This window comes from Bombus pyrosoma, linkage group LG7 (genome assembly GCF_014825855.1).
Source record: "Bombus pyrosoma isolate SC7728 linkage group LG7, ASM1482585v1, whole genome shotgun sequence".
Lineage (NCBI taxonomy): Eukaryota > Metazoa > Arthropoda > Insecta > Hymenoptera > Apidae > Bombus > Bombus pyrosoma.
Window position 1 is genome coordinate 13,708,126 of NC_057776.1, and position 576,716 is coordinate 14,284,841.

At 35.9% G+C, this 576,716-nt stretch overlaps 8 protein-coding genes, 3 long non-coding RNA genes and 1 other non-coding gene across 22 annotated transcripts in view; 5 read left to right on the forward strand and 7 right to left on the reverse strand.

Annotated features, from left to right (window-relative positions):
- Window positions 1-2,168: 2,168 nt before the first annotated feature.
- Window positions 2,169-5,979, reverse strand: LOC122568985. The gene is made up of 5 exons (XR_006317286.1): window positions 5,144-5,979; window positions 4,565-4,750; window positions 4,286-4,452; window positions 4,009-4,213; window positions 2,169-3,864 (listed from the first exon to the last, which is right to left on the reverse strand). It is a non-coding gene; the product is annotated as an uncharacterized LOC122568985 (long non-coding RNA).
- A 1,704-nt stretch (window positions 5,980-7,683) lies between these two features.
- On the reverse strand, window positions 7,684-8,665 carry LOC122568984 (28S ribosomal protein S21, mitochondrial). Its single transcript, XM_043729400.1, has 2 exons — window positions 8,532-8,665; window positions 7,684-8,132 (listed from the first exon to the last, which is right to left on the reverse strand). The coding sequence occupies exon 2, from the start codon at window positions 8,130-8,132 to the stop codon at window positions 7,860-7,862; it is 273 nt and encodes a 90-aa protein (XP_043585335.1). The 5' UTR covers window positions 8,532-8,665; the 3' UTR covers window positions 7,684-7,859.
- Window positions 8,666-10,022: 1,357 nt separating this feature from the next.
- Window positions 10,023-16,838, forward strand: LOC122568982 (armadillo repeat-containing protein gudu). Of its 2 annotated transcripts, none has more exons than XM_043729397.1 (10): window positions 10,023-10,946; window positions 11,483-11,789; window positions 12,295-12,498; window positions 12,775-12,861; window positions 13,051-13,299; window positions 13,809-14,240; window positions 14,950-15,354; window positions 15,819-16,040; window positions 16,300-16,415; window positions 16,490-16,838. In XM_043729397.1, exons 1-10 carry the CDS (start codon window positions 10,891-10,893, stop codon window positions 16,521-16,523), a joined length of 2,112 nt encoding a protein of 703 aa, XP_043585332.1. In that variant the 5' UTR covers window positions 10,023-10,890; the 3' UTR covers window positions 16,524-16,838. The 2 variants fall into 2 exon arrangements, with proteins under 2 accessions (XP_043585332.1, XP_043585333.1); XM_043729398.1 differs by adding an exon at window positions 11,262-11,329 and having other exon boundaries at window positions 16,300-16,603.
- LOC122568986 lies at window positions 14,053-15,129 on the reverse strand. The gene is made up of 3 exons (XR_006317287.1): window positions 14,996-15,129; window positions 14,329-14,576; window positions 14,053-14,193 (listed from the first exon to the last, which is right to left on the reverse strand). It is a non-coding gene; the product is annotated as an uncharacterized LOC122568986 (long non-coding RNA).
- A 273-nt stretch (window positions 16,839-17,111) lies between the features above and the next one.
- On the reverse strand, window positions 17,112-19,449 carry LOC122568983 (receptor expression-enhancing protein 5-like). The gene is made up of 4 exons (XM_043729399.1): window positions 19,232-19,449; window positions 18,539-18,771; window positions 18,323-18,458; window positions 17,112-18,235 (listed from the first exon to the last, which is right to left on the reverse strand). The coding sequence occupies exons 1-4, from the start codon at window positions 19,356-19,358 to the stop codon at window positions 18,189-18,191; spliced, it is 543 nt and encodes a 180-aa protein (XP_043585334.1). The 5' UTR covers window positions 19,359-19,449; the 3' UTR covers window positions 17,112-18,188.
- A 514-nt stretch (window positions 19,450-19,963) lies between these two features.
- On the reverse strand, window positions 19,964-90,350 carry LOC122569097. The gene is made up of 7 exons (XM_043729621.1): window positions 89,438-90,350; window positions 50,131-50,509; window positions 30,245-30,345; window positions 29,713-29,861; window positions 26,890-27,829; window positions 25,217-25,732; window positions 19,964-23,831 (listed from the first exon to the last, which is right to left on the reverse strand). Exons 2-7 carry the CDS (start codon window positions 50,213-50,215, stop codon window positions 23,379-23,381), a joined length of 2,244 nt encoding a protein of 747 aa, XP_043585556.1. The 5' UTR covers window positions 50,216-50,509; window positions 89,438-90,350; the 3' UTR covers window positions 19,964-23,378.
- On the forward strand, window positions 22,490-22,561 carry Trnaq-cug. Its single transcript has one exon. It is a non-coding gene; the product is annotated as a tRNA-Gln (tRNA).
- A 34,583-nt stretch (window positions 90,351-124,933) lies between the features above and the next one.
- LOC122569027 (poly(A)-specific ribonuclease PARN-like) lies at window positions 124,934-143,597 on the forward strand. Of its 5 annotated transcripts, none has more exons than XM_043729470.1 (13): window positions 124,946-125,094; window positions 125,493-125,712; window positions 127,510-127,723; window positions 128,080-128,355; window positions 128,431-128,713; window positions 128,789-128,910; window positions 128,995-129,221; window positions 129,295-129,364; window positions 129,434-129,489; window positions 129,574-129,660; window positions 129,753-129,945; window positions 140,244-140,332; window positions 142,887-143,597. In XM_043729470.1, exons 2-13 carry the CDS (start codon window positions 125,694-125,696, stop codon window positions 142,976-142,978), a joined length of 1,728 nt encoding a protein of 575 aa, XP_043585405.1. In that variant the 5' UTR covers window positions 124,946-125,094; window positions 125,493-125,693; the 3' UTR covers window positions 142,979-143,597. The 5 variants fall into 5 exon arrangements, with proteins under 5 accessions (XP_043585403.1, XP_043585404.1, XP_043585406.1 ...); XM_043729472.1 differs by having other exon boundaries at window positions 124,947-125,094; window positions 125,493-125,675; XM_043729469.1 differs by lacking the exon at window positions 125,493-125,712 and having other exon boundaries at window positions 124,937-125,094.
- A 1,870-nt stretch (window positions 143,598-145,467) lies between these two features.
- On the forward strand, window positions 145,468-401,462 carry LOC122569134 (protein cortex-like). Of its 2 annotated transcripts, none has more exons than XM_043729688.1 (8): window positions 145,468-146,063; window positions 386,814-387,029; window positions 391,650-391,923; window positions 392,382-392,537; window positions 393,190-393,328; window positions 393,853-394,060; window positions 394,148-394,469; window positions 401,413-401,462. In XM_043729688.1, the coding sequence occupies exons 1-8, from the start codon at window positions 145,914-145,916 to the stop codon at window positions 401,418-401,420; spliced, it is 1,473 nt and encodes a 490-aa protein (XP_043585623.1). In that variant the 5' UTR covers window positions 145,468-145,913; the 3' UTR covers window positions 401,421-401,462. The 2 variants fall into 2 exon arrangements, with proteins under 2 accessions (XP_043585623.1, XP_043585622.1); XM_043729687.1 differs by lacking the exon at window positions 401,413-401,462 and adding an exon at window positions 395,476-396,442.
- LOC122569147 lies at window positions 236,360-374,540 on the reverse strand. 3 transcript variants are annotated; one of them, XR_006317340.1, is made up of 4 exons: window positions 372,380-374,540; window positions 297,177-297,286; window positions 257,339-257,387; window positions 236,360-236,658 (listed from the first exon to the last, which is right to left on the reverse strand). It is a non-coding gene; the product is annotated as an uncharacterized LOC122569147 (long non-coding RNA). The 3 variants fall into 3 exon arrangements; XR_006317341.1 differs by lacking the exons at window positions 236,360-236,658; window positions 257,339-257,387; window positions 297,177-297,286 and adding exons at window positions 371,249-371,500; window positions 372,124-372,282; XR_006317342.1 differs by lacking the exons at window positions 236,360-236,658; window positions 257,339-257,387; window positions 297,177-297,286 and adding an exon at window positions 370,855-371,054.
- A 46,892-nt stretch (window positions 401,463-448,354) lies between the features above and the next one.
- LOC122569137 lies at window positions 448,355-454,103 on the reverse strand. Its single transcript, XM_043729701.1, has 4 exons — window positions 453,771-454,103; window positions 453,408-453,529; window positions 452,431-452,735; window positions 448,355-449,197 (listed from the first exon to the last, which is right to left on the reverse strand). Exons 1-4 carry the CDS (start codon window positions 454,101-454,103, stop codon window positions 448,953-448,955), a joined length of 1,005 nt encoding a protein of 334 aa, XP_043585636.1. The 3' UTR covers window positions 448,355-448,952.
- A 68,939-nt stretch (window positions 454,104-523,042) lies between these two features.
- The window catches only part of LOC122569141 (class A basic helix-loop-helix protein 15-like), a 257,562-nt gene continuing 203,888 nt past the window's right edge, over window positions 523,043-576,716 (forward strand). For 2 of the 3 annotated variants that reach the window (XM_043729712.1, XM_043729711.1), the window contains exons 1-3: window positions 523,043-523,511; window positions 541,545-541,650; window positions 565,428-565,468. The gene's annotated coding sequence lies outside the window, so the exon portion shown is untranslated. The remainder of the gene's footprint in view (window positions 523,512-541,544; window positions 541,651-565,427; window positions 565,469-576,716) is intronic. The other variant, XM_043729710.1, reaches the window with a different exon arrangement.

Below are 576,716 nucleotides of genomic sequence, written 5' to 3' on the forward strand. Positions count from 1 at the left end.
GCAATCAGCATCGATCGAGGATCCAAACGAAATGCAAAAGTCTCCAACGAAATACAAGTCGTCTAATCTATCAAATACAAAACACATTGTAAAGTCGAGTCGAATCATTATATTACACTAATTGCATCATCTTTCAAATAATTTGTGGCGCTTCATTATACTGTTGTTTATATATATATTGTCAGATATATCATTTTTTGTTAACTCTGTTAATTCAGTGTTAATCTCAATTAACCACCTCTGTCATCTTAACCGACACAGAGAAACGACTAATTCGCGGCGTCGATTTTCTGAATCGTAGCGAGAATTTACGCCTCCCACTGACGCGCTTTCCTCGCGATCGCGTCTCTCCGCGAACGATCGTAACAAATTTTCTGCTCTGAAAATTGAAAAATCACGATATATTTGGATATTTCGATGGAAGAAATGAGATTTACTTTCTCCTACAGTTTCAATTGCCCCAACATTCCGCATACATAAACAGTGGATTCTATTCGACAACTCTAGAATTTTCTATTCTAAAAACCAATTTATACGATACTACGTACTATACGCCGTATCGATAGAATTTTCATAGTAGAAATCAGATTTACTTCATTCTTCGATTTCAACTCTCCTAACAACCCTATATCTTCTATGTAAAGAAAGATGTTACTATTTCGAAGTCTCGTAATTATGTATTCTTCGTTTTATTTAGAAACTCCGGTAAAATCAGATCCTTTTTACTTTTCTATTCTAATTCCCCCAGCATCTCTTCGTCCTTAACGCAAACAACGAGTTCTACTTGAAAACTCTTATAATTCTCTATTCCTTATTATTTGGAAACTCGGATAAAAGATATCGGATCTTCCAATTCTAATTCCCTTTGTACGAAACGAACAGCTGCAACAAGTTGCAAAACAAGATCGTTGCTTCAAGTTCGACCTCGTTATAGCGGGGTCAGGTCCCAGTTTCAAGAAACACGCTCGCGATCCGCCGGTATTTCAATCATAAACGAAGTTCTCCATCGAATTGGCATATTTAAAGGCGGATCTTGCCACGTTGATCGTGCGCTTCGAAGCAATTTTCAACCTTCCCCTTGCGATATACGCGACGATTCCTTTTGCTCTCCTCATGTACGCCTAACGAGTGGTATTCATGAGCTGACGGACTAGAGTAATCGCTTCACAACGAAGCGCTCTAAAAGTTAGAAGAGCGTTCGGATTGCCGCCTCGGTTGAAAATCTGTCTCACGATTTTCCTTCCCGGAAATCTTGTTTCTGACACTTTTGACTAGGCTCTTTAATCAAATGAAGCTCGCGGCGATAAATCTTGGAGTAATTTTTATCTATTCAAGTGTTCAGAGTGGCTGAAATTCAAAAGCAATAGTTTAGGAAATTCCAGCAATATAGGAAATTCTATTCGTTTTTTGATTGATAGAAAACGAAGGATATCAAGATTGTACTTTGAAAAAATGTGTAAAGCGTATTTCCTTCATAGTCTTATCGCAAGTTACAATCTTTTCATTGTGCTCTGTTACCTTAACGAATAACAAAGAGGTTTACTTTTGCAAATAAAAGAAACAATTGAGAAATAAACAGAATCAAATATTATGCCAACGATATTACGAATTGACATACACGATGTATGGGAGCCTATCAATTTGCCAATTTTTCACAACGCGAATGAGCGGGATCATTAACCGTATATATGTCACGGATGTATGTAGAAATTATGGGACTGGTGTTACATATCTATCCACGCCATCAAATCAATCACGATCATGAATATTCAATAGGAAGTGGAAACAATCTTGGAACAGAAGAATATACAAAGTAAAGTATGAAAAATATACTTCGTCGTTATTTCTAAGGTAGGTAAAAGTTTCTAAGATCGCCAAGTATCTTCAGAATAAATTTAAATTATGATATTCTGTGTAAGTTCTTAAAAATATGTTTGTCATTCTCTTACGTCAAAGCTGACACTTTTGCAACTCAAGCATTGAAATCCATTTGAAACTAATCTACGAAAATATTTATGAACAATAAACATCTCGTTAGAAAAATGAACATTTATATAACGTACACACACATATATATATACATATACATATGACATGTGCATATATAAACACACAGAAGAATAAATTTCCATTCGAAAACATTTGTAGGAATTAAATAAAAAGGAAACAGTAATGTATATTATGTAACAGCACGTGATATCCTGTACGTATACCCAAAGTTAGGAATCCTATCTTTACTACTTAAGATAACCACACGGGACTCTTGCATAATTAATTTGTTAATGTTAATAAAATAGCGTAATTTATGAAAATGTCGTACTAATAATTCTAATAAATTCTCTTATGTAATAGTAAAGCAAATAAAGCATTTCAAGTAGATTCTATAAATCGCGAATTAGCTAATTGCATGCAAGCAACGCAACAGTCGTAAACAATAATTAAAAAATTATTGACTAATACTTCATTCTCTTTTTCTTAAGTGTTCATTGTACAACAGCAACGCGAGTCGTGGAAGATTATTTGCAAAATTTTCACAAATTTCGACAGATTAATAATTTTCTTTGCTGACGATGAATGGATTATGGATAATGTTCACTCATTCCGTTAATTTGCAGTATTTTCTTACTTTAACTTGCAAAATTGCGAAAACAGTTTGTCCAAAGGAATTCTGCAAACTGCGATTGCTAAATAATACAATCTCTTAATTTACTGATATCATTTGTTCATTGCACATGGAAACCATGGCATTTCTAAAATCTTGCATCAAGATTCAACTTACTTGTCAGGAGGAAAAAGCAACTTCTATCATTGAAACGAACATTAGCGAAAAATTGTCGTGTAATCGAATAAAGTCTACCGATACAAACGTCTAATACAAACAATAATTAGAAAAGAAGGGAAACCATCGTATTCGTTGAATTGATTACGCAGGAAATCCAACGCTCAGCATTCGGAAGAAGCTCGTTTCGAAGTCAACGTGGAGAAGCGACTCCGTTGAAAACAGAGGACGTTTTGGTTGGAAACGCGGTTTGGCCTAACTCCGAGGAATCTGGACCGAAACTATCTTCGAACTGCTGGCAAGACAGTTTGCCTGGAACTGGAATTCTCTCTCTCTCTCTCTCTCTCTCTCTCTCTCTCTCGGGAAACTATCCATTTCGTTTCTTCGTACTCTCTATATCGGTCCGTTTGCACACTACCCTCCGCCTCTCCCTTATCCATCTTTAAATCCTCAACTTGCCAATTTTCACGCTCACGCTCTGACTCGCCAATCGTCGGTTGACATCGTTATAGCATGCAATGTGACCGACTTTTTATGAAACACGACGATAGATAAATATCGCGTGGCTTTTTCTTTCTGTATTTTGATCATTTATTGGCTATGCCAATAGAATCAATATATAAATATTGGGTTGCCTGGAAAATTCGTTTCGTTTTCTGTGGAATTTGCTCGACATGAAAGATCATACTGAAAAGTTTCTCACCGAAAAACCTGAGATTCGAAATGTAAATCGAAACGAACTTTCCGGGCTGTTCAATACAGTACAGTACACTACAATATGTGCCAATCGATATATCTATTCGTAAATACAAAAGTTTAAAGGTAATTTCAGTATTTCGAGACACTTGAAATACTCGAGAATCTTATCAATTTTAATTAATTCTTATTAAATTCCAATTAATTATTAGTTAGTTTAGTTAACTATTTTTCTCGTCCAACCTCCCTGCATTCTTCTGCAAATTGTTTATCTCCTCGTTTTTTCCCCTTGTCCGCGTAATTCACAGTTTTTCTCGTCTGCTCTTATACAGAATCTATTATAGTTCTTTCCTCGTTGCCGTTTTTTAATCTCGTTGTCATCGATCGATCTATTCTTAATAATAATTTATTACTGATTGTACCAAAATGCACATTCATATTTTTGAAAATGCGACAACTATCGTAACTATATTATATATATATTTACTATATTTAATATATCTCGGATATTTTACATAAATAATATGTATTACCCGCATTTTGTGCATTTTCCTTCCTTCAAATCGCATAAATATAATGCAATCGTCATTAACGAAATTCGTATCTGAATGAACGATTCCATTGAGGAAATTGCGGATTGTAAACAGTTAGTGCGTCACTTTGACAAACGTCAGGTCGTAAAATGTGTGCGCAAAATTGTTTTCCTTGAAACGATTTACAGATTGTCAGAAGATAAATCTATGAAAAATGCAAATAAATAAAACGATTGGAAGAGAAAGAAATATATAATCTATGGAATCGTAATTTTACCTTTGAATTTCTAACTTTTGTTTTTTAAAACTTTCTAATTTTAATAAAAGTATTCGTTGTTTCACGTCTTGCTTTCCTAATCTGCGCTTGTCATCCACGAAGACAAATCTCGTTGAATTGTTTTTTACAACCTCTGTCTTCATTCTCCGTGTTTTCTACTTCGCGTGCTGAAACCAGAGCAAAGACAAAACGTTTTGTCGGTTTTCTTGGCAATGAATTCGCCAACTTGGCGAAAATTGAATAGATAGCAAAAATGAATGGATAGCTGTGCCAAGTTACCCAGCAAGAAGGAAAAACAGGAATACCAGCGTAGAAAGGACAAAAAAGTTATTATTCAGTTTATTTTAATCGAGTAATCTCATGCATCTTTTGATTGCGTAAAATCTCATAATCATTTTTTCTTAATACGTCCATCATGTTACAATGAGCGTTTTGTCCTTTTTCTATTATGGTGAATTTTTTTTCCTGTAAATTGCAAAATTATTTACGCACTTGTCGTATCAGAAGTTAATTATTATACATCAGAAGAGGAAATATTATGCCAAGATATTTATACAGTGGAAGCGAAGAATCAATCAAACATAAAAGAAAAAATAAGCGAAATAAAATTTTGTATTTCATAATCTTTTTAGTCGGGAACCTGAAGTTCGTAAGATGATTTCAAAAACTAGATTAAAGTTCTTTCCGAAGTAAAGATAACGAAAATTACTTAGGAAAAATGGTGCACTACTTGGAAAAAGTTTTACCATCCCAGACTATGTTTTTGCAGAAGACCGATATAGATACATAACGCACGAACGACATTTCTCCTTTTTAATAAACTGACCGTAACTTCTTATATTAACACGAAAATATTACCTGACATCTTCTACATCGTAAAATAGCTTATCTTCTATTTTCGTGTTCTAAACATTTCCTCAGGAAAATTAAACAGATCGCATTCTGAAAAACGTAAATTATAAAAATTAAAGACTTTTTAAACTCTAAACATATTGACAGAAACGTACAGATTTTAGAACCATAAAATATCACGATAGATTTGCTGAATTATTTAAAAGATTATATTTTAAAATTCCCTTCTATTTAATTCATATAATCGGATTTTCAGTAACGGGTTACCAGAAAATTGAAAATTTAGGACGATTCATAATCCATCATGCGCGTCACGAATACGTTTACGTTCTTATTACTAACGTTCTAAATGTGGATCTCGGCGCTAGCAGAAAATATACAGACTACTGAAGAAAGTATATTTCAAGATAGCAGACATATACACGTAGTTTTATTACTCTTGAATAATAAACTATTCTGCCAATATACGTGTAAGACGCAAGCAAGTGGACGCTCCTCATAAACAAATCAAACTATAATTGCGTTCAACTTATAAACTGATAAACATTATTACTTCATTCGTATCTCCTTCCTTATATATACATCTGTTATTGTATCATTACACATTACACATTAGATATTATGCGTAATTACTGATTATATTTTATATACTGCGTATTCTTATTTCTCGTATTTTAATTAATACGGATCGCACGATTTATTTCGATTCATATCACTCACCATAGATAATGTATTCATTAGGTAAACAAACGTTATTTTTCATTTTACAAGCATTTAATCTTAATAATAAGGGAGAAATAACGTTAAGAAATTTAATACGACTGTCACTTTCCTATGTTTTGTACGTTTCGTACGATTACGTTGTTTTAAGATTATTAAGAAAATACTGATTTAATTTTAAAGGTCACGTCCAAACATATTTGATCTATCTTTAAGGTTTTATAAAAGCTTTTGGCCTTATATTGTTACTCGAAATAATACTGTGAAAGATAACTTTCTGCTTCATTACGTTTCACTTTCGATGCGAAGCTGCAACTTGCTAATCAATTCGCAAATTATATCAAGATCGTTTCAATTGCAGCTAACGATAACTAGCTCAACCATTCTCGTTAAAGAACAATGCAGCGTTATTAAAAAAAAGTCAGAAGCGATTTTCCATTAGAACTAGATTATGCTTATTGTTAACGCTTAGCATTGCAATACACACGTAATTTTCTTCAGTACTGTAAACAAATCTAAATTTAAAAAGCGACAGAACTCGTCATTTCCAGTTACACGTCACAGAATTAATACAGTGTAGCAGCTTGTAAATGTGAGAAATTTGAAAAATATATATATTGTTTGGTTTCACATGCGTAGAGTACCACGGTAAAATGTTTTTCTGAAATTCGAACAGTCAATGAAGTTACAACGTTGAAAATATCTGTCAAAAACATGCTGTTTACTCTGGCATCTTTGATAATATTTATTCGATATACTTCAAATTCTTTATAAAATTAACTGCAACGTAGCTTACGATATTTTTGGTATTATATTTGATTTAATTTTCATAAATTTCTCACTTCGTAACTTTGGATAAGAAACAATATATAAAAATAAGGCTAAATGTTGAATAATGAATCCTTAGAAGATTGTAGGGAAAGAATTTTAAATCAACCTGTTTTCTTAAACCTACGAAATGGTTCTACGTCTCTCAGGAGAGTATGGCGCGATATTATCGTCGTAATGCAAATTGATATTCAAATTTCCGATACTCAGTACATTGAAGCAAAATTATTCCGTACCAAGCTAGGAATATTATCTACATGGAAATGTCTGGATTAAGCTACAAATATTATTTACTTGAAATAGTCTCTGCTTACCTATCTATGTCACATGTTACATTTTCTTTTCTTTTGGATCGGTCAGAGTGTTGGAATATTTATTAGAAAATTTTATTATTGTTTTAAAAGTTTTGTATATCAATTTCTTGGCAAAATTTTTAAGAAATGGTATTTATAATTTATATCACAAAAGAAGCTCGTCCCTGTTTGTATCATATCTCATATCCTTTTAAATCGATAATTATGAAATTACAATGTATCTTAACTACATCTTGTTTTTCCATCAGTACATAGAAAAATTCTTGATAATTAATTTTAAAATGAAAATGATATCTATTATACCAGAGATGAAAATTGTTTAAAAAAATTTACAAGCAGAAAAGTGACTCTTATCCATCAAGTTCTAAAGAAATCAGTGGTTCAAGTAGTTCATAGGATGGCGCCACGATACATATCATACTTTGGATTATATGTATATGTATTCCTTTTCAGATACAATTTATTTGAAACAGTAGTTTAATACAAGAAATACAAATTGATGTAATATCCAATGTACCATCTTATTTCGCGTCTTCTGAACTTCTATTTTTTTTGTAATTTTCTGTGTAATTTCTGACGTTACCGATTCAGCATGAAATAATATATGACATATGACCATAAATGAGGTACAGATGTAATGATATAACTGGCTAAGGATAAGACAGACGTGACATTAAACGGAACTTTGTGTATCAGCTTCTGACATACCGACGACGTAGGTTTGTAATTTATTTAACGTCTTTTAACCAGTTATACAGAATACACATAAAGTAAGGATATTTACCATTATATCATATGTATACAAACTTACAGATGACTTTAGAATTATACAAGACACTTAATTAAAACATAAGTACAGCTTAGTCAGAGCCAGGATATGGATCTTTTCTGTTTTTTCTTAAAATAAACCGAACCTTTCTATTCATGTCCTCAGTATAAATAGCTTTACATATTTCAAAATTAACCCTCCTTCTTGTTTGGGTAGGTTTTTCATAGTATCTAGTACGTCTATATTGTTCAAAAATACCTTCTTTTGACAATATATTATTTAACAAACGAGAAGCTTTCTCTATATTATTATTGTGAACCATAACTGTCCGAGCAAAAAATTGAGCATGTTTATGCATTCCCATCTGAAAAGGATATTCAGAATTAGTCCTTTATTAATATTTTCTTTATTTATTATATCAATTGTTGCATTTGCATATGCATTTTAATTATCTTTTACAATGAGATTAAAATATATTAATACATATAATATAAAAGTATTCACTAACATAAAATGGATATTATAACACAAAAGTAAGTAATAAACATATGACATTAACTTATTCTAATATAATTTCTTTAATCGGAGACAAAATAGGATTGATTCTAATATAATTTCTTTAATAATATACTGTATCTCAATAATTATGTTGAATTTAAATAACACTACACTTGTAGGTTAGTTAAAAATGTTAAAAGTACTGTTTACGTTTATCATTTAAATTAATTTCGATATTAATACAGTAGAACATTTGATACAATACCTTGAATTTTGATTAAATACGTATAGTTATTCAGAAAGATTTATAATAATTTAAGCGTACGATCACCTGTTGTGAACATAACCTATGTATACCGTTTCGATAAATCGACGTATTCAGTTTCTAAGCGCGGTTCATTTGAATGCTCTATTTATTTAGATGAATTACTTTCAATTAAAATATTCCTCGATTATCATAAGAATATAAAGAAAATATTTCTTGATCGATTAATGAATTAAAATAATAAAAGTACTGTAATAATGGACGCTGTGGCTATAAAGTAATAATACATTTTGTAAAAACTTTAATGTGTGGTATATTCTCTTACGTATATTAAAATATTAATTGATTTCTTCATTTTTTTATCCTTTCAATAAAGATCAACTAAAAAGAGTATGAATAATATATATTTATAAATATTATCGCCTTTACCTGTTACAGTATGTGGTTGTTAATTCTTAATTCCTCGTGGACGTTCGCAATAAAATCGCATATGACCCAAAAAAAGCATGTTCAACATAGTAATGACGATGAAGTATAAAATTAAACAGGATAAAATCTGTACGTGTAAGTTGTTTATATAAGTGTCATTAATCTGTGTCCATCCATTTATTTAATTTAAAAAGTATAAAACACAGTTACGATGATTATAGATACTTTAACAACATTATAATCTTATATAAGTAATTAATTACTTCTCGGTCTTTCAAATTATACCGAAATCCCCAGCGGCATATACAAAGCCATACTGACAAGGATATTAGAAGCAACACCACTGAAAATGGAGTAGCATATATGTGTATACGGAACATTTGATTTTCTTTGCAATTTTACAAACCGCTTTTAGATTTTCCCTACTTCCACCTTTTTCCATAAAGTTCTTCATTCTGTAACATTTAAAGTGTCTCGTATTATTAGATTCTTTTTTACATTTTTTTTACTAATGATCTATACAATCCTTTTCATTAGCAATTTATATTTCGCAAAAACTGTATTTATCTATGTTTCAGTAACGTCTGTAAATTTTGCTAAAAAGAAGTAGACAAATTGGCAGTACTATATACCGTAGAACGCGCTCTCTTAGGCAAGAAAAATGACTCACGACCTACATACACGATACCATACGATACACATTACGAGAGAAAAGAATCCGAAGATTCTTAGCTACGATGAGTTTGGCTGCAACAGTAAATAGAATGAAATAAAAAAGCTAATAATTCAAAAATGTAAATCTTAGCCACTACTTGCCACATTCTCCAGGGTTTTCATTTTGAAGCTATAAGAGTTAAAAAAATACAACAAAATTGAGTTTCCCAAAGATCAAAACACCCTTAATTTTATTTATTACGCTTACCTTACGCTTACGTCACGTGCATCGTATGCTTTTATATCGATCTAATTAGTTGTGTAAAACGATATTTCGTCAGTAAATTCCTTTTCTCATGTATCAACTATGATTATACATTATTGTGCTTGAATATATGTCTTCTGAAAATATTTGTTTCGATATTAGTGAACACATGGACCGGAATTTTGTAGAATTTTAACCTAGAATTTAGAATGACGAACAATCAATGCTTTTATGTTCACTCTGTCATTTGTAAATCTCAATTGACACGATTAACCTGGAACGTTATCGACTGAATGCGAAGAATCGAAACGAAACTGTCATTTAAACGAAAAATAAATATCGTATGGCAAAGTACTGCTACGTTCGCAATATTTTACACTGAATAATTTCAACGTCATATATCTGTCATGTGAGTTTATACCTTAATATATCGTCCATTTCTGTATACGCGCTGTAGAAATGTACATAACTTTAAATTTTCCGATTTTATTTTCGCTTTGTTTGTCCCTCGTAGTATGTACGTAAACATAAAAGAGGATACAACAAAAATATGTCCGATTAATCGATTTAGTCAGGTCAGTAAACAACGATTTGATCGATCGAGCGAGTGATCAATTTTTTGTATTGTAATACTAAGTATGTGATTTAACTAAATGAAATTAAAAATACGCGTCGAAGATATTTAAAAAAAGAATACATCTTTTGATAGAGGTTATGGAAGAAATTGCTAACTAAAGCACATTTACAATATATATACACATAAGTATTTAGACGTATAAATCAGTGTCACAAGAAAGAAAATTAAATAAAATTAATTTTATATCATTCGCAGAACAGATGCCTACATAGGCTGTGTATGGTAATGAATTGTTTGATCGATAGCTGCGTGCGTAAGGAGCTTAACAAATTTCTTGATCCAAGTGTCCAAAACAAAGAGGGTACTTTATCCTATCTACACGAAACAAGGTGTTCAACGTTTTAATCGTTTCTTGTAGTCAGAAATAGAAGATTATGCCACCGAAACGGAAAAAAGATGCCAAAAAGATATCCATCGAACCGCCACCAACGTAAGTTTCGAATCACTGTACTTCAAACATAAATTATAGTATTTAACTATATAGTATTGTACTATATTAACGTGTCTATAAAAATACTTGGTGGTAAATGACGATTGATTACTTATTTATTGTCAAACTTGATAAACTAATAATTGGAAAATGAAATAAGTTTCCGAGTAAATAAAAAACGACACGTCTTATAATCTCAATCATCTCATAAATATTTCATTTTCATTTTGTAATGCATCACAGTGCTAAAACAAATTTTATATAACGTTTGCAACACTCGTGCTTCTATTTATTTTTTAATACCTTCTGTTCCAGAGCCGTCATTTCACAGAGTTATTTGTTTTTTAATATTTTTTATCTCACAGCCTTAGCATTTAACATATGTAAGTATTTATAATATCACGATATTTCGTAATTAAATAATTGCATTATGCGTTTAATCGCTTAATTAAAGAAACCTATGATTTTATTTCGACGATCTACAATTACGACATTTCATTTTGATTTTCTCCATTTTTCTTTTTTTCCGAATAAAGAATCGAGCCGGATATGCTGGAAGTAATCGAACCGGAAGAACCATCGAAGCCACTAATATCAGCAGTCACTGGACAACCATTCGGTCCGCGGGTCCGTTACATCAGCGAAAAACAGGAGGAAGAAAGTACAGATGACGAACCTGAATCAGAAAGTGACGATGAAGTAAGATACGTGCAGGATGAAACTCCGGAAGTGCCATCAGAGTTTTGGCACATACAGAAGCTTATCAGATACATGAAAGCGGGTAATCAAACCGCAACTATGGTGGCTGTCTGTCTTTTAAAAGATTATGATCTGACCAATAGGGTAATTCACTTAGTTTTTATTCCATATAATTATAATTTTAATTATTAAGCACAAAATTTCTAAGCGAAATGTCGATGAATTCACATGTCGAAGAATTTAGAATTAATTCTACAACATTCAAATCATTCGCGTGAAATATTCTCAAAAAATTATACGATATTTAATCATTGTTACTTGTATTGCATAAAAAATGAAAATTAATCGTATATCGTAATGCCGGAGGTGCAAACGACTAGAAAACTAAGAATCTACTTTGATTATCGATTATATTTACATTAAATTTATTTCATTTATTTTATATTGAATAATGTAATTTTTTATTATTATTTTTATTAAATAATCCGGAATGAAATAATGGAGAAAGAAATAGGGGAGGAGTTTTTCATAGAAATTCTTAATGTATTAATTAAAAACAATTAGAAATCCAAATTTTCCAACGATATACTCCATAATTAGAGTTAATAAAACAGGACAAATAAAATAAATTAATTTTCTACGATAACAGATTATACAAAAGGCGATTCGAGAGATGGGAGGTCTGGAGATTCTGGTGAATCTACTCGAAACGAGAGATTTAAAATGCCAGAATGGCTCCTTGTCGGTTTTACTCCAGATCGTGTCATCTACAGAAATGCGACGGCACCTAATCGATCTTGGTATTGTAACACCGTTGATTCAAATGTTAAAGCATCCAGCTAGAGACATTCAAGTTAGTTTTTCGCTCGTTCAGTATACTTTCTTATACTTCACTGATCATTCATTTGCACAAGAACATTTACAATCTTATTCCTCTTGTACAATAATAATGATAGTATATTTTTTTGAACAAATCTTATGAAAAATTCAATCACAAAATAAAGTAATAAGATTCGTTTCCAATAAAGCTCAATGCAAAATAAGTTACATTAATTTAAAGATACGATTGAATGTCATAAAAATAATGAGAATAATTTTTATATTGACGTCCTATTTTATTGTTGCGAAGGTTTTAGCTGCAGAAACTATGGCTATTGTTGCACGAATTAGGAAAGCAAGGAAACAAATACGAATTCGAGGCGGCATACCTCTCATTGTAAGCTTTCTTAATCAATTTATAATTTCTTAAATATTTATTTAACTTTTCGATCTTGTGATCAATGAAATTATTTGCGAAATTTCTTATGAAGCCTCTAACAAATTTTTTGGAATTCTCAGCATATCATCAACGAAATAATCGTATAACGAAGATTTTATATCATAAAAAAGTTGTAACCTTTAATAGTTAGATGTGATGGACGTACCAGATTCTATTCTTCGAACATCGTACAACGAGTTGAACGAAACTAACAAAGAATTAGTTGCGGTTGCCATAGGCTGTGCCAAAGTTTTAGATTCTCTGAGCAGTAGTCCGAAAGTGAGAGACGTACTTCACAAGTTTGGTGTGGTGAAGCTCATGGAACGTTTCCTAAAATCACATCACACTTCTCTTGTAGTACCGATGATGGGAGCTGTTCAACAATGTGCAATTAAGGTAAATGAAATTTAAATGTTAAACTGTTATTTCAAATGTGGATATTTGAGAATTTCAGGTAATATTCCACGATAAAAGTCAAAATACCTCATTTGCAATCTGTGAATACTAAAATTTAAAATATTTTGGATCTTTAATTCTTTTAACTCGATTTTATTATATCTTTACCTAAGTGTTTTAATTCACGAATTTCGATGCATGTTTTATATGGTATGTTTATATGGGTGATATATTTTATATGATATAATATATCTTATTTTCCAGTATAACTTTTTCAGTATAAACAGAATTATTATATAACAATTATCTTTTGTTTCTCATCAATATTCAATACTATCAATATTTCTTATCGATGTTCAACATATTATCTATTATCAAGATTGATACTATTGTACAAATGCTGTTTACATATTTGCGATAAACAAGATAATAAGCAAATCCTTATCTAAAAATTTATAAAACATTTATCAACTTACATATGTCCATCGATAATTTCTTCACAATTACAGAACGTATTTCGCAAAGCGTTCGAGACCACAGATATTATCTCTGACGTTGTACGACACCTGCAAAGTGACAATATTAAATTGAAAGAAAATTGCGCTCTGGCAATATTCAAATGTGGAACAAACAAAATCGCCAGGGATATGGTTCGCCAGACATCTGGCCTGGATATATTGTGCAAGCTTTTACAATGCGAAGAAGTCCGGGCTAATAAACAATTGTTAGCTGCAGTCACAGGCGGAATATGGAAATGTGCCATAAGTCCAGAGAACGTAATAAGATTCAATCAAAATGGTTTGGTCGCTGCTTTGGTACCATTTTTAGAAGAACACGAGGATGATGACGTGCAGGCGAATGTTGTAGGAGCACTGGCGGAATGTTGCAAAGATCCTGCTAACAGAGACGTTCTGAGGATCAACGATGGTCTGCCAAATCTGGTGATTCTATATTTGTTTCTCTTTATGGAAATATTTTTTATCTCGTCACTCTACTGAATTTAATTTGTTAATTCAAAATATGGATTACATGTTTTAGTTGTTTCTTTATCTGTGATGAGAGGTATTATCATTATTTTCCTAATCTTGGCTCTTAATACCCTTCGATACTTCTGAGTATCTTTGATCTCTATTTGCTACTTTAAAGTGGCCATTATCTTCGTCTTAATCCTCCGATTCAATATTTTAAGGCCGATTTTGTCTTTGTTTCTTAAATTATCCATAAATTATCGATAAAGTTTTCTCTCGCACGTACACTGTAGATTTAAGTTACAATAGCTGAAAAAGTATTAGAAAGAAGTGGAGAAGCAACGTAATAGATACATAACAAAGTAACCGCAAAATTCGTGGCATTCATTTTAATTTGACTCTTCTTTTAGAATTTCTTTAGAATTCTTTTAGAAAGTCTGTATTTTTGAGATTTTAACTTGAAGTTAATCTCAAATATGAGCTAGAAAATTCACAGTTTTGAACTGTATATAATCTATACAAAAGTAGAATGAGATACAGTATGATATACACATTAAAGGAAAAGAAAAATGTCATTCAATTCTTCTGTAATATATTTGAAAAATCATTCGTGGTCCAACAAGTATGATCATCGTCAACATATGGCAGTAAAAATATTAATAAGATTTAAATCACTGTGTAGATCAAATTATTAAGCTCTACGTACGAGCCTTTATTGGAGAACATACCATTGGTGATAAAGGAGTGCGCTCAAAATGAACAATGCATGGACATCATCAACGATCCAGAGCATATCAATGATGGTGTTCGATTGGTCTGGTCATTGCTGAAACATCCTAGTGACATAATCAAAAGAAACTCCTGCCTCGCATTGGTATCTTGTATCAAATATGCCAAAGACTCTCCGGAAATGGTACGGGCATTTGTAGGTGGATTGGAGCTTACAGTCAGTCTTCTTCAAAGTACCAATACTGAAGTACTGAGCGCAGTATGTGCCACTATTGCCGGAATCGCTACGGACCCGGAAAACTTGGGTATTCTCAGCGATCATGGGGTAGTGGAGAAACTGGCGAATCTTGTGTCCACGGTAATTTTTGCCATCTTTATTCGGCGCCACACCTTTTCTTTCTTCTTCCGTGCAGAATATCCAAAGAATTTTAACAATTCTTTTGGGACGATTCTTTCTTTTTTGAGATTCTTTCAAAGGGTCAATCTTTCTAGTTTAAGAAGAAGGAAGCATGTTAATATATTACAGATCAGATATTAAGTGGTAGTTAGAATTTATGTGTTGTATTAATGGAAGTATTTCGTTAAAATATTTTAAGATTAAGAATGATTGGGATTTTATCTATAATTTCAAGTTTGTTCATTATTAATATATTTTATTATTCTTCTTGTGCGAAAATGAACTGATTCAAATTTCTTATTCAAATAATTCTTAACACATAGAAATAACGACATTTTACTAAACCCCTGAATATTTAGCACTATTTAATTTAATAATCAATATATTGATGCTTTATTTCAATTTAACATTTTACTCTCTTTTAGGAAAATGAAGATTTGCGTGCAAATTTGACCTTAGCCATAGCTCATTGCTGCGAATGGGGGGAGAATAATGCTAAATTTGGTCGACTGCACGCGGTTGCCCCATTAATTGATTACATGACTAGCAAAAATACAAATGTTCTTAGGGGAGTTTGCATAGCCGCGTATCATTTAAGTAAAGAGCCCATGAACTGCATCACCATGCACTCTGCCGGTGTTATAAAGGTATGTAGTATGTACAGTAATGTTTTCCACACAAAAAGTATTTCGACTACGCTATTTCTACATTCTTTTTTTTTTAATAAAGAAATTATTAAGATGAAAACCATGCGATATTAAGAAATATAAGTTAATAATAATGTCTCGTCAAAATTCTTCAACAGATTTATACAAGGTTTTTATTTAAAACGGCCTAAAGCCATTTATCCTATAATTTCTACGTGTTCTACAATTGTTGATATGTATTTATATTAAAAATTTACAGCATGTGCTACGTTTGGTGGGATCAGATGACCCGGAAGTGCAAATCGCCGCCGCCTGCACTATTCGAAATATTAGGAAACTTGCACTAACAGCAGAAAAATTACACTTCAAAGAGATGTACGTATTTTTGTTATTTCAATTGTTTTATATATATGTATTATTTAATTAATTTTACCGTTATTAAATTGCAGAAGTACACTAGAAGAAACAGATTATCGTTTGTAACATATCAGCGCTGCGAATACTGTACAAAAACCAAGTGCTCGTTTAAAGAATATGAAATAAAAGATATCTTTATTGAATTGACCTAAAACACATTTATTATGATTTTATCAACCAATAATAAATCTGTATACTTAAATATAGTTGTGTCTTCTTAATTGAATAAAATGTAATGGAATAATAAATTATTAGTGAATAGAAGTCTCAGCATACCTATTTGCTTGTAATATTAACGTTGGACTAAGATTTTCAACAAAAACAATCACAAGGAGTTAGCAGAACTCTTCAGTGCGAAGATGTTTAAAACGTGACTGACCAGTCGACTTGTATAAACAGGAACAATATAAAAAGAACAGGTTATTTTTCACTCATTACCGTAAAATGTATTAGTTCACAGACGGTACATGGTCAATTCCGACCTGTGAGCTGTGTTGCAAAAAGTGCACTGGCCTTGTCACAAGATACATTGTCGGTTTATTGGCTTGAGAACGAAAATGTATTTGTTTTCATTCTGTCTCGCTCACTCGATGTTTACGTTTCCATTTGTATTGAACATTTTCTAGCTTTGCAAATAAATCGTAAATGTATATGTACTTTTCAAATGTATAGAATTTATTTTAAGAATAATGGAACCTCTTACACTTTATTTTATAAGGTCTAAATATGCGAATTTGGCATGGATCAACAATTGCCTCCCAATTGTTAAGATACGACTGGTCAGTCGCAAAATGCCACATATTTCTTCAACCTCTTATAAAATAATAACGTCTGTTCAAATATTTGGCGCTACAAATATACTTAAAGCTCATATAAAAGCTTGTTTTTATACTTGTGCAGGATTAATATCTAATTTATCATTCCAAAAATTTTGCGCTTACCTACAATTCATTAATTTTTAGTATCCATACATCATACACATGTATCATGATTTATGTCATATTCTCAATCTTTATATTACTTAATCCTACCCTCACTTACAAAATTGTAAATATAAATCTCGTCATTCGTATTACGTATTTTTTTTTACAAATGTCGTTTGTTTGGCGATTTTACAAATCATTATACACTCATTTCCAATACTAAAAATATTCACCTTGTTTATAACTGTAATATCATGGCATAAAAATATCTTTATACAGAGAATTATACTATGATAGAAAACATTTGCTCGGATAGTGCTTATAACTGCTTAAAATATCATCAATATCCAATCACAAATGATATTGTAAGAATTATTTGTTCAATATTACTAAATTGGCTTGGCTTATGTAAAAATCTTGCAACAGAATGTAACATTACATAGCCATTTCTGTAAGACTTGTAATTATGAACTTTATGTACTCATACAATTTTTATTTACATTTATGACAGTGTTATGTATTTATTACATTCATTCAAAATTTTGTGATCTGATAAACTACATTCCTGACAAGATATAGAAATTTGTAAGATACACAATAACATGTGTAATTGGATTTTATAACAGCATCTTAGTAATAGGCACAATTGATTATAAAATTTATACTACTATATAAACATTATATATAGGAAATTAAGACTGTCAAATATATTGCAGTTTCCTTTTTATTAAAAATGGACGAGACGAGAAAACAGTAAAAATTTTTAAGGCATATTTTTTAAGCCTCCAGGAATTCAAAATTGTAAATATTACTCCTGCTTTTCTGTCAGCAAAGCATTTGCTGCAGCTTTAACAGCTGAAATAAAAGTATTTTCTTTAGTAGATTGTAATAAGTATTAAAGTATTAACTATGTATATATATATCTTGTCATAAAAAATATACCAGCATCCTGAGCAGATGATATCAATGCATCAACTTTATGATGATATCTTAAAAAGTTTGGTCTAATAATACAGTTGTATAATATTAAGGAACCATTGCGTTCAATAGGTGCCATTAGCCAAATGTAAAAGAGACACTGTAAAAACCAACAATATAATAAGTATATGATTTACATCTTATATTTATAACAAATGTAATTAAAATATAACAAAGTACCTTAAAAAGCCAATAGACTGGAAACCAGCATAAAATATAATCTGCGAAAAATTCAACGATTGTAAAAATTGCAAAAACCACCCAATAGGTCAGCCACTTTGTATCATCCTCTTTCTTTGGACTTTCCAAGGCTTTCATAGAACAATAAGCAGGATATATAAATCCAAAGATATTACAAACTAACTGCTGACCAATACCAAACACCAAATATAATGCTGTAAATCCAACAACACCTAAAAAATATTAAACAATATTATAGAAAAATCCAGTGAAATTAATTATCGTAAGCAATATATCTAAGCAAATTGCAAGAATCTTATTGTGATACAGTAAAACGTGTATGTTACACAAATGCGGAAAAACTCGATCATTCCCTTTATTATTATTATACCTATGAATATTCAATTGTCATTGAATGCTTTTGTAGAATCTTATGCTACAAAATAACCGCGTTTTCAAGGTTCTTTTATATACTACAATCTATACGATACCGTTGTAGTATAGTCAAATGCGAGTGAAATGTGCGTAATTTGAAAACTTTTAGAATTAAATTCAGAATTACGATTAAATTATTGTTTCCAAGAGGAATTTGTACTAGGTTCTCGTTACGTAAAGTGATAATTAATTGGTTTATCAAGCAAGACAAAAACTGCCACAAAAAGCTTACAAAGTATATGATTCTAACGTCCATACTTAAAAAAACATAAAGTCGATCGACTCCTGTCTTTTTTTCGACTTTGCCTAGATACTTTGCCCATGTTTTGCTTTCATCGTGTAACGCTTTTTCCAAAGATTGTTTTATGGCTGCTATTCTTGCCATTCTGTTCGAATTTTTTATACACAAAGCTACAGTTACAAACGACACTCCGTCCACGAATTTGCAAGCTCACTACTAACTTTACATGTAACGAATCGATACCGTTGGCAAACGACCACATAGAAAGGAATATCAGGACTTCAAATGCGACATCTATTGGTAAAATAGGAGAACCATTAAGAGCAGAACAAATTTAAATGTATCACATATTTTTGACTATTATTTGACAATATTTTATAATATAGAGATTGATGTATTGATCATGAAGTACATGTAATAATGAATAAATCGTAAGTATGATTTATTTAGATATAAATAAATATTATTCCATAATAAATAAATATCTCATCACAGAAATACATATAAATGTATCTATAATTATCAATTATGTTTCTAATACTTTTAATAACTAATATTTTCAATCGTTCTATTATTAACATGAAAAGAAACTTAATTAATAGAGTTACAAACCTCTATCATGTCATTTATCACGAAACTAGCTATGTATCCACCAAACTAATTTTTCATTTGGCAAAGTAACGATCAAGATTATATAGAACAAATAAAAAATTAGGTCATGCCAGAATAAGAAGAATTATGCAATCGTATACAATTAGCAATATTTTTGTTTTTATTATGAAGTGTTTTCATTTCACTTGATACAGTTACACATCGTTCGAGCATTTTGATGCTATTACATATTGTAGATCGCTTATTGTTAGTGGGCTTACAATTCGATTAAATATTTATCACATTTACAAGTTGCTTTTCTTATTATTATTATTTTTTATTTTTCTTTTCTTTTTTTTTTTTTATAAAAATACGTTCCATTGTTATAAATGTAGATCAATTTAGTATTCGACGGAGATACGTGAATATGCGAGGATAATAAAAATTAATACTTAGAGATCTACATTCGATAACATTCTCGCGACATTTCGTGTACGAAACGAGTAGGAACATTTTAACAAATTATTGTTTGGCACCGCAGCTGTGTCGCTTGTTCACTTTTTTGCTCGTTGATTTATGAAATACGGGCAAAATACACGAATAAGTGCTGATTCATGCCTTGACTTAGCCAATGTAATATATTTCCGGTAAATCATTGCTTGCGCAACATCCAATTACTGTCAGTGCGAATGCTTCATTGTGTCCCGCATTATGCGTCCACCGAAACTGCTCTTAAATTAATGTAGGTAGATTGCGGTTTAATGGAAAAGTTACCATTTTCATAAACGAAGCACTTGTATTAAAATTAAAATGGAGATTTTTAAAACGACATTATAATACCTCGAAATGTGACACCAGAAAGAATTTATTCTATATGTAAATAAATAAAAAGAAACATTTAGTTGTTACATCCTTTAAATCGTCATTTGAATTTAAAGAAAAAATATCTCGTTAACTGCATCCCGTTTAACATAATGTTGTTGAAATGTTGTGCAATTTTGTAATAGCGGTTATAGCTATAATACTAAAATCTTACTTATTCAGCGATAATATTTTAATCTTTCTGCCATCGCTTTTAACAATAGCTGTACTATTATTGCATTAGTTAATTAATTTAAATAATTCGTAAATGATAAAAAATGAAATATAATCTATGTTAAGAACAACGAGGAAATCTTGTTTTACATTTAGCAAAACATTTTACATATGGTTAGCGATCATTTTTTTTTTTGTCTTCTTAAATCTTAAATCTGCCTAAGAAATTTTTTAATTTTCATATTTCTTAATGATGTAGTTCATTTATTTTATGTATTATAAATTGTGAATTGCAAAAATTATGAATACAGATAACTTAAGAGATTACTCCTCTCAAGTGGTTACTTAGTTAATCTCTTATGTGATATCGTTTTGTGATTATCTTTTCTCTTTATATGTAACATTGCAATTTCATCACGAGATGCAATAAGTAGGGCGATAGTTTATGTCGGAAGATATTACACCCCCAAGTGTTTCGTTCACACGTATTTCATCCCGTTTCCAAGCACTACTTACGATCTACTTATGATCTTCTCTTAACTCTTTGTCGCTTGAAATATAGTTATAATTAAATATTTTGATTTGAACCTCCATTATGTTCACATTATATCGTTAAAGTTTGCTCGCGAAATTACTTGAATTGCTCACGATCGCAACAATAAAAACGTATTCTTTGATATCTTTGATTCTGTTATGCCGCCGAAAGTAGAATCAGGATTCAATGTTCTGATTTTACTAGCCTGTACGATTTGTTAACCTTTGCATTTTTTCTTTCTTTGCGTATTTTTGCTTTGAGATTTGCTTACGTAACAATATCTTTCTACAGCTTCAACTTTCATTGCAACACAGAAATATGTCTGTCCCCTCATTTCATTATGGTAAATTATTATGTACAATTGACGCTAATTCTTTCATGTTTGCTCATTGCTTAGGACAACTTACTAGTACGTCTTAAGCAATTTTCATTCATTCAACTGAGATCTGAATATTCAAGGTTTGAATCGAGCACAGAATAATCGTAATTTATGCACGAAGAAACCTCTCTACCTTTGACTTCAGATCCAACAATGAGAATCAATAGCATTTGATGGTATAGAAAGTGTTTATAATACAGCAATTTATTCAACGAAGAATGCTTTATATTACATGGACTTTACACGTTCCCCTTGATTAATTATCATATTGTACAGAAGCGACGTTTATTCTCTGATGCAAAATAACACTTATAACGGTATATTAGAGTCCGCAACGACCGTACAATTAGTCCTTATTGTTATGGGTAAAAAAAATTTTTTAAAGCTTTCACCTCAAGCGATGATATTTCCTTAGATCTCCTAACAAAGTATGATAATTTTTATCGTATGTACTTATATCTACTTCGTACGCTCTTTCGTTCGTTTTCTCTCATTTCCACGTCAACAATTTGATTTCCTTATGTTTTTCTAATTAGATATGTATGTCGAGGATCATCCGTATTTACATGTTCGCAGTTTGATGGAATTTATGCTTGATCGACTTGGCCATTGCGTCGATCACAATTGTCATTTATATTTATCGATGTTAACTCATTTGTAATATTATAAAAACGTGTAAAGTATGCACTTACTTACACATGCATACTATTCTAATTTCTGTAAAAAAATTCTCAAGGTCTCATGGTGTAACGGCTAGCACTCTGGACTCTGAATCCAGCGATCCGAGTTCAAATCTCGGTGAGACCTTGACCTTTCAGGCGATATTTTTTGATTCGGACAAGATGCTTCATTGTTTTAGCATCATACGATTTGTTCTTAATTATACGACTAGTTATATTTTCAGGTTTAATTATAGAGCATGAAGTAAAATTATATTTTTTGAGACATAATTTCTCTTGATATCGAAAGTGGAAATTTAAAGAAAAAATTAACGAACAAAGGTGAGAATGTGGCGAGTATAGAACAAAGCTATAAAAGTAGTAGTTGTTTTTGTATTTTGCGCTGCGATTATATTTCTTTCTTTCTATGGATTGTTGTATGTACGTTTTCATCTGTTTTTAATAAAACCTATCTCGAATGAAAATTTATTCGGTGAATGCAAAGTTGACTAAAATCACAGGGAAAGAACGAGAAACGTCAATATCACGAACTGTCGTTAGATATAATTTGAATATAAATCAAAATAGAAATACTTTTATGCATACAGGCTATTACATAATAGTGACTTAGGAGAACGAAAGCATCGTATTAAAAATTATGAGAAATCTTATTTTACTCCTCCGAAAAAAATAATGCAACGTATAGATTAAGTTATATCAAGAGAAATATCTGCGATATTTGTTTCACGATTCTTCAATTCCAAATTCTATTTTGATTCGAGTTGTAAGGATTTGAAGATCGTTACATCCGGCCAAATTTTAATCACATTGCAACAAACGATAAATAAATGTAGATGTCCAAATGTGAATCAAATGAGCACATGCGTAGATCTAAATCTATTTTCGTTTGTAAAAAAAATCGTTTTATTCGAACAGATAGAAAATCGTACAAAATTTGATCGGGCTTATAGTTTCGGAGTCTGCAGCAGTTTCTTCTCCATCGATCGCATTTTGATGCATTTGGCAAGGAGGGCGATTATAGTGAGGATGGCACCGAGAAACGAGACTATCCCTAAGACAACGAGTACCATAAACCAGTTTTTAAAGCTGCCGATTCTGTCGCCGAAATCGCAGTTGCAATTCTCGCTCTCGTTGAAGTTCAACGCTGAAAAGTTTACCGGCCTGAGAGAGATCAGCTTGAAATCGTCCTGGACTTGACGTCTAGTGGTAGAATTCTGCGATTTCTTTATGAACCTGTAGGATATCGTGTAAGTGAATTCTTGCCCATCGTACGAGCCCTTTGCGCTATAATATTGTATTAACAATTCATTTCCGCTGGAGGTGAGAGGAACTTGAATGTTATTAATATCCTGGTGGGACACATCGCAGTAAGACCACATCAACACGCTGTTGTTCACCTGGAAGTTCAATATTCTCATGTTTATTTTATTATGACGAAGAGAGTTGCGATTTATAATTAGCATAACAGGAATTGCAGGATGAAAAAGTTCGCTGCAGGATGGAAATGGAATAGTATAAACGAAACGGGGAAAAGAACATTCTTGAAAGATGCAAATGTTCCTCGCAATACAAAAGTTTGAGTAAATTTAATAAAATATTTTCATAAAAGATGCGAATCAAATTAATGCGGGATGATAGAAAAAGATGTAGTAGTTTTGTTGTTGAAAAAAATCAAGCGATAGCATAAAAGTAATATTAAGAAATTTATATATGCAACTCTTGTTAATGATAGTCATATGTTGTTTAACACGTTGATTAATATGCGAGTCACGCCATTAGATAAGTCAGTGACGCTCTAAGGACGACGAAAGTAATTAAATCGTTTTAATTAAATAAACAACTACATATCTGTAAAATTTTCAACGCTTTTAATATTGCGGTAGTATTGCGGTTTTCCAAAACATTTTTAGAGATTAGTTTCACTTAAATATATGAAAACTTGTAGTTATTTTGAACAATTATAACAACTCTTAATTATTCCATTCGTGGCCATAATTGATAACTTCGACTATCTAAATTGAAGAGCAAAAGGAGAAAACAGTGAATGTTACAAAATAGCTTTAATGAAAAAATTGAGTTTTAACGTTTTAGTCTACTAAGGAAGGAACTATATTCAGTTAAATTGTTCATAAAGGGAGTGCTCATAAAATTTATATCTTACTTAGACATCATAAAAAGGAACGATTAATAAAATATTAATCATTTTTATCCGTGTTTTGTTCCAGTAATAGATTGGTCATACCCTGTACATACCCCTTTTAATCAGTATATCAAATCTTTAATGTTATCCTATGAAGATGATTTTTCGAGCATTATAATCGTTACAATTTATGCTATCTCAATTCTCGCAAATAAAATGTGTTATAAAATGGAAAATTTTTTCCCGTTTTTACCCCAACCCTCTGATTGTTTGTTTGAATTATAAGAAGCAATTCTTACACTCATAGAATAGAAAATACGATAAGTATGAAAATTAAAACGATATAATAAAATTTATAAAAGAACGTAATATGTTCATAATGTCATTCATAATTCATTCATAATTTACGTCATTTATGTCATTCATAATTTACATTCAATTTAAATCGAAAGTAAATGAAAAATTTCTTACGGTAGGTGCAGCGAAATTAGACCCTGTACCTACGTAATTTATTGACATTTTTAAAAGAACGAAGACCATTTAAGAACAATTTCGAATAGTACAATAAGACAAGCAACAGGGAAGCTATTACGTTTACCACACAACCCGTTAATTTCTTACGTTGGCTCGACGGTTGCTCACCTCGATCCCATTGTAAACCGCAATCTCGTTTCCGGAGCAGTAATTCAGGCTGAAGTTCCGTTTCTGCGAAGCGTATTCCTGGTCCGGCTCGTTCCTGATTATCTTCATATGAACGGAGATCTTTTCCGACGATCTGCCCATAAATTTGTAACTGCACAAAGTATTCGGCGGATACCAGCTCTGCAACGACTTGATATTTTCCCTGGTTCGTTCCGTACTTTTGTAAACGAATTCGCAATTTCGATCGTGTTTCACGCCGGGCGCCTCTTCCGTTTCCTGAAACGACAACTGGAACCCGTCGTGCATTATAGTGCCATCCTGTTCCGCAAAGAACTCCACGATAATGCTCCTTCCTTTCGAAAGGATCCGTGGAACGTGACCCTCTCCGCAGAACTTGGAGATTTCAAAGATCTTTCCGTCCACGTTCTCCAGCAACGCCAGATAATCGCCCACGCAACTGGTGCTTGCTAATTTTTCTGGTATTCGACTCTTCTTTGCGTATCTGTAGTCGGGAACCTTATTGGGCGAAGAAATATAATTCGATTATTTCGTTTCATCTCTACGTTACGTTAGATCGTCTAGCTAGATTCACGCGTTGTATCTATTCCTTGCGCTAGACGCCAAGCGAAACGTTTAATCAACTTGGTCCGCGAAAGGAAACTTCGCGAGAACTGTTTAGCAAGAGTTCGGTAGTTACTGTTGTATCCTTGCAGCGAAATTAAAGCGCACCGGTATCTACTTGCAAAATAATTTCTCCAATTGCAACCTCTATTTCACACCAACAGAATGATCGATAAGTATTTATCGAGTTCCGAGGGATATTTATCGTTGTTGATTTCCAGTGAATGAGAATAGTCGGGGGAAGACGAAAATTATATGAGCAGTAATTATTGAAAGAATCGGAAATTAATTGAAGATAAAGCTTATTTAAAAAGAGGCAGTAGATACATTGCTCAATTTTGACTAAACCGATCAAATTTAATTAATTCAATTCTCTTCTCAATATAATTAAATCGTGTATTTGTAATTTATACGTGATGCTTGTAAATAGAGTTTGTAAAATAAACATGATGCTCAATACGCTATCTAAAAAATGAAAAGTAATACTCGTTTTATTAATAACCCTTTTAATACAATCGTTCACTAATATGTGCAATTTATTGTCTCGTTTTATTGTTTCTCTTTGCACCGGGAGTAAATATACATCATGTCTCGGTGAGAAAAGAATGAATAATTTGTAAATTTTAAGAACAATTTTTATGAACATAATATCCGTTCCTTATAAGTCAGGCAATTTATTCGTTCAAATATATCAATTCCTACTTTGGACATGCATGGTAAACGGAACTCCTTATAAGTTCAACTCGTCTATCCGATTGCTAACTGAAGCACCTTGTAAGTTCGGCTATCAGATTGCCAAGCGGTAAACCTTATAAGTTCAACTAAAATCAGATAACCTCTATATGTATCATAGAATAGCACGGCAATACACACCGCGATCAATACATATCTGCGCATCTTTACTTGCCAATTAGTATTTACACGAGATTTTTTCTTTCCCGCTATCGTTATCGAATAACACGGCAATCAATCAAACGCTAGGCAACCTGATCGAAACGATCGAGATAGCGTCCGAAAGTGTCGTCCGAAATAAATTTCCGGGGATAACTCACCTGTAACGCGGTGATCTTCTCCTGGCTCAAGCCTTTTCTTGCAATCTCGTGTCCCAACCCGTCGGGTAGAATCCTCGCGTCCGATATATCTCTTAGATCATGATCGAAATTCTTTTTTGAGCTTATCGAATCCATGGACTTCTTATGGACGCGCTGCGGGTGACGAAGTCTCTTCTGGATAGATTCTAGCCGGATTCCTTGATCGCGATAGCCACCGGAATGCCTGAAGCTGCTCCTCGAGCCGTGGAACGCGTCTGCCGAAGACTGTTCAGTGATCTCTTTCGGACGGCCGATATTTCTTCGGATATCCCCGTTCGCTGCTTTTCCATGGGAATTGCCGCGCGGACCCTTTGATCCGTCCGCTTCCTTTTTGGCTTTCTTAAGTCTTCTTCGATTATTTCTGCCCCTCCTGGTCTTCTGCGACGTTTGCCCAATGATAAATTCCACCTCCTCGTCGTGATCCGGGTTCCTCTTCGCTCGCCTCTCAACCGGAACCTCTTCCGTTGGAGATCGTCCGTCTTTCGCTCTGGCGACCCTCGTCTTCGTCACTTCCGCCACGATCTCAACGTGCTGTTCGCAGTTCTCCGTCTGGCAACCGTCCTGCGACGTACGGTTCATCAGGTCGAAAAGGTCGTCCGGTTGTCCGCCGATTTTAAAGCGACCCGCGCTCGACTCCAGAGCAATTCTACATTTGATACCACGCGGATACACGCCCGGATAACCCGGGGATGCGAGCCTGCAGGACCTTCGATCGTTCCTCACGGCGCACTCCAATGGACACTCGGTCGAAGAGGACGGGGAGAATCCACGATGCCGTTCGGCGGCCAGCTGGGCAGGTAGTATGGAAAACTGGGCGGAGAAGATCACCGGATTTTCGGCGGCGAACTTTACGTCCGAGTCCATTATGATCGTTAAATTCGGTCCCTTTCGCAGGAACAGCCTGCGGGATAATTAAAAGGGTATAGCCGAATAGGTAAGGTCTGGCTGGATTACGTTTTTGCTATTTAACGAACTAAAACGTAATGGATTCGCTGGTATTTCTACGTTTAACGGTATCTAATACGCAGTGGATGAAACGTAGAGGTTCGAAACTTTCGTTTAACATACCTAAGAATTCGTCGTAACGTTAAAAATATTGGGAATTTGAAAAGTGGATAGTAGCTCCTTTGTCGATTTTAATGTCTGCTGCGTGTATGTATCTTTCAATTTTATTATGTATTCCAAGACTTTGGAAGCTGCCGCTCTCTATGAAACGTTACTATATATAATACACGCAATAGTTACGAATACATCATGAATAGCTAGTAACAATGTTAATTTCTCTGCTATTATAATTAAATAATCTGCTGTAATAAGAATATATTATAGCTGGATATAATAATATAGCTGGAAGCATAAAATATAGCTGGAATAAGAAGGTCGATAAGATACGTAATGCGGTAAAATATGAGTTCTCGAGATCGGTAGACTCCGTACATCAACTATCTATCTGGTAATGGGTCAATTGGTAATTAATTAAATTCTAGAATACGTTATAAATATAACAAATGTAACTATCTATTTTCCTAATTATCGTAATTGAATATCGAAGTAAAATTTAATGATGCATTGTTATTATTATGGCAAATTATCTTTCAAACTAAATAACATATTTCGTACATTCGATAAATTAGAGAATGATTAAATAACTGAATTAAAATGATTCGTAACGCAGAAACGTGTTAATAAGGATTACAAAAGAGACTCGGAAGCCAGAAAATTGAAATTAAAGCAAACCAAAATTATCGGATATATCGAAATGGGGAATATTTACAAACATTAAATGCCGCGCTTATAAGCGGCTTGGAATCGCTACATTTCAACCAACAGGCATCTGTTTAATCCATTATCTACCAGAGGTGCTTACACACATTTGGTTTACAACTTGCTGTGAATACTATTCCAACCGGTTAATTATTTTTCATTAACGATCCCACCAATCACTCCTCCCTTTTATCTCCATATTTAGTACACTCGTATTTTATCGTACAAACATTTCGTACTCTGATAATGATTTATTTTAGTAATTGCTAAGTTCTGTATATTTATGAATGCAAATTTCTTTGATATCTGATTATTCAGATTTGAGTAGGTACAATAGAATAAAAAATGGAATAAAATTCATAGGAAATTATGTATGCAAAGTGTACCTATCGATAAAGCAATTACGTAAATCTGTCAGTATAATTATGTGAAATATAGTAACAACCGATTGACGATATAAGGGAAACTCTTTGCATAACGATCTTATAATGATCTGTATAATGTAGAGTGATGAACAAAGGTATTTCTACAATCAGTTTTCTTGATAAAATATAATAACTGAATTTAAAATCAAAATACATAGTAAGAAAGAACTGAAAACAGTTACGATAACCTTTATTACAAAATGTACATAATTCTAATAAAATTTTTAGAACCGTTCCTTTCTTTTTTATCCACGGCCCCAAAAATGTTCCAGAATCGATTCTTAGTTCAATTTAACAGTAATTGAGATAAAATCTTATGTTTTATTCTACTGTTCTATTCTGTACTTTTGTTATAGAGTCCAACATCAATAAATCATGAAGTACTTAAACTTTAGAATTCGAAAGTTATAGATATTTTACAAAAGGATCGGTTGAAAACTCGTGTGTTTTGCAGATTTATATAGAATTTTATAGAAAAATCTGTCCTGTGCCGATATTTTTGTTTATGACGCATCTATATATAAAATTCTTTGCAATAGTAATATACTTAACAGTAACTATACAATAGCTAATATCAAATTGAAATATATTCTACCTGGTTGTGTTGCCACTCACATAGCCGCAGTAACGTCCTGTTTCATCCTCAAGATCCTCGCTGCCATCAGAGAATTGAACGTAAGCGCCTTCGCATCTGGTTTCTTTCAGGAAACCGACTTGCAACCTCCTAACTTTTAACTCGATCACCTGCGTCGGACCAAATTTTGTTACAGGACATCTTTATAGCGTTTTCAGAACATTATTACGAAATGAAATTCCGTGGATTTTCATTTTCTAAAGAGCTGTTAAATTTTTCTAGGAAGGAATATTAAATTTTATTAATATGCTTCGACTGGAAAAAAATGTCAGTGAAGATTGTGTATCGCGTTTCTATGAGATTTCATTACCAGAAATTTGGCTAATATTCTCGTTTTGATGAAACTAACGAATTTTGCTTCGTTTATTGTGATTTTTATTCGATTTATTTACTCTCTATACAGAGCGAAAATTTGATTTACAAAAAGCAAGAGAAAACGTAATAAATGTAAAATATTTAATTGACAATTGTTAATATGAGAATTTTTATTTACCTGAGGATCTCTAGGAGGCGCCCTGATGCGAATAATACATCGTCCCATTCGTCCCGTCCATCGTATCCATCCAACGGAATTCCTGACAGTGCGATTGCATCCTGTGAAAAACAAACACGTTAATCCTTCGTATAACAAGAGCCGCGTTTAATTAGACGTAAATTGTTACGGCAGAAAGGTGTAACAGGATATGAATTTGAAAAAACAACTGTCCATTGTATATCTGTATGAAATCCAAATGTAAAAACAGTTTCGTTGTTTTCAATTTGAGAACATTTCCGATGAACGCAAATAATATTTAATTGCACAAAACCCTACAGTCATGAACATTCGTGTTACGCCCATGAGTATCCAATTTTTTCCAATAAAATAAAATCTAATTTCATTCGTTGTAGCAATATCAGAATTATTGCAGGTGAAAGAATATTTTACTCCTATATTTTACATAAATTTCTACACGTTCTTTTATATTTTTCGTGAAATTATAGAGATTGTTGTCATTACTATTTGAATACAACTCGTTATTAAAATAGTTCAGGAAACAAAAGGATGCAAATATACTTGATTCTACAAAAGGTACTACAGAGTAGCAGTTAAGTGGATTAAAATTAAACGAAAGGGGTATTCGTAGCACAGCGGATGTTAAGTAGTTTTTCTTCGTAAATTTCTCTGTAATATCTCATTAGCGTAATAATAATACAGAGAAACATAAAACGGCTTGTTGGCTATTTCGAAGGTAATAGCAGGACATTTATAATGCTCTTATAATATAATTTCGTAAAATGGTCAGTTTTTAACGTATGCGTATAACAACGAAAAAAATGCTCAAAGCATTAAAAATGAATAATTTATTGAATAACGAGGCTACTGAACGATTCAATTGTGAAAATTAAAAATGTCGAAAAATAAGGAAATGTCGTACTTAAATTGTGGTGAAACAAGGTATTAAAATCATTTTTACGATTATTCTGTTAATTTGTTCTATTCCTTTTCAAATATTCATTCCTAACAAAAATTTTCAAAATTTTTTCGCTCGTTGGCTCTTTTATTGACTATATAATTCACATTATAGCTAATGATACGATCAATTTAATTCGATTGAACTGTTTTAATTCGAAGCATAATGTATTATATGTAAGTACATATATATATATATATATATATCCAACGCTTGAACAATGACTCAAAAGTGTAAGTATATACTTTAAATTGAGATTGATTACTGAACTGCCGATATTTATACATTTATGATTAATTTTGAGTCTGAAAAAATATATAGAATGCAAACAATATATAAAAATATATAAAATATTCAAAGTAAAGTACTGGTCACGATATTTGAAGCAATTCTATTTAATTTTCACTTTTATAATTTCGTTTATAAAAGTAATAATAAATATCCAAAAGATATATCCAAAAAGTATTGCACATATCCTTATTTTTTTGTTGAAGTGTCTTTTCATCTGATTCTATAACTTCATTTTCATAGCATCAAATATTTGTATTGATACGAAGGTACTACTAAATGATACGAAATTTAATACAATTGTACCCGATTAACCAATATGTAAATGTTATAACAAATGATACACGTTAACCAAACAATGCAAAATAATGTACACGTTTAACTTACTAGTAACATAACGAATTTCTATCTTGTTTCCATTTTCGTTACATTTTCTGCAAAAATATGCATCTGCACGAACATCCACGGACTATCGACAACATTCCTTCCTACCATTTTCACAAGAAACAATCCAAAACTGGCTAGCAACCCTATCTTCGAGAGGGTGAACTTCGCCCCTTCGCAAGGGTATACGTTACCGGGAAAGCTGTGTGGCAAGTAATTCCAAAAGTTATACGGTCCTTTTAATCGTCAGTGTCCGAGGATCTTTCCCCGTTAGTCCAACGCAATGGCCACTAATCCGGGCGCGTTCCAAGCGACATAAAGTCAAAGAAGCAAATCGTTAGAGCGCGAAAAGCCACTGTATCGGCCGGTGGCAGACGGGCGTAATTCACGCTTATATCGTTACTCGCACAACGCTTCCATTGTATCGTGCAAATAATACCGGCCGTATCGCATCCGCGCCACGAATATTGTTAGGACAATCGCGCAAACAGGGGACTTAACGTTTCGTCTGTCGCTCGTACGTTGTATGTTGTACGAAGATTGTAGTGTACAGAGGCCCGACGAATCGAGACTGAACATTAAAAATAAGTGCGCGTTTCAAAACGGAAATGACAGTACACGCGACTTGGACAAACTGAAACGCGGATGTATTCTTTGCTTGATGTTCGTCCGAAATGTTCTCGAGCTCTTGATGGCTTATTTTAAGAAAAGCGGAATCCTGAGATTCGTTGCTCTTATCGATATATGTAAATATAGTAGGTGATTCGTTTAAATATCCTTTATAAATCTTCTTATAACTTAATAAATATCAATCGCAAGTGGATCTAGAAATAGGTCCAATATGTACCAACGAAGCTTTTCGTATGGGCAAGTGATTAAACTTCTGATTAAAGCATTACCGTTAAAGTTTTATCTAATAAGATACATCTCGTTCTTTTCTTAAAATATGGTTATATAAATGCACAATTATATCACGAATTACAACTAAATGTCAATAAATAAATTCATCGATGACGATAACGACATTCCAAAATACACATTCATCAATATCGTAATTCCAAAATGCATGCAAAACGAATCCATACCACATCGGCGTTATTAATTTTGTCAGAGATTAAAATAAGAAGAATAATAAATATTTTATCATTTAACGACTGTCATTAGCGGCCAATATATCATCTTGAATGTCGTTAAATAAACGTAATTTACAGCACCCGATAAGCAGGATTTCCTCGCGATCCGATCTCATTATCGTAACCAAAATAACGGCGAACTGTTTTCACGCATAACTGCTAATATCGTCACTTGAACGGCTCGTTAATTAAACGATTTCTCCTACCCCGGTTCGTTCTGTACACGAGCCTTAATCGTAGCCGGTGATCACGCGCCTGCTATATTTCTGCTTGCCGGACTAATCCGACTATTTTCCGGCGACAGAGCTCCGCGAACGAGCCCCTAATATTCGCGAATGTCGTTCGATCCTGATACGCAATTATAGTATGGCCCCTCGTTAATGAGATTCCCCGTCGAACAAACGATCGAGCCCCGGCTAAAAACTTCCAAAACGTCCTCATCTCCAACCATTCTGCACGCCGTTGTTAGGGATCCGGACAAAATATGGATCGTTCGATGATTTTAGCGAAATACGAACTGGGGAACTTGCGAGCCGAGGATAGGATTTTGGACGAGATTTTTATACGAGCTTTTATGATTTTTCATCGTGGAAAGGAATTGCGTTTGAGTGAATCTACTTTTATTTTGGAATAAAAGTTTTTCGTTGGTTTTCGGTAGAACTCGATTTGGACGAAAATCTGTATATGATCTGTTGTGATATTTTTGTCGCAAAGGAAAATTATCTTGCAGGATTCGGGATTATAGAGAAATCGTGTTTTATGATTTTTTTATTGTGAAGGGATATTTTTTATAATTTCCAATAGAATTTCATTTAGACGAGATTTGTATACGTATAACCATTCACGATTTTTCATTCAGACGAAAGACTGTATGCGGCAATTTTCGATTGCATAAAAATAATATTTCATAATGTTCTGTTGTGCAATAATAATCTTTCGTGATTATCAATTGCGATATTCCGCTTATTTGATAAGCAATTTCAGTTAACGTTAGCTACTCAGTACCATAATACTGTTACATTATACATAATTTAATATTAGCCACATAGCGATGAGATTAAAATTGAAATTAAAATTAGAAATTATAATAGAGTAATTTCAAAATATTGAATTACAATGCACTTGGTTTAAGAAATCAAAATTAAAATTAAAATAGCAGTACAAATTAAACTATATACATATGTAGTTTACTTCGAACTAATATTACAAAGTGTCACAAATAGAAACCATCTTTAATGAATTAGAATCTGTGTTACAAGCGTAATTAAACATTGTAAAGCTAAGGTAGAAGGTTGAGAACTTGCTTCCATAAATTTAAGAATGATATAAATAATCAATACTTGTTGCAAACATAAGTTAGATATATGAGGATTGAAAGAGTTAATTGTGTATCTTAAATGATGAATGAGTGGAATGAAATATGGTAGGTAATAACAAAAAATGAATGACCATGGAGATACCAGTGGAATATAACGTCAGAACGGATAACGAGAGGGTAATTAATTAAATTCGTATCGTTTATGTGTATTCGTAATGCGCTGTTTCCTTTGGTGTTTTTATCATTTGTTTAATTCCATATACATATATTATGAGTAAAGAGGTAAATACCATATTTGATGGTGACTTAATTTAGTGATAAAATTATTATCTCAAATCGTAGCTTTTATTCTTCTGAAAAATTTATCAAATATGCATTTAAAAATTTCAATTATCGTTATTGCAGGAAAACGTGTATTTTTATTTTAACTTTTGCAACAAAAAAAAGATAATCAGTTACCCGACAGCTCATTTTGGACGTCCATCACGGCAAATAGGAAAATCTGATTTAAAACGTGCTTTTAATATGTTAGTTTCTTTATTAATAATCTGAAGCTTCATTGTTCGTATAATTCACTTCACGTATAACACTTCATACGATTTTAAAAAATTGATTAAAAACTTCTCAAGCGAATTCCAGTGTAAAATTACTTATGACAAAATTTTTTAGGAGAACTTCTGGCCGGGATAAATTGAAAACAATTAAAGTCAAGCAAAACCTACGCGCGTATTAAATGACTCGAAAAACGAGGGAATAACGATTTCTTGCGACGAGAGTTTCTAGCGATGTTTTCAAATCTGAACGCACTTATGCGCAGACAAAAGGAAGATGGAACGAGCTAATTCAACTATCTTTCAAAAACGAATCGTATCTCGAGATATCATTCTCCCCTCGAATAAACGAACAAGAGTATAATGCATTAAAATATTAAAAGCTTTTCGTGATACTTACTTTCTCCACGAAATACCGTATGACTTCGTCCGTCGAGCAAAGTAAAATTCGTCGTTAAATTCTTCAATTCGGTTGCAAGCAATTTTCCATTAAAAATCTTCTCGATAATATCAAATCGATTAATTTACGAGGAAATCATTTTCATAAAATAATTTAATTTCACACGATCGCACAGATTTTCATTTTATATAATCAAAATTCATTTTATACTACCATCTCTATACAATAATAATTGAAAATTTCATAAAATAACTGAAGCTATAACTGGCGGCTATAGAAAATTCAGAAGCGTTATTTGCAATGCGCATGGAACAGAAAGCGTGGATTAAATGCAGGATAAACAAGCACTTTGCTGGGAAACTGAAATTCAAAAATGAATTAAACGCGATATAATAACAGGAAACTGTGTTTATATTATATTTCACGATGATGAAATACGCGGAGCTTGATATTAAAAACCATCTTTCTAGACACAAGGAGCGAAAGGTATGCATCGCATTGCATTGTATGATTGATGTTCCGAAAAGATAGAAGCAGAAATGAAATGTTCACAGAAATTCTCATTAATGTAAGTGAGAAGAAGAAAAAAATACTATCGAAACAGATACATCGGAACTTCGAAATTTACGATTCTTATTTCGACCATTTTCTCGTCAGACTCATCAGCTCAAATCATTTATTTCGTCGCGTCTCGATAAATCACCTACCGCGTTCTTCTCACGAAATTTCGTTCACGAAACCTCATCAATTTCTGCCGACGAAACGTGGAAAAGAGGTATGAGAGAAAGGAAAAGTGGGGGGAAGAAAGAAAAAAATGGGGAAGTAAAAAAAAAAGAGAGAAAAAGATTATTCGACGTAAACGAGTTAGTTTCTTGCGTTGGTACCGTGAGCGACGACGAGATACTGTTTGTCAGGAAGCACAAACAGTTCCGTGTGTCCTTCCGGTTGGTTGGAAAAAGAGTGATTAAGGATCGCGGCGCTGGCCGGCACGAGCGATTCGAATCGCTCAGCGGCGTGCGGGCATCTTCGAGGTAGATCGACCGATTAGGGGCTGACCCACGTGAGGAATCGTTCCTGAAACGCCGGACGACGGTATTCATGGTGAAAACAGGACCTTATTTATTCAACGGCTCTCTGCTCCGGGGACTAATGAAATTACTCAGAGGCCGACGACCGACAGGAGTTTACCAGCTAATTAATTGGCATTGATGCAGCCAATTCCATTGAAATGAAGCGCCGCTCGTTGATGCTATTTCCTCTTTGCGACTCTTATGTTCTCCCGCAACCCCATGTTATTTCTCCCTTCCCCCTTCTCTCCCACTCTTTCTCCACTCTGTCTCCGTCAAATCGTTGATCTTTATCTCTCTTGATCAGTCTCCTTTGCATCCTGTCGCTAGCCGTCCTCGTCTTATCGTCAGGAATCTATGATACGGACGCGGCCTTTTCAACCGTTTTCGCCGTTTCCTTCCTTTTCATCCCCCCTCCATCCGCCTAGCTTTCTTCTTATATTTCTTTTTTTCTCTAAACCCCCTCCTTTCTCGTCGTTCCATCCTGTACTCGGTACAGCGTGACTTCGTCGTCCTCCACCGTGATTTCTCGTCTCTCTTCTCGTTTCAAGCTTCCTTTTTCCTCTCGTTTCTCCGTCCTCGTCATGGCTTCCTCCACCCTATTTTTCTCTCCCCCGCTTTGTCCATCAGTGCACCGATTGAATTTCTACGGGTAAAATGCGGCCATACTAACTTAATGGCGCTTTCAAACCGTGATGCACTTGATCCAGTTTAATTTTTTTCGCCAGGTAATTGTCTCGATTTTTTAACGGCAAAATTACCGCGCCCCCCGTGGGGTTTTAGTAGTGGAGCAGCCTGCCGGCACGCGGCTTTATATTTTTATCATTCTCACCGTCGCCGGTTAATACACGCCCAGCGTGCGCCAGTTTTTACGCGCCTGTTTTTAGTCCTTTCGTTTCGTGTTCCCTTTCCACTCGATGTTCTCTTTCCTTTCTTTTCTTAATCAACAATTTTACGTATGAAAATGGCCGGAGGCAAGGGGAGACCGTTGTTAAACAAAATTTCTACACTCTGTTAATCACACTGGCTTTGTAATTTGTTTAATTCAGATCGTGTTCAAAGCTGTACGGCTATTTGGACGCGTTGGAAGGTGAATTGCGTCGTGTATGGTATTCATTAAATTATGATATTGAAAAATACGTAGGTACGCCGTGAAATCGACTATTCCGATCGAACCAGCTCCGCGTTATTTAAATTACCCGAACTGAGAAGCATTCAGTAAATTGGGAATGGAACGAAATGGAATTAAACGTAGTATGGAAGGCAAATTGAATGGACCCGCTAAAAAATATTGTTCTAGAATTTTTGAGTATTGTAGAATTCAGCGACGCGCGTGAAAAATGCTACGTACACGTAAGTCCAAAAGTCAATCCCTGTCAAGTAAAATGCTATTTCCTGTTTGGCTACTGCAAGTGATTTACGAGGGGAACGTACAATGTTCGACTCATCGATTCTGCTCGGGTTTTGCATATGGTTAGAGCGCACTGTATGTACTAGCGTGCAGTAACAGGATGAAATCTACAATTTAAAATTTGACAAGAAACACTACTTTTTACAGATACCATCGAACTTTTATTTCTAGTAGGAAATGTTCCACGAATTTGTAAAAAAAAAAGATTTTTTATGATATCACTAAAATTTCACAAAAATTTGTATAGTAACGCATTTCAGTTACTATACAGTTTTGAATCCGTACTAAGATTAATAAAATATTTGTCGCACGCTGATTAGATTTCTAAACGAAAACAAATTTTACATCTTTCGACATAATTTGCATGATAGTTCGATAAAAGAAACATCGCCCACGATAATACAATACGTACATAGCGATATTTTTATAATCTAGGATAACAATTTTTTGCAAGGTAAAATCTTCCAGAGGGATACTTTATCTCTGGCATTTCAGTTAAAATAATTTTCATTTCACCACGTACCTGCAATCTAAAAATACTCTGATTTTTTATAATTCCGCTTTTCCACATTCACCCCATCTTTTACTTACAAATATTCTCTTATTTCCATGAATACGACGCATTTCCGCGTCTAAAAGCATACAAAAATCCACCCTAACAAACTCGATGCGTAAGCGACGACACCGTTAAAAAAGTCCTTGAATCTCCCTTCAACAAAGGGGACCTAATGAAAAAACATTGAGGCGTTTTTTTTTCTTAGCGGGACTTGCATCCACCTCGAGGCTCGATTTTAACGCGGTCTGGTCGTACTACTTGGCAACAATCGCGGTCGTTTGCGGGATAATTTAGTCGCGTGTTGCGTATACTGCGAGAAAAAGGAGAAAAATCGAGGACAAAAGAGTAAATGTAAATTCGTTCTTAACGAGATATTCCCATAGGTGCATGTCCCGCGGGGAAGATTGCACACCCTTGTCCCTCGGCGAGGCGGCGAACGAAATCGTCGAAGTAGTCGAGCTGAGATTCCGCCCTGTTAAAACGACGTTAATCCCTTTTATAATAATATCCGCGTAGATTGAAGGACAACTTAATTAGCCGAGATTGTTAGGACCTCCGTGAAAGACCGCGACAATACTCTGCCGGACTGAAATTCGCCGATTATGCGGAGAATAACGTGGACTCCCTATTAAAGATTCATTTTCCGCCTAGCAATACGCCTTAAGATCAGCTAGCGCGTGTCTACAGGGACCCTTTGCGCCGTAATTTAACAAGTAACAATGTAACATCAACGAATCGACAAGTTGCTAATCGTAAATTATTTAACATTAATTAATTAAACTTTCTATTTTACAATTTTACGATTCTTACGTCAAATGGGACGGATAATGAAATGACTTGTAATTTATAAAATTTATCTACTTTTAAGATATCGTTTGGTTGATCGGTAAATTTGCCAATGCAAGCGCATTTATTAATATCAATAATTTAGTATTTATAACTTGCGATTTGTAAAACTTCGCTAATGATACTAGTTCGATTGTACGAAAGTGCTTGGGTCTGTGTTATCGTGAAACGAGGCTAGCTCAGTTAGAACTGAACATGAGAACGTGTGAACAGTTTTTTAACCCTTTCAGTTCAATCATCGAATTTTTTATCCTGTTTCGTTGTAGCATCTTTAATTTTTGTCTTATATATATTAATCCTTCAAAAAAAAAAAAAAAATGATCATTATATTACATAATTTTTATGAATGAATCTGTAATTTATATCATGGAAGAGCTATATCTAATTAAATCATGAACTTATGGGCCTCATGACCAAGGTTTTTATAGAATTTTCATTCGATAATAAGTCAAGATACGAATCACTTTTTATAATGTTACTAACACTATATCGTGAGTCTAACTTCTGGCTAATATCTGAAGTGAAAGAGTTTGATATGAACCTGGAATCGTTTTATATTAATTAATAATAGTAGAGACATTTTTGGGGTGATTCTGTAAAGAAGACATAACGCGTTAAAATTTGAGATCGGTTTTGCTGAAAATAAAAATATATTTATGTATAGTTAATTAATAATTAATAACGTAACATAAAATGTAATACAATATTGGGTATACGCGTATTGGGTGCACATCGAGTGTAAAAGGATTAACGATTTATTTACTCGTAAATTGTTTTGCTGGAAAGAATGTTGTATAATTTCGAGATGGACATAAAACAGATGAAAATTTTATTTCATCAATATGACAGTGTATTTCATTAATTTTGTTCAAATTGTCTACGATTCGAATATTTATAACAGTGGTAGATAAACGGAAATACGCTCTTGATGGAAACTGTGTTTGAGAAGAATTATTCGATAAATTCAAATTACTCGGTTGTTTATTTGAAGTAATTGATAGAAAATACTGGTAGAAAGTACTGGATGAAAATATGTATTTTGTACATATTTTGAACGAAGATCTTAGTTAAGATAGCATTTTACGAAGGTTTATATACTATTTCACTTGAATAAATTTGTTTCTTTAATACTAACGGAATTGTATTTGATGAAAAGAAATTATTTTATTACTTCAAAAAAATATCTGATATGTATTTAATTCTTTTAATGAATCAGATAATTCCCTGATAATATCTATGAATAAGATTTTGATATTTTCATAAAAATTCCTTACTTTACGCGTATCAAATTCAAAGATCGTGATTAATCTGTTAAATTAAAAGAAAAAATCCCCTCTGGGAATTTTAATAAACAAGCTTCTAGTATTTTCATAAAAATTCCTTATTTTACGCGCGTCAAGATTAGATATCAAAAGGAAGCCAGAAATTGTTGATGAAATTTCAGCTCGTACTTTATGACGTCAACTGAACGACCGCGGGAGGAAAAAGCGAACTCGCAATCGAGTTCGAGGAAGAAATTAAGTGGCCTGTACACGAAGGAACTCGCAACAAACAGATTGAATTAATCTGTTAATCTGTGGGTCTGTACGAGCAGACATGCAGAAACGTGGAATCTCTTACAAATTAGATTAAAGTAAAACGTCGTTAACGGAATGACTGGAAGCTCCTTGCATAATTTTCACCGTAGACCGAGCAAAGCATATGGCAACATATCACGAATTGAATCCGGACGACATGAAACAGCCGTATATTTCCATATGCGTCGCCTGGCCTTTGAATACGATCGGGCCACGCGATAAACTGGCGAGAAATTAGCTTGCATAAATCATACGTAGAATATAATAACAAAATCTGATGGTGTTGCGACGCTATTGGGAGTCGGAGTTCAACTAATTTTCAGAAACTCTAAGGATACAATCGTGTAAAATTAAATGCAACCCCCGTGAGACACTATGCAAGTGTCCTGAATCGATACTGTCCTCTTTGGAATATGTTGCTAAGCGTTAAATGCAAGAGATTGTGCATTTGTACCTCAATTCCAAACTTAATATATTGTTCAGATGGTAATGTATGAAATGTTGGATTTTGTTGCACTAATTCTTTAAATATTTTGCCTTTCGATAAATATTTTTACCTTTGTAAATGAATCGTTGTGTATCTACTTTATTATATCTCCTTTAACTGTCCTGTGATTTTGGAATTTCTATATTTCGATCGCATTAATTTTGGCAAAAAAAAAAAAGATCTGTAACGTTTTAAAAAGATGTTTGATACAAACGAGAAGTCATGCACACGAAAAATTTGTTTCCATTTTGCTGAAATTTCAAATATTTTTTAATATCAGAACAATACAAGATAAACAACATAACGCAACAAAGTTAAAGATGAAAAGTTGAAATGTTATTCATCAAACGGATTAAAATCTATCGTTGCTTGACACGAATATTTTGAACATGAAATATAATTTGAGGAAGACTGTAAGGCAAATCGTAACGAATTTAATTGATATGAACTTTGTAAGTATCGCGGAGGAGGAAACACATAGGACACGCGTGAAGAGGGTTGACATTTTTGGTTAGACACTGTTCTCTTTCTCTATTTTTACGTGGAATGAAATAAACGTAAATGTTGAAACTATTGTATGAAATTTAGAAGTTTATCAAAATGAGAAATTCGTGAATAAAAATTCAGAGGATAAAGAAAGCAAAACTACAAATTATAACTTATATACTAAGATAGCACATAAAGAGACAAATATTTATGATATATATCCGATAATTTACAGAAACAAAACCGGAGAAAAATAATCGCAAGGAACGTGCTCGGAACTTTTAATTAATAATAACACGATGAGCTACCCGAGTTTATCAAAGTTCAAATAAAAAGTTAATGTAGCGCAGATGGTATGGCGTAATTATAAATATCATAGATTTTTAATCTGTTTAACTTTCTCTCGGCAGTGAGATATTTTTTTCCATTTGTAAGAATCTCCTTTTTAATCATCGTTTGGAGGAAATTGGTTCGGAAAGTTGAGCGTGCAATTAGCGTACCGGAACAAGCGAAAAACCTGTGTCAATAGAGAAAAACACGACAGGTTTAAAACACTGACTAACGACATAAAGGAATACGTAATAAGGGCATACGAGTCAAAGGTAAATGCTCGCGTTAATAGCCAATTACCAAGCAGTTTCCTGGTAGAACACGTTGCTTTCGATGAAAGCCTTACGCTTGCTAACCGTATAATCGAAAATTAGGGTGCAGTTTGCAAGTGCTTAAGCAACAACTGTTTATTGATATAGTTAATGAATTTCCGCGCAAACTGTTAGGTCTTGGCAAATACTATTGCATACAACGCTGCGTTCCTCGAAAATAAATGTTTTCCGTAGAATATCGGAAGTGGTTCGTTAGAAAACAAGAAAGTGGAAAATTATGCGTTGGCAGAAATTTTGAAATATCGTGTAAGAAATATATTAAAAGAAAATGTTATTTGAGAGAGATTTTGTTATGAGTAATCGATATATGGCGTGATCAATATAATTGATACGTTGTAGACAAAAATAGCATAGCGAAAAATAAAATTTATTCAAAGAGATGTAGGAGAAATATAAACTATTAATATTTCTGTAAATATATTAGATTTTTCCAGAAATGCATTATATGACTTATTATCAAGGATTCTAGACAATCGAACATTAATTGATAATTAAAGAACACCTAATAAAATGCCGCATTTTTTACGATAATACTGCTATTATGCAAAAATATAGTCGGATGATACTGTTACCATTATGTTACATTGAGAGTAATAATTAATTCGATCGTAGCAGAGAAGGGAACAACCAATTACCATAATCTAACTATTTACGAAGAATTTTCGCTACTTAAATGAATCGTTCCTTATTGTGTTTGTTTCCCTTGTTCCCGAAAATGAATTTGATAAAGGAAAACGACGGAGTTTCGTATAATTTAGAAAGTACAGTCAGAAATTTCAACTTGAAATACAGAGATTATTACAATCTCTGATTTTCATGATACTTTGCACTACGATATTACGTATTCCACATTTATAATTTTACCTGCGGTACAACAAAAATTACTTTTATCTAAAACGTAACAGCTGAAGTCGATACGTAATAGGAAAAATATTTTACGTTAATTCTCATACGATTTAAAAATATCTCACTTGAAAGCTACGAAATTTCAGAATATTTGATGAAAAAGTAATCTTCTCCATCATGCAATTTACACATATACACAAGGAATATTCGCTTTACGTTAATGAATAGAAAAACGTTCCAATTTTACGATTATTCAAGATAAATAATATTAATACAATAGATCAAAATAGACTAGAGATTAGAGATAAAATTTCAAATCCTGTTAATGGTGTTGTAGAATACGTCAAAACTGAATAGAGATTTCAATTCATGCATAATTATAAGTATGAATCACGATTAAATTGTCCACCTGTAGCACGCGACGTACGTGCATGAATTGTGCGCACCATCAATCACCGGTAGATAATAGCAGGTATTGGATCCATGTGCTTTAAAGACACAGTGCTTTGGGGAAGGTGGGATCAAAATTGATCCGCTATGCATTATCGTTATTACATTAAGTGGGTCGGAGTATAACCCACTAAGCTTCAAAGGCTTATGCCGAGAATTGAGTAAAGGTTAGTTATTTATACCCTAGCTGGTGAACGCTAAAATCCAAAATTTCCAGGAAGACACAAAACGGCTCAATGACATGTCTATAAAAATCAAGAAATTTCCAATTCTATGTATATATTATATGAAGTAAAAAATAGAAGCCGATGATTTTAAACGACCATTTTATATTCTATTTTATTGTAGTAATTGTCTGGTACAATCATGTGGTATTTAAGTACGACAATTTACTTCTGTTTTTGGGGTTGCAGTTTTGAAGATATTTTTAATTCTATGTATCGAAGGGACGTAAAATATAGTTTTGTCATCCTAAACGTTTAAGCATTTTCTATTCTATTTTAGTAATCACCTAGCAGTTAAGTACACGCGTGTCTTATTTTTTATGGGGTTGTAATTTTAAATAGAAATAGAAGCACGAAGTATGCACGTTAAAGTGCATCTATTTCTGCCTAAACAAAAGAGACAAATATAACAGAAGCATCTCGAACCGCATACTTCGTACTAACATGTTAGTCTAACTCACGGTATCTACCTTTCGAGGTATTCTGTTTTGTTTAACTTGGATGTTACCCGAGTGTCTGGTTACCTTGTGCATTCTTTGATGTTTTAATGTACATTTATAACTGGCAGTTCTCGAGATCTATGCTTAGTTCGTGTGCAGGTGTTTTGTTTTAAACAAAAGTTTTTCTCCTCCCCAAACTTTACTTAATATCAGTGCAAAGCTTGCTATACACTTTGGTGTACTTTGCTAGGTTTTTTTTTAAACAGGATTGACAAGAAATTGGTACGAAGTTTAGATCACGTTTAATAATAAATAAATGTAAAGAATTGATGAAAATAAATTGACATAAAATTTAGATGACTAAATTCTATTAGCAAACAGGGCATGTAGAATCAGAGAGTAATTTATTGATCCTCATTTATCATTTATTTGATATTGAGAAAGTAGCATTCAAAATTCAGTGTTTTAAAAATTCTAGTTAATAACCTTTATGAAGATCCAGCTACATAATTCATTGTACTTATATTTCCTCGATATCAATTTTTTTATATTTAACACAATATATTTTCTTTCCCATGCTAAATGTATAATGCATAATGTATAATGTATAATAGAATATCTTACAATAAGAATAATAATAATTCCAATCTTTTAGCACTGATTAATTTAATCAATTTTCTATGTAGTTCACTTCATATAACTTTATATAACTTTTACACCCCTTAGATTTATTACTATTCAACTAACTATTATTTTCGTCCTTAACTTAAACATGATAAAAATGAAATTTAAATTGCTTTGGTTAGAACTGCTCCAAATAAAATTTGTAAGTCATGCGCAACTTGATTTTTAATTAAACAATTCGTATAAATTACGGTCTAATATTATTTGAATATAACTGGAACAAAAGTAAGTTGCCATCATTTCCCATCTCTCTGAGATCTAGTTTTCGAGCTAACGTTCCCACAACGCGCTCCTGTTTAATAACGTAACGACATTGTAGAGCGATAATTAATGGCGGCTGTTGGAGGGTTAAAAAAGAAAGGTGAATGAGAAATGATTACACCTTTGACGGATCATTAATGAAAATCTACTCGGCGGAAAGTCGAAGAACGGCATCGAATATTGTTGTCGGCAGCACAAACGACATTACTAAGCCGTATAATTAGTAGTAAGTGAGGCGTTATTAGTAATTAATTTGCACGCTTTAGGGAACGAAGCCTGCAATCTTCATAATTCAAAATTTTATACGGAATTCGGTCAAATTGCGTGACCTGTTTCCCGTCGTCTTCATTTATCTCGAAACCCTTCTCGTTCGTCCCTTAAATCACTGAAAATGAATGAGGGACCGAACAAAAATTAATAACTTCTGAAATTTAGGAGTCGAACTATAATTATTTGAGATAAATCTGTATGCTTCTCTGAACTAATTAATAGTGAAGGGAATATGCAAAGTAATTTCCTTCCTGATTATTTCACTCTAATTTTCGAACAATTTTACGAACCTATTTCTATAATACTTTAGGCATTTTATATAGGTATGTTTTAGAAAATATAATAACGGCTTTAACGTATAAATTAATACAAAACTGTATATTACATATAAATAATTATAAATATATTTTTTTTAATTGACGATTTACAAGTTTGTGGAAAACAAAGCGATATTTTTATATATTTTTGGAATTTTCACTTATGTTTGTACGATATATTTATACGTTTTGCATGGAATTACTGAAAAAATCGTTATTAATTGTGTTATTAATTGTTGATTCTGATCGTTCATTATTATGCTAATGAACATTTCATCTATGTATATTCAACGCGACATTTGAGAACTGTAAGTCAATATTTATTTGTCTTTCGTATTTTAAATAATAATACTACCTCATTTATGCACAAGGAATAAATAAAGATTAATGTGCAACTGAAATTAATTCTAAAAAGAAAACACGTGAATTATAAAAAAGAAAATGCATGTTTCATGATGTGATCAGTACGATAAAATAATTTAGTAACAAATGAATAATATGATAAACATCTAACTAAAAAATAATATTTCTGTCCCTTAACTTTCGTCAGCAAATTTCCTAATTATTTTCAATCAAATGAACATCTTTTTATAAGGTTACAGTTTTGCCCTGTATCGAATAAAACAAAACAAGCAAAGAAGTTTCAAGAAATACTAAATTCTAACAATAAATAAATACTCGATTACCTTTGCAATTTACTTAACCCATTAAGGATTCAGCAATAGTTTGTCATAATGTTATAAATACTTCAAATTCTTTAAATTTCATAAAGAAGTAGCAACGAAAGAAAAGAATTAAGGAAACCTATTTCATCGTCAAGATGTTAAAAAAAAAAAAAAAAAAAAAAAAATAGAATTCGTTAATGTAAATCGACTGGGAAAAATCTTATAATTAATTAAAAATAAAGACATTCTGCTACGATCAGTTAGAACAACGAACGAGTCGTGACTGCACACCGTGTCAGTTCTTCAGAAGACATCCTCTGATCGGCTACCATAAGTCACGAGCCAATTATAAGGGCGCCTTTGAACGGGTAAAAATCGGAGGCATTCGCGGTCCATCGACACGGAGCCGCGTAACGACTAATAAGTAGCGCTTGCATTAATAATTAATTAGCGAGCTGTCGGCCAAGCGAGCTGACCAATTTCCATAATTCAACGACCACGGCAATATACAATATCGCGCGAGCCCTTTCGAACGTGAGGACCTCTAGCCCAGCAATAATGGCGGGGCCGATACTAATAATTACTGGTGGATTCGCACGCGAGTCAATTGCAAATTAGTCGGCGGCTGCGTATAATTGCCGAGTTTTTTGCCGGTGTCGAATCGTTAAGTTCCCCCGGTCTGCCTTGTATGGTAAACAGCCATTACGTCGCTCGAATAACGTTACGTGGGACGCGTTGTTCCTCCGGCGCGGCGCGGGGCCACGTGTACTTCCTTTTCCATTCTCCACCTCTGTCAAATTTTACGCATCGAGGGTCGATTAAGCTTGTTTAACGTTGAAACTACCGAAGTATTCAAACTGATCGATTCATAATTTTTCATAGTAGTTTTATATCTGATTTATCGGATTTGAATGGTTTTTGGTGAAGTACGTAGGTATATTGTATGTACACGGGTACGAAGTTATTCTTTCCTTTGTTACTGGAACAACTAATTGTATGATAAACAAGTCATAATTTTTCGTAGTAATTTCACAGATTTGCAACACTGTATTTTTGGTGATATAAGTGATTTTTAGTAAACTTTGTATATAGATAAGGGATTTTCCCCGTTTGTTACCAGAGGAGGTAAAAGTAATCAGTTTACAATTCTTCATAATAATTTTATAGATTGGAAATAGAGTACTTCCGGGGATTTCAGATTGATTTTTCATAAAATATATAGAGAAATGTTTATTTGTTCTCTTTTTCCAATACGAATTTCATTTGAATTTCTTTCGTACAAGCTTCATGCTTCAATTGTCAATAGTTCTAGAGTAAGTACAAATTTGTAACTTTTCATATTATTTATCTAGTAAAAATAAAAGTGAATAAGTGAGTTTGGTTGTCGCTAGTTTCGTGGAATTTTTGTATTTATTAGGATGTAAGATTGAACGAACAACTTTGCTTTCATTCGCTACGGTGCTGGCTTTAGATGGTTTTGTTAATATCATATTATGTCCCAAGCAGATAGAAATTTCCCTTTTTGTTGAGTAGAAACATTCGTGGTAGAGTGGAGAATGGTGTAGTAGAGTGAAAATGCAAAAAACGGGTTATACACGCCTGACGATTAAATAAGAACTCCTATATTTCAGATTTTTTAAGATCAACATAGGCAAAGTTGAATTCAAAAAGGAAAGTATTTAAATCTAGTAATCGTAACGATTTTGTTAAATAAATCGGAAAATAGGACAAAAATATCCACGAATATTTATTACTACTACGCTATGCGTCCTAAGTAATCCTAAAAAGTTACATAAAACAATAAATAAATATATTAAAAAGTTTGTAGTCGTTATTTTAATTAAAAGCCAGCCCGAACTACGAATTTTACAAACTTCTTCAACGCATAATCTGCAGTAACAAAATTTATCTCCTACGATTCAAACAATTCGAAGAATCAATTTCCTATTGTCCGAACATTTTTCCAGTCAAACAATAGAAATATTTAACAACTTTTATTCGCGTCCATTCGCTCGTTTATTCATTCGTGCAACTACAATTTAATATAGGGCGGAAAGAGAGAAAAACGAAAAAAATGAACGCAGAATCGAGTCACGCAATTATTGACGTTATTATTTCTCCGGTTAATTAAAATAGCAGGGCTACGGTGGAGCGTGCGGCTCGAATAATTGCGACCGACGAATTGTTTAATTTGAATCGTCGTGAGTACGTGGAATTTAAATGTTCGCCGCTTTACACCCGCACGATTTGAATACCAGTGACCGGTGGTGGCGAGTCGAATTAAGGGAAAATCAGAAATGATTGTCACGTTGTCGAACCGTTGGATTATGTTCGACTTCGAGCTCGATGCTGTATGAATATTCATAGCGTTTCACCCCTTCGCGAAAAATTCCTAAGCAACCGACAGAGCGGCCCACGAATGCTCTATATAATTAATCGTATGCGTCGGCACGTATCTGATAACCGGATGATCCTTAATTCAGCCGCTCTTTATTTTGGGTAACACCTCTACCGCTGAGTATCGCGCGCGGAATTTCAAACAATGCTAGGGAATTTTTTATCCTCGGGGGAAAAACTTCCTCCTCTTACCTCCTCGTTCGTTATTGAATCAACGCTGGAAACCGAGGCAAATAGCAGCGTTCCTTTTTGCGATGAAATTGTAGAGATAGTAGAGATCGGAAACATGTTTGCATTGATTTAACACTGCTACTTTATTCCGTTGTACAGACGAAGCTTTTTTCCATTCGCTTTTGTTAGAAGATTTTATACATTGATCGTGTTATTCGATTGTATGCTTTTGATTTTTTCTCCAATATAAATAAATAGAGATGGAATGAAAGAGAAATACGTTACTTTAATTTTTGGTACGAATAAAATGTTATTTATATTTGTTTATCGAGTTTGCTTCTTGTTTAATTTAATTTATTCTATATTTGAATATTACGTTATTCTAATTTTAGCTAGATTATTAATTCTCTCTTTCTGTCTGTCTGCCTATCTTTTTTAAAATAAATCTTCATACTTGTTGAAATAAAATCATTTTAACGGCCAACAGGTCTATTTTTCGGAATTTACTTTCTTCCGCAATTGATTCGGCGAATAAAAGTGGAATAATTCTAACGGAGAAATTTAATAATCATTAAACTATCTTTACCAATTCTTCGAATTCGCATAATTATTCTCCGCGTTTCAAAGAAACCTTTTTCCCATTAACCAAAAGATGAAAAACTCATCCCTCTAGGCGGTCCGCAGGTTTCCATATTTCCCTTGAAAAAACTAGGAGAAAATGGAGGAGCAAAAAAGAAGGGTATTCTTTCTATTTAAAAATACCTAAAAAAAAAAAGACAGTAGAACATAACGAAAAATTTGTTCCGGAATCCGTGCCCAAAAATTCATTTCAATATCTTCTACGATATCCTCTAACTGTGCAATATATCAAGAGCACAAAAACAGTATTCACGTGGAAATTGGTTTCGACGATGTTCGCCAAGGTTTTTATCGGGCAACGTCTAGTAAGATGAAGTATAGTCTCGATCGGATGAATTAATCTCGGAGCCGTCAGGGGGTGTGAGACGGAAGCATCGAGTCCGAAAATTCGCACGTACCTCGAGTTTCGACGAGAGCCCAGCAAAGATTGGCCAAGGAGAAGAGCAGCAGAGAAAGTAGGTAGAGCGCGGCATCCCATCTCATCTTCGTTGTTCCGGATAGCTTTCTCGGTGGCTGCCTTCACTCTTCTCTCGCCCCTCCTTCACCGGTCGCGCTCATCTTCTATCATCCCCTGGCGCGTTTTCAACGGTGCACGCCACGAAGGCTTCCGTGTTCCGGCTCGAGGACCGCACAGCACAGGCCACCCTCCGAGTCGACGCCAAGCCGTGGAATACAAGGATGCGGGGAAACGGTGGAAAAAGAGCGAGAAGAACGCTCGTGTCAGCGTGCTCGGCTTCACAGTCGGTGCAAGGGTGCTTATCACCTGGCTGATAACACCTGCAAAACAAATAGCCACTGTAGTAAACAGAGGCTGCGTTTTCTCGTGTAATTAACCTGCTGGTAATCCCAAGGTGGCGAGGAATTTGTTCTTTACTCCTCCTCTATCTTATATGTATATATAACCAGCCAGAAATTTGGAATATTTCTCAGTTTTATTTATTATTGGATCTCCTGCTGACTGCGTTATTAACGCTAGAATTATTACCGAACAAAGCGCGAGCTTGTGCCAACGAAATTAAAATGAAAAATACGTAGAAGAAAATGTTTTATACATACGATAGTTGGAATTATAAATTTATAAAATATTTGAAAAATTGTCGATCGATCATTTGTGATAAAAAATTCTGGTAGTTCTAGCGTCAATATATTCGAATAAATTGTTTCTCAAAGGCTAGGGCTCATTCAAATTTCTTTTGAAGCGAGAAATATGATTTTACCGAGCAGTTGTAATAATTTGTCTTGTGACATAATTTTGTTAATTTAAATCTGACGTCGATAAGTCAATAAAAACAACTTCATTTATAATTGAAAGAAAAGATTTCTTAAGATTTTACAAACATGAAATCGTCCTAATACCTATGTTTGCAGAAAAGTTTCCTAAGTCTGCTAAAGTGGTCATTATTATGTTATAAAGTAGTTAGCTAAGAAATAAAGAGATATTCATCATCCCCCTTTTTCTCGTATATTCAAATAGAACCATATAATAATACACAAATTGAATAGTACCAAAAAGTTAACTTCTCAGGAGTTCTATGATCCACGTTTCACCACAGTAGGAAACTTTCGTTTCATAATTCTGACTTTTTATGACATAAATTCGTCCCCATCTCAAATCTACTAAATGTCTCGTAATTTATAGGTTGGAGTGTAAGCATCCTACATACATATACATAGTTGTTTTACGCTTCTATTTTTCTGTTTCTCGTTCTTCCACGCTTTTTTCTCCAGCTTTTCTTTAGCGCCCTTAACGAGTCTCGTACGTACTGCGAAATTGAAATAAAAGCGGACGAACGAGTCCACGGTTTCCGCGCATAAAGCGGCTGATTTAACCGGATCCTCTCTCTCTCTCTCTCTCTCTTTCTTTCTCTCTCGCATGCGGAATTCATTTCTGCGGATTCGTTCCTGGATGTATCTATGGGAAGCGGTGCTCGCGGTGGTTACCTGCTCGCCGCCTCTATGAAGCGTCGTGAAATTAGTTTGCGAGGAAAATAAAAGGGAAATATGAGTGGAGATATTTAGTGGGTCGTGGATTAAGGGAAACATACCGCGGGGATCCTCTGTCCCTTCCTTTTTACGATTCCGAGCGGGAAAGTTACCCTCGTGCTCGAACAAAACTGAAGACAGGAAACCTATAGACGTGTGGAAAGAACGAATTGGACACGAACTTTGAAATGAACATAATGTGTTACACATGCTAATATTCGGACGCAACAGTATCTGTTTGTTGCTTTGCATAAGAGGGGATGATTTAAATATCGTGTTGCTTACATAATATGAACCGTTTCTTTCTAACGATAACGTGTAACAAAAGATTTTTAACAGAAAGGAGGTTCGTCACTTTGTTTCCGAATTTCGATGCTGCCTTTTTCGTCGTGTCATCGAATAATAATCGTGCGATTTCACGATAACTTTCACCCTTTTCTCTATGATGAATTACATGTTATCCTTTATCAAAGCTAGTGTTCTTTCCTTTTCGTGACATGTTAAATTGTTTGCTGTGTTATGGAAATATTGATGTTAATTTCTTCTGGCGTTAACTATACAACAGTTTTACAATTATGTAGAATAAATTTATTTCACAATTCGGACAGTTTCTAAGAATTTTTAGATCGCGGAATGCAAACAAGTGTCCGAGTATTAGTATGACGTGAAAGTAAGACAATTTTGTGTAAGAAATCTATCGTACAATTAAACGTTATTGTTAAGAAGAAATTGTTTATATATCTTCAAGCTGCAATGAATGGTTCATATTTTCGTAAAATATGCAACGCGATATTTAAATCATTCGCTCTTTAGTAACCAACAAATAGAGAGAGAGAAAGCGAGAGAGCTTTTTTGAAATATTAATGTGCAAAACTATAATACGTACATTGCAGAAACCTCTGTAGTTGGTTGATAAAATTATAAGTACAATCGAAAGGTTGAAATGTAAATGTCAATTAATAATGAACGAACGATACAAGTGACAATTAAACTATGATTGAAAGAGACAAACCTATAGAGTACAAACGAATAAATTTAACTAATCCAATACGATTTTAACCATTTATTCTTTCCTTAAATCTGTTAAGAAGTAAAACCTGAAAGTGCGTAGCGTTCAAGTAATGAATAATGAAAATTAAAAGTTCCCATTTCTGACATTTAAGCCATTTACTATTTCAATTCTGCTTATTCAAAGATTCAATTATGTTTGATAAATAAATTGGGAATATATAATAAAATTTATACATTTAAATTTATACATAAATTTTGTATCTCGTATAATAAAGATACTTATGAGATTGAATATGTAAAATTCTTCTCTAGTTGGCTGATAAAATTGGAAATACTAATTCTACTTGGAAGAAGACAATTCTATAGTAAAATTTGTGAGATAAGCATCGTGTTTGGTTAAAAATATACTATGCTTTATCACATTTGTAAATATAGGTACTTATAGGACAGACGTAGTTAGATAAGTGGGAAGGATAACAAAACTGTTGTCTATCTTAATCAGTAGAATTTTATATTAGGTCATCCCGTAAGTAAACGGTATAATATTTTTAGGGCTGAATTCAAAACGTTAGACCTCGCAATGATAAGGGTTTTATAAGCAGGAATGGAATTTATAATATCCAGAATATTCTTACCATAAAGTATCTTAGAAATTGTGCTATACAACCAACAAGATTAGCGACTTATTATATTTTCAAAATAGTTACCTTATTCCATGTTTATATCATATTGTACAAATAATTTTTATCCATATTTGTATAGTCCTGCGGCACACCAATTAGTAATTTCAAAATATTTTACGCTGTATTTTAATTCAATTCTTTTGTGTTCTTTTTTTAATACTTTAGCGTTGCGTAACTTTTTAATAAATGTAAACTAATTAAGCCAATCGAAAACTTATCAATTTCTAGGTATATCACCGATCTTGAATTTCAATCTCACATCTCTCTAATTACAGGTCAGAATACTCGTGTAAGTCACAAGATCGATCCCTGTTACCATCACGCGCGAACAACTTTTCTAAGATCTCTCGGAACAGAGGCATTCGTCACGGTGCGGAATTGCGCAATCAAAAGTACCCGGTATTCCGCATCGTAAAGCATCCGTGAGTTCCCATAGTATCCCGTGAGCGAGCAGAATCCCTAGTGTGTCTCAGCTCGAGGATATCGTTCGGTGATCCATTAAACGATAACGACCATAAAGATACAGGTATAATAGAATCTTTCTTCAATTTCATCGCGGGCGTAACGTCGTGGCGCGGCGGCCAGTCGCGGATGGGCCGTTTTTGCAGCGATAAAAGTGCCTCTTTATCCGAACCACGGTGAACTTATTCCGATCCCGTGATCCTCGCGGCGCGATCCATGGGATTCGCCGACGCGTCTACGTGCACGGCCGCCCTCCTGTTTGCCTTGCTCCTTATGCTAAATCCCCGACGTGGATCGAGAAGGGATGACTGGATGGGAGTTCTTTTCGATCTTCTTCAGGTGGCTTCGCCGATCCGGCGAGGCGGTGTTCGTCGTCGAGAAAAGAAAAAGAAGGGAAAAGAAATGGAAACGAATAGAAAAAGAGAAAAAGAGAGGAAAAGAGCTGGAGAGAGTCTCGGTTAAGGAGTTGGAACGAAATTCCGAAAGTTCCTGCTCAGTGAAACAGGTCACGGAACGAAAGAGCCGTCGTGGAGGAACGGTGGCGGTCTTTAAAAAGTTTTTCCTAGCTCCATTGCGGCGAATCCGGCGCTGGGATGCCGCTCGGATTCCCCGGGGATAAAACAAAGGATAATCAGGTCGCTTTTTATTCCCTGGACGGGTTCTGTCGGGTAGTTGCGAAGCTGCCTCTGGAATTACCGGCTTCCGACCCTTCTTTTCCTGTCTTCGCCACTTCTAAGCTGCTCGAATTAGGCTACGTTAATCCTTCGATGCCTGGCCTTCGCTTCGGGCCTGCGGCAACCCAACAGCCAGAGAGGTATCGTTCTTCTTCTCCCTCCCTGTCACGAGACGTCTTCGTTAACGCATCCGTCTTTCGCCTTAAACAGACCACTTCTCGTTCATCGGCGAAATTGGATTACGACGTGACGAGCCTCGCTTATGGTTTTTCGATGCATCCCGCGGTTCCTATCCTTTAGCTTCGTACGCTGTTGTTTGCGGCGTTTGGTAGTTGCAGCGGTTTGCTAGGTGGTTTTCGACGTTATACTTACTGATAATAGCGAATAGAGCAATTGAAATGGTAAACGATGTAAATGCCAGAAGCGAAGATTTGCAATAGAAACAAAAAGACATTTCAATTAATTCTGTCATTTATATCATTTATGTTTTAAACGTTCTGTATTTTCATTGTGTGTCGCCGCTGCAGATTCAGACGGAGAATAAATAGTAAAAATTTCATTGCATTTTTCGATAAATTATTAATAAATGAAGTCCTTTTTATTCCTTTCCATTTGTTCCATTCCACGCGTTCGTTTCAAAATCAAAACCACTTCAACTTCTCATATATTGAGTGTCGCGGATGGTTATTTGGTTTGGTAATTACTAGTTGCTCGGTTATCGTCGTTATACTTCAAATAAATGATATTGATTTAGAGTGTGCATGCGATAGAAACTTTTTGCTTCATTATTTGGCTTGTAACGCAAATTATTTTCTTCATACGTTTTAAAGATGTTCATTTCGTTCGTACTAATTTTCAGTATGCGAGCTGTTATTTAGCATAACTGGATAATTTCGATGATTTTCATTACTCGTATATCGTTATTTGATATTATAGTTTCTGACAGTTATGGTAGGTATCATGACCGATTATAAACGTGATATTACATGAAACCTTCATAATTGTTAATTTGAAATTTAGTTTACGTTTCAGGTATCAGTTCCTATGGTACACAAAACGTTCATGTTTCGAATATGTTCTAATTTCAATATAGTATTCTGTAATTAGTTGAAATATTATGATAGACATATATTACTAACTTAATTAGATTCTTTTTTTTCCTATTCTATTAATGAATCGTACATTCTCGCGGTATGAAAATAAAACCTTAAAATCATTTTAATTCTGAGCATTTATGCATGGAAGATATAATTTATTATTAATTAGTGGATAACGCTACTCGATTCACATCATTCATATTTTTGCTTCGTGGATGTTAAATGACTCAGTTTTATCGAAATATTCCGATAGTCGCAGGAAATATACACAGCGATGCGTTATCGACTCTGTCTGAACTAAAATGTCCATCATTAATTCATTCATGAAGATAAGATAAGTTATTGCAACGAGAAATTCTTCCATCAAGAATCGCAGTGATATTGCACGATATTGAGAGAGTTTGTGAAACGTTTAAATTATTTTTCGTATCAGAGAACTATAAAATTATTCTAGACAATAATGTCACAGAAAAAAGATGACTTCGATCATTTAATATGTCTCATTAAACGGAAAACTATAGCCATGGAAAAGATAATAAAGAAACAAAAATTTGCAAGTCGATGTGTCAAAAAAAAAAGAAAAAAAGGAAAGAAGAAGAAAGAAAGAAAAAGAAAGAAAGAAAGGAAAGAAGAAGAAGAAAATAAAAATTAATACTATTGAATATATCAATAATTGTATGTTACACGCTTCTAATGAATAGCAGATTTTTTATTTAAACAAAAATAATTCCATTTCTGTTATTGAATTATCTTATATGGACCGATATTAATATATCACGATACTCCTAATAGAAAGGAACTAACTTAATCTCTATAAAGAGATAGAAATAATAAAAATTTCTGGCATACCTTTCTTTCGAATTATATTCACTTTCATCCCTAGCTTTCTAATCTTTTTAGTGGATTTTTAACGATTAGAACGTGTTCTCGGTGGAAACGATGAAAATCTTGCTATTACTGTTCGTTCGTACAACGTAATTGTCGTATTCACATCTAGCGATTTTAAAGGAAAGTTTCACGCACAAAGGAAATGCTAAGAACAAGGACTGGGTATTTTGTATTCAGGACACGTTATTAACGGACGTAAGCACACCTTTAACAGAAGCTTTTTACACTCCTATATTCAGCACGCGACCTTAACAGTTCAACTATTCGGCAAATTCTCGACATCGTGCCGTAAGACCGTGTTCTGAATATAACAGTGAGAGCAGTTTCGTTCATAAAAGAACAGAAAGCTTTAATTTTTTATAATTCCTGAATGTCTACGTGTTTAAATATCAATTTACAAGAGAAAACTTTCTATTCTCTTACAACTTTCAATAGTTTTTCTATTTACTAACCTACATAGTATCGCTTTACCTTCTTCCCGTACTATGTATCATTGCTCCTAGTATTTAGTATTTAGTTGGTAGTATTTAGCTTGTAGTAGTTATTGCTCAGGTAATATCACGTTCATATACATGTAAGTCACTGATAAACCAAGCTGATCAACTCTATATCCTGAAAGTTTCTCAATTTAGTACCAAAACAGCGTTTAATAGTGTTTAATTCTTGAGAAATTGAACGATTAATCTGAATGACGTGGATTAGTTTGGTTCTTTTGTGCCTCATTTTGCCAATTTACTAGAAGAGATGAAACATTCTTTAATTTTGAGATACACGCGGAAATTAATTCTGAACATAAACTATTTCCTAAAGTGGGGAAAGTACCTTTTTCAGAAAATTGATTTTCTTAAAAGATCAGGAAGCTGGTTTTCTACAAAAGAAGCAAAAATCTGACGATGTATAATTTTGATATAAAATGCCTAAAAATAAGATCTACGGTATTTATTAATAAACAACGTATTATCCATTGTTTCTTAGAACTATATTTTTATTTGTAATTTCCTAATTCCTCTTCCATAAAATTGTTAAAAATCGAAAACAAAATATTTGGTCGCAACATTCCTCTATATCAATTCGGCATCTCTTATTTTTTTCAATTTCCAGCGGCACATTACCATCATAAAACGATAGAATAGATGAAAATCTATCCATGTCAAGTTTAAAGAATCGGGTAGTCAATTATATTCTTTTATTCCGTCCGATATGGTATTAGTAATATGCGATCAGACATTTTCATGATAAATACCAAAATATTTTTATAATTCTCACCTCATGATAATTTCAATCCCAAAGCACAACGACAAAAATCCCAGAGTTCATAAAAAATTCGTAGTTTATCTAACCCGATATAGAATTCCCCCATAAGTTATTTTCGTACAACGTCATATTCTCGCCCGTTCTATTCCGAAGGAGCTGTTTCGTCTGCCGTGAAATTTATGTTCCCGAAGAAGGAAACCAGCGTCGCGTGTATCCAGAAACAATGCCAATACCTATACACGATGTTATCGTAGCCTAAGTAAGTAGCCGCTTCGAAAGTTCGGCTCCTTAATGACGATCGGATCTCGAACTTCGAGCTCGAGATCACCTCAACCGTAATGATCGAACTTGCGATCGAATCCAGCACGGTAGAAGTTGAAACGGTCAGTGTTACGACCAGCGGTTTCATGCCGTTTGGTTGGTAAGATTTCTCTCACACTCGCCAATAATCGTATAAACTCCGAAAACAATATCAATGGAAGAGGGTTTGATTCGATGGGAACCGATAAACGTTTGTAACAAAGATGGACTTGAAAACTGAACATTGACTTCTCTATACTTTTCTATGTAATATCCTTATCCAACAGACACAAGTTAGATTGGAATTGCTCGAATAAAAAGATTTTTATTGAAAGAGAATTGTAGCTTTTAGCTACCGAGGGAATCGAAAGAATAAACAAAGCAGCAAAGATAGAGAAAACATGTGTTTATGCGATAGTTGGGTTTTCAAATTATAAGATGGAGCGATTCATTTAATGTTTGATTGTTGGAAACGTGGTCTGGTTTGCCCATCTCGATGATGTCACCTCGTATCATGTATTATTGATTTACCAGAAATTAGGTACACATTCAACATGGAAACATTTCCAATATCTAGCTTTCATTTGATCAGGTTATTAACGAAGAATGTTAGTTGAAACTTTTTGATCAATTTACAGGTGAAAATTGTTCCGACTGTTTATTCATTCTGATTACTTCTTTATTAAATTCCGTGACTGCAAAAACAATTAAACGCACGTGTGCACTTAATAATGCACTGCTGACAGTTTGTTGATTGCGCCCATTATATTTATTAACCGCTACATCGTCTACTGCTAGTACATTAAATACAATTTAATTTATGGACCAAGATATTAATTTGCCATTTCACGATCTACATTTACAACCTTACGTACAATTTCATATCCCCATTCCGATTTATGTTTCAATTACTCCATGCGATACGTTTAATTGGCTAAAAATAAGCGACGTAGTGTCTTTTGTGAAAATTGTAGATGGTGTACGAACAAAGCTTCTGAAGCATCTATCGTTCAAGGCGAAGATTATCAAAGGATCGTATATGAAATGAAAGTATTTAACTTTCAAAGTGCAATGCAAGACAAAATATATTATTTAAATAAAAGAATCTTCTTGCGTAAAATTGTAGGTTGTAGGCTTGCAACCGTTACAATGTTATTAATTGTAATTTACAAAATTCATTTATACAATCATACAATCGTAACTATACTTTCATGTGTAAATATCGAGCATACTTTGATTCTCGAGAAACAATTTCACAAAAAACGATCAATCTGTCTTGCCAATTTTTTGAAAATACCTTCAGTAACGGATTATTCTTCCATCGATTCTACAGTAAAAGCCCATCGATAAAATGTTAAGAGCCATTCTCTATCAATGATAACAAAATTAAACCATCAACGCAATTTTATTAGCGCACGATCTACTGCACATTGTACGGGAATTAGTGAAAATATCAAAAATATCAGAAACCTCTATCTCTTTCATGTTCGATGCTAACGCGAATATCAGAAAACCCTCGATATATATCATACTTAATTTATACTATTTCCCACATATTTAATAACCACGTATACCTAATATTCCTCATGGTATTTGTTTCAATCATACGTATACGGATTCCTGTCTACCCTTGAACTTCCCGACGTGTACATACTTTCGAGTCAATAGGGGCCTAACAAATAGAAGAGCACACTCCATCTGACCGAACCGCGCCGGGGACGAAACGAAGCTCGCCCAGTTGAACAAATTTCCGTTTCCGTACAAGTGCGCGTAATTTGAATCTTTGAACGGTAATTGGATAGTTTGAGATACTCCCGGCCTCGGTCCAACAAGTTACTTAGTTTAACTACTTTATTGCCTGTGTACACGGTTGCCGGCCAACGAGAAGGATCGAAGTCGTTCGGCCACGCTGCTTTTCGTCGCTTACTTACAATTAGCTGCTTCTAATTGCAGCCACGTTTGATCGACTTGGCCTAACTTTCCTCGTTCTTCGTTCGACCGTTCGTTCGCTTGATTTCTTCCGTGGCCGACTTCGAGTTCCGAGGTGGAATTAAATCTACGGAAGGCTGGAGAACTTGATGAAGCAATCGTAACGAGGATATCGAGTCACGATCGAAGAGATGATAAAGAAAAGATGAAATTTATGTTATGGCTATTTTAATCTCTCAATGTTTTAAACGCATATCATAATTCTATTTGGAACAAGATACTTGTATTTTGTAGCGGAACAGAGAAACTATTAGCTTGTCCGAAAAGTGTCTTCCTTTTACAGACACGTTCTTTACAACGACGCATCTTTATACGAACATGAAACCTAATCTGTCGAAAGCTGTAATCTTTATCTTGATAGAACAAAATGGATCATACGTAATTCGATAAAATAATATAAAACGGAAAATATTGTGCATCCGTTATTTCCTTATAAAAGGAAAGAAACTTTTCGAACGACCTAATATTACGTGATATATTTGAATGTATTCATTCTGCTACTCTTACACAACTGAACTAATATCATCAAGGAAATTTTGCAAATAAATTTTCTAAAATACAGGTTACTTGATTCTATCGAATGTAAAAGTTATGTTTTTCTTTCTATTGTGTTATACTATACAAATTCAATGAGAATTATGCATTTACAGGTTAATATAGAGACGCTTTCGCTTTTGTTGAAATAAATCGACTACAAGAAAGAAAAGTTGACTTTTGAAAATATTAATGTCGATTTTAAGCGTTATCGATACTACGTGTTCAACGAATCTTGTTTCCGTATTCTGCATATAATCGCATAGGGAACGTTCAATGTCGTATCGTATCTCGTTTATTATATCACCAAGCATTGAACTTTGTATAGCGAGAATTTATTGGCAACGATGCATGTCACGAAAATTTTAAACAATATTTCCTTATGACAAAGAAATCGCACGATATAAAACTTGCAGTATAAATTACATTTATGATAACACAGTATTTTAGTAATACTTTATAAACATCTTCAATTTCTTAACTCACTGAAGCAAAATTTCAACTTCGTATAACACGATTTCATTTAATAAACTTGCACGAAACTTGTTAGATTCGTGGTACAAGGTCTGGAACGAGGTTAACAAGAAATAAGGCACTGTACTCAATCTGTTAATTCTATTGAAGCGATGAACTTCCTCTGTTAAACCGAGATTGAAATACGCATTTTCGAATAGTCTAACCTAGAGAGGTGAGAGTCAATTAAAAATAGAGAACCAAGAGACGCATATATATATATAGAGAAAGAGGGAGAGACAGAGAAAGACAGAGAGAGAGAGAGAGAGAGAAAGAGAAAGCAGATATCAGGTGCGGGATCGATCTGTTCGAGGAGCTAGCCGAAGGAACGGCGAAGGCGAACGGGTCAGAGACGGGCTAGAAGATAATTTTAGCGGCAATTACCGCATCCAATTGGAAGTTGAATAGACGAAAACGACCTTAGACGTCGTAAAAGAGACGACACGCTCGCTGGAAAACAAGGGCCGTTCCCTGTGAATTAGAAAAGCTACCGAATGAAATTCGACTGCAGTGAGAAAATGTTAGGGCCAAAAGCGAGTTTTCTTCCTTTTATCTAACCCGGAGCCAAGTCATGGAGGGTCCCCTTCAAATTGGATTAGGCTCGTTAGTTTCGTTATCAGTCATGTAAACACACGACGTGCCTCTTTCTTTGTTTCTTTTCTTTCGCGCCTTCGATCGTCAATGCCGAGTTTCTCTTCTTCGCAATTCCACCACGCTTTTCACGTTTTCGTAATACGCGGCACTGCTTGTTTCGATCCTGGTCGCGTGATTTGCCGTATCAGCAGTACTTTGTAATTATCAAATTTATAGAATTACGGTGTGCACACACCGATAGGGTTCGCGCGAATTTATGGCCTGTCGATAATTGAATGAGTCCGTCCCCGCGACGGACCAACTTCGAAATTGAGTTGGTTTCGGTAAATTATGGATATACACGTATCAATCGATTTTGTATTCATTAGCGTAATGAACGACAGAATTCTGTTAATATAGCCATGACCGAGCGGAAATTCCGCTTCGTTAAAGTGGCAGCCCGGGTCTACCTGTTTTAATCCAATGTTTTTCCGCCTGCCGCTGTATTTAACCGAAGGAAAATCGAGTTCGTTGTCTCGCCGATTTATCAATTTAATGTGAAAAACGTTAAATCGTCTCGGAGAATCGAATTCCACTGATCCTGATGAGCCACCTGATCTGATTGCGACGAGATTGCGTTCGATCTGACCTAATCTGTGCCGCGAATTTCCGGTTTAGTCGGACGAAAATCCATTATATTATACCGCCGAATTGGAACTCCAACTTTCCAACCTCGCTTTACGTCTATAGAATACCTTCGATTTCTCAACTATCCGCGTTAAAATATACATTTTTACGACCTCGTATACCGTCCATGTATCGCGTACCCTCGCAACTGATCCACGTTCGACGCAACCTACAAGTATTATAATTTCCCATCGACAACGACGTACTAGGATTTCCTGTCGACCTCTCCACGATGCACCGGCACCGGTTCGTTTCCAGAGATCTCCTCGTCACTCCAATCACGGTTGATTGCGTATTCTTGCACGGGACGCGACGGTGGACGTCCGTCGTTATTTCGAATTAGCCCGGATACCCCTCGGAGCTCGCTGGAAAAGCTCGTTCTCCGACGATTTATCGAAATAGAACAAGCGTAACGAAGAGCTGTTCGAGCCGGGAAGGGGAAATTGCCGCGAGTTCCTTGGCTCGACAATTTAACCGTATCCCGTAAATAACGAACGAATATCCGGAACGGCAAGTAAAGCGTTCGCCAAACTGGCTGTTTGTCGACCATGGAACTGGCTGCAGCCAAGCCAAATTCTTCGATGACTCGAGCAGATATGCGGGCCCTCTTTATATCCAACAGTTTGTCCAATTTCGTATCCCTCGCGATTCCTTCACGTCGTCCGCCAACGTTCCTTGCCTTTATACGTTCACGCCGATTTCTTGTTCTGCCTCTCCGGAGTCGACGTCACCTTTCCGTTGTCTCCCTTTGTCCGGGATCTTTTGTTGCTCTTAGCCTCCCAACGGTGCTACACAACGAGAGTCGATTATATTGTCTCGCGATTTACTGACGCGACACTTCCCTACCTGGTTCTCCTTTCCGCGCAGTTCTGTTATTTCGGTTCTCCGTTCGACACCGGAATCATTTCCATTCACTTATGGATATGAAAGCATCGAGCTAAGAGGTTCTCTCCATTCTGTTCTCAGAATGAATGAATACGCGCCTCGATTTTGAACGCGTTTTGTTTGGCTTTACGTGACACGTGTAGCGTGACTGCTCGCGCTGTTCTTTGGTCAAAGAGAACGCTTTGAGAGAGTACAGGCAATTCGCCTACCTCAGGTAAGCTAGGTCTGCTTTCCCGGAATTTGTTAACTCATTGACGAATTTCTTTACAGCGATATCGTTCGCTGATATTAACGTAAGAAATTCCTGAAAATTGTCGAATAATTCTGTGCAAACGGTAGAAGCGTAACTTTCATCATCGTATTAATCGTTATTATTATTACATGTTTATCGCAGTAGAACATGCATAACTGTATAATGTATGAAATTATCGATTAATTAAATTATATGTTAGCGATAGCTGGCGGCAAATTACAAGCTGAGATTGCTATTAAATCTAATCCGAACTATGATTAAGCTTCAGGAAAATTCATAATAGAGCTGTATCAACGATTTATTACTCGCAGAAATAGGAAATTCTGCAAAGGATGAACCGTGTATCGGGCGTTATAATAGAGAATAAAATTTGCTACAGAATTTGCATTTTTAGTCTTGCTATAAAAAAATAAATCTACGAACTTCCTTTGTCTATTAGAGAAGGTATTATAACCGAAATAATTAATATTTTTAATGAATGCGAGCAAACCATGCGAAAAGCGATGCTCGTTATGCCGGAAAAAATCTGTAATTATCTCGAGCAGGAAGCCTTTCTTTTCCCGTTCGATTCGACAAAGGACGAATTACAGTTTCGTTGAAAAGAAAAAAAAAAGAAGATAGAAAAATAAGAAGAAAGAAAAAGAAAGAAACATACGACTCTTCCCAATTACGCGAACAAATCTCTATTGTTGCAAAAATATCGAGAAGTGCGTTTCCCTGAGAGGGAAAGTAGTTTCAATCGAATCTATTAAACAATATTCTTTGTTGGCCCCATTGTTATCGGATTTCGCCCGCATTCTAACGAGGAATGAATATTAAGGCTGCTTTGAAAGTCAAGTGTATCGCAGGCTGGGCAAATCAATTAATCGAATCGCGGTAAACGCACGGCCAAAGAACTCTTGCTTTCGATTGTGACGTGATACAGCCGGTGGTGGCTTTTGTAAAATTCATTCGACGCCCGATCGAAAATAATGGAATCAATTAAACGACGAATAGAATGGGCAGATAGACAGAGGAAGAGAAAGCCCGGGGAAAAAGATGGAAACGTTGCGTTCTTACGGTTCGGCTGACCGATTCCGAAGGAACTCGATGGAGAATTCGCTCGGACAATATTTCCGCGATTGGCGAGGATCGAACGGTACCAGCGTCGAAACGCCGGCCAAAGCTTTACGCTGAATTTATCGCTTCGCCGATATTTGTATTTGCATAGTCTCCTCGCGTATATTTATTTAGAAACGTTGGCGCGCAAGAAAATATATCGTCCGTCGGGGCGCGTAGTTCTCGCACGGTCGTTCCAACCCCTATCGTTCGAAAATATTTCGATTCGACGTTTCGTAAAACGGGTGAAAAAGGGAATAAAGAGCAGAGAAACGGAAGGTTGAGGTGGGGGAGGAAAAAAAATATATACAGACGGAGAAAATTGTACGAGTGACTGGAGAGCCGGTAGCGTTTCGCAAGCTCTCTCCCGTTGGAAAGAGAGAAAAGGGCCTGGAGAATCGTGGCGCGGCATCAATCACCATTATCGGGTTCCTTATCTCGCTAGACGTCACAATTAAACGAATCGAGGGACATTTTTCTCTCTTCTCCGACCATCTAAACGCGGTCTTTTGTATCGTGCCAGGGCACAAAAGAGCATAAAGAAGGACGATCAAACAACGTGGCAACAACGGGACCGGAAGAGGCCTGGCCGGATGTCCAGGAATTCGAGCAGCGAATCTTTGCTAATTCGTGCAGGAAAAAATCCTTCGAACCAGTGGGTGGAGAATCTCTCTTGATCACGCCGAAAAATTGTCCACGAAAGGAGGAGAAATCGGATTGAAGGGAACCGACGAGGAAACGATGTGCCCGTACCAGCCTGGGGAACAAAGTGGATAAAGGGTGGCGCATAAACGAGAACGGAAGCTCTGGAAATCCTGCAGGTGTATAGAAAGGAACACGACTCGATGGTAAGAACGAGAAATGAATTATTTCGTGTACAAAGATAAGCCGGAAATGAAGTAAAACGAGTCTCGTTGTGAAGTATGTAAATAAATTGGCTGTAGATCACGAATATTAAATATAATATCAATCAGATCAATGTATCTATGTGTCGTCGTTATGTGAATCTTAGTAAGTAAGATGGGAATAATAAATTGATGGAAGATTTTCGAACTTTCGTTTCATTGGAATAAGATTTTGTACTTAAAAAAGAAATTGATTTAACCATAATACTTATAGAGCGTTTCACGCGTACTGAGATTTATCTCTACCTTTGAACCTATGACTACAAAAATCTAACTATCGAAAAGTAAGAAAGTTTTCATGACTCTATTCGATCGAAACGTGATATTGTTTCATTATTGAAACGCCCACTTTTCCATTCTATTTTGTCAATGAAATAAAACATGCATCTTTATCTATATTTGCCGATAGAATAAAAGTGCACTTTATTCCAACCATCTATATCCTTACAACGTAACGACTCGATGTCTTCTTACATATTCAGCGTGCTTGCAAGTTAAAATATGATAAAATGAATTTTTATTATACAGACACAAGTACTTTGTACTAATTCGTATTTGTACGTACATATACAGAGAAAGGTGTAATTACCTTCGCTTATTCGAATATCTTTCGTATATTTTGTTTTGTATATATGAACAGTTTCGGACATCCTAAACGAAAAGGACTCGTTCTACGAAATCCAAGCAATATTTATTTTAACCTTAAAACTCCTAAATCAAGTTGACGCACGATGGAAAAGCATCAGATCGTCGGTTTAAAAAATTTATTTCATGACTGTATTTGCGCAAAGTTTGTAGAAAGAATCACCCTTCGGTCGATTCCGCGAGGAATTACTCTCCACCCTCGCATCATCTGGCATCGGGTCGGCGCAGCTTGCGAACAGGGAATAACGATAAAATGAAAGTAACAAGGGAGTCGGTAGTGTATCCGGGAAGCTGAGGAGAAGCCGAGGAGGATCTCGAAAGTAGTCCCCGGGAAAGAAGGTGGCATGGCTCTCTGCTGGGTAATAATAAATTGAAGAGTGTCTCGCAAAAACCTTCGAGTTCGCGGGCTTAACGTGTTCTCGGAGATGGAGGGCTGCGCGAGCGGAGCCAAGCTAGAAGGGGAAGAGGTGGGGTAGAGGATCGAAACTTCCCTTTTGACGTTTGCCACATTAACCGTTATGACAGATTGTCTTTCGACCAGGAGAGCCTGTAATGAACTTTAATTACCGAAAGCTGTCGCGCTACGAGTGTCACGACCCTTGTGCATTGATGTTATTGTTTGACGATGCACTGTTACCAAGGAAATAATTTTCTTGCGAACATAATTTTTCCGATAGGCTGAAAAATATCGATCGATACTTTCAACGTTAATAGCAGAAACGTTTATATTTTATGTTTCCCATTACAACCTTTAATAAATTTTCTCATTATATTTTTCATTATGATTTCCATTATATATTTTACTATATCGTATAAATCTCGATAGAAAGAGAGAAAATTCCGTTTTTCACCTTTAATCATAAATTCTCTAAAGTCCTGGGTGTAATTTAAAGCTCTCCTGTTCATACATAACTAAACTCAAAGATGGTACGGACAAAAATGCAAAAAGGCAGATTTTCCGTTTCAGAAGTAACGGATAGTCACGTCCAAACTATAAATCTAAACCGCGCGAAAAAAAAAAAAATTAAAAATATTGCTCAAGTCTGTTGAAACAGACAGCATCACATAATTCAAATATATCAACGATACTGAATATCTCTGGGAATTTATACTCGAACGAGACTCGAGTAACGTAGCTATTCATCAAGCGTATAAATTTTTTGTCAAAAATCAGAGGATTTATATAATATGTAGATTTCACTTTGATGTCCATCGATTCAATAGAAATGTTTTAATCAGGAATCCTTAAAACTGTGTAAGCCTAGTCGCGTCATGGGCGCGTATAGCCCGTACCTAAGCAGAAAAGTTTCAGCCTGGACAATTGAATTCTTCACAATTAATCGAATGAACGGCAATCGACTCGTCGGAAGAAGATCAGGAACGATTTGGGGCTTCGTGAAGCTTAATTATTTTACAGTCGAGGGCGTCCTTCACTATTGTGCACCCTCTCCGAAATCCTGTGGGCTCCTCTTATCGAATTCTCCAAGCCAGTTCTGGTTGCTCCTATGGGAATCCTTTAGAAGCACCGAAATCTTAAGCTATCCCAATTTAATTATCTGCCCTTGATTAATGGATAATACCGAACTCTTTCTGCTCCTTCAAACTGAAACGGATATCTTGTTTCTCATTCATTTGTCTCCCATTCATCATGTTTATGCTAAACATGCAACCCACGGCTCTGTTTGGATATTGTAGAATTTGTAGCAGTTGTTTTGTATGTATTTTCATACGTGTATGTTGGAAATGTCAGCGAAACGAACTCTCGGCACACTTGTAAAGAAATCGTTTTTCTTTTCTTATAGAAACGAAATTTTCTGTAAGAAGTGTGACTTTTATTCTAATAGCGAAATTATGTTTCGTCATATCTAGTGAATTCTATATTAACAAATATAGAAATATAGTGAAATGTAGTGTAAGGAGCAAGTTACGGTTATGCGGATGAGCAATATTGTTTTCACCTTAGATTTAAACAAAGGTATATTAAATTAAACTTATACAACGATTCAACGTTTAAAAAGATTAATTGTATCCTTTCTTAAAAAATTCCCATTCTTCTTTTCCTATTTCGTCGATTTAAAGTCAAGCAGAAATGATTTTAGAAACAAGAATGGAATAAAACAACATTATTTTCACGTTAATTGGAACCTGTCAAAAGACATAACAATTTAAAACGGAATATTTTTACTATAACGTGTTTGTTAAGATTTGCTAACGGTAACAAGGGAATTTAATCCGGAACAGAATTTACAACAGCTGAAAAATTTCAGCTCTGAAATTCGTATCGGCATGGCACGTCATTACTACGGTATGCCAACATTATTCTGTTCTACAGCAAATATAATATTGATTTCAGCATCGTATTGAATTTCATCGACCTGGTATGCACATAAAACTTACACAACAGAAACTACAATCATCTCAATTATGTTCATAACAATAAAAAGGAAATATATTACATCGAAGCTAGAGCCAATGAATATATTGATAGAAATAGAGGATTCGAACAATCACGTTTGCATATTTATTAATTATATTTGTATTATGCTGGTACGCGATATTTAAACCCAAAATTGAAGTATTTTTCACTGAAGGTCGACCTAGAATTCTAGTTCGTTTCTTCGATATGCCTTGATTTACCAAATAATTTTGTGAATAACATTGCTTGTGAACGTGTTTTATTTCTGTTCTTGTCTCTAGTGTAGGAAAAAATTTATTTCCCATTATTTAAGTATTCTATTGTCTCTTGCATACTTCAACCTAAAACATCTGTAGTCGATGAAACATATGCAAAAAATGTTTACCAGATCATTCCTGATATCTTGTCATGTTTCGAACACGACCCTCATATAATTCGAAGATATTTTTAATAATGTTTGCAAATGTTCATTTCGGATTTACATAAAGCACGTAACGTTATAAAGAGTATTCTCCGACGTCAAACTTTCCTTCTTATACTAACAATTTCATCCGCGTATGCCTCTAATACCGACATCGATAGAAGCAAGACAACCCTTTAAAGAAAACAGACAGTTCTGCATACAGAAATTCATCGTTCTAGAACCAAAACGAAAAAGAACAGTCGCGCGTTCTCTCTGACACGAACAAGAAGGATAACGATATTTTCCGTCGAACTCTCTCTTCCCCTTTTTCTTTCTCTATCTGCCCCGTACAGTTCAAATAGATTCTCTGCAGCATGAACATGATCGAGTTAACGTTTAACTCGATTGTCATTAAAGGAACGAAATACTAAGACGGAAGAGTATCGCGAGTACATCGAGTGCCCGGGCAGACGGCTCGATTTTCAAAGTTCCCTCTTCCGTCGTCTTTATTAACATCATGAGTCATCCGTTTATTTCCCCGCGCGGAGCAAATACGCACACGGGGCCACGATATATATTTTTCTTGCAAATTTTCTCCGGGCATAATTAAAATAGATCCCCTGGGCCCGCTTGGATTTGCGCTGCTGAACGCAAGATTCGCGTTGTCTGTCGTTTCCTCACCGGTTTTCTCCAACGTTTGTCGCGCGCTGTCGCTCGTTTCCTTTTCTACGTTTTGCCACCGTCACCGTGCCACGTGTACCGATTTAAATTCAGCCCTCGCCAGAACCATGATCCACCCTGCTAATAAGTGTTTTCTTTCCAAACAGACACCGACCGCTTGTCTTCCGTGCCTCTGGCTTCATTACCGCCACGGCAATAACTTTTCTCCTCCAACATTTCGATCATCGAGTCCTTTTCCTTCCTTCTTCTCTGCCTTTTTCTTTCTTTTTACATGTACGTGCGCTTTCCTTCTTCCTTTCCTGCCTTCCTCTTCTCCGCTTTGTTTCTTTCTCTTTTATTCATCGAGTGTCGTCAACCTGCGGTCTAATATCGTTCGATGCGAACGATGGTCGTGTGATATCATTGGAATATCAGAAGCTTTGAAATGAATTATCGATTCTAATGTGACAATGGGAGGGAAAATTGAACGGTCAAGATTGATGTTCCCTTTTCGACGAGACGAAAATGGAGGGAAGGGCGGAGAAGAGATCGTAATCGAATTACATTGGTATTATTGATGGCTTATGTTTTCAAATGATTGGGTTACTCTGATCTTTTCTCTTTTCCGTGATATGGGATATGTGCATCGGAGAACGTAATTGATAAGCGTATTATAATTATCTAGTTCATCGTTCAATTTTACATAACCGAAGAATTATTTCTTCGTGGTAATTCATCCTACGTATGTTATTACTATAATCCTCTAATTGCTGATCTTTATAGTTAGAGCGATTTAAAGATATCATTTTTAAATATTAGATAATTCATCAAAATTGGATATAAAATTCAAAAGATACTCTTGCACGTTATTGCAATTTTGTTTGCTGTCCCAAATGATAGTTTTCTAGGTAAAAGAGCTTTTATGGTATATTTTCAGTTTAAAAATTTCTACAATTTTTGAGATGTATTATTTCGTCTCATCGTTATTTCAAAAATATACCTGTGTTAAATGATAGAATGGGAAACTCAATCAATTCTTTTTGAATTATACGACTTACTAAGGTTATGCTTTCAGGTTCAGAACTGCGTGTCACGGATCTCAAAGATCTTAGTCGTTACATGTCTACGATATCCTATTTGCCCAAGAATCTACTTGCACTCGATTCTACCGCAGATGACTTTTCTACCATAGTCGTGATAAAACTTGAATAGAAGGAGTATAAGGTGAAATCGTCACTGTAGATTGAAGGAAGAAGGTTTCATCGGAGGCGGTGTCGTTGCGCCGAAAGCTGTTACTGCCACGGTACAATGAAGAAGGCAACGTTCTTATGTACCGAGACGTTGCGAATCTCATTTGTATTTTTTAGCTTTATCGCGACACTTTGGCACGATTCGTAAGCATAAAAATGGCAATGAGACGACAAAGATACTTTTATGACTTACATACGCGTTGGCGGACTCTTTTGCAACTTGTAACGTTTGAATGAGCATTGAGCATCACAAAACCATTTATGACTTGCATGCAAATATTTTATGAATTTATGAGACGTTTGTATACAAGTATTTTTTGCGACAGTGGTATCGCTAGAGAATTCCTCTTTGTAGATTTTTTACACTTTCTCATTGATATCTTTGGAATTGACACTGTTCCTACAATATTAGTACACAGACATAGATTTTCTTCTACGTATCTATGTTTCTCTTTGTATTTTTGTAAAGAATATAAATTAAAAAATATGAAAATATGCACAAAGTTCTACGTCCAAATTTCTGTAATTAGCGAAGCTATAAAAAGGAAGTTTGAATGCAATTTTCTCAAAACAATCGTTTTCGAAAACTATTTTTCGCTTTGTTTCTATAATATCCTAATTTAATTGATTCTAAATATTAGTTTCATTTAGTTTTATAGCCCTTAGCAAAAGTAATTCAACATATATATTTTTATCGTTTTAATTAACTAAAAGTACGTAGAGGAAATGATAAGGTAAATCGATTAATTATTCACTTCGTTCTTTTATTCTGTTACCTGCTCTAGACGAACTCATTTTAATTGAGAATATATTTAGCTTTTTTTGTGTTGGATGAGTAGAATATCCGAAATGGAAACCATTAGATGATTTCTTCTTCAAACTCGTACAGATTTGTACAAAGAGATCAAAGAAATTGAGAGAGAGAGAGAGAGAGAGAGGAAGTTTAAACATTTATAATTTCTTTTATAGTAGATTAAGTTTCTCACTAGTTATGATGTAACAAATGAAAGTAGAAATTATTCTTTGTTATGGAGATTGGTTTTGTTAAGGGCGTTTTATGTGCTACGTTCATTTTAACGAAAGAGTCGAGAATTCTGTTAAATGGATCGATTTAAAACGGTAGAGTTGATCTGGGTGATTTTTAAAAGCCGCTTAAAAATACTGATTAATTAACAAGTAGAATTTCTTTCAATCACTCGAGCAAACTTCAAAAGTTACGAAGGAGTTTGATGAAACTTTCGACGAACCTACTTCTCGCATTTCCCTTCCTTCCTTCGTTACGCGTCAAGCGAACTTTCTGTACTTGCAGTACATTGAAAAATTTGGATAGCTAGTCAAGTTTTTCTCAATTACTAAAATGAATGTTTTTAAACAAGTCGCGGAAAGATTTCAATTCATAGATTTTAATACTTAATTTCTCTGTCCAACGTTAAATTTCGTTTTACAAATATTACTTGATTTATTGAATGAACAAAAAACATTCTGAGTTCTTGTCTCTATAATCTCTATAATCAAAAAGTTTACGCAAATCACTTAAATTTGTATTTTATACGGATAAATTGTTTTCTCTCTACGCGTATATGTATGTACCAATCCTCTTTATTGGATAAATATTTTTAAGAAATAATAATAAATAATATTCAGTAGGTACACGCGTGTAACTTACGTGAAAGATCCTGGTTTCTTTTTTTTTTTTTTTTTTACTGTGTAAATTTCAATCCCTCGCCTTAACCTTACTATTATCTACGAAAAACATTCGCGAAAATTCCACAAAGTAACAAATGAATATCATTCTTCTCTTTTATGCCCTACTTTTCAGAAAATTCCAAGGAAACTCCGATTCAACTACGGACACATCTACATGGCTCTTCTGTTTTCTTCCTTTCACCCATTGCACGCTACTTAAACTTCGCCCGTGTTACAAGAAAAAAGAAAAGCGTCTTAAAAAAATCTCATTACTCGAGCAACATCGTTTGCTCCGATTACTCGAAACCGCACTCTCTGCAACAATAGAGTTCACAATAGAGTTCACAATAGAGTTTGACAAAATATTAGTCCGAATTAGCTTGCCCTATTACCCTTCCCCATAAGCCACCACTAAGCAGATTAAACATCTCTTTTTCCAATTATACTTTCATCGTAAATAGCCCGCGTCGTTGGTTTATCGCGCGATCCTGAGCCCAGATAACTGCTTATCTGAAAATACGTCGAAAAATAGTCGTAGCTTCGACTAAAATGCAATGCAATTCCATAGCTCGCATTCCGGTTTCCAGCACTTGATTGCTAAAATCGATACTTTTATTTCCAATGCCATTTTCTACACAATGTCTATGTTTCAGACTAAATTAACGTTACAGGATTGGATTGTTTTAAGTTTTGGAAAGATTGTTTTCGATATATTCGTAGAACGTTTCGAAAAACAATTTTTCACTTTCACTATCAAATATTTCCTATGTAGAGTATATTTCTGCATAACTTTTTATTTTGACTGTAATGTACAATACAAAAATCGTAAAATAATCTTATTCTTTAAATCGAAATGAAGCTTTGATTATATTTCGATGGATCAGAACGAAATGATTGCTAATATAGTTTATCGACTAATAAATTATAAATTACAGAAATTGCTATCCCGGTGTTTTGACACTAATATGAAAATAAAAAATAGAGTAGTAAATTTTGATACGAGATATAACTTTGTAAGAGAAATACATTGATTTCGTTTCTTTTTCGTCGTCTTTTATAGGCAATTAGGAAAAATTATTGCAGACATCGACATAGCGGGGGTGCGAAATCGCGCGCGATACGTTTCCAAGAAGAACGTGCTCGAATATCTTTGCGCAATATTAAATCTTTCCACCTAACATTCCAATTCCAGGCGTTAAGTTTTTTTCTTCCTCCTCTTCTCTCATATATTATACGAAACATATATTACACGAAAGGCGCCGACTTATCCAAATCCCGGAACATCTAGCGACATTTTCCTTTCTCTTAAACAACTTTAATTCTTTCCTTTCATCCGACTTGCTACGTATAAATTTAAAATCACGTCCTTCCAACGCTAAGCTGTAGAAAAAAGAGCTTCGCGAAAAACAAATCAATTTCTTTAACCGTCCAAACAAGAGAATACTCCCTTAAAGGAGAGGTTGCCGGAGCTAGCGGGCGCGCGATTACTGAAAAGTTAAATAAGTTCGCCTGTAATCCTGTTTTCATGAAAATGCATGGCGAGGCGTTCGCTTTTGTGCCGCGTAATCCTGTACTATCGTGTAGGGCGGCTTTGCCTCTCACGGGGGACACTTTAAAGCGACTAAAAAGCCCACAGAGCCGCAAGAAACCAGTAATAGTCGCGGGGGTTACTGAAATCCTCGTTATACTGTCGCGTAACCAATTCTTTAACGGACGTTTAATATGCACGACGAACAAGAGAAACGAGTCGAGTGATTCCCCGTGGAGATCCCATAATACTGGACGAAGAAGAGAGAAAAGCAGCAGGACGCGCGAAACTGATGAAAACGCGGTATAAAAATAATGATCCGAAACGAAGTCACCGGAAAACAGTACTTTCGTGCATTCCCGACGTAAATAGTGCTTTAGGTTTGCCAGTTTGGCTACGCAACGTGGTTTAGTCATGCTAGAGAAAGTGCGTAACGATCTATGGCGCGTTACCAGCTACTTTACGCTGTGACCGCAAAGTATCGCTGCGATAAATTACGATTCCCGTGCTTCGACGGTGGTTTCGACGAACAATTCGTACTTTTCTTTTTAGAGCAATTTTATGGATTTATAATTTTTGAGGTACATCTCGAGGAATTTCAGTGAGTTTTTGTAAAACATATAGATGAAATTTTGATTCTTTTTGCGTTATATAAAAACTACGTGGGAAAGATAAGTCTACTTTTCTTGATTTTCTGATCTTTATTAATATCAATTTGAAGAGAACTATTTTAGCACGAAATCAAAATGGCATTAATCTGTTATATGAATACACGAAATATTGTAAAAATACTGTATATTTTATTACGTAGAAAATAATGTTTTGAAATACTTAGGAGGGAGACGAAAATACATATTTGATTTCGAACAATATTTAATTCTAGGATATAGGATTGGATTTTGAAACTGCTTTATTTAACACTTATCTAAATGTGGCTTATCACGTTTCTCTTCTACGGCGTTCATATTTCATTTTGATTCTCTTGGTACTAGTTCTATAATTTAGTTGTCGATAGTGTTGGGGTTAAAAATTCTGCACGTGTTCCAGATTTCTCATTTTGTGGAATTTGACGATACGAACACATCCTTGAACTCTCGTTATATTTAAAGTTTTACCCAATAAATATAATAAGCGATGAATGAATCTATCAAATAAGTATACGAATGAGTATGTGATGGAAAAGCGCTTGTACTAAATAAGCACAAATTAGAAATTCATAAAATTATTTCTTTTCCCTTTACTCGCCCAATTCACCGCTTTAATTCCTTTCTCGAATTGATTTCGCTCGTAAAATGTGGTTCATCATCGTCGCTATACCTCGCCAGAACACAGCGACTATATTAAGGGGGCACTTCGAAGCAAGTTAAATTTCCTGTCGCTACTGAAAAGTTAAATAACTTTCAGCTGTAATCCTGTTTCCATGAAAATGCAAGCCAGTACTACCCGCTCTGTGCAATGTAATCCTACAGGATCGCATGACATTGCCCTACCCTCCTACTCAAAGGATGAAGAGGTGGATGAGGTGTGGGTGGTGACGGGTAAGGAATATTCCTAACCGAGTGATGATAATTAAATTAGAATAATTAAATGGACGTAGTTGTTATGGCAAACAACAATAACTTGACGTACCTATCGTGAAAGCGCATACCCACGCATACACAGAAGCGTCATTAACCTTGGAGTAATCAACGGCGAACAACACCGACCAACTGAATGTAATTAATTCTCGTGATTGATTCGTCCGTTCGACACAGCAATTTCGTGATATTACACGGTATCTCGTTGTGAGGCAAGGCGAGAAATATTATCAGGTAAGTTGCATTGTCAGGTTGTCGTGTGGCTAATATTTTACCGGTTGGCGAAAGAGAAAAAGCGGACGGAAGAAATAAATTAATGCAATTTCAGAGGAGCAGCGCAGACACGATACAGTTGCCAGAGAATGAGAGCAGCATCCATAAGATCGTCGTTCGAGCTGTTTCTCCTATCTTTTTTATACGATGCTCTTACTACCTCAATGGTATTTCATAACACTCGTTTATTTTTAGTTAAGTATTTGCTTTACGAACAAATGCTACGTTATATCTATACATCCAGTTCCAAAAACGAACTCAAATTTCTTTTTGCCTCTCTATCACTCTCTCTCTCTCTCTCTCTCTGTTATTTCTTTCTCCTTTTTTCTTTTTTGTAGCTACGTTAAAAAAACGATGGACTTTCTAGTCGTTGCACGCAACATCGGCTTTTAGCGGCACGCGTTAGAAAGCAAAACAATGCCGTTCGCCCACTACAACTATCTCGAAACTAAATACGCCTGTTTTCTTTTAATATATTACAGCCGGATGGGCTACAGAGTCGAAGAGAAGAAGACACACGGACCGGCGTCGAAATAATATATTCACGTGATATCGTGTAACACTGTTTTCCTTCTCGTAAGGGGCTGCCTAAAATGAGCGCAGACCTCCCGCAGCTGCGGGTCCTACGTTATGCGCCACCACTACTCACTATGCTCTCCTATCCATTCCTCCTTCTTCCCTCTCGATTTCCCTCCGTCATTTACCCTGGTTCGCCTCGGAACCCTCCCTCTAGCTCTCAGCTCATTTCTCTTTCGGTATCGGTCCGTGTTTCGCGTTTATTTATCCTCTTCCAGCCCCTCGTCCTCCTCCTTTCTTTTTTCTCCTCCCTTTAAAACGCGATTCCATCCATTCCGGACTTCCCTTCTTTCTTTATCTTTCCCCTTCCTTCCTCTCGATCCGACGACAATCCGCGGCCACGGCTCCAGAAAACGAGACGCAAAACGATTTCCACCGAACGGTCCGTGCAGTTCTGGTTATTTTAAGCAATTGTTAAGTGCCGTGCCGGCTACCACGAAGACGCGTTTACACACTCCCGTCTCAAACACCCATGATTCAGTGACGGTTTGCACGGTACCGACCGGTGGATCTTTTCTCACCCTCTTCCTCGCTCCTGCTCGGCTTACGCCATCGTTGCCCGTTTGTCTCCTCGTTGTCGTTTATCGCGCGTTTTGGCAGCTCACCCCTACGTTCAAGTTCGGGACCACTTCGCGGCCGATAAATCAACGGGCGTAATTAGACGTGGCCCGGCTGTAGTCCACGCGAAACCTGCTCCCTGTCGTCCTTTTCCTCCCCGTTTTTGCCACGAAGCGTCTACGATAGTGGCAACGGTGACACGGGTCCTCCAGGAATTTTGCCCTGTTTGTAGCACGCGCGAACGGTCGTTAACTTGGATTTCGGGATATTTATTGGCAGGCTTGTTTCTCGCACGTATAAACGCAGTCTCGCCTCTACTCGATCGATCGTTTTATAGCCTTCGCGGAAACCTTTTGGGGATGAATGAATGCGAGAAGAGAAGAGAGACTAGGGCTGGGTGGCTGTTTTGTTGATACGTTTGGGGTTGGCTGGTGATAAACCGATGGACTCTTGAACGATTGCGTAACTCTTGATGCGTTTAGGATCGGGAACGTATGTTCCATTTGTTCTCCAAACACTTTTGTTCGTAGCATTTTTGCCGAGTCTTAAAAGTAACAGTTACCCATTTTTCATAGCTTTGTTAAATTGTAATTGTGGATGATTCTTTATACGTTCGATATCACGTAATAGATTCTTCCGAAATTAATTGAATCTTCTTGTAATAATTCGATAATTTGTTGCCGAAGAGGAAATCCCGTGACTGTATATTTTCTAATATTGAACGCATAAAGCTATTTCCACTTATCTTTTATTTTATGCGATTACTATATCTGTATGACAAGCCTTGCTTGAAGATGATACGATGCTTTCTTTATATTCAAGAGTTCAACTACAGACTGATAACTTAAATCTTAAGCAATGCCTGATATTATATTATTATTCTTTTATTTATTTATACGCATCTCTCGAAAGACGAATTAAGCAATTCAGACGTTCGTAGACTTTTCAATTTCGTTCTCCAGATATGTACAATCAACGCTCCATTTTCCAATTAATGTTCCTTTCCACGTCCCGATAAATGATCCAGTTATACGTGATTCGGTTATAAATCATACTGAAGAATATTTCAATTTCTAAGAATGAAAATACGCTCTGGTAAAAATACAAAAGGTATAAAGCTGGAAGCACAGACTCGTCTCCTACACGTGATACATAGTTTATTACCAAAATATCGAGGCACATTTATTACGTAACTCATTGTGCCGAATATCACGATGAATCTTCTTTCTCCGCGTTAAAGGTTTCGTTTTAAAAATATTTCTTCTATTAAACCTCTTCGTTTAATCCACAATATTAATCGTCGAACGTGGCACGCGTCAATTTAAACTTTCCCTGGGAAACTGTACGATATTTAATTGAATAACCGAGACGTCCTACCTTTTCTTATAATAACGACTTAATATATTCTGTTATGGTCCATTTGCGTAACTCGATAAGAAGTTAAGGTTTAATAGAAAAAAGGTCCGGCTGATAATCGAAATGAACTGACGCTGACGACGCTCGTCGCGATAAACTTCCTGGCCTGTTAGAAATTTTGTTACGAAACTTTTTTAGACAGAGTCGCCGAGATACGGAAATGCAGTCGAGCCGTAAAATGTCTTTTTTTTTCTTTTTTCTTTAACCGTACGCCTCGTGAGGATTTAGTGACGCATAAAATCTATACTTTGATCAAAGTTACCTTTTAACACGAGAATATTCCAACACGAAGAACAATTTGCATGTAATACAAGTATTTTGTATTTTATACTTATTTATGAATATTACACGTACGTACATATATTCCATATATATATCGAGAATATTATAACCTTTTAATACATACTTGGGCAAAATGTTTATAATAGCGAATTCTTAAATCAATTCTGTTAATGTCGTGAAAGAACAACTGATTGTAATTGTAATTATAATTGTAATCGTTTAAATGAAATTATACTTTTTTGGAGGGGATTTGACGGTAACTACAATCGGGATAGGTCATTGACCTTGTTAGATCCATCATATTTTTCTTTTTATTGACCTAACGTAGGTCAAGATTTGGACGTCGGGTTTACGAACATGTACGTTTCAAAGTCTAGCATTCGTATAATTGCTAATTAATAAATCGCTAGTACGCAGAAATCGTTGTTGAATAATTTATACATGTATCAAACAGAGTAATATGAAACTATAGAGAAAACAAATATTTATTACATGTTTTATTATATTTATATACATACCGTTACTTTTATATTATTATAATTGTTATACAGAATATTATAGAGAATATTTGAATTCGTGCCTTCCTGAATTACCAAGTACGCAATTATATATTGATCAATTCATTAAGTTCAAATAGCAGCGTCTAAATATTAGCGTTGCTGCGTAATATTACAATTGCTAAACACGAACGTGTTCAAAATGTTTAACATCAACTTTGTCGAAAAGCTACATAGCCGAGGAACATCGCACCCCACATTTTCGACAGGAAATTGCAAACGAAATTATGCTTCGCCGTTTCTCAAATTACAAAAATTGCAGCCCGCGTGTATATTTTACAAAGTCGGTCGGCAGCTTAAAAACTTCCAGCCGCGACGAAATTTACCTTCCACTTTCTGAAACGAAGAGATCGCGTTTTGTAAAATTTCGTTCTTTCAATTTGTTCCTGGCCAACGATGTTCCGGGAAATGAGGACAAAAAAAAAAGAGTTGTTCCCAGAATTTAAATGTAAAATTGTTGCGCGCCGCGTGTCTGTTCGTCCTCGATGTTGTATCTCCGCGCGATTTAATTTACACAGTCCTACAGCGGGATACTTTTATAAAACGGAGTAACTTTTAATTACGCGGCGAAAACGTATTGACCGAGCGAAGCCAGGCTCCATCAAATTCCGCTAAAATACGTTTGACGATTCACGAATTGGGACACACGACTGAACGGACGCGATACGATTCTGTATATCGTGCCACGTTTGCTCTCCACAAAGTGCAAAGAACGAACAATAGTTTCATCGTCTGCGAGCGAATCAAAGGGTGCGCGTCAATTGCTGATAACAGGCAGATCATTTTTTAACCGCAATACGTCGGCCCCGATAGAGGAAAAACCGATCTGTGGGACGTGCAGTATCATGATGTGCTCGATTCGGAATAGTGTCTGAAAACAGCATACCAGTAACTCTGACACGATTTGATCGTCCAATTGAAAACTATCGAGTTGTTTTTTATTTCGAATAGCTTGAGAAGAAAGAGAAGATTACGAGCAAACGATAGATCAAATTGCAGAAATGTAGCTTTCGATTTGATACTCGAAATGTAATTTGTTATTTCAAGTGGAAGAAAATTTCTTCTTTCAACATGTGGCATGATATAATTTTCGTAGAATTTTGAATTTCGTTAGGTGTAATTTTACAATAACAGCGTCCCTTAGTTTTCGATGTCGAAAGAGGATAATTGGAATAATTGAAAGACAATTAAGGATGAAGATAGAAGTGTGTGAGTTTTAATATTAATATTGGTAACCAATTCGTTCCATTACTTTAAACACAGGAAAATTGTCTTCTCTAATGTGAAACATATTATCGAATTTAATTATCGAATCTTTAGTTTTTTTTTTTTATTGAATAAAAGAAAGAAGATGGAAGGAAAGTTTGAAAGAAATTCGTGATTAAAATTGAAAAACTGTAATGGTATTTAATTAAATTATCAATTCGATTGCGAAGTGTTGATAAGGTAAATGTATCGTATAAGATACGTTTAATAAACGACACATCTTGTAACAAATTAAAAACTAGATTTTACTGAATTCTAAAAGATTTCTTGCTAAGACGTAAAACATGGATGATTAAATTTTATATAGTAATAAATATTCTGAGATTAAAATCGATATCGATATCAGCTTGAAGAGGTATCATTCGACTCAATAATGTAAAAAAGATATAGGAGAAAAGCATACTGTAATTACCAGCAATAAAGAGAGAGAACCTAGCATTTATGCAGTGCTTAAAAATAACGTCCAATTACTATTGAGAGAGATGGTTAAACTTCTTTACGAAAGTTTCCTATGCGAAGAAGGAAACTTGTATGAAGAATCGTGTTAGAAAAGTGTAACTCTATCCGATGATCATAAAAGTTTAATGAGTTCATAGAGATTTCTTTTTCTAGTACTTAATAGGGGAAGTGTCAATAATTAACTGCGGTCTTGTCGCATTTTATGGGAAACGGGTTCTTCTCCCATACGTTGTAATGAGGTTAATCCATGCATGAGAAAAATAATGTTAAATAATTCAGATGATGTTTAAAATAGTATTCAAGGCAAGGAAGACGAGTTATACAACTTTTAACTTTACGAGACTTCCTACGCGAGAAGGAAACTTGATCGAAGGAAGCAAGTTGAAGAGGTGTAATTCCATCCACTAAAGGTGCTTTAAAGTTTAATAAAGAAATCTACAGACATTCTATCACAATTGCTCGTAACAAATGCAATCTATTATTCTAAATGGACGAACGCCGTTCTCCTCGTGTTTCACGAAATATTTATTATTCATAACATGCGTTTCAGAACAAGCGCTAGAGAATTTCAAACAATACTTAGGAGATTGTATCGAATAAAATGTTTCATACAAAAGCGAATTCTCCACTCTCGATATTTTCGTAACTGCAATTATTTTTGTTTTATAATTCTTACTTTTTCTATGATCGCGATAATATTAAAGAGAAAAAGGTAATATCCATTTCTTTTACATTTTAATATTTTGGAGTACTGTTAGAGGAAAATACTTTGAAGTAATAGAAATTGAATATAAATATGATATTACTTCTTAAGTATTATGATCTTTAACGCCGAGGAAATATATCTTAAACGTTTGCGAAAATCTAGTAAAATTTATTCATTCATTTAGTAAATTTTGTATTTAATATTCATAAAGAAATACGTCACAAACTTTTCCGTCCGATTTATTGAATAGCCTTAAAAGTTTGAAGGAAATTAATGAGAAATAATTGCAATGTAACTTGCTATTGTATTAAATAGAAGAAAAGGTTAGTTGGTTCCACGTCCCAATGATGTCTCAAACGAAAAAAAAAGAGAGAAAGAAAAGCGGTCAGTTGTTTCAACATTTCCACAACGTTTTCCACGCCGGAAAAACGAAGCAGTCAAAGGGAAAAGCGGCGCACAGACCTGTAACTCCAGCAACGAACAACGCGTAAAAGTTTAAGTTACAATTTTCAGTGTATTTCTCACGAAACCGTAGAACGCGACGTTCCATTATCGTTAATCCGCATAAACACAAGGGTTGCAGGCGTAGTGCACTTTTACCGCGACTTATCGCGTCTAATGAAAACACGAGAAACTCTAGATTTATCATCGAGCTACATCGTCCGTGTACCTTGTTTTAACGACGATCGCAAGCGAACGTAACGGCCAATTCATACAGGGTGATTCTGAAATCGCGATATATTCAGAAAATAGTTAATTTCATACATAAAGGTGAGCTAAAAATATCGAACAAAACTGTTTTATACGTGCGTTCGTTTTTTAGAAAATCGAGTTTGAACATTTCTTTCTGTTTACCTGTAATATTTATTGTTAAAAATAATCCGTTCATTCGATCAGATGGCCAGCTACAGATATTCCTATTTGTGTTTACAAAAAATGTCGCTATTTGATATGATTTTAAACGATATAATAAATTCAGTAATTGAATTATTGTAACAATTCACAGGATCCTGAAAATTATCTCAATAATACTATAGTTTATGATGTTTGTCGGTTTTATTACTCTTGTTGTTACTCTTGCATCATAAAAATAGTTCGCACTAAAAATAACTGTTAGTTAATAGACAATACCAAGTTCGAAAAGATGAAGAACTCAAACATTAATCGTTATCAGGTTGCGGTTCCTCAGTTTCGTAAGCAAGAACGTATTTGTGAAATCAACGACGATAGTTACAATATTATTAACATAAATCAACTATTGAAAGCTACCGCACATTGCATAAAATTATACCGTAGACTGTTGAGCGTCCACTGTCTTTATAAATTTCTACACGCAAACAAAAGTAGATACGATAAACCAGATTGTCTACCATACCATTAGATAATCAAACCAGACAAAAAAGGATCTCATTATATGGTATATTTCCGACCTACTTTTAAGCGAGGATATCTCAATTTCGGAATCGCCCTGCATATCAATATCATCGCGCGATACGAACAACGTTCACAGACCGGATCATCCCCTCGTTTCGCGATAGAACGTTCGTCTTGACATGATAGAGAGTGCGGCAAATTATGTGGAGCAGTATGGTGTAGAAAGAAGACGCGAAGATTGTATTGTGTGCCAGCCGGTTGCAATCTCCTTGGCCCCCGAAATTGCAGAAAAGTGGTCCGTTGTATCAGCCTCTTTGTATATTAGACGCGAATGGCGGCGAGAAGCATTTTTCCTCGCTTTTATCCCCACCGCGTTGATCACTTTTTTCCCCTCTTACCGTCTAGGTAAAAAAGAGAAAACGAGGGTGAGAGGGCAAGGTTCGGTCGAGCGCGGGATTACTCGCGGCTGATTGTGCCGTTCGTCGCGACGAAAACGCCCGCACGATTAAACCTAACGATCCACTATTCCGGCCAAGAATAATACCGGCTCGTGCATCTTGCCACGAAGAGTTACGGCAAGCGGAAACTAACGAGGGCCCACCTTCGCATCCACTTTATTCGCGGAAAGGAGAGATTATTTCGCGCGTTCTGACCCCTACCTAGCCCTTTTCCAGCTCTTCCCCTCGTTCTCCTCGCGTCTTTCTCGACGACCTACCCTTGGCGAGCCGGCGCGACACCCTCGACGAGCCATCTCAGATACCAAGACCTTGCCGCCTTTGTCGCTGGTTTCTGGCTAGTGTGAACGAATTTTATATTAGACCGTCATAGAACGGTTCGTTGCAGACGAGGCCAAGAACTGGTGCAACGTAGCTACGCCGCGTCTTTGATAGTTTACTCTAACGTAATGTGTTTTTCAATGTGATACGATATGGTTTTAAATGGATCGATCAGAAGGATTTTGGTCAACTGAGAAGAATGTTCGTATAGGAATAGTTGTCACTATACGTTTCTGGTATATCGAAAGATTAACGAAGTTCGTTGCTTATTGTCTCATAGGTAATGAATACTATTTTTGTATAAAATTGTACTATGCGCAGTACATCAATTTCTCCATATATCTTTAGTAATTATACAAACACGAGACTGAAGCCTGTTACTTTCACAGGTTTGATACTTTTAATGTTAAACGCTTATTCTATACTATAATTTTTCTTCGTTATTTGATCTAAAAATTAAATTTTATTCGTTAGATCGAAGAATTGTTGACATAAATTCAATAAATTATAGATGCGACTTCCCAAACTGTCCAATCAAATATATCAACTCTTCTAAGCAACCACTAATTTTTCTAATACAATTTTTCAAATACCGAGAGTCGTGATTCTATAATAGCGTTAAATACGAGATAGTTTTTAAGCACTGAATGCAATGAGTTCATTAAATATAGTAATCGTCACTTTCACGTAAAAGTAATAGTAATTTCTTCCTCGTTTTACTTTAAATATTTCTGTCTCCTTCTTTAAAATATTGAAGAAGTTCCGCTTTCTTGTCTACATCGGATTAGCATTAATACGTAAATGAGCCACGTTTCGTTTACTTAATAGCACGTAATTAGACTTCTAATTGTAAGTTAAGTATTTCAGTTCGACCGTAACAGACGCACGGTGTTAAGCACTGTTTCCAACCTAATGCGACCTAAATTGCGAATTTAGAAAGCAGAATTTATTCTCCATAATATACATCGGCTAATGGCTTTTTAAATCGAATGAAACTCGTCTGTGCGATAAATATGTAAGAGCCATTCAATTGCGATTAATTGAATTCAAACAAATAAAAAAAATAAAAAAAGGAAAAAGCAAAAAATGATAGAAGCATACTACAAAGCTTGAAAGTATTTTCATTTAAGTTGAAAAGAACGCCGATACAATGAATGGAAAGAGCGAACTTTTCTTCTCTTTCCTCTCTTTTTTTCACAGTGAAACGCTGGTTACGGCTATATACTATCGAACGAGGCAGAGAATTCGACGGCTTTCTTGTTAATTTATATCCTTTTATCGAAAATTTCATCGATCACCCTATCCGCGCTATTTTATGGATTATTATTATGAATAATACGCACAGGCGATAGATATACTATGTACATCGATATATGAAACAGACGATATTTAACTTTATTTTAATCCCCGACACGCGAGATGATACATCATTCTCTTTTCATGTAATGAATTTATCACAATAAAAGTATTAAACGTTAATTTCAATCGATCTGACTAATGTATTTTGACAGGGAATCTAGTAATCTGTTTCGGCGTACATCAATCCATAGAAAATCGATCCGAGCCCGGCAATACGTCGAATTTCGTGTTCCCCGCGGGTATTAGTAACACGAACTTCTGCTAATAACTACTCAGTCATCATATGGGACGTATGGTCGCTAATTAATAAGCTGTTTGATTGGCTAATTAGTTGGCCACGGCTTTTGACGTATCCTACCAACAAGTCGTTTACTGAAACAGCTTGCTTCAGGAAATTTTGCGAAGATTTTTATTCCATTGAAAATTATCCTCTTGCGTAACTTTTAATTATCTGTATTATTTCATTTTAGATGTACTTTTCGATATCGTGTCGCACCACCCCTGCACAAAATTTTAAGTGCACAATAATTTATCTAATATTTTTAAAAGATTACTTCTATCAATATAATTTTCGTCCATCGTAAAAGTTATCAGCATAAGTAAGAATTGATTTTTAAAGGTAGTACTTTAGTAACTTTATGAAAATTTAGTAACATGTATGCAAGATTTCTTACAGAATTGAACTTCTTTATATCTCTGTTCAGATTGAGTACTGCATTACGAGCGTGCTTTTATTACGTAATGTGGAACATTTTAATGTATTCTAATGTGATATGATTGGTTTTGAACTTTGAACGTCTTGTAACAAGTTTAATTCTTCGATATATCGTGATCGAGTTGTTTAATTGAATGTTTAAATGATACATGTTTTATCTTTAAAATTGACAAGCATCTGTCTATAGTTGAAAATGATGCAATTAACACACGTATCGGTGAGATTACATTATTTATATTTATTATTTTCAATAGCCAGAATCAATAATCGAATATAGCCGAAGGATTAATGCATATATTAAAATGGTATTTAAAACATTATTTTACATGCAGATTAATGCCATTTATTGAACGGTTTCCAAGATTTTAATACATTTTAGACATGTAACGTTAACTACATCGCAATATACATACATTACATTAAATCAAATTTTGCAAACAAATACGGATTGCCCATTTCCATTATATGTTACACGAATTTCGAAAAATATTAACCGCAACAACATTTGTAAATTATTATTTGTAGCGCTCTCCATTTAAAATCAGTGGAAATCAACGATTCGTAAACTACAGATCAGGTCAATTAGATCCATTTAACAAATCAAAGTCTATTCTCTTAAATGAAATCGGCGACGATGTATTATTGAACTTGCAGATTTCAAGATTAATCAACCGGATATTATTTAATTGGTTAAATTAGGCTTATTGGCAAACGAAGTGAGTAATTTTTAATTAAAAGTCATCTAGTAGTTCTGGATATATATAAAGCTAGATGATGGCAATGAAAAATTTTTTGACCATAAAACTTTCCCATGTTATTCCATGTATGTACTTACGCAGTTTTATAGTTCCAACGTAAACAGTATACGACATAAACTGACCCGTACATAATTTCGTCGCACAGATTCGTAACATTACGCAACTGTATATTCAAGACTGTTGTGGTATAGATAGGTATAGATAGGTGGAAAGATAATCTGACATTCGATTCATAGAAATAATTTTTCAAACTCTCCATACGTGAACTACGCTAAAATACTTTTAACATATGTTGTCACATTATCATATGATCGTTTCAATATGCGTTTATAACTTCTCTCCCTCTCTCTCTCTCACACACAAATCTTCATATGATAGAATTATTGATTTGTATCCATGCGGTTGTTCCAAAGTTTGGAATCATTGATATTGTCGATTTATGAAACTGTATATCAGTTTCCAATTTGAAATTACTTTACACTATATATTTAAATAAATTCTCACTGAATAATTAGCTATATCTATGTTACTTATAATTTTTAGCTATATGAAATAAAACGCAAACATAAAGAAATAATAGTATCTCATAAAAAAGTTGGAGCCGCCAAAATACTTTAAATAATAATCATAATCCGACTGTTTTACTGCAGTTGAATATACTAATTTAAGGTATATATAAACTCAAACATTTATTCATACTTTCTCCATCAAAAAGTTCAAGTACTCTTTCCATCGAGTAAGTAACGCCAAATTTTTCGCTAACTACTTTCGCGATAAAATTGCCAAATCTGCTACAACTATAATTAAAACGCGGTATCAAACTCATACCAAACACTATGAACGGTTTCATTCGTTCCACCTAAAAAGTCCTCAAGCGATCTTCCCCCGTAAAATTTCACCGCGGAACACAGACGTACTCGCTTTAAAGAATGTATTTTTACCTCGATCTACGCTGCACGACCACGAGCAACATTCCCTCGTAGGTAACTATATCGGCTGGTGCTTAAAGTGCGGAGTCTCGCGAGTCGTCTCACGGGGCCATTTACAATTTCATCGCGCGACGTGTCAGCCGTGGTGTTACGAGTTTCCCGAACGGTTGTCCGGAGCCACTGGCCAAACTCTCCAGATCGTTAACCCCGGTTAAAAGAGCCCCGAACAGAGATGGTTCGCGAGCGAACGAAAAGACCGACACTGGGCATTTTCTAGGCCATTGAGCCCGTTTGGGTAGAACCGATACGAAAAACACGATTTATCGATTCCAGGAACGAAGAGCTGGCCGTACAGTTTCGGCCCGGTCGTCATGATAACGTATGAACGTTTAAACTGCTCGCATATGCGGACCAATGTTTACCCTGACGGAGAGAATCAGAGTCGCATAGTCACGGCCCGTGAGCTTTCGGCCCATTCATCGAGTGTTACAAATATGTGAGTCGTGGTTAATTGCACCGGAGGCCCGTTTAATGAGAAACAACCTAGTCCATGGGTATTGGGATTCAATTCCTTCCTCCTCTAAATATCAACGAACACCAGCTGTAATCTGTGAATCGCACGGCTCGAATTAATTATTCCCCGCCTTAATACGAGGCGGCGCGATAACGCACCGTGCCAATGAGCCGCGCTAAATATAAAACGCGCATGTACATGCGAAATACCGTCCGCATGATAAATCCGCGTGATCGATGGATCGCGTGAATATGAATAACGCGCGGTGTCTCGATTAGATTCTGCCCTCTTCTCTCTTTTTTATCTGCTATCTCTATCGTTGTCTCTGTTACATCCTTCGTGTCTCTGTTTTCCTTTTGCTTTTTTTTTTTTTATCAAATTTATACTTCAATGTTATTTCGCGCATCGGATGGAAAATCGAACGAGCAGCTTCTTTTTTCCTTTTTCGTCGCGTTTATCCGGTATACTATCATTGGCTGTATCTACACAAAAGCATCGAGCACAACGCTACATGGAAGCGGATTATGGGTGCTCCGCGAAGAATCGCGTCTTTCTTACCACTCGTACCAACAGGTGTGCGAATTTCTCGGAACACACTTTGTATATTTTTCTTGTGCATCCTAGCTACACGTGTTACGGCTATGTTAGGTTAAATAAGCCCGCGTTCTATTGTAGCCTGCACATTGTCGGGGGTAGAGGGCTAATACCAGAGCTTGCACAATGGTGTAGCGCCAAACTTTTATGAAAGCCGGCGAAATTTTTCCGTCCCTATTATTCTTTTATGCGCAACGAGGTATCTCGCGTTCTTGGAGGGGAAATATATTCAATTGTTTCCTAACACGGGCTCGTTAAGGAGCATCGGGATGGAAAGGAGGGAAAAAAAGGAGAGGCAAAGAATAAATTGCCCCCGTAAATTTAGATCCCGTGACAATAACAACGAATCGTCAACGAGCCGACCTTGATTCCGGATAATCTACTTGTTGGACCGAAGTCCGATATTCTGACTCGATATCCCCGGTCGACGGGGCACGTGCTTCTTAATACGCGTTAGTTAAGTGCATGAATGATCGTGTCTTTTTAGCATTGAAATTGCATTGGCTTCACCTGTCGGGCGTAAGAGTAGAAAAATTCGACAACTCAATTTGAATAAATTTCTCGGCCCGCCTACCGAGCACGCGATAAAGTTTTTTCGAGCATAAAATTACCAACTATATTCGGTGTTTTGCGGCTTACCTTCTCTGATCGTCGCACCATAAATTTCTTCGCTTCTTCCCACCGGTTGTCCTTAACGAGATCCTCGTCGATTGTCCATCAGGGATCGCGCGTCGGAACGCGTTACACACACGATCAACGTGTAGCAGCAGATACCGTGGAAAAAAAGAGCGATTTACATTAAACGTCAACCTGATGTGTTGCGTTACGCTCGATCACACCAATTCCATCGTGAACGAGCTTCGATTATAACGAACGTAAATCTTCGTTTCACTTTCGCTTTGATAGACCGCCAGTATAGATTTTTGTTTAATCGAACTTCGCGTATGTCGGAAGGGAAAAAAGGCGCCTACCCTTGTTCGTCCTACGCGCCACTCTCGTGCCACTTTTTCAATCTTGTCCGAGTGCTAAGCTTTTACGTTTGGCAGCGACATTGCGTCCGGCACCAAGGGTCGAAACTTTTCTCTGGAAGTTCGATCGGCGTTCGTTCGAAAAGGGCCCTCGCCGAAAAAGTGTAGCGTTGTTCCACCGCACCAAAGGTATTTCACCTCTCTTTCACCCTTCGTTCCGTTTCCTTTTTTTGCTCTTCGCCTTCCTCCGAGGAAAGATTAGTTTTCTACGGACGATTCAATCGCGAGAAAAAAATACGGCTGAGGTTCGAGACACACCGCTCTCTATTCGACACTGGAACGAAATTGTCGGGCGGCTTCGAGGGAAAAAGTTTTTCCGTGAAGTTTCGCGGGGTGATGATGGTGGGGGCTTACTCGCCTCCGGTCGTAGAGGGGTGTGCAGCCAGCACGTGACACTTTTTATCGGGGAATCACACGTGTCACGCGAGATTATTGGCCTTTGTGAGCGCCTTGACAAATGGTCCACCGCATATGGCGCGTCGCGCACGACTGAGGCCAGATTTCGCTTCCACCATCCTCTCCCTCTGATCTACCCCCACCAGGCCGTGGCTCCATCCTCTTCTTCGTCCCTCGCCGTTTCCCTGAGTGTCGTCGTTGTAACACGCAGACTCCGTTACGACGATGCTTTTCTTCCCGTGAGACAGCTCTTTGGTCAGGTGCTCCTCTTTTTACGTTCCCGATCAAAGCAACAGAGGAAAGCATCTACAGTCAGCTTTCTTATTTTGACCGAGTGCACTAAGTGTATTCTCGATCAGACTCCCCGCGTCTGGACCAACAAGATGTTCTTTGACCCACCGTGAATCGGATAACATGTTCATCGTACGATGCGTTTCCCGCCACCGCCACTGCCCCTCTTCTCCTGCCGTTTTGCGAACAATTACGCAATAGATACTTTTCCAAATAATCCCATCGACTGGAGCATCGTCGTTTCCAAGGACCTCGTGTCCCGGTCCAACCGTTACGCCACATCAAATTTACTTTCCTCCAAGAGATATCCACGGTTGTATCATTTTCTCGAGTGTCTGCCCTTCTTTCTTCTCGAGAAACGACCAAGCGTACTCGTGTATTGTCCCAAGACAAAGGAAGTATCTTTCGAGTCATCGTAGATCCGATGGATTTCACAGATGCGTTACTTGCTACAACAAATGCTCGAAGAATGAAGTGAGCGGACTGGTAACGACGAAAATAGGTGATCCAGAAAATTTTTCAATGACTAAAACCAGTGTTGGCGCGTCCACGTTTCAAATTACCTGTTTCGTCAACGAGTCTGCTATCGCGGCTGTTTTTCACCACTTTGAAAGTACGTGCGCACTCGGACGTGTGATAAATACCGGTCCCGCGGGTATTACAAATCAGATAGCATTCTACCTTCGGTAGAACGTTTTTTTTTTTTTTTGTTTCCTCTTGCCTCCTTCTCTATCCCCGCATGTTCCCTGAACTGTTCGACATCCCGGATAAATGTACATATGTCGCGATGTTCTCAGCGACGTAATCGAAGTTCGTCGAACGTACGCTGCGTGTACCGTGATCGAAACGTCAAAAGAATCGAATTAATTCTTCGTGGCGCGATCTCTAGTGGAATTCTGTCTTTGATCAGGTGTATCTCTTTATGACGCCGATCAAAGGCGAAGGAATCCGTCTAAGCCGGCTTTCTTATTGTAACGGAGACAAGCGAGCCAGCCATGTTCCTCGGCCAACGTCCAGAACCTTTCTCGAGGCTGTTATAAATTAGCCGAGTTTTATTGTGCCTTATGTTGCTGTCACGCCTTATACAGGGAACTTCATTTCTTTCCTCTTGAACGTTTAATAGATAAGCGAACGGTAAAAACATCCTGGTGTTGCTATTCAAGGGAAGTTCGTTTATTGATTCCGCTGCCTCCTAAGAGTGATTCGTTTCCCCTTATTCTCCACGATTAAGCGTTATCTTCTCACCTTTACGATCTGACCGCTCGGAGAGAGGTAGTTCCTTTTGATGTCAGAGATGTGTGCAATATACGATAAGATATCGTAGATTAGCATTTGAATAATTTTTATGCTTTTAATAATATTTTTTGTTAAAACAAAATACCTTTTACTCCTAATTCTTCTTTTTTATAAATTCTGTATTTTGTAGTTTCAACATGTCAACGATCTTTCCTATTTTTCAATAAAATTTCTGGAAATTTTTATACGATTTAAGTAACATAATATAACGATATTCCCGCTTAATTATTTTAACGTCTCTCCAGTACTACAAAATAATTATGATTAAACAATCGAAGCTTTCGATTTAATTGATAAATAAAAATTCTGCGATGTTTCTAGAATCAAAAACTACGGACTAACTACATCTGAACAGTTTCACCTCATTTTGTATTACTCTTACGAGCCATGTAAACTTATCCAATTACGAAGACGAAGCTACCATCAAATCAAGTCCGATCTTTCTAATTTGCACTCTTGTACCGAATTTTACCCCGTCCGGGTAAATTTTCAGTGGCAATCTTGCGCCGCTCCATTTCACGAATAAAAGAGTCAGCCAGATATATACAGCAGTTGGACAAAAAGACTCTATGCGACGTTGGCGTTGGTAAAACAAAAATTACAGATGCGTGCTAGTGCGTTGGCTGCACTATCAACCAAAATGAAAAGCGTCCCAGTCGAGACAGAGAGGGGCAGGACGAGATAAGATCTACAAATTTCATACAACAACTCCGTCGGTGGAAGAGTGTTCCATCGTGTCGAGAGATATCTTTTCCGAAATTTACTGTGCTTGTTTAGCCCGAATTAACGAGTACAATGGCGCCTTTCGAGATTGCTCCTGTCACGAGTTTCGTTTGTGACATCCTTGGAGTGTATTAGCCCGACTCACGCGTCCCGCAGGAGCAGTTTTCCTGGAAGTTTCATCCAAGTTTGAATCCAGTTATACCCTTTCTCTCTCGTCTGTCCGATAGGAGTCCCAGGTCCCGGGATGAGTCTGAACGACCAAGCAAACCTCACGATATCGCGTCCCCTTGCGATTATCCTTCTGCGCGGGGAGTTATCGCATTGCACCTGTTCCGACGACTTCACAATTAGCCGGTTTGGAGAATGTCGCTTGAAATTTTCCTACGTTCCAACGCTTGTTGCTATAGACGGGTCGGACGAATCACGAACGAAAGTGGGATTACACGCTATCTGAAATTGCAATGATCTTGCTTGATATTACGTAATTGATAGTTGACTCTGGCTGACACAAATACGATTACATTATAAGACATATAACTGACAAATTTTTCAAATTCTCCAAGATTATACGTTGGAAAAAATATCGCGAATATTTAAGGAATCAAGATGAGTAGGACAAACTGTTTTATTTATACGGTGGCACGAAATTTAATTTTATAAAACAAAGTTATATTTGACAAGAGCAATGAATAGATATAGTGTACGTGTAATCTAAAATACGATAGATAGCGCTTGCCGATATACTAAAAAATATCCAATAAATATGTTGCTTTCACATATATGTATAGAAAATACTAAATTTTAATATTCTTTCGTCTGCGTGTATATAAATTTTAAATTTATAACGTAGGTCACATATAAAAATATCAGACTTTGCGTGCTACTGGTAAACAATATTCCTGAAACTTTAGTGTCGTTAGTGGTATAAAAATCATGTTGTAGGCTACGCAAATAAATGTGGCAGCGAGTTGGCTAACTTGTTTAAAGTTATGAGGAAATAACTAACTTTAATATTAGAATGAAGTGATTCCACAGAGAATGGAAAATAGGCGGATAGAAATTAAATTACGAATTTTAAATACAATTTAAAAGATGTAACGCTGTTAAAAGCTTTAATATAACTTACAGGTATAAAAATTGTGTTGAATTTCTACAGCTTAATCTTTCTATCTGAAATAGAATATAAAATCCTGGAAATGGTAAATATAGAATAAAGAGTTACCTTTTCTTTTCCATGTGTATAGGTGTACATTTTCATAGCAGTCTTCATGATTATTCGTTATCCTCTGTTAATTAATGTTTTACATGCATAAGGTTCGTGTTACTGCAAAGTTATATATGGATCGTTCGGTTTACAACTAACCACTAATATCTTACCCTGCAGTTTTGTACGAATGCCAAACCGAAGATGCATAGAAGCATATGCCACTAGCTGGAACGGGTGAGTGATGAGAATAAATATATCTCTAAAATTAAGCGCTTACAAGAAACTATGCAGCATCATAATTCAACTAATATTTTAGCTACTACCAAATTGCAAGATTTATTACATGCTTATTATTTACAGGCTTTTCTAAATATCCCGACTTCTCTAATTTTCTTCGTTATGTTTCTACGTACGTATATTTGTCATAGTTTTCGTATTCGTATCTTTTCAAAGTTAAAAGATGCTGTAATTTCTATTACTATTATGGCTGCCATTAACGTTAATTTATATTGCTATTTCAAAAGCAAGAAGATAATTTTTATCGATTGGTTAAAATTATTTTTCCTTCGGGTATCTTTTTGAAGCTAGTTGTATCGAAAGAATAAATGCACTTAGTGTATAATCCAATTTGTTGTTAGTATCATTGTTGAAATTTAAAGTAATATATTCTATCTAACTTGAATATATAATCGATGATAGAATATTTGATTTCTTAAGAATATTATTGTATCTTATACGATCCATTAGTGTTTCATGAAAATGTATGTAATTTAATGATTTCATTTTTTCAAACGTAATTGCGTTCTATTAGAAGATGCTTCAAGAAACAAAAGAAAGTACGCAGTCGACAATAACGTCTATTTAATGGTGAATTTTTTAAGTTTGGTACAGTACGTTACGCATTTTCTTAGCGCATTTATGTTTCTCGTTAGAATTATTCAGATAAAAATGTCTGAAAGAAAAATAATCTCATTCGATCAAAGAATATCATTTTATACTTTTTAAAACGTTCGGAATATTGAAGTTCCTTCAAACGTGATTTATATATTGTCAACAAAAATTGACACGAAACAATCACTAAAAATCTAAAATTTTCAGCTGAAATAATTCGCAAATTCGCACTTACCTCCTGAAAATGCACCACCTATTCTTCAAGATTTCTATAATTCTTGGCGAAGCTAAATGTGGTGCGATTATCTTCGGCGACTCGTCGGTTCGACCAGTGTTTGTAAACGCGGTTGCCACTAAACGTTCCCGCGATATATCAAGCCGCTCTATATATAAAGCTTTTAAGCCCGGATTCTGTGCCTCCTCGTATAATTAGGACTCTAAGTGTTCAACGTAGGTGCTGGCACATATACCACCGAAGATACAATCTATAGGTTGTCATGAAGATCGTTTCCACAGATTATTCGGACTCACTCGGTGAGTCCACGTCGTTAATAAGGAACCCTGTGCTTTATTCACCGGTCTGCACGTGAACGCGATTCCCTTCTGCACGATCATTCACGCCAGATGAGATTCCTCGAGATCGTCGATCCGATCCCCGTGGCTATAGTTCGATCCCTTCGGTGAGCCAGCTGCATTTTCTGGTTGGCTGACCAAACCAGAACCTGTGAAAATGAACACACGTTAAAGCGAAGATGCTGTCGCGCCTTTAGAATTCTTAATCTGTCCCTTGCAGAACGTTACCAGACTCGTTCGAGACGTTAATTTTCATTCGCGACTCGAAGATATCGAAAACGGCCTGAGAATCGCGTCCATACTTTTTCGGCAACGCGGTGACAGAAAAGTTATTCACGCGGGAATTGTTTTCCCACTGAGCGGTTCGACGGTTTCGTTGGCTGGTTCGAGGTGATATTCGCGAATTGGGACGCTCGCGATACGAAACGTCGTCGCTGGAAACGTCGCCAAAGTTTCATCGGGGGATGAAGTTTATTTGTGCGTCAGGCGTTTATTTCACCGCGGTGCTCGCGAAGGAAAAGTTTCGAGCACGGACATATGATAAGAGTTCGGATTGTTCTAAGACGATTTCGGGAAGCGAAGTTGCCGTAGTGGAAACGGGAAAGTCCGCAGAAGTATATCAACGAGCCTGACTTCAACGTCTCGGTGATTTGCGCCACGTTTTTGAAAAATAAAAACAGCCGTTTCTCTCTCGCCAGACAAAGTGGGTCTCCCCTGGTTGTTCGACGGAATCTTCGTCGCTGTGGAATCTTAAGCCGAATATATGTTTGCTTTCTGGTTGACTTTATGCGTTCATTAGCATCGTTATTTTATTAGGACTGGGAATTCTATCGAGAGTTTCTCTGCTTGACGTCACAAAGGCTGGATGGATGTGTAACGAATATATGTGTGGATAGAACCGTGCAGCATACATTTTTGGGGGGAAAACAAATTCTGTCAGGCCGGTTGAAACGCTGCCAGTGTATTTTTCACTCTATTAATAGTCGGTTCCCAGTTTTGTTCAAAACATTTTTCTTGTAACAACGATAACGTGGCTTTTATTTTTACAGCTGAAAAGGAGTACACATTTTTTTGTATATTCGTGAGAGACATCGAGATTTTTGTCGAAAGGAAATCGATATTCCTGGTACCTTTTTAAGACAGGACAAGGAAGATAAGACAAATATGACAATCAAAATATTAGTTATGTCGAGTTAAGTTCTTCGAAATTCCTTTTTGATTCGTGATTTCGTGTTCCAGGGTCATTCGAAGTTGTCGTGCAAAAATTTTCCAGCGGAACAATGATTGCTTGTTTATATATTTAAAGATCATCCAAATATGATTTTAAAAGAGTCTATAAATATTAAATCAAAGAATAAAAGCACTTGAAGTTTTGAACGTTATTTAGTATTTCCCGAGTGCGTATAAAATATGTAGGAAATTTTCAAATTTTTCGAGCGAACTTTGTCAATACGTTAGAAAAATATAATTACAAAAATGCACAAACTGAAATCTATACATTGACAGTAAGATGCTAATATTTAATTAAAGCGTTACGTAACGTAAATATACTACATACGTGTACATATACCATAATCCAGTGTAGCAGTTGTAGTTGACCGAATTCCAATCTCATTCATCGCAGGATATCTCAAATTGCTTATGGAAGATCAGACATGAATCTACGAGATTTCATTGGCTACATTGCCAGAAATTTTCGAATTACGATCAATGAGATAACATTTCGGATCTTGTCTTCCTGTTCGGATAATTCGTTTTAAAATTGGAAGGTCTTCTCAACCAGTTAATCTTCATTTATACTGCATTTATATACATTAAATACAATCACGCTAATCCGTATAACATTACTACCAGCTAATGAAACTCACTGAACTTTACTACTCGTTCTTCGAGGATCATTATTTATATAAAGTACTTATATTTGATTAATTTGATTCGATGATTTTCAACCTTAGGAACTGGAAGGGATATTGAGACAAAGATTCAACAGAAGCATGATTCTCCTTCGTAGTGGGCTGGTCATAGTCTGTCTCAAGTACGATTCAATATCACAATGAAAGAGATTAAATATCTGATAGCCAAAAATATATATACTATTTTTACTAAATGTAAATCTTATTAAATTTACTAAAGGTAAATCATTTTCATAAATTGTGAAGCGTCAGAGCAGGTCTGATAGACTGATTCAATCACAATATCGATCAATGGCGGCGTAAACGAAAGATTCCAAGGCATTGGTATTAAAATCCACGTCGTTCCTTCGCCGCGACTCAAACGTTCCGTATTGCGAAGGGCGGCTTAAAATAAGGTAAGTGCTTCTCCAACAACGAATTTACCTTACTGCCACAAAAGAATGAGAGAGAGAGAGATAGAGAGATGGGGCCATAGTGGTTTATACCGCGATTCAACGACATAAAATTGAGGTACGCGGCTTGCAATAAATAGTGACCCGAGGCGAGCCAACCAGACGTCGATTTACAGTGGTACGTTTGCGTGTCGAATAAAATAAAGGATCTGCAACAACCTCGGGCCAAAGTACAACGATTTCCAACTGGAAACATTTCATTTTCGAGCCGCCCTTTTATGATTCGCACACAAACACCGGTGCTACCAGCGCGAGAAACTTTTATACACCCGTATACACCATCAGATAGTGTGTTTGTTATTTTCGTTTGTGATTACCGTAGAGTTTTTCTTTCCTGATGACGGAACGATTAGCAGAATCGATTAGGGACCGTTCGCTCAGGGAACGATCTCTTTGTTCGTTTTTCAGCCGGAATGATCCGAAAGTTTAATTCGTAACGGCACCGACCGGGAAATCGAGCGCCGGAAAACAAACTAAAAAGGTATTAATTGAGAGAGGCGAGGGAAGGGGGGGGGGGTGAAAATCGTTGCGGCAAAACTTGGTCGAGCACGATATTGCGAACTCACCGGAACAAGCCGATGTTTTTTGGCGCTGTTAATTGCCAAGAATTAAAACCTCTCGAAACATTACGTAACTTTTCGTGATAGAAATATTTGACAACTATATTAAACTTCGATATAAAAACACGAGTTTACCGATCTTTCCCATTTTAAACTCGGTGATGGTCGGTGGTTTGTTAAGAATAGAAATACATAAATCAAGGAAATACCGCTGTCTGTATTTTTCGACTGATGTTCAGAGGCATCATAAATACTTCTAACCGAACAATTCCGTTCCCAAAATGTCAAGTCAAAACATCATAAAATTTATAGAGAGGAATCGTTCATAACTTTAGGGGAAAAATCATAGAATAACGTGAAATCCGCAGCAACACGATTCACGAGCATTTTTTGTTGAACCGTGTTTCAAGTACAAAAGAGCGGAATAAAAGGAGGTTCCATTGACACGTTCTCGAAAGGTCGAAATATTTATCGCAACAGGTACGTGAAAAAGTTTCCGACGCGACAATTCAATTTCACCCTGAGTGCTTAAAACTCGCGGCTTAACGGCGACACACCTATGATATATGATTTGCCTTGAGCACGAAACTAGTAACCATCCTTCGAGGAGCATTGTGCTAGAAGAATAGACGTTCACCCCCGGCAATCTTGGCCCCTCTTTTAAACCACTTCATAGTCCTCCAATAAAAAGAGCATTAATCACGATGACGGCAATGGCGATCTAGAGACATCCTATTCAAAAATCATTTACCAATTTTCTACGAATTCCATGTGGTCGAATTACCGATACTCGACAACATAGTTCGCTGATGAAGGAAACGAATAGGATCCAAATAATCGATTCGTTAGCAGAGTGGAAATGACTCGTGGAAAGCGATAGTTCATCGTGGAAAATCCCGAACGGTGATTTATCGGAACACTTTGTACAGCTCTTCTTGAAATGACGCGAGCCACGGGGGGTTAATCGACCACAACGACCAATGGGTCGTCTATGAAGCGTTGCGCGATAATAAAAGGACAGCCTCACGCAGTGGTGTCGACAATAGTGACATGTAATGGTGTCCCAGTCCTGAGAATCTCGGAAACATTTATTTTTCCCTCGATATATACGGATTATCCTCGGTGTACCAGCATGGTCCTCGGAGACGCTACAATGGCTATTTGTGACAGGCGTTTCAGGGTCGAGTTTGTGCAGGGTGTGCATATATATGTATAATGATTACAGGAAACCGTTAAGCCAACGATTTTATACGTAACCCTCTACGACGATCCTTAACGTAAGTGATTTTTATGATGTTCGTTTATTAAATTAATCCGACGAATAAATTGGGATTCTGTTCCAGATGAACGTGCAATTCAGTAACCTTATTTATTTGAACGATAGAGAACCGAAGCTTTTTACGAAATCATGAGATTCCAATTAGAATAAGTATGCACTAGTTTTGGGCAATAAACTTATTGTATATGTTCAATTTAGTGGAATAAAAATAACGTATATGATATTTTTAACAAAATTTTAATCTATCCCATTAGTTAAATTTATCAGCATGCATTCGACATTTTATTAAATTTTTGTACAACAACTGCCTGCTTTTACAATATTTATATTCAAATCAACAAGTAGATATTTATTTTCAATTTACTTCATGGAATATAATATGTAATATCAACGATTGAAAGTCAATAAACGCATATTCCACGAAAAGTACAATTGCAAATTTTTCACCGCGCGACTTTCAAATAATTATAAATATCAGTGTCGTGTGAAATTTCGGAAATTTTCTACAAGCTCTATTTTTTGACGAATCTGGCCGATTTCGGTGAAACGCGAAGGACGGTGTTTACACAAAATCGACGAGGAAACGAGAACATGCGCGATATTATCGTACAAGTAAATGAAATGAAAATAACGCTCCAACGATCTGGCTTTTCACGGCACCGAAAGGAGCCGCGATATATTTCATTGATCATCGTCCCCGTTTGTTGAAACGAAAATATCGACTGGCACCATTCGCTTCCGAATCGATGTGGCCATCGTTTCCATGAAATGCCATCGGTAGGCCTAATAAAGCGCATTGTCCTGCCACGAATGCCTACGGGAACGCGATAAAATGCTAACCATTAGGGGCTTGTAAAGTGTTAACGCAAGGGTTGAACAGCGTGTAACCAGAGTATAGAGTGCGCAAGTTACATCGTTGGTCTATGCAGGACTTAAGGGTTGCGTTGCCTCGTTCTGTCTCACCAAGAGGGTTCACGGGTCCCTACAAAATTCTAACAGTAATAAATTATATTCGAGGCACGCACCAGTCCTAAGGGTGAGCACCACGTGTGCTGCACCAAATGGTACTTTCATTGCACTGGCCTCACGGCTTTTGCATTTTGTCGAGCTCCATCCAATTTATCGTTCTTCCTTCCAGCGACTTTTTGAAATGGTGAACACAGTGGATACTTTATACTCCTCTGTTTTGTTCCTCTTCTTCTTTCCATCCACGATCACGAGACTGTGAGTTGGTCGATTCTCTTCGGTCTCTCGTATCATTGGCACGCGTCACGATTTATCCGAGATTAAACGCCGATTTTCAATACCACCCCGTCGACCCTGACGACCTCCGTCGATCCACGAGACCGTGACCGATCGGCTTTCAACTCATAGTGAAGTTGAATTTTATTTCAGAAGCGGCGCGACCTATCGAGGATATTTTATCGAGTCTGTTTGCACGGGAAACACGGCGTGCCGGCGGTTGATTTGCAAAACGCGATTGATTGGAAGCTGGCTGCATCGTTAAAATATTTGCACGGTCGCCGCATCTCCGAGCTTGAAAAAGTCGCTTTGATGTTATTGATGCAAATGAACGGACGCTTCTTTCTTTTAATTAAAGTAATGCGGCCGAAACGATCGGCAAATTGAAGTAGTCGTGATGTTGCGCCAATTTTAAACGTTCTGTATTTCAAACGTTTCGTTGTTAGCATTTAATCGTACGCTTTCTGAATTCTTTGTAAATCGTTTTCGTTCTCGATCCTTGTGAATCTAGAACGTGATACGATAAATAAATATGAGGAAAATAATGATACGTGATTGCTAACCATTATTCTATAGTCTCGTTTCTTTTATGAAAGAAATTTATAGTAAGAGTTTTGTCACTGATAGCTTGCAGATATATCTTTCTAGGTTTCGGTAATATTAATAAATTTGTCTAAATAGAAAGAATCAAAATTGACGATAATATAAATTCTCGAACGTATTTTGAAAGTGTGACTGTAGTAGATAGCAGAATGGAATTATTCATTATTCTTATCCTTTTTCCTTCGTGCTTTTTTGCTGATAAAAAATGAAAAACGAAGATAGTTGAATGAATTCTGATATAGAAATACGTAAACTGAAGTTACACATCAAACCTGAAGTTAATCCCGATGAGACGAAAATATCATGAAATTTAGAAAACAATTTTGAGAAAATTAGATCCAAACACGCTTTCACGCACTCTGCATTCGTTTAATTGTCGAATTCGAACATAAAATTTTGCACATGTACTTTCTTAACATGTACTTAAGAGTATCATATTTAACTATAAACTTTGATCTTCAAATGTGCAGTGACTACAAAAATTATTGGCACACCATTGAATTTATTATATCATTTACATGCCATAATGAATTAGGTCCAAATATATATGCCGTATCGTTTGGTAATACCTTCGTACGTCTGTCAAAGATTTGATACCACGAAAATGAAATGTAAGGTCTGACAAAAATCCGCTTCATTGGAATACAAGGATACGTGCCAATACATTTTACAGGCATTTCATTTAACCATTAAGAGAATTTACTAATACAGAAAGCTTGCTCAACGTAAAACAAACCGAAAGATATTCGAGGTACGCGGACGAACTCCTGTCTATATCCCGATTAACCAGGCTATCTATCGCCTGTCTGCTCAAAGGCTAGCAAACAGCGTCGCATTCGTGCATAAATTAAAATAAAATGCAACGAAACCGCGGAATTTTCGTCGGTGGTCGACGTAACGACGTCGACATCGTAATTTTCGCTCGTCCACAAAACGTGGATATGTCATTCATTGTGGTTCGTCGAGCAGGACATACTTTACTGGCTCGGGTGTTACTCGTTCAAACCACCCGTGCCTAGTTTATTTATACGCGCATGTATACGTTATCGTTAAAGTGTGAAATGATGTATCTTCGCTGACAGCTTCCGTCCCCTCGTTTCCCACGCGCGCGCGCGCGCGCGCGTTCACCAGAATGCACCCCGAACCGCGTGCTTTCCGCGCGCGGACCGCCGTTTCGCCTGATAATTGGGTTACGCGCGAAAAGCATTACCCCCTCGATCAGGGGAGCCGATCTTTTTGGCCCGATGATAGGAGAGACAGACGACCTAGCCAACTTTTCAGCTTTTGCCGATGCACGCGACGGCAAAAAACAGCCGGCTGGAAAATTATCGATCACCTTTGAACACGCTGGCTCGAGTGTTTTTTTATTAAATGCATCACGAACCGGATGAGATTCTTCGATATAAAGGTTTGCGAATTTTTCGATGCAATAAATTCCGGTTTTGCTGCTTCGATTAATTTTACCTTTGATTGATGCCGGCTTCCTGTTCCTTTTCAGTTATTAATATACGATATTGCCGTATCGTTTTACCGATTTTTTTCTCGCATGCTTCCTTTGCAGATATTTATTGATTTTTATCTATTCATATCGTGAAATGTACAATTTTTTAAATATTGACTCTTCATTTGTAATGGCGCCGAATATAGCGTACCCTGGGTGAATGTTTAGTCGTTTATAAATGAAAAGCTTTTATAGACACGTTACGTGTGTTGCGGGAAACATTTTGTAACGTTATCGTGAACCGTGATTAGAAAAATTATAAGATATTCGTTACAAGCATATACTTCGCAAAGATAGAAATATTCGGACGGGATATTATTCGTTATATTAGCAAGTTACAATATTTAGCAAAGTGCTAATTATATATGTATTTGAAACAACTGTTCGTCTTGTATATTAATTTTTTACCAAGTGCATGTCCGTGTTAAATACGTTACAGCTCGTTAATCGTATTAATCACGCGTTATTACACAATTTTCTGTGCTAATTGTTCAAATGCCTCCGTGAGCCATTATATTTGTAAGTATACCTCGAGCGTATTTATCGAGCATAATTTAAATAACAATTCTATTTATACGACCATTCTTATACCGCTTATTTGAATCGTTATCTCAATATCGCTTTTGTATTATATTTATCTATGATATTGAACATGAATTGTCTGATATTCTCCGATACTTTTCGAAGCAATCTTGCAATTTTCTTGAGCGCCACGCTTCTTTCAAGATACGGATGGAAAGAAATACCTGCTCTGAAGTTACAAACCGAATTTATACATTTAAATATATAATACATTCCGCGAAGAGAAAAGAATACGACCAGTGGTCATATAAAAGGTATAAAAAAGAATCCGTTTCCCTTACAATCTGTTTAGAAGTATGGACTAGTTTCGAATAAAGATTAGCAATTTCAAGTTCCCGAAATCGCCGTTGTTCGTTGAAAGCAGAAAGGGGCAGGTTAAATCCATAATGATTTATACCGCGCCCTAAACTGGGATTCCCCGGTAACGCGAGTTTCTTCTTTTATTTCGTAGGCCCTTTTGCCCCTAGTAGAATCCCAAATCTCTTCGTGAAGACGTCGTTCCCTCCGTTTGCTCCCTCATCCCCTCCGACCCTCGATCTTTCAACGATCGAACGTTCGGAAAAATAATTCGATCGCCTCGATTTCCTCCGGGTGACGGCGGGTAGCAGGTGCGTTCCGTTCGGCATCCGTCATTTCGCGAGTCGTCGTCGTGTTTCGACGTGAGTCTCAGTTTCCACCCTCGGAAAGCCCGAAGATTACATCCTCGACATGCATTTCCCCCCCGGCAGCGCGGCGTGGTCGCCTCTCGACGAGCTGTTTCGGAGGGTCGACCACGAGGACACGCGTAACGACCAAAGATCCTCGAAGCGGCGACGGGATAGCAAAGACTCTCTCGTCTACCCGATATATCCTTCGCTTATACGTGTCGCACTTGGAAATCGCGCTGCTTCGAATCGCTCCAATAATTCGGATCTCGTATTTTGCCATTTTCCCAAAACCGTCCCGTCTACGCTTCCTTCTTCCCCACCTTCGCTGCTCGCTCGTCCCCTTTCCAAACGGATTTTACGGCTACCCATACCACGCGACCAGCCTCCCCAAAACAACCGCCTTCACGTACGTGACCGGAGTGAGCAAACGTGCTCTCGCGCCAGGGCTCAAGGAAACCAGTCCGCACGACGGAGTTTTCAGACCGTACCAAGTTCGCACTCGGAACTCGGCAAACACGCGTGCAGCCCACCTACACGCTTCCTACGTGGCCTTTTTTTCGAGACGTTCCGCCTCGAGCGCGATTCCGCTCCAACGTCCTAACCGACTGAACAAAGCTAACCGCCTGGCTTCTTTTCGTTCCGTGGAGCTTTGAATTCGCGGATACGTAGCCGATATGGCTCCCAGTTAGGTAACCTTCGCGTGGTACAGCTATAACGAATGGTTATGGGGGCGGTCGATCGTGGGAGGTATTACGTATCGACGGGAAAGTATTGTTTTAGCGGCATAAGTTTCGGGATAAGATTTTACACGGTGCTAGGATTCAAGGTGAGAAATATGCATTTGAGAAATTGTCGACGATACAAGAGATTTCCTTGCATCTTATGAGTGCTGTGAGTTAACGGTTTAATAAATGTATCGCGTTATTCTGAACGAATGCCGCAAGTTTTAGCGTATCGAGAAAACGTACTTTAATGTTGGTAATCGGTATAGCTTTTAATATCTGCGATATCTGGCTCATGCGGTTCAGTGAAATTTCCTAAGCTTATCATTAATCGATTCAAGATGAAATTTTTCGGTAATTTCTGTCGAATTAAGAGAAACAGAAAACAAAATTACTTGGTATAGAAGGTGTAAATTTATCTCGGTAGAAATAACGTAACAGCTCTTCATGAATCAATTTTACATTGCCTCGGTTATCGATGGACGAAAAGCAATTGTAAATTAATAAGTCATCTAATCGAGGAAAATCCTAAATTTCTTACTTTGTTAATAAATCTATAAACAAGTAAAATAGTGGGAGAATTTTACTTTCGAAAGCTTATATATTTTTTAAGCGATTAATTTGCTCCTCGTGCAGAATTACCAATCTGCGGTATGTTAAAAAAAGCTCAGTTGCCAAAATCTTCATAAATTCCAATCTGAAATGCCATGAAAATTTAAACTACAGTGTAACCAGAGTTATCGATCGTGACTTTAAAACGTTCGATTAAAAATTCACATTTTAAAACAATACGAACGTCATGGAATTTATGACGTTTTCCTGTAGAGTACGAGCATCGACGAATTCATCCTCCCCTTTCGCTCGGTCGGCTTTGGCTGGCGCGGTGCATCGATCAAATCAGACATAAATTATTCAGGTTTCAGGTCACGCGTGCACGTTTAGCGGAAATGGAATCCATTCTACTGTCCTTCTTCGAGGTATTTTCGAGACCGTAAAGGCCGATGGCTCCCGAAGCGACAGCTGCTGGGACAGCCCTTTCGCATTTGTCTTAATTTCTCGAAATGGTGGTACAGGCCTGATTTCTCCGAATTACGAGCCAGATGAATTAGCTCGCCGAAGATTACGCTTGCTAGTTAGAACAATCTCCTTGGCACTGCCAAAGTCAGGTATAATGACGGGTCTCTCCTTACCAAGGGGATGACGATTTCCGACCCTCCACGAGTCGCTCCTATCGAAAGACCTCTCTGTTCTCTCGAGAATTAATGATTGTTTTGGATTAGTTCGGTAATCGCATCGTGCTCCTTGAGGCTTCAAAAGTAACACCACCACTATCGAATCCCGTTCGTGGGAACGTTCATTTATTTCTTGCGACCGTTGTTGTCGCACCCCTTGTACGCGGTAAGAAGCATTTGTCAATTTTCACTGCGATAAAAGGTTCCGCGAAACTCGCAGAAAACTACCTTCGCGTTACAATCGTGCATTTTTAATGCATTAGTAGCGTTCATTAAGGGGAAGAATTCCTCTTAGTTACATGAACATTTTGCTGAGAATTTCTATCGTCATCCGCAAAAATGTTATTAAAAGTAAGCAATGTCTGTTTCGTCCGTCGCATGAATTCACAATTAATAGGAATCTATTGTTTCCATAATATGTATGATTGTATGGAATATCTTTTCAAATTTATTGTTAGTCATGTAGGAATTAGTTTTTAACTTTTTAGAAAATTATAATATGCACGCGTGTAGTAATAGAGTAAAGAGAGAAAGAAGAAAATTACAATTTGTAATATATTTGGCATAATAAAGGACGGAAGTTGCGTATTTTTATTACCGTTATAAAGTCATTAAAAACGTTTTAGACACATAAGTTTCGTTAAAACGAAAATTTTATGATCACATTACTGTTCAATTCTGAACGTAATGAATATCCATAAAGCACGACCTCATTATTTCAATTTTTGTTAAATTAAATTTTTCCTTTCTGATAATAAATGAGCATATTAAGCTCTAATGTCCGTAAAATGTTTCACAGAAAAACGTTGAAATTTTAACTTTGAAGTGACTGAAGGTAGAAAAAGATACCTAAAGTAAAATCTAAAAATCTAAAATATATTCTTTGATACATGAATTAATATACTTTTGTAATTCTTTTCTTCTTCTTGGAAAAGGTACGCCACACTATAATGTGTTAAAGCTATTGATTAACGAAAATAGTGATTGAAGTCACGCGAAACCAATATTTCCTTAATATGTAATAATATATTGCTACATTCGTGCTATTTTAATAAGCATGTTTAAAAAGACTTTCAAGATTAACAAATTTTCCCTGTTAGTCTTCTATTTTCGATATAGTAGACAAAAATATGAGAAACATAAAGCTTTTCTATGGATATTTAAAAAATTGTCTTTGCTTATATTTTATTTCTTCGAGACCTTTTAACGAGAGAATTCCACGTTATCAAATCAATGAAACGCTGTTCCCAGTGATATACGACGAAGAAAAAGAAAACAGCCGGTTACATCCCCCGATGCAATAAAAACCGTGTGTAACATGGAAATGCGCAAAAATGGGCGATAACGCGGGCCCGAAAATTTTACGGAATCTACGATATATTCAAAATTTATTGCGCGCTTGCAGTATCCAGCTTAAAATACGGACGATTTATTTGGTTCTCGTCTTACGTTAGACATAAATTTCTACTTAACCTGGAATTTAGATCGCGTGCATCCTCCGCATAGTAGCACGAGACGTTACCCTCTTCTTTTGCGCCTTGCCTCGATATATCTAACGGCTGTAAGACAAAATCTAGACGTGCAATCTCCCTCTTGTCCCTTTTCTTTGCAGACTCTCTCTCACCGCGGTATCGACTGCTCGATATTGGCCCGACGACTTTCTTCCGACGTTTCCCAGCTACAACTTCGTGATTCACGATTCCTTCGCCTCGATCTCACCGAGATTAATGTCGCGTCGCGCGTCGCCCCGCGTTTTAGAACGTCAACGGGTGTTTTCTATTAAACGTTCAGCTCCTTTCGATCGACCACTTAACTGCTATTGTGGGACGATATCTATTTCTCGTCTGATCGATCGTTTAATATCCTTTGCCAGCAAATTTAAAATACAATAGTGTTATTTCAGTTTGAGAAGGCTGATCCTCTTTTTCACTTGTTTATACATAAATATGTACAGCGCGTCACGAAAATCTTCGTACACTTAATGTGGAAAATTTACAATAGACGATTTTTTTTATGGAAGGACGAACATTTCCATTTTTATACATTTTCACCGTATTTCTGACTTTCGGATTTCATTTCGTAGAATATGAAACCAATCTAGAAGTGCCTGTAAGAGTTGCAAGATGTTTATTGTAAACATACACTTGTTAAAGTATTATCACAGCATTAGTATCAATAATTGTCTCAAATATAATAATTAGTACCAAAGGTGCTTCTATTAAATAATAAAACGTATTAACATTGCAGATAATTGACCGTATAAATAGTTTTATGTAAATAGGATTTGTTTCAAACTTCATCGATAGAATCCTAGAAAAATTCGCTATGCAACATGTTGTAACATTGTATAACGTAGGTAATACATTCAGGAGAAGTGTCACAAGCATGTGCTATATGTCTTTTAGTTCGTCGTTGAAAAATTTTATAAAAAAATTACTATAAAATGCTATTATTCTCTTTGCTTTTTGTTGGTAAGTGATTATCTTTCACTTTAAAAATTGTACATATATTGTGTATATTTCCTTGTCGAATACTTGCTTTAAAAATGTATTAAAGAATGTGTATCGAATATCGATTTTTAATTTCGTGCTGGATGTACATATTTCTGCTGGCAGAATATTTTTCATTCGGAATGTTGTTTAAAACATTATCTGAATTGTGCTACAGACACGAAGAAGATGGTTCTATATAAAAAGGCAAATAAAAGATGTATATAAAAGAAATAATAGCTTTTACGAAAATTCTTTGAATATAAAGTTACTTCATAGGTTCATTCAGCTTTTCATTTTACACAAGAACATATAATTCTTATTTTATTGAAACTATACGCAAAATTAAAGTATATATTTTATTGATACTTAAATTGAAACAATGCCAACAGTTGGTAATACATATGAATAAATTTTGTGAAATGTTAATACGATTGTGTCACAGCACGTTAAACAGTAAAGACAATGATTAAATTTGACGTTTAATGCCAAGATTCATATCCGAATTATTGACTACACGATCGGCCAAAAATACGGTTTGCCTGTTGCAATAAATTTGATTCCGAATGATCAGTAAATTGCATAGAATAAAATTGTCATAAATATCACAATATCAAACAAAAATTATTATGAACCGCTTCATCCTACATTGCAATAAATTTTAATATTAAGCTCTCGTCTGTAAAAGAAACTTTCAGGAAAAAAATGTTAATCGAACATTACAACCGTTAAAGTTTTTCTTTTCCATAAATGATAAAAATTTTATGATTTCGTTTGTGCCTTTAATAACCTATTATAGTAATCGCTGTGACTGTAAACAATTAGCTAAAGGAAATTATCGTACAAGATATAAATTATGGCATAAAAATCCCTCCTCAACGTTATTCTTTTCTACATATACTTATTTCCATCATAGGTTTCTGAATCTTTCTCCAACTAACGGAGCTCTGGTGGCGCGGAAGCATCGAACAAGAAAACCTGAAACGGCTACTTTTCTTGTATTATAAAATGGTCACCCTAGGGAACAATATGTGGCAACGTTTAATCGGGATGGACTTTAGAACGTCATCCTGGCTTGTGTATTTTATGAGATTCCGCCATCTGTTGAGTCGACACATCCGATGAAATAAATACGGTGTATTAAGTTTGTGAAATATGCGTGTCCATCAACTACGCGACTTAGGGTGAATATTTTATGAAGGCCGTTGAAGAGAAACTCGCAGAACTGCCCATTATGAATTGTTACCTTGGAGGGCAATAAGGATTTCGTTTAATGTCGCGCTTAATGCCAATTGTAGCGAACAGCGTTATAAAAAATGTAATATAATTCATCAGAAAATATTAATTTCAAGAAGGAAGAAAGATATTTGCCATTTTTCCTGAGGAAGTAAATTTAAGATCTGAAGATTAAACTGTGAAATTCTCGTATATGTATATATATGTGTGTCTGTATATATATGAAAATACAGCGACGATCAAAAATTAAAATGTCTAAATCCAAAAGAAATCTTGAATTAACATCAATGAGAGTAGCTAATTGGATTTTGTTAGGTATATTCCATTGGTGAAAATTTCAACAAGTTTAAAAAACGCGTTAATACGATCGGTTCGTTCCTAAATAACTTTCCTCTACGATATTAATAAAATCGCTGCCTAGAGATCATAATTAAGCTCCAATTACAACCCTAACATGAAACCTATATTTATTAGGTTGTCCGAAAAGTGTCTTTTTTTTTACAGACCCGTCTCTTACGAGGATGCATCTTTATACAAACATGAAACCTAATCTGTCGAACGTTGTAATCTTTACTTTGATAGGACAGAATGGATCATACGTAATTCGATAAAATAATACAAAACGGAAAATGTTGTGCATCCATTATTTCCTTATAAAACGAAAGAAACTTTTCAAACAACCTAATATAATCAGCGGCAAATTTGATCTCGCGGATAGTTAACATCGTTTGAAAAATCTTTCCTGTGGCAAAAATTGAAATAGAATTTTGCTGCACGGCTGGAGAAAAACAGCCAGACATCGTACAGCCAAGGATGATTTATCATATGCTGGAAAATAATCGAGATCGAAGATAACATGTGCAAGGGAATTGGAAGAAACGTGTGTTGTTGTATTAATATGCACGATATGTATCCGGAGAGGTTTATCCGTATGCTGTTCAGTTTATGGTACACAATCTCCTGGAAAAACATCTCTCTGCAGGGCGTTTTATTAAGTATTCCACGTAGAGTGTGCCGCGCGCGTGTCAGTCGTTCGAACAGTCAGGGGTGAAAAGTTACACCGCAGGATTACATCGGAAAGACCGTCGGCTCCGACGCTATCGGAACCAGATAAAAATATATCATTTAACGCGTGAAACCTTCTGCACGGTCGACACGTGGGAAATTCCGATTTCGAGCGATCCGAGAAAACGAGTATTACGCGAATGAGAGCATTTGAGGGAACACGAGTGACCAATTGGGAAATTCGTCTTTAAATTTAACAGTTAAATATAGAACCTCACCATCTCAATTCTGTCTCATTTCACGTATTTTGGTTTTACAAATTGTCAAAACGTGGTCTTCAAGAAATAGAATTTTTGATGTACGATTCGTTAAACAGGATTATTAAACAGGATACTTTTTAGGTTTTTGTAGACTTGTGTTAAGGAGAATAGAGTGCTTTTATAGAGTTGTTGCATGTTTCTTATCGACAACAACGGAACTGACAATTAAGAGCAAGTTAAAAATTACTTTTCAGATGAGATTTGAAATGTTATAATTCTAATGATTAACCAGAATAGTCTAAGTACTAATGCCACAAGAATAATGTATTAAAAAAGACTTTGTCATCAGGAAAATAAGAATAAAAATAAGATAAACAACATGTTTCGATTGGTGCAGGATACAAAGAAACAAATCAAAACCTGAATGTTCCTATAAGCAGAAACAAGATACTCAATTTCACGAGATCGAATATTGGAGAGCACTCCACGAAATAGTAAATGGTACTAAAGGGGCGAATATATCTTAAACCATAAGTTATTTGTACGAAGGGACGAACAGATATATCCACCATTACCACTCACTTAACCTTTAAATGTAAGTTACGACTACTAATAATCTGAAGCTTTGTGCATGTAAGCAATCAGAAAGATTTTTTTATAAAAATGTTACAGACTGCGATGAAATTATTACAGTACATTGCAATAATATAAGCGGAACGGCAAGCAACGATATCTGAACAATATTTTAAATGTCGAACAATAATATGTTAAATTAAAAAAATATACGACAAACAGACACATATATTATTATTAAAAAATCTGAAATTCTCGAAAGTTCATTGGATTTTTACAGTTTGCCCAACGTGAACCAAAAGACTGAAAACACGATATTTAATCCACGTGCAAAAATTGAAGATACTGAATGGTATGGTGGAAAACATGATACGGTTTTTTAGCATTTAACCGTAAACAAACTACGAAAGCAAAGAGCGAAATGTGCAGCAAAAGAAAATATCGGCATAATTAATTATTGAAATATCGACGTTTTCAGTGAAGCAAGAAATTGTAAGTGTACAGAATTATTTAAATATCAATCTGCTCAATCGGCAATAAAAATAAAAAGGTTCAAGGATTTCTATTTAACTATCCAATAATAAACTCCACAAATCTCCTGCTATATAAATGAGTCATCAAATCGGAAGCGTAAATTGATAAAATAATTAGGTGATTTAAAAATGTTGGAGTACGTTATATTATACGCTTTGATTATATTTTTTTGTAACATTAGCTATATGTGTATTCATAATTATAATAGTTATTAAAAAACTTTGTTCTTTCTATACTTATAAGATAAACATAAATTTCATAGTAATCAACTATCTGCTAAAAAAAAAAAATATTCGATACCTCGATACATCTAGCATATATTACAGGCCCATAGGTATCATTATCGCAAAACTTTTCACCTGCAAAATAAAATTAGATATCTGCAATTATTTACTAAAGAAATGATAGGCACATCTGGGTCAATTAAGGTTAATATTTTTAATAGTTAGACCGCGGATGTTTATGCGTTTATATAAAATCTAAAATAATATACAGAATGCACATAATGTGCAGAAACCTAGAGACTATCCACGGTGGAACCTATTCTTGTCAGGAAAGAGCCTCGTCACAGAGCTTCTAAGTCTTCTCATCAAATATCGACAATATACTCTACTATAGTTTTAAAGATTCTCAAAACTAGTAGACACACGACTCAAAAGAATTTTTATCATCTGCAGAACGATCTAAAATTGGCTGTTTTCTATCATCCTCTCTTTTATGCTCCTCGTAAAACCCAACTTCTTCCTATATACACTAAAATTTTCATTTAACATTCAAACGGCTGTGAATATTCAAGCACGGCTCTTATTTCGTGTTCAGAGTCAGAGAGAGAGAGAGAGAGAGAGAGAGAGAGGGAGAGAGAGAGAGAGAGAGAGAGAGAGCAAAGAAGAGCAAGGCGAAAAACGGGGTGGTGTAAAAAGTTGAACGAGATGCTTGGGCGGATTTTACGGGCGGATGTCGTTGCTTGAAAGCATACACCAGTTACAGAAGTGTCTTTTCGTTTGTTAACGCAGCGGCGTCGATGCTAAATTACCAGGGCAATAGCGGTTGGAGGTGTAATGTAGCGTTGCTAAGTACCATTGCATTAGTGAGGATACACTGTACACCGTGTAGGATTGTTATCGTTTTAACAGCAAGGCTAACAGTACCAGTAAATCTCGTTGCGTAGCACAGCAGCGAACACATTTATCTGACCACGTAGTATTTACCGTGTCCGTACGGAACGATCAGTTTTAACGCGATCATGCGTCGTTTACAAGGCAGACGCGCGGCCGACCGATTAACGGCCAAATATTGAAATATCTCGGCGTGAGGAAGAAAAGGAGGAAGAATATGTTGGACAAAAACGAAAGTGGAAAGCAAAGTCATAGAGGAAAATAATACACGGGACGATATTTCGCTATTGGCGATAGTCCAGCAGGAGATAGAACGGAAGCTATTCTACTTTTTTCCGGGTTGATATAGTCGACAGTTACACCGTAACCATTCCGACGACGCTGTTATACAAAAATTCATTTCGAGGACAATACAAAACAGTCGTATTTTACGATTGATAAAGATCCGTGGAATATAGCGAAGCAAGCATACGACAGACAGACAAAGCTATTACGCGCGTCTTTTTTCTTTTTCCTGGCCCCCAGTGTTTGCCCTGTCTCTCGAGGAACGGAGAAAGAGGTGGACCAACAGTCAGTCCATCATGAGATCCAGCCACGCAAGCCGATGATCGATATCTGTAATCTCGGACAGTTCGCACCTGTATTTCAGTTCTTCCCTCAGACACTAGCCGCCCCGGTATTAACTGTAGAAATGGGAAAATTCGGTGTTACCAGCTATTACGTTAACGACCACGCCAACGCATTGCTCGCCGCTTCTCTAATGGGTACACATTGCCCTCGTGTCAGAGTAATAACGACTCTTTCGCGGCTGTTTTTCCGGGCATGGAAATCGTGCCGGACCGATAGCTTGGTGTGTATAGTGTATATTCGGTCGGCGATGCCGATGCCGATGCCGATTCCGATTCCGATCCCGACTGCTGCCTCTACCAGGGTAATCGTCGGCTGATTCCCAATCTCAATAAAGCCAGTAATAGACCAGTTACAACCTAACAGGCTCTTCCATACCCATACCTATCCACCGACCAACCGACCGACCGACCGGTTTCCCTCTTCTCTCTATCCTCCGCGTTCCACGAAATATTTGGCCGACGCAGCTTAACCCGGGGACGACGGGCTTGCATGTGCACCCCAGCGGACTAGAAGCGCGTTCGAGCGTGAAAGCTCCGGCGAAAAATGCGATGCACCGCCGTGAATTTGTAAAACGGTCTCGTCGCTTTTCGCGGAGAACCGAGAAACGTGAAAACTGCACTGCCGTACCGCGCTACCTTTTTTTGTGCCGAAATTATCGGCCCTTTTCCCCGTCGTCGTCTTGACGTCCAACGGTGAACGTGAGTGGTTTTGTCTCCGAGCAGAGATTCGGCCCGGTGAAACGTGAATTTCTGCTCGGCGATGGTCCGCCGGTGGTCCAACGACTACTATCCAACTCCCACCCACTAACGAATTCTTTTCTCCGCTTTATGGTGACATTGTTTCGGAGATTCTGCACAACGTGATGGCACGACACTGTATCTACTGTCTCTGCGTGTATACGTTTGATTTTTCTTCGTTTGAATGGGTGTAATCGGCAGTATAAATTCTAACCTAGCGAAACGGAATTTTAAAGATTGTAATTCTGGTTCCATCGTCGACGTTAAGGTTGGAAGAAAAGATTCTTCGCCCGTACAACGTTGTATTATTCGTGGTTAGCGATTCGATGGTCTTCTACTATAATACAGCTTGTTATTGTTGCGCGTATTTTGTAATATCGGTTGAATAAATAGTTATGTGACTCCAAACAAAATGAAGATAATCGTTAGAGTTTATGTAAAGATTTGACAACGTATGTATTATGTGTACTAAATATAATGTACTCGTAAATTGCAATTTAATAATACAAGGATCATAAAATTAGAATTTGTTACAATTAAAATAAGACCAGCAACTACTAGAAGACTATCATTCTTTATTACGACTAATATGATGAAGTGATTGATCATTCATGCAGTTCTTACAACTTATTCCCAACAGCCCCTATGATTTAGACATAATGTGGCGTTATCGCAATAAAGAAGGGATCATTAGCATCGATAGAATTTCTCCATACTTAGCAACTTCTGAGAATCCTCGCGGTAGAAATCTACTTCACCAGGCTCTTTTTTGGAATTCCGTATAATTACTCTCTTGTAATTATTTAAATGAATTTAAATATAAAAAATTCAATAATTTGATGAAATTTCTAGCCAAGATGAAGTATATACAGGACGTAAAACTTTTTTAAATAATTCGTTCTACTTTACGTTAAACGGAATTCAGTGGTACTTTTCTCTATTTAGTTCCTTGTATTATATTTCAGGTAAGTAACAATTACCAATATTTTATTTTCCATTTTCGCAGTCATGAACGTACATAATTCAATCTTTCGAGAGAGACGACAATTTTGAATTATTCGCAACGTATAATTCCTTGTATCACGTACATTCAAAATTGCTTATTTCCATAGAAATACGAGTTCACGTAAAACGACACTCTGTGTAGTCGACTAAAGAACGATGTTAAAGTGATAAAGGCATATAACGATCTTAGAAGTTACGCACAGAATATTTCTCTATGAATTATTATGCAGATGGGCGGTGCAAATCATCAACAAAGTCAAGGATGCTGGTGTTTGTGTACATGGCGTTAGTTTGGTGTCTTGTCGTGTGGTTGACGTTTAATTCAGAATCTTGTGTGTCTTCTGTCTCTGGTCTCGACTTAAGCTTACTCGTGCCGTTTCACCATGAACCCATAAATCTCAGAAAACTTGGGGGTGGCACAGTGCGAAATAGGGATGGCTGGCGAGCTAACCACTTCCAATTAGCATCGCCGACAACTTTCAACGTCGTAGATGCATGAACGCGAATGAAACTTTACGATTACGAATAAACACCAAGTCCGATGTTGCGTTTCATGTTCGCACATCGAAACAGATAAAACAGTTTAACACCAGTCTCGTATGCGTGCATCGTGATTGTTCATTTCTGAAACTTTGTAGAATACTAGGCAAAGTGTAGCTTCCCGTTCACGTAATATACGTGTTAAATATTCCCTTCGCGATGATATTCCTGGTAAAAAGATACTTTTGCCGACTATGAAACGAAAGAAGTATATCACGTAGAAATGTAAGTAATATTACGTTATACCTGGACTACGGATATTCGTGCAAATTGATATTTTTATGAACATAATTAAGAAAACAAATACATTTTGTAATGTATTACTTTTCCAAAGAAATCTAGATGAAATTGATACGATAGAAAATAATTCAATCCTCTTCTGGACAGCCCATCCACGCGTTAATTCCCTTCGGTATTACATTACATTAACTAATTGAAATGATAGTAATCTGCAGTTAATACTTTGAAAGATAAACGCTAAAATCCTGGCTATTTCGGGTCTTTCTTTTATTTCAATTCGGCTCTCTTACGATAGCTGTTAAAAATACGATTTAACCCAAGATACTTCAGTTAAATCAGCCTGATATCCAGAGCAACGGATTCCGATGTGGACACCCTGCCTGTCGCAATGTACGGTATGGAACCGAGTGGCAAATAGCTAGTACAAAACAGTGAAAGCTCCCTATGGGCTCATCCCCATGAACGAGCTCCTGCAAAAACATTAATCACGAGCTACTTGTTACCCAGCTGGCTTTATGGCTGTATCACACATTCAGTTAACAAAAAATACCGTGATTCGTTCTATTTTTCATCGTTGCAGTTCATATCGTTATTGTAATTTTTACCGCAACTCGTTCTACATTCCGAACATTTTATCTGCATATTTAATGTTTCTCATCACCAGGAAATATGAGACGCGCAACTGTATGGTATTATATTTAAATGATGAAAATAAACGGGTAGAAATATAATATACATATAGCGAGCTAGACTTTTTATTTCAGTCATCCAAGTTTCAACATTTTAAGATTTACTCTTGAATTTTTGCATGGAACGATCAAACTTGTATATTACAAGGCACCATCGATCTATGATAATATCGAACGAAAAAATGAGAAAGTAACGTATACTGTAGATCTCGCAAAAAGATATCAAGAACAAGAATATTGAAATTAGTCGAACAAACTATGTTTCGATGAATAGAAGTTGCATCCTCGTAGAAAATCATCGCTGTCGAGCAATTAACGTAAGTACATAATATATCCTATTTCGATATATATAATAATTTTATATAACGAAGTGTTAAATAATCTGTTTTCAGTTGTGTAAATCGCCTAAGAATTGTTCATAACCGAATTCAGTGAATTACAAGGCAAATTAACTCGAGCATCCTTCTGGCTCAATAACGGTACTTTAGCTTGTCGCGTTAAGCTATATATTTTCCTGAATTAAGAAAAACGAAAGTTTATAAAGCTTGACAAAGCCATTTTGATATTACAATGATTTAGGAAATAGTTCACAGATCTGCTACTTTAACTTCCCTAATCTTAGTTTTCCCGACAGACACTAATCCTTCGTAGGCCATCATCGAGGACTTCATTTCGTCGTCGTGAAACTTCGAAAGCCGGGCGATAATGGCTATCCTGGCTGCAGCCTTTTGAATATTCAGTCGGGACAAGATAAGACCAAGATGGAAGAATGATCGTCGCTCGTAACCGCGCGCAAAAACTGGAACTTCATTTTCGGCCGTGAGCAGCGTCACGTGTTAACATCGTTTTTCCGGCCTCGCTCGTCCAACCAACCCTCCCTTCGCGGTTTCTTTTCTCCACGATCTCGACGAGGAAAATCGATCAGAGGTTAAATGTAGCATAAAATTTGAAGAGTCCTCGTACGGCTGGGCCGTCGCGTCGCGGAGCATCGAGCACCGGAATCCTCGAGGCCGCTTCAACAAACGGACGAACGGTTCGCAAAACGTAGCACGCTGCTCCTCGACGAAAGGCAATATGCATGTAAAGAGCACTTGGACCCGCTTTACGACTCGAAAGACCCTTCCGACACGGACGATAGCAATCCGTCTGATGGAAACGATATTCCAGCCTACAATGTGTGTATCGGGAAAACTTTCCTTCGGTCGGTCGAGGTAACTTTGTAATTATTTCTCCTCCTCTGCGGGGATGCGGCGAATACGTTTTAAGCCGGCCGAAAAACGACGCGGGAGCTTTGCTAAGCGGTTTAAATATTTCATGCCCGTCGAGTCTATCAATCGAACGGCTTCTGACGGATGATTTTAGCGACTGCTCTCCGGTTCTTGGTTATCGCCCTCCCGAGGAGCGGGAACATACTGTTCGCGGATTTTTCGTGTATCGTTCTGTTCCTATCCTGAAGTACACTCAAGAGAAAAAATACCTACGTAGTTGGATTTTTCGAGTGCAACATGGGCCTCCTTGTTTTGGAATCGTCTAAAGAGTTGGTTTATTGACGTTGAGAAAGCGTGTGAGAATAAATATTATGTATATGGTGGTACATGTTAATACATATTAATAATATATTACCCAATAATGTATATTAATAACTATATTCTTTGTTAATATATATGCTCTGTTGTATAATACATTATTCTGAAAGGTATTACTGGAATAATCAGCATCGTCGAATAAACTAGATCGTTGTAAAATTTACGAAAGCGTTAACGCTGTTTAAACGATTTTGAAGAGAATCGCGTTGCAATAATCTGGAGCAAGCTTACTGTTTAAATTCTCATGAACGTGAAAATGATCGTAGTACAGTTAAAGTTGATACGATGTAGTAACGGAAGCCCTAAGGCAGTTTAATTGTGTACGTTTTCTGTGGATCTCGCGGGAACGACCCGAGGTTTGAGAGCTCGTGAGTGACCCTATAAATTCTCGTAATCTGATTTCCAGAGTAGTGAAACCGGCTTCCCTTTCGAAATCGAACCGGAGAATAATAGATTTCCGTGATTTCCTGTAACGTTTTTTCGTCAAATATTGATGGTTACTCAATACTGTTGAAAGTGGTCCGACGCTCAACGGTAATCCTGCAAGACAACCTAACACACGTTCATGATACTTTAATTCATTTGGAAGAATGTAAAACTATCAGCAAACCAGCATTAACGTACTTAAAAGTCGCTACTACTTAAAAGAAAATTCTATCTTTAACGTTATTTTCATTGCAGAGTATAATATTCATATAGAGAAATCTGAAAGAAAGTTGCTTCTTCTATGGACATAGAAAGAAAAAGTGCGCAAATAATCGCAATAAGAAATTGAAAACTTGTATTAATTTTAGATTATTAAAATGAGATATTGCACTTTCCATCTATCTTTTCTTTCTTTAATCGGAGATTTAGAGTCGCATCAACATCTCAGGTCATTTTGTTTTAATTATTTCTAAGAAATAGTAGCTCTTCGTTGTTAATCTTTCGACACAGAAAGATGAAAAATATTTAATAGTATCTAAGTGTGAATTTGTTTGAATATGTTAATAAAATAACGTTATACGATCATCTAAACCCTACTTTTAATTTTCAAGTTATAAATTTTATTGCTCGGTATATGTACACATATAACTTAAGATAATCCTACTTTTATCTACAACACATTCTAGTTTTTAGATCAGAATAAATAAAAGGAAACTGAAAGAAAATTTAAGTAGACATTCGAACGTGCTAATATTTAACCAGCTTGAAAGCTTCCTTATCGTGCAAGTACCGAGGTTAGAGAAAAGTTATTAGTTAGAATACATGGGCGGATAAACGTCCTGAGGATCTAAGAAATGATTAATATCCGCGAAACCAAATCACCGTGACTAATTTGTAACTTGTAGTCGGGGAACCTCGCTTTATAGTACCATAACAGAAGTACAAGAAACTTCTGATGCCTTCGCAGATTTCCGCCCTTGCAATCGAGTAAAACACGAGGCACTGTGCCACCCTCGACGTTACGAACTTTCATTTGTCCCACCCTAACCATTTCCTATCGGTCAAAACAATTTCGCAGTTTCTTAATAGACTTAATAAATCAACTGGCTGGAATATCGAATCGAACCTAAACTCTTCAGTGAAACGTCGATATATAGGAAAAAAAGCCCGATCGTACCAATTGTATTTTAGAAAAAGTTTTCGATAGGTACGAGAAATCGTACATCATTCGTTCCACCTCGCCACTGTTCCTTTATTAAAATTTTTATGAATTTACTTGAAATATACGATCATAATTTGCACGTAAATTCGCTCGAGGTGTTTGATATGGAAGAATCGGATATTGATATCGATTTCGTTCAAGAAAAATGAGAATGCATTATTGTGAGAATGAGGATCTTTTGCGGGTAAAAAGTACTCGAAAATGGTTCTTGAAGAATAGAGCGTGAATTTTTCCTCTATAAGTTTAATATTAGTTTTCATTCGAAAATATATGATATCTCGATTTTTGATCAATCATAACATAGATAAAGACATATGTATGTATTCTAAAGGATTGACTTCAGAAATGGAATAAAATTTATTCGAAGAAATTCAGTACCTACCATAAAATGATATTTTGGAAATAAAACGGGTCGCTTGTAATTTTCATTAGAATTGATGACTATAGTCTATACATCATTAAAACAAACCATTGCAATACTTTATCTAAGATACATTCATTTATTTACACACAAGTACGTATATCTTCTCAAAGATGGAACGAAAGCTGGCAATAAGCAACTAATTTCTAAATTATATTTTACACAACGCTACATACGAATGGATTGCTATTTATTGAAACAAACCACATAGCCATGACTTCTAGAAAATTGGAAATCAAATGATTTAAAAAATCGCTTGCAGATACACCTGACCACTGGATCGGATCGACGAATCTTACGACTTTTTCTTCGCGGTTCCGCGTACTTTTATTAACCCATTAATTTTTCCAGATCATTTCAGTGGGGAATTACAGCGGTTGGTTGGTACCATGACGCTATTAGATTGCTGCAGAAATATCTCACGAGAAACAGTTCGTGGAGAAGGGTATTTTCCTAATCAGGAATACAGCTAATAAGGAAAATTGATGATTTAGGGAGCGAAGGAGAAAAATAATAAGAATAACTGTCGACGGGGGGTACAATGAAATTAAGTCCCAGGAAATGGTTCAACCCTCTGGCAATGGTGCGAAATCTCGAAGGGTGGTCCTTTTCTTTTTCTTTTTCTTATTGCCAGTACCTTCAACCGACTGGCTTTCGTCGGTCTTGCGTAGGCAAAATGAAAAATGGCTCCTTATCGGCTACGGGACCTTGCGCAACTTTTCTTTCGAGTGGTCATATAAATTACGGACACCCGATAGAACCTCAAGTAACGGCATTAGGGTGGCAGGGACCCCCGATATCTTCAAACAGCTCGAATGAAAATAATGCGCTGCGGCTGTAGGATACTCGAAGCTATCGAGAGCTTCTTACAAGGTATTAAACCTTTCATTGATCGTAATCACGTTTCGCAAAGCCAGTAAATTATACGACGGTCAAATAATTTGAAACCTAAGACAAGAGAACAACGATCCCGGAAGAATTCCGATTGCCAGAAGAATTTCAAAATATTAAGAAATATCCATCTTTAATTTTTTTCTAATATATTGTTAGATTCTACGTGATAGAACGAATTGCAACACTTTACAATTGTTCGCAGGTATATGTATACACATACATATATAGATGCATGGGTGGGAAAATTATGTGGAAAGTACTGGGGAAAGGAGATGGCGTGGAAGGAGCTAGGGAAAAGGTTCCGAATGATTAAGGATTAGGATTTTGATCATTCGTCGTGACGCGTTCTTGTTTATATAGACATAGAAATGAGTGTTTGTTGCTAGTGACAGGGCGATGACATAATTCCAGCTTGTCTCGACAAGCTGGCATCCAACAATGTCATACAATTTATAGAATATCTAATTTCTTTTCGTAGAATTGAACGAACAATATGATGAATAATACGTTCTAGTAGCGAGAAGCTGGATTCACAACATATCGAATTTGAATTCCAAAATCTAACACGATGAATGTTTTATTTTCAGAAATTGAATTACCTAGAATAAAAATTAAAGATGCTAAAATATTGGTTTGCTTTCTTGAAAAAATACGCGACCAAGGGTGGTTCTTGTCATAAGCTTCTCGGTTAATTATTTTCATAATTAAAGGAAATTTTTTCTAATTAAGAAAGTAATATCCTGATTAAGTTATTAATCTTCACCGATATCCAGGAACGTAATATGTTTTGCCAAGCTGGTTCATAATTAATAATGAATGACAAACACAGGCGGAAATTTAATCAGAAACTATTATCCGCCCCAAAAACGGTCAAACCCTCTGGGAAGGAAAGAAATTGGCATTGTGCAGAACCTCGAATAGGCGTATTCCGTTCTAAATTGGATCCTTCGAATCTTGTCCTTCGCTTTTATTTCGAAGTATTGTTCTTCCAATCTTCCCGTTCGGCCAACCATTTGAAGGAAGCGAATCGCAGTCCACGAGCCGGGAACACATCGAGGAGATAACGATTGAAAGCTTAATTCAATTACCTTTCAATTCGCTTTAATTAGTTCTGGTGCGGAAGTAACGGATTGAGGAACCTCCGCTTGTTATCACTGCAAATTGTTTGCCGATATGATTGGATTCTATTTCCGCTTACTTATTTCATCATATACTAGAATTCTTTTAAGAAATAGAATTGTCTTGTTCTTGTCTACTTCGGTGGAAGATATCAGTGGTATTAAGATCGTGTTAGCGCAATGTTGACGATTATTTAGAAAATTATTTATTACTACGTTTGAAAATAAGAACGAAGTGAACAGAGTTAAACGAATGTAAATGTGGAAAAAGTGTGGTCGATTTGATTCACATTACCGCTTTGTTATTTGCTGCAAATTGTAAAAATTCATTGTATTTATGGAAACTAGGATATTTTCAAATAAATATTATCCTCAAACATTATCTTCATAGAGTCCATACACACTCCAAACTACAGAATATACCTAATATAATTCTTGAGATCTTGGGTAACTAGATTCCATATTTCAAAACTAAAAAGACAATTTCGTAACATACAAAATTAAAGGAAATTATTCGTAATTTCCCATCGTTAAAAAATTCATGTATTAGTTTCTCTGTTCCTACATGATTAAAAAATATTTTATAATTTAATATAAAAGTTGCTTAAGATATCGAAATGTAGTTACTATGTACTTAACAGTAGTATGTTCTGTTCATATCTCAAGTGTGATTTACGATGTAAGATCGCAAACTCTGGAAACGTAGACTTACTTTAGATAAATTGCATTTTAAGGAGAAGCGTTGCGACACCTGTACAAATCATTTTGAAAGATCGTTAAGTGCTTTTTATTTCAGAGAATTACCAGTTGAATGATTCGTCGGAAAGAAAGCGGAATTTTTCAAGCTTAAGGTGAACAGGACGATATACGTGTGAAAGTATTGTACCAAGATTCCAGCCCCATTGGAACAATCTATCCGGTTATTTCGCTATAGGATTGATCGGATACAATTTATCTTAAATTTTATTCGAATAGATTTTCTTGCACGCTATTTTAGGAATGCGTTATATGGTTTCATAAAACGTTCATGATATGCAATTGTCCATTATCATAGAATGATCTAGATGTCTATTCCTGTTTAAAACAAACAATCCTGTCTATTGAATATATGAAAATAAGTAGTAAATCTTAAAATAGTTTCCCATTAGTATAAAGTGAAAATCACTTTTTAGTTACATACAATAAGTACAATTCTATGGGTGATATTACAATAATATCAACAATGTATCAATAATAACGTAGATAAGGGAATGTTACTTATGAGTGTGGTCACGTGAAATGTATATATCGTGTGACTTTAGTTCTAGAATTCGACTATAGATTGCCTGATATGTCTCTTCTTTTCTCGTTAGTGGTACCTATATTCATGTTTTAATATATAAACAAACCTTTAACGGTACTCTCCGATAGGAGATGAAGAAACATATTGCCTGATTGTACAGTGACTGAATATTACAGGAGCAGTGACGTAATTCTGATCCTTCGTACGTTAATTCAATTTTTTATTTTTATTGAAATTCAATGATATTATACATTCATATTTCGAAAATGTTTTCTTATTTTCTTATATCTGTATTTGGTTATCATGCTTTTGACATGTTTGAAGCTAAACAAAAATTATATACATGCTCAACTTTATTAAATAATAGTAGTAAATAACTTTCATCATTAGTAAAAGATATTAGTATAGAAATATCTTTTATCGAGTACCATTTCTAATAGCATATTTATTTATTTTTTATAAAAGAAAAATATAAATAGACAAATAATAACACTAATGGTTAAAAATTTTGAATTACTAAACATACGGATCAAATATTTCTAAAAGCTATGTAGGAAAGAGGAAATTTCCTCTCTGATAGTATATAGTGCTGTTTGAAGTATTGTAGAAATATAAAATTCTATACTTTATTGCGATTATTCGATCATTAGATGTGCTATTCTATATTTTACTCATTATATCATACGGAGTTTCATAAAAGACTTTTCATTCAAATTAGTATCACAAGCGAGATCTCGTCTATGCTAGTACTATACAGAGTCGATAACGTCACATGAGGCACGAAAATGATGACCTGAAAAATGTGGGACACAAAAAAGCATTAAGTATCAGATCCGTGATGTACCATATACTCTGTACCTCGTCGGTAGTTAGGTTACGTTAGGTTTTCAAGCATAATAAACGCAGCGTGAGAAAATAGTATATTAGTTCTACTCTAGATGGCAATCCAGGTATGATGTTGTTTTCATCTATAGAGTCCTCATTCTAATTTACTTACTTAATGTGATCAACTACTAGAAGATCGTGTAGGATCGATGGACCCCGTTAATTTTCGCGTCTAATTTCAGTTCCGGGAAAGAAATAGAAGATGTCCGTTGTAAGTTCAGTATAGATAAGTAAGAGCAAGGTTAAAAAAAGATGGAAGTGACTTCTTTGAGTGAGTAGTCGTAAAAAATAAACATTATACTGTCGGCTTTTATGATGATTGAGAGTGGGATTATTTATAATTATTACATTTATAATTATATTTATGATATTGTAGTTTCTCTATAATTAATTTATAATATGAAGATTCTATACACGAACACGTTGTCTATTTAAAATTAAACGTGTGAAAATGTGAACAGTTATCAGGAAAAGATTAAATTAGAGCATAAAACAAAATTTGTCTTTCTCACGTGACTATTGTTGCTGCATACATTTTGACAAAATTTTGTAACTACTTTATGAAATTGCAATATTACATATATAAACTTTTGGTGGAAACATTTTATATAATATTGTGTTTTTTATATCTCTTGATAACTAATATGATTGTTTAAAAGTAATCTACAGCTTTTTAGGTTATGATGTTTTGTGTGATTTGGAGTGGATATAGTAAATTACAGTGTTTATTGAGATGTAATTGGCGCAATAAACAAAGTTCTGGAGATGGAATTATTGTGAACTCATGGTAGAAAATATTATATTTTTAACAAAACGCATTGCAATCGCAAGAGTTCAGCAGTATCCAGCAATGTAAGCGTCAATCACAGTATGCAGGAAAGAAATCAAAGTAATGTACAGTATTACAATAACATTATCATAATGATATTATAACATTGTAATATTATAAAAACAATGTTGTAAGCTATACATACATATATATATATCCATGAAAAATTTAACAATCAATCTCCCAATATAATACTATTTACCTATTTCTGTATAACTGTGTATTTCTAAAATATCATTGCAAATAATAAACTCTATTAACCGAATTTAATATACTAGGCAATATACTATATGTCATCTATATAAAAGGAAGATATATAGTTATGTTAGAGTTATATAAGGTTAGACTTAGATAATTATCTATAAATAATACGAACGTCATACTGATATAGTGTAGCTAAAACAATGAAAATATGAATATTATAATCTTTGATTCAATTTAATTTATATATTTGCGAGAACTGAAAATATAAGTTTAATGTTTTATATTAATATGGCTTTCTTCACTTCATAGCCTGATCCATTTCCTATTATAAGTATTAATTAAAAAGTATTTAAATAGTAACTGTGAATAAAATATTTTTCAATACTATGCTTATCCGAAATATCTTGACATTGTATTATATGTAATTTTATTTTTTGTTTATATATATGCATCATTAGCTATTGCTAATTATCTTTATTCTCAAAATATCAAACTAATCACAAATAGATACGTTGGTTACACAATCTGTATATTTCAAAATTTAAGCAAGAAAAATTGTTATTATTGCAAAAGAATATTTTTATTTTAAATATGTCTTGTTGCATGGATATAAGTTTATTAAGTATATTTAGATAAGAAGAAAAGATTATATCTATTAAGTGTATCGTTAGAGCATTGAAGTGGTTAATATAGCTATACAGCTATTACTTTCAATGTGATTCTTCTATTTTTTCATTAAATTGTTTCAATAATTCATATAATTTATTTTGTGTTATATTTATGAATGACTTTTTATTTATTATCTAAGTTAAATTGCGATATTCTTCAAATTAACATTATTTATAAATTTTCTCCAATGACAATGATCAAGTCAGATCAGAGCCTGCTATTACTTTATCTTTAGTTGGAATTATTTGAAATGAAAAAATTCTCGAGTATTTACTTTACTAAATGTTGAATGTTATTTTCTAAGTATATGTGGTGTACGTGTGCAAACAAAATCTTTATATGAAAATGAAAATATAGTTTATGCATATATATATTTCACAATTTGAAAATTTGCGTTATCTTCTTTTCGGAGAAATCCCGCGCTTCTGTATTACATCTGGACGCAATGTCGAATTCATTTTATAACGTCGCATCATGAATTTCGTCACAATTATTTATGCATAATACTATTTTGCATAGAATACTATAAAAATAACATAGTGTAGTGATTAATTATTTATTTATTACACTAATTTAACAATAACTATCGCACTGTGTCGCAAACCATTGCGTTAGATTTGAAAATCCTAAAAGCACTACATGCTACCAACCTTTGATCACTGAAGACGTCCCTTCCGTATATTAGCGCGAAATTGAATTACTACTATGTTTCAAATAAATATATGTTTTCTAGTTTTATACTTAAATTTAATATATACATATAATAATTTATCATAAATGAAAAAGATGCGTCCTTGTTGTTATACTTAATTGATAGTTATTATAATGTAATAATAAATGTTATCAATAATTAATAATGATTCTATAAATAACTCTAAAAATTCCTCTCTCAATCATCACGAATATATATAAAGTAGGATATAAATAAAGTAACTAATATCAATGCAATGTTTGATACAAGTAAAGTTTTGAAAATTTTTACAGATTTTGAAGAAGTCCTTGTGGAATTGGATGAAGTTATAAAAAATGGAACATTCCTTGCCATTGACGGTGAATTCACAGGACTGAATTCAGGGCCTGATGCTGGTGCCTTTGACACACCTGCTCAGTATTATGGAAAATTGAGATCAGGATCAATGGATTTTCTTCTTATACAATTTGGCCTTTCTGTATTTACATTCAATACACAAACTCAAAAGTACGAAGTTGATCTTAATAAACACTTTTGCAGTTTTAACTGAATAAAATGTTTTCAAATTAAAATTTCATGCGTTAATATTTTACTAAATAGATAAATATATAGCGTATATAATAAATTTTTGTAAATACCTATTATTTTCAAGTACGAAATATTCTTGCTAATTTGAAAATTTATTAAAGTAATTTTTTATTCAGTTAAGTTAATAATCCAGTTAGTAAGTATCAACATTTTCGGCAGCTATAATATTAATTTACTATTATAAACTGATTGTATGTCTGATTGCTTATTAACGGGGTGTTCGTATCTATATATATTTCCAGATTTGTGTTAATATAATCGTTCTTTTTTTTTAGGTACAATCAACGGTCATACAATTTTTACGTTTTCCCGCGTCCCCTAAACCGTACAGCTACGGATTTGAGATTCATGTGTCAGACATCCTGTATGTCGTTTTTGGCATCGCGAGAATTCGACTTCAATAAACTTTTCAAATTAGGCATTCCTTATTTAACAGCAAGCGAAGAAGAAAAATTGATCAAACGATTGGAGGAAAAGCAAAGGATAAGGGATGAAACATTAGAGATTTTGCCTATTTCGGATGTTGAGAGGCCTCAAATCGAAGATATTTGGTAAAAATAATTTTATTTTTAAACAACGTTTCTCCGTCATTAATATAAACGAAATTTAATTGAAAACCATTTTAGTAGAAAGATGGATGAATTCATCACTTCTGAAGAAGAAGAACTAGTGATTGATAAGTGTAGTGCTTTTATCAGACGACTAGTTTATCAGGAAGCAAAGCTGAGGTGGCCAAATAAATTGAGGATTGAAAGTAAAATGGAGAATTTTGGATGTAGTCTCGTTGTACAAAGATTAGGAACTAAAGAAGAAGAAGAACAAAGGGAGATTGAAAAAAGAGAGAAAGAAAGGACAGAAATTCAACATGCAGTTGGATTAAGTAAACTCATGAGAAAAATTGCAGATTCTGTGTGTTTTGTTAATCGTGTTTAATTTATCAAGTAAGTAAGGTGTAATCTATAATGATACGTATTTTTATTTCAGGGAAAGTTATTAGTTGGTCATAATATGTTACTAGATCTCTGTCATATAATACATCAGTTTTTTGGATATTTGCCAGAATCATATTTGGAATTTAAGTCTCTTCTTCATAGTCTATTTCCAAGGTAAGAGTTTCCCACTTTTTTTCTGAACATTACTATTATATTTTAATAAATATGATTATTATATATGATATTTTTTTTTTATAGAATTTTAGATACAAAAATAATTTGCCATTCGCAGCAATTCAAGGAAAATGTACCATCGTCGAATTTAGGTATATTGCTAGAAACAGTTAGTAAATCACCGTTTAAAATTACAGAAGTGGAACCTATCGATGACAGAAGTTATTCAACGCTGACAGAAAAATGTCACGAGGCCGGTTACGATGCATATATAACTGGAATATGTTTCATTGCATTGTCTAATTATCTTGGTTAGTAACTGACATGATTTTGTTCTAAGAACATAATCTGTAAACTTTTTTCGCTAGAAATATTCTTTTTCAGGTTCCTTACAAAACCCCGAAGTGCCGATAGTTTTATCGGATTCATCATTACTCGACCCTTTTATAAACAAGTAGGTGTTATTACATTTAATATCATTTATCATATCTATTATAGTGTTTAATTTATTATTTTGTTATAGACTCCTCATAGCAAGATTGAAAGATATTCCGTACATAAACCTTGTCGGAGAAGATCGTAAGTATCATTTTAAATCTTACCTTTTTATTCATATATTTTAAGGTGAATCTTATGTTAATAATATATGTTTTTTTTTGTCAGCTAATCCAAATAGAGATCATATATTACATATAACATTCCCGAAAGAGTGGAGGTTTAATGATATATCTCAATTGTTTAGTCCATTTGGTAAGTTACAAAATTCTTTCATTTACTCGATAATCACCACCAACATTTATATAAATGTTATTATTTTAATGTAATTGATGTAACTGTTACAGGAGGTGTGCATGTGTCATGGCTAAATGACACGTCTGCATACATAGGACTACACCGTCGAGATCAAGTTAACGCAGTAATGAAAATTCTAGGTAAAACGAATACCTATAAGATTCAAAGGTATGCTGATTATCAAGCTTCTGTAGGGGTGACCGTTGGTGCAGGAGATCGTAAACGGAAATTATTATCGTCTGAGTAAGCATAATTACAATGAATACATACATATTTTTAGTTTAGTTTAGAATCAAACAATTTATTCTTAATGAATCATTCTTACATCACAGGTTTCTTAACTTTAAACAACCCTTGAATAACCATTAACATATTCACTACCAGCATCACACTATCAGCATATGTGTGATATTTAGATTCTATTTTTCAACTTTATATACAGGCTGTTAACGCTATTAGTACCCAGTATTTCTCTCGTAAATGATAGGTATGAGGAAAAATGAAAGAGAAAGAAGACGAATGGTTATAAATGAACTACATATTCACGATAATATCTCTTTATGAAAAACAAGGAAAGATGAAACGGAGTACCCTTGTATCTGTTTTCTTTGTCTTACATATGATAAATTCTACAAAATTAAAGTTAAAATATTTTTGAGTTTAATCAGTTTTCGGCCATGTTACTCTATTTATCTTTTTTTCGTAGAATGACAAAAGGATTCGATTTATGCAAACAAAAGGCAAGCCTTTCATTAAAAGAAAAAATAGTGCAACTGCAAAATGAACATGCATTTTTCCACTTGCGAAAAAGGTATTATCGTGAATGCGTATTTCATTTACAACTATTCATCTTCTTTCTCTTTCATTTTTTCCTCGTACTTATCGTTTACCGTTTGAGAAAAACGTTGGCCAAACTACTAATAGCGTGAATAGCCTGTACATGATTGTATGTACATATTCTAGTAATAATTCAAAAAACAGAACACAGTTCTGTATGAATCTTATATAGATGAAACTTCTCCCAAATTTTGAATACATAAGGCAACACATTATGCAGATGCAATGTTACACTATGTTGTGCCTGTTGATATAATATTACCAAGTTTCCCTTGTTAATTTTTCAGCTTCTCGGTAGCTACGACTATTTTTCCTCTTGGCTCGTTGATTTATTACTTTTCGATTATGCATTTCGCTCAATCGCCGTAATTTCTGTCGACTAATTTTATTGCTTGTCGCGAACATCTACAGCGGTATCTTCGATGAATGAGCATAATGATGGCAAAGAGTGGCGGCGCATAGCTCAGTCCATCATAGTTATAAGTTATGTTAGCCAAGGATGATACTGTTGATGTCGCGGGATGCGGGATATTAAACGCTTGCAAGAGGTAGCGTTTCATAGTTTAAAAGAAGGAAGTTAACGCATTATAGGAGACTGCGGAATGAGTTGCGCGTGTGCACAATAATAATTTCAAGCGAGCATCGCCGCAAAGCGGACAGAAGGGGTGTGGATGAGCAGAGGGAGGCAACGTTTCAAGCTATAGTCGACTTCTTAGAATTTCCTGTACACGAAAGATTTGCATAGGGTCGTAGAGCTCATTTTAAATTAATGCCAGCGACGCTTGTTACACGCGTGTCTTGACTTCCTCTTTCTCCTGCTTCCTATGCCGCCTGTACTCTTCTTCTTTCTCTTGTGCTTGGTTCGTTCGATGCTTCTTCTTTCTTCGTCCACTCCTTTGCCACTTCGTTGCTTCTCATGATCATCATGATGCTAAAGTCGCCAGTAAATCAGAGTTCCTCGCCCTTGCCGACGGAACTTATCGGATACGCCGATCGAGTATCGATCTAGCGGGTATCAATAAATTGATCGATGCGTATTGAAAAATGACTTGTAAGCTATGATTAATGAACCTACAAGATTTACGAATGAAATCGAAAGAGGGAATTAATGTTGTTTCATATAATGTTAGACACAAGTACTTTAGCAAGTAGTAACTTGGACTTTCTTAATTATGTGTTTTAGATGGGTATGTTGTAAATTATTCCACGAGGAAACTTGTTATTATATGGTTGAGAAATTATATGTCAACTTTGACTTTTTGACGATGTTGTAGGAGTTGGACAGAGTGGAAGAATTATGTCTTTTCTTTTACCTTCATGTTACCCTACATATTTTAAGATACATTTAACGAAATTGGTTATTAGCTAATGTTATGCAGTTCTGAATAGATAAAACGGATATATATATATATAATTCTCTTAATCAATACAGTTATTATTATACCGCAAGTTAGAAAATGGTCACAATTTGGTCGATAAATCAAAGATAATATCCTTATTTATTATTAATTTTTATTTAAAAATGTAGTTAATATTGATACTTTTGCAAGAAGAGATTTAAAAAAAATAATGTCCTTCATCGTGTTTTTTCTACAAATTATATTCAGTGGATTAACTAGGAACCTTATATCTCAAACGCAGTACTGTCAAGATATTCCATGTAATATTTAAAACGGTCCATTACTCATATATAGATGCATAATACTTCATAATTTAGAAAATAATAAGCCAAATCTAATTTAGTTTTGCCAAAGCTTTTGTGAAATCCCTCGTGGGAAAGAAGGAAAGGAAATAGAGAGAATGTTTTTCTTTTTTTATTGTTTGTTTGAGGTCACACGCACCTTGTATGGTTATTGGTGACCAAGTTGACAATGATCAATGGAACAAAACCTATCCGTATTATATAAACCGATATGTTTGAGAAAATTTAGAGAGAAAATGGCTTGTTTGGAATGAAAACGCAGAGTCGTATCGCGGCGACATATAATGCCCTGCCCGATCGCGATCATTACGAGTACAAACGAGCCGCATTGCCCACGTGCGAATAAAAGCAAAAGCACGCTGGTATTAGGGTCTTGATTAGAATAATGTAACACGCTTCGAATAACGTGTCGTGTCGCTCGACGAGGACGCGACCGCAATGCAAATGCGCGCGTATGAATCAGTTACATCTGACACGTGGACAGCTACTGCGGATGGATTCTCAAATTGGAATCGGAGGATACACTTCTTTACTAAAAAAAAAAAGATGTTACATATGTGCTCGCAATCAAACTAGTTCGTTGGTGAGTATCCTGTACCAGTTTCTTCTGTTCATTTTACCGTTTAGTAACTACGCTGTTGAATTATCAACGTTATTATACGTCGCACGAAATGATTAAAGATACTCATTCGTTCGACAGCTATGTACATAATTAATGCAACACAAAACGTTAAGTATGTATTTAGTTAGGTACAAGAATTCAGGACGGGAGACATTGATGATCTATAAGAAATTTGAAAGATTTTATGTTCCCTGGGAGAAGACATAACAGCTACTAATGATAACTAGACTGCGGATGTTCGTGTATTTATAGCACATTTAAACGTGCAAAAATGTATATACAAACTATCCACGGTGAAGTGCGTACTCTATGATTTAATATTTCAGGAGTGAAACAAATCTCTAGAGATCCTTCATTTCCTTGTATTCATAAAAATCTGAATTTGCCAAGTTAAGGAAATTTTACGAAATTTCTAACGATAATTACTGCCTCTGTTGAATCGCTGTACGTTTCAGTTCACTTTCTTTTTGACTTGTCCTGCCTTGACCATCGGCATTTTTTATCAAACCAAACGGCTCATTGATAAACGGTATTTTGGATTCTGTAGGTTCGTCAGAAACTTCTTAAATAAACATCGTTATTCTATAAACAAGGTTAATTAATTAATTCTATTCGTTTATAATATCTTCATAAATTCAAATTTAGTTAATTCTTTATACTCCTCGTTATCAATGAATACTTAACATCGATCATTTCTAGTAAGTTTACTTTCTACTGTATCCACGTTTCATCGAGCATAACTCGTTAAAAATTAGAATTTCTAAGCCCAAGTATTTATATAAGTACTTAAAAATTCACCCTGAAAAATAAACCATCTGCCTGCGCACAAGTTACAGGAATTTAATTCCATTCGAAATCACTTTCCTCGTTACAATCCCAGGACGGCACGCGAACATTTATTCTCCCCCGAGCGACAAGAACATTGTACTGCCGTAATTGCTTAATTACCCTCGCCATGCGTCATTCGCGTTTACCCGAATGTACCGCGCCGTGCTAAATGCACGGCTATTAGAATCGCAAATACGCCGTGGCCGCGGCGTATTATCGCGGTATTTATTTGCCAACTATAAATAAGAACGCCAGCAGATACAGCGACAATTTATAATGGTCAACGTGTGGCCCGGTAATAGCCGTATAAATTACAATTTGAGTTGAACACCGGCGCGCCGTTTTTTCTTTCTCAGTGGATCTCGCTTTCTTAAAACGCCATTTAAATCATATCGATCGGAAAAGTCGTGGCCTCAACACACGCATACGCATACTCGTCTGATTTCTTTGCGTTCTCCGACGTGGTTGCTCGGATCCGGTCGGAAAATTCTCCGCGACTTTAATCCTTCATTTTTTCACTCCCCCTCCGCGTCTGCTTTATGATTCGCCGAAGTACATAATGAACACGCCGTAGCCGGACGCACGTGTATCTCTTACCTAGTCTTGGGCATGAGTGCGCGTGTGCGTGTGCATGTGCGTGTTCGGTACTCTGGCATGCCCCATAAGCATATATCACTTGGCGGTACCAATGCATCACTCCGCAAACGCGCGCCAACACCATCGCGGACTGCTTCTGTGTCGCATGCGACTTTTATCTGGTGCCGCGTTCTGGAGTGCCCCAGCTATCCTTCGGTCGTATGCACGAGAAGCTTCTTTCCTTCGGACGAAGCTTTCGTGTCACGCGGAAACACCATGCGCGACCAGTAATTTATCGACGATGTTGGTTCGCGTGCCGTGACTGCGCGCGCCTATCCACGGACATAGTTTCGATACCCTCGCGGTGCTTTATTAATTTTGAATACTCCTGTTTGTTATTGTCGCTTGTCTCGTTTATTCTTCTTTACCAAGAAAGACTGGCCGTGTGTGATTATTCTTTTGAAATAGGGTTTGTTCTAGGTTTTATATTCCTAGGTTCGTTCCTATGGTTGAGCGGTTTGACGCAAGCGGAGGTGGATTGAAGGTGGACGAAAATGCAGATTGTAGGGAAATTTGTACGTTTGTTTTGTTATCGAAGTATCGCGAAAATTGGTTGTAGCGTAATCGGTTTGGATGTGGTTGATATGAGAATGAAAAATGATTCACTCTTACTTTATAATTGATAGTATAAAGGATTTTCAATTATATTATTCATTTTTGTTTATAGAAAGATAACGTTGCTGTATTAATTGAATAGCTCACAATGCTCGAATTGAATAAACATAGCATACGTTATTCGAATATATTAGTCCGATTATCGTTAAGTGCGGTTAACGTCTGCAACAAGTTTTGTTCGACTTGTTTCGTAGTATATCCTTAATTACTCGTTAACGTAGTGTAAATAGGATCAGGCGGAGCGCAGTGAAACGTATTATGTCAGTTTTTCTTTGTAACGTTAGTTAAAAAGGAAATGTTATTTACATTATACTTTTAAAATAATTTTATTATCGAGCAAGTAGGCATTTGCATTCCGAGAACGTTGATAAAACAAATCGAACAACGTATTATCAGTTTAAAATTATAATTTGCTCTGCAAATGAAAGCAGACGGCAATATCTCATTACCCCGCGTGTAATTAAAACTTTTCTTCGTGCGCGCAAGAAACAGCGGTGACGAAGAGTCCGGTCACTTTGCATATCTGGCGGCGTAACTACACCTTGGTGATTTCAATGGACAGCCCGCGAATCGAAGCAATTCGCGGCAAGTAATGACGATTTACGAGGCGGATCACTGTGCGGCTGTGCATTAAGCTATTAATATCAACCGGCGCGGCGGGACATTAACCCTCAGCCCAGCTAGATTACTTCCCACCTTCGAAAGGAATCGCACGTAGCACGCCTATTAAATGTTATTTATTGCAACGGCAATTCGTTTATTAAAGAGATTATTAGACATCTACTTCGGTTGCGTCGGTATCGAACCGGTGAGTTGATCGCAATAAATTCCTGCTCGTCACCATGCAGCAAGTGGTACGAACGACGCGAACGTTGTAGCAACAGTGAGGATTTTTATTACGTCGAACGGCCATTAGGCAGATCGAACTTGGTCGACACGGTTATCGAACCACGGGACACGAATTTATACTTCGATCGTTCGGCGGCTGTTCAATAAATTTTATTTATGCCTCGTATGTTTCATTACTAATGCGGCAAAAAAATTGTCCCATTCTTCCACGTGTGTATATTAATTGCCACGATGAAACAGGTTACCGCGCTCGACCACTCTCGTAATTACCTGCCTTGAAGCGGTGGATCCGATCTGGCCAATACGTAGCCCCTTCCAGTGCCGCAGATTAGAAAAAGATTAAAATTCAACCGCGTTCGGGATAAATTGGCTTATTACGGAAAAAAACCAGTAATAACGCTGTAGGATCGCTGATCGTCGAGTGCCATGTCGGTACAATCTAATTGTAAGTAATCTTCGCACGGTCAGAGGCGTTATTTTGGTAGACAAGAACCAACACTTTGTTTCTTTAGCTTTCGAGGAGGCAACGTAACGTTTTACCTGTTTCATCGTAACCGTATGATTTTTAACGTTACGTAGAACGTTTTTCTCCGACTCAATGAAAAGAAAGTATTGGTAATTAGTAGAGTATTAATAAAAGCGTAATGTTCTTGTATCGTTTGATTCCATGGAATCAATTTCATTATATTTGAACTGTATGGCATAAATCTTTGATGAAGTTATAATGTTGTGTCGGTATTTTCTAAGTATGATGTCAACATTCCCAATGAAGAACGAGACGCGTTTTATGTAAGTGTCGTGTTTATCGGGTTGCATGAGATTGACAGGGAAAATAAGCGAAAAAGTGAGACGTATTATATCTGTTAGAAACAGTATTGACGTCTAATGGGTTGGCTTTATGGGAATATCTGATGATATTTTCATGCGTCGAGATAATGTTTGTGGTTTGAAAAAGGTACTTACACCTAGCAGGAGGTAGTAGATTTCCATGCATAATGCAAATACTTTAGAGCAGCTAGTATATCTTGTATCCGAGCACAGCCCCTGTATCTGTATTATGCCTTCGGGATCGCGGCTGTAATGCGTTTAACATGCCTTCAATTTTTCTTTTCTTTTTGCAATTTATTTTCTTCTTTCACTGTCTTTTTCTTCAAAGCACGTATACTCGTTGGGATGCTACCTCATTAGCGTTATTTCCGAGTCGATTTCGCATTCTGGGAAATTAATTTTTTCTCTACCATACTATCAACCTCTTTTTACATTTGAAATTATGTTGTGGAGATCCGCGTAAAATCCTTCAAATATCAAAGACAATTCAGGTATTTCAATTTGACGAGAAGAACATAAAGAGCGAAAGAAGTTTGAGAAAACTTTTATTACGAAATTTAACTCATCTTGTAGTTTTTAAATAGAATCGCATTCTCTCTTTAAAATATCATTGAAAATTCCAGGACATCTACCTGTTTACGTATAGGCTCTCGTTTCAGATTAAACATAAACGAATATCTTATCAGAAAAGAAACTTGTATGGTCGTATCTGACAAATTTAAACTCACTTCGTTCTTCTAATCAAATTATCGTCGATCTTTCGGAATCTGTAAGCTTTCATTGACAATAATATCGTATGGCCACGAATGCTTGAAAAACTATGGGGACCGTAACTCGCATCCCTTTACACGCAACACGTTGTCTCGATTCGAGACACGTTCGCATGCATTAACCGGCGAACGCGAATGGGAATATCTAGTTTCGGAATAATAATCGGAATGTCCTGAAATAATTCGAGCCATACTCGCATAGAATTCCTTGTTATTCAATGCTTTCGCGGAAGTTTACACAGATACGAGATACATATCCGCTGCACAAAGTTCAAGGTTTCGGTCTGGGATGTAATAAAATGCTTGGCAGTCACTCGTTGTGTTTGTAGTTATAACGCAGTTACCATTCCGTGAAACGACGAGAATTATGAACGTAGTAATTGGTTGGGCACGTGGGCGCCTTATTAATACCGTGTTGCCAGCGAGTCTGATCTGTCTGTCTCATAGGATTGCTACCAGGGTTGTGACAATGGGATCGTACCTCCAACAAAATACGTTAAAGCTTGTTCAAAGGATAAGGACACTCTTTCCTCGTTTTCCACGAGGATAGCCTCTTTACATTTCTGGAATAATATCATATCGTCCTGACGGTGCGTTGACCTTTTAATTATGAAATTCAGTAAATTACAGAAACTCTTTTTGTACTTTCGCGATCTAAAATTTATATTAACAGCGTACGTAAATGAATAACTCAATTGTAACGTATATGGTCATTTTACGTTATTAATCAATTACTTCTTCTTTGACGTTAATAGTACATGTTGCTGTGTGCGACTACTTGTTTAAGATTTTATATATATAATTGCAACATTTTATTGCAGAATTCATTTCAATCCCTTCGAAAGGATTAATTTTAATGGAACAACGCATAAGATGGAGCACTATTTGCACGGACTATTCGCTATGTACCGTTGGAAGGGACGCAATGAAACGGGTATACGAATCGTTGCGTATCTTAGGGAGATCGTAAACGACATGTTTTACTAGAATGAATTATTTCTCTGAAAATAAAACCAAAAATTGAACGAATATACGCTAATTGAATTTATTTTTCAACTCGAACATGCGCCGCAATTACAACACTAACATAAGATCTTTATACTCGTTTATATCATCTACCTGCGCTTTTTCCACCTTTTTAAAAATATTATTTTTTCTACAATAATCTAATCATTTCTGTACAAATTTGGTGATCAGGATATTATTTCTATTTCTATTTAAAAATCTCTTACATTTTTAACTTTTCCTAATTCTTTTTCTGTTTTCTATTCATAATCTCCAAGATATCAATCAGGTGTAGATCTTCTCGATTACATTCGATTATCTCACTTGTTATTTTCTCAGTTTCTCCAAGTCTTCCCATCTTTTACATTAACTGTCTCTTCCCTTATCATTTCTTTTCTATCTCTTTAAGAACTGGTATTTTCGTTCTGGAGAAAAATTCTCAACTCTTGGTTGCTCGGCCGGCATCGTTGTTGCTCGCTGTTATTATTGTTTTTATTATTAAGCAAGTGTCGTATTTAGTATAATTTATCATTATTTCGCATGTATCGAATCCACGTCGTTTATTTCAACGAAAACAACAAAAGATCTCTAATTACAGATTCATAGCAGTCCGCATCAAACCCTTTCGATTTCGTGGTATTCGCTTTCATCGAAACCTGTTTGAGCCTCGACAAAGTTCAAGAATAGAGAAAGTATCTTAACGTGATTTACAACCATAAAAATGCACAATTTACGCAGCCGTTCCGTCTTGCGAATACCGTAAAGTCAAAATATATCCTGAGTTAGGTTCGTTAACGCAGGGGGAGAAGGAGCGATTCGAAGACTCGTTAACTTCAGCCATTGCAGCTGGTGACATGGTTGATGTTCGCGAAAGGCACGGATTGGAAGAAAATTCCCAGTTGACAGGATATCTGACATTCTTGCACTGATCAGCCATACTTAACGACGATGTACACCGCATGCACGCACGTGATGCTGCATATTCATAAGTTGTGGTCACAGTTGCGGTAACATTTCCGCGGCAAGCTTCAACACGTGCACCGAATAAATTCTTCCCACTCTTTAATGCTCGATAGCGCACGACTAAAAGCAATTGATCTATTTTTTGCGTAAACTTTGTCCAATAATCGTGCTCGTTCGGTATAAAAATAATCGGCACAATGCGTACACGGGAGAGAGATCGACGCCTTTTTATGCACGATCGCGAAATGCGTACAAATACGCGTGACTTGTACCCATAAATGTTTCGAACGTTCGAGCACAGTATCCTGCGTATGGAAAATTTTACATATCTCAACATATTACAACAGTTAGACAGATACATCACAGCAGGATATGGTTGCACGAAAATGATTGCAAAATGATATATGTAAGAAACGTTGGTTGTACGATATCGCGCGTGGTTTACGAATAACAGAATTCTAACTTTGACTCGGTTGTTCTGTCAATTAGCCAGATCGAAAGAAAAATGTCTCTTTGTCCTTTGCTTCGAATATTCTCTGTCTCAATATATATAATAGAGTATAAACTATTCGATATGCGAATCAGGTCCATGGGTCGAGTTGATATTCTGAAATTTTTCAAATGGCCGGAAAAAATAGAAATAGCTTACACTAAAAGGTAATTTATATAGAAATAGAATAACTGTGTATTTACTTTTAGCGGTAAACAAGTGCCTCTGTACACTTACCATTAATGTAATTTCTGCCTTGGCATTTAATGAATTTCCCAATAACTCTTTGCGTCTTGTAACAAATTTTACTCGTCTACTTTTTAGGACATAGAATTTTTATAAAAAAATGTTATGTCAAAGAGGATAGCGCCTATTTTGGTACTTTTTGTATTGTAGAACTGTTTCGCCGAAGAAAGGGGAAAACTCTGTGCCAACGAACGGCGTGAAGACTACTAAGGACGACGATGGCTGGGAAGTAGCCACAGGTAATGACCTCGAATTATCATCAGAGTCCATCATCCCTTGCTCCTATCCTCATGAACGATCGAGAGCCACGTCGAAGCCCCGTAGTTATCACGAGGCCGACGAGACGCTCTTATTTGAGCAAATGAAGGTCGAGCAGAAAATCAGATTAAAGAACAGCCTTAGTTTGCCTATGGATTTCCAGAACGAACAAAAGAAGGACGCGGTACCGAAATACACGACAATGAAACGAAACGCGGTAACTGATAACGATTACAAGGTAGACGATACGAGGGAAGTTCCAAAAAATACTGAAACTAAGTCGTCGAATATGGCCAAAGACAATCGTTATAATTCGTTGATATTAAACAATCGTAACTGCAAGCCGGGAAAGACAAAGAAAAGTAATTCTAACAAAGGCACGAGTCAACAATCTGTATCAATGCAAACTGGTTCGTGTAGCAATAAATTACCTGAGAGAAAGTCATCCGTTTCGACAAAGTATAAAGAAAGTGAAGCGTCAGTTGAATCTTCGTTTTCCTTGAAAAAGACGGCTAGTACAACTTCGTCCCCCTCGACTAGTCCTCATCTAGGAAACCGGACTAAAAAACAATCGAAAACGAAACCGATAGTGGTAGAGAAATTCTGTAACTCGAAAAATACCTTGGCGCTTGATAAAAAAAAGTTTTGCTCAGATAATAAAAAACAAAATGCTTCAGAATTGTTCTTTAATCCATCTGATTCAAGTTGGATTGAACAACGATTTAGCGGAGGAAAATGTTTGTTTATCATATTAGCAAAAGTTTTTACTATAATTTTTCTTTATTACATTGCGATTAAGACGGATTGAAGGAAGTGAAACGTGATTTTTACATGAGTTTCGAAGAATAATGTTGTTGACAACGGAACGATAGCTGATTGTTTCTGGTGCTCGATCGTCAATTCCTTAAATTTACTTAATTTGTTTCTACTTTAAAGCATAAATAGTTCGATGACATGTTTTTAGAAAGTATTTATTTTTTAATTGAAAAGAGGCCCTGGGTACTATAAAGTCAAGGAGGGGAATCCTTGTTTTATGCTATATTGTTAGTATATATGATTTTCATTATTTAATGATCATGTTTTCTTTTGTATTTAATATTTTATACATTTGTTTTCATAAAATATTTCATTTGATAAATGTATAGAACTTGCAATTATTATGCAACGGAACTGAAATTGAAGCTACATGTGACGACATATACAAAATGTCTCAACTATCGTGGCAGCGAACCGAATGGTGATTTCTCATGTAAAGATAAGTTAAAGATGCAGAACAAGATGTTTGTATATGCAACTTCGTTTACGAGGAGAATTTTGTCGAAATTTGATCCAGATACACATCTACTGATTATAAAACAAAGTCTCATATGCAAAATGTTTGTTTTGTACACTTTACTTCGCCGTAGGGAATCTCCATCTGCCTATCCACGATGGCTGGGCGTTTTGTATACAATTTAAATAATGACCACTCTAAAAAAGCGGATATATAAATCGATGCCATAAAAGTGGAATAATAACATCATAATAATTAGCATAATGATGTTCGATTAGAACTCTTATATTATAAAACTACGTGTTTTAAGACTTTTGCAATTAATAATTATTAAAAGAATGGATATACGCTTTTTAGGAAAGTTATTTATCAGAATGCGTTTTTGAGGCATTTTTATAAACTAAGAATTTTATATATTTACATTTTTACATTTTATTTAAGAAAGTTTTTACACTCTTTTTTATATATGGGTCTTTTACATCCTACTTAAGGAAAGAAAAGACAGAATTGTTGCACTTTACATAAGAAGGTTCCTTGTAATTAACGATTTACATACCGTGAGACAATACATTGTGAAAGACAATTTCGATTTTGTTATGTGCAAAATTTATGAAATTGTGGTCACTTGTAACTGTATTCCTGTGATTAGATTGTTAACTTATTAATGTTGTATTAATTGATAAGAGAAATTGTATTACTCAAACTACTACGCTGCTTTCAAACAAAAATTTCAATTTTGTTTAAAATTTGTACTGACTCGTGATATTTACCATAAATTACAAAATATAGAACGAAATTACTCAAAATACTTCATTCTACTTTTATTGTCGGATTTTACAAAATTATTTTATATTTCACCTGTATAATAGAAATATCCAATTCCATAAATTGACAACTAAAATAAGTACAATCTTGTAATCTTTATTTTTTATAATGGAATGATTAGTAGAATTAAAACTGTAGTGTCGAGACAAGATTTGTTGTCTACGAATCATTCGAATATTTTATAACACATTTGTTACGTCTCATATTAATGATGATATTGTAATGTTTCAAAAGAATGACTGTATGAAATAGAAAATTTCCTAATTTACAACACGTTAGTGATATGTTTTATTTCTCTTTTTTTTCTGTTTGTGTGTGTCGAAATACTATATAAATTCACCTATGAGGTAGTCGATTAAAAATGAAGTATTAGTACCAACTAATAAACTCGAAGGGTTATGTCGTCGCGCATAAACCGATTTTTGTTATGTGCACAGGGAAACGACGCCGGAAGCGGAAGGACCGTACGGACGTAGGTGATACACGAAAAACGAAGCAGAAATTCCCTGAGGCTGACTCTTGGGAATAGCATTATTCACAAGAGCCAAGTCTCAGACTATAACATATCGTCCTGTGGGGAGACGGTGAATAAGTTGGAAAATGCTGAAACATTTCGACTATATTTTATTGTATCTTATTTCTTGTTCATAATATCAATATAATGATAACAATAGTAACTCAAACTTTGCATGGCACTACTTTTTTTTTTTACGCACTTAAAAGCATTAAACATTTACGATTAAAAATGTAGATGATTTCGTTTAATCCCTCTCGTTTCGTTTAATCGCTAAATTAAACAGTGAATCGTAATAACACGTCAACCAAAAATTAACCTTATGTTCTGTAAATTAGCATTTTTGATCGAATTTTATTTTTATACGTATGAGATCAAATATTTTCACTAAACACAATGTATTAGTACAAATATATGTATTATGATCTGTGAATTGTACATGTAGCCAAATAGCCTGACGCAGATATGTACGCATCTAGTTTCATGTCGAAACTGCTTTATATTGTTAAATACTTTGGAATAAATATACGATTTGACGAAATATTTTTTCTATACATATAACAGATTACATATAGTCTATTATCAAATGTAACACTAAATGGATTAATACAATAAAGCACTTGCTGAAAGTCGACATTCTGTCGTGCTATATATTTCTTGAAAAACCCCCTATATTTTCATAAACATCGCTACTCGTAATCAGTGATTATAATTTTTCTTTGATACTTTTAATACTTGTAATATGAATTATCTATTAATGATATAATAACACTTATAATTATTTTATTACTATTCTTTTACTTATTCTTTTACTATTTAACAAATATTAAGTAGTCAAGCTCTCGGTTTTGTAAACACGTTGAAAATATTGTATCTTTTACAATATATTAAAACGCTGGATGTTATTTCTAAAGGAAGTCATTTTTCTCTGAAAGCTGTCAATTTGCATATATATTGGAATTTAATTGTCTAATTCATAACATACCGTAGACATTTATGTATCTTTGGTTTGATTATTTGTTTTTAAGAGAAAGCACACGCAAAGAAGTATATGTGTTCATTTCTTTGAAACTTGAAAAATTTGATATTTTACTCATATCCTGTTATCTGAGAAAAATTCGAATATTTATGTTTCTATGTTTATTGTATCATAAAATACATATCATATCTTGCACGATGCTTTCGCAAACCTGTACTAAAAAATAGAAGTAATTGGTATTTATAAACTAGTTCCCATTTGCGCAGGAAATATCATTGGTAGTTCATTAAAATACTACTATTTAATGCAACATTTATAGAGTTACTAACCAACTAAAAAATCAGTAGTTTCTAACAAACTTCTCGTGTGTATCCTGTTCAATTAACGTTCTTTAATGTGTTCGTATCTCCCTGCAATGCTATTCTGAATCATTCGAGAATTTTAAGATATTAATAAGAAATTAAAGGTTCAAGCATCATAAACGTTTAGGTTTACGTATGATTTGCATCCGAAAGATTTCATTACATTTATATGCATTTGAAACCGAGCATTTCTTAGAGTCTGTTGAGGCAATAAAACACCATTTAACACGTTCACTGCTTACGTTCCTGATTCAAGTTGGTGCGTACTTTTACGACTTACGATATGGGAATAATATGGACTTAGACACAGAAGGCAAATTATCAGGTCATACCCATAACTAATGTCTTCTCTTATTTTGCGCTTTGAATTTCCAGTTAAAATTTACAGCCAGCAATTAGGAAGATTGTAAAATTGATATCTACAAGAAAAGTCAATGCTAATGAGTAATGAATGAGAAAGGAATTTTATTTTATTACGAGCGTTTGATAAACTAAAGGGAATGTGTAATTGAAAATTATTACTCCATCCATTTTATTTCTTAGTTAGGTTTATTTGTTAGCACGTATAAATTATCGATTCATTCGATTATTATAAAACCTTATAAAAAATGTTCAATGATTTTTTGCGAAATTAATGATTTACGGAAAAAGATGGAACAAAGTGTTAGGAATGGGTTAATTATTACAAATATGTTCCTATTAATAAATTTAATATTTGATTATAACATTTTTTTTATTAATTTATTGATACATTAAATCAATATAATCTTTCTAATTGATAAGTCCTATTTTTGAACATTTAGCAGTTACATACATAAATATTACTTATAGAATAATTTGTAAAAAAGCTACAAAATTAGAAAATAGTTTGTAACAATTCATATAAATGCATACGTAAACTCTTGCGATGTAGAAATAGAATAAAGATTTTCTACAGAAATTATTTCTTACCCTCTATTATTATAGGAAATATCTGATTTCACTCCGAGATAAAACGATGGTATAAACAGACGTCGAAAATAATCGTAATTTATTATGGATCGTCGAATACGTTACATATGTTTACATTTTCAAATACGCGCGACCTTGCACGTAACGTTCACGAATGTTGTCAAATTCTATTCAGTTGAACGTTGTCCTGCGCGTGGTTCGGTACGCGATATTTTTCTCCATGCTTTCGAACAAATTTTACGACGTAGCAAGATTTCTGTTTAACTCTAACGATTATCTAATTAAGTATTTGACGATACGTTGTTTTGCATCTCAAGTTTAAATAGTGATTCGCTATCGAACGATAAAATATCAATAATTGTAAAATCGGTACGTATTTGCAAGGTTGCTTATGTTCAGTTGTGACTAATTTCAGTTGGTACCACTTGATCAGTTAGATTTATCGTCGCGAAATTGTTTCTTCGAATGTTTATCGAATAGTATATTAAAGTTTATTGAAAGATTCGTTCGTTGTGTTCCGTACGAGGTACATAGTTATTTTGACAGTAAGACAGTTTTCTCGGGAATTTATAGTGATTTTTATAGTGATTGTTGTACGTGTTTTCTATCATTTCACGCACGTTCTTTTTTGGAAAGTGTACGTCTACGATTAATCTATATGGACAAAGATTCGCGATCGTTCAAAATGCGAAGAATGTTATTGGACTTTCGGAACCATCGGGATCAAGAGAATGAAAATATCGATGCGACTCCACGGCGCAGAAGCTGCGTTAGATTCCCGCGAGTACGATTGCTAGACTTCAAACCGGTGAGTCATATCTTTGATATTTTTCTGTTATGTTTGATTCAGTCGTTGCAAAGATTATCCTAATTCTACTTTCTACCGGATCTAGGATATCCAAATGACATTAAACTTTATAATGTAAAATAATTAATTTCGTGAAATATATTATGTACACATATATAAAATAGATGATCAATTTTTTACTATTAATTAGTATAACTATTTTTTAATTTAAATGACTACTGTCTAGATATATAGATTTATAATTAAGATAATTGGGATACTTCTTTATTTACTTACGTTCTCCATTTTAACAATCTTAAAATGTAATAACCAATAGGAATTTCTGTATAATATCCAATTTGATACTTCAGTCGTTTATTAAATAAATAAATTAACGAGTATCGTGAATAAAGGAACTGTAGTTGATTGACTTAAAAATTTGTTAAAAATTCAGTTCTTAAAATATTACAAATAATTACATCTTGTTTATATATTGTACAATCGTTGAAACTAGTATATTTTATTGGAAATGGAATTAGCGTAATTCTTTGCTTCAAACACAGAAGCCGATATTTAATATTTGTCGCGCATGAAATATCCATTGCATCTTCGGCGAACATATTCAAGTTTAAACTTTGAACTAGAGCTCTGTCGAGTAACAGTTTGCTGTTTTGATTGTATTCTCGTAACGTAGACAAGCGTTGGACATTTTTGGGATTTCGAAGGGCATTGCATTTGTAAAAGCAAGGCACATGCCGCATAGAAACCCCAACCCTGCCTCAACGAAATCCAAAACGATCTCGTACAGTTTTCCACATCTGAAATCAAATTGCATTTTTATTTTCACGAGACATACCTTATCGCTGTGTAAGAACAATATACAACGTCGAATTGATACTGCATGTAAAACAAAGCATTATTAGACTGCGAATATTGTAGGAAACATAAATTTTTATTTTATTTGGTAGGTGATAAAATTTCCGAGTAATAAAATAGAATATTTACTGCCGATCGTAATAGCAGCTGTAAAAGATAAAAGATCGATACTAACATTCATCTGTGATTTACTGTCAAATCAAGTAAGCATGTAGAAATGTTGCAACTTCAAATGTGAAATCTCACGAGTGGCTTTCAGTATTCTACCAGGTTAGGCTCTGTGCGGACGATCGGTTTGCGGCGAATCGTCGAGGCAGCTCTTGGAAAACCATGGAAATACATATCGCGCCATTTCGTGGAAACCGACACAAATTAAAAAACGCTATTTTCGAATTATCGTTATAAAAATGTTGCAGGGACACTCCTCGGCCAATTATGAAAATCTTATTCATTTATCTTCATAGTGTGGCCGATAGAGGACAGTTATGTCGCTTTTGCTGATTTATGTGGCACTGTGCAGTATCCTACAATTGTGCCTTGTCATTGGGATTTGTGTTCTGACTCGAGAACTGAAATGAAAGAAACAGAATACTCGAGCCTGTTTTTTCATAAATTTGGTTTGATTTGGTTTGTTTTCAATCTAGTAAATCCCATTTTTGTGCAGTTTTTATTACTACATTGGGCTATTAAATATATTGTAAATGTTCCAAGGCACTGAAAATCGTACTTAAAGTAGGATGAAATATCCCATGCGTAGAATTAAAAAATAAACTTTTTCAATGTAAAATATTCGAGGTCTTAAAGTCTTCTCGCGAGACATCATACTTTTAACGAATATTGAACACGATATGCTGAATAGAGGCGTTCTATGATATTCTTTGCGATATTTACTTCCGGCACTAAATATTATTGATGCATCGATAGCGCGGAAGATCCTCGGTTACGACGGGATGTTTTGTTCGTTGCCTGATTCGCAGCATCTAGCTATAGCGCCATTAACATTGATTTATTGCGATTTTACGCTTCTCTCTTCGTCGACACCTCGGGCATTTGCGAGAATCTTCGCACTTTACAGTCCTTCTTCCTTTGTGTTTTGTATACTGACTGTATCATGAATCGATCGACATTCTCCTACCACCTTTTGCTTCAGAAAGTATCACGTATCATAGATACGTAACTTTACTGCAAAGAAATTCTGGATTAGATATTATCGCGATTATAGCAGTATCTTTCGAATTTTTATTAAATATTCGAGATAAAGTTTTCACCTTTTATATTAATTTCTATAATATTTATATTTCTACAGTGTGTTAAAAAATCTTCTAATATCAGCCCAATTCTTCACAAACTTACGTTGAATAAAGCAATAAAGTAAATATATAAAGAAAAGATCGAACAATTGAAGACGGTTTAATGTCTATTGGAAATTAAATCTAATGGAAACATAATCAATGCTTTTTACGGTATTAGTTGTTTGTACATAAACATATTACTATAATGTGTCGTGTTACGTTGGTTATTTGCATTATTTATTCACCTTTTTATTATTCTTATATATTACTAACTAATCATTATTCTATCTTGAATATCATCACTCAGAATATTTTCTTCTTGCAACTTGAAGTAAGAAGTTAACCTGGAACCTCATTTTCATCTTGTCCGGTGTTAAATTATTGATCTTCTTTTAAATCACGCAATATATCGAAAATAATAAATAATAATAAACCATCGCAATATACACAACGATATAGTTTACTTACCGCAATATCAATTATCATTAAGTGAATATATTTCTATGCATTATTACAATCTAGTGATCACCAGTTTCAAACTAATTTAGAACTAAATCGATTAAAAGTCCAATATCAGACGCACGATATGTTACAAAAGCAATATCTTCAACAAATCACATTCAATTTCCACTTCCCCGGGCCTCTGGTATAGAAGCCTTTCAACTTCTATTGGCTAAGTTCTAAGCTCGCTACGAGATCACCCTGTATATATCTCTCTGCACGGAGCGAAGCTTAAAAGGGCGTGCTGCGCTATATTAACAGCAATATACTGCGTCCCACTGCACTGTAATGATTTCTTCGAGTTCTATAGACCATGAGATTTACTGTGCCCGGCAGCACTGCATCGTACAATGATACGACTTCGTTCCCCTACGTAATACCGTTTCTATCCGGACGAGAGTTTCTTTTCGACCAGGGTAGGAGTTGCACGTTAGGCGTGGGACAGTTTCGACTTGTCACTTTCTGCTCTGTCGATCAGTCTGACAAGTAATCAATCGTCCGTAGAAAGATAATTTGCATGACTGACTGTTAGAGAAACGTCGAAACGTACAAGTGGTAAATAGGCGTGAAGTTCTGCTCTTAGATTATTAAAATTAATTATGTCAGCCGAAAGTCAACATTTTCTTATTATATATCTCATTTCTCGAGTCCTTGGGGTTGTCGTAACCAGTCAAGTTGTGATAAGTTCGAACAATTTTTAATATTTCGGTCCTTTCGCGTGGGATAAATATCAAATCACCATCACAAGTAATTTCGTACTTCTGTGCATGTATATATGTAATTTTAAAGCGCTGCAAAGTGGAACTTCGTGTCTATTAATCATATTTTTTAACGAATAACATATCATTAGCAGTTTTCAGTAACTTTCCAATTTTTCTCTTGAAAGACTTGTACGATTTCCGTGCAAAATACTTGGTTATATAAAATATTATTAAAATTCGGTTTCTCTAGATCCAATTCGAGGTGGCTATTAAACGTGTCGATTCGTTTAATAAAGAGACGAGTGGTAAAATTGTAATAGTCGATTATATTAAAATCACTATAAGTACAAGTATAGAAACGGCGTACACTGGTCGTAATCGTCGCTCGCTCGGAACAATTCAACTGCTCCACTCGTTAATTACTCTACTATTGAACTGCCTTCGACTGCACGTTCGTCTATTTATAACTACAGTTGTTATTGTAAAAAGTTAAAATGTAACAACGGTTGACGATTGCAAATAATGGCAATAATATTTTGTACGCAGCTCGTTTACTTTTGAATTGAGAAAACCAAAACAACGTTAGTATTCCAAGGCACAATAATATGAGTCTCTCCTGATTCATGCGCAGCTACATCTACTGCGCTAAAACGCTTTATAGAGTCTTATATTGTTCAAGATACATAAAAATAAATCTAGAGACAGATAGGGTAATAATTCGCAATTAGCATGCAGATTTATCAAATATTATTTTCCTGCGACTATGCGTTATTAGGATAAAGCAAATTTCTTTTCTAATTGAAACGCGAATACTTCATCTTGTTCTTTAATATTTTCCACAAATATTGGATTGGCAACTAAGTGATTGCGGATTTTGTCAATACCACCTAATGACAAAATCCGCAATCACTTAGTTGCCAACCCAATAGATCTTTTGATTCAAATTTTTCCAGAACAATTACTACGAAATTTGCGTTCACGACGCTTCGTAAAATCAATTAAAATCAATCATCGCAATCACTCGCGTGTTCTTTTATTCATACCTTAGCCATTTCTATTACGCACAGCCGATTCTGTCCCCTGCATATCTTCGTCCGTAGTTTTTCATCGCAAAGACCGCCGAAGAAGTGTTCTTTCTAAGACTGACGGTGACAGTAGAGATATACGTTTCCGTTAAACAATAGCGGTTTGGTCGAAGAGAATAATCCAGACGGTAGGACGATATCGGCATACCTTCTCGTATTGTCGACCTGTAAAATTAACATCTTATCTCGAAAATGTATAATAGCAGTTGAAAGCGCCGTGGCGCCCCGTAATTCTTCATTGACACATTGTGAATTTGCAGGATGTCGAAATATATGTAGAGGGTTCTGCGTACAGGATGGTTAGTACGTGAGGTTTAAATTGCTCGGGATTGTTGTCGTATAATTAAAATAAATAATTAATGTACAGCCTGTATACGTGAGTCGTTAGTACAGAGCATAAATCGCAAAATAAAATCGCGGATTACTCGTTAATGCTCGTCGCGTACCTCGGTATCGCGCCCGTTTATTTATACTGATCGGGGGAAAGTCGAAAAATCTTAATTCGTCTTCATTCGACAGTTACATGTAGCGGTTACATTGTTTTTCCCGGAATTTATTTGTCATTACGTTTCATGCGTCAAGACTGTGTCAATACCCCGAGGCAAAACAACAAAATGAGTCGCTCTCGATTCACGTCGTCCTTTGTCTCATGAACCGCTACATATATGTATACTTCTAATAACACCACTACAGTGTTTCATTTTCGTCAGGTATATTTCTCTGAACGACGTTCGCAGCTTTCGTAAGGTGCTTTTTTCCACCGAAGAGCACTCGAAACTTTCGTACAAGCTGTTTCTTTATTATCCATTTCCTCGGTGGTTATTTTACAAGCAGTATGATTTGCAAACGTCGTTATCATCGTATCATATATCTTGGTTAAAAGCAGACCGCGTAGAAAAAGATGCCGTATCTGCGCATACAGATGAAGTTCTTGTGGACTCTGTTTGAAATTCACATCCTGCGAACCGCGCTACGTGTTATTATGGAGTCGGCGATAATTCCGTATTAACAGCTAGAAATTTTTCACAGTTTTACGAGGTCGGCTCCTTTATGGAATTACGTTCGGACTTCCATGGGCTATTAAGGTCCTTGCTATAATAGGCATGTTACGGAAATTTTTTTCGGTAGGCACCGCAATAATAGTTGACTTTCATTGTGTTACGTATACGTACGCGGAGTTTCATCGATTCGTTGTTAGGAAAAGGAGTTGGTTTAGTATCCTTTGGAGGTTGCTACGTTATTACTCGTTTTAACGTCGACGAGTCTCTAAAACGCAGACGCACCATTTATGTGATTAACATTTTTCTTTACACTTCGGCGTATGTAAATTACGCGTTTTAATGTCGTTTAATTTTTAACACATTCACTTTATGTAAATCAGCCGTGTATCGTTAAGTTATGTACATGGCTATGTTTATAAATATCCGGGTGCTTTGGTTGATTAGTAATAACGGTATGAGAATCGTACTAAGGTGAACAAATTAACGATGACAATTAGTAATTAGAAGCACCACTTACTTACTACGTTTCTTATGCAACCTAACTAGACTATATGAATCTAAATATAGAAAATCTTAAGGATATTGATTGATTTCAATTCGCATGAAATCATATCGACTTTAAAAGTATCTGTTATCATGTTTTAGATATAGGGTATGCCATTAGTTTTCTTCGCATGAATTTTTCATCCGTTGTTAAGAGGCTTACAGTGACCACAAAAAGCATTTGCATATATCCCCGTTTTTCAGTGAAGAGTCTTTTCTTTTTTATCAGATTTTACATTTCATTTTCATAGTAGATATCAACTTTATTTGATACCATGAAAACCCCATTACATGATATGTAATATACTTGGATCAAATTAATTAATATGTAAATGCTATCATAAATACAATGGTGATGTACGAATACTTTTATATCCACTGTACATCTTTGCACCCTGATAGGTTATTTCTCTTTTTAACTATATTACGTTAAAATATACCCTATCAACCATTGAATAACTTTAATATCAGAGATTCAACAAAATTGTACTTATCATATTTTTTCTCCGTAATGTTCGTGTAATTTCCCATTACATCTCCTTAGACGTCTATAGATACTAGTTTCATGTTAGCTTAGGTTTCTTACGCGGTAGTCGAGAGACTTGGTCGACGGTTGGGCGTGTGCACTCGGTGCAGGTCGAGGACAAGAAGAACGAAGAAGAAGAAGAAGAAGGTGCGAGAATGGATCTTCGTTCTCGTATATTTCTACACGGTGCATAAATGCGCGCGTGCATTTAAATAAGGTCGTATCTCTGCCAGATGTTAATAAATTCGTATTCGTGGCTGTATAACGCAAGCTATGCGTTTCGATAAGCGAAAAGGGGAATACTCGAGGCAGCACAGCGATTGTAATTATTATAGCTCGATTTCATACGTCTCTGGTATTACGACTAGATACGGAATATTCGTTATTTGCAATAAAATCTGGTTGGAATTTTAGTTAGTTCACTGATTAAAAATTCTACCGTTTGACCCTGTCTGAATTTGATTTAAGACGATCATTGAGATTCCACGGAGAACGAGAATCTTGTTTTTATTAGGTAGTTAAATCTCTTGATAGCTCTGTGTTACGATCACAATGTGCTGTGGAAGAATCGTCGAAGTTAATCATATTTTGTAGCGAATTTGATAATAGCTTGAGAATGCATACATTTGCATATATTTTTGTTGAAAGATGTTTAAACATTAAGGTTGAGCATTTTTTTGAAAATATCGTTGCATTTATACAATTTGTTTGGTAACGTATTAAAGTATCTTAGATGTAACATATCACATTTACGTTTTAGTTATTTATGATTAGGCATGATCAATCATGTATTTTTATAGAATCGAAACGCAACGTTATTTGCATTACTATTTAAAATTCTTAAAAAGTTCGCATAAGGATCTCGTTCAGTTGATAAGAATCAATAATTTTCGCTTGATCAAGGTCTGTTATCTTTATAGTGTTTGTAATATTATTTTCTTTAAATAGATAGCTATTCGATAAGTTCAATCTGTACGTAGAGAGAAACGTCAATTTTTTATTATACATCCAATATGTGTGAATATATTAAAGCTGGATGATCGATTTCTTACATCGATTTAAAAATTTACGAAATCGCGATGTAAATCTCAGGCTGTAACAGTAAGTATACAGTACATTTTTACTGAAATGCAATTTTAATATGACCAGTTAATAATCAGTGACGATAAATATAAAGACACACATCTATAAAAGAAGAATTTGTAACATTTGGAAATTTTTCAGAAGTTAGGTAAGTCTACAAGTATCAGTGTTAGTGCGTTCAAGAAACACGACAAAGTTTTGATAAATAAAGTAAAACAAGCTGGAGCTGTTTTCACCTACGAGTAGCGTTAAAAGTCACGCGAGAATTCACTCTTTTTCTCGCCAATTTTAGCTCTTCTTTCCCACGTCCTGTTCGTTCGTTTCGCGAACAAGCTCCGATATCCCTTTTCATCGCCACTCTATCCCACGTTCGTTTGCATTCATTTCCACTCGATCTCTCCGGTCTCCAATATATTCCGCGAGTGTTTTACGATCATCCCGTTCGAACGGCTTTTAGTAACAATTTGTCGAACACGAAGAACCGACGCGACGACGCTTGCTTTGCATCGAACTCGGTATTCGGCTTTCGTATCCCGGCCGCGGGAGGACGATTAAATTTGTATGCCCGTTAAAACACAATGCTTGTTGCATGGTCGTCAGCGGGACCTAAAAAAGTCCTTCTGCATAGCATCGTTCGGATCGGCAACAAGAATAGTACCCGGTTCGCGAAGAGCAGCTTACTCGAGCGATGCAGCATATGCTCGAACATCGGTCGCATAGCGGGTGGTTGCCGACTAACTAGAGCACTTAAGAATCCTCTCGACCGATCTCATGCTGCACGAAGAAAGGTACGCAGAAAGGTAAGCAGCGTCAAATAAATATTCGAGCAGGCCAATTTGCCTTTTGGCATACAAAAGATATTCCGCGAAGGAAATGTTCGCTCGCGATAATAAACGATCATCGACACGTCAGGAAGTATTTAATATTCGGATACCGCTAGCTCCGATGATTTCACGCCTTTTGCTGTCTCGATTTTCCGTTTAATAACCGTTAACACCGTGTATTGCAATAATTTCAGGCGCTTCGCGTTCAGATCGCTGTCGCTTTTTCCGCGAACGTCGCCAGCCAACGTTCGCTGCGAATTATTGCGAACCGATACCGATCTAGAATAATCTACCTACGGTACTGCAACCGGCCGATATTAATGTTATTAGAAAGACGATAAATATGTAAGGAATATGACAGACTTGTAATTAACTTACTCACACGTTGGTCGTGTCGTGACGCCTCCCGGGAGCCACTTAAAATTCCAAGCTTCTGTAACACGCATCGACGCTATGTTAGGTATCCCGAACGCCCGCCGTATCACGATGATTAAATCGACCGTCGATTACTTCTCTCTTTTTTCTACTTTACGTTGCATCGATCTTGACAGCTTCGCCGTGATGAATAAGGCCATTGTGCGCCGTCCTCCGCTCCCGGTCAACACTTTCTTAAATCGATTTTCATTAACTACGTTAAAAGCTTGCACGTAAATCGATACGCCATACCTTTGCGAGTCCTTCTCTCGTGGTATCCCATTAAGCATTAATGGGCCGATTTAAAGGACGTAAATCACCAAACTTAACGAGTCACGTACTTGAACGGTTACAGTTGCACAAAGAAAAAAGGATCAACGGAATAAAAATGTGCTTGCCACGAAATCTTGTCTGTTTTCGCCGATGAGGCAATAAAAAGCCACCCGCGGCGCCAGTTCACGTGCAATTAGTTTAACGATCTCGAAACTCTATGTTCGACACGACGCGATGTTACTTTATTTGGCAAAAATAAGCTGACGATTCATCGTCGAAACTGCGCGGTTATGCACTCGTTTATTGCTGCGCGCGCTGAGGATTACTTGGGACTTAGCAGGCCAGTAGGATTCATACACAGCCACCACAGGACCACTAAGGCCCAAATCACCCTCAGCTTTTACTGGTCCCTTTGCACGGCGCAACGCCCAAAACTGGACTGGCGGAGTCGGAGCTCCTCGTTTCATCGTATTTGTATTGTTACCCTCCTTGTATTTGTCAGCGTTCCTCTGTAACGAAAAGTATTAAGCAGTTTAGTGGTGAATAATTTCTCTGTAGTCGTTGGAGATCGTAAACGATGTACATATGTTAGTGTTCCTTAACCATTATGGTAGAACGTCGGCGCTTCTTACAAGTCGTTTCACGTTTGCATTTTTAACCCTGATGTGTTCTTTCGGTCGTTTCAATCGGTCTTATTGTACTATTCTGTCGCTAACAAATTTCTTATGTTAGAAGATTCAAACGCGATTCAAACGCGAAAAGTCAAGAATTAGGGTCACAGCTACGTGCGATCTCAATTTTGCATTTTAATATTTAGCCTATGTATAGGAATATTTTCGATCCAAAAAGCGCGAATTCTTTGAAAACGGCAGGGAATATCTCACAAAATACAGTCATTACAAAAAGTATTGGCACGTATCCTTATTTTCCAATAAAGCGTTTTCCCATCAAGCTGTATATTTCGTTTTCATAGTATCACATTTTTGTACTCGCATGAAACTAAATGATACGAAGTTTGATATATTTGGACCTAATTGATCGCTGCTTTAATGCTCCAGCGAATATAACGGTATGTAAATATTTTCCGTAGCGACTGTATATCATAGAATATCAGAAAATGGCCCAGCTGAGATCCTTCGTGACGACGATGTAAATGAATATTTGAATGAAATAGTGTGAGTTATTCAACAACGTCGGCAAATATTTTAGAGAATAGATTATATCGTACAATGTCAGAAGTTAATTCAATTGACGTTCTTTTCGACGAGGGAAATCTAAGAATCGCGTGCTTCTAATAAAACGAGGAATCGACCGAATGCTACGAAATTCTATTACACAACGAAACAGCAAGCCGACAGACGTTACTCTACCATTTGCATCTGCCCGACGGTATTAGCGAGTACGGTAGTGTAATCTACCGATTTAACCTCGATGCACTGCAATCTGACTGAAAGTACGAGCACAGGCCTATATTCGAACAAATGTAAATTAACGTTGAGTCAGTTTCGCGAGCAACTCCTTTCTTCCGCGCGTATATATCATCGAAATGCCGCGTAATTATAATGTCACCAGTTGGCTGCCAGCGCGATTATTTATTACATTATACGCTATAAGTAATAACTGACCGACCACCGGCGTGTCTGTCTTATAACACGGCAAAAACGTTATTCACAGAGCTGTCTATGTCCGTACGATTTACAGATACAACGATTCGACAACTTGTCTGAAACGAGTTCACGTAGGTACTAGCTGATATTTATACGAGCTAACGGAAATTCGCGTGTTCAGCAAGAACGGACCTATTATAATTCACCCTAACCCATTTTGCGTGCTGGCTAATTTTTTGCGAAAAGTACGAGCACCGTGTTTCACGGTGCAAGCGCTCGGAAGGATCTTGTCCTCTAAACAGATTACAGAGATACGTACGATTCGATTTGTTACGAGTAGTCCGTTGCACATGGTGTGCAAGAGACAGGTAATGGTAGATTTCGGGGGGCGTTTCTTCGTTACGCTGAAAACGTATCTCGACTTGGGAATTACCGTTTGCGCAATCTTTGTTCGTGGACCATTTAGCACCTCGTGGGATTCGTGGCTCGTACATACCGGTCGATCCAGCGATCGTCGAATTAATAATCGGTTCTTTTCGTTACCAGTCGAGCAACGATCTCTCTCGAGCGTGTTTTCAGAGCTAGCTGTGTGCCCTGTCATTGACACTTTCCTCGCTGTTGCAACTACTCGGCTAGATCGTGCATTGCCACTTCGTCGGGCAATTAATCCGAGAGCTCGGTTTAATCTCACCGCTCTCGAGCTGTTATTTATTGTTACTCGTGCTCGATAAGAGCGTCTCGAGCCGTGCACCCGTGCACTTCATCGGCGCATATCTCGCGACTATTATCGAGCTGGTTAATTAGATCTTTCGCGATTGCTCGGATTCCATTGCCGCCTGGTGTTTCGTTGCTTCGCTTTCGTCATGGATCGTGGTGCACCGCGTCCGTATCGATAGATCGCGCTGAAAGGAGAATAAAAGTAACCGACCCGGGGATTGCTTTTCTCGTAAAAACAACGTTATGTATTTTACTCTTATTTTAATAGTCTATCTTATAATCGAAATTCGTCTCAGAGAGGGGGAACAATTCGGTTTACGCGAAAATGACGCAATCCGTGCAGAATGAGATCGATTCAGGTACAGGTAGGAAGAAAGGGAGCTGCTAGAGATCGTATTAAACGTGCTCGTTGTACGAGACATTCCTCGGATCAACCACCTTTTCTTGCACCCTTCTCCTTCTCCGGACGCAACAACCGAGAAGTAAGTAGGAATACGGGGTGATTTAAGTGGTCGAGTTGGACAGTAAGTACATAGCAAATGAACATCGTGCGAGCTAAGGTGCCGTGCTAGACGCCATAGCGAAAACGGGATCCACAAAGGTAGAGCAAGCTCGTTTCACGAGGGGAAAACATCCTGACTAGCTTATTAACGAGATTCAAACAAGTAGTAACCCCCACCATCAGCTGAATTCTAATCGGGTTTCTGAACGTGTGGAACCCTTGGTATATTTGAGCCAGGCTCGATGCTTTCTTTGTTGCAACATGGTAGAAAAGACAGCGTGGGTAACTGAAATCGTAGAAAATAATATTTCCATGTGTGCACACGGCACATTAGTAAAAAACCATTGGATCCTTTATGTGGGAATCTCGACAGCTCGAGCGTTTGCGCTTTTTGTCGGAGAACACTTACGATTTTTTTCGAGTCTCCCTTTCTTAATGCCGTGAGTCTCATTCACACTTGCTTTGCATTTCATTCGATCTTCTTAATGCTGTTTGAACTTGCTGCGCCTGTTCATCTCGATTCCTTTCATTTTCAAAGTTTCTTGCTGCAACGTTGAACATCATTCAGAAGAAGAAATTGCAACACGAGGTATGATTACGAAGCTCGAACGTAAAAGAAGATTGTTGTTTCAAATTTTGCCGGACGAATTCTCAATTTTCTTCGTAATGGAATCTCTGCTCGATGTTTAATTCCCATTTTTCATCACGTCGGAGATTCCTGATCGCGATTAGTTTAATCGCGAAACGTGACTATCGTGGATTAAACGCACATACGCGTGATATGTGTACGCGCGTAGAAGATACAGATCAGAAAGAGGAAAAAGACGTGCGCAACCTCTGCCGTAAACTCCGATCATGAATCAGGCTTAGGCGTTTTATGCTTTGTACGATTGTCATGCTACCAGACTAGCCACGTTTATCGAGCAATAGATTCACATTTACTGTGTCGAGTCACGGCTCATTCGTAATTAGTTGCGAAGCAACGAGACTAATTGGGAATCGTTAAAATCCGATGGCGGTCAGGTTGTGGCGCATGTACCGGAAATTACTCTTTGGCAAATGACCGAGGCCTCCAGGCAAATTCATTTCGCCGTTTCATCTGCTTCTGTCTTGGATATCTCATCCTGGAATTCGCTGAAATTTTTCTCATGAATGTGCGCACCTTGTTAACAATTCTACCCCTAAATGAATCGTATAATTTCTATACATCTGACGAAACAAGCTTCGTGAATGAAAATTTCAGACGTTTCTTCCGTTATTCAAATATTCACATGCCAGTTTGATGTTGGAAAATTTTTCTATCTTTCGCTTCTTTCAAGTTGATAGATTTCAAGTTGACTTTTCATTGAAAGCTGTACGAATTTCGATAAGAAACCTTGGTATTACGATTGTTTTCTGGACGAAGCTGCTTCTATATCCGAATGATTCAGCGAGAAGGATGTATCTAACGTTAACGATCCTCGATCGTGGCCACGTAAGCTTGCGAGGTTGTAGCGCAACTTAGCTTTCGGTCTGACTAAAAAATCCCGCGAACGACAGTCCCTCGAGCCTTCGCATAAATCCAGCCGTTATCCAAATCAAATCTCCAGCCGAGCGAGGAACTCACTTATTCCTCACCTGAGTTTTATCTGCCGGATCGAGCATTATACTCGACCGGCTAACGCCCGGGAACCGGGGAGAAAGAGAAACAGAAAGAAAAGGGAAAAACAGAAGGAAAGAAAGAGAGGGGCAGAGATGGTTTATCGAAAGCCCGCGGCGCTCTCTCAGACATTCCGGAAATTAACAATTATGATGCTGCTTACTATCATTACGCGTTAAATATCATGGAAGTAGCTTCTAAAACTTAATGACGCCATATGGCATCGAGCAGTAGGAAAAGCTTGAAGACGTTCAACAGAAGAACGAAGAAACGCTCGATTCGAGTACGGTGCAATGTATACAGACTGTAATTAATGTATTATAGTAATGAGCAGTTCACGTGCTAGAAGCAGTTGTAATTTAGGGATCCAAGGGTGCGAATCTCAGCTTTGCGCTGCTCGAGATTTCAACCTTTTTCCTTCGTTGCTCCATCTTTTCCTTCTGCTCGTACATGTACAAGTATATCTATATGTATATGTATGCGTATGTGTATATATATATATATGTATGTATGCGTGTGTGCACGTGTATTATACGCGTGCACTGGTATTTCACCTTCGAAGAAGTGGCGTAGTCCGTGGTCCGCGGACTTCCGGCACACTCGTTAGATCGTGGTGTACATAAAATCGCAGTGGATGAGTAGGTGCCTCCGTTGAAACACTTCTGGCGTCCAGCTACGTGAATAAGCTGAACGGACAGTCGTTAAATGCTTCCGACAGATCTGAATGTCGGTAACCACTGGACGTCCGGGACGAAAAGGGAGCGGACAACCAGAAAGAGCCGCTCGCTTCGATCGGACAGTCTCGACGGACATCGCGATTATTACGTGGGACGTGTTTGATCATGCGCGCCTGTATTGTTTCGGACCTCGTTTCGGACACACATTGATGCAACGACGCGGGGATGTGCAAATTTATCGTACAGGTGTAAGCAAGATGGAGCTGCAGTTCTTTTTCGAGATTTGTTTCATCGCTTTTAATTTGTTCGTTTTACGATTGTAACGTTTATATCGTACACGTGTAGATGCCGTTGGAAGTGAAAAATCGTGTACGCGATGCTATATGTATTTTTGCATATACGTATATGTAGACATACATATGTAGGTTACACGTTAAATGCGAGAAAAATTTAACAACGTATGCTAATCATCAATACGCAATAATATTTTCTATTTTAGTCACAAGTGCCAAGTCGTATAGATTATGAATATTTTCAGATCATCGTAAGTAGAAAGAGTTGCCTGATAGAATTACTGTATACTAATCGTTATATTAGAAAATCATTATATTAAAAAATACACTTAGGTCACTATAAACTTAAATAATTTCACAAAATTTGACGTTTATAATATGCTTTTATTATGTGCCATGTGAGTCATCTGAAATTGTGCATATTCTCGCCACTGTCCTCTCTAAACGCATTTCTCTAAACGCAAATTGAAATTGCTCTGAAACTTCTAGCGAAAATATATCAACTTGCAATTTATCTTCACTCTTAAATATGTAAACTCGACAATGCTATATCGTGTGATTATTTTTTTTCTTTGTCACTTGTTACGCCACGTGGCTTTCCAGAGGCCTTCTAGAGGTTATTCCTAACCGTCGTCGAGCCGTCACGGTCAGCGCGACAAATAAACAATGTAACGGTCAACAACAAACATAGCGAGTTCCAAAAAAAAAAAAACGTCGGTTCGTTCCGTTATTTTGAATACACTAATCAGGTGACACGCGTGATCATGGCGTGATGGGTGGCGTGACCCGAGCATGGAGGGGACCGTCTCCCACGTAATACAAAGGGCCCATCGAAGGGCAATCAGTATCGATCAAGGATCCAAACGAAATACACTAACGTCTCCAACGAATTACAAGTCGTTCAAATACAAAACACAATGTAAAGTCGAGTCGAATCATTACACCAAGTTAACTGTATCATCTGTCAAATAATTTGTGGCGCATCATTATCCTGTTGTTTATATATATATATATATATATATATATATATATATATATATATATCGTCAAATATATAATTTTTGTTAACTCTGTTAATTCAGTGTTAATCTCAACTAACCACCTCTGTCATCTTAACAGACACAGAGGAACGACTAATTCGCGGCGTCGATTTTCTGAATCGTAGCGAGAATTTACGCCTCCCGCTGACGCGCTTTCCTCGCGATCGCGTCTTTCCGCGAACGGTCGTAACATCACTTTTTACAAATTCTTAGGGTATTGCTATAAATAAAACTTACATCTCTACCTATGCGATTTAATACAGATCGTAAAGAATACAGCATCGTAATGTTATATGTAATAAACGATAACAAGCATAGCAATAGACCAAGCAATTGCCTGCAGTTATTAAAATGCCAAAAAAAGATTTGTTTCAAATATCTATTCTTTCGATATAGAAGAGGAAATAGCAATAAAAAATAAATCCTAAACCTAAAGCTACAATGCAATCGGTGAGATATGTTGGAAACATGAAATAAAGAGAAAGCGTTCATTTAGATAGGGAACATCGATAGAAGAAGGAAAGTTTCGTAAAATCTTAGGAAAACTAATACGTTACGCCGTGTAATTTCTTATTTTACCAACTGCAATAGCTAGTCGTGATAAAGAATGACTTTAGGCAAATAATTTACCTTGCTAGGGAGTTTCATACATTAGATATTAATACATAATGTTTGTTAGAGGTCGTATATTATACTTCATACCGCGGATAAACGAGTTATAACTCCTTGTATATGACGCCATTATCGTACCATATTGGTGTACATATTATAAAGACCAACCACCGAGTATTACCATTTAACACGCTGCAATATTGCAAATACTTTGGTTTAATTGGCAAATCAAGAGATTAAAAGGTTGTTTAACCCGTACCCGAAATAATAAACGCAACCTTACGACAGATTATTCGCAACATTATCGCATCCTTTGACTAGAAATATACGACAAGAAATTGAAATGTTTTTAATTCTTACATCAGCTCCTTCCCTCGAAATTTTCTTTCTTCTTAAAAATTATTTTTCTTCGTGTTTATATAATATACAGTGGGAAATCTTCCTATGGTGTGTATGTGTTATATAAAAGATTAAAAATTTTTATTGTCACTGAAACACATCTGTTACGATAGGTAAAATTTGAAATAAATCTGAGAGCGTACACAGAAGTTACAAAATATTTCTTGCAAATATATAATTAGTAAAAAATTAGCATACAGTATGAGTAATCATTTTAAACATATAAGTGTTAAAGATGGTTCCACTGAATATTTCAGATTTATTGATGTAACGATAATTGACTCTTTAAATACTTTTGTGGTCTCTGCGAAATATGTAGTTGCATCGAATATCTTGTAGCTTCCGCGTGCATTTCCGGATTTGATTCAAACTTTATCAACATAATCGCGCTAGTTGAATCTCGTTAAAGTATAGATGAAATTTCAAAATATTTCGTATAACGCACATGACATGTTCGTAAAAGGTTTCCGTAAACGTTCGAATACTTTCATGAACCACTGTACAACTGTAAAGTGAACATAATAAAAATCAACTCAACGATCGTTGTACGCTTTTCTGCGAGCGATTGGCACGATTATAATTCCACGCAGCGAGTTCTGCTGCTACTAACTTTCGTCTAAGCAGTCTATATTATTAATTTTCGATCATTGAAACCGCCAGGCGAGGCCACGGCTACGAATCAATTATTAATTAACTTATTTCAAGTAATAATTGCGACACGGTGTACGTGCGCATTTGCTCGGCTATCCATCGCCCGTACCGAGAGCATCGCGCCACCAGATTTTATCTGCGTGAGAAAACGGATCCATGAAACGTTTCTACGATCGCTCGATCCGATCGATCGATCGCTCATCGGGTAATATACTCGCCAAACGAAAGGTGAGACGCGATCGTTCCTTTGGAATCGCTTTGACGATCGTCTTGAACGCGGATGATTCGATTCTCCCCGGAATCGATCAGGCTTCTAATAGCGTGATTAATATTTATTGGAAGTTTCTTTGGTGTACGCGTACGCGTTTTCTGATCTTTCGGCCGGGAATCGAGAAAATGGAATTCCTGCCAGCAGGTCCGGTACGTTATTAACGAGAATTTTTTCACGAAGATAATGGTTGCTTACGCTGGCGTAATTGTAGTTTCGAGTTATTAATATGAGATATTCCAATGGAAGCCACTTGTTAAGATACTTCGGGATACAAGTATCGCGACTTTTATCGTTAACGTAATGTTGGTAATATCATACTTGTATTGGAATATGATTACAAACGAATTAAGTGGTGTGCAAAATAGACGGAAGTATTATTTTCGGAATTTCTTTCTTTTAATATTCGTTACATTCGATCTGCAATTGTTTAAATTTCTAGTAGAGAGAAAGTGTACGAAAGTGTAATGTTTCGCTGTAATTTTCATTTTACTTTTGACGACAGCTTTTAAGTAGAATATCTTACTTTGCGATATTTTTATGCCAGTGAAGATACTTTAGTTCAATGTTATTCATAGCCTATCTTGTCGCGGTTTTACACATTAAAAATAACAGCATAACGACGTAAAAAATGTAGTTAGTGTAACGAGGACGGACAATTTACTGCGATCGTTGAAGAACCAGAGAATGATAGTTAGAAAATTATAAATCATAGCCGTAACAAGGAAACGAGCCTCATTTTAAAGTCGTAACCATAACTTACGTTAACGTCGCCTATGTTTTAAGACACTTTCCATGATTTCGTGTAAATAAGTATCTTGTATATCGTGCAACTCGCTTAGCTTTTTGCAATCGAATAAATTAAATCCCTTGTTATCCCTTGTTACTTGTTACTGTATATGTTTATTAACATCAAAATTGTGAACTGGTGAAAACTGGACGAATAATGTTGTACCCCAGGTTGAGCTTTGTTAGTTTGTGACAAAGGTATTGAGTAAGAAACTTATAATATAAGATTAATTTACATTTCTGAAATGTTTAGCGTTTAATAATATTAGGCACTGATGCGAATATAATTGTCCGATTCTTCGTTCGTAATGTGGCTCAAAATATATGTGGTTCGAGCGAAAAACTAGAAACTTTCGATGCTTTTTATCCAAATTTATAAATTTCGCAAAATAAGTTATAAAATTAGAACGAGTTAATTTTTGTTTGAACGAAGACTGGGAAATATATTGGGTGGTATAACAAGATTTATTTTGTATGATTTTTCTTTTTCTATAAATATAATAATATATTGTGCGGAAAGTGTAACTTCTAGATTAAAAATATTTTTAGAAGAAAATTATTCCTTATTTATGACCTCCGGATTAACATATGAATGCAATGACTCAGGAAAATGAATACACCTCATGTTTTATTCAAGGAAATATTTAAACCTGCTATGATCATGCGAATGTTCTTTTATATGCTTGCGAAAGTTTTCTGTATTTCATTCTTCAAGGATACAGTGCGAAAGACAATTTCATTTACTTGATTAGAAACGGTAAAAGAAAAGGTACAGTAAAAGTAAATTATAAAAAATAAATCTTATTCCACTATCCAATATTTTCAAAGTTATTTATCCTCGCGTTGATTAAATTTAATCTCTTTATTATGAGAAATAGGTATATCGAATGTATCGAAAGCATGAAAATTAATCGCACGAGAAAAGAAATCATTTTCATTTTCACGAAATATTCGTTAAATTTTAATTTTCATCGAAACGAAAATGAGCAAAGCACAGAAACATAGACGATACAAATACCACAATCGCTTTCTATCGCGTGCAGCGTCGATTCTTAGCGAATGCGTGCGACTTTCAAAGCGTCTGCCATTTTAGAAAAGCGACGCCATGCCGCGTCGAGCAGACGCACGCAGGAAAATGCGTCGGAATCTTTCGCCGCGGCGAGGATTTATTCGCGGCCACCATCTTACCGCTGATATATAAATTGAATTGTAAATGCGAGGCATGCCGAGGCGGCTGGCCCACACAAGCGGCTTGCATTATGCGTGCGACTATTTGCACGCGTGCTATACACCCACGCGTACGCGTAGACGGTGCTCGGGCAACCTTCGTCCTCTTTGCCCTCGCCTTCGTCTTCATCTTCTTCGCTAACCTTGTCCTTGCCCTCGAATAATATTCGTTTGATCATTCTGTATCCGAATCTATTCTTTCCAAGTAATTTTCCAACTAATAGCGTGTAACGAGAGGTGAATTAAGCGATACGTGTGATTTTTATGCGTTTCTGATGCTTTCGCTTTAAGTAGTATCATCTTGCATTTCTGTCCTATTTTTCGAAATTTCTTTCTTAACGATGCTTTATGCGATACAAAGTTAATTGGTTTTTTTAATTCGTGACAAAGACATTGTACACAAAGATGGTGATTTACATATCTGATTTGGTCGTTCCTTTAGTCGTCCATTTAGGTATAGATTGCTGTTGTAGAATAGCGAATAAGTATGTTAGGTTTCTTATTCATAGAGCTTCTTTGTTAATTTGGCTTCGATTGAAATTGTCGTTTGAAGTGTGTCACTGTGCTCGATAGAACATCACTCACACGACGTAGTGGGGGTGTACGCCATTTTGAATAAGCGAACGATTCCGATGATCAATGAGAGCGTGGAGCTTGGTGAAGCACGCTTCTATTTTTATGACCGTGAAAAATACGTAAAGTAGAAAACGTATACGTACACTTGTGGATATTTATAAATTACCATGTAATTATATATATGATTATAATAGTATAAATTAAAATAATAGTGTTAAGTAGCCACCAAAAATTACACAGATTTCTACGATGCTTGCATCAATTACTTTGCGTTCCAAAGCAACGAATAAACAATAAATAATCGAGCGCCAACGGACTAGAAAACTATAGTTTCCAGTAGAACGTCAAAGGATCGAGTACGATGAAAAAGCACTTTGATAACAAATGCCAATAAAAAAAGAGAAAAAGAAGAAAAACGACTGCAGCTATATTCAATCCACGAATATACATGCATAAAACACAGCGAGAGACGTGTTAATCAAGGCGAACCGGTCGAAGCAGCGACACACTCGTCAATTATTTCTGAAAATATCTGGAAACTCGTTACCAATCAGCTCCAATTCATTCGCACTGCCAATCACCGGGAATCCTTTGAGCGTTAATAAAACGATACACGAAACTGCGATACCGGATATCAACGTGGTTACAAAACGAAACGAAACGAAATTTCCAGAAATATCTCGACGGGTGATGTGTCGGAATCTGGTCAGTGAACGAGACACATGCAATCTCGTCTGTCGCGAAGCCTTTCGGGATGATAGAACGTCCGAAAAATCGTAGAGTAACACAAGTTCCGTGCCCGTGCTTCGTTACTCACTCCTCATCAGCATCGGTGCAGCACGTGCATCCGGCATATCGACACATGCGTTCGCGTTGGTCGCGGCGAAGACGCAGGTGCGAATGCGCAGCGTATCCAGATCCTTGTCCATCTCTGTTCGACAAAGGCGACAAAACGTCGAGGGCTTTCACCGTCCTCTTCCGTAAATGCACCAACACCAGGGGAAGGAAATCGCGGGACGCGGTGACGAGAGCACAGTGAGACGAAACAGAACTGCGAGACACGGCCGAGGGAGCAGTTTCTGCCCGAAAAGTGGAGGAGTCGCCGCGGAAGACGATCGGTCGCGCGTCACGTTTTTCGTCGCTTGCCCGGCCGAGTTTTTCGTCGCTCCGACACTGCCGGGCCACGCACGCAATATTTTTGCTCCGCACGCACATCCCTCTCGCTTTCACGCAACGCGCCTGTGTGTGCGTCCGCGTATACGAACGCTCGAAACGATTCGTTGTATGAGTTTCGAAACGGGGCTGTATTGGCGCGTACGTACGGGGTCGTTTCTCCTCTCTTTCGTTCCCAACCCACACCGCCACCGGGTACTCACACATCACGGCCGATACGTGGCGGGCGATGTTCATAGAAGGGAGAAAAATCGATGGAGCTGGCAGGAGAGAGGCTACGCACGGGAACCCTTCTTCTTTTTAACCGGCGCGCTTTTCGAGGGCTTTAAAGGCCATGGTGATTAGCATAAATTTCGCTACCTTCGACCACACCCTTTCCCAAATCCTCCGGCCAGTTTCCACCTATCCGGGAGTGGGTCGGTGCTCAGGATGCCTGGCTCGATGGCCAGTCAGCATCGTCTTTCGCTACCCCTAGCTTCCGAGGAAGGGTCGGAGCTTCAAGGGAGGCGGGCAGAAAAGCCACCCTTCGTCGAGTTTATTCTGTCTCGGGAGTGGGGTCGCGAAATTTCGCATGGATTCCGTGCGAATACGGGCAAGGGTAGTTTCTCTTTCGACAACGTCATGCCTTCTCCTTCTTTTTCCCCTGATCCTCTATCCACCCCGTTCTTTTTGTTTCTTTCTATTTTTTTTTTTTTTTTGTTCGAATCCCTCCCTTGGGTTTGGGTGAGTCACGGGTTATCATGGCGGACTTCTTTGATTCCCTGCCCCTATTTCTGCCGTTGCCACGCTACCAGATACGATGGCAGGGGAACCAGGCGAATCGAGAATCGACGAAGGAGTCTTTATTTTTGTTCTACAGCCGAAAATCTATGCTGTACGTGAGCGCGCGCGTGTTCAATACGACGCCCTGTGTTATCTTTGTACGCTTTTGAAACTGGACCGACCGGATCGGACGTTCTCCGTCCAGGTGTCATACACGATCCTCTTAACCCCCTTTTTATTTTGCTTTGGGAAAATATTAGGAGAAGAATCTTCGTGGGGGACCGGTGGTCTATTTATCGGGTGCGAAGTTGTTCGTTTGTTGCTTCGATCAGACGTTACCCTTTCGATTTCATTCGCCGGTGAGAATGGCGAGGGGCGATGAATCGGTTGCAACGGTGCTCGGTGTTTCTAATGATTTATATTTTGAGGTATCTCGGGTGTCAGAATTTTAATTGTACGCTTCACAATATGTCGTTGTACAATATGGCGTTGGTATATGCTACAGAGAGATGCATTGCGTTGTGTATACGCAGAAAGAGGAATGTTTCAACGAGAGATTTATCGTAGACGCTATGTGTATTTTTATGTAAATTCGGAAAGTACGACGTTTCGTGTAAGGATGCGACTTTGAAAATTTGTCCTAAACGTAAGATTTTACGTTACACCTTGTCTCTGTAATTTTTATTTTCGACGCACACGCACGACGCGATCTTGAATATCCGAAATATAACTCTATTCACAAACTTTCTACCTCGAAATAGCTCTCGTTTGCTATAAACATTTCTTCGTAATTGTCTCTTTCTTTGTTGTCACTTAGCCAGAATATTGGAAAGGAATACTTTCACCGTTCCCCAAGATTTCATTTAATTCGATTTCTTGAAACTACTTTGCGCTTTCCACTTGATGCCTTGTAAAATTACATCGCACGTTCACGCTAATCGGTGAAATTTCACAAAATCCTCGCGTGTCGACCACCTTCGATCGTTTTGAATAAGCAAACGCTGTGAACAGTTTAACAAGAAACGCGTGCAGCATCCTAAACGCCATTAGAGTAACACCAGCCAAGCCTTGCCTCTCGATATAAACATTACCCTGGCTGATCTTTCCGTGGTGCTCCACTCGCTGCCATTCTGGTCGCGATCGAACGTTTCGAAAGCAACTTTTTGATAGGTGGCTCCGTTAGTGACGAAATGATTCAGCATCGAATGGGTCGAGCCGGTTTTTGCTAGGCCCGGTCTCTCGGTAACACTCGGCTCAAGGTTAGCGGCGACATAATGTTTCAATGTAATGGGACGATAAGAAAGGGAACACGCGAGAAAAACGTACGCCCTGATCGAAATTGGTAAGTAGGCGGTTTAACGAAGCGCAATTTAGTTTCTTCTTTGAGCTGGCTGGAGCCTAGCAGCTGGAAACCGATCGTCCGGCTACCGAAGACCTATCTACCCGGTGATCTGAGGAAACTTGGACAACTTGTAATTACAAAAGTTACCGTGCCACGGTAGGCAAATAGTAGGCCGCCATCCGTGAAGGCAGACGAGGCTCGGCATGTCCCGAGTGATTTAACGCGTCTCGAAAGACACGATGGCATCCGTCAGTCTTTCGATGGACGTTGTTCTCGTTCTCGCGTAATCGTTCGCTTTTCTTGAATGAAATCCTTTTTACGTTCTCTTGTGGCCCTTTCTTTTTCTTCGGTTACCCTCCGCTGTTGCGCCGTAAGCCTATTTTACTAAGGCAATTTCGTATCGTTACTCGGGGAAAGAGCAATTTCGCCTGTCCGGTTGCCGGTTACCAGATTTAATACGCGGTTCTCGAGTAAATGCGTACTGTATCGCGCAGCAGCGGATAACCGTGGTCGCGATCGGTTTTTACCGCGATTCGACGCAGGAGTTCAGGCGACAGACGTTGATATTTTATTTGCTCGTTGACGGATGACGCGTGTTATTAAATCAATACATCCCTTTGTCGGCGAGCGCGGCTCAGAAATTGCACCGAGTCTCCACGAGACGTGGGACGAGGTTCAATTATTGGCGTTCGCAATACGGATGGAACGAATCTTCAGAATTTAAGGAATGCGCGCTTATGTTCTTCCGCGAGTCAGTCCTCCTCTTCTTTCTTGCGCGTCGCACCAAAGGAACAGACGTCGCGAAATGAATTGTTACGTTTCTTCGGGGCATTGCAATTTGACTAATGTAACGTTGCTCGTTCTGCGACACTCAATTCATCCCATCAGATTTTTGCGCGTCTTTACGACTGTCCATCCCGACAGATGTGGAAATGAATACCATTTAACATCATGTCACAAACCGATTATTTGCCGAGTACTTATATCATCCTTTGATAATGGCAACTTTTTAGCAAGATACGATAAATAGTTATTGTGTTCTGTCTGCTACGAATTCTTTGCAAGAATCTTAAGCGTTCCAATGGTACGTGCTGTAGGTTATTTAGCAATTAAATGAAAAAAACTTGTTAGTTGCTTAACAGTGGCCTCACGTATTGCAGAGACTGGTCTTGATATGTAAGGGAAGACGTACACAATTTTAGCGGAGGTACTGAATGGCAAGTACCTTATTGTGTCATTCTTTTCTGAGAGAATTCAGGAGAGCTGAGAAGATATCGAATTGTATAGAATATATATCTGTTTTGCTTTAGATACATCCAAGGGGGTACTTTGGTAACTTTTGTCTTTTACGTGTTAACATGCACTCTATATATTTAAACAAATCGAGGGCTGGAACTCTCCCTTCTATTAATGTTTTCTAGCTTGTGGAAAAAAATATTTTTTTTGCCGATCATTGGTAATAAAAACGCGCTTTTCGGATTTTTCGAAAGGGAAACGTAACGCACTAAAAATTAGAAACGCATTTACCAAAACCAAGTACGTTTACCATTCAATTAATTAACAACATTTTGAAGCACGATGTTGCTTACGCGCAATCAAGCGTGAAAAGGTTAAGATAAATCAATTCTCACCCTAGATTTCTACAAAATGCCCGTATAAGATTGTTCAGTGAACGCAAGGAAATATCACGCACGTTTCATTTTTCCTGCGAGATGAATCTCTGCCGTCAGTTCTTGCAGCGCCATTCCCTTCCTTTCTTCCTCGGCTTTTCGCCACGCGCATAACGCATAATCTAAAACAAGCTGAGAGCTCGTGTGCTTTTCACGACCAGCGAGAAGAAGCAACCGTCCGACAATTGGCCGCGTCTCGTCTATTTTCTCAGAGCAGTTGTTCGCGCGGTCCGCGTCCATCCGCGTGCACATATAGCCGCGTACGTGACACGGTCGTTTCCGAGGAGAAGCGAAAATGCCCTCGGCTCGCGGATACAATTATAACAGCGGAGCAGTTCGCGCTGTGTCTCTGCGCCAACAGTCGTGCCCTTTCTCACGGTCGAGATCGCGAGGTCGCGAGAGAAGTCTGGCCGAGTCGGACGTAAAAGTTGGCGGTAGGCACCTAAGTCGGCCTCTCCTTCGGCTAAACACACGCGAAAGCGCCGCTTCGCTCGAAAGCGTCCTGGCGTAAGTAAGTTACAGTCGAAGCCGTCCGGAGCGACACTCGTGCGGCGACACGGACATTACACCGAGGCCCAGCCGCGGGTAAATCGCCGGATAAAGAGTGCGGAGCGGCGCTCGCTTGGCCGTCGGGCCACACGATTATGCAAACGCAACTTCTGCTTAAGGTTTTCCCGATCGTACGCGCGGAAGAGCCGTGCGAAACGAGCCCACCTCGGCCTCGCTTTTACGACCTTACCGAGAAATTGATGGATAAAAAGGGACATCGAGATCGCACCGCTCGGAGAGTTACGGGTCTATTTGTGACGCGGATCCGGTATATAGTCTCCCTCCGTATGTAGCCACTTTTGACTACACGCCGGTACTAAGGGAATTTTATTAACGACGCGATGCCACTTGTTGGTGTGTGTTGTCGTTATTCCTAGCGCCTTAAGTGGAACGAGCTTGGAGGATTCGGAGAAGTCAGTCGTTACGGTGTCGCGTAACTCTTCCTTTCGGTCTCATTATGGGGAGATGAGCAGCATGAGAAGTTTATGACGTTTGGTAGAGAAATCTGCTGAAGTTGTGTCGTTACGAAGTTCGAGGTGTTGGTAGGTTTTGTAGAAGTTTGGATTGTAGTAGTGACTTCTAGAACGGTTAGTTTCTGATCTGCAAAAGCGTCGATAATCAGTGTTTCTTGAATCTTTTCTTTCGATTTATTTCATTTTTTCCAAACAAGTAAATGAAATTGTATCATCGAAAACGGAGATATATCGAACATGAGTGAGAGTTCGAATTGTATAGATGAAATGCAATTCGCAGCAGCAATCAGTGCGATGACTTTAAACGCCGAAAAGTCAGGCATTCCTTAAGAAGAAGCCGTCAGAAATCAAAGCTACTTGGCAAAAAGATCCTCGTACCTCGAGCAAAAGACTGTTACATATAATTCTGCAAGTTGTACGCCAAACTGATCTCCGTTTTCGCTTCACTGAAGCCATTGAACACGTTTTTCGAGTCATTGAATAACAGACACCGATTCACCGAACGATCGAGCCGAGAGGAGTGAACGGGAAGAAAGAAGGAGCTAATAAATGCCAATGTATACCACCAAACACGTCTCGACGATCCACGATAAAACCTGAAACCTCTCCATTACGAAAGACACTGGCAAAAATATCGCTTCTTCGTTTGCCATTCGGAGGCAAGATCACGTAAAGGAAAGAAAAAGCAAGGTCTATCGGAGCGAAAGAAATCGCGTTCCCGCGATCACGAGGGAACCCCGCGCGAGCATCGCATCGTGCGCATCGGGGAATATACCGCGCCACGTTGGAAACGCTGCAACACGATGGATTAAAACGCGGCACCGCGATTCCTGGTTGCATACCGCGGCTCCACGGCACTCGGGGGCCCAGTTTAAGTTACGTACGCAGCGATCCTGAGTGACACATGAGAACCGTATAGGACGTGGGACCGGCGCGACGCCGAGTAACGTGCCGCATATATAGGTATATAGAGGCATGGCAGGCGCCTTGAATGGAGACCATTAACTTCAAACGTATATTATTCAAGCCATTCAGACACGAGGAAATCGTCCCTGCTCTGCATAAGGACGAGCGTAGAGAAACGGGCTTGACATGGGCCCCAGAGTAGCACCGGCTCGCCAGTTCGCTTATGAATCCTCTGCTCCTCGCATACATATGTATCGTCTATTATTGTGCGATGCTTGTCGAGCTACCGTCAAGTAGACGTCACCCGCGTCCGCTACCTTCGTATCGCCGAATTTAAACGACCGTATCGTCCCTGCATCGTTCACTTCGCGATTTATTCGTATTTTTCGGTGAAATTTTGCAACTGCTTTCATTGCTAGTGAAACGAACAATATATACGATAAGTTAAGGTTACTCGAGTGAAGTTAAATAAGTCGACTCGTAATTCGATAAGTTTGGCTATAAATAATTTTTTCGCCGATCCACCGTTGAAGATTAGACACGATAATTCGTTATTCGTGCGGTGACAAACAGTGAAATATATTATATCCATTGACAGTTTGACGGCTATAGTCGATTTGATGTTAATATTCTCAGTTGTAATTATCGTAATTCAGTAGCGCGTATATTACTTTATTTCTGAAAATTATCTTTTCGTCTAGGTATTTAGTTTTAGTTCTTTATACAGTGTTTATGGAATACCGTCTCGTCTCGCTGGCTCAAATTAATTCTACGGTGAAATTGTTCGAATCATTTTCCCGTTTTTGACATTTCTCTAGCTGCATCTGATATGTTGCTCGATGTTAAGGAACAACGGTGTCTCTTAATATACAACAGGTTTGATTATTCTGTGCATGGTTCGAGATTGAGATTTAGAATTGTTGAAGTAATTACTTCTAGGAATACTCTACATCCTTTTCTTTTGTATACCCGTGACCATCGTTACGAACAAAATAGAATTTAGAAAAAAATTAAGAAAAGGAGAGGTCCATATTATTGTGTTCTTGAATATGAATATTGTTTTAAGTTACAAGGCGTAGAAACAAAAGAGTTATAAATAGATTTTTATTGCTGTTTCTCGTAACTTTCAGCTAGAGTTACACACCAAGGTTAATGTTTTGATAATGCCATTTGCTATAAATGTATCAACGTGCTTCATATCATCTTCTGTTATGATGTAACATTGCTAGAGTGCTGATCTAGATCAGTATACACTACTATATCTATACTTATACTTATTTCAATATATATTTCTATTACAAATCCATCCACGCGTTCCTCTATCAGATAACCTGAACAAAAATGTTGAAGCTTAGGCGATTCAAACACACTATACTTCCTACTACGACCGTGTAGAATATGTAGAGGAGAAATTGAGAAAGGAGTATGGTGGTGGTAGGAATCAGTGAACGTAATTCGAGGATTTATCATGGAACTATGGGATTGATAAAGATAGACGGCTGATGAGATCTTTTATTTATGTTAGAAACATCGATGTCGTAACTGGATGGATCGGTGCTCGTATCTGGAATATGGTTTTGCGAATTATTACTTAATAAAGACTGTGAGAGGAGATTGGCGTCGACATTTTTGCCCTGAGCTATTATTCGATGTGGGAAGAAACGTTTACTTCAGCCATTTGGATAAATTAATTTGCCTTGCGATGAACGAATAATCGCTTTGCAGGTAGAAACGTGTGTTATTAAACAGAGGTACGTGAGAACAATAAAGGAAGAAAATATACCTTTACGAAGATTTGGTAAAATGATGAAACAATAAAACGATAAAATTGGGTTTCGGTATAAGAAACTTGTATATATACGATCTTAACCTTAATAATTAATTAGAATTAAAGAAATATGGCCAAGACGAATATGCATATGCAATTATGTTTCTGTCTCAACGAAAATGAACACTTGTAAGTTTTTAGCAATTGCGAAAGCGCAAATAAAATATATTTTCATTCTTAAAAGTTGAAATATTTCCAATCGTTAAGATACATATTTTCTATTGATGTTAGATACTTTCTTCTCATTTCTCGACCATTTATGATAGATGAAACAATTCTTATTGCATATCTGTATCTTGAATTTCTTTCCAACCCCTAAGACGATCTTTTTCAGTTAGAACTCAACTAACCTTTCAAAAATCTATATCGCTTATAACGTAATATAACGTCATGGTATTGTCACTAGGAATACATTAAACCGTTTTAGTTCAAGTTTAGTTTCGTAAGACGAATGCAGTATTAGAGATGCATTTTATTGATTAGCATCGTAGTTATGATCATTTTCGGAATGTTGAATCAACTGTAGACGTAATGGAAGACAGCGAGACGCTTCTCTGAATTTAAAGCAACGAAGTATAGAATAATACACGATTGCATAGCACTAAAAAAGAATACAAAAATTTCATCTACCTTAGATAGATAGATACAAATTTATCTTCCGTTTGAGCGCAAATCGTCGAATAAAATAGAGCCGCGGATTGCCTAAAACGACGAGAAACGCGCCACTCCCCATCCTTTACATATTACCACAGCAATTTACCATTGCAAATGTTTACGTCGCTACAAACATGTTCTAATCGTCGCAGCTTGAATTCTTACCACAGCAATCCATCCTAAAAAGCAGCGGCGGCAAGACCGAGGCAATCTCACGCTTCTAGTCCGCGTGTGTACCACACCTTGCCACATATGGAAGACTCCCGGCGAATCGTTTCGAAACGGTATCAACGAGCAAGGTAATCTGCTGAAAAGCAACGTCGTAAAGGGTCCAACTTTCTCCCGTATTCAACAGCCTGAAAAGCCTCTTCGGGATACATGTCGGCGCTTTTTCGCCAGGCGATATACGCGATATACACGCGCTTTCGGCGAGGTCGAGACTGGGAAACAATGGGCCCGGATATGCTCATGGGTCGTCGTTAAGAATACGGAATCTGCTCTATCGGACGGTATTGCATATTATCTGGCCTGCCAGGGGGTACTGGTAGTGAGTATGGGCGAGCCAACGAATTATCATGGTAATCACAGAACGGTAGCCGCTGGTACTCAGAGGTCAGACCGATGCCACTAGATTGCACTGCTCCGAGGTACTCGTAGGTGGACACTGCCTATGGTATACAGTGGTATCCTGTGGTGTAACGCGACTACACTGTAATGGCTCGTACCGATTCTATAGCTGAACATTGCTCCCTAGGAAATGGAGTAACGCGTGTACTACAGCCCGTGGATTCCGTACTGGAAGCTTTGAGCAACTGCTGTTTCGTGACAGTACAGAAGTTCTTAAGGGGATCGAACTGGTTTTTGGTGTTTCGAAAAATTTAACAGCTTGGCCGGCGAATAACTGTAAAATAACGTGGTAAAGTAACTCGCATCGTGGAGAATGATAATGAAAAGCTGGTGGAATAATGAACGCAGTTTTCATTTTCACGTATTCCGCGAGGAAAGTATCGTACAGAATGAAAATGAATACGAGGAAAATGGGAATATTATGTAATGGAAATTGAACGAAATTTTATATTTACGCAAACATTGACTCTGTTGTATAGATACTATAAATCTTTACAAAGTAATTTTATACAACTGTAAAGATGAAGTTTCGCCAATTCTATGTTATTATCAAAGATGTTTTAAAAGCTTGAAAATCTAGTTTTTGATAAACTTGTTTAACAAATTTTAAGTTGAAAATTTACGTAAGGTTGGTTATTAAAGTAATGACGAGAGGATTCGTGGATTCGTTCGATGAAAGTGCAAATAGACGATCACGAGGAAGAAACTCTCTCGTTCGGATTGAGAATCGCTGGCTGCCTGCGGAGATAAGAAAGTCGTGATCCTGGGTAGTGCAGCACCGCATCGTAAGAGATACACATCTCGTATGCTCCGAATTAATAAATAATAATGCAATATTGTTGGCTGAGCTGACTCGACCTACCGGTCAACTGCCGTACGGCACGTATCGGCTTCAGCCAAAAGATTTCGCTAAAACGTTCGCGTTATGCGCATCTGTGCTTAACGTTTCTCGTTGACGAAATATTTTTAATTTACCAAAAATTCGACGATCGATCGCTATTAATATCGGATTTTTATATTTTGCTACAAATGCTTCACGAAAGACGGAATATGAAAATTATTTGGCTATTATTCTACATTCCAGAAGAATGTACTGCTTTTTCAAATATAAGGATTGAAGATATTAAACGAATATCCCGAATAGAATTTGAGAAATTCCAGAAAAACTGTTACGACAGTTCAAGCAAACTGCAAGGATTGTTTTATATCGTAGCGTGTTTTTATGAAATTACAATGTGTTCCTTGAATGTGATATTTCGAGGAAGAAATAAAAAGCGTCGCGCCTATTCACCTTAGCGTCGTATATTTTTTGGATCGTGGGAAAAATATTCTTTATCGTCAATAATAGAAACGTAGGTTCTTCGATGCGAATAAAATTTCAGATCAGTTTCATCGAAAGTAAATACATTTATCATTTCATTAGATAATAATTTAAAGCACAATGTTGTGTGTATGCAACTGCCATGAAAGGGTTATAGATACAGTAGTGAGAAGAATATCGAATCGGTCTTACAATTAGCGTATTTACACCTGTTCCTAGAATTACCTTTAAAAGATAGACAGTACAAATCTCTATAAATTTGATAAATCTGCAGAGATTGAACCTGTGACTTTCTTAACGCTATATTTTACTTCTCGATCTCGTTCGCTTAACGTGTCCGCACGAACGCGCGTTCGTATCCGTACGTTTCTATTATCCGTAATGAGTGTGAACTTTACCTCGGAACATGACAGTGATAGATCATTTCGCCGGGACTTTTTTCATACGACGTAACAACCGACGATGCCAGAAAACGCGCAAATAGCATTTAATAGTAAAACAAGCCCGCTATAAATTAACCGCGGGCCTGAAGTGCGCGTAATCGCTCACTAAATGCATCAGAGGCCGTAATCACATTCCACGCAGGTCGCACCGAGAAGAGAGATACATCGAGTCTTGAACGCTTTTGCAAAACCGTGAAACAGTTGCAGAAAATCATGTTATCGAGACGGACAAAAACAATCGTGGAACTCGTTTGAGCATCGTACTTTGATCATCGAATGTACTTCTTGCTTGCGCGAGTCTTAAAACCGTCGCATTGAGTCCACGAACAAAAATCTGCCAACTGTAATTTATCAAAACCGTGATTGCTCCGTCTGAACAAAAATGATTTCCCTTGTTTGCTCGTGGAAACGGCTACATAAAACACGCGTCTTTCATCAACGCGGAAACCGCTTGATAAACTCGTTTCGCTCGTAAGAATCGGCATGCGAGAAACGTCGAATGCAGCGAAGCGAAGTTTTTGAGGTGGGACGTATCCTCGCGGAGAACTGGCTGAAGTAAAAATGGCGATGAAACGCGTCCGTGGTGGCTGGAGAGAAGGATGAGTCGAAAAGACGAAACGCCGCATGTCAAATGTCAGACACACAGCGATAAGGATCTCGAAGAGTCCCCGAGAAGGTACGAGGTTGTCGGTGTCGGGAGCGACGTGGTCTCTCGCATGGACTCATTACCGAGCCTGCAGGATACGTGCAGGATGCGCATCGGCTTCAGACGACGCTCTATTATGCCGCGAAACAATGGTCGTCGTGGCACGGCCTTACACTTGCCGAGAAATAGTTGGTACGTTAAGACAGCAACCATTTCAGGGCAGTAGCAAGGCTGTATCGGTAACATGCTTCTTCATAGAGCCGCCATATAATGGAATATAATCGGAATATGGTGCAGCGTGCGAGAAATACGACGTGTCGATTCCATTTCCGGTGCTTTCTATTTCGACGCGTTCGCGAGAGAAATAGAGGATACTGATATTGTGGAATGTTTCACTGAAATAAGAGAATCTCATGAAAGTTCTCTAGAACGTGAGTTGCTTTGATAGTTGAGCTGTTCGGAGTCCAAGTTAATTTCGGAGTTAATTTCATTTTTCTTAGTGCCATTTAGCGTCGAAATATTTGATCGATACTTATCTTTTATCAATCTGTTTTACCTGTTGTTTCTCACGGAGTAAGCCGATTTGGATCATTATAATTTGATTCCGTGGAATTTAGCAATTTAATCGATCTCGTCTATTTTATTAGATATTTTTCTTCGTGAAATTATGATAGATACCATTTATCATAATTATTGTTAGCTGTTTATTTTCTAGGATATAGTTTTCCGCGATCATGTAATCTCAGATGTCGTTAAACGTTAAAGTTCTTAAACACGCAACTTGTAATATCAATATGAGAACAACTGTACCTTCTAAAGAGAGTTTAATCTATCCACTTTGCATGGGAAAAATATCGAAGACTGTAGACGTTCGAACGATGAAAAAATGATAAATTAAAAACGATAGCATTAGAAATTTTAATCATTCGAGAATTTACTTCTATCTCAATTGTTGCGTAAACACATTTACAAGCAACCCTTCTGCAGAACACTGACAATAACTATACTCTGCCTCGGAGCGTTCAGAAAGGTCATGCGATATTCTTCTAATGGCCGGTGAATGGATTGTATATACAAATGCACGAAATTGCTGTATTCTCATTGACCACATGTACTGCATGTTTCTATGTAATATCAAAATGCTGCATATCGGAATGGTACGGAATATGCAGTGAGTCATCTCGATTTACGCAGTAGCGTTGGGAGAGAAAACGGTTTAGATATAAACTCAAACTCTAACGATACAAGCAAACAATGTTTCTCCGATTGTATTCCACATTCGCCGAAAATTGACCGTAAAGTTACAACGTTATCCACGTGTTGCGATGCAAAATATTCATTTGAATTATCTAATCGCACAATGCTATGTTTGAAATTAATATTGAGTCACAGAAAATGTTGAAATTGTGAGAAAGGTAACAAAATAATGTGAGAATTGTGTACCAAGCACGGAGAGTTATAATTAAATCTATATAACGTCACGAACCAGTTTCTCATCAAATAAATTCTTCTATACAGTCGATTTTTAACATTAATTCGGTCAAAATTAGTATTTTAATATTCGTACTTGTATTTACATCGTGTCTGACTAGATACGTTCTCATGTTACCGTAACTCCTGTTGCAGTATTAATTCATAACGTATAACCAATTAATCATCAAATTACATACAAGATTCTTGAAATGGTAAACGACGTGAAATTGTTCTGCTGGTGCAGTTGAAAGTTCTAGATTAACTTCGTCAAAAGAATGAGGAAGCATGTTGAAGACACAACTGTGGCGCGTTCCGTCGTTCGCGGGTAACAGTGATTTACGCGTGATAATTAATTTTCAATTAGTTCGGTGCACGCGTTTGCTTAAGTGGCACTTAAGGATCGTAATAAAGTTAATGGTTCATCTGTAATTAGAGTGCTGACCATTGGAAGGTGTACGCATCAAATCGCGAGAACCTCTCGGTTCTTTTGTGTACTAACCAGCATCCTTTCATGTGCTAGCTATTTCTTTGCTAACAATAAGACAACTAGAATCTAATTAACGTCCCGTGTATGAGTAATAAATGTTAATAAATCATGACAAATAGTAGGCATCGGGCAAGAAGAGCAAATAAAATTGGATGATCGCACAGCCCGTTGTGCCTTTGTTGGAAGTTTCAGTTTCGTATTACATCTGAGAGATCCGCAAAAATATGTCTTGAAAATTTATGTTATCGTTACAAGTTATATGCTATAGTGATGCATCTGCGAATATGAATCATTGTACGTTATACGTCTCTTCTGAAGTTACAAGTCCTGAAGTTTGGATCAATTACACATATACTCTTATAAGCGTTTTATCTCATCGTTTCACAATTATTTTAATCTGTGTATGGCTCAATTTAATTAAGAAATTATGAATTTTCTTCTATTTAATTCATTGAAAATATTTTTAAAAATGTTTATAATATCGACTGATATCGTTGCACATTAGATGACGCGATACGTTGGAAATATTAATATTTCTTTTATCGTGTGGTTTAGCTTTATAACATACTCTTCTAGTCTTACGAAAAGATCAGTTTTCAGCAATAAAATGATCTGTAATTTCTTACTTATTCCCCTGTTCAATTCCAAGGAGATAATAGAGCTTTCTAACTTTCTTAAAATTTCTTTCTTTCTCCTAATAGTTTGTTCACTTTCATTTATAAAAAAAATACTTCCGCGCCGTGTCTTTCATTCCACTTTGTACTCAATTTTCCCACTTTTCAAGCTTAACCTAACAAATCTTCCCTTGACCTGAAAGACAATCGAGAAACTTAACTTATCCAAAAATTTGTCCAAACAATTTCGTAATGCAAATTCTCCGACAAATTTATCTATAATAAAATCTTATTTGCGTGCTCTGCATTCGACCGGATGTTCACCGTAAATTAACCCTAATTCGTTGAACAGAACCGGTTAAGAAAAATACCGTGTTACAATCGCTGTACGAAGGTCTTGCTCGACTCTGCTGGAGGGTGAAAGCTTCCGATCTCGAAGTATACGATTGCTTACCGGGCATAGTTGTTCTCCAGCGCTCGGGGCAGTCTTCTCTCGACTCTCGTTCCTTCCATTTGCCATTTCTCTTTCCACTCGATTCTCGAGCCTCCCCGCTGGGCTAGGTCAGGCTCGCACCTGCCGACCACGGCACCTGCGCCTGCAAAAGTTCATAATACACTTTCCAGGATTTGCTGTTTACCGTTAGATCGCCTTATTGTTTATCGTTTGGACGAAACACCGGGAGGTCCGATGGAAAATATCCTATTCGCCGCGATACGTAACGAGTGGTCGATTATGGTGGCGCACGCTATGCGGCAAGGTCGTTTCGTGATTCTCCGTTCAACATCATAAATCGCGCGCAATAAAGCTAGCAGAACGGATGAAATTTGAAATTCCCCAGGGAAAGTAGAACAGTGTGGAGTTGGCTTTATTTTGCCTTTTAAACGTAAGTTGAAAATTGGAATGTTTTTGGTGTGGTGTTATGATTTTGTAAATAGATGCCATTTTACTCGAATATTTTAGGAAATTTTAGTATAAGGCAAAAATAAATTTCTATGGTGTGAATGACAAAAGCGTTACGTTGGTGTTTATTTCACTAGCGTGCAAAGATAAATCACAGGATATTGTTACTTTGTTTGGATTTGTCACAAGCTTAGAACGTATCAATCATCTTCGTTGCCATAGGAATTTATTAAAACAAAATAATAAATTGATCCTCAAACGTATTTGAACTGCCCACAATTGAAATATAAATCTTTTAAGGAAACTTTGCAGAAAGTCGCAAGCAATCACCAAAAGTACATCGTTCTAGGTTTACACATCTTCTACGTTAAGTTACGTCATTTTGTAAGTCATTTTGTCCACTGCAGTAATTGTAGTGTAGTCTCAATGAGCTTCTCGCGCTGCTCTAACGATACAATACTTTGGTACAATTCATTATTTGTTGCAATAAATATTTCTCGATACGTGTACTTGGAAATTTTCATCTTCGTATCTTATTTTCCATATCGATCGCATTGCTATATAATTGCTATCGATTCATGCACCTTCGATTCATCGAACTGAGTCATCACGTTCCTATTGCTCACGTTACGTAATAAGTTTCTCGATTTAACTACTATGATCTTTTAGATCCTCATACATGATTCATCTATTCGAGGTCTGAAACAAATATCCAGCGTGGCGAAACAGTTGGACGATTCGACCGGTGGCTTCGTTCCTTCTGCTCGGGTGTCACTCAATCGGCGCGATATTTCAATGACGGTGAACAGAGAAAGTGGGCAACCAGAAAACAACTTGGATTCTCTTGCGGGAGAATCGTCAAACACGGGAAGCGCATCGCTCGTTAGCGCAATAGCGACTCTAAACTGTGGGAAATGAATCTATGCGCGCGCGAGTGAATCTCGTTGCACGTTTGCGTTAACCGCCGGCTTCATTGCCGACATGTTCAGTAAATAATCTTAGTTATTCGCCGCGATCGATACAGCCGGCACGATTCTAATCGATGCATCGTTTCTATACCGTCTGATAAACTGTAACGATAGCAATAATTATATTAAGCACGAACAATTCATACACTGCCATCAGCTATCGTCGCTTCCATGTTGTTCGTTGTTCGCCGTTGCATTACTATCCGAGGTCGGCTGAGAAAGTCTCGGAGCTGGGATTTTACGTTTTTGACGTAGATGTAATATGGATATTTGTAATATTTAATAGCATCTAGCTGATTTTTCGAGAAAAAATCATAGTTTCGAAAAGATGAGTTTGAGTTGAGATGTTGACGTGGTAGTTCTATTAGTAGAAGATAATATCGTTTCTATGGTACGTTTTACGATGGCTACGAAAATTATTTGTGCACCGTTGAATTTATTATAGCATTTACGTACATTTCTTATCATTTAGTAACACTTTTATAGTCTTACAAAAATTTGATAGAATGAAAATTAAATGTAGAATCAAATAGAAAACGCTTCGTGGAAAAATAAAAGTATACGCAAATAGTTTCTGTAGTCACTGTACGTCTTCGTTAATCTATTAAGAACACGCGATTTATTTAATTACATGTTTCATTTAATTGTATAAATATCATAAAAAATAGCAAGCATTGAAATATCACAGTGAATCGTTGATCATTGCTAATTTTAATTTATTTTCATTACAGTTAATATTCAAAGATATATTAGAAACGGTGAAACACGATAATTCATACACTCGTTTCTTGAAACACGAAGGAACCTTACTTGAAACGACGGTATTAGTAAAGCATTAATCATCTACATTCCGAGATATTGAATTCATCTTGAAAATACGTCTTACATATTGAGAAACGCAAATTTATAACTTCGACAGGATAAGTTCGCTCTTTCGAGCCTGCTCCAAGAACAACGTAAATAAACGAACGCAAATAAACGTTTATTCGAAGAATTTAGTTTCTTGAAACACCGATATAAATTTCCTTAGCGCGTTAGTCTGCGATCCCGTAATGTTATACCGTATGGGAAGATTTATCTATCTAACATTTCTGTTTGTGGTGCCCTGGCATCAGTGGTTGCTGATGCGTAAACGCAGATTTCGTTGAGGTTAGCCTTCTAAGAAAGTTAAAATTCCTCGAGGCGTTCCCTGAGGGTCCAATTATCTCTTCTGCATATTCGCTAATAACAGCTGGCCTGGTTACCAATGGTCCATTCGAGTTTATTTGCCGCCGAGTTTCTGCAGCTGCTTGCAGAAGTTTTTCGTTTTTCTGATTCGTTCGACCATTCGTTTCCGTTTATTTCACCGAACGAATCCAACTTCATATGGAAATTTCGCAGTTCATCGACAAACATCATTATATTAGGTATATTTTCGCGCAACGAGTTTATGTTTCGTCATCGATTATACGGAGGTGTACACGTGACGATATTATCGACGTATCAACTGCTTTTTATTTTATTCAGATTACTGTGGCAACAGAATCGAAAGGTTCCGAGGTATCCCTCGAGCGTCCAATTATCTCTTCCGCGTGTGCGCATCGATGATTACCAGTTTCTAAAGTAGATCAGAGATTCTCCTAACAATACGTTCCTACGGTTGCTTAAAGATTTATTACCTTTAGCGTTTATCGTGCATGTATCTGTTTCCTTGCATTCTGTGTCAATGATCGCGAGTATCACGAAGGAAATTTCACATTGGATTTTTAATATTACGTTGATACCAAAAGATTCGATCAAATATTTTATCCTATAGTTTATTGATACTCGTGGCTGATAAATCTGTCGTTGATCTTGTACCACATGAAAATGAAGAGATAACACGCTTTCATTTGAAACGCTTTAGAATTGCATAAAGAATTCCTTTTCGAACCGTCCGCGTCAACAATCTCTTTCCACCTTTATCGAATAATTTCATCTTTCCTTTTTCACCCAAGACCGTATAGAAATGCAAATTTTTGACGGTAACGTGTCCGAGCCAAGAGTCTCCGATTCTTGTTCGCCTATTTTTATCCTTGGCGATATCGTAACTGTCACTCCTCATCAGGCATACGATTCATCGTTTTCGAAAGAATCGGCCATTTTCACAAGCGAAAGAAGGCGACTCGCACGCGGAACCGCCTCGCTTTGTGCAGATTGCCAACGAAGTCAGAGGTTTTAGAGGGAACCCCCGAGCATCCAATTATCTCTTCCGCATGTTCGCTAATAATTGCCAGTCTAACCCCAGCTAGCGGTGATCCATCGAATTGATTTTCTTCCGAGTTTCTGCAGCTGCTCGAGACGCAGCGTGTTCCCTGCCACGGGCCTGGCCTCTCTTTCTCTCTTTTTCCTTCTTTCTCTCTCTTTCTCTTCGTTCCTCTTCCTCCGCCCTTTTCACATCCTTTCGTCGTTGTTTCTCTTCGTACGCGACGAAATCGCGACGAACTCTCGAGCACTCTCGAGGGTCAATTAAAATACCGATGACCATCGTCCCAGGCAGGATTTACGAGCGTGCTGATCTTCGGCCCTGATCGTTCATCCGACAGTCAGCTGGTGTCGAAGTCCACAGCTGGGAACCTCGTTGCGTTTATCATTTGCATTGCAGCTATGCAACGCGCGGATCTTGTGCGTCCTGAGTAGCACGAGCTTGCCGTTTCCTTTCTTCTTCGTGGCTCAAACCTTGAGAGCGCCACTTTACCGTGAAGTACACTTGGATTGCGTCCGGATCTTCAAGCTTCGCGGAACATGGTTGCTACTCACGAAGTGGATGCTTGCACAAACGTCAGAGACATGAATTGTACGCTGGTTGCGAGAGTTTCTTACAGGCTTGTTACTTTGTTACCATTTTTGAAAAGACTCGACGAACGTTGCATTTTCAAACGATGATCGATTGAGAGTTACGAGTAATATCGAATTCTTTCCTGTGGAGCTTCGCTTATTGTTCGTTGTTAACACGTTTCAAGCGTCCGATAGGGAGACTCTTAGATGGATTCGAACAGAATGAAAAGATAACTCGATATTAAAATGACAAACAAATAGTTTCAATTTTATCGATTAACTGATTTCATGAAATTACTTGGAGTTACGTAGAATTAAATTGAAAATAGACTAAATATTTGTGGTAACAAGCACATGAATATTGTAAATAATAATTGAACAGATTCTCGAAGGATAATATTTAATAACTTGATCTTATTTCTATATTTCTTTTAATAATTTCTTACTTCTGAGTAGAATCATCACAGACCTCGTTTTTTTATTTTAAACATCAAAGTTGCAAACTTGCTTCTGGTACGCTAAATCGAATAACTTTGACATTTTTCACAATCCCGCGTCAATAGCGATACAGTTTCTAACGTATCCTAAAACTACCGATCCAATTTCTAACTCCAAACCATAGAGCATCAAGTTCAGTTCCATTAAACGTTATAAAACTGCATCGAATAAATGTTAGGTGAGCGAATGCTTATCTGCTATTCACAAATGAAAGGCACTAATTTAAGTTTACCTCTAGGAGAGGTAACTCGCCAGTCTGGCATAGCGCTTCCTTGGAAGTCGGTACGATATCGAAAATTCGCAGAATCCGATAAAAGCGAATGTTACGTTCGGCTGGCGGGTTAGTACCGATAGTTGAACCGGTCGCATAATAAATAAACGAAGGTCCCTAATGGATCTTAAGCCAGCAACAATGGCTCTGGCCGGCTTCTGGACATGTTTACGAACACAGCAAACCGGCGTATGCGCGCGCGTATGCAGATGCATGCCACGTGCATGCACATATGCTTGTGTGATGCAGATCCGTGGAACGCATACGCGTGATACGAACATTTGTGCATCCACGCGGAGAGGACAGATGCACGCATTCAAACGCGTACGATCGCGTGTATTAGATACGTAGCACGCGATTTCCTGATGCTGCACGGATTTCAAAATGAATCGTGTAACGACCCTGCCCCTTTTTGTTCGAGTTAAAATCTAACCGAATTCTCAATGTAATCTGACTGAGATCTTATTAAAACGCCAACACGTGTACATATTTAGTTTTCTTTTTTAGCCGGATAGATGAATAAGGTATAATTTATCGGCTGCTGCAGTCTTTCTTTCGTATTGGATATACGTTGCACGGTTACAGCAGAGCAGAGTATTTCAGAACTGTTGGGGAACATTGGAATATGAGTTGCGTTTGTTAAGGCAAGAGAAATTGTTCATAGGTATGAACGTATATTTTTAAGCACATATTTATCGAGGCTATTCGATCTTGTATCAATGCATTTCAATGAATTTTGCGCATTGGTATCACGTACATAAATATATTGTGGTAGTGTTATATAATGACAGGATGCTTAATGTATTAGAATAACGGAATCCCATTTTTGTTTTTTGTTTTAATCGCACAGAATTGACACAGAATTTTTATTCCACCTGTTTGAAACATATGAGAAATATAAAAGAATATGATCTCACAAAAAGCACGTTCCAACTACTTGTTAAAAATCTCTTTCCCTTTCGTTTTAACATTAGTATATTCAACAATATATTTTATACTTTAAAAGGTAATTCCTTTAAAAGATAATCCACGTAAATTCCTGTCCATATGTGTGACTGAAGATTGAAGATAGCTTATACAATTAAATAAAAAAAAAAAAAAAAAAGAAAGAACAAAAGGACAGTAAAAAGAAGATTTCATCATAAATATGGCTTTCAGACAAGCTTTATTTCAGCTATGTATGTACAATAATCCTTACTGTACATGTATGTAATCCTTTTGGTGCTTTTAAACATTGTTACACGTAATCCGAGGTACTTATCTGCAAGAGCAAAGTATGACACGTAAACGCCTAGTCGATAAGAGACTCGTAAAATTGCAACACAGAAGTCACATTTACGCGTGATTTACGCGCGAAGGGATGAAGGTGCATTAGAAGATTGCTGCCGGCACGAACGAAGAAAAACGCGCTCTTTCTATTCTCGGTAGACGAACCACAAGGGTATCGCATTCATTACTCTTTATCTTTGCTCCTTGCCAGCTACCAGGGATACCACCACCCGTTCTTCCTACAACACGTTCCACTCGGACGAAGATTTTCGTGCCTCTGCCCGATAAAAGGCTGCCGTGCATGCATATCGCACCACGATAATTTTGACGAGGCTTACACGGTTTTGGTATTAATATTCAGAAAGTACGTGTTCTGGTTATACGAAACAGCGATAGCGAACTACCGGGCTGATTGTGCTTCGAGGATAAGGAATTATATACGTTTCGACGAGAATTACTATGGTATTGTCGATAAATTTGGCTTGTTGTTCGTCGTTATTGAATCATGTTGGTAACGTTGAGTCGTGGGAATCACAGTTTACTTAGAGAGACTTGCGCTGTGATTATGTGTATGGCAAAATGTACTACGTAGTTGCCTTTATGCAGTGTAAGTTAGGATTACTATATTGTAACGTACGAAATATTCGAGTTTGTTGTATTAATTTTTTAAATATTTTCTTTTTCGCAGAATAATTCTATTTCTATAGACGTATTATCGTATATCGTTTGAACTCTAGCGTGGGTAATCGAAGCTATCTGGATACCGATTTCTTTATTCTTTGTACCAATTTTTTAATTTTCTTGGGTATTTTTATACCGTAATTTATGTGGTAGTTTCATGTATTAAAACTATTAACATACTTATACGCTTGTTGAACACAGTAGCATTTTGGTTGCCTTCGTAAGGATCAAAATTCAGAAAACTTTCTTCGTCATATACAATTTTAATATCTTAACATTTAGGTATAAATATAAGCAAATTCGCTTTAATATCTGCAACCCACTAGAGTCCTAATTTTGCAATAATATAAAGATAGCACTTCCTATCGTTAAATTAATCAAAAGAGTTCCGATATTTTTCCTGTCTACCTACGAACGGGTACCTAAAGGGTGCGATTATTTCGTCCATTTCATCTGGATAATAATTCTATCCTTCGATCAAATGTTTGATCGAACGACTAAGCCAATATCAAACCTTAGATTTGGAAATCACAGGTTTCAATCGATAAACGCACTGTGTGTAATTGAGATTCACGTAGATTCCCGATTACTCTTTTTCGTTTCGAACTGCAAATTAAAGCTCAAAGATGCCCCAGCAGAGATACTATTGGCGTCATGAAATTATGTTCACTGTTGCTCCGATTGAAGAAGCTACCTGTAAGAAAAAGAACAAGGCAGATGCAGCTGGTCGAGAGCGAGATAAGCGAGCCTATCTGTACGCTCCATGCGGGGTATGGAGTTACGAGCGAGTTAGCAGCCGATATGAATGTACGTTGTCTAATAAGGACAGTAGTCTGATTGTGAGACTCGCTTTGCCACGGTGCGGTACCGCCAACTTGCATTAGCGATTTTTCCACTTGATAGCTTGAAAAATGATTCTCTTTTAATCGGTTCAGGAAGCTCTCGATTTGGACTACGTGTTCATCAAGGATACAAAGTGCCATTCGTTCTTGTTGCGGCTATTAATATTCCATTAAGTGACTGTCCCATGGTATAATGCTGTGGTATTTATTTCATTTTGATTCATTTTTTTTTCAATTTTATACTTCTTGCTTAACGGAGGGTTGTAGCGTTTATCATAGGCAACTGTTGGATAGGAAAATATGTGTATTTGTTGGAATAGATATATAATTTTGATTTGAATCGTAGCTCAGCGACATAATAATTTGATTTTTGCTTTCTTTCCTTAATGTTATCAATTATTAATTTCGAGTTTTTTTTTTAGTGAAGTATTAGTGATAAAAATTGTAACAATTTTTGGGGTATATATATGTGTAGAATTTGAAGTTATTCATTAAGTTTATCAGATAATTTATGTTATTAAGAACTCTATATAAATTACGACCAAATCGATTTTATTTTTGTATCGCTTCTTATTCCACGTTTTATATTTCATTGGAGTAAATTGAAACGTCAACAACATTACAATCTATTTATCAATCTAGAATCTACCAATTCTATCATTTACCGTTCTGTCATTGTTGCAAAAGTTCATTGTAGGTTTATCAAACAAATAAAATTCTTAATGCAAAGAATTCTACATAAACGAAGTCTAGAGTCTCACGAATCGAATGCCAATGGTAGGTTGTATCTTTCACGCGCGTTTTCACGCCTGTTCGGCAGTCGCTTTTTTGCTAGAAAAACGAACAGAATTGAACGAGTTGCAGCTACAGCTAATAAACGAGTTACGCTTACAAAACAGAAGTGCAAACGCGTTTCCAGCTGTCGTTGTCCCAGTGGAACACGATAAATATCAAAGGAAGAAGTCGCGCGCTGATTATACTCGTCGCGATACTTTGCACGTCTTCTTTTCATACCCCTGGGAGTAAAGTTATTTTTCGCGGGAACCCATGAAAGGATCCGCCGCCAGCGTGAAATCAACCAACCGTCTTCCATCGGGTTTTCTTCTGTAATGTGAGATCGTTATACGAGTTTCAGACGGGAAAAGGATATCGACCGAACAGGGATAACTTATTTTAGCTGTTACGCGAACAGGTTCTTTTTTTCTAATCTCCATCATTGGCTCATTTTCCATCGAATACATTCGATCCCATCAAAAATTAATTCTATCAGTCTTCTCGCTTATTCTTCGCCTTTACACTTTGCGAGGTGTTTGGTCACTTTCCCTGGAAAATTGATGTCCATATCATACGTATTACGTGAAATATCTTGGAATTTTATTGGCACTGTAATGAGATACGGCTGTTGCGATTGTAATGTTTGTAAAGTTTGAAGCCAATCTGGAAGCGTATATAGAAATTACAAGATATTTATCGCAAACGTAGTATATTTAGTAGAAAATTAGTATACAGCATGGATAGTCATCTTAAACGTATAATTGTTAAATACTGTCCCATCGAATATTGGAATTTATTAATACAATGGGTATTTTGTGACTTCTACGAAATATGTAGATAGTTGCACTAATTATTTTTTAATTTCTATATACATTTTTAAAATCTTTTAAAACTTTACGAATATAATCATTGCAATAACAGAATTATTTTATCGTAATTTGTCGTTAGTCGAATTCAAAGATTACGAAATAGACATTAGTTAGTTTTTAATACAACGTGGTGTTGAACGCTTCGGGGAAAGTGTTGAATTTTGTCTAAATCCTGTAAAAAGCGGCTATTTAGCCACCTCTTGTTCGACGTGAACACGCTTGATCGCGTAACACATGTTTGCAAGCAAGCAACTGCTAGGTACACTTGGTGTGTAATGAACGATGACACATTAAATTAGAAGTTACTGCAGCATTGTTCGCCACGCGAAAGTATGCGACACACGCGAAACTGTTGTTCGTGAGCCATTAAACTGTGTGAGAAGAAACACGGCATACGAAAGCAAAGAAGTTCGATTCACTTCCGCGATGCAGAAGACAAATTCGTATAAGCGCATTGTATATCGACATTATCGATTGTTTATTTATTTCAAATTTCATGTTTCAAACGTTTTAGAAATGTCGATATATTAACATTAATATCTACTGACTACTTGATCGATTATTCTAACAATTCTCGTCGTTTAATAATCACGATAAAACTTTAATTCACAAGAATTTCGATACAAATTTCAACATTCCAGCCTCGTCATTTTTCAGCATAAACAGGAGAAAACAAATATTCGTCGGATAAAATCAAACGAATCAATTCAATCCAAGGTAAAACGAGAAAACGAGTTGAAAACTTGCAAGCGGTAATCGTAAACCAGAAACGTAATTTTTGGTTTTCGAATTTCATTCTACGTTTTCCATACGCCATTATACGTAGTCGTGTAAGGAAAGTGTGAAATGTGCATGAATAAGGAATAAATCATATTTATACAATACAAATAAGCGACTCAATGGAAACTTTTCTCAATTCCTGAGTCAGAGACCGTCTGTAGAAATCTGTTCGTAGTTTTACGTAACTAATGGTCTCCTCACAATAGATAACCTCGAGAATACTTTTAATAGGTTTCGAGGCTGAGGGTGGAGCAACAAACGGTAATTCGCCAGTTTTCCTCGTTGTTGATTCATTATGACAGTAAAGTTCATGTAATAATAACGCGTGCGAGTCTCGCGTCGTCAATTCTCGACGTTTCAAATTGTTTTTCTGTGTTTTTATAGCGAGTCTCTAAACGGATCTCCGCTATGTTCTCCAGGTGATATATTACATCGAGTGTAAATAAAAGTCGAGAGCGTAAAAATGATATTAAAAGCGTGCACGATTTTTTGCTCCATTTCCTTTATAGTGGTCGTTAAAATACGTCTTTCTAGAACGACGGTGTTGATTTTATTAAAAACTATCGTTACTTTCATAAAAGAAGATTTAATCAATTCTTCTTAGAGTCTTGAATGAATCTTGTTTAGAGGCAGATTTAGTATATCGTTTTTATTTGATTTCTAACAAAACGTCTAACAAAATCTGAAAAAAAAACTATTCATAAAACGGTACTGGACTAAAACAAAATTTTATAATTCCTTACAATTTTCAAATGTAACTATTTTCTTGTTTCATTTTCAAAGTTGCCACTTATGCGATAACGTGATCATGATAATGAAACTGATAATAAACATGGAATACCTAGGAAATAATGATAGGTTGCGATACCGAAGAAATGTTTAGGCTATTCGAAAAATAATTTGAATAGACAGGATATCTTTGCTTCTAAATATGAAGCATCATATAATAACATATAATAACACATTTATATCGAAATGATCAAACGAAACGGATCTTGACGAATTGTAAAAGCCATTAACATTACAACGAACTTTTGCAACGTGAAATTTACAAAAATTTCCCTCCATTTATGTACATTTATATCTACGTAGTGGTCCAAATCCGTGAAAACATGAATAAGATCAGTGTAACTAATTCAACACAACTGTAGAGAAAGCAAGGAAAAAAGAAGCAGATATAGAAGCAAAATAAAATCCCTCCTTCTTCGGTATTCTCAATTACAAGTTCAATATCCGGCGTTTACGCGCGTATCGCGTAATCGGCAGTCGCGATTCGACACGATTCGAGCGTGACGGGTAGTCGAATTCTTTCTGCGTGGCGCACCTCGGAATTGCTTTTACAGTCACCGATGCCGTCCACGTTAATAGCAGCTTGTTACGCGAACCGTGGCTCCGCGAAACGGCGTAGTAAATTTGCTGATCAAACGTCTAAATAAACCGCGATACATCGTAAAACGTAATAACCGGCGAGGGCTTGGGATTAATTTTCTCCATGGTAGATCATTTGCGCCGGCCTAGCACGTTAAAGAAGACACGCTTCTTTGCTTTTTCGCCTCTTCCCCGCTTCCGTAAGGTCGTTCGGTCGGATTTTTAATTATTACCTGGCAAAGCGTGTAACGCTCTTAGATGCCACCGCGACACGGTTCACTGTCACGAGCGTTTCTGCTTCGTTGCTACCGAGCCGTAGAATGATTTCTAGTTAATTACACGTCAAGTCGTACGACTCTCGTACGTATTGGACGATGTAACTTGGTATGAAAAATTGGCGTCCATTCGCTTATTTCCTTGCGTTGCGAATACCGTTTGAATAAGTTTGCGCTGTATCGGGGAAAAGCACGAAATTCGTTGTGTTTATTTGTCGTAAATAGGTACACGCATCTTTCTATTTTTATGTACATATGTAGAATTTTTATGGCCATGTATTTATGTATTTTCCTTTGATGTTTATGCGGGAAAATGTTCGCCGCTTAAAGGTTTTCCTATGTAGCAAGATACATATAAGTACATCGATATTGGTTCAGTTTTATTTCGCGTATAAGTTATTTCATCTTTCGTTCTTAATTAAACTTGTATACGATTTTACGTGTCTGATTCTATAGTATTTGTATAATATATTGTATAGTATTTGTTTATAATAATAATACTGTTATAATATATAACACATCTCCTTCGTTCTTTGAAACCTCATAAACCGAAATCAGGCGATTATTAAAGATATATATTATTACATGTCAGTATGCAATCTTGCTTTCCTATATCTGTAAATATTTTGTCCAATAATAAAAATATGCTTGCAAAAATATGTAAGATGAATGATAGAAAGTACGCGATTATGTTTGAATCAAGTGGCGATACTGTAGATAACAAAAATAAAAAAGACATCTCTATTACCGCTATTGAAATTGAAGGAACTAATAGAAGATAGCAACACAATGATAGAAAGAGTGTCACAAATTATAAATGATAATTCTAATTCTAATAAAATCAATATCCAGTAACGAGATTCCATAATCCCGGAACAAATATCGAAAGTGTTAACGACAACCAACATTCACGATTGATGCGTTACTTATTCTTGGCATAAAGACGTTCAGAAGATCCTGTCGTCCTGTTCTCCCCGATAATGTTGGAAAATTCCATGAAACTAGCGTCCAGTCGATTTGGAACCGAAGACGACGACCGCAGGAGCTTGTCGCCTGTCAGTTTGGCAACCTGTAAGCCGAACTGTGTCATGTTGAGCGACACAGAGACAGAAGAATCTTTCAAATGAGAAAGAGCGAGAACGAAACGGTTGGTCGTGCCACAATTCACCAGATTCGTCGGCCGACTGCAGTCGATCGACGCTGCGCGACGTTTCAACGATCCGACGCGACATGCGGTTACCCTTTCTTAAGAGCTCATCCGGTATTTGATTACATGCTGCGGATATCGTGCACCCTGGTAAGGTGCGTATCCACGTATCGTATCACCGTTGCGTGTCATCGTAACGTGTCATCGTGACGTGTGATCGTGGCGTGTCATAGTAGCGTGTCATCGTTGCGTATCATCGTTGCATGCGTATCCGTATTTCGTATAAAACCTGAGGATACGATCTGTCATGAGAAATAGGGCTGCAGAAATAGGGTTTCTCCCCTGACTGCAATGACTTCACCTCTTGAGTCAGCAACAGCCTTCTACGTTTTTATACATCGTACTCTGAAGACTCCCCCCGAAGAAAAAGGAAAAGGAAAGGAAGTCATCTCGTTGGTGAATGTTTCAAATATTAGGTTGTTCGAAATGTTTCTTTCGTTTTATAAGGAAATAATGGACGCATAATGTTTTTTGTTTTATACTAGTTTATTGAATTGTGCACGAACGTAATAATCGAAATAGAACGAAATGGATCACACCTAATTCAATAAAATAATATAAAACAGAAATTGCTGTTCTTCTGTCATTACCTTATGAAACGAAAGAAACTTTTCGGACAACCTTATACATAAAAGTAGAGATATATATACAGTGGATTTAGTTTATTGGCTGAACAGGATTGGACACTATTGGAGCAAAGATTGTTTTATTATTGTTTTATTCAGCACAGTTGCTATTCAAGACTTAGGAAAACATTTATACAGCAATCAAAAATGAATTTCCAAAATGAAAATTCTCATTTTGCATAATGCTGTCGGAGTTTATCGATATTTCGAAAGCTCTGCTTTCAAAGCGTTGATCATCCGTCGTTTTCCTTTCTTTCGTCACTGACGTTGACGTTAACGTTAACGCTGGTAAATTTGGGGAAATTTTTCTCTGCATTTTCTATCGTAGCTTCTGATGGCCTTTCGACTTTTTCATTTATCGTCACTTCGTATGTATTGTTAAAAATTCAAAAAACGTGACAGTCTGGGAAATGAGAAAATTCGGGACCGGAAGTTCACGAAAGAATCCAAATTAATCGACAGATTATTATAATACTTACATAGTTAATCTTAAGTTGTCGCTAATAACCTTGTGGTTACGACGACATAAAACTCTAATTAAAACAAGAGAAGCATAAAAATGGCTAAAAGCAGCTAGGGATTTTGACGCTACGTGGAACTTCCATTGTATATCGGTGCTTGTGGTGGTAAACGCGGTAGTCCGCAACGTTCCGTGAAAAGTAGCAGCGAGTACATAAAGTACAAAGGGTCCTTTATCATTGTGCTTTATTCTAGAGTTGATGCTAATTGCACCTTCATGTTTTTGGACGTGAGTTGTCAAGGAAAAGTTTCTCTCAAGGAAGAAGGGTATTTGCAAATACCGAGTTACATACACTAATGAAAGGGAATCGCTGGAATCTACCTCGGTCTATTGTTTTAAGCGGAAGAGAAAAGGAGTTGCAATTTTTTTCCTCGTCTGAAAATCTTATGAAACTATCTCCAGATTCCTGTAGTAAAGGGTCTACGCAAAGGATTTTTAACTCAGAGTTTTGTGGAGCCCGAAGGGTAGTTGAAAATATTTTCAGCAGAGCCTCGTCGCCCTTCCGCATGCTGAGAAAATCTCTGTCATTCAACTAGAAGAAACACGAATTATCGACTAACGGTTGCTCTGTCACACAACGTTCTTGCGACGAAGATCCAATTCGACCGCACTCTACGCTTCGCAAGGGAGATTTGATTCTGAAGAAGCAGGTGTTGTAGAAAGGAGAGTCGGGGAGGGACAAATAACGAATAAATAGATTCGCTATTTCCCTTAAGAAGAATTGCATGTCTAACAAGATCTACATTGTTAAATACAAGAGAAGAACTGGCCGATTATTTTCTGAGGAAAGGAAAACTAGAATGTCAAGGTAACTATCTATAGAAAATAGTATGGCAAATATATCTGTATCAAACACATAACACAGCTATGTACAACGAAAACAAATTGCAATGGTTATATAATATAACCAACAAGAAGTGTAACTTTACTGAAGTATCATTCTTATTTTTTAACTTACTCTACTCAATGTATGTTTTGTAGATTATTTTTGTACGATAGAAATCGTAGGCTTTTAAAGGCAAATCAGGAACTTCTATATATCTCATCTGTCCCTAGAAGTAAAAGCAGGAATGAACCTAAAATTATCGTACTTAATCGAAATGATTTACCTTCTCCCATTCCACTACTTTCCTTTATCTTCATCTTCTCTTCTCAGTGCCGGTTGAAATATCTCATTATTTTTTGCACTGTTCGATAGCTCCTTTTGCTTTCTTTGCCATTTCCTGCCATGCATCTTCTTTCCTTATTCTATCATTAATAATTTACGTTACTTGGGTTTCAAGTTCCAAGAATGCCAGCCATTTACGATACGTATCTATCAATGCGATAGTTTCCTCCTCGGTTGCTCTCACCGCGCTGATCGCGTATAAACGTACAAATAAATAGCGTCGAAGTGATCTCTTTTCGGTAGCAAACGAACGCGTACAACACTACTCGGTCGAAATTGGCTCAAACGAATATCGCGTCAACCTTCGGCCGTGAACACGCAGAAGAGCGATCCGTTTGTTTTGTCTCTTTTCCGTAACCGCTTTACGACGTAGCTTTTCTGTATGCGTACGGTTTTTGATGTGGCGACGAAAAACGAGAAACCGACAAGTAACCGATCGGTTCGGTCTGTATCTTTGGATCATATTTTGCTAACCCAACAAACAAAAAAAAAAAAGAAAAAAAAAGAGAAAAACAGTGCAACGCTCGCCCATCCGCGTTGATGCCTAACAGCGATACGATACGTTTTATACGCTTACGAATTATGCAGAATACGCATACGTAATGGGTCCGAAAACTCATTGTCGGTTTTTTGTCGTCACATCGTCGGAAATGATACGCATGCACGCAATATACGACGATACGCAACGATGATGTACGACGGTGATACGCAGCGGTGATAGGATACGAGGATACAGGACAAATGGACACGCAGTGATAGGACAACGAAGGACGTAAGAAATACTTGGAATACCAGCTGGTTACTCCGATATTAAACGTCAGCGGCAATCTTTTCTTCGTGTCATTTTTTACTTGCTTTCTTCGTTCAACGAATCGGATGGTCCCGTCGTTGGTACTTGGACTCATCGTTTCGATAACTGCATTTGACAAGTTACCAGACAGCATTGCGTCGTTAATTGAACAGTTAGTGGTATAAAAAGCGTTGCTTTTTTTGCTTTGAACCGCTAATCAAGATTCGAGCAGCGCATTTATACAGACTTTTTCTGAAACTTTTCCAGAGCACGACTACTTAGGATGGAATTTTAATACCGACTACGTAGCTTCTTTTGCTGCAGCGATAGCGATCTCTGGTAGAATCGACGTAAACAAATATAGCATGAACTAACGGAAGGTACGTATAATCGGCATAGGTTCATTGTACACGTGTACTGTACGCAGCTGATAACCCACTTCAATTCGTATTTCATTCTCTATTATCCTTTGTAATTCGTCGTTTTGCTTTCGTTTCTTTGCCGTGCACAGCGAGACTGAAGAGCTCGTTCATTCCTAATTAGCTGTGGCTAATTTCTCGACAGAGAAACCCCCATGGACTACCGTATTTGCGAAAAAGAACTCGAACGATGGGAACTCGATGGTGGTCCGGTATACGATCGTTAACTGGTACACGAGAATCGAGGGCTTGATTATACCGGGATTTCACAAGAAATTTCGAATGTACAAGAACTTGGAAAGCCTAAATTTGGTCGTACACTGGCCCATGCTTACACCATGGAATTTTTAATTCTCTGCAATATATACATACCTACCTTATATGTCACGGAATAATTTTGTCGTGAAAGGTTCCGGTACCACGAAGTTGTTCTTCTTGCTGTTTTTCCGCTATTGTTTGATATTCCTAATGAATCGGCGGTAGATTTTGATGCATCGATGCGAAATTTGAAGATGAAGGGACGCGTGGAGTTCATATTAGGTTGTATAACTTTGTTTTATTATATTCTAAAGGATAATTTTGTTTTATTATACTTTGCGAATGGACTACGTAATTTATTTATCTGATCACTTCAACGCTCCTGTTCTTCTATAGAAAAATTTCTACGCATGTGCATTCTTATATTCGCTAAATTATTTAACGACTACTAAAAAAGGTTTTCCGAATGGAAGATCGAAGTAATTAACATTCCATTATCGTTAGTGTCGTAAATATCGCGATGATCACAAGGATCGAACGAAACTGTGAAAATTTGTGCCGTATTTTTTTACTAAATTGTCATAATGTTCGTTTGCTCTCGATTGTTGTCACTAAATCCACTTACAAGCAACATTTATCCATATTACTTATGTGCAATTGATATAATAACAACTCCCATACTGCTCCTCAAAATTTTGTAAAATTTATCAAACATCGAAAGACGAACAGATTAATTAAATAACTTAATATACAAAAATATATGCCTAAAATACGGAAAAATTATCCGTTATAATCCGGATCTTTGTTTGAGTCTTTAATTTTCTTAATTTGTTCGAAAGAATATAAATTTGTATAAAACTCTGCAGCCTAGTAATGATTAAAAGAGGTGTATACGTGATAACTCGATAACGTACAACTTCCAGGTAATAAGGATGGAGAAATAAAGTGGAAAGAAAGTTGATAATTATGTAGACTACTTGATTATTGGATTTCATTATCGGATCTTGAACACGGCACTTTTTATTCAGTTATACACATGTAAACACGGTAATGAGCAATTACATTTTACGCATGAAGTTGTGGAATCGTCAGATTTCTAAGGACTATCGTTCAGTTTACTCGGCGACTGCTGTTTCCGTTGGTAAAGGATTCGTAATGTTTGTAACATTAAAACCTACTGTTTTATTTGGGATTTAAACTTTTTGTTCGTTAAAGTTGTGAAGCATCCTTAATGAAGAGATCAAATATTTTACGTTATTACTTGGTGCAAAAACTATGTTAACATATCTATTAAGCGAAAAAGGTTTGTACCGCTTTTACAGATATAACTTGATGTAGTGGAAATTACAAATATTTACGATAGCATCGTCGTTAAAGTATTACGTGCTCCAATTAACCGCACTTGTTAGAAATATTATTAAAGAATATTACGCATGTATAATAATTCGACATATATTTACATTCAACTGAGAGATTTATCCCAAGTTTATATATCTAATTATTTTATGATATTCTATAATTACGTAGAAATTGTATTGTACTCGTGGTAACTTGTTTTTAGATATTAATTACTTTTCTTTATGACGCATAATCCTGAGAATTCGCTATTCAAATATGTTGTATGAATTTTCCGTGCTCATAATTTTCACAAATCGATCGCGAAGTGTTATACAGACGTTTATCTCTCTTTAAACGACTGGTTAGGATTAAAAATAGAGATGAATCGGTTTGACTCTTTTGGCGATTCTGCTTAATCTGTTCTATTAAATATTTCTAGTAATTAATTAGAAACGAAAACAATGTTATAAATTAGTGGTAACATAATGGAGACGGTGATTGGAAATCTAAATAGCCAAAGGAACTTAAACCCGACAATAACTTCCTTCGAGTCTGACAATGAAAATTTGTTCACGGTAAGTTGATACTTGGTTTTTACTAATCATACGATTATCTATCGTTCAGATACGTTGTCTATCCAATTTTTATATTGTGCTATAACTTTTATTTACCATTTATTTACTTCATTTTCTCTAAATAAGCTTTCCAGCTCATCCTTCTATCCATTTATCAATACATTTTTGCACAGATTTGAATCCAATATATACAGTTTCACCGCAAAAGGAACATCCACCAAGTACGTGCTTCTTTTTTTCCTGTCTAACGTTTTACAAGCGAAAACAACGAAGTACAATGAACCACCGTGAAGGTAATAAATCGCACAAGATAGGAGGGAATTGCATTGTCTATCGGAGAAATTAAAAGGTAACGGTGCCCTGTTAGCCAATCCACGCTGTACTCGGAATGTCAGCGATACAGTTACGCTTGTTCGATCAATGGCAGGCCGTGGTGGGCGCAAACGGTATAAAACGGTAGCATTCTTCTTTCAGATCTCCTGTCCACTTGGGTTCGCTTCGTCTTCTGCTGGGTTAGGTGCAGGAAGAGTCTCGCGCCCACGTTTCAACGTTTCCACGATAGATAAGGAGACGCGGGTCAGTTTTACGCGGCGATGCAGTGCGTAATTTCCTGTGATACCATTTCGAGCTTCTCTTGTCCCCGGTCGAACGATCTGGGACACGGTGCGACCGAGCCAGGAAGACCACGGAAGGGAAACACGCTATGGGACACGACTGGATAAGACCACGGCTATTGTGTCTCTGCCCACGTGGATGCTAATATTGAATACAAATACGCGCAATAAACCAAGCTGCCCTAGCTTGCCCCCTATCTCTTGGCCGCATTGTTTTCACCCCACCTTGCTACGTTTTCGCGAATATTTTTCCATCACGTCGTCATACGATTTTCGAGTGTCTGCTAAGATAACAAAGCTGGTGATATACCTTTCACTCAGCTATGAATCAAGTTTCACTCGGCTTGCTTGCCAATTATTTGAATAAGATCACACGTTGGTGAAAAATAGTTGCTTAAATGATACATCGTCCTATTTGACTGTGAATTTTATGTAGAAGTAATTATACGTTGATTTACTTGATCAAGATTTTTCTTTGCATTATTTAGCTATCACATGAAACAATCTCTCATCTTATTTGGTTTTTACTATTTGGTTTTTACTATTTGTATAAATGTTTCTTGGAATAATCTCCACAAATAGTTTCTGATTCTTACAAAAATTACGTCAAAAGTATAAATTTCTTCGCAGTGTCTCCTACAGACGCTAAAGTAGAAGTAGTAGTAGTTGAAATGTTTCGATATTTCAAATCGTGACTTTTTGTCTTTACCTCAAACATAATTTGCTCGAGTTTGGTTTCACTTAGATTTGTTTGAGATGAGAAATCTGATTGATTTTCGTTTGGTAGCGATCTTACTAGAGAGGAATGACTAGGAAATAAATGGTTCAAGGAGAGGTATGAAAATAGATGTAATTTTAGAATTTGACAAACATCGTAGTGGATATTGGTTTATAGATCTGGTTACGAGCGGAGTATTTTTCATGTTCCTTAAGCTTTCGTTGTTACAATGACCAAGAATAAGATACAAAACATAGTTCAGAAGATGTTACTCCTTTGAACTTTATAACAATTTTAATCCTCCATAGTAAATTCATTTGATATTAAAAATAATTGCAATTGAGAGTAAGGGATCACTTTTTCGCGTGACACTGTTAAAAATTTACCATATTCGGCTAGAAGAGGAAGAAAAAGTGCTTCGAAATTCCGTAAATGTATCGATCGGTTTTAACTATTTCGACTTCAAACATTTATTAGAATAATTCTTATCTCACCTCGAATGCAAGGATATTTCTATTCTCTTTGGAAATCAGAAATACCATCGAGTAAACAATTCCTGCGTATAAACTCCTGCATCTAACATTTCAATCTACTTTCACGCCATATTATATTTCTTCGCAATTTTCCTCGAACCATATGATATAAAGCAGTTTGATGCGTACCATTGGAATTATAGAAATTCTCGGGACGCTATTGTTCGCGTGCTTCGCTCTATTTTAAATTTCCCGGGGCTTTCAAATCCAAGTTGGAACGTTGTCTATGCAATAAACTAAGCTGCACAACGCGGCCTGTCTTCTATCTCTGCGGTATTGTTCCCATCAGGGAATATGTTTTCTCGTCCTTTCCTGCTTATGTTTCAGTCGACTCCCTCCGATATCGAATCTTACAACTCGGCCTGTGCTTGAAGTCAGATGTTATCGAAGCATTGTCTGCGGCATCGTTTCGCTTAAACATAGTTATCACTTCTTAGCGTGGATTTTTCTTCTAAATATCGTTAGGAACATTCTATTACTGAAAATGGAACAAGTTTCATTTGAAACTTTAGTTAGGTGAAGAATGTTTATGAGCATAAGACGAAGCTACTATAAGAAAATAAGAAAAATTGAGACTAACAAAGTACATTAGGAATGTTCACGAAGAAATATTTAGTGAAAGAAGATATTAGTATAATTTATGACGATACATATTATACGGATAGGTATTATTCAAGAATTTTATAAAAGTAACGTTTAGAAATAATAATATTGCAATACAAAAACTTAAATAAATTCAGCTCTAAATTAATTCAGAAATACAAAGAATTCGAGTAATTCAAAAACATTTCACGTACATTCTAAGCAACTTATCGAACAGTAATGTATACCTATAAGAGAATAGAGAAATCGCAATTATCACCAAGCATTACATTATAAACAGACATGATAGTTACAAGCTATTAGTACAAGTTATTATTCGTTAAACAGCTCTACCAGTTCAAGTAATAGGAATCCAACGTTAAATAAACGAATGTTTTATGCAACTCGTTTGGTAATGTCTCGGAGTCGAGACACTGTGATTATCGTACCAACTGAAGAAAGACGTTCGAGGAACAATCTGAAAAGTACTTCCCGGAGGTGTGATCGCCAATAGCTTATCGCTTTCGTTGCCATTGAAACGGATTTTTACGCGAGAGGATCGACTGGAGGAATTCTTGTCCTCGGCCCACAATGGCCTACGCAATGTCTCGTCACATTTTTCCTCCTTTCTATGTCGCGTTCCCGCTTGTACTTTCCGAGGAGAGACGTTTCGGTTCTATTATCCATCGATTTATTTCGAGTTACGAGTCGTTTCATACGCTGACGCCATCGTCAAAATGAAATTTATGCGAGAAAATGAGCAACACGATAATCATCTTGCTCGGCGGATTATCGATAAAGTTCGTGTTGCTGATGAAAGCAAAATGAAAAGCGAGTAATAAAGTTGCTAGGAATTGAAATGTTTCGTTTTCTAAGTGTCTATTGTTCGAGGATGCTAGTATTTAATATTTCTTACGGTATTTGTACATTACGTAGATGGTACATATCGGTTTGTTGATAGTTTGAGGAAACACATTTTCACTTCATATTCGAGAGAGACTCGATGTGTTTTGGCCGTGAAATAATTGCAAGATAATTCGGAGATCGGGCAGGTCCTGTATTTTTATGATTATAAAATTCGAATGATTCTTATAGAATAAAATAATTAATAGAGAGTAATTTTGGAAAATAATACGGGGATATTTCCAATGTGTACTTCAAGTTATGATTATGAACTGCGAAAGATGAATTTAATATTTTTCTTGTCAGAATTTTTCAAACTAATGTTAATATTCGTATCTTTGAGCTTCAAAGTTAACATAGGTCGGGAATAACGTGTGATAATATGCAATAATAATGAAATATTTGTCTAGATGGTTCAATAGAATACAAAAGTATACTTATACAAAATGAATTCTTTATTTAGAAAATTCTTTAGGTCGGTATGTGATTCGATGCATATGAGCGAAATTACCGATCCCGTTAATATTATATTTCCTTAATTTCGGTTATATTTTTCTCAGAATAATTTATAGCAGCTTGTTTCTTTAATATACATGAACTGCACGTGACGTACATCTGAAGTACACGCAAAGTATACGTAAAGAACGCGTAAAGTACGTGTTAAGTTATAATTTTTTTTCACATTGCCAGCGTGTAAAACTTAATCACCATAATCTGAGGACGTGTAAAATTCACCCTTCGAAAATTGATTTCTCGTTTCGTAGTACGTATATCACATACGGAGCATGATTTCGACATCGGGACATGTTATTTTTCCCTTGCGAAAACCGGTCGTAAAGGGGTAACGATCGAAAAATAATAAGATGCTTCTGATTGAAAGGAAAGAAGAGGACGCGTCTGGCGCCGGGTCTAAAGTCTACTTACGTGGTTGCTTCCTGTTTGGTTTATCACACGAGAAGAGAAGCGGTCGATTTCAATTAGTTGATTATATACCGAAAACATAATCCCAAAGTACAACGAAATCAATTTTTTCCCTTGACGAAGACTAATTCACGGTTTTGAGCGGTATGATAATGCGTTTGTAATAAGATGATGGCGAAAAAATTCACATGTCGCGATATAATGGCTGCCTCTGAAACGGTGATAATACGTGGTAGATATCTGAAATATGTTTTTCAGCTCATTTTAACTTTCTTCCTTTTTAAAACGGTATCAATGCATTATATTTATTTTCTGTTTCTAAGAAATAATTCTCGTCGATTAACGAGAAATTCCATCTTATTTATAGTAATATTTAATCGTATTTTTTATTAAGGGAAAGAGATACTCCTCAAATGCAAAATCTTTAATGAATTTTTCAACAAACAGGCTAATATTTTTACAAGAAGGAAATTTCTCTTTGTCGCGTTTAAATCGATATGAAAATTTATGGGATTTATTATTTTAAAGCTTCCAAAAATCCAGAAATTCAAAGAGTCTGTAAAGAATAGATTTTCAACGTCTTCTAGACGACTCGAAATAATCGTGTTGAAATATCTCAATCAGTACAATGTAATTACAAATGTAGCGATTTTATACAAACGTGCTTTTTCAATAATCAACTTGGTACTTTCTGCTGTTTTAATACAGAGATACGTATGTCCATTCATTTCATAGAGATCGACAGTTGACTATGTACCTCTAACGGTGCTCGCTTCATGTCCACTACTGTTAATTCCACGTCTACCTTGATAGGTGATTGACAGTCACTGTAGCTGTGCGCTGCTTCTGATTCTGTGCAGTTGCACACGGTTACGCACGAGCGTGAATTAAACGTTGACGCGCGTATCCAATCGTTTTTTCTTAGAAATTCAACGGAATTTCAAGAGTGCAACGTGTTTCTAGGTGTTTTTTTTTTCTTTTCTTTTTCTATAGCGACTTAATGGCGCCAATGCTTGGCTCTTAACGTTGTTGGTGGCCAAACCGCGTGCAATTGAATGAGTAAACCTCATATCAGACGTTTGACTAATCTCGTACGCTTTAAATATTATATCAACCGTAGCAATATACCTACTATCAAATTCAGAGGATTTTTCGTCCTAATGATATTAAGGTAGGCTTCAAATAGATTCTTTTATGAAGTAGCAAAGTCAAGAAAGATTTTATAGAAATTAACGAGGAAATCAGACTGTCCTTCTTCTTCTTAATATACAAAGATACGTCTTCCTTTTAGTCACTTTAAGATATAGTTGGAATAGATTTCTCTGGGAAGAGGCAATATTAAAACAGATTTTATAGAAATTGGTTTCGAAAACAAGTTGTACTTCTTCGTCGTCTTAACACTTCCATTTAATCATTTTAAGATGAATGTCAATGAAGTAGCAATGTTAAGACGTCTTACGTTTGTATAGCTTCGCATTTATAGTTTTACGGATATATCGTGAGAAGATAATTCAAGATATGTAAATTGCATGGGATTAATATTTAAATACAATTTTCCGTACAAAGTTCAAATAATTATTATCGCCGAATGATACAACGCTGTAGCTGTTCCTTTTAAAAACACCGTATTCCAATGTCGTCTAATTGACATTTCACCATTCAGCCTATCAAGCGCGACGAACTGGCCATAATTCGAAGCAGCATTCTTCTTAGGCAGCGTGTTAACGAATCAATTACCTAATTACCTTTCGAAGTACCGAAGTCGAGGCAGTACATTAACGTTTCATAACGAGTATCCTTTTGAAGTATCTCGCGGTGTTGTCCTTTCTAATTGCATCGTTTAGCGACATAGAAATTCGATCGAGACGGCTCGATAGATCGAACGACCGATATTACAGGCGTTGCACGGAGGGTTGAAGTAGTATGATCGACCGCTTGATGGAATGTAAAGCAAAAAGTCGAGCCAAGTTCGACGACCTATTCTCTCTATATGTACATATGCATTAAAGTGATACATGAAAAGGAAGTGGAATTAAAAAAAAAAAAAGGAAAATGAAATATTACAAATGGAATATCGGAGATACCGATGTGTCTCAGCGAAAAGCAATCAAGACTAATTAACGTGCCAGTTACGCCAATGGGTGGGGATCATGTGTTTTCTCCGTACGCGGGCAGAACATTATTTGTCACGTTCCACGACCGGCGAAGATTATGCAAAATGGCGGGTAATTGGCGCCAGGCGAACTGAAACGAGTTTTTAAATTGATTCCAACCCGATTAGGCAAGACGCAGCTTGGACTTTCTCACACCTTTTCATTTACAAGCTGTTTAATCTGGGCATCGTCAACGCTGCTTCTCGAAGCTTTAAATTAAACGAGGGAGCGGCTGTTATCGAACAGAAGACCGATGCCTATCAAACGGAAGTTGCGTTACGAGCTTCATCTTCTCTTCTTGTCACGATCCTCGCCGACTTAGAAAATTCATTATTCGTGTCTTTTTATTCGATACCGAATCGTGTGTTCAAGTATCTCTACCGAAGAGTTGTGTGGATTCTTTAGGCGAATAGAATTGTCTTGCATAGTTCAGATAATATTATGAGCAAAATTTTACAAGTTACCACAGGGTACAAATTCTTTCATATATGTAATAACACCACGTTTCGAGATAAAACGGGTAAAATTCTACGCGTTGATATTACAAATTGGACAGCTCGTAATAAAAACCACGTTTGTCTTTTCCACGAAAATATTATATTTTAATTATATTTTAGCATCGTTAGCTTCTGCTGAATACATTTTAATCTCTCATGTTGCGATCATCGTGAGAACATTTTATAAAATCAGGAATAAGTCAAGATATAGATCGTAAAAAGGTGAACAAATTTAACATGAGTCGTTTTGACGAGTCCCCTAATTATAAACAAACTAATTGTTCTGTTCGATATAAAATAGTAAAATCGTGTAATCCTAGAAATCTATAACTTACAACGTATCATCTCTCGATCTACCAATGTTGTTTAATTAGTAAATCATTATGCAGAAGAGCCTGGAAAGTTGGAAGTGAAACCTATTTGAATACAGTTAGGTGTTAAGCTGAAAATAATGAAACCAACTATGGAGAGAACCGATCCGTAATGGTACATACTTTATTGCCAGATTTTATCTCGATTTTTCCTTATCTTATTTTCCATTCTTGTTCTCCATATATGCCGAGAGTTCGGTCGTCGGCCATTAATTAGGAATTGCTTAGCATAGTTGGGTACAATCTGAAAAAGCCGCGCAATTAACCGCGTTCATCTTTTTGCATACCTCTCTATGCCTCTCTGAGGAGGCGTACGTTTGTTGCTGATCGAAATAGTACTGGAATGTGATCCCATTATCGTTGTTGTTCTGCGGCTGGTAAAGGCAACTTGTTTCAATTAGCATAAAATGATACAGGTTCAGATTTTCATATAACAAGGTAAATAGCCTAGAATTATTTTTAACGATTATTTAAATATCCGGTTAAGGAATAGTTTAACCACGATCGACATTAACTATGCTTCTTCATTAACCAAGAATATTATAAAATCAATGTTCTATAAAGTTAGCAGAAAATTACCATTCGATTTCCAGATAATACGACAAGTAGCGTAGAATTATCTTAACTGCACGATTGTTTAGAACAAAGCTTCCTGATGTTTATGATATAGACGAAAATATTTAACATAATTTTTACCCTACTTTAAAAACCACTTTTTTCAAATTACAATACTTGTTCCCAATAGAAAACTTTTAATCGGACAATTCGTTGATCTAAGGATGTCAATAAAAGGTTCTGACAACAGAGGCCTTTAAAAATTTAACGATTACTCTAGGATTTTAGAACGTTTGCATCCTTGTACTTCTAAGATTTATCTAGAATTTTCACAAATTTTCAAACTTCCAAACTCATACTTGCAAATAAGTTTCTAATTAATTTATTAATTATATAATTATAATAATTACAATTATAACCACGTACAATGTGGGAGTGTTAGCAATGTCTATGAAAAGTTCTATGACCAGGGAACGATTCGACCAATTGATATTAACTGAGCTACTTGATCGACGAAGAATGCCACAGGAAGATCTAACGATAAGAGTGCTGATTATTGGTAGTTCCCAGCATATGTAGATTCTTGCCCTGGATCATCCTGGATCGTTGGCGGGGAACACGGGCACGCTGATCGTGAGACGATCGCGGGGGCCGATGAATTAAAGATCACCGATCGGTCGCCTTCGGTAGAAGCCGATGAATTTGTCCCAAGACTGCCGCAGGACATTGAGAACATAATCGGTACTCTATTCTTTGAATCGCCACGTATGAGAATCTGCGACTAGAATCGCAAACGTTCACGCTCAAACGACGCAATCCCACGAAGAACGTTTAGAGCGCTTCTGTTCCATAGAATGCAACAATTGAATCTTCTTTCATGGATTTCTATTTGCGAGAAACAGGTAAGAAATAAAGTATTCTTTAAAGATATTTCTTCAGAGAGAAGGCACAAATAATTTTGTTTATTGCTAAGAAGAATGGATTTTTATGATCAGACACTCTAACTAGACCAACTGCTCCATTACACCAATCGATTTAATCCAAATGAATATCTCGCACAATTTCCAATTTTCAAATTAACAGCCAAGCATGGAATCGTACAACCAAACAGTCTGGTGTATAGTGTATGTACATATATTCATAAATGAATAGAATTTTTCATCTGTATTTGTAATACATTTTCTTGTACCTTATAGGGCCTAGCGATGTTTCAACGATAAAAATCTATTCCGCAATATTATTTCTTTATTCGAGATTCTTGTCTGTAAACAGTCATTTATACTTTATTTCTAAATATTCGGAATATAAAGTCAAACATCGTGTTTCTTCCAAATCCCATATGACTGGCGTTAACACGAGCCATAGTATGTAATAAACCGAGACGTCAGAAAGCATTGTATTCAAACGTGTGATTTAGTTAGATATCTAATATCGTTTAACGAATATGTTAAAAATAGCTTTGGGCAAGTTTAAATTCTTCGCGTGCAGCATTTAGGATATATCGATTGAATAATATCTGAAAGAATGACTGTAAATGTATAAGAACGTGGACTTACCGCCACGCAACAATCACAATGTTCGTATCGAACGAAACTCGAAGAAACTGTAGGCTACGACTAGAATTGTAATTTCAAATACAAGCTGCTCCATAGACATGAAAGAGACAACGCCACCGTTTCTCGGGGACTAATGGCGCGAAATCTCAACGCTGCCCGTATCCGTTTCTGAGCTGTGTGGGTGCGTGAAACGGTATACTTGTGCATTATGCACGCAGCGTATAGTTGTTCCTGGTAAGGTATATCTGCCAAGAGGAGCAGCTTCGAGTCCTATTTGTGACACCGGATGTAGTTGTAGCTTTCGATGCAGGATAGGTATTTTCTCCTATTCCGGTCTCGTTTCTCTTTGATACTCCGGTGCTGACTGCATATGGACTGTTCCAGTTTATTTAAATTTCACGGTTCGTTATTTATGGAGATACGAATACTGGATCATTCGTCGTTTCATGTGAAATTAAATTTCGCGTTAGGCTAACGATTGGAGAGTTTCGCCTTTAAAATCGTGCGTAAATGCGAAGATAACTGAGGAAGAAAATGAAATCTAAATAGAAAGTTTCGTTTACGAAATAATACACCGAATACTTTAATTTTAATTTCATTTCAATTTAATTAATAAAGTAGCAACGTTTAACACGTAATATTACGAATACTTTGCATATCCGATATATTACTTCGACTTTTTCTTATATCGTATATATTCTGTTCACCTATGTTCGCATTTAAATATTTCACACATGCATAAACGTTGGTAGTCTAGTAATAACCAGTATATCGTATAGTATCGTTTAATAAAAGCTGATAAGTGATAGTTTCACACGTGATAGAGTGTATGCATATTGAGAAACACCCGTATATTTGTTCGATCAATCACTTTGTTTCTTAATTTTATGCTCTTAAAATATTAGAATGATCCGTTCCATTCAGATAAGCAATGCATCGAATGAAACACATTTACTTTAGAATGTAACACAATATAATATGATATGTCAGTAAAATATTTCGCTTAGAATATTATACCGAACTCTTAATAGCAGCAGCTCGTTATGCAAATGTTTATCACTTACATAGAATCGGAGTGCCGAAATTTTAAAATGTTTCTTGTCGGAGGCATTTTGCAAATTACGCTCATTAAAACAGATTTTCACACAGAAGATCGAGTACGCGTACAAAGTCGACTTTTTTAAACAACTCCATTACACCGAAAGATTGATGTATTGAGATATAACAGGTTTCTTTACAGTTGACATCAACACAGATATGATTAGTTGTAGCAAACTGACGTTATATAAATGTGCTTGCCAGCAGGAATAACGAAATGCGCGCGATTTTCTCCTCCGACACAACGCATTACGTTTCCAATGAAATATCCTGGTATTTAATTTGCATAAAATTTCAGTGAACGATATTTCAGTATTACCACCCTCGATTTTAATGCATCGGCTACGTTTAAAAGCAACAACGGAATTCGCTTTGAGGATTAAGTAATCCACGTGAAAAAATCGCATAATTATCATATAATCCGTCGTATTTCTCTGGTAGCCGCGTAGATTATGCGCATAATGGCTAATCCACCTAATCTGCGGTGAATCACGCATTCATTATAGTCGATCACGTGCTTCTCCGAGCACGTTTTACAAAGTTTATTTATTAACCAACCGCATCAATTTCGAAACCCATTTAATTAATTATCGGGCTAACAGCTACCGTTTGCGTGTACTAAACGATAAATTGTGAATTATATTTGTATTATGCCAGGTTAATTAGAGATTCTACATTAGTTTCAGGGACTTGCATAAATAATCCGAATATTCGTGCCTAATCTTCTATCGAATGTTTTCCAATTATATTGTTGTTAAATCGATCAGTTCCTTCAGGAATTAAGATTTCGGATTCGATCGTTTGTTTAGCCTAAACAAAGATTCTTTGTACGTTGTATTAGAAGAATGCATGTTCTTACGTATATTAATTAACTGGAAGGTGTTGCAAGATTTTCAATTAAGCTGTTTAGCGTTGATATTGTTTTTATTCCCGATTTTAGGCACGTGTTGATTTATTTTCCAAAATTCACTACCAACATTTACCGTAATGAACAATATACGCTGTAATGCAATAATCTTTATGAGGAAATATAAATTGCTTAAATAAAAAGAATAGAAAAAAGTAGTACGAAGAGTAACACTGAGTAACACTCATGTTCAACGCTCTTGTCACTTTATTACAGAAAAATAGTCGCTAAAGGACTAAACAATCAGTGCCAATAATTCAGTAACGTCGCTGCAGCAAATTCTGGTTACAAATAATTCGAGCATCAGATATCGCGTACGACTCGTGCGAAACAATGTCGCCGCATTGTTCGCTCCACTTTTTCGAGCTCGTAAATTACGCTCGTGGGCCTGGTAAGACAATGGTATCAGCGTCCGAAGATGAAGCAATCCTCGTGGAAAAACGTTCTGGTAATTACCATATAATCCATCGTATTTCGCTGATAGCCGCATACCGGGCTACGCGCATAATGGCTAATCTGCCTAATCTACAGCGTGGCTCGCATCCATTACGCTCGACCACGTGTTCCTCTCTCTCCTTGTTTCTCTCTACGAGCGGCTGCACGAGGTTGCTTCGGACTCGTCTGTAACCTGGCGCCGTCTCTCGAGGGGTCTCTTTTATTCGCGGCTCGAGAGAATTCGATCTCGAGATCTCCGGGTCCGATATTCCTACCGACACATCCTGGACGTCGTGGAGACCGGGATATATCGCGATCCATGGCGAATCTCCGGTTGAGTGACACGGAGATCGCTTGTTACCGATACACGCGTGTGTAAGACGACGTGTTCGCGTGATTTAATAATTGCCTTATAAGGACGGGGCCTGTAATTGATCGATACGACTGGCCGCTATTCCAGCCTCACCACAGATACCCGTTCCGCACGCTCTCGCTCCGAGATCCACGCTCGTTTCAGCTTTATGCACCTTTTTTCTACCCGGTTCCCGATGGTTAACCGCTAGATCATCTTCCAGCCGATATAAGCCGAGAATCTGAAAGTGACTGTTCGTTACCAGCCAGGCATCATTTCGAGAACAGTGATGGTTGGTTGTTCGAGACTATCCGAGGAATGGGAGCGATTGCCGGCTGATTGTGGGAATAAGAGTGTCGATACCACCGATAGTAACCGTCTTGTCGCTAGGTCTATCGCGTAAATTTGGATGTAAAATGTGAAGCGGATGTTGTTTGTTTGAGATTATTTGAGGAACGAGAGAGATTGCAAGACGATTGCGAAAATAAGAGTGCCGATATTCGTGTTTCGTGTTGTTAGATTTATCGTTGCTTGTTTGGATACAGTGAATAGGGAAGATTCGTTCAGAGGAAAGTGCCGATGCGTTTGATTGAAACTTATTAAATGTTAGAATATTAAGATACTCGAATGTATATAATAAGATGCTGTTTGCAAGATCTGAAGCAGTCAACAGGTCTGGTATTTGCAAAATTATCTACAATTTTCGTATTTTTTCACACAGATAGTATTGGCTTTTTGCGTAGTAAGTAAAATTAGCTTTGAAAGTCTGAAGATTTTGCAATGTAAAACAATTAGGTTGGAACGATTCTGGTATAGAAATTACGTGCAATCTGAATAACAAACTGATAGCAGCTTTTCCCGTATTATACTTATATTCGTACGGTTCGGTAGTAACTAATGGCGACCCAATATGTTCAAACGCTTTTATAACGTTTCTTTGCGTCTTTGAATGTGATATATTTACCCCTTTATTCGTATAGCCTACTACCAGTACATATATTTCGTGTTTCACAAGCCATTCGCTTTCATTCGTATTTCATTCGCTAAAAACGATTTGCTGTTCCATCAATCAGATTATATTATTAGACTGTGGAGGTTTATGCAAATTTATTCTTTCATAAAGGTAACCAAACGAATGAAATTTACAGAAGATTTATATCATCTCGTTGAATATTACAACGAATACTGTGCTTCGGATATTTTATGCATTTTTATGTATTATGTACTTATCGTGTAATTTTGCATCTTTGAATTTCACCTAATTGCATAAACATACTGTTTCCTACGTATTAGTCAGCGTTCTATATGTAGTGGCTCGCGAAATTACTCGAATGTTTACAAAATTTTGTCGGATATATCATATGTTTTGTACGAAATATTTTCAAATCTCATTAGAACTGCTAGGAAATCCGATGATCATTTATATCGGTAAAGGTTGAAGCAAATATGGAAACGTACTTACCTAGCAGTTACGAGTTTAGACAGCCAATTATCCGTTAGATCAATAAACCTCAAAATTCACTAGGTCCATCTTTAACACATATTATACGCTTAATACGTCCGTTCGTGCTGTATACTAATTTTCTTAAAAAATGTAATTTCTATATCTAAATTTGTACAACTTTGTCGGAGTTTGAAACCCTGTGTACCTCGAGGAATAGTAAATTTATACGTAAAACCATATAACGCTCCATGAACTTTTTCTTCCGAGTTTAATAAGAAAAAAGCTTGACAAATAGAACTATTTCCGCGGCGCGATCTCTCAATCTGCCGGTTGAAGAAGAAATTAATCTCCGAAGACGTTGCTGCAAGCACCAGCCGTACCTGAGGGAAAAGCAAACGGAGCACGTGTCTCTTTGCCTCACTTTGTTGAACGAGGCCAGGAACTCGCGATCGCGTTCCAGCGTGGAGAGCGTCGCGTTCTTTGATAAATATCGAGTTCGTGCTTCCTATTCGTGCTCTCGGGCGCAACGCGTGTGTTTCGTGTAAATTCCAAGTAAATTCGCGGCAGCATGTGGCTACGGTTAGAAACGCGGCGGATCACGTAAGAAGTGGCGGTGTGCAGCGCGCACGGTGCATCGAACGTAATAAATAGGAGGAAGAGAGCATTGCGAACTCCGCCCATGGTCGACTGTCTACCGAAGAAGCCGAGAGTCGTGTTGTGAGTTATGGCTTCTCCGGGTGAATTATAACATGTATAACGCATACCGACGATGGACGCTCGCTTCGAATCCACACGTACACCGAACCGCAGGGGTTAAAGGCGCGGTTGTAACTTCTGGATTTTACAGAAATTTCTTCTGGTAGCTGTGGGAGCATTCTGCCATTTAATAATCACGGCACATGTTTCGTTCTTGGTGTACGTATCGGATCGTGTCGTTAGACCTGTGAGCTTCGATAGTTTCGATAGTTTTGACAAATTTATACATTAGGTATTTTTTGTAGCAGCAACTAAGAAGAAAGATCTCTATGGTAATTAGTTGGTGTCTACGTTGAATGTTAATCGACACCTCATTTAACTGGGATTTTATATCAAGTTATAAATGAGTTATACTTCGCCAAACCTTTAAGACGATGCGTTTATATACGTTGTACGTAATAGTTGAGGAATTCGAGTCATGTAGAAAAGAGAAAATCCTTGATTGCAAAACGATTTACGTATAAACGATCCAAAGTATAGGGAAGAATACAACTAAATGGGAATGGGACATTTCATATGGTAAAACCTGATACAAGTGTGATATTAAAAGTTAATTAAAATAATGTTAAATAATTTATTTTCCGGTAGAAACGAGGCACAAGCTAGAAAAATCTTAAATAAAAATATTATTCTGCCTAAGAGATTGGGATTTCGAGAAAGTGACGAGTTACTGTTCGATAAATATGTTAAATATGAATATTCAATATTTTCTTTACGACAAGACTCGTAGTATCTAGTTATACCACGCCTTCCCGAAGTTTTATACGAGATCTATAGTTACGTTGGAAAATAATCTCTGATCCGAGAGTAGTTGATAATTAAAACAGCAAATACGTACTTTCTATTTTAATTATTAGTGCCGTAAATAACGACGTTATTTCACTGTCGTCGTCAGACACTGCTTGCAAGATGATACTCGGGACAAGCAATACAAGTTTGAAATTGCAAAGTGCATCCACTTACAGTGCATCCATCAAACCCACACGATCTCTTATATTATTCGTAAAGCCGCAATCTGATCAACATGCAGATGATGGTCGTAGTCGTACTGGATGGATCGTAAAATAATTGTATTTAAATATCGAAGATACGTCGCGTACGTACTTTCTTCGATTCTTCCTTCGACTTTTCCAACTCATTTCGAGAATAAATCTAGACTACGTCTTGTATTTTATCAAACTGTATGCTTTATAGTTTTTCAGATCTTTTACATTACGATCTTTAACTCTTTATCAAACTTTTACTTGGTTTATCAACGAAAATGATTAATATTGTTTCGAATAAGAGAACATTAATAAGGATTATGTCAAATATATCGTTGGTCTTAGATTAACAAAGTCCAGTGGCTAAAATAATCGATTATATCAAAAAAAAATCTAGGTCCATATGTGTCATACGTATGTGTCTCAAGTATCACAAATATCATCAAATTTCTCTGCAACAGCAAAATATATTAAAACGAAAGTAAAAAGATCAGCTAAAAAGTCTTCGTACGCGTTATACGTTCAGAGCATTCTTTTCTTATACTAGATGAACTTACGTATAAAAGGTACATATACATTGAAGAAGACGTAACAATGGTACGATAAAAGTATCCACGCCCACGAAGGAAACACGAAGTACTTCTCGTTACGTTCGTTTCCTTCTTTTGGTCTATCCAAAAAGATGGAAGAAAATTCTCCGAACGTGGAAACAGAAATGGGATATTAAGATGGTCATGATATTGAATGCGGGAGGAGTTTGTGACGATCGTTTACGTCGATGCATGATGTGGAAATATATTCCGGCCGTGTAAGTCGTTAAAATCGCGCGTGATCGGTCAGACTTCTTCTGGACAAGGGAAAACACCGTGAAACAGTAGTCGAGGAGGGCCCACGAGAGATGCGATGTCTCGACAACAGCGTACAACAAGAAAGGGAACAGCAGGATGAGGGCGAACAGGTGAACAGAAAGCGTCAAAGAAGGACTGGAATCCGAAAGAAGTGTCGGAAGGTGCTCTTTCCTGATACATACATAATTCAAGCTTGGAGGAAATCGGCTGGTCGACGCGTTCCGCGCTAAATTTAAATTTTGTGTGCTGCGAATTTAATAGGAGTTCGAGTGTGTTCGAAAATAGCTACGATTCGAATACCTGTAGACAGTTTTTATAAATGTACTATGCGTGTTAGACGAAAGTGAATTTGAAATTTTGCTAGCGTGATAATCAGACTCGACGACGATGATTATATTAGAAAAGTTTGAAACAAATCAGAAAATATACATAGGAGCTACGATATATTTAGCGCAGATATATATTTTTCAGAGGTCGTGAAGGTATTTAAGTAGGCAGTATTTAAGTTATTCGATTATCCATTATATTAATAAACTTCGATAGTCAGTGGGATCATTAAAAATATTTATTACATATTTAAAAAATGGCTGTTCATGCTGTATATTAATCTTTTACCAAATATATCTTTTGTACATTTTGACGATATTTTCTGCATTTTGCAAAATGGCTATTGCGTTTTGTAATAAACCCGTTCGTTATCAGGTTGCATTAAATCTACTTACGTTTTATTATGGAAAACCATTTAAGTTTCATTTCCTTCTACAAGGAAATTCCTCGCTGATTATATACCGAGAAACTTTACGTTTCACGTAAAATCGAAGGCTGAACACTGTCGTACAAACAAGTACAGCTCGTAATTTCTGTAGACAATTTTTCAGCTACTTTGTCCACCACAGATATAATATGCTACGTAGAAAAAGAAATTGCAAGCTGTAATACCATGTTAAAAAAAAAAAAAATCCAGTGAACGGTTAAATTTGTAAAAATACCGAAAACATTACGTTCGCCATTACGCCAACTAATCAGTTCAATATCCTGTCACGGCCACTAATTACTAAGCAATTTTTATCCACTTAATATCCTACCACGGATATTGCTTCTAAACGAATTTTTATCAACTTGATATCCTCTTACGAATATTTCAATATACCTAACGATAATTAACGCTTAGTTTTTCTCCTGTAACGACGAACAAATCTCGATCAAAGATTTGCATCGCTGCCCAACGATAATTCTGTCTCGCAGCCTACGAATTCTGATTAAATAATCGTGCACGCGTCACGATCCCGATACGTTGTATATTGCAGTCAGAAACTGGGAATATCACGAAGTCTGGAACACACTGGCAAGAAAGCGCGAAGCAAGCGAAGGCAAGAAGTCGAAGACAAGAAGTCGAGGGCAAGAAGAGCACGAGGAAGAAGCAGGAAGAGTGGAGCCGGCGGTTTCCTGAATTCCATTGGAAGACGGCCGTACAGGCTGCGCGCGGTGTATCTTGGGTCACTCGGTGTCGGGATTTTTGCAATGTTCTAAGTCGTGCTTTACAAGACAAGTGTAGGAGGCGGGGTCCCGCGGTGAGGGACGGAAAAGCCGTGGAATAAAGGCGGAGAGGCTAGAGAGAGGTGGCGAGTTGGAATAAAGGGTATCGCGAGGAAGAAGGAGGCAGAAAAGGGCGAGAAGGAAGGGCGAGGGAAGAAGCCAACAGAAGAGAGCGAGAGAGAAGGTATAACGCATTGTAAATTGAATCTGAAGGCTGACCAGATGGGCGCTGTCATGGTGGCACGAGCGCCACTATTTCATCCGTCCTGACACTTCTCGAGTGGCCTGACCAAACGAAGGAAAATGATTGCGCCCGACCGAGGACTCGTCTTCCGGCTTAGAAATCTAGCTGCGATCACACCCCTAACCCATTATCCTCGCCCACGTGCTCGTTTCCGCGTAATATCTTCGGACTCTGACAGGACAAATGCGTCCAGCTGGGCACCGCGGGAGGAAGCTAACCGGGCAACCCGTTCAGCCCTCCGCCAAGTCTACCTGACTCTGTCAGTTCTTCCACCGTGAAAGTTCGCGGATTTCGCGTATCGTCCATCTTGGCGAAACACTCGGTCGGCGATCTGACTCGCGACCGTGTCTTGCCGCGATTTCTAATGGATCGGCCGAGCGCCGATGCGTTCGCGTCGTCTTTCATTTTCTCTCGAGCTCCGCCCGGTAAAAAGCCGGGAAACGAATGGCGGACGAGCTGCCGAGCGGACGCCACGCGCATCAACCGGATACGGGATTACAGATTGAAATTTCTCGCCGGGAAAAGGGAGTGTCATTTTCATGGGATTAATTTGAAAACGACGTGGAAATGGGCTCCGGTTTTGGAAATTTCACGGCGATCGAAGAAGCTTCGGATATTTTAGATAAACACAATTCTAGATTAACATAAGCGTAATTTTTCTGGAAAAATTGAAAAATAGAAGATTAATTCGAAACCGAGTTAGAAACTGGCTCGAATTTTTAAGAACGTGGAAAGAATGGAGAAAGTTTTGGACGTTTGAAGTAAGTGCGATTTTAACTGAACGCTGCTGTAATTTCTTTAAAAGAATTGGATTTTCGAAGAGAGCAAGGACAGCGTTATTTACGTAGAGAGATTAATTTGAAAGCGAGTAAGATAAAATGGCTTAACTTTTTAGAAACTCGAGGACAGCTGGCAAAGATTTAAGTATTAGAAATAGGTGTCTGTACAAGTTTTTAAGTAAGTTGAGGCAGGTACGATTTCTTTGGAAGAATTACAGTTTCGGAAGAAAGTAAAGGGAGTGTCATTCGCACGGAGAAATTAATTACCATGCGAGCGAAACAGGCTAGGGTTTTGGAAACCTGAGGAGAATTGAAGAAACATAACTCTAATTGTAAGCTAACGCAAAGGTGATTTATTTGAAAGACCAGACAATGTTACACGATTGGATTTATTACGATACAGAATGTTAGTTGGAATGAAAATTGAATAATTTCTTGAGAACTTAGGACATAACATCTACGATTCTATTGTGCGTCGAAGCCTTGAACTTTCCGTTTGAAATCAGATTCAGATTTACATCGGCAATAAAGTTAAATAAGAAGTAGCGCAACATTAGAATGGTAAACAGGCTTCGACTTACCGGCGATATAGATCTCAAAAATGTTCAGTTTTCTAGTTTCTGAATCAATCATTATCCATCTATTACGCCTACACGCAACATAATATGTTTCCTCGGTAAATCTCACAAAGATCCTAATACCTCTCTTTACGATTGAAATTTGCAATAACGAACGAGGAACATAAAATCGAACAATTTACACCTGCCATTCCCAAGTTACATTCAATAGATGCAGTGCCGTGCAGAAGTATTTGAACGCTTTCAAATTATTGCAAATAGATGTAGAATATTCTATACTTCGAGTGAAACTCTTTAATCTAATTCTCGCGTGTAGTTTTAAGTCAGGCAATCTTATACGGTTAGTAGAGATTCACGGAAATAATGGTTAATATGAATTACTATAAATAAAAGAGTAATACTCGAAGATGCGTGAAAATTGATTTTGCAAAGACACTACAGTTGAGTGACGTTTAATCGCTTTTGTTCGATGTTGGGATCATAAAGCGATTGAAATATGTTTTTACTCGCGTTCTAGAAAACTATACGGATTTTATGAAATTTCAATTATTCGTTAAATAAATAAGCACGGAACTTAGTTACGCGGTTTTCTTTGTTTCAGTCTTTTAGCAGAGCAATTGATCCCAATTACGGCGACAAGTGAAAAAACATTTTTCCGTTATAACGTAGAAAATGCAAAAACAGTATCGATCCTTCTTATTCACGAAGTTCTTATCCACAATTGCGTATAGCTTGGGTTATTTGAATCCAGCTAGGTAATTTTCCTTGTAATTCGGTTATGGACCATTTTTATGCGCTCTACGTCTGTTTGAAAATGTATAACGCAATACCTCTTCGCCGACTCAAACGATCTTATCACGTGGTTATTCAAATCATTTTCTCTTGCCGAACCTGAAGCACGCGATATTTTTTCATTATTTCGTCGTTGCGTTAAAGGCTAACAGTGCCTCGTAATATACACAAGCTCGACTATTCTATGCAGAGTATAAGATGCAATTGAAAAATGTTGAAGCTTAGATAACTCAAATAACCCTGTCCCACCGTGTATATCTCTTTACCGACACCTTTTATTTTCTCCAATGAGTCACTCAGTTTGCGAGGTTTCATATCCATAATTCACGAACGCCCTTTACGTAATTCCACATTGTTAGCCACGTTCTTCGCGTTGGACCGGCGGTCGTAATTCCGCGCGGGAATGCGCGTAAGAGGAAAAAAGTCGCGGGCGCTGAATTACGCGAAAGCTGGCAACGGAAACCCGCGGTCGCGTTCTTGCTTGTTGCAAAACAAGAAAGCCTGCGCGGTTCTGAATCAGCGGCGATTTGTAAATGTCGGAGACACGTCCCATGGGCTCGTAAATATTTTATCGCGCGGCGAATGATTATTTACGCGTTGGCCGACACCTTCTAATCGTGGCCCCTTCTCTTGCAAACGGCGGCGTGTCGTTTTCTTTACAGGCCGCCATCCAATAATTGACATAATCGTTCTTAAACGCTCATCGTTCACCGATCTCACGGAACGGCCAACACAGACGCAACGTTTCAACGATATCGTGCAGCCTGCACGAGGGTAAAAGGAACGGAGGTTCGCGAACCTGGTCATTATCGTCTCTGAAATTGATTTTTCTCCCGTAAATCAGGCAAATTATTCCGAGGCGTCAACACAGAACGTCCCATGGCGGAGCCGCATCGTTTACACGCGAACATTTATAATGCTCGTAATATCACGGACGATCTGTTGGCAGAAGTAGCGGATGAGGTTTTAGTGCAATCTTTGATGTAGTTTGACTTTTATGGAAGTAACAGCATAAAGCTGAGGCAAAGTTGTCGAGTGAGTCGTCCGATGATTAGAGAATTATGGTTGAGATATTTATTTCGACTGGAATTGTGGTAATAACTTATTACTGATAAATAGTCGGAATATTATCATGGCAAGCTTGACACAGAAGCATAGCGAATATGGTATATTAATCATAAGATGATTTCCATATCTTTATATCATATGTAAGAAATTATTTCGCAAATGGAAAGCAAGACGCGATAAGAGGAATAATAGATTTGAACTCGTCGTTAAACTTATCATTTCTCTACTGATCGTAATAAACGATTGCTACATATCTACTTGGATTCACAAATTTCATTTTCCATGACAAGCGCTTATTATTTAAATCGAGCGGATATATCCATCGGACATAGACATCGAAACACGGTTAACATTATTTTATTTGAAGATCACCTGTCTGCAAAGTGACAGCAGGTAATCGTTGGATCGCGCGACATCGAACTGGGACAAAATTAAATTTCACCTAAGACGGTGTATCGAAGAAGGAGGGAACGGAAACTGGTCGCTCGTAATATTTTCACCAGTCGTCGAGAGTTGCCACCTTATCGGCCGAATGAATGCCGCCCTAATGAAAACCGGCCCCCCGACTAAAGCGAGCTGATGCTTTAATTAAGCACACTTAAGATCGCGAAGATTCCAGGTTGTTCTGGTTCTGGAAGCCGGTCGGGAACCAGCCTGTGGCTTGTCCTCTTGTTTCGTCCCGCGAGTTATCCGTCTTCCTTCAGCGTCTTCCTCGATCCCGCTGACTCCCTGGCTCTCTCCTCGTCTCTCACGAACATCCTCCGCTCGAAGCAATTACTCAGGAACGAAGGTTCTTGCATTCTCGGATCCCGTGGCACCCCGTTCTTATTGCAGCTTGATAAAGTGGCCATGGCATTAACTTCTCTTCCGAGTCGCGCTATCGGGACACCGCAAATAACGTACGAGCCGATCGTATTTTCCCGCCTGTGACAGAGAGATCGAATCGGGAACCGCGGCCGATGATCGATGATCTGGTCTCCGGATGCCGACGTGGAATAATCGCAGGAAAGTGGAACCGACCAGAGATCCCGCCACGAGCCTCAACCGTGCCGAAGATTAAATGCAAAACGACCAGCTGCTCGCTCGCCATTGTTTGCGTTAGATTTGCTTTATTTCCGCGGAAATATTCGGCTGGTTAGAAAGTCACGTAACCTTTGTCGACGCTGTATTTCATTAATTTACGCGTCACGGTATTGTTGTTGTATTTATAAAACAATGTTGTGGTTATATAACTTTTGTCGAACTAAGATTTTCGTTAAATAGTCTATGCACCTGGTTTCTTTTGATGATTTTCCAAAGAATTCTTCCTCCCATTTAGCAAGCGTTTGCTTCAAGTGGTTTTTGTAGAATTGTATGTTATTCTGTTTCTTGTCATTAAGATTTATAACATTTCCGCTGAGATTTTATAATTTTTAATACGCTCGTCGTTAATGCCCACACGATGTCCAAAATTGTTTCGTTGAAAAGCATCTTTTCTATTAGTCAATGAAAGATAAACTGTTTATCAATGTAGGAATCTATTTCGTAGAGTTGGTCTTTAGAAAACTTGTACGTGAATTTCCAGCATTTATAAAACTATAACAATATGATAATATATTACATTTCAAACTTGATGCTATTTTTGATAAAGACGATTTTTAGTGTCTTCGATATATTTTCGTTCTGTTGGACCTATGGTCCGTTACGAGGTGATTTCGCTGGCCCATAATGTCTTTCAATCATTTATTATTATTATTTTCTCCCGTGTTATAGAAGCTTTCGATATAAAATGCAGAGTGACTTAATCAAACGAATCTGCACTCGTTTTGGTTTAAAATATTTACGAAGGAACCTGTCTAACTCTGTTTAACAATTACTTTAACACTTTCCAAGAACCAGACCTCAGAATTTCAAATCTGTTACGCACTGATTAAACAGAAATGTAACAGGCAATAAATCATTTATGATCAACGTAGATGTCTTCCATAGAATTTTTATTGGGAAATCTATATGGGACCTTTTTCTAACAACGATAAAGATATAACAACATGATAATACGATACGTTGCAGTCGAAACTTATCACCGATCTTAACAACATAAAATCGTATCTTGCTAAATCTATTCGAATCAAAGATCTTTGGTATCGATGACGCGACTAACGTTGGAGGAAAATACAATCATTGAAAGGAGAAATGGCAAGAAGTTGCAGAGGCATTAAATCACGAACGAATAATATTTCGCCAGAAGCAGGAAGAGACTATCTTCGGTTTAATATCGAAGTTGGCCAGAGATGATGGACGATCAAGACGAGCTTCGATGACACTGCTAGATCGGACGAAAGCCACGCTCGCGGAAGAGTTTCTTACTGAGAGATAAGAGAGAAGAAAAGTCGTTGGCCATTTTAGATAAAAAGAATGGCCGAAGGAGAATCGTATGTCGCCATAGATGATCGATGTCCCGTCGGCTAATTCATAATGCAAAATTATTGCCGCACGATACGTACGACAAGTTTGTTCTGAAACGGGCAGTGTCGCTTTTTGCCGGAACTCTTCGCTAGTGGATCAGAATTCAGATGGTGGTAGGATGATGGACAGCCATGACCGGTACGGATGGCACCTACAACGTCTCCAGGTTCGCATTTGGAAGATTTTATCGTAATCTGATTGGAAAAAGAACAGCATTACCCTGGAAGGTTACCGATGTAGACGAAGAAAGATGAATGTTGCAGAAGAGGATGAATATGAAAGGATTACAGTTGGTAAGTAGTGTTTCAAGTTTTATCGTGGAGGAGCAACATACATGCCGGAAGTAAAAAGTTTGAAGATGGCGACATTAATGCCTTTGGAATTCTATGTAACTTATTATATTAAAATAAATAATTGATACGTCGCGAGCAGTAATAATGATAAATAGGAAGTATAATAATGGTTGAAAATCATAGCGGCGTACCTATGTCGCTGCTATTTTTCATGAAACGCTGTTTCGTTTTTACCGTTCTGAGAAGATACAACGCGTATTTTTTGAAAATTAAGAAAGACGTGTCGCAACGCAGAATAAAATTACGGTTTAGCTTAATTAAAAGAGTAATCCTTTGGAGGGTTGTGAAATAATTTATATTCGAACGAAGCTGACTTATGGCACAGTGACTTTTCTGCCCACCGCGTAAATAACAAATTTATTTTATTACATCGTATGAAAATCGTTCTCTGGTACATTAACCGTAATTAGCGAAACTTCTTACATCTTTTGGAACAATTTCTTCAAATCAATCCTTCGATCTCTCGTTTCCGATGTAGGAATTAACCCTAAAATTTCGGAGCAACGGTAAAAATAATTAAAATGAGAAACACGTTATTCTTGTTACCGTACGGTTACTAAAGAATGGAAGAATCTTTAGAAATATCGATCAATGGGTTGTGTTGACTTCAACTGGACAGACAACTAGATTTTAAAGATGGCTCCATCATTAAAGACGGACGAGCGTGCAGAATATCGTTTCTGAGCTCCTCGTAGCCGTAACCTCATTTACACTTAAAGGAGCCTGCAGCAGAGCAAAAGGAGTATCCTGCATATTTAAAGTACAGTTTAAAGGACGAACAATGGCACTGCCACCATATGATGGCACCGTATTGTGTGGGGGCTTCTTTTTCTTACTCGTTTTTAGGGGCGTTGCTATTACGGATGCATGAACTTGTTTTACTAGAGACAGTTAACAAACGTCTCCCCGGCCATCTTTCTCGGTCTAATACTTTCGAGGATTCGCAACGTACCTAGGGTGAATGAATTTTGCAGGGCATTAAGCAACATTTTTGTCTGTTTTAAATATTTATCGTGGGAAATAATAATAAGAACTGGTTCCTCGGAGTACCACCCTTTGTAAGATTCGTTCTTTAAGTTCCATCGACTTGAAATCGAGCTGATATTATCATTTTGCTGCCTTTTCTTTCTCTATTCAAGTTAGACGGTGAAAGAGAGAATATCGCAAGAAATTTCTATAGAACCTGTCCTTCGTCGTTATTTAAGAAATCCTATGCTTATTGTTAGATAAAACTTCTTCTCTCGTCCAGATTTGAATTTGTAAGTAGTTAGAGATTAAAAATGAAATATTTGTCATTCTCGGAAACTCTTTTTATATATTCTGTACGATACATTCGATGTATGGAAATATCTGAAAATAATAAGACGATCCTAAATTAAAACACGATCTTCGCCTTCTTTCTAGCAAAGAAAATTTAACGTAAAAATTTGCTTAATATGCAAATATTCGAGTAATTTAATGTTTGCAGCAATACGTACAAAATTTCCAAAAGATCTTTAAAGAATGAATTTAGATTTTTACCACCACCCTGCATCTGCAATGGCGGCCATTAGGCGACAGCCATTTTTACCTACCTACCACTCCACCAGTACCATCAACCCCCATAATACCTATATCTCGATCATTCATCTAATAACTAATCCACCGAACAGCGTTTAATTTACTCGCTTAAACAAGATCTCTTGTTCTCTCCAAACTCATTAACCACGTCGTCTACTACCACCACCTTCACGTTGGACTTATCGATTTTTTCGGTTGCACCTTCTCTTATTTTCCCCTCTTTATGAACAGAGTCCGGGAACGTAATGAACACGTTGCTGGGCCACCCGCACAGAGCGACGTGAGGGCGCTGTAGCGGCTATTCTGTAAACTGGAGGACTGCACCTTAGCGAAAAGGGTTGGTTCGGAGGAGGGTGGAGGGTCTCTGGAAGGAAGGAATAATCCGCGGGCTTCCATTGTCTCCGACGTGCCTTACCGTACGAGTATTTTTCTGCCGGCGCGAGTCGAGAACACCAAAAACGACCATATCGCCCGCGTAGCTATTGTTTAGGGAGTATATCGACCGATATGATTTAAAGACCTTGACGTAGAAAGCGGAGACGCTACCTGGACCCTTACGGAGGCCTCTTGTTCCGCAGTGGTTCTCAAGATAGCAAGTGCAGATTCTTTGTTTTTTGGAATGTATAACCATTTGAGATTAGGTAAAATCTTGCAACGTATTTATTTGTGAGATTAGCCAGAATTTTGTAATGTGACGCATAATTATATTTAGATAGCCAGCATTTTGTAACTCGTTACGTAAATGTGCCTATAGGACTGCGTATATTGGACGAATAGAGTAAGATTATTTCATCTGTGTGAAATGTGAGATTGAAGAGACAAGGTAATCAAGTCGTGGCTTTATCAGAAAAATTGGAGATTCTTTGGAAATATTGTTTGCCATTAACTGACGAAGATGAAACATATGTTCGAGAAACTTTGGATAACGAAATAAAATAATATCGTGGATTCTTCGTATATCTTTATTTTTCGATTTCGTTGCTTACAATTGAACAGAGTGAGACGAGAAACGTACAGATATCTAGAAATATTTACGATGTCTTTCTTACGAGTCACTGAGTTATTATCGGATCTTCATCGATGTAAATCTTCTAAAAGACAATCAAAGAGTTTCAGTAGTTAAAAATCGTATATTGGACTTTATTAGAAATTCCGTTTCTATATTTATTATACAAACAAACTGCTCGAATATATATTTTATATAATCACATAAAATTTCATCAAATTAATTCTTCGTAATAAAACAAAGTCGCCTTGTAAATCAAATAGCACCAACGGTTCATAAAATATCCAATCCTCCTCGTTCTTCCATTTTAACTTATATATATGTACCTATTATTTTTTCTCCAAGCAAAACAGCAAGAACAGCAGCAAGAACAAACCGCAAAAAAGTTCCTTACAACTCGAAGACTGAAATACCGTCTAAGGCGAGAATTGCTGCTCGTTCGCTACAGCGTAATACCAATCAGACGGTGAAAACTGCAAATCGAAGGAACGTAGGAGCACACCACTGGAATTGGGTATTAGGCGGAAGCATCGTTTATGAATGCGCACCTGGTCGTTCCGATCGTCGACTCCGCGACTCACGTATGCCGGGACTGCGACGAAATATTCGGTTCACCGTTTCGTTAAGATTCCTACCGCACTTGAGACGCGATCGGTTTTTGTCGGGAGCTACGCGGAATTCCGGCAGATAACCGTAGCTGTGGTCGGCGGGACGGTATCGTTCGAATAGGTCGTCTTTTATGGTAAGACCGCGGCGCGCTCGATATTAGTCGATCGCATCGATAAAGCGCGGATTGCAACGCGGGGAACGAGTGGAAGCGATGCGAGGCTCGTACCTGCGGATATATCTGACTGGAGACGGGAGATAGGCGAGTCGGTATGCGCGAGTGGTCGCGCCAGAGACGCGGCAAAACGAACAATATCCGTGGCCGTACGAGGGCTGATTTGTGTCACGAAGAACCGTGTTCTCGGAACCGTGACGAGATAAATTGGCCGCGCACGGACCGCTTACGAAGACGCGTGTTTAACTATATAGGCGAACTGAACCAGTAAAACAGCCCGAAGCAGGAATTTTTGAAAACGTTATAATGTAACCAACCACCTTTTCTTTCCTTTCTTGAGGATTTTCCATATCAGTTGCGCGCAGACTACCTCCGTACGCATATTTATTACTTTTTCGTTCTACCAAGCTCATGTTAATGTTCAATCGTGTTTTCTTTTGTATACAACAAATTGTCGTTTAGTTGCTGTTATTTGGTTTACAGCATAAATCAGGGAATTCGAAATCGAGATATTGCGAATAAAAAGTTGAACCGTAAAATATTCATTGCGATATTCCGATATTGGTAAGATACTCTTTTACACCATTCTGTTTCTCTCAAACTTTGAGTACTTTTAGACATTAAATGAAACTGACCTTTTCTATGTTATAACGAAACAGTATGTACGGTGGCAAATTTGATATATTGTGGTGAAATTTGTAAACTGTAAGCAGAGACGCAGAAGCACGTGTTGGAGGAAACAGGCAGACATTTCCAACATTTTCTTTAATTATCGATAACTCGAACACGCACAGGGGAGATTATTGTGTTCATACGACATTTTTTTTATCTATTATAATGCGTGGATTCACACCCTGTCGGAGTGCAGGTATCGACATGCATTTATGAATAATCCTCCGTAAGACACTTGTTACTAGCTAGAAACTCTATAACTCTAACGTGGATATGCTTGCTACGCTCATTCAATTTTCGACTGAACTGAATTGTCCGCGTATCATCCTCGTCTCATCAGGACCATCCTTATCCTTAATGAGTCGCGCTCTATCGATATATCGGTGCATTCCAATTTCATAAGCGAATGGTCGAAACAGTTGTAAAAGAGGATTTAAAGAAGAAGCGTTTAGCATGGTATTCCGAGGGGACATGGTCGATGAAGCGGCGGACCGGATTCGAGGCAGCGAGCAAATCGGAAAAGAAATCTCGCCGTGGAAACGAAGCATCGAGATCTCTCTCCCGATCTGGTGACGCTGGTTATGCCGCTGCACGTTATACCGCGGGGTAGACCGGCCGTGTAAAAACTTGCTTGATAGAAGAAAAAATCGGCACTCATCTAATGATGCCGTGCGCCTGCCGTGGCTCCGTCATACACCGTACGTAACGAACTGGCCGGTCCCGCAAAAAGTCCTCGCCTTCGCGTCCTAACGCGAATTTAAATCGCAACGCTTCACGATTGTCCGCCGGGGATCGCCGCCCGTTCGACCGGCGAATGCAACGTTGCAATAAATCGCCGTTTCTGTGAAAGATTGTCAGACATGTCCCCGGAGCACGGCCAATTACCTTCTGGAACTAGGAGCACAGGCAATAACTCAAAGCTGAGATGCGTTTCATACCTTTGATAATCCTGCTCTCGATCTTTCAACGGTGGATTTGATCTTTAAACCCAGAAGTTTTGTCTTTATGTTAAGAAGTTTGAGCGTCGCTGAAGAGGAACAGCGTTTTTGAGATGTTGAACAGAGATTGCGTTTCTTCCCATGCAATCGATTTAATGTAATTTCGTGGACACCCTGTGAGCGCTGCTCAACATGGTTTAAGGTATTGCATTAGGTGGTGAAACTTAGGTTACCGATTTTGTCATCGATTTACATTATTTTCAGAGTGAAATTGAAAGCTCGGAGGGATTGAAGCATTAAAGTTTGAAGTACATAGAAACGTAATTGCGATTTTTTAATCAACTTAATTATTTCTATGCAAAGTATAGGTATTTACTAAATATTTATGGTTACATTACTGTTCCGTATCATATTATACCTTTACAAAGGAACCAAGGTTCAATAATTCTTTGTTTAATTAATAATGTATGCAAAAATGCTATATTTATTGAAAGAAAAAATGCCTTTATCAGATCGCATTTTTACAAGAAGGTTAACGACTTCACTAAATCCATCGTTAAATAAATGAAATACATTAACAAGTGTCATTTAGTTTAGAAAAATGGTCCACTTCTTGTTAATCTCCGAGCTAGATAGGAACCTTCGAGGAACTTGTAAATATTTCAAACATAAAACTATCGTTTAAATATCAATTTTCTTAGAAGTAAATCGACGACTTTGTCCCAAAGTCACCTTTACATCTTCTTAATGTTTCATTGAAATTTTATAAATTTACAAGGTTGCATTTTTGAGGATTTCGATAATTCTTCGTCAAATATATCGACAACAGCTTGGTTTTCTCTTTGTATTACATATTTTCTCGCATATCTTTCGCTTTGATTTCTCTGGGTACAATTTCTATACGTTAGAAGTCCCTAGATCTAGCGTTAAACAATTATTCAAATTACGGAAGAGCAAGTACACTGCGGCTACGAAAAGTATTTGCACACCATTGTATTCATTACGTTTATTAATTAATTAGATCCATTCATATTACATTTTATATCACTTGGTAGTATCTTCTTACGACTACAAAACTTTCATATTACAAATATAATATCGCATAAAGTAATGGGATAAGAAAATGCTTCATTAAGGAAGAGAGATATTGTGCGAATACTTTTTACATCCATCGTATTCGTATTTCCATCCGCTTGAAAGTTTCGAGCATTGTGAGCGAAGCTTAACGGTAGAGAACAACGCCAGGACACCGGACACGCGACTCGCATACGAATCCCCGGCAGCGTGAGAGTCCAGGCGTCCCAGTCCCTTTTGCCTCCTGGATTCCTTCTAATTGGGCGCATACGCCGCAGTTGCTTTCTCGTCGAATAGACGGGGCTGACTGCTGCCGTTACTGCATCCCGACGCTTCTTGCGGCACAGCTACAGTTCTCTCTGCTCCGGACGCATCCGTATCTCGAGCAGCGCACACGCTCCGCGTCCACGCTCGCTCCCACGTTTTTTTTAATCAATCACATTGTCTATTGTGCGTTGCAGCTGTTCCAGCGGACCCGGGCTGATTTGAATTTAATGGGCTGACGTGCATAAGCGGCAACAAGGAATCATTAATTACACCGCCCTGAGATTTCTACATCTCCGCCGGCAAAAATGTGACATGCGCGCGGAACAGAAGAGCTGCTGCTGTTGATGTTGCTTCGCTCTTAAATTAAGCCGCGTTATCCGTCGTCGTGTGGAGCATCGATCGATCCATCGATCGGACGGATGCATTTCATTCGGAGTAATGCCGTTTCATTGTTAAACGACGGATTGAAATGACCGCAGAGTACAAGATGAAGAACGAGGATGTGGGATTTTCGAGATTTTTGGTCCTTCAAAGGGTTCGAAGCTTTATTTTCCCTGATGTTGATATTGTGTTTTTTAGAATTTTGGAATAATAGCAGGATGCTCTGTAGAACGATACTGCTGTATCTATTGGTTTAATCATTTTCTATGTTGCGCGGTAGGCTATATTTTTCTCGAGTTTCTTTAACGTTAATAGTATTCTGATGTTATGGTTTAATATTATTTTTATTCTTTTTACTCTGCTTGTTTTTCTATAACAGAATTTTAATAAGCAGATTCTAGGGTTTATTGTTAACTCTAACGCGTATACAATGTCGCGAACTAAATATCCGCAAGTTTTGTATAGCACACATTCTGAGAACCAAGTATAAAGTTAAAAAACATTGTTTCTACAGTCCTTCGTAAGTTTCTACGGATCCTCTATCGTGATAATAAATCAATTTTGAGAACAAGAAATTATGTACTTCCGTTTTTACATCTCGAATCTATTTCAATTTTTTTCATTTAATCGTTCCCACCGGATTTTATCCCAAATTACGCAATGCCATTTTACATGTTATTAAACTTTTCACAAATTCTGAATTAAATATCGTACATGAGATTCTCCAATTCTCCAATACAGTTCAGATCTCTACGCTCTAAACCCCATAGATACAATAAAATCCTCCAACTGTATTTGTTTCTCCGAACGAATAGTTTAACTTGCGTATTTTAATCATAAATTAAATTATTCACAATGGTAATTCCTCATTGATTTGTTTAAATTCAAAATACAACGTCGCCTACTTCCGACGCGTACGACATGAACTCAAAGTGAATTACACGCGCGTCGAATCTCGCGCGAAAATTAATTAGCGGCAATCGCGATCGACGCGTGAAGAAAAAACTGTCAGTTGAATCGAAGCCGAAGCGAAATCGCGAAGAACCGTGTAATAGGATTTTTTTGCGGATATAAGCCGCTGTGGGCAACTATGGAAAACAACTTGCCGATTACCCCCGGTCTACGGTATATGGTATCGTTGGAATCTCGCGTGTCGTATCTGGCACGTGGACGCTCCTCGAACGATCGTCTCCTCGCATGACCATTTCAGGAAATTACCTTGTTCCGCACGTTTTCATTTTTTACGCTGCGTATCCTGGAATCCCCCACGAGATTGCAAAAAACCGGAGCATTCCGCGTGTTCGTTTAGAAGCAGACTTTTCATTCGTCGCACGACCAATTCCGCGATATTCGTGATTTTGTCAGTTCCGACCGATAGCCAAGCTGCAGTGAATATTTATTTTTTGTACAATTTTCGTTACTCGTTTCTATTTTTTTTTTTTTTTTTTTTTTTTTTTTTTTTTTTTTTTTTTTTTTTTTTTTTTTTTTTTTTTTTTTTTTTTTTTTTTTTTTTGGATATCATATTGTGCGAAGTGAAGACGAAATGGCACGATAGATTTTTAATTTAGATTTTGATTTTAATCGGAATCTGATTAAAATTTAGATTGGGTATTTCTGAGAATTTGAGATCGAGTTTCGTGATAAGAAACCTCGCCGCGTTTTCCCAATTTTTGTATCTCAGTCTCAAACTCGCATCAATGAATAAAAGGATTTATGCATTAAATTGCTACGTAAAATTCTACGTACGAGTAACGATTTTTCAATTCTATCCTTCAACTCAAGGAAACGTTTAACAATGACAAGATACGATCGGGTAGAAAACGATCCAAAGTGCGCGGCAGGATTAAAATTTTAACGTCACTATTTATCCAATATATATGTAGACTTATCCGATTTTTCTGAAAGCGTAGTTCCTTCTTCCAAGATTTCTGTAGGAAGTTACGAACGATATCAAGACACGTAGAATGTCGTGGGGAATTTCCTTATGTTCTTGAAATTCTTAAATTTTTTCCAAACGTTTTAATTCTCGAAAGCTATGCTGCTGGATATCATACGCATTTTTAATTCGTGAAACTTTACCATGTGGTTGCATATCCGATGATATTCACAGAATGCAGTTTTTGAATATGTAGCCAAGATAAGAGTCGAAGTTTGCAACATATCGAAACAAAGCGACGACTTACGCCTAACGAGAATAATTTTAATCCATACATCTCGCAAATAACATCGTAATCATCGTCTAAGAGACAATTTTCCAATCTTTTGCAAACTGAATCTCTCGATGATAAATCATAAAATTCCTGAAAATCTCTTCACTCTTATTCCAATATATCACTGATTACCGAAGCGAATTTACTCACAGTGAACTCCTGCAGTGAACGAAACCGTAAAACGTTCACCTCCATACCTTGTAACATTTAACAAGCTCGATAAACGGATCACCATTCGACCGATTAAACATGCGACCACCCACTGATACCGGTTCGCCATGATGGTGCTTCTTATCAACGGACCAAAACGTGAACTCACTGATCGTTAATTTATCGTCGGGTAGCTTCGTTGCGCGCGTTATCCCTCGAATCGACCAGAGGTTACACAGCCGTGGCAGCGTGTCGCGTATCACAAAGACTGAAAAAGATGTATCGCGTATTACGCGAATGGTTCGAGACCGGTAGAACCGGACCATGCGTATTTATACAGGGGGTTTCAGCGGGGCTGCGCTGTTTTATGGTTGTAGGACAGTCGGTGGATGATCGAAACGCAGCCCTGGGGTGTTTCTGCGCAGGAACGCCTGACAAGATGGCGGCAGAACATAGCCATAGTTCTGTACGACGTCGGTGTATGCCTCTTGTTCTCCCCCCGAAGGTAACGAGCAACGTGTAATCTCGCTAAACTATGTGGCCGGATTGATTCCTGGCATTGGCCGCTCGTAAATTCAACGATCCTCTGTGCTTATCGCGTCACACGACCGTCTTCTCGTGCCACGACTACAGGGAAATGGTTCGTCCGTACCAATCTCTCTTGATACAGCCAGACAAGAGAGAAAGAGGTAGAGAGAGAGAGAGAGAGAGAGAGAGAGAGGCGTTCGTATAGGTGGTTGATGCGTCTCGCAAAAAGGTATACTTGCCATTCACGTTGCGTTTGGGGACTGTTCAGGCGGAGTTTGCCATCCACCGTCGCTGCAATTGCCCGGTAAAGCGTAGAAATGAAAGTTCGATGGGCGACGGGCGTTGGTTCGGTTTCCGCGATAAAGACAGAGACATGTTTCCGGAGCAACGCGTAAAATGGCAAGGAATAAGGAGACGAGTGAGGCTTTTTCGAATAAAATTAGGATTATCGTTGGGGTAGTTCTCTATCATGTTGAATTTGAGATGGGAATTTATGTTTCAGGGACTGTTGTATTACAGGTTTGAATTGTTTATCGAGAAGGTGTTTATAGAGTCTAAAAGTAAAGAATATTTTTCTGCTTCATAATCGATTACTTTGGTTGCATCACGTACATCGATGGGAATTATCGCGTAGTGAAACTAATTTGGAAATTTAACACAGTATGATCAAATTATTGAATTGTCGAATACGTGTCTAAATATTGCGACTATCATGCCCATCATTTATAATGGAAATATAAAAAATCGTGGAACTGTTTTTGAAGCTACTATCGTTTCTTACTTGTAATTTTGTATTTAGATCTAAGAGCTAAGAATATTAAAGACGTGCGACACGTAGGAAAGTAAGGGATTAGCAAGATCCTCGAAAAATATTAATGCATATCCTTCCTCTCTTATGTTAGATTAATTTCCATTATGAATTTTTATTACGAATCTAAATAACCAATTTAATCTGTCGACCGAAATTACAAACGTTTAAGATATTTCAAAGAATATTTGTATAATACTATTCAAGTAAAATAGAGAAGAACATTCTTACTTCTGTTGCATATCGATTAGAATAAGTGTAGGAAAGAGGCTGCATATATTAAAAGACTTATACCGTTCTAAAAACTTTATAGTAGACAATTTTTACAAGCGTAGATATTACAAGTACCATAGAACGCCTTGCACCGTTATTTCCACTCAAATAAATTAGATTCAATATATATACGATAGAATAGATGAAATCTTTGTTAAAGGATCAAAGATGAAATTTGCCCCGAAAGAATACCCATAACATTACTCGACACTTGTCAAATATATCAGGACTTATCTTCACCAACATTCTTCTTTCCTCTTCTTAATATCGTAGAAAATACCATCTTTCTCATAAAACTGCTTTTCACAGAATTTAGATATTTCCAAGCGCGTTTCGTTTTCATTCTCACGTGCCCGCATGAAAAAAACGCGCAAACCACGCAGCCACTAGCTGTTCGTGGTTGAAGTCTCTTGCGTTAATTTACGCGAACAGCAGTCACCGTGCTCGGCTGAATCGTCGTTAATCAGCGCGCATTTTTGCATGTCCTCGAATTTATTCGCGGACCTAGCCGCCTCGCTTAGAACGCCGCAAGAATTCGCAAGCGATGAAGCGAGCCGCTCGCTGACATTGTGGCCAATAATTATGACAAACTCCGTCCCGCTTATCAGCCCAAGATACTGTCTGTCAGCTGTACCGGTGCGGCGTGCCACGGTTAAACGGATTAAGGTTCACTATACGTACGGCTTGGCTGGTTGACTTTTTTAAGACTCGCGACCTTTGCTTCTCGCGTTCGGCCCGGTTACCCGTGTCCCGTCGCTGATTCTGAAATATGGCGATCCTTCCTTCTTCTGAGCTTTTCCCACCGCTAGGTGAGGCCAAGGAACGAGCGGACACCGAGCGATCTTTTGCTAGAAGCTGAGTAACATCGTTACGCGAACTGGGCTTGTAGTTGTTTGATTAAATGGATGCTTCGGTTGTTTGGGAATTAATAGAAATTAATGAATACGTTGAGATAGAATTTAAATGCGTTAAAACGACAGTTGTGAGAGGATTTTAAACACTTGAGCAAAAATGTAAAGATCTATGATAATATGAATATTAGTTAGAGTTCAGATTTCTCGACAGATGGTCTGCAATTAGAGATTAACTTTAATTTTTAATTCGATTTCCTTTCACTCTTTATAGGCAATTTTCACGAAGATACGAAACGATTGCTTAGATATATAAGGACTTTGTTTTTCGTTTTCATAGGGAAGATTCGTTATTTCTGAAATGCATGAAATGGGACGTTGCGGGAGAAATTGAAGGATTTCGGAAGGGATAAAGCAAATATTTTAAGGTAATATAAGGAAAAATAAATAAAAATATTTGATTACGAGAGATCATAGCTGTTGAATGAAGTAGTTAAATCGTTTAATTAAGTATCGAGAATCTCGACATTACAAAATATTCAGGCTTCGTTCCTACGGAATTTCTCACTACGTAAAAATTAGTGTCTCTTTTTTAAAGAAGTTTTCAGTCAAAATAAAAAACAGAAAATCTGTAAACGATGAAGGAATACATAATATTTTTATACTAATAAATATTCAAGGGAATATCAAGTTTCTTTTATAACTTTTCGCCATCCTTCTTATTAATTGCATTCATTGCATCTCTCCCATCGAAATAGCATCTCCGTTGATTACAATCATCGTGGAATCGGTCATTAACGAGTGCTCTGTCTGCTACACCTATTACAGAAGATGAAAGCACAAAGTATCAAGTTTAAACAAGCCTTCGATAATTAAATTTTCAATGACAAAGAGAGAAAGAGGAAGAAAAACCGATAGAATTCGTAGAATCGACGAAACATCGATTTGTCTCTGATCCAATTAAGGAAAGAAATCCGATGCATTATGGATGATTTGCAGTTACGCCGAGGTCAATTCTCGCTGACGACTGTCTACGAATCGTTAAAGTTTTATTGCATTCTTATTGCTGGCTAATTGAAGCTTCCCTTGGAATGTGTATGATCGAAAGATGGCAATCTGGTCGTTTATGAGCAGCACGTACTTGTCCATGTGCTAAGTCGAGAATTAATGTCGGCATTATCGTGGAAATGAAGACTTTGTACGAAGCTGCGCTTTAAAACTTTCATACATTCTATTCTTATCTTCTCCGCGGCGACTGTTTATGCCCTTTGCCATGAGTAATATTGCATTAGGCGATGGCATAACCGCGTTGTAAAAACTTGAACATAGTTCTTTGGCGTAATTCATCGCGGAAAGATCGTACTTAAGTCTGTACTATCGCGAAGATTAATAAGGTGAATTATCAGGCTAAATATGAATGAAAAACTTTAAGATCTTCTTCTCGTTATTTTCTTTATTACTTGCTCGTTATCTTGCCTCATTTTTATGTTAATAATCGCATAGAGTTATTTCCTGGCACAATAAGAAAAAGTGTTATTTTAAAATGGAACGTTAACTTCCTAGAAAATTTTTAATTAAAGTGTCGTTGATATCGATAAATTTGCATACATTCTTCGTCGAATTTACATCTGTTTATCATGAAGCTGTGTCAGACTTCTTTTATCAGACAACTCACAGATTATTTCCATATTCTACGATCACTGACGATCCACTGTGTTTCCCAAACGCGTAACGAAATTCAAAGAAAATTCAAAAAAGAAAATGTACGTTTCCAATTCCTCGTATAAAACAGAATTTTATAAAATGGGAATGCCACTATTTCGTTAATTTTCAGCCATTGCAAATTCTTCCTCGAACGAATCACAATACTCGATCGAAAGGTATCTGTTCCTGCAATTGGACGATTCACAGAACCGTCGTATGCAATCGACGATTTTTATAAGAAACCGAAATTTTGTGGAAGAACGCTTCGTAGAAATGTAAGATCGAACCAGGAAGTCTACAAATAGAATAGAATTCCTTTCGAAATCGTAAACGCAAAAGGAACGAAGAAGCGCGTGATACGGTTTCGACAAATCTCTACAAATCCTACGGTAGAAGATGCAAACGGAGGTCGTACAGGTGTTCGGGCCCAGTTACGACAGGTATTCTGTTCCATCCTGCCCCATATCGGACATAAATCGCCGGGACTTGACGTCGTCTTTGAAAGGGCGCCTTAAAATTTATCGCCCGATAAAGAAGATGGCGGTATTCTACGGTGGAACGAGACCAGCCTCTGAAACGCCATTCCACACGCGTATTTCACACAGTTACATAAAATCTGTAGCAGGTAGGCGCGAGTATGCAACTGGATCGATACCACGGCCGAAGGATCTCTTTACGACTCGCGCGCGATCGATCACTTTTCACCGTGAAGCGGAAATGAACGGGACACGCGATTGATCTTTCGCCAACAGCTTCGCTTTACGATTGTTCGTTCAGGTTTGAGGCAAACGACGATATTTGTCTTTCTGGAAGGAATGGAAGTTGCGTTTGATTCTTCTTTCTGCGTGTTTCTATGGCGTTAAAAGCGCCGTTTGTTTCTCGCAGCTTTGAGTAAAAAGAAAGGTAAACACATTTTAGTCGATGATACGAACGATTGATTCAACAGCCACGATGGTTACAAAGTTGTTGATGGGTCGTGTCGTCGTAGATTGGTTCTTCTAACACCATGAAAGGTGATTATTAACTTACCTATCTAAGAAGAAATTAGGAGCTAGAGTAGAATACACGAAAAAGATTGAAAGCTGTTGTTGATATTTACGAGCGATCGATAAAGAAATCGAAATCGAAGTACTTTTTGAAGTTGACGAGCTGGTGTTTTCTTCCGTTTGATCTTGTATCAATTTTCTGTTAGGTCTTTTATGAATCGGGGATGCACAGTGGATCCTTGTCGTAATTCTTGGATTAAAACGAAACAAAGTAATTTCTTTGTAAAAATTAGTCGGCAGTTATTTGTTTTATATTCAACTAAATATAATATAGCAACATAAAATATGCAATATAATAGCACATCAACTAAAAAATACCTGCCATTCTCAAATTGAACAATTACCTACGCCATTAGCAATTTCGACAAAACGACTGCAAAGATATCCATTGAACCTCATCGCCAGTCCAAAACAATTCACACGTACGATCAAAAACACAAGTAGCTAAATGAACACCCAAAAACTATAATTCTTCGACCGATCTCTACCTTCAAACGTATCAATCACCCCGTACTATTAATATCAGCAGCAAAACATTTCTCTTTCGACGCGAAAAGAGAAGAACTCGCGGTAGAAAATGAGCAGTGGAGTTCGATCAAGGTGCAGGCAACGCGATGATCTAAAGACCATGAAATCACGAATTTATCAATCATCATCTCCACCGGAAACAAAAAGAAAAGCAACGTGTCGATATTTGCCAGTCTCTACGAGCAGGCCGATATACAGGGTGTCTCCTACTTTTGCGATCAACCTGTAGAAATATAATCTACAAGCGAAAATAAGAGGAAATTTTCACACGGAACTTTGTTGTAAACGCTTTGTTACAAAGTAAATAAATCGATATTGAACGCAGTGAGAAATATGTCCATAAAGATAGATTCACTGTTACAGAACATAGAAAATCGTAGTAGATAGAATAAAAAGTGACTACTCGGGAAGAATTAATACAACGAATTGATAACCTTGTTACTGATATTTAATCAAATTTTCAAGAAATTCGAAACGTAACGAATTCCATGCTACGTCGATGTCGACGTTGTAGCAACGTACCATGACAACATGCTGCGCGATCAGAGTTTAACCACCTAAGCAGCTGTGATTGCTTATAGCATGCAGTACTGAAAATGAAGCAAAGTAGCTATAGCATAGTTAGGTTACTTATATATATATATAGAAATAATGTAGAATCTATCGAGGCTGAATTCGATCTTCTTTTTACTTTTACTCGCAAATTATGCTCCTATCGTTTAGCCGAAAAAAAGAGGAAACATCTTGTATATTATTTTGTTGCAAGAGGATGCAAGTGCATCATGTTGGACTACGCGCAGAGATTTGTGGTGGCCGACAACAAGTCGAAGACAAATGCATCGAGCAAACGAATAAAACGTTGCACGAACAAACGTGGCCAGGTGCATCGGTGGGTACGTGACGTAATTGGGTGAGCGAATAGATGAAAATCCTGATCATCGGTACGGAACCGAGCCAATGGCATGGGCCAGTAAACGGTAATAGGTGAGATAGTGGAGGCTTAATGATAGCTTCCTTAATAAGGCGACCTTAGAGAGGAGAAACGATGTTCGTGGCTGTTGCAGGCCTCTCCTCTCGAGAGTCCCTCTCGAGATAATTATTATGAAATGCTACCTACTACGGGGCTACAATCAGACGAACGTGCTTCTGCTTATACACCTGGTTATTTATTTGTTTCTCTATTTAACCGGCACCGGAGGAACGGGAATTCGATTCAATTCACGAGGAAGTCGCTGCTGATGCTTAATACCGGTATCGTTTCCTGGCTAATGCTTTGCCCTTTGCTAATATCGTGGCGATTATGCGTGCTTAATCGATGCTTGCCGGCAAAGGAACGGAATTTTACTCGTCGCTTGTGTTTAGAAAAATATTCATAAAATCCCGTTTCCTAACAATATATTATGAAATTTCAGTGATATCGGAGTTTGATGGAACGGACAAAATCGTAGGAAATGGAGGAATGACGATATTCATTTTTTAAATGTCGTATTATTATAATGTGTATTACTTTTTCATTATTTAAATTGGACATAGATCGATGACTTCGTGTTGATAATAAAGAAAAGAATTTCCAAGTGAAATAGTAGGTGTAGTTGTTTCAATACAAATTTCTGTTACGCAAGATATTTATTATTTGATTAACTTTCAGGCTTCCAAGGAAAACTAATTATAACGTTGATAAAATATTGAAATATTTTTAAAATTATAGACTGTATGCAGTTCATATATTTATTCTAGGTATTTAAACGACTGGAATGAAATCCTTTGCGATCCATAAAAAGTTTCAATCATTTTATCGCGCGAGAATACTCCCATCGGCCACCAAAATTGTCTTAAATAGTAATCGAAGAGACGAAAGAAATAACGATGTTTGTAAACCCTCAAACTACGTTCAAGTATGAAGAGATAAACGACCAACTATCTTATTATTAATTATTTCCAATAACATACGTCTCTATGTTGAAATAAGTAATTGTGACAACCAGTTGGAGAATTACGCTAGTGCAACGTTGATTCGCAATGAAGCTTAATTATTATCTGAAAAGGAAGTTGACCACGTTTAATTGCCATATCGCATATAGCTCCGTATATGTCATAAAGGAACATCGGCACAGTAATTGCATTCTTCAATAATGATAATAATTTCCGATTCCTTGCATTTACGAGTGGATACGGATAGAAAATATGCACTTTCAATACGGGCGGAAGTCACTAGCAGAAATTATGAAAAAAATTTCCACGTCTTTTACCGCTATCAAATTGCTATAAACTCATATCTACAAATTTTCTCCGCCCCTGATAATAAAATAATTTCCAACCTTCAAATAATTTTAAACCGTACTAGGCTATACAATATCCGAATTATAGGATTTATTAGAATTAAAAAAGTTAAAGATCTTCGATAATTGGCGCAAACACAAAAATATAGAAAATAAATAAAACGTCAAGAATAAGTAAAAATAAGTTTTACGACATTTAAAAGGTAAATCACGCTGTTATTCAAACTACATTTCTCTATCAGTATTTACAAGAATATGAATTTTTATAGAAATTCGCAGTCTAGTTACAGTGGCCGCAAAAAGTAGACCAATGGCACATACTGTCGTCAGCCAATGAAGTCCTTTTCGCTGGATTTGGCATTTTCACCTTTACGGCATCTTTGTAGTCGTATGAAAGTACCGGATAATATGAAATTTAATATACTTGGACTTGATCAATTAGTATGTAAATGCTACAACAAATATACTGGCGTACTTTTATAGCCACTCTGTAATATTTAATAGACGAGACAAACCTCTGCTTGGGTTCTGTTTCTTCGCTTCTGTGTTCGTAAACAGGTGACGTCCACAGTCTTACAATAACTTGAGTTAGAAAACTAAGTGAAAAGAAGCTTAAGATCCTTAACGCGGAACGATCAATGTACCATAAACACCATTAACTCTCAGATTGTTCGTTCGCTCTTAAACTCACCAGATAACTCAACAGACAACGCAGCCGCGTTACTAAGACTCTCGCTAAGACGTGTATCATCGTTTAGAATTTCAATTCGCGTTTACGTGGGCTGGCATGTGTTGAAGCTTTCCACGGGGAATTCGATTCGGCGTGGTCTCCAGTCGGAGTTATGCGTTTCATTATCATAGCGCGGCGTAATGCGTGTAAAAGAGGCGAGCACCGAACGGATACTTAGTCGAGGCCGTGGCGCCAGTGGCACGCGTGAATTCCACAGGAACCGTACGAGCTGATAAGCCGTAGCTTTATCGGAATTACGGAGGGAAACGTACACAAGAAGTAAATTGCCGGCGACTGGTTTATTGCGTCCGACCTTTTCAATGCGGACCTACACGAGGGAGTTGCATGAAGGAATAAAGATCGTCGGACTATGAATAGGCGAGCATTTCGAGCGCAGTTTACGAGTCAACTTCTTCCTTTGTCAACCTGCGCTCGCTTTCGTATCGTGCTCGCGACGAAATGGACCTATCCTCGATTTATTCTAGCAACTAGGCTTTAATAAACATTGATGTGCTATAAGGAGATAAAATTTCTTCAGTTTTATGGTCCCCGTATACGCTGTTAACGTTACGTGTGATACGAGCTTGTTACCAGAGTGAAGAAAATTCTTCACATTGTTAAAAGGGAACCTTTAAACCGTTGTGCTGTGACATAAACACAGCGGGTTATGGAAGTCATATAACGAAGAATGTGGAAATTGTTTTATTGTTGGTATTCGTAGCCTGCGAACATTGAGCAGTTTATTGCTACATATAATGCGACGTTATCAATCTCAGTCAGTATAGTCGATAGAACCAATATATCGTGGTAAGCTTGTAAATCGAAGCTTTAAGTAGAGTTATTTATCGTTGTAGGTCTATCAACAGTTGTATAGAGTCCTTTGAATCCCATGCTGCAAAAATCTGTCGTTAGAACTGTATTTTATTAAATATGTTTGGTATTAAATATATGTCGCTTCTTTGTTAAACCATTGGGTTAATAAAAATTAATCTGCAATTGTTCGAAACACTAACTCTGGGTCGTCTAAGATGTTTCAAATAATAATGTATCTTCTATCAATTATCTGTTGATTAACTAGTATTTTCCATTAGCATGTACATCTGATTTGCATACGATTTAAACCCATCGAAGATTGTATCCAATACTTAACATATCTCGTTAGACAATACTCCCTTATAAACAAATAAATTATCGACAAATCACATTAGCAAACAGATAGAAATTCTACCGCCTTCGTACTCCTTTACAGATAACAATAAAATATCTATTGCTTGTATGGTTTGAGAAAAAATCAACGCTCTCTCTCGTATTTTCTTTTTTCTTTTCACGCACGCTATTGATCCGACAAGAAAGAGCATAGCGCGCCGTTGCGTCGAATAAAAGCGGCATTCGAAGAGGTACAAAAGCAAGAGTCTTGATAGCAATACCAGAAACCAAAATAAACATCACGTTTTAGCCGCACCGATCTCGGTTACTTGACGCGAAATCGAAATCCTTTTAATGATACTGGCTACCGGGCGCTAGAATTGTAATTCCAACCAAGTGGCTCTATAGATAACAGCCTTATCGAACTCGTTGCATACAGAAATAGCAAGAAATAATCGCGATCTCGATGCGGTACCGCCACCACCGGAACTTCCATTGTCCATATAGAATCTGTGCGTTGAACTCTTTAAGAAACCAAAGAAAAATGGTGCTCTTAGTAGGACGCGAAATACCACACGGAGCGGTGGCTTATCTGCCACGTCGATCGTCGTTATCCGCACAAAAGGAAGCTGTGCGCGATCGGAAACGTACGACTCGCTTTGGTTCGCGAGTGCTGGCTATCGCCAGAGAGCCTCGAACTAGCCACGAGAACTATGGCTGGAGAGGCATACTACCACTGACCATTCCGGCTGGCCGGAAGAGGAAAAAACGCCGGCTCGTAGCCCGGCGTCGCATAATGCGATGGCACACGTGTGCACAGTGCTTAGGTGCACGCGCGTGCTACGTACGTGTGGGTTCACGCGTACGGAAGCACGCCTCTAGCCGTGCTAAATGAGGGCGAAGCTAATTAGATGGTCCCGCCGGTCGATCCCTTTTCCGTCGCACAATGCGATATAATAATTCGTTCCTCTTTAATTGGCACGGGCCAGCATCGGTATTCCGGCCGAAGAAATCGTAAAGAAAACCATGTGCATCGCCGCGGGAACAGGAGCGGATTTACATGCGAGGAAACCAGCGGGATGCTCAGGATAAACCACGGTTTTATTGTTCCGTGATTGGAATTAGTGGTATTAAAGTAAGCTAGGAGTTTGCGTTTTTAAAGCTACAGTCCTGCTTCCAAGCTTCACGCTCTAAGGATTAGAGTTATTAAGGCTCGAGAGTTTAACGTGTTATTTGTTGCTACCGATGCATACTGTGCGTCCATTCAATTATCGTACACGGTTTCTAAATAGTAGCGCTAAATACCGTGTGTTGAGTTTTTGAGTTTGCGTGTTTCGATAGACTGATATACAGACACAAGTAAAGTAGTAGATAGCGTGTTAAAATAGACATTATTATTTGCAATAAATATCCTTCTGACGAAAAAAAAGTGTAACTAACGGGTAGGCATATTTTAGTAGGTGTGAATGCACTAAGTTCGAAGATTCGAATATATATTTTTATTCGCGCACACGGTAGTTGCAAGTGACAAGCGATTTGAACGTGACGATTTAATTGTACATAAGAAGGAATTATTATTCTTACGGTGAATATTACACAGATATAAACTTAACTAGAAATCGAAGAGATAAATGCACGCACCAAGTGAACAATCAACTTTAAAACCTAAAGTAATAATTTAATTGCAAAGAAAGAAATAAGAGACTAATCCAGTGTATACATTCCAACCATGTTATACTTTGTAGGATTCATAGGATCATTCTTAATTTTTTAAAATAAATCTCAAGAACTTCCTTTAATGTAACCCTCACACTCCAGCTCCATCAGTCAGCCATTTTCATTCGTGCATACGCTCTTCGAATCCTGTAGACAATCTTCTTCCCCATTACCTTAGCCTCCGATCAGCCTAACCGTAATCTTAAACCAAGAAACTGGATCTCGAAAGCAAAGCCAACGCCGCTGTCCACTATACCGAAACAGGTTCGTCGTTTCTCAGCAACGTAAAGGTTCAAGTTCGAGCTCGACAAAATGGCCTCTATGTACGAAATTGTAGTATAAGCTAATTAAATGGATCGATATATTGTCCATCCATCTAGGATATCGTGTACGCGTGCGCGTTGGTCCTCGGAAGAAAGAAACGTAGCTGGAAATGGTCGCTATCTTAACCGACTCGCTGTTTACGAGACTAAGCACGGAGGGTTTATTTAATCGACGATTCTCGAAGATTTTGCAGGAATAAATTGGGGGAGCGCCGCGTCCATTTAATTGAACTCGATAGTCTTAATGCGCGACGGAACCGGTACGGAACGTGTAAGCGTCTCGATGGCATCGAGCTCGCTCGATGTTCCGTACGCACGGTCGCCTGAATTTATTGCAATCGTTACGTGGGAATAATATAGCCTAGAAAAATCTGTAAGCGGCAATACAGGATGAGCGATAACGATAACGGCCGGGTTATTATATCGGTCGAAAGTTGCGCAGCAAACTGGTCTTCCAGCGAACGTAGTATTATGGGCCGGAGCATTGAAACATGCTGCGGAATGAATATTTATCGGTAAATTGTAGGTACACTTGTACAGGGAGAAGAGCATGCTTTGATACAAAGGAGACGCGGGGAAGGAACAAAGTGCGTTGTTAGTTGCTCGACGAGGTTGTCTTTTTGAAGAATTCCGCGAAGAATGCGAGCGTTCCATCCCTCGGGGTGTAGATTTAAAATTATGCATTTAGTTGGGACAGTTTATAGTGCTCCTGTAGGCTGTATGATAATTTTATTTCATTTCAGGCCTCCGAAGGGTCTATAAATTAATACTTTCCGTTGCGACGCGTCGTTTATAGAAAATTTCGTAATTGATAAAAGATACTTAAATTCTGTCGTACGTACGTTTATGTAAAATAAAGATACACGTGGTCTTATGGCGCGAGATAACGCTGTTAATAGAGTCACGCTTAGAAAAATGTATTAGGTTGTCCGAAAAGTTTTTTTCGTTTTATGAGGAAATAATAGACGTACAACGTTTTTTGTTTTATATGATTTTGTCGAATTACGTACGATCCATTTTGTTCTGTTGAAAAAAACACGTTTGCGAAAAAAGAAAAACACTTTTCAGGCAACCTAATATACATAATCTATTCGGTATATTGAAAAGCGATTCGCCAATCGGGAGTTTTATTTTTCTGCATATATAATGATATGCAGGAATGTTGTGTAGTTATAACTTATAATATACTTGGGTTTTCTATTTTCATAACCGTAAGCAATGCATGAACGTATTCTCGACGTCGTGGAAAAAATTCAAGTTGCTGTCTCATCGAGATACTTAAAAACTATCACAATCACCGTTACCAGTAATGTCATACTCTCTCAAATATTTCGTATATGTCGAGAAATAGAAAATTCATCGAAAATACAATTCCACCCTTCAAATTAAATTGAAAGACTTCCAGCTACACGTACCGCGCCTTTTTTTTTAACAAAAATACTAAAGTCGAAAATTGTCGACGTCTAAAATGAAATAAAACTCGCCTAAAAAAGCAAACTTTTTACCTTTGTGTTAACGACATAGCTTAAATCTTTTTCACAAACTCCATTTTAAATGGAGACGAGCAAATCTTAATCTATCTTAGAGCATGTTCAACAAAAAAGCTGTCTACGATGGTGAAGAACTTGGGTTAATCTCAATTTTTTACTACTTAAACAAAAATGAGAATGCAAGTGCGAGAAGCATCGTGGCGCAGAAAGATCGCAATCTTGATAAGAGGCGACGCATAGACTCATTCGGAGAAGAAAGAGAACGCGAACACACGAGAACACGAGGCGGGATAATTAAATTAAACTTCACCGAAGCGAGCAGGTTATCTTCTTATTGGCGTTGAACTTCCTTTGCAGTAACGCGGATCCAGACTGGAAAGCCATCAACATTATAATCCGACCTGATGCGTAGCAAATAAATCACTTCGAGCACGAAAATCCCTCGAGATTATAATCCCCATTACGATTTTTAATAAAACGCTGTATTTACGTGTCTTTCCCTTCCCATTTAACAAAAAAAAAAAAGAACAAGAAAAGAAAAAGAAAAATTCCGACGTGACGTGAATCAAATAAATTTCGAAATGGAAAATCGTCCAAGATTATAATTTCCTTTCCACCTTTTGGAAAAACGCAAGATTTATCGTTCTCTTCTCGTTTAATAGAAAAGAAAGAAGAAAGAAAAAATCGTAAATGAAAAAGGAAGGAGAAGAAATAAGGAAGGTAGGAACGATGCAAGCAATTCGAACGAGGAGCATCACGCAATGGTAGAAACAGAAAAAGATAAGATTTTCACGACAGCCGTTTTACCACACGCACATGGCTTACATGAACGGGATTCTGGATTCGAGTAAATCGCGGGATGCTCCCGGTTTAATAGGAACCGATGGTCGTAATACCTGTGGGTACCGGCGCTGAGTACCAGACAGGTACCGCGGGCCACGCGGCCCATTAAGTACGCGCTCGTGTAGTCGCACGTGCACTCGACAAGGAGCGGGGCCACTTAAGCCGCCTGTGAGTAAGTACGTAAAAGTGCAGGAAACGCTGGCTCGTGATGTTGTACCAAGACTCGAAGAGTCTTGGCCCTGCTCGGTGAACCAGCTGGCCAAGTTCTCGAATCTTTCAGCATGAAAATACGATACGGAGAAAGTATCGTCGTTGACTGACAGAAATCAAATGCCTCTCAATCGTCGATCAAAATTGTCGAATTTTTAACCATCGAATGAAACGGAACGTTCGTTGAAAATACGATGACCTGATATTGCCAGAAGACCATTCAGCTTGCATGTTCGGCTAGCTAGAGATATTTGCTCGTTATTAGCCTTCACAGCTTTCTCTTTCGTGCGATTCGAAATGATAGAAGGAATTATACATCTATAAATATCGTTTTAATGGTCGGTCGAAATTATCGAATTATTAACCTCCAAACACAAGGAAGGTCCGTTGAGAATGCAATAATCAAACACTGCCAGAAGTCCGCTCAGCTTGCGTGTTAGGGTTAGGTAGAAATATTTGCTTGTTATTGGCCTTCATAGTTTTCTCTTTCGTGGAATTCGAAATGGTAGAAGAGACTGGAAGTGGCTGGCGAGTGAGACGAAGCGTGTTGCAGGTCGTTCGTGCCTTGGAGCTTGCTGGTTGCTGGAAATCGGCCGGGAATCGCGTGTTCGTGGCTAGGCAACCTCGCCAGGTGACGTGCAGTTATCGTAGATCGCGGAAAGATTTCCAGTAGTCGCGATATAATTACGACTGCATACTGGGCGCGAACGATTCGCGTGCACTCATTAACATCGCGTAACCGTCGTGTAGGAATAGGCGCGGTCAACCATTACAACGATGATTTAAAGTAATTCGCGCGGAAGAAACGCGGAGAATGTACCGGCATTTCGTGTCAAGTCGCGGTTAGTCGCGAGAGAAAGAGGCGTTCTCTTCGGTGGAACGCGAGATCGACTGGGTGGTTTCGATCGGTTGCTGGGGATATCGGTCACTGATTTGAAATTTACACTTAACTTTTATTAATAAAACTTTCATGTTTAATAGTTTAGTGCTTAGGCGGTGTTAGCGCCGAGTGTATGTACTTAGGTATCATGGATTGATTGGAAATAAAGAATTCATTCTCTGCATATAATAATTCTACTTATTGAAGAATGTAAGTACTTTACATTTCAAATAATTTCAACCGTTAAATAAGAATTATTTAAATAGAGAATTATTACTTGTTTATACAATGTATGTTGTAAAATAGCGTTACTATCTTAAGGGAGCAATTTATGTATATATGCTAATCTCAGCTGAATATACAAGAATTTATTCTTAAGCCGTTTGTAATAATAATTTGTATTCTTCATAATTTGTATTCTTGTGAGATCTTCTGAATAATTTCACTATTTCTAGGTAGTAACTAGGTTGAAAAATATTGTTGTGTTTACCAGCAGCGCATTTATAAATATTTCTTTCAACAACAACTTAGAAACGTAATGTATCAAAAGGACAGGAATACCTTTTCGTAAATTTGTTCCTAAGATAACGGCGGTCATGTTTCAAATATTTTCGAGATATTTAAAAATGTTCGTAACATGCTTAATATTGACACACGCGTGTTACATATTCATTTTAAGTGTACATTTTAAATTGACTGGCGATAATATCTCCCGAAATCCATCTTGCAAAACTGTACACGCACGTCAGACGATTGATGTATTACTGAAAGGCGACATCATCATTAGCATTTGACTCGATAATATTTCTTATAATTGCCATTACTATCGGGCCGTTTTATATCATTATCCGACCGGATCACCGAGGAGAGATACATGAAATTATGGCGAACCTCGCTGATCCAGCTGTTTCAGGATTGAACAACTACTAAGCTAAACCTGAGAAAGTTGACCAATTAAGCTTAGTTGGCGATCGTCAAGAATACTTTCCTGAATCGAAGTTTTGCAACAGTTTCACCAGCAATAATCTAATTTTAACTATTACGATTAAAATTGTCTATTATTTATCGATATGGAATATACGAATTATGTTCATTCGTATACCATAAATTTTTTTGCAAACTTATATCGGAGAATATAAGTTAAATTATCTTTATTACGAGACATAAATGTATCTCAAATACATTTGCACTTTAATTTTTAGTCTGCAATTAAACGATGTTTACGTTCAAAAGAACGTAAATCAGAGATTAATATGTGACTCTTTAACGCAGTTACGGTACGTGAAACACGAATGATCAAGATGTATGTATCTCGAATAATTCGCCACTGAATTATTTATACAGACACAAATGTAACCACCGACACGGTACGCGTAATCTCCGCGTTTTCAAATCTACCGTTCAAATATTCTCGCATATTCTCCTAATATCTGTACTAATTTAAATGTCCTCCTAATGTTAAGTCATCGAGTAAAATACACGCGTGAAATACAAAATAAACATTTTCAGAAGTTTCCCCAATGATTGATACAAATTTAATCACTTTTCTACCTTCAGTCAATCTCGTCAGTAAAATAAGAAACAACAAGATGAAACACTTGTGATTAATCGTTAGGAAAATCTAACAGACGTTTCAACAAACTCTAATAACAACCAACTAGCTAACTAACTAGGTAGCGTTGCGACTTAAACGAATGAAACCGACAGTGACGATAAATGGCAATTAGTACGTTCCGTATTTTTGTTTGTTTGCAGGAAATTTAAAAGTGAAAAATTGCAGAGAATGCGCGTGTTATACAAAAATGTATAAAATATCCTAAAATATAGCGATTTCTATAACAACCGAGGTTCTACTCGTTTAATCATATTCTCAAAAATATAAATTCGCATGAAAGCCGGCAGTCCGGTAATTACCAACTGTCAGGATCGCTATATCTGTATTAAGCGAATATTCCCTTCAATTTGAAATGCGAATGCTCGCCAGGGAAGCAAAGGAGCGCACGCACGTATTTCACCTGCCATCTTTACGCCGCACGATCCTACCACGGACACGCGTACCATTTGGAAGACGCGCAGTCGCGGGAAGACAGCGAGACAGTCGAGCTGACAGGTAGGCAGATTTAAGGTTCTTCTTCGTTGGACGAGAAGCTCGCATGTCACGCCGCAAAGTCGTCTCGTAGGAGTCTGGACGGAACTCGAGAATACACTCACTCGCCACGGAACGAAACAGGCCAAAGAGGAGATACTGGTAATTAGGAGGTAATTAATCGCGTAATTAATGGACCGTTACACGCATGGCGACACTCGGGAATCGCGTACCACCCTACGCTTAGGTATCGAGTGTCGATTCCACCGGCGAATGCTCGAAGCGGATACATCGTGGAATAGTACACGTGCATGCGGATGTTGAGAAAAAATGGAAAACATACGGGGGCGGAGGAGTTATTCGTTGCTGAAGACCCTGGATCGAATGTCTGATTTCTTAGCAGAGAGAATTGTTGTTTTCGAAGCCTGCGTTGAAGTATGTTGTCTTTGAAGGCTGAATTATGCGGAAGTAATGCGTGTTGGGAGTCTCAAATGTCGTAATGATTGAGCGTGAAATAAGCGAAATGGTTGCTGAAACATCAAATAGCCAGAAGGTTCACGCATTTTGGAAATTCAGAATTATGAATACTGATCGACGAATTAATTCATCGATGCAATGCGATTTACATACCTGTGTCAGATTAAAATAACTCAGGTGATCCAGTCTGTAAGAAATTATATTAATTTTTAAGGATTCTACGAGTGGTATACAAACGTTTAAATTTCTGAAATAAATAAATACACGAATACGTACAAGATTATCACAAATACTTAATAAAGTGAATAGAAATATAAAATACATATAAATAGAATATAAGCATTTTATTTAATTACTAAACAATTTTTCACGTGGCAGATTAATCTATAAGACTCGATGATATTTGTCACAATTTTCTATATAATTGTTGCTATTAACTCGTCACACCGACATTCTCTTGTCTAATCAATCTTTTTCGATAATTTATCAATCTCCCGTTCAGTTCTGAGAAATGCAAAATTTTAACTAATATGTAAGAGTTGCATATTGCACGCAACATTTCATAAAGTTTCGTTATTAGCTTCTACAATCTTATCACATTGCAATTTGCTCGATTTTTCTCGATAAATTAGCAGCGATTCATTTAGTTCCGTAAAATTAAAAATTCCCTCAAATAAGGAAAGCAAAAAGTTCCCTCAAATAAGCGCTATCGACTTTTTCTATGGTAGTATATAAAAATTCTCGTAATTAACCAATTTTCCCATATTTTATATCAGAGCTATATATCTCGTTCCGCAGAATCAAAAATTCCATTAAATAATTATATATTCCATGTTATTCACACTGTCAACTTTCATTATCTTATCAGACGAAAAATTTCCTAATGAAACAATTTTTTCCCGATATGTTGTCAGTCTCGCATCCAATTACCTAGAACTATGATGCATTTCCTCGAGGATCGTGCGCCAGGTGAAAATCTGTCGTTTCGATAACAAGTAGAATAAGAGATCGGACAAGCGGAAAAAGGAAGAGAGGGGCGATATCTGCTAGCGACGACAGTCTCGTTCCCAGGTACCGATCGAGTGGAAGATTTACGCGCGTACCTTCCCCGGATCGTCGCGGCTGATCGATAGATCGTGACGGCGTTCTTGCGTCCTCCGCTTCGCTTAGTTGCCAGGCTGCGTGGGCCTCGACTGCACACCATCACGCATAAACACGTGCGCCTCTTTTCCTAACTTATGCTTTATCGTGCTGGCTGACTGTTGGCTATCAGGATACGTATCACTGTACGTACACGCGTATTTTATACGCGGACGTGTGTTTTCCCAGCTTGGGCGCACGCCTGCTTGCAGATAACCAAAAGATACACGAACGTGTGTTAATTTCACTGGACACGGATTTGTCTTGCGTTTTCGATAACGCTAGATTATCTGTTGTGGTAGACGGGGTCTTGTATCGCGAGTTGGATGTGCAGAGTTTACGTTAATGAATTTTTAGTGGACGAATAGCTGGTTGGAAACTCTGAAAATTGTAGTTTCTTCTCGTTTTGTTTTCAAAATGAGGAATTATTTTGTTGTAATTTTACCTTTCACCAGTCATGAAATGGAAACTTTTAAGTATTAAAATATTTCCGTAACATAAATGTTCATATCGTTTCAGCCTTTCTTGGAATATTTATACAATCACGCATAACGTATAAACAGTTTTCCTTATTTTTGACACGTACACACTACGTTGCAATGTAATATAATATATTATCTTCGTCGCATGTTATGCATTTATTTAAAATACAGGACCTGAAAGCCGAAATTTAACTAAAATACAGATACTTCCGCCAGTAACTTGGAAATATCTTATTCAGTCCAGTTACGCAAAGTAAATCAGAGAAATGTAAACGCGCCACGTAACTACTGAATAGCGTATTTGTGGCAAGGAACCAGCATAATCTCGAACAAGAACGACTAGAATCATGAGCAGGGAGAATCGAATTATTCCAGTGAGTAAAGAAACGAGATTTTTCTCTACTTAATCCGAGCACGGTGCATTATCTAAGCTTCATACCCGGTTCTGTCCAATCGTTTGCATTAGTATCCCTTTCGCCCTCTAATGTCGTTCCGCCTTCTTCCGTCATAAACAGACGTTGCTTTGTATTATCATAAATTTCTCCCTAACGAGGAGTTCGATCGTGGCCTGAAACGGTCGGAAACGACGATCCAACAGTCTCCTCGAAACTGAACGCTGATTCGATGAACGACGATCTGCCTTCTCGTTTAAATATCGCGATCGCCGAAGAGAAAGGTATTTACAAATGTTTCGTATAACGTTCTAATGGAATCGTTTTTGGTTTATTGATAGTAATTGACGGGCTGAATTGTTAGGTTGATTTATAGGTGGACTCGGGCTATTTCGTTTCGACATAGATTTATTTAATTGCGTTACATATCAGGATGAAAGATGGCTAATGTTGTCAAGATAAGTTAATGCGCGTAAACTCGTACGAGCTAAAAATCTTCTGGAAGATTAATTGCTTATATAAATTTTCGTGCTAATACGATCAAAATATTAATTTCCTATATTTATTGTATAAGTTTTAGTTTATGAAAAGGTTAGGTTTTATAACGTACGATGACTGAACTAGATTTTTAGTAAAATATATTTTTGAGATTAAGAAAGATTCGCGAAATATTCAAGAAAGTGCGATCATCTCGTGAAATTAATTTTACTCGGCAGGTTGCAACTTCTGTAATACAAACTTCGCAACATTTGATAACCAAACACAGATTAGTTAAGTTACGCGTGTAATTCTAAGAAAATGTTTTAAGAGCCATCAACGATTCTTCAACGGCTAACGCAAACAACTTCAGCGAACGAGTTTCTCGATTCGCTCGGCAATTAAACGTCGAGTCACGCATCATCACTCATCAAAATGGTTCAAGAAAGAATCGTTGAACGATCCGTCATAAAATCGTTTCCCGATCGAATGTGTTATTAATTATCCGTTGAAACGAGCAAACCTGGTGGCCAGATAATGATAGAAAAAGGGAAAAGAGAAGAGAGATAGGATGATCGAAGGAACGCGGCTCGATTTTTGGTACGACAGCCGCTTAAATAATTTCCGGCTAGCATGTTGGTACTAGAGATGGATACAGCGCTCGTGGAGCAGCAGCTAATGATGATCGATGATGTTCTCACTAGAACATAGCCGCGCTCCGCCTAGACGAGACGCGAACGAGGCTGAGAGCTCGCCGGAACACGGCACTACTCGGAAGAAATGCTTTATTGAATTGTCGAAGACAAGCACCGATGCCCGACATCTGCTCGTTCGAGCCGACAGAAGACGTATGTGTGTCGTCAAAGCGGTAAAATCATCGATCCGTGATTTCTTCGGGTTCCTCCTTTTGTTAGCCGGCTGATTAATCGAAGATGTATTTAAATGAAAGACATCGGTGCCGCTTAGACCGCTTAGACGTGCACGTTACGTTACTCGCCCCGTTCTCTCCTTTTTCTTCTGCCTTCGCCTGCATGCTGTTTCTTCGGATTTCGCTGATGATGTTTGAATAGGCTTGGAATGCGTCGATCGACTATTTCCTTTCGTCTGATCAAAAAAAGGGAAGAAATCGTAGTCGTAAATTGATCTCGTAGATCGAACGCTTTCCTTTAAGAGCGAAGTCGCGATTGAAACTTCGTGATGAAGACAGCTAGACTCGCTAACGTTAAATGAGTACTCAGGGACGTGGTTTTCTTTAAACTGGTTGCCATAACTTCGAGCGTAAAAAGTTCGCTGTACTTGAAAGATATGGTGTCTATTAAGCTCGTTTGGTTTTTCTTTCGACAAAGAATTATTATCGATGTCAGTGTTTTTCGTGCTTGTAATGTTGGCTGTTTTAGAGATTAGTTAGTTAGAAAAAGATACAGATATGGTCATAGATCGTTTGAGATTCGTAATTATATTTTTGTACAGACTCGAAGCCATCGTTCGAACTTTAAACAACATTTTATTAGAATTCGGATAGATTTATATTTCAAAGAATTCGTTATTTTACCAACGAGAATCAAATTTTGATGGATTTTATACTTTGCTGCTTCGTACGTATCATTCACGTTGAAATGGAATCTCAGGTATTACGAGATGATATTAACATTTGAAAACAATGTAATTACATAGAAATAAAGTTTCGTCGTATGTATATGATGGCAGTTCATATTGTTACGCTTACGAAGTCATTCATAGGCTGTGTTTTATACGTACGAGTGAATCGATGACGGAAACAAAAACGATGTGAATCAAACGAATTCCATTTGGTTTTTTTAAATAATAATTGTCGCTTATCGTTATACATCGGTACCGTTATACGCATTTATATTTTATCGATCGCGAAAGATATCTCTACTTAATATATTTGTACGTACTATTTGCTCAGTTTTTAAGTATTCAGAATAAGAATTGCGATAGAAAAACCGTGATAACGTAATTGAGGACCTGAAAAATTAAGTACCGATGCTATCGTAAAACGTTTGATTAATCGGTCCCGGACATCCCACGGACTGTTCGCGATACGGTCGAGATTTTACGGTCGAGACAGGACGAAGTGGCAATATTCATAGTACAGCTAAATAAATAACACTTGTGTACATTACGGAGTTTAGTCTTATTACGGGCTGGATGCATTTTAATATACGCTGTTATGCCGGATCCAGTGAACTTCCGCGGTGCCGATATTCCAAGATACTCTTCGATAGTTCTACATACCGGCTTTCTGAAATTAATTGCAAACAGTTCCGTGCTGTTTGCGCCGCGTAGATTAGCATGTACTTCTGTGTATCGATTTCAAATACAGAGTGTGCAAGAAAGCAGCCATTAATTCTACCGCGATAACATGGCGGGTTAAATTTTAAATTGCCGGTTCGCGTATGAACGGCGCACGAATGAATCACTAGCCTGGCGATTAAAACCGAAGCGAGACCGTTTAGACCGAGCATCCGTGTCAGTCGGTGGATTACCGACTTCCTTAGAAAGTAGAAGAAAACGTTGATAACACCGTGCGATACGAATCTTGATCCGCGATATCCACCGGGTGATCTTTGTGGAAATTCTCGGCCCGATCACCAGAATTGCTTCGTTGTTCCCGGTTTTTGAAAAACATTGTTATTTTATAAAAATGAGGTACTAAGTGAAAACGAGAAATGTTAGGAAGTCATATCCAGCGTTAATCATTAAACCAAATATCGTATTTTATGGCTTAGTTTCATTTTTACGATACGCCGCTTTATCGGCCGGTTCTTCTGTATTTTACGTTCCTCTGTTAATGGATCTGTGTTTTGAAGAAAATGTAGCTTTCATTTTAGTTTAAATCTTACAAATTTTTAATACAAAGTGTCGTACCGATTAAACGTTAAAAGATAGACGAGAGTCTTATGAACATTTACTCAGTGTTTCGTCTGTATTTTCTATCGCCAATCCTATTATTGGCTCAAAATGGATGATGCAGATATCATTTGCTTCGCTTCAATAAATTGTTGACGATGAAGCTTCTTAAGATAACAGAAGCCTAAATCGCTATATATTTTTTAACTCGTATATTTTATGAAACACATCCAGACATCCGGACATCCAGGTTTTTGCTCAATAGCGTATAGAATTATTAAATTTCATAATTCTGAATAATTATAAAATGTTGTTGCACCTAAAATTGATAATACTCGAAAAAGTAGAATTGCGTGCATCATTTCCTAAGAATTCTCTGAGCTCTGGCTTATACTCTTTCGGATCACCCTGTATAGAATATGCACGCTTCAGGTAGCCAATGGCTTCGAACATTTAACTATAATTCCTATGATAATCTCGGCTATTATCGGGGCTCGTTTGAATACTTTTTGCTCGACACGGGCTAGCCATACTCGCGTTACCCATGTGATGGCCTATCTCCGCTTCTCAGTCTCGCGAAAAAAGACAAGGACAAATCGCAGAAAAAATTCCATAATCGCCCCATAATTTTTCACCGGCGACAGCGGTTTAAGGCCTGCACCGTCCACTGACTCACCTCGATTATGCCCGCCGATTCTGCTGCCCGCCAGGCCAATTTCACGTATCTGAAACAAAAACAGAACGAATGTCAACGACTGCCGACTACTGTCAACGGTGCAAGGATAACGCGTCACTTGAGACTACGTACGGTCCAGCGTAAGGTGCAATTAGCTGCGATCGTTGACATTTAAATACGCGAGGAAGTCTCAAGGAATCGTTCGAATGGTATTTTATTTTTATTTCTACACAGTTTAGATATACGATATCGCCGATATTGTTGCTATTTTTATTGTCGTATTATTTCCTTTTTACATTCAACTTCTAATTTATGTTTTTCTTATTCTTATTTCTCGTTACTTTCCTAGTTTTCTACAAAATTGAGCGTTCCTAATCAAGCAATCTTCTACTGCATCGACTATTAATCATTAACTATTGTCTGTTACCTGATTACTTGCTTCATTCTTGTTTCAGTTTCATTACTTAACTACTCCATTGCTTCTACATTCTCAATTTCACTATAAAATTTTCCAAAAAACAGTTTCCTTCTTCCTTATAATTATTAAATATAATTCTTTATAGTATTTCTCTAATTATCTAAACTACTGTCTAATATTGAACACAAAACGGAGAAGAAGGACATGAACTATATGTGTATCGATTTATCAGAAGAGTAACGGAAATATGAGAATTCAATTTTTCGATAAATCGGCTCTTCCTAGAAAATTGCTAATAACTCGTCCTTTAAATAACCCCAAGTAGAAAACTCATCCATAAATCAGACAATGTAGCGTCTAATTGGTACTAAAATCTGCTTTCCATCGTCCTAACATCCTACAAATCAGCTTATGAACGAAACTAATTTCAAGTACCTCGACCGTCAGATAATCAACTTCCTGCGAATAGCTATACGCGCATAAACATATAAATACGTATAAATACATCGTTAAACGCTTTACTACAGCCATGTTACGAGACAAAACTGCGACATTGTTCAACATCGCTGAAGCCACTAACGCCGTAGAATAACCATTTTGAAAATACCATCTCCTAAACGAGCCAAACCAACCATCCAGACACTTTATTCCCGTCAGCTTCTTCGAAGCGTTGAACAGCGGCAAAATCCTAATAATGGCATCGTCCGATCTGAAAAATCGTTCTCTCGGATACGTAGTACGCAACAGCAACGTATCACGCACGAGGCGCAGCGTTCAAAGTGTAGGAGCATAAACTCATAGCAATCATACGTGAACGCCCACGCTCGGCCACGGAGAGCTGACCGCTAGAGCAGCCGATGTCCATAATGCGTTCTCCCCTGTGTCCAGCCTCGGCACGACCATCTCTCCGTGCAGCACATGCGCTCTTTTCTTCCCTCCGCCTTCCTTGCCCGTATTTTATTACGCTCGCAAGAGCACCTATGTATCGGCGATTTTAATCGGCCAGCCTCGTGGTATTACAATCAAGAACCGACGACGCAGATACGGTTCGCTACGGTAGATGCATGAATTTTAATGTTATTCCCCTTATTAACTTCCGATGCTACGCTTACACCTATCTGCGCCGTCTAAGTTGCTACGAAGAAAGTAGACTTTTATTTGATAGGTAGCGTTTCGGGTCTTTTTTGCAATAGTTTGACTGGTGCTGTTCGACGGTGGTTGAAAACGTCGTGGACATTTTCTATGTTTCTCATCCGTTTGGTAAAACTGAGAGACACGAGGGAACTTTAGTAACTAGGTATGTTCGGATGGTGTACACGTAAATGATAATTTATGTTTCCTTCCTTTGTCTTTGTCTTGCAGCTCGTATTTCTTTCAGCGTATTCAGCGTATGTTTTCATGTTCTCGTCGCTTTGACAAACAATCTGAAATTTTGCTTTCGGATAGAACAATACAATGATCAGGACTGACGACATGCTGCAGCAGTAAATTGAACGAATCGAACAACTTACGTAACTGGTGCATATGCTTGATGGTATACGTATTTATTAATCGTTTAAAGAACCGAGGAATTTATCAATTTGCCTGACATAATACGCGCATACATAACATATTCTACTCGTTGATACAGAAGTAGAAGACACGTGGTATATTGCAAGAGATTTGAACATCTCTCAGAATATAAAAATCTTTACAACTTTCCAAAATGCGACGTCTTGAAATAATGTTAATTGAGTCGTTTAAAAGATTCGACTTTGATTTCTCGCCCGATCTCGAGGAAACAAACTCGAACGTCTGCCGAGTCGATCTATTCAACGGCAGATGCTGCGCGCATAAAATCGAACGAGACGAGATCGACGGCTAAGTGAAAGGGTTAACAAAGGTTAATCATCCGTCGAGAGTGTTACACCGTTAGGTAGAAATGTTATATTCAATTTTTCCGTCGCGGTCACTGAAACGAAATCGCGTTCAGAATTTGTCTCGTAGCTGGACGCTGTTCCACGGACAGATATTTATGATCGAGTTGAGCGAAGCGAGACGCTTGAGAGGCTGTTGAATCGAATCAGAAAATTCAAATTACATCCATTGCAACGGAGCAGACACGCGTGGAAAGGCACGAACGATTTCTGCATTTTCATATCGCGTCTCTCGGTCCTGCTTTCTCGCCTGGCGCTCGTAGATTCTTGGCGCTGACGATCGACAATGGTATGCCGATGATGAGCGATATTGCTCGCTCGAGCGAGAAATCGTTCGGGTTTCCAGCGCACGACGGCTTAGTGACTTTACGATATCAGCGTACAGAACGATGAAACTTACGAGATCGAGAAAATCCGGCTGTTCGAGAGCACTCGCTGAACAATCGCGTGCACGCCGTTGCAAGGTGACTTCAACGCGCTCGAAGAGATGCACGTTGCTTCGTGGAGTAATTGCAGCTTTCATGGTGATTTTGCGTGTTTATGGTTTTAGCTGGTAGATCGATTTAGACGTTCGCGATACGATGTGAATGTTTCAGGGAATTCGATAAATTTAAACTTTTATAAGATGATTCTTCCTTTAAATAATTTCAAGGTATGCAGAGATAGCTCTCTGTTTTTGAAAAGATATTCATCTGTAAATTAGTTTCATCGTGTAAATTTGGAAAAGTTAATGCGTGTAGTAAATAAGTTTCGTTTGAGCTTAGTACTCGGAAATTTAGGAACGATCGATGGATTTAATTCTTCGTGAATTATCACGTATTCTATAGAATCCCATGTATGCGATAAGAAATAACTCTTTTGTGAAAGAGCCTGTATTACACACTAAAAGAAAATGTATTAGACCATTGTATTCTCATAGGCATCGCAGACACATGTATAGGTGTGTAAATCTTCAAACTGTGCATACATTTTTTAAATAACAGAAATATTTGAACGTAATTTTCATACTTTTTACGCAGGTTATACTTAGCGTATATGCTAATTGAAATATCTTCGTTTCATACAATTTGATTAGAGAATGTTTAACGCTACTATTATAGACTCATATGAAATACGTTTTAGCTCTTATTCTGCATTTATCCTGTGCCATTATTTGATCTTAATCGCAAGATCTTCATTTTTTTAAATAATAAGCATATTTGAAATCGACTTGAAAGTTTTTCCAATTACACCCTACGTTATATCAGATGAAATATCCACGCTTCATAAAATTTTATTAGAAAATGTTTAATACTGTCATTATGAATGGTTAAAAGTACACAGTACTCCTACCAAATATTTTCTATCTCTTAAGTTATATTTCCTCTGTATCGTTATTTGATTATAATCTCAAGCTACTAGTTGCAACGGACACTTTACAATTTTATTAAATTACTTACTGATTAACCCGTTGAACGTAACAATTTACTAATATAAATTCCTTTGAATTGGAAAATAAAGATACGTCAGATATATGAAATTAATATTGACATTTCTTGATAATATTTACTCCATAAATACTTATCAAATAATGTTAATCTTCGATCAAGGTACATACTCTATCGCTTTTTATGAAAGTAAATTTACTTAATACCGATACTACTACTGTTTCAAACATTGAATGATTCGTTAGTAGCGCTTTCCTCAAAAACAATGTTAATTTCTTAATAACTAAATTCAAACTCGCGAAGATGGCTCATATTTCTATTTCTATTCATATTTGTCGTACAGCTGTACGAGGAATGTATTGAAAATCTTCCACTATTATTATATTTCAGACTAAGTATACATCAAATAAAGAAATATAAATCGACATTGAATTTTCTACTCTGTTGTATAATTAGATCCTCTTGCAGGCAATTGATATATCAAAATACGATCTACACGAAGAAACTGAAACATTGAAATGGATATTTCATATCATACAACCTGATACATTCTACGATCCCTCCAATGTTCTTGCAACAATAACTATCTCTCTTCTCTGGAAAACGCATTTGCATTTAGAATTACTCCAACAGGAACCATTAATTCATTTCCCCTTTCTCTCGGCGTATGCATCAATATCTCAATCCCCAGTGTCTACAAACGAGCCGTACGGATTAAACCGAAGCCGAGCATAATTGAGACATCGGTATCCGCATAGTCCGTAAATTTTCGCGGTTCCGTTGACCAATGCATTATGCATAACGCCAATTCGATTGGCCGTATTCGCGTTCAGAGAAAGTACCGGCGTCCGCCCTGTTACTTATTCACCACGTGTAAAGTAGTAAATTAGACGCAACACTTGTTTCGAATTATCCGGCTTGTAACACGCCTTCTACAATAAGGATCGCCGATCGTTCCGCGTCGACTCACGTTGAAATATCGTTCTCATGGTGCGCTTGTTTTAATTTTAGCCAACGATTCTCAGTCGTTTTGATCGCAGGCAAATGGAAGGACAGAGAGGAAGAAGGGAAGTAGCGGGCGCGTCAAATATCGACACGCTTGTTGGAACGTGGGGTAATCGGGAAACGTGTCGAGGGTGATTGAAAATTTGTACCCAGTGAAAAGTCGTGCTATACTGGCCGTAGCGTAGCGTAGACACTGTACGATAGGTTTTATGTAGGACACTTTGTGTCGGATGTTGCGACAATTTAACTTCATTCGTTTCGCTCGAAAAAGATTTGTGTACAACGCACTGTACTGGAAATTAAAATAGTTCCACTTGGAAATTTCATAGCAATTTTTCATCGAAGAATGAAACAGGAAGAAGGCTGAAAAATCGTACTGACGATAATTAAAATACGACTGACGATGATATCAGGAAGTATCAAATTAGTTAGTATATTGTTGGTGTATACGAAACGTTTCTTCGAAGTTTGAATTTGGCGCGTCAATATCTATATTAAATTTCGTTCTGTCGTTGATTCTCAACTATATTAAAGTACAAGAAATTTATTGTAAATCGCGTATATTTAATGTTAAGAAGATTCGTGACAAAAATATGAAACTTTACGTCTGTGACTTTGACGGATAAACAGAATACTTGTGTGATCTTTTATGGGAATTTAAATTTCGGAAAAACGCTACGAAGGTTTCTGGAAGCACGAATTTGACATTTGAGGAGCATTAAAGATATTTCCTATTGTACTTAAACAATCTTTTAATATATCGATTAATTTAGTATCGATGCTACTCGATTATAAAAGTGTCGGATGTTCCCTCGATCTGTTTGAACGTTAACAAATTTTCATGTCGTTTCTTGCGTCTTAGTTCGATCGTGTACTTCTTGAAAAGTGAAAGGAACGGATATTACAACATTTCGAAATTATTATATTATGACAAAAGAAAGAATTTTACTTTGCTATCTCGCGAATATTTTTTGTCACATTCGTTTTAAAGCCTCTTTCACTTGTTTCGTTCTCCCTTTCTTTCATAACTAATTGTAAGATTTAAAGAATGTTGATAAGTAGGTACTACTACTTCCTTTAAAGATTTCACGTGGCAAATGCATAAGAGATCATTATAGTAATTACTAGGCTTACGGATAATAATATATATTAAAGTTGTACGGTGGAATAGAGTTTACATAAGTATTTCATAAGTTTGTGCTAATAGCTTCTATCCTCTTACTGCTATTTTCTCTTGGTAAAAGTTGAGTTATCCGTAAAAATTCATTTTATGTTTATCTTTATTCCTCAAATAAAGTGAAATAAATTTTCCTATACTTTATCTCGAGATCGAATCAAATTTAAGTGGCTGAAATATATCAGCCTATTAATCTCTTTAATTTGATCACTTACTATTATATGTTTGTATATTTATGAAAAATTTAATAATGTTAAAATGCATCCAGAAGCATATAAAATATTCAAAGTATCATATTTGTTATGATATTTATAATGTGTGAGATCAATTTCTGTGTGGTATGCATATCTTTAATCCTGACAATTTTGACGTTATTTATCGCAAAACTAAATTTTTACTTCAACAATATCCTATGTACAAACGCGTGCCGTAAGTAATTTTCCTGTAACTCTAGCAATTTTCATGAAACCGTATTGGGAAATCCAATTGTTTCTTTCAAAAACAGAACAGAACAGCAGAAAGAAAAAAGTTCGATAGGTTTGACAGATTGAAACTCTTCGTATTTCTGATATTGTGACAAAGATTAACTGTAAAACGATTATCACGAAAGCGATTCAGAAACAAGATTCTCTGTATTTTCCTTTTAACGGTGTATTTACGATAACCATGAAAATATTGTTAACATCACCAAGTCATGCATATCGCGTAAAGAATATACGAGTCTATCACGTAACGTTAGAAAGGGTAAAGACAGGCTACCATTATCCACAGAATCGTGTAAATTAAACCCGCCACCAGCATCACCACCTTCCACTCTAACATCCTGTCCCGGTTTTCTCACCCGACACCTCAGCGTTCACAAGGAAATCCCGCAGGGGATCGCACCGACGCGGAAACAATAAATGCAGGTTTATTTATTAACGTGTGCAAGCTCTCGGATCCATGGAATTTTTAATGGGCGATTCGCAAGGCGTACCACGACCACTTCGCTTTCGTTTTCATCGAGATAGATGTTTATCGGCAGTCGGATTAGATTACCGCCTATAAAGTGTCGGGATCAGCGTGGAAGTAAGGCGCAACGAGTTGGAACAATTGGAGCAAAATGAGGGATCGTTGCGCGAGAAAATGTGTGCCGGGTTCACGAGAGAAAGACGGGAAAACAAATCGTCGCTATAGTTCTTAACTATCCTACCTCCATTAGTTTGTAAACTGAGAAAACACGGTTTAACGTTGTAGTAGTATGTTAGCCGGAAAGAACGTGTGAGACGATCGAAAGTTTCTGTTTTAATGTTACGTAATTCGACAGACAAACGAGTATGACGCTCTTAAATATGAAAATAAATAAAAGAAAGGTCTATGGAAAATAGGATTATTCTGTGATCAGAAAATTCCATTGATCGAACATTTGTGTCTCTGCATTAGCTCGGATATGACAGGTTCTGCCGTAATATCTTTTTTAGCGAATTACGAACTTATTGTCCGTTTCTATTATTTCCGATTGCTTGGTATGGCTATTGTCAGCCGTTTGAAGGGAAAACTGATATAAAATAAATCAAAATATTTGTTTCCGATTATACGTGTATAAAAATTCCTTTACGTTCATTACTCGCGATAATTAAACTTCGACGTCCCAAAGCTCCTCTCGCATTCGTTTAAAAAATAAAATTAGAAGAATCTAGAGCTAGGGCGACGAAACACGGTGCAGAGAGTTGATTGTAAAATCGCGAGAGACAGAGAAGGAACAGGAATAGGAATAACAAGGAAGCAAGGCTTGAGTACATATGCCGGGATCGATCGATCTACGAGGCCTTTTAACGAGAAGAAACGTAAGTCAACGACAGAGCACAGCATGCATATTGCACTGCGCGCCTTAGTTGGACTTTATGGGAACGCTCGCAGGCCGGAAGAAAATCCCCGGTTCGGTTTTTCATGCGTTGATAAAACGAGAAGCAAAGAGGGATCGCGAGCGTGGTAATAGAAACGATCGAGACCGTAAATCCTCGTTTGAGGGAGAAAGGGAGGCGAGGGATGATTGACTGACCGACGGTACTCCTGGTGCAATCACGTCGGACGGCCCCATGGAACGAGAGGCTACCGTTAAAGGGAAATTTTTCACGTCGATCGTATGATTGTTCCTGTTGCTCCTGGCTTTGTGGAGTATGGAATGCGCGAAAGAGATTGCCGCCTGAATATCCAGTTTCGTTCTCCATCGCATTGTATTTGACGAGTTTTGTGGCTCGTGATTGTTATTGGATTGCAGGAAATGGTTTAAAGGAGGAAGAATACGGTTACGTAAAAGTAATTAAAATGTGAATGATGGGTTTTATAAAATTAACTCTCGTTTTTCTTATTGTATCTTTTCTTTCTGTTGCGATTGAATGAAACGTTGCATCGAACGAGGGTATTGTAAAATTATACCGCGTAGCATGGATTAGCGGATCAATGAATTTTATACAAAGACCTCGCGCGAGAATATCGTGAATTATATTTTCCTGTTTTTTAAAATAATCATTTCTAATCGTATCTAGAATATAGAAATTATCTTCCATTTCTAACAGTTTTATTATTACAAAGCAGAGACAACTTGCGAATAAGAAATCGTTGAATTCTTTTTCGAAGACTTCTTCGCGAACCAAGAAAATAATAATTAACCGTCTCGATCAAAGCGCACTGCCTTATACAAAGCTAATTCTCATAACGATTAACCTACAGTTCGAACGTTGTCATACAACAATATGCAAATAAATCTGCACCATTCATAAAGTCGTCGGAGGAAAATTAAACGTTAAATCGAATTCCCAATCATTCCCATCAAACGATCAATTCGCAGAATCCTGTACGCGTTAAAGAAAATCGAGCAATCTCTGATCTGATTTTGATTTCAGGTCGATCGACCAAGACAATTAATACCCGAATCACGTTACACGTCCCACAATTAAATTTGGTCCCGCGATAAATGACTGGAATCGGCGGAACCGGTCGGCAACTCGTCTCTCACCATTGCGTCGCGTCCAGCTCGCGGTCCAAGGATTCCACCCTGGATTGAGTCGGTGATGTAGACGATTTCAGTTTGTTAAAGAGACCCTGGAGGTGAAAAAACGACGAGTCTGGAGAGTCCCGCGGTAGGCGTCCGCGTCGCGTATTTGGCGCGCGGCCGACGCGTAAAAACGGAAGTGGTCCGGTTTCGTGATTCCAGACGGCAGCACACGGCAGAAAAAGGACTTGAGCCGCGGCAGCCAGGTGTCACATTCCATTGGTCGGTCTACCTGGTCTGAAATCCATTTTGGTCGGCCGTCAGCTTCCCTGACGATTATTGGCCAGAATAAATTAAGTCGCTTCTCCTTCCCCCTATCTATATCTCGCTCCCTTCCTTTTTCCTCCTTGTTCTCTCTTCGTGACGACTCGAAATCGCGGAATGCCACACCGTGTAATTACCAATTTAAGTTTTTCTCCCTGCTGTCCCGAGACTTGCGAATCGCTTTCGAATGTATGCATAGGTATCGTTCATTTGAATTATATATATTATTAAACCGTTTCGCCTCTGCGGCGCGGCGTCAAAACTCTTGGCGGAATCGTTCGTGACGAAGGTGAAACGAGCGGTCGTTTTGTAGACTGCAACTTCCTTTTATGGAAGAACGAGTCTGGTTTGTAGAGCATATTAGCGAGGTAGTATCCGTGAGAATGTCTTTTGTTGGCTGGAGAATGAAGATGTTGCTTATGAGTGGTTTGAGAATTAACAGATTAAATTTTACTGTTAGAGAAAAAAAAAGATTTCTTATATATATATAAAAATATTATGCGTCTTTTTAATTGTAACGTTTAATTGATTGTGATTTATTATGTACAATAGATGAGACTTTCATTTGTATATACCAGAAAATGAGAATTACGTTCCATTTACGTTTTTATAATAAGTGGAAGATCCTGTAATTTTCTAATGAGAACTAATTAAATTGCGAATTTTTAGTTCGCCTTTTCATAGTAATGGGAACTTTTTTCCCTCCGCTAAACAAACCACGTAGGTATGTTTCGTCTTAACGATACAGTATCATTACAAATATCATTGAATCGAAAAATATTATATATATTCCTATTTAGTTTAACGAATCTCACGTTTTTTATTTTTAATTGAACTACACATAAAAAAAGAAAACGATTTTCCATCAATCGTAACCGTGCACAAGCTAACAACTTTCCTTACTTTCTCGTTTTCGCTGTATACATTGGGAGCAGTGAAAAATATTAATCGTTTTAATCTATTGAATTTCATAGAATATACAAATCTTCCATTTGCCGACGACAGACTCACTTTTTAAGAAAATAATCTGTCGAATTTAAATAATTGATATCGTTACACGCTAGTTTGATTCAAATTTAAAGAAACAGATCAGGCACGTATCTGCTGCCTATCGAACTACTTTTCATTCACAAACTTCAAAACCTGCTCTTTGTGAAAGTGACGAAACATTCGCGTCAACGTCGTTGCTAAATCCGTTAGAAATGGCGAGCGTGGACGTGGCTTCGTTAGTGTTCGTTTAACTTCAAAGAGATTACGTAAATTGATCGCATTAAGGGTTATATCGTAGTTCGAAAGTGGAAACTAGCAATCCAACGACTTACAGATGCATTATATAAAGAAGTATAAAGATGAAATTCGAATATTTGGCACTCAGGTATTGATTAGCTTTCTTTAACCGCAAAGGAAAAATTTTAAACTGTTGCAAGGTCGTTAGTTTCCTCTTCATTCAACTCAGATATAGGATTTGCAAAGTATTAGGTTGACAACTAAGTGACCGATATCACCTATTGGCAAAATCCGCAATCATTTAATTGCCAATCCAATAATTAGATTCAAAACATTACGTTCGGAAAGAGTGAAGATATAAAATATGAAAATTAGAAATACAATTTAAATTAAATAGGAGAATGTGTACGGAAGAATGAAAATTACCTTGAATTCAAATCATTCGAGGGTATCTTAGATTATCAAACCATTAAATACTTTAGATTTGTTCCATGATAACAGTTGGATGGCATACTTATTTATGCAATATTCGCGTGACATCACCTGCAACGTACTATTAAAGCCGTAATCGAATCCTGAAAAACCACAAATATGTACTCATCTATTAAATATTATTATACGGTAATGTTACTAGTCTAGGCTATCAATAACGCTACAATAATATTCTAAAATTTACCTTCAAAATGTAACTTACTGCAAACGTCACGAAAGCTGAATTTTCTCGTTTTAAAATTTCGATTCAAACATTTTGCTTCCAAACATCGTTCATCGTCATACTTTATCAAACCACAGTAGACAAATCATTTTCCTATATTATTCCAACTGTTTCACTGAAAATTACACGCAGGAATTTCCAGTACCTATATGTTTCATCAGCATATCAAAGCAAGGCTGGAACAGGCTAAACAGCTCTTTCTTCACGGGTAATTTGCGCGTTAATGAAATCGAGGCATGGAACACGGATGAATAGTACAGTTGCCAACACCTGGTTCCAAGTTACTTCTATCGAGTTCCTCGTCGCTTAGTAGAAAATAAACATCCACCTGGTGAACGTCGTACAAAGTTGAGACTGCGTTCCTTCAAGCCTTTTCCAATGTAGGCCAACATGAAAATTCGTCCAGGCCGTTTTCCTAAGTCACGCGAAGACGTATCTAACCGTCGGCATCATACGCTTTTTACGAGATCCATTTCGCGACATAGGGGCGTCTTTATTTTCACTGATGATCAGAGAAGGAAAATTTACTGATTCATGTACAATGGAACTGTGAAACGGGTGATTAATTATTGGATTAACAATTTCTGTGATTTTTATATTTTGTGATAATACATTGAATATAGACATTGTCGAAACTAAGGACAATTTCGTTGTTCGTAATGGTAGTGAAAGCATTTGTGCGATCGATACGCTGTCGATATTGTTGGTTTTGCAACTATCGAAAATACACGAGTGAAATTCGTCAATTTGCCTAGTAGAACGTGTTCGTAATTGTTTCAGTATCATATTTACCTAACTTTTTCGCTCGTACGTATTGATCCTGCGCTTCTTATAGCTGATTAACAATCATTATTGTCCGCAAGTGGCTACAGTAGAGAATGTGTCTTTGAAATTCCTATGTGCAGCGCCTCTGGACACGTGTCCATCGAGGTGTGTCCACTTTTATTGTCACAGAGAGTGCGTAGGCTCGACCGCGGTCCGCTGATTTCTCTATCTAATAATTCTTCGAGGTTGTTCTTGGGTCACCCTGTACAATCTAGATGACACAGATAGCGCGAGTGAAACACAGAATGCTGTCGCCTCTTGTACACCTGTAGATCGAATCAGATAAACGCGTTTGGGAACAAGCAGATTTACCGAAAATCCGATCGCTACGACACTTTCTTTTAATATCGTAGAACGTGCACCGACAATGAGAGATATTTATCGCGTTTTATAGACAATACGTCTTTTGCGTTTTGAATATATGTTCAAGTTTAATTCATATCATTTATTTTATTTTTATTTGTTTGTTTATTATATTTATTATTCAATGGTACCGGCGTAATTTAAAAAATTGGTAAAAGATTATTACACCGTGTTGCATTAATAATTTATTTTAAGTACTTCAAAGAGATGAAATCTACTGACAATTTTAGAAATATTTCTTAAGCAATGGAATATTCTTATTACACCGTTGGATCTAATTTGAGATTAAAGGGGAGTTAAATTAATTTCCTATAAGTAAAGTCACTTTCCACGTAATTTATTTCAAATCACGTTAGCTATTTCCGTCGAAAGTTGATTATATCTACATACATGGATTGCTGTTAATAGCCATCTTCGTAATTCATTTCGTACAAAATTACTACTAACAATTTGCAACTTATTTCTAATGATGCGAACGAACAGGTTACCCTTATCTTGTCAAGGATATCTTAACAGGGAGTACTACATTTCTTTCTTCCTGCACACTTTGCAGTCCATATACTCAAAATCTACCCAGACAGAGAGATCTAATTAAAAATTAATTTCCAAAACACGTAACTTCTCTTTTAGGATATTTTTAAATATATCTCGCAATCTCTATGTACACTTTCAGATTGTTCAAATTTTACCAACACGGTCATGACACGACGGAATAATGAAAATTCTCAAAATGTCTCACTTAACACACACGATATACACGTTAAAGTTTTCCGCGTCAGATCTTCGAATATTCTCGTAGCCACTTCAAACGCATTAAAATCAATAATCTATCAATTTGCTCACGTTATCAAATAAATATAAAAGAAGAAACACCTATGGGCGCATAAGAATGCAAAGATCATCAAACCGTGAGTAATTCACTAGCAATCTCTTTTCTTCTGGCTGCAATGTCCGCGATCAAGATGATTAATAGAGAATCCTTAGCGCGTTGGCGGCAGGGCGCGAGCCGAACGTCTTTATCGGTGGGATATCTGTGGCCCGTTCACAGCAAAAAGTCCAGAACCGTCGGTTGACAAATTAAAACAGTGTGGCGTCCTGCTGCCGGTTCCTACGCCCCGCTGTGAACTCCCTTTCGCTGGCTTCTTTCCATCGTGGCCGTACGCTTCCTTGTTCTTGTTCCGCTCGCGGTTTTTTCGCAGACGCCAGAAAAAGGACAGGCGCGAGCAGATCGGTTGCCGGCACAATGGGACCAGTGACAGGGCCATGAATCAATGGCGGCTGGTCGAGCAGCGGGAATCGAAGAGGAGCGGCGGGTTCGTGCGCGCGATTCAAATGACTTAATTGCGCGAGAATTATGCCGTCCCGGTCCGAATCGACCGGCCAGCGGATCCGATCCGCTCGCGTGCTCCGCGCGAAACACCGATAATCGCTACGGACGCATCCTTCTTTATGGCCCTTAGGCTACGGTTATCTCTTGCTGATCGAATGCCAACGGCTACAACGCGAGCTATTGACCGTGACCGATCGTGGTTTTTGCCACTCGCTCGTTTATGCACAACGATCCCGTGATACTCTGCGAACCATTTTGCCTCACCAGTGCTTCTTTTCCTTCTATCAAGTTGCATGGACGCTCGCTATTTTGTATCGGAAGTTACAGTAGAACGATGGTTACCTTTCTGTGCTTCTTTTGAATCTTTGTGCGGCTATTAGCAATTATTTTGCGCATTTCGTGATTGTACTTTCAGATGTCAGACGTCTTTGGATTAAGTTTGAATACTATAAGAGCGTAATATTTTGGTCTACGCAGCAAATTTTGAGAATTACCTTTTCTACTCGGTAAAAGTTTCGCAGCGTGTATTCTATTTATTGTATAGAGTATTAAGTAAAGTAGCATTTCGTTACATCTTTATCTAATTTCTTCTTGATTTAATTCTCTTCTGCGTAGAGGTACAAATGAGTTTTCTTTTAATGTAGATAACAGTGTTTTTAATATTTAGTGTTTTTAAGCAGTTTGCTTCAAGGTGAATGTATATACTTATTTAGATATCTATGTTGAACGAATTAGCCTGTAACTCATATATTTTTGTTGTGACAATTGTGTTTTGATCGATTGTTATTAAATGATAAAAGGCTTATTATCACGTACCATCCATGTGTAACAGATGCAGTTCCGATGAAAATGCAGAATTTCGTCAATAAATAAACAACCATAAGAAATTTCTCAAAGTAGAAAATACGTCTTCAAATGAAAAATTAACGTATCCTTATTAGACAAACGATCGATTAATTAAGAAACATAGAATCATACCTTAGATTTAATCGCATTAACCATCGAAATCATAAGCTGCAGCAATCGCCTGCACGAATAATCCACATGAGAATATGTTATAATGGAAAGCTTTTGCGAATGATATATTATATCTCGGAATAACGACTAACGTTTATTTCTCGGTCTTCATCGTTCATATATCTACGTATTTGATCGTAACTAATATTCTTCACATTTCTTGTAACGTGTGAGAACTACCAGGACCTGTCTATGTATCATCGTTCGTAATTTATTTCTATTTTATTCGAAATAAAATATAATATCAAGGCTTGAAGATCATCTAAAAGAGAATCTTTCCTTCTTGGAGAGCGAATGCTTGGAAGAAGTTGCAGTTGAAACGAGCCTACCTGTTCTCATTTTACGCTACTTTTTGCAATTAACATTATGATCTGCCGCGATCTGACGGGCCTTAGACCGCAGGTTAGTGCCGTTCAGCAGACCTTCAAGGCAGAGATGAGAGCAAAGTAGTCGCGGACCAGCGATGTCACATGCATTAAAGCGCAGCAGGGGAAAGACGTTTGAAGTAGGAGTCGATATTACACGGCTCGTAAACCATAAGAGCGTGTTTGTTATTCAGTGTTTACTGTTCGGTTGCGAAACTAATTATTATACAGAAATATTATCGTTTGAGTGAGTCGCAAAGATCCGACTTTAACTGTGCAGAAACATGTAAAAATCGTGTCTCCACGATTTCTGTTACGTAATTCTTCTTCGAAGCATAATTCTCCTTTTTAAAACGGCCGATTGTTACTACGTACATACGTACATAATACACGCACCGTTGGCCGCCGATTTGTTTACGCCCGGGCAAACCTAACACGCTGCCCGTACGATAGACAACGACTGAATGGCACTGCTGTAGTATGCGTTGAACGCGGCTAGATCTTGTTACGATGTGGAAAACATAGGCAGTAGGTACGTGCATATTTGCATAAATTAACGAGGGAGCAAAATACGGTCTCATCGAAATATGATTCTTTTTAGAAATTCCTTCCTTCGAAGAAGCAACCTGTTGAAACCGGTAATCTGCACCGCGATATCTTGTTGCTTTCGTTCGAACTGATTAATCTTCCTTAGGAAGATGGATGATATATGTATGCTCATTGGATAAAATTCTTATCGTTGCTTGATAAATTAGATTCGAATAATTTTATTTACGCTGTAAGCTATGTATATTTAGGTTTGATTAAGTGTATTGCTACGGAAGAATTTGATATTATTGAAGGATTATTTTACATACTTACAGACACGAGGATATAATCGTACGCTATACCAGTCGAGCAACTACGAAAGAATAATCACATCTTTTATTACAATCATCGTAGAATATTGTGATACGATAAAAAATCTGTTTCAGAAAGTTAACACGCAACATAGAATTTGCGATCATTGTTTACAAAATATCGTTGGTTTGATAATTTAATGCTACTCAAAGTAAAACACGGTGGATCAAAGCCACGTATAAATCACCAAATCCTCAGAACGTTTCAACACACGCAAGCCGTAACTCGGTAAATAAATCTTCGTCAGAAGACATTCGCACGAGTCAAGCTTTCAACGATCAACACTTTCCAGGCCCGATAGATTTCATAAGTTCATTTCGAGCTATAAAGTATTAAAAATTACGTGCACGAGCCTGACGCTGTAATCGCTTGCACTCGAATAAACTGCTTACTCTATCACTGCTCGAAGCCAGTCAATTATTACATTCCAGCTAAATCCAACAATCCTGACGAGTGCAAGTTATTCAAATACCTCGAAACAACTATTACGGAAAACTCAGCAACGCTAGCGCCTGATAAATTCTTAAAACGAAAGAAAAAAGAAAAAATCTCGACAAACGCGCTCAACTACGCAATTTCGTATTGTACGCAATTTCTTGGCGTTCCTTCTGTCCGTTCGATGGGCCGTTTGTTGCGCGGAGCTTTTACTCAATAAGGCGAGTTTTTCAGCGCGATAGAGGTTGCATAACGTATGAGTCAATGGGAGCGAAACCGTCCTGGTCGGCCGTGTATGCACGACGGGCCACCCAGCCGGCACAGGGAACTTGTTCTACAATATCTTCCGTCACGGCGGTCTCCTTTATAAAATCACCTTCGATCGGGACAAACGCCAGCACGGCGAAGGCGATCCGTCGTAAACTCGAGCCAACGATTTTTCCTCCATATCCTTGCCAACAGCCGTGCACTTGTTCGTCGCTTCGCCAACGTGAATTCGTTCCCCTCCGTTATTATTCATCGATCTCGCGATTCCCGTGTACAGACCTTCGGAGCTTGTGCGCAGCTTGTTGAACGAGACGCGACGCGACGTTGCGCTTTCTGAAAGAAACTTGCTCGGGAGGACGTTCGTTAGTCCTCCCTCGTGTCTTGGTACGAGATATGGCAACTTGTGAATGGAAATTTGGAGCATATAACAAGACAGAGTTATTTGAGTCGCCTAAGTTCCCACGTGTTAAAGTACAGTCTTGAATTTTATACGGAATAATTAAGCTTGCCGTATATCGTGAAACAGCGTTGATCTTTGATGTAATAACGAAACGATGAGAAAATATCACGTGCTTTGGGTCCAGTAAGAGAAAATATCAAAAACGAGAAAATGATTCGAACAACCTTATGGTAGGGTTATTTGAGACAACGAAGAGATATTGCATGTGTAAGAACGATTAAGATAAAGGAATTATCGAGACTATTGACATTAGTTAAATAAGCTGTTCTTTTAATGAGTAAAAATATTCCTGCAGAAACTACTATAATGCTAATATATATACGTAATTTCTTTCATTTGTGTGTCGCGCAACTAATAACGAGCATCAAACACTTGGAAGAATGAAACAAAAATGAAACAAGATGTTAATCATCAGTCATGCAATCCGTCTGTAGAATCTTAATTACAAATAGTTCACGTTCTACTCTTTGAACATTTACAGTCCACGTGCAGAGAAACCTACTCCTACCCCAATGTTAAAAAATCTATATATTTCAATAAAATAAAAAGACAATAACTCTTTAACTGCAAAAGTTCAACTTCGGTTGTCTTTCCATAATCAAATTCAATTTGCATCAAGGTGTTTGGCGTGCAACCTTGGCGGTAATTGAATTATTCTGAACGCCTATGGCGACCGCGAAACGAGCGGGTGAAAGAGAGCATTGAAAGTGGCGGCGGCAAAAGGATCAGCAATTAAAGCTGCTCTCTACTCGATAATTCCTCGAACAAACATGAGCCACTCGTAAAAGTCAACGCGCCCTGTTCTTGTTTTATGCTTTACGGCTCTATGAAAGCGCCACAAGCGTTCGTGCGAGGTGAAAGATGTAAAATACGCTTCCGAGATTATTTTATTTCCGCACAATGCTATATCTTGGTCTCGTTTCACGACACCTAGCTTCCACATTATGCTCGCGATTCGCGTTTCACGAGAATATCCATAGCAGAGGTTTTACGACTACTGGCGAATTTTATGCCGAAGCGCATTGCAAAGCGTCGATTTCAAACTCTATAACCATTTACTCGATTCGAGTTAAACCACTGAATGGCGGAGTAGCGCTTCTGGAATGATATCGAGAGTTGTTTCGGTCGTTCGTGTCTCAGCATGTAGAGTTGAACTTGATTGTTCGAGTTGATTCGTGTTCGTTTAGTTTGGTACTCTTCTGACGGTAATTTATTCGCTGCTTTCAATTTATTTGTGTTTCTTCTGCTTCTTCGTGGTAGATTGTTAATTTAGATTTATGTTAGAACGAGGTAGGTTGATTGGGTTATTAACACAAAATTAAAAATATATGGAAGTATATAATGGACGGTTAGTTGATTCTAAATGTAAATATAAAACGTTTTATCATTTAAAAGTATTTTAACGAGATCATAAATAGTTTATAACGAGAAAGTAAAACGGACGATTCAATCGAAGGAACGTTTCACAACAACATATCGATATATATATATAGAAATACTTGTATTTCTATTATCTGCAATAAATAACTTAATATAACGCAGGAAGCAGTTACACGAGTATATTAATAATGTGTAAAGAAATTGATAAATTTATAAATATAGATTTTCAATGTCGAAGTGAGTAAGTATAGTGAAAAAGTGGCTAAAGTAAGTGCATAAGAAAAAACGAAGTTATTATAATATATAACACTTTAATAGTTATTGTAATAATAGAAAATAATGCTTAATATATATGTATATCCTGAGATAATTGCCTTATAATGTCAATTTTATGGTAACAAATTTTCCCATCGTATTGAAGTTGTTATATACACAATTGGAGCTTTTTGCAAGGAAACTTGAACACGAATCGGATAGTAAAAAATATTAAATCACATATATTAATAGTGAGTCGACGAATTTATTGAACCATAATTGCTAGTTAGCTGTTGGAACTGGCATCTTTTATTGCTATCGGAGCAATTATCTGCAATTAGACAATTTACTGGTGAAGATCATCTTCACGGCGCCGAAGTCATATATGAATTATTCAAGATGATAATTTTCTCGCTCGAAATTATATTTCATTCTACCAATCTGTTCACGAAAAAACGTAAGATTGTCCTTTCAGTTTCTTGTCACGACAATTTTATTCTTCCCTATCCCTAGAGTATTCGGAATCACCCAGCATAAAATTCTACTTATTAGCTTCGAAAACAAGGATACACGAAGAAATCTGGTTTAAATATTCCAGTTCCCTTTTCTCGAAATATAATACAACAAGAAATCGACCATGTACTGTTTCAATATAATCGTAATACTTTGAGAACGTAACAGTAGCCATAATTATAAAAGACAAAAGTACGAAGCTAGAGTAGATCCTAAATCCCTTCATTTCTATAACATGTTTTCCCAAAAGAATTATTAAATTAACCATCACGTTTCCTTATTTCGTAAAACCTCTACGCAAAAATATTTATTTCGCATAAAAATGAAATTAACGATAAAAACTTCCTTATGACAATTCATTTTCTTACACATCGATAAATAATAAAATTCAAATAACAAACATTCCGTTCTGCTATTAGAATCAAAGGTAGCTTTCTTTCCGAACGTGCTACCTGAATATGAGGAACTACGAAATGTATCACTGTCAAAATATAATTTCGTAGTTCCATAGTTCGGTGTGCATTTGGACCACCCAGTATAGGTTGTCGATGACGTCAGTGGAGTAGTGGAGAAGAAGGCATCGGTCAACGTCGTGGCACGAACATGCAAACTGACAGACACGACTCTATCAGTGATCGTAGACAGGATTCAACATCGTAAACCTCGGGCCCTCTCCATTCCCTGTCCAGCTTCCTCTTTCACTCGTCCCATTCGTGTTCCCCGTTTCGCTTTCGTACGATTCAGGATCGTAAAACTTGGTTCCTCCTTTCATGGGTTTGCGGATACCCGTATACAGAGAAGAGTGATACCCCAGTGTTGGACGTGATCGTTTTGCCAGCCGGTATTTTTGTACCTCGTTTGCTCCAGTATTTCGATATTCACGTGGCTTCCTCGTTTCTATTCTCCTTCGTTCCTTTCGTTCATCCCCTTTGTCCGCACATTGAAGCGTCGTTCTTTCAGAGATATCGAGGATGTCTCCATCGAATCCTGTCGCCACATGATGGTTCGTTGAAAACATTTAGGAGTTATTTTTTGGAGTATAATTCTTTGGAGAGTATAATTCTCCTTCAGGTTAATTTCAGATTGTTCTAAAGTTGTCTTGGGGGCTTAAAGCCCTTATTTTATGCCTGAATCTTTTATAGGCTTCAGGTGAAAAGGGTTCAAATACAAATTTTATTTACTACTTTGTGTAGTTTTTAAGTTGACGTTTTGTTTGCTTTTTTAGATATTTAGATACTAGATAATTATACATAGTATGTATTTTTATATATTAGATAATTATTCTTTTATAGATATCTGCGTTGAGGATAGATACATTTAGATAAATATGCGAAACTCGTCCGATGTAAGAGATATGTGTTTCACTGTACAAATTTATGTGGATATCTCTATGAATTTATTTAGTTTCAAAATGATTTATTCAATGCTACAAAACAAGAGAAAAAAACAGAGAGGCACGTAGGTATAAATACTAACTTATATCAAGTTTGGAAGATATATAGGAATTGTAGACTTCTATTTATATTTATTATTAAATCACAATATTGTGCAGATATCGTGTTACAAAAATATTGGCTGCTATTAAAAATATTCATATGTTATAAGTAATGTAGTGGCAGGAAAATGAAACATCTCATTGACTGCAATCTCCCGCGAAATTTACTACTCTCGTATCAGGAGCATCCTCTGTGATTATTACGTGAAATTTCTGGTTGTCAATTTTCCGGGAATTCTTTTCATTACCTTGTTCGTCAAACTATCTTTTTAATTACACCGTATCAAGACGAAGCCAGTCATTTTTGAAACCTTTCGCACGAAATAACGCGAGGATCTCAGAATCGATCGCTCGTGCAGCCGGCTATGTAAATATTCTCGTAAGAATACACTCGGTATCCTGGCACTTGATTATAAATTGCCGTCTAGAAAGTTACAGCGTGGTTTCCACGTTGCCTTTGAAAGATTATCAAGCACGGTAGAATTTTATCGTCGCACGTTCTTCGATGCATTTACATATATGCGGGTTAAAGAACTGGTTTTCCCAGGAAACTGGCGATTCGTCGCGTAACAAATTTCGCACTGGATTCTTTAAACACCTACGATTATCCTGCATGGGATTAATGTTAATTTATAGTAAAAGATAATAAAACTGATTGACACGTTGCTAAGTTGAAATAAAAAATGTATCACATTGCAGCGCTAAATACGGGGATTATAGTATTTATAAATGACAGTTTATCCTCCATTTATCTGGAGGAATAGAAACATTGTATTTGGTTTAGATAAGTAGATTCAGTCAGCGGGAGTCAGACACTCATAATAAGAATTTCGTCCCAATAGCGATCCGAATAAATAGAGTTGCACTAGTAATGGAATTAAATTTAGTTTCAACCTGCAACAAATTTTAAATTAATTAAGAAAGGTGTATAAGCGTAAATATTTCAGGATTAAGCTATCACAAGATACCTACGTCATAAAGATTCTAAATGAAACTACGAAATTTCAAACTCTGAACGTTTACTTAAAAATAAAAAGGAAGCTTTTAAAAGCTTTTGAGAATAACTTGCGAAAAAATTAAAAAGATAAAACCTATTTTTGCTTGAAAATTTAGTTGAATAAAAAATCCAACAAGAATTCAAAACTATGTACGCGATTGTAATTTGATTAGGTATATCTGTATTTTCATGTTCGCCGATGAACAACTTACTCGCTAGCTTTTCTCGGATCGTACGGATCTTATCGACGAAAGTGCTCGTACATATTTACATTGACAACGTCCCTTTTATTGCTATGCTACGATCTAAGAATAACGAGGCTGTTGCGCGAGATGGAAAAGATGGACATTGTAACAAGCCTGGTCGTACATGGCCCATCTCGGGTTTCAATTAATAAACGATAAACGCCTAGCGCTCAAATCCCATAAACAAACTTTACGAGGAATCATTTTCAGCCCACACGTTAACTACGACACGGCACAAACCTAATTGACGACCATGGACGTGTCTATACCGGTACCTATACGTTCGAACATTCGATATCTACACGGTGTTCATCAGTTGGAAATTTATCACTGATCACGGTGATCCCTTTTTATCGAGATTTCACTGTAGGCAACGAACTTTCGCACGGATTCGTGACCGTCGTTAACGTGTCTCGATGGTGTTTTATGAATGACGTTAATTTGTAGAGTGATTGAATAATCGAGGTACATTGACTCGCGTCTGGAAAATTGATGAAGTCTTAAAAGGCGATTCGTGCCTTTGTTGCGTGGGAATGATGGATCGCCTTGTCGATCCAGCGATGGCTTCTACGTTTTCTATAGATGGTAAAAGTGGCGATAAATTGCGAGGTAAGAGATTTTGGAAACTCGAACGAAAAATGAAAGGATCGAAGGATATGTTTGTACTCATTCGTCGGTCTTCAAGTACGTTACCTTATATGAAGATAAAAGATCTAGCAAGAACTGTGTGGAATCTTTGAACTCTCTAGAGACTCTATAGTACATTTTGGTCAGAGTAGAATTAACAATAAAGTATGGTTCTATAGTTTCTGTCGATCGTTTCAGTACACAGAGTTACAGATATTTCATCAGGTGGTGATGTAACGTGGAACACAAGAAACGCGTTAGATGTTTAAGACTTATGGCACAGTGTAACTTAAACTGCTCTCTTTACCAAACTGTGCCATAGACTTAGGCCCATCTAGTCGAAACCAAGTAGATTATCATTTTTTCGTCGATATTCGTGCGTTCACCGTAACTATGATATGTGACTGTCCTCGGGCGAGCGTTACATCAGGTTATCCATGGCCGCGATCACGGCGCAGCGCGTCGATCTGAAATTCATTAGCGCAAGCCGGTCGAGATTTAGCGATGGTTTCGCTGCTGTAGTCGTCACGCAACGATTAGTCACGCCTTTCGATTATGATTTTTATTGGGAAACCGGCTCAGCTTTTCAGGATCGTTAAGGCGAGGTTCGAGGTTCCGCTGATAAATGTAGGTGGCTGACCACGTCTAGCCCCGTTATCGCTGAATCACCTGGAGCAGATAGTTTCGGAATTCGCTTCGCTGGAATCGCGAGATTGCACGTGGCGCGACCAACGAAAAAGAGAAAAAGAGATACACACAGGAGTCCCTTGTAGTATCTGAGAATATATGGTAATAGCACAGTATCGTAGTTAGAAAAATAAAAGTCAGCGTGTAGTGTTAATTTGATTAGAAAATGTTCGTTTGGAATGATCAAACTTCAAAATCTTTGATTTTTAGACTCTAAATAATCTTAAGCAGTATGTCCTGAACTGATAGAGATATTTTTACTATTGATATAACCACTGATATTTAGATAAATAGTAAATGCGAAATGTATTATTGTTATCTCTTTTAACAGATAACTTAAACTGGTATAATCTGGTAATTAGAAAGACAGATGCTGATTCATTATTAATTTGTAGCACTTGTAGAATTAAAGTTCACGTACTGTTACTACAAATCGAGCGAAGTGTCCAGATATTTATAACCGGTAGTGCGACTCAAAATGCGTTAAGCATGAAATATTTGCATGAGTCAGAATAGACCCAACCTTCGCCGCTCGAAGGTTAAACGGCGTTAGCTGACCGTCGTAGCTCGCTAATTGCATCGATTAATAATTTGTATGGTTAGACAAGAGCGCGGGCTAATGGGTGTCACCGAGGGCATCCGACTACCTTGGCGCGTATCGGCTAAGAAAATTCATTGCTTGTCCGCGGCTCGTGGATTCGTGCTTCCGTGCATTCAGCTGGTCCATGGGAGCGAGCTGGCTCTCTCGCGATCAATGCGACCGCGTACACGCGAATAATTCACCGTTTCGCAATCGTCCCATGGGTTACGAATCTCGGCTGGGATAGAGACGGCTGGACTTTCCAACTCGCTTGCATCGGACTGTTTATCGTCGACCAGGATTGGTGACTCTTGTCACTGCTGGTACTATTCTGCGACTCCTTTGTGGGAAAACGTGTTCGCTGACTCTTTCTGAAGTTTATGTTAATTGAGCCGGATCTCTTGTTGGGTGGCTGACGTGTGATTGATGTGGCTGGTAAGGGTATCAAGGGTTGCGTATCAAATTCGTGGTTTTAGGTTTTTAACGTTAAGATGATGAAATACGTTCTTCATTCTCAGAATATTGTATTTCGAGTTAATTTGTAATCGAAGACTATAGGGGAAGAACGCGATAAATTGTATCTCCTATCTTTCACAGGGAAACGGTTTTAAGATTCATTACATTCTCCATCAATCTCATATTACCAAATTTATCCGCGTATTTGGTTTTTGGAGATAAACACGTGTTTCCATCCCCTCGAAAACTTTAAAATTGCTGGTCATCATAATATTACTGTATCGAACATAGTAAAGTATTATTTATCTTAAAAACTATACCTATTGTTCCTTTGAATCGAACACCATATTTAAACTCTCCTGTTCAACTATAAGGCGGCATTAAAATCAGAAAATAAATAGATATGTATGTACTTATGGTATTTTCCTCCTGTAATCTTCAATTATATGTGTATATGTTCTCTCGATGGTTTTCAATGAAATTATTATGCATGATAACCAATTAACATTTTAGATATTCATTGTATTCCACTTTATGCAAGAAGTATGTCTCATTTTCCCACTTTTAAATGTCATAACTCAAAATCGAACGTCAGTAGAAAGGTGATTTATATAAATCACTGAAAAACATCGAAAGAAAATGTTCGTATCTCTCACAAGTATCTTCTGATATTTTTTCTGATAGCATTTTAAGCACAAGAAGTAATCAGACTGCAATTCGTGCACGTACAATTTCTGCTAATTATAAATTCTACCAACACACCTGTTTTCACAGCACGGTATACGAAAGACACGCGTACAAATCGTTACTACCGACAAATAATTACCAAGAATAAAGATAGGATGTCCTATGGTGCGTTCGATCAATCTTGCTCGGCGTTGTCGCGACACAACCCCGTGGCAACTAATTAATTACAAATACCGGACATATTCATCCATCATTCGATACGGTCACGAACCGAATCTCGAAACATCCTCGAACGTTTTTCTCTTTCGAACATATCCTACGCGTTAATTATTGATTCGACTCTTGTTAAAAGAAGAGGATCCTCTGGCAAAGAGAGCGCGTTCAACGATTTTAACCTGAAAGCTTAGTTTCGCCGCAATCTATTACACCGTGACCGGCCGTCACGTCAGCGTATTTTTTTCAATTTACAAGGTTGCAAGCCCCCGTGATTGCCACATAGTGAGACACGGATTGCCTCTAACCAGCTGAAACGGAGGTTAATCGAGGTAGCTCCGACCTATCCTAGCGCTCCTTGTGCTATCGCCCTGTGGCTTATAGGCTGGCAGACATCCACACGCGATAAATCCGACGTAGCACAAGCTGCCCCGTACCTCTCCCGCTTTATAGCCTGTCATTTCGTCTGATAGAGCTTCGATATAGATGACAGTGGATTACACGGTCGCGATATAATACGAGGGACGTAGTACACGGGGCATCGCCGGACGTTACACGAGCTAGGAATTTCTGATCCCTTGGCCGCCTGAACACGATAGTTCATTGAAAGGACTGTTTTATGCCTATCATGGATCTGTAACGCGAACGTCAGTGGCCACCTTTAAAAAGCGTTCCCTGAATATATTTCAAAGTTTTATCGATCTTCGAGAGGATTTGCCTGATCGAAGAGGCACTAGAAACACGACTGATGATGCACGCTCATTTTTGTATGTTGTACGGTTGGTATTATGCGTGTCTTTGGCCATTGTGTCGAGTTTAATCAAGTGTACTTGGTAATTCTGGCTTTGACACTTCTAGGCGTTTTTATCGACGATTTATTAAGCATTCTTTTGTATGACGTATGTGGTTCATGTATGGTATTGAATATATTTCTGACTTACGAGCACAAGTAATATATGTAAGTTAGTTCATAACTGAGATCAACAGATAGGCTATAGCAAGGTTAGTGTTTAAAAGTATCTATTTTTGAAATCATGTGACAAATGAGGCATTTAATCAGGCTGCGATCTATTACACGCAAGGTAGAACTGTTTCTTACTTAAACTGTCGCGAATAATATTTTCTTCGTACATTCGTCGACGCAATTACACGGAAAATTCTCGAAATTTAAATTTACTTGATATTCTATAAAGACTACGTAGAACAATTAGCATCATTTTGAATTTAAGGAGTTTCTCTTGAGAACATCGCCCTCGATCACACCATTGTCCGAAATGAATAATATCGTAGATTTTGAGGTTTCGAGGGGTTTTCATTTTGCAGGAAGACATTTTTTTTTTGAAGATGTTGAAATTGAAAAATTGAATTTTGGCCACGACAAGCGGATTCTCAGACCACTGTGCGTCGCGTCATGAAGAAGTAGAAGAACGACGAGACGGGGTGTTGTGCCCTCGTCGGTACCGGGTCACAGCAATCCCTTTGCACTTGGTACACCGACCGATTCATCTTGCGAGATAGTATCGTGGACAGTAGGCAGACGTTGGAGGATGCTTGGAACGGGCTGCATCAGCGACAGATGAAGGTGTACCTGGGCCGATGTTCGATGCCATCGAGTTACAAGCGCGCATCAAAGCGAGACTCGCGTAAATCCTCTGCTTCTCTGCCAGCTTTTTCTTTCTTTCGTCGCATTTTTTCGCGGCCCTTTTACGGTTGTTGCGATGGCGCATTGTCAGAGAATTTGCAGCGACAGGTGCTGCTTCTACTTTTTGCTCTCTTATTCACTGCGACGCTTCTTCTCGCTGTTCTCATTTGTGTTTTACTCGCGTATCGTGCGCGCAATAGCAGCGAAGGTCGTTTGTTGAAAGTGGTTTCGTGTGATCGGCAACAGTGTTACAGTATTGCGTTACTTGTGGATCTTCGTGGTTTAATCGGATACTCGTGTTTTAATCATATATCGTGGTACTCGATTGAACTAGCATTTTAGAGAATCAGGCGAAATGAACGAGTAGGTTGCTACACGTGAAATGTTACATGTTTAATGATTTACACTTCACTGAGTTCTAAGAACGATACGTATATGTACAGCCTCGTTCATAAGTATTAAGAAACTCGTGAAAACTTAAGTGGGACTGATAAGTCATAAGGAAATTGATAAATATAATTATTACAATTCCCAAATACATCTCTGTTACGATAAATTTCAAAGTAGCTTTTGAAAATCTAATCATTACATCCTCGATCTTTATGCAAGTGTATTCAGAACCACTTTTTGTTGCCTCGATCGGCACCAATCTGATCGTTACATATTAATACGATCGTGCAGCCTTGGTACAGCGAAAAATGGCCTCGCGACATGACGCAAATCCCTCGGCGCGTTTAATTATGCACGGCGAACAAAGCGCATCCGCATTGCTGAAGCGTTAGAAGGGTAACGCAAGCGATTCGACGACGTCGGATATTCTATCGGGGACGCGGCGGATAGATTTAGTGGGCTCGCTGGATGTGTGTATTACAATTAGTAATTACACCGCGGATCGAGCGTACGCGCCGTGAAAAGCAGCGTGGGCGCATTGAACGTGAGCGAGCGGACGGAACGAAAGAGAGAAAGAGAGAGATCGTTTGGGTTCGATCGTAAGTTCAATCGTCCCGGGGATATCGTGGCATCCTGAGAAAAGAGAGGACCCCGAAGAAATGTCACGCAGCCGGGGAAAGTCCGCGTGTGAAATCAACGCGAATGTTCTCACGCAGCGTGAAACCGAACGTTTACCCGCGTAAATTTTTTCCACATCTGGATGATCGATAAATTCTAAGATTCACGACATTGTTCGTGAGTGTATTTTCGACGATTGCTCATGATGGGTTTAATTGGAGACAAAATCACATGATATAGGTATAAGACTTCGTACAAATTAACCTAATTACGTTAGATAAATAAATTATGTTGTAGGTACGTAGAATTTGTAAATATCTGATTAAAGTATTATAAGTCATAAGTTCTTTTTGCATCAGGAATTTTATTATTTATTCTCTAACAGGAGCAGATATATGTCAAATATTATACATTGAAGCGCGATGCTTATCAGAACTTAATCATTTGTGAACGTTAAAAAAATATATTTCGAATATCAAACGTGATTTTCTATTTCGAAAATAACATTTGACGATACAGTGTTGTATTGCGCTGCTGATATGACAATACATGTACAGATACAATTGGCTATAAAAAATATGATTCGTTCTATAACGCAGTATAACAAATTTTAGCTATACCTTATTTCTTACAACGTCTCTTATACCAGTTTCTATTAAGAAAGATATACTCTTGATATGATAAGAGACGCTTCTCTGTTTCCTGACTGACATTTTGCTACGCGAAATTAATTAACAAATGGTAAAGCGAGTAAGGCTTTAATTATATCTTATTTCCGCGGTACCTATTATCAAGTAATAATAGTAGAATGAATGATTCGTTTTAATTATGGCGAGAAAGTATTTGATTGAAAGTCAACCCACTCATATCAAAGTATGAATACGAACAGACTATAAACATTGTATCTTTACGACTTCTCAATTTGAATATCAAATGTGGGTGATAAATAATAATTTTAATGTTTCCAGGGCTGTGGCGTTAATTATTTTCCTTTTTTACACAATCTATTATAAATACCACGTATCTTCTAGTATCAATCAATATCTCTCTATATCGTTTCATATAGCTATCCTTTTAGATCATGAAAATAATTAGCGTATCAGAATTGTCTGAAAGCCTTGTCAAAGATTAATAGAGTCTTATGATTCTGTAATACAAAGTCTGCTACAATAGATTGCAGCATTTGGTAGATATTTCATTTTATTTCTTTCCATGAACATTTTTCACATTTTTTAACCTATTAAAGACCAACTTTGTGTTGCTGCAAAATTTACTTTGCATCTTTTTCAGTTAATTTATATGATCGAATTCTGTTTTTTAAGATTTTGCCAAGGGTTCGCTTAATACAGCATAATAATATTTTCCATCACTGCTTTTTCCACTTAGATTTTAAAATTCTATGAAATTGGAAGAAGTTAATGTATTTATGATATTGCGCAAAACCATTGCATGATCGTTAACGGATTAATCAGGTGCAAGATATAAAAATTTATTATACACATAAAAAAAAACAATTATACATATATAATTTATATATAGATTTATCAATAATAATATTTCACAAATTTTACATATTGTTCATAAATGTCATTTGTCAGATATATTCTTCTGTAAGAAATACCAAGTAAACGTTAAAAGTATATTTATAACATCACCTTACTATGTATAAAGCTCTTATCATGTTTTAACAATTCTTCTCTACCTAATAGCCTAACTTCTCGCACGATCATTATTATTTCATTGAATATTAATCTTGCTTTATCATTCGAGAAGCATCCAAAGAGATTTCCACCAGAAAATAAACGACGAATTAAAACCCACGTCATTGAACGAATGATGGAACGTGCGTAGACAACGCAGAACGCGGAGGTACAGGCGCAAGATCAATTAGCAATTAAGGAGCCGGGTGACATGATCATTAGTCTATCTGTAGAGAGAAGTGGGGTTCCATGCTAATGGGCGCCATTGGCGAACGGACGTCGAGCGTAACACAGCTACTCTACCTCTGGAATGGGCACCGATACATGCATTAAAGCTCAGGATGCTCGGCGCTAATGAACAATCATCGCTACTACTCGCTGTCGAAAGCTCACTCGGCCTTCGATAAAGCATTCTGTCCGAGAACCAGACAATGATACCACATCGACATACGGGGTGGTACTAAAGAGAATCTACACGTCTCGTTACTCCGATGCGAATTTCTTTACTGATTAATCATTCTTTTGGAAAATTTTATGCCACATGTATCCTTCAATTCTATTATATCATTAGTATTAGGTTGTTCGAAAAGTGTCTTTCTTTCGCAAAAAGTTTCTTTCTTTTCGTGTTTTTTACAACAGTGCACCTTCATACAAACGTGAAACCAAATCTGAGAAATGTCGCGGTGTTTATCTCAACGGAACAAAATGGATCGTACGTAATTCGACAAAATAATATAAAACAAGAAACGCTGTGCGTCTGTTATTTCCTCATAAAACGAAAGAAACTTTTCGGACAACCTAATATTATATGTATCGGCATTATAAGCATTTTATGGAATATGGAAACAGTGGAGAGATTCGTTGGAATAGGCTTCTTATTCTTTGATAATTCGTAATTTTGAAATTTGGGATAGGATACGTATTTTCTGTTTTGGTTATCACTACTGCGAGTGTTTTACGCAATATTCAAATCGAGAAGAGGCTCGTTGGAAATTCATAGTATGAAATTTGGAATAGGTTCTTCGTTGCTTGATAATCTTGACAGAAATTCTATGGAACACATATCTTTTATCCGAATTATTTACTATGAGTGTTCCGTGCTATTTGAACACTGTTGTGTTTCTAGAAACAGCTTTTTTCTTTTTTATATATTTCGATTTCGTTCATCGTGCTCCTAATGTATTGCTTCGGGATGTTTGTAGAATCTCTGCTGTTACTTTTAGGTCGACTAGAGTTGAAATTACCTACAAGTGTTTATCGAAAAATAACTATATTCGCGTGCCGATAACTTTTATGAAGGAGACATAAATTTTGTTTTTATTATGAAACTAAGATATAGCTTTCCACCGTGTAGTAATATTTCAAGGGAAACTCATACCGTATTGTATAATATTACGTACTTCTCGCGTTTTACGACAATGGTTTTCGGGATTGACTGAAGATACTTTGTTTTCTGAATTTGCATGCAAAAAGGCGTGAAAGTAAGGATTTATCTAGGATAAAAACATAAAAAAAACATAGACTGTCGTAAATGTTACTGATAGGTTGTTTAACCTAAGATTATGAAGTGTCTGTAGAATTAGTTTAATATAACATTTCTCTTCAATGTACAAATTTATGATCATCTAGTTTTGGCAAGAGTAACTGTGAGCACATATTTCTATGTGTATACGGGAATGTATAAAGAAAAACACTTTACTTTTTCTTCGTTTAAACATATCGTAAACTTAATCTTACCTTGTGATTATATATCTAATCTCAAAGTCTTGCTAATACTCAAAATTCTTGAAACATATACTTGTGGCTTTTCTTATACTCCAAGTATCGATACGTCCACGTATATAAATTAAAATTACGATCGATAGCAGTAAACCATCTATCACCTTGCCTGCTTTAACTTTTCTTTAATAATCTCAACAATCAATAACGTTCCGTGTCACGTTAAGTTATTTAGCTGCCTCTTACGACACATGACGAGATCAAAGAAGATTATCAGTAGTTCAACAATTCTCAAACAATTTTATAACACATTGCAAATGAAATACACCGGGAGAGGATACACCACTTCCTTCAAAAACCCACAGAAAACAACACTTTCACCTCACCGCGTATATCCGACTACAGTCCGGTACGATCAAACGGTTACGTGTAGCGGGTGATCAGTGACAGTGTCGCGATCGCCACCAAAGAAAACATCCCCATGTAGCGTGTGCACAACTAGCTTGGAACACGAAGTTCGTCGCTTGCACACGGAAGCAGGTAAAAAAAAGAGCACCGAGAGAACGAGAAAGATAGAGGGAGAAAGAATAATCGATTGATCGGCACATGGATATCGTGGAAATCGTTAAACTGGCCGCGAATGATTCGACTGTACGATCACCCTCGATGTTCATTCGCCACTCACTTTACCTTGCCTCATCCTTCCTATCTCTAGCAGCCGCATGCCCCGTTCTTTCTTTCTTTCTACGACGTTATACTTTATCGATCGTTAGGTACGACATTGCTCTGCCGTGCTTCGTTAAGCGCGAAACGTAAACGTCAACCTAACGACCGGTGGCAGCCGCTTTAGCTTTTTCCAGCCGCGGTCCGGCTCGTAGGGTCGCCCACAGTGGAGGTCGCGTGGACTTTCTTACGACGACGTATCGATGCACCACGGCAGACGTCGCCCAACCTTTTTACGGTTCCAGCCGGTTTCCTAGTGGAAGTCGATGGTTGTACACGGACGACGAAAGAAAGAGAAAGAGAGACAGGGGTTAACGATAGACGCGAGAGGGTTGGGCGCGGGGTGAACGTCGCTAAATTGGTTCCCATCACCGGTGGAGATTTGTAGACGGGAAGAAGCCTTACTTTTGGATGTTAATGGCGTTGCGTGGGTCGCTCGCGATCCTCCGCGACTAGCCGCGCGCCTTTAACGTGGCAAAATAATTCTTCCTAGCACAGCAGTAAAACTTCGACGTTACCTGTAGAGGTATATAGCGAGGATTTTACTCGAAGGGAAAGGCTACAGGAAGGAATTACCTGGAATTTGAATAATTGAATTTGTAAAGGATTAGGTGTAGTTAGGATTGAAGTAGTCGACTATTGATGTAGTACGATAAGAGACAGAGTTACGCAGTAGTAGTGACAGACATTGTCAGACATTTAAAACTTGGAAGATTGTACTTGTAAATTTTTATTTACGAATTTTTATTTGTATCGACATAGGATTTTATCGTTGAAGTTTAGTATTAGTATTAGATGGAAGATAGAGCTGCAGTAGAAGTGGCAGACATTGTCAGACACTGCGTGTGTAGGAGGTTCTACTCGTGAATTTTTTGTTAGAAGTTGTTGTAACCTAAGTACTTCCCAAGTGTTGGTTTTATTATACATAGGTGTTTATAAATAAAATAACCTGCTCTTCAAGATCGATAGGATAATAAGATCGCAGTTTGAAACACTAAACATGAAAGAATTTTTTATTACGTTTAACACATACATAAATAACGCAATTTTTTCCAAACATATTAAAACCATTCCAACGATTGATTAAGATTATGTATATAGTTATAAAATAGTAAAATAATATTATAAAGTTATTTTTTTAGATGTCTTTCTCTCTCTCTCTCTCTCTCTCTCTATATATATATATATATATATACATATTTGACAGTGAAACAGGGTCATTAAAATAATCAATTCTTAGTGTATTGTAGCAATTTTATAGATTTACGACACTTTTAAGGATTTTAATACGGATAATTTTGTTTATTATATATGATATAATATCCAATTCGAACAAGTCATCAAAATCAGTTATCAAGTAAAGAATATATCGAACAGAAATTTCATAAAACCCCACGTATCACGATTTCGCACGATCGACAAGTTTGTTAGGTATCTGAAAAAGATGCGTAGTAGTTAATTATCCTTAATTACATCAGCACAAGCTAAGCTCACAAACACCTTGGGCAAGCACCGTAGCTAACAGAATTTGCAAGAAGTTTTCGTTCGCTCTTTCATGCGTCTACGTCGGCCATCAAGCATCCAAGAGGTAACGTGACGAATGGCTATTAATCATTTTGCTAGTAGAGTTAACATGAGTAATAGCCATTGATAATATGAGCTACCATGTAGAATCGGCCCACTGAAATTTTTCGAGGTTACATATTCATACAGGATACGTGAGTAAGCTGAAACCTTGTTCACAGCGTCGTAAAATCGATTAATCTATTCGATACCAGTTTAGCAGGTCGCTGATTGAAAAATACTTAAATTTTTCCCACGTTTAATGTCGTTTCGTTGCAATTTCGATCTAGCGAAATTATTTTAATGAGAAAATATTTACGTATGTACTTACACGCCTGCTTATTAACGCAAATATTGATATAAAATATGTAAGGGACAAGGTAATATCAGTGCGTAGTTGACAAGCTATGTTGATTAATTTCATAAATTAAAAAGTACGAGAAAGTAATAACGGTTGAAAGTAATAATTATCTGTTGAAATTTTCCTTGGAATTTACGATTAGAGACGTTTATAATAATGAATCGCTTGACAAGCGATGTTGATCAACTTCATAAATTAAAAAGTGACAGTAATGGTATTACGGAGTAAAATTGCCTATAGTATTATTCAAAATTGTCCATGAAATTTACGATTATTTGTGTTGTCTTCTTAGGATAAATAAATTTATGGATAAATTTATTAGTCGTTTGTTCCTTGAAGAGTCGAACGCTAATTACGTATCTGGGCAATGAAATTGAGAAATTTAGTGAAAGCGAAGTTAATTAGTTTGGCTTTCGGGAGACACGTACATTTTACTTGATAATATTCGCATAAATTGCCTTGGTTAAACTAAGTATTGCGCTTGACGTCATTAAATTTTTAATTGGACATTGCTTTGCTTTTTACCGTAAATTTTTATTATCCAGATTGTTATCGCTATCATTAATTACACTCTATTACATTATCAAGAAGAAACAATAAATGATTATCTTCGGCCGAATAAAAAAATTGTTGAAGTTTTTCAGATCAATTTAGACAGTACTTAACTATTAACTAATAACTAAATAACTAAATTATTTATCGAAAGCTTTTGTTAAGGTCCATCGTTGACTATATTTAATGTCCTTATTACTGCGGAATAAGAATTTCTTATCAATGTCACTCTATGTATAAAAGCAAGATATTTTCCAAGTAAAACGATACTGTGATTGCCTTAGAATAATGTTCATAGAACCGATTGAACTACCTACGATAAAAGAGTACAAACTGTAAACTTTCTAAAAGGAATAAAAAAGAAAACACTCGAGAGTACGCACTTTGTACGCGATAATACAGCATATAATGTAAAGTAAATATACTTAACAGAAGCCCAATTCTTCGACGCGTATTATTAAATGTCCACCAAACTAGGCTCACTTCCACAATGATTATTTCTATCGATGTCTTGCACGATTCATTTCGGTGTCGAAGCAACCCGCATAGTGCATCCCTATACTCTCATTGAACAACACACTTCAACTATTAATCTCTGCGGAACGAGATGAAATTAAATCACACCGGCCGCGGGCGTCGTTCTCGAGCACTCGTTCCTCTAATCATGTGGGTGCAGGCACTGTGCCATGCCACGTACTTCCAATTTCCATCGTCCAGTTTCTACTTCCGTGACCCGTGCCACCGTCGGTCAATTACGGCGCACCGTCTGCACCGTGCTGCACTTTGCAACGCTATTTATCAATGCCAGGAATCGCGCGTACGTGTGTTCCGCGTCTGCGCGGGTCAACAAGGATACACGATATTTTCCATAACCCTTGAACTCGGCCCAGAATATCCGGACCAGCTGGTCGACGTGGACGTCGGTAAATCGTGTTCTTATTGGGCCAAGAAACAATTTCCGCGATAGTTGCTGTTCAGGCTCGATCTACGCTGCTATGGTTACGAATAGACAGTCCTTACAGGTTGCCTGCTCGTGTTTTGTTTCCTTGATTTATTTATAAGTAGATCGTGGATGTTTATGCAAATTCGTCTCTTTTATAAATTCAATTAACTCCTTCACGAGCGAGATTTACGTAACATTGCAGTTTAACGCGTTATTAAAATCCATCGAGTGCTGGCTAAAATGCGGCACAGGATGTTTTCTCCTTCTTCAAAGCTTGATATTTATTTATAACATATATGTTTCGCGTGTATTTTTTAATTTCTCTTATCGATTTTTGAATCTTCCTAAAATTTTTAATAATTGACTTCTATATGATACGTTTTGAAAGAGAAAATGTTTGAAAGTACATTACACTCTAAATAAATTTATTTTGTATAATTTGTTGTACATTCGGTACAATAGACGATAAATTTCTTTTTATTTCAATTATTGTCGGTACTATCATTTTTATTGAATGTTTTCTCATTGAAACGATAGATGTATTTCTTTCCAGTAAACAGAGTGCTAAGTGTTATTACCACAGAGAATACGTTTTTTCTACTATCGATAATTGATAAAAAGAAAATCTTTTTCCATAGTTCGAAAAAGATTCATTCCTGAAAGTGCCGGCGAGATGAAACCGAAATGAAGATTTATTTCACCTTCAAAACATTACAATAATTTATTTTGAGTGTTTTATATATTTTTGAATATTATATGAATTTTGTATGTTTCTTTTTTGTAAATTGAACTCTCTATAAATGCAAAAAAGATTCATTGTCTTCTTATAAGTATTGCGAAGGTTGACGTTGAATCTGATTATTTCGTAGCGTGATTATTTTTAAGAAATCTTCCTAGAGGATTTTGGGATTGTTGATAATTCTATTATCGAATCGTGGGAATATTTATAGAGGTCTTTGGTGAGAATGTTAGCTAGATTCTTCGATGGAGGATACTTCAAGTAGGACGTGAGAATGTGGACTTGGTGGATTCATGTAGAGATCTTCATGGTATTCCTAGTGGTTGGTGTTGTTCAAGATCGATTTTATTATCTGCAATGTATGTTAGCATGTTTTGAAAATGAAGAAGTATGTAATTTTTATCGTATTCGTATTAAACATGGCATTCGTAAGATGAAAGGAATCTCGGAGTATTTAAACGCTCGTAAACTTCAAATGTGTATGCTACGAGTCATGATATGTTGAAACTATACCTTCGGTATTTAAATATTGAGATTTGAAATAGAATTAAAATTGTTGAAAATAAATGAAATGCATTGAAATAATTGCGAACAAATATTATTACGAAGTAATTTTATATCATCGATACAATCGCCAATGAACTAACTTATACAATTATTTATAAATCATCAGTTAATATTGTTGTAAATATACCAGATGTCTCAGTTCTTTCCGATCAAACGTTGCTGGTGTATTCTATAGATCAAGATGAGAAAAAATAGTCGTATAAACAAATGGCATTGGAAACATTGTTATAGAGTCATAACAATAAAACGATATACGAAATGAACACGCGTTACTACGGTACAAAGTACGAACAGATCAGGAATATTTACATCTAGTATTAGTCAGAAGGTATCATAACATTTTTACGACTCCAACTCCACGAGTAATAAACGAGAACTTGAAAGAGTAATAAATTCAATTTTTTTTTTTTTTTGCCGCTGCCAATCTTGTATCGCCAAGAATTCTGAACATTTTTAAATGGAGTTGTAGTTGGAGCTGTAAAAATATTATGATATCTTCTGACTACTACTAGGTATAACTATTCCTGATCTATTCGTACTTTGTACCGTAGTGTCGCAAGTTCGTATTATAACATCACATTTCGTATATTGGCTTTTCTTTGTTATAACTTTTTAACAATGATTCCAATGACACGTGTTTATACGACATTTTTCCCTTATCTTGGCCAGTAGAATACGCTGATAACGCTTCATCGAAAAAAAGAAATTTCTAGTATTGCATACATCTTAATAAACATTAGTAACAAACGATATAAAAAGGAGTACATTTTTCCATACATTTAGAAGAAAAGAAATTCAAACAATTACGATGCAAATAATATATGCACCGATGTAGTATAATATATGAATGATATGTAAAATATACTTCGTAGATTAGTTATAAACGTTTCAAACCACAAATGATTCGGTTGCGTTTTTCCACAATAAATCCTCTAACTACAAGCTATAACATAAAGCTTGTACGTAACATATAACTAAGATAAAACTCTATGACATAAGACTTTGTTACATTCTATCTAATAATAAATGCACGTTTCATCGTTCCATCTAATAAACTCAATAGGCATATCGTATCGAGATACCATTATAAGCCTGATCGAAACCATAGAAGCGACCATAAAGCAAATCTCTAATTTCACGTGTCTCGTCGATTTCCTTCGTCGTTTTTCACGATACCGCGATACGTATTTACGCGCACCTGTTCATCGTCGCGACAGATACTGGTTTAGGAAGAGAAACTTAACAGCTACTCTCTTCAGTGTTCGCAACGATACTTGTCGAAGCAAGTATGCGACTTTCATTGTGGCCTACCGTTCGGTAACTTATCTGGCGATCGGCTAAGCATTCGCCTCGCGCGAGTAATGAGTTTCCCCGGTAATGTCTGGAAATTATCGAAACATGGGCGTATCGACTGACGAAATTTTTGCACAACAGGCCACAAGATTGTTCGAACGCTTTCGTAATTCTTCCCAGGCCACGATTACTGTAATTCCCTCCTCTATCGGGGTTATTTTTGCAGAGGTTAACGATTTTTTTCCAGCAAGCAGATTTTAGAGGAATTCGTTTCGCTGGATTTCGTTTCGTCGACGGATGTTGCATTTTCTTTTTTTTTTTTTGCGGCGATTATGGGCCTGGAATTATTTAAAAATTCACTGGTTTCCGCTTTCAATGGAGATATTGTTCCAAGTAGAGGTTGAGAAATTCTTTTGCGAATTATGTAATTTTTGATGAAATAGATTATGATTTACGTATATCGTTTTTCATACTATCGATCTATAATATGTATTTAGATGTGTATTATGCATAGATAATTATAATCGAAGTGATACAATAATAGAGATGTGTAGACATATGCAATCATGTTTCTATCTCAATAAAGTAAAAATTAACGTTACCAAAAATATCTTGTTAGTAATCTAACACCTGCAATTTTAGCGGATTTGGTAGTAGTTTGGTAGGATTAAAAATATTGATTCAAGTGTGATATTTATGTTTCGTATATATATAATGTGTTTCAAATGAATTTTTATTCCTTTGGTATTAATTTAAATTCCTACCAACTTAATATTATCAGACAAGGAGTTAACAAAATTTGAACACTTTTTGCACCCGACATCCCTATTATAATAAGTTGTATATCACATTGCATTATTGCTATAACAAAGCCTCCGACCAATTTTTCACGTCGTTAACTATCCACAAACGTTTCAACCTAAATAAGATTAGAAACAAAAAGTAAGATTTCTTCTTTAAAAAAAAAAACTATTCCACAAATGCAAAATAAATAACCTGCTTTAAATCCCATCATATACCCATCAAGCATTCTCCAACTCCTCCATTCATCTCACTACTAAATTCCAATAATAAATTATATTTCTTGATTCAACACCTTGCCAAATAGGTATATAAGATTACAACTGGAACGAAGATCAGAACGTAACAAATCGCTGTACAATAAATCACATTTCAGGGTAAACCGGGAAAGTAACAAACGACGAATCTCTCGTTATCCGTCAGAAGACTGCAACATTGTCGATCACGATTACAACAGCTGAGAGCATAGAACGGCCAACGTAATTACAGTCCACGGTTGATTAATGGAGACTGAGATTTCAAAAATATAAGATTTCAAAAGATCATCCCGATCGATCGGAATAAAAGATGGAAAAGGCGTTTTCGCATAAGGAACAGCGCGCGTCTTTAATCGCGATAGATGTCGCGCACCGTGTCCCGGCTCATTTGCCGCGATCACCCGGTATAAACTGCCGTGTTCGCGCGAGTAATGCGAACCTATTTACTCGTCATGCAGATGACCGGTAGCCGTTTCTTCCTTTTTCACCCTCTTCGCGGAGAATCCCCTTCCCTACGGACACCTTCGTCCCGGCAAGTTTCATTACGGCGATAAATTGCGGCCGTAGGAGCTGGAAAGGGGCTTGTGAATGGCCGAACCGATTTGTCGTTTAACGAACGCTTGCCGCGATCGCCTCTCAAGGAGGATCGTTTTACGAGCGTCCGCTTTTATGCGCGTACTTTCCACTTACCGGACGGACCAGGGATTTTTTCCGCACCGCCCGTGAAACCTCCTCGCTTTGGGCAGATTGAGAAGCCGTTGCGGGGGTGGTTTCTGTCTGATGGACACTCGGCCTTCGTCCTGGGAAAAAGGAAAAAAAAATGTTTGAGAATTGGAGTCTGAATGTAACGTTGAATTGTATTTGCATATTATAGGGAAAATAGACGATAAATCACGTTCCCGGCGAATTACGAGATTATTGTCTCCCCACTTTTATGTATTACTTTTATATTGCTCTGCGAAAAATCTGATACATTTTTCAGCTATCACGATGGCTCTAAGTAGACTACGACGTCTTGAATCAATAGGATAAATCGTAGTGTTTCTTTTTGTTATTATTGGTGATTTTGATAAAGACTCGAGTAGATGAATATATTTTTCCTTGTTATATGTATATTTAATATTTTTGTGCTTATAATTGCGACAGTCGAGCTTCAACGTTCTAAAGCTCCTATCATACTTGTTAGATTTTATAAGAGAAAACAATTTTAATCCTTGGAATGCGGCTGTCGCTAATGGACGATTAAATGAAAATTTCGTGAAACACGAGATTTTCACTGAATTTGAAATGCGAGTATCTTTCATTGGTGTCTCTGTTTTATTATTATTTTACTGTTTAAATAACTACGCTTCTGTGTTTATTTATTTATATTTCTACGTGTGAGTGTATGGTAGAAGCCTGCATCTAAAAATTTCCTCTTATTACACATCCAGCTTCGCCATTCTTTTTACGTTCAGAGGCAAATGTAGATTTCTAACGGATCTTCGTTCAATTTTTCTAACGACTCATATTTTGTTCATTAGAGACGCTGCACAACATCGTGCACTTCTTGACTATTTAGGTAGGTGAAACAAATTTTTATTCAGATTCTATTGCCTTAATTATGTTAATGAAAATACGAATTCAGCGTGGTGGTTAATCTTTCCCCTCCAACTAAACCCTCGTTAATCATTTTCTTTATACACAAGGAAGATCATACAGTTGAGAAACATACAACGGGAAACAAAACCGCAAAGAATTTGATCGACTGAAAATGACAAATCGCGTACAAGCCACGCTTCCCGATATGTTCTGCTGTCTAAAGCAACGCGTGTTTTTTTCATTCCTCGAGATTTTTCACGATAATCGAAGGAGAAGGATGGATGCAGAAGGGTTGCATCGACACAGCCTTAACGAGGAGAGTATGACTCACGAAAACGCGGCCAGTTTTGCCTCCGCGTTCCTCTCCCTCCTCTGCCCGACCCCGTCAGGTCCGTTTTTCTTCGTTTCTCCAGTTCTCCGGTGCTTTATCTCTGTTTCCCGATTGATTTATGCGAACTCGCCGCCGGCAGTAATTAATAGAGATTACGGCCTCGTCCTGAGAAAACTCGTATCCTCGGTCTTCGGCGCCCATATCGAGATTCGATATCGAGCATTCTAGTCACACATGCAAGAATCTTTCCGTTGCATTCACTAACATTCCTGGCGTTATAAGTCTTTTATTTCATCTTCTTTCCTATCTTTTTCGTAGATCACACGCGCCCGATTCTATCGTAATCGCATTCAGTGGCCACCATTCGAATCGGATCGCGAGTTTGACTCGTTTCTGCTTAATGACGCTTAACGAGTAGGATAACGATTTTCCAAACGACTCTCAGTGTTCCCGTTTATCCGTCACGATTCCGTTTCACCGGTGTATTATCTTCTTTCCAAAGCCGAGTCTGGTTCTGTATCCGTTTCGCGTTCATCGCCAATGGGTTTCTGTTTAGCCAAGGAGAAATTGATATCGGGTTCCTAGAGCGCGAGTACGAGCCTGATACGTTAACTTGATTTCACCCGGCCTAACGACGTGTAATCAACGCCGGAGAAATTGCAGTTGACTTTACAAATGGCTTCGCAAACTTATCCCTGTTTCACCTGTTTAATGACGCCTAAACGCCATTACGGAGACGGCAACTGGTTTTACGAAACTCGTAATCAGCATGCAGAAGCTGTTGTTGACCGTAACACGATCATGTTCATGTCACACTGTTTCCTCGAAATATCAAAATAGTGTTTCGTTGCTGGTTTTTGTCGATTCAGGAAGTTATCATATTACGATTGATATATTTCTGAAAACGTTCACATTGAAATAGTTGTTTCGATACTTTCTTCATCTTCGTATGTACATCGTTATCTTTTAGACTTATTTTTCCTTTTTCAAATGTTGATTTTCTCATTCGAAATCCTAAGATGGAATAGCGACGAAAGGTCGGAATAGTGAAGTGAAGATTGTTATTCGTGTCAATTTTATGTTTCATTAATAAATTCATTAATAAATAAAAATAACACGTAAATACAATCGTATGAATTGTATGTTAGATGCTTACATTAAATACGTATAACAGGTATAAGAATATCCTATTGTTCGTCTATACAACAATCTTTTGACAAGTTTGACAATCATGTAGAATAATTGTTCAACGTAATTACATATTGTCAACGTTCAACTCTTCATTTTTTTTTTTTTTATTCTTAATCAATCGTTACGTAATTTCTTTCGTATTATTCACGATCAAGTTACTCATATTCTTATCCACCATAACACACATGTATTGCATTAAACAAAGACTTCTCAGTATACTTGTTTAATAGCGCTGAACCACACGGCTGCATTCTAAGTGCAGCTGCAGTTGTTGCAACCATAGCGATTTATCTGCGTTATTATTGTTTTTCGTAGATTCTTTTTTGTCATTTTAATCGCTTGCTTGTGCACGGTATCGAGTTTCACGAAGAAGGCCGAAATATCGCCGTGTTTTCTTCGTCTTTGCTCGCGTAATTCATTTCATTGACAAATCGCACTCGTTTGTTCGTACTCTAGATAAACGTTCGAGCGTAGCAGGTATCAGCTGGAGTAATTGGAAATGCGAATGCTAGAACCGTGGAACATGATTCGTTGGATTTTTAACATTCGATTCTCAGGAACACGAATGTGCGTACAATTTCATTGTTAGCTTGTATGCGATATTTAATTGAACACGATTAAGTAGATTAATTGTTGGTGTGGAAAGTAGTTTGGTTCGTAACATGATTATATCTCTGGATTGTTTAGCGAAGGAATGACCTGAAGTATATTTCGTTAAAAAATTTGATACTGACGCTTTTGGGGCTACTCGATTGTAACAGCTAAATTATCATAAAATTAAAAACTGGAAGAGTTTGAGAGCATTCACGCAGTTTAATTATTTTTTAAAAACGACTGCTGATATTTATATTTATTTCTCGGTTTACAGTAAAGTCTCGGAGTATAATTTTCTATTTTTGAAGTGATAGTGCATTTGGAGATGCAAAGTTTATTAATTTCAATATACTAAATGTTTTCTAGAAGATTTGCTAAACCAAAGATTATTCTACGTTTGCAACTAAACTAAAACTCATACTGTACTCTGAAGACACAAAATGTTGATAAATAAGAACGAAAGAGCTATTACTTATACTTCGACATCGTTATTATCGATACCATGAAACAAGCAAACAGATTCTTTATGAATATTTCAATTTTCTTCATTAATCTGATATCGTCAATATCGATCATCAACTACTACATTAGTTGCAATGTCAATTTTTAATTATACAGCGAAATATACAGTAAAACTCTATTATTCTACTAATATAAGATTTATGAATATCGACGAATGCACGTTGTAAAAACTGAAAGAAGAAAGTCGAGCCAATTTCAAGCTTCAGTTTCTTCATAATATGTACATTTTGTAACCATAAAACGTAGCTTATTATTTTCGCATTACGAGCTCGCAGAATGCCGGAAACTGCGTCTTATGAGCTCTGAAATTGGGAGCTGACGTACCTCCGAAGTCGTTGGAATTATTATGTTGATGTAATAATGACCACTACCATAATAATCAGTACACGCGTACAGTGCACGTGATCGAACCCCTCATTACACAAATTTTTACAGTTTTCTTTGTTAGTTGGAGATCGTATGAATTTTGAATTAATAACACGTGATAATGCGTTTCGTTCTGCTTGATGCGGATCATTGGCATAACAAACAGTTACATTGCACGATTATCTGATAAGAATAATAAAAATCATAAGAAACCGACTTTTAACAATTTTATATATTGAGCATGAAATTTCGATCTCTATTGCCTTGTTAAACACTTTCAGTTACGATACGATCAGATTTTTAAATTTATTAGAACCACGTGCTTATTTATATGCACAAAGCGCGGTTCAAATATTTTTGACGTTATCTTAAAATGTAGATATAAAACGCGGCTATTAATTTGAATTTAACGATCTATGACAGAATGCAAGATAGTTACTTTTGTGTGTGTGGTGTGTGTGTGTGTGTGTGTGCACGCGCGCGCACGTGCGTGCGTGACATATTTTTTTATTATTTGTGAAACAACATTGAACGTTTATTAGCTATTTGACACTTGTATTGAACTAGTGTTCGCTACAGTAATTCTGAGCCAGCAAAATAAATGACAGGAGATAAAAATATTTGCAATAGTTTCAAGATCCTATCTTTCTCCTTTATATTATATTTTATATTTGCCACCTTATGCGTGAGCAGAAAATTAAATCGATCGAATCGAAAATAAAAAAAATCCCATAAAATGCATGTCTAGATCAAATGTTGCAATATTTCAAGATCACCCAAACCACGGTATCTCTGTCTGTTTCGAAATCTGCTCGAAGATACGAATAACTCGAGTTATTAACGTTCGTTCTGCAACGAATACTCGCAATTACGGGAACGCTGTTCGCCAGCGATATATTTTATTATAATAATACCCGCACAGGATGTTTGAATAGCAGCGAACGAGGATCGCATAATACGCATTAGCTCCGAAGACAGGACGTTGATTCGACAGTTTCAACGGAGAAGTCAGCGTTCGGAACGACAGCGATCTTGTTGTTCCCGATATACCAGAAGTCGTAATGATTACCCGTGCAAGAAATCATAAGCTTCTTCGTGAACTCGATCAGGAGACTCAGGCATAAGCCGCTTAAAAGGACGATGTCCTCGCTGCTCTCGCAACAGAACACTGAAACGACGTTAGAATTACGCGTCTACTGGTAGCTCGCACCACGAAATCTATCCGCAAAATAAGCTGGAAGCTCTGTAACGCGACACTGGTCAGCTCGTGGCCATCCGATTGAACCTTTGACTGAGTCCTTTCGCACGATAATTTTACGACTAATAATATTAAGAAATTCACGAGTCACGCGTTGTAGATTATAGATTTTGATCTTACGTTACAATTCTATATTGCACAGGATTACTTAAAAGACTCACTTTTGTCGCTAAATTTATTATTATTACTCAAGGAGTGTATTAGTATTGGTATGTAAAATAGATCTCTTATGCCAATTTATTCTGTCATCTTGCACTTTTGTGAATTTGTATAATTCTTTGTAAAATATATGGAAAAGTTCGCTCTTCTCCTTGTATTACATATTTTCTAATTTCTTTGATAGAAATTTTATACTTTACAGTTCCAGTGGATAGTTTTCATGTTAATCCTTTAGAGATCCTGTAGAGTAGCGCTGAAGATACGCGTAGAAATGATCAAGAATAGCACCATCGATTTCACATTTTAAATATCACCATGCATAGCGCAATTGTTAATCTTTATTCCTTATGAATATTGGAAAATGTGTATGTTTTATATCTGATAGCCAAAAAATGCAAGAAATCTTGCCGATGAAGAAATAATTATTCTCTAAATGTTTATCCAGCCGATCGATATTATTGCCAGTATTATCGTATTTATCAATATCTAATGTTCTCAACCTCATCGTACGCAAGAGACCCTCTAGCAACTCTGTTGTATTAAAATTTTGTATTAGACTTTTCTGTACTAAGCTTTGTTGTCTGAAACACTTTTATGTCGATCATGTTAAATGTCGATTATCTACATTATATCTATCTATAATTCTTTTTATCAATTATAGCTCTTGCTTCTAAAATTGTCCTATTTTCTGTATTGTTTTCAAACTTTCTTTTACTCTCCATGTTAAATGTCAATACAATGTTGAGAATCCTGACATATCGACGATCACATCGATAATACCATTGATCGTCTGTGAGCGCGCCTCATATCATTCATTCGCAACTCTTCCTTATTTTACCGCAGCGTCGAAGAGTTAATACGAACGATCTCATCGAACCCGAAATATGCATGCGATTCTGACCAGAGCTCTGAACGATAAGTTTCGTGGCGTATACCGGGATTCCGTGTGCAATCAGTCGGCCAAGGTTGGCCCGTGGTCAGCTGTTCCAAGGGGCGTACGGGGGCGCGAGACGAAAACCGGTGGACGCCGGCAAAAAACGACGATGAGACGGTTGGTATGGCGGGGGCAGGGAGGAAAAAAAGGACCCACCGGTCGTCGAGGTTGCACCTGCCACATCGTGGCGCGGCCGTACAAGGCCGACGATCCCGAAGAAACTCGAGGCGGAGGAGCGACGAACAACGCTCGAGTCTCGCCTTAAGCGGCGTCTCTCCTCGAAATCACGATCGATCGATCTTGAGATTCCTCTCGAATCGCGGCGCAGGCCCGCGAAGACGATGTCAGCGCGATCGACATTGAATTTCATACAACGAGCTGCCACAGGAACTCTTCTTCTTTCTCTTTCTCTTTTCTTTTTTTTCTTCTTTCCTAGAGACGCGATTCACGAACGCTGAGGAGATTCTTGGAAGAATATCATGGCAGAAGTGGAGAGTTCGTTTGAGAATATGGAAGTTTGTTAGATAATGGGTAATCAGAAGAAAGTTAAAAAAAATCAAAAGTTTCAATTTAACGGAATCGTCTGTTAACTAGGTACTTTTGTAATCGGATAAAATAGAGGCAAATTAATTTTAGTTAGAATTGTTTTAATTCTTGCGAATGTGAATGCGATGTAATTGACATATTGCTACATTAATTCGAAGAGAAATGACAAAGGATTTAATTTTAACAATTAAAGAATACATAAAGAATATATAAAGTATTGGATGATTTTTAAATAAAGGATATTATATGTAAGAAATTAACAATTTAATTCGCCTTCTCCTATTAAGGAGTCAAGAAAGTCATTCTTGAATTTAAGGAATGTTCGTATTGGCTTGGTGATCATCCATTTGTTTTCATCATTGAATTTAATTTTGGTCATTGGAATTTTGGATCATAGAAGAACATTTAATCGAGACTAGTAATATTTCCTTAGTGGCAAAATAGGAAGAAATAAACATCTTTTTAACAAGCTTTTTGAGAACTGATTGTTGCCAGTGAAGAAACAGCACTTTTATTATAGAAAGTAGCTGCTTTTTATTATTGAAACATCATAATTTTATATCATTCTAGTTCATTAACTTACTTTCGCGTGTTTTTGTATATCGTTAGAAGAATTTTAATAAATGACTAAGAAAGAAGAACCTGGGACGTAAAAGGACTTCTTCCTACGAATGTAAAAAGAATGAAACGGAAATCGGTATTACTTAATTTTGGAAAAAAATTCCAATCACAGGCTCAGAATCGTATAATTCAAGTTGCAGATTCAATTATTCTTTAGTTAACTAATAAAACTAGCTTTAATATTCGATATGTTGGTAAGAAATGAAATATCCATAAAATATTGCTTTTAATAAATAAAATGAAATATCAGTGTATTAAACAGTTAGTCTTTCTATCTTCAACCTATTATTACAATAATTTATAATATATGTTTTATTTCATTTTTATATACCATAAATTTATATTACACCGTAATAAAATGTTGGAATCTGGAGAAATTTCGCTATTTATATGTGCAGAAAGGGGTTGGAAAGCCATTTGATACAAGATAGGAATCGACAGAAAATCATGGTGAGAAAGAAAGAATACGGGGAAAGATCATATTTCTCATCACTGAAATTTCTAATTCCAGCTATTCCACCTTTATAAAACCTTTCGTATAAAATACGATTGCTTCGCGCCACTTAATTTCCGTACAGATAACCGATCTCCGTTGGCATTCGCACGGTGTGCGGGAAGAAATCGGCGGCAAGAAGTGGAACTACGATCGATCGACCGAATCGCGATTTTACGCGCGTGCGTGCCAGCGTTTATGTTTTACGCGCAATACGCGAATCGCGCTAATTAACGCGTGGTTAATTAAGAACGAACCGAATAATAAGACTACAGATCGTCTCGAAGCTGCAAGATTATGTGGAATTATGGCAGAAGGTTTAATTAATCGAAAGATAAAGAATGAAAGACACATAATAAGGGGAACAAAAATTTAACCGTATGAATAATTGCTTCAATTTGCATGCTTTTCATATTTATTCTGGTATATTTTTACGGAATGCTTATTTCAAACTTCCTTTTTAAAGACACAAGCGGTAATTATATATGTATATGAATTATAAAACTTATAATTAGGGAGGGTAGGATAGTTGATAATTCGGTTAGTTCAGTGTTGATAAAATAGTCATTTAGCTTCTTTTCTTTTTACTTCTGATCTTCGTAAGATTGAGAATGGTTGTAATTATTAAAATAATATCTTTGAATGTTGCAGTAAATATAACTTTACGTTATACTTCGAATATTGTTATAGGTAAGAATATAATAAGTTGAGTAAATAATGTCATACACTTCTGAATCACTATTCACGTAATACCTACTGAATGAACCAACACGCTTTTTCATACGGGCATATAAAAACGCTGGATCAAATAGAAAATACTTAGAGTCAAAGAAGAATGTTAGAAATTACATGAACATAGAATTACAGCTTCGATCAATGGTACAAGTATAAAATATTCGAAAGTCATTTATTTCTTTTTATAATCGGTTAGTTCTACCTTGGCTTTTTTATCCATTTTCATTGGAAAAACATTGCACAACTTGTGCAATTCATTACCTCTCCATCTGACTGATGAATATTCACATAAGTATGTAGGAATTAATATTACTCATGATAGGAAATCCCATCTTTTTGCAAATGTCTGGCCTGCATTGAGCAAGATTTATTCATAGGGGATAAATGAATCATCATTTGCACGTGAATACAGAATAACATGTTTGGAACTCATACATCATAGTAGAATAAGATATTTAATTAAGATATAACATGATCTGTTATTGATGCGAATTGAAAAGATTGCTTTCACGTAATTACGAAACCTTTAGTTTTTCTAAGTACACCTGTAAAAGATTATAGAATGAGAAATGTAACATAATATCAATCTTTAGATTTTCTGTGCAAATTATCAAATACAGACAGAACTGGCAACGTTAGAAACTCAGTATGATTGTTATTTATTCATAATTATATTTTCTGACACAAAGTTCAATTTTTTAAATATTTTGTAGAAACTCGTTATTTTTAGAGAGAAGCATAATATATGAAAAATATTCTGAAAAGTATAGTGACGAATGATTGGAACTGACACGCCGTCGAATAACATCATATAAAATTAATTCTCGCGCATTACAAACTCGAGATCTATTTTATCAAGAGCGTAATTTTCCAGGGCCAAATTGCACTATTTAGCTGAAATTATTCCAATCAAATAAACAGTTCCATCGATAAATTTGAAATATTTTACCTACGAATTATAGTTTCATAGCTCTAATCTACCAACAATTTATCGTAAATCCTCAATTTCACGCACGATGCATATCATATGACATTTCTACACTGCCGATTTTTATGGGAATTACAAAAATCGACAAAATACAATATGCAGAAACATAGAAAATACGCAAAGTACAGTACCTCTTATGATATTTATGGATCGTGGATGAAATAAACTGCTTAAGTTGCATTTGTTTAATCAGGTTTAAGAAGATATGAATTTGCATAAAAATCCGTGGCTTAGTTTCTTTGATGATATTCTTTTCGCATATTGTACCATAAAAATTCCCATCAAAAATCACGTTGATGGAAGATTATCGAAATAACCAGGTGATACGTATCTTGGAAAATAATTCGATCTCCATGAACCGCGCAAAGACACAGCTGAAAGACCTCCGTCGCTGAAAAACGTCAGATTCCATCAGCTATGTAGCTAGTACGGCTCATCAGCAAGGCGGAACGATCGCAAAAGATCGCGATCGAAGCGAGTCACGGCGCGTCGTCGTCGTCATTTTCCCCGTCATTCTCGTCATCGTTGACGACGCGTCGTTTTCAAGCAGAGCGGCCAGAGCTCGTGCACGCTTAGCGAGCCGCGACCAGCAAGATCCGAGATCGCAGAGATCGGAGATCGTGTTCGCTTTGCGATGCCGCCGACTCGTTACCAGATCGTTCTTGCATCTCCTTGTGATCTCCGCACGCACGTATTCGCTTACGCGTGTATACCGACGTTCACCGCTTTCATCCTACCTTTGCTCAGAGAGTACCAGATTGTCAGATTTTAGCAACGTGTTCATGCTTTCCTGGTTGTCTCCATTCTCCACGATAGTACACAGGTGGCCATTTGTTGGAAAATGTGCGTCCATCGATTGTAGATATTCCAATGGTTTATCTGTTTCAATTTTGTTTTAATTTTCATTTTATATCGCCTTTTGTCAAGTATCGAATCGTTCCAGAAAATTCAATGCAATGTTGCCTATATTACTGGTTTTATGAATTTTCCGTCTTTTCTCGTGTCTTCGGTATTAGAATAGTAGAAAGTTACGGTACGGTGTTTATAGTTTCTGAATAAGAAATGGGTCTTTTAACTATAACGTTACATTATTTAAAACGTATGCCATTTAAAAAGATGTTCGACGCGATAAGTATTGGATAAGGGGCGTCTTGTATATTTATATATCGTGTGAACGATCTCTTCTTTCCTTTGTAGCTCTCTACCGATTAATAGGAAATTTAATATTGTCTTCTCGATTGGAGTAATTGGCTTTCATTTTTATTTCGTGTCAAATTAGATTTAATACTCATAATTAGACCGTATATGTTTATACATTTATAGAAAACCTAAATGTGCAAAGATATACAGGATGTATGTATGTACTCTGCAGCAATATCCAATACATCCAAAACAGAGTACTGGTTATAACATTTATAAAAATGTTTATAAAAATATAAATTTGTATGAACATCTGCAGTTTGCTACTGGTCCTATCCTAATATTCTATTTTTCTAAAGATATCGTAAATATGATAGAAATAACAATTCTCATTGGGTCCAATAGCTCAACCAGCTACAATTAGCATTTTCCAATCAGGTTTCACATTTCGTCTTCGTAGTATTAAATCTTTGTAGTCATGTGAAGATACTGCCAAATTATACGAAATTTAATATATTTGCATGTAGTTAATTAATTATAATAAATACAGTGGTGTGCAAGTACATTTTGTACGCCACTATATATAAAAGGAACTCTCTCCCTAGGAACAAAGTATTACAACATCCCATAACCGTAACAAAATTCTTCAATGAAATATACAACCAAACCAGCCCATCAATCAATAACCACGACTGTCTCTCTCGAATTGCAAAACAGTGCCTCTATCATTCACGTACGCACCCACCAATAAACGTTCCAGTACCTATAAACGCCTCTGTCGACTGAAACAATTCCAATTCCAGCAGCCAGTATAAATCTTACGCGTCGTACGTGTCAATTCCCCTGTGGCGCGTCTAAATTCGAGCGTTTCCGCGTGGAATTGGAAAAAAAGGTACAAGGCGGTCGGGTCAAGCCCGCCATTGTAAATCGGGCCGCGGAAAAATGGTCGCGCGCCGCGGCGAACGTGATTTACCACCTTAATACGTTCGGGCATAATTCGTTCCGCGGACAGTAACTAGGCAGCCGGCTGGACTGTAACGGTTCATGCGAAACGGGCAAAGGGTTCGAGCTATCCCGCGATAATCGTCGGTGGAACGAGCACGCAGAGAGGACGTGATGAAAAATCGTTGAGAGTCGCGCGCAGATCGTTTTATTTTTCGTTGAAATACTGGAGACTCGAATTCGACGAGGTACGTGGTAAGATCGCAACTATGTAGCGAATTCGAAAAAAATATCGAACGCGGTGGCAGGTATTAAATGCTTTATCACGTTCAAAGTCCCGCGATTCGCCTTAATATTCCTGCGTATCTGGCGTGATCCTAGCAGCCGTGTCGGCAGATCGCGTTACACCGAACCTACCTCGCTAATTTACCGCGGTATTCATGCGTTTCTATTTCCTATGGGGTGTTTCGAATGTTGCATTGTGGTGTTTCTTGGGAAACATGTTGGATACATATGTCGTAGGTTGCGCATGTGGATCTTATATGGGTTGTACGAATCATTCAGAAGTCGCGTCTACCGATTAACTTTATACATTGAAGGATAGAAATAAAAGCGATGTTGCTGCACGTAATAAAGACCCTTAGGTATAACGGAACAAAAAGATTGGTATCAGTACTTATAAATAGAACGTGATAAATCTCGTATCGTGTGTTAGATAAATCCAGCATTTTGGTCCCGGCTTTTTGTTTATGCAAATATTTTTACACACGTTCGTTGTTCGTATAACAGGTCCGTACAAGGCGATACGTAGATGCCGCGTACGGCCGTGCACTGTATTTCTTAATAGACACTTAGCCAGAATTACGATTGTTCGTGTCTAGATTCATCTTAGGATGGGAAAATTCAATTTAAGAATGCAAAAGTGTTGTACATTGATGAACCGCATGAAGCGTATATATATATATACTTATTTATTGCTTTCATTATTCTCTCAATCTGAGAGTCAATTCTCGACACACACCCTGTACATTTATCTGCCTGCGTTTCCACACACAGTCACGACGCTTACGTACGAAGATACACACGGCTTACCTGTCTGGATTCTCGGGCAGGTGTAATGTCTTCGTGGAAGCGGAATAATCGGCGTGGAAAATCAACGTGGACGATTACCAGCAACGTCTCGGGTTTCGCATATAGCAATTAAAAGTCAACGATCGGCGTTCAATGTGGAAGGAGCGCGTCCATCTTTATGAAATACGCGGCGTTCATTGTGTCGGTGATATTTCCCACCTTATCGCCCGCTTATCGCGTTATGACTGATCGCTGGTAAAGGGAGAACCTCCGGTTAATGCGCGAATCATTAAGCGAACGCGTACAAATTATCGCTCGCGCGCGATCCTAAAGAGTTATGGATGGTGTCGGAAATCATCTGTTACCGCGTTTTCCATGAAGCATTTTTAGAGAAATCGAAACCGCGACAGTAATAGCGCCTGTGTGAAACTCGCCACTGCCGTTTCTTCTTGTCTTTTAGGGCTGTGCCTGCTGGCACGGCTAACGGACCTGTGCGTGCGTTAATTTTGAGATTATGCAGAGAGGTACTTACACAGGCTCCTGACAGTGCTCCAACACTTGTAGACACCAGTTATGAATATATTATGTGCGTTATACGAAACATTTTGAAATTTCACTAAAGTTGTTATGAGATTCGATTATTATGGTTATATTGGTAAAACCTGTATGCACTAAATCAATTAACTGACGGCGAAAGATATTGGAAACAATTAATTATCTCCAAATAATAGCAATTACTTGTAATTTTATTAGGCCATAATTTAACGAACACGGTAGCAACAAATTATGTGTCTTTGTCGCAAACGTTCTACGTATTACATAGAATTAAGCAACATTTTCTTTTTCAGTTAAAGCGGTCAGTAGTCTTTCTAAAGTCTTATGTAAAGTTCTCTAGTTTCGTCCATGTGAGTTTTCTCTAATTAACGCCACTTTTGATGTCTAATTAATCCGTGGGACTAATTAATATCAGCTCAATCGATACGTCGGAATTTGATTGAATATCTATGTTTCCTTACGAGGAATCTCAAGATACGAGATATTATTAGATTTTCATTTTTCACCTTTTTATGGGAATTTTAATGGACGAGATATCCACAAATTGTAAATTTAGAACTCGTGTCGATCACATTGTTACAACAATAAATCTAACAGTTGACGTGTGCAAACTACAGGCCGCGGAACCATGTTATAACTCGAAATTCATTAATACAAATTATAAAATCATATGTACAAACATCTGTATTATTTGAAATATTATGGAGTACACGATAAAGTTGCGAAACACAATTTAGATTCCATACTTCTTATCATACTTCATATTATACAATATACAGAATTCGCCACGAGACCCAAGAACAAATATACATTTGCATTTGCACATCCATTACCTACATTTGTTATAAATAATGTAGTGTACATTTATCATCGTCCCAGGATCATCCCATAAGTAATGAGGTTTCTCTGAGAACTGAATTTGAAATTGTGGAACTTGTTACCATGGAAATTCTATAAAATTGGAATAGAAGATTCGATAGAAGGGATAAACAATTATTTTTATCTACCGTATGAAAAACGACCCTACCAGTTATGTGATAATGTATATGCTATATATATTATATATACATACACTGTATACATAATACATACATTAATATAATATATTAATATAGCGTATTAATGTACTTTTTTGTAATTGCATTTCTGTGTCCTGAAAAAATTTCTCAAGTTTGAGGAGAATAATAAGGGATCATTATTCATGTAACATCATTGCTATGCGAAAAACGTTCTTAAGGCGTCGTAAGTCCCTTGCTCGACCAAAATGAAGGCGAGATTAAAATCAAGAATTCGAGGATCGCCGTGGGATTAAACTACATAACTATTCAATCATATCTATCATACATCATCGTAGCATTACAGAGCAAAGCACTATAATGTGGTCCATCGAGTCGCACGACCAACGTCGGTTAGAAACTCGTTAGGACAACGACGGTGTTCTCCTCTACCGCCCGCTACCATTTCCTACGATAGAATCCGCTCGCCGTTTAAAAACCGATGTCTCGTTGGACCGTTGTTAATTACTCGACGGTTAATTACTCGGCCATAACTCGGGGCTGCTTGTCGACCGAACGATTAATTAAGAACGTACGCCTCGCTCTGCCGCGGTAATAAGTCCATCTAGTTTCTTTCAAGCATAGGCACACGCACCTAAACACGAACCTAAGGCATCAACTCGTAAAACGAAAGAAAGAGAGAAAGAGATTGAAAATGGGAGATTGGTAGCGACAGCGGAGACGAACTCGTCTTTAGGGTCGACAGGTGTGACAGCTACCGTGAGAAATCGACGGGCCTCGAGAAGAGAGTAAGAGCCGATCGCAGGAAATACTGGCGGCGTGATAGAGTCAGCTGCGCTGGATGGAAACACGACGAGGTCCTGGACGAAGTACGATCCGCGAGATATCACGGTCGCTTTAAGTGCTTCCCTTCGCGGAACGTCCGATCGTTTCGTGAGCGAGTGTGGAGCATGAGATTACGGGTGTATGACAACCGTTACGCTCCCTCGGGGGCGCTATAAAATTTTACTCATGGCATTAGTCTTTGGTTGCATCGAATCGCGATTAGCGATGGCCTCGAGATGTTTCGAACTCGTTCTCCGCCATGAAGACGGTTCTCGCACGCCTCTTCCAATAGCCCTTTTTTGCGCTCCACTGTCTTCGTTCCTCGATCTTGCCGTGGAAAGCGTTCTATTCGGTGATCGATGCGTTACGATTGAAGACTATCGGGAAAAATATGATATATCTATTTTCCTTGGGTTTCTGATTTTATATTATTCGCCTACTAAAAGAATATATCTCAATGCGAAATTGTCGTAATGGGAAGAATTAATTCTAAAATTCAAGGAACTTTATGAAAGAACATTGTAAACTTAATCTTGTAAGGTTTGATATTTTTGAAATGTCCAAGAGACTGACAAAGACACGTTGATTGAATTGATCCTAAAATCAAGTACAGGAACGATACTACGATTGGTAAATTTCATGATAAATTTTCTGTGAAAAATGTAATTGTTATTTATGAAGATTTTCCCCGGCGATCTTGAATTCGAATAGAACATCTTGAATATAGTAATTTCGAGGGTATGTTGTCGTTTAGTCATCCATCTTTTAATGTCCATCTTGTTTATTTTTGTCTATTAACATCAACTATTCAAATTGTATCTTACTCCTTGTTTGTCACACATTATGTTTGATAATATCTTTTAAAAAATTATAGTTGACGACATCCTCCGTCCTTCCTCCTGATTCTCCAATGAAAGATCATCAATCAACGTTGGACTATCGTACTATTCATATAATTTTCTTCAAATGCTAAATGTGGAATTTCAGTAGCTTCTACGATTTATTTTCTCAGTTTCAATTATCTCGATGATTCATGACGTTAAGTAATAATGTCCGGACAGATTTATTACATAAAAATATTAAAGCAAGATATCTACCTCCTGAGTTTTCTTATAGATTTATTAGGTCTGAATTGTTTTAAACATATTTAGGTTAGATATTTCTTAATTTAGATGTCGATCTGATAATTACGTACTACTGCAAATTTCTGTTATGTTCATAGTTTTTTTTTTTTTAAATCTGGAAGATTCGGTCACTGTGGAACCTCTTTATCGAAATCTTTGGTTTCTTATCTCTTTCATTCATTAACTCGACGTAATCGGGCAACGTCGTAACTTTTTTCGTTTCTTAAATTATTTCTAGAAAGATTCGAGTTCGAATAACAAAGCAAATTGAAGAGTCGTACATTCAGTAGGTTCATAAACCGGAAAACGATCATCGAACAGCCATCGTTAACTGAAAATATCCACGAGATATAACATGTAACATGTCGTGGTTACAAAGTTGCAGAACCAGTTAAGATCTTGTCTTCTCGCACATTTATTTCGTCTCGGGATATATTTATTTAAATTAAATTGTGATAGATTAATCTTACAACATATTAGGTGTAGCTGCTTTCATCCTCGAATTTATGCAGTGACAAATTTCATGCCTCACTTTAATTCCTTTCTAATTTTATCTCGGTGATCGTATCGCTGATCGCATTTTAAGTTCAAATTGTCCACATAAACCATAATTCATTAATCTGAAATCATTTTAAATAAACAATGAACCTTCTTATTTTCAACGATTTTACAATTCCAGCTCAAATCTACAAATTTATCAGTTGCATAAAAACATTTAATTTCTATTCCTTAAAAGCATCACTCTTTTCTTATGTCACTTCTACTTTTATAACGATGCTTTATCACTTTATTTACTGATTTTGAAAAATTACGAGTATATTATCAGAGTTAAATTAAATTATTCTAGTGAAATCTGTTATTTCAAATAATTTTCCAATAATTTTCTATTTAATTTACTACGATAGTCGCTCTTTCTTCTACGTACTCTACAAACGCAAATGATAATATGATAATATGAACGCTAGTTCCACATTATACGCACAGATTACTATAGTATTCCAAGAATATGTTCAATTTCTCTACAAATTTCGATAGAAACAATCTTCACTTTGTTTGACAAAAGGAAGCAGGGAAAGCTTCGCAACTGTTTCCAGTTTATACCTCGACTCGTACACATCGTATTTTTCACTGTTTTAAAATCAAAAGCAAGACGAATTTCAGTTGGCCGGACGAAAAGTACGTTGTTACTCATAGCGAATTGAGCCGAGGCGCGATTTATCGAGCGATCTGAAATTTCTCGTCGGCGCATAAAAACGCGGGCAGCGCGTTAAAGCTTCCGCCCTTGTGGCGCAATTATTCAAGCGAAACGTATCGCGGCTGAACACGCGAGATACGAGTTAACTTCTGTGATACGCGACGCACGGCAACGCGTGTTCTCCGCTTCTCTCGCGTTACATCAATCGTATGTTGTATGTACATATACTTCATATTTATACGATCGTCGAAGTCCGTTTCCTATTAAAAGCCAGCCAGTCTACGATTGCTTGTCACGAATCTTACAAATATCGAACACATTCGCAAATATCCAACAGACGATATACGACGCGCAGTATACTCGTCTGAATGGCGAGATAATTGTGCGTATTATATGCAAAAGTTGCGCTGTATTATTCGTATAAAGCTACGACTATAGATCACGTAACGGTTTTCTAATGAAATATCGTCGGAATGAATAAGATTTCTTTCCTATTCGTTCGACGAATTAAAGAGTTCCGTTCGGTAGTTCTACGGAGGCCATTACGATGGCGATTCAACGGGAAATTAATCTTAATAATTGAGAAAGTCGAGCGTATTCAACGGGAAGATTGATCACGAGCGTATTTAACGCCGTTGATACGCGGTAATGATATAGATGTTCGGCTAGGAAAATTAGCGGACAAATAAATTGGATTAGATAGAAAAGCAGGAATGAAGAAATTGATTCTAGGAATGAGGATATAGCGTGTAATCAATTTTGCCATTCGCGCGGCCAACGTGTATGCGTAAGCGCGTGCTCGGGAGAACAGTTTTGGAAGATATCGGGTTGAAATTGAAATTTTAACGCCGGAACATCGAGCTTCCTTCCATTAGTAGTATCTAGGAACACTGATCAGACGTTACGAACGCGAAAGTTGTTCGTACGTCTTCGATAACGGATCTCGGGAGATTTACGAACGACTGTAGGCGATCCTTCTCTACTCTTCGCTGAGATTATGCAAACTACGTCGTCCGCCAGGAACTCGAAGGGATGATTAAGGAGGGAACACGACGGAAAAAGAAATTCCGGTACGATAGCTTCAACTCTCGTAAAATGATAATTTTATGTGCTTCTTCGGAATCGCGAAAAAAGAAAGGATTCAGTAACGTCCGATCGTTCTTCTTTATGTGTTTATCGTTTATAATAAAAATACGTGGAAAGAGATGGAAATATGAAACTATGTTTATAATATGAAATCACAAAGTAAAAATGTTTCAAGTTTCATTTGTTTTATGGTAACCTAATTACGTGCAATTTGAACATAACGGCATAGAAGTTAAAACGAACAAATTTCAAATCTGTATATGTGCTTGCTTCACAATTTTAGGTAATATATGTATTTAATCATTTCTTTATTTAGACGTTAGTTATTCTGGTTAGTAGCTTGAGACAGGAAGTTAAATTTTTTAATAACCTACTTATTAAACGTTGATAGAAACTTTTATTTCTGCATTTATTTCCACAGTAGGCTAACTGTATGAATACTTTTGTCTTTCATTGTTAGTACTTTCTTGTCGTGTTCATCTAAAATCGTTCCAGTTTCACAGTGAAAAATCGATTTCAATCTGTATTAGAAAGATCGATGAATTTCTTTTTTTCTTCAACATTTTTTGTACAAAATCCGCGTAATCTTTCCTACGAAGTAGCTCGCTATTTATTCAATTACAATAAATTATACAATGGCATCGTTAGTAATGGATTGCCGTTATATTCTCCTTATGTGCCTGCCGTCGACAAAGTAAATTACGTGTTTTTACGATTGCGGAAATGGGCAGGTCAAGCAATTATTGCTGTAATATTTATGCCCCGTACTCGTTTGTGATTTAATGTTCATCCAGCTTAATATTACCACTTGCCTGTCACGTTAATTAACGTTTTTGCTACCGCGCAGAACTTATAAAACGCGTGACCAACGTGCACGCTGGTTGCGCGATCGCTGTGAACACGTGGGTTTTCTAAATAACTTTCCAAGGGGATGTTTCGGATACCTGCATTTATGGTTTCGTGAAAATTTATCGTAGCGTCAGTTTCCCTTCGGTAAAGTAGTTTAAGTTTCACTTCGTCACGTGTAACGTTTCTCACCTGCGAGATTTTATTAACTTCACTGCAAGGAATATCCGTGAGAAGAATGTAAATTTTATTGTGCATTAATTTAATGTATATTACTGAAAGGAAAGAGTGTTTAAAATCTCATTTATAATAATAATTTTATGGCTTGTGGCACAGCTAAAAATCAAAGATTTAACTGTTAGAACAGTATTTCATGTATTTTCATTAGCAGCATTGTTAATCATAGTAGGAATATTATCTACTATTTATTAATTGCCTTATTCATTATTCCTGGAAGAATATTTAAAATAGAATTTGTATTGCGAAAGTTGATCGTGGAATATTGAACGAAAATTTAAAATTTATTTCTACTTCCTAATAATCCTACGCGTGTGCAGTAGCGACAAGAAATATTTATTACAAGTATGTTATTCGATTTATTATAGCATTTACATAATAGTGAATTAGGCTCAAGCATATTATTTATGGTAATATTTAGCAACAGTGCCATATGATTACAAAAATTTAATATGAAGATGAAACGCGAAACTTGTAAAACGTTACATTGAAAAATAAATAACATTATGTATAAATAATTTTTGTACTCTTTGTAAATGTAACGCGTTAAGAGGTTTAGACAATATTCGCGATAATAATGTATGAGATCTTGCTCTTTGTATTTTAACTGCAATAATAATTTTGTTCCGATTGAATGACGTGAATAAAGTGTAAGTGGAAACTAGCAGTCAGAGTCAGACATCCTACGCAGCTAATGCGATACAAAGTAGGTATATCCTTCCAAGTGTTTCTTGTTTTTATTACTTTAGACATATTTTTGTTTAAATAAAGAACGAATAACGTGTAACTTTTTTATATAATAATTCCGTATTATACATGCTAATGTGATTTTCTTACTCCATTAAAGTGCACTATATAAATTAGATTTATGTCATGGACGTAACTATATTTACTATTTTTAGAGTTGAAAATATGAATTTCTTTCCTATTCCAACTCTGTATAGATTAGAAATTCTAATTAAAGGATAGATAAAACCTAACGCTAATTTATACATTATTCACGATTTATTTTCCCAGTCTTGTATCCATTTGCATGGCTAATTTATTTTAAGAATATCATACAAATTCTGTATGAAAGGAAAGCTATCTCTAACTTTGCTTACTTAACTTTCTCAAAATTGAAAAAAAAAAAGAAGACTTCAAAACAGATGTTAGTCTACAGAATCTAATGAAATTTGTTTTATAAATTACGAGACGAAAAAATAATTCTAAATGTTTCTAGAATTAAGAATTAAATGAAACTTCATCCGAACAATCCAACAAAAAATTAACATATTCATAAGAAATTTTAAAGATAAAGTAATCAAGAAATAAAGTATTCAAAAATAAAGTATAGATCATTATTATTCGAATGTATGAAATATTGAAGTTTAGATTTTACAACTTGAGCGCTTCAAACTAGCATCAAAACGTATTAAGATTGCGCATTCCACAAATCAAACTGGCACTAGACGTGATATTACAGCTTATATGATGCACTGGTTGCACCCTGTGGATAAATGTAATATAAAAGTCGTGGTAGATCGGCGAAAAATCATTAATATTGTCATTGAACCGGCTTCTGCACAGGTTCGATTAAACTCACGTTAAAAATATAATCAATGTATAAATTGCAATGTTATAAATCGCATAACCAAATGGGAAGAGAACACTGGGGCGCTGATATTTTAATTTTCACATTACGAGGAAGGCAGATCGATTTTATTCTAATAATGTAGATTACGGCTGTTGTGCAATCAAAGACTTATCGAACTGGTTGAGAATAAAACGTGAAATATGTATTTTGCAGTCTTGCGATCCGGCAGTATTACGCGTGGATTGGACTATGACTATGATTATATAACTGAAGAAAATATTAGAGATTATGTAGTTTATGTTGCGAATTTAATAATTTCGATTTAATAATTTCGATTTTGTTTCATTTAATCGTTAGAGGGCATTTCGTTTTTATATCAACAACAATAATTTTTAATAATTTAATAATTTTTGTGTTCAGTTCTATAATCAATTAAGTATTTTTTAACGAGGTATATATTTTCATTTTTCATTCATTTTCATTCGTATTTCTATTCGCAGACACTTGTGTGATAATTTATCAAAAATCACAGATAAAAGCACAAAATTTGTGTGCACAATATTTTAACAAAAATATGAGAAATCATCGAGCACCAAAGTCTTAAAACCGAATAAGAAAAATCAAGGATGATCACAATAACTGTATCCAAGATTCCAGTATCAATAGAACGAAGCTTATTATTTTTATATCGAGTTCTACAAGGTCTACACAAGCAATCTTAATTTTAAATCGTATTAAAGTACAAATCCCCATAGCGTTTTTTCCTCAATTTCTAACGAGGCAACGTTACAATTCAATACGGAGAGGATAAAGGGAAGGAACATCCCTTGTGCAACAGGCTCTCACCGAATTCAATTACTCATCAATACGAACGAACCGTTCGTCGCCCATTTACTTCGTTTCAAGCAAACACCATTCATCTCACGGCAACTAGAAGATTAATAGCATTTATTTATCAGGATAATCGATGTTCACTCGTTTCTTCGCGTGACACTTGACCCGTTCATTCGCCGTGGCAAAGAAAAGCGTCATGTTTCTACCGTAAATGACATTGTAAGAGGTTCGCAACGAGAAATCTCTTAACGCCGTAAGCGCGATTGATTAGTAAGCCATATAAATCGATCAGGCAGCGTTTCGATGAGCCGGTAGCTAGTTTTCGCCGGTCCAGCGGACATTTATAACCGGCTTAACTTACAACGAGGCAAAAGAAACGCACACTCGCGTGGACATGCGATCTTTTAATGAAGTAACGTCTAAAACGAGCAAAGTGTCAAAGAACGAATAGTAGGTGCTAGCAGTCAAACAGGCCGTAAAGGATTATCGGTTCTATGCTAAAGAAACTGGACGACGATGGCAGATGCACGATCGTTTCATCCTGTAAAGGCTGATGCTTTTGCTCGCGACACGCAAAAGTCACGTGTACAAATGTCCATGGTGGACGTTGAATACTCGTTAAGGACGTTTCCTGCTGGACATCTGCAAAGAATTTGTTGAAACTACGTGAAACTGTTCATCTCGTTTCGATATGGTAATCGTACGTGATGGCAGAACGTGAAGAAACTAGATTTCATATAATTTATTGCAAGAGCAAGGATTTTGCTTAATCGTTTAGGGGCAGTGACTCGTGTAATTAGTATGAAATATATATGTTAATACGTTATAAAGGTATTGTGAGCGGTGGTGTTGGTTTTATTATTATCAGAAAACAGTCTTCTGCCAAATATTATTTATCCTTCTCTTCTGCACAATTTTTCTTTAGTTTCGCTACCATTACTGTCATTATTACTATTACGTATTTCATAATTTATATTTTATGACATATTGCGTAATCATTTCCGAACTCAAGAGTAAAGTAGTAATATCAAACATGTTATCGTACGGAAGAATATCTTAACATGAATCTTGAAAGCTTCTATGATATTACAGAATGATTTAATGCGGTAGATTTTATTCAAGAAACGTAGCTACAGTTCACTGATAGCTGCCTACGACGAAAACTATAGATACGAACGAGATAATATCACGTTTGAGATATCATTTTCTTTACAGTAAACGTGCTTTGATTCGCTTTTTCAACTCGTGCATTAAAATCACGTCATAATAAAATTATGATTAAATACAGCAGATACAATTTAAACGCATAGGATGAAATGAAACGTATAACTCGAACATAAAGCTTGACAGTTCATTCTTCTGAAATGCATGGTCTCTGCCCTCGTAATCTATTCTTCAACGGCCCCGTGTTATACCGCTTTTTCTCCGATCTAACAAAAAAGAATCAATTTCCCAAGCAGAAGCTGCATAATACCCTTCAAACACGAAACGCAACCCCGTATTACATTCAACGTAAAGTTCAATGTTATAAGAAAGCAGCGCGTATACAAGATATATGTATACATATAAGAAAATATGTAAGAAAATAGCAGACATTACGTCTCATTAAACTTTTTCCTCCTCCAATTCCCTCCATCTGCCTTCTCGAGGAAAGAATAAAAAATACATAACCCATTCCAGTTTTTCCACGACACCATGGAACCTCTTCCACTTCAAATGGAAACCGAAGAAACGAAAAACAAAATGAGAATAAAAAAGGAAGAAGGGGAGAAAAGCCATCCCATCAACTGGTAGCATCGAGAGGATTTCTATCTTTCATCGAAACGAACCAGTCGGTCTCGATATCGTTCAGCGTCGATCCGCGTGAAAAACGAACGCCACGCGGAATATTACGTTACCGGTTTCCATCGTTGACTTCGTAAGAATGAAAAACACACGCGTCGAATTATGTATACACTATGTAACGTTCGTTTTCTTTGTTCCATGCCCCGTCAATTCGTCGGCAATATTTCGTGGCACTGTGATCAAGTCGCGCCATATAAGCTTTCTACTCTTCGTATTACATTACCCGGTGTATACGAGGAGCGACGCGAAACGTTGTCGATACATTACGAGAGGATGCGCCACAGCGCGTCTCGTTTTTGCTGCGTGACACACAGAGCCTGGTGTCGTTCATCACGCCCCGATCCTCCGCGATGGATGCCACCGATCGCTTGCAAATCGCCTGGACGTGTCCATAGTACGGGGCTCGTTCGAATATCGGCAAGAGATCATCGCCAGATTAACCCCTGAGTAATGGCGGGTTAAACGAACGCGCGAGTACTCTTCACCGCGAGAATGGATCGAGGAATTAAAGTTGGCAATCGAGACGGATTATGGGAGATTGTTCTTGACCTGTATCGTTTCGGCGAAAATAAAACGCTATTATGTGGAGGAATGTTTTCAAGGTTTCGGAGAAGTTGGGCGGGATATTGTTTAATAAACGTGTAAATAACGTTGGTTTGGATTGGTTTGATCAGAAAGTTCAGAAGCTTTTTTATATCTCTGTTAGGAAAAGAATGTTATTCTTTTGGAAAAAAGTGGTTGATTCGAAATTAATCTTACTGTCTGGACATATTGAAATATATTTAAATATGTTGTATGGAAAAGTTAAGCTGCTTGAAGAAATTACAATATGGTAATCTCTTGAGTCACAAATTCTAATGGGAAATGAAACTAATCTCTTAGAGGAAAAATATGGGAATGTAATTATATCTTTAATAGATACAATTTAACATCTTGATGAACATTATGATGAATTCGAGTACAAAAAAGTCACCAACACCTCTATTAATTGTGTATCGCCTGACAGTCAGTCACACATTTACAACAATTCCTTTAAGAAGCAAATGTTCCATTCTCATTCTCGTTCCGTTCAATCGATCTGCATGCTGCGTGCATTCGATGCACTTTTACATATTCAACTTTGTCATAAACCTGCGTCAACGTATTTGCAAACAAACGACGAAATATTTGCAAACTGTTCGCACCAAAGAAAAATTGTGCAGCAACAGTAAACAATTGTATTCTTTACTGTTAATTCAACCTTTGACAAAACATACTATCGACCCTTACTCGAGGTTCCCATATAAATTATAAATCTACTTTATCCGTGTCTCAAACTTGTTTAGAAAGAAATTATGCACAATTTCCATAAAAATAGAATTAGATATGCAGCATACCGGCGTACTAGCCGTACTAGGAGCCGAGGGCAAGGCTCGCCCTTCGACAAAGGGGTAACCTCTTGAGGTGATCGGATCTGAAAGGCTCTTTGCTCGCGGTTCGCTATCGATCGTATTCCTTTGCGAGTCTAGTGGCGTACGATGCGCAGCCAGTTTCGTATGCAACAGAAGCGGCTTCGTGTGTCAGCTTGTAGGGGGGGACGACATTGTCGACGGAGAGAGACGTTTCAATTTAAAAGCGGTCCATTGAATAAACATCCGATCTAATGGCCCCGGTCGATCTATAAATCCCTCCTTCTCCGAGGCTCGAACGGCGATCCAGCGCGATTATATCGATACGTTCGTGCATCGCGACGTTTATCGCGCGAAAGGCCGTGCTTTCACGTCCAACCGACGTCGGCTCGTCCTTTAATGCTCCCGAAAGTTCCTCTGCCACCGATTCTGTCTGGGCCTTCTCCTTCTTATGCTTGCTGATTTCTTTCTCAAAGTAAAACCCTTCTACGGAATCGTAAAAGATAATTTCTCTCACAGATGAAACAGGTTAATTATTCTATATTGTGGACAGTTAGGCATTTTTGGCAACTTTAAATATATGAAGCGCACAGAATACACATAACATGTTAAATATACGAAATATTCAACGTAGAGTACCTCTCATAATATCTAGGGGTGAAATAAGTTTCTACTTGTGTGGATTTTATTTGGTTTGTAGTGTTGATAAAAATATAGATCAGTACAAGTATACACTTATATCGATAATTTATTAATAATTTCAATCATTTATTTATTTCTTTTCTTCTCGATTGGCTATGTTGTTTTACAGTGTTTTATTGAATCAACATATGGTACATTGAAATTTCTCACGCGTTTTCTTATTATCGTAAAATAGTCAGAATTTTTAAGGCTGTTACAATGTAAGAATTATGAAACATATAGCGCTACATATCGTGTTTGAAAAACATATCAAGGATATATAATTATACATAGTCCTATCCTAAAAATGATTCTATAACGCGAACATTATTGTCAGTTATAAATAACGTTATATTAATTTTTCTATAAATCAAATGTTGTAATTATCAATTGTTACATGAATAGATATACGTGGAATTTATGGAAAAAGATATGTTGCTTATTCAAATTATTTTTTTAGGAAATAATATTATAACAAGGATCGATATACATAAATAACGAATTGCAGCCATAATTTCTGTCCGTACCATACATCCACCTAAACAATAAAAAGAAATAAATTCCAGAAAGATCATTTATCTCATTTGAAAGGAACGTGCAATCGTTTCCATAGTAACATGCACGCTAAAAACCGCTGAATTTCGTCAAAATGAGATCCCGTATACAGAATCTGTCACAGAATCCCGTACGCCAAACCACCAGCTGCAACAAACAAGCTTTTTCAAACACCTGCGTCATTCCATCCCGGATTCGCTGCTTTCCAAATCTTTCCACTTTTTCGTCGAACGAGCAGACCCCTCGGTACATCTTCTGCCGATTGAAAATCGAAGTCCGACCGAGGCTCGCCGTTTCCAATGTTAAAGAGTTCGGGCATTAACACAGCCGATGGCTCGATTCGATCCAACAGCGAGCTGGTTGTATCTAATTTCGCGGTAAAAATCGCGCTCGCATCCGGTCAATCAGAGAGAGCCGCCGGGATAAAAATCGGCCGGCGATTCTGAATCCGCAGCGAGTCCGTTTGTAATCCTGATTGGCAATCTTCCAATCCTCGGTCCACACGATGTCCGCGGAATGGAAGGAAGGAAAGAAGGGAGAATGGTAGCGAAGAACCGCGTCCACCAGCCGCGGATTGATTTATCTCGATTGCGTTCTCTCTTCGTTCGTTCGCGGCTTCGACGAGCAGAAGTGGAATCCAATTGAAAAGAGACGGAGACGCCCTTCCATTCAGCTTTTTTTCTACAGTCTCAGCCTTGGAAGAGAAGTACGAATGCGCAAGCACGCGTAAATCGAAGATCGTCTTCGTTTCTTTTTTCGAACGCGAGGCGCGCCAAGTACAAACCGGTAATCTAATTATTCTACTCCCTTGCGTCGTTTAATCTGGCTATCGTCCGGCTGCAGCTAATTATGTTTATCGGTTACTTTATCCATCGACGATTAAAGGGATTACACGTCATTTCCTTTGCGCGATTCTGTCCTTCTTGCTGTTGTTTGCATTCGCTTCGTGAACGCTTCGTGAATCGTTTCGTTTGGAAAAAAGAAAACTCGCTTCCAAATGCCGACGAGGTACGCAGACTTTGGACACGATAGATGCAACGTGACGCGCGAAAAGTCCGGTTAGAATTATTCATTAGGGACACGCAGACGTTCATGGGTGATTCAATTAGCGGAATTCGATTATCGTCCGCTATTAGACTGACTTCTTTACGCATCGTACTGTCGGGTCTGTCGAGCTCACGATCGAAACGGTGATGGGCCTCGGTTGATTATAAGGTCGTGGAAGTAATTGAACGAAAGGATTAACAAAATGATGAAGTGTAATTGGATCTAGTTTTTATAATACGTATCGGCAATCAGTGTAGTGTTTTAGATGCGCGGAACATACTTTTATTGATTATATGTGCGCGTATAATGAGTTGTGAAATTTCATCGTCTACCGCGATAGAACAACCATGTGCTACGTATTTAAATGATACAGTGTAGAGGACGAATATTCTGCGAGTACGAAGACGAAGAACCTTACTTACGTCTTGCAGAGATAGTTGGAAGAATTAATAATTCAGAAACTGTAATTCATGATTTTATCATGATCTATAATTTCTAACTATTCGCTTCGTTTACGCCATGAAAGATAATTATTATGACAAATAGCCAAATATAGATAAGAATATTAAACTTCTCGGAATGATTCATTCTCAGCAGTAGGTATGAACAGACTTTAAATGAATACGTCAGTTCCTTACTGCAATCCAATATTTTCCCATATATTATTTCACTGCCCCAAAAAAAGGGTAAACTCATTTGTTACTGCACCATAGTTCATTTTAAACGAATTTACAACGCAACCTTCACTACTCCAACATTTAGTATTCTGACACGTACTTTTAACGCGCAATTTCCAACCGATCTTTTATCACCATATATCGTTTTGTATATCGAAGAAATCGTTATCAAAAATCATATTTTAACATCTTCGAACGCCGAATTGATACAGCAGACGAAGCAATCGGTATTATTTTCAGAAAAAGGAATAACTCGTTCGTTGAAAAATTGTTCGGCGGAATGATGCAACTGAAATGACTCTTGCAGTAGACGAATGTGTCTCTGGAATATGGCAGCCGGTGATCGGACGATAGTCGGTGAAATCGATTTGCGGTCGAACATCGTGGCTTCGCGTTGCCCGATGCCTGTCATTACTCTCTATGTAAACATTCCAGCCTCGTGCTCCACGCTAAATTACCCGCTTGTCCCGTCTCTTTATCGAACGTCGATCTGCATTCGTTTCTTAGAGCCAGCCGAGAATAAGATCGGAATTCGACCTGGCACAGGTGGAGATCAAATCTCCGCGGAGTTATCATGTTATCCAGTGCTCGACCGTATCCTTCTTTTCTCTGGCATAATGTTAGATTTGAAAGTATTTTAAAAGTTTTTCGATATTTATAGATTTACGTGTAGATAGAGTAACGAGCAGGTTACGTTGCTCAGAAGATAGATAATTGAAGACTTCATGGGGTTGATATCTGTTTTAGAAATCATTGTTTAAAAAATTTGCCACTTAGATCTGTAGATCTGGCAGCTAAATGTAGTGTAATAAACGATTCTGAATTTAGATGGAATTATAGGAGTTTAAGTCAAATATATATGACTTTGTTATAATTCATATGTATTTGAGATATACGTATTGTCAAAGAGATTTCTTAATATTTTACGAGTGTGTTAAATATGTGGTTGAACAAATGAATTTCGTATAATACTTCTCTTATATTGCTGACCTCTTCAAATACGAACTTGTAAAGACTAGCGAGAATTACTTTTTATATTTTTCAAGAGAAATGATATACGTACATATTAAATGATAAACTATTTATCGAAGAATTTTATATAATCGGGAAATATCTATTTAGAATAATATATATTGTATGTTTCGGAAACACGTACATACATATAAATTTGAATTAAAAGAAAGTGTACATAGAAATGTACAGAAATGTAATTTCTGAAAAGATATACAAAATAGAATAGACATACAAAATATGAATATACTATAATCTTAATACATAATATTCCACACAAAGATTCCATATTTCTCCCACTAATTCTTTAGCTTATTAACATTATCTTGATAGCAGAATAATTAACGCTGCAACATCTCTCGATCCCTTTTAAGTACTAGCAGCAAATTTCATACATGTAACGCATCCAAAGAACCTTCCTTTGGCAATTTCAAAACAGCGTAAAAACATAAAATACGTCTGCCTGGTGCCCAATTGACGTTGATAAACAACCCATTTCTGCAAGTTCGCGTAACGAGAAAAAAGGCAACTTCGTCTCATACATAACACCTTAAATGCTTGTTCTGTTTCTCGCATACCATTAGAAGGCTACGAGGCGCCCCTAAACCAATCGGCTGAGCTACACGGTGCCAATAAATTCTCAGCAAAACGTGGTCAGTTAAAGTGTCATCTTCGTTCGCGAACAGCTTCTTGAACCCGTATAGCGGCGGACACGTAATTTGCGCGGCTCGATCACCATTACCGGGAATCATCAACGGTGTACGATCTGTTGGACGGTTTCGAGGGCTCGTTCTTGCACGACTCGGTCCGTTATTCAACGAGGAGACGCATATCGGCTTATGTGCTCGATAGTCGGAATCATTTACGATCACTTTGTAGGCCAAGAATTCAGTCGTTACGCGGTTGGTAAACGCTCAGCTCACAGCGTGGATACTGTCAACAATTTAGCGACGCTTAACGAGCCGCGGTAATTAGCACTCTGTCTTGACGGTAATGAAGTCGTTTGAATGTGGCGTCCTACGTGCGCCGTCATCCTATCGTTCATAGGGTAAACGCGTGCAAGTGTGCACGAACCAGCTGCACGTCCGTGCCATTCCCGATCGGATCCCTGCCACGCCACTTCTCTTTTTATTATTATTATTTCGTCTTTATGCGTCGCGCCACGGTAGCTCGTCGACCCGCGTAAACGTTACGATACTTGGGAACCTCGTCCAGCCTGGAATTTCTCGTTAACGCACACCGTATTTTCACGGACGTTCTGTTCACGTCTCTTGGGTGCCCGGCTCTTACACGCTTATAATACGAAATATAAAGCAAAAATGAGAACACGCGCTAAACCAAGCAACAATGCGAAAGATGCTGTGAAGACAGAACGCGAAGGTCGAGAATTTGCAGAAACTCGAACGTGAAAGTGACAACATTCTGTGGATATTGTACTAGCAATTACCTTAATATTCCTTGTCGTGTTTCAATACGGTCCAATGTACTTATGAAATCATTTTGAAAATTTTCAGGAATAAAAATATTACGTTTTTATCTACCACCAATGCAGTTTGTTTATTACTCTTTCTTTCAAAATGAAGCATTAAAAATAAAATAAAATATTCAAAAATAAGAATAATCTTAGGTTGTGCAAGCGTTTATACGCAATTTGAAACATTTATCTGGGAAACAAAACGGAGATGAAAAGCTCAGTGACCGCCATGGCGGTAAATGGAAGGGAATGGTGATGCACAGGTATGGTTCCTTGAGTTTCGAAGAAGGTTTATTTGAAATTTGTTGGTTTATGTTCGTCGAAACCTACTATGGTAGCGAAGTTTTATGAGTGGAATTATTTAGGCGTTGATGGCGGTGAATAGCCGTAAAAGAGTTTAGCGACGTTGAGACTTTGATGGCGTGATTTTTTAATTGAAAGCTGAAAAATGATATTCAGAATCGAGCGAAGGTTTGTTTGAAATTTGTTGCCTTATACTTCTTCGAGCATACTGTGGAATTCAGGGTTTATGAGAGGAATGATTTAGGCACCGATGGCGGTGAACAGAGGAGTTTGGCCATGTTGAGAGTTTGATGACGTGATTTTTGAAATTCGAAGCTGGAAAATGATGTTCAGAATTCAGTGAAGAGCGACATAATTAAATAGATTTTATGGTCGCAATCGTGTGATGTTTTAACAGTATATCATTTACAATATGAATAGATTTCTAACTATTTAATACTAGAAATACCAAAGTTCTTCTCCATTGGTAATCTTTTTAAGTATAGGTTTTCTTTCTATATCCTAAGAACCATCGTCCTTTCTTATCTTTAAAACTTGTATTTCTTTCAAGTTAGAACTTGTTGATAATTACATATTAGAGAAAGTAATATCTAACTGTTGCTAATTTTTTTAATAGATCAATGTGACTGATCTTTCTGGCGTTAATTATATATCTGGCTCAATTTTTCGTGTTTCGTGTAGGTATCTGACGCAAGGATTAAGATTGTAATTAATAATTCATGCTGGAACAAATTGATAATATCTCATTTATATATATTTTAGAATCGTTGCTATGTAATGATGAATGCTTCGACTAATCTGTCACCTATGAGTTGTAAGTTTAAGAATGTAGGTTACCTTTAAATAACATCAGAACCGCATTACCATCGCATATGTTATAGGCACTGTATCGGATTTATGGATGATTATTAAAAAATTAATATAAAATTGAAAAGTGAAAGCGTGGAACAATGTCAAACGAAGAATACTAGAGAAAAGGTCAACTCGTCTCGTGAAACTCACACTGATATACAGGGTTATTCTAAAGTAACCTCGTCAAATTTATAAGCGTATGCAACATTTAAAATTAAATAAAAGGTTCTTTCAAGTGATATAACAAGTCTAGGGATTTTATTATCCCACGAGAGAGAGCAGAAGTTGAAGGATATTTCTCTGATTTACGGCTAACGTAGCCTCGATTTTTTCACCCTTAACTTTTTATTTTCACGATCAATCTCTCGTCTTTCTTTTATACTACATTTCATGTTTCATATTTTCTCTACTTTATATTTCACAATATACAATATAATTTATCTCAACTTATCGTAACATTATCATCTTAATTACGACGATTAATAACACACACCAGCGAATACTCTCGTGAGTTTATAATTTATTAAACCAATGAAAATGCAAATAAAATTATTACACCACCCTTAGCGTAAAAGAATCTATTTTAAACGACGTATCAATATATTTTAATATACTATTTAGAAATTTTTGTAAAAAAACCTCAACAAAAATGGTATATTTTAATATAAGAGCTTCAAACGAGAAGAGTAATTCAATTAAATTAAAATTAGATAACTGTCAATGTAAGCAGGAATTTGATAACGATACTCGCAGATAAATGGGATAAGCGAAACGGTAGAAATTCGAACGGGACAAACATTCGCTCTAAACTCTAAACAGTCTCAGCGATCGAAAACCGAGACCAACGTGTTCGTCCACTGAAACCACCCTGTAGATCGCAATTAGGCGTAGTATTCTCGCGGCGCGTCTCGTGAAACCGATAATTATCGATCCTATGGCGGTTCGAGAGGCGGCCTCGTGGCACCACGCGAATCTCGCATAGCTCGTAATTTCCCGTAAGAAGACGTTAATACGACGAGGCGTAAGGTTATTAACTCGACGCCTACACGAGCCTCCGCGCATTTTTTTCCATCTGTGCGGCTCGTGCGCGATCTCGCTCTTATGTTCGATTGCGTTTGATACACGCACGCCCTTGGCACCCCCGCAACGCGCGCACGAAATCGCAGAGAAATCGACTAGTGTCTCTGATTGACGTTAAATTTATGTTAAGGAAACGCCGTGTTTCACGTGGTGCGGGGGATTACTCTCGCGATAAAGTACCTGGAACGCGGCGTTTGCAACTGTTGGATCGCTGACAGCCTAGCAGAAGATGTTGTTGATGCCTAGTTTGGCGGAGTCCTGCTCGAGGTTTTGCTCGTTTAAGGGTTTAGCTGGATTTATGTTAGGGAGTTGCGTTCTTTGTGTGTTTACACGAAGGAATGCTCCGCTCTGAGATATTGCATCCCGGCGCAATTTGTATTCCGTTGTAACTTCTGCTGAGTTTACCCTCTTTAAATGATGATGCTCCCGTGATGGTAGATTTTTTTAATTTAGTAATGTGTTCGTGCAGTTAAGAGAAAGCAAAACGTAAATTGAAATGATCTTTTTCCATGTTAGTTTCATAGCCAGATTTTATTTCTCGTGTAATTAGAAGCTTGTTGAAATCGCCGTCCAGTAGGTAAGAGTAATGTATTATGTTTAAACATATAGAAACTTCTGAAAGGAAGTCCCTATGTAATTATGGAATCTGTTGTACAGTTCTAATTGTAGGAGAAAGATTGAGTAAATAAATACATGATTTAGCTACTTTTATAGATGTACTTAATTTTATTTTATAATTTCTTAGCACTGCCCGGTATTTTTTTAACAACATCGCTATCTTTTGAAAGATTTAACGAATTGTAATAAAATAATGTAATCTTTAATTTAGAGCTTAGGCTCGTGAGGAAGAATATCACGACAAAATTTGGGTATATTAGGCAAGAGCCGATGAGATATATGTTTTTCATTCTTTCTTACAAGCAGGCAAGTTTAAAATTCTCGAGAAAAGATTCCACAGAGAAGATTTTATCTTTTTCTTCTCCTTGGAGCTTTCGATCTCAAATCTAATCAGATTCCTTTTTACGTCTTCCATTGCGTATTATATTTGTAACAGGCATCCTACAAATTTACAATCTGTTGTATCTTCACCGATAAACCATAATTGATACAAACATAATACATCAAATAATTAAATGATGAATATATTTCTAACCGGCTAGCGTGATCTGTTCGTGTTCAAATGTCCCATCGATTATATCGAAGATCTGCTTGATCTTCTAATCTACCTTCTGTATCTAATGATATAAATCGTTCGAGTTCTCGTGTTCCATTATATTTTTCTAATAGCCTTTTCCACTGCATATTGAGTTAATTCATTAACTCTTGTAAATATTAACATTCGTCGCAATTTCTTCTGCGACTCTAAACTTCTCTTCTCCTTCTTATAATGCCATTTATTACACCATAAACCTTAACGTTATCGCATAAGCTCGAGCTCGTTGGCCAAGTTCGACTTTACCTCTTTCTAATTCAATGTTACAGTCGACTGTCTGTTTTTCGATAGACAAGATAATCGCGTTCAATTCGATGTACTCTTATTCTCATTGTTCGATTCTACATCTCGTTGAAATGTTTCTGCCACTCTCTGCACGATAACGTAGCTGATTCTTAATTACAGGCTCGTTAGTAGAGTATATGGTACACGATAACACAGAAATATACGCGATTCTTAGATCTGGTTAAACTTTTTAATTTCGCGATAATTTCCACGTAAACAACAAAATTGTTCGTTGGCTTGTTAAATAGCGCGAAACCGATTTGATTTACGGTGTTAACCACAATGATCGAGCGACGATATTAACGCGATCGAGCGACGATATTAACGCGATCGAGATAAAACCGTTCGACGAATAAATTTCCAATCGAGACTAATGGCCACGTGCATTAGCATTCTGCGTCGTTTATACTTCATCCAGCCGATATTTCCTCGACATATAACGATTATCCGTAACTGACAGCGAATTAATCGCAATTAGTTTTACACCTTCGTAATGACATTTCCGATCGGCCAGCCTTTAATACTAATTTAAATAGAATCATTCGCTGCTCACAGAATCTTCCATCCGTGGTTAGCTTCGAAACAGGTTTACGGGTTTTTTAATCGAACGACGTTTCTTGGTGGATTTGTTTGGGAAAAAATACAGTAATTCATAAAAGTATACGAGAAGTTATAGAAATTCTTTTCTAAATATATTCTGCACATTATACAAAATTTTGCGTAGATTCGTTAGTATCATAATGTATGACGACTATCGCGATTGTATTCGAATAGTTTTTGATTAGTATATTCGTGCAGACCAGTCTCTGGATTGTAGTTGGCTTCTATCGACAATGAACGTTGTTCGAATGGAAATAAAAGTGAGGATTATCAGTTACTTTTTAATTATCATTATTTCCAATTTTAATTTTTATACTTTGTATTTGTTGTGCACCAATTTAATATATTTATGGATTAAATTTGTAATAAATAATTGTAGCTTAATTAGTTTCTGTACCGTTAATAATGTCAGAAGGTATTTAATGTGTGACGTTAAGTAGCTTCATAAAATGAAAGAAGAACGAATATTAATTAAATATACCGTTAAATATACCGAAGTAAAAAGTTTTTAATATTAAGCTGTACCTACTTTCATAGAACGATGGAAGGGAGAATGTTAATTACGTCTGAATTGTTTTGTTCCATTAATTACGATCGTAAACTCTATTTACGTACAGTATATCATACATAATGGATTTGCATATCTTTCTCGCATAAGATTTCATTTTTCCTAACAAATCTTTCCCGTTTTTAAAGATTATTTATAGGAAAGTAGCATACACAGAATCTCATACTTCAGTCCAATAACATTTTCCAATAAAATTACGTCTATTCATATACAAGGATAGAAACTATTGCTTAAAAATATTATCATATATTATATATCAACTCAGATATTTTTTTACGGATGTAAATTCAATCTAATCTTCTGCAAGTTATACAAATTACGAAAAATGATCAACGATTCTCATTAAAATTACTTGATAAACGTAAGCATTCATTGCCCATACGTATATGTATTTCCAACAAACTTCATGCCCAGCACGATCGTCTGTAATATTTGTTTTTTCTAATTCTTCTTCTTCTACTACTACTAACTGACATTATCACCAATTACGATCACCAATTTATTCCAATAGCGTACCTAGATAGAACCACTCTCTTCTCCATTCACCTTCTCTAACAACAACCAACATCATCCATCTATACTCTATCACATGACTACCTCCATTTAAACGAGCTAGAATTCGCACAACCAGTGTATCGATCGTTCGGTTCTCTCGGAACGCACCACCATTTCTCCAACGATGGATCATCCTGGAGATAGCGTTTCGCATCTACAACCACCTCCTTACCAACTGCGCTATTACCAAACATTTTTTACGGCGCAGGAATTAATTACTCGCTATAATTACTACTGCGTGGGCGGGCATGAAAAACGAGAAATGGTAGAACTGCTACACAGTTTTCCATGGTATCGACTTTAACTTGCGTTCCATCGTATCAGATTGTTTGAAAACTTCGTAGTATCTTTTGAGATTAGAAAAAACATATTTTCTACGATTTTCTATCGAGTGTCGAACGAAAAATTTGTTGGATCTTAGCAATAATCTTTATTCCCGTCTTTCTTATTCATTGACCCATCGTTCAATCCGATATTTATCAGGCGAGAAAATAAATAATCCAAGTATTTTGCAAAAGCTACTTTGGGTTTTTCAGAAAACTATCGTCGTAACGTGAGGTGACGTTATTTAAGCGAGAAGAATGTTTCAATCGAATTTACCTCGTCATTCGCCAAATTTGGTTACAAGGAACTCATAGACGATCTTACGTTTGCAAATAGACTGCTTCTAGTTTCAACATATATTTTCAGATTTGTTTTTAACTTCATCAACGATCTAACTAATCCTATTTTATTGGGTTGGCAACTAAGTGATTACGGATTTTGCCATTAGGTGGTACTGACAAAATCCGCAATCACTTAGTTGCCAACCCAATGTTCTAACTAATCGTGATAACCAAGTCTCATAACAAGGCTAATGAAATTTCGGAATATTTCGTACAACACACGTAATATATTGACAAACGACGTCTACAAGCGTTCGAATACTTCTTTCTACCTGATGCCATGAACAAACTTTTCAATCGACCGAATATTTCATACTTTTCCCACGCGTGGATCGCCTTGGTCGAGGGAAGTTGTCGTTTCGATCCGCTGGAAGAGCTTGCTCCCAGGACCGGTTCGATCGCGATCGATAAATCGGATCGCTTATTCGTGTTTGGTCGTGCACGCACTGCTCGATTCGCGAATTCGTATCTTTCCGGTAGATTCCTGTCCCTTCCAGCGACACGGCCGTCTCTAATCGCGAACGATCTCGCTGATCGATCTCGCCGATCCATCGTGTCTCACCGCGTGGAACATAATTATTGGCCAGCGGAGATAAGAGCGCGATGAGACTCAAGATCGGCTGATAGACTCGTGAACCGATTAGATGGAATCGGGGAACTGGATCTTCGTCGGATGGAGAAAAAATTCCGATGATGCTTCTGTGGTTATATCTTCGGATTTCCTTGGTGGTTCTTGGCCAACGTTTAGCGGGGCGTGGCGATCGATAGGTCGGACTTCACGGCGTAGGCGCGAATTTGATGACTTTATCGAAGGTTGGAGAAACGCGAGTGTATTTTTTCAAATTATTAATAACATCGATAACGAGCAACGTGGAAAATAACGTTTCCAGTTTGTTTGGGACTATCTGTGATAGTGGCTCGTATTGCTTTCAGCGGTATTGAAGATATTTAATTCTGACTTGCTTTATCTTCTCCATTATTTGTTGTATCTTGTAAATACTCATTTGTGGTTAGAGAGGATCTCGGTATTTGTTTAAGATTTCTAGCTATTTTTAATGTATCATGTTATTTCCTACTGCTTGGAACATACATAAATGTTCATAATGTTACGGACATTGCTTCTGTAAAACCTTCGTCGGAATTTAGAAATAGAATTGTTTATGTTGCATTATTTTGATTAAGAAAATTTTAAAAGTGGAGAGAGATCGTTTGTCCTGTTATAAGTTACACGTTATCTAATCACACGGATTCGACCGTTAAAATTGAAAAAATTGTAAGAAGTAAAGTCGATCAGCTTGACAAATGCTTTTGATTAAAAGGCGTAAACATTTCAGTGTCCTAAAAATGCATTAATTTTGTTTACAGATGCAATAAGCTGGTGATAATTAATAATTAGCGCAATGAAGTTCAACTTTCAAGTAAAATAATTTATAAAGCTTTAAGTATTGCTTGGTACGAATCGACGCGTTTAATAATCGAAACTCGATGTAAAATTGCCCGCAGCGAAAGCTGATTCGCAAACTTCCTTTCATATCGGTACTGCAATGATGTACGCGTGCCTTTCTTTTTCAAGTTGAAGCAGATAAACCGACGATTATCATTCTTCTCATATGGCAATAAAGTTTGATCAGCGAGCCGTGAGAAAAGGAAATTTCCAAGCCAGTAGTCTGCTACATCTCGACTGGATGCTTTAATCTTTCGAGATAACAATCGAACTTCCATCAGCGGTGTATCGTGGCCCGATTCGCGCGAAAGACGATTCGATCGACGATAGAAATACACGATAGAGAAGAGAGATTGGCAGGGTAAGAGAGATCAGCCAGCTGCAGATAGCAGTAAAAGTGATTACTGCTGTGAGCCAGATGAGGTGAGGGAAAGGGTAAAATAAGAACATGATAAAATATAGTTACGATTCAAGATTTAAGAGAAACGAAAGCCATATAAAATAAGGTCATCGTGTAATTATAATTAAAAAGTGAAATAAGGAGTCTGTAGAATATAAATATTAATAAAAATGGGACTCGAAGGTTATTAAAAATTATTACAAAATTATTATGGAAATTTAATAATTATAATGTAATTATAACGTTTATATTACTGTATAATTTTGGTAACAATAAATTACAGTTGAATGATATAAATAACATAAGAACTGTGTAAAAATATAAAACAGAATCGCTATTTAATTAAAACTAAAAAGTCGTAAAAATAAGAAAAAATACGTCCATAGAATAAGAGTTTAAAAAGTATAGGAAAAGATGATTTAAAATAATTATAAGAACATAAGAGTATAAGTGGCATTCCTTCGTAATAATGGTGAGATGACATAAGTAGCACAATAAGAAGATGAAAAATTCAGAGAGCGAAAGAAAAAATTCGCTCTGTAAGAAAATAAATGGTATGTAGAATCTTGAGAATATGATATTAGACAAGTTTTTTGAAACCATTAAGTAAATGGGATGAAGGGAGAAAAGGAAACAAGAGAGAATAAAGCAGAAGTAGATTACAAAAAACATATCACTATTCAAGAGGGCTTAAAGAAAGGGGCTAAGTAAAAAAGTGAGAAACGAACAAAACAAAAGGGCGAGGAAGAATAAAGTGAGAAGTACGATTGAAGTTAAGATAACGAAAGTTTCAGGGGCAGCGAAGGCGAAACACATCGTGAAGTACAGAATGAAATAAAAGATCTGAAGAAGAAGATAGGATAGGAAGGTTAGAAGAGATAAACGACGTGAATATTGAATTGCCAAGTAGAATTTGAATCTCAAGAACAAACATCCATTGAAACACGAAGCAAATAGATACAACGAAAAATATGATGAATAACAAATGTAATTAGATCTCGAGTAACAATTATATATATACGTAAATCTATAAAAATTGTATCGCTCGTATGCAATAAAGTGATTCGTAATAATATTCATGCGAATAAATGAAATAAAAATATAACGGACTAGCGGCGAAAGGGTATATGCCTATAATTGAATATACAATCGCAAATAATTATAATCAATGTAAAAACTTCAGACCAAGTCTATAAAAATCAAAGTTAACCGAATTAATTCCTACGACATCTAAAAAGGCGTATAACTTCATTGGAAGGGACCTTCGTCCCTATCCCCACCCCAACAGAAAAACAGCTCTCAAAAGGACCGCCTCTGAGGTTCGCTCGCCCTATGAAACTCGTTCCTCGACAAGCTGTACCGTTAATACCAAGGACACGGGGGATGAAGACCCACGAGCAATTTAGCAAATTGAACGTCGTAAGAGGTATATTATGGAAGCTGCAACGAAGTTCAGAGTGCGAAACGATGAATGGGACGCAGCATGAAGTGGCGTCCCAAAATAAACCGATGGAAAAAAGAGGAAAGGGAGGATCAAGGACAAGAAGAAAGAAGACGATGAAGAAGAAGCCTCGGAAGAAGACGAAGACGAAAGAGAACACAGGCAGCCAGGCGAATAGATGCACGAACGAGGAGGAAGACAAGGAAGAAATCTAAGGGAAGAAAAGGACGATGTAGAAGTCAGTGGCGAAGTGATGCGGAGGAGAAGAAAGGGAAGGGAAGATCGCGTAGGCCTGGTCTCTCGGGGTGAACGCACGATTATGTGATCACTCGAGGATGCACTGGTTCTTTTTATCCCTCTCACAAAACTAGTTTACACCGAGAGAACGGAGAACGAACCGGGAGGGAGCTTGTGGCTGGAAAGAAGAAGGCGAAAGAAGAAAGAGCTGGATTCGAGCGTAGAAGAAGGAAGGAAGAAGCCAAGGATCTCTGTGTCGACAGCCGATCTGATTGGATTTATCAGAGGCAAATGCGTTCGGCCGAGGCTGTGTAACCCTTTTTTCACCTTGGCAAGATTAAATCGAATGCCCTCGGGGACCTGTGTCGCTGCTCGACACGACCGTGCGTCTCTCCGAAAGGATTAGGAGAGCATCGATTATTGACGCGAAACACACCGCGTTTCATAATCTTCCTTAAATGTACAGAAAAAGCTTAATTACAATTCCATCGACCGTGACAAGGATACCTGGTATCTTAATCGAAGACGAGACACGGTATTCTGTATGCGTTCAATTACTTTTTAAATGGACTCCTTTGATAATCTTGCTACCACGATACTACAGGATGTTAATTTTCGTTTGTCGATTGTTGGCGTTGTACGTTGTCTCCTTTTTCTTGTTATCGATTTGTTGTGTAGAGAGATGGTACGATGTTTGCTTTTATTGAGCGAGATAGAATCCGGATCGATGATTTCTACGAATCAATGAAATATTCGCGAATTCGATACAACGTTCCATTGCATCGGGAATGTTTGCGTTTCTCACGCTATCGAATAGTTTCCACGAATGAGCAGAGTGGGTATAATTTAGTGTTCGGTTTTCTAAACAAGTTGGACTGTTCTACGAAGGAACGAGTTTCTACGAAATAGCATGGGGTAAGGTTAATAAGCATATTGCTACAATGTTGTTATTTCTTATTAGTACATTCATCTTGTCATAGAATCATCCAAGTGCTGACAAATATTACCGAACATTTAGTTAAATATTATATTAGAATTATTATATTTCACTTTCCACTACCCCAACAAATCTATCAAATATTCTCTTATCCTATGATTATTGAAGTTAAAGAAACGAACCTGTCAATTATATCTTCTACTCTTACTTTGAGATACTGACATTGCATAGTAACATCTCTCCCTAGCTTAGCTTACTTGAAACTATTATCTCCAAGTTAAACCAACTATAATATCACCAATTTCGAACGGAAAAGCTGCATTCAAGTTCCTTAATAATTACAAATAATCTTGTATTCAAATAATCGGTATTCCTAGACCAGAGGCGTATTTTCAAACTGGTGATGCGTTGAAATCACTAGCTTGGAGCGAGCGTGGAACAAAATGGTGTCTTTGGCGGGTATCCGTCATCGCGAGGCTGACGGCCACGCGGACAACACAACAGGAATTTTTTTCTCGTCGCCGACGTTCCACGGAAACCTGTTCATCATGTCGTGGATCTCGTCGATATATTGCCTCTCTAGGCCTAGCCTCCTCAGACGAGAGGAGAACGGCGCATTTAATTAGCCCGGCGGAGCCACCAACGGCAGGATGTTTGAAATTATGAATCGCGCTTTGATTATACGAGTTCCGAGAGAAAAAGGGCCGACTTGCGTTCAAGATTATTTTCTGCACTGGGATAACCGGCGTATGTAGTTTTTCCATAACGATAGATGATTGAAGTTTTATAATATCCGCGCTGTTCGTGGATTAGAAGCTAAAAGTCTGAAGGAAAGGCCCTTAGTGTTACGATCCTCCACGTCTTTTTACCGTTTCCTATTTTGTCTGAAATTGCTACTTTTTATGAAATCGTTGCGATAGAGCGTTCTACTGATTATTTGGAATTTGTTGCGCTTCTAATCGAAGTTGTGAAATTAGAAAGATTGTGTTCTATGGATGAAACGGGAAAGCTGTTAGATACTAACCGGCCAGGTTTTTTTGAATGTATCGAACGTTTTTCAAATATGAAACTTTTTCTAGAAGAGATACACGTCGAATTTTAATAGCACGTTGAAGGCTGATTAATTTGATGCAAATTTGGATATCAAATTCCTAAATGAAACCTACGATGCTGTCTTTCCGCAATGCGACAGAACATATAACATGTGCAAAGTGTAGCATAAAATTACCAATATCTTAGCAAGAACTACTTCTGTACCGCTAACACAATAATATTAGACTGCGGATATTGATTCATTTGTAATACAAAAGGTGCAAAAACGGACAAAATCTATATAACATACACAAATATAAAAGATATCCAGTTCTTAGTAGATGAAAGAAATTTCTACATTGGTTCCACTTCTTTGCTACTGTTTATAAACTTATGATGAAATTCCATAAGAATCCATAGCTCTAATTCGGCGCTGTCTCTGCTGTTCGCAAATTTGCGATCATCCTTCCAGCAAATACTACCTTTCACTCACTAGTTAACGCATCTGTAAACCGCATACGATCCCGGCTAGAGAGATGCATGCTAACCAAGTTCTGATCGCGTTGGAACCGGCTCGCGATAAAAGCAAGCGCCGGATCGGTAACGTTTCGTCGGAAGCGGTTCTAGAAAGGCGTCCGCAACGATGAGAAATACATGGGCACAGTACGTGGTAATAGGCAGGTAATTCCATTAGAATACGTTACGGTGTCTAGATGGAACGAAGAAGAACGCAGACGTTTAGAAGGACTGATAAAGAAAGAGCAAAGAAATAAAGAGAGAGAGAGAGAGAGAAAGCATGTTTCTGCCGGGAGAGAAGAAGGAACCGTGCACACGAATGGAGAGAAGATGGGCGCAGTAGAGGGAGGCAAGGAGAGAAAAAAGGATCGAGGCACCCCCTGGGGAGCCGAGAAGCCACCCAAGAAGCAAACTCTCCGATAACTTGTAGGACATACCGCGGCTTTGCTATTCAAGCTTCGCCAAGTAATACCATAAATATTCCTGGCCGTATGCCAGGATCCATGCTGCTGCAGAGAGCTCGATATGCGACGGCCAAAGAGAAAACGATAGACGAATAGAAGGATGCTGAGAGGAGGCGGCCGGCAGGGATGGAAGTGGATCTGTGGCTGTGGCAAGAGGCCGTGGAATTATGCAAGAAAGCTTTTTCAACGATCGCGAAACGAGGATACACCGACGTTGGAAATATTTATGGGATGAAATATGGTAAACGGGCCGGCCGACACCAACCGAGGTAAAATAGTGTTTCGAACCGAACGAACATGGAGTTCGGAAAACTCGTGTCTCGTTCGTTCTTCTGTTCGTTCCTTCGGAATACGGGCTAATGTTATTGCCGGCCAAATGAGTCTCTTCGCAAAGTAAATTGTGTGAACTACAATCGAGGATTTTTATATCGGAGGTGCTTATTTTGGACATAGCAGACGCTTGGCGAATTTTCAAACATTAATTCTTTAATTTGACATTGGCTTTCGATATTCGAAGCTGAAATGTCCATACTTTTTATCAAGCTACTCGGATTCTCCATGAAGAAATTATTTTGTACGATATATTATACGTTATGAAAGAAATTATAGTTGCAATTATGATACGTTATTTTCTTAAATTATTGTGTTACAGTTTTTTAAAAACTTGTGTTGTTAGTATTTTAGAGAAAATAGATTTTCCACAGAAAATGAGTTCTTAGCATGAACAATTTTATTGGTTAGGAATAAGATGATCATAAATGTTATCTTTTAATGTTACTGCTGTTTATAAGAAACACGACTTAGTTTAAGTATGTTTCTTCGTTCTATGTTATAGAAAATTCAATTTCTTTCGATAAGTGTTACTATTAATTTCTTCATTACGTGTTTACCTCAACATTCCATGCAACGAAGCATAATATTCCAAAGAACGTGAAAGTTAAAAATATTTAATGAAAATAAAAATAGTAGATTGAATTTAAGTTCACGACTGCTGTGAGAGGATTAAAAATCTTTTCATAAAAATATTTTCTAAGCTAGAACGATGAAAATATAATTTCGTGACTCTAATTTGCTTGAAGCGCATTCTTGGCCCCCCTCGAAGATCGAGAACGATCGGCCAATAACGATAATTGTCTTTAATTACGGAAATAATTGCATCGATCCCGATCTATAACGGTTCGCCGATGGAAGAAGGTGTGTCTCTATACAGAAATAGCTCGTGCACTGTCAGCTGGTTTCGACCTTTCAAGGAGTCTCAATGGCGTTTAGGATACGGATAGCGATTTTAGATACCATTTTACTTGTAATTGGTTGCAATTATGGATATTAATACCGAATACAAATATCATAAATTCTGAAATCCTAAAAAGAAGAATGTTTTTATGTTTCGTTGAAACTTCGAAACTTCTGAAACTCTTATCTTAAATGGTACTTTTATACTTTGTTAAAATTTTAGAACTTGAAGGACATAGTTCGGATTAAAATTTCCATCAACCTAAAGTAAAATATGAATTTTGAGTGAAATATGTAAGTTATTAAATTATTAGGTTTTATGTGAATTTATAGTGTTTTATAGAATGTTTGCTGTTACAAAATGAGGTTTCCTAGTGGTTGAGGGAGGTTTCTCTTCTACGTAATTAAAGTTTCAATGATTATGACCTATAAGTCGACAATAATATTAATGGGTGTCGACGAAAAAGGATTTACTACGAGTTTCTACTCTACTATGTCGCAATGGACGATTTACTATTTCATTCAAGTGACGATCAAGATCGATCGATTGCACAGGCAGCTTGCTTTTTGCATGTAATTACAATCCAATTAGCAATGCAAATGCGTAATTGTCAAGGAAGATAAATACAAAGCTCGGGAACGTTGTATAGGAATTTGCTTTTCCAAAATCTTTTCGAATTTCAAATAGAAGTTTATTAAAGTATTTGAGATAATACTTTCGCCTTCCTTCAACCTCCTACGAAATGTCTCTTTTGAAACAACAACTTTTACAATTTTCTGATTCTAAAAATATGCGCTTCATTTATATTATAGTAAAAACGAAAATATATAAATAGTAGAATCGTTGACTATGAACAAATCAGATTGTTGACAAAATTATGTAACGCAAGAATTACTATCAATTGGCTCAATTACGTCACATTCTAATGTCAATGTATCTTCTTTAAAAGATAAATCACATCAAACATTAAAACCGTTAAATTTTTAAGACAAACCAATCTTCTGCAAAAATTACAAAACTCAATCTACGAGTTGCCAATTGCCTATTACAATAGTCGACGTGACTTTAAGCATCTAATTAAAAAATAAAAAAATACTTCCACGCGAGATATCTAAATATAATAAATCTAAGTCAAGCAAAAGGAATTGATAGCCAAATTTCAACGTGAACGCACCGCTGTGCAAAATTTCACTTAAATAAACAACGCAGGAATTTTCTCATAAATTCGCCACTTTCTTTTTATAATTTTTACGATTACTTGTTACTACGTAAACAACTAATTTAAATACCGACAAAAACATCACAGTAACGGTTCCAACTACGAATATGACTGTCAAATCGCAAGTACAGCGTGACGTTAATAATAAAAAAGGAAAAAAAGGTGGCTATGGTTGCTATGGTTTTCCATTAAAAGGGCGTGCAAGATCGGTCGATTACATCTTCGACGAAGCTGATCGCTCGTGTGAACGTGATCATTTTTCCGCGATCCTTGAAAAAACGGGTAAACCGTTTCTTGCCACGGGCGTTTTTCAATCGTCGATTTCACGCGATGGAAATTGCCTGGTGAAGTATATCCGGGTTTTGTCGCGTTTCGGCTATTCTTTCCCAGGTTTCAGCGTAAAATCGCGATTTAGTTCTGGTTGTACTAGTAGTAGAGTCATCGTGTATTGAATGGTATTCTTAGAAGGTCATTCTCTGCTCCCGGGAAGCCGTTAAAGCAGAATCGTCACGCTCGCGTTTTTATTAATGAAGCCATTACGGAGTAAGGGACATCCCGTGGTCTTGCGATTTAATTTTCTTCGATATTAATTACCGTTCTTCTGCGCCACTTCTTTTTCGCGTGATCATCCATTTCGTGTGATTGCCTAACACTTAAAATACCAAAGGTTTCTTTTATTTAATATATTCTTAAATTTTCTTCTTGTAGATATTCTTCTTATATCTTCCGATGTATTTTTAATTCTTTTAAACATAAGTATTCTTGTATTTTAAAAACGATGGCTGGAAAGTAATCAGCTACTATTTTAGATAAAACATGAAAAAGATATTTGCCTTTCTTTAAACATAAAAACTTGCGAATGGTTATCATCGTTAGTGAAAATAATGGTTTTCACGGATTTCTTAGTGCGTTAAAACAATGCGATTGATCTTTTTGGTATTAAGTATATGTGGTTAGCAATAAACACTAAACATGTCTAGAAGTTCGCAACTATTTTCCATAAAAATTGCTTGTAATTCAGTTTATAATGTAATTTATAATTACTACTGTGTTTCTTTGTATAAAAATCCCATAGTTAGATCATAATAATAGTAAATGATAGTAGAAGAAATTTATAAAACTCTTTTGATTTGGTCTTTCTATCGTCGCTTTCTCACCATTCCCCGAATCTTCTTCAAATGTACACCCATCAGAGATTCAATATTATTATTATAAAAACAGATAACTAATAAACTATATATTTTCGACAAATAGAGAACAGTGATACATTGGAAACGGATAATGAAAGACGAAAAAACTTCTAAAACGAGGAAATAAAATTTCGAAACTTGTTGCCATGTAATTAACAATATCAAATTAACTTTAGTTTCCTGTGTCTCAACCTTAGAAACCTTGTATCCCTTCCACAAGAATTGCTGCATAGAAACGAGAGGAAAAGCTCGAGGGGATCAGGTTGGCTGGAAATTAAAACGCGTCTCATAGAACCGCGCGTCATCGCGCTCGCTGCAAAGGAGACGTGAACGCACGGTAGGAAAAACGAGATATTTATCGGCGGCTGACCAGTGTTGAGGTCCTGTCGAGTCGTTCAATTTACAACAATTACAAAGCACAATGCAACAGAGCGGACCGTACGTTCACCGTTCGCTCGGATATTGCCTCTTCCATTACGGTAAGCGGACTTTAATCGTCGAGATTACCACAGGTTTCAGCCGTGCACGCTTTCTATCAGCGTTCTGTCCTGGCCAGCCTTCCTGAAGGAATAAAAAAAAGGGCAAAATCGTGTGTCCATGTATTGGATATCCGTTGTTGAACCGGCAGCCAATTTTACGCTTTGCAAAACAATATCGTTGCTGAAACGGCTGCTCGTTAAAGTAACGACAGCGTTAAGCGATCAGGCAACGATTGACGCGTCGACTGACTTTGCCGCCGCTCGTGTAATTATCGATCCCTCGCATTGGGAAACGCTATAATTTCGCGACTTTTAATTTGCAATCGAGGAAGCGTTCAGTCGAAAAAATGTTCCACGGTAAATTAACACCTGGTCCATTTATCGGCTGCGTTCGTCTTCATGTTATTTAAAAAACAAACTGATAGTATAGTTTATAGACGAGTCGATGGATTAGTAGATGATGATGATTGAGAGATGCTGGATATCGTCTGAAGAATATCGGTTTTTCGTAGATATAGAAGATATTTGCTTTACGTTTGACATAACGTTTTCTCGTACAGGTAATAAATGCATAATAAAGAGAACCTGCTGTTGGTTGGATTAAATTGGAAAGGTAGACGTCTTGCATGGAAAGAAGCATGATTTTCCAGCAATAACGCCAGTTTCGTTTATTAAGAAAGAAATTGCGAAGGACGTCATTTTTTCGGTAATTCGATAGGAAGTCTTTCCTTGGAGAACATTTGTGGATTTCTTCTGTAAATTGTATTATTTGTAACATTACCTATATATATTTCAGTGGTTTCAAATTTTACCAATACATTCATGACAGTTATGTCTGATTACAGAGCTGGTAAAAATCTCAAAATGATTTATTTAATATATACGATATAGACGTAAAAATTTTCTGTGGCGGATGTCGAAATATTTTCATGAGCCAGGATATGTGTTTTTAATTTAACATTTTCCTGCCAATTTCTTTGTACATGTACGTAATACAATTTATCAGTGTCCGATATAACAAATCTATCGTGCTAACAACACTATTTATTTACCTACTTGTATGCACTTAAAAAATTAATAAAACTAAATTAACCGCGATAAAACATTTTTCGCTGATTACCTTACCTAGATAATTCGATCTAATCTCGCCGAAATTATTGTACATATTGTGCATATATATACAAGTATCTATATGGCAAGCGAGTGCAAATATACATACCATGTTGAAGAAATCATGAAACGTGATAAAAGACGGCCGAAGAAACGGACAATTCATACAAACAGTGATCTAAAAGTCTCGATGAAAGCTTCTGACGAAATCACGTATACAATTATTAAATTCCATTATGATATTCGTACTTCACTGGTTCGTTGTTCTAGCGTTAACAAATAAAGAGGAGCAAACATCACGATAATCTTATTTCATACACACATTCTTAAGTCAGCATCAATCAAACGCCCGCTTCTCTCCGCGATCGCTCACAGTTGTTGCAAATTTATTTCAACATTGTCTAGCGGTTCTAGAAAAATCACATCACGAACCAGGCAAAAGAACGGCAAGTGGCACGTGTTGACCCTCTTTGTAACGAGTCTTATAACGACTCGGAGAAGGATCCAGTCTCGTGAGTAGATCGCGAACAAGCGGCAACGCTACCGAAAACACGTTTCCACAGAGGTGTCCGTTTCGCAAACGGCGTTCGATCCCGCCAGAATGCCGGCCGATCGTGCACAGGTCTCGCCGGTTATTCAGATCACCCTATGAATGGAGATGAAATAGCAGGCCGTGCGCGGTATACGTTCACGAAGGCGCACTACGCGATCGCTCGTGCACCCGACAGGTACTTATTGATGGAGATAAGCCCATTGGTTTCCGAGTGGTGCGTTGTTGCCTCACCGCGGCTGCGGCCGAGGTAAATAAGGAGTGGGCCCAGCATGAGGCCCAACGATCGTGGCCTGGTCCGCCTAACAGGGGTTAGGTCGTCTCATAATCGTTCCTTCGGCTGACCGCTGCCTCGTCGTGTCGCGATTAGGCAACGTCAATTATCGATCGTTGTCGCTTGACGCGATTAATCGAACCCATTCGGGAGCGATCGTGAGGTTGAGGGGCCGAGGTTGGCCAGCGCAGTCGAAAGTTTCGCTCGATAGATCATTTGCTTCGTCGATTCCTCGTTGTTGAAGATCTTTCTCTCGAGTTCGTGGGTGGTTCGCGTTAGGTTTGGTAGATTTTATAAATTCGATGTCGCAGATCTGCACGTTGAATTGTTCGGTAGAAGAACTGGTCGGAGAATTGAGATTGCACGCACGTGCGATCATAGCCGTTGGATAGATAGATCGGAAGGAATTCCTGAGAAATTGGGAATATCGACATCCAGCTTTCGAAGATTACTCGAAGAAATTATTTATTTGTTGACTGGCGAACTCGATGTTTTATTCTTTGGTAGCAGTATTGTTTGGATTTTGCTGGATTAAAAGGTTCGAGATGGTTGAGATTGTGTGTATGTATGATCAGAGTAATTGAATAATTTAATTTTAGATAAATTTTAGAAAAATAGATTTAGGAAATTGATGTGTGTATGAGTGAAGCTTGAAAGACGATGATGTTAATCGAATAAGATTTGATGGTGGATATTGGGTATTTCGATAGAAGAATTGTCCTGATATTGCCAAGTTGAGAGATTGTCAAGGCTGCGAGCGTGATTAAAGTGATTGCATATTTTAATCGAAATGAATTTTTAAGGACAAGGCGAGAAAATTGATATCCAATGAAGTTTGAAAAATGAAGTTATTAAACGGACTTTGCTTGAGATAAATTCAAGGTTGTGGTTTAAGTAAAAGTTGTTTCCGAGAGATTGCAGCGTTTCTTTGAAAGATTGCGCCATTTATCATCGGGATACCGTACATTAAATTTTGTTCGTTTCCAATCTGCTTAATATTGGATATAATAGTGAAAAATTTCGCTGTAAAAATTGAGTCAAAGATAGATTCTTCAAACATTTAATCTCTCGTTATGTAAGATTCTCAAGGCAGAATTTTTACACTTAAATCGTAGTTTTTGCGATATATTCAAGCAACATTAGAATTATTGAAGAATAAGTGAAAGGTGTGCATGTGTATTTGAAAAAAAGCAGAGAAAAATTGGTTGAGGTGCTGAATATTTTATTATTTGATTAATCGATGAAAGAAAAATGATATGTGAAAGAATCGAAATTTATATTCTCCGTCGTATTAATAAATCGGTACACTACGTGTATGATATTTGTGTCATAGTTGAATTCACAGCTGTCTAGTTCTGGAATTTTTCTGCATACATTATGCACGTACTGCGTATGTATGAACATATAACTTGTTCTTGAATTATAAATACAGATCTTACAGTCTAGCATAGCTGTACCTGAATCACAATATAAGAATATGAAATTTGACTATGTATACGAAAACTACCTCCTGCATAATGCTTCAAAATCTTTTCAGCATTCTCTTCGTAACGATCAAATAAAAATTCATGTTTACTTTACTAAAAATCACGTAAATATTGGTTTGAAACAATAAAGATAGTACATATAGCTTGAATGCGACAAAATTTGTAAAATGGTATTCAGAACAGAGATACATATTTTAGAAAAACCGCAGTTTCACAAATTAAAAAGTTAATTTAGTTTTGCTACATTTTGCTGGCATTTCTAAGGTTACATTTTTAACAACTTTCGTTAAACTGCTTTCCTTGTAAAATTTAAAAATCAGATGAATTTTGTCATCTTTATTATTTCAATTATCATAGATTTATACTTTATATGACTGTTATTGAATACCATTTGCATCTGTCCATTACCGATAGCTATGCCAACGTTAGATCGAAGCTAAAAAATACCAGGATCAATAATAATTTAAACGCCTTCGTATCGAAAGCTGACTCAAGTATCCATATTGGTTCGACTTTTAACAACCATCTTGCTTATTCTTTTCCGTGAATAATTGTTACAAGATCGAAACAATTTGTTCCACTCGAGGATTACGATTACGACCACTTGGTTGCATAATGTTGTATGCAAATGACACAGTACTATTTTTTCCCACCTTAATACCTTTGCGTCTGTCCAGATCATTGGTTACAGCGTATAAGCTGTGATTGAACGTTGCCAACGACATGAGATGGAGATATTCGCGAAGATATGACGTGCCTTGAGATTCGATCGTACGATAGCCAGGTATTCAGTCTCGAGGAATACTCGAGACTTAGAACGAAAGCATTCGATTCTTTCCCAGTGAATTAGATCACTGAATATTACAGTATAGAAATTATCTGAGTCAGCTAAACTTCAACATCTTAACATTCAATCTTGAACTTTGCACACATTAGTCAAACCTGTTGTACATTACGAGATATCCTTAGCTATTAATACAATGGCGAGGGAATGAGAAGATATCGCGTACTTTATGTCTAGCAAGAAAAATATCAAAAATCTAAAATCTAAAAAAACACACACATGACTCAAATAAACGTATGGAAAAGATTGAGAGGAGTATGGAGATGTTTAATATGATAAGTAATAAAATAAGCTAGAAAATAACTTGCAGAAATATAAGATACGAACATCACTGAATTAATTAACCTTAGCCGAACAAACTATTTTTCTTTTGATGAGAAGGCATCGCATTTTTGTAGAAAACTATGTCCGTCGAACGTGTTAAATTATCTGTTTTTAAATGCAGTCGCTTAAAAATTGCTCATAACCGAATTTGTCGGTTATTCAACAAACAATACAGTAATTCAGACAACCATATCTTCTCTAAGATAAGCTTCGCTGATTCGTTTTTATTAAAAATAAAGAAGAAAACGAAGAGATAAAAATACCAACAAGCTTCATACCATACTTGAACGAGATAGCAGCGGTTTTAGTAGACGCCAACCTCAGGATAAATTCTCGTAGCAATGTTTATCGCTATATTATATTCTTTCTTGACGTCGCCGGCCGCAGCGAAGCGTGTAACAGGTATAAAGAGAATCGTTTGCCGTGTTTTTACGAGATCGTTCGACAATTTGAGGCAATATAAAACACCGTGTGCAGCCGCGTTACTCTTCCTCTCCTTGCCAGTTGGAGAAAATTTGCCAGCCACGGTAGATTTTCCGCGCGAAGCCGTTCGATTGAAATCGACCGTAACTACCGCGAGTCGAGAGTGAATCCTTTAGGCCTCGTGGAAATTTACATGAATGCAGGCTAAAATACGCGCGACATTTGAATACGAACGTCGAGCTTGTGGCCGATTTTTGCGGTAACCGACCAGGGAATTGTTATTACGGTAAATTGTGATATCGCCGAGATTTTTGCTCTCGTTGTGAAATCGAAGATTTCACGGGCGGACGGAGGAATGTTTCAGTTCTTGCAACGGAAAGATGCTACGGTGTAAAGCGTGTTTTCCTAACAATGTGTGTTATGTATTTTGTTGTGCAGATTGTGGGGGAATAAATCATTTTTGAGGTAGGATCTTTTTAGTGATAATATGTTTCGTACTGTTTACAGGTTACAAAGATAAGAATCAATATACTATCGCGTTACTATCTCTTCAAGCTTCTTAATATTCAAAAAGTTAAAAATTATCAAGAAAGAAATACTTTTTATTTCCAGACATTTTTAGTCTCCTTATTTCTCTTTTACGAAGCTCTCGTATAATCTTCCAACACTTTCCATTCCTATACTCACCGATAAACCTCGGATATTTATGCAAATTCATATTCTCATGAATATAATTACAGAAAAAAAGAAGACCGAGTTGAGAATTGTTTTACCCATGAAATATTATAACGAATATTATGCATTGCATATTTTCTATATTTTTTCATATTATCCGCATTCTATGTATTCTTGCAGCTTCGTATTTCCCATAAATGTTGCATGTCTATTCATCAAATTTTAAATCTTAGGTCTCAGAGGAACTCTCTATTTCCAAACTACTTTAATTTCGTTACTACTATTCCCAGAGGATTTCGCAAAAGTGTACTAGGAATTCTTGCGCTGTCTATCGCGCGAAGAGCCGTCGGTCGGGCCACCGCTCGCGCTCGGCCAGTCGTTCGTTCCGGGCTCCGCCCGATCGCCGTGCAACCTGCGATTATTGATGGAATCTCGGTAAACGGCGATTCCTGGACGCGCAGCTCAACTACCACCATGGATCTGCCGTTCTCTCGGACGATTTTGCCCGCTGCATCACGTACCACCTTAATGAACGACGTCGAAACGTTTCGACACGTTCAAATTGGCCGTTGATCCACGGCATACCGACATCCTGGCGGATATCTACGCCCGTAGCTTTCCCTCTGTCCCTCCTGTCATCCCGTCATTCCGCTGCAACCGCATTATTGCGTCCTGATGCGCTCCGCTTCGATGTAAACAGCTTCACGGCTAATGATATAATTAGACTTCTCTATCAATTTGCGTGCGGCCCTCGGACTTCCTCTTCGCTCCTCGACTTACAACCTGCCTACATTCTTGCCCTACTTTTACGTGCAAATTATCGTTCTTCCTTCTTTTAATGGATGTCGATATTTTATGCAAGCGTACGCTGTGTTTTTTAATTCGTTCGTGATCGATATAGAGTAGGTTGTTATGTTATGCAGCAGCTTTTTTATTCTGCTTATTGAGATGTTGTGCTATTTATTTCGTTGCCCATTTGAAGAGTCATCTGTTTGTTTCGATGTATCTCCAGGGTTAAATTTTAGATTTAGATTTTAGATGAAATTTGTATGTCCATTTGTTGGCGTCCTCTGTACCCTTAATGATAATCAAGGAATAATTAATTTTCTAATCACGTGAAAATTGCATCCACGAATCGAATCGTTGCATCATATTTTGTATCCGTAGAATTTGTATCTGCATTCTTAAAATTGTCGTCTACATATTGGCAATATAAATAATAAACAAAAGTGACAACGATTTTATGCAGAGAGTTAGAAAAATCTCTTACTGAATTTAATGAATTTAAGAAAGAAACCAAAATCAGCTCTTTAATTTCAGCATATTGGAATGAGTGGCCGCGTGGTTCTCTGTAGATTTAGATTATATCCTTCGTTAAATGTTACATCTGATTGACAGTACTTATACATATATTTCGTTCTTATCTGTTTCTATTCGTGTTTCTTAAAGTGCTCTGAATTTAATTCGATTTTTAGTAATGCTACTTCAATTTTTACTCGATTTATTTGTTTATTACTATTACTTCACTTGATATCGTTTGCATTACGTTTTTCTGTACTTACATGAATGTTACAAATTGTAAACCTTACAAAATTGTTTTACGTATGGAGAAATGAATTAGTCGAATATCAAAATAATATTTCATTATTAATTTAACAATTGCACACCTCTAAATGTTTTATTCCATTGACAGTTTTATTTTATACCGTACCATATGTTACATCGTATTTTATTTTTTAATTTATTTGTTTCGTTCTTATATTGAATTGTACAACTTGATGCCACACCCTGTAGATTCTCCATTTTAGCTTTGTATAGGAACGAACTTGAATGTTCCCCATGGGTTGGCACTAGGATACACCCTCGGTAACCCCTGCTTGTCGTTAAGGGCGGCTGAAAGGGGTTGGACAAAGGGGTTAACTACCCAATCCTGATAGAGGCAACAGTTAGAGGATCGAACTGGACGAAGAAGGGACGGCGTACCACTCTCCAGACGAATTGTTCCAGCTACTTTCAAATCAAAAGTTTTATTTCAAGACGAGAAAGATTTATTCCTACCTCTTTGAACGGTAACAGTTTTCGTGATATTTTCTGAATCTATTTAGCTTTTTTATATATTAATATTTTCGCTTAATCGTTAATCGTTATTAAATTAACAATTATTTAAACCATTCATTACTATACACGGTATATTATAGTTGTTTCTTATAGAATTTGTTTAGTAAAATTAGAAGTTTCTCTAAATTTGTTTCATTCCGTTTTGTCCGATTAAATATAATATTTCTAAAGAGATAATATATATATGTTTCGTCGCTTCCTTGCCATTCTGTGCAGAGGAAAGATTTCAGATAATTTAGTCTTGGAAAAGAGTTTTTAAGAATACGGTGGTTACAAAATGTATTTGTACGCATCCTCATTTTACGCACAAGCATTTTTCATCTGTCTTTGCATTTCATTTTCGTAGTCAGACCAAAATACTACTTACTGATACAAAATTTTACATATTTGGACTTAATTAATTAGTATTTGAATATTATAATAAATACAATGGCATGCAAATGCTTTCTCTACCAATTGTACATGGTAAAATAAACAAACTTCGTATTAGTAATAATATTCCCATATCTTTCTGAAGAATAAAAATTCCAACAGAACTGAAAGAGGACTATTACTATGTCACCGATGATCTTTTTACGTTTAACGTCCAAATATTTTCTCATAATTAATACATAGGATATTATTCGACTGTACCGTAGAAAAGTTGTTCTATCGTTATTCGTCGTCTTTCAGTCGAAATCGATTAGAAACACCATCGATCGAGCGTACCAATGGTAACTGCATATCGTATTATTAGAGCGCCTCTGTGCAACGCTTGGTTAGCTTTCTGAGGTAAACAGTTTCACGCGTAATGACGTAATGAACTTCTATCAATTTACTTTGCTCGCGATCTCTTTCCTCTCTGCTGCTTTATTTACCTGTTCGTCAAGATCGGTAGCCCGTTCGTAATTATTATCCTGTCATAAAGCCGCAAGACAGATTGTAAGTTCGTTGGATCTATGAGAAGATCCATTAAGCGCACGATACCGGTGCACAAGATTTTATCATCTTCATTATTTGACGTTTCGTTTATCGCTAGTCGAACAATGCAAACGCGGATTCGTTTGCAAAAATATTAATCTATTAAGAAGAAATTCCGCCACGTGAATCATCTTCGTCGATCGATCTCGTTTATCATGATTGATAATCGAATCAACGATGAACGAACAGATTTGACACCGATGAAATATTATTCCGCTTGGCTCCTTGTTTATAAATTGCCGCGAGATAATCTTGAAATCCTACGATTAAAAATATTTCGTTGCAAGTGAAGATGAAACAATCTACGATTATACAAAACTCGAATTTTACAGATTTCCTAAAGGACGGAAAGTAATGAGATGGTTTTATAGTTGAATTAAAGACTTAAGATTTGAGGCAACTTTTTAAAAGAATTTTAAAAACATTTTATTTTCTACATTTCTAAGGATTTATTTGATAAATTTTAGGTGCTACTAATTTTTCACTCGATGTTTTGTCTTATGATTAATATTTATTAGACGACATTTAAATCTTCGCTGGGTAGAAACTACCATTCTATTTTTATATCTTTATCTATATTTCTTGTAAGTTCTTCTACTTCTAGATAAAGAATTCATGTACTAAGCAGTAAATCTTGATTTAAGCAACTCATAAAATATTAATAGGAAACTAATATATAAAACTAAGATGTTAATGACATCCTTAAGATTTGAAATAGGATATTGACTCTACCGTAGAATCCGTACAATTGGAATTAAACTATCTTGTGGCCAATTCGTTTATCGCATTGATCACCTTTTTAGACGCTCGTAACGTGTCATATGGCCCAGCCATGTTCTACCTTATAATTAGTATTTATTAAACAGCATTTAAATCTTCGCAGAATAGAAGCTGATATTCTACTTTTATATTTTTATTCATATTTCTTATAAATTCTTCTATTTCTCGATGGAAAATGCATATACTAAGCAATAAATGTTGATTTAAGCAACGCATAAAATATTAATAGAAAACTATAATGACATTCTTAAGATTCGAAATAGGATATTGACTCTATCGTAGAATGCGCGAGGTGAAAATTAATCTGTCTTGTGGCCAATTCGCTTATCGCATTAATCACCTTCTTAGACGCGCATAAGATGTCATACGACCTAGTTGAAAATTATGCTGATCGTTATCGAGCCGTAAATTTAATTAAGACGTCGACGACACGTTACAGCGAAAGATTTGAATATGAAACTAGCCAGATAACTTTCCAAAGCTTCCAAACTTTTTCTGCGTATCTGCTTATCATTTACGACTTTATATTCGTGGTTCTTCCTTCGAGGACCGCAAGAAATCACAGCGCAGAAAGGTGAAAGGGAAAAAGAGAATCCTTGTGTTATTACGCGTGACAAGGGCGCATTAAGTTTCTGGATGCACCTGCAAAGATAGCAGAAGTCCGGCAGTAAATTCATTATAAACGACATCCTTTGGCATGTCTTACGTGACTTCTCATCTGAACACGAGCATGGCTTTACGACGAAATCGAATGAGACTTTCTATGTTAAATAAAACCGCGTCTCGTGATAATTCGAACGCCAATAAATTTCTGAACTGCAGTTGGTCAGAAACACGTCAAGCTTCGCCTGTGGTTCGCATCGATATTTCGTTTAAATCCTTCATTCATCGCTCTTCTTGCTTTTGTTTGCCTGCTGTAGTGCTATGTGGTGCATAAATTATAAGTCGCGTCGAATGTTGTACAGATTTTTGTTTCTACTTGTTTGATGAATTTGTAGAGCTTGTATAATACGTTGAACATCGATGATGAGATTTTTGAGGCAGATTGAAGTGTCGAAAATTGATTTATGACCGAGTGCGATGGAAATCATTGATCGATCGATGAGAATGAAGTGATTGTAAATCGAGAGGTGATTGTGCTGAATTTCATCGAGTATGTATATATTTTATTGCAGTAGATGAAAAGGGAAAGGACTAAGAAGAAAAAGAGTATCTGTGTCGTAAATGTAAATGTGTTCTAGATAATTATTATACAATCATCAGATTGTAACAGAAATGAGACTTTCAACGCCATTTTCTTCATAATTAAGCCTTGAAATATAACGTCCAAGTGGATGAATGTAATATACAATTAAATCGTGTCCATGTCGCGGTATACTTAAATACACAGTTGTATTTCTAATTTTATTAATAATTTAATGAAAAATAAAATATACCGTATTTTTGAGAAACAGTGATTCTACCATCAGAGGAGAAAGCAAATTACGATGAAATTTGAAAAGATGTGGGCGAGATAAGCTATCAAATGGAAGCGCTTTAAAAAGAAACAATTAAACGACTATGTGATCCAAAAGGATGTACAACAGTTGCACAGTGCAAACTACTTAATGCACGGTTTCACGCGTAATGATCCAATGAACTTCTATCAATCTACTCACGCGAGGTTTCCACGACTTGACCATTACCCTCGCCACGAACAAGCAGCGAGGATTTTGCAAGCTGCACGATCCAACGAACCTTTCTATATTAGGTCGACCGCGATGCAATTTTAAATCAGCCTTCTCCATAATGAAAATGTTGATTTTTTTTACTAATAAAGAACATTCATATATCTCTCGCTCGATTATATTCTATATTCTCTTTCATATACTTTATTCTATTTTATACATAGTCCATTTGCTATCGTAAAGGAATTTCAACGATGGTCGATGAAAGATTTGTATGTTTCGCAAATGATAGAAAATTATGTGATAATTTGTTACACACGTAGGATGAAAGAAAACAAAATTAATTTTATGTTAAAGATCGTTTGCCTAAAGCCTTCTTTCACTTAATATTCTGTTTTTCTGTTTTCGCAGAAAAATAACAAATGAAAAATACAATTTCACTTATATGCAATGTGTTGATAAAAACATTTATCACACCTAACGATGAAATCACCTTTTAAACGTTATTATTAACAAGGTCAGATTGATATTACAAGACGTTGCGGCATATATCTTGCACTGCGAGGTAGTTACATATCCATGTCATTATTTTCAGATCATTGTACGCAATTTATCGTCGAAGCTTCAAATTGCTCAAACATTATAGGGTATTCACGCGTTACATCTTTTAGATCATCAATAAATCCTTTCAGTTTATACATATAAACATTTATCGCGCCGTTTAACAGGAACTAGCTGGCAAATGAAATACGGGCTGTTCGAAAATTATCCTGAACATGATGTATCAACTTTATTTATGCTTATATTCATTTGGTGCATTTTCATCTGCTCGGTTCGCGCAAATGCAATCTGTTTCAATCAATTCGGATGTCTAGTAATCGTTTAAAATCACTCGCGGCACGATACGTATCTGCGTGTTACGCGGATAACGTTCTATATTATATAATTATCATGTTGTGTTATTGATAAGAATAATAATCGATCATTCTGATCGTAAATTAAGTATCCGTCGGTGATTCCCCGACTGACATTACCCGGATACATCTCGTCTCGTTACTTTTCAATTTCTCGTTCGACCGGGTGTCGTATGATAAATCGAGCGTATCCAATCAGAACGGTTGCTTCCAGCTTGTTTACTTCTTTGTAGAAATAAGAATAGGAAAGGGCAAACCGTGATAAAGCTAGAAGAAACAAATTGTGTAGATTTCATGGAAATGATAAAGTTGAAAATAAATAGAGTAAAAAGTATGGGATCGTTGGGAAAGTTGGTAGCGAAATTTAAAAACAATTTAGAGATGATGTATTTTTGTAGAATTAGATCTCTTGCTGTTATAAATAAAATTATTTGAAATAAATAATAGATAAAGTTGAAATTCTATCTATGGTATATAGATGATATTTATCTTTCAGATTGTGTCATGGAATATGATCTTATTACACTATAAAATAAACACGAATAATAGGTATTATAGAAATATTTAAAAAATAGAAATCATTTTTAAGTTAAAATTAGTCCCAATGAAGATAGAAAGAGTGGAAAATCTAATTCAGAAAATAAATATTCGTCTCCTCATGTGAGTCATAACAACGATAACGTGAATGCACTTCTTTGAAAAACTAAACAGCATACTTTCAGTATTTTTAATTTTTTTAAGTTTTAACTAACTTGAATCAAGAAGAATGTTACAGTAACAATTTCCTTGATAACTAACAATTAATTGCAATGTTTAATGGCAGAAATTTTTATAATTGGATGATTGCACAATTTTGTAATGATATACAGGATCAAATAATATGCATTAAAACATTAAGTACGAGTTATAATTAATTTTTACAATACTTAATTTATACTACATACGAATGAAAGAGCATACAAATTAAACAATTATCCAAACATCTTAAAAACAAACCGTGTGAAACTGGATCTTGTACGCCGCTGGCGTAAATACGGTATCGCCAATCACTATGGAATCGCGTAATAACGTATTGAATACGGATATTAAGCGACATTATACAATCAGGTTTCCAATGAAAAAAAAATGATAATTTCTCGTTGTGTGGTCCGTCATTGTGATTTTGTAACGATGGTGTACGCAAAAACAAGTACGGCCATATGTATCTATATTAAAACAACGAGTGATCAGCTGATGAAAAATGCGGTTAGATGACTTTTTGTTTTGCATTATACGATTTCCGTCAATGCATTTGTTAAAAGCATCAATGCATCTTCGTAACAAAACGTTCATATATGTTTAAAACTAGTATCATTATCGATAATGATCGAATAAAAGAAATCTTGTAATCTGTACTGTAATTAGGAAAATTTATATACATGAATGCATAAAAGTCACTATCACTTAATCATCGCTAATATGCATGTATAATAGAAGCCTCTTCTTTTAACATAAAATGCCTATAAATTATTTCGCACACGAGAAATTTTTTAATTTGAAACCTCTTTGTGAAAGAAAGGGTTTGACCATGCTTGGGCAATAATTAGTCTGGTACACGCATAAACTAATTTCCTATCGATTGTCTGATTGAGATTAGGCAAATTCACGTACACTTGACAAGTTTCTAAAACTTGATTTGCTCGAAAATGCCTTGACAATTAACTGAACTATTGTCGACTGAACCCAGTTATCTAAATGCGAGCTCCTATTACGTGACCAGAAAATAACAAATACCGTGGAAAATGAGTGAACTTCTACTATATGAACTTCAATTACATCGTACGTATAAACTGTTATTCCCCGACAAGTTCAAAGTTCAAATAAACGAAGTTCTACTATGGAATATGAAAGAAAGAAAATTCACGAAAAAAGAAAAATGTTGATTGCAAATTGCCATTTTCCTGAAGCTCGCTTCTTCCCGATGAGGAACGAATCCGCGGTTAATCGTGCGTGAACTCGGGTAAAAGGGCTCGCGTGCCAACACGCATAAACGGCCGGGTGAACAGAGCGCGAGACTCGAGCGGATCGCACGTGGGGAAGCAGCATGGTTCGGTTGAAAAAATTTTCACGAACGACTCTCGTTTCACGGGATCGTCGCGTGACGACGCGACGCTCGTGGGCCGGGGTTGCTTGCGCAACGGAACGAACGAGATCGTTGTCGTCTTACCGGGTCGAGGCGTGGGCGTGTGCGGCCTGTTTCGAGGAGCGCGCGCTTCCGGGGCAAAAATTCGAGTCGCTCAGGTGCGACAGAGCACGGAAATTGGAACGTGGCGTGGTAGCCAGGTGTAGTACCCTGGAGAAATCGGCTGATCGATGTGAGACCGGCGTATCAGCCTGCTTCCAACCAGTAAATTCAACGACCAGTGTCGAAACAGCATGGAAATTTGACGACGCTTTAAACAAGAGAAGACTACGAAGTCGACAAAGTCGAAGTTAGTAGGATGTGGGAGTAGAAAGTCTTGATGAAATATATGCGAAGCGATGAAGTTAAGTGCGAAACCTGGAACCAGTGAAACGCTGCTTGAACAGCTCTAGAGATCACAGCTCTATGGGAACCGATGGTGGAATGTTGAATTTGGTCGTCGCGGCAGAAATCAATTTGTAGCTTTTGCTCGGCTGCTAATACGTTTCAGAAGAACAGGGATACACGTATATTTAAATGGAAAGTTGATAGGAGGAGTCAATTGAAAGTGCAAGTCGATTCAAATATCAAAGGTGTAAGCGTGGAGTGTGAAGTTCGTATTAAAACTTGAGAATTGCTTGAACGTTAATGTTGTTTTATAAAACGCAATTTTTTACGCATTATGCATTGAACTTACGTTTTGAAAATTTTGAATAACATAAGGAGTTTCCAGTACAAATGATCTTTTATAACGTAATAACAATTAATTCTACATATCGCTACTAGTATCTAATGTTTTCCTTCTGCATACGTTCATATGTGGAAAAGATAGAAAAAGATACATAAATTCGTTACTTTCTAGGTGTAATAAGCCGCCTTGAGTAAACTCTTTCTTACCATGATTTCTGCATTGTGATAAAATCCTGAATATTTTAAACAAACAATTACAATTTTTTTAATATTAGATGAAAGATATTATTCAGACGACTTCAACGATGCACAACACCCATGTATATGTATACGAAAGATAAATATTGGTATCTAATCTAGGATATAACGTTTAATAAAAATCATCGCTTGAAAGTACATGTTTACTTCTTTCTTACATCTTACACCTTCTTATATCTTTCTGTAAAATACACATTCAACGCAACTCGACGATTCTAACAAATACAAACTCGACTTGAACGAAACATGAAATTCCAGCAGAACCCGTACAATCCACGCAGCATCGAAAATACACCTGGAACCGTAAAACCGCAATTACGGAGATGAAAGTAGCCTGCAGAAATTCAGTGAGTGTAAACGAAGAACGGTGTTTCGCATCCCATCGACACGCGCGATCTTAACGAGACCATTATTCAAGAATCGTTCGATTCTCCCGCGTAAAACGACCAGTCGATAAATAGCCGGGCCGTTTTAATTACCCAGCTGGAGGAAGAAGAAAACGTAGCCGGCCGTTGGACCGCTCGTAGCTTCCCGGTTCACGCAGCCCCGTTTAATTAGCCCCGCGTTTCGTTCGCCTTATCAATTATCCACTTTCCGCGTAATAACACGTGTTATTCTCGGCCACGGAACCGGACAGATAAATATATTTAACCGATCAATCAGCCTGTATACCTACGTGGAAACTCTGTTGGCCGTGAGAAAACTTCTTCTTCGTCGGACCGAAGCGGTTCATCAGTTTCCAGGAGCTTCGCGAGTGACAGATCCGGTGGGTTGACTGGCCACAATGGAAACGCGCCGGCTCGTTGCGTGTCAAGCCTGTTATGTAGGTGTCAACACCATTCCAAGAATCGTTTTTTACCGTCCTTTCCACTCTACGCCGGCATTTCTTCCTTGTTCTACAGAGCAATGCCTGATCGCGGATCTAATCCGCCACATGGCATCTCTCGTTCTTCCACACCCGCTATTCTACGCTATTCGAGGCTCGTGTCTCGGTCGGCCTCGTCACGCCTCGCGACCCTGTTCGCTCGAAATGTCCCGTACACGGAGCTTTCTGCTTCGTTACGGAGAAGAATTTGTTCGGAACGTGATATGGGCATTGCTAATGAAGTCTTTGGAAGCGTAAATGATCAGTGGGCCGATTAAATCTTTCGTTGGAATGAGCATGTTGAATGTCTCAGATTCATATGCATACGTACGTTTTATACGTACGAATTATGTCCGTATTGATCATTCGGGATTCTTGAACTTACTTTGGAAGTAATTTTGAAGAAATTTTAACTTCTGTTTCTATCGCATCGGTCTTGGAAAGTTCTATTGCCAAACGTTAGAATAATTGATTTTTAGGGCGAAGAATTTGTCTTGTTCTCTCGTTTCATGGAACAAAGGTATCGAAACTTACCGGTTAATATAATAGATAATATTCCATACTCGTTAACTTCACTTATTTTCCTCTTGAACGAAACTGATATAAAACTCTTAATCATTTTGTAGAAAGTTATCATCTCAATTTCTGAAAAACTAACTTCAGCTTGTATTTTTATTTTGTTAATCTCTTCTATGTATTTCTAATTAACGAGTTGATAAGAATAATCCCTGGGACTATCAATTAATTGATAAAATATTATATATAAAATACAAAATACCCAAGTAGTATCTCGATGAAAAATCTTCTGATCGTTTCCAATTTGTAATAAATAATCTCAGGCACACGCTAAGTCAGTTAAATAAATCAATATGAAACAGTCATAGCATGAACTGTAATAGTTCCATTCAGTATTTTAAATTAATAGTATTCAGCCTTCAAATCAAATTTTCATACATTCACAATATAAAAGTGACATACACGCGAGTGATAAATTAGAACCGACCAATGATTAGGATTAAGAATTATGATACATCTTAAGAGCAATTCAAATTCAACACACTAACAGTAATATAAATTCAGACCAGTTCTCAAATAAAGTACAACCAAAGACCTTTTATGTTCGTATTTAATATTTTATTCGACTATGCAAGAAATGATCGGTAATTAGGTACATGCGAAAGCTCTGGGCTAGTGGCGTATTATTAATTTTTCAATTACTTGCTAATTGTGGGACTATTAACGTAATATCTTCTAATACCTGTTATTTGCTTTAGTCGCTAGCCTCGGTGGGAAGGGAGCTTTCTTTCGGAATACGGCGAGTTTCCTCGGGGGCGTTTGATATTCACGTCCCTACGCAATCGTTCGTGACGCTGCTAAAACTCGCGGATAATGTTAATACCGACGCTAAAATCAGCTACGTAGTCAACCGTAATTCTTGGTTGTCAGGATGCAGTACGCGCAACCTTTTAAAGTAAATTGCAACCCCGATTCTACGGTGAACTATGAACATACGGTACCCGACGACGATTCATTTTCACTTCTATACGAAAACCACAAGTGACAAACGCGTCAAAATTCATCTTTCGTCTTTCGTGAAAGAGAAAAATTCAATATACATTTTATTGCATATTGTATATTGTCAACCAATTCCATATCAAAATTATCTTTTCATTTCATTCTGGGATTAAATATGTGTTTCTATTACTTTCTTGAATATTTGGAAGATACTAACAATGTTCGGTATATGCAGATTAATATTAATTAAATTAAACTGAGCAATGTCACTTGTTTTTTATTTACCACCTATTTTTCAACTATTTCATATTCACTTATCCATATGACATAAAAGTCAGAAAATTATAAAATATGGGCTTATAACGGTATTCTTGTGTGATCCTGCGAGAACTGTGCTATGAGAAATGAGCTATCAATTCTGACTAAGCTACGTTCTTATCTCGAGCAATCCAATTTAAAGAAACCGTTCATAAATCTCCCCATCTTCTAAAACCAACTGTCGTAACCCAATAAAAAACTCTGATAAACCCATTAAAGAGCAAACAATGGTTTATCGTTTAATGATATAAACCCTGAAATTTCATCAAATTTCATAAAATTATAGAATCTTGATGAAAGAAATTGCGAAGAAAGGATTACTAAACAAACCCTTGCAGTTCTCGTTCAATGTTCTTTCAGTGTTGGGAAACAGAATTCGATAATGCAAAGTGGTGAATTAAATAAAAAATGGACGATTAGCCTGCCAATATGATCTATCTGACGGAAGATAAAGAATGCTATATCATCGGCTTCCTTTTCCCTACTATAACCATTTCGATGAAACTAATCGCATTTCTATTTGCATCTCCGCAATTCCTCTGACCACGTAAACCGTGTCTCTCGTTATGAACCAACGTAGTCGACGAGGGAGCGTAAGGGATTTTCGCATGATGACACCGGTGAAGCAGCCCTCTAATAATATCCTGACGATAGCGAACGAACCAGCGATATAGGCGATGGTAACCGTTTAATTATCGCGTTTCTATTTCGGACACACCCAGGTCTTTTTTAGGGAGAGACAAAGAAGCGGCCTCGAAACCCATTGTCGGAGAAGCCATCGACCGAACTGGATTCCCGGACGAACGCATTTTACGTGAAAGAGAACTAGGCTAGGAAGAGAGAGAAGAAGATACAACGGTGTTGGTGTGGTGCCTTTATAATTTTACGCGCTTGCCAAGGGTAGCTGACGGAAATTAAAACAGGCAAATTAACTGAACCATCGTTACGAAATACCAAGTCGATGTAACGAACTCGTTCACGCGGTGTCGTCGTGGAGTCGCGAATATCATTTTCAGCTGGAGAAAGAAGTAGATTCGATAAAAATTCGTAGATTCGATTTTTTGAAGTGTTTGATATACGAATATTTATCGAATCAGAGGTAGTTTAAACTACCGGAAGTTTGAGCTGATTACGCTTCCAAAATCAAATCCTAAGAATCTCTATTAGCTTATATTTATAATGTTTAATGTATCGTACATATGTGTACATGTCTTTCGATTTTTCTTTGATAGAATGGTATACTATCGTTGTTGCTTTTTAAAATTTCATTCTATCAGTTACTTGCTTCTTTATGCGCTTTCAATATTAAAAAACGAAATCACTGTTCATTTGAGCTTGTCTTCTTCAATGTCCCGCTTTCTATAGAATTTTATAATTAAACTTGCATGTAAAAGTTGATTCTCTTTGCATTTTTCTCCTTCTTTCTTCGTTTCACTTTATTACATCCAGGTCTTGAAATTTAAAAAATCAAGTAAATTTCAACTTGAAACGAGCTTCACCCTTTTACTCTTCGTTAATACTTCTCATATGAATATAAGTATAAATTACTGCAAAATTGGTTGGAATTTCGTTTCTTTTGATATATCATCTAGGTAATTCATTGTTTCATATAAAGCAACCATATCTCTCATTTAACACAAATTTGTCATACACAGAACAATATCTTCGTACTATTTTAACAACTAGATCCAGAAAGCTTCACAATTTAATTTCATCGACACTGTCAATCACCAAAATTCCAAACTTCAAAGTGTTCGATCAACACCGAGGTCAGTCCGATCGAAATTTCCCTAAAATTTCGCACATTCGTTCTCGAAACACGTAGATATATCTCGTAGCTCGCTAGATTTCGTGAGTGGAGCGTACGAGTGGGATTGATCGCGTGGTTTCCGGTTGGCTACGAAATCGATTTAGCGTCGGATCGAATCAGGTGTAGCCACGCTTCGACGTCGAATAACTTTCGAGGATCGTTCGTCACGTGATCGACGATACGTCACGATGATCGATCACCGAATACAGAGATATGCTCGAGTGTCCGTTCAACGGAATGCAATGGATACAAAGAGGAACGCGTTAGTTTCTCTTCTCTTGTTTTCCGGCCCGTGACGTACCGTATCCTCCACCCCCGTGTCGACGCTGAACTGTCATCCATCTCCACGTTGCCTTCTGGAAATATAAATGGCTTACTGGATGCCGCGTTATCTCTGCACGAGTTCATATCGATCCTTCCTCGTGCTATCGGTTGAACCTTCGAGGTTCACCAGTTGCGCGATTGTTCTTACGCACCGTATTATCGCGATTATCCGGATTTGTAATATATTGTTTGCTACCTTCTTCTTAGACAGATTTACCATTTATTTATAATCTGATTATGGTTGGCTTTGATTTTAAATCGACATTAGTTTATGTAAATTATTATTCAAACGATGAACGTAGAAACTGATTCAGTGTCTTCTTTAAATAAATTCATCATTGATTTATCAGCTTCACCTTGAAATTAATTCTAGTTTATTTAAATTTATTATTCAATCGATAGATATTAAAATATTCTAATTTCTTTACTTTGACCTTAAATCATTCTTGATCTCTTTAAATTATTATTCAGTTAATAAATGCAAAAGTTAGTACGGTGCCTTTTTTCTAAAGTAAATTTCCTGTTTACTTCTCGTCTTTATTTTTGAATCAGCCCTTATTTAAATTATTGCTCAATTATATAGAAGTTTGAGATTTCACACGAAGATTCATCGTCCCGCGAAGTTTCAATTAGTCGATTGTCTTTATTTATGGCGACTGAACCACGCCAAGATTTTCCCGGTTTCGTTAATAGGATTTGTGGCGCGAGATCTTTGTAAGTAGATGGTTTTCGAGTCCTTTCAAGCGTCGTTAGTTGGCAGTTATGTATGGGGGCTGCAGAAACTTGCACAATACGGATGATCATTTGCTTGCACAAGGTAAAATTCTTCTGACTTGAAATAAAGCATTGTTTTGTAGGTATAATTTAAAGTCTTCATTATTAATTGTAATCAACTAAATTACAATTTTCAAAATCGCATTAGCTCTCTAGAAATCTTCTATTTAGATATTCATCAATTTGCTCTGAGTAATATTTCTTTTTATAACAATGATGGTAACAGCACATAAATTTTCTTTTAGTGAAAAGTAAAACAATATTATTTCTATATACAATGCTACATATTTTCTGCCATAAAGAGTAGTAATAGTACTCGTCACTGTAATAAGAGCTTTGCTATGGATATATACACAGTTTTCCAAAATTATGAATTTACAAGAAACTGCATCAGCATCGACTTCTTGAAAATAATCAACAACGTGTTCTCGACATCTATGAATATTTCATTGACTGTTAAACCTTACAGAAGCCAAACTGATCAACTCCACTTTTAACACCATCCTCAATTTCTCAGACAGTTGATTACCGTCCAATTCTGAAGAAAAAAGAATATATTCCTACAAGCTTTTTCTTTGCAAGGAAAGAGCATACATGGTGGTAAATTCAAAGACAAGTTAACAAAAACAATATAATATCGCACCATCATCACTTTTCTCTATTTTTCAATTCGATCAATTTGTTATAGCTTCTGAGCAACTCGATCGATTATTTCACGCTCGGTGTTGTATATTTTCGATAAAAAATTCCTACAGGAACATTAGAGAAACACTTTTCCACTATCAACAATAATCACAATAAATATTAACAAAGATTTTTCCCCGCTACCCAATGAATATTCTCAAAGAGAGAGAGAGAGAGATTATCTGCCTCTCCCCCAGACCTGAACAAATCTCCTCGAGACCTACACACGCTACCTCCACTTCGTCCACGAAAGATTGTTTAGTCATTGCAAAAGCAAAAAGAATCGTTCCGTGCCACGGTAGGTTTTCCACATAGCAGCTAACGAGAGTAAACGAGTCGTAGCAACATCCTACGTGGATAGGCAAGGCGCGTTTACCCGTTTCACAACTCTTTCTCCGTAACGTCACCTCCTACCTCTGCTCCTCCTCCACCTCGCGAGCTGCTCCTCGATTGGAGTAGCTTGGTTCGCGAGAAGTCTGGCTCCCTCTCTTGCTCCATCGGCACCTTCACGAGCTCCGTCTCTCTTGTCACGTTCTACTCGGCTCCGTTTCGATGGTGCAGGCCCAGCATCCGTTAGTCAGAGCTATTCGAATGCACCGATTTCGACCGTAGCTTATCCACTTCACCGACCAATAATTTCACCTCGTGATAGTAGTTTTCTGGCGACTGCGCCTCGCTGATAACCGACCTCCCTTACCGCTGCAACGCATATTCCACCCTCCTCCGCTTTTTCGTCTCTTTGTATCGTTGGTCAACCTCTTGCTCGGTTTGCTTTCCTGCTCGCGAGGCTTCATCGACACCCCTTCGTTCTTTGTCCTCTTGTTCGTGTACACATACTTGCAGCGTTTCGCCTATGCGCTCGACTCGAATTGGATCTCTTTTGTCGGAGTGATAGGGGTTTATAAAAGGAGGACGAGTTCCTTTAGGCAAACGGTTTATTATATGTAGAATAGTCGAGGATTTTTGAATTTATAGGGTCAGGGAAGATCGAGGAGATTGTAGTTTGGTAGTTGAGATTCGTTGAAATTTGTAGCAGTTGTTTGTTTCGTTGTGTTTATTACGAATTTTGGTTTGTTCTTCTTATTCCTTTGGTGCGCTTTTTGTTTCACTTTTGGTTTATCAACACGTTTTTAGACTCTCGGGAATGTCGGAATGGAATGGGCAGCATAACATTTTCAAATTACTTTTATTTTTTCTTAATTTCTAATTCATTATTCCTTAGTTTATAATCCTTCAATTAATAATCCTTTCATTATGGAATACATTTGTATGTATTACATAGGACGTTCATGGTTTTAAACTTTCCGTTCGAAATACATAATCATAAACTAGCATGAGGTGTGTCAATAAATTGTATTTTAATTCACTGACTTTTTCTCATTTTCTGCTGAACTGTGTAATTTAGCATGTGATAGAATAATTTAACGTGCTGTAATTATTCACAGATAAGTGCAAATTTCTGATAAAATAGGAATTTTTACCACGCTTGAAGAACTTTTCAAATAACCCATATATTTATGTAAATAAGTTAATAACATATCAGAATGAAAGATAGAAAAGATATCTATGAAGATACTTAAAAATTTGAAAGCAAAAATTTTCAATGTTTAATACACCTGAGATACATTAGCAGCTGCATGATAATCAGTATCTTTAAACTTTTTATCAACGTTACGTATAAAGACATACTAACAGATATAATTTCCTATGTTTTTCCTAACATCGTAAATTAATATACATTTAATAATTCAAACATTTTAATATGACGCGAGAATCATTAGACGATTCAACGTGGCCAGAAAATTAAGTAAGACAACATCTACAAATGTTTAAATAATTATTCAGTTTTTATAGTTCGGTATTTAAGTAATGCTCATGGATAATTCACATCTGGCAACTAATCTCTGTTCCTCAACGTACTAATTAACATACTACGCAAATTATCTACAAAGTTCATCATTAGTTCCTCCAAGATCAGATTAGGATTATACCTGCTAGTAATTACTCTTTCTTCGTAGACTAGATTAACATAATATAATCTGTGGAGAGTATCATTGATTCTTCATACATATGTGAAAAAACATAACCACACATAGAAATACACACATGTGAAACATGTTATCCGAAAGGAGTAATTAACACATCTAGTGTTTCATATTTGCACGAAAATCTGCAATAAGAGATTTAACACATTAGAATACAAAGGAAACATTGAAATAACGAAGAAATATTGAATATGAATATTTAACATATCAATGCAACAATTTATTACTTTCTTAATCTGTAGGATTTCAATTTGTCAATCGTCAATATCGCAAGATACGATAAACATAATAAAAATTTGTAAATCGAACACCATAAAAAAGTCAAAAACAATTCGTGATTAACAAATAGATCAATCCATAAATATTTCAAAGTAACATCCAACCAAACAACATCGTATATCACTCAAACAATCATCCTCCAAATATTTTCTTCAAATAACACCAAGCCTGTAACAAGGACCAGATTTCTTTTAAAAAGAAATACCCTCCAATCTCCATACAGCACCAGATAAACCGAAGTCTCGTGGAACGCGACAAAATCACGGTCGTTCTCGAGACAGGATGCGACTGAATCGAGCAAGTTACTGCGACGACTAAGTCCATAAAGGATAGCTAGCGAGGACGCGCGATATTCAGCGCGAAACAGAAGAGCCCAGGCAGCTGGATTGTGGGAGGAAAGGTAGGTGAGAGCGAAGAGATTGGAAACTGTATCGCTGGACGCGGAGGAAGTTTCGAACAGCTCTGCGTAGGACAATATGGTGATCGTTTCAAGTTGGAGTCTCGTTACCAGAAGGTGTATACTCTGTATAGGATACTGTCATTGCATGGACACGAAGAAACAACCAGGTAATTGTTGTTCACTCATGGCTATCTGTAAATAGATGCCTTACGAAAGCAACTAGATCTATCGACGATGAAATAAACGTAGCCAGGTCAGTTGACACTCAGCTATCCTCGTGAAGTCGTGGCTCGAACTTACTATGGAAGCCAATTTATATGTACTCCACTTATATAAATGAAACTTTACTCGTTGCTTGTCTAATTAATCGAACTCTAATTGAGCTGCTATTATTTGAACAACTAATACAAGGCATCGCTCCAATTCCGTTCCAATAGAACGTAAACGCACAGCAGAGCATTGATTTTTCTCCAAACGTTTGTTATTCACATTTATCTCTACTACTTTAAAACGCATATTTTACGTTAAGATTGATTTATTCGACGATGTAAATCATTTGTCGTTCCATTCTCCATAAAACATCCGACTTATTTCATGTTAGTGCATCGTATTATGCTGCATGAATTCATTGTCCGGTAAATGTGTGTGTAGTATATTTTTGGTATAAGACAACGATTGTCAAGCTTTTTCATCTGACGGCACGCGTAAACCAATTGTTAAAATTCTGCAGCATACTAAATGTAAAAAAATATATTATAAGAAATATTATATTTGATTCAAGGCAGTGAATTCGCACCGATTATTATTTTGTTTACTCGACGATCGAAGGGAAAAGGGTGCAGTGATCCTGGCTAAATAGTCAGATATTGCGTGTTTTAAAAGTTCTTGCGGCACACCAGTTAAAAATTACGATCATAATATAAACAAAGAATTTATTCACGAACCGATACGCAGCTATTTTGCTTGCAAAATTCCTAAATTTTTGAGGGAGTCCTCTTATATGAATGCGAACTTCTATCGACCAAATTTTTACCAATAGCTAGTTTCTCGACAGATTCATATAAATGGGGCTCTACTGTATCGCTCGTGATTCGTTCCTGCTTCTTTGGACTTTCGTTTACCCGAGTTTCGATTGTGACTTCTCTGATGGCGGATTAAGAGGGCAACGGAGCCGGAACAGGCGGAGAGTCACGAGAGAGTCGGGCGATATTCGTGGAACGAGCGGAATTTATTAGCGCTGCCGAGCAACGGTGATTGCAGCTGATTGGAATTGATAGTTACCATTGCTCTAGGCCCTCTGACTGGCCGATCATCACAATGTATTATTATGATATCTACGCGAGACCGTTTGGACGGTGTGCTCGTTTTTCATTGATCCGCCAGACGTAGGCGCGTGCAATCGCGGAAGGAATTTTGAGAGGCTGATATGCTCGATCTCTAAAGTCACTTGGCAAGTAATGGATGGAAGTGTTTGTGTTCGCGTTTGAATATTGTATAGGTGTGTCGTTGATAATTGGCATGTTCGATCAACTGTTTCGTTAGTTTTCCAAAAATTTCACTTTTCATGATATTATAGTTTGGTTTGTAAATTATTGGATCTTCGATAATCTTACTCTTAAATAATATTTATTGAAGTAAATTTCAAAGTGCAATATAATTTAATATACGTAATTATCTAATTACAAATTCTAACCGAAAAATAGCAAGAAAGAATTAAGGAACGTCGCTATTAAGAAGAAGATCAATGAAATGAATTATATTACTTAGAATATGAAGTGTATACTCTAATTAGGAAATTACTAAAAGCGCACACTTCCTCTTTGTTCTCCTTATTCTTTAGGTGTACAATACCAAATCACAAATGAATTATGAAGGAACATGCATATACGAAACGTACTGTGTTCACACTTCATGCAACGAAATAAGATTTCTTTGGATTTTAAATTACAAAGAACCTTGTATTTTAATAAGTAATATATTTTTGTCTAATCATAAAAAGATAACAACCAATACCTCTAAGTAAATGTAACTGTTGTCTGCGTTTAATTCTCTAATTAACTGCATTGTAGTGTGTCCGTGGTTTGTGCGTATCGATTCAGTAGAATCGACTGTCTGACAAAGTAGTAGTTACGAACTTCAAATGGACGTACGTGACTCTCATCTAAAAAAAAAAAAAATCTGTTCTGTTTAAACACAATACGATTTTGAATCTATTGTACGCAATATCTCATTGACAGCTCTGAATATACATCATGTAATCGAATGGAGCTTTTAGCACGACCGGCTAATACCTGACGGGTGTCAAAAGGATTACAGACTTCTATTGAAACGAGAGATGGTCATTTCAATTTTCCTTTCTAATTCAAATTCATTTCTAAATCGATCTCTGAAAACGTGCGACACCATCCAGTTCTTTATTTTCGCTGTCGAAAAATTCTCTCTAATCACCGGAACGCAATTATCATATGGCAACGAATAAAAAGTATTTAAAACGCACGAGTATCATCGAAATACAGGATATCGTTGCAATATCTTCTCGAATCGCTTTGGTCGCGACCAAACGATCATTAACTTCTTGGAACAGGACTGGAGAGTATCATAATACAGCTGCAAAAAACAGCTCCATTAGAATATATATTATTACAAAAAAAAAGTCGAAGGATCAGCGAGTACTTATAGTTAGGTGCACGGATCTTAGTTAGGCGAAGAAACGATCGACCTTGCCTCGATCGAACGCTCGGTAATAATAAAACGATGCATGAACACCGCATGAAAAATATTTAATAGTCTGAGGGAATACTAACGATAAACTTCGATTTCCTGCTGCATCTGAGAGAGATCAGATATTGAAAAGTTCCACGCGTTATTCGCGTTAATCTCGATCATGGTCGATCGGACGACGCAAAGAACCAGGATAAAGGAAGGAGGCTATAGTTTTTGTTAATCCGACGATCTTGATGACGAAGATTCAGCTGTTCCGAGCGTATCATATTGAAAATAGCCTAGGAAAGGATGCACGGAATGCTGTATCATACCGGTTAGCGATTGATCAACAAAGATGACTTGTTACTACCGTCGACAGTGGTATCTCGAAGCACGGGATGCCATTTTTATCGAGATGTTATCGAACGCGTATTTATTGAGCAGGAAGAGTACACACACGCAAGAACGATCCGAGCGCGGATTTCGATGGGCTATCGCGCTTTATTAGGTTTCAAGAACTCACTTACGTGACTGTCTTCCGCGACGCTCGTACATCATTGTAATTGCTTATGAACCCGCTATCTGTTATACGTAACACGGTAAAAGTTCGATCTTAAAGTTTCTGCCCGACTTGGTTTCTGCATTCCTTTACTTAGATCAAATCGAAGAATATCGATAAAGAGTGCCTGGATTTTTATAAATTTCTTTCTGTTCCAAGTACATGTATCTCTGCGTGTCTGACTACATTTGGTTTGCGAGCTCATACGAGTTATGGAAACTTACCAATGGCGCCGGAAATCCATCGTCTGTGCACGCATCGAAGTCCCCGGGGCCTCGATCTTCCAACGACGAAGTCACCACTGCTCGACCACGTCCAATACGCACCTGAAATTTTCTTTCCGATCTTCTGTCCTGTTATTATTCATCGAATTAAAGTCCCTCTTTCTCTATCCAATCGTACGTGTCATCTGTATCGTAACGAGTGTTCGCTAAAAATATTCCATTTTAATGATCCGACTCCGTTCGTTGCAAAGTCCCGAATCACAACCATTTCACGAAAATTATCATTTCAATTTCATATTTCGAGGATATTCGATACAATTAGATTATTACACTTAGCTTCACACCTGAAGGAACGGTTCAACGATTTCATCCTCTTTCTCGCTTTCTCAACGTATCCCTGTCCTTTTCTTTGTTTGCCTGGTATCATTTTCGCGCGAAAAGGAAACGGCTCTCCGTCGGACGCCCACGTGCCATGTGCTCGTTTCAACCGCTCGTTTTTCGTAACCCGCGACGCGAATGACCCGTGACAAACTCGCATACGGAGCTCGTACCGGTTCGTTTATGAAACCCGACACCTTTGGCATTAAAACCGCATTATATGCTCCTTGGGTAGCGGAGCCGGCTCGATGGACTCCGATCTGGAACCGGAAGCGCAACACCTGTCAGACTGTTGCGCGTGGGCCTCCGTTAACCGCGACGTGCTTTGACTTTCAACAGAATTTTCATTCGGATTACGAAATCGTAGTATTTTCATCGACGTTTTGCTCTCGATGGAATTAAAAGATGCTGAAAAATTTCAAATTTGAGAATCGATAAGGCGGCATCTTTATGCAAGACCAAGATATTCCAATTGACCAGGGTACACGAGAGTCCACACCTCGATATTACGCTTCGACGAAGGTTTGTTTATCGATCGAGCTATACATGCTTCGAGGCGGCCTTTCTCTCACGTTCTCGGCTCGCAGGAAGTTGGCAAATCCTCCTTTTTTCGTTCCGTCTCTGTTCCTCCGGTTCCCTCGGCCTCGTTCCCCTCGTGCTTCTCTATCGTTCGCTCTTTTTTCGCCTGTTCTTTCTTCTACGCTCTTTCGCCGTGCCCGTGCAGTTTCACGTCCTTTCTTCGTCTCACTGCCCCCGTTGCACCTCCTCCCTCGATCGCGCGCGTACCAAGCCTAATCGTCCACTTTGCCGATACGGTGAAAACGCGATTTATCCTCGTCACGCGTCACAAGGCACGACCGCTGCGAATCGAACTTGTCAGTCAGTGGACGATCTCGCACTCCGAGTATCTTCTTACGAGGAAATAGTCCAAACGAGCTTCGACACCTGTTAATAAGATCATTTCTCCGTAGCACCCTCTGTTAACATTCTCCTAGTATCATCGACGTATACGAAAATATGTTTGCTTTCAAACGAACGATCTTAGAACGGTCCGTGGTTCACTGGATGGAACGTCACGTTGTCCCGTACATGAAGCTCGTTCACTGTATCCCTGGTCTGGCCACCGCGCCGTAAGGTATCCCATCTTCTCCGAGCTCCTTTTTCCTCCATCGATCCCCTATCGATCCGCGTGATCATAGACCTTGCCGGTAATCGTCGGAAATGCCGGTACTCTCGATTACCCAGTCGATTTCCCGTAAAATTCGAGTCCATGGCAACAGAGAAACGATAGTCACGTTGGAACGTCGTTCGCGAGGAAATCCTTCGATCGAAACGAGATTTCAAACTCGAGGTTCGACGAGCCTGAAACACGACCCCGACGAACGCGACGCGAACATCAGTGAAAATGTTACACGAACGTCGAGAAGCACGAGATAACGAGGGTCGCGGATGGCACGCGCGAACTGGGAGGTTCGAATCGGTCGGAGATTCACAGGGTGGCTCATCCAAGGGATGACCTTGCCCTAGGACAACTCGGTGCTCCTCCTCGTCGGGGCATCGGCGAACGACTGAGGGCTGCGGACGCCGGGCCCCGGAACTGGGGACCCGACACGCCACGATCCGCTCGAGCACTGCACCGTGTTTCAGGACCAGTTCGGCCGCTTCACTTGGCTCCGAAGGAAGGATGCCGTGCGTGGTTGCTCACTCCTCGCGTTGCCCCTCGATCCCCTCCTCTGGCTCCCTCCTCTGCCTTCACCAGCCTCCTTGCTCGCTGGCTGCTACTCTCGCAACCCCCTCCCCACGTCACTCGTCGAGATCGCCCCCCTTTCGAACGCGTTGCCCCCTTGTGCTCGCTGACGAATCTCTTCTTTCGCGAGAACCTCGAGTTGGCTGTGGTCAGGGGACCGAACGCGCCGAATCGAACCATCGAAGCTTTTAGGTGCCCGCGAGGGTGACTCAGAGATCGAACTCGCTTTTCCTTGCGCGTGTTTCTCTTCTACAATCTCGGCAATGGTATTTGGCGTTAATTGGATGTAATGTTTCTTTAAAAATACATAGGTTTGCTATGACTCGAGGAAGATGCGACGAATAAACGATTTTATTCCAATTTGATTTTGATCGATTTGGAGCTGGTTTTTCTTGGTTTACTAGAATTACTGGAAAGTGGAGCTACTTCCTTACTTCTGCAGTCCCTTCGATCGCTAATGTATATTCTCATCTATATACGAAATAGATTTATGATAAAATCAAAGCATAGTATAATTTAGTTTTTCTTTCTACTACAATGTACATGTAAAATATTGGTATATTTATCAACTTTACTTTGTAATTACAATCACGCCTATCATCTATATTTGTCTCAAATGTATCCGGTGATGTATAGATTGTCTGTGTGTTAAATGATCTAGCAAGACGCGATAACTGATCGAAGAGTTTACAGAAACTTTTAAATTCAATGTAATCGAGTTACTATACGCTTCTCGTGGGTTTCATTCATTTTAGTTCTAGTGCATTGACGCCTGTAACGATTCTTGAACGGAGATTTTAGATGCAACGTATCGTTCTTTCTTATCGATATCCTGTCTTGCCGCTTTTATGTACGCTACATTTGACGTGTCTTACATAGATAATCAGCCGGTACGAGCTTACCGGGATTTGCAATCATCGCATTTTCGTTTTATCAGCCTCTACAGAATCCTGCCCCTTCGTCTTTCTGACGTATCAGTCTCGCAGATCTTCGTTTGTAAAACATTAATCTACACCTAGTAGTACTGCCGCCCGGTCACTCGAAAGTCATCCTCCTATCTTCGTTGAATCTCTCGCGGATCGATTCGAATTTGACAAACTTGCAGCCGGTGCAGCGGTGACTGGAATATCGCGAGTTCTCGCGTTGCCTACCGTTCCACCGTATCTGTACGCGAGATCTCTCCCCGTTCGAACATGTTGCACGGCGTAGTAGCAATCCTCCTCTTTCGTTGAACCAGCCGATGCAGTACGACGATCGTAGTAAGCCTGCCAAGATAGCTTGCCCCCTTCTTCCGTTGCTTTTCCTGCTGCCAATCGCATCCTGGATCCCCCCTGCGAACCTGATGGCCCACCTGGGCCCAACCTCTTCGCGTCCGACGGGAGCCAATCGCCGTGTCTAACGTACGATCTAATGTCTCGGTTGTAACGGGTGTCGAAAGTGGAGGGAGATCGATCCTGTTGCTTGTATTGCATCGCACGCACATACTATGTTCTACGTCCGACAGACTGGATTGTTACAGGGATCGAGCTTCGAGTAGAAAATACTTGACATATTTCTGATTCTTCGGGTTTCAATCGCGTTTTTACTGCTAGTAGTTTTATTTTAACTAATTACCGCCATTAACTTTATTTGTATTTCGTTTCAAGGTTTCGCGAACATTCCAGTTCACTTTCTGCGAGCAGACTTGAAAAAAAGGTCGCGTTTCCCATCTGCCGTTAGTTTACCCTACTAACGTACTGATAAAAACACGATCGGAGCCTGAAAATTCACAAATATATCATCCAAACATCGGGGCAAATTTGAACAAGAAATCTCGTTTCTCGTCTGCCCTACATGTCACATAAAGGAACACTAATATGACCGTGAAAGATTAAAATCCAGAAAATACTTGTTACGAGAGTTTCGTGATCGACTTCTTGGGGGAATTGTCGAGGATTTTACATGATTTCCTGATGGATTTGAAATAGCACTGTAAATATTGGCGTTAGAAATAGCGGTTTAGGTATGTTGGTATAATAGGTGTGTTGGTGTTTAGGGTAAGGTTCAACAGGTGTTGGCCTGCTGGCAGGAAGTTAGAGATGGTTGTAAGTAAGTAAGAAATTCTTTTGTTATAGCTTTGAGAATATTTTATGCTTTGTTTCATAGGGAAATAAACAAAAATGTTAGGAAAAAGGAGAAACATATTTGAGCAAGAGAATTGGTGCATTACATTGATTATTTCGACAAGTCAGACACATTGTATGGATAAGTGAAGATACTAGTTTATACACAGAAATTTAATTAAATCCCTCATACACTATGCTTACATGTAAAAATATAATTTCAATAAGATCGTCGTTTAATACAACTTACATTTAGTACAAAACAGCAGTATCGAGTATATGAGCATAGCGTCAATAGAGTAAAACATAATATAGCACATCGAGTATAACAATATATAGGTGCTAAACCCTCGCTTAGAAACTTTGAAATTATTATTCAACTAACCTTTCGATACATCAAACTTTTAAGAATTTAATTTAATACTTCGAATCAATACCAATCAGAAAACCAACGGTTCATCGAACCGTACCAAATCGATCTTCATCGATTAATAAATCTTAATAACTCTCATTCGTAAATATGTTACATTACGAATTACAGGACCACCTCAATTTTATATCTTGCAACGTTTGATCGTTCGCTGTATTATCTTCGATCGGCAATTCAACAAGACTGGATCTCGTTAAAATCGTTGACCGTGTAATTAGCATGGACACGTTAATTGACCCACGTGCTCGGCTATACAGCGGGGCCACAAAGTAGGCGACACTTTGTTTCACTGTCCGTTGACCCAATTGCCACAAGAATGCTAACGTAAAACTGTAAAAATGATGACTTTGATCGCTAGAAGTATGAAAACATAAATGTCGTCACGGTTCACTTGGTGATATATTGTATCTACGGCCGCGTATGTGGCTCTAATAAGCATTTAGCTGTTTCCATAGAATTTTACGATACGATCAGCATAATTTGTCGCACGTAGGCACGACCCGTTGCGATACCGACAGCACTAATTCATTAGCCAGCGTTTCTTTCTATCCGTTTTTTCTATCCGCACCCGCTACGCGTGAACTCAATATCTGTATTACGCCGCGAGATTCTGAATCGCCAGCGGAACAACCTGTTCCCGCGAACACGTTGCTAATGCGTACGGCTTTGTGTACGTGGATTTTTCTACTGATTTCCCGCGCACGTACTCTGCGATTAATGGCGCCTCTGCAAACATCTACTTGTCCTTGTTTCGACGTCGACGATGTAGCCACGATAGTTTTCGCTTCTGTCATCATTAATCAAATTTTCGGTAATATTTCATGCTTCTATGAGATTGTGCAATTGCGGATTAATTGGTTGTTTCTCGAAGATCAAAGATATTTGTCGTTAGGAGATGATTACTGTAAACGTATATTTAATAGAAATAATAGAAACGTATTTAATAGAAACATAAAGCAACATTATACAGCGTAAACGATCATTCGAAGTATAACAATAGATGTTAAAAATGATCCCACTTATGAGAAACGAAGCTTGGTAATATAGAGAATATCCATGAAAGCTGTCTACAGATGATTGAATATCTTCATGAGCAACCGCAGCTGTCGTGTCGCATTCAAGGTACTATTCTTCATCAAATGGAAATTTCAATTCATTTTCTATTCATTTTGTACAGTATGAAATTAAATATACAACTTGCTATAATTATAAATTATAGAGACAGAATAAAAGAAACTTAAAATTAAATTACATTATCACAAGCAAGAAAATACTTTCCAATTGCCCTGTCCCCATTCAATCACGAAAACTGAAAACTCATCGTTGGATAATTACGCTTCAAGCTTCCAATAACCAAATGGAAAAAGAACTATCTAACCAAGCGTATAGAAGCTACATGAAAAATAGAACAGGACATAAGCCTACTCGATATCTTTTACTTCTGATAAGCGGTTAATTGCTAGAGAAGTGTTCCAATGAAAACATCGTTAAAAAGGACATCGCGATTACCAAACGAAGAACAAAAGAAAGAAATCGTTGACATATACGTTGACAGTGTAGAGATGTACACTTACATACTTGGTTGAATCTTTTTCAATTTTTTTTTTTTTTTTTTTTTTATCGTAATCCGAATAAAAACGTTCATGGGAGGTTGAAGATTACGATGCGTCGGCATCTTTGATATTCAGATCAGAGATTTCTGGCTCGCGTGTGCAATTGCACCTGCGCATCGTAACGTCGATGCATATGCAGAACGTTTGACGTTACGGAATGAAGAGTACAACGTGCACGATACTACATGTTCATGCCATTAATTTGTTTCCCGTGCGTACGCCGATACCGCCCGCGGTTGAATTATTCATAAGTATTCAACAGGCCACTTTCTGACAACCAGATCAAAGCTGACATTAAACGGATCGCATTCGGCCGATTTGCGGAACCATGGAAAGAATTTTCTCGGAATTCTCGACTCTTTCGCGGCTATTCAGATACTTGAATCCTGAGAGCATAAAAGCGAAGCTGCTGTTTTTGCAAGATGCAAGAAGATTTACATTTGCTATAGAGAAAACGCTACATAATAAACGATTTCTAGGACGTCTTAAAAAGATATCGATGATATAATAACGTATCACGGTTCAATTAATGCTTTTGTTACATTGTATGCGCTTCACGGAAGTGTCTAGTCTGTTGCTGATGTTACATTAACGCAGAAGCTGCAAGTAATGAAAGATGCGGAAGAAATTAAATTGCATCTCGACGAGATAGTACGTAGATAGTATATTTTTCAGAATATTTGTTAAGCATTTGCAAAAATATATTACGCTTTTTTTACTATTTCGTTTCAACCATAATCAGTATAATTCGATGCGTAGTTATCTTTTCTTAAGAGCTTTTTCACATAATTAATTTTCAAAGTACAACGTTACCCGTTGAAGTACGTAAATGTATTATATATTATAAATTTTCTAAAAATACATCTACAAAGGGTTGTAAAAAATAATTAATATTATGATAGTCTATAGTTTCGGAATATTCGTGGTTGTGGTAGAATTAATATCTAATGCAAAAACCTAGAATAGAATTTTGTTTAAATAGGATCGACCGTCGCAGTATCTTAGGTTAGAAAATTGCTAAATGAAATTTGCTAAAGAAATATATAACTTATCTTTCATTTGTTCTTCCTATATATAAGCAATTACAAACTCAACATTTCCAATACGCAACATCGAAAGTGAAACGATTAAAATAAGGAGAATATCAACTTTTTCCACGCCCGAAAGACTCAACGCACGAAGCAAAGAAAGGATGAACCTGAAGAACAGACAGTCTCGCGTGATGCTCATTTCTCCGCCACGCATATATTTCACGAGGGACACGAGCTCTTCTGTAAGAGTCGCTCTTCCTATCCCTTAATTCCTTGTTCCGTCATTGTTCCTCGTTGTCGTGCTGCAACTGCGTTCTCAAGGAGGACCCCCTGCGAAGTTGATCCACCGGTAAATATCGAGCTGCAGGTGTTGTGGCGTAGCTTCTCGGAGATGGCAAGGCGCTTGGGTACGTACGTATACACGACGCATACGCGTCGCGACGCTGTATGCGTGTACGATGTCATCTGCTGACCGGTTTGAGCTGATAGAACCGCGCCACCGTGGGAAGAAGGAGCTGTTGAAGGGGACAAAGTATCGTCTGAAATCGACGTAGAAAAATGCGAAGAAATATTGGACAGTAATTTCTATGGCTGTGAGGTAGAGTTAGATTTGCAAGAGGAGCTCCTTTAGCTACGTTGACCGAATTTCGAAGGTCCTTTGCCTTGTTCTTGCAAGTAGTCTCTGGGCCAGTGTTCTGGGTCAACATTTGAATGGCTGTGTTTGAATGTGTGGATGTTTAGGAAGGAATATTTGATCTTGTTCTCTATATCGTTTCTTGGTATTTAAAATTATAGTTGAGCCTTACGTAATTACTGTCCAATTTATTCACGTCTTTACGATCGTCATATTATAAATTAGTCTGTCCATGGAAAATTGCGATATACGAAACAATCTCAAGAGGAAGATGTAGTTCACTGAAACATAATATTTCTATCTGGCAACCGAATATATTTATTTAATTTTTCACCCATTTATTACTAAGCTGCAAACGAAGTTTATGCAAATTTATACTTCTATGAGCGTCTCTAATATTTTTCATATTATATGCGTTCAGCGCGTATGTATACGTTTTATTTCCTATGAATGCACAAACTTCCACAATCCATTCATTACATACGACAATTATTAGGATGCCCATATCTCTTCCTTAACTATATTCCTTTGCATAAACAAGACTAGTGTGTTCCAAAAATGATAAAAGTAATTTTAATCGACCTACTAATAAACCTATTGTGGCGGCCAATGTGACTGAAAGCGATAAGTTAAAAGGAAACATTGCTGAAATCCAGAAATATTCGGGGCGATCTTAACCTCCCCTGTACTCTCTGCACAACCGGGACCAACCCTTCAGCACCTTGCAACAAGAGATTCGTCTAGAAAATATTGGTCAGACAGGTTCGCGCCAGCTGGACAACATTTCGACGGCGCTCGCTGCTCTTCGCTGGGGGTCCTCTACATTTTTGGTGCCTATGGGAAAATCTTCCGCGATTTCTTACTACGCAACGTCAAGACAGCTGTTTGAAGTTTTTAAGGTTTAGCTTCATGCAAATCAGACGCTAGACCGCTGAATTTATTGGCTTCGAATGTCACGTCATCAAAGACAGCGGCGAGAAAATCGTGATACGCCTCTGGTCCCCCGTGGGACTTAGTTCCTTGACGATCTTTTCCTCGAAGCTTTCCTGTTTGATTTTTTTCTAGCGTTCGTGAGAATGAACCGAGGATTCTGATATACGTATATGAGAATTCTCGTTGACCTGATGATATGAACAATTTTTCGATTGGAATATAATTAAAACAGGCAGAGAGAGAAACAAGTATTACGAAAATGAATAAAGTTCTAAGATAAAATCGTCAAATATCTTCGTTAATCGTCTATTAATTTTCATTGATTTTTTAATTTTATTGTATATTCACGTTGACACTTTGTATAATATTAATAGAATATTATTTAGCAATGAAAAAATGTTTCCTTTATGACTTACGTAATAGTCTTTGAATTTGTAGCGCTTCTAATAATATGTCGTTTATGTGTATTCCTACTAACCGTATTATTGCTTATAGCTTTTTAAAATTCAATTTAATCCCATCATAAAATTTTATTACGCATACATTCGTATGATGCTTACAGAGATTAATCATCATTTTCGTGATAAAAATATATCTTGTTAAAATTAACCAAGTGTCCCTATATAATTTCCAATAGACTACATCGTATATGAATCTGACAGGAGACGAACAGTTTATATAATTGAAGTTCATGTAATACAAGTTCATCGATTTTCTCCAGTCCCTGATAATACTTGGTTCATATAATAATTCAATTCGATAATTCGATCAATAAGAATTCGTTTAAACAGAGTTCACATAAACAGAGTTCTACTATACTCTAACATAATACACTATACATAATTCATAATACATTAAGAAAATACATAAAACTAACTAAAATTCCCACCCTTCTAACATACAAAAATCCTCCACCTGCCTACAGTGATTTCAGCGCATGCATTTTTTGAATTTGCTCCCACGGGTATCATTGGCAATCATCACCTCGGTCCATAAAATTCGATCCACGGTTTCCACGCGACGGGGTCTCGTCTTAAACGGATAAGCTGGAATCCCGGCGGATTTTCCGCGTGAGTAGCGTGCAAGAAACACGACCGACGAAATCTCGAACGTTTAATCTCCGAGCGGCCTTACCTCCCGGTCATCGTGGTCCCGTCCAGCTTTATGCAAATGCGCGAGACTCGGTGACGGGGTTGCAGGGAGGGACACGAGGACGTCTCCTATGCGACGCGCCGGTTCGCATTATGTACACTATACACCATCCGGACAGAGAGATGGTGGTTACGTTTCTTCTCTCGCACCCCATAAATTACCGGGCGTACAACATTTAATGGGCCGGTGCCTATGCCAGGGCCAGGTCCCTTTGCTACCTTAACGCCATATCGCGTGTTTAGCGCCGCGGGGCACTCACGAGCGGAAAATACACTCAGCGACGACAACTTTATTTTATTCAGCCTGCCCCGACGTCGATAAGAACGAATATACAAGGTGTCCGGTAACCATAAACGGCGTTACTGCCGACCAGGATATGATTACTCGCGCAGAGGTATGATGAAAATGTAGAGTAAAGTTTCTGTACACGAGGCTTCGGTTTCAAGAAGAACGATTTCGATCATCTGCTATTAATTCTAAATTTCAACTTGATAAATTTCTCTTTATGTCATTTGCTAAGTCAACAGTGTATTTTAGATGGAAAGACTAATATACACTAACAGATACATTAATATTTTAGTAGTAGAATGGCGAAGAATTGAAATTAATCAATATTTTTGTTTTCGGCCAATTGAGAGGTACAAATAATACTCTACAAGGACTGTGTAATAATTATTTAGTTTAAAGGGCGTAACTACGTGTGAAATATTATGCTTGACATTTTGAACTGTTTCTACGTCGATGAAGTTAATTTTAAGAAGCGATACATAATCTTATCATTAATGAAATTGTTTGAATTGAATTCAATAAAAGAGACTAGTAGTACAAATCGGTAGAAAGTAGGATGAAAGTATTGATATTACCCTTGTTTATTAATTCAAATATGAACAGAAACAGAAGTTCAGAATTCAAAAATGCAGAATCAGAACTTGGACTTAGTCACACGCATACGCGTATACATACCGAGTAAATGTTCAAACTCTTTGTTTTCTCTTGAAAACAAAGCCTCATGTGTGATAATTTTATCTTACTTTTTCCACTTACTTTTTTATGAGGAATCATCCATTGCTTACTCGATGATGTCATCAGGTACTGGACAGCTTGTATGCTATAGCTAAATACTATTCCAATGCTATAGCGTGTTTCATATTTAATTCATTATTTGTTCTATTGAAACAAAATGGATCATATATAATTCAATAAAATAATATAAAACAACAAATGTTGTGAGTCTATTATTTCCTTATAAAACGAAAGGAACTTTTGGAACAACCTAATACATACACGTGTGCATGATTTTTAGCGCTTTGGGTAGTAATTCACGGTTTGATTTCTTGGAATGGTTGGTTGTAAAGACCTCTGTGTGGGCTCGTTAAGAAACAATAAGATGAATTAGTAAAATATTAGTTTTGATTGATTTCAAAGTCTATTTAATTATTACTATTTAGTTGATTCTTGCGTAATGTCGTTTTATTGAAGTTTCAATTTGACGATGTAATGCCCATTAAGTTATATTCTACTATCAATTAGCCATTTCAATAGTTTTGAAACCAAAACTCTAACTGGTGTCAATAATTTCTACAATTTTTTATCCTTTTCTAGTTTTAAGGTAGAAAAATGTCTTACATTGTCAAAGACAAAAAACAATTGACGTAGAATCTATTACAGGAACGATGCAGTTTCCTTGTCGTAATAATCTTTAGAAACGTGAATTGTGTCGGGTCAACTCCCCCTTTGAGTTCAAAAATTACGCGAAGCCTATTCATATAGTATAAATGGGGTTTAGCCTTAAACCAGTTTAGTAAAACTCGATTCTCTGTTAGCTTTGATGTCTGACCATAGAAATAGAGACTACAAGTTTTCTTTCGTATTGCCTCCAGCTATACTATGTGCATTCAAATACGTTTCTAAAATTTGTATATGTTGAAAAATGGTAAAAATTATAAATGTTATCGCGCGTTATAAAACATTTGAGGAATAAATTTATTACGCGAAATAAGCAATGCCGAAATTCCAGAAGGTTTTTCTTTCATAGCAGATTGTTGGTTATATTTATTATGAAAATTCTTGACCTCGCAATATCGAGGAATTTAAATGATAAACAACGTAAGTGTCAGAAGCAAAGATTTCTAATAAAAATAAAACAACATAAATAAGTATATCACTTATATAATATAGTTTATCACTTGAACACTGTAGACCTCCAGTCTTTACAGACTTAACGACAATAAATGGTAAAAAAATGTATTGTATTAGTTAAATTTATTTACTTCGATTGGAAACTTTCATTCGTCTTAACCACAGATTAATTAGCACTTATTAGTACTTACTTATTAGCACATACATTCCCGTTCATAAGTACTGGGACACCTTTTGCTTGGATTTATAAGAACTCTTTCTGCGAGTTATAAGAGAAACATGATTATATTAAAAATCTTTACGTGTACATCCCCATAATCCCCTGACCTAAATTTTATACAAACGTTCCGTATGAAGTAGATGCAGAACTCCGAGTAGCAAAATTAACACAATTGCCAAAATCAGTTAAAGCAGCCGTCGAGAGACATAAATGACATAAATATGAAGAAATTCAATGTCATTATAATATATGTATAAAGATAAAATTTTTCTATTATAACCATAAATATATGGATTCCTCCTTTAAAATTCAGCTATCTCTGCCTATCTTTACATTAAGTTTCAAACCAGATAATACTGTACAAATAGTTTTCTAATCATTCTCGAGGATAACTTCACTTTCTGCAAGTGTCTTGATACTTATGGATACGAGCATATCTCTACCTCGTGATGCTTCTAAAAGCTAAAATATATCATTCTAGCACTTATGGCTCTTTCCACCGTATCTCACACGACGCATATATGTTACCTTTCTTCTTTCTTCGACACTCGCATCTTTGATCATTCCAACTCCTCGAATCAATTTCGCAGGCTTGCCAACAAAGAGAAAGAAAGGGTGACAGAAAGGAAAGCGAAGAAATGCCAGTGTATAACCAATTACAGTAACATCCTCGAAAGAAAACCGCATGACGTAGAACCAGAAGCGAGGAGCAATAAATCGCGATACAGACGATTTAAATGGACGATCGTTCACCGTTACGGCCGAGAGAACGGCCTCAAGGGAACGCCATCGTAACTCGGAATTAGGATGCCACCTTTCTGCTTTCCCGTTTAAAGTATCGTCCCGGAAATCCAAGGCAGAAGCGCGTTGCTTGTGGCCGTTCGTGCAGCAGAAGAAGAGCCAGTATATTTATAGGAATTTCTCGCGATAAGTTCAGAACATCATGCACAGAGCCTAACAAACACACGTTCAATCCTTTGGAAATATAACTTTGTGCATAAGTTATGGTCTTCATATTTCATTAACCTTTGTCGTGATTTTTATCACGTAATGATGTTTGGTATATCGCGATTTTCGGCCCCAAACGCATAAATTTCAAAATTCTCCTCTTGGAAAAAATATCGGATCTGAGATTGCGCCCGGGCGAGCTGTTCTTAACGAATTTTAATAAATTCTAATGAACGATGAAGGCGATTGAAGAAAAGAAGTTTAGATTGTACATTGTACACCGATCAATGAGGAAAAATCAAAGTCCAACACAAACATTAAGAGATCGATTAGAAAGAATAAGAAATTCAAACCTGTTCGTAAGTGGTTGAAAATCCAGTAGACAAGATCAGGTTCAAGACCCAGTTCTATTTGTCATTCGTTCGAAACCAGATGTTCGCTGGAGGTATAAGGCCTGCTAGATATAAATATTATCCCTTCGTACTTCGCTCCACTAAACGTACATAATGCTAGTAGCTCAAATTATTTTGCCAAAAGTCCTTTATGTTCGTACAATGATAAATAAAATGTTGAATTTTACGTGTGACTTAGTTTGTTCTCTTCTTATTTGAAGAATCTGTGAAAAGGTGTAGAATAAGGAATTCAACAGCAATATAACGATCGATGAATTTTAATATCTAAACAATATTTTCAAAGAGCGTTTAAGGTTTATTTCAAAAGATTTTATTTTATAGTTTTGCATTGTATTTTTCGTTCCAATAATAAGATATTAAGAAAATTCAATTAGAATTGTGGATAGATAGTATTATTTAGAATTTTCTATTATATTCTTGAATATCTATATTTTAGTCATTAATTGTTTTTATGAATATTTCTTACTTTACAATTTTATTGTTATTAATCAGAGTATAAGGTAAATTGTAAAGTAATCAAAGTTAATTTATCGTTTCAATTATATTACTTCCAGTTTCAATAGATAATATAAAATACTGTATATTGTATAGATCAGTTAAAAAAGAAGTTTTTTAATTTGTTATAGTTCAAACAATTTATTAGTTTTAATTTACTCGATATTAATACGTACTATCTTACGTATCTCTTTTTCAGAAAAATGTTCCGAGATCAATTGCTTCGAACTGTCAACCCTGTGATGCAAAATCTACTTCGCAAGTTGCTAGAAAGTATCCATTTAAGTTTCCAAGTCAGGGTCATGCGGAAGATAGATTTATAAATATCAAATACAACAAGGAGGCTGCAAATTATCTTCTGACAAAAAAACCCAATAATATGTCGAAGCAAAGTGAAATCGATGTGTTTAAACAGGTAAGCTAAATTTAGTTACATTAATTCAATAATTTAACAGAAGTAATAAATTTTATACTTGACAAATTTTTTTAATTTGATTTATATGAAGTTACATAATTTTTAAATACAGTAGACCATGAACTTTGATAACTTCGTATATTATAAGAATTCTACATTTTCTCTATAATAGTTTCCACTTTCTTTTTCACAGAAGATAAAATACAAAAGGTTCGCCCTTTTATCAATTATACGATTAAATGTTTCTTAAGCGTTCTTAAAATCTTAAAATTTAAAAATCTACGTATTATATATATATTTTCGACCCGCAAATATTTTCTATTCCAAGCAATTAAATACAACGAACACAGTTACAGCAAACGCGATAGTTATCAGAATTTTTCGAACAAAATGTAATATTATTATATCGTTGAACTGTGAAGTTTCAGAATAAAAAATTAGTCAGTCGCATAAGTAGTATATACGGTATTTTATAAAGTACAGTATTGTACTAATTTTTGCATGAAGAATCTTATTAATGTATAAGCTCCGCTGAAGTAGAATGATGATGCTCTGACCGGACCATTAGACGTACTTCTACTTTACACATATAATATTTTACAAGATTATTATGCATAAACTATTCAATACGGGCGGATCTCTATGTCGAATATCCTTGATTCCCAAAACAAATGACATAAAATACGTACCGGTTTTGAAGCTTATTTACAGCGTCGTCCGAAACTGTCGTATTACGCGATTTTAATGGATCCGAACGTTAGAAAAATTCTTGAACGGTAGTTGTTGCAACATCAAACATTGAATTAGCATAAAGGCTGTCCGGATGTAGGCATATGTTATCTTGTTCATGTTTATCGACGTAAGGGTATATAATCTTCGATAATTGATAGAGATAAGATCGAAATCACGGTGGGGAAGAGACTCAGTACACGGAAATTACTGTTCTTAGACGCCGAGAAAATAGTTGAAGTTCCACGGGAATAAAAAAGCACATAAACGGAAAAACAACTTGGTCCGTATCTTCTCATAATTCTGAATGTATCGTATTGTCCCTCGTGGTGTGTAAGGACATCCAACAGATGATTTTGAGAATGAATATTTATTAGGTCGTACCACATAATCCGACAATAGGATTTGATAATACCAACGCGAATTCGTCTTGCGAAAGTATCATAAAGGTTCAATGATGTTTAAGCCGGTTTTACACGCCTGTAGCGATACACATATCGCGAAATGCGTACCGTGTGAATGTCGCCATTTGTTTCAATGTTTCGCCTGACTCGTTCATAGGAAAAAACATGGTTGTCAAGATACACGATGGATACACGAAAAGAGTATCGCGATACTGCGTTTAACGAGAATCGTCGTGTGAATGTTTCCATTGGTGTACATGAATATTCAGTATCTATCATACACGTATCTTCGCGTGAAACCGGTCTAAGATGTCCACGATGCTTTATTGGAAAATTGCTGCAAAATGTAGTATACACGTATACAATGTAGTATATAAGTCGTTTCGTAAGTTGTTTTATTTTGTTACCTTATCTTGTAAAAAATTTCGCATAGAAATATAGAAAAGTATTACACATGAGTTTAATCGTCAGTGTATTCTTCCCGCTTTTCTATCTCGCTTGAAAAAAAATCTGTGGTTTAGAATTTGGACGAAGTTTCTCTCTTGAAACTTCGAAACGATGTTTGACATGTTTTTACATGCAGAGCTTTCGGACAAATTAAATTATTATTCTCAGTTCTTATTATTTGTTTGCCTATTCTTACGAAATTCATAAATACTGTGGTTCTGATTGTCATTCTTCCATCATTCTGCTAGCCCTTTTGAAATTTTCCCTTATTAAAGATTTTATAATAAAGAGAAAAATCGAAAAGTAACGATATAATTTTTACGTAGGGTAAGCAACGATATTTTATCGAATAACAACAATGGACCTAAAAGAAATTATAAAAATGGAATCTAGAATTTTTTTACCAGAAATATAATATTAGAAATTATAACAAAGAATTTCAATAATTATTAATAAAGAATTCCAAAACTTTTGAAGTTGACCTAATCAGCAGGGAAATAAGTGACACGAACTCACTGAACATTTATTGGATGATTAATATTCAAGAAAAGTAGAAAGGAAATATGAAGTTATAAAATTGATAGGAAAATTCTAATTAAACGGAAACCTCAAAGTTGTTGGCTGAAGAAGTTCCAGGAATGTAATTTCCTGTGTGTAACGCAACTTCGATATCATTACTGTAATAACAGGCAGCAACATGGTAGCACAGTTTCCTCTGCCGATTTTCTTCTATCTCCCTCTTCTTCTTCTCCCTTCTACCTGTTTTCTTTTCCTACCCTGTCCGTTTGCTCTCCCTGCTTGATATTCGACCAGAGCACACTTCACTTTATCCTTATTTCCGTATAATGGATCTTTATCTATGAATATAGCTTCATTGATGCGCATCGTTTCACGATGCGATTTATGGCGATAATCGCACGCTGTGGCTTATTTTCGTCTCGTTTTGAAGATGAAGAGAGAAGTTACTGAGATTATTATTATCATGAGACAGAGAGAGAGAGAGAGAGAGAGAGAGAGGAAGGGGGCGAGAGGAAGCTTAGAAATCTTTACCCTAGGGAATAGGGAGATTGTATGCAATAGTGGGTTATTTAGAAGATTCAGATGTAGATAATGGCGATGAGATTTTTATTTGATCATTTTCTGAATGAGTTGTGAAAAAATGATAATCCGTTAACTAGGAAAAACAGGTTAACTCGTTACTCGGTTTCCCTAATCTCGCGAAGATAATAATTTTATTATTTATGAATCTCCTACTTTTTTCACGTATTACCTCGTTTATGCTGAAAATAAATTGGATGTATCGTATATGATATATGGAAGAATTAAAATCATCTATCAGAGATTAATTTGTTTTTATTAACTTGTAACCTTGTTACAGGATTATAGAAATTTCTACTTAAACGATGACCTGGTTAGCAGGTTAAAAAGTTTTTAAGTAGATGATAAAGGAGGTGGAATATGAGAAGAATTTCTCTTCTTGAGAGGCAATCCTGTAGGTTCGATCTTAAAGAGTTCGAAATGCTATAGATTCTATGGCGTTCAATGTAAATGTTTCTGAATTCTAGGGGGGTTGGAATATTTTTGTCAAAGAGATTTTTGAAGATACTCTGATAAAGACACGATTTGTTGATAATTACTTAACTACAGTTTCAAACGTAAATTCCATTTTGATTTCATCGTTTAGTTTACTTCAATGTAACGTAAGTTTCCAGTTTCGATATTAACTAACAATAAGTTTCTAAACGTCAGATTTAGATCTACGATTTATGAATTTGTAGGACCTAACTATTTGAATCTAACAGCCTCGTAACTTTAAGATGAATGGGATATCTCAGTTAGAGAAATTTTTCGAAGTATGGGAAAATCATTTCTTCTAAGGATTCTAAATCGAAATTTACCACATTTTACAAACTATAAAATGCTTCAGTGATAGAAATTAAATACGTGATGAAACAAAATGACAATTTTAAGTAATGTTAAATGTAAATATTTAGATGGAAATTGAACAAGCTCAAACGTGTACCATTTCATTATCGCATTATATACAGTTCAGTTCCGATAGTACGAAACAAGATCATTATCATGTCATTAAATCCTCATAATCGATAAATGTGTTATAAACGAACGCCGCCACGAACTACGATGTCGAATCGATCGTTAGCGACTCCGATTGTTCGTGTTTAAAGACCTAATCGATCGATCGTAATTACCTCACGAGCGATAAATCGATTTCTAATTAAGATCGTGACGCCTCAGGAAAATGGGGAATCAACTATTATACACGTATTCTATAACGTATTGAATTCTGATCATAGTACACTATTTTAGTCTCCACCTTTTTCCAAATTCTATGATAATATTTTTCAAGCCAATGTGAAACCTAATTATGAAACGGCGACTTGAATCTCAAATTATCGATTTGTTGTTTAAGGTCAACTGAATTGTTGAGAATATTAAGAAATTTTGTAAATTCTAATTTGTTCTAATTTATATACTGTAAATTAATTATTACATTTTCAATGTTTATATGTTTGTGGGAAACGTAACAACGAAAAATTGTATGAAATATACAAAATATAGAGATATATTGCATAAAATATGCGAAATCTCATTCTCATTGCGATGTGTATTTAGTGGGCGAAAAGAATCTTTATGTTTATGTAGTTGTGTTTATAAAAATCGGATTTGCATGAACATCCACAGTCTAGTTATTATGTACAACTTTATTGTACATATATTTGATTTCTCTTGATCAAGCTGAAGCTTCATTTGCAATTTAAAGTTGTACTGAAAGTAAGAATCACGAAAACGTTGTAAAATTCGTATTCAATTTACCAAAGTTCGTATTTTATCTCTTATTCCGATTGAAAATTCTCGTGTTCGAATCACGAGATATGGAGACGTTTCAAAACTTCACATCCGATATACCAAAAAAAGAAAGGAAACGAAGGAGAAAATGTAGAAATTCACAGGAACACACAGTGCAAATTTTTCGCTGTCAAATGTCGCTTAAGTCACTAAACCCTGACAAACGGCATAGCTGGAATCTCTGTCGGATAATTGGCGAAAGAAATTTATGCACCAATTAATGGCGAAAGAAAACGTAATACCAGGGCTGAGGCAGAAACAAGTGCTGCGCCGCAACCACTTATCCTCGGAAAACAAGGTGCCTGGAAGCTTAGTAGGCCTACCTAAAGACCTGTGGGACGAGGAATACTTCAAAGATGGAATGTGGAAATCGAAGCCACGAAAAAGGCCTTTAATAGGCATTATGTATTCCATATTAAATACGCATGAGTTCTCCACATTATCAGGTAAGAATTCCATGGCGTATTTAGAACGTTTCCCATGACGTGTAAAAATATGCTATGCCATCGCGAACCATCAGCTTCCTTCATTTATATGGAAAGTTTTGTTCATTTTAGTCTTTCGATATTTGCATTTGTATTATTATATATCTAATTACGATTTACGAATTATACACTTAAATTAAATGCATTACTATACCTCTCATATTTGCCTTTTTATTTCGAAAAATTATGAACCTGCTTTGATACTAATGTTTTCGTTATTGACTTGTTTAATAATATGTCTCTCTGTTTATTAAAGATCTTGATTAAGTCATGTACTCCTTAGTTTGTATGTTTTAGAGATGTTTATAGTACTCTATACTATAATATTATATTATTATACTAGATTACACCGTAGTATACAATGCACGGAATATGTTTGAGAAAATTTATTCAAATTATGTTTACTCTTTGTTTTTAAGAGTATCAGAAACGACGAATTGATTGGAGTTCGGCAAATGCAATCGCAGTAGCAACTGACGATGTGGTGAAATTTTACAGTATATACAAATCTGATATTATGGACTCGGTATGCCTGAAAATACATAATGTTGATTCATTAAAATGGAATAACGCTGGTAGGTAACGCTACGCAAAATATATAATTACTGGTGTGTTAAAGAGTCTATTACGCATATTAAATCTATTAAAAATTGAAAGCTGAAGCTGCCTACATTGAACATAGCTGCAAGAGTTAGATACATATTTTATTTATTTACTTTATTATTGAGTATCCGGACAAAATTAAATTTTCCATTATTTCAAAATAAATAATCTCAATCTAATACCACATCTAATTTATTATATCGATTGCGAAACTAAAAAATAAACGTGTTTGAGATTTCCTGGCTACAAACTTATCGACTTACAAAATTCTGCATTCCTTTTCGCTATCTACCGATTGATATTTAGAAACAATAGATTAGATTGAAGATTCCAATAAATTTGGGAAATTCTCTATAGTATTTCAAATATGATATACCATATCCAAAATCCATTATTCAAATATCCATGGACTTGCGAGTTGTAAGTTATAACGCTATAACAAAATACTTAAATGAGAAGTTAATATCAAATTTTAAATTCTTTCAATCCACAAACAAAGAGATCGTGTATACATTAAAATAATTCTAATTCCAATTATCAATTACTTATGTAGGTATGTAGTCTTCTCATTGTTGCAATTAATATTGGCAATATCTCACAAGAAAATTTTACATTTCTGTCCAGGTAATAAACTGTTGATATGCACTCAGTCGTTTGTGAAACTGTACTGTACAGATAAGCAGAAGACGATTTGGACGACAGCCACGTGCGATAGTGACGTGACTTGCGTCTGCTGGTCTAAGAATGACCAACATGCCGTCACGTGAGTAGTATCTATCTATACAGAGATTTGTGGTTGTTGCATAAATATAATATAAACGCGAACGACCAGTCATCATCGAATATCATTTCAATCTATTAACGACGTTTTATTACGATCTGATCTGGCTTGATAAATGTCATTGATTTACTTACCACAATTATGTACTTGTCGATCGTCTGCGGTCTCGCGTCGCCTTGCCGTGAGCCACTTTTTAATTATTCTATTACTTTGTCGTTAACATTACAATTTATGTTCGTTATAAAATCTAATAAGTGAATCGAATCTTTCCCTAGATCTTATCTTTCTACTTGTGTTCATAAAGATATGAATTTGCATAAATCTACTTATAAATCTACTCAATCTTCAATTATTATTACAATTTAATGACCAGTTTAGTAGGTATTTCAATAAGTTAACAAAGTTCAGAGTGCTGTCAGTAGGATGTTTACTTTCATTTATATTTCGTTTGTAATTAGCTAGAAAATGGATATAAATTATATGTAAATTTCTTGAATATTGTGCAGTGCTGACCGAAGTATGATCATGGTATATTTAGCTGAGAATGGCAAGGTCGTTAATTCGTTCCCCGCGTTTTCTTCAAATATTTTAACGATCGCATTTTCATCGAATTATGGATATCTCGCAACTTCGGCGATAGAAGGGAAAGTTCGGATTTTCCAGTGGCCAAGTTTTATCGTGCACATTGACATTCTTTACTACGAGCCTATTCTAGTAAGTCGATATCTCTCATTACACACGAACACTTTTATCCTCTACAAAGTTGGACACTGTTTAAAATGAATTATGTATTATATTCAGGCTTTAGCTTGGCACCCGTACGAAAGTGGTTTATTATGCATAGGCGGTGGCCTGGGTGACGCTTCGTTGACCCTTTGGGACATGAACAGGTTAAGTACACCGACTTATCGCGACGTCCGGTTCCAAGGTATCGTGAAGAATATGATATGGAATAAGCACAGTGGTGAGCTTGTCGTTCACTGGTCGTACGCGGAGCGGCATAATGACGCATGCACTGCGATACCGGTTCTCGCGAGCCTCGATCGCATTGTGGACGAGATACCTTTGGATAAGGATATGCGAATCAACGCCATTATGTGGAATTCTGATCAAACGCAATTAGGTACGTGAGAATCCTCTCGTTTATTTTATTATTCGATGAAACTGTGAAATCGTAATTGGATCTGTAATAAGTGTCACGTGTATTAGACGTAATAAGGCTTTCGTATTCGAAGCGTCTAGTGATTTATGAAACGAGAAGAAGATTATTAGACGTAATATTAAACTATAAAAATTCGTTAAGTCCCATGGTATCTGCACCTGGTGTTATTTCTGTAACTGTGATCGATCGTTATCGATTATGAGTTCCGTAGAATGCTCTCTGTGAGTACTATGCTAGTATTATGTCCTTTGATGTTATATGATGCCCCTACGTTGAATTTGAATATCTGGTAGACAGGTTTCGAGTGGGAAGTATGATCATATCACTGCTTGGCAATGATAGCTACACAACTGACAAAATTTTTAATTTGCTTTTATTGCATACAAGGTCTACGTTACGTTTCTATTTTTATCATGCAACACGGTTATTTTATCATGAATATTTATAATCAGTTTTCCGTGAGGGGACAGTTACGTTAAAGTAATAAGGCCTGCATTTAGTATTTTAAAAAAATATAAATTTTGAGGAGCCTCTCGTTTGAAGCTTTCACATTTCTTGAGTTGTGACATTATCAACAGCGTATAAAGCAGCGATATGGAGAGTTCTTAGTTTTCGCGCTAAATTATTGGTTTTTATACTGTTTGTTTAGTCAGGTTATTTTGTGGTTTTAAGAATGCAGTTGTTTCTGTCGAATATCGATACATATTTCTTCACAAAAAGACTTAAGAAATTAGTTGAAAAATGTTAACAGCTAGGAAGCTACAAAAGTTTCGGAAACATGTGTCTTTGGATAATGGTTAAAGAAGGAATCTAACAATTTAATATTCTATAATTTGTATGTTTTTGTTTGTAGTACTGCCATGTAGTTTGTGAACTTTGTGAAATTATCGTAACTCCGTTCTTACGTAAATAAATAATTCTAACGTCATCAAGGAAATTAACAAGCGGATGTACATATTTTTTTTAGCTCTTCAATCTGACGAATCTTTAATGATATGGAATTTTTTCGGTAACGATCGCCAATATCCAAGATGTAAGACACAACGCAAACATGTACAAAGTGATATAAGATCTACGAATTTTAAAGAATTTGAATATTATAATATACGGTAGAACCGACGTATTTAAGAAATTTTTTAATATTCATAAAAAATTATTAGAAATATTTAAGAAACTTACTTATAAGTAAGTCAAAACTTAACTAATAACCGTGACTACTAGCTTTTAATATACTTCATATAATTCGGTATTTTGTCCAATCTTACCACCTTTTATTTTAATATACAAATATCATGTATTTCGGTTTTTAACAATTATAAACTATAATCATTTTTTCACGTATTGTAAAATGTTACCAAATCTCGAATTATGGCTAAAATGAAATTTTTTGGATACCAGTCCATGAATGTTCCATTTATTGCTGCGATTACATGATTTTAATTATAATTATTATATAATATATTTAAAAATAGATATTAAAAGTTAGTAATTCTAGTTAAAAATAAGGGCAAAGATGCACTGATTTTTAGTGTTTGTTGTAACGTTTGAAGCACTGGATGCACTTTATATTCTAAACCAAAGACTCTTTCTTAAAATGAAATTTATAAAGTTTCATATTATATTGAATCAGTGATTTATGTGATTATGTACGATGAAATTCATTATTTGGATACATCGGATCTACCGCATATCAAAAATTAGTAACAGTAACGGGTAACAGTAATGTCTTGAATCAAAAAATTTTATTTTATATAATTATTTGTATCTCTCGACATTTAGTTTCATACATAGTTAATGTCATCAACCTATGTTGAGCAAAATCCAATTATTTGAAATGTAAATTAAATGAATTGAAATCGTGCTTTCCTTAGCATACGCAGTGTTATGGAATTATGTAACTTATTTTATAATTATGTGACTTACTTTTCTTTGTTGATCAGAAGAAAAAATATATACATATTCTATTAAAATTTCATAAGTTTATTTCTAAAAATCTCTTTATGTTTACCTGTAAAACAATTGAAAAAGCAAAACACTAAAAGAATATAAACACTAACTCCAAAGATACGTACTTAACTGCAAAACTATACTTACAGTAATTACAAAAATTTAGTTCCCTATAAAATTTCCATCTATAAAATCGAAACGCGTAACTAAACGCTATCTAGATAGAAAGAACAAGTACGGTCGTTGCAAAGTACAAGTACAGGCCACTTTAAATTAATTTCACCAATTAAGTTTCAAAAACAGCGAACAACTAAGATAATTAGATACCCTTCTTACAATTACCTGTCCGAACCACTCAACCATGTTATAATTTTGTTTAAAAGAATCTTTTTCATGCCACTAACATTGTATAACATACTGTTCCTTTCGAATACATCGATCGCTTCACCGTATCTCTATCTTCACAGCTTCACACACAAAGATCCCATATCATCTTCCTATCGTATCACGAGCTACACGTTTCATCATAACGTCGAATCGTTTCCAACGTCGCGATCGAGAGAATCGATGAAAAAGGAAGGAAAGAATAAAAATCACGCGAAAGTCGTTTCGCAAAACGATTATAGCGTGCCAACGATTAAGGACGATTATGATCGAATCACGCGCAATTTAAATTTTTCCGGGCCCATTGAGCAGCAGGTTTATCGATCGACCGGAAGATAAGCCGGCACAATCTCGTGCTAGAACTGTTAACGACCGTCTGGACTATCATCAAATAGATTTTCACGTTTCGCCACCTTTGGCAATTCCCGTCTAAATTACACGATTATCTTTTGGCTACTACTTACACAAGAAAAGGGAAGGGTATGTAGGCCATTTTGCGAGCAACCACTCTGGCAAATGCCGTGTAATTATGGTTTTGTATAGTTCGGTAGTTTTTTTCAATTAAATACTGTCTCCTAATTCCAACTTAATGCCCTAAAAGAATTAGAGTAAAAAATTTACAAGATCGTGTTATAGAAGAAAATTTATTTATAGAAAGTTTAATATTTTCCAGAAGATTCAAGTGCCATAGTTTCGATGTCATAAGTTTTATCCCATAGATTTATTTTACGATTGACGTTATAAAATAATTTTTCTTTTACTCGGTGTTTTAACCAAAAATAAGAAAATGGGAAGGTGAAAAGCAATTATTGCGATGCATTCGTGGCTGAATAAAATTTGATTTATTGAGATTTGCTATCAATTATAATAAATCTTCGTCGACTACAAATGTATGCAACGATAAATCTTAAGAATCGGAATTGGTAGTTCGGGTCTGAATGGATACAAGATTTGACAAGAAGAAAATACACATTTAAAAGATTAAATAAAATTATGGCTGTTTTCCAGCCTGGTAACTGCGAAAAATCTTTATATATAAAGTCACTGTAGTTGTACTTTTGCAAATTATACCGTTTAATTATATTTATTATGCTATTTTGCAAGGGCAACGCTGCAATAGAAAACGGCTGCTTTACCCCTATTTTTAATACTAAGGATATAACAAGTGGTTATAAATCTTCAATTTATTAGCTAAATAACAGAAGGAAAAAACTGCTTCCATCTCCAAATAGATAAGTAATTTATAGTTCTCTGCACCAGAATTTCTATTTTCTAAAAGTTCAGAACAGTATATTTTTCTTATTTCTATCATTTTTCTAGAAAATTGACAACACTATAAATAGACTCCAAATACGATTTCAATTACTATCCCTCAATTGCACAAAGTTATGTACCTAGTATTCGAAAGTTTTAAGCTTAAGTTTAACTGTCTTACAATTTCGGATATTAAGTTTCGCGTTAACCCTGTAAGGACTTGTTGAATTTTTGATGAATGTGTGGTAAAAAACGCTTTACATTTAATTAATTTACATACAATTAATTCCAAACTCTACTTATATGTAATTCATCTATTTTTATTATTTTCCATATTCTAGCAGTCACCAACCTCTAAACAAAACCTATCGTAACCATCATCCTTCAATCTGTAACAACATATACCAATTTTCGTCGATCAAGCTAAATGTTCATCATCTTTTACAACTTACTCTTCTTAAATGAACAATTTCCACACGTCCATCGTCACCCATCGCGTTGCCCGTCACCCAACGGCAATCTCCAACAACTATTGAATTCTACTTTCACAGGTCGCATGTCCAGCGCGGTGTCTTTTTGTTCGTTACGTCGTCCACTTATGGAAATCGGGATTTCGTTGGGATTAAACGGCCCAGCAAGGACGCGGTTAATGGTCTCAAATTACCGTCCTTGCCTCGGCCCCCTCGCTTAACATAAAGTAACTAGAACAGACGCGGCATTACGGAGCTCGCGCTAATGCCACGCTGCTCGCTAATAACAAGCGAGCGGGACCGATGAAAAACCGCGCGACCAAACCAGTTAGCCGCCACAGACCGAAGGAGCTTTAACGTTCCGCTCGAGCCGCGCTCAATCGTGTCCAATCGAACGATAAGTTAATCGATGACGGAAATCAGAGGCAGACGCTTGAATTATCGCTCGCGTAATTTGGCCCCTCCACGCTTGCAATTATCCGTATCTCTGATTCAACGATAGTTCAAACTTACGAGGATGATCGCCGTGATCTGCGAGCAAATTCGTGATGCAAACTTGCGTCAAGTTTTATGATGCGGCTCGTGATTAGGGAAAATTGCTGATTTTTACGCATTTACGTGAAAATGAATTATCTTCGTTAATGTTGAAATTCCTATCACACATCCTACACCAGCGTACACCGATACTATACAATCTCTGTCACAGTGAAGTTAATTAACTTCTTTTTTCATCACAAAGGTGATCCAGCAGAAAATCCAATCAGCTCATCAGACCCGAAACTAAACCAAATTTCACCAAATTGAAAATTCAGTCACGAACAGTCACCCCATATTCTAACCCTCGTGCGACCGTTCCATATCGAAATGTGATCCAAACCAGATTGAATCATGCTTGTTCGACAACAGAAACGACAAAAATTCGATTTCGCTCTGTATTCGAGTGTACGCGCATTTCTTAGTTAGTCGAAACCGTTAATTGGCCGGCTGGATGCAGTGTTTATGGTTGGGCAGTCGTCGTAAAACGGTTGCTGATTATCATTACATACAATCACGCTTAGATCCACCGATACCAGCCTTCTCGAACGATATTTATTACCATAACCGTACCATAGCAGATTCTGGCTCGATTCGCCACTTTCCTTCGTCGTTTTCTCCGTGCCTCAAAACGAGAAGCGGTTCGCGGCGGATGTCAACCACTTTGAGTATTCTTTTACGTTCTACTCCCTTCCCTTTCGTTTTGTTTCCTGTTGCTTTTGCGTCTCGATGCTCGGAATCCATCGTAATAGGTCCTTCGATCTTGTAATCGAATATTGAACCGCGATGAACAGCTGGCTGATTTACATCTTCCTCGATAGCCCGCGTAATAACAGTGCATCGTTGCTCGTCTTCGATTGAAATTACAACGGCCATGAGTTTTAAGGTGATTATTCTAATAATGTAACCGTATTGCCATTGCTGAAATCGAACAGCTGGGACGTTATCGTTGCTCGGTGAGCCTGTACTTTCGATTTTCTCTTGCTACGATATCGTCGAACCTGTAAACAAATTACTGAGTAACGTTTTATCAACTTGCTTTCTTGTTGAAGAAGTATTGGAAAGTAAAAAAGTAAAATTGTACAGACAATTAGCTGCGTTCTTTTTATTCAGTCGGTGGAAGAAAGATTATTTAGTACAATTTGAATCTACGTTCATTTGGTGAAATAATATCGTACAATTATTTATAAATTTATTGGTTATACTGGTTAATTTATGGTTAACATTTTTCGCAACGTGTCTACTCAGAAAGTGATGAATAATACAGATTATCAAGTTTCAATCTGAGTTTTAGAATGTGTATCATGGCGAATAAATCTTTGTACCCGATGACTTTTGCGATCTCTTCGGAGATTTGAAGGGTCAGATGCGGTCGTAGAGATTGCGAGCTCGAAGTGCTGATTGATCCTGCGCATAGATACACTAAACCATCGGTCGAATTGACATCGACAATTGATTATTGTGGAATATTTAATGAGAAAGTATTGACTTACTAATTCTCTTTCGTAATTACATCTTGAATTATGGAAGCATGATATTTGAGAAATTAGTGAAATACGAGGAAAATAGAAGATACATTCAGAATTTACTTTTTTCAACGTAAACTATGTTATTAAAATCGCAGGAATACGTTTCAATTTCCTTCATTATTTACAAGTTATTTGTAATAACTTTTATTCATAAGAGAAACTCAAAATTACGATTTACGAAACACCGGAGATGTGAAATAACGAAGAAATTTTTAAATTCATAAATTCTCGTAGAATTTCTACTTTCTTATAATTTCCTAGTAACACTCTTTCTTAATTTAAAGTATTTTATGAATTGAAAATAGAAGTCAAATTTACAGTAAAGGAAGAAGAAGATAAATAGTAAAACTTCCACATGTTAGCTATAGTTTTAATCAAACAGTATCCGAACATTCTTATTCAGAAATGTTCACCTGCGGCCTCCGATGAACCGAAAAAATCCAAAGAATTATGACGATGAACATAATGTATCTACCTATGTCGTACTTATCAACACTGTAGGAGGATTATTTATCCGGATCTTTCAAACAACTATTGTTCTTGATTCGAGAGGTCTCATTTTTCAATAAGACATTCGTATAACATAACATCAAAGCATCAAAGCTCATACTTAGAACATTATAACATTACTACACTAACTACATATACTAACATTAGAAGAGCTTTAACTTTAAATTACGATCTTTTAAATTTTTCCTAAATTTCGTTACGAACTTCCCAAACTGCCCAATAATTGGTCGGGTGGAATCTCGGCGTAACGTCAAGGCCACATTCGTTTCGTTCCAGATGCGTGAAATCTCGTGTTTCATGACTCGGTCTTCAGACAGAAGTAAGACGCATGGTAGCACGGTAGCCAGGGTGCACTATCTGTGTGCATTTATCATGCGGACAGTTACACCAGTCCTTGGTTCTTCTCCTCCGTCACAGAATTAATGAGACGGTCGAACATTAAGGGAAACGGTTAGAAAAAGAGAGCGAAATGTTGGGGAAAAGGCGAGTCACTCGTTTTCTTCGAAAGCGAAAGTTTTTTTTACTCTGTGACAAAGGACACGATGTCTGTCTCATGTAGATAAAACGTACGGCAGACGAAACAGTCTCGAGTAATGTTACTTAATAATCTCCTACTTGAGAAGCGATCTATCTTCTTGAGAACGACAACGTTTCGAGTAGTACAGATAAATATATCGATCCGAGCCATAGGCAAAGAACATTTAAACGGATACATGTGGACATGTAATAGCGTCTTCGCGGTTTATCTGGCGATTCAGAAGAAAGATAGTGCCTAGCCCTTCCTATGCATTATTTTTTATTATTTCTGTTTACCGAAGAATTATTGCTGCCTGTGGAAGAAATGGCACAGGGAAATATTTTTGTTGCATCATGGATGGCCTGTATTTTAAAATACAGTGTCACTGATAAATAGAGTGGCTCTATAAAAATCATAGTTTTTAATGCATTTTATGGTACTTAGAGATAATTCTAAAGCTTCTCTTTCTCTCTTTCTTTGGATAATGATAACGATATTTATAGAAGAAAATTTACTCATAATTAAGATCATATTTTGTAGAATTCTAAGTATTGGGACATAATGCTTTTCAATTATTTAGAAAAATAAATTAAATTTTATCACGAAAAAGATACTGTATGTATGTTTAGAGTAATATAACAATCTGAACGTATGTATGTATAATAAACTATATAATATATGTTCTAAATTAATTCGGAATATCAAAGTTATAGCAGCTACTGAATGTATAATTCGCTCGAAGTAAGAGGCAATGAAAATTATTTCAATTAAATAAATTTTGCAATCAAAATTTGATAATACTATACCATTTACCATCTGAATTAATTTCATTTTAATACAATTACTGTTTAATACTAAATTTTATTGACAAAACTATTTCCCTAGAAATTTATTTTTCGGAAAAATAGTCTTCTTTAAAACTTTCTCTACAAATTTCGCAAACTGTTCTCAAATCTATATCTCAACAAAACGTATCGTTCAATCAATGTCAATTACAACGCACCGCAAATACAAAATACTTCTAATGCATCTCGCAAAAAGCTAACTATACTTTCTACTTCCTACAATTCCAGAGACATATCGTTACGTCAATTCCAGTGCATACCGCTTAATTACCTAAATCACTTCCTTTCCACAGCATCTAACTTATAAGATGCCCTGTACCATTTTATTTCCTGCCTTCAATCTTCCTCCGGTGATCTACAATTTTCTCCCTGGTACCGAGTGAACTAGCCAGTGGAAAGAAACGTTGGAACGTCGAAAAGCAGGGGAAAAAGGAGTAGAAGAGATCCAAGGCAAGAGCTACCGCGGCAGGGGTCTCGATTACGAAGGGAAGAGCACGTAGTGCACGTACTACTCGCAATTCGAAATAGCTAGGCCATAAATTAGTAGCTGGCTATCTGAGCGTGGCGATAGAGGGAGAAAAGGAGCAATTATTTCCTTTGGACGCCATATTTCAGTTCGAACATCTTAATAACCGTGGATGTTGTGGCTTCTCCTCGAATCAGACGAGGATAACCGTGAAGGAAACGAAAAGAGGCAGAGAAGAAGAAACAGAAGGGCGGGTGATACGTAGGAAGGAAAATCAGAAAATAAGAAAAATGTAAGATAAAGATGAGGAGGAAAAGATTTATTCGCGATCGACTCTAAATCTCAATGGCCCCGCTTATCCTTATTTTTCCTGGTTTAAGCGTCTTCCTTTTGCGATCATTTCCTCGTGGCAGCTTCTGGGTGGATCGAAAGAAAGGTGGTTTACAAGAACGGTTTATCAGTATCGACCACCTTGACGTCTTCATGCAATTATAAAGTCGGCCATGTATAGATGATCGGTTCAAATAACCATTCGCTGTTTTGTTAGCGATTTGCGCTACTACTAATAATCTTCGCTACTAATCTTCAACGTACCGATTAACGATCATCGGAATAGTAATCGTTAATTAGTATGCACGATCCGAACGTCAACGGTATTGGTCTATGGGATAAAATTACGACGATCGAGAATTAGTTCGAACTATTTAACGATCGCAATAAAGATTCTTTACGTAATAAAGATACTCGTGGCTTTCGAATTTTTTTATTTTTATGCTCATTTAATACCTCATAACGTAATGCAGGTATAACGTAACACAAGTACCGTGCCACTTTTTGTCGAAGCTATGTGTATAAAGCGCAGATATTAAGTCTTTAGATTATTTTACGTGATCTTGCGAGCAATACATGCATATAATTTGAATTATATCGTCTGTCAATGATTTATCAAATCAGAGTCAAAATTTCTTTTGAATAGAACACATCGTTCCAGTAAATTCAACAACATTTTTATTAAACCAAAACGTAAAAAGGATAAAACGTTGAATATGCCCTTTAACGCTAGTCATTGTATTTGCGATCATTTTTATTGAGTTATAATATCACATTCGGACACTAAACGAGATGCTTGAATTTGAAGAGAAGCATAACATTAAAACTGGAGAAATTTTATTCACGCGTAACGTTTAATTACTTTTTATTCGTCAATTGTCAATAAAAGAATGAGTATTTATATGAAAAGTAAATATAGAGGTTGATAATTAGTTTTACGTATCTTCATTTATCTTTGCTTTACTGAAATGTGATGAAATCTCACGTGAATGCGTACAGAATAATACGAATCGTTAACGATGTTCAAATCAGGTCGAAAGAAAAGAATTTCAGCTTGTATATCACGTACGACTCGTTGCAGCGTACTGATTATCTTTGAATTGCACGATTCAGCGAATATAATTCTGTAAGGCAAGAAACGATTGCGACACTTTCAATTACAAGTCGTTAGTGGCTTGCGTTCGTCATTATCGTATCGCAACTTTTTATGTTTCTTTGCATCCTTCTTCTCTTGTATTAACAAGAACTTACTTTGCATTATTTAGCAGAGAATATCAGAAAACGACGAGGGATACATCTTTTGGAATTTATTATTTATCTTAATTTTAACTATTTTAATCAACAATATTAAATACAAAAGTTGACAATAATATTGATCGTCTAACGCTCCTTTATGCTACAATTACAATGGATTCTTTTCTCGGCCGGATTGATATTCGCACAAACTCCATATGTTATTCTAATGAAAAATGTGTACATGTAAATTTTTGCAATTTTTTTGAGCGTTCCAGTCTTCAGATGTTACATTCGTCAGAACGGCAGTTCGTCCGACTACGCATCCGCTATAACCGTAGCCTTAGACGGTAACACGTTTTCTCGTGTAAATCATTCGCGGATTAACATGGCGCAGGGAAAAGCGAATGTGCAAGTCGGCCCTAAAGAGGCGTTGCTCGGGCACCGGTATATGTACTTTGCATATACGCCGCTGAATCACGTCTCGTTGCTTGGTAGCCGTTAAAAGCGCCGTATATCATGTCGCTAAAGGACATGAATTGTGGGTGGATCTGATTTGGAGGGAACACCATGACAAAACTAAAGAGTGCACTATGCGCGGGTTGGACTAGCCGAGAGAACGAACGCTCTAACGAGCCGCGAGCTTTCAATTGCGCGATTCGCAGCTGCGTTTTGCGCAACACGCCGTTTCGCGAGGACACAATGCATCTGGAAGTGACTTCAGCGAATAGTTCTTGAACAAAAGCGTTTAAGGCGGATTTATTGGACGATCGACTAGCCCAACATCGTTCTATGCCATTTCACATCGTTCCCTGGCGAGTTTTCAGCTACATTATAACCGATAATACTCGGTTGCGTGATTCTTGTGCTGGCCGATTTGCAACGTGTCAAATACTATGAGAAATCGTTCTTGGTAATTTGGTATATGGCTTGGGTAATAGACGACGATTGTTATTTCGAATTTGTCATACGATATAATTGCGTGTATATGGCTGTGTATCGCAATGGATACGGGTGTCACGTGAGAAAGATCGAGGAGAACTTTTTGCGAAGTAGATAAGGAGATTAAACGTGTTGCAAATTGCGATTTTAAGTATGTAAAATACATGCCTTATTCGAAAGTTAATTGGTACGATGGTTTCACATTTTTATTTTACGTTTCCTTTTACGTTATATATTTAATATAGGAATATTGCAGCGAAATTTTAAAGAAACTTTTGTTATACCTTTGCTGAATAATAACCTGCTGCTACTTTAAATAATATATACATTTATCTGTGTTATCTTTTTTCGAAATCTTCCTTTAGAAATGAAAAGCTTCCTCTTCATTTGCCTATCTTCCTTTAATAATCAAGATATTGCGAATAATTACACATACCAGTAAAAATAGTAATTTATTATACCAAATCGTTAATGGTCGAAAATGATCCAATTAGCCTTTCAATATTCTTTCCTGTCTTAACACACCTGAGCTACATCTTTGATGAGCTCGTTCCGAGCATCCACAAAATTCCCACTCGCCGTCCTTCGTCCATTCAGCTTAGTTCGCGTTCATTTGTTGAAGCTCCTGATCACAATCATTGTAGCCCGAAGAAGCGAGGAAGAACAGCGCCATGAGTAGAGAAGTCTGATTAGAATAATTACATACGATTATTCAATCAACGTCACTCATAATAGGGTTCACTATATGTTCACAGCGATGTATTGATACACGCTTGCACGAGCGTGTAAAGCTTAAAAAGGTTGGTCTCGTGGCGAAGTGGCCGCCAGACTGATTAACGGCAACGAGCAATTTAAGATTTTTCGAGGTGGAACAGAAACAGCTGAAAAATCGACTAACCCGAGCATGGTAGCAATTTGCTCGAGTGTTTTATGTTTCATCCAATCGACCGGATGAATGCTAATCGAACGGGTGAATACTAATCGACTGTCCCATGGAAATTTACGAGAAGCTGTTTTTTAGAACGACAAGTTTTCCTAGTTTAATCTTCGTCGATTTATCCAAGCTGAAGTGTTTAAAAAAGTAAATGTTATATAAATTAAACAGTATACTTATACACATAATTTACAAGGTCGTGTTAAAAATATACCTGAATATATAAAAAGCAAGCAGCATACATTCCAATTTCAGCACCAATCTAATTTCCTATTGCGCAAGATCAGCGAATCTCACAGTGGTTGATAAGAATATTTGATCATCTAAATATTTTTATGATCTTTGCGAACTATACGTACATCTGTACAAAATATCTCCTAGCTTCTACGTATGTTTTCAGATCTGTTCCAAACTTTATCAATATAAATCACGATGACCATGTCTCATAACGGTGCTAATGGAATTTCATAACAAGACACATAGTATATCTACTTATGTACAATCCCTGCACTTGTTCGAATATTTTCGTGAGTAACTGTAATCCATAAGCAAGTTCCACCTACGAATCTGTTAATTGATAATTTCCAAGAAACCATAGCGAGAACGTCCGAGAGCAACCTCAATCACACTCATCCCCATCCTACTTGCATCAGCCAAATTTTTCGACCTCGATCGTCTACGTTTCCGTATCGCGAGTGTGACACACGTCGAACCGGAAGAGGCCGCGAATCAAAGCGTATCGTTGGTCTCGTTCGTATTTCCGCCGGCTGGAATCCAGACACTCGGCCGTAGTACAGCGTGCAGCTGCGCGGTCGGAATTCTTCGCATAAATTGTGCATGTGTGCACGTTCGTGAAAGAGCGTGGGCGGTTGGAAGCTGAATTGGTGGGGTTGCAGACCCCTGGCGAACCTCGTGGTGTGCCGCGTGTCCGTGCGCACAGCGCAGCGTGGATAAATAATCGCGGAAATCTCGGTGCAGATATAGCTAGACGGTGTGGTGAGTGAGACGTAAATGGAGATTCAACCTGATTCCGCATCGATTTCTATCTGACGGGGGTATCGGTTCTCCGGCGACGTCGCCGGGCCAGCTGTGCGAACCGCGTTTTCGCATTTTGTCATAAGCACGGAGAATAGAGGAAGAAGGAGAAGGAGAAGATTAGCAATGAAGACGGCCGAGAATGTGTAAGTTGAACTCTTAATAAATGAGTTTTACTGGACGTGATTGAAAAGCAAAATATGAGTTTATGTTCACTATAATATATAAATGGCTAGGAATTATAGTGGTGTAAATCAATGCGCTATTATTGTTTGTAAGATAGTGTTTTGTGTTTATTGTTTTATAAATTCATATATTTCATATAATTCGTGGACATATGTAATTCGTATATTTTTTCAAGTCGTGAAAATGTATGCTGCGAGAATAAAATAAAGCTATAACGTAATTATGAAATCAAAGGGATGACAATTTTATGAGTCGAGGTACGTGACTAGAATCTCAAAATCTCGATTTGTACCACTGTAACTTTAACTCGCCATTTGTATGTGTACTTAATGGTTAATGAAAGATACGAAGGGAATAGGAAAGTCATCCTAATCGGAAACAACGGCATGTACTCGCATATACGAGATGTCTTGTGATGTGCATATATTCGATAGAGAGCGCCGGATTTTAATATTTTAGGATAAATTTCTTCTTTTTTGTAATTTAGAATACTCTTACTTCTTTTAATCGTAGCCTTAACAACGAGTTTATTTTATTTTCGTTGGTTACATTATTTTTATTTCACATAATAAATGGTTTCCCAGGTTATCCAAAAGTTACATGTAATTCATTCGTAATAAGCGTGAATATTATCGTCGTAGAAAGCTCCTAGAAACTCTTCTCTCTAAGAAACTCCCAGAAAAATGTACAAATCAACGATAGTGCATTTTTTGAGAATTTAAATAATCGTATGTAAAATATACAGCTAAGAGTTAGTTCTTCTCCTTACACCATATATTTTCTCATATACTTTCCATTATAATTTCTTTAACAGAAATTTTACTCTTTAATCACCGATAGTTCTGATATTAAGTCTCGTCAAAAGCCTCCTTCTCCACGAGCGAAAGCGCAAGTTACAGAATCTCTCGCGGAGCAGTATCAATTTCATTTTTCCCGCAACGATCATTCCATTCTCGGTTATAGCACCGTGTGTATCCCGTATAATTTATAGTTCATTAAAACTATTAATTTACTCCATAAAACGTGAACGAAGAAAGAAAGTTCGAACCGACTGGCCGGCCTTTTCTTTTTCATCGTTCGATAATACGTTCGCCTACCCTTTATAACGCGTTCGGTCGAAACACACAGCGAATCGTCGGACAGAAAGCGGCGCGGAGAGAAAGAAGGAGCGATCCACTCAATTATTTCTCGATCCTGCGGCGCATGAATGAACGAATAGATTCCGGGGACGCACGCGGCTGATAAATGCGTGCCGGCTTCGCCATTATTTTCTATAAACGGTCATTACTTGAATTTATAGCGCGGCCGCGGCCGCGTGCTTGCGTGTTCGCCTGCGTGCGTCGCTTAGAAACCCACCACGAAACTCTAGTTCGTGTATTAAATCGAACAACACGCTTCCTGCGTGCGCTCGTACGTTTCACGTACCGTCCGTATATACACACGGCCACGCGTGTGCACGCCTACGATCTCGACACGAAACTTTATCCGGGAAGACCGGCTAAATTGGACGCACTGATACCTACCTCTCCGCGATATAAGTGGTGATAAACGTTCGTTGATGTTTCGTGCTCTCACGAGTCGTCAGATTTTCCATTGATGGATGGAAAGATGATTTAGATCTTGAGAAGCTGGGATTTGTTGGAATAGGTTTGTGCTATAGGTATGTCTCTTATAGCACGTACAGTAGAACTCCATTTACTCGAACGAAATTTTAGTTAATGCGCAATTAACTGAATTAACAATTTTGCTGCTTGCATTCATTTGTCTGAACGTGAACTCCTATTCTTGTGATACGAACTCTGATCGTATAAACTGTTTGTCTCCCAACAAGTTCAGATAAGTGGAGTTTTACTTTATAGACGGAAGCTGGAAAGTAGTCCTCTGATAGTCTCGGCACAAACATACAGATAAACACGCGTATTGTCCGAAAATGTCATATATATAAATAAAGCAATACGCGGTGGTGATAGGCAGCAGTACTTCCCTTGGATCTGTTTCGTGCCATGGGATTTCTTTCCAGTTCCGTACTTTGTCAACACGTTTTTCGTATAATACGGTCTGACGATGGACGGAGCATTCTACTTATAATACGCTGTCTGTAGAAAGTTATTTCGATAGAATATGGTCTGAAGATTGGAGAATTCTTGTACAAAACAGAACTTTAAGCGAATGGATAAGGAACATTTGCGTTGTCAGTAACTCATTAATTCATCGGTACGTCTAGCGGTCAGTATGGAAAAATGCAAGAAGTTTAGCTATCCATAGATAGTTTAAAAATTCTAATTAAGAAAACATGAAAAACCTAGGTAACAGAGTAAATAATATTATGTCTTAAGTGGACGAATAAATAAAAGTTTAGGTAATATTGTCTCTTAAATGAAAAATATTTCGATTGAAGGGCGAATAGAAGATGGAAATTCGAGGGGTTTCAGGAGAATAGAGGATCCAGCAGGTATGTGCTTTATTATGTATAGTAGGTATATGCATATCGTGCACACATTGAAGTTTCATTTTGTATTATACTTCAAAATTATACAGGGTGGTTATCTCATTAGCTAGCTTAGAAATATTAAAGATGAAAGTTGGTAAACTAACATTTTTGTGATCCTTTTCGGGGAATTTGTAGTACTATTATTTCATATCATTTTATTTTTATTCTTACTTTCAATTGAAATATTACAGAAGGAGTAGAGTTATATTTCTTATTCATTTCTAAAATTATTAAGAATCCTGTAAATATGATTCCTTTTTCTTATTTTTTGAAACAAAAATTTTCGATTTCTCCATATTGATTCCTATTGTAAGAAGGTTAACTATACTTCCTTCATTCTACACGTGTTTGATCGAATGGTTTAGGAATTAGACAAAGAAAGATCTCCAGAATCGCTAACAATCACTTATATCGATATTTTAATTATTGCCTGTAGCTTCAATGATAATAAAAAATAAAATCATTGCAATTCTTCTCATCCATAACATCGTAGTTACAAATTACGTCTTATCAAAAATAAGCAAATATCTAGGTATTTTTGAATGCTCGTATGTACTAATAAAAAAAATTCTGTCAGTAGACGCGATACCGGATTTTCGATTAATCCAATATGCAAATATTCCAAAAAACTACATACTTCCAAAAAAATGTATAAGTTTAACAGGGTCAGAAGGATGACTCCTGCTCCGTCAAATCGTGCGGCGGCAAGCGTAACAGCGAAGAGAAAAACACGATCAGATTTAATAATACGGAAAGTCGGCAAGATTTCGCAGGTGGTCGTACACTTTTATACTCCGCCGTCTGAAACTTCAGCCAGTTGTAACTCAAGTCAAGGGGCTACGCACTTGGCCGGCACAAAGCTATCTAAAGATCTTCCTCGCATTCTGCTGAAGAATAGACTTCTAACCGGTGTGAGATACGCGGCAGGCGAAGATCGCGATCTTTCGGTTCACCTATTCTCTCCTGGCTTGCTCGCGTAGCTCGCGCCGCGTTGCATAAGCTCGCCACGAGCCGAGAGTACTCGAGCCTCCGCTTCGATCCACCGGTTTCGATGAGCGATCTGTTTTTCATTCTATTCTTACGAACGCCGTCATGACATTGTTGCTCGATAGAGGTAGCAGATACGTAGGTGTTTCATAAATATTAAATTACAAGTTAGGACGTTGGCGAAACTGAGTTCGGTATGAATGTTAACGCCACTTTACGAATAATTAATTGCTGATGAGTTGTTCGATGAATAATAGTGACTTTGTGTTTTGTGAACTTATGTACACACACTGACGCCAACTTTTAGTTCTCTCCTCTTTTCTTATAAGAAGTTGAAGATTCAGTGGATACAGAAAATTATAACAGACGCGTTTCTCTTATATAACGTAATATTTTGTCGATACACTTGCAGGATTTCATTCGTAGGATTTTGCAAATTCTCGGTAATTTGGAAATTTTGAAGTAGTACCGTTTATTACTCTTAAATGATGCGTTCGAGTTTATTATTTTTACTAGTTTCTATGGCTTTTCTTGTTGCCCAAGAATCGGTTATACTATCAAAATTTATGTTAATGAAATTTATGTTACGAAAGAGCTAGGTTGTGAATATTGAAAAATATATCTATTAATAAAACAAATAAATGTATACCAACTTGCTAAACATCATTTTTATTTTATTAAACGTATCTCTGGATTATCTAAACATAAAGAAACTCCCCAATACTATTAACAAGCACACTCAACGATATAACCAACAAATCGGTCGAAACGATCAATTCGAAATTTTCCATAGGAATTTTATAAATTAACAGCGATACGTTTTTAGAAATTTCACTAATCTTTAATAAAATATACAGATATAAGCGTTTGTTCTTTCTCTAATATCACACATGGTTATATTTTTGCACGTACCTTCCGTTTTCATTTCTTTCATACAAATTTCACGCTTTAGTCTCGGATACTTCTAATGTTAGATCTCATCATCAATCATCGCGTATGAGAGTCACCGTTTCATTCCTTGCGATTCACCCATGCCACTCCGTTATGTCGGTCCAACAAATGCAACAAAGATACTGCGCGCAACTCCCGACAAGGCTCTAATTCCACGACACTCCTCCATACAAGCGCAAACTCGAAGTGACGCGCGTGCAACGCGGCTGTTTGCTGCGGCGCGTGTGGCGGTCCTTAGAAAGCGGCGAATCGGCGAGCATTGAGAGCACCGAGGCCGGACATTTCGCCGGATCGAATCGCATTCCATCGGTTGGATTTTTTCCCGATGGCGGAGAGTTAACGGACCGGCCGCTAGCATAATTAATTCTTCCGGGCGGCACACAAGCGAGCGTACCGAGGTTTCTTAAGGGCTCCCAGGTGGCCTGGACCGACTCGCGGCTCTTCCGGCGACCTGGCAGCCCGAGAACCAGCTTAAAAAGTCCGCGCCTCGCCGCGTGGACCGAGAGAGAGCAGAGGTTGTACTATCCACGGGGCCTTCTTTGTGGAACTCGTGCCGCCACACCTGCGCCAATGTACCAACGGCCAACCATTGCCACCATCCACCTCTGGCCACGGGGACAAGAGCAGGATATAGGACCCCATATAGGTACAGAGGAATGTCCTCCAGGAAGTCGATGCTCGCGGCCGGCTGACATCGTGAAAAACCAGAGCGAACGAGGAAACGAGAAGGCAAAACTTCTTTGAATTGTCCCGTGATTTTGAAGTTAACGAGCGTACCGGAATTGTCGCTGGGATTCGACATTCGCATTGGCGTCGATCGGCACATTCTGTTCGGTCGTTGTACGTAGCAGATAAGTAGAGCGGCGTAATAAAAAAACGGAATAAGTGTAAACGAGAATAAAAGTGAAGAAAATTTCTTGAGTTTCAATGATTCTCATATATCATAATTTATATAGTCTTTAGATAAACGTGCATATACTTGGCCATGGAAGTTTCTTAATATTTCTTATATTGTAGAAAGATGTTTACGTTCATATTGTATGGGTTATATAAAACATTTTGAAATTTCATTAGCTCTGTAACGATATCCGACTGTCATAGACAGGTCATCACAAGTTATAGGACATTCGTTGGAGATGTATGTTTAAAAAATTAGTATACGCGATGAATAGTCGTTTTAAGCATATAATAAGTGTTAACTATGGTTCTGTTGAATATTCATAATAACTATCTTCTAAATATCTAATTTCTACATTCGCTTCAAACGTGATCAATATAATCGCGATAGCCGAGTCTCATAATAATGCTACTGGAATTTCAAAATGTTTCATGTGACACAGATAATATATTCATAAAAGTTGTCTAGAAATTTTGCAATAATTTCGTGAGCCTGTCTGCCTCCTAGGGAATATCTGATACAGCGTGGTATATATGTTTCTAAATAACGATAGTAATTAACTCCACAAGTTGAACAATTAAAAGAAATATCTTAAATATTACAGTTATTTAGCAATTTCTTTGGAATTTACTCTTATTTATGTCATCTTCTTGCAGACATAATAAGGAACATATGAAATTAAATAATTTGTTTCTTCTAGAAGGGGCAGTTGGTTTCATTGCAGTTCAAGATCATCTGATTTTCTCGAAGGTTAAAAAATCGGTCGCAAAATAGATTCTAAAATCTACGTATACCGCGAGACGCGCTCGTATTGCCAGTAGTCTTTTACTTAGAAGACACGTGGATTTCGAGCGTCGACAATCGCCCTAAATCAGCTCGTAGATCGCCCGAGACGTACAGAAAGACGTTTAAACGGACGGCGCGTGTAAATCATTGATCGGATCTAGCTACTTTTTCGCGATTTTTCCCTTTCACTCTTGCGAGCTCTATTGAGACGCCTTGGGTAACGGATCGCCCCATAGTATAGGGCCCATACACATAGGTTGCGTCGCGCCCTCGCGTTCTCCGCTCGTTCCATCGCCGCGTACTGTCGCGCCCTTCGGGCTACGCGACGCCTACGCGCGTGGAAAAATATCCACGGAACGACTTGTAATGCGTACTTGCTTTCTTACCCCTGTATACGCTCCTAGGGAAACGGATTTTATGGTAAACTACGTTATTACTCATAGTGAACACGCTGCGAAAGGGAAACGCGGTTAAGTAGCATATTTTATGTTTCATTCTTGAACTGTCGGGGAGTAAATCGAGTTATTTTAGTGTAACGAAATTTTTAACGAATTATGAAATTAAGTGAGATTGATAGTAGTTCATTTATGGTTAATACGTTCTTTGTACTTCGACGATATTTATCATATAATCTATCAAGAATTCTAACACTGCTATAGTGAAACTTTTTGAAATCAAAAGTTCCAAAAGGAGAAGATTATAAACGTCTATAAATTTATTCATATTATTTTTCATCGATGAGGAGGAAACCAAATAAAAATGTTCTTGTGGTGTCAAATAAATGTTACAGAGAATATAAGTTATTCGTTACGTGATATATAGATCTTAATGAAAATTGATCTTAGCACGAGTTAACATAAGATTAGACAGCTAGCTAGGCTGATCTATGAATAAGGTATGACAGTTTCATAATACTGCTCAATTAAATTATTAATATTATTCTTACGAGTAATTAATCTATTCTTAGTAAAATCTTTCGTTTTTCGCAAAAGAAATTCTTCAAAGATAAATATCCATTACATAAGTACGTTTCTCTCGTTCTTCGAATTTTATTCCAATCTTACGATTAAACAGAGGAATTTTAATAGCATAACTAAAAACGAAAACAACATCTTGGATCCACAGATATACCTTTCGAAGATAAATGATAAGAAGAAGAAGTTTTCTGACGACCGAAGTCATAATTAAAGCAAGCAATATTTTAATCTCTTCGATTATATCTTCGATAATATCTTTTAATGTATTTAATGTTTTTAAAATTTTTTAAAACACAAAAAATGTATCGAATTTTGAAACTCTTCCCTTGTGAAAAATGAAAAATATGATTTTTCGTGTTTTTTCCCCTGTAACCTTCGTATCACATAAATTTCCGAGAACGAAATGACAAATTCTCTAGGATACTGTTTAAATACGACGAAATAAACGACATATATGAACAAGCACGCGGAAAACAGCGCGGTTCCATCGGGAAAGAAACACGACGACGGGATGTCACGATGCAAAGCGGATATTCCGTTCGCCACGATTAATCCAAGAATTTATCGCGGTCCTTCGTCGTCGCTTCGGGCTGAAATAAAGTTTCACCGCAATCGTGGAGGCACATACGATATCTTTCTAGCAGTAATGAGAAACCGCCTTGGGCGCGACTTCGACGCGGGACACCCTGAGTGTATGAGCGAAGAAATAAACTCGATGCGTCGCCGGATGTTAGTCGGGAACGATATTTTGCATGATCGTGTAGAATATGATTAGGTATGTATTTCCTTGGATCGATCAGCGTGCAATGACGTGTAAGTTCGAGATGTATATTAATAGCAACGATGATAACTACGCAAGGTGTTCTTTATGAAGCGTAGGATTATGGTTGTTGCGTAGCTTCGTTTTTTAACTAAACTTAGGTACATTTTAGAATTTTTCAGTGGTTGCACGAGTTGTTGCAGATTAATCACTATTGGATACTTTGATACGGATAACAGACGTGGAAGTAGATATTATACAACAAGTTTCTCAATTGGAGGGCTGAATATCATAGTAGTGTAAGGTCAAAATTTCGAGAGTTTTAATTTTATCACGTATATACACGACATGAAAAAATATAGTGAATTTTTTATAACAATAAAAGCAGAACATTATTTTACAAAAATTAGCAATGTATTATTGGAATCTATCGTGAGTTCATTTTGTATTTATTCTGTCAGGAGTGATAATCAGAATTATTCGTAGTAGTGCACATAGGCGTAAAAGCACACTGATCGATGAAAAGTTTAAGATCAATACTTTGGTCAGACTGAGATAACATTGTTATTACATTTTTATTCAGTGTATTATTGAGGTATTTATTGCTACACTGTTATACAATAATAAAAGTGCAATTTTTTTATTAATTTTTTAGTAGTATCAGTACGTTGATAATCAAAATACAAACTTTGGTACACCTGATTTGTTTAATACATTTATTTTATAAGAGACGTATTCTATACAAGATTTTCTGGTTTCCAGCATGTTTTCCCTTCCATTTTCTATACCGAATTCGAAAACAATTTGCGTAAAATATTCAAGCATTTTCATACACCCCTTGAATTTTATTGAACTCCTAACAAACCGCTCCATCGTGCAGCTTAATTTATTGAGAAACGAGGAATAAACCATTTAATCGATACCCCGCTATCTGAATTGGAAGCAAAAAATGTTAATCAGAGCTAACAGCGTTACGATCGTAAACTTGGCGCCATAAGAGAAGTTATTCAGCTGAAGAGTTATAGAGAAATATTTTCTATAGAAGAAGACAAGCAAAATTCCAAACGAACTCGGCGTCCATCGAAGCAAGTTAATCGAAAGGCGTGAAAAACGCACGGCCAACACGCGTTCCTCCCTTAATATGTACATAATCGGTGGTAGGCTAGTGACTTCTTCGGTCATCGATTCCTGCTGAAGTCATCGACACGTGACTCGGGACCGGTCCTGTAATCCAGTTCTGTCTCGACCCAATCAGGCCACGGCACTTAGGGTATATCGGCGAACAACAAAACAACAACCGGTGGCGAGGTCCTGATTACTATCGCAAGATCAAGGACGTCCACCTACGCCGTCGTGTATACCGTTACTATCGAATTCGTGACCACCACGAGGATATCTTGCGACTCAGCTCCGTTCCAACATGGTCCTTATCGTCTAATTAATTTTTTTTTTAATTGTACCGCTACTAAGTTTACCGATTTGTCGATTGTTCTCGTTCAAGGAATTTTTCCAGGTGTGAGAGAAATTTTTTTTACACAGGATATTGTTTATAATTAAAAATGAAATTCAACATAGTCCATGTTACGTTGAAGTAATTTAGTATCGTACAGCAGAGTTAGTGAAGCTCGTTACCTATATGTATATTATTTATATAAATGTACACTAAGAATTATAAAGAATTATTCAACTTTAATCATAATACCATTGCTAACTATGGGAATAAAATTTACTAAATTTTATATTACATTACAAAATATTATTATTTACGGTAAAAGTAGTTATATATAAAATTAGTATATATGTAATTATATAGCAGTATAACAGTATAAAACGCAGATCTCTAAATTTTTTTCAAAAATTATGCAACAATTTTAATCTACCGCAAACATAAAATTTAATAGATTCTACATTTGATGAATTTGCTGATCGGCTACAAGAAGGAGGAATAGGATGGTTGTAAATTTTAGAAACCTGTCATCGTTGCTTGCTTGGATAATTTCATAGAGCGATATTATTGCAAACGGTGCTGTAAATGTTGGTTGCACCTTGCTGGATTACTTAAGATCGATAGACTTGATTGCAAGTTTGAAATAAAGATAAAAAGCAACAATTGAAATACGGAATCGTTTCAGGTACAAATTACATACAGAAAGTACCTTGATCTCGTATGAACTGGTTCAAATACAGAGCAACAGATAGTGTATGCGACTTTAAATAAATAAATAAAATATCTAATACAAGGTATCTCATTTATTAAAACGAGATATTTTTTCTTTCAATTATTTAAACGCGAGATTCTATTAATGCGAACACAAAATCATGGACAGCGGGGAATTGATGAATTCTAATTTTGTCTTTTTTACTTTAATCTCATTCATCACAAATTTTCTGTATCCTGTCTTTCAAAATAATATCTCCTAGAGATATATATTTTATCTGTTAATTTTCCTACAATTTTTCCACGATCTCTTTGCAACTGCACCTAGTTGAAAATTCCCTTTATCATGCAAATTTATGCAAATCCATCTGTCATCTTTCAATATCCTTCTATCCTCGTAGTATCAACCACGAGATCAATATCCATCATTTATCAAAGATAACGAAAGCGAATAGGATAGATTATCAACTTAACGACAATAAATTTTCATCATTGACGACATTAACAGACTGCTAACTGTAGAAAATACAACCGATCGTAGATCACGTCGAAAGACGCATAAATAATAATCAATATAATTTTTCTTCTTTCTTTCGTTAGTTTCTACATTACTTTCGCTCTTGCATAAATTTTTACATAAAGGTCTTACATTTATAGATTTATTATTTCTCGACTACATTTTGCGTCACTTATATTCCAACACACGACAGAGACACAGAAAGAGACGCAGTTAATCTTAAACTACAGCGATTAACATTGACGATGAAATCATATGAGAGGTCTTTTTGTTATCGTCTTTGAAACGAATTTCTATAAATTCTTTCGTACTCAGATTACATCTGTACAAATGATTCACGAAAATCTGTAGATGGAATAAAAATACAGTTACCAATGTGCTCTATAGTTGCTGTTTTAGCCAACGCATCGAGCTTTTCAACGTCCGGTATACCTGTGTATATATGACGAGGCCAAGAAAAATTCTAAGCTACTATCATTTGCAAAAAGAAAATACCTACATTTCTCTTTTTATCTTAATCTTCTTATCTATTTAATTCTCGTTAACGCTGCATTATACTTCTTCATTTCAGAAAATTATACACATAGATCAACAGAATTGTAACTTGATCGGAGTTGAGTGTCTTTTGTTTGTGACAAAGGATAATCTGTCTTCCACTTTAAATTTATTATTATCCATTTATTATTAACAAATCGCATAGATAAATCAGGTAAATGATAGAAAGGAAAGACTTACCGCGATGACGGCTGAGCGACAACTCCTCAACTGATACGATTCGAACGTTCGGAGCCGTATCTTAGATCATTTTCAAGTTTCTTACCGCACATTCTATCATTTGCTTTTGTTGGGATCGTTTACATTAATTGATATGGATCGATCCGACATTGTTTATCACAGATGATAAGTGACTCAACGTTTCGGCAAACGACGTTGCAATGAGTTGCAAATAAAATGTGTTCGGTGTAAAGTGATTGCGTCAGCGATACACAGGAATTTTTCATTTTATTTCTACTCTGCAAATCCTGTTCTGTTAACTTTTTTCGCATACCTCTAAATTTCAATAGGCTGTTTGAAGTTTCCGATGACAGCTTCGATATTTGATCGAAGGGGACGAGATATCTCGAGAACAACTTCGTAGATGGATAATATTTAATAGACTTTAGGGCTTGGTAAAAATGTTTGCTAACCACATTCCATGGCAATCGGCAAATGTCGCGTCGTTCATGCTCGGTTGGACGTTGATCAGCTTGAAATCCTCCGGCCGGATGGAAAATATTGGATTCTTAATTAAGCCGTACGTGAAATTACTAGTTCGTATGGACCGTAGAAAAAAAAATCATCGCTTCCTGAGCCGAGCTACTTCGTTATTATCGGATTGCGTTGATGTTGGATACGCGGTCGTAATTAGTACGATTAGAAATAGCGCGGTGGTTGTCTGATGGATACTTTTTCCCATTTTCGATGCGATGCGAATGAGTTAATTTGAAGATAGATCGTTTCTCGATGTTTACGTATTTTACTTGGAATCATCGCTTCGAATTTAATTTCGTGATAAAGAGTAGAGTGGTGACAGAATTTTCGATGAAGTAGATAAATACGTCCTCGTCTATAAGTTAACACACGGTTGTTAATTTTAAATATAAACATTAATGAAATTGGTCTGTATTAAAATCTTCGAAACATAGCACAGCACAGTTTTCCTTTAAAGTATTGTTGAGGTTGAGGTTGACTGATCGAAGAACGAGTGGATGAATTTGTAATAGAAAAGTATATTGAAATAATTAAAGGTATAAGTATAAGTATAATGTATAAGTTTATGCTGATTCAAATCCATACTCTCTTAGTGTTACTAGACAATGGAATGATAAGGAGCATGTTCATATATTTATAGCAAAAGGACACTGCCAAAAAAGTTAACCTCATAGCTTGGGCTAGAGGCTACAGGGAACATAAATAGAACTCTGTTTATTAGTTCCTTTGTTCCTAGACCTTGCAACTCAAAACATAATGTATATTCAAGGGTACAATAATATGCACCGCTCCTTATTTAGAATATTTCTGCGTAATAGCAATCTCCAGGTTACGGATATATATAAATAAAGGTGTAGAGTTCTTCTTGAAGTAGTTATTTCAACAAGTATAAAGATTACAGAGAGAAAGTGCGATAGGACACGTTCTTTACTTTTTATGAAAAAGCAGTTTCAAGATTCGGTGTGTTGTGAGTCAATCTTATCTTTTTATTTGGTTTTGGAATTTATCATATATTCTTTCCTCAAAGTAAAAAATATATTGTTTCCCTTCATAGCTGTATCTGTGTTTTTCTTTTTTCTTTTTTTTTACAAAATGTAGAGTTAGTTTGAAAATCTCTGAATTGTTTTTATTTTCAACTATGCCACGTTAGAGTATAAATATTCACTGAGATCAGAAAATCACGGGTTTGTGATGCTTTTTCTTGTCTTTATATGCTGTTAATAAGTATCAGCATCATTCTGCAATTAGAATATCCATTTATACTTATCGTAAATGTAGTAAATATTCCGTGAATTGTAGTTTGAACCTTTTGATAATGTAATAAAACGATAAGGAATTAAAAATGTACGATTTAGATAATAATTATTTGTTTATTCAAGATTTGTCTTATATAAGACTTCTAATATCACATATAATATAAAATACAGTTTTTCAACCTTTTGAGAAAATTGATAAAATAAGTAGATACTAATAACTAGGTTACGTAAAATGATATTTAAGATATCAAATTTGCATACTATATTTTACACGTAAATAGTAGAAGTCTGCCTCATGCTACATTGTGAAAGGGTTAATTTTGTTAGCTTCTTTCTTAGAATATTGCGTCGTTGAAAATATTATCCGATGGATTTGCCTATCGATATTTGCAACGATTTAATATCTACTAATTTTCCATTTATTTGCAAATATCGTTACAGTTATAACTAACAATAGCATTATTTATTTTCAGTTTAAATGTTCAGTTTGTATCGAGATCCATGACCGTAATTTGGATTGAGAAGCCAGTTCATAAATATGTATCAGAATTCTACCGATATAATCGAAGTGATTGATCATTTTCTGCTGCAACATCGCGTCGGTAGCAGTTTGCACAATGTAGATAAATTGTTCGTTGGTTAGAGAATTGTACTGGGGAAAAAGTAAAGATTATTTTTGCTGTTGCAAGCAAACTTACAGTTACAATTTATTTTATTTATTATACGTATCAATTATACGTATTTACAGGTTTTGTTTAATAAAAAAAAACCGTCGGGACTTATAATCTTAGACAGTGACCGATTGGTATCGATAAGGTTTGTAAGACGTATTGGATCGATTCTTGTTTGCGGAGCAATAAGATAATTATATGTTGCACTGGCGTTAGGTGTATCTATCATAAGTTCAAATAAGATTTAGAAACGTGATGTGGAGCTAACGTGCATTTTAGAACGCTGCTCTGTATATTACGATTCTTGCGTGTACAATAAAATACACTACACTTCTATTTACTAATAGAAATTTCTATTATCGAATACAAAAAGATGTTTGAGTTAATTGAACAATATATATTTAGTCTATGGCTATCTTTAATGCATTATTTTAGTATTAAAATATTCCTGAAATTAATTTTTTTTAACACGAATAATATGCAATTTTTAAGGAACTATGTTACGGTCTTCTTTATAATACAATCATAATATTTAACGACAATGAAATTCATTTTTCTTTCTTAAAGTAATTGACTGCTTAGTGAATAATAGGTTTTAATTAAGATTTCCTCCTATCGATGTTTGTATTCCTTAAAAACGTTAAAACTGCCAAAAGTAAATACTTTATTTTATCAACAGTGACTTGTGAATGTAGAGAGTGGGAAAATGGTTGAATTGTTTAAAAAATTATCATTAATGTTAGAAAGTTTCAGTAGAAAATTTGGACATTTTTGAGGTACAGCAAGTTTTGTTGGTAATGATTTGAATACGAAAAGTGGAAAAATATCGTAAAATGCAAAGGATTTCTCAAAGCTCTCTAATTATTAAAATTTCCCTAATAATCCTTTACCTTGAGTAATAAAACTTCTTTAACTTTTATTGCTCTCATCATGGATTGTACGTAATTATACATATAATAACGGTGAGCATTTATTTTTAGTAAGTTTAATATAATAGACACGACAAAGCCATGATTCAATGATTACATTGCGATCGTTTTGTCATAGGTTTTCTAGCCTTTACAATCGAAAGAGGTCGTCCGCGTAATCCGGGATTCAGTAGAGCATAAACGCCATATCAGATCGATCACAGAGGAATGTGGTCGTGACTGTTTTCATTCTGAATATATTAAATATTATTCATTAACAGAACAGCAATACGCGCTTAAAGAATAACCTGAGAATTCCTTTCGCACGACACATGAATTTCAAATAAGTCAGAGAGATTTCGAATCCACTTTCGCAAATCGGAATTCCTTTTGCATCGGAATCACAGCATATCCGGAATTCCTGCTATTTCTTACATTTTTTTTTTTTTTTCATCAACATTGATAGTAAATTAATCTGGATAAGATTAAACTAAATCGATGCATAGACTTGTTTATTTTCCATATTGAAGGAAAATATATTCTCAAATACATTTTTTAAGCTAACAACGACATAAAGAATTTTTAAGATTAATCACAAAATTGAGACTTCGTATTACCAACTCAAACTACTTGACTATTTAAATATTCATTCCTTTTCGATGTTTCATTTAAATTCCTGTACATTACGAGGTACAGAGATTTGCTTAAGAATATGTTTGCTATCGATATGGAAAATCAATCGACCAAAGAAAGCTCCAATTATACCGACAAATATAGATTTCTACACGTTTTTATACCTTTATAAACATAAAAGTAAATACTTGAAATCCAAATAAAAATTCGCTTCATCCTCTAGATATTATATAAAGTACCCTACTGTTGATACTCTACATATCCTTGCTTGTTACATGCATTTTATGAACTTTTGCATCTTCCTGTGAATTTTCAATAAACCCATAAACATCCGAATTTGCCAACAAAATACTCTCCATAGAGGAATTAAAGCGATTTTCACCGAATCACGCAGGACGTCCACGATGCATATATTTGCCAATTTATCAGCAATCAATTAGGATTGCAGGCTACTTAAAATAAACAGCAATTCACATCGAGAGAGAATCCGCTTCTCGTCGACGCGGCTAACTCGATTTCTAATCTCGAAGCTCATTGCCAGTGGTTGTCGGTCGACAGAAAGATTAGTTGCAGTACAGTGGCGCGTAATATACGCGGGATAAAGAAGCTTAAAGGGCGAACGAACGAACAGATGGTATCCACATTCCAGCCATTTTGGTCGTCTCGTTTGCAGCCACCTTATGCAATTTTATATTCAGACGTATAACAGTGTCCGCCACTTTCGTTCCGTCCCTTGATAAATATTGGATCGCGTGCCGGGGTATGTTTAACGCGAACTAAAACGGTCGTGGCCGTTTTACCGGGCAACGAGAGTAGAAGGAGAACAGGTTTTAATTGCTCAACGTAGAATGATTGAAATTGTTGAGATGATTATTGAGGTTCTTGTTCCATGAATCGTACATGGGGTATAGTTATTCAGTGGACTGGCATCTGTGAGCAAATGGAAAAGGGGTGTACGCTGTTAATAGCCGCGTCGGTATATGGCCCTGGTGAAAGTAGATTCTGTTGGAGTTAAATTGTCTGTATTTCTCATCTAATCGGAAGCGATTGAACGTCAGCTTTTATGAGTTATTTCGAGGAAAGAAAGAGGAATCGAAATCTTGCGAAATATTCTAATTTGATTAGCACGATAGATATACGGAGTAAACGGCGCCTAAACGACAAGCGCGTTGTTTCAGAAAATCGTCAATTATTACTTTCGTCTTTCTTTATCGTACAAAACTTCACATATGTATCGTGTATATCGTATCACTTGATCTTTTCCGATGGGAACTATTACATTTAATTATCATTCGAGTGATTTGTTTCAAATATATGATAGAATATCATTGCAAGTAGATGATAAAAATGTAGAGTTTTGTCATAGCAAATAATTATCGAAGATGCAGGAAAGAACTCCTAATGGATCATTCAGGTGAACAATACGACAACGAAAATGTATTACGTGTCTGAATAGTCAATTTGCAAGTCTGCTCGTAATTAAGAAAATCGAAGATAGATCAAAATATTGGCACCAATTTTCATGAATTAACGATAACAATAACCTAATAAATAAAGGCTACGTTCGTCGGTAATATAAAAATACAAATTATCATGTAATATTTATCGGTCAGTATAATTAATCCATTAAATCACTCGGAAATTTTTCTAAATTAATGACAGCATCAGATCCAATAAATGTATTCAGATATCAACATAATTTCCACCTTGCCAAGCATCGGACAGCTACTATCATATACACCAAACGTCAGACATGTTGAAACTGAACGCAAGGAAACCATTTCTTATGATATTTCCTCCACGCACACATCACGCAACAACCATTCTACAATCAGATAGGTTGAAGAGTTGATCATAGGTTTTCGTATCTCGCGGTTTAAAGACGCGTCGCTTTTAGGTATCTCGACATACAAAAATATCCTGGGGCAATTGATGCTTGTTCCTTTTTCTGGCAATGTCAAACGCATCGATCGGAAACATTTTTTAACAACCGTTCATTTTCCAAATACCATTCTCGTGGATTTTACAGAAGGGATCATTTAATATTTAAAAGGGACAATCGTGTTCTCGCATTGCTGTAACATTATAGAAGACACGGATAATTGCATAATCAACGTGGTTCGCGTTTAAGAAGGAAATATATACTTTGTTGCTTTCATGAAATTACTGCTACGGAAACTGTTAATTATTTCTTTTGGCTCATGTTTAGTTTCATCATGCTTGTAAATTTTAGATACGCCTATATTACGTGCGTTTAAAGGCTTGCAGTCCCTTCCGTGATTATTTTGCAAATTGAAATTAGCAGCTTTTACATGGTAACTCGAAGTTCTATGTAGAATGTTCGGTATTGATTGACGTTATAATTGACTTGCAAGATCGATAGCAAATTGATAGGTGCAGTATTCAGTGATTGAAATTTTGCATCAAACTATGCATATATTAAGGTTGTAATTAAATACGAAAGTAATATATATCGAGATCGCCTTTCTATCTTTCTAGTTACATCGATTTCATCCGTCTTATCTGCTCTAATTCATTTTATAATTAAAAAATTAAAGACCCTGAAGATGCAGAGATTGTTAAGTAACACGTTGCTTTCAATATCGCATGTTGGCGTTCAAAAATAATACGAAGGCCACAGGTGGAGAACATAGTCACATTTGCTGTCTTTTATAGAAGAGCGATTTTAAAGAGCGCCAACCAACTCCACATCAAAACATCAAAACAATGGATTATATCTTTCCTCGACTATTTCACATGAAAAAATATTTCTTTTCACGTACCAAGAGACATAAAAATCAGAAAACCAATAACATGGTATTATCGTATTTTCCCATTTGATCTTCTTATGTTATTATACGTAACTTTTTGATTAAAATTCATTTTGTCAAAAATAAAAGATTGTCCGGGTACTTTTGAACGGTAATATATTTCCATGTATTTCTCTCTAGTTGTCAATAAGAAAAAATTACAGGGATAAAATCTGTTTCGAAAGTAATCTGCGCTTAAACGACACATCGTGCCAACCACTATCGATCCGGAACGCGGTAATGGCACCGATACAAAGCATCGATAAACGTAATTGTGACCGACGCTGCCGCTGATCTACCCGAGGGGCTGATTTTCCGAGCATTCGAAGTCGACGAGTTGGCTACCTTCTCTCGCTGATATGGCCGCGCGGTTTCTTTACTTTTATTCGTCGAACGGCCTATAAATAGTGAAAATTGCCGTAATTATGAGGAGGCAGAGAAAGTAATCGGACGTAAGGCTGGTGCCGGAGGGCGATTCCTGCGATTCGTAAAGCAACATGCTCGATTATCGCGAATCTCCTCAGAGAGAAGAATTTCAAGGGAGGCGTAATCGGGTGTAACGTTAATCTCGGGCCATTTTTGTTCGTTCGAATACAGTCAACCGGTGACGTCAACAAATTATTCTGATGAACACGTTGGTGATACGATTAATGTATTGGTAATTTGATATTGTTTTTTCATTTTGCAAACATTCAGGAAGATGGTGGTAGTAATGGTACGTTACAGTAGTTATATATTTGTATGTATCTATGGAATTAATTTGTTCGATATCCCGTTTAATGGAGAGCTTCTTCTATTTTTTTCTCCTTTGATCGAGATCTGTCTGGTTATTTTAATATCAAGTTCCTCTTTTGATATATCTAGAGTGTTCTTACTTAAATTATTCTGATGTATATCTTTTTTTTCATATTTCTTTTTTTTTTTTTTTTGTTTAACTGAAATATAATATGTTAGATGAAAGAGCGGAACAATATAGTTAAATGGAATGTCTCTTTCTGCAAGTTAAAAAATTCCACTAGAATTTTTAATATTCGATAGTTTAGGGCATTCGTCGATTTAATGTGTAATAAATTTTGGAATAAAAGTCAATATAAATTTCACTTTACCATACATTCATCTCCTTCTCGATACAAACGCCACTTTCTATCAATACCATTCGTCATGAAATGGCAATAATGGCATAAAATGGTAAGCGCAGAAATGGGAACATCTTATTTACCTAACTTACCTGAAATACTATTTACTTATAAATTGACATTATCATGCTATGGAATTAGATATTCGTGAAACTATCATAATTACTTAAACGACATACAGCAATTTATCAATCGGAAACGTATAAGCAAACAATAATTTCAGTTAAATTGTCGGAAGTTCTTGTACCAATTTAGAACCATATCTCCTCGCGAGCTTTCAGCGAGATCTTCCCACTTCTCATCCCCAGCTTATTACGTTCAGTAATCGATTAAAGCTTTTAGGGGATTAAATTTCACCTTGTTAATCATAGTCAATACCAATTAAGTCTAACGATATATAAATGCGTATTATCAAAACAGTCAGCGACCGATTTACATAGTAAAACGTAACCGCGTCTCTTATGCTGCTCGTTCCTCTTCATCCCGCGTGACAGATCATTTTTTAACAATAGTCGAGTGCGGAAAAATCAATTAAAACGTCGCGTCCCGCGAAACGACCGGATAAACAAGATCATTCGTCAATAAAAGTAACCGGCCATGCCACGGACAAGTGTAATTATATGGAGGATAATGATCGCGTGCGTTTGATGAGAGACAGGGCAGGGAGGCAACGAAGCGGTGCAGCGCGATCAAGCGAACAAGCGAGGCACACCGAATACGTGAACGTTTTTCATCGATCGATCGATCGACTGATCGATTCATGGCGACGAAGCGACGCTTGGCTCGATCGATCAGGTCCACGGAAGGAATTTTTCGTGTAGATCCGAAGTTACGATAGCAAGAAGCTTGTGGATACCACTGGATGCTTGGATGACTCGATTAATAGCGGCGCAACCTGGCTCTGCGTTGCTGAAATGAATGCAGTCGATGCTGGTTACAACGTAGCGCATGAATTCACGTTTCTAGTGACGAAAGTTATTAGGTGTCGACATTTTGCGAATCTTTTTACTCGATCACTCAGAGGCTATAATAATATTTCTATAGTGTTGTCCAGTTGATAGGGTTGCGTAATACTTGACGTCAGTGGTCGATGTTTTGTGGTTTATCGAGAACGTTGGTTACAAATAGCGATAAGTGTCATTCTTACAAATGAATTACGTATTTCGATATTGACCGCTTCTTTTTAAGTTTTGTCGTTGTTACGTACGCAGCGCACATGCATTTGTACATACACTATCGCTCGTCTTTTTATAGGGTGAAATTTGATTACGTAATTATATAGGTAAAAATTATGCGCTGCTAAAAAAAATTTACATTCCGTATTACTATTTCGTTACTATAATATAATTTATTTTAGGAAAATTAATAGATGCGCGTTGAAATAGTGGTATCTGTGACAGTCAAATAAGTTATGGAAAATTTGGAAATATTTCTCTCAAGATATTCCTATCCCTGGTTTATCTTGTCGCTACGATACAGATCAGGTGAAGCAGATTCTTTTACACCTAGAAAAAGTCTATTAGTTTCAGTCTCTATTGTATGTATGTATTGTTTTTAGTACTTTCTCATTAATTTATATATTTTGTGAAATTAATATACTATCATTATAAGTCGGTTAGGGTATTGGAATACTTATAAACGACAATAGTATTTATAATTATGTATATATATATATAAATGAACCAAAATCGACCCGGGGAGTATTTAATTGATTATATACAGACGTTAAACAACTGTTGCTATCAGAGTTTTTAACATCAAACGTCTTAAAGAACGAGTAGAACGCGATCGAACAAGAGTCGTGTGTCCGCGTCGCGAATTGCCGGAAGAACACGAAGAGTTTGAGTGATCGATCAGAGACCGATCATAGTACTCGAGGACGCTGTAAAATACACAAGAAACAAGGTGAACAACGAATACACTGGCTGCCGTGATTGAGATCGTGATAACGATAACGATCTTGTTGGCACGTGAAAAAGCTGCCGACCTGTTTTTTGCACGCGCAACCAACGCGATGCACGCGGGAAAGTGAGCGGTCCGGCTCGTTCCGCCCACGCTTTCGATGTTGTTTGCCGTGGATCGGTATGTTTGCGAGCATGCTTTGCAAATAGGCGGCGGTAGAAGGGTATTGCACATTTTGACGGAGATGGAGGAGGCAGACGAGATCGATGATGTCTTTGGAACTCGTTTATGTTGATGTTAAAGAGCGTTATTTATGAATCAATGATTGGCTCTTGTATTATGTATGTACACCCCTGTTCAGAAGCATTGAGAATCTTGCGAAAATTTTTTGGTAAACTCGAAAAGTCATTAGGGAATTATTAAAGTCTTTAAGAACGGCTATTTCAAGATAAGTTAAACTGTAAGGGATTCATATATTCAATATTAGAATAATTAGACTGCGGATGTCTTCGAGTGATTAGACTTAATTTATTAAAATAAATTAAGAAATTGGGGTGAGAAATTGTTTTACCTACTAAACGTTATTAGAGGATATTACAATTTGGATTATTTTCTTTTGTATATCTGAAGCGCATTCTGCGCATTTTAGCATCCCCAAACTCTCCAAAAATGCATAGCAATAATTTCATCAATTTGATATAAAATGAATTTTCGTCTCGTCCGTGCATATCTGTCGCGACGTTCGATCAATTTTTACATCCACAATATAACTGTATTTCTTGTCAAATTTACAATAGAAATTTAGATTTTGATTAGGCATCCTGGAATGTACTATCTAATTTATATTAAATCTTCTCAATAGGATTTCAATTAGGAAGGTGTCAGGGCACCAATATAATTTTTATAATTTATTATACTTTGTAATTCCTTCGAGTAGGTTTAACTCTCTGCTATTCACTTGTTCGATGGTAACCTTGCGCGAATATAGAATTCTGATCGACTAATCGTTTTCTTGGTACTTTAGATTAATTGTTACCTTTCGTATGGAATCAATAAATGTCTTAATAAATATCTATTAACTTGTGAATAGGCATATATACGTTATGCATATACGATTTAGTGTACGGTTTATTATCGTGTAAAGTGATAAGCTGACAATTAGTACCGATATCTTAGATTAGATGTGTCGGTTAGTTTCTTTGATGAGGTTTCGTAAACTAGCTTCTCGTTATCGATGGAATTTGTGTAAATTAAATTTCATGTGCAATCGATTGCGAAATCGAAGATATTTATTTTCAAAATTGTAGTGTTATAAGTCGAGATTTCTCGACAATTCCAGTTTCATCATGTATTTTAACTTCTAAATCTTCTATTTACTTCCAACGCGATTTCATGACGCCAAAAAATAAACTTGAATTTTTTAAAATAATAAGTAAATACACGCATAATAAGAATAATAAACGCATGACGAATAAGAAGAATAACAATGGACTGATTGACGTCAGCATGATTTTAATTAAATCGTTTAAAAAAGACAAGCATCGTTCTAGTTCTATTAATCCTATATAATATCAATTTACTTTCGTCGCAACAATTATAGTTTGGATTTAACTTCGGTGAAACCATAGGAAAGTAATAGTACATATCATTAAAAAATTCAGATTTCTGTTTTTCTCGTACAACAATCTCGTATAATCAAATACAGTTCCCCATTTCGATAAAAGATCAATAATTCATTTAATATATCACACAGCCGTCAATATATGTACATCAATAAACAATCAACCATATCAACATATATAAATATATTGTATTGTAAATCAATAAACATCACAATAATAAAATATTATAAATTTCAACGTTCTGTTGGAAAGAATTAACAACAAGAAAAAATTAGCGTCAGAAAGTTGTAAAGAATAATTCGCGAACATATCGTTAACCTTCAACTGATTCAAGATTGAATTCAATAAAAATAGAAGCTTTGGTCGTTTATTAAAAATCACCATCCAACTCGCGAGATAAAAATCAATTTATAGATTCTATTTCATGTTTACGCAGTACTGTTTGAATAACTGCAAGCAACGCCGCGTATTTCATAGCGGTCTATAATTTTTCACAATTAGTAACAAAGCGTTTGTCGTTGCCTGTGAGTTGCTCACAAGCTGCTTAAACTTTACGAGCCGCTCGCCATTAATGGAACGCAAGTCTTAACAAATAGCATCGGCCATGTTAAAAATCACACGTGATAATCACCCGTGCACGCGATTCTCTTAAACGTCCTCTTCGTATCATGCAACAACGCGCAAACAGCGACGAAAGCCTGGAAGGGCTAGCTGTCTCGATCGTCCAGTCGGATTTTGTGATTGCAATTAATGCCACGTAGCCGCTCATTAATTGCCCTTACAATGGGCCTGTATTTAGCGCTAACTAGTCTCACTCGAAGCAGGCTCGAAGACAAGAAAAAGGGAGGATACCGCGTCGCGTCGTGGACATTAATTAGCTAGCCGCCACGGCGCGGCGTTCAACGATAAATTAGAGATCTGCACCGATCGGAATCATCGATAATAATCGGCTTCCGAAACCACTTTGTCGTTTATGAGACGTTTTACGAAGTGTTTCCAATACATGATTCATGGTACGCTTTATTTTAGTTTTGAGCGGCTGATGGTCAAAAAATTATAATTAGATTGGGAATTTTTATGCGTTTATGAGAAATTTGGTGGTTCAGAAATGCAGAATATGCGAAAATATATAAAATACACGAAGTATGGGACTTATCGTGATATTTAATAACGAGTTTCCCATAAACTCATAATCGGTAATACAACCACTAATTGTAGAAATAGAATAATTCTACATATGCGTACAGTGGCTCGTGAAAGTATTTGAACACTTACCTTAGAAATCTTCTATGTGTGTTTTACATAAAATATTTTGAAATTTCACTAACGTTATAATGAGATACAAATGCCACAATTATATCTGTAAAATTTGAAAGCAATCTGAAGATATATATGGGAGTTGGAAAACATTTATTGCAAACATATATTTCATAGAAAACTATAATACTACACAAGACGAATGACGATCTTAGGCACGTAAGTGTTAAAAATCCGTTGAATATGGAGGCTCGTTGATATAAATAACAATTGACGCTTAAGATACTTTTATGATCTGTAAATTACATACTTGTATGAAATATATTGTAATTTTCCATATATACCTTCAGTCGTCAGAAATTTTGCCGTATTCCAAAATTTATCACGTTCCAAATTTTATTTTAAATACAAAACATAATTGTGACAATCTTGTCTTATTACAGTGTTAATGGAATTTCAAAGTGTTTCATGTACCATAATATTTTCGTAAAAAGTGTCTATAAAAGTTCGAAGTATTTTGCTGAGTATGTACGTACGTAGAATATAATAATTCGAATGCTTGAACGACAGATAATGTTAATCTGTCGAGTGTTTGTTGGTGTACGCGACGTGATTCGATCATGAAGCAGTCAATTTCATGTGACGGCGAATGAAGTCGTTAAGAAGGCAAGGCCTGTGAAAATGACCACGACAACGGCGATCTATATCGATTACGAAGAGCGGGGAGATTCGATTTGGAATCGGTTCCGCCGTTGGTGGCTAATGGCCGTCAACAGAAGACACACACTGGCCATTGAGACGATGTTTTAACGTTGGTCGTTAAGGTTTTTATTCTTATGCAAGCACGCCGTTGATGGATTCGAGGTGGCTAAACGTTCCACTGGCGCGAACGTTTGGCCTCGTTAGGAGCACCGAACTTTTTCTCAATGAGGTTTTGCACACCGTGATAGATGATCGCTACGTTTCGTATGCGGCAGATTTGTTATACTGTCCAGGGATCTAGAGAAGTGTATTTCTAGGCAGATTGGTATGTGTTTGGTGCTTATGTGGAATCTGGTAGAGGATAATTGTACTGATTTTGTTGTATTGGATTTAACCATAGTTAAGAATAGACAGGTGATAGAATGTTGTTAAGGTGTTACGATTTATCGAAATTCGGTTACAGACTAATCTCTTTAATGATTTTGAGTAAGAGACGTTCGTGAACTTCGTGAACGCAGATTTTGTAGTTAGATGTATTTAGGTTCTTAATAAGACGGATATTTTTTTGTTCAAATATTGCAAAATGTTATTGATTAACGTTAAAAATTCTGATGTAATTAAAAACTCAAATTTGTGAAAACTTTATCATTAACGCTTATAATATCAAACTCACTCAAAGGAGTTGCCCAAGCAAAACGCATGAAATATTACCCTATAATTAATACCTCAATATCTTCAGCAATTATCGAATTATACACATCACAGTAACAATTTTAATCAAGTAGGAGGAGAGTTACTTAAATAGGAATTATAAAAATTATTGTACACCCGATATTTTACATCTTCGTTGAATGCGAAACTCGTATATTACACCAAAATGTTTACAACTACAAAGACAATTACTCGAACGAGGAAATTAAAGAATTACTCTACATTCAATACATTTTCCCGTCACATTCGAGCGATAAATTTAAGAATAATAACGGTTGCCGAAAAAGTGGAAATTTTTTTTAAATACAGTGTTTTTATCTGAAATTTCTTTTTTTAAATCCACATTCTACATATAATAGATTCTTAATAGCAATATATATATATAAAAAACATTGGAACTATCAAACTGATCGAAATATGAGATTTCAAGTTTCGTTTTCTTACAAATCACATGCTAAACGTAAACAAAATTCTTCTGACAAAATTAACATCGACTTCAAGCAAAATAGAAAGACGACTGGATATATATTTATTTATTTTCGTCGAGTCACTTTAATTACAATCATTTTTACAGAGAACATATTCAGATATACACCGACGATTGATAACTGTGGCATAAATAATAACATAAATTAAAGCGGCAGAATTCGTGAAAGAGACCGGTTACTTTTCAATCAAACATTAATGTGATCGAATCGTATCAAGGAGAGTAGACATCTTGCGAAATCTGTAATAGACAGGAAGGAACGCCGACTGGTAGTTATCAGCGGGGTTACATACGAGGTTCAGCTGATGGTCGCATAAATATCGAGCGGCTGTTTTCCAAGACCATTTAAATGCATTGGCTGATTCATTAAAATACGGGACGGGTAATCTAGAGGCGATCATTCATCATCATTTTTCGCGTCCTCTCTGTCCTTTTCTATCTTTCTTTGGTCTGTTTGGCGCACGCATGACCGGTGGCTTCTTGCGAGCATGTTCCGCGTAATTGAATCACGGTGGCTGGAACGCGCGTACAAGCCAGTTGAGAAAGCAGAAATCAGGTTTCTAATCGATTTCTGGGTCCCCGGTATATACGCCGAACCGACGAAATCCTTTAACTTATCGGAAGGGGACTGAAGAAATCGCTGGACAAGCAACCATCTTCGTTTTGTTTCTTTTCGCATTCCGTTGAGTTAATATTGTTCCCGACCCAGCAGACCAGATGCCTGCGTTAATCTTCGTTCTATTACAGTTTTAATTAGAAGCGTATGTACGCCGATCTTATGTAAGTTTGAAATTGCACAGCTCATCTATCGCAATCGCGCCACTGCTGCGAGCGTTCTTTAATTGGTAGCAGTTGTTAGAAGCGACAGTGAATTTCTTCCTCTTCTCTTCTTTTCCTTCTTATTTTTCCTTTTACTGAAAATTTAGTAGCAATGCGATATATGGCGGCTCGGTTCTTCGCAATACATAGATTACTGATTTAGTTTCTATTTATCATAAAGTAACGTCATCCTCCGTTTACATGCTCAATTGGTACGATGCGTTCAAATCGATGCGCTGAGTTTATTCTCCTTCGTATGTTTTTCATTTTTTCTGTCAGAACGCTACATTTCTCACTTTTTCTCGATAATTGGTTAGAACGTAAGGCCAATTATTCATCAAACTCTTCGCTGATTAACCGTTTATTCTCAGCTATTTACTTGGTGTACGAGGTTGCCAGAAATTATACTGTACTTTCTCTTTGTTTTAGAATTAAAAGTGCTAATAAGAATTCATGTTGTGCAGTGCAAAATGTGTTAAAATTATGTTAATATTTGAGTGAAAACCATATGTAGTCAACATTAATAAACATGTATCTTATGTGATACGTTATCTACCTAAGATCTTGCCCAACTTATTATATATCAACATAAAATAGGAAACGATCAAAAATAATAAATAACAGCACGAATAAAATATGACTGATTTTTCCCACTTATAATTGTAAACATAACTTTAACATATTCTGTATATTGTTCGTTTATTTCTTCTCGTTAAACTGTAGAGGTGTAATCTAGAAGAGAAAATAGGAAAAGGAAACACTGTATGTAAGTTCCTATAAATGCTTTATTGTAAAGTTATAATCAAGTATTACACCCAGTCAAAGAAACGTATTCATAGCCAAATTCAGGAAGAATGAAAAATATTGTATATTCGTACAAGATAATATTTTTCGTTCACTAGAAAGTAGTGAATAGAGCCAGAGTTCCCCTTTGTCGTATTCAGCAATTATAAACAGTATAATGCAGGTGTAATTTATTATCTGTCTGTATGTTTTATCAATTTTTATATTACACGTGATTTATGAATTATGGAAATCGTTGTTCATTGCTATGCGGTAACTTCACTCCGAATTATTAATCGGTAATAATAATCTAGTACGTCAGTAAGTTTTTTCATAGAAAATCGCCATGAATACTCTTGATGTCTCAATTATGATTTATTGTCTACTTATATTTGTACATGTACCATGGTACATCATATATCATGATATATAATTCCGTTGCCATGCGATAACTGCGAAACTTATTCAATCGATACTTAATATGCAGGTGCCAGAAATTCTCGTTGAAATAGAAAATTGGTATATTCAGCGACGCTTTAATTTTAGTTTATGCTCTGGTAATATTTGTACATCAGGATGTCACGTATGATATATGAAATATGTAAATTGTTTCGCGTGATCAACATTCATCACATTATTATTGTACGTAATTATGCAATTTATTAAATATGCACGAGAATATTTGAATATTTCATACACAGAGGAATCAAACCATGTGTACTACTTACGATAAGTATAACAAATCTAAGTAAAAAATAATACATAAATTATAAATGAGACGTGTACTGAAAAGATACAAAAGTTTATGCAAAAATAGGAAAAGTGATGATCTCATCACAACCAAAATAATACAATCTTCCTATGAAATCCACTACCGATATAAATATAACGAATTAACAGAAACTAACAAGTTCATATGCTTTTAATACCGATACGAATATGAAACTTACAATAATAATATAAAAGTTTGATTAACTTTCTTTTTTGCTAGATAGCGATTATTATCTTGGATCATTATCATGTAGCAAACTTCCCTGAAAAAATGTATAAAGCGACCTTTAAGTCATTAAATCAACGCATAACTTGGTAATATTTTAAACACAGCACTGAACTGACGCTAATTTAACATCTAAGGCGTGTCGCTTTCGTTCGGGCACGACAAACGGTAATCGTTTCTCTACTCTGAATTGCCATTAGAAACTCAAAGTGTTAAATCCTACTAAATCACGTCTCTCAGCGAAATTAACGATTCATTAAAATTCCTCGTAAAGGAATTTCGATATATACACCGACCATAGAATATAAATAGAATGTTTAAAGTATATGAATACGGAGCATTACGTTATCGCAAAACTATGCGAAGAAACTATCCCTCGGTTCAAATAAACCGCTGTTTGCAACAGGTGCTGCGGTTTCGCGAACGAACCTCCGAATGAGCTGTTTCGCTACCTAAAATGCTGTGTCGAAAAAAAAAAATAAAAAAATAAAAAAATAAAAAAAGCGAAGAAAGGATCATTTTACGGTGAAAGCAGACCAACGTCATGCGAGACAGTTTATGAAGCTCGTTTACGCGCAATTATATCGTGCCGGAGTCGCGTCACAGGGCAAAAGTATTGTAGAAAGTACGAGGACGTTTGCACAACGAACGTTCCGGACGGTATTGTAATTATTAAATGTTAAATATTATAAAGGCGACTCGTTTGTCAGGGCGAAAGCTTGCGAAAAATCGAGGGACGTGCGTGCCTTGAATGCTTTACGAGCGCGACGATATTCGAACTATATGTATAATAAATTGATAGTGGCGTAAGTGCTCGAACGCATGCGATCGAAATCGCGGTGTTTGCGTCGCCATATTGTGAAACTTTCGGCCGAATTTTGTAATTATAGCGGCGTAAATATGCCTGGCTACGTTTCGAGAGTTCAGTAAATATTATTAGTGAAATTTTTCAGTGATAAATCAGAAGTAAACGAAGCTAATTGGTTCCTTCGCGTAACAGTATCCGGTTTGATAAAAAAATAAGCAAAGTTCTACAAGCATACCTATAAATCAATATAATCGAGAAAAACCGTCAATATTTATAATCAGAAAACATTCTCAACTCGTAATAAAAATCGCTAGTTTCTCAAAATTTGAAAAGGGAATTTTTATAAGTATAGATCTACAATAAAATTATAATGGTTATGCAACGGACACTCGTGAAATATTTGAATAATATTGGTAACTTAGTTTGTAATTCGTGAAACTATAATGGAAGCTTCTACACTTTGTAACTTGCCAATTCGTTAATATTAATAGTCGATAAATTGTTAGATAGAAAAATATTAGGCAGCGAATTTCAAGTAAAATGTTTTACGTGTTTGGAATTTTTGAATGTTCTTCCTATCGTTAGATTTTACTCATAAGATGTGGAAAAACATAAAGAAATATCATTCGACTAATAAAGTAATAGAAGCGGATAACAACTTTTAACTAAATGCAAGCGATTTCAAATGGAATTCAAGCAATTTTGAACAGAACCTATATAGACGATTTTTGATAGAACTTAAACATATAATAACGAAACGAAATATAGAAAAATTTGCAAGCAAGCATAAATGAAATATTTTTACTACGAGAACAAATACACAGCCGTACATATAAGTACATCTGAAAAGAACGAATATAAAATTTTAATTGGAACGTTTCGAATACTTTCATGACTAGCCATAAATACTTTTCATTATTCTGGAAAGAAGAAACAAGGATAAACTACGATATAAATTCTTGCAAACTACACGTAGCTTGGATCCCATTTAGGGAAAACATAGTTGAAAAAGCACGCCAGCGATTCCTATCTCATTAAACGTGAACGATGGAGTAATAACGCGAGGCGCGTTTTAATCAATAATTTACCGCTAATTTGTTACAGTTAATTATGATATCCATTGGAACGCGGGACGTGAATTTATCGGTACAGCCACGGTGTTTGATTTCAATGTAACTCGCGAGACTCCAGCACCGTGCAGTTTTGTGATTCGACATTTCTTAATCAACCAGTACACGACAGTTAAAGTAAGTTCATTCTGGTTTCATAGAAACAACGATGACGCGCTGCAAGGTCATCTTTAGCTAATTACAGAGACTAGCAAATTACGTGGATATACACAAATATTTATTAAAGCGTTTTCGAGATGGAACAAGCCGTCTTTACTGGATCGATCTTATCTGGTGAAATGTTGTTATTTTAACCGATATTCGCCTTGATTGGTTTTCTGGATGGAAAATTTTGTTTACCTCGGTGGTGTGGTTATATGAAATTTTTGTAATAACAAGCAGAACAGGTTCGGTAAGAAAGTTCGCGATACATTTAATCCAACGATCTTGGCAATTAAACTATTTTAAATAAAATAATCTTGTAGCTTGATAGATATACGATAGAAATATTAATATCAATTATGTCTTATGTCATCACTTTTACAGAAAATAATTACTGGGGAATTTTAATGAAATCATTCACTAGTCCATTTATAATCCTTGTTGCTATGACGAAACTTATTTTACAAGTTAAATATTGTTTTATTTTGTTTCTGGTTTTCTGTACTCCATATAGAATTTCTAACTACTTGAAGATAAGGGTGATAAAAGAGTACTCGGAAATGATTTCCTGTTTAGCTAAAGGAATGTTATATACAATGGCCCAACAAGAATTTTAATTGTGTTATCTCCCAGTGATTCATCAGATTTGTATAAAATTGTGACTGCCGACGAACGTATGTGCTTTTTTACTTATTTTATGAAAATGTATCTCTTCAAGAAATCACCGGATTCCCGCACAATTAAATTAACTAATTCATATGCTTAAATAAAAATAAAAATAAGATGAAACAATAATTCTATTCTACAAGAACGTTTATTATCTTTACTCGGTGTTATTTGCACCATTATAGAACTGGAAATGTTAACAATTGTTGCTATCATTTATTTCATAAAAATATATGTCTATATGTTTCTAAAAAATCATCAAATTTTCGCATAATCAAATTAAACGAATCAAATATCAGAAATATCACTTGACCTGGTGTCATCAAATATTTTTTTATGTTTTTCTAAAATTATTTAAACCAGGCAGCGGTTCATTTATTTTAAAGATTGAATCGAATACGCAAATAAATAAATCATCATTTATTCTGAACACCATTGCACTAAAAGTCGAATTAGCGCCTAAAACTGTCGTTTATTTTATCACGCCAGGATTAATCCTCCGTGTCGTCGTTTAATTTCAATCAGATACTCTAATTCCGGTGCTGGCTTACGAATCAACGACGTCACCGTTTGAGGAACTCGCTGCTATAAATGCGAAGGCAACGACGTATGCATCGGACAATAATTTGTCAGCCCTTTACCAAGCGTGATTCACGGTTGATTGATGCTTCACGGCGCGTACCCATCATCCATGGTCGTTTAAATGGTAGCACGATCGGATCCTTGTTCGGAATGATTATTAATGACCAGTATCATTCGCGCCTGTACCGCGTCAGGGTCGTCGAACAGGAGTCTTCGGTGATACATGACAAGTGCTTCGGACGACGATTAACGCCGTCTGTCTTTGGACGTGTCATTTGCCCTGTTTTAAAGATAGTGGTGTTTTAAAACGGTAAAACTTTATTGCAATCAATTTTTACTAGTCGTGAACCAGCGATCAATCGAAATTTAAATAAATGTTCACTGTTAAAGTCATATTACAATGGATTATATTTGTCTATAAAGAAAATCAATTGGAGTGTATACGTGATCTTGCTTTGTAAGCTAATCAAAGTTTAATGGGTAGTTTTACGATAAAATATGCATAAAGAATATATTCTTTGTGTGATAAAATCAAAAGTTATTTAGATATGACAGGAGAGTTGCTGTTATTAACTTGAATTAATTGATGTGTTCTCATGCATATATGTATATATACACTCGATTTTATCACATTTGAGTTTCTTGAAACAATAGTTGTTTACAATTAATACGCGTTAAGTAAATATGAAGACTGCAGAGGAGGAACGTGATAAGCCACATATTACATATTTTACAGAATTTCTTATTTCAACGAAAGCCAGTTAATGTATCTGAAGAAACACATAAAGAAAAGAAGATATCTGCTACGAAGATACTAAGACAACTTGATCAGAGAATAAATCGCAGATGCACGTCCTCGATATCAAATTTTCTTCCCTATCTTCATATTTTGGTCGGTATAAAAAATATCTTATTCCGCGAGAATTATAGTTGCTTGCTCTTGACATTGTATACATACACTGTCAAGATCACACGGACGATAATCCATGGAGATTAACAAACAGCAATTTTTCAACTTGTATCTTTGCAACAGTATGGAAAAAATAAAAGTGTCACGTCGTAATAAGATCAGGGAAGAAAGAGGCAGCAATTTCTCACCAGGGATCAGTTATTTCGACGACGGTTATTTGCATAATGTTACGTTATAGACAGATCGACACGAGACCCCGTATCTTAAAATGTTTCTCTGCGACACTTATGAATATCTAAGTGCACGCTGTCGTACAAATATAGGGAACGCTACATATGTGTAGATGGTTGATACATTAATGATTGTAGCCTTTAAGTCCGGATATGCCTCGTTGTTCCTGCGATCAGCCACACTTCCTCCCATTTATGATCTTTTCAAGAATATAAAATGGTATAGTAGTCGCGCTACTTTTTCCGTCCAGGGAAATGTCATCTATCGTGAGACATTGGTAAATACCAAGAAACGTTACGTTTCACAATAGGCACACGCATTTTGTTAAAAGATTCTTGATGGGGCTATTCATTTCGTAAAGATAATTATATTTTTTAAGATTATATTATTTATAGAGGAAGTTACAAATGTGTATTTTTCAGTTTCATTGAATATTTTTCATCGCTTTTAAATTATTATATGTGCAGCATTTGATAGAAAAAATATAGATTTCTAGTTTTAGGTAAGATCCTTTTTCGTTATTGAGTACGTAGTCCAAATATTCTTAAAAACATCTCATTTGGGTATAACATATTAAAATTTCTTTGTTACTTCAAAAACTATCTCGTAATTGTACAACTTAATGATATAGTAAAAGTTCACATTTAAAATTTTTATTTGCCACTAGAAGTTTAGACATAAAATTTCTCGAAATTCCTCTGCGAATCTAACGGCGTTCCTTGTATAAAAATTTGTGAAAATTTTAAGAAATTTTAAGGAATTTTAAGAAAAAATTAGGATTCACATAGAATTCGCATTTGTTAAATTTTTAATTTTTATTCCTGAATTAGATTACTTCAATTTTTTATTCCTTAAATTTCTATTCCTTATTTTTTGATTGTTTTATAGATTTGTTCAATACATGCTTTAAACATACATCGTTAAACACTATATGAAAGATTCAAGTTAAGCTGATCTTATTTATGGTACATTATATTCTGCGGAAAATAGTGCTTGCTAATTCTGCGACGCTAGAGTCTCACCTGTCCCGGAAGACCTAACGAGAGATTGATGGCTATGAAATTGAAGGGAGCGAAATGATAATGTGATAAATCACAGTAAATTAGCTACAAAGTACCCTTGTTTCTTCGAAGTTAAAAAAGTCCTCTGCAATTACAACACCACATAATACTAGCGTTCACAGTCTATCGATTCTGCGAAAGCTTCACCTTTCATTACTTTTCAGTCGTCGTATTCCTAATTCTTAGAAGATATTATGCGATATTACAGAAATAAAAGTGATATAATATTCTTTGAATGAAGTTCTTTCTTCACTACTACAGTGTTGAACAAAATGAACTCATCTTGTTAGAACCTGTATAAGTTTACAAGAAATAGGATTGTAAAATATAGCTTTAAACCATTATGTGAAAGATATAATTATTATTAATTTCAAAACTACTCGTCAAATTTATTTTTACCAAAAAAGAAATTCCTAAGCTGTTCATCATATGTACGCGATGCCCAAACAATTTGACAAGGAAAAAGAAAAAAAGTAATTAAAAATTCAAAACGCTCCTTCTAACCATCGCTAATATTGGACAAACATGCTAAACCTTATCTAGAATCTTTGCGTGTGCGTAGAATCCGACAAACCTGACCGAGTGATTAGTTTCGATCGTGGTTTCTCCATAGTCCGGTAAAAACAATGCTTTTCATACAGAACCCAACCTAAACGCGGAAGTGTTTGTAATGAATTGAAGGGATCATTTAGATAGCATTGTGTCTTACGACTGCTGATTATTTCTAATGAAGCTTATTTATCGCACTATTCGTTTAGCCAATATCTGACCGTGTAATCGGACTCCTACGGTTCGTCCACCATGGAGAGCGGTTCCTGGTTGAAAGTTCTCTTTCTCAAGTATGCGTCATCACCTGGATGGATTGTTCTCATGTAGCCAATTACACTTGTTCCAAATGTATAATCGTTTAAGATTATCTCGGCGAATAAATATTCCATGGAAAGCAATTTTCTTGGGATATTTCATACGACGTAATATAATTGTAAAATATATAAGCGGAAGGTTTAGATATTCGCTGATGATAGTACGGTGGTAAGTATATGTCCAAACAAAGCAATTTGATTTCCTGAAAATATTATACTATTGACACAAATCAGATTTTCCTATAAAGTTTTGCGTGCGTTTGTAATATATAGGGTTTTTCACCAAATTCTCCTGTGAAATGTAATTTTTGTGTCTTTCGCTATATTAACAGACATTACAATTCGATAGGAACATTACTATACATTAATTAAGTTGACTGCTCAAGATGACTATTCGTGCCACATATTAATATTTCACTAAATATATATACGTTCGCGTAATACATATCTTATGATCTCTATATACATTTCTAGATTGGTTCTTTTTTGTTCTAATTCGTACAATTATATGTAATTGTTCATTGCAAAATTGTAAAGATTCATATAAGCACTTGTTATCAAACTGTAGAGGCAGCAGTGATCAAATTTCGACTTATGGAAGTAAACGTCAACTTGCAGCTATTGAGCATTTCTTTCTGAATTTGAGTTACAGAGATAAAATAATACACCTAAACACATAGTCAATAATAATTTGAGACAAAGTGAGTTCATACTTCGAATGATAGACATTTTCACTACGAATCGGAATGAAATCAACAAAACTGAATATACATGTGTAAAATATACATGATATATATATAAAGATTCGAGTTATCCAAATTGGTCTGTATTTAATAAGTGAACATCAATAGTGATTGCTCCACGTGTGACATTAAAGGGTTTGCAAGGGAAGTTTCGTAGTTTACGGCGTGTTTTAGTGCTACTTTATGACGAGGTAGGGCTGATTAAATCGTTCGATTATCTCTCGCGGATTATCTGCAACCTCGATGGTTTTACGACATAACGGGGCCCTGGAGATTGAATAATAAATGCTTTTGTATAGCAGTCGCAAGAAGTCTTCATTGCATTTGATTTGTTGTTCCGTGCTAATGTTCGCGTTCAGTGTATGCCTGATTTATAGCTGCCGTTTTGCAATGACCTATACGCGGGAAATTTAATTGAAAAACATTTCAAGTTGCTCCGGAACAATATGTATTTAATATCGCGCAATCCTACGCGTAATATAGTATAGTAACTGGTAGAGAATGTAAAATGCAAAGGTAACACAACTGCTGCTTGTAATTACTGACTGAACGAGGTTTCGTAAGAGGAGTTTCAATGGATCTTACTTTAAAGGTTTCGCGATTATCTTACAATTCATTTCGTTCTTTTATCGACATTATTTTGACACTTTAAACGTTTGGTATTTATTGGCTGCAAAATCAAAAAATAAATAAAAATATTCAGTCTAAGTAATTAAAAGATATAGTTATTCTTTTTTTCTGATTGTTTCGTTGCTTGCTTGTTACATGTAAGTGAAAGTTTAATATGTTTTTATTTCTCTAATTTATTATCGATAAGTTTCAAAGAGATCCGTAGCATTTGATAACAAAAATATTCTATCGGAAGCGAAACTGGATTAACAATTTTTGCTACACGTATGTATATCGAAATTATGTTGCTCGTGCGAACGTATATGTGTGTTAAGTGTATAGAAGAATAATGATAACAGATAACAAAATTCCGAGGAAACATATCTCATATTTTATGGTGCGCTTAATCTCGTGTTGATGACGCCGATTGCATCATTTAATGAATTTCATATGTTTTATTAGTAATTTATTAGCTTTATTGATGGAAATTCCATGAGATAACATGATTTGATTTATATCGGAAGTCATTCAGTGAATGTGCCTTTTAATAGAAAGTACTTAGAGCTTTACATTACATAAGAAAAATTTGGAGATTTCTACCTATAGTACGTGTTTCTAGAATCTTCTAAATTACCAAATACCATAAATTGCACCTATTATTATAAGCAATTATAATATTTTATTTTATAATCACGATTTATGACAAATTTTCACGTACCTGTTATTTATTATTTGTAATATGTTTCGTGTGATTTTATAAGTATATTCTTCACCCTTAATAAAATTCTAACAAATCAATCTCAAATTTCATTTTGTTTATCACTTTGTACCAACTTTAACATTGCATGAAATGTTTTTTCATTAAGAAAATGAATTATTACACAGCCTCTACCGCTTAAGTATACATATATCCTTGAAACTACCCTTGTTTCTTACAACCAACGATTTTCTTTCCCAACATCCGCGCATTCTTCTCGCGAAAATAGAATATTTCTTTACGCCGGCAGCTTTTATTTTACAGAACTATCCAACTAAAAGTACTCGTAAAATTCTTCAACAAACTCGAACAAAGGGACGTAAACGTCTAATAAGACCGTAGCCTTTCGAAACACGTCGACGATTCGTTCGTTCTTCCGATCGATAAACGTTCCAGTCGAGCGTCCCCAAGAGCGTCACCATTTAGAATCATTAAAAAAAGAAAGAAGAACGTGCATTGTCGCAAAATAAGTACATTTGTACGCGGCAATTGCAGTTTTTGAGCTGTTAGATCGCGATCGGTGCAACGTTGCTTACACTTATCTTTGCGTCTCACGTATCGAATGGTACGCGGGGCGGTGTGTAAGCGCGTGGCATTAAAGGTTCACAGGCAATTCCCTTTGGTTTATGGTGTATTTAGTACCGCGGGTATGGCCGTTTCATAGGCCATACGTTGCTGTGGCTGCTCGTCGAGGAGGCCGTAAACCAGGGTACAGGATCGGCCGCGCGAATCCTATGCCCGTTTTTTCGCGCCACTCGTACATTGTACACCAACCGTACCGAGTAATCTCTTTCTACCAAGCTCGTGAATTTTTCCAATTTTTTTTTTATTCATATTCTTCTTTCTTCCCTTCTGATTATCTATCTTGCCTTGTATTATTCCTGGCTTCTTTTTCTCGGTATAGTATAATGTTTTGCGAACTTGTTTAAGTTGGTATGGTTGCTGGGGCTGTTCAAGCGACCAGGAGTTGTAGTTTCTTTCTTCTCACGTAAAAAGGCATATGTCGAGTTTGTGCGGCGCGGCAGGATGAAAGGGGGTAGTTCTTCGAAAGTTATTTTTCTACGTATATTGGACTTTGGGGAGTAATTAAATGGCGATTAAGTTTTATTAAATTGTAACGTAGGACATTTCCTACGTTCGATGGATAATACTTTACTGAATCTTGAAACAGATATCTTTATACAGATAAAAGGATGGGTACGTATACTCCTTAAATATGGAATTAAATATGGAAATTCTACAAATTCTTTGACGCATTAAGACGCGTACTCTTAGAATGTAACATAATTTAATCGTCTTGACATTTATTAAGAAGAAAAGAAGTAGGGAACGAGTATCAGGAAAGAAGAAATGGTTGGTTAAGTTGGTTAAGAAAAAATATAAGATACAATGGTACAAAAATTACATACACCAGTTATATTTACGCGAATTCATAAAAATGGTAGGCTTAATATTATATCTGTTCATATCTTTTAGGTCCCCGCTTTCTTCCCTATGTAAGTGTTTACCCAAGTGTAGCTATTTCCTCGGCGTTGAGAAAATTATGTAAAGTGTTTGCAATTTCTGGTAATAAAGTGTCTGCAATTTTATCCTAAGATATTTATGATATTTAAATACTCTAATATTCCTAATTCAATTTAGGAATACGTTGATAATAATAACACCGTTATTTAAGCATAAATAATTTCAGTTGCTCCGGTAAGGCAAATATACAGAATTCGATATATGCAGACTTTCGTAACTGACTGTATATTGAGTATCGTCGGAGTGAGTTGAGAGTCGTTTGAATATCGTATCTGAGGAAAGAGTTGTCAAAACGTTTCAGTCGTGCCGAGTGGTATATTAATTTATTATAATCATTATACATTCTACCGCCGTTTGTCATCAACATTCATAATAAATTCTTATTTATCACTCGTAATATTTCCACAATAGATAACAATAAATCCAAGAAATATCATCGTAAATTGCAAGGTAAGAAATCTAGAGAACGAAAAGTATGGCTCACGCATACTCGAGAGACCTGTGTACACGTGTAGGCACGCGTGTTCGCGCGGGATGAATTCGTGTACTGGCCGAGTCTCGCGTGTCGGAGCGCCGTTACTCGCTGGACCGTTGTCACAACCTGGTCCGCTTCGTATCGGCTTCCTATCCCCGCTTTCCTTCTGGAAAAGTTCCGTTTACACGCTCGTCGACGAACAAATCATCGCCCGCTGCGATTTGCCATAATTAGCATACGACCTCGCCTACGCGTCAAGCCGCGTTCACGGCGGGTGAGTTCTTTTTCACAGGATGTCCCACGCGAGTGCGTGCCCGCCGGTGTTCGTATTCCGTGGTGGTGGTCGTCTTCTTTGTGTTTGTAATGTTGGAATGAAGGTAGAAATATAGAAGAATGGAAATGAATATTGAAATGGTTGAAAAAGAGAAATAGATATAGAAATAGGTAGATAGAAAAATGGAAAAATAAGCGGCGGAAATTGATATAGGAACGTAGAACGCAAATGGAAAAACAGAAAAATAGAGAAATGGATATAGAAATGTAGAACATAAATCGAAAAATGGAAAGATACGAATGGAAAAAGAATACAAGGTAAGTAGGAGAATGTGAAGCATGAAAAATGTGAAACATACAGGTATAATTGATAGAAAGGTGATTGATAATCAACTGTAGATTCAACAGAGCTGTCAACTTATAATATAAATCTGTACAAAATAATGTGAGATAACAACGTGAGTAACGCGAGTATGAAAAAAAGGACAATATCGAAAATTCACTTTAAAAAACGATGCACCGGTTATTTTGCGTTATATTCTATTATAAATTTTTTTTAATTTAAAAAAGGAATTTTAAAAATAACGATATTCGTAAATACATATTTTGGGACTTACAATGATAAATAAGCCCGTAACTAATTTCATTAATATAGTATTTCGCTAAAAATAGAAACTGCATACGCATACTGATTACTAAAGTTCGAAGAGTTCTGGCACTGCAGGAGAAAGGGAATTTTTAGAATGGAAGTCATCGCTAGTATCTACAATTGAATAAAAATAGAAATTGAACAAGTGTTCTTTTTCTGAACGAAGCTCGAAGAATCATCTCGCACTGTGGGAGGGAAAGAATTTTTAGAAGTACAATTTCAGGATAAGAATTCTGAGATTAGCATGTACAACAAGATGAAATTGTGGTAGTAGTAAGTTTAGGAGTGCGTTAGTATAAAAGGAGCAGAGCCCTTAAAAAAGGGCGGACTGAAGGTTCAGTGCAGAGTTGCTCGAGAGAATTCGGAGAGTCAGCGCAGGATACGAGTGAGTGAAATAAATATTTGTTTGATTAGTTATATAAGGTAGATGTTATTAAAATATACGAAATAGTTCGATCGTCTTAATTCGTGATTGTTAGTATTTAATAATGTTAAAAAACATGTTCCAAGATATAAAACATAGAATATTGTTCACGATGCAATTGGAAGGATGGCAATCTTATCTATTTCGCCCGTGAATTTATTAACCATCTATCTTTGTACTATGCAGCGCAGAATTTTTAATAATTTCCTATTCAATAAAGAGAAAGTAATTTTATTTTTATAAAATTTTATATACATACGTAGCATGGCAATTATTTAAAGCGTAAGTTAACAATTGTGCACGTACATCAACGTACGTAGGAAGATGCGTATCTGCATATAATTTTACTTTGAAATTGAAATACTAACTACACGTTACTTATAAATCTCTCCAAAATTCATTGTGAAACTATAAAACATCAACTTAACACGTTAACAAACTACTAACGATATCGATATACCTCGTACAGCACGTAGTAAGTATACTTGTACTTGTGCTAGATTTATATTATAAAACGAAACAAGCGGCTACACATAGATACAAACCATATTTCGCTTGATAAATCATTATCGTAATCATGCAGGAAACATATATTTTATCTCGTCAACCAGCGAAACGAAATTATTTTGAAACTATTATTAATTACGGTAACAGTTATAAGATTAATTAATTTATTCGCATCAGGCCACACAAAACCAGTAGCTAATTTAACAATTTACAATCTCGAGGCTCAATTTACGCGCCTAATTGATATCTACATTAATCAGAAAGATTCTTAGGGGAAAAAGACGAGTGAAAAAGTTCCAAGACGTATATTTAATTCAATTCGAATGATACGACTGAGAGCAATTTAAAGATACTTCTCGTAATCCTTTTTGGCTTGAACGCAATCGATCTCTGTGAACGCGTCTCTGTGTCAGCATGGCGGTCAATTAATGCACGGAATTAATTAGACGAACGATCGAATCAGTGTACGGAATTAATAATTATAATTCGAGTGGTGTAATAATTATTACGGGAAAGCAACCTGTTTCCACCCAGGTTGACCGAGGTTAATTCGATGTAAATATATGTAAGTGCTACGGATACACGTACATGTTGCAGAGGGTTCGGCCGATTTAAATGTTCTCAAAGTTGTACGGTAGAAAATTATTGTGATCCTTCGACGAAAAGGAACTGTCCGCGGCGGGATAATAGCCAACGTTCGCGTGAACTTTGAACAAGCAGCACGCTCCCGATTGGATATACACAGTGTATCTGCAACAGAGAATATATTTATTGAATGGTAGTCAGATATTAATTTATGATTTGACGAGCGAAATTTTATATGAAGTTAGGAAATTGGATTTTCATTGCCCCTTGTGATTTAGGTTATAGCTTTCAAGTGATGTTTAACAATATCCGAATGAAAACATGTTGAATGGAAAGTTGGGAATATTGGAAGTTAAATTGGAAATTCAATTTAACAATTCGTGATATTATAGGATTTACAATTTAGAATTTATTTGTCACTATATATATCCAAATGAAGAAATGCTGATCTTGGAAATTGAATTCGAAATTCAGTTCATTATTTTATAAGATTATGTTTTGTAATCCTTGTTCAATGTATACTAGAATCGTAATTCAATCTCAATTTTGATATTCTGTGATTGTTGTGTAAATGCTACGATTACAAGTACTTCCATTACGATCGGTTTATGTGAAAAGTACTGTATATTTGTACTATTCTTCACTTTGTAAGCGAAATTTTATTTTCTTATAATTTACTTCCTTTTTAATGTATTTTGTTAAGAGTTTCATATATTTGCACAAATAATTTATAAAACTAACGTATAATATAAATAACACGTTATCTGTAAAGTATCCTAACAATATGAGAGCTTTCATTCCTATCAACCTATCAATCTGCATAGAATCAAATCGTTCATTAAACGATATCAAACTACGATAACAACTATAAAACGATATAAAAATATTATTTCTAAAGCAAATTACAGCCCAAAGGAATGTCACTATCACCACAATTCTCCCATTAATTTATATATGCAGACTTCCGCCTCCCTCGTGCAGAGCACTCGCGTGTCGCGGTCACGTGTCGCATTAATAATTCATTTCCGCATATCGTGCGTATTTCACGTATTACGCGAGTAATCGATTAACCTCCCTGGAAGCAAATTTGACTACAACATCTGGTAAAATTCAAGAAACACACGTGCGACCATCGAACGTTCTGGTCGCATTATTTTTCTTTTTCATTATTTTTCCAAACGTGTCCGGTACACGAAGCGAATAAATAATATCTTTTTGTCAAACATCGTGATTGTTCGATTAAAAAAATGAAAGAATTTATAAAATACGTGTTGTCATGCACTGCAGACACACCCTGTATACGGGTGGTTGCAGCTACGAGCAACTACGACAGGAAGTCGTTACGGGATACCGGTAACCGTGAGGCTAAGTCAAATCGATGCACGCGAGGCGCTTTCGAAACTCGCTCGCTCCTCCCACTGCGGAAAATAAATAATAACGCGCGAGTAGCCGGCAGTTGTCCGTGGGACGATACCAAAGTTGTTTTAGCCGAGATGTTCGAGTTCGTGACAAACGTAGGATGCACTTTTCCGATGCTCGTTTTTCACTCGCGTTCCAATTAGCTACCTGATTTGCGAAGACAGAATTATATGAAGACTATCACGTTCTATAGTTTATCAGGTTGGTGCGTACGAAATATTGTTTCTCGAACTTAATATATCTGAGAATGTAAAGAAAATATTAAGGGAAGGTCTTATAACAGATTCCAGTTAATTTAGTTTGTAATCTTTACGCGAATTAAAAATCTGTGTGTTTCAAAAGCTCCTAAGTCAAAGCAAGGTATTTAGAACTTACGCAAAAGATAGAAATGAAACTTTTTACAATATAATTCATTGAATTTATGAAGAAACTTGCCGTAGGTAAGAAGGTAGGTGCTGAAAGCTTCTATTCGTTATTGATTATTATATACTTTGAAATCCATATATTTCTTTTTTTTTTTCGACTATAAACATTCAACAAAATTCAGCACAATTTCGCACTATTTCGTAAAAATTCTCCAAAATTGATTAAAACTTGGCGAACAAATCTTATTCAAATCTTGAAAAATGTATATACTTACATTTTTCGAAACTTAAAACGAAACTTAAAAAAGTAGCCCCAAAGTACGTATTTAACAATACTGTACAAGCTTTTGAATCTGTCATTTGTTTTCAAAATGAAATAATTTTACGGAGGTTATTTGTGGGATCTAAGTTCGAAGACGGAACCGAGAAACCGATCGAAAGAAACGCGTCGGCTTAGGATGAAAAGCAGTTAACGGCATATCATGAGAAGAGAGAGCGATTCAGCGTCGTGGAGGATCTTTCTCACGGAGCTCTTCGCTATAGGGCAGAGATGTCTGCATATGCCCGACGACACGATTATGATTTATGCCGAATCGAATCGAACCTGATTTATGAGAACGTAATGTTCTTAACTCTAGGATATGCCTGCCTGCTTGGAAGACGGCTCGTGGAACGATTTCCGAAACGCATTCTTACGATCGAACTCTAGTAAAACAGTTCAACTGTCGCTCAAGGCAATGCTATCACAAAAGAAGTGTTTTCATTAAACGTGTATCGGTCATTAATAATAGTTTCCTGGAGTTTACATTCGAAATTAAAAGAATACCAATCGTATTGTTGATTTATAGTATTTTATCTTTGGCTCGCCTGTTCGAGAGATGATTTAAAGAAATTAAAAATGATTTGATAATTACATAAACTGTTAAAGTTCAACTAACGATGGATATCTTACATAATTCATATTAGTTTATAATAACAACGTATAATAAAAATTAATTATTGCATATAATTATATGTACTACGAATGGATAATATTTTATTAAAAATTAATTACTGCATGTAACAGTAACTCGAAATATAAATAAGATAATTGTAATGGATAATATTGTTAATCTTTTGGAAATATAATTTTGAAGTATATAATTGTCTACATTCTTCCAACTTTACCGGAAATAGAATTATGTATCCCCTAAATTTTATTTTCCCACCGCGTATTATTCTTATTAAATTACAAGCTCTTACAGACTTTTGTGGGAAATTTAAATATGAAAAAAATATTTAAAATACGCACGACATGTTAAATACATAAGATATCTAAATTAAAATATATATTCATAGATGTATGATATTTGTAACATCGTTTATCATCGATTAAGCTCTATTTCCTTAGTTATACTAAAAATGAACATTTGAATTTACATAAACATATTGGCAATCTATTGATCATATTTCGTTATATCAAACAAGCTATAAGTATCGATAAAAACTTTCAATTTTTGTCTAAAAAATTTCAATTTTGTATATCACAATTTCATATCTATAACGCTTAGCATTCACTTCTGTTTCTTTTTTTTTTTTATTTCTTCCCTTTATTTTTTTTGCCTTTTTTCTTACGCGTAATCAATGTTGGATCTACTAAAGGTGGGCGCGGTAATTTAGGAGGCGGACTTCCTAGAGCAAGGTAATCAGCTACCGGAGAAATTCCAACGATATCTTTCATTAGGTTGCCCGGTGGAGCGGTATCCAATAGATTATCCATCATGAGATTTCCCATGGTCGCTAAATTATCTCCGACCGGTATGCTCATTCCTTTAGATAGCTTCGATAATTCCTTAGCGTTGCACTTATATTCTGGTCCCTGGGGGTGGCTCTTGAAGACAAAGCAATTGGGTGCGAGGGCGTATGGAGTTACGAGACTTCTAAATAATATTATAATTATGCTACAGTTAAATAACGATGGAATAAGATTTTATAGAATTTGTCAAGTCGTATGTATGAGTTGTCGTTATATTTCATGAATTTTTAGTTAGTTTGTCATAAATAGACTGGAAATTTTTATTTGCACTGCAGCTTCATATCTGTATTTAACATAATTAAAGAAATGGGACCTACATAAAGATTTATTTTATAACAAGTACTCCACTTTGAATACTTTTTATATTTTTGCGAATTACATGCATTCTGAATATCTCTACACCTTTAAATCTCCCATAAGTGTATCAAAATTCACAGTCTGGTTACAGACTATGAATATTTATGCATTTACAGAAGAAATGTGCAGAAATGTGCACACAATATACAAAAATGTATAAAATATTCAAAGCAAAGTACTTCATGTGAATTTAGGTGTCATTTCTTTAAATTGAAAAATTTATCAGATTTAATAAAGATTATTTATAAATAAATTTAGTTTTAATTCTATAACTGTTGATAATTTCTTTTAAGAAATTCGGAACTTTGTCAACAGAGGATGACTGACTATACAACGCGAAAGAATTCTTTCTGGATGTAAATATAAATATTAAATTTCAAAGTTAAATGTTTAATTAAATTCACCAACTTCAGTTCATCATATAAAACTTGCACAATACCTTCCTAAATTTATAACTGTAACATCCAGATCTAAGTAACCAGCAAAACTGTTACCAGAGTCGACTAATTCGAATGGGCCACTAAATACAAACGGTGTTGGGTCCTCGACGCATACTTTGCCCTATGAAGCAGAAATTTCAAATATTTGGCTACAATGCCACCTTATATAATACTGTTACAGTGAATGTATTAACTCAATAAATATATGTATATATACACTTACTAGTTAATGTGTACATAAATGATTTGTATTAATGCATAAATGTATTCGCAAATAATTATATCTAAACTTTTAATAGTAGGACCACAGTCTGTTCATGTTTTCGCAGAAATGACGAATAAAATGGAAAATAATGTCTTACCAAGTCACATGCACAGCCTCTAAGACGTGTCTGAGTGGAACAAATAGGAAAATTGTCGTCTAGTCTAAAAACGCCAATTTTTAAAAAAAGTCTCTTCATTTTCTTGACCATTTCTTCGCATGACATTAAGAAATGAAAAGATTGGCCACCATTGAACTTGTAAATGTAAATTATATCGTCTTTAACAGATCGATCGCGTTCTAAGATCTCAGTGGCTGGGAAATTAATGAACACGACTTTCGTGACAAGCGTTGATCCGCCTGTGTCTGTGTACGCCTCCTTATTTATCATTAATTGGGACACGTAAACGTCTAAAAGATATAATCCATACATAATTTATATTTATGCGCTGTATAATTTTTTTCTTTTTGCGAGAGGTTACGGAATACTTAAAGATTTTACGGAATGAAGTTGCAACAGTAACGTAAAGACGTTTCAGGAATTTATTATTAATCATGTATAGTGAGTTTTGCCATGTTCTACTATAGGTGAATTTAAAAAATTAACGATTTACAAATTGCTTCGAAAAGAAATCTTAATGAACGAGAAACAAATATTTAAAGGAACATTTATCGAATATATTTCGAGAGAACTTCAAAATTTACAAAAAGATTATAAAATGTAACGGTACAAATATAAATGATTTATTGGTTAGAACATATTATTATAGATGTTACTATTTTATTTATTCTTATTCAGTCGAATTACTGATTTTTCTATAACGGAGTTAATCCACCGAATATATGCACAAACTCAAAAGTGGTAAACTTAAAGTTTATCATCTACAGAATTATTTTATCCTAAAGTATCAATGAACTGATATTCGTAGCAGGTAACGCAATTTAGAAAGAACATAAAACTAAGTTTTTCCAAAAAAATACTTTCTGTATGATGATGATAGAAAACGATGCAATTTACTTCGTTGCTAAGAGATGTACAAAAAGTCACGAAACCGAGATTAAGATCCATCACCATCGATCATTTTTAAAACGTAATTTCTAACAAAATTCAATCGATTCGAAAGTACGGTTAAACTCCTGCAGCGATGTTCTAATTGCGGGACAAGATTTGCGAGACGTGGCTTGTGAAGTTCGGTGAATTATAGCTGGGTCGCCGTGCTCACTGAATCTTTCATGCTCGTCTAGACCAGGTTAAGCGCTCGAGTTTACGAACGATGAAAGACGAAAGGGTTTAGGTGTCTGGGTTAGGCATAGGTTAAGTCAGGGTTAGGAACCGTGAAACCGGTTTTCAGAACCGCGAGTCGGTGATTCGGAGCCGATGTGATTTACAGTTAGACACGCGGATTGATAGACTCGTTCGGGATAATTGCCGAAACATCGTTAGCAGTTTATGGTCAAATTATTTCTTCGCACGATTCTATTATGCATTGTTGAATAGCGAGCAGATTGTAAGTTGTTGTACATAATATACATAATTATAAAAATATTCGAAAATATTCGAACTCGTAGAGAAATGTGTATTTATTACGCGTGTTATATATTAGTGAATATAATTTAGAAAATAGATACTTAAAAAATATATCGTTCAAATTTGTTATTTACAAGGATAGATTATTTGAAGTAACTTCCATAGGTTTCTGAAGTATTGAGTTCCCTGTTACAATAAGAGTCTCGTAAAGATCAAAATAAATGATAGCCTGATGATGATATATGTCTGTGGTGAATGGGATAGATGTAATTGAACATTTCAGCTATGGCACGATATTTCTTGTCTATTCTTCACCAATAAATAAGCTTTAACATGGTGTCATTGGATAACAGCAGCCTTTGTGCTGTCTAATCACAGATTTTTCTCCATAATTTACATTTTTATTACATTTTAATTTTACATTTAGTATTCAATTTTGAAATAGCAATCCCAATCCATTGTCGTTATTTAGCAGAAATTCTTCCCACTCTCAAGAAATAATTGTAAATTCCAAAGAAATTTTTAAACGATCGTAGCATTCAACAGTAAGCAATATGGCTATTGAGCAGGTTGTATATCGCACTACGTGAAATATTCTTTAGGTGATACATAGGTTGAAAGTATTCCAACACTTCTGAGTATCTTTTGATGAATGTATTATGCGTGTTATACGAAAACGAAATTTTGAATTTTCATTAGCACGGTTACGTGATTCGACTATCGTGATTATGTTGGTCAAGTTTGAAATAAATCAGGAAAAATTAGAAATTAGAAGGTATTTAGTAAATATTTTAGACCTCGATATTTCTTTTACTACGACGTATTTAACAGTTAGCATATTATATACTTTAGATGGCTATTCATTTTGTATACCAAGGACGTGATTTATACTATTTGACATATATTTACAGTAAAAATCTTTTAACTTTTAGATACATTTCCAGATTGATTTCAAATGGTACAAATATAATCGTGACAGTCGTGTCACATTAGAGTGCTAGTGGAATTTCAAAATATTTTATATAACACACAATATACACGAAAAAATTCCTTATGACAAGTGTGTTAAAATGTGCATGCTAAAATGAATCGTGTGGACATGTAGAATACATGAAAAAAGAAAGATTTTCTTAGAGGTTGCAGAGATTTTAATATTTGCATAGATAGGTAATTTTAATGTCTTACAAATAGAGAATATTTCTTTTTTCTTCTAAAAGACATAAGTAATAGGAAAATAAATACATGAACAATGAACACAGAATGGATCTATTGTTCCATATAAAAATGTGGAATATAAAATCTACATATGTGACGCCACATTTATACATAAATATATTTTAACGCATTTCAATAGATGAAGCAATGAATTCCATATTTATTAAGATAACTGTACAGTAAAATATTTTCAATTTCGATGAACGTTATAAAGAAAATCCATTAAATGATACATGATAAAAATTCAATTGAAATTATGTTACAGCCATATATTTCACAAGACATATCCAATTGCGGCAACAGTGTTGGTTTTATTTATAGCTTCAATTAAAGCGACTACATGATTAATTTTCTCACAACATATGACAAGAGGATTAGTTGATGAAGATATTAAATGCGAAATGATTTTCTAGAAAAGATAGGCAAAAATAGAGAACCATAATGCCACGATGTTGAAACAACTTCTTAATTACTTTATAATTACATCGTAATTAGAACATCGATTCAGTGTTACAGTACTACAATTCCTTATCTTACTAATATAATTTTTATTATGCTGCTGGACTATGTTGCAAAATTTTTCTGTCGATACTAATTAGTTTAGTGTCAGCTGGGCATGATACATCGCAATAAGAGTTCTTGATCATTTATCTGATTACAAGGCTACATTTATCCGATTGGAAAGCTACAATTTGTTATCTTAGTTCTACTGTTCTGTCGAGAGTTACAAAATGTAGACTGCACCTATCATATTTTTTATCTATATAATCAATACTTGTCAGTATTTAAACATACCTCCCTGTGAAAGCTGCTTATAACTATTCTATATTATTCTAAAAAAAATTTTATTGATGTTTGCATTACATTATGGAATGTTTCTTCTGTACTTAGTTGAATCTTCAATAACAGATAACATTGTGCTCTCACTAAAATCTAATATAACATTTAGTGTGTATTAATTATATCCAACACAATTCCACATGAAAATAAAAAGATGCATCTCCATCTCTTTCGTGTGTTTATTTTCCTGCACACTCAAGACATTTTTCGACGACGCTTAAAATTCGTACATAATATTTACGACATTAGTCGTTTGAGAGATGAAAATAAAAATCAACATTAAGCACTCGTACATCGAAAAAAGAACGACAAGCATCGATCAACCAATTTCGGTCATAAAATGAATGTAACTAAACGAAAACCATAATTCCTCACAAAAATAAAAATTCCTTATCAATTTTTCTCTTCTCGTACAAAATTCCATATTACTTTTAAGAAACGAAAATAAACAATTAACATCGCGTACTCATAAATCCAAAACAGAAAAGCCAACAGCCTGCCGATCGTCTCATAAAATATCTCGCACAAACGTTCGACGAGTAGCGCACCGTTACGACGCGAACGAGGCACGTTTGAAAATCTCGCGCAACGCAGCTCGAGCGAAGGAAAAACACTTTTCCGCGTTAATCGCGTACCTCGAGCTACGACAACGTGTAAGCATTTTCGACGCTATTACCTTTCGTGGGAGCTGTTAAGCAGCGTACAAAAAGCGCTCAAGGCGAAATAGATCCGGGGTGAGAACTAATTATTGTTATTAAGACGTTCGAGGGCGGGCCAGCGGTGTCGAGTCATATTCCTGCGGCTTATCGGCTCGCTGGCTCGTATCTCGTAATTAGGATATCGCGCCAGTGAATTCTTCTATGTTTTGCAACCGTTTCAACGAACGCGTGTTACACGCTGACCCTGTCACAGGGGTTCTGATTTTGTTTGCTCTTACTCAACGTTCGGCTGACAGTGAACGGCTAAGTGAATCGAATCAGATCGCGTGTGTGTTAAACTCGAAAGTGTAATTGAAATAATTTTATGTAGGAAGGGAAATTTTTAAATCGAAGTTTAAACCTTACGGTCTCATGTAATTTTAAGATGGTAATATATGGTTATATGAATTAAATCGTTCTGTCTAGCTAAACGTAAAAAAAAAAAGAAGAAAACTGGAATTAAAACGTTTTCGTGTACGAATGGCAACTTATGTTGCAATTTTAGTTGATTTGAGTTATTGGATAACGCAGACTTTGCTTTATTCTATAATTTCGAGGTGGTAATATATGATTATCGGAATTAAAACGTTATCATGTAAGATAAGAGTGATTTTTGTATTAGGATTTAATTTGGAACTCTCGTTCTTGTGCAATTTCTTGTGGTAGTACATATACGATTGAACGAATTACATTGTCTTGTCTTGTTAAATGTAAAAATACAATTAAAATGATTTTTTTGTAGAAAAAATAATTCTTTATTCGTCTTTAAGTTATTGCTTTTGCACGTGTTTGCTTTCTTGTATAATATCAAGATTGTGTGCAAAATATGATCCTGCAGACTAAACGATTTCCTCTCGTTAAACGTATAGATGCAATTAAAACACATTCACGTAAAGCAATTTTATATTTGGATTTAATATCAGAACTAAAAGCAGTGAAAAAGGACCAATTCGTAAATTTTTTGGGACATTGTATGGCATACTAAATTTTTGGAATTATTGTGTATATGTATTTTTATATTTAAAATCTAGCTTTTTCATCGCGTTTTATATTTTCCCTTATATCTTTCATTCTGAATTCTCTTTTACGTGCCTTATTTTTATTCGCCATTGGTACTAGTGTTAAATTACTTGGGATCATAGATAACATAGATACTTTGCATTCTTGCGTGATTTCCAGGTGATAATGAATGGTTGTATAAGTTACATGATTATCGATTAATTTAAAAATGCAATCGAAAGTTTTCGTGTAGGAATGGTGATTTTTATAGTAGCACCTACTAAAGTTAGCTAAGGTCCTAGGTAATCTAGGCTTTGCATTCTTGTGTGATTTCAACGTCATAATGAATGGCTATCTAGGTTAAATCGTCTTGTCTGTTTTCTAAATACAGAACTGCAATTGAAACATTCTTGAGTAGAAACGGTGACTTTTATATTGGAATTCAACGTTGGTTTAGGTTATTGGTTATCCGGATTTAGCATTCTTCTGTGATTTCTAGGTGATAATGAATGGTTGTTCGTTAGTTAAATATCCTATCTATTTGTTAAATGCAGTAACGCAGATAGAACCTTCTTACGTACCAAAGGTAATATTTATATCGCGATTTAAGTTAGTTTGGTTTACTATTGAGCCGGAATTTACGTTCTTGTTATATTTTCGAGGTGATAATAGTAGATTGTAAGATTTGAATTATCTTGTTTGTTTCTTGCGCTTGAAGGTGCAATCAAAATGCTTTTGCAATAGTGAGAGAAATACCTATTTCGAGTATCAGTTACTTACGATTAAAGCTACTAAACTATTTAGTATTTTCAAGGTTTTACTGTATGTTCAATAGAAAGAGGTATAACTATTGCTTCAAGAAAACAAACTAATGCATTGAATTGAATTAATTAAACATTCTTTCTCTGCATTTTAATTCAATATAAAGAGATATCTTTATATGAAACTAGAGAACAGACGAATAAAATTATTTTCTATCGCTATTCATTTATTCAGAAGGAGGAAGAAAGATATGTACGACAAAAGGTATGAATATAATATAATTTAATCATCAGAATAAATATCATAACGAATATAATATATAATTCAATAAATGTTAATAGATATCATGATAGTAAATATTCCTCAACGCAAGGGAGAATTACGTAACAATACTCTATCGAAAAAGGAATAAAATTAAAAGGAACAGAATGTCTTTCTTTGAAATTATTGAAAGCATATTCTGTTCTAATCCTGCTTGACAGCAACTTCGATCCATTCACATTTTAATTTGACGAACATTCAACGATTATGTCCTATGTACAGAAATTATAATCACATGATCTATGTCGCCGTACAACCCGTTTCATCGTATCGTATTTACGTAATTACCCTGTATGCTACAGAATTTTATAATAGTCCTTTGAAAACCGAAGCAAAGATGGTAGAATAAAATTGGCAAATAAAATAAGAAATCTGTAATAGCTAAATAGTTACTTCTTAAATAATGTTGTTGAAGGAGATAAACGACCAATTAGTATTTTTATTTCAAAGAACAGCCACACAACTTTTGCAGTACTTGTACTAATAATAGCAGCTTGAGCACATAAGAAAAATTATTTGATTTAACAGGATGCAATTTTACAATATATGCACTTTAATTTTTTATCAGATTCCTGATTACAGAGATATCAGTATCAAATTTATTCTTTGAAATTGTATTTCTTATATTTTTTTGTTACAAGATACTATATTATACACATTAAAATTGCGTGTATAAAGAACATATTCTTGTTGAAATAATTTATTCGAATATATAAACATATTTGTTTATTAATGAGATTCTCAAATTGCATTCCTGTCTTATAGTAAAGTCTTAAAGTATAAAAATATTGAATGATATTTTCTTCAATAATAAAATATCATTCATAAAGTAACTTACATGAATTATGACGACAATGCGGAAGAATAACATGAAAGAATAGGAAATGTCACACGAAACAGGTTTATAAAAGAAAACAAATGTTGGTAGCTTGACTTATTTTGGTACAGAATTTGTGTTCGATATTTTCGATTTGATTAATTAAGGAATTTATGTAGGAATAATATTTTTATTTATTTGCATTAGTTTACAAAATTGACCACCTTTGTACCGAGTTGTAATATAAATTCGTTCTATTCTTGTATTTATTATATTCTTTCTGGTGATAAAAAAAACATAACACGACAAAAATGTTACGTTATAAGATATTAAAAATTTCACAGGTGATACGGTTGATCGAACACAATAAATTTTCATCAAAATTCTTGCTGAATGGTTTTTAAATGTAACCTGAAAATATCGAACATATGTGAGAACGAAGTTGATAAACGGTCGAGGAAACAAAGAAAATAAAACGAATATTATATTGCAGTCCAGTCGGTTTAGAAGAAAAATAAATATGATAAGTATTATACCCTGATGTTTTTCAACCACGCATCTCGAGATAGGTTTAAGGGCTAAAATAATAAATTATTTCGATATTTATTACGTTTTTCCACCGCATTCCACATCAAACTTATCTCCTTTCTCAATAAAAAGACCGATTTCTATTTATCTTTTTTTTTTTATTTACATCGTCTATTTCAACGCCTCAATTATCAAAGTTCTCGCGTTTAGTAACATTTCAATCGCAATTTTCGATGGCGATTGAACACGTTCGTGGTGGATGGAATGCGGAGCAATTTAATACGTCAGTGAAAGCGATTATAGTTAGTTTATGCAAAATCGCTGACCGAGCGTTAAATAATTTCCGGAAGGGATACGTTTATTTTTATCTACCATAATCACCGACAGAATTTCTTGTGGTTCTATATTTTTAATTCTTAATGTTTCTTTTAGCGAAGCAACAGCGTTGGAACGTTCTTAAAATATATTAAATGGTAGCCGTTTGTAAATCGAAAACTTTATTGCTTCTTAGTAACTGACATGATGTTAAGTAACCAAAATAACTTCCTTCATTTATGTCATTGTTTCTTTACGTTCCATTAATTTATGTGTTTATTAATTCATTATATGGGATAGAAGCCACATTTTATGACGATGAAATGATTTTTCTTTGAAGAAGATGAAATCAGGAATTTAGTTCTCCACTTCTTCCGTATTTTGGCATTTTTTCGTAAAGGATAGGTTTAAATTATGTATATACGGTATGCATACCACAATAAATGTACATTCAAGGGCAAAACGTAGAAGGAATACAGTATATAAAATAATAAACAGTTCTTGATCAATATTTTGACACTGTGCCGAACACGAACGAAGAACAATACATGTCTACAAAATATGTTTCCATGAATAGAAAAATTAGGACAGATCTGATTGATTCCAGCGTAATAATATATCGTTATTAAGTTCACAAAACTTCTAATCGTGTAATTAAAGAAATTTTAAATAAATGTTTTTGGTAGTTCACAGGTAAATAAATAAATAGAAGATTTATTCGTAATAATTAATTATTTTGTGTCTTTGGCTGTATACAGTAAAGGACAAATGTTTAAGATGACTGTCTTTCTGCAAATTATCGCACTATGTTATACATACTAAATATACCAACAATTCGAAGTTGTCCTTACAATTTCATGTACACCCAGACTCTATTTACAAACAGCGACGAGACTTTCAAAACACGAACAATACTTGAGAGGATGAGCGTGGAACGATTCGATGCTACATTTCCTGCGAACATTAGTTTAGGACGAATATTCAAACACAGTGGGACATCGAATTAGTCGAAAAATAATAAGATTATTTAACATGACATATTAAATTTATAGTAACAATAACGATTTATAATACAATAACAAGTAACTAGATTTAGAAATCTGCGCGCAGAAGATAGAAAAATTGCTATATCACTTCGCAAGAAAGAAAAACATTTGCCGAAATTGCTTTTCATGTGGTGTATCCTGTAACAGGCGATTACGCTGACAGGAAATTAACATTCATTGAAAAAATATTCATTAAAAATATAATAACATAGTAAGATATTTACATAAAATAAAATAATATTAATACAATATATAAGAAAACTATCGTAATACATTATATAAACAAATCTTTATTTCAAATAACCACATAAATAAATAAAATAATATGTAACGGCATATTTGACTTCGTTATACCAAATTTATCCTGTCATCGTGCCATTTCGAAAAGAATCTCTGCAACATAAATGTAATATAATATAGCATAGAATAATAGAACGTCAAGAACATAAAATATAACCAACGAAAGTCGAATAACGCTAAACGATATTAAAAAAAAAAAAAAAATCACCAATGCCTTCTTCAAAACAATCGAATCAAAAAACTTAGTTAATAAAATCATGCAGAGATAGTAATTTAATCAATCCAATAAATCGACGAACTTAACCACATGCAAGAAACATGCCAGGTTAAGGTGGAGTCCTGTTGAACAAAGTGATGCCGAGGGGAACTAGGAAGAACATCCTGCTAGACTATAAGGACGGGAGAATAATGCGATTGCACGTTTATTCGTATATTATTGCGGCGATAAACAGCACTGTTAATTCTCGGTCGCGTTCAAGCCGGGCGTTCAGACCGGGCGTTAGCCTCATACTACGTTCCCCGATCCCGATATGATATCTCAATGACGCTTGTTGAATTTGCATTGCATTAGGCACGTACATAGCTATATACGTAGCTACGACGGTTACGTTAACAAGAGAAAGTGTTAACGATAGGGAGAGTGTTAACGAGAGAATGACGCGGTAACAACGAGGAAAAATAGTGGCAGTAACACTCTAACAATAAATGCTCGTCGTAATTTTGCCGTACGTCGCTCGCTCGTTAGACTTTTTACGCGCGGTGAAACCCGGCGAAACCGGAGGCAAAGGAGGCTCATTCCGCTCGCAACAAACGTTTCTATGTATGTATGTTCATGTAGATCGTGTACCGAGACGTTTAAAATGTTCCACCGCTGTTTTAAATTACATTGAATAGGAATAATCGAACGCTTGGATATCGATACGATTATCTTTTCGTGTTTTTCCTACGAAATGTTTATTGCACTAGATTTCCGATCATTAGGTTTGATACGGGAAAATATGAACCCACAGCCACCTTATAATGGTGTTCTATCTATTTTTTACTTCGATGAAATTATGTATTAAAGAGTTCGGAACGTGCTTTTGCGGATTTTAAGGTAATTGGACAGATTCAATATGTTGAAGCGAGTTAAACTGAGAACTTGAATTAATTATATACAAGAATGTATAAGGATGTGGCTTTATGTGGCTATGTTAAAATTTGTTAATATCTATGATACTGTTGCGAGTATTTGACAGTTATAGTTCGAAACGTTAAGGCCTGCATGCACTGCGGCAGAAATTTAAGAAGATGATCGAACTTCAATGATATCCGCGTTGTCGTTCAAATACAACGCTTTGTAAATTTTGCTTTGTAAAATACATTACATAGATAATTATGCAGCAAGACCACTGGCGCGCGAGTAACAATATTTACCAGATAATAGAATTTATTACTCAAGTTCTATCTTTCCAATAATAAATAATCTATCTAATTATTAAATACGAATAAATGTTATAATACTCGGGTTAAATCTCTAATAAATAAATAGTGAATAGATAATTAATCGCAATTAATAATTAACGTTGCATGGAAAGAATACCAAGAGCAGCTGTGTAACGCAACATTTTGTATGAAATAAAATACATTTCGTCTCTCGGCTCTATATATCACGCTCGTCAAGCCTTCTCGCTAGAGGTAGACTTCTCGTTTTCCCTCTGACTCTGCCATTAAAGCGACCAAAAAGAAAAAAGAATCTACCAGTGAAAAAAGCAAAAAAAATGTAGATCGTCAATAGCCCAACACACAAGTTCTCATCAACGCAATCTCTCGCGGGATCGCGTTGGATCGCACAAGGATGGAACACGTCGCTCGTTGGCTTATACACGCGGGATAAATTCCAGGCGGTCATTCCGTGCTTCTGACAACGATCCCCATGGACGAAAAGCGTCCTTAGTCACCACGGCGAACGGTGTAAGTTGCGCAGAAAAGCACCGATAACTGGAAACGTTGTAATCATAACTTCTTACGGGGTGACGATTACCCAAGCATCGCGCGATAAAACCGAGCCCATCCTGGTTTACTCGCCTTTCCCTTTTACTCCTCCTGCCCCTTGAACCTTCTACGTCTACGGTCTTCTCGTTTCTTCCGTTTGGTTCGATTCTTCCTTCTTCGCTTCTTTGCTGCTACTATTTTTCTTCTATTTTCTCTTCTCGACTCTCCTTCTCCCTCTTGGCGATCGTCGTGGTTTCCTCAGGCATCGTATCCGTTCGAACTCGCATGCGAGAAGAAGGTGGGCACCGTTTCGTCGATAACGAACTGGTTAACACGCGTTCATTACCCGCGGCCACGTAGGTATATTAACCAGGCCCGATCCTGACCGGATCCTCTTCTACCTGCCAGCGGCCATCTCGTAATCATTTCTTTCCGTTTCCCCCCACGTCGTTAGATATCCGATCGGTCACGCGGTGCTTTATCGAATTCCAATGGAACACCGGTGGTAGAGAGAGAGGGGGGGGAGGGAGATCATTTGGATAACTAATTGGTCAATGACTTACGGCTACGTGGTAGCTATTTCGATGAAGTGAGGAATGTAGGTTAGAAGATCGAATGACATGTAATATTTGCAAACTTTGTGCGATTAGTAGAATGTTTATGTACTTGTTGGAGATTTGAGAATGCAAAAAATAAAGAAAAAAAATGTGAACATCATACGAATAAATATGTACAGTATCCAAAATACTTGAAGGTACAAAAATGCGTATGATACACGATAGGCACATGATAAATCATATTTGTCATCCTTCGTAGAAGAGCAATTTTATAATTCAATAATGTGTAATTGAACAATTTAATAATTCGATAATTTGACAATTTAATGGTAGATCAATATAATTTAGTAATTTGGGTATTTAGCTTGTAATTAATATTTAAAAATTAAATCACTTCTTCACAAATATTGCTGTGATTAAAAATAACAGAAATAATAAATCGATGGGCAACACCTTTCACTTAAAAAAGGTATAAATACGACTGAAAGATCACTGCAACGTGCATTTATAAGTACATTTGTAAGTAAAATTGCAACGGTGTATTATTAGTCTGTGCAACCAATTATTTGAGTCTCTACTCTTGAATTTCCTCCTCTTGCTTAATTGCCCACTTAAATAAATTTTCAGTTAGTTTATTAAAGACACTAATGCACTTATATTTAATCTGAACCGGTAACAAAAACTTTAATCAAAGGTATGATTTAAATAAGCAATGATAGATGTTCCTTGCTCAAATTGAATATTCGCATATGTATTGCATTGTAGAGACGGATATAAAACGATCTAATCGACACCTTAATTAGCGTCATAAAGTATTTTTACGGAGATACAGTCTAATCATACGTGATCTCGTTTGGCACGTTATGAACTGTAATTTATTAAAATTCGTAAAAATATAACGGAAATGGCACGGAAACCTGATTTTCTGCTTCGGGAGATAAAAGGAAAAATGTTAAAAATTCCGTATAGGTATGATGAAACATTAAGATAGGTATAAGGCAGATAAAGTTAGTATAGTCAGGCTCTATGAAAGATACATTTCAAAAAACAAGTGTCAAATATTAAGTGCCATATTATGGGACCATTAGGAATTATCCTTTTAAATTTTCTGTTACATATAGAAATAACATTTTGTAGCTGCGAAAGATGTTTAACTCAACAATATATTTTTCTAATTTCTAACTCCTTGTAGTAGGTGTATCATTAACACGCTTACAATTAGTGGATACTTCTATAGTGGAGATACTTCTCGGATTTTTTATTTTACTTTCTTTTAACCAGCTTTGTACCAAGGATACATTATTTTTCCTATCGGCTCGGAACATTATATTCTAAAGTCTATCCTGTAAAATGAAAATCTACAGAGTAGCCTTCAACGATGAAATTAACAATCTCAAATGTCAATGAATTATAATTGATCAAACAGCCACACCTAAAATAATCCAACCTTTCAAATCAAGAGACTCATAGCTCCGACGACGCTTCATTCAAACCATCGTGTATCGTCGTTGCTCGTGTCCTAGAGCGGAGTCGACTCGCTAAAGGAAACTAACCGCGACTACGAAATTATGCAGTGGCCTCTTCCGTTAACGGAGGAACTCGTTCTCCGCTACGACAGACGGTCCACCTTAATCTTGGAGGTCTGGCCGAGTCGAACGGCACGGAACAACGGGCAGTAGTACACGGGAAGGCAGCATTAGCGTGCTAAGCAGATGCAGATGAAACAAATGGATTCGCTCGGTGACCGTCGTAAATCCACGGTATCGTTGACACGATCCGTACACCCTCGCACGAACCGTGCTACGAACTCTCTCCGCTACGACCTTCTGCCTTCCCTGCCCTTTTCTCATTCTCTGCCGAGAAACTGGACATCACCCACTATATACGCGCCAGTTTTGATTTATGTGAAAGGTGACGCGTCGTTCGAATCGATTACCGGGGCTGATAAACGCGTTAACCTGGGCCCACGCAGAGAAAGGAATAAAGAATTAGAAGGAAGGAACTCGCAGAAACGAAGGTGGCGAATTTCTAGAGGATATGATATAATTCACGGTAATTGTATCATTTTGTAGATTGAGAGTAATTTGAAAGGTTGCAATTGATTGTTAATTAATTGTGTACTGTAGATGCTTATGCGTTTGTGGGAAAATTTGATCGCAAGTCGATGGATCGTTATGTGGGATGTATGACTGGGCTTGGGGTAATTGTGTTTTTATATTGAACATAAAAACGATTTGAAAGATCGGCCATACGTCATCAACGCGTGATTTTTATGGATCTATGGGAAAATGAGTCGCACAGGTCGGTGGTTCTGTAGATATAGTTCATATCTGTGATATGGGGTAATTGTGTTTTGTATAGCAGATGAAACATTTTACATCGTAGGTTGTAGGGGTGTAGTGATGGAAGTTTCAGTAGCTCTATATCAAGACACGTTAATGGGGAGGTTTCGAAGTTACACTGACTATTTCATTGGTAGACTGTGGATTTTTATGCATTTGTGGGAAACGTAAAGATGCTAGGAGTGTGCAAAAATACCTAATATGTAAAAATATGCAAACATAAAATATTTGTTAGAATGTTTAGTAGACGGATGAATCTTTTATCTCATTTTACTTATGTTCATAAAAATCTGATCTTATGTAATATTGGCAAGTAAATGATTCGAATGTCTCGACAAAAGTTTGAGAATTGAACGGAGAAGTAAAAGAAAGTGTTATAGGAAGAATATATAGAATAGAAGAACAGAGCATTTTAAACTTTGAAGTTGAGATGAATTATGCATACGAACTTTTTGTAGATTTTGTGTAATTATTATTTTGTCTAATTATTAGAATATTAGAGCATAATAATGTAAATGTTTAACAATCCGACAAATATACTTACTCTATTATTTATATCAATATTCCTTGCAAAATATATGAATAATTTGATTATATAAATTGCTTATCTAGTTGATAGATATTGATTCCTTATATACTATCATAATTATTTTTTAGAAAAAATTAATGAAATTTTAATTCCACATTTCGCACGTTATTTAAAGTCCGTTCTATTCCTCCACTCCTTAGATTCAACTATGTGCACGAAACTAATAAACATTGTAGAACTACATATATCGTATCTACTATAATTATACGTTTGAAAAGCTTTTCAACTTATCACCGTAACTAACACGAGAAATCGATTAATCAGAACAATCGACGAGCTCGTAACGAAACCATTTTTCGAATCTTTTAACTTCATAATAAAGCAATACGATAGACGGAGTTGAAATTTACAACATGATGGAATCAATATTATAAAAATGATTTATGTCGTGACTATAGAAACAGCCTTCGTCGGGATTCCATAAGTGCACGATTTAATTAGATACAGCTGTGCCATGTAATTACAGGTATATCCACAATAATGTAACGAATGTGCGAATAATAATAAATAATACGATACAATGAATAATATAATGAGTCGTGTAATATGCTGAGTATTTTGTTAAAAAGGTCTGAAAATATATTGAACAAAAATTAAAAATATGAAAGAGAATTCTTTTGCTCTCTGGAGAAACTAAAACATAAACAAGTATTGTTTCTCTCATGAACCCTTTAATTTTTTTATAGCAAAGTGAATCCTTCAGGTGTCCTAAATTTCTCCCAACATTAGGAATGAATGAAACACTTTACATCTGTGTACGGGAAAGATCAAACGACTTCGAACCGAATAGAATATCCCAGTCGAGTAAAACCTATCTTTATTTCTACAAAATAAAATGCAGACAAAGAAACTAGCCGCTTTAAGGTATCAATTAGCGGCCAGCTACCAGTACCATGCTTTCGTAACATTGGCAAAGCTTTATCTTCTCGCGGAATGGCGCGGTAAGGCGCAAATTAGAGTCCACGCTGCGGTGCGGAGCGAATGACTAAATCCTTGGACGCAAGTTTCGCAAGTGGAACAGCGTTGAACCGTGTCAGCGGTTCGTCGATGCACGGGACTTTTTTCTTAACCGGGAACACCTGTAATAAATACGTTGTCTCAATTGGAATTTAATTAATGGTACGTAATTCCCGCTTATCGCGATCGAGAGCTCGTACACCTCCGTTCCATTAACGCAATTTACGAAGCCTCGGGAGACCGAGAAACAGTTATGCGTAGCATGAATTATTTTCTACTTTTGCCGCCGACGAATACTATTCCTGATCTCAGAGAGTTCGAAGGTAATATAATAACTTGCATCATGTTTGTGAGGATTTTCAGCTTCTCTTTTTTTAAATATATGAATAAACGTACAGTAGAAATTTGAGTACTGCAACATTGATAAGAAATGTAGAAATAATTAGAAAACGAAAGTGGAAACTGAAAGAAATTGCTACATTCCTGTACTTGTAAATTGAATTATGCTGTCATTTAATTACATTGTACTTGAAATATAACGTCACTGAATTAGAGGCCAGAAATCTGAAGAAGCGAGATAAATGTTTATATTTACCTTTCACGTTTATATTTTTGTCATGCTCATACGCCGTATCTTCTGTTTCCCGTTCATACGTGACTCAATCTTATGTTTATCTTTTTCAATTATATTATTCAATTATACTTTGTAATTATGCTTCGATTGCAATTATGGATTGCACTGTAATTTAATCAAATGAGAGATCTGCATTACGAATTACAATGTAATTTAATACGATGTAATTGAACTGCTTTGTAATTATAATTCACGGCGTAATTCTGCGCAACTGTAAAACATATTAAAATAATAAAACGTACTAAAGCAGACAAATTAAGTTTGCAAACTTGAAGTATCGTGTACATCTTATATAACAGTTGGAGCAACAGATCATTCTACTAATACTTTACACAAATACGTGAACACGAATTATACTAGGCATTAACCTCTTAATTCATCAGGTAATACTCGCACTACTCCCAAACATATCAAATTTCCACAAAAATTTCACGATCAAGTCGACAAAATATTCACATCAACGAATCATTTGACGTAAAATAAAGTCATGAATTTTCGCATAATTTTTAATACAAACACATTCAGTAAATACTAGAATGTATGCTTTGAAAAACAGCTTTTGTTTTGACTCGATATTCCAACCGATTGCCGAGATATGAATCTTTGAAGCACAAGATACTCGCGTTGCACGGTTTCTTGAATGGTGGCCGAAATTCCAGAAATCGGTGTGACCTACATTTTTTTCTTGGAAACGTGTACGTCGCTAGTAGTAGTAGTAATAGTAGTAGTAATAGTAGTAGTCGCTAGTAGTAGTAGTAGTAATAGTAGTAGTAGCAGCAGCAACAGTAGTAAAAAAAAAGCTGACGCGTTGTCTGTCACTGACCACCGTACGCCCGTCGATCGTCGGGTAGGTCACGAGAGACAAGCAAGCGAGAGGTGCCAGTGTACGAAAGAGATAGACATAGCGAAGTGCTCGAAATTGCGGATCTCTTTGAAAGACGATATCTCAACAGTGAAACACCGTATCGAGATGAAACAAAAAGCGTTTGAAATGGTATAGTTTCCTGCTTCTAATCGTGTACAAAAATTTGTACGAGAAATTCGATACTTGCCAATATAAATAAAGTTAAAAAAGAAAGTCTTCGATATCAGTGCATCAATATCTATGGATTGTAAAGATCGAGTAATTTTAAACAGATTAAGAACAAGCTAATTAATTTTTTTCTTATCGCCAAGGGAAAGCTAACCATTTTTGACACGTGTAACATTAAAGGTTCTATCAAATATGTTCTGATAAACTGCTTCAAATATGTATGGGACTAAAAGGACGCAATACGACGTTCTTTCAAATTTATTGGATATTTCACAACGAGAAAACTGTAAGTAGATTTTATCATTTCTGTTGAAGCGTATTGGGCTTTATCATCTAACGTAAACAACCAACGTTTACCATCAGATAAAACGGCACACACCTTCTTGGTTACCGTACTGTACTGCGCATGTACATTATATTAAGAAAATTGTACAGTGACAACATAAAGTGGTCGCTAATAGCATTTAAAAATGCATGCGACCTATAATCTAAAATAAGAAGAAAGATGCTGGTTGTTTGATTAATGATAAACAGTTCATGCGTTCTTTTAAATGTAGATTGATATTGTAAATGTCCTATATAAACATTTTTGAAAATTTAACTGTCAATTATAATAATATTATATTAATTTTCTCGTGCAACATTTGTATTGCATTTATACCAGAAGAAGATTGGAAAATGTTTGACGAAGAACACAAAGTGATGAAAAATAAACGAAAAACCTGAATGTGAAATATTCAGGCGGTTGAATAGCTTCGTGACCAACTATACATGCATCAGTCTGTAGTTCATACTGGTCAAAAAATATGAAAAGGCGTGACCGCCTCTTGTTAACCGATTCCTGTATTCCGATATAGGAATCAGGCGTTGCGGCTGCCAATTGCTGATACCTGCAATGGACGGAACAATATTGCAGAAATGCTGTCGAGAATTTACACGTTGCAGGCGCACAACCGCGGACGCAGAATTACGCGGCCGTAGGCTTCTTCAAGACCGGTTTCTGTGAAAAACGATGAAATCGCTTTTGTTCCGATATTACCTGTATTGTTTTGTTAGCCAGAATCGTCTTTAAAATTCAGTTCTCATAATCAAGCGCATAAAACCGACGATTGACTAAAATTATTATCGAATTAGAAAGTTAGGATGAGAATAATAGCGAGTATTTTAATTTGACATTTTTGAATCGATCTTACGTTTGAAATTCAAACCTATTATGACATTAACAATGTTTGTTATACAAACAAAAAAAAAACGAAGTATTAACGAAGAGCGGCATATGCCAGAAAATTTGTATAAAAATTCTCCAGGCAGCAAGCTTTGTAAGAATAAATTATTTTTCAGATGAAAATTTTAATACCTCAAAAACCTGTCACAATGTAGATATTAAAAGGGATAATAAAAGAATTATTTAAAAAGAATTAAAAACAATATCATGTTTAGTAGAACACGAAACTGTGCTTTTAAAGACTCTAAGAGAAGAGTTCTTATGTACAAGGAGAAATTCTTATATGGCTCTAAAAGCGAATGATTTCTATGAATGTTTTTGAGAAAATTGCTGTCAATTAAACTTTTCCGAGATATAAGAAGACATTCATCGAATTATAAAAAATCTTTCATTCCAATTTTTCTTATTATTCAACGAACAATTTTATAAACTACCTCGACGATGCACCTCATGTATTCCAATTTACATGTGCATTTTCCGAAACGAATACTCACTCGCTATAAATAGCTCAGGTGTTGTACTGACCGGCCCCACGAAATGAAAAGTAAAGAAACGTAATCACGTTACAAATATTTTTTACCATTGCTTTAAATTTACGATTATTATTAACCCATTCATTTTCCGAGAAGTTAAAACATTAATCACGTATCTGATAATAAAGTTAAAAAATTTACAGAAAGTGGAGTTAATCGATTTGTCTTCTGAGAAGATCGCATGATCCCTAGGTGGTTCACAGACCAATTTAATTCATTCGGTCTCACCGCGTACCCAAACTAAGAAAATTGTCTTGAATGGAAATGCATTGCGTGGCGTCTCGATGCTACACCTTGATTGCCTAAAGTCCATAAATAGCGAAGTCGCGGTTCGCGCGATTTTCATTGAAATGCAAAGTATAAACGATAAGAAACGTTGGAAAAAGAATGGCGCGCGCAGAGCCACGGAATGGAGGCAGATGATTTAGCGGTCGCAACAGCGCGTCTTATTCTGGTCGATCCGCGTAAATCAAGGATCCTGTCCACGGCGAGGACCATACGAAGCAATTAATAGCGCGTTCGTAATGCGCTGTTGGCATGCGAGAGAGCGGTCGCGCCGCCTTTATTTTCCGATGCGATGAAATATTGGATCGGTCGGCGCGCGGGATTCCACCGACCTCGTGGAATGAGGAAATTGCCTGCTCGCGAACGCCTCGCGCCGCTGTACCACTTGAATTCTCGCGCGCCAGCGGATACGTAAGACGTAAGCGATCGCGACGCGTTCTAACGCTTATCGATCTTAGCCAATGAGTTTTCCGGCACGCGAGTTCTCAGCATTGGGAATGAGTTCGAGAAGATGCTTGAATAAAGATTTTTAGACCGAAAGATTGATGGAGGATGGTATTAATTTATTCAATTCGTGTGAAATGTTACTCTTTGCTTTACAGTTGTTCGTTGAACAATTTATACGATAAACAGGAATTTTGATGCAAAACTTCAGCAATTTATAGTACTCGTTAGAACAAGCAAGACAGCGTTAATAAATATAAATAACTAATAAAATAAAATAATATTAATGGGTTCGAATCTCATTAGTTTCGCTGTTATAAGACGTTCTCGACTGTGAGCCTGTAACGAAATTAAGCCAGCTATTTTCAATCTTTTTCATCTTATGGCATGCATAAATCAATTGCTAAAATTCTGCGGCGCGCCAAAGAATACATTGTGTTTGGTTCAGGATAAAGCATTCACATCGGACTGCTGTTCTTATTTTTATTTTGCTATCTAAGGGAAACGAGATGAGTGCTTTTGATCGAACAGTCAGATATTGCATGTTTTGAACGCCACGGTTATTTATAGCTAAATATTTAACAAACGTAAAAAAAAGAAACGAAAGATTACCAGAGAAGAATGAACTGAAGAAGTGTGAAGTTTATCTTCAGAAATAAAACACTATAGTTTAGTTCAGTTATATAAATAAATATTAGATATTTTCCACATATATACTCATATATGTATCTACATGTATTCGTCTATCAAGCAGCTGTCAAGTTGCGTTAGGTGTAGAGTTATGTTATATTCTTTCACTTGCCTTCGGTTGTTTATCTAAACGAATGACAGATTACATACTTGACACAGTGGGTATCAAATAGTACTTTGTTTCGCAATTCACAAAGCGGTTATATATCTTTTTGCCTTTTGACCATTCCGTAATCGACCAAGGTATTCGAAAAACGGTACACGAATAGTTAAGACAGCGAGTTCAAGACACATTGTTTTGAACTTTAACAGACACCATGATAAACTGCCACCCTCGAATAGTATTTGAATAACAGTCGCCGTCAATTCCTGGAATGCACCACCTACAATTCTAAGAATTCAGGACCTGTTCCCTCTTACAAGAATTCTTTAGCAATCAATTAGAATAACTAAGCGAAGTTCTCCACTAATCACCTTAACATACCCTACAACCAACGTGCCGTTATAAATTGCATTTTAAAATTCTTTGTCTGATTTTTATAACGAAGCCAGTACGGTATGTGTGAAAGTGTGCTGAGAAAAAAGTGGAATAATATGTAACAGATATGGATAATAAATTAAAGAAACTTATTTATATCATGAAATTCTCGTATTCTGAAATATTCAAATTTTTACAGACTTTAAGCTTCAATTCTATAGAAATTAAATAAACACAATTGAAATTGATACGAATTAAGTATAAATTAAAGAAATATTGATATTCCTATAAACTTTGTCATAACTATTATATTGTGGACACTGTATTAAAATACCGAAATAAGTTGTTATCTGTTTGTACGATGTAACACTTAACCTCGTTTAAAAGTAGCATAATCAATCGTAAGAAAAATTCTGCTTTATGATTTATGCGTAGAAATACACATTTTGAAATCAATTTACGATTGACGCGTATCTCCAAAAGAATACAACGATAAAACAGAATGAATAATTTGTCTCGATAGATCCGACACTTTGCTTTTCGTTTCGCTGCGAGTTACTTATCAACATTACGATAAAATAAAATTGTTTAAAAGAGAAAACAGGCCACCTTTCGTTTATTATATCACGCAACAAATGCCGATATCAATGAATTGAACGGATATATATCTACATAAAATGAACAGTGATCAGACTGCAAACGATTGTAAATATTGCTCGTAGAAAGAGAATTAAACTCGATGAGATCCGATATCGCCAGTTGTCCGTAATGGAAGCGTAATCCGAAGCTAGATTTCTGGTGAAGGCGTTTTGCAACGACTAGAAGAAACCACGACAACGAAACGTACGAGAGGATAGAGAAAACGGTAGTGAGAGACAGAGAATTTGTAAACTGGCTGACTGAAATTGCGTAGCGCATATTGTGATGTTTTCTTTCACGCTTCCTTATGCTCGTATCCGAGCGAACCTGCTACGATTTTCTTATCTCGAGGGAGACACTCTACGTTGTACTTAATGTCCAGATGACGACATCGCAGGAAAATGTAACTTCGTTGGGAAATTTGTGAACTGTGTGAAAGCGTTTCTTCGTGAGAATAGTCAGGCATATTCGTTATTGTTGGGTTGTATGAAACTATTTTACAAATTTAAATATTCCCACAAAATCCTTTCAAACGATGACGTTAGATTCAGTAGCGCATGAATCGGGGCAATGGAAATTTTTCATTTTTAGACTCCTGATGTGCAGACTGCGGATTTTTATCCATTTATGGAAAATTCGACGATACAAAGACACGAGATATTCAAAATAGAGTACTCGTTATGATCTTTATTAAACGACAGAAATCTCTGTTGAAGTTTCATTTCGGTAGTTGCGTTCAGAAGAATATGAATCTACGCAAATATCTGCGAGCTAACTATATCCAATGATGCTATAGTAATTGCAAAGAATAAGTAATTGTAAAAAATCATTGATAACGTATAAGAGATGAATTTTTTCCTTCTTCGTCTAAATATTTGTTTATTCTTTATTTTAACAATTTGCATATTTTCTATGCAGAACATAAAGCGAACACTTCGAAAAGTATGTAAAAAACGAAATTTCCTTCAAACACGTTGACATTCTATCTATGAATAAATTACTCATAAAAATGAATGACTTAAATTTTCATGTCCTATCTCGTGTATCAACTTTATATCACGTATTATCCAATTTTTTACGAATTTTTAACACAACCTGTGGTAAAGAATGAAGTTCGGTGACTCTGTGCGTTGTAACTAAGTATCGTGTATTTTTGTTTCGCTATTCAGCAAATTTCGTTTGCGCGACCCACACGCCCCACTTAGCGAAAATTCGTCTGTTTAAGGTCGGTCATTGCTCGTTTTCTTGCTAGCAAAGTATCATAAGTGTTGAGGTTGACTGATGGAGGAACCAGTGGTTGAATTTGCAATAAAAAATATATTGAAATAAGTATAAGTACAGGTACAGTGTATGCTGATCCAGATCCTCTCTTACCGTGTTACAATACAATAGGAAGAAGGTGTGATAGGGAACACGTTCATATATTTCTAGCAAAGGACATTACCAAAAAGTTAATCTTGGTGTGTAGCTCCAGCTGAAGGCTACAAAAAACAGCAATAGAAATCTACTTATAGCTCTTTTGTTTCTAGACCTTGTAACCCAAAACAAAATTTATATTCAAGGGCACACTAATATGAACCTCTGCTTATTTTCAATTTTTTTAACTAAATTCTATTCTCTTCGTAACAGCGGTCTCTAGGTCACGGATATGCAAAATAAAAGGTGTAGAGTTTTTCTTAAAGTAATTACTTCAACAATAAGTTAGTATTCAAGATAAGTAGCGCTAAGATCATAATTCATTAAAGATTATTTAGTACCTAGTCGTACCAATAGTTATTTCCCGCAGTAGTGGGTGGTCCTTCGAGTTAGTTGTTTTTATTAGTCGGCACACCTTAGTGCAAGTGCCAACCAACCCCGAACGATCGACATTCGATCAATCACAGCGAATTATTAACCTGCATAAACTATCGCATCATATTTCTCTGTCAACGTTGCACAGAGAAGCATCTCACTATTTATTTATTCCTAAATTACTAATAATAGTCGCAACAGCGAATTGGAAGAGCCGTCGCGTTTAAACCATCGTAGACTTCCTGTCAATTTATTATCGTCATATACGCGTTGTCAATGGTGAGATTATTATTCGACGAATCTTAATTACTGTACGCATCTGACGTGTGCAATCTCATTGAACCAGTCCGATCAGGTTAGCGCTTGACTGCGATCAATAATAATCGATTCGCAATGATCGGTGTACCAACGACTCGATGCAACTTAGTCGACAATGTACATAAAAAGTTTCTCTTATCAGTCCGTTCCGAGCTGTAATTTTAATTTTTAACTTCTGATAATCATTTGAATTCCACATGTAGGTTCTATTATTCTCTTTATTCAGGACTTGCTTCTACATTCCAGAATATATTATAATTTTTAGAATATGTAATTAAGAAAAAAATATGATTTATATATAGATAATCCAGCCATGGATAGTTTATTTATTGTGCGTCAATTGTGACAAAAATATTTTCACAAGATATACACGAAGATCGCGAGAGAAGAACATGATATTTTTCAATTCAATGTCAATTTTATTGTCAATTTCTTCGTTTTAACACGATTTTGGTATTAAATATACGTACGTGGTTGTCACTTTATTTCAAAAATATTGATCATCAAACTAATTAGTTACTCTGTAGGTTTTACACAAAACTTCTTGGATCTATTACCGATGTTTCGAAGTTGCATAATATGTTTTGGCACATAACAAATTATTTGTCTTTTCAATTGAATTACAATATATTAAAATACCGTCTTTTACCCATCAAATGATATAAGAATCACAGAATAGTAATAAATAAGTAGTATTTCTCGCGCGTTCTTTAAATATTACAATTATTCCAAATTTTCCAAATATTCCAGAATCTGCATTTTCGATACATTCATTATCATTCAAACAAAATCACTCAAATGAAATCGCCGCTCGTCCCAGTTCGTGACCCTCGTGAAATTGAACATCGACACCGCGGGATCACGGGTTAAAAGTTTCTCGCTCGGCCTCGATCGTTATCACGGAGGACGGCCTCCGACGAAGAGAATAGTTGCACGTGACGTGCCCTGGCTGACTCGGACGTATGATAATATCGCTGCTGGGTATCCACAATCTTCTTGTACGATGCGACGACCGCGATGGACGGAAAATGTCACCGAATGACGGGGCAATCGCCGCAGCAGAGATCCGACGATCCGTCCTCTCATTTCGTCGAGGATAAACGCGCGCGTTCCGCGATCCGCAGGACGCGCACCAGCAAGATCATTTGCCGATCCTCGATCAAAGTTCATTGGCCTACATTGATCCCTGGAAACACGCTATTGTTCTATTATCGGGGACGCTCTACCATGTACAAGGTTGCTTTGAGATTTTGTGAAGTTTCGTTGAAAATGAGACCTTTTGATAAATTTTGGGGCGCGAAATATTAATAAATTTGAATTTTGAAATTTGAGCGATCGAATAAAAGAAATTTGGATGTCTAGTTTGTAGCACTGTTTAATATTTTTCATTATGGCAAACGAAACTCAGGACGATTATCTGTTTATGAAGGAGAAAAATGATATAATATTTAATTAAATCCTACACGGATGCAATTGATAGCAATATAATAAAGTATAATAGAAAACAAGTAAGATAGAGTTTATAAAATATCTACGTATCTTTTAAACATTATATCACCGTATAGAATTAAATAAAACAAGATATTAGTGTTTTAATGTGGTAACTGAACGATGGTAATTACTATCAAACACAATTTAATTTCTATTAGCACGATCTCATTACGGTTTTATTCTAAATAAAAATAAATTTTATTGTTTGATATAAATCAACCTTTTTATCTTAAACCAATCAATTCATTCTCACACCAAACGTAATGTAATATATAAATGAAAATACATAATTTAGCATATCACATAGGTATAATATATTGCGCGATTCTTCCATTATAAACACAATCCCCTAAGGATCAAATCTTTTATCCTATACTGTTTCTTATATACGTAATTACATGAAAACAAATGTATAGATATGTTTACATCTGTCCGTTGAAATATCATTGAAGTATCCGTCAAGCTCCTTCCAATAAGAATCATTAAAATCGACAAAAAGGTTAATGTTCGTCCTCCTCTAATCTCAACGAGCAATAAACTATCGAAATGGACGGACGTAGGTACGATACAGCTAGGAAAAATCAATATAGAATCAATACGCTTCGATTTTATGGATTCATCCATTTCATATCGCACGCCCCTATAATTGCGGCGGAGAAAGGCTCTAAAACAGCAAAGACGAGGTACATAGAGACAGAAGAAACAATCTGAAACACGTGGACGTTGGCCGATTAGAAAGCAGGAAGCGTGGTTTTTCGCGAACCACGGCTTATTAATAATTTAGCCAGGCTGCTCGAATGACATAGAACTCGGCGATTAATGCTTATCATACTTTAATCAAGGCGCTCGTTTATCCCGCATACAAGTTAGCCTACGGACAGCTAATTGCCTAACCGAGTGACTAAGCAACCAGCCAGCATATCAATCGATATCGATACATTACTTTTTCCTCCCTTTTCTTCTTCGCGTTACACAAAGCACGCCGTTGTGCTTGTGAAGGATTGGACGAGTCGGCCAGGAACGAGGAAGCAATCGACGAGCCATCGAAGTGAGCAATTACCAATCGTTAGGTAATTAACCGCACCGTTTTATCCTGGAACTTCTCCATTCGATTATTCGACCTGCGGCTCTCGATCTATCGCCATCATCGTAGCCACTTCCATACATCCTTCTAATGTTGCACGTTTATTGTCTGTCACACGAGCTTTCAACACACTATGATCAATGTAGGTAGATCAATGTAGAGGATTCATGGATCGTAGAAGATTTGTGGGGACGTTTAACCGGTCTACGGTTAAAAATAACGTCGAACGGGTATTGGGTAATGTCCTATGAAAAATGACTTGGTTTCTTCGCGATGGAAATTTGTTTTGTTTTCGAAGCAAGTGCAAATGTCCAATTGAAAATCTATCGATATTACGTTTAGAAGATATAGTGAATAACACAATATCTAATTTCCAATTGTACGGTTTTAAATATTTTATCTGATGTTCCCAACTTATTACTGTTCTATTAAAATCTATCAATGTGAAATATGATGGTTATTATAAACAAAATGTTTGATATTAAAACGGTGCTGTACCAATGATGAGTAACAGCACAAGTAAATAAATGACAGGTAAATAAAATAAAATGAAAGTGATTAGATCGAGTCATAGACAATTTCCTTTTTCCTCATTTTTCGCTTGCTATTGTATCTAATACATCTTACAGTTTATATTATTTCGTTATGTACAATCTCTGAATGAATGAAAATTAATGAGCAAATTTTCCCACAAAAAATTATTCAATAAACTGTCACATTTGCTCATCGTTTATCAAAACGATGTTTTATAGAAAGCATTGTTTTAACCACACGAATAGCGACACCAACAAACACATTTCAATCTTTTGCAAGCAGCACAAATCATTGGACTCGGCAATAACTTTCTACGTTTCCCCTCCCGGGACACACCTTAACCGCGACAAAGATAATCATCGTTGTTCTTATCGATGCACGCGTCGGGAGCACACTAAATCGTAATAACTCCAGTGGAACGGCGCGTGTACACCTGGAGACATTAAGATGCCGTGCTCGGAATTACGTGTTAATTATTGCGTTGAATCGCTTTTAAACCCTCGGACGGTTGTTTCGGTGCTGTTCCGTGGATCCATTAAATCGTTACGCGGTATCGCTATTTACGACGACGTTTCTCATTATTAAAATTCCCGATCGGACACGACTTGAAAACGAGATCGAAAAAAGCGCGAGTACCTTGGTAAATGGAATAGAAACGTTTCGTTTTCATAACGGCGAACGAAAGCGAAGCTGGATCGACAATGACTTAGCCGCTATATGGAAAGATACGACAGGTATGCGCGAGGTGCGCCGAGAAAAATCACGCTGAAGGATATAATCCGAAACTTTAAACGCCTTTCGTCGTTTTCCGTTCAGCCGACTGTTCTTTGCCAAGTAAAAACGGAACCCACGTTACCGTTCAGCTCTCGATCGCATTCCTAGATCGTAGATCGGCCTCGGATCATTTGTAAACAATATGCTTCGGGACGAAATAATGCGAGATTCATCGGGCAAAGGTCGTTCGACTGAGAAAAAATCGACGCTTAAAAGAGAAAGTGTTTGCCGTGCGTGCAATTGCGAGCGGGACAATTTGAGAATTTTACGTATGTTTGACGTATTGTTGTGAGAAATTTTTACTGGCCGTGTGTACAGTAATCACAGGACTGCAGATGTTTATGCACATTTGTATCTTGACGCAAGAAGCTAGAAAGATGAAATTTACGCAGAAAGAGTCACTTTTTCGTTTTGGATATTTTATATATTTTTGCATTTTATATACATTTCGTGTTGTTTTACAACTTCTAATTTCACGTAAGAGCATAAACATCTGCAGTTTGCTGGAATCGAACACGAGTATGTATATTGCGCTGGCTTATAGTGGTAAATAACAATGTGAGAAATTTTAGCAGGCTGTTTTTTGTTAGTTTTGTACTATTGAGTGAAATATTGATATTACTGATTTATTGATAATATTGGTTTGTCTTAAAAGGTGCTGTCTTTGTTTCAAATTTTACTTGAGTAGAGTAATTGAATTATAATCAGTGATTTATTGTAGTGGATATGTTCTGTTAATTGTGAGTTAATGAATGAAATGTTTAAGTGTTGATTCATTGCAGTGCTGTTAGGACCAAATTGTGAAATGGAATACTTATTGTCAGATATTGATTTATGACAAGAGATAGATCAAATTTTGAAAAGAAATATCTCGTCGTACACGGAGTGGTTAAATTGAAATTGTTTGTTTTTAGTCTTGGATAAAATGAAATATTCGAATGTTGGGTCGTTGCACGAAATTTTAATATTCACGTGTATCGTATATGGTCACGCGTACAGTGACCGATGATATTCAAGTGTGATATATTCGTGTCAGATATTTTTCACACGTTAAGTTTATAACATAATAATTCGTAAATAAAATATCTATTTATGTAGAGTCTTACACGTGTAGAAATCAATTTCATACGCAGAATCACTTAATTGGCACATCTAATGAATTCGTTTCATCTAATAAAATCTTAATAAGTAATGAAAATTCGATTACCAATAAATGTGTTAATCAAATCAACACCTATCCACGTGAGTCAGTAATTACATTTGAAAGCATTTAATCGTCAAAGGGTTCCACCGACGAGTCACTGCGCCACTACGAATAATTCGCAGATTATCGGCTGATTGAACGCGACCTCGGTGAAGGTATTTGGAGAATTCTCGTTCTCGTGGCGACCTTAGAAGGCCTTCTCGTGACTGTGTCGGCTCCCCATAATTTTCTCTCTCGCTTTTATCCCCCGTTTCTGGCTTGGCCGGTCTACCTCTCCTGACATTAGACCTGCAACGCAACCCGAGAACACCGAACAGTTGCATGGCTCTGAACTGGCTATTCTAACGTGGTCAGTTCTCCTGGATAGGATTTCGCAAACGTTCCGAGCTTGGATTCCTATTTCTTGCTTGGTTTCATGACCTCTTAATTTTATGGAGTATCGAAAACACGCTGGCCAGCGCTGCAATAATAAGCATGCAACGTGTTAAATTGCCATCCGGTAAACGCAAGCGATTTCGTTGCATGACTTGACGTGACCGCTGGCCAGCAAATTCTTCCCATACATTGTAACCTCTATCACGTCGAACGTTGCAAGATGATGCAGGTTTCACGCTTTTGTACGAAGATAATTTGAGCTTTGCCGCCAGTACAGTTACATATGTACGGGATGTGCCAAACGACACCCCTTAACGATAGTACCTTGTCAGTGTTTTATATTCTGTGGGTGTAATCAAGCAAAAAAGAAAAAAAGAAAAAAATATACCACGTACATATGTATGTGTGTAAGATGTCAGAGTATCAGTTTAGGAATTTGAAGTGGCACAAGGTAAGATGAACAATAGATCTATAAGAAATAGAGAGTAAGAAACAGGTTAATGTTTAAGGTAAACGAAAGGAGAAAATGAATGAGAAGAATGGGTGAGTTAAGTTGGTATTTTAAAGCCAGGATAAATGTAAACCAAGTCCAAATACCTTGGCTGTGAGGCTGAAACAACGAATATATGTACGTGGTAAAAATTTTTTATTGGATATTCCAGAACCTCGCCACAAAGTTAGTGTAGTTGAGTAATGTTTATTCTAGGATAATTCTCTGTTTCGAAAATCACAAATATTCGTAATGCGAGCCGTTCGAAAGTCACATAAATCAACACCATAAATTGAAAAATACTGGAAACGCCCAAGCACTGTTTTATAAATTTATCTTAGAATTTACCATTATTCGTATGGTATTTTTGCAATGAATGAACTCATGGAAGTGAATCATTCGTTTTGAGGTGGATTATTAAACATGTTGGTTTGTTTATTAAAGAGACGAGTGATAAAATTGTAACAGTCAATTATATTAAAATCATTGTAAGTACAAGTACAGAGAGAGTGTATGCCGGTCGTAATCGACGTTCGACTAACCATTTGACTATTTGACTCGCTATAATGACTGTACTAGAGAGTACGTTCCTTTATTTGTATCGACCCGTGTTATTATAAAAAGTTCAAATGTAACTCCGGTTGACGATTACAAATAACGGCGATAATATTTTGTGCGGAGTTACCTTTGAACCTAGCGAACCGAAACAACGTTGGTATCGCAAGGCACAATAATATGAGTCTCTCCCGATTCAAATCTTCCGTTTTCACAGTTTCTTAAGAATTGAATATCAATCGTGTACTATAAATAAAATTATGATTTTATGAATTTTAAGAAACAAAATATGCCTGTTAAATATCAACTTCAGCGAACAATTACGTTGGTTTCCAAGTAAATTGAATCTCAAGTAAATTCCGGAAAAAATGAAAATTGTGGTTCATTAATATCTAGCAAGAAATTTTAACGAACTGATTGTTCTCGTATTGTTCAGTAGAACGGTTGACCGTTCGCTTCTATTCATTTATGAGGGTTATCATTATCTTGTCAAGCGAGTAATTACGCGAGTCGGGAGCGATTAAGAGGAGAGTATAGAATTTATTGAAGAGAGCGAAGGAAGGGAAAATGGTTAGCTACGATCCAACTTATTAATCTGAACGTATTTAGAGAGATGTGGCTTCGCGATAAAGCACCGATACGATTATGTGACACGTATAGGGTAAAGTACTCGTTATTGTTCATTCCAACTTATTATAACCTTAATGAGCGTACGGTGGTAACGGTATCTGAAAGATCGACGAATGGAATGCTCGCAAAAAGAGGCTAGATCGCTTGTCAGACACTCGAACCTATTACAAGCTCTGCTGACGGGTACGAGGTTAACCTCGTGTCAATTGCAATTGATCTATTAAATCATAAATGCCTCACCCTTGTTAATTACTTCGTCGACCAGAAGGTCAATAATTCCAGCCACTGTTTTCATGTTCCGTGATTGCTTCTTCAAGATATTGATATATGAAGGTATATTCTATAATGGATACGCATTAAGGATATCATTTATCATGAATAAATATTATGGTGAAAAGGAAGAACATTTTTAATGAAAAATAATTGGAATTTTTGCTTAGTTCTAGATTTTTTAACGTGCAACTTTCATAATATATTTTATAATTTAATAGTAACCGTTTTACTTCATTTTGAATATTTCATCTCCACAATTGATATTGTTAGTATGGTAGGAGATAGATTGTTATTTAATCTTACTTTCGTCTTACTTTATGCGTGTTGATATTATTTTGTATTTTATATGATAATGATGATTAATGACATTTAAAATATAAAATATAAATTTAAGAATGAAATTAAGTATCTAATACAATGAATCCAGTACAAACTCTTGTTTTCCATGATCCAACTAAATCAGTTACGGATGAAATATCTGTAATAATATCTGCCAGAATATAAACGAGGAAAGCGTAAATAACAAGTAATACTTTGATACGAATGAAACGTATTTTAGTACATTCCTTATTGCAAATATCATAGGAATTCGACACTCGTTTCTGTTTAACTATAAACATTGGAACTTTAATTACCAAATATATATGTACAAATATAATTCCACGGTAATGTAACTTCTTTAAAAATCCACGAAGAATCACATTTCGAAACTTGTATTACATTTCATCTAACCATTCTATTGCTTGAATGACACAAATTCAATCGTTCGTGATATTGCGTAAACATGACACGATACCAAAACTTCAACCTTTCACATTTTCCGCGCAGATTACTATTATACGTGTAGATTTCGATCCTTCGATAACAGGAATAGATTAGCCACGGTATTAATCGTAATAAGACTTGCATCATAAATCATGCATAGTTAATCGATGCTCGAGAAGATTGCAAAGTATCTGGAATAACGTAGGATTCGATGCAAGATATTCTTTATACACCTTTCACATTTCACGTGCACAATGGCGACCGTGTACACGATACACTCATAACGCGGACGATTTTTCGTGCGGATCAGTTCATACTTTACAACAATTACGGCTTTCGAAATATTTTTCCATTCTCGGTACGATATGTAATTCAATTGTACCGTTCTTCCACGTTGTATTTGCCCCACGGAATTTCTCTCCCCCTCTTTCGTACAACTTCGTATCTGTTAGATTACATCTAGTCCCAGTTTACTACCGTCGAGAGCTTAAATACTGCAGAGGTTAAAACTTACGGTAAAATTGCTATCTTCGTCTTCGATCGAGTTCGCATTAGCGGGTAATGCTTGTCTACGAAATACACGCAGAATCGAGCGTTTAAACCGCGCAGGAGAAAGAAATGGATATATCAAGAGAAGATGAAAAAATGTCCATAATTGCGAATTTTATACCAGCCGGTATAGTGTTAAATTATAGTCCGCGGATATAGTCATGGCCTAATCAGGCTATTACTATATCGATACGGTTTAATCCGGCTTAGCTAAGAACTCGTGTTTCCGATAGAAAAATGTATTAATGATCCGTCCAAAGAATTGGTTTTCAAATGGATTTTCAGATTTTCATGACGGAAACGATGTTAAGCCTTGTTAGAATGAATTAACAAATAGAAGAAACAATGTTCTTTGTTCGCTAACAGTAGTTTTCTCAGCGATATCGGTGATTTTATCAAATGATTCTGTTGTTCCCTTACATGGTTTAAGAATTTATTGTAATAACAGAATCTACTATTAATATCTGCAGCATTAATTTCAAATTAATCACAAAATTTGTAGAAGATTGAAAGAACAATGCCAAATTTTTGAACAGCAGTGGATATTCGTTGTTAACAATTCAAAGCATCTTTCACCCAAATGCCAATAATAAAAGAAGTTACATGAAATTATAAAATAATTTAATTAGTAATATAACAAGTGTAAAACAAATTCTCTTGATTTAATAAACTAGCAACTTGAAAGAAGTCAACAATTCTGCAGAGAACGATGCGATAATAAATAAAGGAACAAGTAAAATAAAGTAGAATAAGATAGCCTGGTTCTCGGCGTTGTTGAGTAATGTATTTCTATTTGCCGACATTGGCACCAGGTACTTACCTCGTTCAAGTGGAAGCGTCTCTTATTTATCCACGAAACCGCGAAGCCACTGTCCATACGAGAGGCAACAAATCAAAATCGACAAAGGAATTGTCGGCGCTTCGCTCAGTAGACGATGAAGAGCAGGTTGAGCGAAGCGAAGAAGGAACATTTGTACGAGTAAATCAACTGGCAATGGTACGTGTTTCCTGGACAATGGATACCTTGTCGAGAATTCCACTGAGGAACGAAGACCAGAATCGTTTATTTCTGATTGATTAAAGAAAAATGGAATAATGGAATCAGGATTATAACTTCGATAATGTTTCTTTTATATCTCCAATGTTCTCAATGTTATTTTCATAGCGTGATTGAAATTTAAAGATAGATTAGCAGGTTATTGTATTGTCATATTCAACATGAAATCAATCCTGACAGTCTTTTACAAAACACACGAAAGCTCGTGAATCTTCTAGAAAACATGCACACATGCTCCTGAATATGCTATCAAAAAGTCCATACGTCTTATATACCAGCGTCCTATTCCTTAACTCCATCCTTCAGGAAAATGTAATTAATCAATCCACATATCTCTCATTGCTACAAAGAATACACTTCTTTGATAGTACGATAGAAATCGTGTTTTGAAAGCAAGGAATATTCAGTTTGTTTAGTTCTAACTGCACGCGATCATTTTAAACTTCATAAATCTTAAACACAGTTTTCTCAGTTTATAAATTAATGCACGTAGAACAAAACGTAGAACACAAGAACTAAACGATGCAATGGCGAGTCGGTACTTTTCGCATTCGCTGTAAACTTTTGCCCTGACCATTTCCTAGCCTCTCCTTTCTATCGATCCAACCTCGCTGAAAACGATAATACAACAAGGTAACCAACATCAGAAATGAGAGGACGAAGAGAAAGAAGAAGAACAAGATGCTCAAAGAGCCGAGCATTTGTTCAGACGGACGGATGAATATGGGGGAGAGTGCACGTGGTAGAGGCTCAGTGTGGGCAGTACGGTAACCTTCCCGGACAATGGGTATCTTGTCGAAGGATCTACGGGTTAGCGGCAAGATAATACAACGCGGCAGTGTCCGAGGTGGTAGTATAAACCTGGATCGCAGAAGGTGGAGTCACCTGTAAAATGTCGGCACAATGCCTCGACCACGTCACAGGTGTCTCGCCGTGAAAGTCCGCAAGGGGTACGTCAACAGGCTAACGTTCCTGGCCGGTGTCCCGGTGGAACCCACGTATTCAGACAATGAGTAAAGAGCCATTAGATCGATTGGACACATTGTAATTGCGCTGGCCAAGCCAATGCGATATTAGTCGTTAATTTATTGAGAGCTGGATAGCTGCGTTGTCTGACTGGACGAACTCGTGACAGAAACGTGGGAGCATGAGATACTGACATTTTAATGGGAGCAGTGACATTTGTTAATGTACCCTTCGAGGAGCTTGTCCCTCATTGGGTTTCATTAATTAAAATAATTAGAGTTTGCATAGTTATTTAATATGAAATGATTTGTTAAGAGGAGTTTGTGTACTTATTTGATGTAAAAGAATTTGTTGAAAGGTATTTGTACATTAATTTCACGTAAGAGGGTTCGTTGAAGGGTGTTTATGTACAACAATTTGATAGAAAGAGATTTGTTTAAGAGATGTTTACGTATATACTCATCCGATATAGAAAGATTTATTACAAATATTTTACGTGATAATTTGATACGAAGAGGCTTGTAGATTGGCTCTTTTCTTCTTTTTTTATGCAATTCTAAGATTAAAAATGCAGACGTTCCATTGAGAAGATCGATAGCCTTATCCAGCAACGAGTTAACTTTCAACTTTTAACATGGAACAATTATATGTAGAATACGTGTATTGGTCACAGAAATCGTTATTATATGCAATGATGACCACAGAAATAAAGCGATCACAGGAACTATAAAAATGTTTGTAATCGTACCAAAAAAATCAATCTATCCGATTAAATCTCTTCTACAATACAATTGTACATATATCAAGCACACGTTGTATCTACAATACGAAACGTCGAATTAAATCATTCAATTATGTTTACATTCCGATGCAAATATAAGCTTCGCTAGACATAAATCAATCATATGCGGGCACAAATTATTTCCACAGTACCAAACGTCGAATCGAATCGTTGAATTAAGTTGCAAATAAGTTCCAATGCAGGTACAAACTACCTATATTAAAACATAAATCGTCCACGTAAATACGCAAATCACCTAACTAAATCTATTATACCTGTACTATATCTATATTAAACGAAGAACATGAGCGTAACTTTCGCGATTGACAAAGCTTTCATTCATCCTAAATATATTTCGCTGATATAATGTGATATGTAATTACATCGATTAAACGTTTTGTTCTATCCATTAATCATTGGGCAAATAACGTGTCAAATTGTCAATTAGATATAAAACATACGATATTGTGTGTGATAAACATAGATACTTCTATGACTAGATAGATAGAAAGTTTTAAAAGATATTTTACAAATTTTGGATAATTTTTGACTAAATGATCATGTGATAATCAATTACAAAGACATAAAAATTATCTTCACAATACGGTAGGACTTCGATTAACCGACTTAATGTTCGGTGGATAATCGAGGCCCCACGAGGAACAAGTGAAAACGAATTTTCTATACCAAAGTAAGTTCTCTCTTCTTATATCTGTGTTTAAATTTGATCTATTTTCTCAATTCTATATAAATTAGTTTCTTCCACTAATTTAAAAATAGAGGAGATCCGATTAATCGGAGCCCTACTGTATTAAATCTCCACTCGAATCACATCCATTCGAACGTCGATGGCTTACTGCACAAATATTGCACGTTCATCTTCTGTAATACTTGTTTTTATGCGCAAGAAATAATTCTCCACCGTTCCTTTATGCTGCTTAAAAATCATTCTCATATCTATTTCATAAATTTGTCAAAAAATAACATTTTTATTTTCTGTATTTAGCGTGTACATAGAGATCCTCAAGGATCATCATCCATGTTTGTTTAATTACAAAGCGCCATTAAATTATTTCCTCGGAAACGTTAAAATTGGGCGTACAATATTTATGCATTAGGCGGCCAGCCATCGCTGTTCTAATCATACAAGTCATTGTTAGAAGAAACTCGTAAATGTTCACCAAAGATACCACATACCGAATCAAATCATCCAAATGGATCTTATAGAAAGCGAACCGTTCGAAAGCTCCAGGAAGAAGAAATGAAAGACAACCTACCGTTACGCCAGGCTAAGCGTCCGCAGTTGGCACATTCCAGTAGAAGCGCGGGCGGTCCCCGGTTGTAAAGATACTAGGCTGATACGCACCAGTCGACGTAATACCGACGAATGAATCACGGTTCTTGTAGGAAGTGACCAGCCGGTGAAAATGTCCGGTTTAGACAAAGGCGAAGCGCGGTCTAGGCTCGGTGAGTGGCTGAACTCTTTGTAGTCGCGCTAACGAAGAGGGTCGGGCCGATAGACGATCTCAGCACGGCTGGAATGTTTTCGTCTGGCATCGAGCATCGCATCTGCCATTAGCATTCGAGCCCTCTCGCCTCGATGGTGCGACGTTCACTGTTAGATTCGATGCTGGTCAGACCCAGCGTCGTGCACGATTCCATCAAAAGTCCGAGCTACCAGCTGATCAGGATGCGCTCGTCCACGCTTGGTAATTTATCTTGTCTCTCGTGCTGCCGAGCTGCTGCCGGATAGCTACCGCTTTCTGTTTCCATGCCACTCGGCGACGATCCGATATGGAGATATCGGATTCATACTCTGCTGTGGAATCGAGTTTGCGTCTTGGTCCATCTTGTTTTGCGAGTTTTTAATCCTTTGCCAACGTATGTCTACTCAGTTACCAAAACAAAGAGCCATTCTAATTATATGTCATACGGACAGTGAGTCAACACGCTTCGGAGATGCGTAGGATTATTCGATTATTGAAGATTTTGCAAGTTAGTGCAGTTAGATTCTACCTCTTCTTAAAATTTAATAACAAATACCCTAAAATGGCAGAAATGAATTCCTATTACGCAAGCTATTTGTCCGACGAGTTGATATAAATGACGTTCTACAGTATGTTTCGAAGGATAGGGAAGATATAAGAATGCAACACGATCTAACATAACGAAATATAATTTAACGATTACCATTTAAAAATTCATTGAAGCATGCATCTTCCACATTAGGCCACCTGTTTGATTCTACGTTTGATTTTCATAGTAAAAAAGCTTTGTAGGTATATAAAAATATTATTAAATTATACGAAATTTAAAATACTTCAATGTAGTTAATTAGTACGTAATGCTATAATAGACACAACGGCGCGTCAATACTTTTTCTAGCTACTGTAACTAATATTAGAAACCCAGAACTACAACTACCAACGTAATTTGCTCGATTTACCATTTCAACTTTTCCTAGAAACCGTATCTTTCCTTACAAGCTTTCAAATTCAATATACCCAATTCATTTCACAAAATCAACAACCGTATTCTACGTTAAAACCCTCCAAACCTCTTCAAACTCAACCGTTTCCGCGAACCTCGTAGGTCGCAGGTATGTACGCAAGCCGATGGAAAGGAGTAGCTCGATTAATTTCAATACCAATATACGATCCGTATAGTTACCTGCACTACACGGTCGAATCGAAAAATCTTCTAATTGAAGTAGCCCGATACACGCAAACGAGAACACGTGCACACAGAACGTTCCATTAGCTGGATCCACGTGCTCGCTCGCGCAGCACGAGCAATCAGCAGCGTGTATACTCGACGAGCGCGAAGCGAAATAAAAGCACAGGGTCCAGGTTGCGGGTCGAAGTTGCATCGATGCGTGCTTCGTAAAACAGTATCCATAATGCATCTACCACGCCCTAAAGAACTTCCATCTCGCGACCCGTGCCTGCGAGCGAATCGCCCCAACTCGTCTCGATTCTGCCTCGAATCGAGTTATATAGCACCGTGAGGCCTTCTTCGTGTCCGATAAAAGGCTCGTTGCGCGCTAATAAACACGAGCCCCGGCGGACTTCGATCGCGCTACGTCCGCTAGAGATCCATCGATGTCGATGCCGATTCGGTCGTAATGGTACGTGGAAACGATTTGGATCGACGATCGCCGGAAGTTGATTTAATTCTCCAGTGGTTTCCTATGGCGAGGTATGCGATGGTTGGAACGGGTTTGAGAAAGTACAGGTTCTCGTCTTGAGAATACATAGCATCGATATCGTGGCGATTTATTGATTTCGAAAGAATTTATTAGGTATACAGTGGCTACGAAAATTGCTATTGACACATCATTGTATTTATCGTAACTGTTGCATACTAATTAACTCGGTCGAAATTTGGTGCATTTCGTATCGTTTAGTAGTACTTTCGTAGAAGTAGAAAAATTTGATATTTGATAAACGAAATGTATAGAACTTAATGAAAAACTGGTTTACTGAGAAACAAGAATATATGCCAATATTTTCTGTAGCCGCTACATTTAAATTCATAACTATAGTGGATGGACCGCGGATGTTTGTGCAAATCTATATTTCTATCGCTATAACTGTAGAAATGGAACATAAATAGAAGTTTATTTCACACGTTGAACATTGTAATCGATATTATGCTTTGAATACCTTGTATATCTTCTATCATGCGCGTAGTCGATATTTTTGTATTTTTTGATCTGCTATAGATGCATAGAAATGATGGCCATCAAAGGAATAAGCAATTAAAACGCTGCCGATGCAGATGCTGTATTTTTATTTATATCGAATATTTGTTATTTTAAAGGAAGATACCAGATATATTGCAAATTGGTTTGTATTTGATTAAAAGATTTAAAAAAGAATAATATCTGTAAGTCGATTCGAATCTTATATCGAAAATAAATCATTTACACGTTTATTTCGTCTACTAAAATTGGAACATGAATTTTAAGGAAGGTGGAGAAGATAAAAGAAAGTTTGACTGGAGATAAAATAAGATTATGATTTATGAACGTAGATGGCTGCATCTTTATTAAAGGAAGCAGAATGTTCGTGTCTTAAAACACGTACAAACCAAATTATCTACATGAGAGCGCAGTGTCGTTATTAATAAGTATTTTGCCTCTGTTGCAGTATGATCGAAATTAATTTTGAGGGCTACTTTATTATTAACTTTCGGGAAGATAACATCACGGATGATTATCGAGACTCTCTTATGAATTACATATCCTATTAATTAAAAAATCGGAGAGAATGTAAAAAGTATTTGGAGCAAAGAGTTGGTTAATAAATTATTTCATGTTTCAGATTAGTGTATTTCTATCACTGCTATTAGTTATAACTGTATTTTGTGAGAAATAATATAAAGATTACCTGTTCTTATTATTTCAAACATTTTCAAGAAGAATTATAAACTGCTTGTATATCTATTGCTTTTTATAATTAATATATTACTAACAACAATTTCCTCGTATTGTGTTATTTCATAATGGCTAGCTTCTCCAAAAGACTATTATATCTCATTTTAATCGAAATTAATAATTGCACGCAAAATCAAATAAAAAAGAAACAGACCTGTATCGATATTCCAAATGCTGTAATTTAAATCACATCGCGTATTTTGTTTTGTGATTGCGCGTGTTACGTTGAAATTGGCTAATTTACAATCGTAAACCGAAGCGCGATCAAAACATTTTTTTGCTAAACTCGAATTCGAAATCAATTTATATTGGAATTTCCTTCAGCTATTTGTAAGAACAATCATAATCACAGGTTAAATTTCGAGTTAGGCTTTTTTCATCGGCTTTCTCGTCTACTTTCAGAATGTAAGAACGCGCTTATGTACGTGTATATTCCTTATGATGTTGCAGATGGTTGCAGTGCGAGAAAAGAAGAAAAATGGACGATACTTCATTTCCGCCGCAAGGGTGAGTGCTACAGACTATATATTTTATACTTCATATGTTTGACCCTCCTATGATCTTCGAAGTTTTACGTCGTGGCTTCACTTTACCAATAAACAAAGTGATATGTTTTCAGAAAAAACCTTAGTGTGCTCAACTAGCGTCGTAAAGAATATTCGGAACAACTGTTTCGTATTATCGTGAAACTTTAAAAAACTTTTAGTGATAGAAAGGAACGATTAGGTGGAAAATATTCCGGATAACATAGCGCGGCCAAATAGTAGTAGTTCTACACAGATATTTAGTATAACTTATTAATACACTTTTACATATTAAAATTGCGTTGTGGAGAAACATACAGATCAAATAAGTTCTTCCATTTGTTCTTAGCAATTAGTTTTTACTAATTCTTATTTATTGTTAATTTTGACTAATTTTATCTTTAGTTTTTTAAATAAATGTGTTGACGGTAATAGACAGTACTTATTCATCATAGTGTGTTCACTTGCTCAAAGTTTACTTACCATCAAAATCAGTTGATCCTTTTTTCTTGGAAGAGATTATATAGAATCTGTCTATTGGTTTATTTTTGATAATATCGTTACGAAAGTAAGGCAACTGAAAAATAGTAATTTTACAAGGAACACTAAGGATTATTTTTATCAAACAAATTCATCGGTAAAAGGAACAATATTTATAAAACGGGATCGAATATCGTGCTTGCTATTTTCAGCAATATTAATTGTCATGAATTCTAAGAAACATTCTCATAATAATAACGTGAGCAATACATTTATCGACTTATCATTTTGTAACAAAATGATAAAGTTTATTCTTCTGTGAACTTTGTCATTCTAATCGTGTTATTCTATCTAATTGTCTTATCTTTTGCAAAATGATAGTATGTAAATTATATGAACGTTTCTTACTTAATTATCATAAACATTATGCGAATATTCTAGCATGATAATAGGTATATTATTACCATGTTTGCATTCATTATTATCGTCAAGCATTTAGATCACATAGTATGTAGAACTAAACTGTGTTATTAATAGTATAATTACAATAGTATAATTACAATAAAATACAATAATAAGTAGTATGTAGTCATAAATAGCTTTTACGTGGAAAATACCATAACTTCTCGAATAAATTACTTTAAATGCTCCTAAGCAACGATAATTTGCTAAAATTAAATACTAATCCTTAATAAGTAACATATGTATAATCACAATAAATCTTGATAAGGGAGATAACATAATTTCCTGAATAAATTAAATATTAAATATTTCTAAGCATCAATAATTTGCTAAACTTATATCGCCTGTACGAATAAAGTTCTGCATAATATATGTATATACTTCTCCAATATCTGCTATGCATATTGTTATTAATGGAAGTTAATAATAGCTAATGAAACTCTAATCATTTTATATTAGAATATTGTAACTGTATATCGCAATTCGTAATGAACGATCAAGTGCAGATATATGCAGATAGTGCAGATAATTTCTCTGATAGATCTCGTCATTCAATCTTTAAATTACACTGGTCGTTATCAAATTGCTACTGAATTATTCAATTTTAAATAGTATCAAATATCCTAAATGAGAATTCAAACTGGATATACAAAGTGGATGTATTTCACGTACCGCGTTACAACAAGATAATTAAAAAGTACAAGACGAACAGCAATGCTTGTAAAAACGTTTGAAACAAGAGGTAGCCGAAGAGTAGCGATTCTTGTCTTTCGTAGGGGTCAAGCGCAATTTAAGATAACGCGAATTTTTCTAATGCTCCAACCCGCGTAGCAGTTGTTAGACGCTTATCAAACGTTGTTATCATCGAGCAATTATCAGACGTCGTTGCATGTCTACTTACAACTAGCACTCGAACGCTTTGAACTTTAATTATCGAAGGTGTTGGCCGATGATGAAGTTGCCCTCCTAACTTTCTTCCTATCTTTCCCAACCTGAACGTTTCGCGGTAATCGATAATAACTACCTAAACGTGAACGTCAAAGCAATAATGGCCACTATAAAACATTCCGTAAAACTAAAACTATCAGGGAACAGTTAAAAAGCGTTTATAAAGCGTGCGAAGATCGATCCAAATTGGAAATAAGTTTGTTTAAAATCGGACTTTATTAGAATTGAAAGAGTGGATGATTAGAGATAAAAGTAGAAGATGATAGTCGATATACCCAGTTGGACGAATAGAAGTATGTACTACTTTGGATGTCTTTAAAGTTAAAGGAGAAAATTCAATTAAATCATTCAGTTTCGTTTATTCAATTTCAAATAAAATTACTTTATGTAAGAAGAACTATTGTACGGTTGTAATAATTGAATTTTACTTGCTTTTGCTAATAGTAAATAAGAAAATTCAAAAGCTGGTGGCATAAAATTATCAACGAAAATCTTCATCTTTTGTTGCTTCGGACGGAACAATTTTCTTTTCAATTGAAGTTTCATTTTTGAATAATATCACATATATTGATTAGATTGAAATTATATAGTGTTGTAGTAACTGGTTAGACAGCTTTTTTTTTATTATACTAGAAGGAATTGGCGGATTTCAAAGTAACATTATGAGTAAATTTATTTTGGATGTGCAATAATTCGAAGAAAATGAATTTCAAAATGAAACAAAAGTACATTACAATCGGTGTTATAATGATTCATATACTATGTATTTCAATAATCTTCAGAAATAATTTAAAGGAAATAAAGAAATAATTTAATAGAATTGATTAAATATTTCATTCGCTCGCAGCAAAGGAAATTGTATAGAAATTTTGCTTAGCGTTTAACCGGTACAGAAGTAGGTCTCTGATCTCGCCACATTTATTTAAATAGAGGGGTCTGACCATATAAGAAAAACAGAAAACAGGGGAATCTCGCGGCCGTCGTCCCAAGAATACAGGTATCCAGCAAACAGAAGTGCGCAAGAAGTAGAAAAGTCCGCAAGTTACAGACGTCTCTTTTACCGATGGTAGTCCGGTGAATTAATTGGACGCTTTACAACTGGCGCTAGCAAACGATCTATGTTCTTCTTTACCGATTGTATAGTCGGTATGAAAAGTATACGTGTATTTATTTGCATTGATCTATAAATTTAGTTTAGTCTACAGTTTCAAAATTCCCCGCGAGAATTTAGTTGAAATTAATTTTTTCCCTGAAAGAGTATTTTTGACGATTCGAAACTTCTTGTATATGCTACAATTTTTTTTTTCAAATTATAGATTACTTCTCGATTTATTCGTTTTATCTAAGCACCTAGTATCAAAATTTGCCGCGGAAGATCTAAATCAATTACATATTCTCGTAAGAAAATGTTTTGAATAATTCAAAATAAAAATTTTCTTCCAGTTTTAAAGAGAAATTTATTCTTCTATTTCATGTGTCGTAAACTAGGAATCGTACTTTTAAATGTAACGCTGTATATCGTAGTAAGAAATTAATAGTATTATATAAATATGTGTTAAATAATATGAAACTTATACTGAAAAATTGTCATATATATTTGAGATGCTAAAGAGAAATTTAATTAAAAACCTATTAAAGCACTTAATCTTGTGAAATTTGCCATATATCATTCAGTCTATCGACACTATATTTAAAATACACGAAATCAACATTAATATGCGACAATTAATCAACTACCGAAGAGAAGACGTACTATAAAAATTATTATAAATGTCAATACAAATTGAATTATGTTGAAATATTTATTTACTCAATAAAATTTGTCTTATGGTTTGCTCGTTATTTTTTTTTATTACTGTTTCGTAATATTTCGATTTTCGTATTGAATAAAACATGAAATTAACTATCATTCGAAATATTCTCCGCTTAGACTCAACGTATGACTCGTCGTTATCAAAATTGCCGCTTGCAAAACGTGAATCGCGTTATCACACTTGGTTTCCATAACTATATACAAAATTTAGATCGTATATCGCCTATATGTTACTTTCAAAGCCGTCTCAAGAAGCAACAATATTTGATAGCAAAATAATACGTTTGTTTTCCGATTATAGCAACGAACGTCTCGTTCTTACACGTTTAATATTGTTTCTTACTGGTTTTCTACATAACTTAACTCTGTTATGTTTAAGATTACGATTTTAGGATCGGTTGTAGCGTGTTAAATCGTGAAATTATTTGCCTATCAGTTCCAATCACCTACGCTTTCCGTTGTGTAAAAATTACGAGTAAAATTTAACAAAAATTTGTATAATAATAAAATGCATAGTGTTCTACTCAAAATCTCAGATCATGCGACGTTTCGTTTGGCCGGTATACGAGTATGACTATAATTGAAGAACCTTATCGAAAGTCTGATCTTAGCAAATACAATCTTGAAAGCTATGGAAATTTACTTATAGGCATTTTAAAAACTGTGGTAAATTAATAATTGTTACTGCAAGTAAGAATCATAGAATAGCGATCAATGAATTTTCACTAATCGCGTTAATTTGAAACGTTTTAATCATAATTGAATACTTATATATCTCATGTACAAATAGTAAAATATGAACCGTAATATTTATTAGTAACAATGATTTGTAATTTTTAATTCGTCCAATTTTCTTAATAATAATAATTCCTTCTCCTTGTGTCAGGTTGACTTAATTTGTCGATAAATGACAAAAGCAATAGGTGCAACAATGCAAACAATCTAATGCCTTAATATATAGAAATTCTAGCTTTTTATTCTCAATAAGAGAAATGTAAACTTACACGTACTTGTCTCTTTGTCGTATTAATATTTTACCATTGTATCAATCTGACACGAAGAACGATTCAATTGAAAATAAGAAAGTTAACAAGTATTTGTCGAATGTTAAATAAATGTACATCTTTAATGTTACACCAATAAGATATTTTTCACTTCATTTTATCCCTTTGCCAGTTTTAAAGTTATTTCAAAGAAACCAAATAGAAAAATAACAAGGAAAAACAGCTCGATTTATATGCAAAGGAGACGCGAGAAACGTCATAAAGTCGAGTTTAAGGAACCATTCACCTCGGTGGAAATGATCAAGAAATTCATCCATACGCGAATGTAGCCGCGAGGTCGTACGATGCACGAGTTTATCCTCGCGTGGCGAACCGTAAGAGGAAAACGCGGCCTTTCGAAATCACGTTCGACCCTATGGACCAGCAATTGATAGCCACGGAACTCGGAGGATGCGTTTTCGTTTCGAAGTGCCGGACGAGCGTCTAACAGTGGCAGACCGGTTTAATGAGGCCACGCTCGAAACCGCGTTCTTCTTGCATATCCTCCTCGAACAGCCTCCAGGGAACAAAGTCCGCGTAATTTCGTTTCGATGGCATATCTGCACGCGTACACGTCCTTATATACTGACGTACAAGGATCTCGAGCGTGTAAATGGTCCACGATGCTCGTACAAACGATCGCCATGAAGATAGACCGATATTTTTCACGAGATTATTTATTTGGATGAAAGATAAAGAGATAGGAATTTTACTTGAATTTTAGTCGAAGATGGTTCGTTAAGAATCTGTTAAGGAATTTTCTTTAGAAATCATTCGTTATAAGAACTTGTTGAAGAATTTTACTTACAATTGAATGAAAATGGTTGTTTAATTGTTTATTAAGCAATTTTATTTAAGATCGATTCGTTGAGATTATAATAATGGATTTTGTTTAAAAATGATTAGTTGGACGTTTGTTAACCAACTTTAATTAGGATTGAGAGAAATTAGATCTTACATGGGTAGCATGATTCTTCATAATGACTTCTCATACAAACATATATTTAACTCCGGATATGTCCCTTTCTGTATATTGGTTGTCTTTGAGACGGCTATATAATTTATATTTACATAATTTTAGACGGCGATATTTCTATGATTTAAATCTGGAAGGAAGAGTAGATTTACAAAAATTGTGTTCACTAGTGATCATTTCCACTTTTTCGTAGAATCCAAAAGGTTGGCTCTGTTTAAATATGTTGGAAGATTAAATTGGCATACTGTTGAAATGATAATAAAAGACATTTGTTTAATGAACCAAATGGTTTCGCGTAACTAGATTCGTTTCAAATTACCGTTTGATTCAATTATGTGAGGTATTTCAAGGTAAAGTTCCCAATTAACTATCTTTCCAAGACAAAGGGTAAAAATTATACATACGTTCTCAAGACAATAACGTACCTACACATTTTGGTGCGATAAAGGATGACAAAGGCTGTACAGTTTTGCCAATTAACTCCTAATTAACCGCAAAATACGAGGGAAGTAATCAAAGTGAGAAAATTTATAATGAATTAATGTTTTTAAACGAATATTATATTCTATGTGATTCGTTAAATCAATATTTCTGGAAAGATAAAAATGATTCTCGTATTTATATATTTTATTGAAACAACATTTCGTTACTTTAAAGTTAATTGTGTCATTTATTCATTCGTATCGGACAGTTAACGTTACATTATAAGTTTACTTGATTTACGTTCGCTATTAAAAATCAGCTTCTGATTGGCTCATAAAATTCGATATGTGTAATGATTGCCTTAAACGTTCATAAACGAAAGTAGAACAGGAGGACGAAAATTCGTTTATAAGGGAAGCATGAACGGATGATTAAATAAATGTGATGCAATATTTGAAATAAAACAGATGGTTGTTAGCCTTATAAAATGATGCGTCGTTATTTTAATAACATCATATACGAGACATTTCATGATTGCCTTATGTTTTCCATTGCAAAATAATCGAGTTTCATAATTTAAGATAAATTGTAAACCATTAAATTGACTGCCCAGAGGTTCTACAGCTTGTTAAGCTTACTGCTCCATCGAGATCTTTCAGAAGATTCCCAATTTTCCACACATCCTGTGCACAACCAATTACGCTTCTAGTAGTTGCATTATTCGCATTTCCAAACATGTTTATTTACTTGCTCATCGATTAGACTACTTTTGCGAATCGCTTTCTGTATTTAAAAAAAGGTGTTAGAAATGCAGTAGGTAATTTTCTGATATTTCCGTACCATTTATGATCTGTTATTATCACTAATGGCAGATATTTGTTCCTTTTTTATTATTGTATCTTTCATGTATCAGAGTGTACCCGTACATAAATAACCTTTAATAACAATAACAACAAGAATAATGATAATAATTATTATTGAAAAGAAGGATTTGATTAATTCGTAACTTACAGTGCTGTTATGCAAACGAACTTTATAAAGACATTATTATGAACATGAAAATTATTCATACGGATTATTCACTCTCAGAATGTCTTCTTGTGGTAATCATAGTAGAAACTATCACAAAGATCAATTTATTTAACAGAAATTTGTATTGTAATTCAATTAAAATAGTATAAATCTAGTAAATATTATCTCTTCGAATAATAAAAATTTCATTATCTTCGCTCAGCTCAAATCAGCTCCATTACAGAGAATTCTAAACAACTTTTGAATTCTACCATCGATGATTTTTATAGGTTTGGAATAATGAAACTAAGTTAATCGCTGGAAAAGAGCGTTGAATTATGTGAACATTTCTTTGATCAACTAATACGATCTTTTGAATAAATTGCGTGTATTTAAATGTTTATTCGATAAAGCGATTACACCGATAATAATAAATTGAAATAATACTTTATTGCTACTTTTATTATACTAATCGTAAGCTATATTCGTCATATAGAACTACCTTTAAGAAATTAAATATGTAAATACTTTTCCCAATATTTTATCCACTGTACCTTAGTCAGTCTGTTAGAGTATTACAAAGCTAATGGACCTTTCTCTATCGATCGATTTAAACTTATCATCTACCGATCATTTGCTTCATAAAAATACTCCACTCTGGTTATCTGCCCAACCATTTACATAGCATGGTACTAAATAATGATATTCCAATCTGAACGAAACGCTTTTGGAATCACAACGTCGATGCAGCAAGCCCCGGACAAATTATAAGCTGGCAATTAACCAACGCGCACCCCTGCGATACAAATCCTCGTAAAAAGAATTTATTCTGTTTGTTAGAGTAGCGATAATGGTCGAGGCATAAAGATACGAAAAATGGTCGGTGGGCAGCTTAAGCTGGGCTTCGGTTACAAATCACGTACATCGAACCGCGTATCGTAATGCTTTTCCTTTCCCTGGCAACCGACAACATCGACGTCAGACCGCGAACAGACGTATTTATTCTACATCGTGGGGCAGTGTTTCTGAAAGCTGCACAATTCTCTCCGTTAAGTTGTCCAGAGCGATTCGATCGTTTGGTTTCGACAGACGGTCTCGAAATCCCATTCAGCTTGAGGGACGAGCGCGCGATTTACTCAACCGTCCGCGAGTCATCCTGAGATAAATTTCAAATACCGAAAGGAGAAATAATAAGATACAGAAAAGAGAAACGGGTCTCTCATTTTAGTCTGTTCCTTTAATTGATTATTTATAGCTGTATCAACCACTATGATAGCTTATTATTAATTCGCGTGAAATATAATCTATTATGCAAAGATTGGTTTGGTTGTACAATTTCTAGACATTAGAATTTGTAATGCTTCGTTACAACTTTTCAAATTATCATCTTTACAGTAATTTTGAAAATTCTGTAGTCAGATTTTCGTTATGCGTACATATTACTATACACGTTTAGTACTTCGTTTCTAGAAATCCGAGGTAATATCATAATTTACCTATCGATATATTTGTATATTATAGAAAGTCGTACACACACGAGGTACTGCCGAAGAGATTACTTGTCGTTAAAAATTTGATCAATTAATTGTTCTATAACGAAGTACGTACTTTAGATGCTGGATTTTGAACGAATTACAGGTGATAAGATTCGCAAAAGAGCTTTTCGTTCAGCTTCTCGAGAGGCTGGTCGATATGCCATTTCCCTCGTCGGGGAGTGCTCGGAATGACGAGCGAATAGCAAGACTGTACGATTAGGCGCCTTAAGGTCCGTAACACGGTTCCGAGCATCGATGATATAACCGGGTGCTTCTGGATTTTATTCAGACAAGATTTACGTTGTACTGTCTTTATGACTCTTCTGGTTTACTGGAGAATGCCGCGAGCAGGTGATTAGAAATTGCTTCTATTTACATAAATAACCATTTTCTTATTGATACGTACTAACTTCGAACGAGTTTTAAAATCAGAACTCGAAATCCTTCCGATTAAGTGGTCTCAAATTTCATAAATTAAAAAAAATTGAGCTTTGAAATCTTCAAATTTAGAAACTTACTGGTAATTTTGTATGTAGTTTCTAGCTTTCGAAAATTCCAACTTAAAAATGTTTAGTCTTATAGTACTTTAATTTTGAAATCCATTTCAAAAGATTCTCTTAGAAATGAAAATGTTTAATGTAAAATGTATATGTACATATACAGTCTTTAACGTTAATTGTAATTCGTTCATTCGTCAATATTTTCTAAGTTTTGCCATTCTAAATAACTTCACGCACGTTATATAATTGACTTGTCAAGTTTATTAACTTAATGTAGTTAGTTCGGAAACATAGTTGGTGAGTAAGTCGATCTAAAACGTGGAATAAATGTAGAACCATTGAGAGAGAAACTGGTGGTAATTTAATTCAGAACTAAGAAGAAAGAAATATCGCCTTGTACGGTACATGGAATTTTTTAACAAGACTGAAAATTGTACTTAAATCCACATTTACTGTGATTGGTATAGTTAGATAGGAATGATCGAAGATTTAATAATAGACAATTAATGAAAACGAAATTATTCCTTATACATCAATGGAATTTTTAGTTATAATTCTGTATAACATCACTTGAGATTGCTATCTTATGTAGAAAATAAAATAAAAAGTGGCCGAAACTTGAATTAACTTCTTCAACTATTTCTGATCTTTAATTAACTTAACACGATCAACGTTTCTCTTTCCAAAAATCATTAGAAACGTTTAATGATAGATGCAACATAAATCCTGTAATCAACAAGAAAATATACATTTAATGGTAAATTTCTTTCTTTTTTCCTTTTAATTTTCGCTAAAACACAATGTTATTTGGATAATATATTTCCAAAAATTCGAGGAATATTATTATGTAACAATCTTAAAAACCAGTCGTCGATTCTTTTTCAAACGAACTATAGCAGCTAATTTGAATTGAAAAAGATACATACCTATACGTATACCTATACTTTTAGAATATTAGTCCATCTTATACATTATCATTAGACTCTACGTATTTATGCAAATTCATATTTTTACATTGACAAAGGAACCACGCTTCGAAGGGAGTATATCTCAACTACTAAGTACCGTAATATAAATTTTACTTTTTATCGTTTCTACGTATATCTTTCCATATTATCGTCACTCTGTGCCCATATTACCCTTTGGTCCACTGTTGCGTATTTATACTTATCATCAGAGCATAAACATCCACAATCCAATTATCATCACATTATTGCATAGCTATCAAATAACCTATGTATTTATCACAAGCATTCTAAATCTGGCACTTATTTTATCTACCAAAATAGAAAAATAATAATCGACCATAATTTAACCCGGTGAACACGAAAAATCCAATTACACAGGGTTAACAAGTAATCTCAACAAAGGTAGTCTCTTCCACAGAATTTCAAGTCGTCTCTTCGACGAATACCTTTCCCTTTCGTTCGACAAGGCACCGATAAACTCTGGTTTTAAAGGGAAATCGTGCGTGGGCTTCTAATCTCGCGTTTCGTTCGACGATTTGTTTCACGATCGTGCTGGCCGTAAAACGAGAAGCTCGTTCGAACAATTTACAAAGCGAGAGGGAAAAAGAGAGAAAATTTCGAACGTGCATTGAAGTCACGTTTTCTCGGTTCCATATAAACGGCGAATCGACAATTAGACCGGCATATTATGCCGGTAGACGGTCTCGAGCAAAACGTAGAACGAAAAAGTTTGATCCAAAAGCAGACGCTCCTAATTACGACGATCCATCTACGATGAAGTGACTGGATCGCGTGATCGCTCGTCCATAAAAGAAAGTTTCGTAAGTTTAACGATCTAGTTGGCGAAAAAGAAGACACCAGGGAGAAAGATGAAGAGAGGAGATGCTTGAATTTCACGAGAGAATTTCCTGGATGGATGTGACGTGGATAAATCCCGTGCATTTACGGGAGATGGTTTAATAGGACCGATTCGTGTGAACGAGATGTACTGTGAGAAAAATGGTTGTTATGTTGTAAATCGGCGTCCAAAACAATTTGGAAAATTGAATGTTTGTAGAAAGTGGTGTACCCCTCCACTTTTTTACGATCTATATTTTTTGTCTTATTTAATGATTAATTTAATTATGATTTTAATTAAGTGTGTTGAAAGGAGACTGTATTTTTGGAGGGCGGAATAAGTGGAAGATGAAGAATGAAATTTACATAATTAAACTGATATTATATATTTTTCAGTTTATAAATTGAGTCCTTAAGAGAAGATAAATCAAGTAAAAACAGATGGGTGGAAAGTTATAAGATAATATATTGGTAACGGTAGTTCAACATATTGTCTGGATGTCTTTTACATTTTTACATTCGTAATGGTAACAGCAATGGAAAACAACAATGGTAAAAAGTCAGAAAAAGAAAATAGTGCAATCTTCTAAATTTTTAACATTGTCTAGTAAGAATAAAATTTCAAATTTCGCTACCAACATGTCAATATCATATTGATATGTAATTCTATTATTTTTAAAAAATTCATATTCTCACTTTTCAAATGATTTCTATTTCCCTTTCTACTATTTCAACTCTTTCTATTCCCCTTTTAATCTCTTTCAATTATAACAAAAATATCTTTGTTCATTTTAAAATCTATCGTAATTACAGTCTTCTAGAATCTAGATTATATACTTTTGTTCCAAAAATAAGTGACACGTAAAAAGAAGCCGTGTTTTGAACGAATTATTCTTCGCTCAAATACAAGTCGACAGATCGGTGCAACCTCTTGATCCTATAAAAAGGAAAACACGCTGGACGTAAGAGTCTTAAAATAATTCTCGATGAACCGAGAACGAGGTCGGTGAATAATATTCGTTGGCGGCTGAGAGGAAAGTAATTATAAAAGTGCTATACAGTGCCCTCGTTGAATTATGCATTTCCAGAGAAACCCTGTTCCGCCCTTGTCAACCTGTCACTTCACGTCAACGTTCTCTCGAGATTAAGTTCATTTTCGGTAGAAACACTCGTCGTTTCTGCACCAGACGCCACCAACGACGCGTTTTATCATATTCTGGACACTCTGTGGTTTAACATATTTTTCTTCCTCGACATCGCCTGGTTCATCTTAATTTAGCTACGCCGATTTTCGCCTTAAATGAGTTTTCTGTCGATTTTTCTTTTAATTCAGAAACTAATATGAAATATATAAATTGTATAGATTAACTGAAAATTTCAGCCATAGAAAATATCAAAAACTATCTGTAGATGATGGTCTGACAATAGCTGAAGATTAGGGCTTTAATTAAAATGTAATAAAATCTTAATCGATTGTTGAATCGTATATTTAATTAAAGATTAATTAAAGTTCGAGGTTGCGTATATTATAATAAAGTGAAATTTCCAATTTTTATAATTTAAAGCGTCTTTCTTTTCTACGGTGTATATTATATGTTTGTTATGTATCATTTACATTCTTATTGCACGTAATGCTGTATATTTGATGGAAAATTTTATTTGTTTATCGGTTTGCTCTCATATTTTCATTTGCATAAAATATGCGCTTGGGAAATTTACTTTTCTATTTTAATGCTAATTTTATATTCCTTTACGTTCTTAAATTAAATATCGAAGCTTTTAGTTTGGTCAAACCGTGTTCTCAGTGCTTTTATTTCCAGAATGCCTAACGAGTACCCTGCAAATATTTACATATTTATGGGAAATTTAAAGATACTACGGCGTGGAGAATGAAATGTATCATACAAAATTATATAAGATATCCACAGTGAACGTAAAGATAAAATAAAATATCTAAAAATGTATAATTCAATAAACATTACTCAACATGTATTAAGTATTAAACATAATATATACTGAATTAGTATAAACGTCGTTTATGAGCCATAAAAAATCTCCTTTGGAACAGCGTGTTTCGACAACAACCCCGAATTATGTCGATTTTCTTTTATAAAATTATAGGGGTTATAAAAGTGTTTTAAAAGCAATACAGACAGTATTCTTCTATGACTACAGATTTGATAGCTGGCGAGGGTGAATGGCACTGATGTAGCACATAAAGATTAAAGACACCTTTCATAATCGATAAAACTGGTTTTTGTGTAGATGGTATGCGTTCGCGTTCAATCTTTCACGCCTCCCGATGTTTTATCAGGTGGTCGTTGACCTGCCCGGCAATCATTTTTACCGCAGCAGCACACAATAGATAAATATTTCGTGTAGGCACGTAAGAACGACGACCCTTTGGTTTTTCATTCAGGTTTCAATCAACTACTGAAATTGAATTTTTTGTTTACCGAGCTCTTTCATCTGGACGAATTAAACAACCGAACCGGGAGAAAAAAACTATGCTCTCTTGATTTTACCGATGAAACTTCAACCTTTTTTATCGATGTATTTAATATTGGGTTCGATACAGATGGATCTACAGTGAATTTCTTATCAAATGTATTATATACACAGTTACAATACAGTTACAAGTTGGGTGCAACAGATTTTCGGTCGCATGACTTTTGGGTCACCATGCGTCTCTGTTAAATAAACATTTAATTCTCATACGAAAATTGCTATACAGATTCTAACACATAAAATGAGAATATTTTGCTTGATACGTTTGATAGTGAGGTGGTTTATTATACGTGTTAGTTAATTAAAGAAACGAGCGATAAAATTGCAATAGTCAGTGTATATTAAAATCACTATAAGTACAAGTACAGAGATAGTGTATGCCCGTTGTAATCGTCTCGCTATTCGATTGTACGACTCGCTGTATGATTCACTATGACCGCTGTCCTAGAGAGCACGTTCGTCTGTTTATAACTACAGTTGTTATTATACAAAGTTCGAATGTAACTCCGGTTGACGATTACAAATAACAGCGATAATATTTTGCTCGACGTTGGTTTACCTTTGAGCCTAGTAAACCAAAACAACGTTGACACTCCAAGGCACAATAACATGAGTCTCTTCGAATCTTCCGTTGACTTATGCGACTCTACAATAGTATTAATATAACAATATCATGCTAAGTTCAAGCAATAAGAAATTGTAGGAGGTATGCGTGTAGGAATGTTTGAAATATAAGAAACAAAAATGATACTTTAGAGTATTATCTTGTATATTAGCTCTTGCTGAAGAATAAATATTGAAAAGTATAAGTACCAAGTATATTCTATCTATTACAAATATTACAAACTTTTAAAATATTAAATATACAGATATTAGAAGTATAAAGGATACCAACGTTATTAGGAATACTGGAAATGCTAGCAATGCTTAAGCGTACCAAGCTAACAGCATTTCTATGAGAAACCGACTTCAGGAAAATCGCCTGGAATGCACGAAGCAATTAATTAAGCGATTAACTACGATCAATTAGATCTAGTACCTAAAACTAAATTATTGAATACACTTTTCTACGAATTTATACCAATTGAAAAGTATAGATAATGACCAAAAATACATCATTTAAAAATTTGATAATAAAAGAAATAATAGATAATCGTTACTTTGAATAACGTTATTCTTCAAAAAAAGATTTAGTGAAATATAAAAGCGCAACACGAATTGTTCGAGCCAATAATTATTTTATATAGTGTAGATGAAGGAAATATTTTCTACGCAAAACACGAACGTGTTTTACAAAAATAGAATACGGATGTTTACTGGTCTCACGAGCAAGATACGGGGCGTGCAATTTGTTTTTCTCTGACTGGAATTCCAATGATTTTCCGGTTTAAATTACAGATGGGAATTTATCGGCTGATTTCGATAAATACTTGTAGGTGAGAATTATGATCTTCCGTCGACATATACCGTGTGAACGAGCTGTACTCTTGAACACGGAAATACCTTTGTTTTTCGCGGTTGGAAATTCCGATTTTTATTTCAGGTCCAGTTATTTAAATAATTGCTATAAACAGCAACATGAATGTTTGCAATCTGCTAATTACACTCAACAACAATTTCAAGCAAAGTTAACGATGATCTACGAGAAATTTCTTTACATAATCTTCTTCGTACGAAATAAAACTATTTTTCTTTCAAATGAGCACGTCCAACTATTTATTTAAACAAAATTAAAATTTGGGTACATTCAATATATATATACACTTCCTATAAGTAATGGGACAGTATGAAGGGAAAACGGAATTCTTTTATTTCGGAAGTAGTACAAGTCAACCATTCGTGCAGCATGTTATTCGAAAAACATTGCAAAGATATTCACACGATCGACTAATATTATTTTAAGTTATATCAAACGATATGAGTTATATCTTGATCGACGTTTTAGCTCCGAATGATGGAATAAAGGATAATGAAATCGCGTTTCATGTCAATATGTCACTATCAGATCACGATCACTTTCGACGATCAAAAGAACGCCCACTAACTATCGAAACGCGCTTTCCCTTCTTCGAATTACTTCCTCCAAACGAAAGCCTCTCATTGTGAACAGTGATTACACAGTCTGAGCACTTAATCATAGATCATTACAGTCTCTACCGCGTATTCTTTTCGTTATTTTGCCCGTGAGACAACGCTGATTCATGTGTCTCGGCATCAGTAACATTTTCCGGCTCATCTGTTGCACGAGTTAATACACTTCACAATAAACTTCCGTCAAATATCAAAGCTATATTTTGTTTAATTTGGAGATAGAATCGCGGTTAATAATATAGTTAATAATATAAAAGAACCGTGAATAAATGTATTTTGTGGTTTTGAATGAAATATTGTATTTGTAGGTAATGATATGTGCAATGTGCATTGTACTTAATTTGGGATATTGTGACACGTAATGATATATTCGAGTGAATAATATATATTTTAGATAATTTATGTTGTCTGAATAGCTTTGTAAAATTATGCAAGAATGTATACATATTAATTTATAAAAGTTCTCCACTCAGTTTTTTAGATATATGAAGATCACTTATTGTTAATTTAATTTTGATCGTCGAAATTTGCATCAAAAGTCGACGTGATCGTAGGATTTTATTTTCTAATAAAATTAACTTACGGAATAAGTGAGATACACTATCGCTATACAGCGGCTCGATTGATCCGAAACCTTTCGATTATCTCATCGAGTAATTTTTGTAATTAACAAACCGTATTTTTTTTTTTTTTTTGTTACCTTTGCAAGAAAGTAAAAATCTCGAACGAAGGATATAAATTATGCTCGAAACCAACCGATCGTTATAATAACAACGAATCGAGTATTTTCTCGCACGGCTCTGCAGATTTCCAAGAACCATGTTATTGCCAAATAAAAATTCCTTCGTGCAGAATCGTTCTTGGTAGCCATGAATTACCCGCGGCACCCTAAGTCACGTACACGCGAAACCCACAAAAATCGTGAAGGCGACGGAACCAAGCGAAGGAATGTGGTAAACGGTGATTTACGGGTCGACTTGCTGGCCGGCGAATTGAAAAATTAATTAACCACAATGCAGCAGCGTCGATTACTGCGGTCACCGGCTTTTTTTTTTTCACGGTTGTACTTTTCCTCTCGTTGATCTCTTGCCGGACACGTGTCTCTGTATCTCAAGCGTTTCTTTGGCTCGCTGGTTCTCCCGCGCGGGAAACGGCGACGTGCGCCAACGACTGTCATTAACTTACGGCCACGGTGTCGGTGTGACATTTCAGAAATGTCTCCTGCCGCGAAGTGGGTTACCGTAGCAGGTCCAACTGGCATAACGCGTGCACACGGTGTCTCGCCAGGACCGTCGATAAATCGTATAAGTGGACTTTCCATCGGCTCGTTCGATCGAAGCCTTTCGATCTAGAGGCAAAGATAAAGATTTTCGATTGTTGCATGTAATTCGATAATCGTCGGTTGTATTAACCTTTTTTGCAGGGATTAAATATTTTTAGTAAAAAATTCTATATTCGATGTAACTAGCTCTAGGGCTATTTTTAAACGACGCATCTCGTAAAAGATGAAATTTTCTATTAATGTGTATGTTTAAGAAATTCCTTATCCTATCTGCGGGATATTATGCGTTTTATTAGCAGTTTATTTTCAAGCATGTTCGTTCTTCAACTTATTAATTTAACAGAACTGAAACATTTAAACTTGTTAATTCTCGTATTGCCAAGACTTTAATTTTTCAAACTCTCGCCGAATTTCCTTAGTCGCACATTTTCAGACTTTTAAATTTGCAAATACTGAAATAAATCGAAGGTTTATTGGAGACTTCGAAACTTGACTTCACTGTCCCCTTCCAGTAGCAAATATTGGAAAAAATAAATTTTTTAAAATAAATTTGAAGTAGTTTCATTCCGAATATTTCTGAATATATCCGTGATATATATTCTTGTGAATATATGTATCTTCAATTTCATGGTGTTTTAATGGAAAAGTATTTTTATTTTTCATAAATTTGATTCGAAGTTCGATATTTCTCACTAAATTTGTTCCTTTGTATGATAATTACGTATCTTAGTAAGTAACTTAAATAGGTAGACAAATTAGGTAAATTAAGTAAATTTAAATGAATAGATTTGCGGAAATGTGAAAATGTGAATACACAACACGAAGCTTTTGTAAACATGTGGAAATATAAAAATGTTTCATTTGAAGATCTCCATTATTTAAACCATTTACGAATGAATTCTTCTTTCGTCAATGAATCGCTTATTAAAAGAGACACCTTATAGAGTCGTTTAGTTGCAACTCGAATCGTCTACCGTACATAGCAACCAGCATCGTTAACGTTCAATCTTACTCAAGTAACTACTACAAAAAGTTGCATACATCAATCGCTTAATTTCGATACTTACTCGTGCTTGCTCAATTCAAGACTATCGAAAGTGAGATTTTAATTCGATTCGTAAATCTCGAATATTTAGTTAACTCTTTATAGGATTTGAAACATGATTTGGAAGCTTGGAAGTGCGTGTATATTTCTTAAAATTTTATTCTTTACGTTACACACGTCTGCAGTTCTTAAAATTTTTGTAAAATTTTCGTAGCATTATATCGCTGCCAAGAAATTTACTTGTAGCAATTATTATTATCTCTTGACCATAATCTCTTTTCTCAGAGACAAAAAAGATTTTCCTTTTATACATTTCCATTAAAAATTCTAAGGACGCCTCCTATTTTCAATAAAAAGTTGTTATTTGGCGCAGACTACAAATTTTAAACTGTACACATCTTTTCGATAAAATTGCTCATCTATTAGCAGTGTATACTTTCTTTATCCTATAAAGTATCAAATTAAAAATTTATTATCTTTATCAATTTTGCAGCAAATATAATAGATGTTCTCTAACAAGATTTACTCTAAGAGCGGATGTGTACATTTATACACTTTATACAATTTCATTTTTCCCAGATATAGAAGTATTTAAAATAGTATAATATTGAAAATGATTATTAAAACCATAGTATTTGAAAATCATTCAACAAATACAATAAATATTAAAAATTTTAAGCTGTATGCTACGTAAATTCTAAAACGACCTGAAGAAACGTAAAAACATATGTTCCCTTACACAATTCAGCCAACGACGATCAACTCCAGGTACGCGCAACACGAAATGCTCATTTACAGAATTTGCTAATCCCCCAGCTGTCAGTATAAAATGTCCGTATAAAATGCCTCTAACTCAGATCTTATCAACCATTATTATATTACTGTCAAGAAGTCTGTTTATAGTAATTTGCCAGTCGTTAAATTAAAATGAGAAACTACAATCAAGTATGATTCTTTGATCTGAGAAAGAGAAAGAATTCCGATTATTTATCTACGCTTACCATACAATTTCGATTTTCATAGACGCCAACAGCATACAATATAATATGATATTCACTGCAACATTGAATTTCACGACTATTAAAACCACGGAACTTGAAAATCCTTCAACGGCTACAACAAATACCATAAATTGAAATCCATTTACAACGTAAATCCTAAAGAGACTTCGCATAAAAACACGCATTCACACGTTCCTCTGCACAATTCACCCACCAACGATCAATTCCAGCTACACGCAACACCGAACGCTCATTTACAGAAAATTTACCAATCCCCTTGTCGTCGGTACAAAATACCTCTAACTCAGATCCTATCAACGAACGATCCTCCTTTCGATCACGAAAAAATCCTGAAACATCGCGTGGGTGTCGCCCGATCTCGAATTCAGTCGATTCTCCTGGAGGAATCCCCCTCGCTGTATACTACTTTCTTGTCCTTTCTCATTACCGCGTGCTGGGTAGCAGATAAGTTTAATTATAATTTAGGTCGTAACCAAGAGGGTCCAGGGGTTGGCCTTGAATCGGGCAGCGGCTAAAACCTTCGTTTTATCGCGGCCCGTGCAAGGAGAGCGAGAGCTGGACGCGAATGGCGATCGGAGAACGAGCAAAGGCGGACAGCCGATAAGGCAAGTTGGCCAGGACGAAAACAGGACGTGGCAGGACAAGGAGGTCTGTGAAAGGTGTGCGCAAGAAAGACCGTGTGTCTGTATGCTTGGCCATTCGCGGTTGACCACCGGTCCAGTGGGTCCACTTTACGCTCGTGGAATTGCGAAATCGAACCATGGGGCTACACCGTGACTGCGTCTCACATGGTGTGATTATTATTTCGACGTCGGGTTCGTGCATCCGCCACGCGATTACGTTTAACTTCTGACAGGTTTCGAGAAACGGTACGAGAAGCGTGCTCGAACGTCGATGCGTGCAGACGCATTTCTGTTGTGCGAATGATGATGATGAGCTGCGAAAGCATGGGAAGAAAGTCGACAAGGTTTCTTCTTTTTGACGCGATCGAATCTGATACGATACGATATGAAATTAATCCTTCTTTTTGTTTTTGAATATCTTACCATCGCGTCGTGTGGGAGGAAGATCGTATGAATTTTTAGCTTAACGAGATATTTACTGCATTTTTTATGCAAACATTTGCAATCGTGCACAAGATTAAGTGGACAAAATAGTGGAAATAGGTATGAACGAAATTTCGTTAAACGCGATTTGTTTACACAAAAATGTATATATCAATTTCAATTGTTTAATAAACAATCTATGTACTAACACTTAGTACTAGTCGAAAACTTTAGTATCAAATTGAACTTTATTGATACCTACTTTCGCTACCTGTACACTTATCCTTGTCCTCGACTGTAGTTGATAAAAAGATTAGTACATAGCATGAATGGTTATCATAGACATATAACAAACGTTAAAAATAGTCCTACCAAAAATTGAGCTGTTTTAGGGTAATGGATAATTGACTATTGAAATATTTTTATCATTTTTGCGAAATATTTATATGTATTTTTGTAGAAAATATCTTGTACCTTATACGGATATTTTGAAAGTTTCAAATTTTATTAATACAATCACGATCGTATCAGTGGTAATTAAATTCTACACTGTTTCATATAACATGTAATACATTTATAACTTTATATTCACTGTTGACACCATAACGATATAAACCAATAATTAAGTACAACTAACTCGATCAATCAATACACTTTCCCCATAACTTGCCTATAAACCAAAAATTCATGTTGATAAATGTACTCGTAACATACTGCCTTAACAGTTTAATGACTTGTGGCGAGAACATACGTTTTAAGTGTCACGTAATATTCGTCACTGTTATGACGGTAGATTGAAATCTCTCCGTTGAAAATTATGCCAGCTTGAAACAAGTTCCAAGACATGGAGACTAAAGAGGGTTCGTATGTAAATTTAATTGTATTAGGTAATCTCGTCGATGTTCGCGATCTGCGTGTTAAACATGCGCAATTTGTTCTTGTTCGTTACAAGGCAGGAGACGAGGAATAAATATGGGGAAAAAAGAAACAAAAAATTAATGGGGCTATTTGTCATTGTATACGAAGTCATTATTCGGATATTAAATTTCCAATAAACGTAAATTCAACGGAATCTATCTCGAGAATAGTTCATGATATCCATTTGAATGAATCAACCCGATTTAACGCTTTCCATCTTGCAACTGACGCGTTTGATTGTTACAAAACGAGAAATTATTTGGTTGAATGAAATACTTTCGTGTTTTTACGATATTTGATATGGCTGTTTTGTATTTGAAGAATGAACGTAATATTATAACGAGTAATTCAGTCTCCTTTAGTTTCTATTGTAATACAATCTTCCAACGCTTTACAGGCTGCTCAATTTCTTTTTCGTAAAAGTTTCGTTACTTCAATGCGGAACAATTTTCACCAATTGTTCATTTCGTCATAAATCTTGAATTTTTTTATACGGATGACTCTTACGATGATGTAAATAGATTATAATCGGGTGTTACTAAATTAGACAAACATGCAGAAAGAAACATAAAGAACATAAAGAAAAGAATTTCCACAATTTGGCAGTTTAATTTCTTCATTTTCTGATACCATAAAATATGCAAACATTCCACTTAAAGACTTGCTTTTTGCTTAATTAAGAATAAACTTGCAATTATGACATCCCATAGAAAAACTTTCTATTCAATTTAGTATTTCTATCTAGATGCATAATCCGATCGCTTTAATGAGTTAATTGTGCAATTTTATTTTGCTTTGAAGGACGAAAGAGAAAATTAATTTATTCCAGTTATTACATAAATTATACTGCACATTGTCGTTCAAATTATATTACATATATAACGAATTAATAAAAAATTTTGCAAGAATAAACGAGAATCAAGATTGAAACTCTAATTTAATTCCATTAATGTCATTCTTGATTCGCGATTACGTAAAAAATAATTGCAAAATATCAAGCTTTTAATTACACCATATCGTTACGTTACCATTACAAATTGGGTCTGGTGCGTGAAAGAGATTATGTAAAAAGTTCAAGAGAAAACAAATATTCAGCCCGCTTTTGATTCATTTTTGCGCGAGATTCTGCTTATTCAAACAAAAGTCTCGTTCGTATTCTGCAGCGAAATATAAATTGTTGAAAAAATTAAATATAACATATATGTACTATACTACTGATACTTTTTCTTCTTTAAATACTCGCCATTCATTCACGTTTTGTAAACCATATACGTATCTAGTAAAACTTACCTCTATTATTATCAATATTCAATATTTGCTTTTCAATTTATACTTGCTTTTTGTTTCAGTATATTTATATCTAATTTCCGTGTTATACGAAGATGGAATTGTCCTCAGCAACTCATAATAATTACTATGATTAGAATCTTCAATCGAAATTAATGCAAATTATCCCATTATGATAATGCGATATATAACTGCTAATATTTTCTAATGTCAAAACCATTGGTTCTTGTTCGACTTTCATGGCTTGCAATAATTTTCAACTACACGAGGAAAGTTGTTTCCTCGACACGGTGAAAAATGATATTGCCGGTGAAATTTGTTTCCGACACCTATCGTCCACTTTAATACTTGAATAAGTTTTGGAATATAATATGCAAATAAGTTGGAGTAATGAGTGTTACGATTGCAAAGAAACATGTTGCAGTGGCAACATATTTCAGTTGTCATGCAATGCATAAATTATCCTGTAATTAACAGAGCAATGTAAGATTAAATTCGTTAAGGTGTTACGATAATTAATCGCAGCGGAAATTAAATCGTTGCAATTTTCATCATACGAGACATTTAAGTGTCTTATAATATCTCGAGCAGAAAATTAGAGGTATGCGTAAGATAGCTATATTAGCTTGTCAAGTCGTTCCTCCTTTTTCTTCCCTTTCCATTTTCAAGCGTAAATTTTGATTAGTAAAACAGAGCTACACGTATACTATGCTTCCTTTGTAGAAATTTGTTAGTTAAATCATAGTTCAGGATAAAATGAATTCAGAAATTAATTAATTTATATATGTAATATTTAATTGTGACGAGAACCTAAGTGATGTATTTATAGACACGTTGTGACGTTGCGCATTTGTTTATAGAATAGTTTTATCAATGTAAGAAGAAGTTCAAAGTTCAATGGCTTCAAATTTTGAAAAATTGATCAAGCTGTTATTAATTCATAAATAATTAGTTATTGGTCATAATAGTACAAGTTTTGCTATATGTAATTTATCATCTAAGTGAAACAGGTCCTCAAAACATACAATTTTTAAAGGCTTCAAATTTAAACGCTTCAAATGTTAATATTACAAATGAAATATTACTATTTTTTAAACATACATAGGCATTAATCTTCAAACTACGTAAGTTCATTTCATTAATTTTTCGATTCGTTGATCCGTACGTTACATAAGCAATCTGAAAAATTAATAATTCTTACAAGCAATTTAAGGTATAAACGATAGATTTTGATATTTGATTACTATAATAAATACTCGAACTAATGAAACGAATTCTGCCACCAACGAGTCTAACTGATAAAAGAAGATAACGATGAAGTGAAATAGCTGCATTTACATTAAAGTTATAGATTACAAATCAAGCCAATTTGCAACATAACAGACTTTGAGAAAAGGAACACGATACCAAAATAATTTCAATTAATGAACACACATTCTGTTCTTCTCGCCAATACTCTTTTAGACATAACAGTCAACCACTTCGTGAATATTCCTCCTCTTCCTTTTCCTTTCTTATCATCCCCCAGCTTCTCGCATCTCAAGGTGAAACCAGGATGCCATTGTCCGATCGATTATGTAAATCTCGACGTAACATGCTACGACGAACAGGGGAAAGATAAAATTTGACTTGTCTCCAACCTGTTCTGGACTGTCTCGATAACATGACACGTCAGGAAGACGTTTAAGGTATACATGCGTACGTATCATAATCGTTGCGAAGGGAACTGTGTCGATGTGCATCGCGAAGTCAGTTAAGTTAGATAAGAGCTAAGATGAACATTGCAGAGATTACAATTACGATCGGCAAATTCGCCTAATGCTGTGATAAAATAAATAACAATTATATTTATTGTGCATATATAATAGTTATTATTTCTTATATTAATTTTATGAGAAAATATAATGATAATATAATGATAAATTAGAATGTGATGAAAGTAAAATTCATTCGATTATTTTCTTATTTTCTTTATATTTCTTATTACCAGACCTCCAGGGTACTATAAAATTTGTTTAAAAAGTTCTGGTCTCAATAGAGATTTTTCTGACGAAAAATTTAAATATTTGAAAGGGTTGTCTTCGTACCTTTTAGTGAAAATATGAAATTTAAATTTTCTAGAAAGCTTCAAATATTAAATTTCAATGTTGAAAACCTTGCGTTTAAAAGCTTCACATATAAAATCAAATATTTATAAACAGATTTACATACAATATTTCTACTGAAAGTCTTCTATCGTTTATCATACAATATTAATTCAGATATTCAATGAAAAAGTGGTACAGTTGGATCTTCCCCCGAAAGCGAGATAAATAGAGAAAACAATGCTTAACATTTTATATTTATATTTGGAGTATTTTCTTGCAAATTTCCAAATCTTAGTAAATTGTACGGTAATGCGTAGACTGCAGATATTTACACATTTATGATAAGTATAATGTGTAAGAACATACGTATAAAGATGTATATACATAAATGCAAAAGTACATGAGATATAGTATTACATTTAGAAAAATAAAACATTCATTCTTTTTCTATATCTCTGAAAATATGAATTTGTATAAACATTCGCAGTGCAATAATGGTCGTAGTAAATATGTCAATGTTTGAGTAATAGAGATTTCTCCGTTGCGGTTAACTTCACGTACAGTTCCTCAAACTAAAAATTTTCTCACTTGTACCACTTTTCACCCTACATCCCTCAGTTATTACAATAATTATGAAACAATCAACATCATTGGACAGCGGATTTTTATGAAAATTTATATTTTCGTAAACAAGAACTAAAGAAATAAAATTTATATATATATATATTTGTTTTAACCATTAATAATCATAAAAATTACTTCACTTTGGGTATTTTACATATTTTTGTATATTACGCGCATGAACGCAGTTTAATCATCGCGGCGACACTTTTTGTAAAAATTACTGTGCATTTATTATTTCATAATTCCTATAAAAAGAATAAACATGTTAATTCTTACAAAATAATAAATGCACAGAATGCGTAATTAAAGGGGGATTAAAGAAGAAAGAGAAGCCGATTCTTCAGTCTATAATCTGACAATCTTTTACGATGTTGTCCGCCGTCAACGGAGCTTGATATGCATCCGACAGGATCGTTAATGTGTCTACTCGCTGTCAAGCGTCGAGGATCGACGAAAATCGTGGCGGTTCAAGAGTTTCAGGCCGCTTTCGAGCCGTGTGTTCGGGCTCTCGTTTGCGTAATTCGATCAAGGAAAGCCGGACTGGACCGATAATGAAAGCTCCCCGCGAGGGAACGCGGCGAACTCAATTTCGTATGCACGCTGACAGTGTAATTACCGAGCGTTACAACCAGCGAAATGACAATCGATGTGATCGAGCCAGTGGATATAACGAGTTATTACTATGAATTCTTTGAATGTGATTTCTGAGAGAGGTTCAGTTTTCTGGGAAAATTCAGACGAATGAAAATTTTCGCAATTCAATGATGCGATTAATGAATGTGACTTGCGCTTGATTCGAAGAAATGTGAGAAAAGAATATGTGCATATATATGTATACAGGCGTAGGAAAGTATTTGTACACTCGTAGATATGTTTTATTACGTACGTTATACGAAACATTTCGAAATTTCATCGACACTATTGCGAGACTCGACTACTAATATGACTGTCGCGATAAGGATTGAAACAAATCTGAAAATATTAATGGTGCGTTCGAATGACACGTGTAAGCGATTCCCTGTTAAAAAATAAGAAGAACGCGTAGAAGAAAAATTTTTTTATATAACGCTTCGTTTCCGATAAAATCGAATTTGAAAATTTGTCGAGTGAACTTAATCTTCGGTTAGCTTTGGATTAGACAGAAGAAAAGTAAATCATCCATAGGATGATATTCTATATACTACTTAATATAGTAATTCTACTATAGAAAAATTACTATTCTTTCATGGAATATTACATTTAAATGGACATTCAAAAAGAAGAGCAAAAAAGGTGTATAAATAACTACGAGTTTATGATATTAAACGACTGAACTGACAGCAAGTACCGATCAAACGAACATTCTATAAAAATATACTTCGAAAGACTTTTTATTCGCTTCTATAATATTAACAAGCTGTATTGACAGAAATTTTCCATCATGAAAATCCCATCTACAATATCTATTATTATATTCAATTAAATCGCCAATAACTCATCGAAAGTTGAATAAAGAGAAATTTCAAGGCAGAGCAAGGATTATATTTACGATACATCGGCGATTCTCGGAGATAAAAATTCTTCAATTACAGGATGAGATAAGTTACTGGCACAAAACGCTTAAAAGCATTCCAACGTCCAAAATCTTAATCTGAACGAAAGTAAAATATATGCAGAGACTTTCGCCAGGAAAAAAGAAATTGATTCCTCGAGTCCATTTTATTCGCATAACGTTTTCAAGTGTAAACCTCGTATCGGTCCATTAAACGCGATGACCACGTAAAATGAAGCTTGTGATCGGTATATCTTCTCTGTCGGTTACTCTATTCTGTACACACGATTTAGGCAAACGATAAGAGGATTATCTGAGGGTATCACGTTGTCATTCAGCAGAATTAACGATGACGTTCCGCGTAAGTACCTTTCTCCGTGTTTATCACCTTGTAAACGCGTGCAGTGCACACTATGCGACGTGAAGTGCACGTGAATTTATACGTGCACGAGCACCTGTCTGTCGTTATCTCCTGCTCCTTTTACGTGTTACGAAAGGAAAATGATATTTTGTTTGTTGATATACATACATTGTTACGTGTGCATTTATATTCGCGCCGTGCTTCTGGAACACTCGTTTGTAGATTTATTTGCCTGGAAGGCGATAAGAAATCCGTGTTTGTTCTTAGCTTTCAATTTTTGTTAGTTTAATCCTCCAATTTTCAAAAATTTCCTTTCCCATACTTTAACTTCTAAAATTGTTAAGTTTTAATTCAATTAAGATTAATTCGCTTTTTTTTTTTTTTGTTTTTTATTCCATCATCTTGTACTTTTCACGCGAAACGATATTACTCGTAAAATGACCTGGAAATACAATGAAAATACAATAGCAGCAGAAATAATCGTTCTCGCTGATGATTCCAAGAACAACGTGCATCGATTATTCCCTATCGAAGACCACGTCCAGGCGGATTTCTGAAGTAAGTTGCGCGCGATAAATTACGGGACGCGCGTATAGACGAGTCAAATACGTGATCGAGCATGCAGCCACGAACAGGCGCGTGTGGATCGATGCACGTGTATGGTTTCGGGCGATTAAATGGAAAGTAGCCAGGCAATCAGCAGGTAATGATCTTCGTTGGGTATCGTGGTTGCTGGCCTCTTCTTTTCGGTTGGCCGCGACCGTCTATGAAACCTAGGAATGACTGGCAGGCCGAGGCGACTGTACTTTCCGACTTTCCATTTTCCCGGTGAGTTCACCTTTTCCGGGCAAAATCTTTCTTTCCTGCAACCTCGGCCGATCCAACGACGTCCAGGTATTAACGAGGGAAAATTTATCACGTGCCTTTACGTGGCCGTGCTCCCACCAAATAAGTACTTCCTCCTTCTGCCTCTGGAAGTCGCTCATTCTGGGAATCTCTCGAGAGACGATTGCCCTTGGAACGGTTTGTCTTTTGATGAGTTTCATAAAAGATCGATGAATTCGATTTTTGGGGTACATATGGGAATGAAAGCTTGACATACATCAGTTGATTATGAACGTTTTTGCATTGCATAATATGTAAAAATATACGTACGAAATATTCAGATTAGAGTATTTGTTACAATATTTAATAGTCGGAACAAATCTTTGCTTAGGTTCCACTTATTTAATTGTATTCATAGATGTATGAAAATTTATTCAATTTATTTAGTTCAACAAATTATGAAATTTTATAAACACGCGCAGTCCAATCGTCAGATACAGAGAACGATTGGATAGAAAATCCATTATAAAGGAGAATTGAAAAAATAATAAATTAATAGAAGAATTTACTGTTGTAAATCACCTAGAATGTTTGAAATTATATAGTAATCTACGTATCTTCGCAGAATCAATTTACTCAAAAAAAAAGAGGTTTCATATAAAAACACTGTTATTCTACTGTTTTTACTTACCCCTTTTTAGGAAAATCTGTGATCAGTTATTTCAATAACACTTGTATTTTGGTTAGATAACGAGCTTCCTCTCTTGAAAGATGTTCACGGTGTTTATTATACCTGCATATTTGTGGTTCACTGGGTTTATTGTAAATCGTGTATCATGAACATTCCGGTTTACTTTTTCAGGGCAAGCCTGAAGCTTTTCAACTGAAATTTCTGCTGACGCGTGAAACGTCAGATCCGCCTTGAAAAGGCGAGCTGGAATGTTTACAAAACATGGGAACGACACGCGAAATACTGTTAAAAACGCGATCGAAATTCGGAGAACTGTAAATACATAGTCGATCACGGATATTACGACACCTACGTGTATTGAAAAATTCTAACAAACTTTACCCTATTTAGTACTTTACATCATAAGACACGTACGAGACGAATGAAATAACAGAATTGTAACAAAATACTTAGAAAATAAAAGCGGCGAAAAGAATGCGAATCAGCTACTATCTCAATACTTATCCTCCGGCAGTGTGTCTCATCTAAATATTAATTCTTACGATCATCGACGATCGTGAGCTTTGACTGATTTCACGACCTCGCTAAATCGTTTCCATCTATTATGAGCAAGCATAGATCATGGATAACACGATCTGGAGGCAAGTTTCGCGCGTAATCCGCGTGTGTCGCGTGAATCGGTTAACCAAAGAGTGAGAATCGCGAACGGACGCGTCAAACGCGCGTGGAGAACGTCGTAGAGCAGCCATACTCAAAACCGAGCGTGTACTCTGATTTTAAAAACAGAAGAGCAGAAAGAGAAAGGAACGATCGTGTCGCGAGCATAAATCGAAAGAGATCGATAAATCGGAAGGATTAAAAGCAACGGGAGGTCTCTATAAACAGTGATCGATACGGTTGACGTTAAAGCGCGAGGTAACAGTCATCGAATCTTGGGAAACGAGGCGAGTAATCGTCGAGCGAATCGCGAGCAGTTCTAGAGGGAGGAAAAAGGAAGGAGAGCGAAAGGTGTGGGACGACGAAGCGGGGAAATGAAACCGATAAGGCGATTCGAGGCTAACCTTCGCGGCGGAGAAAGAGAAAAGTGAATTGGGGCAAAGGTCTCTGACATCGTGGCTGGCCGTGGGAGAGGAACAAGCCACGGAGAAGTGGTACGACCGGCTTCTAGAGGAGAGAGAGGTAACTGTTAAGATCGAAAGTGCTTTTACACGAAGACACCTGTTGGACGATCCTCGCGCCAAACGACCGTCGCTCCATCTCCCCGTTCGTGATTTTAGAACAGATGCACTTCCATTTTTTATTCACCTCTTTGATATTTTGATCATTTGTTCGATCGAGAGAGACGGTTGACTTTTATTGGTACACGGAATTTTGCAAAGTGTTGCGAATCTCGCAAGATTCGACGACGTTTTTAGAGAAACTCTGAGAGAATGTGATTCCGCCAGTAGCTTTGAACCTAGGAATGCAATAAAGTTTGGAATTTTGGAGATTGGAGCTTGACCGTTTGACGAGGAATTTCCTTGGTAAATGTTTCAAATTTTAGGAAGCGTTTCGAATTTCTGAATTGAAAATCGTGTTATGTTTTGCGTAAAATTTGGCTCCTTTTTAGAAAAACTTCTGTTTCGTAACAGTACATTTTACTTATTGTTGTACTACAAATACAATGTATAAGCGGATTTTTCGTTTATTTTAATTGTTATTTATTTTATTTATTTATGATAAATTGTATTATAAGTGCCTGTTGTATCCTACAGCTGATATCGAAAATGTTAACAATGACGCGCACTGACGTATAAATTTGTTTTACATCATAAATTTGCTAATTCAATGTGGGAAGTTTCACTTCATTCACTGTATTTCATTCACAGATTATCATCTTTTCCACGAAAGATTTTTTTACAAAATTATAATGAAGTAAAAAACGTTAGAAAATCAATCAGACACACGAAATTATTTAATTGGTTGTACCTTGCAAGCAAGAAGATTGAATTATAAAGTAACGATACGTGTATAAGATTTGAATACATGTTAGGAAGAGATTGTTGAATGTAATACATTTTATTATACTTAATCCTCTCTAATGTCATAAAACATAGAAGTATTTTCGTTACAGGCAGCTAAAACAATACATTTATCACATACATAAATTCATTGTATCAAAAAGGCCATAAAATTTTTCGTTGGACTTGATCGAAGTTTCTATTTAAGTTTTTCTATTGAAAGGAAATTTCTTTCATAAATTTTTGCAAGCTTGTAAAACATATTTTAAAGAATTTAATTCGTAGAAATTGTAGATTTGGTGTTACAATTATTATTATGTTACTTATATATTATATATTATATATATATTATTATTATGTTACTTCATAATATTTGGAACATGTTTTTTTTTTTTTTTTGAATACTTCACTCAGAAATTCTCAAAAAATTAAGAATGTAGACAGAGGCGTCAGAAATTTTGGAATGGTTTCTTAAATCCAGGCGTCCTCAATTTCTGAAACCGGTCTATAATCGCAACCTGTTTTAGCAATTTTCAACATGCGAGGAAAGAAATTTCTAGAACGTATAACGATACACCTTTGAATAAAAGTATGCCAGTTCCTTTATCAACACCATGATAAATGGAATTATACTTTATAAAGACGTGCATTGCTTTAAAGCTGAGCATCCGCATTATAATGTATACTTTTACTCGATGTTACGCTTACTTCAATTTGCAAGCCAGAGAATATGATTCGAATCAAATTAAAATATATGTAATTTTTTCAAACGAGTCGCTTCGAACACTTATATTTTTAAGCTTAAAACATTCGATTATGAAAGAGAGTCGCAGGAATAATAAACTAAATTGATAGATTGTTTAACTCTCGACAGCATACATCGATACATTTAAATAAGATAATATCATATAATTTTGTATTTTTTAATTGGTTGCTTACAGTGAGATTCTGTGAATATATTGAATCATTATAACGAATTATTCTTATTGAAATCATCGGTGAAATTTTACAATTTTTTTGAGAAAGAAGTTTGTTTCGAGAATTGTGTTTAAAATTGTGACAGTCGTTAATTGAAACCTCTTCAATTATCTTTTGTAAAAAAGAAATTAATATTAGAATATGATGGAACAGTGAAAAACTTGTTATAGTAATTTTTCATAAATTATGTCATATATATTCCATAAATATATATTAATAATTAAAAATCCATGGTAATTTTTGTATTGCATGGATATCAAACTTTTCCAAATCGAACCAAAATCAAACAATATTAATAATAATAACTGTCATAGATTGTGATCATAGCAACGATGATAAAAATGATAAAAAGAGTATCGTGTCTATCGATAGTGGATCTTCCTTTTTAAAATTTGAGTCATTAATTTGATATGTCCATACGTACAACTCAATAATATTTCTAATTTAGCCTTTTTTTTTAAGCAACTACTTAAGCCGACCATATTCACCGTGTACATTTTAATCATTGCCATTTAAAATACGTTGTTATCTCATCAAATGCGTCATTAATACATAGAATCGAAGATGTTGGATATCTCTAACAGACAGATAATAGTTTGGACAGATAATAGTTCGAAGACATTATTTTACGCGCATTATCGCATACACAGACATTCCTTTGACGTATGTTTGCTGACTAATATCAATTTAGATACATAACGTTGACAGTTCATGTCGTATTGATAAATTTTTCTATAGAAAATAATTAATTACACTAGTTTCCTTCTACATACCTTTGATACGTATGAAATTAATTCTATAATGATTTAATAATGAGTGTACGTGTTTATATTAGTAATAAACTAATGGTGGTTCTTAGAAGCAAGGAATATTTTTATTTAGAATTTTCGTGTTATAAATTTTCTTATTAATTTTATGTTTGAAGCTTTATACTTTAGCCCAGGAAGATTTTAAACCTTAAATTGTAAAACATTTTAAAACTACTGGACGAAGTGGCTCTTGCACTAGATCACAAACGATAAGCTTTACTTTAGTATATATTAGAAAATTGTATTAAAGGTTGTGTAATAATCTCTAGAAAAGAGAAAATACAAAAATCAAAATATTAAAGAGAATTATTTTTCTTATTCCAAGCAGCGATCGTTAGATTGCTTATTCGATATATCATTAATTTTGCTAGAAACAGATATATTCAAGAAGCACCGGAGGAAATGTCAAACAAATTAAAAACACATCTATAAGATATGACTACAAAACGAAATTCTGTTTCTGGAAAATTCAATCAAATCAATTTATAACCTGGTATTAACTATAAATATCGAATTCACTTGGCCAAGAAATCTGAAATTAAGTTATTCAGCCATAATCGAGATGTTTCTTCACAACTTGAGACTTAACAACTGGAGACGACGAATTGTTGAATTTCAATCGAACCGGTTCCTTTAGCGAACCGAGAGACGAACAGCTATGGGAGACATACGGTGGATCATTGAAAAATACCATAATCCTAATAAAATAGTAAGAATAGCCAGCGTGAATTATTGTCGATAGATACGCGAGACGCATTGTCGAAGGCAAACAAGACGATGTCCTTGAAGTAAAGAAAATCCAAACAACTTGAATACGAATTCCTTAACCTCGTGTCTACAGCAAAGTATTAACCCTTTTTACCCTACGTGTGAGATAAAATCCATTTTTTTTTGTTTTGTTTTTGTTTTATGAATATGAATATTATGAAAAAATAGAAATCAAACTTATACTACGTATCAATGAGATGAAGTAGGTGAATTTAATGAGATGAATTTATATAAATTTATGATCGAAAATGCTTCATTAGAGAGCTAGAAGTGTTCAACCTGTAAAAATTCTTTCAATTGAAATATTGTTCACTTTGACAGTTAATTACATTAAGATCAGTGTCAGGTACTAAGCTTGTCTCTTTCAACGCTATGAATGCTTCATAAAGAAAAGCAGTCCTTTTTATACTACAATCTTACTTATTGATCACGAAAGTTAGGAAACGATAATTGTTACGAATAGATTTATCGCCAATAAATCAATAATGTAGTGGTAAATTACTACGGCACAACAATGAATACATAGAATAGAATGTTCAAAGAAGCAGAGGTAAATAAGTGTATAAATTCAAAATAACATAACATTATAGAGGATTAGATTCGATTCTAAATGATACTTACGCTTGCATCGAGGATTATGTAAATTGATAGTTGGGCATATTGAGAAATGAATAACAGGGAAAATAAGAGAATCGGATTTTGTTCCAGTCACTGAAGAGCTCAAGTTAAGGGTTATTGCAACGATTGCGTACGTTAGGCAACAAATTATGGCGAATTAATATTACAAGACTCGTAAAATGGAGCAAGCGAATTGCATTAGGGATATTAATGCTCTCCAGTTATAAATTATTTCGATTCTAACTAATAATACGTCAAAGAGGGAATTATGATGGATTTACGTTTCGAGAGAGTATGATGTATAATTTATGGAGCAAAGTAATAAAATTTAATTTTGAGATTTAAAATTGCTAGAAAAGAAAGAAATTCTTTGTCCGTTATGTTCAACTTTTTTACGTACAGAACGAATTCACACTGTAAATTAGTTACATTTCTAAACAGATTCGTTATACAGATTCAAATTTTAGTAGAGATTAATAAAATAAATTAATAAAATAAATAGATTCTTTTACATACATTAAAATTTTTAGCAAAAATGCGTACATCAAATAGATCTTTAAACTTATTTATTTTTGTTTTAAATGCTGTTGAACGAATACGAATTATTTCTCTGAATATTGAATGAGCAAGGAAATATCATTTTTACCACATATTTTTGGTGTCATGTATAATAAATTAATTAAAACAGAGGTAGTCTAATCCTGGCCGCTATACATCCTACAAAAATGTATTAAAACAAGTTAAAAGACAAGATCAACTAAGTACTTCACAAAACGCAAATAAGATTCGTATCAGAATTCAATTATTCGGCAGTTTAAAAATATACCGATAATAAGGTTGTGTAGAAATAAGGCAGTTTTATAATCCTTGAAACTGAATTAATGCGAGGAAGTTGATTAATATCAGGCAATACATATGTATGTACGTATTTTGTTGCAGTTTTCCAAAGATACATGTAACGATGTTATTTCATTGATTAATTAAAAAATACAGCATTGTGATGTAATTAGGGATGGTAGTTGGATGATATTTGTGTAAAAAATATGCAATAAATCAACTTTTTTTGTATATGTTACGTAAATTACTCTTGCGATCAAAAGTAACGTAATCGTTATTACGACGTATGTTTAATTGAAAATCAAAATAAAATTTTACGATTACGAAAAATACAAGTGCGATGTTCCTCCAAATGATATTGATTAACGTCCTGATTTTATCATTATTCAAGAAATAATCATTTCTATAAAAATCAGTTATACACTGGAGTATTTCTATAATCGCCTAATTACAAGATTTGTCTGTCCCGAATATAATGTTCAATTACGTAATGAGAATGCACGATCTAATATGTAACATCATCGCTTTTACACTAATTGTGTTGAAATCATTTTTTTTGGTTAGTACCATTTTTAATCTTATTCACTTACAATTCCCTTAAAGTATCTTTTATAACCAGTTGAAATAAACAAATAAATCTTAAAGATTATTAATTTACTTCGTTTCACCATTGTGTTACTATAGTCAAAGTCATAAAATTAATTGGCTTCGTCCACAAGTATGTTAATCGAAGTAAATAACTAGAAACAAGTTGGCTGATTATCACATCTGTAATCTTAGAAATCTTATCTCGCCTATTGTCCATTATGTACATCTTCAGTGAATCGATATTACTAAATCTACAAATAAATAGTCTCTCGAACATGACTACTCTTATAAGAAATTTAATCAAAAATGTGTAACTTGGGGTAACATTTTTAATTGTAATAAAATTTTCATAGATCTGTTCCCTATTATTAAAATATTTAAGCAGACTTTTTTTTATATTTCTTGAAACAAACGTGTATATTTGGATTATTCTTCAGAACGAAAGCTATAGAAATAATATATACTCGTAGCTTTAAAAAATTTACCTAAGTATCACTGTAGGATACTTTTGTAACAACCTGTAGCTTCGATACATTAGTATTGGTGAATCATGAAATCACAGCTAACGAGTAGCTCCGGCAGGTGTTCCCGGAAACATGTAAATAATGTTATTCAGAATGCAGTAAGAATGCATAGTTGCATAAGTACTATTTCCCGATAGCGACGCTGAAAATATTCAATCCAGGCGATAATCGACCGAATTTATCTCAACGCTGGATTGTTACAATCGCAATAGATTCAATACAGATATTCTGTTCGTTTAAACAAGCACATCCATAATTTCACATGGATTTCAGAGCACTTTAAAAATAAATAAGCAAAATTGCAGTACTATGCAATATTGCGCAGCTTGAATAATTTATTTCTTTTTCTTCTTAAGCATATGAAATCTCGATGGAGATTTATTCTGCCTTACCTTATTATCTTAGAAAAGAACAAATCACAAGTTTGTCCTTTAATTTATAAGATGCATATTCCCCTTTCGTAAAAGATTGCAAATTAAGTATAATATATATCGATTGTAAATTTAGTAAAATAAGTATATGAATGTTTAGACAGTTTGTTGCTCTATATTATTTCGAGAAAGAGGGTAAGGCAGGAGGAGATTAGGATAAAACGATTAGATGTTTTTGTGTAATTCCTTTTGTAACGAAAATTACATGTTTCTGCCACAGCAAATGTAAACGTCTCCAAAAATACTCGCACGGTTTTAAGAATTGCAAAAATAAAAAATCCGATACCAGTCATATCGATTGATTTGATAGCTCTATTGTCACTAAAGTACTGTCAATTTTTTCAAAAGCGCCTACACGATTACAAAAGAAAGAAAACTGAACCCCATTATTTCAACAGGTTTAATGGTTCTAGCCTTAATTCAATAGTTTGTAAATTGTGCTAAATTTCATCGCATTAGTGTTAAATTAATAGACAGTCGTTTTGCTTCGAAGTTGAGTCAAGAAAGTCAAACAGAATTTCGCTAAGATACCCTTACGTGTTTGCACGAAATTATTGATTAACGATAAATTTGCAACGTTTCTTGGAATTCGTTTCACAAAATCCCTTGCAGCCAGTGTTTCAGGCGATTCACGTCGTTGTCGATGACCAGTGAAGTCACGGTGAACATTGTACAATAAATCCTAACGAAATCCCCGATGCGTGTGTAGCAAAATGCGATAAATAACAGTTTTAGAAAGCATTATGGACATGGACGTTCGCCTAAGTTCTCGATTACCATTCACTGCCCCCGCTTAATATTCCCTGCGAGGAGAGCTCGGATTATCGTTCATCTTTTTCCTTTTTTTTTCTTTCCATCCTCCACTCTCGGGTGGCCGATCTAAGGGGAGAGTTAAAAGACCGTACGATGTCCACTGAATATCCACGTTTATGCACGTTCGCGAATTTCCTTTCAGAAGGTACAAGGCACACGAAGATGTTTGCTTCCATGCACGTCTCTTGTTATACGTCGCCAAGATTCGTTGACCTTTAAAAGAACCGCCTTACGTTTTTAACCAAAAGCATGTAAAAGCAAATCGTTTATAGTTTGCGTTTGTTCGAAGATTTTCCTATGAATGCAGCTTTTGCAGAAAACTTTATGTTTATGCATGTATATATATATATATATTTCTTTCTCTGCATCATAATATTTAATAAACTTTAATTTAAATTTACTGAAGTTTCCATATTTATAAAATTAATAATTTATCTGCTGTAAAATAATTTATTATTGTATATCATTGACTCAATTTTATTTATTATTATTATTACATATTTTTTCCTTTACGTCATTTAAAAAGTTTAAACCTAGATTTATTTATTCAAATTTCAATATTTACTATATCGGAAATGATGTATCTTGATGAAATTGTATCATTCAAAATTTTATCAGTTTATTAATTCATATTTTCGATAATTCTTATTTTCTCTTCTCTTTCTGCAACAAATGAAGTTGTAACAAAGGATTGGGAAGATTCTTTAACTGTTGAATAAATATAATCTTTTTTTTTTGAGAAAATGGATTAAAAAAAACTGTACGTAATTAATTTTTACAAGTGTCGGATATTCGATAAAAGGAAGATTAAAGCGGAAAGAAGTTTATTTTATATACATACTATATTTGTTGGTTTGAATGACTTAAAAACTACATAATGTGGTAAAAACATTACGTGGTAAAAATATCATGTGTTATTATTTAAGTATTTTTGAGGATAATCTGCAGGGAGTAACTGAAATTGTTTCTTCTTTATGAAAGTGCTTTTGCAAGTTCTTCTGCAGTTATCGCAAATATTGTTTTTTACTCTTTTTTGAAATATTACGATAATGTTATTTCACGCAGCTTTACCGTTCTTATAAAGTATTCTTTCTATCTTTTCTTTCCTTTGGTTTTAATGTTACTTCAACTTCAATGGTTATTTTAGCAACACTGTCTAAATTTTGCTTTTTCTTTTTTTTTTTTGATTACGAGTTTAAGGTCATATCCATCTTCCAAGATTATTAGTGGTCCCAGTGACAGTATAATGGTCATATAGTGGGACAAACACTTATCTACAGTAAGTAGTAAAGTCCAGTATCCTTCGGCAAGTCTAGAGCCTTTTGGCAAAAGATTTCTTTTTTTAGCGAGGTTAACGAATTTCGTAAGTCGTGTTATGCTCTTTTCATGCTGTACTTAGAGACAGGTATTTAGGATATGATTGATGTGTTTCGTATGTCGCAAGTATCACAAATTTTTATTTATTTTAAGTACTACTTGCTTAAGTACTATTTTATTCTCCTTTTAAGAAGATAATTAAATGTTTCTGTGAAAACTTTAATATTCCTTTATATATGAGTCGACAATGATGTGTACAATATTATTTTTATGAAACGTAGATACGTAAGATGCAACATTGGTTTCATCAGGTCATGCTACAAATAGTTTTGTCTCTTATTTTGCTTCCTGAATTCCGGAAGCAAGATTAAACAGTAAATATTGAAAATAGTTATTTAATGCTTAGAAACGTTATAAATAGATTATTAGTACAAAATGGTCAATAGTAGTAATAGTGCTTAATTGTGTTTTATGGCAGCAATGTTTAACCGCAGGTAGCAAAAGCAATACTATATAGAATAAAGCGATCCAATTGAAAATTATTACGTGACCCACATTATTTTACACATTTATCATTAACGTAAAAAAATTCGTTCATTCGTTCTGGTAACATTGGAATACTTTGAAAGATACGATACGATGAAACGTTCCAAAGCAATATAGTGAAATATTTTTGGAGAAAAATCTTAACAATCAAAATCTGAATGCTTCGAAAAGAAATTTAAGAACGAAAATAATACTTTCAAGAAGTATAAAAGTACTGAAACATAGTTCTACAAGATAATAGATAATACATCATACGGTAGTGTAGTATCGTGAAAAAAAGGCCTAAGTAGAGATCGATCAAATCATAAAAACAGTGTCGTCCGCCCTTCAGTTGTTAGTTTACATCGAAGAAAGCCTATGTGACTAAGGTCACCTAGTTCTTGCGGAGCATGTGCGTAGTGAGATCAGAAAAAAAAGGAAACGAGCGCTAGAGGAGAAGGACGATTTTGGGTTCAAGGAGCGTCGACCGAGAGGTCAGAGTGTGCGAATCGAGAAGTGAGTGTGAATCGAGGGTCAGAGTTAGTCTAGAAGTCGAGGAGTAGAGTTGTTAGCGTTGTCGAGTTGCGAGAGTTGTTAGCGTTGTTGAGAGATAGAGTTGCTAGCGTTGTTGAGTTGCGAGAGTTGTTTGAGGTAGAGCGTGATTTTTGTATTTAGTTCCACTTAAACAACCATCGTTTTCTGTCCAATTAATGTCTGTATAGTAAAATTATTGTAAATAAATTGTAAATAGTCGGGAAAAATTTATATCTAAATTTACTCGGTACTACAGTAGGAAATACGATCCATCTACAAGCGAACGTTTTTTGTAATTAGCTTTACGAATCGGTTTCGTTATGCACAAACAGAATATCAGTCTTAAAGGATTGTTGACCTTGTTATCGCTCCAACACCTGTATAATTAACGATGCAATCTACGTACTTATCTGGCATGTAGTTAAAACAAGAAAGAACATTACGAATTGACGAAACGATAGATATGCAGGTTTTATCAGAAGTTAACATGCCCACAAAATTGAGCAAGCTTATTATACAGTCAGACCGTTTGCATTAAGTCTTTGCAATCCCTTTTCCTTATCTTCGAAAGCTTGTGTTTAAACTTGTATCTTCCACTTTTGTATCGCTTTCGGTTTATCGTTCGATAAATAATTTTTCAATGCAAAGATTGTATCAAAATTCAAATATTACGTAATCAATAAGCACGAACTACGAAATTCTTTATCGCTATGTTTTATCATCGAAGACATTAAAAATGTATACAAAGAAAGTTAAAAGCCTTCAAAGGCATCATGTTTTTTTTAAATATCTTAACGATCTATTAGAAGGAGTTTTTGTTAATCCTTTTGTTTTTTAAACGAAGCCCTTGGATTCTGAATATCTTTCTGTAAAAGTCTGCTGCAATTGTTAGTTAATCGTGTAATAAAAATGTTGAAATGCAGAATTAAATCAATTGCAATTGTACAATGCTATTATTCTTCGATATAAACCTGTATGCAATTTACAAAGGTTATGACAAAATTATTATTTATTAAATATTCTTCAATTATTTCCCCATCGTATGGTTAATTTCTCGTGTCAAAGAAGTACAATTATAAGGAGGACGCATAAAAATCAATAAGAAAGCACGTGAGTATATACTTATTTTTGCTCTTGTAACTCTAAAAGGAGATTTCTTTCGGATAACTGTCACATTATTTCTATATTAATAATCGTTAATGGCTGGCCTGAGGTGTGTGCCGTAAATTAGACAATATGAATGCACCATATATACTTAATGACTATCATTATCTGCGAAACAGAACAGTATGAAAGAGTACCCGCCTGCGGGGAGCCTGGTTGCATTCGATTCGAACCCTTGACCAAATTGATTTTGGGTCGCGATACCCGCATGGTATTCTCTGTTTCATTACGTTCTGACACTCGTTTGTTTGCTTATTTCTGGAATAACATACGCGAAGTTGATTAAATAACAGAACGATGGAGGCAGTGTCAATTAATTGGGCAATAAGCAATGAGTTATAGCTTATGTGACATAAATTTCAGTGGATATCACATCAATAAGAATAATACGCACGATAGTAGTGAATTTCACAATTATTGATCATCAAGCTATTATATATATAATCGACGAAGTGTATAAATTTCAATTAATGGTAGAGGAGATCGTATAAAAAAGAGTTAGTTCTTGTTTATGAGAGAGATGTGTATTCTATATATATTGAAATTTCTTATTTAATTATAAAAAAGTGTAAATATGAAAGATTAATAGTTGATATGGAAGTTTATCTTAAATCGATTATCCAAAGTCCTGTACTCTTTATAATATTTAATGTAAGTAACATAGTTTTCTATCTAAATTACATCTCTTTAATTATATTCGTAAAAACATAGATACCGACATTTAGCGATGACGATCTCGTGTCATCGTGATGTTAAATTTTATGATCGTTCGAAAACGCGTTTTAATACGATTTAAAAGGGAAATTAAGAAAAGAGTGGGGAAAAAAGGCAACTTTCGATCGACTGAAGAATTCCGCGAACCGTAGCCGGCCGATTTCACGCAGTGGCATTTAGGAAATGCAAATTCCCCGGCCTGACATTTCGCTCGGTCTCGCGCAGCGTCACGTTAAACTGTAAGTCGCTTCTTGACGGCTACGAATCGCTTACCCGCGGCTAAATAGAAGGGAAACGATCCCTGAACTTCCTGTCGGCTCCGCTATCTTGTCAATCGACTGTGAATCAATTTTTCTAACATTTCAGGAGGCACGTTTCACGCGCGATGATTGGATCAATCGTTTCAACGTTACCTAACCAGTTTAGAGATTGAAAACGCTGTTTTCAATTTTGTATGTTAAGCATGAAATAATCGATGGAAGAATGATTATATGAAGATGTTGAAAAAACGAATGAATATTTGAAGGGAAAATTAATGGCTTCTGTTCGATCTTATACCTTAAGAGTAATGTGAAAGGCAATTTAGTATCATTAGATTATTTATGAATTATCGAACCAAATTTATTTGTAAATGCATGTAGAATGCAGTAAATAAACGTAGTTAGGACGAAACTGATGAATTAACGATCTTTGCTTTTCCATATTATTTGTGGAAGACTAAAAATAATATAAAGTTGCCACTATACGCTGTTGAAACATTTTTAATGATTTAGATTTTCCCTGAACAATATGAAATTGTATTGGCTATTTGTTTAACTTGTGATCTTATTGAAGCTTCACTTATTGGTTTATGTTACTACGTGTTATATTGATAATTTGTTAATATCTTCTATTTATAGTCTGCAATGTATTATTGTAGAAATAATATAGATATTCTGTTTATTGCTAAAAAATAGAGAAGGTAACTAAAATACCATCTGTGTATATTATTATTCACAACCATTTAGTTGTTATGAATATCGTTTTTAATCATTTCCAAAGGTTTCCTATCTTTCGTACAATCTCATCCAATCAACGTAAATCTAATTATCTTAATAAACAGAAGATCTCTGCATGATATAACAAAATATATTTTAAATAAAGAAATAATTATTACATTAAGAAACATTATTTATGATGTGTCCAATAATGATAGATAAACTGTATGCAACGGTTCGAAATTTGTATTACCTATCCAATTATTACAGCTCGATGATTAACAAGCAAGTGTGGCGATAAAAATAACGTGTACGTTACTATCAAATTTATGAAGTCTTTAAATAGATGAAAGCTTATTAATACCGAAGTTGATCAACGAAATGCTTGATAGTATTTATTATCACTACTACTAATATTTCTAGTTGTACCGTTCGAAGTTTAAAATGTGACACAAAATTAATATATTCATAGTTTTCATTGCTAATTTGGGACATTTTTGTTACCACAAAGTATTTTAAAATTAAGTTTTTCTCAATGTTTAATCTCATTTTCAACACAATGTGTATATTTCCATAAAAAAAAACATAGGAATATTTCTTAGTTGATGTATCATTTTTACGATAATGGTCACACGTACCCAACAAACCCTAGTATAATTGCATAACGCAGTTTTTAGATAAAAATTTGTTATCTTCACGGAAGAGAATATACAGTATACCGAAGTACATAAATATTTTATTATATGGAAAAAAAACATATTACGTATTTTACTATCCTTTTACTATTCCAGATATCATAATTCTACGATTCAAAGACTAATTAAAATTTCCTACGAATTAATTCCATATCTAGATTAAAGAACATAATCTGGCCTAATTGAACTTCTTATGAAGCTTCGAAGGCTTGGTCTGAATTATTTAATTATGTCTATACTTTTTGCTAAATAAATATTCATATATACCTAATCAATAAACTCTACAAACTGCATTTATATTAAAAATCTATTATTTCTCATAGCGAAGTACCACTATGGTTTGTGGTGACAGCTTCACAATTAATTAAAAAAATCGATAATAAGGATGATTAAGAGAACGTCAGCATCCAACTGAATAAAACGAAAAATTTGTAACGCTATAAGGCAAATTTCGGGAACGTTAAGGAGGTTATAGCTGCTAAGACAATTTCGATGATGGAAGACACGTGAGTAACAGTTGCATCCTCAAATTACCAATAATGATTGCCTTCCACCCGATAACTTTATTCAAGCCTGTTATTACAGACAATTTTTTCGACACAAGCGATTCCGCCTGAAGATTTAGCTTTGTTCATTTACGAACGATGCGCGTATGAAATATTCGTTTCGAATTCAAAATAATTGCAAAATTGATCGTAGTCGATAAGATCGAATTTTAAAAGGCGTCTGGAAATGAACATCGAGTTTATTTCGTTTGAATTAAAAGGAAGTGTGCTCATGAAACTCGAGGAAAGGAAACGAGTGGCAGATATTAACGAATATCGATAACGATTTCGGAAAAATAATTATTGAAAAATCTGCCAAGTCTTGCTTATCTTAATATGAATATAATTTCGACATTTTTGTTTCGGTGATAATAAGAGGATTTCCTTTTACGTGTATCGCGCGGAATTATATTGAAATTGAAATCTGCATGATAATTTTACGCTTCGATATTTATCTTATTGGTTTTATGTTATACGGAGACGATTCTGAAAGAACATGCAAAATCTTTCGGTATTAAATTTAAACGCATTATTTTCCTTTCTCGTTTTTCTTCAATTTATTAATCTATAAATTGTGAATTGTATCGAGTAAATGGAAGTTTGATTTCGTAAATGGAAGTAGGTATGAAATTGATTTTAATGATATTAATAGAAACGAGTATTGTTATATATTGTTAATAGAAATGAATAATCTTACGATATTTACACGTCTTGTTAAAGCACAAGTTTTAAAAGCAAATTTAAAACCTCGAACAAAATACAAGAAACAGAAAGGAGAGGAAAGTTTCAAGCGTTAAAAAAATACGTAATTATTAGAGATATTCAATGATAAGAATGTAATTTACAAAATGTTTTTAATTATACAACAGAAACAATTGATAAAATACTCAACTCTAAAAATACAACTGGTATAAGTGATTCTTTTCATACAATAAAATAAAGAATGTTAATTTGGATTTTCGTTTTCGTCTGTGAAAATATACAGGAATATATTATCTTATCATTCAATCTGTTGTTCGTGTGTATTTAACATTTGTACTTTTTAACATAACAAAACTTTATAAAAATCCATCCTTAAATATGTATATCGCGATAATACGAAACAGTAATACTGTTTATTTGCTTATATTATTTGCTTTGCAGTTCCTAAGTACTTAAATACTATCCTTGTGAAATAATGAGATTCATTACCGTGACAACATGATTTGAAATCAATTGAAGGTCAAGATAGCAGACAGCAATTATGTTTAGCTGCTTAAACGAATCATCAAGTAATTTTCTTCAATGATCGAACTAAGTGGGATAAGTAACAAGGTTTTATACTATGCGTATAAATGTGTTTCCTCGACTTTATCATATTCTGCTATTCTTTCCAAACGATCACTAAAGATTGGCTTATTTGCAATACTACTCTGTACGTTCTTAAATTTATTCCAAATTTTATCAACATAATTATAATAGCCCTGTTGCGTTTATAATATCAATAAAATTTCAAAAAGATCTACATGTATAATATATTTAACATATCTATAGCAACTTTCTATGCTAAACATTCAAATACTTTCATGAATCACAATATTTACTTTTATTATACAGTACGTGAATATAGATTTAAAATAATCCTCCTATAATTCCTCTACTACTTATTTCCAACTTGATTATTTTACATTCAAGTAAACTTTCAGCTTTAAAATATCTAACTTACATCGTCAAATTCAGTTCACCCTAACAACGATATTTATAGCGTCATTCTTCATCAATATTCTTCCATTTGTGCCAAACAAATTGGACGTTTTATCTACTTTATTACCTATTATTTACTAACTTTTATCATTCATACTGTTTCTATGCCAGATTATCTGCAAATTGAGAAATATCGCGAAAGTGAGTGCCTTCTCCTTTTAATCTACCCATCACTTACTCACGTGCGTATTTATGTTACCCGTACTATTTCTATTCTTTACCATTGATGCTATTGTACCGTCTCCATTCAACAATTGACACGTTATACGCGTAACGTACATATAAATTACTTCTGATCGAAGACTATCGCGGATGGTTAGCCAATTTACAGTCACGCCCTGGATACACATACCATTAGGATTAAGTGGAATTAACATACACGTACATGTTTGCCTACGCGGAATCACGCGACGGAATACACCTCGTAGACTTTTGCCGACCTCAATAACGTGACGTCCTATTAGCGGTTCGATCGCGCGGTTCGACTAATTGCGTCAGACGTGAAATTAATTAATCATTACCAACCGGAAGGTAATCGCGATTTATCACGAGCGCCATCGATTTGTTTTGCTACAGACGAGATGCAGACTGGACACGCGACGCGATTCTGCTCTATATTTTTATTTCTATACGAGGTCTCCAAGATTTTTACATGATACTTTTGTCAAATCCTACGACGATTGCTAATTTTTCATGGATGATAATATTGGTGATTAGTAAAGTGCGGATTTCCATGCATTTATGAAAAATTTTAAGACGTCAAAGCGAATAGAATATACTTAATATGCAGAAATTAGGGGTGCGCTGGAACTCTAAAATATCAGGAACCCGACCCGATCTGTTCCAAGTATCCCGTAATTCGAGATTGTCGGGATTCTCGAGAATTATAAAATTATATAGTATACTGTAATATTTTATAATAAAATATGATATCTGTCGCATATTTCGTTTATTACTTTTGCTCCATATTCTAGCCAGTATAATTTTAAAATTCTCATGAATCCCGCAAGTCTTGGGAATCCCGACTTAATCGAGAATCTTGAAACTCCCGGGAATCCCAACAATCTCTAGTTATAAGATACTCATGAGATAAAAATTGGCTAGCCGATCTGATCCGATATTTTTGGGATCTCGCACACTTCTATGTAAAAGTGAACCATTTTCTAGAGTGAAAATATCATTATTTTACCTAATAGGATTATATTGGCAAAAAAAAAAAAGAAAAAGAAAAATGAACGATACATTATGAACTTTACACGCTAGAAGAGTTTTAAAAAGTGTTTGAATTAATTGTAAACACGAGGTTTATTATTTATTATTAACTCTATCATTTGAAATCCATACTAAATTTTAGAAATTCAGGGACAAGCTTAGGAAACTCCACCAGAAATTTTATAATATAACAGGTATTTATTATAGTATGCGATTAAAGTATTATATATCCATAAAATCAAATCTAGATTGATTCGTGTAAAAGAAAAACTATGTACGCATCGAACATACATATAAGGAAAATGTACATATTTTTTCGGTATATAGTAGTTTCTATATCTTGGGATTGTATTGTTGTTTTTTAATTCTGTGTATTCATCTGTCTGTTTAAGATTAATGAAGAATCGTATACTCATTACTCATTCTTGCAATAATTTCTCGTAAACGGACTACTGACGCTAAGTCATAATAAATAGTCTTGAAAAAAGTTATGCAAGTCACACGGACTAGTAACTCTGTGATCTTGACACTTACAAACGAGGTTCTTTGTAACAAAATTAGCAGTACTGCTAATGAAAACGAAGGATTGTTTCAAGAAAATTAACACTTATTTATCTATACAATTTCATAATATTATTTTTTATTTATTTATTTTTTTAATTTATTTTATAATATAATTTTATACAAAATGCTATCAAATACAAATTGTCGATTAACATTTAAATTATTTAAGCAATGTTGGAATATTTAGATATTATTAATATTAATAGTTACAGATAGAATAATAGGAACAATTAAAAGAAAAATTTCAATGAATACTGTTTTGCGCATTTCGTTCGAGCAGAAATTCTTAATATGCATACTAGACGATCAAATTATCTAATTGCGGGGTGAATGACTCGTCGAATCGTTGAATTCTGAAACAAAACACGTCCGCGTGTGCGTTTAAGCTCGCTTCGAGCACGTTTAGTACGTGTCCGCAATATTAACATTTTTTCCTTGAAATTCCCCGGGAACACCTGAATTATCATTTTTCAAGAAAACTAGACGTCAATTTGCCGGGCTACGTTTTCTCAGAAAGCAAAATTTTCTCACATCTCGCATCAGGTGATAAACTTCGCGTTTAACAAGTCACTTTTCAATTTTAAGTCTATTCGTCGCTCGTCTACATCCTCCGCAGTCTTCGTCACTTTAAATTACTCAATGCGAAACATTTTTAGAGTTTGATATTTTTTTATAATAAACTGAATAATCATCAGTTTATTATAAAATACGCGTATTATTTGTTGTACCATAAAACATTAGGACATTATACCGCAGATATTTAGAATTAGAAAGTTAGTTATACGTTGAAACTTAGAATAATTTCTAATGTAATATATAATGTTCCCGAGTATAAAGAGAATTTTCTGTTAAGCAGAATCAGTAAACTTCTACCACTTGGACCATCGCACAACTTTATTATCAGACATATTTTGACAAACGGATTTAAGTTATGGAAGATCGGGACCTGCGTTGATAGATGGGTAAGTAAGATCCTACAAAACTTTTATCATTTTCTACTAATCGATTAAACAGTATGCGTGGCTTATTATTATTATAAACAGTATAAATATCTCAGTTTCATCTTGATTAATGCGTTATTCGTTTCATTGATCTTATTAAATGTATTACCAAAAATCTGGGAACAAGGCAAGAACATTTTGAATACCGCGACTTCATCTCAATACATTGACTTTGCTATATACATTGCATAAATTGAAAATTGATTGAAAAGAAATAAAATACGTAAGGAAGGTAAATTAATAAACATAGATAAATTTGTAAATAAGAGAATATTATATAAATCTCATTTTTCTAAAGTACACGTATACTCACTTTTCATTTCTCACTCTCAGATACGTTTTATCGTATTCATATCATATTTGAAGTCTTTCCTATTAGAATTCTCTTAATTTATTTGTCTGACATTTACACTACCATCCACAAGCACTTGATGTAATTTGATTAAAAATATCGATATTTTTATCATCTTTGTATCTTGTCATGCAGCTGTGACAAAACACTCTGATAAGTTTCAACCGAATGAAGGAATATATCAGTATCACTCATGATTGACACTTCATAAAATCTCTATAAACTTTTAGATCAACTATTGTTTTCATTAACATCTCCAAACTGTATATACATAGTTTCCAGAGATAAAACCAAAGACTACAATTAGATTAAGGATTTTCGTTTGAAATATACTCTATATATTTTCAATAATAATTGGGAAATGTCCAAATGTATTACCATCATACTATTACTACCACCAAGACATAGATCCAAGTCATCTTCGTACAAAACCAACTCACAACCCTTATCATTCATCCTTCTGTACACGTCGTAAAGACAAGTATGATCATAGTCGTTACTAGTTTAACGAGGTCCAGACGATACTTAACTTATGCATTCTCGTCACATGCGCCTCAGCAAATAGGTATGTAGGTGATAGAAACTTTTTTTCCACGTGCAACACGCCCGTGATGACTCACTTCGAGTATGCATCGAGTCGAGAAATCGACTCTGCATCCTGATCGGAACACGATTTCCGTGAAACCGTTGATTTCACCGTTGCGACAAAATGCTTCCGTTTTCGTTGACAACCTTTTAACACTCCGACGATAATCCACACCAATGGTCATAATTAACAGAAATAATAAAACTTGTGTACATTATACGAACCTTTCAGAAACGAAAGTCGAGGATTGGACTTTGTCTCAATTTCACTATTTGGACACACGATTAGCGTACAATTTTTATCAAATGTCAAATAATTTATTTTTATAATTATATTATTTACTTGTCGTAAAGAAGAGTCATAGAGAATTGCAAATTTCAAGATAGATTTTTATTTGTGCAGTAGAACTGTTGTTTGTATAAATTGTATTTATTTGAACGATATTTTAGTTAGTATCTGGTTTAATAAATGAACTTACTGAATGTACTTGTAATATCTGAATTTGTGAATTTCTACTGTATGAAAAATCGTAGTTCTTAATTATATTTATAAAAGTGTGAAGCTGTATAAATATCCTCCTTCGAACTTCTATTTACATCGAAATATATCGAAAATCATAATCATAAAATTCAAAGTAGGAACATCTAAAAATCAGTATTAAATTTTTCTTGCCATTTTTCGAAACATGATGTCGATAACAGGTCGTTGTTAGTAGTAATGGCAGCTGGTTGATAAAGCGTTAATATTTCAATACGTAATCAATTTTATGAAATTCTCACGCCGATTAGTCGTATCGTCCCTGTAGCACGATCAAACGCGACTCGCGACAACTTAATGGAACGATAAGCTAGCGGTTAGAGAAAGCTGAGCTTGATAAATTCGAACGGTATTTGAATTCAGGTCTTGATAAATTCGACCATGATAATCGTGACGGAGAACGATGATCTCGAATGAATTTAATTTTCTGTTAGATGTCGTTTCTGTTCATTCTATATGAATGGGGTTCTCGGTGAGATAAAAAAAAATAAAGTAAAGAGGATTTTATTGTGCTGATTTTGTGCGATGCTTTTGTCGAGTAATTGCGATATATTGCGATTTACAATTTTTCTCATTCTCATTTATTTATTTTTTTTTTCTCATTTATTACAGGTAAATTTCACAATTGTAGTAATACGGTTAATGATATTTTTCAAGTTACAAGTTACGAATCGGAAATTGATAAATTCTGTCGTATGGTAGTAACAATTTTGCTAAGTTTATAAATTTAATTAATAAATTTCACAAATTGTCCTATTTGATATAAAGTTTGAAAATGAAATTCTACATGAATGACCTATGACTTGCTCGATTGCTTAATTATGCAAAGAGAGTTCAAAGGGATTGATAACTATACTGATTTGTATGAATCTAAATGATTAGTCTGAAGCAAATGAAATGGATTTACATAGTATTGGAAAGACAGCAGAATGCTTACACAGGAATTTTCTTAACGTTGAATTTTTCTGTTGCAGAATTTTTATTTCACCAATTTTTGCTTTCCTTTAGACACATATACAAAATTATATCAATATTCTGACTATTCGTGAGGAATATTCAAGGACTGCTAATATTTTTCTCATAAATCCTGTTAATATTTGATGAGCACGTATTAGAGGATGATATTGATCCGTAAAATCGAAACTCTGAAGAAACGACATTTCACACGTATCAACTTAATATCTCTACAAGTAGTCATAATGTTACATAATCTTGCCACGAGTACTATATCGGCTGATGAATAACATTGGAAACTGCTAATTTAATCAATGCATTTGCCTTATCCTCTTATAAAATCTATTAAAGTTACACGTTTAAACTCTAGCATTTCGTTTCATACATAATAATCACATGATATTTTTTCAAGCATCCTTGAAATGTTGCAGACACTCGGTTCAGTTGATCAATCGAAACTTTCTTAAATATGCTTAAAATACAACGTTTCGAATAAGTCGAAATCACGTTCGTTTCACAGTCATCATTCTCCGTCAGATTTATCGTTGTCGAATTTATCAATCTCGAAAACAACATGTATCCGTTTTTTGTTCTTCGCGAGACTTATTTATTATTGCAACGAAGCGATGCATTTTAGCACATCTTCGGTGGTTTAATCTATCGAAGTACACAGAGTGTTTCAGGATGATTGTTAACAATTCAAAAAGTACTTTGGAATATTGGTTGCAAAATAAAATTTGTTCCAAATAACATAGTTCTTTTATCAATTGTATAGCTTATATTTTTAAATTAAAATTAGATTATATAATGTTAGTAACGTAGAAATGTATATATATATATATATAGGGAATGTATCAAGCAAGCGATGACTACTAACTTTCTTGAATAGAAAAAGTAGAACAACAAAATTCTGTTCCATATTTCAAATTTGTTTTATTATGTAGTCTCAGTCTCGTTTCTAATAATTGCAAGAATAATTATACGGCGTTCTATATGATAATCGTACAACAATAATTTCATCAAGTTTGGAATTTATACTTCTATTCAAGAAACTCATTGTAAGAAACATTAACTATCTATGCCGGAACAACATGCTGTATTCTTTAATGTTAAGCATAGTGACTGTATCATTTGTGAAATATAAATATAACTAATTGTAAGAAGATTTAAAGAAAACTAACTAGAAAGGCTAAAGTTTAAACGACTTTAACTAATTTTTCTCTCAACTTACCATACATCCATACCGATAAATATACGTACATATGTGTATGATTCATTTCTACCATTTATTAAAACATTCACATAAAACATTTCTATCATATATAAAATAATTCCTTTTTATTAATGTTGCCAATGTAGACGTAGCAACGAGTAAATATTTTCTTATAAATAATATAATTCTGTATCAATGACCAATAAAATCTATAAATATTAAAGCTCTTTCTCTAAAGTAAGACAAGTAAAAAAGAAACTGAGAATATTCTGAGAAGATTTATCGCAATAAGATTAATGTATAATATAAATAACCACAGTTGCTGAAATTCCAAAAATAACTAGTTCTAGTATAACACATTATTTTTTTAAGAGTGTTTTATAGTCTGTCAAAAACGTTCACATCTATCTTGAAGTATTCTGGGTGTTTATCCCTGTTGTTGATCGAATATTGCGATCGTTCGAGGTTTGTTGAATTTTAAATGCGGTGTACCGATTAAGTAAGAGATTAGCTATTTAACTCGAAGGACCAACCACTAATATGGGAAATAATGTCCAGCACGATCGCTAAGAGCCAAGGATAATAAATAAACTAGCGAAGATGAGATTTAATTCGAGACACGGCAACCAACTATTGGCTACGACAGGTGACGACTACAAGTGTCGACTTTGTGACGAGTATCGACTAACGAGGACAACTAGCAACTGAGGATGGCGATTGACAACTAACTACTTGTTTCTAGGAGGCAACCAATTTCGCAGTATCTCGCTCCAGTAGATTTGTAGTGAAACATACTCCTTGGGCGGAGATAAAGAGATTAGTCGCTAGTTTGGCAACAGGATAATCTCGCCGGGTCAAAGGTCGATGGAAGATTCTTTGGGACATGACCTTATGCTACTTTTCTAGCAAGGAAACGAACAATGATCTCTAAAGAGACGAATTTTTATCAAGTGCCGCACGTGGGACGCATACTAAAATGTATAAGATGCTTCGCTGTGTCATAAAGTCACCGCGTTGCATTCCTTAACACCGAATATTAAATAAGAGTGAAAAAAGTGGAAAAGATGTTTTTGATTATATAAAGTCATCGTTCGACGCAGTAGTCTCGAAGAAGAGAGAAAAAAAAAATATTTCCTTTTTATATGTTATGTAACATCGTATGTAAATAACGTTAATGTCCATCGATTCACTTTCTCTCTTACCTCCCTCGATCTTTGGATCGCATGACACACAGGAACAGTGAACGAGCATTCGTCGAAAGGAGATTGTCCCGTGGCCGATCTATCGATCGATAGATCTCTGCGGGTTGACCGACAGACCGATTGAAAACCGGTGAAAGTTGCCTGTGGTTCTCTGTATTCTGCTTCCATTGCCATCGATTCCGTTCATTTCTTTGCTTGACCGCGTGTTAGCGCGATTACAAAACCGCGAGCTTTTCTTCCCGTTGTCTGCCGATTAATTTTTCTTCCGTTTCTCATTCTCAGCTCTAGTTTTTACATAAAATTAGCTGTTTGATAAAATTATGAAAATATTTCTCTATGTTGTATCGTTTTTCTTTAAACGTGGCTGTTACATTGTAGCGACCCCCTATTATCAGACTGCAAATGTTTCTGCATTTTGGAGAAAATTAAGAGGCCAATAATTTATAGGACGCACATAATGTGCAAAAATATATAACATATTCGAGGTAGGATATTTATTATAATATTTAGTAGATCAGATAAACTTATAATATAAAAATCCATAAACATCCATAGTTCAGTCGTTAGTTTTATTTTCGTGCCAATAACATTTCATAAAAGAGATAAGCCTCTTTTAAATTGATCGTGGTTTCTATAGCAGTAGGCAAATTGTAAGTGCTTATGCAAAATCAAATTTTATGCATACATCTTAAGAAATAGAACCTAAGCAGACATTTTACTCGCCCACCAGAATTATAATGGTTACTATGGATATCTTATGTATTTCTGCATATTATGTACATCCTGGATATTCTTGCATCTTTCAAATTTGCATAAATGCATAAACATCTAGAGTCGAATAACAGGAAATTTATGTTGCGAATAAATTAAATGTTTTAGTACACGTAAAAAATACATTATACATATAGTTAAACTACTGACAAAAAAATTGAAATCACTTATTCCATTGTATCTATAACCAGTCTCGTAAATTATTAACTTCGTTATTAATTCGACGTCATTGCTATGGATACTGATAATTCTAAAACGATAATTTTCTTCAGCTGGATATGTCTTTTACGAAAATGTTCCTAAAGTAGCACAGAAATATTATAATAGAATTGAATGAAATTCCATTTCTTAGAAAAATTCTATACGAGTCAATAATTGACAAATACGAAAATAAATGGAAAATAAAATCGTAAAATTATAGAAGGAGTCATTGCTTTCTAAAGAATCTTTTAATAGTGTGACTCGTAGAATTTTCTATCAAGTTTCGTTGTTTATTAGAATCGAATTAAAAATTGAAGAAATTTTAACTCTTCTACATTCCTTAACCATTTCCTATAACATTTTCGATAACGCGATATTTTATCTACTAATGCTATTGTTCTTAGTAATTTTCCTATCACTGTGATTATCACGCTCGAATAAAATCAAGTACATTGCATAGGTGTTTGTAATTTATAGAAATGATTTCTCTCTTAGTCATAGTTACAAAGATTTAATATACCAGATACCAATGTTTTATCGATCTCGAGAAACTAGTATAAATCTGATTGCAAAGAAATATTAAGACTAGGGATAATAAATGAATCTAGCGTTTCAACAATGTTTCATGTACTTCATGAAAGATTAGGTATCGATTGTTTATAAAGATTGAGTAAAAGTCGAACGTATCGAAGAAAGGTGGTTGCAATCGTTATCTACATTCTATATCATAGGAAAAGAAACCGAGTGAAATTCCACTTTCTCCTCTCTTTTAAACTGGCTTCCCGCTACAAAGAAAGAATCATATCACTCTTGTTGGACATTCGTACGCACGCAAGGTATTTTCATATAAAAGATCTTTATTTTTATTTTATTAACAATACAATGCTAGTTGCCAACTTTCAGACGTTAACATACTTAAGAGATATGTAATCCTGAAAAACCTTAATGAATATATATGATCGTTATAATGTACGAGTAGAAAGTATAAATTTGTCTTCTGAAGTATAAAAGTGTTTAATTATTGTAACATATGGCGTGAAACCGGCACGATGACTTTCGTCTTGACTAATCCTTAAAGTCTGCCATAATTTTTGTGCATGATTCATCGTTATCGATAGTGTTTCCGTTATCTGAATTGTGTCAGAATGACACATTAAAGCGTACGAGACTCTCAGAAACCAAACCTATCAATCCCACTTTTCGTCAACTTATCGATTTTATTACATAAACACACGATTAATATTCCATTCTTAAGAACTAAATTACGCACATTCATTTATTCCATTTATTATTATGACATAAATTTTTTTGTTAAAAAATTTCTTTCTACCACAAGTTACATAAGTTATCTTGACTAGGAGTTTAAAATAATCTGGAAACTCGATCTGATGTTTGAGCTGAAACGCATCGATTAGATTAATTCGATTGATTTACCAAAAATTCTATTACGAAGGTTCTGTACATCATCAAGTTCTATCGACATCATTTATTTTCTAATAAACCTATCACAATAGAAAGAAGATGATTAACATCCCAAATTACATTTAATATTACAAACATCTATTCAAAAGTGCATTCACTATGGCAAACATCGATCCAAATGCGTATTCACCGCCCTCAAATGCCCATTCAAATGCACATTCATTATCACAAACACGTGTCGAGAAATTCATTCGCTATTACACACACCTGTTGAAAAACCTATTGAGAAACCAATTCAAATTTACATTCAGAACTACAGATTCTAAATCCATATTTACGTTCACGAATTTTCACAAGAAGTCAAAGGTTATGCAATCTTCATCAGAATCAAATCTTTTATCACCCGACGTGATACCGATTCCCGGCGTAATTTTTCACCGACGAGGAAACGGATCTCACGCCCCGATAATTCTCTCGTATTCTGGCGCTGTAATCTCGATGATCCAGAATGAACGATAGTGTTTTCTGTATCGTGAGGAGATTACGCGACCTCACGTAGAGCTGTGAACGATTAATCGGCGCGGTTAATGAACCGATCGGTAACGAGATCCATGAACGAAATCACTGGACCAAGCGCGAACCATAGTGCACAAGAGAGGAAGAACCGTCTTTCTAACTATGTACGTATCTATCTTGCTTAGTAGGTCGAATCGATTACTCCCCCTCCCCGTATGCTCGAAAACAAGATTAATCGAAAGCAGGCGCGCCAGTATGACGATACCGCGATGCTGTGATGCTGCGAAATAGGCTTTCGGATCGCTTTTGTTCTTGCCTTATTATTTTCATTATTATTTTCTATTGCATCAACTGCCAGGATTATTCGCGATTACTTTTTGATAAATAATGCACGTGTATCGTCGTGGTACTCGCGTACAAAGCTTTAATAGTCTGAGCCACATAGACCTCTGTTATCTCTACCAAGATTCTACTACTCTAATTTCTCCACACGTATACGCAGAGAGAGTAACGATGAGTTCGTGAAACTGACGAACACGAGGTTGATTTATAGTTTCGTGTGAATTTCGAACCACCAAAACCGTAGCGAAATAATCGCGATACAGTTACGAATCGATCATATAGATCTTGTTTCGTCGATATAACTCTAATCTTCCTCTCGCATTCTCCCCTTTAGTTTTCCACCCTGGTATTACTCAATCGCTATATTACACCTAGCGTGGAAAACTTTCGAGGTTTCGATCGATCGTTTCCTACGGAAGAACGTGGCGACATGACGTTATGCTATTTAAAGACCATCTTTCGAAATACTTGCGAGATAGAAGCAGAATAAAGTAATGTACACATTAGTGATTTAAAAAATTTGATTGATATTGTATTAGAGGAACTGAAACAAATTAATTAGCGAACACGATAAATGGGGAAAAAGTTTGAAACGTTTTCTAAACTGTATAAAATGATTCCTATCTTGTCTGATTAGTCGAATGGTTTATCGAAACTGGTTTAATGTCGTTTGATTAGGTTGAATCGTTTTAAGCGTAAGGTTAGATGATTAATTCTACTATCGAGTGTCATTCCTGTCGACTATCTCTGGCTCTCTTACACTTGAATGCAACGGAACCTCCTTGAAATTGATTAATCTTGCACGCGGTTTATGCAAACTCTCTTGCGACAAAGTACTATTCGTAAGTTGAAGGCTGACATGTAAAGTAGAATCGTATTTTAATCGAAGTTAAAGTATTTACGTATAATTATCATGATCCTAATTTACATACTGGCATCTCTTTAACACTTTTACGACGGGATATTTTTTATTTAATGTAAAATGATTGATACATCGAATTGGAACTAAGTTTATAATTACAAACTGTGAACAGGATAGAAAAAATTCGGTAATGGTAATGCTAATTGATATTATATTATTATCTGCGTTGTTAAAAGAAAAGTTCCATTCAATTGTAAAAATTTTTATTTAAAAAAGAAGGAATACCCGCGACGATAGATGGGAAGTACAAACGCAGCGAAACAGATAAGATTACATTGCTCCATAACAACGACGAATTTCGCACTGGTAAATCATTAGTTGATAAGGAGGTTCAAAATGGAGCAACGTTTGTATCAATCACTATCGTTTCGACGAACCGATAATTTAATTGCTAAACACAGAGTCAGCTACGGGGAATCGCAATTCACTCTACAACGTTCGACAAGCTCGCAGAACATCGTTTATCTTCTATTTCGATCGGCGTTGCTTTGAAATAGCATTCGATGACGAACGAAATACTAGATTCAAATCTAAGAGACAGGTCGCCGTAACTGCAATAACTTGTTGCTATCCGATCCGTGGAATTGAAAGGACTAATACATCGTAGCATATATATTCAGTTCGTATCGATCGTTCTCCTCGTATCTATGCGCCGTTTAAATAACAAAAAAGTACCTAATAGCGATGATGTAATAATAAAGAATACAAGTCTTAAAAATCTTTAAAAATATAATATTTAACCAATAAAATTATTCTCTTTAGTCTTTGGTAAATTATTCTTATTACTCTAGTACTCGTTGTAGTACGCTGATAAATATTAGCGTTATAAAAAGTTATTGTAATCTAAGGAAAGCTTAGTTTATAAATATACATTAAAGAGTGGAACAGAATAGGTCATTCCAGAATTCAAAAGAATATTATATGATATATAGGATCGTACGAACGTATTTGCGTGTGTTTTCTCATGTATGAAAATATCTTCTTACATTGACAACAAAATTCGTTAGAAGAGTAACAGAAATAAAAAGGTAAGTTTCCCAGAAAATCAGTTTGAAGTGGAAAGTTTGAAATGAAAAATTATTAACCATTGACGAATTTAGCAATGAACGAATTTTGTTTCTTCTATAATGTAGGTACTAGATTTTCAATATGTCTGGTAAAAAGTTGTTTATGTGGATCGCTTATTGAAACAGTTTTTGAATCATGATATTAGGTTGTTCGAAAAGTTTCTTTCGTTTTATAAGGAAATAATAGACGCACAACGTTTTTTGTTTTATATTAGTTTATTGAATTATGCACGGACATAATAATAGAAATAGAACGAAATAGAACACACCTAATTTAATAAAATAATATAAAACAGAAATCGTTGTTCATCTATTATCATCTTATGAAACGAAAGAAACTTTTCGTACAATCTAATATTTTCTTACTAGCTACTATAATTGTTTTCGAATAATACTCCTATCCTAGAAAATAATTTGCTCTTAGCGTTTATTCCTACTGAAATCTCAGGCCTGACGACTTTTAAGATTTATCAGTCTACCCGTAAACCAACGATATATTCTTTTATCAAAAACAGAAATAGTTCGAGTTATTGTTTGATCTTACCTTGACCAATTCAAGGTTGTATGTTAAGAAACAGAAATAATTGCTTCTTATCAAATGGTTCGTAAAGACAATTGTGATAAACGATCCTAGCAAGTCTTAAATCGGCGTTGTACACGATTATCCGATACTCGGAAGTGAATAACAATACTAAATTGCCGCGTCACTAATACCTGTGTATCCTCGCGATAATGAAACTTATATTCCAATAGAAGAGAGAAAAAAAAACATATTCGAAGATACAGTCAATTATTTAACATCGTTAAAGCATTCAAGAAACATCGTGTGGTCGGCAGTTTTTCCAGAGATAGATAATGTTACAACTTAGTCATCTGATATATAATTGACAGTTTTTGAGAAACGTTTCATATTACCGAGAACGAAAGGAAGAAAATTATGCGATGTCGTTGAATAATGGATGGAATAATTCAAATTTAATATTGCAACGTTAACAAAGTTGACCGAATATGAGAAATGGATTGAGGTGAAATTTAGATGGACGAATAATTGAAATTGTTTTCGACCTTATTCAATAATCATTTGGGAATTTTGCATTGCACTTTTAAAAATCTTTTTGAATTGTTTAAGCTATAGTATTTTGTTTTTCTTTTTTAAGAATTTAAAGAAAACGAATTGGTATTTCAAAAATATTAGACAAAAATATTAGTCAAAAATATTAGATATCTAAAAATCATAAGCTAATTGAGCAGAAACACAGACTCTGTACTACGAATATCAACCGTCTTGGAGGAAAAATAAAAATTCAATCGTGAAAGAATCTTTGAATTCAATTTGTTCCATTCTTTATTAAGGTCAGACCCTATACCATTTTATGTAGTACAGTCTATTTCTGCATATCACTAAACTTTGTGTCAATTGTTATTACCAATTAACGTTAAACAGATGGAAGATTAAATTAAAAGAGATCTTTCTTCCAAGTATTATTTAACCTATACATGGTGATCCTAAGAAAAATGTATATTATTTTAGAATTAAAATATATTTAGTACAGTATAAGACGAAACGTTTCTCAAGAACTATTAATTATTTATTATATGGATTAATGGTTGAAGTTATTTAACTCTTACCATTAGCGCTAATCGACATCTTTATGGTGTCATACGTTCTCTATGCCAAAATATATAATGTTAAACGCGTTAAAGAAGAGAGAAGAACGAAAAATATTAGAAATTGAGAGAATTTGATACCAGGTATTTGATGATCATATTTCATTCAAATGAAAATATCCGAAGTCCAATTTAAGCTGATTATAACGCTACAAAGGCTATTGCAACGTATCATTTCTACTTCTGCAGCGTAGCATTCACCGTCAATTTTTCTTCTTTATTTAATCGCGTGCTCGCTGTTTATCATCCGATCAAACGTGTCACAGCAACCCTAGTCCGTGTCACGATTGTAGGAGAACCTATCGTGATCATCTGTCTTTATTAGCGCATAAATAACCGTGCGCCAAAGTTCCGAAATGAACGTAAACGGCGAGAAGGTCATTAATCGAGACACGCTGGCCAGCGAAACCGGAAAAGTGCGCTCTCTGCCGGTTCCTGGTACGATAGAGCAACCTATAATTACAGAGAAAGCGGCATATACGTACGTATATCGTTCGTGTTCAGATGCAACAAGGTCGCACATCATCGAGCCATGGTCTACGTTTCTACGATGCTTATTATTAAATTACGCAACCGTGACAGAGGTATATATATCTTTCTTTTATTATTCCCGCAACCCTTTTGATTTTCCCCGTGTGTTGTAGCTTGCTTTGAATTAATTAACGTACTCGCGGTGATGTACAAAATCATTCGAACGCTTGCACATACCTTTTATGAATATACAGCGTCTATTGTATGAAATATTTTGAAATTTTATGAATATTGTGACGAGACCCGGCTATCATGGTTCGATTGATATAATATAAAATTATATTGGCAAAAAGACAAGCTTAAAAGTGCACGTGGAAACTACAAGATATTTATTTTATTTTATTTTTAGTGCAAGTACATATGTACGTCTACATATATTTCGTAAAAATCAAAAATATATTTGTACTGTCAATTAATCATCAAATTAATAAGCTGTAGATTCAGTGGAACCATCTTTAATACTCGTTATGCGTCTAAGACGGCTATTTATGCAGTGCAATAATTTTTTATATGTTTAATATATGTTCACAATCAAATATTATATAATTTATATATACAGTATCAGATTGGTGTCAAATTCTTGCAATATAATCATAACTTATCAATATAATCAAGAACATCTGATATAACGTACACAACATACACATAAACAATATAGTCTATAATAAGTGTTTAAACATTTTCATAAACTGCTGTGTATGGAACGTTAATAATAAATGGTAAATCGTAGACAAATCAGTTACAGATTTGCAAAGATTTGCAGATATTTTCGTGCCAAGGTTTTGTGAATCCAATTAAATCTAATTCTAAAAATAACCTATTCGTTGAAGTTCAAGCTTTTTCAGAAATAATTGAATTTGAACGAATTTCAATGAAGCAGTAGCCTATTCGATTAGACTGCATAAAATGTGTACTTCATTGTTCTTGTTTTCAAATCTTTCATTTTTCTATTCTTCTTCTCATCTTTAACATGGAATTTCCTTTCTAAAATCATCGAGTTTCGGAAGAGGAGTAATTTATACAAATATAAGTAACAATGGAGATCATAATTGTCGCCAATCTTCTACTCTTTAAATAACTGAAGTATTACCTATATAGATAAAAAATATCATAATCTACAAATCCTTAGAGATTTTACGTTTATATCTTTACGATAAGAAAGCAGCCACCAGTTCAAATAACTTGCATCAGTCAAGACTACGATAACTTTCTAAATCCGACTGATCTTTTTTGGTTAAATCAACGTAACGACTGAAACCATAAATCAACATTTTGTGCAACTTGTTGGGATACGATAGGCAATCAGCCGCCAAGGGTCAACTGCGTACATTGATAAAGAACGTTGGAAAGAATGTTCGACAAAAAAATGTGCATGGAACTTGTTTTTAGTTGCTGTCGTCTAATTGATACACGTTGTTCACATTGTGACTAATCAAGCAGTAATTTGAATATCAGCACGCAACATAGATGTTTCCGTGCAACACATTTTCGCGTAGAAAATTCAAATATTTTAAGTTCTGAGAGGATTGTATAATAAACTATTAATTTCTATTTCAAAATTAGTAAAAACTTGATGTCTTTGTGCTATATACCCATCGATAGTTAATTAATAAATTTATCCGTATAACCTTTCTACACGAGAAAATTTGCGATTCAGTAATTTTATGATAAAAAATCGTTCGCTATAAGGAGGAAATATTAAGAGGTACTACTATACCTATTGCAAACGTTAACATCTAGGATAACTCATCGAACTGACGTCAGAGCTTCGGAAACGCTGATAATGAGTGACGCGTAAAAAATCTAATAAAAGTTATGAGAATAAAATTTCGTAGGAGGAAGATGTAATTTCAATCTCATCATTCTCATACGCGATGGGAATTAATTATTTTTCTCAAACTATACCACTATAACGAGTTTATATACGTGCATTTCTTTTTACATTAGAGGCAATAGAAAGATAACAAGCGTGCGTACATAATGATGTTAATTACACGTCTTCGTACGGAATAATCCTAAGGTATTTAGTAGCCTGGAATTACGACTTTCCAGTTTCACCTTCTCAAACATTTTGCTTCATAGACCCATAGAAGTAAAGGACCGCTGAGATTCACTGAACGTACGCAAATTTCATTAATCAGATTCGACATGGTATGATACTTATGTTAACAGCTTCTACAAACGGAAGTATAAAAAGTATCGATTGAAATGAATCGCGATCGGTAGTGTCATTAATTTAATTCTATCTTCTCTTATGTTCGATTCTGATGTCTGTTGCATTATTCGGCGCGTAATATTGATGATTTTATTAATGTTTCCGAGCGGGGCGGATGATTGAAATTAAGTAAGGGGTCGTGAACTGTTTGATCAACGTGCAACATTAATATGTTGATGAAAATAATTAAAGGATCATCCGTTGGAATGACTTCATCGTTTGATCGTAAAACAGCCGGTGCAAATGGCTTTATCGTTTAGGAGAGCATCCAGTGTGTTATGTAAGGTAGAAACTCTCCAGGGATTTGTATGAAATATCGTGCACCAGTTCAAATGAACTTTTGTGAGCGTACAAAGAAGCAGTAGACGTTAGATCATGCAGTAGATCATACTATAATCAATAACTCATGTACATTTTTGTCGGTTCGTTTCTTAACAAGATAAATTCGTGTTTCTACAAGTATAGAAAATTGATAAAACCAAGCAGGAAAATTAATATGCATATGTTAGGTCGTAATATATGAAGTGTTCGTTTTCTTCGATTGAAATAAATGTGCTTTTGCACTTCACCGGAATAAGGTTATTAGCCTATGTAACTTTGTCATCGAGATACGGTATTTTTGATAGTATTTCCGAAAGATATATTGGTTTTCCGAATTTTATAAAATTTTCGCAGGTTCATCACCATCTTCCTTTTCAACGTTGGTGTCGTTGGAGGAAAATTTAGGAAACAACGATATACAGTACGTTGAATAGTATTACACATTCGTTAGTAACATTCTCTTTAAAAATTACGTTATACGCGGTATATAATAATTTATTTGTCCAAATGAATATGTGTGAAAATATTATTATTTCAATATTTGTAGATTGACAATAGTAAACATCAATGATCACATTGTAGCAATTTGGTCCTTGTTCCCAAAAAACTTATTACCTTACACAGACAATCATTCAAGATAAGATAAGGTTGATCTTATTCCACCCCATTCTGTCATATCGTACGATAAGGATACATCATCGCTCATTTGAATGAAATAACCTTGACATTTCCACCCAACAACTTCTGCCTACGTAGTCACCTACACTCTATTATTCACTGTTACTCGGCAACTTCCACCCACGTGTTCGCTTAAAATCCTATTCACTTCCACCCAACAACCACCTACGTATCCACCTACGTCCTATTCACTTCCAACCTACACTGTAATATTTTCTACGAACCTTTTCAACCCCCTGAAATCAATTCCTTCCAATTTAACCTATATGTGTACTCCAGTTTTAATCTAGCTTCGACCTACACTGTACCTTTCAATCTCTTTTAACTTTATAAAATCAATATCCTCCAATTTAACATTTCAATGTGAGTGTATGTACAAATTGAGAGTGTAATCTGCGTTTTGTATTTAGAGAATACTGAAAATAGAATATGTCACGAATGATAGACAAGGCTATTGAAAAATTAGTATATTTCAAGAATATGAAACAAAAATATCGAAGAATAAAATATTTAACCCTGCTGTTCTCTTCTCGGATCTGTACGAACCGAAACTTTGAATGTTATGTTTCGATAGATTTTATTAAGATATACAGTAGGTGGTTTTTATAATTTTACCGTCTTCGTGTATTCTATATCTTTTATGAAGAGAATATACCAGAAGAAAAGTATTCCATGAAAGGAAGGTATCTGAAAAGTAGGATTTAGGAAATTGATTAGGATTAGGATTGATTTAGGAAACAAATATGCTGGATTTACAATTTATGATATTTGATCATTTATTGTACTTTATTCAAAAGTAATTCATGATTCAAAAGCTGGATTTCCAAGTCACGATCGTTAGAAGAATGGCGAAATGTTTTCTAAACCCCAACAACGATCATTTTATTCGTTGGCAAAACATTTGGAAATGTGAAAGCCGTCGTGCGAAATACGCTTCAAATAATTCGTATTTTCGAATGATAGTGACTATTTGACACTAATATGATTTTCCACATTTATAACTTTCAACCTTCGATAAATCATACGCATAAAGAAATCGGCGATTTTTTCTTTTCCCTTACAAACAATTTAAAAACACGAAGAGGGACTATTTTTTGGGACACGCTGCATTTATCACACGTACTGTGCATAAAAATATTCGTGTTATTACTTTTTTAACACTCAGGGTATTTACATTTCAACTCGACCGATTCGTTCAATTCGATCGAAATTGTCCCGAGCTGCAAGACACGTGTTTGCGAATTACGACACGACTTTCCGTACCCCAAATCGTGTCACAGTGTTCAGGTTCATTTAAAATCACCAAACGCCGAGATCCTGTTAGTGGGTTTCGGGAAATTGGGTCGGCGATCGTTTAAAAAAGGCGATCGTGGCCCGTGGACGGAAGAAAGGCAGACAGACGAGACCACGTCGCGTCCTGAAGCGGCGCTAATTTAGAAGGATCGTGCGCGCCTGTTTGTCCGAAACGGTTGCTAAATCGGTCGCCATTACGTTGTGCGCGATCGGTCCACTTAACCTCTTGCGTCCCATCGACCGATTATTACCGGCAACTAGATAATGATCAATGATCGAACCGTCTCGCTCGAGCGGCTTTTGATAAGTTCATTGCAAACCGGTCATCGCCGTATAAGGGCGAGAACCGACGCGACGATCGTGAAAGACACGGTCCGTCGATCGTCTCGCGATCTTTCAACGATCGATCGCGTTTTCAACGTCGTCCCCTTCTCTCTTCTACGACGACGTTGCACCAATGGATATAGTACGTATTCCCTTGGCCGTTGCAGACATAAATCTTCCTCGCGCCGAACGGTGAAACTCGTTAGAAACTCGAGGAACTTGCGACTGGGTTTCACTTCGATAAAAATGAACGCGTTCTCGCTAGGAAAGATTCATTTTTCGCGGTTTAAATGCCATTCGATGACGTTTGATGGAGAAAGTTTATAGATATGGAATTTTATTGTATTTTTCAAGTTGACGATCGTATGATCGTATTTTGTGAGAAAAAGTCTTTGAACACGTTGGGATAGTTTTATTGAGGATTCGATTAATGGCATTGTAAAAATAATTGATCTTGCTATAGAATAGATTTTGTATGTAAGTACGTGCAAATGTATAACTATGTTGGAAGAATAAAAAAGCTTCTTCGGTTAGTTTGTTAATTTCACGAGTTTTTATGGACAACTTTTTTCTTGTGTAATAGTAATCTCGTTATGACATTGTTAAATTTTCAAAAGTAAACAGATATTAATAAGAATAACGTATAGAATCGTTTCTAATCGAAGATCAAGAATCGTAGTAGAATAGACTTGCCAATATTTTTAAGAACGTAATAATTATATTCGATCAATCTCATATTACCAAGACTATTGATTAGTAGCATCAAATTATCGATTTTGGATAAGTTGTGTATTTAAACTTATGTGTTTTTGCTTGTCTTTCGAACTCATTAAAAATATTGATTAACATATTACATAAATATTGATCGTTACTTTACTTGCTTAATTACTCATTGACAGAACATTAGCTATTTACTATCTACCTATCTTTTCTAAATTTATGTTTGTGAACTTGACAGGTTATTTTCCCTTTTTCACTATATCATATATTATAGTACACCGTTGGCCACTAGATGGCATTGAAATTAGAAAATCAACAGAAATGATTTATCTTATCTCGTTTTTGTCTCACATTTTTCAAATGTGATTGCGATAAATTGAAAAGGTATAATGCAACCATAAATTTCGAAGTATGGTAAAGCGTTATTAATTATATTATAAAGAATATTTTCTAATTACTAAAAAAATATACAAAATAATTTATTTAAAATATATTACAATATCAATGACTGGAAAAAGTTTATTATGTAGATACACTATCATTATACATATATTTGGGTATATATTATGGCCTCAAACTGTTTTGCATACATATTTGGTAGGCAATTATGAAAAATAAAGATCTTGCAGACTTTTTTTCACATACACACAATATATTGGCCGTCATTATTAACCAAAAGAAGAATGTAAAACGATACGATCGATACTAATTAACATGTTATCTTGAATCAACATATTAGTTGAGCGTCAGTTTGATTTAAAAAGTATTCGAGCTTGTTATTGCGTTGATATTATTATGAAGAAATAACCGAAATTTTATAGTTCGCGATTACATTCAACTTCGATATTTCGTTTCGAAATTACATTTTTTTATGTTTACAAATCGCAATACGATAATTATACATTATTTACTCATTATTGTAGTTAAATAATGCCAAGAATGATATTTCCGACATTAATAATAATTGGTTTTTAATTAACATTTAGATTGGAAGAGGATAAAGAAATATTGAGTGTAAAATGTGAAACATTTTTATAGATCATTAAATAACATTGAACGTTAAAAATTATACTTAGAAAGTAGATAAAATATCATTTTGACTAGGTTATTAATGATACATCCAATCGTATTATTTTTAAATTCATGCGGTAAACATAGTTGTCTGTACATGTACGTTATCAGTTAATTTTAAATAATTGATAGCGATTTATTAATAACGTTATCAATGTTATACTTGCACGAATTGATAAAAAGACATCGAACGTGAGACAGTTAACATTATCATCTGAAATATTGCTATCGATTGTACTAACAAATGTGTCGCATACATGTAGAACAGGTTCAGTAGAAAAATTGCTACGACAGTCTAGGCTTATCTAATTGTTTCAAAAGGTCACCTTGATTTTTTTGTAATGTCACTCCATAGTTCTACTTTGACAAAGTGACAATACAAACTGAATAAATAATCATGTAAACAGATGTGTTATCTTGATTGACACCGTTCTCATGCTTGTTTCCTAAAACTCAGAAACATTACCAGAGGTCATAAAAGAAAGTAGAAACAAGGATTCTAACAATTTATATATTATATACCTGTAGTATGATATAAATGTATAAAAATAAAACGCCCTTATACATAAATAAGAATAATAAATTTACGTAGAAAATGCTATTTATTACCTAATTTTGATAGAATAAACTTTTCATTCTACGACGATCTTGTTCGATATTTACTGTTTACTCTCAAATTTAACTTTCAGTATATATTTCATTGTAACAAATAGGCTGCGAATACTTGTGCAAAAATATATAAAATATCGAAATTAAAGTGCTGTATTGAAAATTTTATTTAGATTTCATTTCTTGTATTATTTAAAAATAAAAATTGTGTTTACTCATAAAAATATGAAATACACATCATATACGGCAACATAACAATTCTAGTACAAAATAAATTCTTCGATCGAAATAACATTTTGGATAGAACAACATTATCAGCGACAAAGTTTGTTAATTGAACTGATTGAAGGTTAAGACAACGTCACTAAGACAATCAGGGCAGTATTAACATCATCGTTTCTTTATTCCACGAGGAAGTGGGAAAAATAATCTCCAAGTGTTTTAAAGATTATCTTCAAAATGAACAAAAAAGAATCAACCTTCGACGATGTAACCGCGTTACTTGTTCAGTTCACAAGGCCACTGTACCTTTTTCCATACCATTGATAGGAAGCAAGAAAAATCGAGACTCATCGATCGACATACGCAAGAAACGACCTTGCTCATTGTGCACTTGTTAATACACAACAGCTGTGTACTCATCCTGTGTTTGATCACATGAAAACAAGTACAATCTTTCAAAGTTTTATTGGATTCTCCTTGCTCGAATCTGAATAGTAAATATAAAGACATCTTTGTTCCTAAAAATGACGTAGACTGTATCGTGAGTCAATGCTGTACAACGATGGACATTTAGATTTGTTAGTCCGCATCTAGGAAAGAGAGAGAGATAAATAGTCACTGTTATCACAGAATAAAGCTGACGCTAATTAGCCATGTGTATTATCAAGGAAATTAATTTGTATTATATTTCGAAGACTTTATTATGAATCTATTTTAATAAACACTACGTTCACAATTAACAAGTTTCCTTATTAACAGGACGACTATACTGACAGAATAACGTTTTATGTTAAAATATTAAAGTTCAACTGTATAACTATATAAAGAGAAATTTCCTTCGAAAACTAGGCTTCGATCATAAATATTCAGTGTGTGTTTTAATAATAATTTCTCTTACATAAAAATTTCAATATGAAATCTTTGAATAAAAGCCATGCTTTTTCAAATACAGGGATTAACCTTTTATATTAAATTATAAATTACGAAATGGAGACGTTAGTTAAGAATTTTCATATTAATTAAAAATTAGAATATTGTAAATACAAGTTAGATACTTATTTAATTATGTTTACTGTATCCATGATACCATCACATTTCTGTCATTCTTTTTTTTCTAATACGATGAAATCAAGCGACTACTAAGTTTGGAAACACTTTACTGCAAGCTGTAAACGTTTCAGAAAACAATATCAAGCGACTATTATTTGATTATCAAGGCAGAAGGTCGATATCTTATACCAATGTTGGTTGAAGTGGTCTTGGTATTGGTATGAAGGCCACCTTCGTAATTCCTTGATCAAACAATGGTATATCTTTTTCATCGAGTATCAATAGTATTTTATAGCGAAATTTACGAGCAGCAAGTTGGCCTGCCGATTCACTGGACACGTGCCAATCTCCATTCGGTTACAACATAAAATCATTTTATCGGATTACTAAGCATATTGCACACGTATGCCAAAAACATTTATAATAACACTGTTACCTTGTAAATGAAAAAAAAGGGTAACAAAAAATTATTCATTCCATTTTTGAATCGGGATAATTTTTTTTTTCATTATGAAAAAGATAACAGAGGCAACAAGTTATAATTATTTAGAAAGTAGGTAAGACATACTCTCCTGAATATGCTGAAATTTTGTCATTATAAGTTACGTATAGACAATGTTAGAAAGATGTATAATAAAAATGTCAGAATCTTATTATTAACTAACGCGAATAAAAAGAATAATTGCTGTGAAAGATGTTGAAACCATAAATTTAACATTTGCGGCTCACAAACATCATCCTCTATTTCGCTTAAGATAATTTTGTAAACTATAAATGGATAAAAATAATTTAAAATAAATTGTTCTTAAACATCAAAAAATATTATTAACATTAGTTTTATATATATATATATATGTTATTAACATCTATATATATGTGTGTAACTAATATTAATTAAATTGCAATTAAGAATTAACAAAAATGTACTTATCACACTTTTCATATATTGTCTTGAAATGCAACTCGTATTTTTTACATTTCAATTATAATCACGAATACGATTAAACGTTAGAAGGCAAAGGGTTATGAAACGATCGCGCATATCGGTTTCCGTCCCCAAGTTGAACATCTCAATCCGGTGGAGTCGAGTGGGTACGGGTCGTTAAGCTTTCGTATCGAATTCAACATTCGTTGGCCGTTATCCGATAATGATTAATTAAAACGTCCGATCGCCGACGGTGTTGAATTTCCGGAGTTTCCTTGGCTGCTGCCGCTGTATCGTACCGTAGCGCGGGAACGTTCAAGGACGAGCCAGGTGAAAGCGTTTTGCGTTTTTCCTTCTACACCGTCGCACATTGCGGCGTGCAGTGGACAGAAATCGAAATAGTCATTGTTCGATTTTGATCTTATTATTCGATGATATCATCAGTTTGCAAGCAAGTTATATAAACGTAAACAATAATTTCCCCGAAAATTGTTAAATAAAAATCGTCTGTACGTCAAAATCTAATAACTTGAAAATTATTTCATTCAATCATTATACGTCGTTGTCCTTTAATTCTTGTTAAATAGTGTTTGTTACACCTTAAATATGCAGAATCTGTGCAAAGATACGTATAATTTTAATTTAAAATCGAAAAATTTCTTTCTTTCTTCAACAAGTAATTTAACAATGACGGTTCTACTACTATCCTGTCATTTTGATCGTCCTGTGTCAAGAAAGTATCGTGCTACATTGCTGAAACTTCTTTCTGCTACAGATTGCTATACTGGATGTTCTTTATTTCTTCCTTTCCTCTTTCTTTTTTATCAAATCTATTCGTAATCGCAATTTAATGGACAAATGGATCTCTGACTATACTTGTTCCAAGAAAAATTTAAAGACTACAAAAATTCTCCGTTCTTTGCTAGATGTCAGCACAATATGTGAAGAAATAGAAGGAAGGATAAAAGATTTCCGCATAGCACTTACGAATAAATGACAAGATTGTTTCCGGAAACGGCACTATATTTACTTAAACGTCACCGTGTGTGATTGGACAAAGAAATAAATATTCATGATATTTAAACTGAGTCAGGGAGTGAGGAAAACACTAAGAAAGACTTGATGAATAGTCTCTTACGTCTGATACCCTGTTATCAAGTTTCAGGAAAATTGTACTTTATATGCATTTTTTGTATCTTTATCTCGAATCCTCATTCAAATGCCGCACTGTAAAACGTAAGAACATGAAAACGTGCCTGCAAACGCGCGAACGTGACCTGTAAACGTGCGAACGTTGCCTGCGAACGTACGAACGTGATCTGCGAACGTGGCCCGCGAATTTTGATTTTTCTCCCGTATCCTGAATTGTCACATTGTGCTCCGCGGCGAAATCCTTCTCGTACAGATTACATGCTCGCTGCGCATAAAATCACCGTTCATCGATAAACTCAAATAGCAAAAAAAAAAAAAAAAAAAGAGAGAAACTGTTGGAGAAACGACAGCCGCCCAATATTCGTTTATTAATACACTATGGAAGTTTATGCATATTCATGTTCTTACGAAGGCAACTAAACAAATAAAAGCAACACGCAGATTTTCCTCATCCACCGAATATTATAACGAGTACTAGACTGTGAATATTTTATACGTTTCTGTTTATTTGCATTTCTATATTTAAAAATTTTTCATAAATATACGTGTATATCCGCAGTTTGTTAGAAAGAACAGGAGATAGGTTTATGAAGAAAATTATAATCGAATTGAACATGAATAACTGATTATGTGGGAGAAATATTTATTTACGTTACGTTAAAGCAATTAATTACCAATTTAGTGGATATAATACATTTTTCTATTTAGAAATTCCCTGTTTCTTCCTTTTATGTGAATTATACAATATTTGTATAATAATAATATTTATCTAATAAATCTTAATATTTATTAACTATATTATTCTATGATATATAAATATATATGTATACATTAAATAACCGATACTTATACAAATTGTCACTATTTGTTGTAGGAAGTAGGAGCTAGTGTGACAGACGCTGATAATCCCGTTTAGTGAGTGAAAATATTTAACATTCTTTGACGTAATCGATGCTTCATGTTCCCTTCTGTGAACAAGTACGTCTTACGTAAAGTTGTGCTCGATATTTGCTTGTTGCTGCTAATTTGCATCTCATTTATTCGACTATGTTCGATAATTTTCCCTTCTACAAGCATTAAAACGTAAAATTTAAACATATGCTTACGCGCGCACATTCTGTTTCACAATGTTTGCCAGACGCGTTCACGTGAATGTAAAAAGACAGAAGACTATTAGGTGTACAATGTCGTAAGTTTTTGCATATTAATTGTATTGATGTTTAACACTCTAACGCTTGTCTGATAAACTCGTAAATTTTATGCCACATGTCGTTTGTCGCGTGAGATAATAGCTGACATTGAATTGGAAACAAACGAGTGAGTTGTAGTGTAAACTGAAAAATGTGGTTGAAGTTCGACTTTTGGTTCCAGTTTAACCGAATTTGTATCCGGGTTATAAATTCGTGAACGTTCACTAATTTCATTTGCACGCATTGGGAAGGTAATTATTTCAATAATTAAGCATTTTAATGGGCTAAATGTGAATTAACGACGAGAATAATGATTTTTAAAAATGGGTTATGTAATTTGGAAATTTTGAATAATTTTTTTTTTACGAAATTGATTCACAAATAGAAAGAAATAGTTGAATTATAACACATTCGTTTCATTTCATTTCATTTCAATTAAATTGCCTTAACTATGTAAATATATTACTTTTGCACCTCTTACGTATACTAAATTATTTTCTTATACAATATCTGTGAGCGCATGTAGTACGTAGTATAGTCCAAGTGTCCTAATTCCACAGTGTTAAAGTGAAATTTCAACTACGTTTCGTAAGTGTTTATATTTTCATATATTAATCAAAAACTGAATTCGAAATCCGAGTCAAACAATAAATTACGTTTCGTCGTTGATTCATTCGATGAATGTATCATTTCGCAGTATACTCGATCTACGCTAATAAATCAAACTTTCGAATTAAATATTTCTCATAGAATTTTTAATATACATTTCATCATAAATATTATCTTTTCCGTCATACTGTTCTAATTTCAATAAAAATTCATGAATACTAAATATTATGAGTATCGCGTACAGCCTCTTCATTTACAACACCGTATCGTGACAGTTTATTCGAAACAATTGTTGAATTCTCTCGATTAATATTCACAGCTATTATCTGCCCGAGGAATATTAAAATGGAGCCATTTATCTCATAAAATGATCGATGTTTTGTGTAACGTTAGCTGCCTAATTCTTGATATCTTCAAATTTTCTCCAGTTCCAATGAAAATTCAAAATGTTTCGTAATATACGTAACAATTTCGTAAGGGTGTCTGCAACTGTTCTAATACTTTCCCGAGCTTGTGTACATCATGATCACGAGTCAATTCGCGACCGATAATCACGCGGTCGCTGTTTGCGAGATCTCACGAACGTGTACACGTAAGCCAGAATGAAAATAAATGGCGTGCAACGGTACGAGTAATCGTAAGTTGGTCGAATTACTCGCGAAATCATCTCGATTGACTTATTCGCCCCGCGAAGGCAAAGTCACGAATCGATTGTAAACATCGGTTAAGCGTCGTTAAACGACGTTACCACAAGCCTTCGATCGATGATCGTTTACCAACTGCACGCCGAAAAGTCGCCGTTAATTCGAGACAATTTCACGGAGGGATAGGTCCATTTGATCGCCTCTTGAAGCTGTGTATTGCCTCAGGATCGACTCGAAGGACCGGAATCCGGAATCGATTATCCGCGGAGCCTGCAGCCGCACTTGTGCAATGAGATATCGCGCACGTGTCTGTGAAAGTCGCGTTGCTGATAGACGTGAAATAGTGGTGCACGGTTTATGGAAAAAATTCGAAACGAAAGTGCCGACTTGTTGAATACGAAATGAGGGAACGCATGGATGGAAACGAAAGTTGGGGTGGTGAAAGAATGGACTCGGGGAGATCTCGCGTGAAAAAGTGAGAGATAGAATTATTAGTTTTTGGAATTATATTAGATTTGTAGTAGACTAATATTTTAGAATTATCAATTGCGGGTTGATTGAATCGCTTGTCGGTTAATGTTGAGGTATGATTCAGATGTATGAATTTTAAGTATTTAATTTTGAGTATGAATATTAAACAGCTGGGGTAATTTTGTTTTTGAGTGAAATAAAAAAATATTCGAATAACATGAATATTGCGAATATCCGAATTATCTGAACGTGAATTTGAACGAAACGAAGCAGTGGGAAGAATCAGTGAACTGTTAAACGAACCATCTCCTGGTGGATCCAAATAGATGCAGTTTTAGAAACTATCATCGTTAACAAGTTTTCTCGTATAATAGCAACAAATTTAGCAATGAAACAAGTGAAGCTCTATAAATGAATTTCACAAGTTATAAGTTAGTTGGTTATCCTATTCGGTGTAAAATTATGAAATTATAAAAAAGGAGTCTGCAATCTATAACTTGTAACTTACCGATTCACTAATGTCCTTAATCGATAAACTAAAAATACATCGACACAAACATATCGAAAAATTAAAAAATAATGTGCAAGAGTATCCAGGGTCTCTGACTCAACACTTCAACATTGTTCACTAACGTTCGAGAAACACGATCATACCGGAAGAGGAAGAGGAAAGATATTTTCCTAGAATCAATTTAGACCACAACAAAGTAGCGAAATAACGCAAGCAATGGTTAAAGAACAGAGCGGTGACTCGAACGACAAAGTTAATAGCGAGAATGGTGCGATCGCATGTTGTCGTTCAATCGAACGACCGGCAGCGTGTCTCGGTTTCTCGTTGTCTTGTGGGACAGTCCCGTAAATCGAAATCTAGTGACGTTCTAGATCGGTAATTACAGCGTCCAGAGCAAATAGAAGTCGCTTATCTGCCGCGTTCCGCGTATCGCACAGATTATCGCCGCGATCCCACGATCACTTCAAGAGCAGATTAGTCGTACGGTTTTGTCTTTTAATTGCAGAGAACGCGACTCTCTCAATTCATGTCGACGCATCTGTTTTCACGAACATGTGTACGGTATACAGAGTGATCTATTTTAATGCCAGTGGATATAATATAATCTTTTAACCTGATTGTTTATCTGTATTGTTTTGTCAGTGTAGAATATGAACATGTGTGATGAAAATTGTTTTTTAGTAAATAAAAACTAAAATGGGTACTCAATTGATCGAGTAGCGACCTTTTTTCGTTATAACTACACTACGGATTTGTATGTGTGTATAGTTTATAAAGTTCTGTATAGTTATCTGCACGTAATGCACACGATATCTATATAAAGATATATAAAACATCCAGAGTGAAATAATTATTATAATATTTAGTAAGTGGAATCGATCTCTGATTAGGTTTCATTTTGCTGTTTTTATTAACAAAAATATGAATCCGTAATCTAATTATAACCAAATAATCAATGCATATAAAACAGAATATTTTCATTAAAAAAAACACACATTAAGAATAGGTATTTAAAAAGAGAATTGAGTTGTTACAATATGAGGAGGCTACACCACTTTCCAGTAGTTCAAGTAAACCAACAGAAACCAAGTTAAACTCAATTAAAATCAAATTGCTTTTACGAACGTGCTAAAAATTCATAGTCCACTAATATTCGTAGTAGTAAACTTTTGCACTTTTCAATGTGAAACCTATAACTTACTTTCTTTTCTAATAAGTACAGTTTACACATTGGAGTTATCTCCTTATGGCTGCAAACCCTTTAATTGCAATTGAATATTTAATTGTCTTAATATAACCGTAGTGTCCACCAAAAAATATTTTGTAATTCCTTTGGATTAAGAATTCGCGATTTTGAGTATCCTTTGCACTAATTATAGTTTAATTTTTTCAAAATTCTCGATATCAAGTTGTTTCTAAATAAAAGCTTTCCTATATTTAGAAGAAAGAAGATAGATATTTATTTCTTCTTGCCATTAAATTATCAGAAATGATATGAAGAATACGCTTTGATCAATCTTTAACTTATATCAAGGAGATGTATATTATAGTTTAAAAGTTTGTGGTTATTTTTAATATTTATGATTTACGAGAAAAATAAAAATAAGGTAACTTATTAATTTTTATCGAAGAGATTAATTTATACACTTAAACCAAGCAGATCACAAGTATATTTATTATAGTCCTGACTTTTATATTGTATGCTACATCTTGGCCCCTGGACATATATGTATATGTATATGTAGATACCATCAATGGACAACATAATTTAGCTAAAAAAAATGCATCGTCAAAGTGACGTTAGAAGATTACAAATTCACGGTAATATTCAATTAAGTTTGATTTGCACAAAATGTACATTTTTGTCATTAAATCATAAAATAAAATTATATTGGCCTACGTAGGCTAATGAAGATTGATACAATATTGAGAAAACGTCACGCCAAACATTCTCGTATTATGCAGTAGACAATTCTAATTATCCTTGTCATTTATAATTCTTGGTATATTTATTATACAACTTTGGCAACGCTTATATAATTTCCCTTCAATTTCTAAAATTACACTGTTGAACATAAAAAAACAAAAAAAACATAGAGAACACGGAATATTCTTACCTCATGGAATGAGGCACAAGAAGCATGTTTAATGTTTCATAACTTCTTCAATCATCAACTTTTTATCAATGTCGATCTTAAAGAACTATATTTCATGCTGAGCGATGAGTATACTTTTTAACGTTACGGAAATAGATATCGTAAAAAATGAATTTTCAATGAATATTTATCATTTTTATCTTTCCGAAAATGATACATTTTGATGTTTCAAAAATACGTTGTTTTTTAAACTATTCAAAACTAATATCTCTAGAAAAGGAATATTAACTTCTGAAGCCTACAATTGATTTCAGAAAACTCGAATTTTTCCAGTTTACAAAAATATTTATTATGTAGCATTCGAAATACATATTTTGCAGACTAGATAAAAATAACAAATAATTGTTGAAAACACTATTTTTATTTCAATCATATTATTTATCTTACTGAATACGCATGCTTAGTAGAGCTAAGATACGAATATAATTTTTTTAGTCAGATGACAGTAGTAAATCGTTCTTAACGATTTATGTATTATAATAAAAATTATAGATAGTTCATTGAGAAATACAAGGTAATTAATTTTACATACTTGCACATAAAATAAGATACTTGCTGCAAAATTTTTCCAGTACATATAAATGTTTAACCTTCGTATACCGGAAATAATTTTCCATATATTTTTACGTAATTAGATAATTTTCTGAAACACACGAAACATTGCTTCAAAAAACGTAGTCGAAGATCTCAAAGAATTTATTAACATAGCAGCATTAAAATGACAATAAAAAAATATATAAAGTGTATATTTCCTCCCCAAAAAATTATGTTAATATCGAAATGTTTGAGCGAATAACAATTAAAAGATCCCATTAAGTTTAATTAGCAATCAGACGACTTCCGTACAGAAAAATTGTTGCATTTTCATTTTTCCTATTGAGATGCTTTTACCTAAAAAATTTTCGTTCGAAAATAAGTTCTAGCTATGAATATAATTTATCTGGAAACGAAATTTATTATGCAACAATGTAGTTTCACAAGATCAAATCGATCAGCTGATCAAATCAACAGTTTCTCTATCTGAAGCGTGTTAGATGTTTTAACCAACCAAGCATCTTAAATGATAGCCATAAAGGACCACCCTGTATACGCAGAATCCATTTCGAAACTCGAGCCAATAACGAGACTTTTTGCTACGTTAGACATGAGAGATCAGCTCGTCGTCTGACCGAACATCGATCGTTACGAAATTACATTAATCAGAGTCGTTTCGCGTTGCCGGTCGTTAATTGCTCGGAAGAGTCCATCGTATAGAGCGTGCGAATCCGAAGCTCGATGCGAAACCTTTCATTAGGAATTACTTTCTTGTCCTTCGTACCCTGAATTATCTCGATAGATCGATACGAATTTTCTCACCGTAACTCGCGAACGTCAACGAGCATTCTAGAGCCAATTATGTCGAGATCTGCTCGTGTCTAATAAAAATACCTAACATCCACACACCACTTTTTTTTTTTCTTTAAACGCAATTTATGTTTGTGTAGAGTCAAATTAGACGTATAAATACAAATAAGAGAATTTTATTTATTTCAAATTTCACTTATTCCATTCAGTATTTTATATTACCCAGATTATTTAATGTCCTCTATGATTTTGAGTTACTTATTTTATGAAACCAATAAATTACCTTCGATTTTGATTAATTTGCCAGTATTTGGTATTTTAATCCGTAAATTGAAAAGAGAAAGCTAGTAATTCGTTATTCTGCCGCTAAATTTAAAACATACGATATATACTCATAGAAGAAAATGTTATGAAATATAACAAGCTCGTATATTAAACACTCAGAGGTATTTTAAATATTGAAAAGAAATTATTATTCATTAAGGATGATTCATGAATGTAAAGGAAGCATTAATACAGCAAAACATTGATTAAAAAAAAGAGTTACATAAATCAAAGAAGTGCCAACTATTATTTATTTATATATCGTAACAATATTTCGAGATATAAAATGAATACATCGTTATCATAGCATGAATCAGCAAAGTATAAGATCTTCTGAAGCAAAAAACCTAAACGATACAAAATATACGTAAGAAACCTTCAAGAAAATACATCGTGTTCCCCGATGTTAAGGATTCCTTAAATTTATGGTAACACACGCTTTAGCGGTGTCGATGACTTTCGTCGTTACAGCAGACACGGCGAAGTCATACATTGTGGTTCACCATAAATGATTGCTCGTCATTAGCGATCGTGTTCCCGACCATCCAACATTATCGCGCCACGCACCAAACAAAAACGAGGCACTATTCGTTTCTCTGTGATTCCCGTTCTCGATGTTTTTACTCCATTAAACGTGAAATCTCTCCAACCGTGTAAATTAATGAGTTCCTTGCCGGTGAATTACTCATAAGATACCATGTACATGGAAGATTTCTCATGGAGAGGATTACAAGCATATATTTGTAAATTTTGTGGAATATTAATCCCTTTAACGAAATGTAGTAGACTGACGGATTAAAGAATGTTTAAGAGGTAAACGGTGTGAAAGAGGATTGCAATTTTACGATATGATCGTGATAGTTGAAAGTACGAAGGTTCATAAAATTATATTTTAGGGTAGATCATCTGCATAAGTACTTATCAGTCTTTTATTCTTTTTTATCCGACATTATGTTACTTCATTTGTGAAATTTTTGCTTATACGGAGAGTTATAAAAAGATGGAGCAGTTTTTAAAATTTCTAACATGAAAATATTTTAGGTGTTAGATGTTGATATAATTACTGTATCAAGAGTCATTGAATTTTGCCGTCGAAGCAAATTTTTTGATCATTTTTAACATAAAATGGTTAAAAATTTATTTTTATTATATAATAAATATAATAAATATAGAGAAATATTTCACATAGAAATATAGAGGAATTTATGAATTATGTGAACGGTAAAATTTATATATCCAAACCCTGAAACTCTACACAAATATCGTGAATTTTCAGCATTAATAAATTTTTTTAACGAGCATAGTCATCATTAAAAATTATATTCATACGTTATAAATTAAATGTATGAATATTTTGTCCGCACTTGTAATTCACATGGTAAATCTATATTTTACAAGCATAAAAATAATTTCCCGAACGGCGAAACAAAAGCTAATTGTTATTTACAATGACTGATATATTAAAAATTACAGTTAACAATGTATCGTGATTGTATGTAATTTGTTTGATAATTTACACAGAATGCGCAGTTGTATTGAAAAATAATCTCTATACGAAGGTTCCAATTGCCTCAATAAAAAAGAAAGTTTGTATTGCACAGAAATGCATGATATTTAAGAAACGCGTTCGTATCTTCTATCTCGATTTGAAATATATCCCTTTCTCTATCTTCTATCTCTTTCGGTAACGTCGGGCAAAGTGTTAAGAAAATATGTAGCATCGTAAAGATGAAAGATAAAATTCAACTGACGCGGATTGAAAGTCGAACGAAACAAATTTACTATGCGAGTTTACGAACGAGCGAATCGTACCTACCAGTACGATCTTTATCGTCCATTGCCGTAAATGTTAGGAGGATGTGCAGAGAGGATTCGGGGAAAAAAAATATACGTAAACACGCGGAGAAAGTTGGAACGGGAAAATGTTCCGCTCAATTATCCTTTAAACGGCACGTTTAGTAGTTAATCTGATTCTTTTTTGTTCCCTCGTTCGAAACTTTCAGCCTCGAGGAAAATGATCGTCGTATAGCGATAATAATGGGATAATAATATGTACATATACACATATGTATATATGTATATACATATTTCGTTGTCGGTACGAAGACTTCAATTCCATGGGAACTGACAGGCACCCGAGTTTCCAGGTGTTAGATCTCTGGTTTCACTTGATTTATAAACGCGATTGTGGCATTAATATTTATACGAGCAGGCATTGTTGTTATCATTAATGCAACATTGGATCACAACAGAATCTTGAGAAGAACAGAGATTCTCTCACGCTCAAGTTGAAGATAAATAGATGAATTTGATAAGTTAAGAGAAATGTTTTTCAATAAATTGGAATTTAACAAATATTAACCAATAGAGTTTAATAATACTCGATAATACTGAAATTTGTATCATTGTAAACTGTTAATCGATTGTTAAACGATTTTTAATCGTTTTCTGCATAAAACTGTTTAGCAACAATAACGAAATATACAAAATTTAAATCTGGCTGGTGTAAATAATTCGTTTATATTGTACGAATATTTGCAAATTAATTGGTATGTATTGGAATATTCTTAGGATTGTTTTGCAGTGTCTATACCTCTTTCCTAACACTTCTTCGAAGTATAAGAAACGAGGTTCCCAGAACGGTTGGAATGCGACCGTGAAACAGTTCACACATTCTGGATTGTAAATTTTGATCGTGAGAAGTTGATTCCGTGTGCTTGACTCTTGGAGAGTGAATCGTCAATATAATTCTATAGAAATCATTTAAAATGTGTTTCTATGTTTCTAGAGTTCCAATGAAACAATTCAAGTTAGTAACACGTCTACATGAAATATTCATCTTGTAGCATATTTTCCGTATATTAACTAAAATCTTACCGTGTATGTCATATAACTCGTGTCCATTCATTAAATAATGCATTGTTAGTTGAAATTATATATCATCAACAAATTTTCGAATTTTTCTTTAAAGTCATAGAAACAAATCTTAATTTCTCAAAACTGAAACAAAGTACATCATCAGATTGCTTTCTGTCAAACATACACGTATCTGGAAGCAAATTGAAAAGATTAATTGCTACAATGTCATATTATACTTTTTATTACTTTCACGCTTCATAGCGTGTTTTTTAATTTTATTAAATATTTTGGGAAACATTAACATCTAACAAATACGCGTTATTAACGTTACAGAATAAAGATGCCTTTATGATATCTTCTGTTGAAGATCCAATTCGAAGATTACGAAAAAAAGAAGAATTATTTAAAATAATTCTCTATCTCTTTCAAGAACTTTGACAATTCTTTTTAATTTAATATTTTAAAATGTTAATATTTCCTAAAATATTTAATAAAATTCAAAAAACATGCTATGAAGCGTAAAACTTTCAACTCAACGATTAAAAAAAGAATACCATTCATAAACTGTTGATAAAACAACCCACAAAACTGTAAACCTCGGTACACAAGATTCATGTACCTACTCCAAATGATAATTTCAAAGGATATCGCTAACCGGTTGTACAAACGTAACAGAAGATTGGACAAGAAAGAGAGAAGAAAAAGGGGATGTAATGGGCAAGCTGTTTGGTCGCGAAACCCGGATGCCAAACCGTAACACCATAATCACCGCTCGCCGTAGTTTCACCGTTAATGACGTTGGCGCGCGTTTGTAACGGGCGCTTCATCGCGATGGAGGCCAGTGGAGTTGCGTCTATTCATCCCGGAGGATTAGCCCGTGCCACGGGTTACAGGTACTGATCGATGCCAACGTTAATTGCACGCAAACGTAACGTACGCGCGCGCTGTTATGTAAATGCGGCACGTATTCGCCAAGCCGAACTGTATTTCCGCTAAATCGAGGCAATCTTCCAAGCCTGTTACAATATCGACGGCAATAAATTGTTGGCCGACTTGCTATTTCTGGGGTTGAATATCGTTTAGCCAATTAACTGGCCGCTGATTCGCTTTTTATCTCTGTTTCTTTCGGGAAAGTGTTCGACTTCCTTTTTCATTCTCATTTTCTCTCATTTTGCTTTCTAATTTCCACGCGTTTTAAACAAAAAAAAAATCCTATTTTCCGGTAACGTAGTCAAGTTTTCTTAGATTAATGGTAAATCGGTACCGGTTAAACGAGCTTCTGGTGGTCTCGTATCATTTTTAGGTTTTTTAGATTTCTTTTAGGAAATACTTGCCTTAATAGGCGGTTTAATAAATGATAACACGATACGGAATAATGTCATACATTTATCAGAGAGATCGCGTTGGTGTATTTAACAGTAAATTTCCTTTTACTTGCGTGGTTTTTATTTGTCGTTGATCTATTCGCGTTGTAAAAGGAGTGCTCGTAGATTTTCTGTGAAGTTACGTAGGATGTATAGATTCTTGAAGGTTTCGAAGTTTCGCGGTTGGAATGTGCACTGATGGTGTTTGAGATTGATTATGGCTGATCGGGCATGTATGTGTTACACGCATGCGAGATTGATCGCCGGTAATCGGGACTGTTGACATAGTTGGTGTTGAAATTTGCGGAGTGGAACGCTAATATAGAAATTTCCTTCAATATAGCGAAGACGAGCTAATAATTGTAGAAATTCGTTTTAACGTTTCATTAATATATACATTTTAGTTTCATAATTTCAATATTTTCATAACATTGACTACGTTTAACAAGTAATAATTCCGACCTTTAGTTTGCTGAAATCCATCATCAAATTGAAGGAAAATTACATTTGAAAATATACTTTTTATTCGAACGAAGGGGAATGGATCTTAACAAATTATTTAATATATTTGTATAAGTCAAACAGGCTGTATCTATTTTTTTCCAATTAAATTCTTATTATGTTACATTAGATTATTTTAATCAAAATAACGAACCAAATCTCATGCATAACAATTTAACAGAACACCTAT

Excerpts from the sequence above, each read along its gene's own strand:
- LOC122569137 (XM_043729701.1), bottom strand. The coding sequence starts at position 454,103 with ATGTATGGATTATATCTTTTAGACGTTTACGTGTCCCAATTAATGATA. Across the intron at positions 453,530-453,770 it reads GAGGCTGTGCATGTGACTTG|GGCAAAGTATGCGTCGAGGA; the intron begins GTAAGACATTAT and ends TCTGCTTCATAG. Across the intron at positions 452,736-453,407 it reads ACAGTTATAAATTTAGGAAG|AAGTCTCGTAACTCCATACG; the intron begins GTATTGTGCAAG and ends AATATTATTTAG.
- LOC122569027 (XM_043729468.1), top strand. Across the intron at positions 129,222-129,294 it reads TGCATTGTCTAATTATCTTG|GTTCCTTACAAAACCCCGAA; the intron begins GTTAGTAACTGA and ends ATTCTTTTTCAG. Across the intron at positions 129,661-129,752 it reads TCAATTGTTTAGTCCATTTG|GAGGTGTGCATGTGTCATGG; the intron begins GTAAGTTACAAA and ends TAACTGTTACAG.
- LOC122569134 (XM_043729687.1), top strand. The coding sequence starts at position 145,914 with ATGGACAAAGATTCGCGATCGTTCAAAATGCGAAGAATGTTATTGGAC. Across the intron at positions 387,030-391,649 it reads AAATCGATGTGTTTAAACAG|CTGGAATCTCTGTCGGATAA; the intron begins GTAAGCTAAATT and ends CAAACGGCATAG. Across the intron at positions 394,061-394,147 it reads TTTACTACGAGCCTATTCTA|GCTTTAGCTTGGCACCCGTA; the intron begins GTAAGTCGATAT and ends TATTATATTCAG.
- LOC122568983 (XM_043729399.1), bottom strand. The coding sequence starts at position 19,358 with ATGGCAAGAATAGCAGCCATAAAACAATCTTTGGAAAAAGCGTTACAC. Across the intron at positions 18,772-19,231 it reads TCGACTTTATGTTTTTTTAA|GTGTTGTTGGATTTACAGCA; the intron begins GTATGGACGTTA and ends AATATTTTTTAG. Across the intron at positions 18,459-18,538 it reads CAGTCTATTGGCTTTTTAAG|TGTCTCTTTTACATTTGGCT; the intron begins GTACTTTGTTAT and ends TGGTTTTTACAG.
- LOC122568984 (XM_043729400.1), bottom strand. The coding sequence starts at position 8,132 with ATGGGAATGCATAAACATGCTCAATTTTTTGCTCGGACAGTTATGGTT.
- LOC122568982 (XM_043729397.1), top strand. The coding sequence starts at position 10,891 with ATGCCACCGAAACGGAAAAAAGATGCCAAAAAGATATCCATCGAACCG. Across the intron at positions 11,790-12,294 it reads ATTATGATCTGACCAATAGG|ATTATACAAAAGGCGATTCG; the intron begins GTAATTCACTTA and ends CTACGATAACAG. Across the intron at positions 12,862-13,050 it reads GAGGCGGCATACCTCTCATT|TTAGATGTGATGGACGTACC; the intron begins GTAAGCTTTCTT and ends AACCTTTAATAG.
- LOC122569097 (XM_043729621.1), bottom strand. The coding sequence starts at position 50,215 with ATGAGATGGGATGCCGCGCTCTACCTACTTTCTCTGCTGCTCTTCTCC. Across the intron at positions 25,733-26,889 it reads AGAAGATCACCGCGTTACAG|GTTCCCGACTACAGATACGC; the intron begins GTGAGTTATCCC and ends TCGCCCAATAAG. Across the intron at positions 23,832-25,216 it reads CGGTTTACAATGGGATCGAG|GTGAACAACAGCGTGTTGAT; the intron begins GTGAGCAACCGT and ends TTGAACTTCCAG.